We start from the raw sequence: 576,716 nt of genomic DNA, 5'->3' as shown, positions 1-576,716 counted from the left end.
AGTTCTAAGTTCTAGGGGACTGATGACCATAGATGTTAAGTCCCATAGTGCTCAGAGCCATTTGAACCATTTGAACTATTGTGCGATATGAGTAATCAGCTTCGTCATTCAACAGGAACAGTCCTAAGTTTCCTTTAATTTACGTCTATGGTCACAATCTTAAAAGATTGTGAGACGTAAATTAAAGAAAACTTATTACATATACGGGTCACTGCGTTTTTTCGCGACGATGTCGCAGCTTGAGGAACAGTCCTGTTATGATGGCAGCGTCATATTTATGGCACAGTAACTGCCTTTGTTTTCTTGTCTCGTGTAGTCTCAGGTATACCTTAAGGTAGTTCTTACTGCACTTCCGTATGGTTTTTATTTTGCGAACTCTGTGCCGCTATGAATGAAAGCTCATTCCTAAAATATAGTGTAAATACTCGTCGTTTCCTTTGATCAAAACCAGCAAACATATCGCGTTGAACAACTGATTGTTACTAACGAGGTATCTGTGCAGTCACCTAGGATTCTTGAAACATTTTTGTGTCGAATAACGCAGTGGTAGCCATAGCAGGTTGGCCAGCCTTGAAGCAACAGCCGGTTAGGTGAGGCGGCAGGGTATCGCGTGTCCGTTAATAAATCAGCCACAACAGTCTGGCTAATGGATTGATCCGGCCAACAGAAACCCTGCACCCAAGACACAAGGTGATATCTAACATGGCGGCAAACTACTACGTCACGTGATACCCTGCCTGCAAGTTATACAACTCCCTCCTAACTTACGTTTTCTTGCGGCTAATCAGTTCCCAGAGGGAAGCTGAGAGACCATACAGTAAGAGCTGTCACATTTATTCCACGGCATACGAAAACTGTGTACTTGGAAGTTTCTTCGATGTTTGGTTCTGAAAATTTGAGTTTGTGAAATCTTAAGTATCGTGGTGAATAGAGTGATAAAAGTAAATTATTATGTAGCATGGTGTTTTCTTTTTCTGGTAGATATGTGTATTTACAGCGTGGGAAGTACCACAGACGTCTGTCAAAGCCGACTGTGGCAAATGAGACTTTACTAAAGATTATATTTCGTATTGGAATTAAGCCTTCAGGCGCAGTGATTAGCACACTTTACTCTTATTCGGAAGGACGGTGGCTCATATCCACGCCCGACAAACCATATGTAAGTTTCCATGGTTTCCTTAAATCACTTAAGACAAATGCCGCAATGATTTCTTTCAAAGGACACCGCTGATTACCTTTCCCCTCCTTCCCCTAATCAAAACAACGACAATAAAAGAAACGTTATGTCGATGCTGTTTGTAGCATCCCCTAATCAAAAATCATGCTTCATCTCAAATCATTTAGTAGTTCACGAAACGTTAAACCGTAATCTTCCTTTCTTTTTTTTTTTTTTTTTTTTTTTCTTTGGTCCTGAACTGAATTGTGGTGGCCTAACTAAAAGTTTCTAGATCCCGTGTAAGAACATTTCCACATTTCATATTTCTTGTTAATTTATTCTACTTGAGCCTACAACTAGATGTACGAGTGTGTGCGTATATGGGCACGTACATGGCAATTTGATACCTTGCATCTGTATACAGGGTGTTCCATTTATCTTGACCACCCTAAATAACTGTCTGTCCAGATGCAAATTACAAAATGTTTCAAACAAAGGTGTTTTAGCCGTCAGGGGAACATCAATCAGCATCATTGGCTTCGTTGTAACTTTGTTTTTTGCAAAGATATGAACAGTGGCATAACTTTTTTTAAATGGCGCCCTGTATTTTTTATTCGGTAATTCATTTCATCTCCTAAAGACCTATTAAAAATGTATCACAGTGTACCAGTCAATGAAACACAACGTTATTAATAACATAACACAACATTGACATTGACGCTCCCAGTGCTTAGAGCAGGTACTCGGGATAGTGGGACACATCCACGTTCTGACGTTGACAGAGGACAAATGTAAACATAAGTAGAATGCACACCCGTCTTTCGTCAACCATCGTCAGTTGAAGAGTGGTGTGAGTAGAATGTATTCCAACGAAGAGAAGGTAGACATGCTATTCATCTATGGGGAATGTAAGTTAGCAGAACAGTAATTGCGATAATGTTTTCTTATGTACGGGTACATTTAGTATAATAGTTTAGTCCTTTTAAATACTGTTGTGTAGAGTAGGCATACAGTCAAGACTGTCCTTCATACAAACTGCATCGACATAACGTTTCTTTTATTGTTGTTGTTGAAGGTAGGCGAAATGCTACGCAGACAGCGGAACTGTACAGAGAGCGATATCCTAACAAGAACCCACCTTCCCGACGGATGTTTTGTCGTGTTGTTGCGACGTTTCAGGAAACGAAGTTTCAACATACGACAACGCAGTAGTCGTAGCACTCGCACAGACGAAGCTGCTGAAGTTACTGTTCTCGCTTCCGTTGCTATGAATTCATATGTGAGCACACGACAGCTTCAACACGAGATGCTGCGGGGATTCAAATACAAAAAGAGGTTTGAAGCGCAATGTCACGGACTGAGCGGCCCCTCCCGCCGGAGGTTCGAGTCCTCCCTAGGGCATGGGTGTGAGTGTTGTCCTTAGCGTTAAGTTAGTTAGTTTAAGTAGTGTCTAAGTCTAGGGACCGATGACCCCAGCAGTTTTGCCCCTTAGGAATTCACACTCATTTGAACACGAGATTGGCATTCCTAAAACCAGTATACATCGTATTCTTACACGTTACCGGTTCCATGCTTACCATGTACACCTACATCAAGGAATGCATGGGAATAATTTCCAGAATCGTTTACAGTTCTGTCAGTGGGCACAGCAGCAAATCCTCGCCAACCCGAACTACTTCTCCAATGTTCTATTTACCGATGAATGTTCCTTCTCAAACAAAGGACAGGTAAATACAAGGAACATGCATTATTGGTCCAGCGACAACCCACGATGGCTTAGGCAGGTGGAACATCAGCGTCAATGGAGAATTAACGTCTGGGGTGGGATACTTGGTACTACAATAATTGGCCCTTACTTCATCAATGGTAGTCTAAACGGCACAGCGTATGCCAACTTCCTCAGACGAATTCTTCCTCCTCTTGTGGATAAAGTGCCGCTAAGAACCAGAATGCTTATGTGGTATCAACACGATGGATGTCCAGCATATATGCCTTGCGTGTACGTCGTGTTCTGAACCGAAGGTATCCTGCCAGATGGATTGGTCGATGAGGGACAGTTACTTGTCCTGCTAGGTCTCCTGATTTAAATCCTCTGGACATTATCTTTTGGGATGCATTAAAGATGCTGTCTATCGCGATATTCCAACAACTCCAGAAGACATGCAGGAACGTATAATGCTTGCTTGTAATTCTCTTCAGCAGGCAACACTGGAAGCAGTAAATACTTCTTTCATTCAACGAGTGCACCAATGTATCGGTATCCAGGGTACCACTTTGAACACCTTCGAATGTTCTTCTCCTGAGAAATGGCACATGAGTGTCTAAGTCAATTTCGTGTTATGTTTTTACTTGGTTTTCATTTGATTTTTGACGACTCCAGGAAGTGGAGGAGTTTGTGATCCCGGGCTCAAAGTCAATATTGTTTTATGTAATTAATAACGTTGTGTTTCAGTGAATGGTACACTGTGATACATTTTTGAATAGGTCTTTAGGAGAGGAAATTACCGAATAAAAAATACAGGGTTCCAAAAAAAAGTCATACCGCTGTTCATATCTTTGTAAAAACCAAAGCTACAACGAAGGCAATCGTGCTGATTGATGTCCCACTGACGGCTAAAGAACATTTTCTTGAAACCTTTTGTAATTTGCATCTGGACAAACAGTTATTTAGGGTGGTCAAGATAAATGGGACACCCTGTATATTACATTTAGAGTACTGACTACCAAGTTTCTGAGGAAGTTAGAAATTCACCACCAACGTATTAGCTTTAATATAGCGATAACTATTTTCCTTTTCACTTGTGATGATTTAGCTGCGCAGAAACGTTGTGTACGATATGCTATCAAGTGTTCTAGGCAGTGATCTGCAGGATTTCTACATTAGGTGGATCATGTTAGACGTCTTAAAATGTATCAGTTCCTTACTTCCAAAGATCACAAGTTTCAAATTCGCCAACATTAATAGTAGGACGTGGAAATTAAGGGAACGTTTGTCAGCTTTTATGGATACTGATTACCAAATATTCATGCGCAGGGGACACAGTTTTTTATGATATATTTTCGTCTGGCTGTTTGTAATCTTAAAACGAAGGAGTGTCGTTAAATGAGCGTTTGACTGTCAGTCGTTTTATGTAGTATCATTTCAAGTTTTATAGGGTAAGTATCATACGTTGTGTCCGTGCGTAACTGAACAACGAAAAGATATGGACTGGCGCACTTTCAGTGCCTCAACGTGTAATCACTGACAACTAAACAACCTCCTATGAGTACATCTGACTATGTATGATGAGAATGTGAAACTTAGATACTCGTTATCAAGTACTGTTAGACGTTCAGTGTTAAGCATCTTCAAGTGTCACAGTCAACATTCGAGTAAGAGCGACGTCTCTGTCCTAAAGGGGAATGCTTATACGTACAACCCACAGGATTCTGAACAATATGAAAATTGGGCAGATTCGGTAGTTATTTAATGAATGATACCTTGGCGTAAAAGTTAGCACAGATTACTATTTTCGGCCACTTTTCACTTCGGTTTTAAGTTCGGTTGACAGACCGTTTTAAAGCATTTTACGGATGACGTCTTCACTGATGCGTCCCGCTCGAAACGAGGCCCGATGACCAGTGAAGTCAGTTTTACTGCAGTCAATGAGATTCCAGGCCGAAGACGTATCTGGATACTCCCCAGACAGCGGAAGGATGGCAGCATCACTGTCGCCCCCGCCCCCATACGGCCCGACAACCAGGAGTGATGGTCTGAGCTTCCATATAATTTCATAGTAGGAATCCTTTGTGTTCCGCGGCAACCTTACAGCACAGCTGTAAGTCGACGTAGCCGTGCGGTCTTAGGCGCTGCAGTCATGGACTGTGCGGCTGGTTCCGGCGGAGGTTCGAGTCCTCCCTCGGGCATGGGTGTGTGTGTTTGTCCTTAGGATAATTTAGGTTAAGTAGTGTGTAAGCTTAGGTACTGATGACCTTAGCAGTTAAGTCCCATAAGATTCCACACTTTTTTTTTTTTTTTTTTTTAAGTCGACGATGCGAATCGTCCTGGGCTTACATTTCAGCAAGATAATGTCCGCACCCAGACGGCGAGAGTTTCTACTGCTTGTCTTGGGGCTTACTTGGCAAACCCTCCCCAATTTAGAACATTTGAAGCATTACGAGCATGGCCCTGCAGTCATCTCGGGATTCTGACGATCTAACGTGCCAGTTGGATAGAATTTGACACGATGTCCCTCTATCAATCGATGCATAGCCAAATAACTGCTTTCATAAGGGCCAGAGCTGGACCAAAGCGTTATTGACTTTCTCAAGTTTTGAATTTCTTTCCTTGGAATAAATTACCCAATTTTTTTTAAAATAGTAGTTGTTTGTCAATACATCTGCATCACATCTACCGATTTCCGTCCCATTCGGGTAATTCCTCTGAAATACAGGTCAGTGCCATTACGATGGAAGTCCTACGCTGAAGGGTGGCCTCAACTGCCAAATTCATTCAAAAGCTAGCAAAAGCACAAATGCTAGCCGAGAAGCGGCGCTACGTTTCTTTCTTTTTTTGTCTTTTTGGCCACGTAGGGGAGAATGTTGTACCTTGATATACCCTATCCTTTAGCCAGTCCTGTAATAGATGTTGAACTTTTCTTCTTGAAGTTTTTCCAAATGGGAAGACGTGTTCTAACAAAATGCGTGTGAAATCTTATGGGACTTAACTGCCAAGGTCATCAGTCCCTAAGCTTACACACTACTTAACCTAAAGTATCCTAAGGACAAACACACACACACACACACACACACACACACACACACACACACATACCCGAGAGAGGAGTCGAACCTCCGCTGGGACCAGCCGCACAGTCCATGACTGTAGCGGCCCAGACCGCTCGGCTAATCCCGCGCGGCCGTGTTCTAACATTCAGTATGATTATCTGCCTATGAACAAATATTTGACTCAAACTTAAAAGGTACTGCAATCCATAGAATCTTGTTGCTATTGTATTTAATAATATATATGTTAACTGTTGCTCTACTACACACCAATAATCAGTAAGATTAATCAAATGAAACAGAAGTATCATTAAAAACAGTTAAAAGTTAAATATATTTTGAAACAGAAGCAATTGGAAACTGGTAAAAAATTTCCGTGTTCAAGACAGGTAAAATTGTTAAGATATTGAAGCAAAGTATTACATTTTACATGGAGAAAGATGTCCTGGATCAGTGTGCAAGGTGGTACACGATCAACGAAGTATGGCTTAACTGTCCACATGTTATACAATTAGTTTTAAAAATATATAGCATTTTACTCGTCATGAAATTCTGTACCTGAAAAATTAACAACATATTCCAAATACCTGTAATACATCACAAAACACTTAAATATATAGAACGTGAAATATTTGCAGATACGCCCCTAAACACCACCTCATGTCTAACAACTCTAAACATTATAGGAAATGGCGGAAATGGCTTAAGGCGGTTTCTACTGCATATTCCTTCATATGATTCTAGACTCAATCAATAGATTGAAGTAAGGACCGATAACCATCGTCGGTTCCTAGGTACACTATCCTCTACGTACAATACTCTCCCCTATTATCATGAGCAAAAGTACCCGAACGACCTGAAATCTGTTTCACCTGATTTGCATGCAGCCCACATAACGTAACTTTGTTGCAGTTCCTCTAATTTCTTTTCGGACATAATCCTTAGCATAAGAGACTCCCGAAAACACTACTCTCTATGGGAATAAACTCAGATGTAAATGACTTTCACGAGATTCCAAATATCAGGAAACACGCTATTAGAGACGAGAGAGTCCTCAAAGCTTGAAAACTCAAATTTATTCCAGTATGTGACATTTCAAAAACGTTGCAACTGTCATTAGTTTCTGAGATAACTAATGGTCGTAACTCTATCACACAAATCTTTCAGTAATCCTTAGCCAGAACTAATTTTTTTGTGAATAAGAGTTTTTACAAGAATATCTGGGATACTAACTTCTATGATAATTCGACGCACTCCTGGTCTCGAAAAGATTTTCCAACCACCTACTACCTTTCTTTAGCTTCATAAGTTTGTATATAAACAGATTAATGAACTAATCAGTTAGAAAAACCGCAGTTAACAGTGGTAAGCACCCTACGGAAACCTGAACAACAACATCATATTAATCATTATTTCACAGTACTCATGACGGCAGGTGGACCTATGTACAGTTCGAAAGGCTTCTATCGCCCTTGTTATCTAGCAGAAAGCGACATTAAATATCAAAGGGGTTCATGAACAACTAATTGTGAACATGTCTGAACTACAAATGACATGATGTACTATTTTGTTCTTGAAATGGATTCAAACCCAGCACCTATAGTCAATGCTAACCAAGGAGAACTTTAGAGCCTGATCAATTCTTCCACTTGCCAACGATCGTCATGGCTAACCAGGTACAGAGAGACGCGAAATTTTTGGCCAGTATCAGTTAGCACGTCTCAGCGTGAAAATACATGATGAAAATTGTTGTGCTGGACCGGTTCTCCTATCCAGCAACTACTGCCCGTGTAAACTAACCACACATGGTTTAATTCGTAAGTAACGAAGTGTACTGAAAGATCTGTTCAACGCAATTGACAGTGTTTTGAAAAAATATTAACATTAACAAAGCTAAACGAGGCTAACCGAGTGTAGTCGGGTTAATTACGCAATGCTGAGGGAGTTCGATTCGGAAATGGTACATTAAACGTAGTAGATGAGTTTTTCTATTTGGGCAGCTTTGTGTAAAGATGATGTAAGACAACTGGCAATAAAAAAACAGAAATTTGTTAAAAGTGAATATAAATTTAAGTATAATGAAGTGTATCCTGAAACTGATTACCTGGATCACTGCTTTATATACATGTGACACGTGGACGATAGCCGCTTCAGTCCGGAACCGCGCGACTGCTACGGTCGCAGGTTCGAATCCTGCCTCGGGCATGGATGTGTGTGATGTCCTTAGGTTAGTTAGGTTTAAGTAGTTCTAAGTTCTAGGGGACTGATGACCTCAGATGTTAAGTCCCATAGTTTTCAGGGCCATTTTGAGAGCCGTGGACGATAAATAGAACAGACTACAAGATAATAGATGCTTTTCAACAGTGGTGTTACAGAACTATGCTGAAGATTAGATGGGTGGACGAGATAGCTAAAGAAGACGTATTGCACCGAAGTGGGGAGAAAAGAGCTTTATGCCACAACGTGACTAATGGGAGATACAGCCTCACAGGACAAATTAATTTTGTAATGGAGAGATAGTCGAAGAATCGACTACAGGAAACAGGTGCAAATGTCCTCGAACTGAACATAATAACAGCAGCAGTTGGTTTATTATTTCATCTATTCAACAGTTTTAATGTGCTCCGATGAAAGAAATCATTCACTTTCTCTAGTAGTGACTTATAATTCACAAATCGCACAATATTTGACATGATGTGTACGTAATCAATATTTTCATCTTATGTTATAAAAGTAAGTGTACAATGTACTTGCCACTAAAACTATAGTATGGTAGCCCTTTATCCCCAATCCATGAAGAAGGTTCGCGTTTTTACCTGAATGTGTCTGAATTTCTAAGGGACCAAACTGCTCAGGTCATCGGTCCCTATACTTACACACTAATTATACTAACTTATGCTAAGAACAAAAACACACACGCACACGAGAGAGGTCTCGAACCTCCGGCGGGAGGGGCCACACAGTCCGCGACATGGCGCCCCAAACAGCGCAGCTACTGAGCGCAGCTCTTTTACCTGAAGCCGTGCTTTTGAAGATATAAGGGCGGGGAAGTTTCACCATCTAGAAATTTCTAGAACATCCCAGAACATTCGAGACTATTCGAGAGCATTCCATAATATTCCAGAATGTCCCGAAATGTTCTACAATGATTCAGGATGTTTTGGAATGTTCGGGTATAGTCTGGAACATACGGGAAGATTCCTGAATGTTCGGGAGCATCCCAGATAATTGTGGGACAATACTCTCGAATGTTGTGGAATGTTCTGGAACACTGCGAAACATTCGAAGCCTTTTTGGTATGTTCTGAAATTCGCCACAGGTGGCGCTTAACCACTGGTCTGGGTATATAAAGCAAGACCCGCCATCGGTTCGAACGTCAGTTTGTTATCAGTGACGAAGGGAGTGCAGTGAGTAGATAAAAACAAGCAGTGACTTGCGAGAAGTCAAAGTGATTCAGTGATTGATTATAAATCGAAAATGAAGTGTGAAAACCGTGTAAAGTGTACTTAGTGTATTAGTTTGTAAAAAGTTGATTTGATTTATATTTTTGACAATGCCCAAAAGTAAACGAGGAGGAGCCCTTGCCAGTTCTGAAGCAAAACAGCAAAAACAAAAATAACAGCGAAGAAACGAAACAAACTATGAGCGCGAAGCACGTTTAAGTTCCCAACGAACGAGAATCAGCACCGTAAGAAGCAGAGAAACCGATGAACAACGAAATGAACGAATTAAAGAATCAAGAATTGCGACACAATCTTATAATACAAAACTGCGAACTCAAGCCAGCCATGAAAATAGCTCCCTAATGAAAGCGCGGACGAGCACAAGTAAACAGCACAGCCTAACAAATGAAGCATCCGCCACGAACCGGCGAAAGAATACAAAAACACAAACACGGCGTAATCGGAAAAATAACATCTACCAATTTTTCAACGCTAAAATTTCAGTAGAGAAACACGAGGCTACTGTTGCATGAATAGAAAAATTCGATTGTCACCACTGGAAGAACTTCCGCAGGAATTGTTTACATTATATGACCGAAGAAACTCCAGAATCAAAACAATTCCTTCAAAGTATAAAATCGTACAACGTATGTTGCCAACTGACTTCTTTCGGTGTCACTTCGATCAACACTAACAAGGATGAAATCGATTGTTCTTTCCATCCACGGATGGTTCTATAAGAACGTGGCATCATTACTACCACTGCCCAACGAAGACCATAAGGTATATTTAATCGGAAATGAAGAAACAAATTGATCAACGATGCACAAATATCATTGCACTGAAATGAAAAGCAGTCCAAGATGTACAGAGGATCGGACAAAAATACAGTCAACTGATTCCCATATTTGAAACAGCACTAGAGCGAATGATTTGTGATGAGTGTAAAGCCATAATTCGAACCGAGAAAAGACCACCTGGAGAATTCGAACGTCGATTTAAAGCACCTCAGATAGACGAAGTCGCCGTTGTAATTGCGGACAATGGAAACACAAACCGTGATATCATTTGCACAACGAAGATGATAAGGACTACACCGCATTGGACAGACACACCGTTCACGTGATGCCCTCCAATAGCTATCAATACTTCTCCAAGGAGAGGACAGATATAATTTTAATTTGAAACAAATCCAACATGAAACAGGGGTAGAAACAAACAAAAAAGTCACTCCCAACCAGTTCTATGGTTACCTCTTAATGATCAGAGACAATGAAACATATAATCACATTCTCAACGCTCGCGGTTTATTCCAACATTTCCTGGCAGATTTGTATGCAAAAACAGAAGCGGAAAGGCTCTTTTGCATAAGACTGAATCAGAAGAAACTACGCACGAAGAACACATCCACTTCCGAGACGCAATCATAAATGATGGAAACACTGACAGCAATGGAACAATGGTAATCTTACACTCAGCAAATATAGGAAGTCCGGGACACATGCACGAATACACTCATGATGAGTCGGCCGCTGTGGTAGAGCGGTTCTAGGCGCTTCAGTCTGGAACCACGCGACCGCTACGGTCGCAGGTTCGAATCCTGCCTCGGGCACGGATATGTGTGATGTCCTTAGGTTAGTTAGGTTTAGGTAGTTCTAAGTATTGGGGGAATGATGATCTCAGATGTTAAGTCTCATACTGCTCAGAGCCATTTGAACCATATGAACTCAAGATGACATGACCTACATAAGAAAATATGGACGACCTGACCTCTTCATAAGATCCGCAAGCAACTCGTCGTGGCCAGAAATCAAAGAACAACTAAGATATGGACAAGCCCCCATGCATCAACATGACATAATAGCTGGAATTTTCCGACAAAAACAAATGAGATTTATTGAAGTCATCGCAAAACATCACATCTTTGGATCCGTTAGATGTTGGATGTACACTATGCAATAGCAAAAACGAAGACAGACTCACTCACACAATCTCATATGGTTGCATGACAGACTCCATCGCCCGGACATCGACAAAATCATCCAAGCGGAATTTACCAATCCACAAGAAGATCCGGAACAGTACGACATAGTAGTGGGAAACATGATTCACGGGCCATGCGGACTATTAAGCACCAATTCGCCATGTACGGGTGATGGAAACTGTACAAGAAGATACCCAAAACCATATTTCGACGACAGCCGGTGCTGATGGCTCTCCCCAATACGGAAGAAAATCACCCCAAAACGGCGGCTTCACAGCAAAAATACGAATACGATGCAACGACGAACCGGAAATAGATAATCAATGGGTTGTACCATATAGCAGACTACTCTCCAAAATGTTTCAAGCACACATAAACGTAGAATACTGCAATTCGGTAAAATCCATCAAATTTGTCTGTAGTCTTTAAAAAAGAGGCAGTGACATGGCAGTATTTCAAATATCCAAGGACAGTGAACAACAAAACAGAAACAACGAGATCGTCATGTTCGAAATGGAAAGATACATCAACAGTAACGAAGCAGAGTGGCGGATTTTCCGTTTTCCCTTACACGAACGCCAGCCAACTCTGCAACATCTGGCAATACATTTGTAGAATGGACAGAGTGCTTGCTTACTTTGCAAAAGACACCTCCAGAAAAATTGCAAGCGAATCACTCAGTACAAAACATCTTCAATGAAACACTCATTCGCCTAGAAGATAAACTTTTAGCAGTAAACAACCAGACCTTGTACAACTTGGGATGCAAGCACCAGGAAAAGATGCTATCAATGTACCAAACATCGATATTACAAATGGAAAAGCTGCAACATCAATGAACTACTTCAGTACATTGCTTACAACAGACCACTCCTCAGTGACAGTCAAGAGGAAATCTACAACATTATCATGGACCGGATCGACGATAACATTGGCGCAATTATTTACTCGGACGCACCAGGTGGCATCGGGAAATCGTTTCTAATAAATCTGTTAGTGGTGGAAATACGTGCTAAATAACACATTCCACTTGCACTGGCATAATCCGGCACTGCAGCCACAATTATGGAAGGAGGACTAATTGCCCATTCCACCCTACAACTACCGTTGAATATAGCCGAAGAACAATTACCGGTATTTATAGTGTCAAGAGCATCTGGACGGGGTGAACTTATAAAGCAAGCTAAAATAATCTCTCGGGACGAATGCACAATAGCACATAAAAAATCACTCGAAGCTATAGACAGAACATTACAAGACTTGCTAGGAAATTCTGAAGTGATGGGAGGAACTCTATTCATACTCTCAAGAGATTTTCGAAAAACATTTCCAGTTATTCCCAAGTCAACACCAGGAGAAGGGAACAAAGCATGCTTAAAAAATTGGCATCTCTGGCCACACATACAAATATTGCGACTAACAAAAAATTTAAGATATCTGCAGCCTAGCCACTGCTGAAAACTAACTCACTGACCAAATTTATTCAAACATTGTTCACAACTATACCACTCCGGACTGGCTATTTAAAAGGGCAACTTTGGCAACTAAAAATAATATTGTGGGCGATACCAAGTTTAATATTCAAAAGAAAATTCCTGGTGAAGAGAAAATATACAAATCGGTCGACGCGTTGGTAACCATTGAAGAAAGTATAAACTTGCCTACGGAATCTCTAAGCTCTTTGCAAGTACCAGGAATACCGTTACACTGCCTTCGACTTAAAGTTGGATCTCCGATAATACTACTCGGAAATCTCAACTCACTAAAACTATGTAATGGAACAAGGATGAGCGTCAAACAGCTATCAAATTACATCATCGAATCCGAACTTATGATTGGAAAGTACAAAGGACACAGATTATTTCTCCCCAGAATACCAATGATTTCTAATGAACTGCTATTCCAATTTAAAAGACTGAAATTTCCAATCAAATTAGCCTACAGTTTTACAGTTAACAAAGCGCAAGGTCAAACTTTAAAAAACTGCGGCATCAACCCAAAAACTCCTGTTTTTCTCAAGGTAAACCGTAATTAGCATGCTCTCGAGTACGAAATTAGGAAAATTTGTACACATATACCGCGGATAACAAAATGGAAAAATGTTGTTTATAAACAACTATTGTAAATAGTTACGTTTTCAATAACTTTTTTACCTATTATACTTTACAGTTTATCCTTTTATTACAACTACCACACAATCTCACATCAACTCCTTGAGCGAAGCTGTGTGCCCCAGATAGTACTATATGAATTTGACATGAATACTAGACAACACTGGACAACGTCTCTCTTCTTACTGCTACTGCGTAAGAAAGTTATTCCCGACGTATTAAAGTAATCTAGGAGCCATACATAGTATGATTTTACTACTGTGGAACTATGTAATTATTTATTAGAGAAGCACATTAAACCACTTTTTAGTTAGGAGTATTTACTCTAATCAATTCCTCACCAAGATGACGATGTATGTTGAAAACAGCTGTTACAAAGAATAATAATAAGAATGTGCTCCTGACTTATTCTAAGTTCTTAATTGTTCCTGCCATCTACTGATGTAGAGTGAACGTAACTGCAATGAATTTTTTTTTTTTACTTAACCCAGATTTTGGGCTGTGTAAATCGATTGGACTGACTTAAGTTTTATTCTTCGACTTATATCGATACTGTGTAATGATACGCCGAGGTGACTTTGTCCTTGAACTATACTACGTTCTCACGTATTGTTTACACTAGTTACGAGCGTGGAAGCAAATCGTGTAAAACAATACCGGTTGCGACGATGTGTTAAGCAAATCAACGTTGTCTGTTTATGCGGTATCTCAAATAATTCCTTCTATTTCAGTTCACCTGTATACTGGATTGTCTGTTTATTTCTGTTCAGTATTTGTCATATATGGCCCTTAGATGGTTTGATATGTTAAAAAATGACGTATGAACGTGATTCATGTAACTGCTCCCATAACATTTATTAATTTTAATGACGATGCAATTGAGTGCTGTACTTATTGGTATGGTTATGTATCTTGTACTGATCTCTCAGGTTTTCTTGGCATGATTGATTAATGGAGTGCTTCCGATTTTCTGCCAAGTTGTTGTTTCCATTTTATGCATGAAATGGAAACAACAACTCGGAGAATACCATGGAGCTCTCTATAACTTTACCCTGCTTATACGTTAGCTGTTTTGTGGGTTTCACTTGAATATGGCCATAAGGCCGCAGCTCGCTAGTCGTGACGAAATAATAGACGAAGCAGCCTACGTGGAAGAAAAAATGGTTTTATCGAAAACACGGCTCCCGAGGTCTTACATCAGATCAAGTTGTGCAAATTCCGAAATACTACTTCTGATGTAACCATCAGGGACTCCCTGAGCTTTTGCCCCGTAGAACTACTGACAACGGAACCTCCCCACCGCACCCCTCTCAGATTTAGTTATAAGTTGGCATAGGGGATAGGCCTTGAAAAACTGAACACATATCAATCGAGAAAACAGGAAGAAGTTGTGTGGAACTATGAAAAAAATAAGCAAAATATACAAACTGAGTAGTCCATGCGCAAGATAGGCAACATCAAGGATAGTTCGAAGTCAGGATCGCCGTGGTCCCGTGGTTAGCGTGAGTAGCTGTGGAACGAGAGGTCCTTGGTTCAAATATTCCCTTGAGTGAAAAGTTTAATTTCTTATATAATCAACACCCTCGAAAATTCCGGGACATGTTCAGATTTGCTTGGACATATGCAGGATTTGACGGTCTACACACAGAAAAATTTGAAAACGTTAAAAACATATGTTTTGACAGAGCACAGGGAAAACTGGGCGACTGTGAAACAGTTGCTTTCATTTGTTGCAGTTTATGAGACAAACTCTTATGTTTTCATCACTTTTTTGGGAGTGATTATCACATCCACAAGAAAACCTAAATCGGGCAAGTTAGAAGAATCTTCGTACCCATTCGCCAAGTGTACAAGTTAGGTGGGTCAACAACATATTCCTGTCATGTGACGCACATGCCGTCACCAGTGTCGTATAGAATATATCAGACGTGTTTTCGTGTGGAGGAATCGGTTGACCTATGACCTTGCGATCAAATGTTTTCGGTTCCCATTGGAGAGGCACGTCCTTTCGTCTACTAATCGCACGGTTTTGCGGTGCGGTCGTAAAACACAGACTCTAAACTTATTACAGTGAACAGAGACGTCAATGAACGAACGTACAGATCATAACTTTGCGAAAACAAAGAATGTAAACTTTTCACTTGTGGGAAGACTTGAACCAAGGACCTCTCGTTCCGCAGCTGCTCACGCTAACCACGGGACCACGGCGCTCCTGACCTTGAACTATCCTAACTATTTGTAGTATCGTTCCCAGAACCGATCGCGGTCCTCTGGTTTGGAGCCGAGTGGAAGGCTTAAACCAGAGGCTCAGACGATTCTGCGGAGATCTGGGGTGCAAATTTCTCAACCTCCGCTATCGGGTGGAGAAATGTAGGGTCCCCCTGAATAGGTCAGGCGTGCACTACACGCCGGAAGCGGCTACAAGGGTAGCGGAGTACGTGTGGAATGCACATGGGGGTTTTTAGGTTAGAGAATCCCCTCCCTACGCCCGACAAGACGCCTCCTGAGACGCGGCAAGGTAGGAGTAGGCAAAATGCAACAGGGAATAACAATATTAATGTGCTAATAGTAAACTGCAGGAGCGTCTATAGAAAGGTCTCAGAACTGCTCTCATTAATAAACGGTCACAACGCCCATATAGTACTAGGGACAGAAAGTTGGCTGAAACCAGACGTAAACAGTAATGAAATCCTAAACTCAGATTGGAATGCATACCGCAGAGACAGGCTGGACAGTGAAGGGGGAGGCGTGTTTATAGCGATAAGAAGTGCAATAGTATCGAAGGAAATTGACGGAGATCCGAAATGTGAAATGATTTGGGCGAAGGTCACGGTTAAAGCAGGCTCAGACATGGTAATTGGATGTCTCTATAGGCCCCCTGGCTCAACAGCTGTAGTGGCTGAGCACCTGAAGGATAATTTGGAAAATATTTCGAGTAGATTTCCCCACCATGTTATAGTTATGGGTGGAGATTTTAATTTGCCGGATATAGACTGGGAGACTCAAACGTTCATAACGGGTGGCAGGGACAAAGAGTCCAGTGAAATCTTTTTAAGTGCTTTATCTGAAAACTACCTTGAGCAGTTAAACAGAGAACCGACTAGTGGCGATAACATATTAGACCTTCTGGTGACAAACAGACCCGAACTATTTGAAAAAGTTAACGCAGAACAGGGAATCAGCGATCATAAAGCGGTTACGGCATCGATGATTTCAGCCGAAAATAAAAATATTAAAAAAGGTAGGAAGATTTTTCTGTTTAGCAAAAGCGACAAAAAGCAGATTACAGAGTACCTGACGGCTCAACACAAAAGTTTTGTCTCAAGTACAGATAGTATTGAGGATCAGTGGACAAAGTTCAAAACCATCGTACAATATGCGTTAGATGACTATGTGCCAAGCAAGATCGTAAGAGATGGAAAAGAGCCACCGTGGTACAACAACCGAGTTAGAAAACTGCTGCGGAAGCAAAGGGAACTTCACAGCAAACATAAACATAGCCAAAGCCTTGCAGACAAACAAAAATTACGCGAAGCGAAATGTAGTGTGAGGAGGGCTATGCGAGAGGCGTTCAATGAATTCCAAAGTAAAGATCTATGTTCTGACTTGGCAGAAAATCCTAAGAAATTTTGGTCTTATGTCAAAGCGGTAGGGGGATCTAAACAAAATGTCCAGACACTCTGTGACCAAAATGGTACTGAAACAGAGGATGACAGACTAAAGGCCGAAATACTAAATGTCTTTTTCCAAAGTTGTTTCACAGAGGAAGACTGCACTGTAGTTCCTTCTCTAGATTGTTGCACAGATGACAAAATGGTAGATATCGAAATAGACGACAGAGGGATAGAGAAACAATTAAAATCGCTCAAAAGAGGAAAGGCCTCTGGACCTGATGGGATACCAGTTCGATTTTACACAGAGTACGCGAAGGAACTTGCCCCCCTTCTTGCAGCGGTGTACCGTAGGTCTCTAGAAGAGCGTAGCGTTCCAAAGGATTGGAAAAAGGCACAGGTCATCCCCGTTTTCAAGAAGGGACGTCGAACAGATGTGCAGAACTATAGACCTATATCTCTACCGTCGATCAGTTTTAGAATTTTGGAATACGTATTGTGTTCTAGTATAATGACTTTTCTGGAGACTAGAAATCTACTCTGTAGGAATCAGCATGGGTTTCGAAAAAGACGGTCATGTGAACCGAGCTCGCGCTATTCGTCAACGAGACTCAGAGGGCCATGGACACGGGTTCACAGGTAGATGCCGTGTTTCTTGACTTCCGCAAGGCGTTCGATACAGTTCCCCACAGTCGTTTAATGAACAAAGTAAGAGCATATGGACTATCAGACCAATTGTGTGATTGGATTGAGGAGTTCCTAGATAACAGAACGCAGCATGTCATTCTCAATGGAGAGAAGTCTTCCGAAGTAAGAGTGATTTCAGGTGTGCCGCAGGGGAGTGTCATAGGACCGTTGCTATTCACAATATACATAAATGACCTGGTGGATGACATCGGAAGTTCACTGAGGCATTTTGCAGATGATGCTGTAATGTATCGGGAGGTTGTAACAATGGAAAATTGTACTGAAATGCAGGAGGATCTACAGCGAATTGACGCATGGTGCAGGGAATGGCAATTGAATCTCAATGTAGACAAGTGTAATGTGCTGCGAATACACAGAAAGATAGATCCTTTATCATTTAGCTACAAAATAGCAGGTCAGCAACTGGAACCAGTTAATACCATAAATTATCTGGGAGTACGCATGAGGAGTGATTTAGAATGGAATGATCATATAATGTTGATCGTCGGTAAAGCAGATGCCAGACTGAGATTCATTGGAAGAATCCTAAGGAAATGCATTTCGAAAACAAAGGAAGTAGGTTACAGTACGCTTGTTCGCCCACTGCTTGAGTACTGCTCAGCAGTGTGGGATCCGTACCAGATAGGGGTGATAGAAGATACAGAGAAGATCCAACGGTGAGCAGCGCGCTTCGTTACAGGATCATTTAGTAATCGCAAAAGCGTTACGGAGATGATATATAAACTCCAGTGGAAGACTCTGCAGGAGAGACGCTCAGTAGCTCGGTACGGGCTTTTGTCAAAGTTTCGAGAACATACCTTCACCGAAGAGTCAAGCAGTATATTGCTCCCTCCTACGTATATCTCGCGAAGAGACCATGAGGATAAAATCAGAGAGAGTAGAGCCCACACAGAGGCATACCGACTATCCTTCTTTCCACGAACAATACGAGACTGGAATAGAAGGGAGAACCGCTAGAGGTACTTAAGGTACCCTCCGCCACACACCGTCAGGTGGCTTGCGGGGTATGGATGTAGATAGATGTAGATGTTGCCTATCTTGCGCATGGACTACTCAATTTGTATATTTTGCTAATTTTTTCATAGTTCCACACAACTTCTTCCTGTTTTCTCGATTGATCTGTGTTCAGTTTTTCAAGGCCTATCCACTGTGCCAACTTATAACTTAATCTGAGAGGGGTGCGATGGGGAAGTTCCCTTGTGAGGAGTCCACACGACGTGATCTAGCGGCAGATCATTGCGCCGTATATTCACCAGATTCCCCAGGAAAGCCTGAAGAGACGCATATTGTTTTATTGTTTACATAAAGGAAAAAAAATCCTTACTCCCTGCTTCGAGAGACCAGTGGCGATATGCTTGCACCTACGATAACCCACGTAGGGTTTTTTAAAAAAACAATCGAAATGTTCAAGTTGCTTCTTTTGCGGAAAGTGTTAGATAACACTGAGTAGTTATCTATTCCATTCTCAAAGCTCTCCATAACATAATTAAATCTTTACGTTTATAGTTGAGTTGTTGTATCTGCGACATTAAAGAAAATTTTCGAAAAAAATTTAATTAATCCGAAATGCAGTTTATGCGACGGGATAGACGTGCCGCTTCCGGACGGTGGGACGGCGCGGGGAAGGGGGAGGGGGCGGTGTGGGGTACCCCGGCTCCAGATAGAATCTGACTGGCAGATTAACGACGAGGGTCGGTGTTCCGTCTAGCCTGTATGTGGTTCTTAGGCGTTTTCCCACACCTCACTATGTGAATACCAGGCTGGTACCCAAGTCTCGCCCCATTTGCAAACATTTAGAAAACTTTTGTTGACTTTTATGTGGATAGAACTACACGCAGACAAATGGGGTCACATATTCCATCCCAGGCGGTAATCGAGTGGTGATAGGTAGGCATCCAGCCACCCCTTAATCTGATCATGCCAAAATCATTAATAACCATGCCGACCCTGCGTCGATGCGGGACAACGGCACAAGAACAAGGAGAATATTTCCAAACGTAGTTCTATCTTATAACTAATATTAAGTCCGCAGCTCGTGGTCTTGCGGTAGCGTTCACGCTTCCCGCGCACGGGGTCCCGGGTTCGATTCCCGGCGGGGTCAGGGATTTTCCTCTGCCTCGTGATGACTGGGTGTTGTGTGTTCATCATCATTTCATCATCATTGACTCGCAAGTCGCCGAAGTGGCGTCCACTAAAAAGGACTTGGAATACGGCGGCCGAACTTCCCCGCATGGGGCCTCCCGGCCAACAATGCCGTACGGTCATTTCATTTTCACTAATATAAAATTTGATGAACAAATTGTATTATTAGCTACGGCATTTGCGAAAGTTCCTGGCAGATTAAACGATGTTGTGGATCGAGACTCGAACTCTGGACTTTTCGCAGGAGAACTTCTGCAAACTTTGGACGGCAGGAGATGATGTGCTGGTGGAAGTAAAGCTGTCAAGACGCGCCGTGAGCCGTACTTGGGAGCTCGGTGTGTAGAGCACTTGCCCACGAAAGGCAAAGGTCCCGAGTTCGAGTCTCGTTGCACAACGCAGTTTTAATCTGCGAGGAATTTTCATATCGGTGTACACTCTGCTGCAGAGTGAAAAATTCTGTCTATACCATTTGCCTTTCTATTTCATCTAAATAAAGGTGCTGAGTAGAATATAAATTTGAGTATTTGATGTAAGACGCACATTACAAATTACAGTACTGATCAGTTAATAATTAAGTATAATATATTAGCCACTATTTTTTAAAATAAATTTCAGCAGTCTGCGCGTTATAGCCTTGAGTAATGTTAAAGTTTTCTTTCATCCTCTAAAAAATAATCATATTGGTTTCTACGAGCAGTTTACAAGACACGCACCCTTAGATATTCGAGCACACAGTACACTGAGGTGACAAAAGTCGTGGGATACCTCCTAAAACCGTGTCGGACCTCCTTTTTCCCAACGAAGTGCTGCAACCCAATGTGGCATGGATTCAACAAGTCGTTGAGGGTTCCCTGCACAAATATTGAGCCAATAATGCCTCTATAGCCGTCCATAATTGCGAAGGTGTTGTCCGCGCAGCATTTTGTGCACCAACGAACTTCTCGATTATGCCCCGTTAACGTTCGATGGGATTCATGTCGGTCGATGTGGGTGCCCAAACCATTCGCTTGAAATGTCTATAGTGGCCGTGCGGTTCTAGGCGCTGCAGTCTGGAGCCAGGCGACCGCTACGGTCGCAGGTTCGAATCCTGCCTCAGGCATGGATTTGTGTGATGTCCATAGGTTAGTTAGGTTTAATTAGTTCTAAGTTCTAGGCGACTGATGACCTCAGAAGTTAAGTCGCAAAGTGCTCAGAGCCATTTGAACCATTTTTGAAATGTCTAGAATGTTCATTAAACCAGTCGCGAACAATTGTGGGACAGTGACATGCCACATTGTCGTCCACAAAAATTCAATCTTTGATTGGGAACATGAGGTCAATGAGTAGCTGCAAATGGCCTCCTAGTAGCCGAACGTACAGAGACCCAGTCGATTCCATGTAAACACAGCCCACACCGCTATGGAACCACCACCAGCTTATACTGTGCCTTGTTGTCAACTTGGGTGTGTGGCTACGTGGGGTCTGTGCTACACTGTCATTAACTCTTACCAACTGAAATTGGACTCATTTGACTAGGCCAAGGTTTTCCAGTCGTCTAGGCCCCAACCAATAAGGGCACGAGACCAGGAGTTGTGCTGCAGGCGATGTCGTACTGTTAAAGCGCGCGTCATTTATGACGGCGGTCGAGTTTAGGTTCGTTCTGCGCATCTGACGTCACAAAACACAGTCAGCCAATGAACAGAGAACGACGTTGCCAGAGCTCCACCGCAGTGCAGAGCACGGACGAGTGTCTTCAGTTTTAGAAACGTTCAGTCATAAATAAGGTAATTGAACAAAAGCAATGTCTTGATAGCAGACTTTCTTTTACAGAAAGTTTGGAAAAAGCATTCTTTATACCAATTGCTTCATATTCTATTAATTAATTAAACCAAACAAGCAATAAGCCTCCTAATTCAGGCAGTAGCAAGGAAAGGTGTTTGTATCATTCCCAGTAACCGCTTTTTCGCAATAAAGAACAGTGGTAATTGTTATTTCCTATTGTACTTCGACGACACGTGAGTAATTCATAGTCATACCAACAGTGTTTGTCGGTATTTTGCGTGATATTTTAAAGTCCTCCGGGAGATATGTTGAATGACGAGCTGCGTTAGCGTAATGGTAAAAGTGAAGGGCTGCTGAGTGAAAGATTCTGAGTTCAAACCTGGTTCGGTGCTTAATATTTTCTTTATTTAAAACCAATATCGAAGTGTCTTACTTCATGAATTTTATTCGTTTTAATGTAATTTTTTGAAATTTCTAATGGCAACTAAAATCGACCATATGGAAAGTATACGGTATGGACTTTTACCTCTGCAAACTCTGTAAAATTTCGTGCAGTGGTTTACTACATCTAATGCTGCACAATAACTGCATTGAACATCGAAACAAAATTAAGTCATTTATGGGGGGAAGGTATCAGTCAAGACGATGTGTAAAAATCAAATTTTTGGGCCTAATAGTTTTTATGAAATCAAATGATAAAGTGTGTCAAAGCAGTCGAAACACCATGTGTCTGCACAGGCGAGCAGTGCAGTGATGACAAAATCACACACATCGAGGAATGTGGGGAGCACGTCTCTGTAGCAGCGAAAGGGTTAATGCAGCCGTGGTGGCTTTACTTCATAAACTGCGCGCTCCCCCCTAAACGTAAGTTTGCTAACTATACTATGGCGCTGCTTCTCTTGGTGCGTACAACTGGCAACGCAGCAATCTTCCGCGTCTGGGTGGGCATGCGCGAACCGCCAAGATAAAAGAATTGAACTATAGCAGAGGCACACGCGTCAGTAGTCTGCTGCCATAGCCCATTAACGCCAAATTTCGCAGCAGTGTCCTAACGGTGACATTCTTAGTACATCCCACATCGATTTCTATAGCTGTTTCAACCAGTTTTGCTTGTCTGTTACCACTGACAACTCTACGAATAAGCCGCTGCTCTTTTTCGTTAAGTGGAGGCCGTCGGCCACTGCGTTATCCGTGGTGAAAGATAATAGCCGGCCGTGGTGGCCGAGCGGTTCTGGGCGCTTCAGTCTGGAACCGCGCGATCGCTACAGTCGCAGGTTTGAGTCCTGCCTTGGGCATGAATGTGTGTGATGTCCTTAGGTTAGTTAGGTTTAAGTAGTTTAAAGTTCTAGGGGACTGATGACCTCCGCTGTTAAGTCGCATAGTGCGCAGAGCCAATTTTTTTGAGAGATAATACCTGAAATGTGATACTCTCGGCACACTGTTGACACTGTGACTCTTGGTCTACTGAATTCCCTAATGGTTTTCGAAATGGAGTATCCCATGCGTCTAGCTCCAACTATCATTCCGCGTACAAAGTCTGTTAATTCCTGTCGCGCGGCCATAATCACGTCAGAAACCTTTTCACATGAATCACCCAAGTACAAATGACAGCTCCTCCAACGCACTGTCCTCTTATGCCTCGTGTAGGTCATACTACCACCATTTGTAGATATGCATATCGCTATCCCATGACTATCGTCACGTCGTTGTATTTTCTTCTATAGTACAATGAAGAAAACGGGATGGATAACATTAGTAAAACCAATGTAGCTATGCAGAAGGAATCCTTTTGTAATGCAGCCGAATGTGCGCTGTTTCGAAAGTTCCTCTGCTAGATGTTCAAATGGCACTAAGCACTATGGGACTTAACATCTGAGGTCATCAGTCCCCTGGACTTAGAAATACTTAAACCTAAGGAAATCACACACATCCATGCCCGAGGCAGGATTCGAACCTACGACATTAGCAGCAGCGCCCTTCCGGACTGAAGCGCCTAGAACCGCTCGGCCACAGCGGCCGTCTCCTCTGCTAGACCCGGATTAATTCTGGAAACAACCTCTGTGCTGTGGCTAAGCCGTTTCTCCGCGATTTCCTTTGTTGAAGGAATGCTAGTCTAGGGAGGTATGCAGCAGAGACACGGTGAAGCGTAGGAAGTAGGAGAGACGTACTGCGAGAATTGGAACTGTGAGAATGGAACATGATTTCTGCCTGGATATCTATGTCGGAAAGATAAATTCCAGTGCAGGTCTAGGTTTGGGGTTCGAGGCAGAGAGTTTTAATCTCCCAGTAAGTTTCATAATCTAGCTATATGAGTACCAAGTAGGAGATCTCGTTCTCCGTACAAATTCACAGAATGTTCTTAAAAAGTGTTGAATATTTTGGAGGTGGTAGTACTTATCGAAACAAAACGAAAAAACAAAAAAAAATACAGTTGAGTCCAATAAACATGGGTCCGGAAACGCATACTTACCCAGATAAACACGTGTTTATAGGAAGTGCTGCGAGACGATTGGTTGCGGATATTAACCAGTCCGATCCGTCAAATGTGTCGGCAGTGTATTATGATGTCTTACAGTACTCCACCCGCCATTAGGTGGTCTGCAGTCGGCTGTGTGGTTCGAGTCATGTTGTAGGCTACGTTAGTTTTCATCATGTTTATGCGCATTATTGTACAGCACTGTCAACCCTGGGTACATATCGTGGTGTTTTACCTTCTTCCAAACGCGGATTCACTTTTGTTTTCACTGTTGTTGCGCTGTTTGTACGTACAAATAGTGTAGTAGGTTCACATTTTCTATCTCCCACCACTTGTTAGCAATGGACGCCTACTACTCGACAGGTGAGATGGCTTAAATGATATTCTGTTATGGTTTAGCAAATGGACGTAGCCTGCGAGCCCGTGTCCCCTGCGCTGAAAAGTATCCACAGTAGAGAATGCCCACGGTCCCTACGGTCGCAGGTTCGAATCCTGCCTCGGGCATGGCTGTGTGTGATGTCCTTAGGTTAGTTAGGTTTAAGGAGTTCTAAGTTCTAGGGGACTGATGACCACAGCAGTTGTCCCATAGTGCTCAGAGCCATTTGAAAACATAAGAGTTTGTCACATAAACTGCAACAAATGCACATGTTTTTAAAGTTTTCAAATTTTTCCGTGTGTAGACCGTCAAATCCTGCATATGTCCAAGCAAATCTGAAGTTGATTATGTGTGAGTGCCCGAACTTTGATAATTGTCTGAAAATAATAAAATAAACTTTTTACTCGAGGGAACACTTGAACCAAGGACCTTTCGTTCAGCAGCTGCTCACGCTAACCACGGGACCACGGCGCTGCTGAGCTCATATTGTCCTTGATGTTGCATATCTTGCGCATGGACTACTCAGTTTGTATATTTTGCTTATTTTCTTCATAGTTCCACATAACTTCTTCCTGTTTTCTCGATTGATCTGTGTTTAGTTTTTCAAGGCCTATCCACTGTGCCAACTTATAACTAAATCTGAGGGGGGTGCGATGGGGAGGTTCCCTTGTTAGTAATTAGAGACGACCAGCTATGCAGCTGTGTCACTAGGTAAAGTCAGTTTTTCTCGTAATTCGGATCTCAGACAACTGTTATCTAGTATTAGTAGATAGGCCAGCAATGCACTAAGCTGTGCCATTTACGAGCAGATATATAGACAGCGTTATCTGGCGACACCATCACGAGGTAAGAATTTTTCAGTTTATTTCTCACGGACAGATTCAGATTGATTTCACAGGGTCATGGCGTCGCGCTGCTTACGTCAAAATTTATCAGTTTTTCATGAGTTAAGATTTATCAATTTTCATACTTCAGAATTTAACTATCCAAATTTATTTTTATTTTTTCTGTTCGGGAAGGCTACACATCATTATATCCAAACCGCCAACCGACTGGGTTTTCCCATCGGCAGTAACCCAGGCAGTATCACACCACACTGCCTGATGCCGTGCTAGTCATGTTGCTACTTTGGTCTAACGCTTCCGCCAATTTCAGGATCTGAAAGTGTCGTACGCTACAAGTTAGCCGACAACTCCAGTGGCTACCTCCTTGCGACCGTTGCTTGTGTGTGCCAGGACTCCGCACGCGCACCGCCCTGTCACCTGTCAAAACAGATCGCACGCTCAGCCATGTCTGACTCGGAGTTTAGCCGCGTCTGTACGGAACGCTTAAAACATCAGTCACATTTCAGAGGCTTCCAATCGTTTCTTCTCCGTTTTTCACATTGTCGACGTCTCGCACCCGTGCAGGGATACGCTGCAAACATGGCTTTTCGCTTATCTTTTTCTGGCAACAAAGTTTTCACATTTTTGGATGTTAATGGCACTTCCTTTTTATAAAAGCCTTTTTACGTTGGGCAATCAATGCTGCTACGTTCTCTCACATTTTAGCACATTTATTTGCATAGTACGTTCTCTGTTGTAGATACTGGGTCTTATATTCGAACTAATTACAGGTTTGCGTGCAGCAGCACTAAGATAATTACTTTGCTCGTATTTCATGAGCCAAACCTGTTTCTCTAGTATCTGATATTTACTTTATTTTTATTCAGTTGGAAATCTGAGACAGTGCACAACACATTAGCTCATAATGTGACAGTTGTAATTAAAAGAAAAGAAATGAAAACAGGAAAATGTGAAACAATGAAATTCCAGAAAGTAAATAACTCCAACAGTACTGATAATAAGCTACAGAGCAAACATTTATTTATTTATTTATTTCACATATTTTAATAATAATAGGAACAGATAGATTACAGTTCATTCTACAGAAGGGATTAAGAAAGGATTGCATGTTTACTGCTGAAGACCCAAGCTGAAATCAGCTCCATAGAAGGAATAGTTTTATGATTATAGTTATATCTCTGTCCTACAATGCATCTTCAATGACAAGTGAAGCACTCTTCTACCCAGCGCGCCTGAAGTCTGTCATAGCTTTGAAAATATATAACGTGACGAATGTTCGTTTACTCCAGATATTTCGTAGGATTATTCCCACGACTCCGCAAATAAGAAATTTCATCAAAATATTCTCATTTTATGGCGCCACTAGAGAGTTATTATTGAAACGAAGAAGAAAGACGTTTGCGTAGAACTTTACGAACTTTTTACTGATCCTTATAAGTAAAAGACAGCTTTTGTGTTGGAGATAGAGCCCTCTCATGGCCACGGCGAGTGGAATAGCTCAGCGTGCCTCGTTATAGCGGTGTTCTAAAATCTTGTACCGACGAGTGATGTATGTATGGATGTCAGCGTACTTGATCGAGGCGAGATCGATTATGATCGATGAATAAGAAGCTCCATCCCATAGGTCATTCAGACATTAGGACTTTACTTACCACTATTTCAAGATTGCAACGTGAAGGTAAACCGCCAGAGTGAACAGGAGTGGGTAGCAAAGTGTTGTAGTCAGAAGTTGCTGCGGACTACCGCGCGGATAGACGGATCAAAATGCCTCAAATGGTTCACGAAAACGATGCTGGACGTCAACAAACGGTGAGCAACCACACGGTGCGACTGCTTCACACCATACCTATCCTCTCCTTGACATAGGATATACAAGACACCATCGCACACGAGTAGTTTTTGTAACCGCACGTCACAGGTTTCAGAGATAAACAATGGCGCAAGAACACCGTCAGTAAATGTTCGACGTAAAACACTGGATGGCAGGGCTGTTGAATCGCGAACACGGTGGCGCATGCCGATAGCAAGGTATGAGTACATCGGGAGCCACATGGGACGATACATGTCAACAGAGCTCCACCCAGGAAAGTGACGGAGGTGTTCTGGAATCGGAGGGACAAAATGCGTCCACTGATAGGTCTTTCACAATCAATCACCGGCGAGTGGTACAAGAATTAACTGTCTGGCCATCAGAATGTGTTCGCCTGCAGCATCCCACACGCGGTCCGTAGCCTTAGCAACACATTGCCTTCTCTATACATATATTTAGTAAAGAGGATAAGAGTTAATGGAAACGAACTTAGGAGACTCAATTACTGGAGGGTGAGCGTAGGCGTTACAAACTCCGGAAATCTGTTTTTACAAACATCTTCATAGTTGGATAATGACTAGACTATAGTGAAATTGTTCCAAAGAGTAATTCTTTCAGTATATTTTATATTTAGTTCAGCTTTATCGATCACGTTCATTGCTCGGTGATTACCATTAAAGTGATGAATGTGTTTTGCAAGAACTCATGCCTCTGATGAATAACTCGTTACAGCAGAGGTGAAGCTGCTAGGGAAGGATTGGGAAGGAAATCGGCCGTGCCCTTTCAAAGGAACCATCCCGGCATTTGCCTGAAACGATTTAGGGAAATCACGGAAAACCTAAATCAGGATGGTTGGAGACGGTATTGAACCGTCGTCCTCCCGAATGCGAGTCCGGTGTGCTAACCACTGCGCCACCTCGCTCGGTGAACGAAAATGGTTAGTGTGTTAAGTAAAACGGAAGAGTTGACGAGCATAAGGAATGCACAGCATAACAATGATAGTCAGACGAAAACGACACGAGTAGAGGTAGCTCAGATAAAAGGAAATCAGAAACTCCAAGTTACTCGAAGTGAAACTAAAAGCTTCGAGAAAGATTGCGCACAGCATTTTCTCTCTCTCTCTCTCTCTCTCTCTTGCGCTTGAAAGGAACAGTTTCTCATCGACGACGTAAGTGAAGAATACTGCCTTGGCTAATCCAGAAAATAAAAAACCGACGACCGCTTCGAAAACCGAAAACACACTAAAAAATACTCTAAGAATAAATAGACTATGTAAGAGAAAAAGGGAAATACCGAATGGTTTTTCATTTTAAGAAAATGAATCAAATGAAGCACTGAGATGCTTTTCCGACCTTAATGTTTTGAAAGGTATTAGATTAACTGCGAAATGCTGAATTGTTTTAGACAGAAGATGTAATAAATAAATCTGATCATGAGAAGACGTCTTTCAGTGCTAATTATCAGTACCACGAAACTTACATGTATGCCGATGCGAATCACTGGTGCACGAAGTACTCTTCAGGCCTCTCATGAATGTTGTCGTGCGCATTGAGTTTCAAGGAACACGAGGTTTAGTCTGTCTGCAGAATATTATTTTGTTTGGAAGCTGTCTGCCAGAACATAACGGAAAGCTGTGTGAAGTTTTAGGCAGATTTGGAGAGAGTAATTTGAAACTACATCCAGGTAAGTGTAAGTCTCAACGCAAAGAAGTCGTAATTTTAGATCACAAATTTACGGGTTGGGAGCGGGTGGGAGATGTATTGATCAAATGAAATGTTATCCTTTATCATGAACGAGTAAAGAGCTGAAAGGATATTTATGTCTTGCTCGTTATTATCGAGGATTTACCTGGGAATTCAGCAAAATTGCAAAACCATTGCATGTGTTGCTGAAGACAGACGAACTGTAAGACTTCGTGGAAAAGTAAACATCTCTGAACGTTTCAAAAGAACAATAGACAATAAAATATGATTACTACGATTGCATTAATAAACATCGAACACACATATCGAGAGCTCATAGGATACCTAGACAGACGACAATAGCTCTAAAGACAACAAAAAACGCAAGTAAAATCTAACCAAGTATCCTAGAAAATGCAAAGTGCATCATTAACAAGAGCCCGTTGAGGCGTCTCAAAGAAACGAACTTCACCATACAAACTAGTCCACATACCACTATCAAATGCGACTTTGAAATTCATCCTAGATAAGATGGTGAACGTGTACGCCAATAGACTAAAACCATCCCTTTTACCTTCCAGTGTGAATCGGAACGGAAACATGGTAAGGCTGACCTAAGCGGCGATCAGTCGTAGGATCAGTATTCTAATACCATACGAAACTGAGCGAAATGTCATGGATGTACATCTAACTCGAAATCCCCGAGACATGTGTTAATCTCACGAAAGACAACTGTAGGTAACGAGCGTGACTCGCTAATAAATCACAAATGGTAAATTTTCAGGCAATAAGCAAAAGTTCAAAATAGTTTTAAAAAAGCAGGAAGACGAGCAATGCAGATTGTAAAGAATGGTAGACATACTAAATATCAGTAGGCTAAAACGTAATACGCTAGCTCACTTAGTAGCATGCGAGGTATGTAGCAGCTGATCCAACATGGACTGCCTAATAGACGAGTATTCTTAAATTTTGTGGGAGGAATGGGTATGGTTCTCTTTGTTACTATAACTGAAACCGATGCTGTCTGTTGCCGTGAAATGAGATCAGATATTCGGTTAAAGTTCAGAAAGTATGAAGTACTAGTGGTGCGAGTCTCGCCTTGGGGTTTCAATCAGACAGTAGCAGAGAGCGTGGGTAATGAGCAAATATTAGAAAACGACTTGTTCCTCCTAGAAAAAACTATTAACAGTTCTCTACGAATAACAGGCGCAGTTTAAAGCGCCTACCTTTGCAACTGTACTCTGCAAGCCATCTTGCGATGTTTAGCGGAGGGTACGTCATACACACACACACACACACACACACACAGTGCCATACTGTGGGAGGGGAGGTGGGGGGCGGGGCAGGGAGGCCGCCCCCCCCCCCAAGGGCACAGGTTCGGAGTGGGTACAAAAACTGATCGAAAAAGAAAAAGATGGTTTGCGTATTAACCGAGAGAGAAAAGTGAGTTCTGCTGCCCCTCGTCTTCCTGTCTTCTGCCTATAAGAAAAAGCCTTACCCTCGGCCAGCGCCTGAAACGCACGTTGTTTTGACACTGTCATCTCCATAGTGTCATTTCTTCGAAGACGTGACATAAAGAAACAACTACTACCGAATAGCCGCCTATTGACAACATGGTCTATGATTCACACAGCAGCCGTCTACACAGGTCGTTCATGTTCAACAGTGGAATTCTTCTGCTACTTCGGTACATTATATCAAAGGTGCCGAAGCAAATACGCTATATGACCGAAGGTTGCCGTTTTTGCCTATTTGTGCTGACTGAACACGGAAGCGAGGAACGATGGTGGAGGAAGCGAGTAAAAGGTGAGGGGATACGTAATTTACTTGCCTCCCCAGCCAGTACTTTTGCTTCTTCCAAAGTTTTCTTGCTGCGATCTGTTGTGTGAATAAGAAAGAATTCAATAACAAACCCTCTATGACTGATTAATAATGTGACGGGCGTTGTTGGTCGTCAAACTTAGTATATTGTCCTTGAAATACGACACAGCTGTTAAACGTGACTTCAATAACATAATTATATAATTACTTTGATAACTCAGTTCTTGCCAAAAGTAGTTCTCTCGACTCTTAGTTGTAGCCCAATAACCCATTAGCCCATTTTCTTTTATTTCTAATAAATATTTTACTCGCTGTTAATAATTTATGAGTAGAAAATAAAAAATCTTATTCATTATCAATCATCCTCAAATCCATGACAACAGATGCGTTAAACAGTAAGTACGGTGTAGGTTGTTGAAATGAGCAGCATACACAAATCTACACTGAGCAACACAAATAAAGAGTCACTTTCTCGAAATCCCGTAACTGTCTCCCATTGCATGCAGGAGTTTGAAATGTGGCTCGAAAGTGCTTGAAGCCTTCCTCTGTAATGGTGCAAACTCATCGCGCCCTGCGACGTCATCCTCGGGCTCGGTGACGCTACAGACAGCGAGGTACCGACATGTGGGAACAAAGGTCAGAGTTTCACGTAAGCTGTAAGTTGGTTAATGATATCACATCGGCACCACATTTCACCACAGTTCTGCCCAACACCACCGCGAATGTGTCACACGATGGGAGGGTCATCACACTAACTCTTACCCACATTGAACCCCTTTTTTGAAGCATCTACGATGGAGGTCAGAAACGCGACGCCCACCGTTGATATCATGCTGTCTTCTAATCGGTGGCAGAGAAAACGTTTCAGACTCATCACCGCTCAGAATACACTAAAAGGCAGGAAGATTGGGGCGCTGATGCCTCCACATTTCGGAGACGAAAGCGACAGCTCGCAGTGCGATGTGCAGCAGGACGACGTTCTTGACAACCTTCGATGCTGCTGACATCCCCCTACCCTTCTCTAAGGACGCAGTGGGTCTGCAGCCCCAGTGAACGTGATCGAATCCATTTGGAGCATAGCGCGATCGGATTTTTGTAGTGGTGTGCGGGGTAGGACCGCTAGGGACAGTGCAAAACCACTCGACGAAATCTGAACGCGATCTGAAGTAGCAATGGGTGTTTATGCTTTCTCAGGCCTCCTGTTTCGCACCATCCTGTGGCGTGTTCAGAGGGCGGATGAGAGGTGGGACATTGACCCATGCGTGAAAAAAGCGGTACAGGGTCCCTCTCAGACCCTACCAGTTCGGCAACATCCTCTGTACCACCCACACATCATAGTTGGGCACTTCAAAAATGATCATGTAGAAAGACACCCATTCAATGATTCCTAAGCTCTGGGATGATAGGCATGCCTTTTAACATCCCTTATATTTCACATACAGCCAGCAGGCACTGCTCACTGGAAGGGTATTAAGGCACTGCCTGCCTACAGGCGCCTAGGAATCCGTCCCGAGTTGACTCCATACAGGTACTACATTCTTGAAGTGTTCAATAAAGGAGTGTGGGTGTGCGTAGCACCTGCCCCCGCCCCCTCCGAGATGATGCAACAGGAAGTTGCAAAATAGCAAGGCTAAAATAGAAACATTTTTGCTGCTTCCGATCACGTTCAAATTTCGTCGAAAGATTTCAAGCGGTCCCTAGTGGTTCCACACTGGTGACTGAAACATCCGGGGTGTGCCACTAGTGTCAAACGCTGTCACGACCTTCTTCTGTTGCTCATTGCACAGCAAACTGTCTTTTTCGACCCGAAATGTGTGGCAATCAGCGCCCCGAGCTTCCCTTGGTGGATTCAGTGACGCCCTTCATGCCATCCCTTGAGGCCATTTCATGTCGATTATGAGCGACGATGTATCGGAAATGTTTTTTCGGCGACGCATAAGAGAACCGTACGATTTCAACGCTGGGCGTCGCATTTCTGACCTCCATCACAGGGGTTTCAAAATATAGGTGAAATGTGGGTAAGAAAGGGGTGACAAACTTCCCCTCGTGTTGCCACGTCCACTGTGGCGTTGGGCGGAATTGTGGTGAAATTTTGAAATCATTAACCCACGTTATATCTAACCTCAACTTCTGAGCTCTGTTTATTATTTTTTTTTTCCATATGTGTCGGCACCTTGCTCTCTGAAGCATCACCGAGCCCGAGGGTGACGTACATGGCTTCGAAGAAGTGGCCCTTTAATTGCGCTGCGCAGCGTAGTTTCAAGACATTTAATCGCAACTGTTACATTCCGATAATGCTTGTGACGAATGCTGACGCAAGTCACAGAGGCTCTCATCACTTTCATTCATTTTATTAATGATGATATTTGCTGTTTTTCAGTACCTTATTACTTCATAATGATCTTAGGTCGAAATTTCAGTAGTGGAAATTGTAATAAACAATACAGTCGTTGGCTAACATGACATTTAAAAACAATGAGATAAAGTTTCAGTCTTTTTAAAAATTTTAAATTATTTTGCTATTGCGATACTTATAATTCATTTAAGAAATATGGTTCACTAATGCTATATTTTTATTACATCTACTTGCAAATTTATGAAATTTGTATTACGGTTGGGAAGGGGGGGGGAGGGGTGCAGCTTTGACAATTCTGCCATGACAGGGACGCAGGAGAATCACTGAGGTATGCATCTGTTCCTCCCCATCCTCTTCTCTCTGCCCCGCCACTCCCTCCCACATTGCCCTTCCGTTGCTGCAGAGAACGTTACGCCGGAAGCATGTAGGCCTGTGTGAACTCCAATCTTTCTAATTCTACCTTCTACCTTTTACCTTTATGGCCTTTCTCGACATACAAATAGGCGGGAGAAAAGCATATTGATTCTTTTAGAAACGTGCGCTCTCGGAATTGTAACAGAAAATCACATCGCAGTGCCGCAACGCCTCTCATGTATCGTCTGCCACTGAAGTTTGAAGAGCATCTGCGCTTTCGGACTAAATAAACGAGCCTGTGACAAAATGAAATACTTTTCTTTTTATTTACTCCATTTCCTCAGTCCAGCCTAGTACAAGAACCAGACTGAGAAGAAATACTAAAAGTGTCGATCGAACGAGGTTTTTGTTAGGTTGGGTTGTTTGGGGGAAGAGACCAAACAGCGAGGTCATCGGTCTCATCGGATTAGGGAAGGACGGGGAAGGAAGTCGTCCGTGCCCTTTCAAAGGAACCATCCCGGCATTTACCTGGAGCGATTTAGGGAAATCACGGAAAACTTAAATCAGGATGGCCGGAGGCGGGATTGAACCGTTGTCCTCCCGAATGCGAGTCCAGTGTGCTAAAGAGGTTTTTGTAATCTGCCTCCTTCTTGGATGGACTACATTTTCTGAGGATTAATTCAACGAATCTGCCTGAAATCTCTCTTCCCTGCGATTAATTTTATATGGTTCTTACACTTAAAATAGCTCCGTATGTATGCTCCAAGATATTTAATGGATATATGACCTTTCGACAATCGTACACTCAAACAATAACGGGTCTTCCCAACTATTCACGTGTGGTACGTTACTTTTTTGGTTGATGGTCAACTGCCGATCACTTCACCAATCGGTAATCATCTGCAAATATTCCTACATTTCACTACAATTTTCTAGCGGTACGACTTCTGTTGACACAACAGTATCATCCGCGAACAGCGTCATGGATCTTCCGGCTTTATCCAGTAGGTCATTTAGGCATGCTATGGACGGCAGTGATCATATAACACTCTCTTCGGATAAACTAAAGAAGGTTGTTCAATAAGTAATGCAACATACCTTTTTATCGGCCAGTTTCGATTGAAAAAAATTGGAATTTGTTGCGGAACGTCGTGGAATATTCCCGCTTCAGCCCCTATAGTTTCGTGAGTTCCGATAGATGGCGGAGTTACACGTAATTCGTTAAAATGGTGTCTGTAACGGAGGTGCGTTCCAAGGAGAGCGTTGTCGTTGAGTTTGTTTGGGCGAAAACTAGAGCATCGCATATATTCACAGCCATTTGCAGAATGTCTATAAAGACCTGTCAGTGAACAAAAGCGCGGCGAGGCGTTGGGCGAATTGTCTATCACCATCGCAACAACGTCGCGCAAACCTGTCCGATCTCCCGCGTGGCGACTGGCCGCACACATCCCCAGGAAACTGAAGAAACGACTTCATATTTGTCGCCACAAAAATGCAAATGAACTTCTTCTCCATCACAACGCAAGGGTTCACACAAGGCTGCACATCCAAAAGCAGCTCACAAAACTTTACTGCGCTGTTCTTCCTTACCCGCCTCACAGCCCGGAACTCGCACTTCCCGACTTCCATCTGTTTGGTCCAACGAAGGATGCACTCCGCGGGAAGCACCACGTGGATGATGGGCTGTTTATTGACTTCGGCATCGACCAGCAGAGTGGTACCACGGGGGCATACGGTCTCTCCGAGGCAGGTGGCTTAAGGCCGTCACATTGAATGAAGATAACGTTTAAAAATAAGGTTCTGTACCTGAAAGAGTGGAGAATAAAATGGTGTATTGGAATCCTGAATAAAACCAACCTGCTTTCACAAAGGAAAGTGCTTCACTACTTATTGAACACCCCTCGTTCTTTTACGTCAGCGTTCCTCTCTGTTAAGGGCATGCTGTGTTCTATTTTCTAGGTACTCGTACCACAAAGAAGGTCCTCCAGGACGTCGTATACGAACAGGTTTCACGATATCGTTGTCACCCGACTCGTGACTGATTCCTACAGGGATTTTCGTACTCTACATAGGTCATGATTATTGAGCATAAAATGTGTTACAAACATCTACAACAAATCGACGTCACCGATATAGGTCTGCAGTTGTGTACATCTGTTCGACAAATTTCTTGAAAACGAAAATACTAGCGCATTTTCCCAAGCATTTCGAACACTTTGTCCCTCCAACGACCTACGATAGACTGCGGTTAGAAAAGAAAGAAGTTCTTTCACGTGCTATATGTAGAATCCTATAGGTATCCCATTAGGTCCAGTTGCCTTCCCTCTGTTCAGAGAATTTAGTCAATTTAGTATCCCGTGGTCACTTATCTCGATGTACACTCTAAGAAAAAATCCAGGATGTAATTATCCGAATAGGACGGCAATCCGTAGAGGTGATGTATATATGCAGACAAACAAAATGATAACAATTTCAAACAAATTGGATTATTTAGTCAAGAGAAAGAGCTTCACAAATTGAGCAACTCAGTAACGCATTAATCCATCTCTGGCCCTTGTGCAAGCAGTTATTTGGCTTGACAGTGATTGACAGTTTAGGTGGATATCCACCTGAGAGATATCGTGCCGAATTCTGTCCAATTGGCACTTTAGATCGTCAGAATCCCGAGGTGATTGGAGGACCCTGCCATAATGTTACAAAAGTTCTCAATAGGAGAGATTTCCGGCGACCTTGCTGGCCAAGGCAGGGTTTGGCAAGCTTCAAGACAAGCACTAGAAACTCTCGCCGTTTGCCTAAGGGAATTATGTTGCCGAAATGTAAGCCAAGGATGACATGTCATCAAGGGAAACAAAACGGGGCGTAGAGTATCGTCGACGTAGTGCAAGGGGTCCTACTATGAAGTGAAGTGAAAAGGCACCACAGACCATCGCTTCTGGTCGTCGAGCCGTATCCCGGGTGACAGTCGGATTGGTATCCCACCATTGTCCGGAGCGCCCCTAAGTACGTCTGTCTGGTTATCAGGGCTCATCTCGAAGGAGATGGCGTCATTAAAGACATTTCTACTCTAGCCAGTGAGATTCCAGGGAGAAGGCGTGTCTGGAGAACACCTTGACAGTGGTGCGATACCAACATGATCCCCCACCCGACCACCAGGAGTGATGATGGTCTGGGGTACTTTTTCATTTCATAGCAGGACCTCTTTGGTTGTCATCTGCAGCACCCTTACAGCACAGCGTACCTCGACGGTATTATGCGCCCCGTTTTATTGCACTTCATGGCAAGATAATTCCCTTCCGCACGCATAGAGTGCCTCTACTGCTTGTCTTCATGCTTGCCAAACCCTGCCTTGGCCAGCAAGGTTGCCAGAACTCTCCCCAATTGAGAACTTTCGAAACATTATGGGCAGGGCCCTCCAACCACCACAGGATTATTTCTGTTAAAAACACACAGACGATTTTTTTCCCTTCCTTTACAGGTTTACACCAGCAAGGATGAATCAAGAAGACATATCTATTCGCTCCCCTTTACGAACCGCAGGAATGACAATTCTGTCTAAACTGCACCATCTCGAGCCACACATCGTCGAGAGGAAGTAAAAACTTACTCTTCAATTCCTTTTAATTTTTTTAATGTTTTAATTTTTTTTCAGTGGGTAATATCTGATGAGGAGCAAGGATATCTATCGTCCATGATAATAGATTTCAAGTAGCGAATGTTCTATTTGCACACCTTACAGTTCCTTTATGGGTTCCTTCAGTAGTGTTTATTGTATAGCTCTTACGGTAAACTGTTTTCATAATTTAAATGGTTACTGTTGTGTACATAGTTCCGCGTAATCAGTGCGTACACAACTTTCTCACTAGAGCGCGCCCCGCTAAGCACAACAGCGCAGGCGCCGCCCTCGTCCGTCTTTGCACTGCGAGATGGCGCTGCCATAGAGACGGACCAAATTCTGCTTCCGCCGATCCGCGTGTTAATATGTAACGCAGCCAATGAGATTGCTGCTTACGTAGAACCTTTTCTCCTCATGCATCACACTCGCGCAATGATACATGAATGCACGAGGTATTATAAGGAGTGTACAGACTTCCGATTAGTCAGTCTGCATTTGTCTGCAACAGTCCGTACGAGTTCTACATTTGTCTGTACCAGTCTATAGTCAAGTTTCAGTCTGCGCCCAATAAGATTACCATACTCCTGTACATAGCCATGAAGATAAATGTATAGACACTTCTGTCAAGTATCAGAGATATATGTGAGAATAAGATTAACGTACCAATACCAAAGGAACTTCAGATTGTCTATTGTAAACAGAATCCAGAATCAAGTTACGTAATGTCTATGCTTTTTATTATTTTAATAAATGTGTGTGAAAATTAATCAAGTTCTGTTTAAAGTTGGTCACCGTCAATCTGCTATTCTAAGCATGCAAGTGGCATTTCTATCGTCTGACCTAATGGCAGAAGACAAACACGCCACGATAAGACCACGAGACATATTGCTGACACTCGCCTACTTCGTTAGAGCGACAAGTCAAATAATCTACATCTATCTACATCTACATTTATACTCCGCAAGCCACCCAACGGTGTGTGGCGGAGGGCACTTTACGTGCCACTGTCATTACATCCCTTTTCTGTTCCAGTCGCGTATGGTTCGCGGGAAGAACGACTGTCTGAAAGCCTCTGTGCGCGCTCGAATCTCTCTAATTTTACATTCGTGATCTCCTCGGGCGGTATAAGTAGGGGGAAGCAATATATTCGATACCTCATCCAGAAACGCACCCTCTCGAAACCTGGACAGCAAGCTACACCGCGATGCAGAGCGCCTTTTCTGCAAAGTCTGCCACTTGAGTTTATTAAACATCTCCTTAACGCTATAACGGTTACCAAATAACCCTGTGACGAAACGCGCCGCTCTTCTTTGGATCTTCTCTATCTCCTCCGTCAACTCGATCTGGTACGGATCCCACACTGATGAGCAATACTCAAGTATAGGTCGAACGAGTGTTTTGTAAGCCACCTCTTTTGTTGATGGACTACATTTTCTAAGGACTCTCCCAATGAATCTCAACCTCGTACCCTCCTTACCAACAATTAATTTTGTGTGATCATTCCACTTCAAATCGTTCTACACGCATACTCACAGATATTTTACAGAAGTAACTGCTACCAGTGTTTGTTCCGCTATCATATAATCATACAATGAAGGATACTTCTTTCTATGTATTCGCAATACATTACATTTGTCTATGTTAAGGGTCAGTTGCCACTCCCTGCACCAAGTGCCTATCCGTTGCAGATCTTCCTGCATTTCGCTACAATTTTCTAATGCTGCAACTTTTCTGTATACTACAGCATCATCCGCGAAAAGCCGCATGGAACTTCTGACACTATCTACTAGGTCATTTATATGTATTGTGAAAAGCAATGGTCCCAAACACTCCCCTGTGGCACTCCAGAGGTTACTTTAACGCCTGTAGACGTCTGTCCACTGAGAACAGCAGGCTGTGTTCTGTTTGCTAAAAACTCTTCAATCCAGCCACACAGCTGGTCTGATAATCCGTAGGCTCTTACTTTGTTTATCAGGCGACAGTGCGGAACTGTATCGAACGCCTTCCGGATGTCAAGGAAAATGGCATCTACCTGGGAGCCTGTATCTACTTTATTCTGGGTCTCATGAACAAATAAAATGAGTTGGGTCTCACGCGATCGCTGTTTCCGGAATCCATGTTGATTCCTACAGAGTAGATTCTGGGTTTCCAAAAACGACATGATACGCGATCAAAAAAGAGTGTTCTAAAATTCTACAACAGATCGACGTCAGAGATACAGATCTATAGTTTTGCGCATCTGCTCGACGACCCTTCTTGAAGACTGGGACTACCTGTGCTCTTTTCCAATCATTTGGAACCTTCCGTTCCTCTAGAGACTTGCGGTACACGACTGTTAGAAGGGGGGCAAGTTCTTTCGCGTACTCTGTGTAGAATCGAATTGGTATCCCGTCAGGTCCAGTGGACTTTCCTCTGTTGAGTGATTCCAGTTGTTTTTCTATTCCTTGGACACTTATTTCGATGTCAGCCATTTTTTCGTTTGTGCGAGGATTTAGAGAAGGAACTGCAGTGCGGTCTTCCTCTGTGAAACAGCTTTGGAAAAAGGTGTTTAGTATTTCAGCTTTACGCGAGTCATCCTCTGTTTCAATGCCATCATCATTCAGGAGTGTTTGGATATGCTGTTTCGAGCCACTTACTGATTTAGCGTAAGACCAGAACTTCCTAGGATTTTCTGTCAAGTCGGTACATAGAATTTTACTTTCGAATTCACTCAACGCTTCACGCATAGCCCTCCTTACGCTGACTTTGACATCGTTTAGCTTCTGTTTGTCTGAGAGGTTTTGGCTGCGTTTAAACTTAGAGTGAAGCTCTCTTTGCTTTCTACATCTACATCTACATCCATACTCCGCAAGACACCTGACGGTGTGTGGCGGAGGGTACCCTGAGTACCTCTATCGGTCCTCCCTTCTATTCCAGTCTCGTATTGTTCGTGGAAAGAAGGATTGTCTGTATGCTTCTGTGTGGGCTCTAATCTCTCTGATTTTATCCTCATGGTCTCTTCGCGAGATACACGTAGGAGGGAGCAATATACTGCTGGACTCTTCGGTGAAGGTATGTTCTCGAAACTTTAACAAAAGCCCGTACCGAGCTACTGAGCGTCTCTCCTGCAGAGTCTTCCACTGGAGTTTATCTATCATCTCCGTAACGCTTTCGCGATTACTAAATGATCCTGTAACGAAGCGCGCTGCTCTCCGTTGGATCTTCTCTATCTCTTCTATCAACCCTATCTGGTACTGATCCCACACCGCTGAGCAGTATTCAAGCAGTGGGCGAACAAGCGTACTGTAACCTACTTCCTTTGTTTTCGAATTGCATTTCCTTAGGATTCTTCCAATGAATCTCAGTATGGCATCTGCTTTACCGACGATCAACATTATATGATAATTCCATTTTAAATCACTCCTAATGCGTACTCCCAGATAATTTATGGTATTAACTGGTTCCAGTTGCTGACCTGCTATTTTGTAGCTAAATGATAAGGGATCTATCTTTCTATGTATTCGCAGCACATTACACTTGTCTACATTGAGATTCAATTGCCATTCCCTGCACCATGCGTCAATTCGCTGTAGATCCTCCTGCATTTCAGTACAGTTTTCCATTGTTACAACTTCTCGATACACCACAGCATCATCTGCAAAAAGCCTCAGTTAACTTCCGATGTTATCCAAAAGGTCATTTATATATAATGCGAATAGCATCGGTCCTACGACACTCCCCTTCGGCACACCTGAAATCACTCTTACTTCGGAAGACTTCTCTCCATTGAGAATGACATGCTGCGTTCTGTTATCTAGGAACTCCTCAATCCAATCACACAATTGGTCTGATAGTCCATATGCTCTTACTTTGTTCATTAAACGACTGTGGGGAACTGTATCGAACGCCTTGCGGAAGTCAAGAAACACGGCATCTACCTGTGAACCCGTGTCTATGGCCGTCTGAGTCTCGTGGACGAATAGCGCGAGCTGGGTTTCACACGACCGTCTTTTTCGAAACCCATGCTGATTCCTACAGAGTAGATTTCTAGTCTCCAGGAAAGTCATTATACTCGAACGTAATACGTGTTCCAAAATTCTACAACTGATCGACGTTAGAGATATAGGTCTATAGTTCTGCACATCTGTTCGACGTCCCTTCTTGAAAACGGGGATGACCTGTGCCCTTTTCCAATCCTCTGGAACGCTACGCTCTTCTAGAGACCTACGGTACACCGCTGCAAGAAGGGGGGCAAGTTCCTTCGCGTACTCTGTCTAAAATAGAACTGGTATCCCATCAGGTCCAGCGGCCTTTCCTCTTTTGAGCGATTTTAATTGTTTCTCTATCCCTCTGTCGTCTATTTCGATATCTACCATTTTGTCATCTGTGCGACAATCTAGAGAAGGAACTACAGTACAGTCTTGGAAAAAGACATTTAGTATTTCGGCCTTTAGTCTGTCATCCTCTGTTTCAGTACCATTTTGGTCACAGAATGTCTGGACATTTTGTTTTGATCCCCCTGCCGCTTTGACATAAGTCCAGAATTTCTTAGGATTTTCTGCCAAGTCAGTACATAGATCTTTACTTTCGAATTCATTGAACGCCTCTCGCATAGCCCTCCTCACACTACATTTCGCTTCGCGTAATTTTTGTTTGTCTGCAAGGCTTTGGCTATGTTTATGTTTGCTGTGAAGTTCCCTTTGCTTCCGCAGCAGTTTTCTAACTCGGTTGTTGTACCACGGTGGCTCATTTCCATCTCTTACGATCTTGCTTGACACATACTCAACTAACGCATATTGTACGATGATTTTGAACTTTGTCCACTGATCCTCAACACTATCTGTACTTGAGACAAAACTTTTGTGTTGAGCCGTCAGGTACTCTGTAATCTGCTTTTTGTCGCTTTTGCTAAACAGAAAAAGCTTCCTACCTTTTTTAATATTTCTATTTACGGCTGAAATCATCGATGCCGTAACCGCTTTATGATCGCTGATTCCCTGTTCTGCGTTATCTGTTTCAAATAGTTCGGGTCTGTTTGTCACCAGAAGGTCTAATATGTTATCGCCACTAGTCGGTTCTCTGTTTAACTGCTCAAAGTAGTTTTCAGATAAAGCACTTAAAAAGATTTCACTGGATTCTTTGTCCCTGCCACCCGTTATGAACATTTGAGTCTCCCAGTCTATATCCGGCAAATTAAAATCTCCACCCATAACTGTAACATGGTGAGGAAATCTACTCGAAATATTTTCCAAATTGTCCTTCAGCTGCTCAGCCACAACCGTTGCTGAGCCAGGGGGCCTATAGAGACATCCAATTACCATGTCTGAGCCTGCTTTAACCGTGACCTTCACCCAAATCATTTCACATTTCGGATCTCAGTCAATTTCCTTCGATACTATTGCACTTCTTATCGCTATAAATACGCCTCCCCCTTCACTGTCCAGCCTGTCTCTGCGGTATGCATTCCAATCTGAGTTTAGGATTTCATTACTGTTTACGTCTGGTTTCAGCCAACTTTCTGTCCCTAGTACTATATGGGCGTTGTGACCGTTTATTAATGAGAGCAGTTCTGGGACCTTTCTATAGACGCTCCTGCAGTTTACTATTAGCACATTTATATTGTTATTCCCTGTTGCGCCGGCCGCGGTGGTCTAGCGGTTCTAGGCGCTCAGTCCGGAACCGCGCGACCGCTACGGTCGCAGGTTCGAATCCTGCCTCGGGCATGGATGTGTGTGATGTCCTTAGGTTAGTTAGGTTTAAGTAGTTCTATGTTCTAGGGGACTGATGACCACAGATGTTAAGTCCCATAGTGCTCAGAGCCATTTTTTTTATTCCCTGTTGCATTTTGCCTACTCCTACCTTGCCACGCCTCAGGAGGCGTCATGTCGGGCCTAGGGAGGGAATAATCTAACCTAAAAAACCCACATGTGCACTCCACACGTACTCCGCTACCCTTGTAGCCGCTTCCGGCGTGTAGTGCACGCCTGACCTATTCAGGGGGACCCTACATTTATCCACCCGATATCGGAGGTCGAGAAATTTGCACCCAAGATCTCCGCAGAATCGTCTGAGCCTCTGGTTTAAGCCTTCCACTCGGCTCCAAACCAGAGGACCGCGATCGGTTCTGGGAACGATACTACAAATAGTTAGCTCAGATTCCACCCCGCGAGCGAGCCTTTCCGCCTTCACCAATTCCGCAAACCGCCTGTACGAACTGAGGATGGCCTCTGAACCCAGACGGCAGGAGTCATTGGTGCCGACATGAGCAACAATTTGCAGTCGGGTGCTCCCAGTGCTCTCTATAGCCGCCGGTAGGGCCTCCTCCACATCTCGGATGAGACCCCCCAGCAAGCAGACAGAGTGAACACTGGCCTTCTTCCCCGACCTTTTCGCTATTTCCCTAAGGGGCTCAATCACCCGCCTAACGTTGGAGCTCCCAATAACTATTAAACCCTTCCCCCCGTGTGCCTGCTCGGACCTTGCTGGAGGAGCAGCCACATGTCCACTCACAGGCAGAGCGGGCGATGCCACACGGCCAGCCTCCACATTTACCCTCCGCCTCGTGCGCCGCGAACGCCGCTGAACCCGCCACTCCCCTTGGGGAGAGGGTGGCCCAACCGCGCCCGGTACCCGCGAAGATGTCTCGACAGCAGGGGCAGTGGGTGAAGCATGTAATACCTGGGGTGTACCTTGCGACGCACCAGGCTCCCCACTGCCGCTACACTCCGAGGCAGCAGTCTGAAGACGGCTGACCGCGGCCATCAACACATTCAGCTGTTCGCGAACAGTGGCCAGCTCCGCCTGCGTCCGTACACAGCAGTCACACTTTCGCAGTAGTTTCCTAACTTTGTTGTTGTACCACGGTGGGTTTTTCCCGTCCCTCACAGTTTTATTCGGCACGTACCTGTCTAAAACGCTTTTTACGATTGCCTTGAACTTTTTCCATAAACACTCAACATTGTCAGTGTCGGAACAGAAATTTCCGTTTTGATCTGTAAGGTAGTCTGAAATCTGCCTTCTATTACTCTTGCTAAACAGATAAACCTTCCTTCCTTTTTTTATATTCCTATTAACTTCCATATTCAGGGATGCTGCAATGGCCTTATGATCACTGATGTTCTGCACTTACAGAGTCGAAAAGTTCGGGTCTGTTTGTTACCAGTAGGTCCAAGATGTTATCTCCACGAGTCGGTTCTCTGTTTAATTGTTCGAGGTAATTTTCGGATAGTACACTCAGTATAATGTCACTCGATGCTCTGTCCCTACCACCCGTCCTACACATCTGAGTGTCCCAGTCTATATCTGGTAAATTGAAATCTCCACCTAAGACTATAACATGCTGAGAAAATTTATGTGAAATGTATTCCAAATTTTCTCTCAGTTGTTCTGCCACTAATGCTGCTGAGTCGGGAGGTCGGTAAAAGGAGCCAACTATTAACCTAGCTCGGTTGTTGAGTGTAACCTCCACCCATAATAATTCACAGGAACTATCCACTTCTACTTCACTACAGGATAAACTACTACTAACAGCGACAAACACGCCACCACCGGTTGCATGCAATCTATCCTTTCTAAACACCGTCTGTGCCTTTGTAAAAATTTCGGCAGAATTTATCTCTGGCTTCAGCCAGCTTTCTGTACCTATAACGATTTCAGCTTCGGTGCTTTCTATCAGCGCTTGAAGTTCCGGTACTTTACCAATGCAGCTTCTACAGTTTACAATTACAATACCGATTGCTGCTTGGTCCCCGCATGTCCTGACTTTGCCCCGCACCCTTTGAGGTTGTTGCCCTTTCTGTACTTGCCCGAGGCCATCCAACCTAAAAAACCGCCCAGTCCACGCCACACAACCCCTGCTACCCGTGTATGCACACCACAGTTACCTATTTGACATATACGTTCTCTGTCCTTCAAGAGGCAATAGGAAGACTCCATCCCTATCATCTACTACAGCATTAAACAGTGAGGAATGAACTTTATACTTCATTAATCTCCAACAGAAATAGTGGGGAGAGTGAGGTTATTTCTTGAGACAGCAAGGTGTATTGTTGTTAATACAGTTTTGATCTCTTGTAACATTCTACTCCTTCCAATATATCTTAAAATAAATACACGCACAAAGTTTTTTTTGTATCATTTAGAAAGTATTAACTTAACGGAAATATTATTTCAAACTTTATTTTTATATTTTCATTTTTCGATTATTTTTATGTTAAACTGAACACAGATACATAAAATTCCCATGCATTCCTAAACAGACTTACTTTTTGTTCCTGAAGCTTGTTATTTTGTTGCAGGGATTAGCACCATTTGCTTGATCAAAGTTTTGTTATAAATCGTCAAAATCGTAAATGTTGTTTTCCATTAATACTATAATTCTACACTAAGGTAACAAAATTCATGGGATAGCAGTGAAACCATATACAGATGGCAATAGTTCAAAATGGTTCAAATGGCTTTGAGCACTATGGGGCTTAACTTCAAAGGTCATCAGTCCCCTAGAACTTAGAACTACTTAAACCTAACTAACCTAAGTACATCACACACATCCATGCCCGAGGCAGGATTCGAACCTGCGACCGTAGCGGTCGCGCGGTTCCAGACTGTAGCGCCTAGCCGGCCGCCGTGGTCTCGCGGTTCTAGGCGCGCAGTCCGGAACCGTGCGACTGCTACGGTCGCAGGTTCGAATCCTGCCTCGGGCATGGATGTGTGTGATGTCCTTAGGTTAGTTAGGTTTAAGTAGTTCTAAGTTCTAGGGGACTGATGACCACAGCAGTTGAGTCCCATTGTGCTCAGAGCCAGTTGAACCATTTGTAGCGCCTAGAACCTCTCGGCCACCCCGGCCGGCTAGACGGCAATAGTACCGCGCGCACAAGGTATAAAAGGGCAGTGCATAGGCGGAGCTGTCTTTTGTACTCAGGTGATTCATCAGAAAAGGTGTCTGATGTGATTATGGCCGCATGATGGCAATTAACGGACTCTGAAGGCGAAATGATAGTTGATGTTAGATGGGTGGGATATCCGACTTCGGAAATCGTTAGGGAATTAGATATTCCGAGATCCACAGTGTCATGAGTGTGCCGAGAATACATTTCAGCCATTACCTCTTACCACGGACAACGCAGTGGTCGAAGTCCTTCACTTAACGGCCGAGAGCTGCGGCGTTTGCGTAGAGTTGTTATTGCTAAAGGACAAGCAACACTGTGTGAAATAACTGCAGAAATCAATGTGGGACGTACGAAGAATGTATCCGCTAGGACAGTGCGGCAAAACTTGACGCTATTGGGCAGTGGCAGCAGAGAACCGACGCGAATGCCTTTGCTAACAGCATGACATCGTTTGCAGCGCCTCTCCTGGACTCGTGACCACATAGTTTGGACCCTAGACGACTGGACACCGAGGCCTGATGAGATGAGTCCCGATTTCAGTTGGTAAGAGCTGATTGTAGAATTAGAGTGTGACGCAGACCCCACGCAGCAATAGACCCAAGTTATCAACAAGGCACTGTGCAAGTTGGTGATGGCTCCATAGTGGTGTGAGCAGTGTTTACATGGATTGGGTCCTTTGGTCCGACTGAACCGATCACTGACTGCCAACGGTTATGTTCGGTTACTTGAAAACCATTAGCAGCCATTCATGGACGTCATGTTCCCAAACAATGATGGAGCTTTTGTGGATGACAATGATCTATATCACTGGGCCACAGTTGTTCACGACTGGTTTGATGAACATTCTGGACATTAATTTCGAGCGAATGTTTCGGCCACCCAGATCGCCCGAAATGAATCCCATCGAACATTTATGGGACATAATCGAGAGGTCACTTGGTGCACAAAACGCTGCCGAAGCAACATTTTCGGAATTATGGACGGCTATAGAGGCAGCATGGCTCAATATTTCTGCAGGGGACTTCCAGTGATGGTAGTCGTGGTATGTACACGGCTCTAAACAGTGAGGTCATCAGCGCCCGTTAGTTTGCAACGACTTGGTGCGTCCATGCCACTTCGAGTTGCTGCACGCTGTTAGGAGGTATCCCATGACTTAAAAAAAAAAAAAGTGGTTCAAATGGCTCTGAGCACTATGGGACTTAACTGCTGAGGTCATCAGTCCCCTAGAACTTAGAACTACTTAAACCTAACTAACCTAAGGACATCACACTCATCCATGCCCGAGGCAGGATTCGAACCTGCGACCGTAGCGGTCGCGCGGTTCCAGACTGTAGCGCCAAGAACCGCTCGGCCACTCCGGCCGGCCCCATGAGTTTTGTCACCTTAATGTAGAACCACGTTGTCACTAACTTTCGATCTCCTCCATAGAAGTACTACTCCGTTCTTCAATGCTATGTGAGATTTCAATTTTATTCTTTTCGTTCCATCTTACAAGGGTTAGGCCGCCAATTGTGAAATTCACATTCGATTCATACTGCGCATAATAAAAGCTCATGGCCAGAGGTGTAATGTGGCAAAGCACCAAGATGCACTTCTCAGCCGTTGTCGAGAAAATCGACAGTTAAAAGAAACCGTTGCGGTGAAATACTCTCTACGATTAATAGCTTTCTACAGCTTCGTGGCGCAGCGGTAAGCGCTCGGGATCGTAATCCGAAGGTCGCCGGATCTAATCTCACACCATGCAACCTTTTTTTTTAGTATTTGTTTTTTGTAATTCAAATGTGTATACACTCACACACTCACACATATATATATATATAATTCCCGGTAATCAGTTGCAACGATTATGCGTATAATAAGTTGTTGAAAGTCGTTTGTCGTGGAAAAACTGGCGACTTCGAACATCATTATGTTTTCCGCAAACAAAGTTGCATTTCACAAATGTTACTAATTGTCTTCATAATGTTAAACATGTATAGTTAACGGAAGACGTAGAAACGATATTCCGAAACGAATACGTATAGCGTAAGTCAAACGTTCGAATTGGAATAGAGACCCCACGAACACAATTTGCTGTGGCAGGTATGAAATATAAACTCCGTTACTCGCTCGTTTCACTTGAAGGACAGATGTTGAATGGGCCGAAACGAGCTGCCGCATAACAGCGTAGTAACCTGCTAACTTCGAAAGAAGGTAGATGTGGTCCCTAGCGCAACTTATAACATCGTCGAAAATCAGTGCGGACGTGAGAGCTTTGGTAAACCCTGTTAAGCAAACAGAAAAATGGAGGCGGTATAATTGGAGAGCAATCCGCCTTCACCAACAGGCATAAGCAATTCATTAATAGTTTATATATATATATATATATATATATATATATATATATATATATATATATATATATAATTACAAAAAACTAACAATAAAAAAATTGCATGGTGCGAGATTCGATTCGGCGACCTTCGGATTACGAACCCGAGCGCTTACCGCTGCGCCACGACGCTGTAGAAAGTAATTAATCGTAGAGAGTATTTCACCGCAGCGGTTTCTTTTAACTGTCGATTTTCTCGACAACGGCTGAGAAGTGCATCTTGGCGCTTTGCCACATTACACCTCTGGCCATGAGCTTTTATTATACGCAGCATGAATCGAATCTGAATTTCACAATTGGCGGCCTCCCCTTGTTAACCGTTTGAATAGCAACCATGTGTGACTGCTAAAATGTTCGGCGTTGACCTCTGGCCTTAATGTCCAGCGGTTTAGCATTTTCCTACAAAATCCAGTTTTGTCTGTAGCTTTAATTCCTTATACGCCAACATTTCTTAGCCTCTGTATTATAAGACCTTTTATGTCTTCACAGACAGATGAACTTACCATGGTTATTTTGTTTCAGGTTTGTTTCATTCTGACCACGTGATGAAAAGATCGACGAAAACTCCAAATTATATGGAGAAATGTTTTTGCATCAGCGAGACTCTCTTAGAGGCCAGACACTAAATCATCATCCTATCATCGAAATATATTTTATACACCTGGATCATAGGTGATATTGTGGGTAAGTACACGATGACGCATATCTGGTGTGGCACCATTACAGTATGAGGACAGAATTTTGCTTTTTGCTTAACTACACCAACTGGTTTTACTATGAATGACGCTAAATGAAAATGTGTTTCTGAAATAACTGTCACGACATTATCTGCAAGAAAGACACCATATATCTATCCGAATAAAAGCTATTTTAAAATACGTATGTGTGTCTCTTCTTTCACGCATTCTTTCTATATAGAGATGAATGTGTCAGCAATATATGAAGATCATTTATCTGTAAAACTCGGCATTTGTGTACAACCTTTGGTTTGAAAGTTATTGAATCTAAAGGCTATAGAACACGCTGTTGAAGTAATTCCGTGAAGTAGATTGTTGTGATCGGCAGATTCAGAAAAGTCGTAAGAGGTGTTATTTGACAAAAAGCTAAACATTTACACGTGCAATACTTACAGAATCGTATTTCCCCACAATGAGGTCGCTAGGTTCTCATATCTTCTTCCTCTGTTCGCCATTGTAGTGCACTCCATAAATGGATTAAAACATCGTGGAATGGAACAACTCGTCGCAAAGATCTGGATAATGTAACCACTGTGGCTTTTGATACTGAATATCCACAGGACCGGATACAACAAAAATTATGTGGCACGACCAAATGTTTCCTCTGTCAAATGTTCACACTGTTCCATTCCTCTGTGCGAAAGTTACTCAAGTCATCAGTACACCGACCGAGCATGCGATCGTTGAGTGTTGAGTGCGCCGAATTTCTGTTGTCATAATGTGGAAGAATCTCGCTGAGGAGTCTTTCTGAACTTGCAGAGCAATATCTAGCATGTCAGATACTCTGAACATGCGTTGGAACGTAGACCAATGAGATGGAGTAATGCCTCAAATACCACATGACGCCATGTCTCTTCAGCGCAGTCGCGAGACGCCATATCAGATTTCAGTTCAAGCCTATATGTATATATGCCGTTTCTAAGCACCAACAAATTGAGAAAAGTCCGTCATTAAATGTACGATTTGTTGTAATAAATTGATGGGAACAGCACATTGAGGATCCATCAAAAGTGCATTATTCTTTTTATAATTTGCTGTAATGAAAGGTCAGTTAATAACACATTAATGTTTACAGCTTTCAGGAGATGGTAAGAGACAAAGTATGGCCGTATGTCATCCATGAACGGTGCAGTTAATGAGAAGCGATGAAGGATTATAAGGCATCAGGTGGTGCTGCGGCGGGTCGGAGTTTAATTTCTCGTGTCTATTCATCGTTGTCACTGTGCAGGCTGCAAATTAAAATTCACCTCTCTCAGAACGGCGTCGGCTCAATTCCCTTCACTCGGCAACGTAGATTCTTAAAAGATGATGTAAAAGCAGCGTTGATAAAAAGCACCACCTAATATCTACAATTACTGAGGCCGCCCAACTCTAGTTATGAAATAAAGTTCTGTAGAAATATTGTCATCCAATTTTATCGGGCAGTAAGAAAATGGATTAGCCTCTGAAAAATAATGTCCGAAATTTCCACACAATAATTTGTCCTTGATAACCAAAGAAAAGGTGCGAGCGATGAGCGCTTGGCGCGCCATTCGCGCTGCTGCTGTCGCACAGGCAACTGCATTGAACGCTGCCAAGATGCGCTATAGAAGGCTGCGACGTCGTGCAAGACAGACAATATACAAGACAATAGAAGATGTAGAAATGTCAACATCCGCTGCTGACAAGAAGAAGAAAACAATCAAATCCGTAGCCGCACACGCACTGCTAGATGGACCGTCAGTGTTTTGTGGTTGCAGATTGAATTTTAGCATCGATTTGAATGACACATTTTCACATGGTAATGGCTGGTTAACCGTAGCTATTGTACGAGGTGGTACAGGTGTTCCAAACGATTCATACACGAATTTCACACGCACAGCAGCCAGAAATCTGTCCAAACCCGACCCAAATTAAGCAACGGTTTCACAGTCACTTATTTCACCACTAATATGAGTTATTACATTCGTTCCTTCTTATGAATTTCTAAAAAAGAAACTGTTCGCCAAAAATGCTCAGTAGTTGAATACTGAAACATGCCACGCGGATTCTGTGAAGGCCAATATTTCACACACGAATATCTGTCCAATAGATTTAGTCAAAACCTCTGAAATTTCACCAAGCAGTCCTCAACAACAACTGCTATAGACTTAGCTCACCAATAACTCAAACATTAAGTAATTCTTCATCTTACACATTATTGGCACTAGTAACATGACCGTCAGCGATCAACGCTAGCGAGCGACTTCCTTCTTCCAGCCACACTCCCAGTATAACTATCAGGTACAGAGCAGGAACCCCCTCAATTCTGATTGGCTGACCATACTGACTGCCGATCAGAATACTCGCTCGTGACCATACTCTCGCCAAAACTGCTCCGCACCAATCCTTATACACAGACGCATTTGCGTCAATCTGACATACAAATATTATAGTAATGTTTAATAAACGAAAACGAAAAGACAGTAATTCTGGAAATATTCTTTAGATACAGATTTTACTCCAGCTGACTTTCTGGCTGCTCTGTTACAGTAACAATCACACCTAGACATACGTCATCAGCAAATTGGATAAATTCTCTCGGATCATTTTCCCACGACTGGTTTGTGTAACACTTGCACGTTACTTAAGAAGGTATATAATGCAATACTGAAATTTGACGAACGTCCCACATACACACTCTCATTTACTCACAGGCTCACATAACACATCATAAAATAAATATTTATTTTAATAGTCCTTTCTGAAGTTATTCTAGATTTCATACAACGAAAATTGTAAGGTATTTGAATTTTTTAAATTAAATTTCAATTAAATAGTTCTGTACCCTGATACTTCAGGTGAGTATTTCACTTGACAACCAAAAACAAGTCATAAATGTTCCCAGGTGAATTTCCTTTCTTAAGTATAGTTTTTCTAACTTTACAGTAAATTTTTCGATCTCTGAAATATGCCCGCTAGAAAGCTGAGATTTTTACTCCACCTTTCTATTAATAACAAAGTGCAGTATACAAATTTTGAAAACGATTACACAGAAACTACTATCCTTTATTTACATTCTTAAAGGTGGTGAATGTACGCGTTCAGTAAGACATTGAATAGCTATCCCACGGCAGGCAGTGACAGATGCATGTGTGTTTCCCGGGTAGGCCGCTAGATGTCAGCCCCCGAAGTCACACACAGCAAGCTATCCTAAAACAAACGTTCGCTCGGGACAACTTGCGACGCTACAGTGCGTTGCTGGTTCGTGTCTCACTAATTTAAAATCCTCATATTTTTTACTAACCCTCGCGTTTTCTAATAGGTTGAGATACTTCCTTATTAGCTTAATGAAGTATATTGTATAATATTCGATGTTACGAAGATATTTCTGAGGAATTAGTGTGTTCGGTTGGCTTGATCTAAAATACAGCTTGCACTGCTTGCAAGAAGCTACTTTGCACTTTCTTATTTCAAGTTTAGTGTTTCACATGCTGTGCACTGGGGTGACATAAGTCATGGGACAGCGATGTACACACATAGTGACGGCGGTAGTACCATGTAAACAAGGCAGTTGGAAAGAGCTGATGGTAGAGTTTGAACGTGACGCAGTCCCCGCGAACAGTCGAAACAAGTTGTCGACATGACACTGTGCAAGCCACAATGGTGTGCGCAGCTGTTGCAAGGAGTGAACTGGGTCCTCCGGTCCAGCTGAACTTGCAGAACATTTGCAGCCATTCAATGACTTCATGTTCCCAAACAACGATGGAATTTTTATGGGTGACAATGCGCCATGTCACCAGGCCACAGTTGTTCGTGATTGGTTTGAAGAACTTTCTGGACAGTTCGAGCGAATGATTTGGGCACACAGATCGCCAGACATGAATCCCATCCACATTTATGGGACAGAATCTAGAGGTCAGTTCGTACACAAAATCCTGCAGCGGCAACATTTTCGCAGTGATGGATTGCTGTAGAGGCAGCATGACTCGGTATTTCTGTATGTCTGCAGTGGACTTCCAAGGGGTTGAGTCCATACCACCTCGAGTTGCTGCACTACGCTGGGTTCGACACGATATCAGGCAGTATCCCATGACTTTTGTCACCTCAGTGTAGAGATTCTGGTACTGAATAGGAACAGCGATCAAGTAAGTATGATCTTAGGGTTTTACTAAAAAATGAGACTGATGAACTATTTTTTATCTTATGTGGAGAACTATTGTAAATTTGTATCTCACTATTTGTAATATAACTTACATAATGCGGCGTCCTTATTGTCTGGACATGGTATATTCTTTTTTGCTTTATGTTAATTGGTATTGAAGGTTTTATTTCTGTATATTACAGATAGAACATCGTGTCTAGGCCGGCCGAAGTGGCCGTGCGGTTAAAGGCGCTGCAGTCTGGAACCGCAAGACCGCTACGGTCGCAGGTTCGAATCCTGCCTCGGGCATGGATGTTTGTGATGTCCTTAGGTTAGTTAGGTTTAACTAGTTCTAAGTTCTAGGGGACTAATGACCTCAGCAGTTGAGTCCCATAGTGCTCAGAGCCATTTGAACCATCGTGTCTAGTATCTGTAGAAGGGTGGAAATATATGTATTAATAGAGCGAACATAGGAACAGTACGCCGGTACATTTCGTATACAGTGTGATTTGCGATCCAGATACAGCCGACAACTGCCGCTGGAGGGCGCTGTGATCGCGTGTACCACGTTGAGACACAATAACCCTGGGTTCAGTGTGGGGCGCCGCGCGGAGTGGCCGTGCGGTTTGAGGCGCTATGTAACGGATTGCGCGGCCCCTCCCGCCGGAGGTTCGAGTCCTCCCTTGGGCATTGGTGTGTGTGTGTTGTTATTATCATAAGTTAGTTTAAGTAGTGTGTAAGTCTTGGGACCGATGACCTCCGCAGTTTGGTCCCTTAGGAATTCACACACATTTGAACACATCAGTGTGGGGCGGCAGTGGGGTGGGTGGACTGCTGTTGCCTCTTGTGGGGGTGTGAGCTACTGAGGGCCACGGCGAGACGAAGCCTCTCCGTCGTTTCTAGGTCCCCAGTTCAATACACAATTGCGTGTTCACATACCTCGTCCACGCATATTAGTGTGACCACCTGTGAAAAGCTTGAATAACTACCTTCTGCAGTGCAGACCTCTACGAGACATTCAAATGGCTCTGAGCACTATGCGACTTAACTGCTGAGGTCATCAGTCACCTAGAACTTAGAACTAATTAAACCTAACTAACCTAAGGACATCACACACATCCATGCCCGAGGCAGGATTCGAACCTGCGACCGTAGCGGTCGCTCGGTTCCAGACTGTAGCGCCTAGAACCGCACGGCCACTGCGGCCGGCTCTACGAGACGTGCAGGAACAGTTCAGTGAGGTACTGGAAGGTATCGTCATGAATGTGGAGCCATGCCGACTCCAGTGCTGTGGCCAGGTGCACTCGGTTTCTCGAGTGAGGATTCATGGCGCATACAGTCCTACCGAGTTGATCCCATAGATTCTCGATTGGGTTTGAATCCGGAGAGTTTGATGGCTAAGGCAGCACGGTAAACTCATCCTGGTGCTATTCCAATAACTCACATACACTGCGAGCTGTGCGACACGTAGAATTTTCTTGTTGTTAGATGCCTCGTCCCGAGGAAAATTAAACTGAATATAGGGGTGGACATTGTCCCCTAGAATATAGACATACTTGTGTTGGCCCACTGTGCCTTCCAGAATGACGAGAGCACCCAGTGAATACCATGGAAACATTCCCCAGACTATAACGCTTTATCCTCTGGCCTGTACCCTTACGATGGCTGTTGCAGGGTGTTTGCTCTTTGTCCGATGGATTAAAAAATGTTATTCATCTGAAAAGGCCACCTGGTGCCACTCAGTGGATGTCCAGTTGCGGTACCAGTGTGCAAATTCCAGCCTTCGTCGCTGATGAACTGGAGTGGTGCATGAACCGGGAGCCTGCTGCAGAGTCCCATACGCAGCAACGTTCTCTGAATGGTAATTGATGAGACACTGTTGGTAGCCCCATGATTCATCTGAGCGGTCATTTACTCAACAGTTGCACCTCTATTCGCCCATACACATCTCCGCAGCCGTCGCTATGTAGGACACTACAATTGCCTCGGCACCAGTTTTGGGAAGCTCCAGTTTGTCATGCACGATGAACATGAACCACGGCCGCACGCGGACGGTCTATAAACTTAGTAGTTTCAGAAATACTTCCATCTTTGGATCGAAAGTTGACTATCATGCCCTTTTGTACGCCAGATACATCACTCCATTTATGCATTACAACAACGACTATACTGTTGTCCCGAGTTGTTACTGCATGTCGACGCTGAACATAGGTGATGGTCACATTAATGTGGTGAGTGGACTGTATATTTTTTTCAAGCCAAAATTTAGCTGTTTGCCAAATAATATCTCATTTATGACACGTGTGAATTTGCTGACCATTGTACACTCATAGAGACTTTTACAGATATGTAGTGTATCTTGAGAGGTGGTGGAACAGATAAACTATCTAATCAGAAGTATCCGACCGCTCTATGTAATTCGGAATTGACTAATAGATGTTGCGTGAGGCGGACCTGCCAGTGCAAAAACAGATGGAAAGCAATGTGTAGTCAACAGAGAATCAGGAACGGCAGAATGGTTCGGTCATGAGAACTGAGGGACTTCGAAAGTGGACTAGTCATTGGATGTTATTTGGGTATCAGATCCCCCAAGGGCATTTAAAACCTTCCAATGCTGCCCTTGGTGACTGTTTGTGACTTGTTTATGAAGTGTAAATGCTTAGGAACAACCACAGCTAAATCGAGAACAGGCAGACCTCATGTGCTGATGGACAGGGACCGTCGAACACTGCAACGGATGGTTGTAAAAAATCGCATGAAATATGTGGAAGGAATCACTCGTGAGTACCAAAAATTCTACCAACAGTCCAGCTAGCAAAATGACTGTGAGAAGAGTGCTAAAAAAAATGAGTTCGAGCGGCTCCTCATGAGCCACACATTCCTGTGGTCAGTTAAGCGATGCATCAGGTTACGTAAAGATCGAATCCATTGGACGGTGTATGACTGAAACGAATGATTTGAGGTGATGAATGACGCTATCCCCTGTGCAGTATGATGTATGCAGAACGTTATCTACCATCAAGTGTAGTGCCAACAGTGAAGTGCGGCGTTCGTTGTGTTACGGTACGGGGAATTTCCCTTGGGCAGGATATCGCCCCTTTATTGCGCTTAATAACACGCTAAATGCGGAAGGATGCGAACAAATTTTACAGTATTTTGTACTGAGTACAGTAGAACAGTTCAGAGACTATAAATTTCTGTATTATCCTGACAATGGACACTGTTACAAATGATGTGTGGTACGGTGAGTTTGTCCTTGAATACTAGTCATATGAACAGGTGATGAAAACCTTTGTTTTAGTATCCTCATCTTTTCTTATCGCTAGCAAAGCAAGTGTTCTTACAGAGCAGCTCTCTTAACTGGAATCTGAACAGTGTCACGCATTTTTACTTTTTCATAGTTTGCTTTAACTGGGCTCTTGAGAGAAACTTGTATAAACTTCGTACGTCCTGGAATACTAGATAAAATAACATGTCTTTCATCTGTTAGCAAGGTAGCTAAACGGGTTCATGGAAAATGTGACCAGTTTTTCAGTTTCTAACTGATATTATAGTATGGAAATTTATTTAACGAAGGAAGTGACATTTTAATTTAAATATAACTATATAGTTATGAATGGTATGTAAGAAATACAACTCGCACGAATAACCATTCTGAGACATCATCATTTGTAACGTGAAAAATTGTTTTATCTGAAAATGCTCTTGTGAAAGAAAGAATAGAGCAGATTCTGCAGAGTCCACAATCTGCTGTGGAGAGAGATACACGTAGTGGATGCTTGCAGCTGGCGTCAGGAGACTGCAACGGGATCCAGTTGTTGAATCCGATGGTCTGTAAGAGCGGAAGTGAACAGTCCAATGTTGTATGAGAGGCCAACATAGAGAAGATTGGCTCAGATGTACTCACTGTAGCCTATGGTTTAACCCATCAGGCGATATAGTTATTGAAGATTATTGTCTTCATACTTTCGCTTGCTTTAATCTGTCGCTGGTCATTTGAGATACACAATAAAGTGGAAATATCAGTTTCTCGTGCAACGAAACTAACAACCCTTAGACCCCATATAAAAGTGGCGCAATGTGTGATTCAAAACATTTTTCAAGAAAGAATCGCTAAAAGTCTCATAGGGTTAATCCAAACAGATAGAAGCTAAACAAGTTAATTCTATATTCCCAGACTGTTTCACACCTCTGTGCATAAGTAATATTTTTTGTACGGTTTCTGTCTCTGTCACTAACGTTAAACTGCATTACAGAACTAAACAAACGATCGCAATAAGTCCGCTTATAATTAATATTATTCAACAATTGGAGACACATGTGAATTAATGATCTAATAGCTGTTTATAAGTTGCAAAAGGAAACTACTACCAAAAAAGATGTAAAAACTACTCAAAGCTATACTGAGACCGTCACGTTTCAAGTATATGTGCAATGTGGGAAAAGTTTATAACAGATGTTCTTGGAGGTTGATTGTAAAACTGAGGTCACAGACAAAAAGCTTCGTGTAAAAGTCTTAAAGGAAACCGAAGATTGTTATAATCGAAATAGGTTAATAGTTTGATCTTTTCTCGGTGCATTATTTGAACTGTTTCACTTACATCTAATTGATACCCACAGCATACATACTGACCATGAAACGAAATTTTGGAAGGAATAATAAAATAGCAGAGTTACAAGGGCTGGACAGAAGTAAGGAAACACCAAAAAACACAACAAATTACCGTGCCTAATACGGTGAAGGAAAACATCTGGCATTCAAAACAGCTTTCAATCGTCTCGGAATGTTATACCACTCTTCCTGGAAAACAGTGGCAACTTTGGGTCACGATGATGGAGGTGCGTAGCGATCAAGCACCCTTCTCTCCAAAGGAGACCAGAAAGGCTCAGTAATATTGAGATCTCGAGACTGTGGTAGCCAGAGTATGCAACAGATCATTCTTGTGCTCACAAAACCAGTCCTGGACGATGCGAGCTGTGCGAAGAGGTGCTCTGTCGTCTTGGAACACAGTACCACAATTTGCGAATAAATATTGTACCATGGGATGGATTTGATCAGTCAGAATTGTCACATAAGCCTTGGGAGTAAAGCTACCTTGCAGAGTAGCCATGGGGTCCATGGAATACCACGATATGACTGCACAAATCATCACAGAACCCCAGTCATGATTCACTCTTGGGAGTAAACCTGGCCACTTGGAAAAGAGTGTAAAACAAGACTCATACGACCAAATGAAATTCTTCCATTGTTCCCTATTCCAGGTTTTGTGTATGCGGCATCACGTTTTCCTGTTAGGGGATTTGCATCACTGATGAGTTTCGCCCTACCTTTCCCATCTTATGGAGCTCCTTTCATGTTGTTTTGGTTCTGACTGTTCACGAGTGCGACATTCAGTTCTGCAGTAAGGTTTGCAGCTCTCGTCCTCTTATTTTTTTTCACAATCCTTTTCAATAGCAGTGTGTCACGATCACTTAACACATACTTTCGTCTGCATTGCTACTTGCTGAGTGAAATTTTTTCTCTTTCCCTGTATGCAGTATAGATCTTAGACACGTGACCTCTTGTAACGCTAAACACTTCACCTTACAGAAACACCACCCATACGAGCACCAACAATTTGCCCACGTTAGAATTCACTTAGCTGCGACATAATGCACTCACTACTACGTAGAACTCTGGTCTGGCCACGACTGACTTTTGGAAGGTATTAAGGGCATTGCACAGGTACCATTCGTGGTTAAATACAACAACGCCCCCTCATGGCTTGGCTAACATCTGCATTTACGTTCAATAATCCATTTACAGCGGTGTTTCCATATTTTTGTTCAACTAATGTATATACCCTACACTCGAAACGTCTCAAGTGTCAGTGCCAACGTCTGAATGGTTTTCTAAGTAGAGTTGGACAATTTCACCGTGGCGAACTGACAATACGAGCCGCTAGTTCTGCCGAGAGTGAGTGATTTGCACCTTCGAGTCATTAGACCTGGCGTTCTCGTAGTGCGCATAACGTAAGGTAGAGTGAGGTCGCGTGAAGCTTCAGATTCGGCAAAGGATCGTTACAGTTGCAGACACGAATGTGTCTCATGAGACGAGTAGCTGCATTAACCACTGTAAGAAACGGAAAAACACATCAATCCATAAATGGTAAAGGGGCGCAATTTTAAAGCGAAAAAAAGGTATCTCTTGTTGTGTGTCAACTGACTGGACACATCAGCTACACTGACGAAAAAAAAACTGCAGTGCCAAAAAATAATCAATGTAGAGTAATGAAATTTTAGGAATACATTTGTCTACGTAACATATTTTAGTGATTAACACTGAAAGACCATAGTTTAATGTAAGTTCGAGATACGCCACTGCAAATGTGAAATTCCGGTACATTGATAACTGGTGTAATCGTCGGAATGCCGAATGCAAGCACGTGGTCAGGGTGCGTGGGATAAGCACGAGAGTGCCCCTGCTGTAATACGAAATTGCACCAAAAACCATAACTCCAGGTGCAGGTCCAGTGTGTTCAGAGCGCAGGAAGGTTAATTGCAGGCCCTCAACTGGCCTGTTCCTGCCCAACACTAGGTTATCACTGTCACCGAGGCAGAACCAGTTTTCATCAGAAAACACAACAGACCTCCATCATGCCCTCTAATGAGCTCTCGCTTGATAACACTAAACTCTCAGATGGCAGCGGTTTTAAGGTCAGTGGAATACATGCTATAAGTCGTCTGGCTCGAAGCTGCCCTTGAATTAACCAATCTGTAACAGTTCGTTGTGTCACTATTGTGCCAACTGCTGGTCGAGTTGCTGCTGCAGATGCGGTACGATGCTGCAGTGCAGTATGCGGTCTTCCCTCTCGGTTGTGCCACGTGGCCGTCCGGAACCCGGTCTTCGTGGATGACAACCGCTGCCAGCAGTCATGTAAAGTGGCTACATCCCTGCCGAACACGACCTAGTTCAAACTGAGTCAGGTGCTGACAATGGCGTCTTTATCGTCTTGAAGGTATGTTTGACTAACATCAGCTCACCACGTCCAGCCTCAAAGATGACTAACGCTGGCGCGAAATCTGACCTACCAACTTTCGTTTGTATCGCACAATTCCTTCATGGTGTTGCGATTTTCTTTCCGTCATTGCATATGAGAAGATATAGGTAACTAATGGGTGATAATTATTCAATACAGTCACTTAAGGACTGATCGTAGACACAGCTGGGGTGCAACATAAACAGTGTGTTCTACGATACTCACAGGGGAGAGCTGTCGCACTGAATTTGAAGTAATAAATGTATCTTACCAACAAAACATGTAAAATTACAAGTGTTCGATAGTTAATTATACAGACCATAATGAACGCCACATCCACCAAGACAAATCAGCCTGTGTTAGGAATAAGACAAAACGCACAACCAGAAGTAGGAGAGTAGTGCGATTTCTGTACGTAATGTACCAATAATGACTATTCTTTGCAAATATTTTTAATTTTTTTAAAAAAATTTCCTATCAAGGTTATAAGACCCTTTCATACACCTAGCTAGGCATTTGTCGTATTTTATATTAATGTAGATATGTATTTTCTGTGTGACGTATAAATGATAACATAATTTCAGATATGTCATATACAAGTTTGAAAGGTGCCGGGTGGAGAAGTGTGTGTAACACTTGGATACAACTGAATTTGCATGAAAGCTGCTTATGCCCCCAACCCCTCTTTCCCTACCTTTAACTACCACCTTAACTTATGCACAATGGAGAAATGAACGCTAAGAAAAGTAATAAAATGACGCTGTAGATGAGTAGTAAAAAGGGTTGCACATATGCTATGATTTGATAAAGTAACTAACTAATCAATCTTTATGCTTAGTAGTTATAAAAAAAGGCAGGAAATGAAATTGATAATCCGATTACTAAATGATAAAAAATTATCATAAAAAGATTTATTTTAGCTATAAACATATAAAAATTCGATTCACTGCAGAATACTTTAATAGAGCAAGGGCACAAAATAATTATGTTGAGAATAAGTTGGTTGGCAGGATTTTTTTTAATGGACACGTGCTCTGAAATACTGAATTCGATAATCTGTTGAGTGGGTCAATCAACAGAGATAATGATAAACCACGACTGTGCGACAGAATGCCGATCGGGAATGGGAACTCTGTGAAAACTCCATATGGAAAATCGTGGGTACTGTAGCGCCAAAACGAGAACGCAAGTTGTTGAGGGCATCAGAGAAGAATTATACATCCTTATAGCACCAGTGCTGTAAATGCTTTGCGACGTGCCGGGGTGAAGAGGAGTTTGCACCTCTTTAACTCTGGCGAATTTTGCATGAGAACTGGACATGCATTCGACCCCCTCCTTACCTACCACCTAACTGCTTATGTGCACAACGGTAACGAAAGGAATTGATGGTGGACCCTGCTAGTTGGTAAAATAAGGAGTACACACTCACAATAATTTTATTATCTACTCATTAAAGAAAAAGGGAATTTTATCAGAGTAAACGACAGGAAATGGGGTTCTACATCTATCTATGAAATGATACGCGAATTAAGTATTACAATGTGATTTACTATAAATCAGAACACAAAGGTAATCGATTGTCAATAGAAACTGTAGGCTAAAGAGTAGGTCATACTGAACTATTATGAGAATAAGAGTTGGCTCGAGAATAAGGTGCTCCTACTCTCTGTGATGCAATAGACTGACGATAATGACTGGAGGTCCTAATGAATCAAATATTACTCCCCCGACTATATTGCAGTATTGCGATTAGTAGTGAGAACCCGAATAGGATCACATGGAGAAACAAGCAAGGTGGACTTGTATCAAAGCGAGTGCGCGTGCTGCTGAGGACTTCAGTATAAAATTGATAGGTCCTACAATGCCGAAGCCGCAAAATACTTTACCAGTCCTGAAACATGCATCAGGTCGTCGTTAGGCAGCGTTCTGATGATGTAGGCGCCGACTTCTGCTATGCAGCAACTTTGTTTCAACCCCTGGCCTCGAAGGCTTTCCGAGAATTCTAATTTCTGCCGAAAAAGTGCGACTAAGTCGCAAGACCGTCCGATTCGGACAAAGATCAAATCCCGAATGTCCTGCGCCCGCACAGCCCAAAACGAAGCCAACGTTACTCAACTCACCACTACACACGAAAACTGCGAACCGGCATTCAGTGCCGATTCCAAAATTCCCCCGCACTATATCAGAACATCATTCCTGCCAAGAGCGAACGTTCCCTCCAATTTAGAGCACGGCTTTATGATGTCAACTGGCCTCAGTTTGAGTTGATCAGTCATGCCTCTGCTATTTAGCTCGGGGCTCTGAACTTGCCGTTTGACCGGCTACGAAAACAGCATGCCTAGACCACCGCCCACCCAGCGCCAGACAGTCGTTCCCAGCAGGGCATGGTCCACAAGTATTCTCAGATTCATGAGGACAATGCAGTCAATCGGCACCAGCTGTCTTCGTTCTAGACACGGCGGAACGGTAAACACACAAACTGTGGCGACACTCAGATGACTCGCATGTCGTTTTGCCCTGCCTACAACAGGCGAAACTCGACCGAGGTCAATCGTCCCGCCAGTCGCTGAATCCCATTTGTGTACGACGACCCTCTAAGTATTTCAATATTTGCGGAAGTGCACTCCCCCCCCCCCCCCCCCCTCCCACACACTGGAAACGAAGTGTGCCGCGTCCTCCGGTGCTCGGTGCTCGCCTCACACAGACCACCCAGGAAAGTAACAGAGGAAACTAAAAGCAAGACCACATACAGTTCCCAACATGCATAGCAATCAAGTGAAAAGTATATTGAGCTCTCAGTAAAATTCTCTCATTAGAATAACTTTATTCGGCCTGTTACCACCGTGCAATAACAAAAAACATTAATAAAATTGATGAAAATGAGAGGCGACATGCAAAAGAAAGGCATGGAACCTCTCAACTTTACCACCAAGATCGCAGGCAGTGTGTAGTCAGCAAGCAGCCGTCAGATGGTGCAGCTTCTGGCCTCTGTACTGCTGGGCTCTCTGAAAATGGATGACCACAGATAAAACCCGATGAGATATAATCCAGAAGGAACGTAAACTTCTGTCCATATCACCAAGACAGTCTTCTTCCTAAGTCTGCGCAAGATTATCTCGTGAAGGAGACGCTATCAATACACTTATCCTCCCTGGCGGTCGAAAGGAGATTCTCTCTCTTGTGCGTAGCGCACTGACACCAAAAACTAGTGCTTCGCGACTCCACCATTCTCGAATGTTTCGAAGCATAGGAGACTGCGGGAAAATGCGCTAAATTTCTGTGTTCCGTGCACTCCGCAAAATCCCAACAAGCTAGATAACAACGTCTTTTGTATCCATCGTGGTCGTTGCCGTAAATTTTCAGTAAGGCTCTCTCACGTTACATCCCGTCTTCTTGAGTTGCCGAACCAAACTGCTGTCTCCATTTCGCCGAACGCGCGGAAGCAGCCGTGAATACCGCCGCCAAAAACGAACAAAGTATCGCTCGGACACTTGGCGCTGGGATGTCGGGCGTCGCGTAAATTCAGACCTCAGACTACGAGAACCACTGAAAACAATACTAACATTTGGTGTCGCCAAACGAAGCCCAGACGGCAAACATCAATAAAACGTTTATCACTGGCTCCAGAGAGTCGAGCTCACCGTCGCTTCATGCCTAGTGTAATGATCGAGAACTAGAGCAGGTCGGTCGCCCTGAGGAGCTGCCACATGCTATTGTCCACTCCATCACGTATTCGCAGAAAAGCCGGCCCGGCACGACCACACGTTTTTCTGTCACACTCAATGCAAGTGGCACGAGTCTGGCCCCAGCTCACTCACACAAGGCAGAAGATCAAACAATGTCCCGACATCAGTTGAAATATCACGAATAAAAATCAGAGTCCCCATTACCGGTCTCATTCACAGCAATGACCTTTCTCTGCCTCCACTAAGTCACATTAAAAAATGATAAAAAATCAAAAATATTGAGAAAAATGAGAAGAGACAGGCCACAAGATGCTTGTAACCTCTCAAGCTTACTTAAAATCAGCATAGAAGAATGTGCCACACTTGGTATAAACGAATGGTTTCTTGACAGTTTCTTTGTACTGAGCTTCACAAAAATGTGGTGCAAAATTAGTAAAGTAATTGAGCTTAACATACTAAGTGCGTGGAAGTTTTTGTACTTTATTTACCAGTAGGAAAGATCACATGCAGCATTTTTCTGAGAAAAAAACTGCGAGTAATTCTTGAACCAAAATTGCTTGTACTTCTTTTATAATTAAAAAAAAATCCTGACAGTGACCATGTTAGGAATATTAATTATTTTCCTGAACTATTTCAGCCACAGAGCGATAGAAATAATGTTAATATCATCAAAAGTTTGAAATTTCTATGATTACTTCCTCCTTACACTTGCTTTTTGATATGAACACTCCTGTCTCTTTTCTTGTTTATTTGCTACCTCTTTATTTCACGAACGTGTTACACATTTAGCATCAGCATAACAAGGAACAGGTCATCGAAAGTAGCAGATCACAGTCGTGCTTATCTCTAAAAGGATCACTGGAAATAGTGTCAGTTCGAAAATAGAGGCCAGTGACACATTAGTGGCAGATGACTGAGATAAAAAAGAAAGTGGCTTTCAGGTCTGCAGGAAGAGGCCGAGCGCGGTGTCACAGACCTTCGGAAGGTTTGCTCCTTGCAGACGGCTGTATCTGCGCCGAGAATCCTGCCGCCTGTCGCCTACTGATGAGCACGAATCCTCGCATAAAATCCGAAGATTTCAGACTTTCTAAAAATGCGCAAAAACATATTTCAGGAAGATGATGGGCAAGCTACTAAAAATTCACTTTAGTCGAAACGAACGGTTTGTAATAAAAGAACTGAACGTTTATTTAAACAGATATCGCAAGTACTATTATCTGATGTATACTGTGAGCCTGAACTAGGTACTAACTCAGCTTTTTCAGCAAAGTGCTGTACCAAGTGTGCTTAAAACAAAAAAAATTATTAACTGCTTGGACTGAGCCACCAGACAGTCTAGCGAACATAATAAATTTTGTAACTTCTGTGCACTGAAGCTTAAAATAAATCACTGTTCCACATTCAAAAATAAATACAACTGCTGATTGTTCATCAAATCATAATTAAATACAATTGTCACCTGTAGCTAACACAAATCAATACAAATCTTGACTTATCCACCAAGGGCAAATAAATAATACAAGCCCCGACTGTGGATAACAAATGACACGTTCAGACGCCCGACCAGCATATGCCACTGAAAATATTAACAGTTCTCCGAGCCCCATACAAAAAAAAGTCGGCTTTGTCCGAGAAATTACAAATTAAAATCAGACTCCACGCCGTGACTCGACACCAAAATCTTTTCAAGTGTTGAGAGCATAAACGCGACAGACACTAAGTCAAAAGGAAACGTGCGGTTCCATTGCAGCGCAGACTGTCGCAGATTCACCGTCCTTCGAGGTCCACAACTGAGTGCTATCTCCAGCCACTGACCAACTAATATACACTAACGGAAAAAAATCTAAATTCCGGGAAGAAGTTGTGCGACATCAACGAAAGTTAGCCACTCGTGTTTCCACATATTTCGGTACAGTAACATAAGAGTGGCGCCAGTAGCGCTGCTGTAAGAATGCAAATCAGGTTTGTTTTAAATACACGATATAACGGTCGTTAGCGTTAGTTACCTTTGAGATTGGACGTGATGAGTTAATGTTAGTCAAGACGACAAAGACGCCACTACCAACACTTCACTGAGTTTGAACGAGGCCGTGTAATACAGATACTGCAGAAAGGCTAGGCAGGACTGTATCCACCGTACGAGACTACTGCAGCGATGGTCACGAAAATGTACGGACGGCCACATGACAGTACCGAGAGGGAGTGTTCGGTGTTCGGCTCTGGTGCCTCGCACTGCATCTGCAGCAACAATTCGGACAGCAGTTGCCACCACAGTGACACAACAATGTGTTAAAGTCAGTTACTTCAAGGACACTTTTGAGCTGGATGTCCTGTGGCGTGCATTCTAGTGTCCACAAACCAGTTCCATTTGCGACTTCAGTGGTGTCAAGAGTAACCACAATCTCCAGAAATAAGTCAAATTTAATTGGTGCTCAAAAGAGAAAATGGAAAGCCTTCCTGGAACGAAGAAATTAAAAGATAGTAAAGATACATACACTCCTCGAGTGATCAGCTGCCCAGAACAGATATGTACTAAAATTGATAACGAAAGTGAATTTGCAGAAAAGTCTGACGATTTTAAAGTTGAACATGGAAGTCAGTAACGCCGCAAAAACGAAACGGGGGAAGATTCTGACAGTTTGCAAGTTCACAGAGGACACGATATCAGCTGTTAAAATGAATCGAATGCAAATTCCAATGATGCTCAATTTGAACACGGACCACTAGCAAGAGACATCGATTCAAACTCTCCAGATTTTTCTTCTCACTTACGATATATTCAGCAAAATGCGCTTTTTACCATTGATAGAGGATAATGCGAATGTAAACTGAATGACAGGCTAAATTAACACAACTAGCATGCCATGCAAGCCTTTCCCTAGAGACACGAAGATCATATGATCGTTTAGCTGTGAATATTATTGAAATTATTTTAAAACAGGTCAGAAAACTGAAAGAATTTGGCTCTGCATGACGTGATGGACAAGTTAATGATTGACGGGGTTGAAGCGAGAAAGTAGAAGGACGTGTAACTTGCGCTCCACATTTAAATGCTTGTATTACTTACAGGATGTGGAAACATGGCAAAACCAGCAATAGACTTTAAGATGAAGGGCATACTAAATGAAAGCTATAATTTCTAGAATACTGGAAGTAACAAGGAATTAGTGCTACATTACATTACTTTCCACTGTTATCGTGAATGTGAAATGGGAGAACAGAGTGACAATTTCTTAGTTATAATATACACTATGTGATCTAAAGTATCCGGACCCTGGCTTATAATGACTTATAAGTTCGTGGCGCCCTCCATCGTTAATGTTGGAATTCAGTATGGTGTTGGCCCACCCTTAGCCCTGACGACAGCTTCCGCTCTCGCAGGCATACGTTAAATCAGGTGCTGGAAGGTTTCTTAGGGAATGGCAGCCCATTGTTCACGGAGTGCTGCACTGAGAAGAGGTAACGATGACGGTCGGTGGGGCCTGGCACGACGTCGGCGTTCCAAAGCATCCCAAGGGTGTTCTATAGGATTCAGGTCACGACTCTGTGCAGGCCAGTCGATACAAGGATGTTATTGTCTTGTAACCACTCCGCCACAGGGCGTGCATTATGAACAGATGCTCGATCTTGTTGAAAGATGCAGTCGCCATCCCCGATTCGCTCTTCAACAATGGGAAGCAAGAAGGTTTGAAGCATCAGTGTAGGCCTTTGCTGTGATAGTGCCACGCCAAACAATAACGTGTGCAAGCCCCTTCCATTAAAACCACGACCACACCATAACACAGACGCCTCCGAATTTTACTGTTGGAACTACACACGATGGCGGATGACGTGTACAGGGCATTAGCCATACCCACACCCTGTTATCACATAGCCACATTGTGTACCGTCATTCGTCACTCCAAACAACGTTTTACCACAGTTCAATCGTCCAACGTTTACGCTCCTTACACCGAGCGAGGCGTCGTTTGGCATTTACCGGCTTGAGGTGTGGCTTATGAGCAGCCGCTCGACCATGAAATCCAACCTCCCGCCTAACTGTCATAGTACTTGCAGTGGATTCTGATGCAGTTTGGAATTCCTGTGTGATGGTCTGGATAGAGGTCTGCCTATTACACATTACGACCCTCGTCAGCTGTCGGCGGTCTGCGTCAGTCACCGCGTGACTGCTACGGTCGCAGGTTCGAATCCTGCCTCGGGCATGGATGTGTGTGATGTCCTTAGGTTAGTTAGGTTTAACTAGTTCTAAGTTCTAGGGGACTGATGACCTAAGATGTTAAGTCCCATAGTGCTCAGAGCCATTTGAGCCATTTTCTCAAATGGTTCAAATGGCTCTGAGCACTATGGGACTCAACTGCTGTGGTCATAAGTCCCCTAGAACTTAGAACTACTTAAACCTAACTAACCTAAGGACATCACACACATCCATGCCCGAGGCAGGATTCGAACCTGCGACCGTAGCAGTCGCACGGTTCCGGACTGCGCGCCTAGGAGCCATTTTCTCTGTCAGTCAACAGACGACGTCGGTCTGTACGCTTTTGTGCTGTACGTGTTCCTTCACGTTTTCACTTCACTATCACATCGGAAACAGTGGACGTAGGGATGTTTAGGAGTGTGAAAATCTTGCGTACAGACGCGTAACACAAATGGCACGCCATCACCTGGCCACGTTCGAAGTCCGTGAGTTCTGCGGAGCACCCCATTCTGCTCTCTCACGATGTCTAATGACTACTTAGGCAGCTGATGTGGAGTACCTGGCAGTAGGTGGCAGCGCAATGCACCTAATATGAAAAACGTATGTTTTTGGGGGTGTCCGGATACTTTTTATCACATAGTGTACGTCTTTTTCAGATATAACTTCAGATATAATCCTCATCTGAGAGCACATGTTCCAAATGAAAAAATTAAAACAAAATATGTGAACCCACAAATTTAAAATGGGATGATACAACTGTTGGATGATTGCGTTTTAGAGAGGATCATCACTGAATTTAAACAGCGACCATTCTGTTCACTTCTTGTAGGCCCAAGCACCGATGTATCAAGAAAGGCCCAAGTTAGTATCGTTGTTGTAAGATATTTGCACTTAGTCTTAAGCAACCCAAATAGAAAGGAGTTTGAATTAAAAGAATGAGGTTGAGAATTCCGTGAAATAAGGCGCCATGCTGCTGAGAGTTTTTAAAACAGTAATAATAACTGATTTAGAGGATATTAACGTAGGAACATACAACTGGATAGGTGCAGACGTCAAGAATACGATGGTGCTGCATCTGTGAGTAGCAAATACTCGGGTTTGCAGTGAAGAATCAAAGCATTGGAGCCAAATGGTGAGTTTATATATAGCTCCACACAGAAATTTAATTTCTTACTAAATAATTATGACTACAGCGAAACTGCAACAGTTTCGTGAGAAAATCAGTACATTTATGTCATCTCTTTAGATGAAAACAAATAAATGAATCTGTTGCAACCGACAGACGAGATCCAAGGACTCTAAACAAACTGTGTCCAACCAGATAATCTTCCAGGTTGGATTCATTGTTATCAATCAGATTTTGTTACAAATTCTGGAGTGTCTATCCAATATCATTTTAAAGAGCAAGAGGAAACCAGAGAAAGAAGAAGCTCTTAATTTGATAAAAAAATGTGGGAGCTATTGATTTTGTCCTGCCTATCGTAGTCAGATTTAGGAATATATTAACCTACTTTCCAAACTAATGCAGTGTACTAATGCTAATAAAGAGACGTTTCTCAGCCGGCCGCGGTGGTCTAGCGGTTCTGGCGCTGCAGTCCGGAACCGCGGGACTGCTACGGTCGCAGGTTCGAATCCTGCCTCGGGCATGGGTGTGTGTGATGTCCTTAGGTTAGTTAGGTTTAAGTAGTTCTAAGTTCTAGGGGACTTATGACCTAAGATGTTGAGTCCCATAGTGCTCAGAGCAAGACGTTTCTCAACTTCTTCAAACTGCGAGAAACAATCTAGTCACCTTAAGAAACAGTTTTAAAGTTGTTGTAGAGAAAGCGAAAGTACAAGCGAAAGTTTGGGGTGTTGGTCCAAATTTGACCTAAAAACTTATTCATAAAGTTACGAAATCTTTGGACAAGCTTTCTGCAGATCATGGAGTAGTGCATACACAAAAGTCTTTTCAAGTCACATTTCTCAATAGTTTTATTGATATTTAATTTGACTCTATTAAACAAACGTTTTAGCAGCCTTTAGAATATTAATGATTATGTTTCTAACATTTATCCTGTTTATATTGTGTAGTTAGAAAATGAAAATATTCAGAAAAGAGCAGAAAGCATGGGTAGGAAGTAAGAATCAGATATCACCATAAATTTTCGCATGAACTTATTAGCCTAAAACACTTATACGAGTACAGAAAGAATTTAGAAAGAAAGAAAAAATGTTGTCAGTTGAAGATCCTGCAAAAAATTTTGTTTGTTGAAAACACATTTCTAGCTATAAGTCTCTCTGGTGTATGCACAGTTCTTCAGATGTACTTGACTCTGCCACGACGGAAAGATCATTTTTTAAATTGAAACTAATCAAAACGTTTCTTAGAAACTCAGTGTCCGAGTCCAGATTAAGTGTTTTAGGAGTTCTAAACACTGAACATGAAAGATGTCGTTCTCTTTAATTGGATGATGATGTCGAAAAGTTTTTGAGTGCTACGCGTAGAAGAAATGGAAAAATGTGTGTGCTTTAGCAGGTAGCCTCACTTCATAAAACTGTTGAAGTTGTTTGTTCTACAAGGAGTGCATCCAAAGAGGAGTTTTTCTTTCACTTTTAACCTGAATTATAGTATGTGAATGTCTAATGTTTTCGTACTTGCAAAATGGCTCTGAGCACTATGAGACTAAACATCTATGGTCATCAGTCCCCTAGAACTTAGAACTACTAAAACCTAACTAACCTAAGGACATCACACAACACCCAGTCATCACGAGGCAGAGAAAATCCCTGACCCCGCCGGGAATCGAACCCGGGAACCCGGGCGTGGGTTCGTACTTGCACTTTGAAGATTTATTAGTATACAAGGTCCCCAAATTTATCTGCAGAGGGCCGCTCCAAAACCTTAGTTACACTACTGATGAATCACATTTAGTATAACTGATAGATACGAATGTCGTATCAAACTGTTCAAGTGTCTTTTTTTTCTTCAGAATGCTGTATCGTGCTTTTCAGCATCTCGTACGGTTGTTGTGGTATAAAATATACTGGTGTTACGAAGGACTGGTGGTCCAGCGCAATCAACGGTCGCTCCGTGACTTCCGGTGGCGGCGAGATCTGACAGGAGCACGTGGAGTTGCAGTCGCCGCTACGTCGGCACTCTCGCCTCACACACGGATGCCCGTCCCTGTCTGTTATGTCACACGCCGCGCCGACGCCCACCTTCGCTGCGCTCTTCTCACGTCACAGCCAACGAAAAGCTTCTAAGCTACACTTAAGGTTTATTCGACATTTTCTATGAGTTTAAAACCGTTAGCGGGTGAAATATCGGATAATTACAAAAACATTTAACTATCTGGAAGCATTGTACAGTAACAAATCCAAGACTACAAAAAACTTTCAGTAAAAACGTCCACAATAATCAGTTGTCCATGAAAATTCAGAGTGAGAAGTCTCCTTTGAATCTAGTGAAGCCCGAAAGCTCTCCTTCAAATAAAATCTCGCTAACACCGAAAATTCACTAACTTCTAGTAATACTAGTTTCACACTAATATTATTACAAATTCCCCAACCCGTATGGCCCATTCACCACTTATCTAGCCCACATACACATTCTGTGTGCAGGAACCTACGAGACCACCTTATATTCTCAGCTAAGCCACCTCTTTTCAACTGCCAACGACGATTTACAACAGCAGAGGCAAAGGTCCCGAGTTCGAGTCTCGGTCCGGCACACAGTTTTAATCTGCCGGGAAGTTTCAACAGCACACTTAGTCCGAAAAGCAACAGCTCAGAGTTAAGTGTAAGGGCGCTTCCTGTTGCACTTTTTCTTGGTGATAAATCTGATATGCGACAGCAGAACGTTATTGGGAAAATTTGCTTAGGGAACATTAATTCAGCTTTCTCTGAAAATCAACAGTATCTGACGGAAGTAAAAACGAACCCATGTTCTCAAAATTATATAAAATGAAGTATGCGAGACTGAATGGAAGGACAACAGCTATTCGTGTGCCGGCTGTTCGGATGTCAGGCGCTAATTTGCGGCTTATTTTCGTTGATTACTGTTCTAATTAATGGCAAATTTTCTGTTTATCTAATATTACCACTAAAATGTTCTGGGTACCAAATGACTGGTAAATTTATTATCTATCCCATGTAGTACCTGCTACAGAAAATCCAAATACGGTACCTTAGTCTGTGGCTGTTTTAATACCATCTCGTGTGAGACCTTACTTGTTCGTATAAACAGGCCATAAGTTATTAAGTTACAAATTGATTAAAATTAAGTAAATATTTCCTTGTATATAGCAATTATACAGGGTGTCGCTGGACGAATGTTCAGTATTTAGAAATATGACTGACGAGTCATTCGCACAAAAAATTCTAGTAAACTTAGGTTCTAAAATGTATACCTTAAGAGCCATTAGCACTTAGTCATCTTCGCTTCTGTAAAACAAGTACTGATAGATCTTAAGGCAATTTAGTGGCCTTGTTTACTTGACTTTCTTTCTTCTTTTGGTCTAAATCTACGTGATTACTCTGAAATTGACAATTAAGTGCCTGGCAAAGGGATCATTGAACCTTCTTCAAGCTACACTGACGGAAAACAAATCGCAACACCTAAAAATAATTACTGAAAAGTAATGAAATTTCGGGAATACATATATACATCAAGTACAATATATAAGTGATTAACATTGCAAGATCACAGGTTAATGTAAGCCCGAGATAAACCATTGAAAATGTATGTTGAATGCAACCATGCAAACGTGCAAGCATTCTGTTTTGCTGCTGCCGGGTGTCAGTTTGTGGGATGGAATGCCATGCCTATTGCACTTGATAGGTCATTACAGAGGCGGTTAATACTATTGTGGGTGACAAAGTTGTCGTCCGATGATGTCCCATTCGCCCTCGATAGGAGACGGATCTGGTGATCGAGCTGGCCAAAGCATTATGTCGACAACCTGGGTACAATAGCGGTATGTGGGCGTGCGTTATCCTGTTGGAAAAACCTCCTGGAATGCTGTTCGTGAACGGCAGCACAAATGGTCGAATCACCAGACTGACGTACAGATTTGCGGTCACAGTACGTGGGATAAACACCCTGCTGTCTTACGAAATCGCACCCCCCGACTACAGCACCAGGTGTAGGTCCATTGTGTCTACAACGCTGACAGGATTGTTGCAGGGCCTCAGCTGTCTTCCTTCTTATCAACAAGCAGCCATCACTGGTGTCGAGGCAGAACCAGCTTTCAGCAGGAAACACAACAGATTTCTACCCAATGACCTCTCACTTGACACCGCTGAACTCGCAAATGGCGGTGGTTTGGGGTAGTGAAATGCGTCTGGGTGGGAAAGTCCTTGAAGTAACCGATTTGTAACAGTTTGTTGCTTCGCTGTGGTGCCAACTGCTGCTCAGATTGCTGCTGCAGATGCAGTTCGATGCGCTAGAGCCATACGCCGAACACGATGGTCTACCCTCTCAGTAGTGCCATGCGGCTGTCCGGAACCGAACGCACGTTGTCGTGACTACCGCTGCCAGCACTCATGAACAGTGGTTTCATTAATGCCAAGTTTTTTCTTCAATATCGCAGAAGGAATATCCAGTTTCTCGTAGCACTATTACACGACCTCGTTCAAAGTGTTGCTAACATCACCTCTCCATGTCCAATCTCAAAGGTAACGAATACTCACGACCGTCGCAGCGTGTATTTAATGCAAACCTGATTTAAATCCTCATAGAGGCGCTACTACCAACTGAGTTGAAATTTGGATAAACATCATCTTTCAGACGTGGAAAGAACGCCTACCAACTTTCGTTAAAGTCGCACAGCTACTTCTTGGTATTGTTACCCTTTTACCCGTCACTGTATTTCTCTATCGTTCCACTCTCGAACAGGGCGCGGGGAAAACGAACACCTAAACCTATCGGTGCGAGTTGATTTCTCTTATTTTATTATGATAATCATTGCTCCCTATGTAGGTGGGCGGCAGCCAGATATTTTCACACTCTGAGGAGAAGGATTCTGATTGAAATTTCATGAGACGATCTTGCCGCACAGAAAAACGCCTTTGTTTTAATGATTTACACCCCAGTTCGCGTATCACATCCGTGGAACTATCTTCCCTAGTTCTTGTTAATACCGCTATCCTTCTTTGGACTTTCTCGATGTCCTCCGTCAACTCTAACTGTTGCGGATCCCACACTGAACAGCAATACTCCAGAAGAGGGAGGACAAGTGTAGTGTAAACAGTGTCTTAAGTAGACCTGTTGCATTTTGTAAGTGTTCTACCAATAAATCGCAATCTTTTCTTTGGTTTCCCCAAAACATTATCTATGTGGTCGTTCCAATTTAAGTTACGTGTAATTCTAATGCGTAAGTATTTATTTGAATCTACATCCTTCAGATTTGTGTGATTTATTGTGTAAACGAGGTATAGCCGATTTCTTTTAGTACTTATGTGGATGACTTCACACTTCACATTATTTAGAGTGAATTGCCAACATGCAGATATCTTGTCTAAATCATTTTGCAATTGGTTTTGATCATCTGATGACTTCACAAGACGGCCGGTCGAAATTTGAAGTCGCTTGTGAGGAGCGGTGTCAAAAGCCTTCTGGAATTCTATAAATATTGAATCAATTTAACGCTCTCGGTCGAGAACACTCACTACTTCGTGAGAGTAAAGAGCTAGTTGCGTTTCACAAGAACGATATTTTCTGAATCCGTGTTAGCTATTTGTCAATAAATCATTTTCTCCTAGGTGATTCATATTGTTCGAGCACAGAACATGTTCTAAAATCCTGCAGCAAATCGACGTCAGTGATACGGGTCTGTAATTTAGTGGATTACTCCTATTTCCTTTCTGGGGTATTTGTGTGACTTGTGTAACTTTCCAATCTTAGGGTACGTATCTTTTACTAGCGAGCAGTTGTCTATGATTGCTAGGTATGGAACTTTTGTGTCAGCATACTCTGAAAGGAATCTGACTGGTATAAATCTGTACCGGAAGCCTTTCCTTTATTAAGTGATTTAAGCTGATTTGCTACACCAAAGATATCAACTTCTAAGTCACTCATGTTGGCATTTGTTCTTGATTCTAATTGTGAAATATTTACTTCGTCTACTTCGGTGAAGGAATTTCAGAAAACTATGTTTAGTAGCTGTGCTTTAATGGCACTGTCATCAGTACCACCATCACTGTTATCGCGTAGTGGAGGTATTGATTGCGCCTTGCCGCTGCTGTAGTTTACATACGAGCAGAATCTCTTCGGGTTTTCTGCCAGGTTTCAAGACAGAGTTTCGTTGTGGAAACTATGAAAAACATCTCGCATTAAAGTTTGCGCTAAATTCCGAGCGTCTGTAAAACCTCGCCACTCTTGGGGATTTTGCGTTCTATTAAATTTGGCATGCTTTTTTCGTTGCTTCTGCAACAGTGTTCTGACCTGTTTTGTCTACCTTGGGGGATCAGTACAATCTCTTATTGATTTATTTGGTATATGTACTACTTTCTCCCAAAATACGAAAAGCAAAGAGCTTGCAGTAGAAGAAATTTGTTTCACGGTATAAAAGATGAAGCATAGCTCTTAAGGTAGGTCTATTCATTTTAAAGCCCATGTTTACTAGACTTTTGTGCTCCGAGTAATCGTTCCTGCCATATCCCTCAATACTGACCATACCTCCTGGGAGACGCTGGATATACTGCACCGTTCGTATCACTGTATTACACTACTGGCCATTAAAATTGCTACACCAAGAAGAAATGCAGATGGTAAACGGGTATTCATTGGACAAATATATTATACTATAATGGACATGTGACTACATTTTCACGCAATTTTGGTGCATAGATCCTGAGACATCAGTACCCAGAACAACCACCTCTGGCCGTAATAACGGCCTTCATACGCCTGGGCATTGAGTCGAACAGAGCTTGGATGGCGTGTACAGGTACAGCTGCCCATGCTGCTTCAACACGATACCACAGTTCAACAAGAGTAGTGACTGGCGTATTGTGACGAGCGAGTTGCTCGGCCACCATTGACCAGACGTTTTCAGTTGGTGAGAGATCTGAAGAATGTGCTGGCCAGGGCAACAGTCGAACATTTTCTGTATCCAGAAAGGCCCGTACAGGACCTGCAACATGCGGTCGTGCATTATCCTGCTGAAATGTAGGGTTTAGCAGGGATCGAATGAAGGGTAGAGCCACGGGTCGTAACACATCTGAAATGTAACGTCAACTGTTCGAAGTTCCGTCAATGCGAACAAGAGGTGACCGAGACGTGTAACTAATGGCACCCTATACCATCACGCCGGATGATATGCCAATATGGCGATGACGAATACACGCTTCCAATGTGCATTCACCACGATGTCGCCAAACACGGATGCGACCATCATGATGCTGTAAACAGAACCTGGATTCATCGGAAAAAATGAGGTTTTGCCATTCGTGCACCCAGGTTCGTCGTTGAGTACACCATCGCAGGCGCTCCTGTCTGTGATGCAGCGTCAAGGGTAACCGCAGCCAAGGTCTCCGAGCTAATAGTTCGTGGTGCTCCAAACGTCGTCGAACTGTTCGTGCAGGTGGTTGTTGTCTTGCAAACGTCCCCATCTGTTGACTCAGGGATCGAGACGTGGCTGTACGATCCGTTACAGCCATGCGGATAAGATGCCTGTCATCTCGACTGCTAGTGATACGAGGCCGTTGGGATCCAGCACGGCGTTCCGTATTAACCCCCTGAACCCACCGTTTCCATATTCTGCTAATAGTCATTGGATCTCGACCAACGTGAGCAGCAATGTCGCGATACGATAAACCGCAATCGCGATAGGCTACAATCCGACCTTTATCAAAGTCGGAAACGTGATGGTACGCATTTATCTTCCTTACACGAGGCATCACAACGACGTTTCACCTGGCAACGCCGGTGAACTGATGTTTGTGTATGAGAAATCAGTTGGAAACTTTCCTCAAGTCAGCACGTTGTAGGTGTCGCCACCGGCGCCAACCTTGTGTGAATGCTCTGAAAAGCTAATCATTTCCATATCACAACATCTTCTTCCTGTCGGTTAAATTTCGCGTCTGTAGCACGTCATCTTCGCGGTGTAGCAATTTTAATGGCCAGTAGTGTAGCTTATTACGCTTTCCGTGCTCTTTCATTCAATAACACGGTATTTTATAAGTTTATCATTAGGGATTTCATTTTCTTTTCGTGCGCTACCTGTGCACTTGTTTTAATGGGAAGGGGGGAAGCAGAGAGGGGGGGAGAGAGGGAGGGAGAGAGAGAGAGAGAGAGAGAGAGAGAGAGAGAGAGAGTAGGAGATTTCCATGACGTGACAGTGTTTAAACGTACGTTCTTATCTGGAAATTTGTGGCTGCAGTTACGCCGGCGACGCTACTTACACTGATCCTGTAGTCTGAGAGACGAAGCCTCTTTGGCAGGGTCGGGATAACCGACGTTTCTTCTGCTAGACAGACAGCGGACAGCATCTGTTGCTACCGATATAAAGTTGTTTGGAAACGGCAGGCCCCCCTCATTTTACGCCCTAGCTGGGACTTTGCCTCCACGTATCTTTAATTTAAGCGTAGAAGCTGTTATGTCATATAACGTTGATCGCAGAAGAAAGATGATAGGTATTTTAACTGTATTTCGCTTCGCACGGCGACTCGAATGCTGGAACCGATAGAGACCCAACAGAAAAATAATTTTCAAGTAATGTCGGAAAAGAAGTTAATAAGAAATTCAAACACTTACAGTGTGATTTTCATGCTTGCTACATCACTACCAGATCACAGTTACCTTTGTCTCGGGAACCTCTGCTTACGGCTTGGCTCTCGCTATTTTCTGTCAGTGGTCGGAAATTAATATTCGTGGATTATGGACCTCTCTCGCAGCTGTTCTTCTTCAAATTAATGACCAAAACCAATAATCTACGTCTGCTTGTTTGCTATTCTTTACTAGAAATAAGGGCAAACATTTCTACACTTCCTGGATTATTGTGTTGTTCATCGCGACAATGACGCAAGTCATAACACCTCTCCCTACAGTCTAATGTAGAAATATATAACACGGTACTCCGTCTTTCCTCTCTTGGTATTTTATTAGTCACTCAGTATATAGTGAGAATTTTTGCGTGATAATGAAATCAAAGGATCTGCAGGAGATCTGTGAGAGTCTTGACAGTATTACAAAAATACTCAACGAACTCCAGGCCAGACACTACAGGAGAGGCGTTGTGAATCACGAAAAGATTGTCTATTAAAACTCCGAGAAAGCATTTCCCTAGAACAGCCGGGCAACATATTACACTATTGACCATTAAAATTGCTACACCAAGAAGAAATGCAGATGAAAACGGGTATTCATTGGACAAATATATTAAACTACAACTGACATGTGATTACATTTTCACGCAATTTGGGTGCATAGATCCTGAGAAATCAGTACCCAGAACAACCACCTCTGGCCGTAATAACGGCCTTGATATGCCTGAGCATTGAGCCAAACAGAGCTTGGATGGCGTGTACAGGTACAGCTGCCCATGCAGCTTCAACACAATACCACAGTTCATCAAGAGTAGTGACTAGCGTATTGTGACGAGCCAGTTGCTCGGCCACCTTTGATCAGACGTTTTCAGTTGGTGAGAGATCTGGAAATTGTGCTGGCCAGGGCAACAGTCGAACATTCTCTGTATCCAGAAAGGCCCGTACAGGACCTGCAACATGCGGTCGTGCATTATCCTGCTCAAATGTAGGGTTTCGCAGGGATCGAATAAAGGGTAGAGCCATGGGTCGTAACACATCTGAAATGTAACGTCAACTGTTCAAGGTGCCGTCAATGCGAACAAGAGGTGACCGAGACGTATAACCAATGGCACCCCATACCATCACGCCAGGTGATACGCTAGTATGGCGATGACGAATACACGCTTGCAATGTGCGTTCACAGCGATGTCGCCAAACACGGATGCGACCATCATGATGCTGTAAACAGACCCTTGATTCATCGGAAAAAATGACGTTTTCCCATTCGTGCACCCAGGTTCGTCGTTGAGTACACCATCGCAGGCGCTCCTGTCTGAGATGCAGCGTCAAGGGTAACCGTAGCCATCTACATCTACATCCATACTCCGCAAGCCACCTGACGGTGTGTGGCGGAGGGTACCCTGAGTACCTCTATCGGTTCTCCCTTCCATTCCAGTCTCGTATTGTTCGTGGAAAGATGGATTGTCGGTATGCTTCTGTGTGGGCTCTAATCTCTCTGATTTTGTCCTCATGGTCTCTTCGCGAGATATACGTAGGAGGGAGCAATATATTGCTTGACTCCTCGGTGAAGGTATGTTCTCGAAACTTCAACAAAAGCCCGTCCCGAGCTACTGAGCGTCTCTCCTGCAGAGTCTTCCACTGGAGTTTATCTATCATCTCCGTAACGCTTTCGCGATTATTAAATGATCCTGTAACGAAGCGGGCTGCTCTCCGTTGGATCTTCTCTATCTCTTCTATCAATCCTATCTGGTACGGATCCCACACTGTTGAGCAATATTCAAGCAGTGGGCGAACAACCTACTTCCTTTGTTTTCGGATTGCATTTCGTTAGGATTCTTCCAATGAATCTCAGTCTGGCATCTGCTTTACCGACGATCAACTGTATATGGTCATTCCATTTTAAATCACTCCTAATGCGTACTCCCAGATAATTTATGGAATTAACTGCTTCCAGTTGCTGACCTGCTATTTTGTAGTTAAATGATAAGGGAACTATCTTTCTATGTATTCGCAGCACATGACACTTGTCTACATTGAGATTCAATTGCCATTCCCTGCACCATGCGTCTATTCGCTGCAGATCCTTTGCATTTCAGTACAATTTTCCATTGTTACAACCTCTCGATACACCACAGCATCATCTGCAAAAAGCCTCAGTGAACTTCCGATGTCATCCACAAGGTTATTTATGTATATTGTGAATAGCAACAGTCCTATGACACTCCCCTGCGGCACACCTGAAATCACTCTTACTTCGGAAGACTTCTCTCCATTGAGAATGACATGCTGTGTTCTGTTATGTAGGAACTCCTCAATCCAATCACACAATTGGTCTGATAGTCCATATGCTCTTACTCTGTTCATTAAACGACTGTGGGGAACTGTATCAAACGCCTTGCTGAAGTCAAGAAACACGGCATCTACCTGTGAACCCGTGTCTATGGCCCTCTGAGTCTCGAGGACGAATAGCGGGAGCTGGGTTTCACACGACCGTCTTTTTCGAAACCCATGCGGATTCCTACAGAGTAGATTTCTAGTCTCCAGAAAAGTCATTGAACATAATACGTGTTCCAAAATTCTACAACTGATCGACGTTAGTGATATAGGTCTATAGTTTTGCACATCTGTTCGACGTCCCTTCTTGAAAACGGGGATGACCTGTGCCCTTTTCCAATCCTTCGGAACGCTACGCTCTTCTAGAGACCTACGGTACACCGCTGCAAGAAGAGGGGCAAGTTGCTTCGCGTACTCTGTGTAAAATCGAACTGGTATCCCATCAGGTCCAGCGGCCTTTCCTGTTTTGATAGATTTTAATTGTTTCTCTGTCCCTCTGTCGTCTATTTCGATATCTACCATTTTGTCATCTGTGCGACAATCTAGAGAAGGAACTACAGTGCAGTCTTCCTTTGTGAAACAGCTTTGGAAAAAGACATTTAGTATTTCGGCCTTTAGTCTGTCATAATCTCTATCAGTACCATTTTGGTCACAGAGTGTGTGGACATTTTGTTTTGAGCCACCTACCGCTTTGATATAAGACCAAAATTTCTTAGGATTTTCTGCCAAGTCAGTACATAGAACTTTACTTTCGAATTCATTGAACGCCTCTCGCAAAGCCCTCCTCACACTACATTTCGCTTCGCGTAATTTTTGTTTGTTTGCAAGGCTTTGGCTATGTTTACGTTTGCTGTGAAGTTCCCTTTGCTTCCGCAGCAGTTTTCTAACTCGGTTGTTGTACCACGGTGGCTCTTTTCCATCTCTTACGATCTTGCTTGGCACATACTCATCTAACGCATATTGTACGATGATTTTGAACTTTGTCCACTGATCCTCAACACTATCTGTTCTTGAGACAAAACTTTTGTGTTGAGCCAACAGGTACTCTGAAATCTGCTTTTTGTCATTTTTTCTAAACGGAAAAATCTTCCTACCCTTTTTAATATTTATATTTACGGCTGAAATCATCGATACAGTAACCGCTTTGTGATCGCTGATCCCCTGTTCTGCGTTAACTGTATAAAATAGTTCGGGTCTGTTTGTCACCAGAAGGTCTAATACACTCCTGGAAATGGAAAAAAGAACACATCGACACCGGTGTGTCAGACCCACCATACTTGCTCCGGACACTGCGAGAGGGCTGTACAAGCAATGATCACACGCACGGCACAGCGGACACACCAGGAACCGCGGTGTTGGCCGTCGAATGGCGCTAGCTGCGCAGCATTTGTGCACCGCCGCCGTCAGTGTCAGCCGGTTTGCCGTGGCATACTGAGCTCCATCGCAGTCTTTAACACTGGTAGCATGCCGCGACAGCGTGGACGTGAACCGTATGTGCAGTTGACGGACTTTGAGCGAGGGCGTATAGTGGGCATGCGGGAGGCCGGGTGGACGTACCGCCGAATTGCTCAACACGTGGGGCGTGAGGTCTCCACAGTACATCGATGTTGTCGCCAGTGGTCGGCGGAAGGTGCACGTGCCCGTCGACCTGGGACCGGACCGCAGCGACGCACGGATGCACGCCAAGACCGTAGGATCGTACGCAGTGCCGTAGGGGACCGCACCGCCACTTCCCAGCAAATTAGGGACACTGTTGCTCCTGGGGTATCGGCGAGGACCATTCGCAACCGTCTCCATGAAGCTGGGCTACGGTCCCGCACACCGTTAAGCCGTCTTCCGCTCACGCCCGACATCGTGCAGCCTGCCTCCAGTGGTGTTGCGACAGGCGTGAATGGAGGGACGAATGGAGACGTGTCGTCTTCAGCGATGAGAGTCGCTTCTGCCTTGGTGCCAATGATGGTCGTATGCGTGTTTGGCGCCGTGCAGGTGAGCGCCACAATCAGGACTGCATACGACCGAGGCACACAGGGCCAACACCTGGCATCATGGTGTGGGGAGCGATCTCCTACACTGGCCGTGCACCACTGGTGATCGTCGAGGGGACACTGAATAGTGCACGGTACATCCAAACCGTCATCGAACCCATCGTTCTACCATTCCTAGACCGGAAAGGGAACTTGCTGTTCCAACAGGACAATGCACGTCCGCATGTATCCCGTGCCACCCAACGTGCTCTAGAAGGTGTAAGTCTCACGCGGTCTGCACGTCCAGCACGAACGCTGGTCCAACTGAGGCGCCAGGTGGAAATGGCATGGCAAGCCGTTCCACAGGACTACATCCAGCATCTCTACGATCGTCTCCATGGGAGAATAGCAGCCTGCATTGCTGCGAAAGGTGGATATACACTGTACTAGTGCCGACATTGTGCATGCTCTGTTGCCTGTGTCTATGTGCCTGTGGTTCTGTCAGTGTGATCATGTGATGTATCTGACCCCAGGAATGTGTCAGTAAAGTTTCTCCTTCCTGGGACAATGAATTCACGGTGTTCTTATTTCAATATCCAGGAGTGTAGTTAAGTTTATAACAGGGTTAGAACCTAAAAAAAGAAACCTCACCTGCAATATATAACTGGTGTTAATTAGTTGACAAACGACATAACGATAGCGTATGGTTTATAATTAAACTGAATATTTCGAAATCGCTCATGTAAATTAGTAGTTTTTAAAAAACCTCCAACAGTATCTGTGAAAGGGTTATTCATAGTCTTCATGGACTAGTTCGTCACAGGGTCCACAAACATCGCGAATATATCGGACCTGGTGATCTAGGGGTAAAGCGTGTGCCTGGAAACGAAAGGCGAACCAAGGAATATTTCAGTCCGACTTTAACCTAGCCTTCATCTCACCATGATGTAATGAGTCTCCGGGAACTTCACACGTTTCAGATTCCATATTAAACTGTACGTCCCCCTTCCCCGGTAGGATTACGGAGTAGTCTAGCGATATTCAAGTCGCCGAAGAGGCGTCCAATTAAATAGCTTGCGCCAGATAGTTGAGTCATTACTGTTTTTATTATTATTCGAAAAGGTGATTGGCGCTTTGTAATTAGGAACTCAACACTGAATCTCCACACTGTGTTAGTTGGTAGATATTATAGTGATAAGATCTTGCACTTACACTCGGGAGGATGGCTGTCGAAATGCCTACCAACTGCTTTCCATAAATAATGGCAGATATATCTCAGCCTCAATCGAGGTACAAAATATAACTGTCTCACAGCTCCCTCGTCCTACGCCCGTATTTTTTGTATTAAGCTCATAAATTTACGAAAATTATTTTAAAAATATAGCTCCGCTGCCAATCATACTCATGACACATGTGATGTTCCTACATAGAAGCTGATGACAGTACTCTGAAAGAATAGACTACAGCAAAACTGTGACATCTTAACGCTCACTCTAAACAAAAGATATTTCTATTTTCAGCGGAAATTACCCAACACACTGCACTGTAGTTTAATCAAAATGACTGTTACCAGCACACACCAAGAGTGTACCTGAACACCAGATCTTGAAATTTTCAAAGTGGTTTTTCGCAAAGTGTACGGTGACTTTCTTCCAGTGACTGTCAGTTAAGATTTCTGTTGCACTTTCTAGCCAGTCAGAAAAGCCTGTGACTATTCGAACCACTCTTTGTTGTAGACGCTTGATGTACTCTGTTAGTCCTACCTCATATGGCTCCCATGCCCTTTAGCAGTATTCAAGTGTGGGCTGTACATGTTTTTTGTACGCAGTTTCTTAAGTGGACAGACAGCAGTTTCCCGGTATGCTACCAATGAATCGTAGCCTTTCACTTGTTTTAGCTATGGCTGTGTGTATGTAGTCGTTCTGTTTCATATGTCTACGCACGGTCACTCCGAAATATTTGTGTGACGTAACTAGCTGTGCGAATGTAGACTTTAACGGAGTATACTGCTAATGGTTTCACGCCGGGTGACGGTGCTGAAAAGCTATGCACGTTTTGACTAGTACTACATCTTCCCCCACCCCTCCCCCGCCTTTCCTTCCTTTTTTTTCCCAGGACTGCCAGTCGTCTGGAAACCCGAGATCTTTTTGTCAGCGCGATTGGCTACAATTGCGATTCATTCTTTAGAAGGCTTCAATGTGACATTAACCAAAAGCTATCAACAGAGGTGAGTTATATAAGACGCTAGTTCTGTGGATTAATTTACCTCCAGAGGTGAGTTATATAAGACGCTAGTTCTGTGGATTAATTTACCTCCTTTTTAGGGTTCCTCATTCGATAAAAACGGAACCGTTACTGGATCATTATGTTGTTCCTGTCCGTTTGTTAAGATCCGTTTTTCTCAGGAGCGAGTAGAGAGGCATCAAGTTTGAATTTATATGAAATACTAAGGTTACAGTCCTTGCCGGTGTAAAAGAAAGTCTTTTAAGTCTATGAAATCAAGAGATACGGCCACTTACATCACATGTTTTGATATTTTCAAATTCACTCATCAAAACCTATAGATGAACCGAACTATCTATATACAGAATTAAGTTTTTTTTTTTTTTTTTTCTCCATGGAACCCTCGGAGCGCGATTGCTACTCACGATTTTCCAGTTTTTCATAGATGGGTGTGACCTATACTCATTTCAAAAAGCATGGAACTCCTCTCTACTGAAGGGATCTGAGATTACCAAAAACCCAGTGTTTGTTATCATCTCCATCACAGACTATCTAGTTACATAAGGAGGCGATCAAAAAGTTTCAGTTCGTGTGCCGCACAGTCCCTAATCAGTATGCCAATCAGGCAAACTCGCAGTGAACACTGAGGTGATCATACCGCCGGCGAAACAGGTTGAAGACACCCGTCTGCTAAAACACCGTGTCCTGCTGCGTAAAGAAGTCCGAAATTGCCTACTACGCATCCTCGTCTGACAGGAATCGTCGACCCTTCAGGGCGTTATTCAAGTGACCGAAGGCGTGATAACCACACGAGGGGAGATCACTACTGTAGGTCGGGTACTTGGGTGCCTCCCACTTGTGTTCTCGTAACTTGTACGTGATGACATTTGCGATATGGGGACGTACGTTATCATGACGCGGCAGCACCCCTTGTTGCAGTTTTCGCAGACGTTTCGCCTTAATTGCAAGGCGTAGTTTCTACAGAGTTGTGCAGTATCGTTCCACAGTGATGAAGGCACCAGGGTGTCCGTAATGGACGAAGCAGGCTTCCCAGATCGGCTGGCGTCTTGCGTCGAATCGCGACCAGCACGGAACTTGACGCACCATTCCACAATGGTAGTTTTCGATGGATATGCAGCCCCATACACATTCTTCATTCGACAGCCAAGAAAAGAATAACAACACGTTGGTCCGTTTTCGATGCCTTTTGTACTTACATCGCTATAGCTCACGTTTCCGCATTTACTGCACTTACGTTGGAAAGACACGAATTCCACACTAATCCGTTGCCTACATGTCGGTACTGATATACGTGCATCAGAGTCACGCTACGTTGCATATACACTGCAGCAATGCTCTCAAGCGGGAACTTTTCGATTGCTTTTTATAACATAATGTCGTGGTTATTTCTAAATTGGAACCCTTTGTTCGCTAGTGGTTGCTGTGTTACGCCACCTTTGTTAGACAGACTACCAAACATACCAATGATGTGATAGAGTACTCGTGTTTACTAGTAGCTACTGATCCCTAGCAGCCATCTCCTGTACTCAGTTCTGGAACAGTACACATTTCCATTCTTTCATGGCTTCGAGGTTACGGCCGTAAATCATGCTTATCCTACGCTCTGCTGTTTGTAAGTTCGTCCTTACTTATTATACTGTCCAGAGAATTCCAGGTAAGTACTGATGTGTTTTAAAATCAAGCTTTGTGTGCCGCTTGTCGTTACTCTGTCAACTTTCCTACTAAATAAGATAATCATGTCTGGTTTCATTCCGTATGCGATAGCAAATATGGATCCAGTCATTTCCTGTTCTCACGACTTCTGAAAAGTTTTCATACACATTTTTGTCGTAATATAGACGAAGAAATAATCTGACTAATTCCTGACATAAAAAGTCCGCGATGGCCCGAAATACGTCCTACGGAAGTCAATAAAGTGCGGCTACAAAGTCTGGGTTCCAGTAAATGAAAATGACAACGTTTTCCAGCTTAAAATGTCTAGACGAAAGATTGCAATAGTAGGGAGAATTGCCGAGCCGAAGAACTAGCCAGATGACTGGTCAGAGTACTGGAGCACTCTTCATTAGCTGTTACAAATTATACGTTCCACAATCTAAAGGGCAAGCAAACCAGCACATACGCACACAAACGGAAGACACCCACATTGTACACAATTGATGAGCCTGAAGTGCGTTGCACTCTGCATGAGTAATAATAAGAACTGTCTTGCGGAGTACAGCAAAAACTTGAACAATCCATGCTTTACTAGTGGTTTTTCTTCCAAATCACTCACGATTAAGAGAATGCAAAACAAAAAAACAAAAAAACAAAAAACTGTTCAAATGTGTGTGAAATCTTATGGGACTTGACTGCTGCCGGCCGCGGTGGTCTCGCGGTTCTAGGCGCGCAGTCCGGAACCGCGCGACTGCTACGGTCGCAGGTTCGAATCCTGCCTCAGGCATGGATGTGTGTGATGTCCTTAGGTTAGTTAGGTTTAAGTAGTTCTAAGTTCTAGGGGACTTATGACCACAGCTGTTGAGTCCCATAGTGCTCAGAGCCATTGAACTTGACTGCTAAGGTCATCAGTCCCTAAGCTTACACACTACTTAACCCAAATTATCCTAAGGACAAATACACACACCCATGCCCGAGGGAGGACTCGAACCTCCGCCGGGACCAGCCGCACAGTCCCTGACTGTAGCGCCCAAGACCGCTCGGCTAATCCCGCGTGGCAGAATGCAAAACACTTTTTTCTGAAAATACTTCTGCTTACAATAATTTTACATGTATTTGACTGTCACAATGTTAATAACATAAAAATTCTCAAAAATATTTTATTGTTGGTAAGCAAAGGGTTGAGAAAATGTCCGGATACAGAAATTCTTCTGTATCCCTACCCATATCCGAGCTTGTGCTCCGTCCCAAATTACCTCGTCTTCGACGGCACATTCAACTCTTAATGTTATTTCCGTTCTTAACAGAATGCCACTTTCTCAATATCTTGGACACTGGATGTTTACATGTGTCATTTTGAATATCTGTGGCTGTCTCCTTGACTGCAAACATCAATGCGAACAGTTCTATTAGAGAGGTACTTCTCGAGCCACTCGAAAGATGAATGGAAGATACGCCACCGGAACTGTCAGTGCGCGTGTTGAAATCTCGTCGACTTGAGTGGATATAGTTAGTGAGCTGAAGCGAGTACAGAGCGCGTGTGCCTGGTGTTCGCCACTGCAACTGTATACAAACGGCCGCCCGGCGTCGCGCCTCGGATTTCACACGGAGCAAAAATAGAGTGCAGCCCGCCACGGCAATAACGAGAACACGCTTCCCTGGCACTCACATTTTAATACTCAGGCCGGCAACTGTACCCGGTTTCACGTGACCCTGCTTCCTGGAGACATTACAGCTCCTGAAAATACGGCTCTGCTCCTCAAATCATCCATTCGCTAGTGTTATAAGTCACTGGAAAATCCGAAAGAGCTTGAACCACCTAGATTCTCTTACAGTTACTCATCAGTCGAAACGGTCCTTTCGTATCGCCATCCGCATCGTGTAGTCATCACCTTTACATAACCGAGGCCATGTTGCCCCTGAGGATGTAGCCCATACGAAAGTGTAACGGAAATGCTAGGGAAAGTAAATGGGAATCCTCGGGAGAATTACATAGTTCTCGCGAAACTCTTTTGCGTCAATTTAGAGAACCTCTAGTTGGTATGGATTGTATGGTCATTATGCGTACATCTCGCCTAGGGACAGCGAGAATAAGACAGGAGATACTGGGATTCTTCCATAGAGATGTAAACAATCATGAAATAGGAAAGAAAATCGGTGATATCAGCATGATGTATCCTCTGCCATGGACTGTACAGTGGGTTGCAGAATATCTAAACGGGTAACTCGGGGCACGGTCACCCACTGTCAGCAGCGGATTACCTGTATTACGGATTGTATAGTTGGAGTCACGAACGATGGCGGGCGAGTTAAGGCCTACTTTGCACACATACGTCACGCATTCTGCGACAGCCACTGAAAGTTCAGTAGTGTTCTGAGCGCTCTGCTATAAACGTCGAAGACAATGCGAGCACAAACGTCATCGTAGCGAGTTACTTAGTGAATTTTTATTCCATTTGCTGCCAGTTGTCATTGCTGCTACTGGTGTTAAACAACGAATTCTACGTAAGCAACCGAGAGACATAATTTGCAGGAGACACGCTTTCGTCAAGCGTAAATCACGTGCATGTTCATACCGCAACTGTCGCTTGGAACCAGCAACAATGCAAAAATCGTCGGTACCTCGACTTGTGCGAACCATCTCCATTCATTCATTGGACTGTAGAGGCAACAAAAATACGATTTTCAGTTTTTCATCTAGTTATTGACTGGATTTAAAAATTTAAAATGCTGTCATAAAAAAATGGTTCAAATGGCTCTGAGCACTATGGGACTCAACTGCTGAGGTCATAAGTCCCCTACAACTTAGAACTACTTAAACCTAACTAACCTAAGGACAACACATACATCCATGCCCGAGGCAGGATACGAACCTGCGACCTTAACGGTCGCGCGGTTCCAGACTGTAGCGCCAGAACCGCTCGGCCACCAGCGGCCGGCCAATGCTGTCATAATCTTCTCATTAGGGGTTGTAATCTTATGTTAAAGGTTCAAAAAAGTAAGTCAAGTATTATAATTAGTATCGTGTCACAAGTCTGGTGCCAGTGTAACGTACGGCGCGCAAATTACCCAGACTTTATTCATCCAGTATTAGAGAAACAGAGCACTTTGAGAGTTCCAATAAACTTTACATATAATATCAAACCATTTCGAAACATTTTCTCACTGACACCACCACTGTACCACGCTCCCACCCCCCCCCCAAAAAAAAATAAAAATTAAAAAAAAAAAATTTATCACCTGAACTTCAGCACCAGGTTCAAATGTCTCTGAGCACTGTGGGACTTAACTTCTGAGGTCATCAGTCCCATAGAACTTATAACTACTTAAACCTAACTAACCTACGGACATCACACACATCCATGCCCGAGGCAGGATTCGAACCTGCGACCGTAGCGGTCGCGCCGTTCCAGACTGACGCCCCTAGAACCGCTCGGTCGCAAAGGCCGGCTTCAGCACCAGGAATAACGTATTAATGGGGTACTTCTTCACTACCATCTCTATTCGCAACACATTTTACAGACAGTATCCACACATACACTCCTGGAAATTGAAATAAGAACACCGTGAATTCATTGTCCCAGGAAGGGGAAACTTTATTGACACATTCCTGGGGTCAGATACATCACATGATCACACTGACAGAACCACAGGCACATAGACACAGGCAACAGAGCATGCACAATGTCGGCACTAGTACAGTGTATATCCACCTTTCGCAGCAATGCAGGCTGCTATTCTCCCATGGAGACAATCGTAGAGATGCTGGATGTAGTCCTGTGGAACGGCTTGCCATGCCATTTCCACCTGGCGCCTCAGTTGGACCAGCGTTCGTGCCGGACGTGCAGACCGCGTGAGACGACGCTTCAGCCAGTCCCAAACATGCTCAATGGGGGACAGATCCGGAGATCTTGCTGGCCCGGGTAGTTGACTTACACCTTCTAGAGCACGTTGGGTGGCACGGGATACATGCGGACGTGCATTGTCCTGTTGGAACAGCAAGTTCCCTTGCCGGTCTAGGAATGGTAGAACGATGGGTTCGATGACGGTTTGGACGTACCGTGCACTATTCAGTGTCCCCTCGACGATCACCAGTGGTGTACGGCCAGTGTAGGAGATCGCTCCCCACACCATGATGCCGGGTGTTGGCCCTGTGTGCCTCGGTCGTATGCAGTCCTGATTGTGGCGCTCACCTGCACGGCGCCAAACACGCATACGACCATCATTGGCACCAAAGCAGAAGCGACTCTCATCGCTGAAGACCACACGTCTCCATTCGTGCCTCCATTCACGCCTGTCGCGACACCACTGGAGGCGGGCTGCACGATGTTGGGGCGTGAGCGGAAGACGGCCTAACGGTGTGCGGGACCGTAGCCCAGCTTCATGGAGACGGTTGCGAATGGTCCTCGCCGATACCCCAGGAGCAACAGTGTCCCTAATTTGCTGGGAAGTGGCGGTGCGGTCCCCTACGGCACTGCGTAGGATCCTACGGTCTTGGCGTGCATCCGTGCGTCGCTGCGGTCCGGTCCCAGGTCGACGGGCACGTGCACCTTCCGCCGACCACTGGCGACAACATCGATGTACTGTGGAGACCTCACGCCCCACGTGTTGAGCACTTCGGCGGTACGTCCACCCGGCCTCCCGCATGCCCACTATACGCCCTCGCTCAAAGTCCGTCAACTGCACATACGGTTCACGTCCACGCTGTCGCGGCATGCTACCAGTGTTAAAGACTGCGATGGAGCTCCGTATGCCACGGCAAACTGGCTGACACTGACGGCGGCGGTGCACAAATGCAGGAGTGTAGCACTGAATATACACTCCTGGAAATGGAAAAAAGAACACATTGACACCGGTGTGTCAGACCCACCATACTTGCTCCGGACACTGCGAGAGGGCTGTACAAGCAATGATCACACGCACGGCACAGCGGACACACCAGGAACCGCGGTGTTGGCCGTCGAATGGCGCTAGCTGCGCAGCATTTGTGCACCGCCGCCGTCAGTGTCAGCCAGTTTGCCGTGGCATACGGAGCTCCATCGCAGTCTTTAACACTGGTAGCATGCCGCGACAGCGTGGACGTGAACCGTATGTGCAGTTGACGGACTTTGAGCGAGGGCGTATAGTGGGCATGCGGGAGGCCGGGTGGACGTACCGCCGAATTGCTCAACATGTGGGGCGTGAGGTCTCCACAGTACATCGATGTTGTCGCCAGTGGTCGGCGGAAGGTGCACGTGCCCGTCGACCTGCGACCGGACCGCAGCGACGCACGGATGCACGCCAAGACCGTAGGATCCTACGCAGTGCCGTAGGGGACCGCACCGCCACTTCCCAGCAAATTAGGGACACTGTTGCTCCTGGGGTATCGGCGAGGACCATTCGGAACCGTTTCCATGAAGCTGGGCTACGGTCCCGCACACCGTTAGGCCGTCTTCCGCTCACGCCCCAACATCGTGCAGCCCGCCTCCAGTGGTGTCGCGACAGGCGTGAATGGAGGCACGAATGGAGACGTGTCGTCTTCAGCGATGAGAGTCGCTTCTGCCTTGGTGCCAATGATGGTCGTATGCGTGTTTGGCGCCGTGCAGGTGAGCGCCACAATCAGGACTGCATACGACCGAGGCACACAGGGCCAACACCCGGCATCATGGTGTGGGGAGCGATCTCCTACACTGGCCGTACACCACTGGTGATCGTCGAGGGGACACTGAATAGTGCACGGTACATCCAAACCGTCATCGAACCCATCGTTCTACCATTCCTAGACCGGCAAGGGAACTTGCTGTTCCAATAGGACAATGCACGTCCGCATGTATCCCGTGCCACCCAACGTGCTCTAGAAGGTGTAAGTCAACTACCCGGGCCAGCAAGATCTCCGGATCTGTCCCCCATTGAGCATGTTTGGGACTGGCTGAAGCGTCGTCTCACGCGGTCTGCACGTCCAGCACGAACGCTGGTCCAACTGAGGCGCCAGGTGGAAATGGCATGGCAAGCCGTTCCACAGGACTACATCCAGCATCTCTACGATCGTCTCCATGGGAGAATAGCAGCCTGCATTGCTGCGAAAGGTGGATATACACTGTACTAGTGCCGACATTGTGCATGCTCTGTTGCCTGTGTCTATGTGCCTGTGGTTCTGTCAGTGTGATCATGTGATGTATCTGACCCCAGGAATGTGTCAATAAAGTTTCCCCTTCCTGGGACAATGAATTCACGGTGTTCTTATTTCAATTTCCAGGAGTGTAGTTGCAAAATTATGTCATTTTACGGCAAATACGAGGGGCGTTCAATAAGTAATGCAACACATTTTTTTCTGAAAGCAGTTCGGTTTTATTCAGGTCCCCAGTGCTCCACATAATTCCGCACTCTTACACTGTTTTTCAAGTTAATCTTTATTCAATGCGACGATCTGACGCCACCTTACTGGGAGGAACTTGTATGGCTCTATGGTAACAGTCTGCTGGTGGGCATCGGAGCCAACGTCTTGCTGCAACATATCCTCGCCATCATCCACGTACTCCTTCCCGCGGCCTGCATGCTTCATTGAGCAAAACAGATGGGAGTGGGATTGTGCGAGATCCGGGCTGTAGGGTGGACGAGGAAGAGCAGCCCGCTGAAGTTTTGTGAGCTGCTCTCGCGTGCGCAGACTTGTGTGAAGCCTTGCATTGTCGTGGAGAAGGAGAAGTTCGTTTGCATTTTTGTGGCGACGAACACCCTGAAGTCCGGCATTGAAGGAGTCACGGCTGCGTGCGGCCGACTAGTACGCGGGAGACGGTAGAGGTTTACGTGAGATTGTTGCCATGATGACAGACACCTCGCCCAACCACTCACCATGCTTTTGTTCACTGCCAGATCTCCGTAGACAATCTGCAAATGACTGGGAACGTCTGCGATGGACTGGTTTTCCGCCAAAAGAAACCCAATGACTTTTCTCTGCTTTGAACGCACCTTCGTTACAGACACCATTTTGAAAGCTACATATAACTGTAAGGGTTGAAGCGGCAATAGCCCACGATGTCCCACAAAAAAATTCCGCAATTTTTCAACCGAAATTGGCCGAGAAAAAAAAGTGTTGCATTACTTACTGAACGTCCCCCGTAGATCAGAATACATGTCCTAAACATCGGGATGCGTGAAAAACTAGCTTTTGTTTAAAACGGAGCGCAAATTACCCACAATATACTCATCCATTGTATGATAATGGGAGCACTTGGCGACTTACAACAAATTTTAAACACAATGGCACACCTTTCCTAAACTTTTTCTCGCGTACATGCCGCACGTAAAATATTTAACACATTAACTCACTTGTCAAGCAATCAGACGTTTGTAGTTGTTTTGCACATGGGAGTTCGATTCTTTAAGGAATCAGTGGTTTACTGGAATACACTATCTGATCAAAAGTTCCCGGGCACCTATTAGTGGGAATTAATATGGGGAATGTCCACCCTTCTCCTTTTTAATGACTTTGAACACGTTTAATCTACATCTACATCCATACTCCGCAAGCCAACTGACGGTGTGTGACGGAGGGTACCCTGAGTACCTCTATCGGTTCTCCCTTCTATTCCAGTCTCGTATTGTTCGTGGAAAGAAGGATTGTCGGTATGCATCTGTGTGGGCTCTAATCTCTCTGATTTTATCCTCATGGTCTCTTCGCGAGATACACGTAGGAGGGAGCAATATACTGCTTGACTCTTCGGTGAAGGTATGTTCTCGAAACTTTAACAAAAGCCCGTACCGAGCTACTGAGCGTCTCTCCTGCAGAGTCTTCCACTGGAGTTTATCATCTCCGTAACGCTTTCGCGATTACTAAATGATCCTGTAACGAAGCGCGCTGCTCTCCGTTGGATCTTCTCTATCTCTTCTATCAACCCTATCTGGTACGGATCCCACACTGCTGAGCAGTATTCAAGCAGTGGGCGAACAAGCGTACAGTAACCTACTTCCTTTGTTTTCGGATTGCATTTCCTTAGGATTCTTCCAATGGATCTCGGTCTGGCATCTGCTTTACCGACGATCAACTTTATATGGTCATTCCATTTTAAATCACTGCTAATGCGTACTCCCAGATAATTTATGGAATTAACTGCTTCTAGTTGCTGACCTGCTATTTTGTAGCTAAATGATAAGGGATCTATCTTTCTATGTATTCGCAGCACATTACACTTGTCTACATTGAGATTCAATTGTCATTCCCTGCACCATGCGTCAATTCGCTGCAGATCCTCCTGCATTTCAGTACCATTTTCCATTGTTACAACCTCTCGATACACCACTGCATCATCTGCAAAAAACCTCAGTGAACTTCCGATGTCATCCACAAAGTCATTTATGTATATTGTGAATAGCAACGGTCCTATGACACTCCCCTGCGGCACACCTGAAATCACTCTTACTTCGGAAGACTTCTCTCCATTGAGAATGACATGCTGCGTTCTGTTATCTAGGAACTCCTCAATGATGGCATACCGTTAAAAGCGATATCAAAGCCAACCGCATGTCAACCACCGTGTTGACGGAACCTGTTCTCCCGACGCCCAGCGTCCAACATCACTACCATCTCTGATTTCGGTTCGTGAGGAAGAATGGGCAGCCATTTCTCTACGGACAGTGAGACACTATGTTTACAAGTTACCTCCTTTGTAAATGAATTACATTTCCTTAGAATTTCCTACTGCTTTCATTATATACACTGACGAATATACACTAGACAAATGTATTCCTCAATTTCATAGCTCTACATAAATTATTTTTGGTGTCGCGTTTTCTTCCGTCAGTGTTGTTGCACTTCAGGTAGATCTGAACGCTTAGTGTTACGTATTTTATAATTGTTATTGTTTCCAGTGTCTCATAGCCATTTTCGTAATCGAAAGTTAATGGTTGTTTTCGTCTTTTTGTTTGCAACATGTTACATTTATATATGGAGAGAGAATTATTTTATTCCAGATCCACATTCGCCAGTGCAAGTGTTTGTTCTGATTTCAGGTGGTAGAATCTACGTTGCAAATTCCTTTATTTTTTCAAGTATTATCTTGGCCACTAAAAATAATGATGATATTATAAAGGTTGCTGGATTCTGAGCAGCATACTTTTTGCCTTCCTGCGTATGATATTCATCTCCTGTAACAGTTTTTCCAATCAGTGCGTGTCACTCACGACTCCAGACAGCATAGTTTCCTAACAACTAACGCAAAATAATGGAGATGAACACAAATTTCCACTTTCAAGCGCTAATTAGCCGTATTTTGCATGTCTGGTATAACCCATAGTGATGTATTTGTTCTGGTGATACTTGCTAAAGCGAAATGGATCAGGGTTGTGTCATCTCCCTCTAAGGCTCATGAAACCTGCCGTTATGTAATCAGGTAACGTTATTTTCGAAAGGACTTTCATTTTTTGTTGCCAGAGAAACATTCTCTGACACATTGTCCGTTCTGTTACTCATAGGAATACATCGTTACTAAAATGAAGGGCATTTTACAATTTGGCAGCCATTAGGTAACCGCCAATGGGTTTCATTATACAGATCTGTTCGACCGGTCACATTCTCGATGTTTCTGCCAAAAGAGTGCCATATCTCCAGTGTTTGATGAACTTGAGAGTATCTGCTATGCATTGTAAGACTTCGTTTGTGTAAAATGGCGACAACTTTTCAAAAGGACTGTCGTGTTTTTGTTACCATAGAATCATTCTGAGACACATCTGTTCTGTTACTTGTTGGAATACATTCTTAAGTTGACTGTGAAACGAGAATCTTTGTTGAGTCAGTGTTTCTACTCCTAGGCTATACATCCAACCAGTTGGGACTGTCTGTTGGTGGAGAACAGGAAACCATAGTGTTTCCACTAATAGCTAGGTAAATAAAGGTCGGCGCAGGGAGTCCATTATTATTTGGACAAGCTTTATACAACTCAGGTACAGTTAACGCTACTGAGCTTTGCCACTAGCTACAATTTCGCTCCAGTATCCCCTCACGCCATTAACACGTAGCACACCTTGAGGACTTATCATAAATTTACGTTATCATTGGGAACGGGGTAATTAAGTCAATATCCTCATTCCCTCTGATTCAAAGCTTTCCAAAACTGGGCATACGTGCTGTATTTTCCACCGTTGTGGCGCCTGGTGGTAAAGGTCGGGACGCCCGAGTTCGCCAGTTCCATACCCACTGTAGAATAACAGATTCGTTACAAGGCTTGCTAGATTGCACAGCATTTTTATCTCGTTAAATGTCATAGACGTCACGATGGTTATCCCTCCGAAGAATCTAAGACTATGGAGGTAGAATTAAGCTCTGAAAAGTTTTTTCGTGTTGTTCACTACGATCAGTAATGCAAGTGAAAGGTATTCTTGATCGATTTGGTTGTAACTTAATACTCAGAGACCACTTTCATTTTCAAACAGCCTTAAATGTTACTTCCTGGCAGATTAAAACTGTGTGCCCGACCGAGACTCGAACTCGGGACCTTTGCCTTTCGCGGGCAAGTGCTCTACCATCTGAGCTACCGAAGCACGACTCACGCCCGGTCCTCACAGCTTTACTTCTGCCAGTATCTCGTCTCCTACCTTCCAAACTTTGCAGAAGCTCTCCTGCGAAACCTTGCAGAACTAGCACTCCTGAAAGAAAGGATACTGCGGAGACACAGTTTTAATCTGCCAGGAAGTTTCATATCAGCGCACACTCCGCTGCAGAGTGAAAATCTCATTCAGCCTTATATGTTGGATATAGCACATCTGATGGCGCGTTGTATGCGTATTTGCTTAGAATCAAATCGTGTATAGTCAGGAGGGTACGTCCGACAGATTTGGAATGATGATATGCATGACTGAATCATTGACAGATTGGCATCAGCCCGAGATGGTGTGAGATTGGAAGAACAAGCTCTGCCATATGCTACGCCCCAGACCCTGGATGGTTATCTTTCTGTAAGTACCCGGAGATCTCGTACGTACAATGGCTTCTACCGGCGCAGTACCTGCCCTATCTATAGTACCTGCCCTATCCTCTTCAGTCACTGTGTTTCGTTAACTTCGAGAGCGTACTCTGTCTGGTCGGCTACCCAACAGATCATTATATGGCACAGCGATTGTGGTTTCTTCCACGTCATGTATCGACACTGAAATAGTGAGGTAGTGTCATTTTCTCGAATGAGCCTGGAGAGCGATTTTCGCTTTCTCCGTGTGTCGTAGCTCTTGGGTACGTTGTACAACGCACTGCGGAAAGAGAATGATGTAGTAGCGCCAATGTTATCGCTCAGAGTAACATCATTTCAGGAACACGACGCAACTACATTTATTTCTTGGGAATATTGTGACCACTGTGATCTATGGGCACGACATCCTCTAACGATATATACAACGTCTGGAGGAGAGTTCGATCTGATGAAAGATAAAGCTCAACCATACAGAATCGACTGAAAGAAATAGCACATAAAACATAAGGGCGTGTAGAGTGACCATGTCTCCTTCCGAACTTAAATTGGTTTGAACATGCAAGGGAAGGTCCACGCCAAAGGACTACAGCCAAAACACCGCCATCGTGGAACGTTCCTAACTTTGACATGGCGCTTGTCCTACAACGTTAGATCTCGCCATAGGCCAACGTGGAGATCTGATCCTTGGTGTAGCAAATATGAGAAGACGTACTGCAATTCGAGGGCATCTCATCCCACACTGCCGTTCTACGCATGGTCAATAGCCAGTTACCACAAATGCAATCTCGTAGAATCTGGTATACTACCGGTGGTCTGCGTCTTCCAACACGATGTTCCGACGCCGAAACTCGGCGTCTTCGTCGGGTGTTTCCAGTCTCAGGAAACACCGGATGAAGGTGCCGAGTGACGACGTCGGGACATCGTGTTGGGTGACGTGAATCACCGATAGTACACTCTGTTCTACAGGATGGCAACAAACCCACGGGAAAGTTTAAGAAAAAAAATCTCTTCACGTGCCCGAATCACGTGGCTAAATGTTCTTACCGTAACATGCCTCCCTCGTTTCGTGCCTCTTGAATATCACGTAACTTAGCCGCCTAAGTGTGATATATGAGCAACAGATCTTAATACCATACTTTGAAGAAACAGCCTGGTGGAATAAGGATATTACGAACGCTATAAGAAATGGAAAATACACAAGCAATATCTTGTATGAAACAATGAGACTATGGGCCTAAACAGAGTAAGGTAGCAACTTACATGCAGAAAATATTACATGTCATTAAACAATTCGCAACAAAGATGAAGACAGCAAGGACGATGAAGTTGCCAGAATAACAGACGTTGAGAATTATAAATGCTATGACGTATACCGTAATTAAAAACAGAATGGGAGTAGTAATGAATCTATTCATTCGGTAAAACTTCCTAATAGGGAGGTGAAGAGAGTAGATATCAAAATCTACGTTTGTATCCTTACTTCACAGGCCGGTTTACGCTGCATGGTGAAAGGCACAGATTTTACTAAATTCATTTAACCTCTTCCTTTCTGTTTCAGTCTGCAATTCACTCATTCACAGTAGCATCGTGGTCCCTAAACACCACTAATCAAGGAAATCATTTAGAAACTTGGAAAAAATCAAATTATGCCTTTAACAGGCAGACGGAGGCTCAACAGGTTACTTGAAGTTCCAGTTGTGACTAATAATCAGCCTACTATCACCTATAATTGTAAGAATTACTGTAAGATTGTGGTTTAATGCGCTGTAAATACGGATATTATGTACCGCAGTAGAAAATGGCTCTGAGCACTATGGGACTTAACATCTGAGGATCCGCAGCTCGTGGTCGTGCGGTAGCGTTCTCGCTTCCCGCGCCCGGGTTCCCGGATTCGATTCCCGGCGGGGTCAGGGATTTTCTCTGCCTCGTGATGACTGGGTGTTGTGTGCTGTCCTTAGGTTAGTTAGGTTTAAGTAGTTCTAAGTTCTAGGGGACTGATGACCATAGATGTTAAGTCCCATAGTGATCAGAGCCGTTTGAACCATTTAACATCTGAGGTCATCAGTCCCCTAGAACTTAGAACTACTTAATCCTAACTAACCTAAGGACACCACACACATCCATGCCCTAGGCAGGATTCGAACCTGCGACCGTAGCAGTTGCGCGGTTCCGGACTGCTCTTGTTATGCACATGACTTCCAGATCGATATTCTTTCCTTGTAATTTAATGCGATTGCTACTTTGAGACTGTAAAATCACAGGAATCCTGTATCTCTGTTTCATAAACAATTTATCATTTCGGCGTTACACAGTCTACTTTTCTTCGGAGAGACAAACTGTGAAGTCACCTCACAGTAAACTTTTCCTTCTTCTGAGATCATATTGTTCTGGATAAATTTGAGTTGCCTTGTCATCCGACATTAGTTTTTTCCTTCAGTCCCTGCAAATGATCGTGAAAAATGTGTTTCATTAATATAAATTTACAGAAACCTGTTCCACTGCCAACCTTCATTAGTCATTCTTTGTCAAAATACTAAACACAGTAACCTACATAAAAATGTTTATAAAGCCAATCGAGAGCAAACAACGTTTTACGCGAGATGAAGACGCATGTTTCATCAAGCTTCAGTAACCAATATACATTTTTCAAAAAATATATGATTCTCTGAATACATTTCGTATTTCTGAAAACAAAACTTGAGAGCCAATCAGTTATTGCACTTAATGAATCGCTAGTGGCGGCTTTTGTGTTAATAACATCTGAGCCACCTTCATCATCTGATAGGGTGTACTCAATTCCCTGAGTCTGCAAATACCTTGTCCATGTCATTTGTATTGGAATCATCGTAAGTGAGCTACTTCACTATTTTTATCTCTTCCTTATCTGTAAGACAGTGCCAGTTTCACGCCTCACTTCCGTTTCGGTTAATTGGTCATGGCGTTTATTTGTTCGTATATAGGTAGTGTGCTGTGTGAAATAAAATTGGTTTACACATCATCTGTTGGCTGTAGATGGCGACCTATTGGTCACTAGATGGAGCTGATGAAGTGCTATGCTTTTGCCAATGTAGCCAGGCCTTGTGTGGTTTACAGTGGCCTCACCCAAAACCCCCAGTGTAGAAACAATATTGATTGCCTACGGCCAGCTATCTTTTCAGTAGACACTTTTTGAAACACTAGTCGGCTGCTGTGGCCGAGCGGTTCTAGGCGCTTCAGTCTGGAAGCGCGCGACCGCTACGGTCGCAGGTCCGAATTCTGCCTCGGGCATGGATGTGTGTGATGTCCTTAGGTTATTTAGGTATAAGTAGTTCTAAGTCTAGGGGACTGATGACCTCAGATGCTAAGTCCCATGGTGCTCAGAGCCATTTGAACCATTTTTTTTTTAAACAGTAGCCTTCCAACAAATTTCTTCAGCTTGTGTTCAGTGTCTTTTTTTTTTTTAGAATTGTCTACCAATACGGTAATCTAGTGGAATGACGAAGACATAACACAGTTACTGCTATACCACCCGCCACTAGTGTCGTCTGTTGGCGATAATAATAGGAAGCTGGCGGCACGAATCCAGTTTTGATATCAAATTGATATAAAAATTAAATAAATTGATCACTTAATCACCCCACGACCACGCCTCTCCATCCCACCCCCACCCCGTGATGACGTCACGTGTTTTTCTCAGCCTGCACATGGGCTATTCGTGGGAATTTCGAATTTTGGCGGGAATTTCTATTTTTTGGGGGGAATTTCTTTGTCCCAAGGCAGTGCTGACGTGCCTACTCCAACCACCCACCACCCACCTGGCAATTGGCGGGAAATACAAATTTGTACAAATTTGGGAGGGGATTTTTTCTCTCCACTCACGTGACCAAATTGGTGGAATTCTTTCAGACTATGCTGAGCTGTCATTTTGGAACATCGTGATGTGTTCGATCAACGAGATAAATTTGAAAGATACAGCAGCTTTCAATAACTGTATTACATGTATACATTCGGAGGAGGACTGTAGCCACATTTCACTACATGGGGAATTGAAGGCTATGATAATGGAAGAGTGTAGGAGAAAGAAGCAGAAGAATCCAGTTCAGCAGATTGCTACAATGCAGAGGGACGGAGCCAAGAACATGTAGTAACCCACACGTGCTCATGCGCTCTCGCAAACTGCCGAGGTATTCCACATGAAGTATTCACTCTTTCAAAACGGAAGAAGCGGGCAGTTGATGCTAATTCTCTTCAGTGGAAGCATATTCGTATATGTGATGTATACCACTGAATAGCTTCAACTGTTTATCCCCATCCAGTTCACCTGCCACCAAGCGTTCCTCGCGGCTGTGCGGAATGTGTTCTATGGAAACGCTACTGGTGTCTGACTAAGAGGAGTTTAACAGCCATGTTCCCTGTAAGTATACAACCGAGAACTGCACCCATAACCTCCTACATGCAGAATGGAAAGAAGTAATATTGGCTGAGTGCTTGAAGAAGAAGAAGAAGAAGAAGAAGAAGAAGAAGAAGAGGATTACCGTTCAGCAGAGAATAACAATTAGACCACCAGAGGCATCGGAAATTGGTAGTAGCCAATAGAAATGCAGCAGCCGATCACAATGGGGATATAACGCCGGCCCAGCAGGTCTGCAGCCTTAGTTGCAACGCCCAGCCACAGCAGAAGCAGCAGCCGAATAGGAAGAAGTCGCGGAAGAGTAAGTGCCCCTGCTTAAAGTCTGTGTTTACTGCCGTGTGAGGGTCTTCGTGCTTCTGTCATCACTTGTAACGGTTTTCCTTCTTTGCTCATCAGCGGATGCGATGCCCTCCAGCCTCTCGGGGTCTGCAACAGCGAAATGTCCCAGCCCGTCGGGACCCGCGGCAGCATCCTGGGTTCCTGTCGTGCATCTGGTCCGCTTGATCCAACAGGAGAGTCAGCTGTTATTGTCGATTGAAGACACACAACCAGCCCCTGATTCGCGAAAGTGCACCGACGCAGGTCGGTACTGGCCCTTGGCATGCGCGCCATCGCAAAATATTCCAGTTATACTGCATGGACAGAGTGAGGATGTAGTGGATGAGAAGATACCAATTTAGCCCTGTGCACCACTCCTCTTCAGTGTACAATTTAACCGCTAGAGGTATGCAACGTTTACATATTGGTATAGAAGCAACCGCAGACAGAGAGTGGCGTATTGTGATAGAGATCGAGAATGCAGCTAAAAGAATTAAAGTGCCACTTACGGAGGTGGAATGGAATGAACTGTGTCTTGCAAAAGCGCATATCAAGTAGCAGTTGACCGTTGAGTATAACCAGAGCCGTCCTCCACCGGACATTTACTGTGCTGCTGTAACTCGATCCATTACAACAGTGTACAATGACTCTGCACTCCGTGTGAAATCAGGTGACACATCCGTTCATCTCCAGCACTCCAACGTCAAAAACGTTTTCGATCTAGAGATGGCGGTATCCATTGTGTCGGAAAGACTGAACAGATGGCCTCCTTGTGTTAAAGCTGTGTAGTCGACAGGACCGATTGAGGACCTCTGGTACAGAGCCGAGTGGAGAGTCTGAATCAGAGACTCCTACGGTTCTGCGACCGTGTAGGCTGCAGATTCCTCGACTTGCGCCAAATGGTGGTTCGGTTTCGGGTTCCGCTGTATAGGTCAGATGTCCACTATACTTAGGAGGCGGCTACATGGGTAGCAGGGGCTGTGTGGCGTGGACTGGGCGGTTAGGTTAGAGGGTCTCGGGAAAACACAAGAAGGGCTTCAGTGACAAAGGGTGCAGGCCGAACACAGGAAGAACGCAGATACAAGAAACATCGGTATAACAGTTGTAAATTGTCGTAGCTGTATCGGGAAAGTACCAGAGCTCCAAACGCTAATAGAAAGCACTGATGCTCAAATCGTTAGAGGGACTGAAAGCTGGCTAAAGCCGGAGATGAGCTTAGCCGAAATTTTTGCGAAGAACCTAACGGTGTTCCGAAAGGATAGGCTAAACACGGTTGGCGGTGGCGTTTTTGTTGCTATTCAAAGTAGTTTATCTTGTCGCGAAATTGAAGTAGATAGTTCCTGCGAGTTAGTATTGGCAGAGGTCATTGTTGTCAACCGGAATGAAACAATAATTGGATCCTTTTACATACAGTTACAGTTGGTGCTGACTTTTACTCTCGATATGTTGGCGAAAATACATGTTTAATTCCGGACGTGCGCATAAAATATCATCCGAAATTGTGCTAAACGCATTCTCTGAAAATTATTTCGAGAAGTTAGTTCATGAGCCCACGCGAATAGAAAACGGTTGTGAAAACACACTTGACCTCTTAGCAACAAATAATCCTGAGTTAATAACAAGCATGAAAACGGATACAGGAATTAGTGAACTCAGGGTTGTCGTAGCGAGACTGTATATTGTAACCCCCAAATCCTCCAAAATGAACGAAAAATACAGCTTACCTATTCAAAAAAGCAGATAAAAATTTACTTGACGCCTTCCTGAGACGCAATCTCCACTCCTTCCAAACTAATAATATAAGTGTAGACCAGATGCTGCTTGAATTCAAAGAAATAGTATCGGCAACAACTGCGAGGTTTATACCAAATAAATTAACAGACGACGGAGCTAATCCTCGTTGGTACACAAAACGGGTCAGAACAATATTGCAGAAACAACGAAACAAACACACCAAATTGAAACAGATGCAAAATCCCCAAGATTGGCGATCTTTCACCGAAGGTCGAAATTAAGCGCTGATTTAACTGCGAGATGCTTATAATAGTTTCCACAGCGAAACTATGTCTCGAAACCTGGCAAAAAATCCAAAGAGATTTTAGTCGCATGTGAAGTATGTTAACGGCAAGAAACAATCAATGCCTTCTCTGCGCCATAGCAATCGAGGTACACTCGAAGAGAGTGTTTCCAAAACAGAGTTACTAAACACAGCCTTCCGAAATACCTTCACAAAAGAAGTCGATGTAAATATTCCAGACTTACTTACAATCATGAACAGCTGCCAACAAGGGTAACGTAGAAGTAGATATCCTCGGAGTAGTGAAGCAACTTCAATCACTTAATAAAAGCAAGTCTTCTGGTCCAGACTGTATACCAATTAGTTTCCTTTCAGAGGATACATTAGCTCCATACTTAACAATCATATACAACCGTTCGCTCGACGAAGTATCCGTGCCCAAGAACTGGAAAGTTGCACAGGTCACACCAATATTCAAGAAAGGTAGTAGGAGTAATCCACTAAATTACAGGCCCATATCATTAACGTCGATATGCATCTGGATTTTGCAACATATATTGTGTTCGAACATTATGAATTACCTCGAAGAAAACGGTCTATTGACACACAGTCAACATGGATTTAGAAAACATCGTTCTTGTGAAACAGAACTAGCTCTTCATTCGCATGAAATGTTGAATGCAATTGACAAGGGATTTCAGATTGATTCCGTATTTCTGGAAGACTTTCGATACTTTGCCACACAAGCGGCTTTTTTTTTTTTTTTTTTTTTTTTATAAGGAATCACAGGGCATTGTTGCATTCTTAGGATAAAGAGTCGTAGAACGTAGTACTCCATCCGGACATGGTTTCGGTGGGATGGTACAGCGCAATAGCTGGACGGACTAGTGTAGTATCAGAGTGTGATAGCGGAATTGTGCGGCGCGGAGTACGGTGGTACTCACGTGGGGCAGTTGCCTTCACAGCTAGCGCAATTCAGCTAGGAGTTTACAGTTGGACTGCACGTACAATCAAATTTAGAATGCATGACCGGAAAATCACGTGACACAAAGTGCAGCGATCGAGGATACTTAGAGTACAATAGGATGCGCGACAGCCGCAACCGATCAGTCTTCTGTGGTACTTGAAAGTATCAACATGGATTCCTCCTAAGTGATAACATGCCTCAGATATTAAGGAGTAGGACGAGATCAAGCGACGAACGCTTTGGTTTATGGTTACTGCTGGAGAACTTGACTATCTTGTTTCTGACATTGGCAACATAAATTACACCGAAAATGGTACGCTCCTTCTCAAGAAGGATTTAAATGTGCTTAGTCCTTTTACGGAACCGTTTTGCGACAGCATTATGGTAGTTAATATCTGTGATGAAGGGTACTGTTAGGAGCATTTAGAGAAGGAGATGTGTGTCTCATTTAACTATTATCTACGCAATAAATTCCCCACGTTGGTCACAGCAAGACATCGTGTCAAGGCGAAGCTACCATTTCTCCTACAAGGAATCGTCAGTGTGACAGGAAGAGGAATATTGGATGAAATCGGCATGGAAGCACTGGAATCCATTTCGAAGAAATATAAAAATCCTGTGGCTATACCATATAAAGTGGAATTGTAATGGAAGAGTTGCCTAGAATATTGCAGCAGCTACTTGCAGACCATTATTACCTTTCGGATTTAGACATAACGCAAGATTTTGCTGAAATTTTTAATAAAATGGAGATGTGCGACAACCTAGTATCAACCAACGACTTCTGCATGGAAGGAGACCATCAGGGAAGCATCAATGTGATTGTGGACAATGATAAGACAGCTGGAATAGTCTGTTTAACGTGGGTGATCTTCAACTGTATAGTAAAGGCAGATAACGAATTCATATGTCAAGTCACAAGTCCAGGAGTAAAAAAAAGTTATCGGTAACCATCTTATAGACTTTACAAAGTGGTCAGACACGCGACTACGGGAAACTTTTACGTCTTCTTTAGCTGAGCAGCATGGTATTACCAGGGTGGAGGCTACAGTATACAACTACAGAATGGATCGGGTGTCCGACCCAGTGCAAAGCTGTTTAAGTGTATTAGACACCAACAAGTAGTATTTACAATGTGCTCCACTTTACTCTGTGTCAATTGCATCCATGTGGTGTCAGCTAGCTAATAATTTACAGGACAGTTGCTGTGTGCTGTTTAACAACGTTCTGCAATTTGTCTGATATGGTAATAAAGGCACCCGAAAATTGACTATTGTGCAAGTAAGTCTGCTGGACTCTCAAGACCGAGAAAAGCTTATAAACTATGCTCTGTCTGCATACAGTTTTAATTACCTACCTGTAATCTACGTGAAGGTTCTTAACTCTGACCCCAACAAAGACAGTTTAAGTATTATGCAGAAGTGTTATGTCAATCAAGGCGAAACTTACTTTTCTCAGTCTAGAGCCCTGTCCTCCACAATACCGTCCGGTATAGATAACGCCGACACTTGTTTGCAAAAGCTGTAAACATAAAGTTCTATACAGAAATTACGCAAGAATGTGGAGCAGAGAGTTGCCAACATACACACAGGTAGACATCAAACGATTTAACAATAGCCTGATAGCCTGAAAGGAGAAGCGAGGAAAAATTAAAATGCCCGAGCTCTCAACTTGAAGAACTGCACAAAGGAACAGAGCTAATACTTAAAGCCATAAAAAAATGATTTTAGAGGAAGAAAATTAGGTATGTATTAGAATTCTAGAATATACCTTCTCTGTATTTGTCAAATTACTGGTTGGAGAATGAAATAGATGATTCAGATGATGATTTAAGTTGAAAGTTAAAAATTGAATAAGACATTATTAAAAACACCCACAAAAAATATAAGGAAAGTGTTGTTTTCTGTGTGTAAGTGTACATGCAAAAGTTAATAAATATTTTGTACCAGAATATTTATCTGTCTTATTTGCTAACCTACCAAAAATTCTAGGACATTTCCTACATACTGCGATCTATGTGCATGTATTTCGGATGTGGAAGTGGGAGGCTGGATGACCTTGTAAAGTAGTGGAAACTAGGTAGCTGAAAGTGTAGTGAACCCATTTTTTTACCTATATGAAGAAACTGGGGCAATAGTCTTACTACTTGCAGTATAACAGAAGGTAAGAAATAAGAACATATACATTGTTATATACATGTTTTTGTTCAGTAATCATACACAGGATGCACTACATCAACTGGTGGTTCTTTATCTTAACGCCATTAAAGAATATAGAAAATAAAGCCTTCTTCTAAGCACAAAATTCAGCATGCATTTCTCTCAAACTTATTGGTAGTACACCGGTACCATAGTGAGCCCACTGTTCGAAGTCGTCTACATGCACACTGTTCTTGCTTAGATACTCTGCAAGGTCCCTATACGCAGGTTTGAAACAAGGCAGCCATCTGTTCAATCTTTCCATCACAGGGGATAACATCATCTGTAGGTAGAAAGTTTTTAACGGTGGAGTGCTGGAGATAAACGGATGTGTCACCTGATTTTACACGGAGTGCAGAGTCAATGTGCAATGTTGTAGTGAATCGAGTTAAAGCAGCACAGTAAATGTCGGGTGGAGGACTGCTCGGGTCATACTCAACGGTCAGCTGCTATTTGATATACGCTTTTCACGACACAGTTCATTCCATTCCACCTCCGTAAGTGGCACTTTAATTCTTTTAGCTGAATTCTCGATCTCTATCACAATACGTCATTCTCTGTCTGCGGTTGCTTCTATACCAATATGTAAACGTTCCAAACCTCTAGCGGTTAAATTGTACACTGAAGAGAAGAGGAGTGGTGCACAGGGCTAAATTGGTATCTTCTCATCCACTACATCCTCACTCTGTCTATGCAGTATAATTGGAATATTTTGCGATGGCGCGCATGCGACCTGCATCGTGCTGATTGGAACCCCCGGTGCACTTTCGCGAATCAGGGGCTGGTTGTATGTCTTCAATCGACAATAACAGCTGACTGTCCTGTTGGATCAAGCGGACCAGATGCACGACACGATCCCAGGATGCGGCCGCTGCCGCGGTTCCCGACGGGCTGGGACATCTCGCTGTTGCAGGCCCCGAGAGGATGGAGGGCGGCTCATCCGCTGATGAGCAAAGAAGGAAAACCGTTACAAGTGATGACAGAAGCACAAAGACCCTTACACGGCAGTAAACACAGACATTAAGCAGGGGTACTTTCCCTTCCGTGGCTTCTTTCTATTCGGCTGCTGCTGCAGCTAGTCGGCGCTGGATGGTCCCGGCTGGCCCTCCATTCTGACTGACTGACGGCAACTAAGGCTGCAGACCTGCTGGACCGGCATTATATCCCCACTGTGGTCGGATGCTGCATTCCTATTGACTACCTCCAATTTTCGATGCCTCTGTTGGTCTAATTGTGAACTAGACGAGTTGTTTTGTCCTCTGAATCGGAGGCAGACTTCTCTTGCGAGGTGGAAAACTGACTGTGGATTTCAAAAATGGCTGGCAGTTATTACAACAGCATTGGTCCGCCTGCTTACAGAATGCGTCTTGGTACCATTCCGCTGCATATCCATTATCTGCTGAACAGTAATTCGCTTCTTCTTCAGGCACTCAGCCAATATAACTCCTTTCCATTCTGCATGTAGGAGGCTATCGGTGCAGTCCTTGGTTGTATACTTACAGGCAACGGACTGACACCAATAGCTCTTCGATAGAACACATTCCGCACAGCCGCGTGGATGGGTTGGTAGCGGGTGAACTGGATGGGGATGAGCAGTTGAAACCCTTCAATTTTATACGTCACATATGCGAATATGATTCCATTGACGCGAATTAGCATCAATTGTCCGCCTCTTCCGTTTCGGAAGAGTGAATACTTCGTGTGGAATATCTCGGCAGTTTGCGCATGAACATGTATCGGTTACTACACTATCGGCCATTCAAACTGCTACACCACGAAGATGACGTGCTACAGACGCGAAATTTAACCGACAGGAAGAAGATGCTGTGATATGCAAATGATTAGCTTTTCAGAGCATTCACACAAGGTTGGCGCCGGTGGCGACACCTACAACGTGCTGACATGAGGAAAGTATCCAACCGATTTCTCATACACAAACAGCAGTTGACCGGCGTTGCCTGGTGAAACGTTGTTGTGATGATGCCTCGTGTAAGGAGGAAAAATGCGTACCATCATGTTTCCGACTTTGATAAAGGTCGGATTGTAGCCTATCACGATTGCGGTTTATCGTATCGCGACATTACTGCTCGCATTGGTCGAGATCCAATTACTGTTAGCAGAATATGGAATCGGTGGGTTCAGGAGGGTATTACGGAACGCCGTGCTGGATCCCAACGGCCTCGTATCACTAGCAGTCGAGATGACAGGCATCTTATCCGCATGGCTGTAACCTATCGTGCAGCCACGTCTCGATCCCTGAGACAGCAGACGGGGACGTTAGCAAGACAACAACCATCTGCACGAACAGTTCGACGACATTCGCAGTAGCGTGGACTATCAGCTCGGAGACCATGGCTGCGGTTACCCTGACGCTGCATCACAGACAGGAGCGCCTGCGATGGTGTACTAAACGACGAACCTGGGTGCACGAATGGCAAAACGTCATTTTTTCCCGTGAATCCAGGTTCTGTTTACAGCATAATGATGGTCGCATCCGTGTTTGGTGACATCGTGGTGAACGTACATTGGAAGCGTGTATTCGTCATCGCCATACTGGCGTATAACCCGGCGTGATGGTATGGGGTGCCATTAGTTACACGTCTCGGGCACCTCTTGTTCGCATTGACGGCACTTTGAACAGTGGACTTTACATTTCAGATGTGTTACGACCCGTGGCTCTACCTTTCATTCGATCCCTGCGAAACCCTAAATTTCAGCAGGATAATGCACGACCGCATGTTGCAGGTCCTGTACGGGCCTTTCTGGATACAGAAAATGTTCGACTGCTGTCCTGGCCAGCACATTCTCCAGATCTCTCACCAACTGAAAACGTCTGGTCAATGGTGGCCGAGCAACTGGCTCGTCACAATACGCCAGTCACTACTCTTGTTGAACTGTGGTATCGTGTTGAAGCAGCATGGGCAGCTGTACCTGTACACGCCATCCAAGCTCTGTTTGACTCAATGCCCAGGCGTATGAAGGCCGTTATTACGGCCAGAGGTGGTTGTTCTGGGTACTGATGTCTCAGGATCTATGCACCCAAATTGCATGAAAATGTAATCACATGTCAGTTGTAGTATAATATATTTGTCCAATGAATACCCGTTTATCATCTGCATTTCTTCTTGGTGTAGCAATTTTAATGGCCAGTAGTTTACATGCATCTTGGCTCCATTCCTCTGCATTGTCGCAATCTACTGAACTGAATTCTTCTGCTTCTTTCTCCTACACTCTTCCATTATCATACTCTTCCATTATCATACTCTTCCATTCCCCATATAGTGAACTGTGGCTACAGTCCTCCTTGGAATGTACACATGTAGTACAGCTATTGAAAACTGCTCCATCTTTCGCATTCATCTCGTTCACTGAACACATCACGATGCTTCCAAAATGACAGCTCAGCATAGTCTGAACGTATCCCATCAATTGTTGTCACGTGAGTGGAGAAAAAATTCTCCTTCCAAATTTCTATTTCCCGCCAATTCCCAGGTGGGTGGTGAGTGGTTGGAGTAGGCACGTCAGCATAGCCTCCGGACAAAGAAATTTCAAAAACAAAAAATTCGGTATTTCATCGAAAATTCGAAATTTCCATCAAAATTCGAAATTCTCACCAATAGGGTAGGTTTGGGGAAGGGGAAGGGGGGACTGGATCCCACGTGAAGGCTGAGAAAAACACATGAAGCCCTCCAGGGTTGGTGGTGTGCGTGGTCGGGGGCGTGGTTGGGGAGTGATTAATTGATCGATTTAATTAATTTGCATATCTATTTGATATTAAATTTAGAGTTGTGCCGTCAGCTCCCTACTACTGGCGATTTCTGTCAACATGAATACTTAGCAGTGTATCAACATTGGTTATCAATGCAAGACTAGGAAATTCCTCTCATTTGCTTTTTGGAAGGGAAATAACTGAACTAATATTTCTTCTCTTAGGTGGACGGTCGTTTTCTTCTGTGCAGTCAATAGAATCTTGACAGCATACTGGATCAGTTAGAAGTCTCAGTCAATTCCGCATCTTTCAATTGGATAAGCTGTATGTAATCGCCATCGTGCATAATGATATGTGCATGGTTGCATGGGCAAGCTAGCTCACTTTTTTATAAAAGTGTTGAGCAAGTTTTTCGTGTGCATATAATGTTGTAGGTTTGTGCCAGTGAATCCAACAATGAAAAGCGATATCGTAATTTTTGTCATTGATGTGCCTTGAAGTTGTAGGTTCGGCTGTCTCTTAGGCAAACTTTCATTACTGTCTGCCTTGTAATTGATAGTTTACAAGTGTGGTTGTGAGTAACTTAATTTCTGAAATACAGAAAGCAACTGATTATGTCTGTTTTATAGTGTCGCATTATGGCCATCTTAAACTGACTGAAAATTTTCAGAATGGTTCCTGTTTGTGATCTGTACACTTGCAGTAGAAGTTTTTCATATGCGTCAAAATCATGTCTTCTAACACATCATTCATAAAGCAGTTGAGAGCAATTCTCATCATGAACATCTGTGGTCTGGAAAGTGATGCTGTTTTTTATATCCTGCCCCTTCAAACCCCATGAACATGAAAAGCTGAATTTTTAGTGCCTATAACTCTTCTGATGTTCAGTAAACTATATTTGGTCGTTACATGCATCTTGCATGTTGAGAGGATCATAATTCTGTGTGACAGGTGTTTTCAGCTGGAAAGAAAATGAGATTACTTTCAATTGAGCTGCCCATTGATCGTACTAGGAGAATCATTGTTAAGGATATACCATATGATACCAGTGTTCTTGACCATAGTTATTGCAGGTCTAATCCAATTGTAACGTTTTCTGGACTACTTAAAATAACTCAAACAAAACTCAGTAATGCTTTTCCGTGTGCACCGTGACTTACTGACATACATTGAAGGTTACCATACTACTGTTACTCACTGATTAAAACATCAAGCTATTATGGTTGTAAACACTTTTTACTTAGGGATGGCGTGCTAGTTCCTGAGTTGGACTGTGTAATTGAAAAACTATGCAGGGCAGTTTGAAATACCCAACTGAGAACACAGCGACATATATTATTTTAGTAACATATGGTCGTATCACTTTAATTAAAATCTCGAAACTTGAAAATGCCAGTTTCTCTGAGTTGAAGTAACCATCGACAATACATCATTTAATTTTTGCTTGAAGTTGTGTTTGTAACAGATAACGGTGTGAATACAACTGACCGCGACTTTCATGCCTCAGTTTGTGTAAAAATATTATTTGGGAATGTGCGAATGTTCTGCTGAACAACTGTTGTACGTTTGAAAATGCTCCACATATTCCTAACAGTTCATACCCGTGAAAACACGGGTTTTTTCAAAGAGGTTATCACATTTATTTACAAATGTACGTATAATGTTATACGTTCCTATCCTTGTTTTGTGCCCCTTGGATTTCACTTAACTTACAGGCATAAGTGTGATACATGGGCTATAGATCTGAATACCATACTTTGAAGAAACAACCTGATGCGGTTGAGGATATTGAGAATGCTATAAGAACTGAAGAATGCACAAGAAGTACATTGCATGAAACAGTGAGACTAAGGGCCTAAACAATACAAGGCGTCCATTTACATGCAGTAAAAATTACAGGTCAATTTATTCGCAACAAAGAAGAAAAACTGCAAGGACGATGAGGTTGCCAGAATAACAGACGATTAGAAGAAACGTTCTATACTATATAACATAATTAAAAACTGAATGGGAATAGCAATGAATCTATTCACTCAGTAAAACTTCCTAGAATGGAGTAGAGGAGAGCAGAAATCAAAATATATGTCTACGTCCTTACTCCGCAAGCTGGTTTATGGTGCATGGTAAAAGGCACATACTGTTCTAAATTCATTTATCCCAGCTGCTTCCTGTTCGTATTTGGGATTCATTCATTCACATATGCATAGTGATCCATAAATCTCACTAATCAAGGAGATCATTTAGAAGTGTGGAACAAGTCAAAATATGCCCTTAACAGGCAGGTAGAGCTGTTAGCAGGTTACTTGAAGTACCAGTTATGAACGATGATACTCTACTACTGTGGATAATCGTTAGACTTTCTTTATGATAAGAGTTTTAATTCACGGTTAATACAGATAGAATATATCAGAGTAGAAATACAGTTACTGTTCCTTTAAAAAGACACTGTTCAGTCTCTTACACAACTAAGCCTCCAATTTTATCTGCTACTTCATACTAACAATTTATGTAATTTTTATGATACACTCTCTCTCTCTCTCTCTCTCTCTCTCTCTCTCTCTCTCTCTCTCTCTCAGTGGTCATACCGGACTCGAGAGTCCATTACCGCAGCAACGTATTTTCGCCATCTGTCCCTGTCTTGGGCTATTTCCTTCCATTCACCTTCAATACCTGGGCTCCTCAAATTAGCCTTCACATTGTCCTCCCATCTACGCCTCGGTCTCCCCACAGGACGTTTTCCCTCTAAATGCCGTACCAGTACTCTGCGCGCTGCCCTGCCCTCATCCATTCGAGCTACGTGACCCACCCATCGCAGACTACGTGATTTTATAATACTGATTATGTCAGGGCTTGAATAGAGTTCGAGAACCTCTTCGTTATGCAGTTTTCGCCACTCTCCGCTAATGTCATCCCTGTTTGCTCCGAAAATTTTCCTCAGAATTTTGTTTTCAAATACTCGAAACGGCTTTTCATTTTGCACAGTGAGAGACCAAGTCTCACACCCATACAGCATAATTGGTAGAATAATAGTTTTGTATATTCTAATTTTTAAATTCCTAGACAATATCCGTGATGGAAGTAATCTATTAAGTGAGAAGTAGCACGCATTTCCCGCCCTTAATCTCTTCTTCAGTTCGGATTCAATCTCATTTCTGGAAGTGATGACCACGCCTAGATACTTAAATGTGTTCACTTTTTCAAAGTGCATGTCTCCAACTCTTAACATTTCCTGATCGACTGCTGTTGGCATTCTAGTAGTAACCAGGTATTTAATTTTGTCTTCACTTATCCTTAGACCTACATCTTCACTAGCCTTCATTAACGCATTGACTTTTCTATCGCTAATGATGTGTAGATCATCTGCATACCCTAATATCTTAATATTTCCATTTAACTCCACACACTCTGAATTATCTGCTGCCATTCGTACAATATATTCTAGGACTAAATTAAAAAGTAGCGGAGACAAGGCATCTCCCTGCTTAAGTCCGGTCTTTATTACAAATTCTCCTGACTCCAATTTCCGAACGCGTTCTCTACCTACCTTTTGTGTTTTTCAAACTCGCTTCTATAAGTCTAACATACTTCTTTGGTATTCCAAGTTCCAAAAGAATTCTGTACAGTTTTGATCGCAATACTGAATCATATGCTTTTGTAAAATATATGAAAAGATTATGAACTGGTTTATTGTATTCCCATTTCTTTTCCAAAATTTGACGCAGGGTGAATATTTGGTCTATAGTTGATCTCTTCCTCCGAAAGCCAGCTTGGAAATCCCCCACAATTTCATCTGCATATGGTGTAAGCCTGCTTAGCAGAATATTCGAGAAAATTTTGGAACATACTGGTAATAGCGGTATCCCTCTACAATTACTACAATCCATTTTGTCGCCCTTCTTAAAAATTGGGATCAGAATCGACTCCTGCCATTCTTCAGGTATCATCTCTGAGTTCCATACTTCAGTTTTTTGTGAACTACTTCCACCAATTTCTGTCCCCCAATTTTAACTAATTCTGCAGTTATGCAGTCTGATCCTGGTGCTTTATGGTTTTTCAATTTGTTGATTGCATCTCTTACTTCCTTTAACGTTGGCTCAGGTATCTGGGGTTCTGCTGTATGTATTTCGTACGCCTACTCATTTCCTGCATCCTGGTGTACACTTAATAGATGCTCAAAATACGCCGTACATTTACTTAATATAGCACTGGGGTCTGTCAGAATTCCCCCGGCATCCCCTCGAAGTGCATTTGTCCTAGCCTTGAACTCCTTCCTATACCCATTTATGTCTAGGTAAAGTTCCCTAATGTTCTTTGTTTTACTGTTTGTTTCCATTTTTAATCTGATTGTTCAAATAATCCCTCTTCTTTGCCCATAGCCTACGGCCAACTTCCCTTCTCATGTTCAAGAACTCCTCTCGTTTTCTGTCTCCCATTCTATCCCAACCTAATCACGCTTTTCTCTTTTCCTCTACCAATTTCTTGCATTCCTCATCAAACCACGGTTTCCTCCTGTTCTTCTTAATTGTACCTATTGTGACCTTCGCTGCCTCTTTGATATTATTCCTCACAGTGATCCACTGTTAATTTAAATCCTCGTTTGATCTTCGTGTGTCCTGAGAGCATCAAACCTATCTGAAATTTCTATCATGCACCTTCTTCTAAAGTTTTCAACATTTAGCTTGTCAGCGTCGAACCTAACAAGTTCTGTTTTGTGACACCTTGATGTTGTTGTAGATAGCCGTTGGTGAACTTTGGCAACTACAAGAAAATGATCAAAATCGCAGTATGCTCCCCTGAAAGTCCTAACGTTCTCTATACTAGTGTGCCATCTCCGATCTGCAAGAACATGATCAATTTGGTTTCGGGTTTGTCCATCCGGAGAGACCCAAGTTGCTTTATGAATGTCCTTCCTTTTGAAATATGTGCTCTCAACAATCATGTCTTTTGAAACAGCAAAATTAACCACCCTTGTGCCATTATCATTCGAAATGTTATGCAAACTTTATTTCCCAATTGTAGGCCGGAATGCTTCCTCCTACCCTATCTTCGCATTAAAATCACCTATGATTAATTTTGTATCGTACGAGGAGAACTCATCCCACAGTTGCTCTAGTTCTTCATAAAAGCCGTATTTAACAACCTCTTCAGTATGTTCAGTTGGTGTGTGTACATACTGCCGGCCGCGGTGGCCGAGCGGTTCTAGGCGCTTCTGTCCGGAACCGCGCGACTGCTACCGTCGCAGGTTCGAATCCTGCCTCGGGCATGGATGTGTGTGATGTCCTTAGGTTAGTTAGGCTTAAGTAGTTCTAAGTTCTAGGGGACTGATGACCTCAGATGTTAAGTCTCATAGTGCTCAGAGCCATTTGAACCATTAATTACTACTAGTCTATTCCACCTGCCGGACAACACTATAACTGATAGTCGGTCACTAATGAACCTTATATCTCTGATTGCGTGAAGCACTTTTCTCTGTACTGCGAAACCTGTTCCGAAACTGTGAGCTTCCGCACCTCCATAGAAAAATGTATAGTTACCCCACTTTATGCTACCCTCCCCCTGCCACCGAGTTTCTTGAATAGCTGTAATGTCTTCATCGAATCTATGTAATTCGTCTAATAACGTCTGGAACGTTCCTGGTCTGTTCAAACTTTTAACGTTCCATTTTCCCAACCTGAAAGTTCCTTTCGACCTGAATCTCTTCGAAGTAAGTTCCGCCTGGAGATTCGAATGGGAATCTAGTTTACCTCCGGAATATTTTACTTCAAATGGACCCATGCCCGTTAATGTTGCTGATTCTTGATGAATAGATTTCATAGTAAGAGAAGAAGAAACTTGGATGGTTCATCACGCCATCGCCTGCTCCCCACCGGCTGTCCACGACTGTTTTTTTTTTTTTTTTTTGTATTCGCAGCTATCCTTCATATTTGAAGGCCGTATCCCCTATCCGCAATCTGGGGACGCCCTGTGCCGTGGTGGGAGAGGCCCACAAGACACACAGAACTTTTATGATACTGGGGAACACAATCATCTCTCTGTATATTGGAACAGGTAAAACTTATTTAAATGAAGATTAATGTTAACTAGAACTCAAAATGCATTTGTACAGAACAACCTGACTTTCACACTTGCAAACAGCATTTCTAATTCACAGTATGGAGTGATTTGGAAACGCACTCAACTTTATTTACACCTACGTTTTTCATTCCCAAGGCCAATATGCACTATGATCTAATCCATAGGCGTTCATCTCAAGATGCTAAATAAATAAACTAAATTTGTTTGTTTATCTAAAAACTTTTCATTGTACGAAATTGCAGTCATTTTATTCAGGCATTATCCTAGATGTAGCTTCCCCATGAAATAACCATCCCCTCCATCCTAGACACGTGTGCACAAAATAGAAGCGTATCTGTTCTTGCCCACTTGGACACAATTGAATTTTAGACATAATTGACACTGCTCAACATCCTGAAATACCGTATTTCATAGCAGTTATTACAACTCTTTAGAACCTTCCCCACTTCCTCACAGTTACAAATTGTATCCATAAAGTAAAGTCTGTTAAGGTGTAAATAAACTGGAACAGTTGAAGCACATTTATCACAAAATATTACTTCGCCGTATAATTATCATTAAGATTGAATCATTTTCTATAAGCACACAACTCAAAAAATTAATTGGCCAAACGAGACACTAAGCTAATACTGTGTAACATTGCTTCAAGCAATGACAATTGACTCAGTTCCACAACAAAGAGAGACAACATGTTTCTGGAGGTTTGTCATATACATCTACATCTACATGGTTACTCTGCAATTCACACTTAAGTGTCTGGCAGAGGGTTCATCGAACCATTTTCATACTACTTCTGTACCATTCCACTCTCGAATGGCGCGAGGGAAAAAGGAACACACAAATTTTTCCGTTCGAGCTCTGATGTGGGTGTCAACAAAATATTTTCGCATTTGGAAGAGAAAGTTGGTGATTGAAGTTTCATAAATAGATCTCGCCGCAAAGAAAACCGCCTTTGTTTCAGTGACCGCCACCCCAACTTCCGTATAGTATCAGTGACACTCTCACCCCTACTGCGCGATAACACGAAACGGGCTGCCCTTCTTTGCACTTTTTCGATGTCCTCCGTAAATCCTACCTGGTAAGGACCCACACGGAATGGTCACAAACATTCTGAAATGTTTGTCAGGGTGTTGAGGGTAGGTTGTGCTGAGAAATAATAGTTTGGAAAGGAATTCTATATGTTGCTCCATTTTCGAGATCGTTAGCATTGAAATCAGACAATCCTGATGTTGCGTGCGCAGTTTCAAGTCGCCCACCAGCGACAATAAATTGTCTCATTTGTTCTCGTAGCATAGATGGTAGCGATGAAACTGTTCCATCATTAGCTTTGGTTTGGTTCTTACTATCGTCCCATGCCCAATTTTTGTATCATTCTCTTGTTCGGTTTTAGGAAACCAAATGAAGAAAATATCTGAAGGCACTGTCTCAGTAGGACGTTAGTGTGACCACACCGTGAATAAAGATGTCCAGCTTGTTGGAGTACCATAGCGACTGTCCTCCTCGCACACAGAAAATGGTTCTTCCAATGTGTTAGTTTTATTATTTTGAAAAAGTTCATCGAAATTTGCAATTTTAGAATAAAGTAATTGTTTCCAAGGAAGTGTGTTAATAAATGTAATTAGCTCAGCTGTATTTAGTTTACTATATCTCAACATATTAATTCTTCTGCAATAATCACGAAGTTGAACAATCTTGAAATGCTCCATTTCAATGTCTTATTTAACAGAAATAAAAATTTAATATGCTAAAATAAAACTAATTGGAAGAATGATCATCAGCCTTAGAGCTGCGCCCAGATTTCTTATTTTTGATATTTTCCAGAGTAGGTTTCTTATGTGTTTTTGAATAATTGTCTTCATCTCATAGGTTTGAATAAAAAATATATTTTTTTTATTTCTCGACAACCAATACATTTTTTCTTGTTACCACATTCACTTGTTGTTCATCTTCTTTAATTGATAATAAAATCTTCGAATGTTCATCACTTGGATTTCGTTTGAAGTGATTAATGTAATAATATACAGGAATGTTTTCTCCACATACACAATACATGCATTTGTTACTATATATTCTTGTATGCTATTAATATGTATACTGTCTACATATTGTCTTATAACCATCTTTCATTTACTTCTGCAAAGTAAAATTTCCAATTGACTTACGAGGTTTGCAATATTTACATTTTTGGATATGATACATCTTGAGGCTTCCATTTAAACAGAAAATAGTTAAAACTTATGTACTATGAAGTTGTCTTGCTTTTGCAATGTTCCTTTTAATATATTTATTACCTCTGGAACAGACACTGATGTTTTATAGCAGTCAGTAGCAAATAAATATAAATCTGGTGTACCAGCTGTGACTACTTTTTTGTGCATTTCTTATATTTATAAAATGTACTTTACTTGAAAAATTAACAGCCCATTAATATATCTGAATGCAGAACTTATTCTTGTTGGCAATCCATTAAATTGTCTGTTTATAGAGCCACTAATTTCATTTTTAGAACTGGGCTCTCCCATCTCTGCACAGAACAAAATCATTAAGGAATATACTTGTTCTATCTGAGCACATATTTGCTATATCATTTAATACAAAATCATTATGTAATTCTGTAATATATAATGGCTGGATATTTTGGGACTAATTGTAATGAATGTAAATATATTGTTTATGTCGTACTGCCAAAAATAACACTACATTGCCACTTAGTCTTTGATATACTAAATCTATTTTTTGTGAATCTCACCATAAAATGTAAGCTATTAGTTATTATGATTCCATATCATTACCTATGGACACCCACTTCTGATAAAAAAAACATAAAATTCCATTCACAAATAAGTAATCGAACTTCGTTATTTGATATAATGATTCACCTATTTAAGATGGCACAGTTGGTATACAATGATTTTGGTACAGACATTTTTTATCATTCAGTCTTTTAATAGCATTGATATCATCTTGAGATAATTATAAGTTTGAACTATTACAGTAAAGAGACATTATTAATACATTAATTGATATTTTGGCATTTTCCCATCAATCTCCAAGTATAATAACTCGTGTATCTCAAGTATCCCTACTGTATCTTATGTATCTCTACTGGATCATTATTCATATTTGGAAAAAGAAACATGACCTAATGCATTACCTTTTCCCTCTAGATCTTTGGACCATAGATGATCAGCTGTTTCACATATATGTATTAGTGTCTTACTTTTAATTAAAATATCAGGTTTATTGCTATTGTGATCAACTGGATATCAAATATTTTTCCATAAAAAAATGCTGCCTCTGTTACTTCTAACAATTTTTATTTGCTCCTTTATCATTTCATTTTATATTTTTCATTCAATTTATACATAATGGTTCAATAGCTACCAAATATATCTTTCACTCCACATCCAAGCCTATTCATCAAATTTAAAAGCTGTTAAATTAACTCACCATCTATATCAAGATTATGACTTAATTGAGATAACATAAATTATTTTCTGAGTACACCATGACTCACTTGAGCTTCTTCAGCTGTTGAGGAATCCTCAAAACAATTAAAATAATTTACTTATTTTATTGCTTTACTCCTATCATGTGCTACTACCATTTTCACAAACAACAATAGTAGAAATACCTTCATTGATATATTCTTAAAATATTACAAGATTTGATGAATCTAAATAATATTTCTAATAAAAAGTTTTCTATTAAATAGAGGCATTTCTAGACATCAGCAGCAACAAGCTTGCTTCCAGTGGTAAGCAACCATATATGTTTATTGATGAAAAGAATAATCCTTGGTTTAAAGCTAAATATTTCGCCGAAATTATAGAATATGAAAAATCTGAAGGTAAGGTATACTTTGCTGATCTTAAGGGATCCCTGATTAAGGTACTCCATAAAATTCACAACCTTGCGCAATATTTATAAATGAATCTTGTGTATATTCGTTAGTTCTAAATCACAAAAGGGGAAGCTAAATTATTTAAAAAATGGCTTACAAGTCAAGTTTTCCCTTCATTCATAAACATGGAGAATATAGAATAAAGGATTATGTAAAGTAGTTACATGAAGGTCTAATACACCATACAGAAAAAAATTCAAGTAAATCATTTAAAAGATCTGAATGAATTTAAAGATAATTACATATAAAAATCATGTGAAAGATTTTAACACAAAGAAATAATGTGATTGAAGATGTGGCTCCAAGTATTGTTCCATATACATTTGATGAAAATTTAAAACCAACTGTCATTCTTTTAAAATTGTTTGATGATGACTACGAATATAATTATTATGTGATTAAATACAATGAAGAAGCTCATAAAAACAACTGAAAAATTTTAGACACATACATCCATATTAAGAAGAACTTTTGAGACATAATTATGATCCTAACTTAATAAACTTGTACAAGAGAATGAGAGAAAATTTATGCATTGTTGACTGTCATAATTATTTTAATATTTTCAGTGATTACACACAAGAGGAACTGATTAGTGATATAATTACTCTCCATCAGACTGGATGGATTTGTGTAACAGCAGCTGTGTTACCAGCCTCAGTAAATTTTATATTTCATTACTTATAATATTGCAGTGTCCATGAATACTGTTTTGTTAACATTTCTACACTTCGGACAAGAAGAATGATCTGTTAACCATTTTACAACACGTTCTTTATGAAACATATGATTACACTTTATTTTCGCGAACTGATGATTTTGATCAATTACACATATAAAACAGTCATTGCCCTCAGCCCACAATATTATTTCATAAGACTTTTTTTTTGAACGATTCAGATAAAATTAGATACATTAAAATGGTATCCAAATTACCTTTATCTTTAAATTCTATTATAAAAGCTTCAAATGATACTTGATCACTTCCTAGATCCTCTCAGTTTAATTTATCTTGAAACTCTCTCATAATATCCTCGGATAAATTTTGCAGTACTGATACAGTATTCCAGCGTATTCTATTTTGAAATTCCACCATAACATCTTCTGATAACTTTTGTTCACTTGAAATATCAGCCTGGTGTAATTTGCCTTCAAATTCTCTCATAAAATATTCAGATAATGTATGATCATACGAAATAAAACTCCAAACTACTTCATCCTGACGATCTCTTATGAAAGCTTCAGACAATTTTTCATTCCTTCATGTTTATATAACCAATAAAATTAATCTTGAAATTCTCTTATGTAATTTTTAGTTAAGTTTCGATGATTTTAAGTATCCCAATTTACTTTATCATGAATTTCCTTATAAACTCTACACATAATTTTATGTTGAATTTCTCTCACAAAATCTTCAGGCAAATTATAATGACGTGGTAGGAATGTTATCCAGGGTGCTAGAGACTGAAAAACTGCAAAATAAAAGATTTCCAAGATGTTAAAAATTTGAACCCTTACATTCCCATGGATTTTCATAGTGGGGAAAAATTCCCCCAACAATACTATATATTTTCCTCACTATAAAAGAATGTGTTGATCACATAAGTTATTTTGTGTGTTTTATATGGAATCACAAGAATTAAAAATTTACCCTCTGCAAGTATTGAACAAAGAAGTTTAATTATGTTTTATTCATTATGGTATTTCAACTGATACAACACAAGCCCCTTACAATTAATAAAAATTAAAAGAAAGTTAGTTATTTCTTTACATAATTATTATCTTCATTATATCGAAATAAAATATAATAATCAATTACACAGGCTCTAGCACAAGAGCTGAGAAAAATCATAAAAGGAAGCTATATTTTAATAAATCTTTAAGAAATTATATGTAACGACCCTCTTGCTTTATAATACAAATACATCCAAAGTAATTTTCCCCACTAAATTTTACTTCTTTATGAATGGAGCACATTCCAAGTAGCACCTATAATGAAGTGAACGTTTAGACAGTCTTCAGAATGCATTAATATATTTGAGTTCATTACCCATAACAACTTTCAATTAAATTTAGGTACTTGGTTCAAAGATATTTGTGTTCCAATATTTGAACAGAAAAATGTATTGATTACTAATAGTATTTTATATTTTATTCACAACAGTTGTGCAGAGGACCTGAGTGTATCCTCAGAAGATTTTAAAATCACAAAAAGTTTCATTAAATCCTTACAAAATTACAACCCATATAATACTCAAATGAGATATAATTACCAATTAGCTTTATTATACGATTAATTCAAAATGAAGCAAGACAAGTAACTCAAAATAAGTTAAATGAATAACTTGGATTCCACTATCAGGTAGAAATTTAAAAAAATTGTAATGAATTTATGAAGAAAAGTTGCTAAAGAAATGAAAGATTGTTATATCATTCTTGAATAACTATGTCATGCTTATCTTAACATCACAAAAGGATACAAAGTTATTAAATCTCAAAAAATATCGAACAACAAGATACAGAATTTTAAAACCAACTAAAAATAGAAGAAGAATAAACACAGTAGCCTACTATAAAGCTTGAAGAAGAGAAAGCAAAAAGTAAAAAACTAAGATTGGTAAAATATAAAATATATAAAGTAGAACTGATTTATATCATATACATCATCACCACGGATAAACTGCAAAAAGATCATTTCTTCAAAGTTGGGAGAACAACAATCAAGTTAATCAAATCTAGATTATCTCCATACCGCACAGGAGAACATGTGGTGATTTTATTCTGTAGAGACCAAAAGAGTGTAGCAACTACGAAGTGATTGAAGAAAAATTTAAATCTGCTTGTTAATGCTTCAGGATTGAAAAAGGTACAGAACTATACAATACAACATTTGATGATATAAATTATTACATAAAGCGTTTAGTTGAAGAAAATAATTCATTATAACGCAAACATGATCTCTATAATGATGAAATTAAAAATAAGATATGTCAGTATTCCAATATCAGCTTGTTATCATCACCGTAGAGAAACAAGATAATAAATAAAATTGTGTTAGGTAATCTACTTAAGAGAGGAACTAGCTCCAATTACTCCTGAAATCCACAAATAATATACAGGTAAGCCTAATGTGAGTAGAAAAGCACTAGTAGGAATTCCTATATTAAAAGAGTATACAATTATGAGAAATAAGAAGATAAGGAATGTGTCAGTCAATATTTTAAGAGGAATTAACCCAAATGTAGTATTCTAGTATCGGTAGCCATTTTTTAAAAGCATTCGCAAACAATAGATCAATACAACTCAATTAACTTGTACAATAAAATGAAAGAAGAATTGAATCAGAATACTAATTTTTACAGAAATTACTTTTCATTAATAACTGGATATACTGAGCCACAACTCTTACAAGATGTAAGATACCTTTCATAAAATAAAATAATCTTCATTTAACCAACTGTTACGTGAATTACAAAAACCCAACCACTTGACATGTCTCCTTTCTTCTCAAAACTTTTTCAACAATATATATATCAGGATAAATAATTTTCTGTAGCTCTTCTTCATAAAAATTTCACTTCTTCTCCATCAATTCCCTTCAGTATGTATGTGATTGGTTTAGACAAAATCAAATTTTCAATTTCGAAAATTTCTTTTTTTCAGTTAGCATCATGACTTTCCATCAGAAATTCTTTTATGTATACTAATTCTAGCTTTATCTCCTATTTTAATACCCCCTGCAGGTTCGGGGGTTAGAATAGGCCCGCGGTATTTCTGCCTGTCGTAAGAGGCGACTAAAAGGAGTCACATGTTTCGGCCTTATGTGCTGGTCCCCTCTCGGGTTTGACCTGCATCTTTCTAAATTTTTCCGAAGAGCGAGCCAATTGGGGAAGGGCGCCTTACATGGTGCACTGTATCCGTCGTGCATTGAGACCTTTGGCCGGCTTTTTCATCGTTGCAATGGTGTCCCGCTCGTTTTCCATCTCTTGGGCGAGGATACGTCCCTGGGTACGATTACCACGCTGCACTCTGCAGTGTTGCTTTTAACTGCGACGACGACCTTGGACTTTATTGCACCTAAGATCCAGCACGGTAGCCAGTCCGTTGTGGTGGGGCCGCCATGTACCCTGTTGGTTGTAGCCCCCTGACAACACAGGGATCGCTCTACTGATGCCTGCGCCGTTAACTCCCCACGTATGCCAAGGAGTAGATGCCCATCTCCCTGGGGCATCAGGACTCCCGGCAATGGCCATCCTGCCAATGGCTATTGCTGTGGCTGGGTGGCGCCCGTGGGGAGGGCCTTTGGTCGGAGTAGGTGGCATCAGGGCGGATGACCCGCAATGAAGCGTGGTACATCATCTCTCGCTGGTGGGTCTCCACCAGCAGTCTCTAAGCGATCGAGGTCTAACCTCAATGGGAAGAAATTTGATCAGAGATCGTTTCCCTCCCTAGCTGCTCCATGGGAGGAACGTCTTGCTAAAGACGGCAGTGGAGAATATTCACCCCGGTACCTCGTGTGTACGCGGGTTGATGGAGAATCGTTTATGTCGACCAAGCCCCAGTTTTTTGTGGAGCATTTAGAGGACAAGTTCGGGGAGGTGGAGGGCTGGTCCAAAATGCACTCTGGGTCGGTTCTCATCAAAACCGCATCCTCTGCCCAGTCACGGAGGTTGCTCACTTGTGACAAGTTGGGTGATGTTTCCGTCACCATCACTCCCCATAAAAGTTTAAACATGGTCCAGGGTATTATATTCCACAGGGATCTTCTTCTGCAGTCCGACGATGAACTACGCGCCAACCTAGAACAACGAGGTGTTCACTTCGTCTGGCGCGTCCATCGGGGTCCGAGGGATAATCAGGTAGCCACCGGTGCCTTCATCTTGGCCTTTGAGGGTGATGTCTTACCCGAAAAGGTTAAGGTGATGGTTTACCGTTGTGATGTGAAGCCGTATATCCCTCCTCCGATGCGGTGTTTTAAATGCTGGAAGTTCGGGCCCATGTCATCTCGCTGTACTTCCAGCATCACGTGTCGGGATTGTGGACGTCCTTCGCATCCTGCTACTCCATGTGCCCCGCCTCCTATCTGTGTTAACTGCGGAGAACACCATTCCCCCTGCTCGCCGGACTGTAGGATCTTCCAGAAAGAACGGAAGATAATGGAATATAAAACCCTGGACCGCCTGACCTACTCTGAGGCTAGGCGGAAATATGAGAGGCTCCATCCTGTGCCAATGACGTCAACGTACGCCGCTGCTGCAACGATGGTTCTTCCATCTCCTGTGTCGTCCCATACGGTTGGTTCTATGATTGGTCAGCATCCAAAAGCCCCCTTGATTGTGGGGGGCACTTCACACCCTGTTGCTCCTGCTCCATCTTCTCCAGGAGCAACACCCTCCCAACCATCGAAGACACCAGCTCCCCCTTCCCAGCCGGAGAAGCGTAAGACTTCTTCGGCTACTCTCGCCAGGAAGGGATCCCTTGGGGACCTCCCTTCACAAGTTCCGCCCAGTGGAAAAGCGGACGCCCGCAAGTGGTTGAAACAACCACCAGTCCCTGGTCGTAGGGCCTCACGGTCGTCGTCTGTCCCTGAGACTGACCCAGTGAAGCCCATGAAGCCTGAACCACTGAAGGCACAGCGCGACAAGCAGAAAAAGAAGAAAATCCCCAAGACCAACGATATTGCGGTGGCACCCATCCCACCGCTTCCTACAAGCTCTGCCTCTGAGGATGAGGTGGAGATTCTGGCGTCCGCTGAGGACCTCGCTTTCGCCGGTCCCTCGGACGCAATGGATGGCATTTGCACGGGTGCTCCATCGGAGGCAGCAGGTGACCCAGCGGCGTAATCTGCCTTCCCCGTCCCGTCACACCTTTCCCAGCCATGGCCAACACCATCCTCCAGTGGAACTGCAGCGGTTTCTTCCACCATCTAGCTGAGCTCCGCCAACTTATCAGCCTTCACCCTTTCTTCTGCATTGCTCTTCAGGAAACTTGGTTTCCAGCAATGCGAACCCCCGCCCTCCGTGGCTATCGGGGTTATTATAAGAACCGAGCAGCTTATGAAAGGGTGTCTGGTGGCGTCTGCCTCTATGTCCTTCACACTCTGCACAGCGAGTCTGTCCCTCTCCAAACACCTTTAGAGGCCTTCGCTGTTCGGGTGTGGACGCCTGCAGTCTTTACGTTCCACCGGATGGTGATGTCTCGCAGCATGTCCTGGCTGCACTGGTAGCCCAATTGCCGCCACCTTTCTTGCTATTGGGCGACTTCAACGCCCATAACCCTCTGTGGGGTGGGTCGGTGGCAACAGGTCGAGGCGCCATCGTTGAGCATTTATTGTCGCAGCTCGATCTCTCGCTGTTAAATGATGGTGCCTTCACACACTTCAGTGTGGCGCATGGCACGTACTCCACCATTGACCTTTCAATCTGTAGCCCTAGTCTCTTGCCGTCTGTCCAATGGCGTATGCATGCCGACCTGTGTGGTAGTGACCACTTTCCGATCTTTCTGTCACTACCACGGCGTCACTCTTCTGGGCGCCCTAGCAGATGGGCTATGAATAAGGCTGACTGGGACTTGTTCTCCTCCACTGCCGCTATTGAGCCTCTCTCTACTGATGACATTGATGAGGTGGTTCAATCGGTCACCACCGGCATCGTTACTGCCGCCGAATCTGCCATTCCCCGTTCTTCTGGGTCCCCTCGGCGGAGGGCTGTGCCTTGGTGGTCGCCTGAGATCGCTGAAGCGATTAAAGATCGCCGGCGGGCGCTCCAGCGTCACAAGCGACATCCCTCCATAGACCGCCTTATCGCCTTCAAACGGCTGCGTGCGCGGGCCCGCCTACTTATCCGCCAAGGCAAGAAGGAGTGCTGGGAGCGGTGTGTGTCCACCACTGGCCACCATGTCACTCCATCGCAGGTCTGGGCCAAGATTCGACGCGTCTACGGCTGTCGGACCCCCGTCAGCGTCCCTGCGCTCTCACTGAATGGAGCAGTTTGTACAGACTCCGACGTCATTGCAAACCGCTTAGCAGAGCATTTTGCTATGAGTTCCGCTTCTGCGAATTACCCCCAGGCCTTCCGCTCCATTAAAGAGCGGATGGAACGTCGGAGCCTTTCTTTTCGCACCCACGCTTCTGAATTTTACAATGCTCCATTCAGTGAGTGGGAATTTCACAGTGCCCTTGCCGCTTGCCCTGATACCGCTCCCGGGCCCGATCGCATCCACTGTCAGATGCTGCAACACCTTTCAGTGGACTGCAAGCGACGCCTCCTCGACCTTTACAACTGTCTTTGGGTCGAGGGTGAGTTTCCGTCGCAATGGCGGGAGGGCATTGACATCCCCGTTTTGAAACCGGGCAAGAGCCCATTGGAGGTGGACAGCTACCGCCCCATTAGCCTCACCAACGTTCTTTGCAAGCTTCTCGAACGGATGGTGTGCCGGCGCTTGAATTGGGTACTGGAGTCTCGGGGCCTTCTGGCTCCGTCTCAGGGTGGGTTCCGTAAAGGCCGCTCCGCCGCCGACAATCTGGTGAGCCTGGAGTCGGCCATCCGTACTGCCTTTGCCCGCCGTCAGCACCAGGTCGCTGTCTTTTTCGACATGCGGAAGGCGTACGATACGACATGGCGTCGTCACATCCTTTCTACGCTTCGTGGATGGGGTGATGGGGTCTTCGGGGCCCTCTGCCGATTTTTATCCCCAATTTCCTGTCGTATCGTACCTTCCGCGTGCAACTCGCAGCCTCATATAGTTCCTCCCACGTCCAGGAGAACGGCGTGCCGCAGGGATCTGTTTTAAGTGTCTGCCTGTTTTTAATAGCCATTAATGGGCTCGCTGCGGCCATGGGAAGTTCTGTCTCCGCTTCCCTGTATGCTGACGACTTCTGCCTTTACTACAGCTCTACTGGCATTGCAGCTGTTGAACGTCAGCTACAGGGCGCTATCCGCAAGGCGCAGTCTTGGGCTGTAGCTCATGGGTTCCACTTTTCGGCAGCCAAGACCTACGTTCTGCATTTCTGCCGGCGACATACTGTCCACCCAGAGCCGCGGCTTTATCTTGCCGGCGAACTTCTTTCAGTGGTGGAATCACACAGGTTTTTGGGGGTGGTTTTCGATGCCCGGTTGACTTGGCTCCCTCATATCCGGCAGCTTAAACAGGCATGTTGGTGGCATCTAAACGCTCTGAGATGCTTGAGCCACACCCGCTGGGGCGCCGACCGATCTATCCTGTTGCGGCTCTACCAGGCATTAATCCAGTCCCGTCTGGATTATGGGAGCCTGGCTTATGGCTCAGCATCCCCATCTGCGTTGCGGGTGCTGGACCCAATTCTCCACAGCGGGATACGCCTTGCCACTGGTGCTTTCCGCACCAGCCCTGTGGACAGCATACTTGTGGAGGCAGGTGTCCCTCCACTGCGGTTACGACGCCAACAATTACTGGCTGCTTATGCTGCCCATGTTTTTAGCTTGCCCGGGCATCCAAATTACCGTGTCCTGTTCCCGCAGTCAGTCGTCTATCTGCCAGAGCGTCGGCCCCGGTCGGGTTGTCCGATCGCCGTACGCGTCAAAGAGCTCCTCTCTGGGCTTGGGTTCTTCCCTGTTCCTCCTCCTTTCCGGGCACCACTGCGCACGCCCCCATGGTGTGTGCCCCGCCCTTGCCTTCGGCTCGACTTGGCACAGGGCCCGAAGGACTCAGTCCCTCCAGAGGCCTTCCGCCGCCGCTTTTACTCCATCCTGGCCACGTATCAGGGCTCTGGCATTGTTTACACTGACGGTTCGATGGTTGCTGGTCGTGTCGGGTATGCGCTAACTCTAGGGGACCATTCCGAACAACGTTCCTTGGCGGCTGGCTGCAGCATTTACACTGCTGAGCTGGTCGCCATCTTTCGAGCCCTAGCGTATATCCGCTCCTGCTCAGGTGAGTCCTTCGTTATCTGTAGCGATTCCCTGAGCAGTTTACGAGCTCTCGACCAGTGTTTCCCACGTTCTCGTCTGGTGATGGCTATCCAGGAGTCCCTGTATACTCTTGACCGTTGCGGCCGCTCTGTGGTCTTTGTTTGGACCCCAGGCCATGTTGGGATCCCTGGGAATGAGAATGTTGACCGCCTGGCGAAAGAGGCCACCAGTCAACCACCTCTGGCGATTGGCCTCCCAGCGACTGATTTGCGGGCCCTATTGCGCCGCAAAATTTTCGATTTATGGGACGCTGAATGGCGCAACCTGCCCGTACCAAACAAACTCCGTCGTATCAAGGCGTCGACGACTGTGTGGCGGTCGTCCATTCGGGTCTCCCCCCAGGAGTCTGTTGTCCTCTGCCGGCTGCGCATTGGGCACACTCGGCTGACACACGGCCACTTATTGCGCCGTGAGGACCCCCCTCTGTGTCGCTGCGGCTCCGTTTTCTCTGTGGTGCACATTTTATTGGAGTGTCTGCTTTTAGCTGTGCTCAGGCAGACGTTCGCACTGCCTGACACGCTCCCTGCCCTTTTATATGATGACCCTGCTATGGCTGGCTTAGTTTTAAGTTTTATTCGGGCAGGGGGTTTTTATCATTTAAATGGCTCTGAGCACTATGGGACTGAACATCTATGGTCATCAGTCCCCTAGAACTTAGAACTACTTAAACCTAACTAACCTAAGGACAGCACACAACACCTAGCCATCACGAGGCAGAGAAAATCCCTGACCCTGCCGGGAATCGAACCCGGGAACCCGGGCGTGGGAAGCGAGAACGCTACCGCACGACCACGAGATGCGGGCTTTTGTCATTTAATCTGAGTGTTTGTGTTTTATTTTCTTGTTTTGTGTTGATTCTGGCTTTTGGCCTACGGTTTTAAACTCGGTTTTTAATGTGTTCTCAGTGGTTGGCTTTTCCTTTTTTTTGTTCCTATGGTCAGCCAACCACCATCACTGATCTCTGTGGGAGTATTTCTTGTCCTGTGTCGTCTGACGTCTTCCCTGCTGTTCGTTTTTATTCTCTTTGGGTGGTTTTAATTTTTTGGAAAAAGGGACCGATGACCGTCGCAGTCTGGTCCCTTTAATCCCCCCAAACCAACCAACCAATCCTATTTTAATTTTGACTTATCATTAGATGCGATGGCAATTGGCGTAAAACTTCTGTCATTAACTTCCATTGGCTTCATTCTTGTTGTTGAATGTCTTGTATTATGTATTCATTAACAAGTTTTTTAACTAAGTAAAACCAATTATAATTTCCTTGAAGAGTAAATCTCTTTCACACTTTTTTTTCTTTTAGTGTTGTATTAAATCTGTCAATAACAGATACTTTTAATATAATAAAAGTTGAATAATGAATAATATTATATTTTTTTATAAGTCCGTAAAATTCTTTATTGTAGAATTCTATACCATTATGTGCCTGTAAAATTCTTGGAAATTTCTCTGTAAATATTTTTTTAGAAGCATCAGATACATTTTTACCCTGTTTGTCCATGACTGTAAAAGCCCATGCAAGTTTTGAGAAATATCGATAACAGTTAATAAATAATCATAACCATTACTTATTTTTGAAATTCCTTTCCAGTTGCTTGAGTTTGTTTCTACTACATCAGCCTGCTATAAATAGTCTGTAGCAAGAGAAATGATAATTATCCTATCAATTCTTTTCTCATTGGTTTATGATTCTAAAGCAATTCACCAAACACCAGTAATTCATCAGAAACAGGTATAGTTTTAACAGACTAATTTAGAAATGTCAAAGTTTTATCTTTCATTTTCGTTTAAGTCATGGATTATTTAGTAGAATAGGATATAAAATTTGCAGTTCATCGACATTATATCTTTTTATCTGTAGTTTGAAATAAGTAGGTGAAAGGGCACCATTTACATTGGTTTCAAAAATAAAAGTTCTCTGAATTTTTATATCATACTGAAATATGTATTTTAGTACTTCATTACCAGTAACAAAATGAAATTTCATGTTATATTTGTAACTCATTCTATTTTGAAGATAGCACAATTGGTGTATGTATAGAGTTAAATCTGGCTTTTACAAGTAATTTGTAAAAGTTTTATCTACTCCCCTTTTTTAAAGTAATTATTTTCTGTGTGTTATAGTTATATGATTATCTTTATGAATCTGAATAATATTTTCATTGGGATGTGTTGTGGTAACATTGTTATTGAATTGTGTTAGAATACTTGAGTACTCGGATTTGGTAACAAGATTGTCCATAGGGACTGAATGTAAAGCATGATTATGTAATTCGTTTTCTAAATATTATTTTGTAATTGCATCATAACGACATGCAGGATCTCTTACATCTGCTAATCTGCCCCCTTTAAAATTATTATGTCCTTTATTTACTTCAAAAATGTTTTGTAATTATTTTGAAATTGCTTAATTCTATTGAGTTAACATTTTCATTTTTAGCATTCTTTTTTTGTAAGTCTCCAGATTTTATTTTTGCAATACTTTTTTCATTTATCTCATATCCAAAAATGTACCTTTCTTTGTTTAAAATATTGAATTGATAATTATCTGATACCAGCTGTAGTAAAAACATACACAGATGACAAGAAATAACATAAAAATTTTATATTCCCTCGAAACTAGTTCATTTTTCTGTAATAGTTAACTAGTTGCTTTGGTATACTGCCACCGAATGAACAATTTTTATATTATTCGTCTCTTCATAACAAATCCAGTGTGTGCCACCATGATCACATGTATTAAAATTTATTACACCACAACCGATATTTTGTGGTTTGTCTGGTAATTCATTAGTCAGAAACAAACTATGAAAGTGTTTAATTTTTAATGTTTTAGCAAGTTTCTCTATATCGAAATTATTTAATGCACTAGGATACATACTAATTATTTTTTGGGATGTCATTATTAACCCTGAACGTTTTCCCATTGGTCTATTACAGCTTCTTTGTTCTTCGTATTCCTTTTCACCTTACTTATTATTTATAACTGCATTTGCAACAGCAGCTGTTGTGATAGCTAATGAACCAGTAGCAGTTAATATGGTAATGCTGTCAAAAGTAATGGAAGAAATCTTGCTTTGTGTTGTGTTAATCGAGCTCCTTTTTCCTTTATGGTAGATATTCAGTATCTTTTTTGCAACAGGTATAAATACTGTTATGCTCAAATTTTTTTCCAGTACTTTTATCTCTCTTCTTTATTGAGCATCAGTTAAAATATTATCAGTACTATGTAACTGAAACTTCCTGGCAGATTAAAACTGTGTGCCCAACCGAGACTCGAACTCGGGACCTTTGCCTTTCGTGGGCAAGTGCTCTACCATCTGAGCTACCGAAGCACGACTCACGCCTGGTACTCACAGCTTTACTTCTGCCAGTATCTCGTCTCCTACCTTCCAAACTTTACAGAAGCTCTCCTGCGTACCTTGCAGAACTAGCACTCCTGAAAGAAAGGATACTGCAGAGATATGGCTTAGCCACAGCCTGGGGGATGTTTCCAGAATGAGATTTTCACTCTGCAGCGGAGTGTGGAAGGTAGGAGACGAGATACTGGCAGAAGTAAAGCTGTGAGTACAGTTTTAATCTGCCAGGAAGTTTCATATCAGCGCACACTCCGCTGCAGAGTGAAAATCTCATTCTGGAAACATCCCCCAGGCTGTGGCTAAGCCATGTCTCTGCAGTATCCTTTCTTTCAGGAGTGCTAGTTCTGCAAGGTTCGCAGGAGAGCTTCTGTAAAGTTTGGAAGGTAGGAGACGAGATACTGGCAGAAGTAAAGCTGTGAGTACCTGGCGTGAGTCGTGCTTCGGTGGCTCAGATGTTAGAGCACTTGCCAGCAAAAGGCAAAGGTCCCGAGTTCCAGTCTTGGTCGGGCACACAGTTTTAATCTGCCAGGAAGTTTCATGTCAGCGCACACTCCGCTGCAGAGTGAAAATCTCATTCTGGGCTATGTAACTGCTCCTGATTCAGTTTAATTTTTATTGCTTTTGATTCACTTTTGCTACTAGGTAGCAATTTGAAATTAGTGCTGAAATTATTCATGTATAAAGAATAAGGTTTAATGAGTAAGAATATTTTTACACTCCTCAACCATTTTCACAACTTCTAAGCCCATTCACAATTTCCTTTTTTATACATTATTCTTCTAACTGATAACTTCAGTTGCACCCAATTGTTCTCCTGGTGAAGTATCAGAATTATGTAGTCTCTCTTTTCCTGTCAGTTGAAGTAGTTTATCTGCTTCATGTCTCTTCTCTTAATCTGTATGGTTTCTATATGTAGTGTCATGTTGTTTAAATGCTTCATCTAGTAGATGAATTCCTTAACATTCTCTAGCTAATTTTTCGTCTGTTTTGGTTACAAAATGTTCCTGAAAGATGTAGTTCAAAAGGAAATACATTAATCTACGTGGTACCTAACCCTTTTCCATATTTTTCATTTTCCCCAAATTTGTGTAGCAAGTTGTTCAAAAACCTAACCAGGTACGGTATTCCTTTTGGATTGTTGATGATGTCACTAAATTTATTTGTTAACACCTGTGTTATTTCTATTTTCGTTATGACAGGTTTTCTTTCCCTCCAACTATTCTCCATGAATTACTGCTAATCTGTTGATTAATTCTTGGTTAAAATGGCTCTGAACACTATGGGATTTAACATCTATGGTCATCAGCCCCCTAGAACTTAGAACTACATAAACTTAACTAACCTAAGGATATCACACAACACCCAGTCATCATGAGACAGAAAAAATCCCTGACCCTGCCGGGAATCGAACCCGGGAACCCGGGCATGGGAATCGAGAACGCTACCACACGACCACGAGCTGCGGACTATTAATTCTTGTACATTACTTATCCAGACATATTCATTTGGTTCGCCTACTTTCTCATCGAAACTTGAGTCTAAATCTGCTTTTAATGTAGGGAAATACACGCCAACAATTTCTTTTACCAATCTTTTTCATATTTTGTGTTTGCCTGATTTTACTTTATTTGGGGTAACATCAGAATGTAATGCTCATGAATGGTAAAATACATCACCATAATTTGATAAATCAACTACATCAGATTTTGCGTTTGTCATCTATAGTGATCTGTTTTATAGTTACAAGATTCATCAGTCTGTCTGTACCTTCATTTTCTTCTTCACCAATCATTAATTTATCTTCATCGAATTCAGATGTCAAAGAACCTGTAAATTTAAAATTGGCAACAGGTATCAATCCAAAAATTTTATCTTCACTGTGGTTGATGTACTTTAATATTTTTGATTAATATGTGTTTAGTGTCTTTATGTCTTCATCCTGTCATTCACATTTTAATTTTTCTATTTTTTTCTTTGCTTTGTATTTATTCAGAGCAGTTTGTATATCTGATTCATGTAATGTGTAATCAAAGTGTGGACTTTCATATTGTTTTAATTTTTTTAATTTGTTCTCTTCTTCATATTTATTTAGAGTAGGATGTATTTCTGATTGACTGAATGCGTAGACATATATATCAGGATTACCATCAGACCATTCATAATGTGGGCATTGCTATTGTTCAATTGGTGGTAAATTTTCATGATATGGAGACATTTGTTTTTCAATTTTTTCTGTTTTCGTAGATATCTTTCAACAGATTATCACATCAACCTTCAAATTCTTGCTTTACCTGCTCGACTGCACCAATAACAGGCTGATTTCCTCTTTCATATTTTTCGTATTCTCTTCTTGTTTGTTGCTTCCGAAGCTTGAAGTATTTTTTCAATTCTTCAGATTTTTTATTATTTTGTTCTGCTTTTTTTAACAACTACTGGGTCATATGTATTCTGTGTACCATGATGTTTCAGACAGTCATATTTTGCCAACATTTAATATAGACAAAAACTCATTAATAAAATATTTTTGCTTAACACTTCTGTATGTAAAAAATCTTCAATTTGAAATATGTGTTGTCCTTCATTAGGTTTCCTAGACATGTCTATCAGAAAAATATCCGAATTGATATTCATTCCAGCATTTACTACAATATTTTTTAAATCATCAAATTTTAAGTCACTACCAACAAACTCATGGTAAATTTGATTTAAACCTGTATCCTGTCTAAATATATTTTAAAGTTCAAATTATTTCTCACTAATTGCTATGTTATTTCTGAATATGTTTGCACTAAATGACGATGGTCTATTTCTTTATGTCTGCCTCTACTAAAATATCCTCTAACCACATCTTTATTTTCGAGAATGAAATCATCAAATATTACAAGTGAATTATCTTGATAGTGATCAGTGGTATGATGTCATAATTATTTTCGATAAAAGTAGTGACCTTTGCATTAATATTTATAAATTTTTGATATTTTGGCTGATCTAAGCTTTTAGAGTAAACATACAGGTGACTGGTTTCATTCCAATCTGAGCATCTCAGAGCTATAATAAATTGTTAATCATTAATGTTGTTTTTCCATATCTTCTTGGCTCTGGTATTCCATATCAAATGGAATTAGGGAAGATCTTGCCATAGTTATATTTGGATATCTCCTCTGGAATTCTTGTTTTTGGTTCCCAATCAGTTTTCATTTAATTAACAATATTTTTATTAGTAGTATATGAGTTACCTATTTCAAATGATTGGTAATTTGTCCTCAAAAGAAGATAGTCTGTACCTTTATGAGACAGCTTTAGTAATGTTCCAGTTGTTGACTTTTATACATCATTTTTAATTCCAAATATCATGACAAAAAATAATAAATTGTATTGTGACAAAGAGGAAATAGAAATTTCCGCTGGTTCATGTACTTTGAAAAGCATACAATAATTTATTCGAAAAGCAAAATAGATTAAGGAACATGAAATTTTAAATAGAGCTACTATTGAAAATGATAGTAAATTTTATACTGAAATAGGTGATAGTATTAGAAGTGTTCTTGGATATAGAGACCAGACTATTCTTGGTAATTAAAAGAGAGTTGCGAAAGATGTTCCTAAAATTATTCCTTCTGAATTAATTAACATAAATTTTAATTTGGCTGATGGAATGCTTGTGAAGTGTGCTGATCATTTTATCAAGGAAATAAATTTATTTCTTAATTCAAGCTAATGCTGAATTTGATTGACCATTATTTCATGATCCACACTGTGCTATATATATTCCAGGTTTTGATACTATTCTGAAATTAGGAATAACTATAACTGTTCAAAATGATGATTTATTTGACTTCAATGAAGCTTGTGTGACACTTGCTGTAGAATTGGCCTGATAAAATTTTATCCACATGAGATCAATGAGACTGAAAGCTATCAGTTTTACTCATTCTTTGTGAATGAGAAAAGTAAATATAATCTAAATCTCCTTATGAGGATATTGAAATAACCAACCATATAGGAGACAGATGGCATCATACTAATCATGCTCAAGTGTACATGAGCTTTAGGATTGTTGAAGCTGTTAGATCAGATTAACCAACTTACGATGGAAAATACAATAAAAATCAGTCGATAATTGTGTGACAATACTTTTTGACAATATAACGATATAAAAAATAAGTAATGTTTTAACTGCAATTGTACATCCTTTTACTTAATCATTAGTTTTGTTGCAATTGGCTTCATTCTTTGGTGATAAAATAAACATGGGTTGTCATATACATAAATATGGAAAAATGAAGAGCAGGAAAAATGCAGTGCTTTTTCCACTTGGAATGGATGGCATAATTTTGAAAGTGTATAAAGAGGTCATGTTTGAGGGCGATCTTTCTGTGATTTTTACATGATCTTCAAGTGCTGGAGATGCTGTTCTTAGATGGGCTGATTGTAATGATACTGGAATTGAAATAAAAGATTGTTGTAGACTCTATGGAGCTTCATGTACCTATAGTTAAATGTGAACCTAATTACGTGCTTCAACAGTGAGAAAATATTCTGTCAATCCAAATATTCCGATATCGTTTTATGAACTACAAACTCTGGAAGTCTCAGATTTTGTGTAGTGCAAAGAATTTTGAGTTGGATATTATGAACTTCTATAGCTGAGCAGAATTTGATGTACCTTCCTTTGTATCTATTTCGTTTTATACAAATCGAAAAAAGAATCAGTTGTCTGATTTATCATTACTTGATCATGTTAAGCTATGCACACTTTATCTGATGAATAGAAGAAATGAATTTTTCTACAAGAAATGTGGAACGTGCTGTCACCAACCAAATAATTATTTGCAGGACTACAATTCTGGTCTGGATTTTAAACAAGTTACACAACTGAAAGGCACTGTTGACATAAATCCATAAAATTTCATAACAAATTATCCAATTTACATCAAAAATGTTTTTCATAGAAGCAATGTAGTTGCCACTAAAAAAAAATAATGAAACTTTATGTAAGTTTTAATGATAAAATTCCTGCATGTACATTGCACATGTATTATATGTGTTAACAAAAATCTCAAATGACATGCAGCATAAGATGTCTGTAAATTTTTAATTATATAAATGAATATAAAACACTTCCTCTGAAAAGCATTTTAAGAATGATAGATGAAAAATATATTAGGCAGTTAGTGGATGATATACGTTTTTATTTATTCTTATTTTTCCGGATAGCTCTTTTCATGTAGATTGTGAAAACTTTTTTCAATTTTTAAAATTGTTTAATATTTGGCTGATAAATAAACAAAAATATACCTACCCTGGTGCTCAAAAGCAGTCCTACAGTATGTACGTTTTGCCTGTGTGAGAGACTGACTCAGCTGGCTGATTTGGGAGATGTGTGTGACCGATATAGTACTGCCACACCCGGTTCTTGCTATCGAACCACAGTTTCAACTCCACAACTTCCACAAAAGTTGTCACACAGTCTTAGTTTAGGAAATCACTAAAAGATGTCTCACTTTTTCTTCTGGAATCAACTTTGTCACTTTGATTAACAACTGTATATACACGTTGTAAATGGTTTTTGCTAGACCTTATAGGCCAAGCTGGTGCTTTATCTAATGGTTCGGTCAGCCTTTACTAAATCATTAGCTGTTGTCCATTCTTTGAGAACATCTGGCAGCTAACCTGTCAGCTATGATCTGGCAGTTCACCAATCTACAAGCATAAGAAAATGAAACACCAGCAGTATCACAGAAAAAAAGTTGCACATCAGCAGCACCAGAAAAAATCTGAAGGGTGAAAATAAGAGGAAAGCAAGAAACCAAAAGTCCTCCACCATTCTCTGATATGCTACGGAATTTTGCTATTATAAACTAAATTTAAACTTCGTTTACAAAAAATTGTACTCTGTGAATGCAGTCCCTACCTACCAAGCTCAATAATGGAAGCTATTCTAATGTATTTCAAAAACAGTGAACTAAAGGTTTGTATAACATAACTCGATGCTAATTTTAGAGCTCACCATCTGCAGCATCGTTGACAGAACCGACTGTGGACCTTTGGTACAGAGCTGGGTGGAAGATCTAAATCAGAGTCTCAGACGGTTTTGCAACCGTGTTGGCTGCAGATTCCTTGACATGCGCCATAGGGTGCTGGGGTTTCGGGTTCCGCAGAATAGGTCAGGAGTTCACTACACTCAGCTGGCGGCTACACGGGTAGCGGAGGCTGTGTGGCGTGGACTGGGCGGTTTTTTAGGTTAGAAGGCCTCAGGAAAGTACGGGGTGGGCTGCAATCTCAAAGGGTGCATGGGAAATACGGGACTTACTTGGATCAAGGAACAGTAGGAACTATAGTTGTAAATTGTTGTAGTTGTGCTGGGAAAGTTCCTGAGCTTCAAGCGCTAATAGAAAGCACAGAGGCTGAAATCGTTATAGGTACAGAAAGCTGGCTAAAGCCTGAAATAAGTTCTGCAGAAATTTTTACGAAGTCTCAGACGGTGTTCAGGAAAAATAGATTAGTCAGAATTGGTGGTGGAGTGTTTGTGTCTGTCAGTAGTGGTTTATCTTGTAGTGAAGTCGAAGTAGATACTCCGTGCGAATTGGTATGGGTGGAGGTTATACTTAACAGCCGAACTAAGTTAATAATTGGCTCCTTCTACCAACCCCCAGACTCCGATGATATAGTTGCTGAACAGTTCAGAGAAAATTTGAGTCTCCTAACAAATAAATACCCCACTCATACGGTTATAGTTGGTGGGGACATCAACCTTCCCTCGATATGTTGGCTAAAATACTTGTTCAAAACCGGTGGTAGGCAGAAAACATCTTCCGAGATTGTCCTAGATGCTTTCTCCGAAAATTATTTCGAGCAGTTAGTCCACGAACCCACGCGAATTGTAAATGGTTGCGAAAACACACTTGACCTCTTAGCCACAAACAATCCAGAGCTGATAGAGAGCATCATGACTGATACAGGGATTAGTGATCACAAGGTCGTTGTAGCTAGACTCAATACCGTTTCTTCCAAATCCACCAGAAACAAACGCAAAATAATTTTATTTAAAAAAGCGGATAAAGTGTCACTAGAAGCCTTCCTGAGAGACAATCTCCATTCCTTCCGAACTGACTGTGCAAATGTAGACGAGATGTGGCTCAAATTCAAAAATATAGTAGCAACAGCAATTGAAAGATTCATACCTCATAAATTGGTAAGAGATGGAACTGATCTCCCATGGTACACAAAACAGGTCCGAACGCTGTGGCAGAGGCAACGGAAAAAGCATGCGTAGTACAGAAGAACGCGAAATCCCGAAGATTGGCTAAAATTTACAGACGCGCGAATTTGTCACGGACTTCAATGCGAGATGCCTTTCACAGGTTCCACAACGAAACATTCTCTCGAAATTTGGTAGAAAATCCGAAGAAATTCTGGTCGTATGTAAAGTGCACAAGCGGGAAGACACAGTCAATACCTTCGCTGCGCAGTACCGATGGTACTGTTACCGATGACTGTGTCGCTAAAGCGGAGTTATTGAACACAGTTTTCCGAAATTCCTTCACCAGGGAAGACGAACGGAATATTCCAGAATTTGAAACACGAACAGGTTCTAGCGTGAGTTTCTTAGAAGTAGACACCTTAGGGGTTGCGAAGCAACTCAAATCGCTTGATACGGGCAAGTCTTCAGGTCAAAGGTTGTATACCGATTAAGTTCCTTTCAGATTACGCTGATACAATAGCTCCCTACTTAGCAATCATATACAACCGCTCGCTCACCGATAGCTCTGAACCTACAGATTGGAAAATTGGGACGGTCGCACTAGTGTTTAAGAAGGGTAGTAGGAGTAATCAAATGGCTCTGAGCACTATGGGACTTAACTGCTGTGGTCATGAGTCCCCTAGAACTTAGAACTACTTAAACCTAACTAACCTAAGGACATCACACACATCCATGCACGAGGCAGGATTCGAACCTGCGACCGTAGCAGTCGCGCGGTTCCAGACTGTAGCGCCTAGAACCGCTCGGCCACTAGTAGGAATAATCCATCGAACTACAGACCTATATCATTTACGTCAGTTTGCAGTAGGTTTTTGGAGCATATTCTGTATTCAAACATATGAAGCACCTCGAAGGGAACGATCTATTGATACATAATCAGCATGGGTTCAGGAAACATGGTTCTTGTGCAACGCAGATAGCTCTTTATTCGCACGAAGTAATGGCCGCTAACGACAGAGGATCTCAAGTTGATTCCGTATTTCTAGATTTCCGGAAAGCTTTTGACACCGTTCCTCACAAGCGACTTCTAATCAAGCTGCGGGCCTATGGGGTATCGTCTCAGTTGTGCGACTGGATTCGTGATTTCCTGCCAGGGAGGTCGCAGTTCGTAGTAATAGACGGCAAATCATCGAGTAAAAATGAAGTGATATCAGGTGTTCCCCAGGGAAGCGTCCGGGGACCTCTGTTGTTCCTGATCTGTATAAATGATCTGGGTGACAATCTGAGCAGTTCTCGTAGGTTGTTCGCAGGTGATGCTGTAATTTACCGTCTAGTAACGTCATCCGAAGACCAGTATCAGTTGCAAAGCGATTTAGAAAAGATTGCTGTATGGTGTGGCAGGTGGCAGTTGACGCTAAATAACGAAAAGTGTGAGGTGATCCACATGAGTTCCAAGAGAAATCCGTTGGAGTTCAGTTACTCGATAAATAGTACAATTCTCAAGGCTGTCAATTCAACTAAGTACCTGGGTGTTAAAATTACGAACAACTTCAGTTGGAAAGACCACATAGATAATATTGTGGGGAAGGCGAGCCAAAGATTACGTTTCATTGGCAGGACACTTAGAAGATGGAACAAGTCCACTAAAGAGAAAGCTTACACTACACTCGTTCGTCCTCTGTTAGAATATTGCTGCACGGTGTGGGATCCTTACCAGGTGGGATTGACATAGGACATCAAAAGGGTGCAAAAAAGGGCAGCTCGTTTTGTATTATCACGTAATAGGGGAGAGAGTGTGGCAGATATGATACACGAGTTGGGATGGAAGTCATTAAAGCAAAGATGTTTTTCGTCGCGGTGAGATCTATTTACGAAATTTCAGTCACCAACTTTCTCTTCCGAATGCGAAAATATTTTGTTGAGCACAACCTACATAGGTAGGAATGATCATCAAAATAAAATAAGAGAAATCAGAGCTCGAACAGAAAGGTTTAGGTGTTCGTTTATCCCGCGCGCTGTTCGGGAGTGGAATGGTAGAGAGATGATTGTGGTTCGATGAACCCTCTGCCAAGCACTTAAATGTGAATTGCGGAGTAATGATGTAGATGTAGATATGGAGGAAAACTTTGTACGGAGGGTAATGACGAGTTTGATTATTTACCAGACAGATCTTTGAAATTAATAACTGATTGCAATTTTCAATGTTTTGGAGATGGACACGTTAAATTGAGACTCAGTGGAGTGAAGAAAAGTAATGGTAATAATGAATTTCAAGTAACCTAAAATTCCAAATCTATTTTTAAAGTGTTATTACTTCATTTTTTGGATGATAAAAATAATGAATACAAGCCTAATTTCTTAATAAATATAAATAAATTTTTATTATTGTTAAATGGCGACTTGTAGATGGCGTTTAAAGTCTCTAAATATTTTTATTTAGTAATATTAGCAGATATTCTTAATTTTCTACAGTCTCTAAAAGCTGATCATATCCATCCATGATATTTCCAAAATGTTCTAAATTCAATATAGCATGAGAAGAGGATCAACTCTTCAAATTATCATTAATGTTTCTGTTGATGTAGTTCTTTAGTTTGTTATCTATAAAATTTTATGTTACTGTTGTTTATATTTTCATTATTTCAGTAATCTTTTTAGAATAATACCCGTAAACATGATCATTTTTTAAAGATTTCTCACAAATGTACATGACTTTACTCAACGTATTCCCTTGCAGTATTCTTAACATTACATTCAAGAGACTTTCCTAATAACTGCTCATACTGTCTGTATTATATATATATATATATATATATATATATATATATATATATATATATATATATATATATATATATATATACACGCAAACAAAATACTGGGAGTTGTGTTTCAGTTTTCTATTTTTGTTGTCTGAGAAAAATTGTCTTTTGCTGTTATTTACCTTCAGTTTTCATTGATTTACCTCCATTTACTGTGATTTTTCATTGATTTACCTTAAGTTTTTATACATTTCCGTCAATTTTCTATTCATTTATCTTCAGTGATCTAATTTTTTTATTTATGTACATAATTTTTCAGTCACTAGCCTTTATTTACATCAGTATTTTATTTGTTTTCCTTCATATACATTAATTTCAATTCACTTACCTATGTTTATCTCAATTTTTCATCCATTCAAATTAATTTATTGCTTCCTTATTTTTTCATTGATTTCTATCCATTTACCATCATTTACCTTAATTTTTCACTCAGTTAAATTCATTTTTTGGTCGTTTACATTAATTATCATAATTAAATTTAATTTTTCGAATATTTATCTCCATTTTTATATTCATGTGCCATAATTCTCTATTCATTTATGTCAATTTCTAATTTCTTTTACCTTAAATTTTACTTTTATTTACTTTAATTATTCATTCATTCATCTTCATATTTCATTCATTTACCTTAATTGTTTATTCATTTCGCTTTGTTCAAATTTGAATAGCCACCTAGAACAATGTTGTAACCAACAACAGTAACTTTTTTCAGAATGAACCCAAAATGACAATGAAGCAGGTGTACTGACTTAATTATCTGACTTACAAGCACTTCTGAAAGTCAAATAAAAGATATCACCTTGACACAGAACAAGATTGTAATCTTTCACAGGAACACAAGCTTATCATGAACAACAATACATAAATGATTCTATTTAACCACACTATTCAACAAAACGAAATTTGTATAGATCTTCAGTATTTTCTGTGCAGTGCAGAGGAAATAATTTTACTAATGTTATTTTTCGTAGTACTCATTATGCTGATTTAATTTACAAAGAAATCAGTATACTAAAATGTTATTCAGCCTTCAGTTCTTCATAAAATTGTTTACATTCCACTGGAATACACTTGAACATATCCATTAAGTCTTCCTACTTTTCTGCTTTTTCTGGCAACACCTGTGAAGAATTTAAGTTATTGGCACACTGTAGGGCTTACAATATGTGTTGCAAACCCCTCATGATTTCTTTAAGATGGAATATGCATGCCAGGGTCATAATACATTGTGACTGTTTCTCATAGCTGTTCCTGGATAATCTGGTGATATCTGCATCCAACGTGATGATGTTACTATGAAGTTTTGATCCCTTCTCAGCAAATTTTCCAAATCATTTAAATCGTTGAATTCTTCAGGCTGCATATCATGTACAAGGAAAGGTTTCATCAGCCCTTCTGAACCATAAACGCCTATCCAATGTTTAGGAATGTGCACAGTATGATTTTTCTTTTGATCCTCTATCAGGGCAAAGTCTCAGTCACACCAGGGAAAACTATGACCTGATACCAAGAACTTTTAATTGACTATCGTAAAATATCCCAGATTTTGTAAATATTACCAATGTGACAACATATACAGGTATTGTTTTATCCTATGCATCTGTCAGACCACATCTTCTTCCCAAGCAAGTGGCTGATAGTTTGAGGTGATGTACTTCAATATAAACAAAGAAATTTCTGCTGATCCTCGCTTGGCCACACTTTCCTGTGAAAAGCAGTTTGTTGCATCATTAGTTCAAGCAATATGTACGGCTCGATTATGACATGACTACAACCATTGATAGAGTACTGAGGAGTGGGGCAATACAGGATAGAAAAGCACTTACTGTAAATCAGTCTAAATTACAATGCAGTTAGAACTTTGTTTGCCTTTGTTTCCATCGTCCCTCACTGCTTTATAAGTTATTCTGCCTTGGAATGATGTATGTAACTCTGAACTTCAGTAGATTGTCTCTCTTTGTCTGTCTCTGCTGACATTATACCCAAATACACTCTGTCACAATGTGAGTACGAATCTCGTCTGGGGAGACTAAATCGCAGATTGAAATCTGAGTGGAAAATCTCTCTATTTACGTTTTCATTGCATTTACATTCAGGATGTTGTTTCCTAAACATATCAAACATCTTTTTTAAGTTAAGTTCAGTGGACAGACAACTCTTTTCGGATTTGTGGCGACTAATGATTTTCCTGTTTTGCCACTGATCATATACCATTTCCTGTAGCTTCCTTTACGTTATCCATTGTTAGCGTAAGGTCGATTTTTGTGCTTGCCCTTCATGCCACAGAACGACTACCAACATTTTATTTTCTCCTGCTATTTCTGTATTCTACTAGGAGTTCTGTTATAAACATCTTTTGACAAATCTGCCAGATGTTATTGTTAGGAACAACTGCAATGCATATGAGAAACATCTTCTTTGATCTCTCTTCTTTTAACAGGCTCGAGTTTTACACAGTTTTATCCTAATGATGCTGACTGTTGATCGTAATTCAAATTATAGAAGTCTTTAAACCAAATGTGTTTCGTATCCAATGTGATTAGTTTACATTGACAGGTGCACTTGCAATCAAATGCCTGAAAGCACAAAAAACAGTAATCACGGTTTGAAGTGGTGTTTCAATAAATACAGACTATTTTTATAAACTCACTGTAACTCATTGTTGTTTATCCAGTCAAAGATGATGATTAAAGAATAATGCTGTCTGAATGTGTATGTCAAGTACTGTGTTATGTTACATTATTGTACATGGCATTAAATAACGTTTTCATTGTACAACCATTCATTATGTTGCGATATGGCTTGCATTTCGTGGCTATAATTCGCAATAAATGCTAGACAGAAAATAGTTACAAATTAGCCTACTTCTTTAAGGCCATGGAATTTTAATATTACAATGAAAAATAACGATTTATAGAGTTGGGTTGCAATCTTGTTCTACATACCGCATGTGGTGGAGATTTGACCACTATTAACTTGCCCCTCTTTAATGTGTATTGTTTTCCAGCATCTCTGAGTCATTTACATTTCATATGACGCCACCCACGCACACGTTGTTGACACTTTTCCCCTCTATTCACGTTTTTCAGCACTGACTGTCAGAGGTATGCTTCATGTGCCTCCCATCTTACTTATTGAAACATCCTTGTTCTGTGCAACGCAAGCTTGTTGCAAACTGACGCCAACAAAAGACTGTGTAGAATAGTTCCAATATCCCTACCTTAAGCCAAGTATTGTTAACAACCTTTTTCTATGTAAAAGCTAACTTTTGTATAAATGAGTGTTATGTCCTTGTTCTGGCTGTTCATTTGACTGGAGTTTTTTTTGTCTATTTAATGTCAATTTTTGCTGTCTAATTTTTGTTGTCTAGTTGATGCTTTTTTTGCTGTCCAAATGTTTTGTCTCTTTGATCGTCACTACTTTTTGTTTTTCATTTTACTGGAATTATTTTTTGTTGTCCAGATTACTTTTTCCATTTGATGGTCATTATTTTGTGTTATCCATTTTTGTGTCTATTTGAGATGAAAAGTGAGTTACAAAATTTGTTATCGATTTGAGTTTAAGAGTGAGCTAGAAGATATTAAAAAGTAATAAAAAATATTTAAACAGCTTGTAATACAATTAAATTAGTTCATTAGTTTCATTACCCATTTGTGGTCCAGCATTTTTGAAAATTGTTTAAGAAAATTAATGAGCTAGAAATAGATGATTAATATAATATAACCAGATGTGAATATTTGAAGACTGAAAATGAAGAAAACATTTGTTTGGAATTAAATAATAACTTTAAAATTATTTTGCTGAACAGATATCTGAAACTATTAACTCTATGGTATTTTCAATTTTTTTAAGATGAAAAAATTAGACCGAGAGGTAAGGGAGGTAAATGTATGGCGAATATAATGAATTTCACGATTTAAAATTTTTAAATTACAAATGAGTAAATAATTTGAAAGCTTTATATTAATGTTTTATGCTACAAAATTTCACTCATATTTATCGTATTTGCCCATGACACTTTTTGCATGTTTGTATGAGCATACAACCAGAGTGTTCCAAAGTGATTTTGTTTAGTACTTGGAATGTACATACTGCTATAGATTGCTACCTGTGAATTCAACAAAGAAATGGTTTATTGTGATTCTTCTCATTGGTGGGCCTGAAGTTGTATATTTGCTGTATGTAATATAGATTGTAAAAGACATGTCCTCTCTACACTAGCATGACCTCTTGATAGATACTCCTTTGAATTTAAAGTAATAGCTACTATGAACACTGAAAAAACAGCAACCCTATACCTTTATTTCCTACACTATTTTTTCTCTTGGTTCTCTTCAGTCTAATTTCCTTGGAAGAATCAATCTGTGAAACTGTCTCAAAGTGAACTTACCTTTCTTCTGAGATAGTATTATAGTGTATAAATTTGAATTGCTTGTCACATGTCACTAGTTTTTATTTCGGCCCATGCAAATGTTAGTGAAAAATGTGCTTAATAAATAAAAATCTACATAAACCTGTTCCACTGTCAACCCTCAGTCATCATCCTTTGTCAGAATACCAAACATGTTAACCCACATAAAGTTGTTTATAAAGTCAGTTAAGAGCAAACAACATTTTATGTGAGTTATAGATGCATGTTTCATCAAGTTGCAGCGACCAATATACATCTTTTTTTAAATATATGATTGTCTATAAATATTTTGTGTTTCTGCAAACCAAAAGAAGAAAAACATGAGATATTGTTGCACTTAATGACATCAGGAGTGGCGACTTCCACGTTAGTAACGTCAGAGCTACTATCTGCATGTGATAGGGTGTATTCAGTTACCAAATTAGCTATTACCATGTCAATCGCATTGATGCAGTATGGAACGAACTGAATCCTCAGTTCAATCTGTCTCTTCTTTGTGAGGATGCACCGGATTCAGGTTTCACTTCAATCTCAGTTTGTTGGTCATGGCAATTTATTCTTCGTATTTGGGAAGTGTGGCGTCACAAAACTCAAGTCTGTAGTGGTAACCTGTTCGCCAATACATGGAGCTGATGAGGTACTATGCTGTTCCTGTCTGTGTATTACAAGACACTTGCCCTATCTTCTCAGTTATGGAATAATATTGACTACCTTTAAAATACACATCTTTTGAAACATGAGTCTTTCGTTAACATCTTCGGTTTCTGCGCAGATTGTTTTTTGTTACAAATATCTATCGATGATAAAATCTAGTGGATTGACGTATGCATAATGCAGCTAGTGTTATCTGTTGGAGATTTTTGTCAACAAGTCTGAGTAGCAGCTAATCGCCATTCGATGTAAGTACAAGTACAAGTACAAGTCTACGAAATTTCTTTCTCTCTGCTTTTAGGGAAGCCGGAAGGAAATAACTGAACTACTTGTTGTCTTTGGTGGTAGACTTTTATTTTCGGCTATGAAATTAATACAGCCCCCACAGTGTGTATGATGACCAACAAGTATTAATAAAGTCATTGCCATAACAGTATATGCTATATATGTTATTATCCAGGTTAGTGATTATTGTGTATGACGCTTTTTGTATAGTACTTTGGCATGCCTCTGTAGCCATATATACACAACCACTCTTTGAGATGTTTTTTCTAGGGCATGGATATTACCGACCTGTGCCATTCAATTCAGTAGCGCAATGAGATAAATGGCACAAGTTATAAGTTGTGAATACTTCTATTATTGTCTTACTGGTAATTATGGTTTCTTCTCGTAGTTGTGGAGTAACTTAACTGGCAGACTACAGCAAGCAATTGCTCATGTTGATACTACATTGTTTTATTACAGCCTTCTTCAATTCCTTGAAAAAGTTCAGAATGTTTCAAGTTTGTGACTTGGGTACTGTTGGAACTTGTTTCTCTTTTCGATAAAGTGTTGCAGAGCAGTGATGTCTTTATTTTTATTTCACCATCTTTGTCACCTTTTTGTGTTCATAACTTCAGGATTTGCGACAATATTTGGAGCAGTGTGTTAAAATATTACAGATCTCGTTCGGTTGGAAATAGAAACTTTTCCTCAGATCTTACGAACTATCAAAATAGTAGACTTCTGCTTCACATATGTATAAATATTACTTTTCTTGTATCTTGCGTCTTTCGGGATTTTTACTCGTTCTCCTGGAGAACAGGCAAATTGATACGACCCTAAATTTAACAGGCAGCTTCATCAAAGTCTTGGTTAGAAGACAGAACATGTGCACGTGGATGGGAAGCAATGCTCTAGGCATCAAAGCGATTTCTGGCAAATAGATAAATTCCAAAAGAAACAAGTGATCAGTTCTTATTTTGCTCCTCCGTATTAAACATTCATTATTATTATAAGCTTGTCAGTCAGCTATAGTGTTTCTGAATGTTTCCTGAGACACCTTTACTATCTTTTGTTGTCTCCTCCCAGCTGCAGGCACGCTCCAGATCTTTGCTTGCTATTGCAATCAAGTAAGCTAAGCTTATATGATGTGGGGCGGCGGGTTAATAATAAAATATGAAATATAAGAATATTCGCCGTCTCTTACGAGAGCCTGAAAACTATTTTTGCGGTCAGCCGGAAAACAGTGGAGAACATACTGACCATAATTCCCAGTCTGCAAGTCTACATTCGTCTCGTACACTCTAAAAGAAATGGTTCTACTCCCCATTTACTCAACGAGATCACGAACTATGATTATAAATGAAAGTTTTGAGTTCTAACTGACTGGTATATTTGATAAAATTTCACATGCACAATATAGTAATACTCCTGGCGATAATAATAATAATGATGTCTTTATCATAAACAGCACTATGAGCACTTGAGAGGCGACCTCTACGGTAAGTTCCCATAAATGGCCTTTTGCAGTGACTTCTAATACCCATGGTTAATTGCTCGCCTAAGAAGCGGAAAATAATTTCATCACTTGCCACGCGGTTTTGTTTACATTCCGGGCGACACACACAAACAGTTGCTTCCGCGAAATCTAAGCGATCCAGGACGATGTACATTCCTAGCGAGTTCACTTCCTATTTGTGCCGAAAATATGCATTTAGCTACAAATTAGCTGTGACTTTATTCGAGGCAGCTGATGACAGAGTGATAGCTCGGCGCAAAGTGAATCTCTGTAATGCCTCACTGGCCGTATGTATATATGGGCGAAGCTGACAGCCGAAGGCCGGGTGGCAGCATCTAAATAGCTCGGACACATACTACTTAATAACACTGTTGTGTATCAGTTAAGAATCTTCGTAATTTTTGTATGAATGGGGTTAAGCTGGCTTTAATCACAGAAAAAGTTTTAGATCGCCTGCATTTAAACTTGCCATCTAGAATGTTTGAAACGGAACTGACAGTAGAACATGACCTCTGAACTACATCTTTAAGATACCTTGTATTGATTGGTATTTGCATCAAAGCCTTGAAAATTGGTATAGCTCTATTATTTGATGGGTTTCATCAGGTGCTGTAATCAAAACCTTCTATCATTAGTATAAATCATACTTCATCGTTTCTGTTCCAAATTTAGTTTTCAGTAAATTATTCGAAAACTATTAGAGGTAGCTTAATGGAGTCACTTAGTTAATGTTTTTGTATCAAACTGAAGCTTAATGCGAATTTTCTTGTTTCTGAGTCAAATATTTAGCGCCTTCAGTTTTTCGTAAAAACATCGATTTTGCCCAATTTATTGGTCCAATCAAGTTGAGATTTGTAATAGTTGAATTTCGACATACATTTGCACATTCTGAACGAATTTGGGCTCTCAGCTTCATTATTTAGCGCCAGAGTGAACTGTGGGAAGTCCCGGCACAGTCGCTCGCCTCCGTATCTCTCAAATGATACAGCGCTTGTTTCTCCACAAGCAGCATATTTTTCTCGCATGAAAGGCAGATCATATGCTTTGTTTTAGAATGTAAAGTACTTGTTGCGACTCTAAAGTAAGTCAATCTATCTGATAATTTATAATTTTCGCACCAGCTCCTGCCACTTGCTGACACTCTTTTGTGCTTACCACATATCTTATTTAGCTACATCCTGTGGCAGCACCTTTCTCTGTGTATCTCTGTTTCACTGCCATTGCTGACTGCCAACGAAGCACAAAAGCATTTGCAAGTCTCCCCGTCTCAAGGGCATGGAAACCGGTAAATATCTTGTCCATGGATTTCACATTCAACAGTTGAATTCATTTCTTAAAAGCAGATACTATTTCCTCCAAATCTCATATTGTCGTGCACATGAACTCCAGATTATTGATCGAGCAAGTTGGCGCTGTGGTTTAGACACGAGACTCGCATCTGTGAGGACGACGATTCAAACCAATGTACAGCCATCCAGATTTCAATTTTCCGTGATTTCCCTAAATCGCTCCAGGCAAATGTGGTGATGGTTCCACTGAAAGGGCACGGTCGATTACACATTTTTCGCCTATGTGAATGACGCTTGAGCATATCACCAGTTTCAGACTTCTATCTCAGTTTATAGATCATGGTATTATATTCTTCTTATTTGGGTAGTGTGGCGTAACAACCCTTGAGGCATACGCCATCTGTTTTCTGTAGCGGTAACCTAGTCGCCACCAGATGGCGCTGATGAGATGCTATGCTGTTGCCTTGTGAATGTTACAACGCTCTCGCCAAATGTCCTCCATTGTGAAATAGTATTGACTACCTTTATTATACATATCTTATGAAACATGATTCTTTCACTGAATTTCTTCATATTCTGTGTAGATTGTATCATTTTCTTTATATAAACATCTGTCAATAACAGAATCTCGTGGATCGGCGTGTCTAAAACGCTGCTAGTGTTATCTGTTGGCGATTCGTGTCATCATGAATGTGTAGCACCTTATCGCCCTTCCATGTAAGCACAAGTCTAAGGTATTTGTCTGTTTTTGTTTTTACAAAATCAAAAAGGAAATAAATTAATTATTGTTTGTCTTCGGTGATCGACTTTTATTTGCAGCTATGTCGTTAATACAGTCTTCATATTGCATATGATCATATACAAGTTTATAAAGTCATTCCCACAATAGTTCACAGCAGCCTAAGCTATATATATTATTACCCAGCGTTATTCCAGATATGCATGATCTTCCTTGCATGTCGTGCTTGCATGCCTTGCTTGTATGCCTGATCAGTAGTGGCCACCTTGCGGGCTAATTTTTGGAAGGCATGGATCTTTGTGATCTGTGCCGATTAGTTCAATCACAAATGTAGTTGTTAGTTAACTATTATAACTAATCAGTTACGAAAACAGTTAACTAATGGCGCATAGCGTCCACTGCAGTGGACAGCGGTTAATGGTTGTTTCTTTGGCAATTTCAATCAGTCCTGAGACTCCAAATGCACACAGTTCACTGCAGCGGGCACGCCCGACTGGTGTTGTGTCCTGCATGCATTTTCAGCCTCATGACTGACTGAAAACGCCAGAGAATTAACCATTAAACGTTGTCCACTGCAGTGAAATTCATCACCAAGAGGTTAATACTGTTTTATTGGTAATGATGGTTCCTACTACCCGTAGCAACTCTAGTAGTCCACCTCTGAATTTCTTTGACGACTTTCTGTAATCCGACCTATTACCGATCCCAAATACTCGAGAAGTACTCAAAAATAGGTCGGGCTTGCGTCTTATATGCGGTCTCCCTTACAGATGAACCACAAATCACTAGAATTCTCCCAATAAATAAAAGTCGACCACGCGCCTTTCCTACCGCAATCCTCGTTCCGTTTCATATGGCTTTGCAGTGTTACACACAAATATTTAAATTTCTTGACTATGTCATGCAGGACACTACTTAACCTGTATCTGAACGTTACAGCTTTGTTTTTCCTACAGATCCATAATAAGTTACATTTTTCTGCCATTCATCACTCCAACTACAAATTTTGTCTAAGTCATCTTAAATCCTCCTACAGTCGCTCAACTTCGACACCACAGCATCTTCAGCAGACAACCGCAGCCTTCTGCCCACTCTGTCCGCCAGATCGTATATGTATATACAGAATAGTAGCGGTCCTATCACACTTCCCTGTGCCACTTCTGATGATACCCTTCTCTCTGATGAACATTCGCCGTTGAGGACCACATACGGCATTCTATAACTTACGAAGTCTTTGAATCACTCTCATATCACTGCACCTATTTCTTGTTCTCGTACCTTCTTTAACAGCCTACAATGGAGAAACCGAATCGGGGTTCCATCCGGACCTGATGATTCATTTACTTTCAAATCTTTCAGTGGTTTCTCTATGCCAGGGATGCTTCTTACTATGATGTCCACATGGGAGTCTGTCTGATGGTCAAACACTGGTATGTCTGTATGATACTCTGGAGTAAACGATTTCGTGAACTTGAAATGTAAAACATCAGCTATCATTCTGCTGTCACCGCGTGCCCCACCAGACTGGTGCCGGCCGAAGTGGCCGCGCGGTTCTGGCGCTGCAGTCTGGAACCGCGAGACCGCTACGGTCGCAGGTTCGAATCCTGCCTCGGGCATGGATGTGTGTGATGTCCTTAGGTTAGTTAGGTTTAACTAGTTCTAAGTTCTAGGGGACTAATGACCTCAGCAGTTGAGTCCCATAGTGCTCAGAGCCATTTGAACCAGACTGGTCAACAAGTGACTGGGTGGAACACTTAGACCCACTCGCAGATTTTACATAGGACCAGAATTTTCTCAGGTTCTCAGATCTTTTCTAAGGTATGATGCTGGTAGCTGTAATATATTTTGCACATAGATCTTTCCACACACACACACACACACACACACACACACACACACACAGACACACACACAAATCTTTGCCTGTCGTTATTCATATATTCTGTTAAGAACTCAGTCAACAAAACCGCAGAACGTGTCCTGTTTGTGATTTGGACACAGCTGTTAATTGTTCCACTTTGTGATAAACTGTTACACAGCAGTGATTTTATTGAGTTTCATCTCTCCACTTTTTGTCATCTTTTTTATCCATCGTTTCACGATTTGCTAAAATATCTGGAAAAGGGTCTTAAAATTTCACAGATCATCTTTCTTCACCTTTGGTTTAAAATCTAAAATGATACCTGAGGTCTCACAAACTAATGAAATGCCATTTTTTCCGATGTGTAAAAATTACACATTTTACGTGCGTTGCATCCTTCAGGATGTTTACTTGCTCTTCTGGGCAAGAGAAATTGAATATTCGCCTAAATGTAGCGGTCTGATTATTCAAAGTCTCCTTTAGAAGAAAGAAAATGTGCTACGGCATCTGAAAGCAATGTTCTACAAAATCTACATTGTCAAAGCGATTCCCGGTGAGCAGATAGATTCCAAAAGAAAGAACATTTTGTTCTTATTTTTCTCCTCCACAGTTGTCTCTTATTATCACTATTAGCTTGCCAGTCAGGTTTAGTATCTGCAAATGTCTCTTGAGACAGCTTACACTTCTCTGTAATCTGCGAGCATGCCCGTATGTAATTTACCATTGCTTGCTATTGGAATCAATGAAGCTAAGCTTATAGCCCTCCATTTTCCTCGAATAAGCAGCTGGTCATGTGGTTAGTTTTAGAATAGAAAGTACTTATTGTAAGTGTGAAATAAGTCTAGTAAATTGTTAATTTATAATTTTTGCACCATCCTATGCCTTTCTTTGGTACCATTCTTTCGTACCCATCACATTTCTCAGCTTAACTGCATTTTGGCGGCCGCCCCTTTCAATCTGTGTCATTCTGTATCTCTGTTTCACTGTCGTTGCTGACTGCCAGCCATACAGATAATCGTTTACCATATTGTCCTCCCATGGGCATTGTAATTGGTAAATTTCTTCTCCCTGACGTTTTCATTCACCAGGATACTATCTTCTACAGGTCTCCTTTTCTCATGCACATCACCTCCAATTCAGTATTCCTTACTAGCAGTTCAATGGGGTTATTACTAATATGAGACTCTAAAATCACAGTTACTGTATTTCTCTCTCATAAACCATTGCGTATTATGGTATTATTCAGTCTGATTATCTTATAGGATACAGTATTTGTAAAGCTATTTCCAAATAAACTGTTATCTTTCTTCTGAGTCGATATTTTAAAGCATAAATTTGACTTGCCAAAGTATGTTTAATAAACAGAAGTCTACAGAAAATTATTCCACTGCCAATCTTCAGTAATCACCCTTGTTAGATTACTCAACATGGTAAACCACATAAAGTTGCTTATAAAGCAAATTAAGAACCAAGAACATACTGTGTGAGTTTTAGATGAATGTTTCATCAAGCTGCAGAAACCAATCTACACTTCTTTCAAGAAATGTATGACTCTCTGAATACATTTGGTATTTTAGAAAACAAAACATGGGACCACATCACATATTGTTGCACATAACCATCTCAGGAGCGGCGACTTCTGCGTTAATAACATCTGAGGCAATACCTTCATCTGATAGGATGCTTTCAATTCGGAAGTTTGTCAGTGCCGTGTCAATCACATTGAAATCGTCTACAGTGAGCTAGTTCATTATTTTATCTATTTCTTATTTCTACGGCAGTACCAATGTCACACCTTCCATTCTGGGTAACTGGTCACTACTTATATTTGTTTGTAACTCGGTAGTGTGGAAGGAAAAAAACACCTTGAGTCACACATCTTCTGCTGGTTATGGATAGTGATCTACTCAACACTAGATCGTGCTGCTAAGGTGCTACGCTGCTGCCAGTGTAGCTAGTCCTCAGTCCTCATGTTGATTACAATGACCTTGCCAAAATCCCTCAACGATAAAACAATATTGATTATGTAGGGTCAGCTACGTTTATGATACACAATTTTTTGAAACATTTGTCTTCCACTGAATTTATTCAGTTCCTGTTTAGTGTGTTTTTTTATAACTATCTGCCAGCATCGGAATCCAGCGAGGTGACGAAGACAGAGCAGAGCTACTGCTGCAGCACACGTCTGTAGTGACATCTGCTGGCGATTTCTTCCAACATGAATGCAGGGCAGCGTGTTGCCGTTAGATGTCAGCACAGGGCTAGGAAATTCCATGCCATTTGTTATTTGGAAGGGAATTAACGGAACAAATGGTTTCATTTCGCTGTGGTCCATATTTGTTCACTTCTATACAGAGCATACTATCATTACAGTGTGCAGGATCAGTGAGAAGCTTCAGTCATTCCCACAATATTTCTATCTAGGATGAGCTGTATATAATGACTCACATTTTTTGCCTATTCCCTTATCATATACGACCCTCCTGTCCGTTTCTCCCCCGCCCTCCCCTCTCTAAGCCTCACCATCGACCATCTACATGTACATCTACGTAATTACTCTGCTATTCACAATGAAGTGCCTGGCAGAGGGTTCAATGAACTACCTTCAAGGTGTCTCTCTACCGTTCCACTCTCGAACGGCACGCGGGAAAAAAGAGCACTTAAATTTTTCTAAGCGGGCGCTGATTTCTCTTATTATGTCCTGATGATCATTTCTCCCTACGTAGATGGGTGGCAACAGAATGTATTCGCAATCGCAGGAGAAAACTGGCGATTGAAATTTCATGAGAAGATCCCGTCGCAACGAAAAACGTCTTTGTTTTAATGATTGCCACTCCAATTCACATACCATGTATGCGACACTATCTCCCCTATTTCGCGGTAATACAAAACGAGCTACCCTTCTTTGTACTTTTTAGATGTCATCCGTTAGTCCCACCTGATGCGGATCCCACACCGCCCAGCAATACTAGAGAATAGGGTGGATAAGCGTGGTGTAAGCAGTCTCTTCAGTAGACCTGTTGCACCTTCTAAGTGTTCTGCCAATGAATCGCAGTCTTTGGTTTGCTCTACCCACAGTATTATGTATGTGATCGTTGTAATTTAGGTTATTTGTAATTGTAATCCCAAAGTATTTAGTTGAATGTACAGCCTTCAGTTTTTTGTGACTTATCGCGTAATCGAAATTTAGCCGATTTCTTGTAGTACTCATGTGAATAACTTCACTCTTTTCCTTATTCAGGGTCAATTGCCACTTTTCGCACCATACAGATATCTTACCTAAATCATTTTGCAATTCGTTTTGATCATCTGATGACTTTACAAGACGGTAAATGACAGCATCATCTGCAAACAATCTAAGACAGCTACTCAGATTGTCTCCTATGTCGTTAATATAGATCAGGGCCTATAACACTTCCTTTGGGAACGCCAGATATTACTTCTGTTTTACTCGATGACTTTCCATCTATTACTACGAACTGTGATCTTTCTGACAGGAGATAATGAATCCAGTCGCACAACTGAGGCGATACTCCGTAGGCACGCTGTTCGGTTAGAAGACGCTTGTGAGGAACGGTGTCGAAAGCCTTCTGGAAATCTAAAAATATGGAATCAATTTGACATCTCCTGTCGATAGCACTTATTACTTCATAAGTATAATGAGCTAGTTTTGTTTCACAAGAACAATATTTTCTGAATCCGTGCTGATTATGTATCAATAAATCGTTTGCTTTGAGGTACTTCATAATGTTCGAATACAGTATATGTTCCAAAACCCTACTGCAAATCGACGTTAGTGTTATAGGCCTGTAATTCAGCGGATTACTTCTACTTCCCTTTTTGGGTATTGGTGTGACTTGAGCAATTTTCCAGTCTTTAGGTACGGATCTTTCTGTGAGCGAGTGGTTGTATATAATTGCTAAACATGGAGCTATTTTATCAGCATACTCTGAGAGGAACCTGACTGGTATACAATCTGGACCAGAGGCCTTGCCTTTATTAAGTGATTTAAGCTGCTTCTTTCCTCTGAGGATATCTACCCTCATGTGTCTTATCTTGGAGGTTGTTCTTGATTGGAATTCAGGAATATTTACTTCGTCTTCTTTTGTGAAGGAGTTTCAGAAAACCATCTCCTTTGTATCTGATCAAAAGCCCAAAACTGCTTCCGCCTCATCAAAGTCCTCTCTGGCTGGACATGGGGGTTGAACCCCTTTACCTTCTTCCACATCTACAAATCCTAAATCTGTCCCTTCCTCTGTTATGCCAGTGCCACCTGGAAATCAGCCCTTCCCCCCAAATCCTATAAGTCCTTCCAGGTCCACGAACGCTGTGCACTCCGCCTCGCCTTCCGTGTAGGCCTCCTGTCCCCTGTAGGCCTGCTGTGCCCACGTGTATCCTCTACCACCTGATTCCTTTACCCCATCTGCTCCTTTTCCTCAAACTTATCCCCATCCCTTACACCTCCCTCTGCCTTTCTCTCCCTCATCCCGTGGTTGCTCCTCTCCTCTCCAATCCCCACCCTCTGCCACACCTTCACTGTAGTGTCCACCCTACCCTCCACCTCTACACCCATCTTCTCCTTTCCCCAGGTGTCTCCCATCGACTCCCCCTCCTGGATGATGCCCTCTCTCCCTCCATTTATCACTCCTGTCAACTCTGATCCTCACCTTCCCCTCCGTTCCTCTCTCCTTTTCCCGGGCTCTCACTCTCCCCTTCCCTCCTGATTTTTCCCTGGCTACCACCTCTCTGACTCCCTTCCCTCCCCTGAGTCCTTGCTCTCCCCTCCACTGCCTTTCCCACTCCTTCTCACATCCACCCAGCCCCCCTTTTTTCTATGTCCCCTCCTTCCATTTGGCTCAACCCTATTTTCTTTTCCTCTCCTCTCCCTCTTTTCCCCCCACATCGGTCCAAGTCCGCCCCCCCCCCCCCTCCCATCTGCCACCGTGTCGTCTCTATAGTGCTGTTTTGAGTTAGTGTTCAGTGTTGTGCATCCCCTGTCAGTGTTGCAAACAGCTACCATAGTGTCGCTAGTCGTGTTTTTTATCACGTGCGAACAGAAACCAGACTGTTGCTGTGTTTTTTTAACTGTGCCTGTCTATTTCCTATGTGTTTTTGTAAGCATCACCGACCGTTTGTTTTTATATATTCTTCGTATCTTTTTCTCGATATTTCAGTTTTTAACAGTCACCGTTTTATCACCTGGTTTTATTCTTCTCATATCTCCAGATTCTATTTTTTAACTTTGCTGTAGGCTGCAGAGCGGCGTATTGTGCTGCTGCCAATATGCCCCCCTCTCTGGGGGGAATCGAAATCCAATAAAGAAGGAAAAAAAATCAGCTATGTGAATGACCACTTTTGCATGTTTGCTTGAAAATATTACCAGACTTTTTGAAACTTTTAGGGTGGGTACAGTGAATTCACGAAAGAACAGAGATAGCGTATTTCTTGTCACTGATCAGCCTGAAGTCGTATATTTGTTGTTTATATTATATTGTTGTAAACTGCCTCCTCTCGACACTCGTCCTCATGGATATTACTTCCAATTTAATATGATGTCTACTATGAGACTCTAAACTCTCAGGAATCCTATATCTCTGTTTCATAACCAATTTTTCCTTTCAGTGTTATACAGTCTAATTTTCTTGGAAGAGGCAAAATGTGAAACAACCTCACAGTAAACTTACCTTTCTTCTGGTATAGGATTGTAGTGGATAAACTTGGAGTTACATTCTCAACTGACACTCGCTTTTTTCCTTCAGTCCTTTCAAACGTTCGTGAAATTTTGGTTCCATAAATACAAATCTATAGAAACCAGTTCCACTGCCAACGTTCATTAATCATTCGTTGTGAAAATATTAAATATGCTAACACTCATAAACTTGTTTATACAGTCTGTTAAGAGCAAACAACATTTTACATAAGACCCACGTTTCATAAAGTCGCAGCAAACAGTTCACATTTCGTTTCAAAGTATATCATTCAATAAAAATATTTTGCCTCTCTGTACCGCGTCAATCGTATTGATATCATCTGGAGTGATCTAGATCCTCAGTTTAATCAGTTCCACCAGTTTCAGACTTTACTTCTATCTCAGTTTATGGATCCTGGTGTTGTATTCTTCGTATTTGGGTAGTGTGACGTAACAACCCTTGAGGCATACGCCATCTGCTTTCTGTAGCGGTAACCTATTCGCTACCAGATGGAGCTGATGACGTTCTATGCTGTTGCCTTGTGTGTGTTACTACACTCCCGTCAAATATCCTCAAATGTGAAATAATGTTGACCACCTTTATAATACACATCGTTTGAAACATGAGTCTTTCTCTAAATTTCTTCAGGTTCTGTGCGTATTGTATCCTTTTTTATATAAATATCTGTCAATAACAGAACCTAGTGAATCGACGTGTCCATAACGCTGCTGGTGTCATCTGTTGGCGATTCGTGTCAACATGATCGTGTAGCACCTTATCGCCCTTCCATATAAGCACAAGTCTAAGGAATTTCTCTGTTTTTGTTTTTAAAAAATCAGAAAGGAAAAAAACGAACTATTGTTTGTCTTAGGATACGTACTTTTATTTGCGGACTTGTCGTTAGTACAGTCTTCATATTGCGTATGATCATATACAAGTTTATAAACTCATTCCCACAATAACTCATAGCAGTCTAAGCTACATATATTATTACCACGGTTAGTTCTTCATGTGCATGGCCTTCCTTGCATGTAGCTTTTGCATGTTAGATTAGTAGTGTCACACACACTTATCTGCCCTTCATGCAATTTTTGGAAGGCATGGGTCCTTGTGATCTGTGCCGATAAGTTCGTCCACAAAAGTAGTTACTAAGTAACTATTTTAGCTTTTCAGCTAGGAATACATTTAGTTCTGATTTAATGTTAATCGTGGTTTTTACTCTATGCTTCAGGCGTAACTGTATTGAAAAAGTGCACCAAACGCTTCTTGTTGTCGATGTTACAGTGCTTTGTTATAATTTATAAGTACTTCGATACTCCGCAGTGCACCTTTCGGCAGTACTAGCGATTTCGTTTCCTGTTCCATTCTCAAACAGTATGTGGGAGAAACAATCCTACATATGGGCTTCTGCGACTCGTAATTTCCTGTATCTTATTTTTATGGTCCCAATTTGCAATGTATACAGGAGTAAACTGAATCATTCTGCAGTTACCTACAAACGCCAGTTCTATAGATTTCTCAATAATGTTCCTCAAGAAGATGTCACCCTTCCTCTAGGGATGCCCATTTGAGTTCCCGAAACGTTTCTGTAACACTTTTATGTTATTTCAACCTACCCGTAATAAATCTGGTAGTCCACCTCTGAATTTCTTTGATGACTTTCTGTAAACTGACCTATTACAGATCCCAAACACTCGAGAAGTACTCAAAAATAGGTCGGGTTAGCGTCTCACATACGGTCTCCTTTACAGATCAACCACACTTACCTTGAATTCTCCCAATAAACGAAAGTCGACCACTCGCCATTCCTACCACAATCCTCGTTCCGTTTCATATGGCTTTGCTACGTTACGACCAGACATTTAAACGATTTGACTGTGGCATGCAGGTCGCTACTTATTCTGTATCTGAACGTTACAGCTTTGTTTTTCCCATCCATAATAACTTACATTTTTCTACATGTAGAGCTTGCTGCCAGTCATCACCCCAACTACAAATGTTGTCTAAGTCGTCTTAAATCCTCGTACCGTCGCTCAACTTCGACACCACACAATCTTCAACAAACATCCGCAGCCTGCTGCCCACTCTGTCCGCCAGATCGTATATATATATATATATATATATATATATATATATATATATATATATATAATAGTAGCGGTCCTGTCACACTTCCCTGTGGCACTTCTGATGATACTCTTGTCTCTGATGCACATTCGCCATCGAGGACCACATACGGCATTCTATAACTTACGAAGTCTTTGAATCACTCTCATATCATTGCACCTATTCCTTGTTCTCGTACCTTCTTTAATAGCCTACAATGGAGAAACCGAATCGGGATTCCATCTGGACCTGATGATACATTTACTTTCAAATCTTTCAGTGGTTTCTCTATGCCAGGGATGCTTCTTACTATGATGTCCACATGGGAGTCTGTCTAATGGTCAAACACTACTACGTCTGTATGATTCACGACTTCGTGACATCTCAGCTTTCATTTGTGTCCCCAAGTGGCCCACCAGACTGGTCAACAAGTGACTGGGTGGAACACTTAGACCCACTCGGAGGGTTTACGTAGGACCATAATTTCTCAGGTTCTCAGATCTTTTCTAAGGTATGATGCTGGTAACTGTAATATGCTTCGCGTTCGTGAAATATTGGTTTCATAAACACAAATGTATAGAAACCACTTCCACTGCCATCCTTAATTAATCATTCGTTGTGAAAATACTAAATATACTAACACTCATAAACTTGTTTACAAAGCCTATTAAGAGCAAACAACATTTTGCATAAGTGTTAGACCCACGTTTCATAAATTCGCAGCAAACAGTTCATATTTTCTTTCAAAATATATCATTCTATAAAAATATTTTGTCTCTCTGTACCGCGTCAATCGTATTGATATCATCTGGAGTGATCTGGATCATCAGTTTCACCAGTTTCAGACTTCTATCTCAGTTTATGGTTCAGGGTATTATATTCTTCGCATTTGGGTAGTGTGGCGTGACAGCCCTTGAGGCATACGCCATCTGTTTTCTGTAGCGGTAACCTATTCGCTAACAGATGGAGCTGCTGAGGTTCTATGCTCTTGCGTTGTGTGCATTACAACCCTCTCGTCGAATCTCCTCAAATGTGAAATAATATTGACCACATTTAATCTACACATTGTTTGAAACATGAGTCATTCACTGAATTTCTTCAGGTTCTGTGCAGATGGGATCTTTTTTTTTTTATATGTAACTATCTGTCAATAACAGAACCGAGTGGATCGACGTGTACATAACGCTGCTGGTGGCATCTGTTGGCGATTCAGGTGAACATCAATGTGTAGCACCTAATCGCCCTTTCATGTAGGCACAACTCTAAGGTATTTATCTGCTTTTGTTTTTACAAAATCAAAAAGGAAATAAATGAAATATTGTTTATCTTCGGTGATGGAATTTTACTAGTGGCTTTGTCTTTCATACAGTCTTCGTATTCCATATGATCATATACAAGTTTATAAACTCATTCCCACAATAACTCATAGCAGTCTAAGCTATATATATTATTAGCACGGCTGGTTCTGTATGTGCATGACCCTCCTTGCATGTTGCTTTTGCATGCTTGATTAGTAGTGGTAGACACACATCTCACCACGGAGCTAATTTTTGGAAGGCATGGAACATTGTGACCCATGCCGATTAGTTCATTCACAACCATAGATGTTAGGTAGCCATTATAACTAATTAGTAGCGAATACTTTTATTATTGTTTTGCTGGTAAGGATGGTTCCTTCTCTATGGATGAAGTATAGCTGCACTGATGAAGCACAGTAGAAGCTTGCAGTTGTCGGTGTTATAGTGCTTTGTTAATACCTACATGTACATCGATACTTTGAAGTCCAACTTCCGGCACTGCTAGTCATTTCCTTTCCTGTTCCGTTCTCAAACAGAATGTGGGACAAACAACTCTCTATATGTGCTTGTGTGACACATAATTTCTATATCTTATTTTCATGGTCCCTATGAGCAACATACTCAGGAGGAAACGGAATCATTCTGGAGTCAGCTTCATACGCTGGTTCTCTAGATTTCTCAATAATGTTCATCAAGAAGAATGTCACCCTTCCTCTAGGGATGCCCATTTGAGTTCCCGAAACATGTCTGTAATACTTTTATGTTGTTTCAACCTACCCATAAGAAATCTAGTACACCACCTCTCAATTTCTTTGTTGACTTTCTGTAATCCGACCTATTATCGATCCCAAATACTCAAGAAGTACTCAAAAATAGGTCGGGCTTGCGTGTTATATGCGGTCTCCCTTACAGATGAACCACACTTCACTAGAATTCACCCAATAAACAAAAGTCGACCACTCACTTTTCCTACCACAATCCTCGTTCCGTTCCATATGGCTTTGCAATGTTACACACAGCTATTTAAATGTCTTGACTATGTCATGCAGGACACTACTTATCCTGTATCTGAACGTTACAGCTTTGTTTTTCCTACAGATCCATAATAAGTTACATTTTTCTACATGTAGAGTTTGCTGCCATTCATCACTGCAACTACAAATGTTGCCTAAGTCATCTTAAGTCCTCCTACAGTCGCTCACCTTCGACACCACAGCATCTTCAGCAGACAACCACAGCCTTCTGCCCACTCTGTCCTCCAGATCTTATATGTATATACAGAATAGTAGCGGTCCTATCACACTTCCCTGTGGGACTTCTGATGGTACCCTTCTCTCCGTTGAACATTCGCCATCGAAGACCACATACGGCATTCCGTAACTTACGACGTCTTCGAATCACTCTCATATCATTGCACCTATTCCTTGTTCTCGTACCTTCTTTAATAGCCTACAATGGAGAAACTGAATCGGGATTCCATCCGGACCTGATGATTCATTTACTTTCAAATCTTTCAGTGGTTTCTCTATGCCAGGGATGCTTCTTACTATGATGTCCGCATGGGAGTCTGTCTGATGGTCAAACACTACTTCGTCTGTATGATTCACGACTTCTTGAACTTGACATGTAACATCTCAGCTTTCATTTGCTGTCCCCGAGTGGCCCACCAGACTGGTCAACAAGTGACTGGGGGGAACACTTAGACCCACTCGGAGGGTTTATATAGGACCAGAATTTTCTCAGGTTCTTACATCCTTTCCTATGGTATAATGCTGGTAGCTGTAATAAGCTTTGCGCATAGATCTTTCCAAACACACACACACACACACACACACACACACACACACACACACACGCACAAATCTCTACTAATCTTTGCCTGTTGTTCTTCGCACATTCTCCTTTGAATTGAGACGGCAACAGCCTCTGTTTTCTGCCTACAAAAGCGCAGAATGCGTCCTGTTGGTGATTTGGACGCAGCTGATACTTGTTACACTTTGTGATAAATTGTTGCACAGCGATGATGTACGTAGTTCCATCTCACCACTTTTTGTCATCTTTTTTATTCAACGTTTCACGATTTGCTAAAATATCTGGAACGGTCTGATTAATCAAAGTCTCCTTTAAAAGAAAGAAAATGTGCTTAGGCATGTGAAAACAATGTTCTACATCGTTAAAGCGATTCCTGGTAAGCAGATAGATTCCAAAAGAAAGAACATTTGGTTCTTATTTAGCCCCTCCACAGTAGCTTGCCAGTCAGGTTTAGTATCTGCAAATGTTTCTTGAGACAGCTTACACTCCTCTGCAGTTTCCTTCCAGCTGCAGGCATGCCTCCTATGTAGTTTACCATTGCTTGCTATTGGAATCAATTAAGCTAAGCTTATAGCCCTCCATTTTCCTCGAATAAACGGCTGGTCATGTGGTTAGTTTTAGAATAGAAAGTGCTTATTGTGAGTGTGAAATAAGTCTACTAAACTGTTAATTTATAATTCTTGTACCAGCCTATGCCTTTCTTTGGTGGCATTCTTTCGTGCTCATCACATTTCTCAGCTTAACTGCATCTCGGCGGCCGCCCGTCATTCTTTATTTCTGTTTTACTGCCATTGCTGAGTTTCAGCCATACTGATAATCGAATACAAGATTGTCGTCCCAAGGACATAGTAATTGGTAAATTTCTTCTCTCTGAGGTTTTCATTCACCAGGATACTATCGTCTACAGGTCTCCTCTTCTCATGCACATCGCCTCCAATTCAGTATTCCTTACTAGCAGTTTAATGGGGTTATTACTAATATGAGACTCTAAAATCACAGTTACTGTATTTCTCTCTCATAAACCATTGCGTATTATGGTATTATTCAGTCTGATTATCTTATAGGATACAGTATTTGTAAAGCTATTTCCAAATAAACTGTTATCTTTCTTCTGAGTCGATATTTTAAAGCATAAATTTGACTTGCCAAAGTATGTTTAATAAACAAAAGTCTACAGAAAATTATTCCACTTCCAATCTTCAGTAATCACCCTTGTTAGATTACTCAACATGGTAAACCACATAAAGTTGCTTATAAAGCAAATTAAGAACCAAGAACATACTGTGTGAGTTTTAGATGAATGTTTCATCAAGCTGCAGAAACCAATCTACACTTCTTTCAAGAAATGTATGACTCTCTGAATACATTTGGTATTTTAGAAAACAAAACATGGGACCACATCACATATCGTTGCACATAACCATCTCAGGAGCGGCGACTTCTGCGTTAATAACATCCGAGGCAATACCTTCATCTGATAGGATGCTTTCAATTCGGAAGTTTGTTAGTGCCGTGTCAATCACATTGAAATTGTCTAGAGTGAGCTAGTTGAGATGGTTATGGATTGTGTCCTACTCAACAATAGATCGTGCTGCTGAGGTGCTGTGCTGCTGCCAGTGTTGATTACAATGACTTTGCCAAAATCCCTCAGCGATAAAACTATATTGTTTACCTATTGTCAGCTACCTTTATGATACACATTTTTTTGAAATTCTTGTCTTCCACTGCATTTATTCAGTTCCCGTTTAGTATGTTTTCGTATAACTATCTGCCAAATCGGAAACCAGTGAATAGACGAAGGCAGAACACCGTTACTGCTATAGCACACATCGCTAGTGTCATCTGCTGGCGATTTCTGGCAACATGAATACATAGCAGCGTGTCGCCGTTAGATGTCATTAAAGGACTAGGAAATTCCAGTCCATTTGTAATTTTTTTTCCTCTGTGGTCCATATTTGTTCGCTTCTATACAGCGCATACTATTTTTACGGCTTGTGGGATCAGTGAGAAGCTTCAGTTAATCCCACAATACCTCTATCTGGGATAAGCTGTATATAATGACTCACATTTTTCACATATGTGAATGACGCTTTTTGTATGTTTGCTTGAGCATGTCACCAGTCTTTTTGAAACTGTTGAGCAAATTGTGGTGGGCACAGTGAATTCACCAAAGAATAGAGAAACTGATTTATTGTCACTGATGAGCCTCAAGTCGTGTATTTGTTGTCTATATTATGTTGTTGTAGACTGCCTCCTGTCGTCACACTTTCTGATGGATATTTCTTCCAATTTAATGTGATGTCTACTACGAGACTCTCTGTTTGTTAACCAATTTTTCCTTTCGGCGTTATACAGTCCAGTTTTCTTGGAAGAGAGAATCTGTGAAACCACTTCACAGTAAACTTATATTTCTTCTGAGACAATATTGTAGTGGATTAACTTGAGTTGCCTTGTCATCTGACATTTGTTTTTCTTTTCAGTCCTTTCAAACGTTCGTGAATTATTGGTGTCATAAATACAAATTTACAGAAACTTGTTCCACTGCCAACCTTCAATAATGATTCTTTGTGAAAATACTGAATCTGCTAACACTCATAAAGGTGTTCAAATAGCCTATTATTTTTTTCCTATATTGAATTTAGATTCAATAAAGCTTAGTACACTGCTCTTCAGTGTACAGAATTTTTAAAACATAAGAAGATAAGAAACAATAAAAGCAGGCAATAAAAGGGTGACTTAAATTGTAAAACGGCGGAAGATCGTGGAAATTTAAAACATGAAACAGAGGGATTGGCGATGCTAATAAAAGACACAGGAAGCAGACAAGTAAAATAGTAGACAGAAAATTACAAACACAGCGACAGTTTGGTTTCTGTTCACAAGAGATATAAAAAAACATCAAACCCAGTGACAGTATGATGTCCGTTCGCAACACTTCGGAAAAGACCCACAACACTCAACACTCACTGGAAACACTGTACTAAAAAGTCGGCACGAAGATGACACACCACAGCCAAGGGCAGATGAGGGGAAGAAAAGAGGGGAGGAGAGGAAAAACGAAGGGGGGGAACCGAAGGAGGGAGAGGATTGATAGGGGGGCGGGGGCAGAGCAGACACGAGAGGCAATGGGGAAAGGCCGAGGAGGGAAGTTCAAAAGGACTCGGGGGAGGGGAGGGAGGCAGAGAGGATGTAGGCAGGGAAAAACCAGGATGGAAGGGGGGCAGGAAGCCCAGGGAAAGGATACAGGTAGGGAGGGGGATGTGAGGATCAGAGTTGATAGGAGGGATAAATGGAGGGATAGAGGACATCATCTGGGAGGGGGAGTCGACAGAAGCCACCTTGAGAAAGGAGATGAAGGGTGTAGAGGTGAATGGTACAGGGGACACAGCGGTGAAGGTGCAGCAGAGGGCGGGGGTTGAAGAGGAGAGGAGCAACCAGGGGATGAGGGGGATCAATTTGGCAAGAGGTGCAGAGTATGTGGATACATTTGAGGAATAGGAGCAGATGGGGGAAAGGAATCAGGTTGTAGAGGATCCGTGTGGGGGACAGGAGGCCTATACAGAAGGCGAGGCGGAGTGCATGGCGCTTGAGAATCTGGAGGGACTTGTAGAATTTGGGGGGGGGGGGGGGTGGCGGATATCCAGGCAGGACTGGCATAACAGAGGATGGGACATATTATGAATTTGTAGGTATGGAGGATAGTAGAGGGGTTCATCCCCCATGTCCAGCCAGAGAGGAGTTTGAGAAGTCAGAGACAGTATGGGCTTTGGATTGGATAGAGTGGAGATGAGGGGTCCACATGAGGTGGCGATCAATGGTGAGGCCAAGGTAGGTGAGGGTGTGGGAGAGGTGGACAGGACGGGCGCAGATGTTAAGGGAGAAATCAAGGAGCCGGAAGGAGTTAGTGGTATGACCTACGATGATTGCCTGGGTCTTGGAAGGATTAATTTTCAGGAACCACTGGTTACACCATGTGGCAAAAAGGTCAAGGTGATTCTGGAGAAGGCGTTGGGACCGTTGGAGTGTAGGAGTGAGGGCAAGGAATGCAGTGTCATTGGCATACTGCAGGAGGTGAACTGGAGGGGAGGGTTGGGGCATATGTGCCGTGTACAGGAGGCAGAGGAGAGGGGAGAGGACAGAGCCCTGCGGCTCAACTGCAGATGGGTAGAAGGTGCGAGAATTAGCATTATGGATGGTAACATAGGAGGGGTGGCGGGAGAGGAAGGAGGCAATTAGATGGATGTAGTGGAGAGGAAGGGCATAGGTCTGGAGTTTAAACAGGAGACAGGGATACCAGACACAGTTGTAGGCCTTTTTGAGGTGGAGCGTGACAAAAAAGGCGGAGAGACGGGAGTTTTGCTGGAGGGAGAGGAGATGAGTGAGGTGTAAGAATTGGTCATCGCCAGAGAAGGATGGTCGATAGCCACATTGAGTGTTGGGAGGAGGTGGTGTCGATGGAGGTGCTGGGTAAGGATGGATTCCAAGAGCTTGCTGAACACTGAGGAGAGACATATAGGGCGATAGGAACAGGCATCCGATGGAGGCTTGTTGGGTTTGGAGAACATCAGGATATAGGAGGTTTTCCACAGGTCTGGGTAGAAGTTGGTGGCAAGGATTACGTTGTAGAGGGTGGCAAGGACTGCAAGGAGGGAGGGAGGGCAGTGTTTGAGGTGGCGCTAGGTAACGCGGTCGTGGCCGGGAGGAGTGTTGGGTTTAGTGCAGAGTGTGAGGTTGATGTCCTGTGTAGTGATGGGGTGTTGAGTTCAGATGGTGGTGTGTAGCTCAAGTACTGGAAGCTAGGAGCAAGAGGAGGAACAGAGGTATCCGTATGGTCAATGATGTCAGGGAAGTGAGAATAATCAAATTGGGGATCATTGGGGATGGAAAAAACATTGGATAGGTGGGAGGCAAAATGGGTGGTCTTACTGAGATTGTCAGGAAAGGGACGGCCATCAAGGAGGAGAGGGTTCTGGGGGGTGGGGCGATTCCCAGTAAGATGGTGGAAAGCAGACCAATACTTGGAAGAGTTTATTGGGAGTGTGGTGTTTAGTTGTGTACATGTCTGTTGCCATGCATGGCATTTCTTCGCAGTAAGCATGTTGCGGATGTATTGTTGTTATTGCCGGTGGCGGGTGAATTTGTCCCAGTCACGGGTTCGGAGAAAAGAGCGGTAGAGGCGGCGGGATTCACGAAGGAGAAAGACGGCCTGTGGGGGCAGAGCTGGGTGGTGAGGGTGGATTGCTTTTGTAGGGATATGGGTGGCGACGGCGTTAGACAAGGTCTGGTACAGGAAGGCAGTGGTGCAGGAGATGTCATCAGGAGATTCGAGGCTAAGGTCGTGACCTTCGACCTGGGTGTGAATGGAGTCCTGGTAGGCATCCCAGTTGGCACAGGAATAATCGTGGACAAGTTTAGGAGAGGTTTCAGGGCGAGGAGCGGGATGGGGATGGCGACCATTAGAGATAGTGAGGAGAACGAGAGCATGGTCACTGCCAATGAGGTCAAGGTGTTGTGACTTAGTAAGACAGCCAAGTCACAACGAGAGGAAGCCGAAAGGCACGCGTTAAGCTCACGCAGATTGGCGTGAGGTCTGGAACAGTTAAAAGGAAATGAGAACTTAGAAATTGGACGCAGTTGCTGTAATACTTAACTTTAATCCACATTTGTAGAACATCGCTCTTGATGATACATGCTTCAAAATATTAATTATCAAAGCTATGGCGCCTTGCTAGGTCGTAGCCAATGACTTAGCTGAAGGCTATGCTAACTATCGTCTCGGCAAATGAGAGCGTATTTGTCAGTGTGGCTTCGCTAGCAAAGTCTGCTGTACAACTGGGGCGAGTGCCAGGACGTCTCTCTAGACCTGCCGTGTGGTGGCGCTCGGTCTGCTATCACTGACAGTGGCGACAAAAGCTTTTCATTCTCAAGAAAAATTAATATATTCGAATAGAGAACATGTTCAAGGATTCTTCAGCAAACCGATGTTAGAGATAATGATCTGGAATTTAGAGGGTCCGTTCTTTTACCCCTCTGATACACAGGATTCTCTTGCGCTTTTTTGTGGTCGCTTGAGACTATACACGCGACGAGAGACTCACCATAAATGGAAACTAAGTACGGACCAGTGCCTTGGAGTACTCTATGAGAGATCGAATTGAGGTTCCATCCAGGCCTGGTGATTTCTTTACTTTCATATCTTTCTGTTGTTTCTCTGTGCCAGGGATGCTTCTTACTATGTAGTCCACACGGTAGTCTGTCGGATGGTCAAACGATGGTACGTCTGTATGATTCTCTTCAGCAAACGATTTCCTGAACTTGAAATTTAAAAGCTCAGCTTTCATTTTGCTGTTTCCAACTGCCCCACCAGGCTTGTCAACAAGTGAGTGGATGGAAAACTTAGACCCACACGGAGATTTTACATAGGGCCAGAATTTTCTCAGGTTCTCCGACCGTTTGCTAAGGTACGATGCTGGTAGCTGTAGTATTCTTACACACACACACACACCTCTACTAATATTGATACAGTTAGTACTTGTACTACTTTGTGATAAACTTTTGCACAGCAGTGATGTATTTAGTTTCACCTCACCACTTTTTGTCATCCTTTTTTATTCATCGTGTCACGATTTGCTACAGTATCTGGAACAGCCTCCTAAAATTTCACAATCACCTTTCTTCACCTTTGGTTGGAAATTTAAATTTATTCCGCAAGTCTCACAAACTAACGAAATGGCATTGTTTCATATGTTTAAAAATATTACATTTTATGTGCATTGCTTCCTTCAGGAATTTTACTCGCTTTTCTGATCAAGAGAAATTGAATATTATGAGGGCTGACCCTCGGCCTGCCTAGCTGTCTTCTATCGTCTACGTAAGCACAAGTCCGGCTGGAAGGGCGATTCCGCAGGCAGCTGCACTGCAAACTTCCGAGGCAACACTGATGTCGCTCCGAAGCTGCCATCGCGCTGCAGCCCTGCTAGAGGCTTGACGTGCGTAACATGGACCCTGTCCATCATCCGCCTGGAAAAGTGGGAGCATAGCTGCTGCTCGTCCCGTTCATTTGGCAAACACCGACGCTGCTGACCGCTGTCCTCGCTGAGAGCCAACCTCAGCGTGGCAGCGAGAAATTCCTGGTGGATCTTGGAACTGACTCCTGTGTGTGAATCTTCGACGTCAGCGCGTGTATTTGGAGATGTAGAACTGGAGGCCGTCGGAGACCGCAGGTCGACAGCCGTCCTGTGATGTAACAGCTTCCATCCGACTCTTTGCTAACTTCGTGGTATTGCAGTTGAGCATACCTGGCATTCTGCGACTGACGAAGCACTGTGCTGCTGGCCAGGCTGAGGCATCTCGCCTTGGAAGACAATCCTTTATTACTGTCTAATAATCTATTCCTTGTTCTCTCGAGCGTAACCATGTCCTCAGCACCGCATCCCCCCGGCTCTCTCCTGATGACTGTAGGAGTCTGGGTCCAGACTCATATATCTGGTGTCAGCGAGTGGTTGCGAGTGGTAGGGACGTCTATTCCTAGTGCCGCACCCACACATCTAGGAAAACGTCAACATACAGTCTACGCAGCTCTACAAGAGGTCAACTGCTACAAGCTGAAGTTCGTAACAATGCAGTTGGCGACTGATATTTGTTTTGCCATGGCCATGTTATGCCGTAGGGACCTTCAGAGTACGTTAAAAGTATCGTTTGTTAGACCACAGGAATCCCAATTCCATTTTACAACGTTAATGGCCCCTTATTTTTGCATTTATCGTAAATCTCTCGACCAGCGGAAAGTGCCAAGTGACTGGAAAAAACGGAGGTGACGCCTGTACATAAGAATGGTGAAACAATGGACCCGCAAAATTTCAGACCAGTATCTTTAACATCGGTTTGCTGCAGAATTTTAGAGAATATTCTGAGTTTGAATATAATAAATTTCCTAAAGACTGAAAGTTCATGTCCACGAATCACCACGGCTTTAGAAAGCATCGCTAATGCGAAACCGAGCTCTCTCTTTTCTCACATGATATACTGTGAACTATGGATGAAGGACAACAGGCGGATTCCATATTTATAGAGTTCCGAAAAGCATTCGACACGGTACCTCACTGCAGACTGTTAACGGTACCAGCGTACAGAATAGGCTTCACGTATGTGACTGGCTCAAAGACGTCCTAAGTAATATAACACAGCATGTTGTCGTCGACGGCGAATGTTCATCAGGGACAGGTGTAACAGCAGGAGTGCTCCAGGGAATAGTGATAAGACCGTGCTGTTCTCTGTATACATACATGATCTGGCAGACTGGGTGGGCAGCAATCTGCAGTTGTTTGCTAATGGTGCTGTGTTGTATAGGAAAGGTGTCGAAGATATGTAACTGTAGGCTGATACAAGATGACATAGACTAAATTTCTAGTTGGTGTAATGAATGGCAGCTGGCTCTTAATGTAGAAAAATGTAAGTTAATGCCAATGAGAAGGAAAAAAAATCCAATGTTCGGATATAGCGTTAGTAGTGTCCTGCATGACACAGTCACGTCGTTTAAATATCTGAACGTAACGCTGCGAAGCGGCATGAAATGGAACGAGCATGTGAGGGTTGTGGTAGGGAAGGCGAATGGTCGACTACGGTTTATTGGGAGAATTTTAGGAAAAATCTCTAACGGAGACCGCATACAGGACACTAGTGCTGCCTGTTCTTGAGTACTGCTCAAGTGTTTGGGATTCACACCAGGTCGGATTGAAAGAAGCCATCGAAGCAATTCAGAGGCGAGCTGCTAGATTTGTTATCATTAGGTTCGATCAGCACGCTAGTGTTACAGGGATCTCAAGTGGGATTCGGTGGAGGGAAGAAGACATTCATTTCGTAGAACACTACTGAGAAAGTTTAGAGAACCGGCATTTACAGCTGAGTGCAGAACGATCCTACTGCCGCCAACATGCTTTTCGCGTAGGGACCACGAAAATAAGATACGAGAAATTAGGGCTCATACGGAGGCATATAGCAGACCTTTTCCCCTCTCTCGGTCTGCGAGTGGAACAGGAAAGGAAACGACTAGTTGTCGGGGTACCCTCTGCCACGCATCGTACGGTGGCTTGCGTAGCATATACAGGGTGTTTCAAAAATGACCGGTATATTTGAAACGGCAATAAAAACTAAACGAGCAGCGATAGAAATACACCGTTTGTTGCAACATGCTTGGGACAACAGTACATTTTCAGGCAGACAAACTTTCGGAATTACAGTAGTTACAATTTTCAACAACAGATGGCGCTGCGGTCTGGGAAACTCTATAGTAAGATATTTTTCACATATCCATCATGCGTAGCAATAATATGGCGTAGTCTCTGAATGAAATTACCCGAAACCTTTGACAACGTGTCTGGCGGAATGGCTTCACATGCAGATGAGATGTACTGCTTCAGCTGTTCAATTGTTTCTGGATTCTGGCGGTACACCTGGTCTTTCAAGTGTCCCCACAGAAAGACGTCACAGGGGTTCATGTCTGGCGAATAGGGAGGCCAATCCACGCCGCCTCCTGTATGTTTCGGATAGCCCAAAGCAATCACACGATCATCGAAATATTCATTCAGGAAATTAAAGACGTCGGCCGTGCGATGTGGCCGGGCACCATCTTGCATAAACCACGAGGTGTTCGCAGTGTCGTCTAAGGCAGTTTGTACCGCCACAAATTCACGAAGAATGTCCAGATAGCGTGATGCAGTAATCGTTTCGGATCTGAAAAATGGGCCAATGATTCCTTTGGAAGACATGGCGGCCCAGACCAGTACTTTTTGAGGATGCAGGGACGATGGGACTGCAACATGGGGCTTTTCGGTTCCCCATATGCGCCAGTTCTGTTTATTGACGAAGCCGTCCAGGTAAAAATAAGCTTCGTCAGTAAACCAAATGCTGCCCACATGCATATCGCCGTCATCAATCCTGTGCACTATATCGTTAGCGAATGTCTCTCATGCAGCAATGGTAGCGGCGCTGAGGGGTTGCCGCGTTTGAATTTTGTATGGATAGAGGTGTAAACTCTGGCGCATGAGACGATACGTGGACGTTGGCGTCATTTGGACCGCAGCTGCAACACGGCGAACGGAAACCCGAGGCCGCTGTTGGATCACCTGCTGCACTAGCTGCGCGTTGCCCTCTGTGGTTGCCGTACGCGGTCGCCCTACCTTTCCAGCACGTTCATCCGTCACGTTCCCAGTCCGTTGAAATTTTTCAAACAGATCCTTTATTGTATCGCTTTTCGGTCCCTTGGTTACATTAAACCTCCGTTGAAAACTTCGTCTTGTTGCAACAACACTGTGTTCTAGGCGGTGGAATTCCAACACCAGAAAAATCCTCTGTTCTAAGGAATAAACCATGTTGTCTACAGCACACTTGCACGTTGTGAACAGCACACGCTTACAGCAGAAAGACGACGTACAGAATGGCGCACCCACAGACTGCGTTGTCTTCTATATCTTTCACATCACTTGCAGCGCCATCTGTTGTTGAAAATTGTAACTACTGTAATTTCGAAAGTTTGTTCGCCTGAAAATGTACTGTTGTCCCAAGCATATTGCAACAAACGGTGTATTTCTATCGCTGCTCGTTTAGTTTTTATTGCCGTTTCAAATATACAGGTCATTTTTGAAACACCCTGTATATATAGATGTAGATGAAGACTTGTCTCAGTTCCGTGGGAACACCAGAGAAGTTTACTTGCACCCAGGGAGATGTCTATACTATAATTTGTCTGAGCATAACTTTCCATGTGTTCAATCTGTCTAGTAGCCGCAGTACCTGTATAACGTGTAGAAAAGTTGGTCACGAAGCACTCCAGTTCACAGAATCTCGTTGGGCTATGGTGCAGCGTATAGTTTAAGTGTAATTTATTTCCTTTTGCCTATTGTGTGTGCAGTTCCCTTCTTTTCTGGTATAACGGTAGATGGAGTTTAGGAGGAGGAGGAGATTAGTGCTTAACGTTCCGTCGACAACATGATCATTGGAGACGGTGATGCAGTCTACACTGATGCCTGATACACGAGCAGCGACGCTGATTGAAAATCTGGAAGCTTTGAAGGGTCAGACAACCGCATCATTATAAATTACAGCACAACAGAGGCAGGACTATGAAGCACTGTGTAAGAGAATAGAACAATAGAAAGCCGTTTGGGGCGAAGGACCCCTCGATTCAGGCACAGTCCTCCATGACGCAAGTACAGTCTTTTGAAAACTGATTTGGTTTAATTTTTGAAGAGCCGGTGAATTCAACAAAGAAAGGAGATATCGTTATACACGTAATTGATGGGTTTGATGTTGTCGGTTTGGCTGTCTCTAAAAAATGGCTCAAATGGCTCTGAGCACTATGTGACTCAACTGCTGAGGTCATAAGTCCCCTAGAACTTAGAACTACTTAAACCTAACTAACCTAAGGACAACACACACATCCATGCCCGAGGCAGGATTCGAACCTGCGACCGTAGCGGTCGCGCGGTTCCAGACTGTAGCGCCAGAACCGCTCGGCCACCAGCGGCCGGCTGGCAGTCTCTTATGAAGACCTTCATTACTAATTGCCTCGTAATTGATAGCTTACCAGCGTGGTTGTGAGTAGGTAGCTAATTTATAAAATACAGCAGTCATTTGGTCATATAATTTTTACAGTCTCTTATTACGACCATTTTAAACTGATTTGTAGATTTCAGAATGATTCCTGTTCGTTCATATGGTTCTAAGCCCTATGGGACTTGACATCTGAGATCATCAGTCCCATAGACTTACAACTACGTAAACCTAACTAACCTAAGGACATCACACACATCCATGCCCGAGGCAGGATGCGAACCTGCGACCGTAGCAGCTGCGTGGTTCCAGACTGAAGCGTCTAGAACCGCTAGGCCACAACGACCGACACGATTCCTGTTTCTAAAATGTAGACTTTCACGGCCGGAAATATCATGTCTATTATAATTACCCGGGCTGTTATGCCGTGGTCGGTTGATGAATTCTGTGTCGATTCCCAACGTTTCGTCTCCGACTGCGGGAGACATCTTCAAGGGGGTCCGTAGCTCGATGGAAGGTCCAACACACCGACTGGCTCGCTACTGACTGCCGCTAAATTTCGTGTCCGCGCGCTCCCACGCCGCGGCGTGACGTCACGTGTTTTGAAAACGTCAGTGCAATTGGCCGCTGTCCGTCGCCGTCGATCGCCGTTGCCATCACCCAGTAGTGGACGGGTGGTACACATCTTCTTTAGCACCGGCGTTATACCGAAGTTTCTGAAGATAAAGCGACTGTTCTAATCGGGAAAGGCACTACGCATTTTCAAACGGACTGAGGAGGCCTTACTACGAGAGCGCATTCAGCAGACCCGACGGGACTTGACAAGCACAAACTGTAAGTTAATGTCTCTCCATATTACGATCATTAATAAACTGTGCAGCGGTGACTGGGATAAAATTGATAGACTACTGCATGATACCATGGGGAAGCGTATGTTGACAACGTCTAGTAGACAGAAGAATAAGTTTGATAATTTGCTACCTAATCAGACTGTTCGGCATTTAGACGTTTCCCGGACCGTTATCAATTTGTCCAAACGTTCGTTATCTGACGATGAGACATCTGTGCTTGCCAAGGGAGGAAATTTTGCTGTTAGTCCGCGTTTTGTGCCCACGGAAGAAATTATAGCCAGTGTAGAAGCAGGAATTCGCAGTGTGGATTCTGTAACAGCTGAAGAAATCCGTATAGAAACAGTGAGAATGTTAGTCAATGCAAAGCCGCCGAAAAGTTATATAACTGTGGTTGAGAGAAGCGCTTTAAAACTCCTGAATGACGACGATAGTATTTTGGTTGTCCCAGCTGACAAAGGAAGCGCAACGGTGGTTATGGATGTGGCCGACTATCAGAGTAAAATTACTGATCTACTGGATCCGCAAGCATATAGGAAGCTGAATAAGGACCCCACTAACAACGTTCTCAGAACTGTGTCGCGGTTAATAAAAAAGTCCTCCATTGAAGAGAGTGTACAGAAAGGTCTCTGCAATTCGGTTGCGCTACCACCGAGGCTTTATGGATTGCCCAAAATTCATAAAGAAAATGTGCCGTTAAGACCGATACTAAGTGCCATTGGTTCGCCCACCTATTCGTTAGCCAAGTTTTTGACTACGCTGTTAAAACCACATGTGGGCCGTTCGGACTCTTATATAAAGAATTCGACACATTTCATCAGCAGATTGAATGGCATAGTGGTCCAACCGGAGGACATATTGATCAGCTTCGATGTGGTATCGCTGTTTACCATGGTTCCACTTAATGATGTATTGGAACACCTGGATAGAATTTTTCCTGCCGACATTTCAGAACTGTTTAAGTGTTGTTTGACGCCCACATATTTCAAGTGGAATGAACAGTTTTATGAGCAAACGGATGGCGTGGCTATGGGAAGCCCCCTAAGTCCCGTAATTGCAAACTTCTTTATGGAGAAATTCGAAGAACAGGCCTTAGGTACTGCCAGCAAAAAACCAAATGTATGGTTCCGATACGTGGATGACACGTTTGTGCTGTGGAGACATGGTAGGGAGGACCTAAGCCGGTTCCACGAACATCTGAACAGCATAAACACGAGAAAAATGGTTCAAATGGCTCTGAGCACTATGGGACTCAACTGCTGTGGTCATCAGTCCCCTAGAACTTAGAACTACTTAAATCTAACTAACCTAAGGACATCACACACATCCATGCCCGAGGCAGGATTCGAACCTGCGACCGTAGCAGTCGCACGGTTCCGGACTGCGCGCCTAGAACCGCGAGACCACCGCGGCCGGCAAACACGAGAATTCAGTTTACAATGGAGGAGGAGGTAGACGGCAAATTACATTTCCTCAATGTGCTTGTTTTTGGAAACGAAAATGGTAGTTTGGGGCACTCAGTATACCGCAAACCCACACACACAGTCCGTTATGTGCACCGGGATTCGAACCACCACCCACAACAGAAGCGCGGTGTTATCAAGACGTTAGCGGACAGAGCTAGAAATATTTGTGACCCTGAGTTGCTCGACGCTGAAATGGAACATCTCCACAATGCACTAATGAAGAACGGATATTCGTCCGCCGAAATAAAACGTGCGTTGAGGCAGCCACGCAGAAATCATACTGACGTACAGGCTACTGCAAAATCTAAGGTTTTCCTGCCGTTTGTTAAAAATGTAACGGAAACAATAGGGAGGATCTTGACGAAGCGGAATATTACCGTTATTTACAAGCCCACCAGGAAGATAAAGGAATACCTTAAGCCTGCCAAGGGTGCTCGCAAACCATTGGAAAAAGCTGGAGTGTATAGGATCTTATGCAGCTGTGGTGATGTTTATGTGGGTACCACTAAAAGAACTGTTTCTAAACGTTTGGAAGAGCACAAGGGAAATTGTAGAAGAGGAGAAACGGAACGATCAGCTGTTGCGGAGCATGCTTTCCAGCCAGGGAACCACAATATTCCTTTCGAGGAGACGCAAGTACTAGCGGCCGCAAGCGGATATTACGAAAGGCTCTACAGGGAGGCAATCGAAATCGCTAAACACCCAAATAATTTCAACCGAAAGGAGGAGGGCGTGAAATTAAACGGTATATGGATGCACGTGCTAAAGATGATGTGTACCACCCGTCCACTACTGGGTGATGGCAACGGCGATCGACGGCGACGGACAGCGACCAATTGCACTGACGTTTCCAAAACACGTAACGTCACGCCGCGGCGTGGGAGCGCGCGGACACGGAATTTAGCGGCAGTCAGTAGCGAGCCAATGGGTGTGTTGGACCTTCCATCGAGCTACGGACCCCCTTGAAGATGTCTCCCGCAGTCGGAGACGAAACGTTGGGAATCGACACAGAATTCATCAACCGACCACGTCATAACAGCCCGGATAATTATAATGGACACGATTCCTGTTTGTGATCTGGGCACTTTTAATAGAAGTGTTTCTCATGCATCAAACCCATGTCTTCGAACATATCATTCAAAAAGCCATTCAGACCGCTTTTCATAGTGAACATCTGCGGTCTGGAATTTGACACTGCTTTTTATACACTGCGTCCTCTAACATTATTCAGTACATGGAAAAGAAACAGGTGAATGTTTGCAAATCATCATTTGACAGTGGAATGCTATGAATGCTACAAGCCCCCCCTCCAAAGGTATTAGGCTCACCAACAGGCTCCAAAAACCTCTCACAAGCGAAACTTTAAATGAACGAAAAAGGCTCCTCACTGAGTTTTTAGTTCGGTTGGAGCACCTGAAAAATATAAGTGATTTGTCAGAGAAATTTATTCTGCTTGCTGCATTAAAGAATTGAAGTAGGAGTATTTATTGCCAGTAAAATTTCATACAAATGTTCAGGAAGCTAGATTTGGTCAATACAGATAACTTGCACGCTGGCAGCAATATTTCTGTGCGACAGTTTTTTGAAATTGAAAAACAAAAACTCTTTTCGTTTGAACTGACCATTTATCGTATTAGGAGAATCATTGTTAAGGATATACCAGATGATATTACTGCATTTATGACCCTATAGTTACGCTTTCTGGAGAATTTAAAGTAATTCAAATGGAGCTTAGCAATACTACTGTGATCGTTGTAAAGAGTTCTTATTTAGCGATGATATGTTAATTCCTCAACTTGGCTGTATAAATGGAAATGTAAGCATGACAGTTTGCAATACCCAACTGAGACAACAGTGTCATTTGCTTATACTATATTATATTAATATGTTGGTGGAGCTGTTCCTTCTCTGCTGATGACCAAATCCACTGTCTCACTCATCTCCTCTCCCTCCAGCTTAACTCCTGTCGCTCCGCCATTTTTGTCTCCCTAGACATCGAAAAGGCCTACCACCGTGTATGGAATCCCGGTCTCCTGTTTAAACACCAGACCTACGACCTTCCTATCAACTATGTCTGACTGCCTCCTTCCTCTCCCACCACCCTCCTACGTTACCATCCATAACCCTGATTCCCGCACCTTCTACCCCTCCGCAGGTGTGCCCCAGGGCTCTGTCCTCTCCCCTCTTCTCTACCTCCTGTACATGGCAGATATGCCTCAAACCTCCCCATCCAGTCCAGTTCCTGCAGTATGCTGATGACACCACCTTCCTTGCCCTCGCTCCTACCCTTCAACGATCCCAACGCCTTCTGTACAATCACCTTGACCTTTATGCCACACGGTGTAACCAGTGGCTCCTCAAAGTCAATCCTTCCAAGACCCAGGTCATACCACTTGCTCCTTCTGGCTCCTTGATTCTTCCCTTACCATCTGCGGTCGTCCTCTCGGCCCCTCCCCCACCCTCACCATTGACTGTCACCTCACCAAGCTCCTTCATCTCCGCTCTATCCAATCCAAAGCCCACAACTGCTTCCATCTTCTTAAACACCTCTCCAGCCGGACATGGGGGTTGAACCCTTCTACCATCCTCCACACCTACAAATCCTTAATCTGTCCCATCCTCTGTTACGCCAGTCCTGCCTAGATATCCGTCCCCCCTCCCCAATTCTGTAAGTCCCTCCAGATCCTCAAGCACCATGCACTCCGCCTCGCCTTCCATGTACACCTCCCATCCCCCACGAGGATCCTCGATGACCTGATTCCTATCCCCCATCTGCTTCTTTTCCTCGAACATGTCCACATCCTCTACACCTCCTGCCTACTTGATCCCCCTCATCCCCTGGTTGCTCCTCTCCTCTCCAATCCCTGCCCACTGCCATGCCTTCACCATTGTGTCCCCCATATCCTCCACTTCTACACCCTTCATCTCCTTTCCTGAGGTGACTTCCATCAACTAATCGTCCCGAATGATGCACTCTCTCCCTCTATTTATCCCTCCTATCAACTGTGATCCTCAACTCCTCCTCCCTCTATCTGTCCATTTCCTGGGTACCCTCTTCCCCCTTCCATCCTTTTTTTTCTCCACTTACCCACTCCTTGACACGATTCACTCCCCCGGGTCCTTTTTCTTTCCCCTCCACTGCCCTTCCCACTCTTTCTCACATCTGCCCTGCCCCCCTTTCCTTGTATCCTCTCCGTCCATCCATTCCCCCCTTTTTTTCCTTTCTTCTCCTGCCCCTCCCCCCTTATTTTCCCATCGGTCTGGGTCCTCCCCCCATTCCCCATCTGCCACCATGTCTCCTCTACAGGGCTGTTTTAAGTGCATGTTTAGTGTTGTGCGTCCCCTGTCAGAGTTGCGAACGGACACCATACTGTCGCTACATGTGTTTTTTAAACGGTTGTGAACAGACACCAGACTGTCGCCGTGTTTTTTAATTGTGCCTGTATATTTACTATGTGTTTTAATCAGCATCACCAAACCTTTGCCGGCCGGGGTGGCCGAGTGGTTCTAGGCGCTACAGTCTGGAACCGCGCGACCGCTACGGTCGCAGGTTCGAATCCTGCCTCGGGCATGGATGTGTGTGACGTCCTTAGGTTGGTTAGGTTTAAGTAGTTCTAAGTTCTAGCGGACTGATGACCTCAGCAGTTATGTCCCGTAGTGCTCATAGCCATTTGAACCATTTTTGAACCAAACCTTTGTTTTTATATTCTCTTCGCAATTTTTCGCCTTGTTCCAGTTTGAATCAGTCACCGTTTTATCGCCTGTTTTTGTTTTTATGATATCACCTAATTTTGTTTTTAACTTTTGTGTAGGTTGCATAGCGGCATATTACGCTACTGCCAGCCCGCCGCCCCTCTGGGGGAGAATCGAAATCCAATAAAGGAAATAAAAGTGGAGCTGTCATTTGTACTCAGGTGATTCAGGTGAAAAGGGTTCGGACGTGATTATGGCCACACGACGGAATTAACAGACTTTAAGCGCTGAATCGTAGTTTGAGTTAGACACATGGGACATTCCATTTCGGAATCCAATATTCCCAGATCAATAGTGTCAAATGTGTGCCGAGAATGAGGGATTTGCGGAATTACTTCTAACCACAGAACTATGGCAGAACTTAACGACTGAGAGCAGCACCGTTTGCGTAAAGTTGTTAGTACTAACAGACAAGAAGCACTGCATGATATAAACGTAGAAATCAATGTGGAACATATGAAGAACGTATCTGTTAGGACAGTGCGGAGAAATTTGGCGTAAATGGGATTCAGCAGCAGACGATCAACACGAGTGCTTTTGCTACTAACACGACATCGCCTACAGCGCCTCTCCTGGGCTCGTGAACATGTAGGTTAGAGCCTAGTCGAAAGTAAAATCGTAGCCTGGTCAGATAAGTCCTGATTTCAGTTGGGAAGAGCTGATGGTAGTGTTCGAGTGTGGCGCATACCCAAAGACCATGGACCCAAGTTGTCAACAAAGTACTGTGCAAGCTTGTGGTGACTCCGTAATGGGGTGGGCTCTGTGTACGTGGAATGGACTTGATCCTCTGATCCAACTGAACCGATGAATGAACGGAAATGGTTATGTTCAGCTACTTGGAGATCATTTGTAGCCAGTCAACGATGGAATTTTTATGGATGAAAATGCACCATGTCATCGAGCCACAATCGTTCGCAATTGGTTTGAAGCACATTCTGGACAATTCATGCGAATGATTTGGCCACCCAGACCGCCCAATATGAATCTCAACGAAGATTTACGAGACATAATCTAGAGATCAGTTCGTGCACAAAATCGTGGACCAGCAACTCTTCCGCAATTATGGATGCCTATAGAGGCAACAATGGCTTAATATTTCTGCTGGAGACTTCTAACAACTTATGGAGTCCATGCCACATCGAGTAGCTATACTGCACAGGAAAAAACGAGGTCCGACACCATGTTAGGAGGTATGCTATGACTTTTTTTCACGTCAGTGTATATGCTGTGCACAAAATAAATCGCACATATGCGATCGTAGTTGGTCATCTTATTACGCTTCAACAGCTAAACGTGTTTTCGCTGTTAACTAAACCCATTAAATTCTTGGGTAAAAACTCACAAATTTTAGGACCCATACAATTCTTTCGGTGTTGAGTGCCTTTTATTGCGTACGGCGCTTGGATACAATTCCTGGGTTAGCGCGCACTTTTGATTTTTGTCGCCGTAACTGTTTCGTCACTCTTGCCCAGTCTGTGGGTATGTACGGAGATCTGCGTATGTTACGGCGTGGCAACCAAATTATACCTGTATCTATCGAATCGCGAAAAAGTTAGTGACAAAACTGTTACTGCGCCACGAGGTTTTCTAGGCCGCCCGCGTTCGGGTGACAAAACCGTCCCTCTCCTTGCATACCCCGCTCCCCATTTGCTATCCGACGTTCTACACAGTGGCATGCAAACGTGGCATCATCGTCTTCTCACAACGTGACTGTGCACGAGGGCGATATCAGAGGTGCTGTCTTGTCGAAGAAGTGCACAAAAGGCCAGTACAATTGGAATGATTATGCGGACATAAATAACAGAATTTAATGATTGAAAAGATTCAGGCGAATTGTCTTTTAAAAAGCTTGCTACGACTTGGGTTCAGCTCTCGTTCGTAATTTTGTGTGTTAATGCATGTCCCGAGGACATGCAGCTTTACTGTATGGTATGATTAAATGATGATGGCGTCCTCTTGTGTAAAATATTCCGGAGGTAAAATAGTCCCCCATTCGGATCTCCGGGCGGGGACTACTCAAGAGGACGTCGTTATCAGGAGAAAGAAAACTGGCGTTCTACGGATCGGAGCCAGGAATATCAGATCCCTTAATCGGGCAGGTAGGTTAGAAAATTTAAAAAGGGAAGTGGATAGGTTAAAGTTAGATATAGTGGGAATTAGTGAAGTTCGGTGGCAGGAGGAACAAGACTTTTGGTCAGGTGATTACAGGGTTATAAGTACAAAATCAAATAGGGGTAATGCAGGAGTGGGTTTAATAATGAATAAAAAAATAGGAGTGCGGGTTAGCTACTACAAACAGCATAGTGAACGCATTATTGTGGCCAAGATAGACACAAAGCCCATGCCTACTACAGTAGTACAAGTTTATATGCCAACTAGCTCTGCAGATGATGAAGAAATTGATGAAATGTATGACGAGATAAAAGAAATTATTCAGATAGTGAAGGGAGACGAAAATTTAATAGTCATGGGTGACTGGAATTCGTCAGTAGGAAAAGGGAGAGAAGGAAACATAGTAGGTGAATATGGATTGGGGGGGGGGGGGGGAAGAAATGAAAGAGGAAGCCGCCTTGTAGAATTTTGCACAGAGCACAACTTAATCACAGCTAACACTTGGTTCAAGAATCATAAAAGAAGGTTGTATACCTGGAAGAATCCTGGAGATACTAAAAGGTTTCAGATAGATTATATTATGGTAAGACAGAGATTTAGGAACCAGGTTTTAAATTGTAAGACATTTCCAGGGGCAGATGTGGATTCTGACCACAATATATTGGTTACGAACTGCAGATTGAAACTGAAGAAACTGCAAAAAGGTGGGAATTTAAGGAGATGGGACCTGGATAAACTGAAAGAACCAGAGGTTGTAGAGAGTTTCAGGGAGAGCATAAGGGAACAATTGACAGGAATGGGGGAAAGAAATACAGTAGAAGAAGAAAGGGTAGCTCTGAGGGATGAAGTAGTGAAGGCAGCAGAGGATCAAGTAGGTAAAAAGACGAGGGCTAATAGGAATCCTTGGGTAACAGAAGAAATATTGAATTTAATTGATGAAAGGAGAAAATATAAAAATGCAGTAAATGAAGCAGGCAAAAAGGAATACAAACGTCTCAAAAATGAGATCGACAGGAAGTGCAAAATGGCTAAGCAGGGATGGCTAGAGGACAAATGTAAGGATGTAGAGGCTTGTCTCACTAGGGGTAAGATAGATACTGCCTACAGGAAAATTAAAGAGATCTTTGGAGAGAAGAGAACCACTTGTATGAATATCAAGAGCTCAGATGGCAACCCAGTTCTAAGCAAAGAAGGGAAGGCAGAAAGGTGGAAGGAGTATATAGAGGATTTATACAAGGGCGATGTACTTGAGGACAATATTATGGAAATGGAAGAGGATGTAGATGAAGATGAAATGGGAGATAAGATAATGCGTGAAGAGTTTGACAGAGCACTGAAAGACCTGAGTCGAAACAAGGCCCCGGGAGTAGACAACATTCCATTAGAACTACTGATGGCCTTGGGAGAGCCAGTCATGACAAAACTCTACCATCTGGTGAGCAAGATGTATGAGACAGGCGAAATACCCACAGACTTCAAGAAGAATATAATAATTCCAATCCCAAAGAAAGCAGGTGTTGACAGATGTGAAAATTACCGAACTATCAGTTTAATAAGTCACAGCTGCAAAATACTAACGCGAATTCTTTACAGACGAATGGAAAAACTAGTAGAAGCGAGCCTCGGGGAAGATCAGTTTGGATTCCGTAGAAATGTTGGAACACGTGAGGCAATACTAACCTTACGACTTATCTTGGAAGAAAGATTAAGAAAAGGCAAACCTACGTTTCTAGCATTTGTAGACTTAGAGAAAGCTTTTGATAATGTTGACTGGAATACTCTCTTTCAAATTCTGAAGGTGGCAGGGGTAAAATACAGGGAGCGAAAGGCTATTTACAATTTGTACAGAAACCAGATGGCAGTTATAAGAGTCGAGGGGCATGAAAGGGAAGCAGTGGTTGGGAAAGGAGTGAGACAGGGTTGTAGCCTCTCCCCGATGTTATTCAATCTGTATATTGAGCAAGCAGTAAAGGAAACAAAAGAAAAATTCGGAGTAGCTATTAAAATTCATGGAGAAGAAGTAAAAACTTTGAGGTTCGCCGATGACATTGTAATTCTGTCAGAGACAGCAAAGGACTTGGAAGAGCAGTTGAACGGAATGGACAGTGTCTTGAAAGGAGGATATAAGATGAACATCAACAAAAGCAAAACGAGGATAATGGAATGTAGTCAAATTAAATCGGGTGATGCTGATGGGATTAGATTAGGAAATGAGACACTTAAAGTAGTAAAGGAGTTTTGCTATTTAGGGAGTAAAATAACTGATGATGGTCGAAGTAGAGAGGATATAAAATGTAGACTGGTAATGGCAAGGAAATCGTTTCTGAAGAAGAGAAATTTGTTAACATCGAGTATAGATTTAAGTGTCAGGAAGTCTTTTCTGAAAGTATTTGTATGAAGTTTAGCCATGTATGGAAGTGAAACATGGACGATAACCAGTTTGGACAAGAAGAGAATAGAAGCTTTCGAAATGTGGTGCTACAGAAGAATGCTGAAGATAAGGTGGGTAGATCACGTAACTAATGAGGAGGTATTGAATAGGATTGGGGAGAAGAGAAGTTTGTGGCACAACTTGACTAGAAGAAGGGATCGGTTGGTAGGACATGTTTTGAGGCATCAAGGGATCACAAATTTAGCATTGGAGGGCAGCGTGGAGGGTAAAAATCGTAGAGGGAGACCAAGAGATCAATACACTAAGCAGATTCAGAAGGATGTAGGTTGCAGTAGGTACTGGGAGATGAACAAGCTTGCACAGGATAGAGTATCATGGAGAGCTGCATCAAACCAGTCTCAGGACTGAAGACCACAACAACAACAATGCAAGTAAAATACGAAGTAATTCATCGAAACTTTCAACAGTTATTCGAAAATAGTGAAAAAATACTTTGAATAATGTTGAAGCTTATGAAACATTGTGTACAGCTTTCCACGTCTTAGTGTCCCTCCAAACAGGTTGTACCCACTATTCCTCTCTATGATATTTTCTTTTACGTCTCATGAGTTGGCAACTAATGAACGTCTCTGAAAAATCCGTATGGACAAATTAGGCTTTGATTTAAAAAAAAAAAGTTTACTATCGGTCGTCCTTGAGAGCATTTCACTTTGATGACGTGACGTGACAGTGACTGAAACATTTTTGACACGGCGACAAAAATCACCAGTGTGCACTAACCCGTACAGTACGGGTATTTGGCTTTGCCTCTAGGTGGTGTTGCCTCTTCTCGTTTGCTTGTACTGGTTAAGGAGTAATTCAGAAATGATTCTATTTCCTAATGATCAATCCATTTGCTTTCAGTGAATTTCGAATTATACTTAAACACATATTTCAGGCCTATAGATAAAGCCATACGTCTTTTCACTTCTCTTACACTGATACTTTAATGTTCTTTCTCTTTCTTTAATGGAATTGTTTTATTTTATTGAGCTCGGCCTGTGTATCTCGCCAAGTCAGAGTTGATTTTTGTTTTTTGTTCTGTCGATGCCACTGTGAAATAGAATTTTCAAATGTGTAGAACAGTTCATAGATATACATCAACAGAAATGAGAACTTACATTAATTAATTCTTAATAATATTTAACTGTGGTGCATAATGTCCAGTGTTGTGGATGGGTGTTATTGGTAGCGTCAGGTCTATGGTAGCGCCTGCGTTCCCTGTGTAGTATTTTGAATTCGCTGACGCATGGAGTCGACTCTAGTGGACATACCCCAACTATTGTTGCCAACGGCTGGCCGGCAGAGAACATTACAAGAAGCGAAGAATCGAATGCGAAGAGAACCGAAGTGTCAGTATCTACTGCATCAGCGAGATGCTTCTGTGTGCGTTCTATACAAATGACAAACAAACCATCATTGGAGCTACGTGGATACTGCTAAATTTCTAAATAATCGCAGATTGTCAGAACACATTTTTACAATCTTTGTGATGCTAAAAATATCTGTCCACTGAAGTGGCCGCGCCGGTCTTGAGCTCTTCGTCTGTGGAGAGTAATTACCCACACTCTGAAGTATTCAGTTCATTTGTTATTTTAGTTTTTAGTTTAGTTCCTATTGTTAATTGAATGTACATGTTCTTAGACATGTTCTTGAATTTCAAGATTTAGTCGAAAATTTACCATCCGATTCTGGTTCCACATCAGCAGATGATAGTGAAACTTGTGATTGTGAGCTACCTAATTTGTCTTTCGCTGGTGTAATAAGTGAAACGAGATGAAGCTCTGAGGAGGACTGTGACAGTGACGTTCATAAGACCTGACGTAGGTGGAGCTAACTCTAACAATAGCTGTAACTCAAAACAGTCGAAACCTAAGTGAGAAAAAAGGACAACAGTGTTAACGCCTCACTTCAAATGGTTCAAATGACTCTGAGCACTATGGGACTTAAGTTCTGAGGTCATCAGTCCCCTAGAACTTAGAACTAGTTAAACCTAACTAACCTAAGGACATCACACACATCCATGCCCGAGGCAGCATTCGAACCTGCGACCGTAGCGGTCGCGCGATTCCAGACTGTAGCGCCTAGAACTGCTCGGTCACCCCGGCCGGCCGCCTCACTTCCACAACTTATAAGTGTCGGCATGGAAAATATAATGAGAGATGCTCCCATAGATTTACTTTTTGCTGTAATATCATGTTAAATGCTAGAGAACAGTGTATTTCAGATACATCTCTATGCGTAGAGGACTGGGATTGAAAACATCAGAGTTACTATTCACGAATGAAAACGTTTTAGGAGTAAATTTACCGATTTCCCATATAAAGTACCCTTACATCAGGCTATAATCGTTATCGGATGAGGGATTTTGAATGGACATTGTGATTGCACCTTATATCTCCGTGAATCGATTTGAGTGCACTGTGCGCTTTCTACACTTTGCGGACAAAACATCACTGTTCCAAATCACACTGATCGATTTTTCAATTTGCAATCGGTCCTAGATGCATCACAAAAAAAAACATTTCTTGATGCTGCAGATTCATAAGAGTATCAGAGTGTGGACGACCTAGTAATACTTTGTTATGTTTGTTAAACTGTTGAGCAATATAATGCAAAGAAGCCGAGAAAGTGGGGACGAAAATTTCGATGCATGTGTTACAATAGGTTACATGCACAGATTTGAGAGATACCAAGGGACAAGTAGTGACAGACAAAATATTAGGAAACTAGAGTAGAGGTTTTGCTTTGATTTGTGATGACAGTCAACACGCTGAAAGAGGTTCCTTAGTGGTTAGCATACTGGACTCGCATTCGAGAGAGCGATGGTTCAGATCCGCTGCTGACCAGCTGAACTATTGTTCCTCGTGAGTTCTCGAAATCACTGTTAATAAATGCAGGGATTGTGTTGCCTTTGAAACAGCCGATTTCCTACCCAATTCTTGAAACATCCTGAGTCTATGCACCATCCTTAATGACCGCGACATTGACAGGACATCAAACCCTAAGCTTCCATGTGAGTGAGCATTATTTTCAGTTAATCTTGTACACGAAGAAGGACTTGCAAAAATATTACCTGTACATACCTGTGGACTAGGGATTTTGGTTTCCATTGTACGTTTCTCTATATGTGCATGTGTCAGTACGTCACTTGTACTTATCTCCCTCTATTCCCATTTTATTAGTTACCTCCATTTTAATTTCATATTTTCTAAATTTTAATTTTAGTCTATATCAGTTCTCTTAAAGTTTTTTATTGTAGAATCCCTTGCTATCTGGGTTGGTCGACTCCACTGTTCTGCCAATTTTGTTACCTCACTGCCATTCCTCCAACAGATGTTTTATTTTGATTTCACTGAGAATATTGGGTCATCAACTTAAATCTGGTCTGGATTTTATACAAATTGGCTGTGAATACTTTAAACTGGCGTTTACTACATCGTTTTTTAGCTTGGGGTATAGACAACGTTGTTTATTTTATTTTTCATCGTTTTTCTACTAAGATGTGTCCCTGAGGATACAGCTCTAAGCTGTAAAACCGGTCGTTTCAGAAAACGATCGTTTAACAGCCATTACGGTTCCCCATTTATCAAGATTTATTCCCACAGCTCTGACTGCCCACAGTGTACAGTCTTCTGTTATATAAGACAGCTAAAATTATGTTGTTCATTGTATATGGTATTAAAGAGAAATAACAAAAAAGTTCATTTCTTTCAAAGAACACAATTCTTACTGAAAAAATTGTATGTTGCAGTTCTGCAACATTGTGATGTCAATTTTTACATATGAGGTACAGTATTGCAGGTGTGCTACTCGGTATCAAACCTCTTGAAACCATATATTTAAGTCTGTCAAAACAGAGTTAAACATCACCCTTTTCAACACATGGTCTGTCCATTTATTTTTTATTTATTTATTTATTTATTGTTCCGTGGGACCAAATTAAGGAGAAGTCTCCATGGTCATGGAACGAGTCAATACATGAAATTATAACACGATAGTAGAAATAGATAAATTGAAATATAAGAAACATATTCAGGCGAAAGTTGTAAGTTTAAATAAAGAAAATCAACAATGTAACACTGGAATTTGCTTAATTTTTCAGCTCTTCCAGGAGCTCCTCAACAGAATACAAGGAGTGATCCATGATGAAACTCTTCAGTTTTAGACTTAAAAGTGTTTGGGCTACTGCTAAGATTTTTTAGTTCTTGTGGTAGCTCATTGAAAATGGATGCAGCAGAATACTGCACTCGTTTCTGCACAAGAGTCATGGAAGTGCATTCCACATGGAGATTTGATTTCTGCCTAGTATTAACTGAGTGAAAGCTGCTAACTCTTGGGAATAAGCTAATATTGCTAACAGCAAACGACAGTAAAGAAAATATATACTGTGAGGACAATGTCAGAATTCCCAGACTATTGAATAGGGGTCGACAAGAGGTTCTCGAACTTACACCACATATAGCTAGAACAGCCTGTTTTTGAGTCAATAATACCCTTTTTGAATCAGAAGAATTACTCCAAAAAATAATACCATACGACATAAGCGTATGAAAACATGCGAAGTAGACTACTTTCCATGTTGAAGTGTCACTTATTTCAGATATTGTTCTAATGATAAATAAAGCAGCATTTAGTTTCTGAACAAGATCCTGAACATGGGCTTTCCACAACAGCTTACTATCTATCCTAACGCCTAGGAACATAAACTGTTTCGTCTCGCTTATAATATGCCCATTCTGCCTGATAAAAATATCGGTTCTTGTTGAATTGTGAGTTAGAAACTGTAAAAACTGAATCTTACTGTGATTTAGCATCAAATTATTTTCCACAAGCCACAAACGTATTTCATAAACTACATTATTTGATACTGTTTCAATATTACACACAAGATCCTTCACTACCAAGCTGGTGTCATTAGCAAACAGATAAGTTTTTGAATCACCTGTAATACTAGAAGGCATACCATTTATATAAAAAACAGCAGTGGCCCCAGCACCGACCCTTGCAGAACGCCCCACTTAACAGTGCCCCATTAGGACTGAACATCACTACCACTGTCATTATTGTGGTTAATTACCTTCTGCTTTCTGTTGTTAAAGTAAGAGGCGAACGAATTGTAAGCTACTCCCCTTACTCCATAATGGTCCAACTTCTGCAGTAATATTTTGTGGTCAACACAGTCAAAAGCCTTCATTAAATGAAAGAAAACACCTAGCGTTTGCAACCTTTTATTTAATCCGTCCTAAACCTCACAGAGAATAGAGAATAACACGTACATTTACGGAATTTCCATGTGATCCTCTAGTTAGTCCATATTAGCCAATAACCAAATCGAAGTTGATGTACTGGTATTAGCTGCACATGCTGTGTGGGATCCTTTGATTCAATATCATCTTCCACCGAACACCTTCCTTTTCTGCATCCAAGTGGTCTTGCGATTAGAGTGCACAATGCTTCTACCAAATCAAGCGGGAACTCTGCTGCATTCATCGTTTTCCCTGAAAACCCTTTTTCATTTCGCATCTGTTTGTGTAGCAAATATTAATGTTAGATTTGCTACCTCACTGCCCCTTCACCTAACTACAGTAACTTCTCCACTTATATCAACTAAATACTCTGCCAAATACCAACATTCCTTTTTTTTTCACAACTGGTATCTTACGGTTTGGAATTCGGTTTCTTCTAATAGTATCAATGCCAAGGATCCCCTCTTAGACTGCATATTTGAACAGAGGTATTGATATTACTTATGGACCATCTGACAGCAACTGAATAAAACACAATTTTAGTGCCATACGCGTTTCGCCTTTATTTTCTGCAAGGCATCATCAGTGGTCTGGAATATGTACATATGTTAGCTATTTTATTTACATTTTTGTCATTGTGCCTATAGGTTATAAACAGTTCTGGTGGTTGGTATTTCGTATTAAGTAGTAATGTTTTGAACTGTACTTACAGGTTGCGTGGACAATTTCCTACATCTTACGCTCCTGTTGCATTTCTGGTGTTGTTCTTCTTCTTATGAACGCCAATTTGCGGTTTTTTTCCCATTCCACAACACTATGCACTGAACGCTTGTTTTAAAGCAATGTTTTCGTTTCTGTTGCCGACTGTCAAATGTTTTTGCCAAAGATCGAATGTTATTGCCAAACTTATGAGTGTAACTATTGAAGTATCTGTGGTCTGTTCGTGTATGCATGTGTGTGTGTGTGTGTGTGTGTGTGTGTGTGTGTGTGTGTGTGTGTCCAGATGATGTGGGTAAGAGTTTTCTTTTTTTATGTTATCATTTCCTTTACTAAGTGTAGTAGGGAGGCTGTACTGATGTGTGTTTGTTCATTTATCACATGTTCGTTTTCTGCTATGGCTTTCTGGATGTGGAAGTTTTCTTGCATTTGTATAAGATGTTTGTCATGGTTGCTTATTCTCATTATTTTCATTTCTTGTTCCATGTTTGTAGGATGATGGTTGTAGTGTTTTAAATGCTCTGCAAATGTGGAATGGTTTGTTTCATACTTCCAACATCTGATATATTCTTTGTATCTTGTTTGAAAATTCCTGCATGTCATGCCTATGTATACTGCATCACAACTTTGACATTCAAGTTTATATATTCCTGATTGTTGGAATTTGTCTCTCTTGGTAGCTGGCTGGCTTAGGTGTGATTGAAGGGTTTGCCCAGGCTTATATGCTATTTTGAAGCCCTGTCTCTTTAGGATGTTTGCAACTCTGTGTGTTAGTTTATGTGTGTAGGTCATGGAGTACCATCTGGTTCTTTTCTGTGTGGTGTAGTCATTGTGTGTGTTTGTTGAGTGTGTTTGTAAGTTTTCAGCTTGTGAGTTCTTTTGTATCGTGGAACTGTTGTGTTTGTTTTTTATTTGTGTTTTTATTTTTTGATTGAGCTTGTGTACCACATATGTGTCATACCCGTTGTTCCTAGCTATTTGTATGATTGTACTCATTTCTAGTTCATAGTTTCTCTTGCTGAGTGGGATTCTGTTTAATCTATGTAACATGTGTCTTAGTGCTGCAAGTTTCTGGCTGTGGGGGTGGTTGGATGTGGAATGTACTATTGTGTCTGTGGCTGTTGGTTTTCTAAAGATGTTAAATGTATGTTTACCATTTTCTTTTTTAATTGTAATGTCAAGAAAATTTATTTGATTTTCTTTTTCTTTTTCAAGTGTGACTTTTATGTTCTGATGAGCTTTGTTTATTTCTGAATGGAGTTCATCTATTCTTTCACTTTGCTCATCTACCAGACAAATAATGTCATCCACATATCTGTACCAATATATGATTTTGAAACTTTCATTTGTGGTTATCTGATCAAATATCTGATTTTCTAGGCGACTGATGAAAATGTTTGCTAGTGTTCCTGATATTGGGGATCCCATGGGCAGTCCATCAGTTTGTAGATAATATTCTTTCTCAAACTGAAAGTAGTTTTGTTCAGTTGTCAGTCTGAGCATACCTGTTATTTCTTTTATTGCATCTGTGGTGAGGTTGCTGTGGAATGAGAGATTTTGTTCTATGATTTCTATTGTTTCTGTGATAAGGATGGAGGTATACATATTTTCTATATCGAATGAGATCAGTGATGCTGTGTGTGGAACCTGTATGTTCTGTATGTTTTCTATTAGGTTTCCTGTGTTTATCACTATTTTGTTGTTTTCTACTTTATAGTTTTTTGCATTTAGCTTTTGGAGGTGTTTGGCTATGTGGTATGTTGGGGCTTTCTTGAAGTTGATAACAGCTCTCATTGGCATTCCGTCTTTATGTACTTTCGGTTGACTGCGGAGTGTCGGTGCTTGTGGGTTTTTCTGTGTTAAGTAGTATTTCTGTTTGTCTGTGAGTGTGTGTTCAATGTTTTTCAGTGTTCGTTTCACATTTGCCTGGAATCGTGTAGTTGGATCTGACTTCAGTTTTTGTATGGCGTCGGTGTTTATGTATTCCTTGGTTTTTGTGATGTATTGCTCTTTATCCATGAGTACTGTTACATTTCCCTTGTCTGCTCTTGTTATTAATACGTTATTGTCTGTTAACTTTTGTTTTAACCTTTTCATAGTAGCTGCTTCTGTTTGGTTGTTCTTATTGTGTGTCTGCAGTGTTTGTTTTATTATGCCTTTTATTTCTTCTTTTACTAGTTCTCTTGTCAGTCCTATGTTTATTTCACAATTATTTTGTTGTTCTTCACGTGTAAGGATGTGTTCGGTTTCTACTATGAGATTTTCTATGTATTGATTGTTCACTTTGCTATTGGTGCAGTGTTTCAAACCTTTTTCCAAGAGCATTTTTTCGTTTTCGTGTAGTTCTGTCTCTGTTCGATTAACTAAGCGTGGATGGAATGTGTGTTGGTGTTCATGTGGTTTCACAATTAAAATGTAAATGTGTTTTTGCGTCTTTTTTACTGTTAGTTTCATTATCTTCTGTTTATGTTTGGTTTGTAAATGTTTCATTGCTGTGTATGTGTTGTGTTCAGTTTTTTCTACTAGTGCCATGAAAACTGCAGCGTTTCCTATGTTTTTTGCCAATTCTAGATGAGTCTCATAGAGCATCATGTTTTTCATAGAAAATATGTATCCTCCATCCTTATCACAGAAACAATAGAAATCATAGAACAAAATCTCTCATTCCACAGCAACCTCAACACAGATGCAATAAAAGAAATAACAGATATGCTCAGACTGACAACTGAACAAAACTACTTTCAGTTTGGGAAAGAATATTATCTACAAACTGATGGACTGCCCATGGGATCCCCAATATCAGGAACACTAGCAAACATTTTCATCAGTCGCCTAGAAAATCAGATATTTGATCAGATAACCACAAATGAAAGTTTCAAAATCATATATTGGTACAGATATGTGGATGACATTATTTGTCTGGTAGATGAGCCAAGTGAAAGAATAGATGAACTCCATTCAGAAATAAACAAAGCTCATCAGAACATAAAATTCACACTTGAAAAAGAAAAAGAAAATCAAATAAATTTTCTTGACATTACAATTAAAAAAGAAAATGGTAAACATACATTTAACATCTTTAGAAAACCAACAGCCACAGACACAATAGTACATTCCACATCCAACCACCCCCACAGCCAGAAACTTGCAGCACTAAGACACATGTTACATAGATTAAACAGAATCCCACTCAGCAAGAGAAACTATGAACTAGAAATGAGTACAATCATACAAATAGCTAGGAACAACGGGTATGACACATATGTGGTACACAAGCTCAATCAAAAAATAAAAACACAAATAAAAAACAAACACAACAGTTCCACGATACAAAAGAACTCACAAGCTGAAAACTTACAAACACACTCAACAAACACACACAATGACTACACCACACAGAAAAGAACCAGATGGTACACCATGACCTACACACATAAACTAACACACAGAGTTGCAAACATCCTAAAGAGACAGGGCTTCAAAATAGCATATAAGCCTGGGCAAACCCTTCAATCACACCTAAGCCAGCCAGCTACCAAGAGAGACAAATTCCAACAATCAGGAATATATAAACTTGAATGTCAAAGTTGTGATGCAGTATACATAGGCATGACATGCAGGAATTTTCAAACAAGATACAAAGAATATATCAGATGTTGGAAGTATGAAACAAACCATTCCACATTTGCAGAGCATTTAAAACACTACAACCATCATCCTACAAACATGGAACAAGAAATGAAAATAATGAGAATAAGCAACCATGACAAACATCTTATACAAATGCAAGAAAACTTCCACATCCAGAAAGCCATAGCAGAAAACGAACATGTGATAAATGAACAAACACACATCAGTACAGCCTCCCTACTACACTTAGTAAAGGAAATGATAACATAAAAAAAGAAAACTCTTACCCACATCATCTGGACACACACACACACACACACACACACACACACACACACACACACACATGCATACACGAACAGACCACAGATACTTCAATAGTTACACTCATAAATTTGGCAATAACATTCGATCTTTGGCAAAAACATTTGACAGTCGGCAACAGAAACGAAAACATTGCTTTAAAACAAGCGTTCAGTGCATAGTGTTGTGGAATGGGAAAAAAACCGCAAATTGGCGTTCATAAGAAGAAGAACAACACCAGAAATGCAACAGGAGCGTAAGATGTAGGAAATTGTCCACGCAACCTGTAAGTACAGTTCAAAACATTACTACTTAATACGAAATACCAACCACCAGAACTGTTTATAACCTATAGGCACAATGACAAAAATGTAAATAAAATAGCTAACATATGTACATATTCCAGGCCACTGACGATGCCTTGCAAAAAATAAAGGCGAAACGCATATGGCACTAAAATTGTGTTTTATTCAGTTGCTGTCAGACGGTCCATAAGTAAAAATTATTAATATACCGTAATATTACACGCAACTGAGGAAGACAGGACCATAAAAGTTGAAAAAGGTATTGATATGATGTAATTATCCAAAAAAGGGCATAATTCTGATATTTTGGAGTGGTTTTTGGCAGATATACAACTATAATTGGGATAGTTCCCATATTTTGTTCTCAATTCTTCACAAAATTCTCTTTCTCTGTTTCAGCCTCAGTCCTGTAAACAAAACCTGATACACCAATTAGAACAAAACTTTTTTACAACTCTACATGTATGGTTTGATTGGCAAGTGCTGTTCCAAGCTGTTATAAGACAATGTTGTGCGATTTATCCGTCAACAGCCAATTATTGCTCAAGGGGCACTTCAGTAGATCCTTCATTGAGTTCGTTTGCTGGAGGTCTTATTTTGACCAATCACAGTAGGATCTGTTGCGGAAAGCAAATTGCTGTAATCATTGAAACGAATCATTTCTCTCAACTTGAGCATCATACATGAAATAGTCAGTTTCTGAGAACTTTATTTATGCTTTGTTGCATTTCTACAACATAGAAATAACTTCACTTGCTCATGTGAAACGGTATAACTTCCAAAATATGTTCATCAGAATGTATAAAATGGAAGTTTATCTGATAAGTATAGTGTCAGTTCAGTCATACATAACTCTGCTTACCGACTTTTTGCACTTCAAAAATATTTCACTTTACCTACATGTAGCTTTGGAAAACAATTGTTGAATGCTCACAGCGGATATATTTGGCGGAATCTCTGAGCATTTGGAAAGGAACAGGGAACGTTGGAGCACTGCAACACTGTGTATTATGTGCTCTAAGATTAGTGAGAAATTACTTACAAAGATTTGAATGATATGTTGCAGAACTACAATGTAATACTACAAAAGGTTTAACAAACCACATCTGAAAAAATAAAGCTAAGGAAACGAACCTCGTGTAGTGACATATAGAAACATTAAAACAAACACAAGTTGGGGGAATAAAATTCTCAGCAAAACCCATCAAGCGAATATCTTGAGAATCCTCTACATTATCCATTATTGAACCTGCACAGATAAATAAAGCCTCAAATAATTCGTAAGCCAGTAGGTGGAAAATTGTAAGGTTTGGATAATTTATTGCCAAGATTCTTATTATTAATCCAGAATAACTCAAAGTAGAAGCAGCAACATTCTTGTTAAACTTAAAATTTCAATTACCATCAAGACTAGTTATTAATATAGTTAGACAACCAGTCAATAATAAAACCAGCTAAAGTTATGATATCAGGTATTAGACTAAAACGAATTAAAACAGTAGTACATTAATGAACCAAAGCAGATACAAGAGTGGAAGCAGTTATAGTTGCAGAAAATCAAGAATAAAAAGGAAATTGAACTTTCTTACTTAAACCTACCAAAACGAGTAACATAGTAGTAAGCTCTATTTTAAAAATTAAATAAAAATCGTGTTAATATAATTTCAACTACTAAAATTTAATATCTGTACAATAGATATTAAAGTAGCATCACTAATACGATCTATTACAGTAGATAGCATGCCTGAGCTATAAGACGTCACATTTTGATAACTGAAAAACAAGGTACAAATCCAAAACCATCTCCACCTAATAATATTCTATTTAAATTTGGATTAAGAATTTAAAAAGAAGCATAGAGATTGTAAATAATAATACAGTAACAAGAAAACAATTTATATTTTTTCACAACATACATAATCTCCTCCAAAATAAATAACTACAGAAGCAATAACGAAAGGCAAGAGATAAAATTAAAGGATAATCCATCTAAAGTTAAAGTCTTCACCACTATGGAGCTGTTTAAATTGATTTGTTCTCACTCAGCAAAAACTCTATGATATACTAATAAGTAATGCCTAAAGTAAAATTGTTGGAGAAACAAAGAATAAACATAATGAACAAATAGAAAATACACAGCCTAAGATGAGAAACTTCACATTACTGATCACAGAAAACAATATTTTTATTAAAATACTTCAGTGAAATCAAACAAAGGGATATTCACTCTTTAAACAAAGAACATTTTAATGTAAAAATAAAAGGTGATAGTCATGTAAATAACCAAGACAGCAAGGATGTACACTATTCCCAGTTGGAATCAGCCAATGCATAAAAATAAGTTGATCTAGCTGTTTCTAGGGATATGAAATGGAACGAGTACACAGGATCAGTCATGGGTAAGGCAGGTGGCAGAGTTCAGTTTCTTAATAGAATGCTGTGGAAATGCAATCAGTGTACAAAAGGACTTGTATCATATAGCAGAACCAGAGAATATTGAATGTATAAAGAGGAGGGCAGCACAAATGGTCATATGTTTATGTAACCCATGGGAGAGTGGCAAAGAGATATTGAAGAAACTGCACTGGCACTCTCTTGAATACACATGTAAACTACCCCAAGAAAGCCTGCTTACAAAGTTTCATTAACTGGCTTTAAATTAAGACTGTAAGAATATATGAGACCACCATACATATTGCTCCCATGGGAATCATGCAGACGAGATTAAATTAATTACAGCATGCATGGAGGCATTAACACAATCATTCTTTCCACACTCCATGCGTGAATAAAATGTTATGAAACACTAATAACTGGTACAAAGGGATGCACCCTTCTGCATGCACTTCAGAGTTTTTCATAGTAAAGAAGTAGATGTAGCTGCATATGTCCCATGTTTAGATTGGGAACACATTTATTATATATAAACAAGACAAGAAATTTATGCCAAAAAGTTAAAGGGTGACCAAAAAATAATTTTATTTAATAAACCTCATTTATTCATCATATTTAATCAAGGTGAAGCTGTTATGTTTGCTGATACTAAAAGAAATTTCTAAGTGCCATACTTACTATAAGATTCATGATACCCCTGGTAAATAATAATTATTATTTACATAAACATTCATAACTAATGTTTCATAAACAAAATAAACCAGAAGAATACAAACCATGACCAACCATTTAAGACAGTGAGCCTATACAAACCCACCAATTGGTATTTATTAAACCACCAGTAACTATTCTTAGATGAGAAACAGAAGAATAAGAAATTAATCACCTTAAAATCTTCGCAAAAGGAAATTAATAATAAAACTTCTAATAAATCTAACAACAAGCAAAGTTCATTAAACTTTAAGCCTAAACAAGAAGTAACCATTACTTCAGAAAAAAGCAACATAATCTTCTAACTTCAATAGAACACCACCAATAATTATTTTCCAGATACTGGAGCTTCTACATACATCTTAGTGAGTCACATATGAATCAAAAATATTGGTACCTTAAATAAATTTGATAATTTGTTATAGTATGAAGCAATAAGATCCAAGAACAATTAACTAAAGGAAAATCAAGTGTAAAAACAAAATCATAATTCTAAAATGAAACTAAGAATTATGTCAGCTAGCAATCCAAATTAAAAATTTATATACCAAAAATGAGTAAATGTTATTTAGCAGATGAGCATAATATAATTACAAAGTTAAAACAATAAAAATTAAAACATAAGAAGGTAAATAGACTGAAATTCAAGTGATGATAATTAAAGAACAAGCCCCAAAATGAAACAAAATTAAACTAACAAGAAACTAGTCAATATTAGAATAATATTTAATTATATTTAAATCATCATGACAAGAATCAACTTATAAAAACAGATCTGCACAGTAATGACGAAGAATGAACAAGGCACCACGAATTATTCAGTTAACAACGAGAGCTCAACAAAATATTATAAGTACATCCTTTAACATAAACACAATCCAAAAGAAGTAAAGAAATCATTGCAGTGAGTACCAATAATAGGAATCAAAATAAAATATATAAATCACTTTCACAATCAGAAGTAACTGAAGAAGTATCAGGAAAAATTATAACCAAATTCAATAACAGAAACAATAATGAATATAAACATAGAAACCACAATTCTTTCTTATCATAACAGAATTGTTATTAAATGTCCATATTCTGAAGAGAAAACTGTAATACCAGCAAAATATACTGATAAAGAATTCAAAACAGAAAATATAAAAATTAGGTGTAATAAAATAAACATTAGTGTTGTAGACTATAATAAGATTGGATACACATTTAAAACATTAGAGTACAGAAATTATCTTATCCTTAGTCAGTGAAATCAATATTATAATAAACTAACATATAGAGTGGTTAATGTAATAACTACAGTAAAATATAAGAAATATTAATTAGATTAAATTTAGCTGTTGTATATGAATAATATTTGTAGTTTCCACAAACCTCACTGGTTGGTTTAATCATAGGGACAGCAATAGAAAGATTATCATAATGTACAGTATTACATTAAAAACATGCTTTAATTAAAATTCTTAAGAGCTCTTTATTTGATTTACCAGCACCCACAAACATATCAACTTAATGAACTTTTATTTATTATTAGGATTGTGTTTAAAAATTCCAGCTGTAACTGGATTATTTTTGGCTATACATTACACCTCAAATGTTGAAACAGCATTTATACATGTATTTTATATATGTGAAGACGTAAACAGTGGCTGAATTATTCGAATCTTAATGCAGTTGTATCTTCTATAGTTTTTATTTGAATGTATTTGTATATAGGACAAGAAACTTATAATTCCTTTATGTATATGCAGACATGAATAACTGGAACAGTTGTCCTATTCTTTGTAAAAGCTACTGCATTTTTACTATATGGTCTACCATGAGATCAAATTTCTTTCTTAAGAGTAAGAGTAATTAGAAATGTATTGTCAGCAGGCCCATATTTAGTAACAGATTTAGTTCAGTGAGTTTGAAGAGGCCACCATAGATAATGCAAAATTAAATACATTTTTCACATTTCATTTTGTATCTTATCTTGTAGCTACTACTGCTGCTCTTTTATTCTTTTTACACTGAACATGATCAAATAGCCTTTTCGGAATGTACTGAAATATTGAAAAAATTGCATTCCATCCTTGTTTTACCTTGAAGGAGTCAATCATATTTAAGGACTCACGTCTTAATGACATGCATTATTTTATGATCAGTTCCAAATAAAATAGTATGTGCTTTGCTTATTTCTGTCATTATAAGTCTAATAATTTTACTATTTTATAAGAAAACAACATTCCAAGGTATTTAGTCAAGTCTTGGTTTGAATTGTAGTAGTTGTGGTATCTTTACAAATATAAATTGTTAAATGAAGAGCTAAAGCACCTTACATTCTCAATGGACAGATTTTAACAATTTTATGTAGTTCCCAATTAATGTGCATGTAGTAAATGTGTGAGATAAATAAATTAAGGGATTAAATTAAAGATTGATTAATTAGCTTAAAAATGCGCATGTTTCGAAAATGTTAAAGTAGAAGTACAACTACTCTATTAACGTTTTATCCTAAAAAATTTCTCTAAACAAATGAATTAAATAAAATATTTAAACCAATAAAGAAAACAAATATTTTGAACACAAAGATAAAACACACATTTTATATACATATATTTACATATCATAATAGAACTGAGGTAAAAGAATATAATAGGATGTAAACAATATAATAAGAAGATAAACAATAAATATAATAATAAAAATCACATCTTAAAAGATTCAAATCTAATAGTATCAAAAAAACCTAGTATATTCTACCAAAAAAATTAAAAGTGCTTCCTATTCAGTATTAGACCCTAAAACTAGTTCAGACTCTCCTCAACAAAATAAGGAGGGTTTTCTTTAGTTTTTACATTAAACCAACAATAAATCTAATTATATATAAAATGAAAAAATTTAAATCTACCAGTTAAAATAATTACAAATAATGAAACTATAGCTAATCTAGATTTATGCAAAATAGGCTGCCTCATGGAGTGGCCTTGCAGTTTGATGCATCACATCACAGACTGCCCAGGCCCCTGCACCAGAGGTTCGATTCCTCATTTTTGTGTGTGTGTGTGTGTGTGTGTGTGTGTGTGTGTGTGTGTGTGTGTGTGTGTGTGTTGTTAGTGTAAGTTACTTTCACTAGCGTGTAAGTCTAGGGATCTATCACCTAAGCAGTTTGGTTCCTTAGGCAATCACACACATTTCATTTCATGTAAAATAGTCTGAGCAACAGCTCAGAAAGAGCCTAAAAAGATGTACATAATATAAATTACAGAAACAAAGAAAAAATCAAATAAAAAGGAGAAAATAGTTAAAAACAAATTCTCTGAAAAAATAGCAGTAGATTCCTTGTTACAAACTAATTTCCTTGCATCAGTAAAAATTGAGAAACACCAACAAAACCTACCTTACTAGCACCATATCAAATCTGAACCCAACATAAAACATTTAATTCCAACAAAATTGAAATAGTTACACAAAATTAAAACACAAATAACTGAAGTAGAAATTTTAAAGAAATATAAATAAATCATACAATATCAATGCTATTTTTAGTAAAAATCTTCATAAATGTACTGTAAATTCAACATATTAATCTGTCAAAATAGCATTTCATTAATTTTAATCAACACTGTAAAAATAGTTTATCCCTTTTGCCCTTTTGTGGTAATCTTGGTATGAACAACTTACAATGCATACTGACCCAGCTTCTGCCAGTCTGTATGCAGATAATGAAACAATTCAAGGTCAAACAGATATAATTATTTCGCCCCTACACCCAAAAGTTTTCTAAATTCTGCATCGATTTTGCAGCCTGTTTTCTTGATATGTTCTCCCAAAAGCAATTATCTCTAAGGTAACTTAATCTTATGTTCATAACTTACACATCATGATAAATATAAATTATTGATTGGAAGAGTTTTCCCATTCCTCATATCACTGCAAATGAACATTATTATTAAATATAGGGAGATTTCAAAAATTATATGAAATTCCAATATTGAACACTACAGAGTCTCTTTGTCATGAAGAACAACAAGTCTTTTGCATCAAAAGTCAAAATCTAAAACTTATTAAGAGGCAGTTGATATTTCATCAAGTGTTTCATTCCTCCCACCAGTTAAGAAAATAATCATTATTCAACTTCTGATTGGTGAATATACTTGGGCTCTTTGAAACCTTATCACTGAGCATGGCACACCTCAAAGTATTATTTAGGAGACTTTTTTTTTATAAACAGGAAGATTAACTATCTTTAGGTTTTATGTTACATAACAATAACAACCATTATGAACAAAATAAATACTTGCATTTTATCACTTTCACAATAATTTAAATACTTAAGTTAATAAATTTATCAAAATCATAAATATTTATAAAAACAGAAATAAAAATATGTAAATGAAATATAATCTTAAATACAATTAGTATAATGCTCACTACTATATTCATAATTTAAAAACTATACTTTTATTATTTTGCAGCTTATCCCCTAAAAAATAAGTTATTTTTTCCTAAAAAGTTAAATAAGAGGAAAATAATTGTAAAAATGTTATATTTCACTCCCTTCAGCTAAGATAAAACGAATGCCTTATAGCTTTAAGAACGATCTTGTTCTCTGAAAGCAGGGTGTGTATCACACCTCACGTGAATGTGGCTTGTCAAACATGCGGAATACTATGAAAACAGTTGGAGAGATACAAGGAACATTAGCAATACACCCAGCTAAAACAAACAAGCAAATTTGCTGTCACTGATCACTGTCTCGAATATAATCACGAAATGAAATGAGATCAGTATTTTGGTGTGTACACAAAGTTTGTGGGGCAGCATTATTGAAGAATCTATAGAAATAAAGATGTCGGAAAACCTAATAAACAGTCATGGAGGATTCAATTTACGTAACACTTGGGACCTGGCTGTCAATTTATTAGAATGTCGGTGGCTACCACATCCACCAGAATAGGAAAATGCTGAGAGAATCTGCGTTTCTTGGAATATATTGCGAACTCTGAGAAAGAAAAGGGCATCAAAGGTTATAGTGAGCATTGGAATTTGAACTCAGGTATAAAGAGCGATGTGACACCAATAAAAGTTCAGAGTCTCATTGTAGTCCAGGAACTGAATACAGATGACAGCAAAATCACAGCATCTGAAGAAGATAGCTGGGTCAGGTATCGAAATACTGTGCTGCAAGTATAAACAACAACTTGATAATGTCTGGAAGCACACTGTCTATCTGTCACTCCAAGAAAATCAGAGAGATCACAGTACATGACACTATTGCATACAAATCAGATTTCAGTCCTTTTTATATCTTACACAGAAAATTCATGATCAGTAAGAATTAACTATCAAAGAAAAGAATTATTTTATCTGTAACTGATACAATCTCGACACTAGGATTAATTTCTGTCGAGAATCTAATTTCACTATATTTTGAGCTTAAATGAAATAAACTAGTAACCTTCAAAGTAAGAGATGATGACAGTTATAATGTAATTATTACAGCTGATTCATTTGTACCAATTTTCTTTATTTTTTTTTTTTTTTACTTTTATGTCCATCATTGTGACTCCCTTCTTACATCTTCTATAGGAGATAACTGTTCTGGTATAAGACATATACTTTATAACCCATTGCTTTCTCATTACATTTAGCAGATGTTTCATCTATTCTATAAGCAGGAAATTTTATTACAACAGCAATTAATATGCAATCAGAAAGAATAAGTATAGATTAAGCATTATTAATTGCATGATCAGTATGCATTACAGATCTTCTTCACTTCTATCACTTCCAGTTTTAGCTGATGTTACTACTATATCATTAACGGACCAAAACGTAAATATTCACTGCAGAAACGATAATTATTGCTGTACCAGCAGTAATTATGGTAGTTGGACGATCAGCAACATCATATGAGACAAAATTCAAGTTTAATCCTCCATTATTATGAACTCTTGCATTCATCTTCTTGTTCATAGTTGCAGGATTAACAGGGCTAGTATTAGCAAATTCATCAATTGGTATTGTCCTTCATGAAACTATGTTGTAGCACATTCACATTTGACAAACTGCCTATTGGCTTCTGTCTCGGGTTCTTCGGCCGACGTTCATATAATGATTTTTCTGACGTTTCGCCAGCACGAGTGGCTGGCATTGTCAAAGCTTCACCCTCCATTGCCGGTGGTGAACTGGAGCCGAGCTCGCGGGCGCAGGCTATATGTACCTGGCGCGCCAACGTCCGAGGGCTTCTCCGCGGTCATTTCCGGTGCGGTTCTCCTCTTGCTACCTGCGACGGTCGTTCGCTGCAGTACGGGAAGCCAGGATCCGTTGACCTTAAGGCTTTCCTCTTTCTTGTTCAAACTGTTCGCGTGTTTTTGTATTTCTACAGCTTCTCTGAACAAGCGCGTGTGATAGTGCTTCTCTCGGCTCCAGTTCACCACCGGCAATGGAGGGTGAAGCTTTGACAATGCCAGCCACTCGTGCTGGCGAAACGTCGGAAAAATCATTATATGAACGTCGGCCGAAGAACCCGAGACAGAAGCCAATAGGCAGTTTGTCAACAAGTGGCCACGAAAGCCTCAACAATTTTGTATTACATTCACATTTGGTATCATTTATAGGAGTTTAATTTGCAATTGTAGGAGTTTTGTTCCATGAAAGCCCTGTATTTACATGATTAACTATAAATTATACAGATTATAAATTCAGTTCACAATTACATATCTAGGGATAGGTGTAACTTTCGTCCCTCAACATCTCCTAGCATTAGCACTATACTATGCCGATATTCTGACTATCCAGATACACATACATCGTAAAACGTATTATCAAGAATTGGATGTTCTAACTCACTTGCTGGAATTGTTATATTCATTATTGTATAAAACGTTCTCGGAATTCCTGCCACGTCAGTTCAGGGTAAAACCTCGAGCTTTCGAAGATATGCGCCGTCTTCTTCGTCAGGAACAACAGATTGGCAGAATTGCTGCTATGGTGGACTTATATAGTCTACACACAGCTTCTGATTAGTCGGTAGTTATGCTGTAGCAGATGGTGTCAACGTCTGCTATGGTGGCGCCACCATTCCCACAATAGCGTAAACATTGCGACGAATATCTCTGGCTCTTCTCTGCATCGAGAGCTCGCTTCTGTGCACCTCTAAGATTATATCCGCTGTCACAGTTGAAGTTTTTATCACACATTCTTATTTCTACAGGCTCCTTAATTATAGGATCCCAATATGTGGAAGCCTGGGACAGAACTTTCGTTTCTTCAAACGGTATTTTGTGTTTGTTTGTGAGGCTGTGCTCAGCAACAGCAGGTTTCTCCAGTTATCGATTTTTAATATGTCACTGATGTTCTGCACAGCGGTCGGAGAAGCACTCGCATTTTTGTGAGTAGTCCTGAGGCCGAGACTGTCCTTAACAGGGGGTAGTATCTGCTTTATCTTCTTAGGAGATCGGAAAATACATTTGATACCTCGTCTTTCCCAGAACTGTTCCTATTTTCTTCGATGTAGTCAGTGGCTCAGCACGTGAATGTTTAACATTTTCACGTTTCCTTTTCCTGGAGAATACTGACTTGATATCACGTGACCCCAAGACATTCTTTCGGAACATATACTTCAGATTATTAACTACGGAATGGAAGTGGTCCTCGTCAGTTTTTCCTCTGTGTGTCAGCGTATTTAAATCTGCTGTCTTCTGCACTGGATGGTGAAAATTGTAGGCGCCAAGGTAAAAATCAGTGTGCATCGGCTTCCGATACACTGAGTGGCCGAGGCGGCCGTCCGACTTTCATTGAACCAGGACACCTAAGAACGGTGGCTACCTTCCAGGATAGCCAAGAGCACTAATGCGCTGCTTCCTGGGCTCCGGTAGGCTAACGGCCCCAGATCGAATCTGCTCAGCGCATTAACGACGTGGGCCGGTATGATGACCAGCCTGGATGTGGTTTTTAGGCCGTTTTCCACATCCCGCTATGTGAATAAATACTGGGCTGGTCCCCATGTTCCGCCTCAGTTACACGACTCACAGACATTTGCAAATGTTCGTACTATTTCATGGCCTACACCAGATGCAGACAGCTGAGGTACACTACTTACATCCCAGGGGGTTTGGGGTGGTGGCAGCAAGGGCATCTGGCCACCCTCTGCACCTAACACTGCTACTACTGCAGTGGATGACCGCTACCTACGGATCACGGCTCGGAGGAACCCTGACAGCAACGCCACCATGTTGAATAATGCTTTTCGTACTGCCACAGGACGTCGTGTTACGACTCAGACTGTGCGGAATAGGCTGCATGACGCGCAACTTGACTCCCAACGTCCATGACGAGGTCCTTCTTTGTAACCACGACACCATGCAGCGCGGTACAGATGGGCCCAACAACATGTCGAATGGACCGCTCAGTATTGGCATCACCCTCTTCACTGATGTGTCTCGCATATGCCTTCAACCTGACAATCGTCGGAGACGTGTTTGGAGGCAACCCGGTCATGATGAACGCCTTAGACACATTGTCCAGCTAGTGCAGCAAGGTGGAGGTTCCATACTGTTTTGGCGTGGCATTTTGGTCGGCCGACATACGCCGCTAGTGGTCATGGTAGGCGCCGTAACGGCTCTACAATACGCGAATGCCACCCTCCTACCGATAGTGTATCCATATTGGTAGCATATTGTAGGGGCATTCGTCTTCATGGACGACAATTCGCGCCCCCATCGTCCACATATTGTGAATGACTTCGTTCAGGATAAGGGCGCTAGAGTGGCCAGTATGTTCTACAGATATGAACCCTATCGAACACGCATGGTATACACTGAAAAGGGCTGTTTATAGACGAAGTGACCCACCAACCACTCTGAGGTATCTACGTCGAATCGCCATTGCGGAGTGGGACAGTCTGGACCAACAGTGCCTTGATGAACTTGTGGATAGTATGCCGCGATGAATACAGGCATGCGCCAATGCAGCAGGACGTGCTACTGGGTACATCTACATCTACATCTACATGACTACTCAGCAATTCACATTTTAGTGCTTGGCGGAGGGTTCATCGAACCACAATCATACTATCTCTCTACCATTCCACTCCAGAAAAGCGCGCGGGAAAAACGAACACCTAAACCTTTCTGTTCGAGCTATGATTTCTCTTATTTTATTTTGATGATCATTCCTACCTATGTAGGTTGGGCTCAACAAAATATTTTCGCATTCGGAAGAGAAAGTTGGTGACTGAAATTTCGTAAATAGATCTCGCCGCGACGAAAAACGTCTTTGTTTAATGACTTCCATCCCAATTCGCGTATCATATCTGCCACACTCTTTCCCCTATTACGTGATAATACAAAACGAGCTGCCCTTTTTTGCACCCTTTCGATGTCCTCCGTCAATCCCACCTGGTAAGGATCCCACACCGCGCAGCAATATTCTAACAGAGGACGAACGAGTGTAGTGTAAGCTTTCTCTTTAGTGGACTTGTTGCATCTTCGAAGTGTCCTGCCAATTAAACGCAACCTTTGGCTCGCCTTCCCCACAATATTATCTATGTGGTCTTTCCAACTGAAGTTGTTCGTAATTTTTACACCCAGGTACCTAGTTCAATTGACAGCCTTGAGAATTGTACTATTTATCGAGTAATCGAATTCCAACGGATTTCTTTTGGAACTCATGTGGATCACCTCACACTTTTCGTTATTTAGCGTCAACTGCCACCTGCCATACCATACAGCAATCTTTTCTAAATCGCTTTGCAACTGATACTGGTCTTGGATGACGTTACTAAACGGTAAATTACAGCATAATCTGCGAACAACCTAAGAGAACTGCTCAGATTGTCACCCAGGTCATTTATACAGATCAGGAACAGCAGAGGTCCCCGGACGCTTCCCTGGGGAACACCTGATATCACTTCAGTTTTACTCGATGATTTGCCGTCTATTACTACTAACTGCGACCTTCCTGACAGGAAATCACGAATCCAGTCGCACAACTGAGACGATACCCCATAGGCCCGCAGCTTGATTTGAAGTCGCTTGTGAGGAACGGTGTCAAAAGCTTTCCGGAAATCTAGAAATACGGAATCCACTTGAGATCCCCTGTCGATAGCGGCCATTACTTCGTGCGAATAAAGAGCTATCTGCGTTGCACAAGAACGATGTTTTCTGAAACCATGCTGATTACGTATCAATAGATCGTTCCCTTCGAGGTGATTCATAATGTTTGAATACAGTATATGCTCCAAAACACTACTGCAAACCGACGTCAATGATATAGGTCTGTAGTTCGATGGATTACTCCTACTACCCTTCTTCAACACCGGTGCGACCTGCGCAATTTTCCAATCTGTAGGTACAGATCTATCGGTGAGCGAGCGGTTGTATATGATTGCTAAGTAGGGAGCTATTGTATCAGCGTAATCTGAAAGGAACCTAATCGGTATACAATATGGACCTAACGACTTGCCCGTATCAAGCGATTTGAGTTGCTTCGCAACCCCTAAGGTATCTACTTCTAAGAAACTCGTGCTAGAACCTGTTCGTGTTTCAAATTCTGGAATATTCCATTCATCTCCCTGGTGAAGGAATTTCGGAAAACTGCGTTCAATAAATCCGCTTTAGCGGCACAGTCGCCGGTAACAGTACCATCGGCACTGCGCAGCGAAGGTATTGACTGCGTCTTGCCGCTTGTGTACTTTACATACGACCAGAATTTCTTCGGATTTTCTACCAAATTTCGAGACAATGTTTCGTTGTGGAACCTATTAAAGGCATCTCGCATTTAAGTCCGTGACAAATTTCGCGCGTCTGTAAATTTTAGCCAATCTTCGGGATTTCGCGTTCTTCTGAACTTCGCATGGTTTCTCCTTTGCCTCTGCAACAGCGTTCGGACCTGTTTTGTGTACCACGGGGGATCAGTTCCATCTCTTACCAATTTATGAGGTATGTATCTCTCAATTGCTGTTGCTACTATATCTTTGAATTTGAGCCACATCTCTCAATTGCTGTTGCTACTATATCTTTGAATTTGAGCCACATCTCGTCTACATTTGCATAGTCAGTTCGGAAGGAATGGAGATTGTCTCTTAGGAAGGCTTCTAGTGACACTTTACCCGCTTTTTTAAATAAAATTATTTTGCGTTTGTTTCTGGTGGATTTGGAAGAAACGGTATTGAGCCTAGCTACAACGACCTTGTGATCACTAATCCCTGTATGAGTCATGATGCTCTCTATCAGCTCTGGATTGTTTGTGGCTAAGAGGTCAAGTGTGTTTTCGCAACCATTTACAATTCGCGTGGGTTCGTGGACTAACTGCTCGAAATAATTTTCGGAGAAAGCATCTAGGACAATCTCGGAAGATGTTTTCTACCTACCACCGGTTTTGAACAAGTATTTTAGCCAACATATCGAGGGAAGGTTGAAGTCCCCACCAACTATAATCGTATGAGTGGGGTATTTATTTGTTAGGAGACTCAAATTTTCTCTGAACTGTTCAGCAACTATATCATCGGAGTCTGGGGGTCGGTAGAAGGAGCGAATTATTAACTTAGTTTGGCTGTTAAGTATAACCTCCACCCATACCAATTCGCACGGAGTATCTACTTCGACTTCACTACAAGATAAACCACTACTGACAGACACAAACACTCCACCACCAATTCTGCCTAATCTATCTTTCCTGAACACCATCTGAGACTTCGTAAAAATTTCTGCAGAACTTATTTCAGGCTTTAGCCATCTTTCTGTACCGGTGTGTACAGCAATGTGGACCACCACCTCTGAAGGTCTCGCTGTATGGTGGTACAACATGCAATGTGTGGTTTTTTATGAGCAGTAAAAAGGGCGGAAATGATGTTTATGTTGATCTCTATTCCAATTTTCCTTACAGGTTCCGGAACTCTCGGAACCGAGGTGATGGAAAACTTTTTTTGATGTGTGTGTGTAATAACAACACATACAAAAATGCAGACCTCGCTATGTTACATTTATATATGTTGTGATCTATATTTCCCATGTTCTGCTGCAAGCGAAGGAATGTCCGGACAAATGCTACATGTGATGTGTATTCGGAGAATGGCGCTCAGATGGCTATCTGTCATTTGTGATCTGTGGTTTGATTTGCAAAGCTTTGAGGCTTAGAAAAGTTGTTCACTTAAGTAAGTAGAGATGAACATACAAATTATTTCTGCTGCTTTTGTATTCAGTTCAGAAAACCTATACCGTGGAAAGCAAGAATAGAACTGAATGATGTCATTCGCCATTCTAAACTTCTTTATGAAGTAGTCACATCGCATCACTGAGCATGTGGACATGAAGATATCAAAATCTCGCTGAAGTGCTCTCTAATCTTCGAATCGTTTTGCGAATGCTGTATCCAGATTATCGATAGACTCAACAAATGGTGCAACAAAGTCATTATTAATGCTAGCTGCGAATCGCGTCACATTGGGAAAATGCGTGAAGTTGCTGTCCTGGAACTAAACTCTCCGTACCTCCACTTTCATTTGCATTGCACGCATTTTAGAGAATAGAGTACAATTAACTGAACTTTTCCCTGCAACAAAGCATTGAGACCATTCAAATGACTCATGTCGGTAACAAATGCTAGGTTAACAACCCACTGAGGGGCAGAGAGCTCAAGAACCGATCTTTTTTTTTCATATCTACAGATAGATTTACCTGTTTAAGCAAAAGGAGGAAACGTTCAAGGATTTTACCCCTACTCAGCCATCTTACCTGCCAAAAATAGGATATATCATTGAAGTCAGATTGCAGTAAATCCATTCACTCTCGAAATTGTCTGTGATTTAGCGCTGGGGACCGTATGAAATGTACAGTCCTAACAACGACATTCATAACCCTGTCAAATTGCACAGTCTTAGCACAAAGTGCCTCTTGGAGAATTACAAAATGCACTGAGTTAAATTGCTGTCCTGTCCTGGGCTCTTTAGTTTTTAGACGTCTCACAAATCTCAACGTACAGCCAGCCACATTTGGGGCACCATCAGTGGCGACGGAAACGAACTTATTCCAGGTCAGAATCAAGTGTCTAACCGCATATTGAACAGCACTAAATATATCTTCGTCAGTACGTGTGTCTCTCATGAGGACTAAATAAAGAAGCCCTTTTTTTATATTTAAATTATATCTACCCCTCAGACGACTATAGCCGATTAAGCTGTATCAGTAACGTAAGTACTTTCATTAAGGCACAGAGAATACGCAAAGAATTGTTGCCATCTCACCGTTAGCTGTTGTTCAGCAACTGCACTGTCTCCTTTACGGCGTGCAATTGTGTGTCAAGACAGACAAATTGCATGAAACTGTACCGTACTTAGAGGACATCAAATTCACTAGCAGTGTTGAGGCATTCTTTCACAGACGGCGCAGTGGCCAGTGGAGAATCGTTCAAGTTCGCAAACAATTAAATGGGAAGTTCTAAAGCTCGCCCTCATTGCACCTTGATTTGTAGCTTAAAGTTCCTAGAAATAAAAGTCTCAGATAAATCCAATTGTAATATAATTTGAATAATATTAATAATTGATGTAAGATTAATCAAGATAACCGAGCTTACCTCATTGCCGAAGGATTCTTTTAACTTCTCAATTTACTGCAGGCGCTTGGCTCCTTGAACACTGTTACACATGTCACAGTGTTTGGAACTGTAGTGTCGCTCAACGTTATATCTTTTGGTGTGACAGAATGTCGACATACTAAGCGTATTAGCACGCTCTCCAGTATGCACAAAAATTAGGTGCAGTTCTCATTGGGATTCTTATGGCACACAATTTACACTAGAATTTTCTCTCTCCTCGGCTGAGTCCATATTCAAGCACCATCTGTCACTGTTGCGAGCAGTAGGTTTGTTTACGCAGAGAAGACTGACAAGACGCGACTACCCTGCCTACTCGCCGCCCATGTACTAATCCGGTGCCCACTAGCCAGGACTGCAAAGCAGTTTATATAGGGCAGACAATCAGAAACTTTAATAACAGAAACACAGAAGAGCATTAAAAAGTAACAGCTGTTATTCCACATTTGCTGAACACCTCATTGGCAAGAGACATAACCCAACACACATCAATAGGGATTTGAAAATTCTCAAATGCAGCAACGCCCCCCACAAAAACTAATAACTGAAGAAAATTATCAGATACAAAAAGCCATAGTGGAAGGCAAACAAGTGATAAATGCATACACTGCTCTCTGCAGTGGCTCTCTGTTCTCTGCCCTCAAGGAATTATTAGACAAGACCAATCAATAGAGCTCTCACCCACCCACCCACCATCCCAGACCGCCCCCCCCACCCCCCCCCCCACACACACACAAAATAAAATAAAATCCCTAAACCTACAGTCACCCTCTCTCTCTCTCTCTCTCTCTCTCTCTCTCTCTCTCCCTCCCTCCCTCCCTCTCCCTCTCCCTCTCCCTCTCTCCCCCCTCCACCCTCCCCATCCCTTTCCACACACACACACACACACACACACAAATCATGAAACCTGCTGTCACTCTCTCTCTCTCTCTCTCTCTCTCTCTCCCTCCCACCCCTACACACACACACCTCTGAAAGATTCAGAACAACCGCCAGGAACACCTTCAACTGGTCCAATGTCAGCCATCTTGTTTTTACACCTTCAATTGTTCTACTGCCCGCCATGTTTGTTTCTACAACTGGTAAAGCAGTGAAACAGTTATACTGACAATGGCAACTCAATATATAGTGTTTGACAGTGATGAAGATGATTAAAAGGAAAATGTAAGTGAAATATTATTGTAAATAGAGACACATATAAAATTAAATAATGTCAAGCATGGAAATGACAAGTTCTCAAATCGTAATTTTGGCTTAAACAATTTATCTACTTTAAGGTATAAGTGGTTGCAGATGACAAACTGTGCAACAAAACGGTCACTATAGGAACACAACACATCAGAAAAACCACACCATGTAGTAAAAAGGTATGAATTCGTAATTTATGTGTTTTTTCAAATATCTGTAATTACGATTTAAGAACTAATAGCTACATGTATACAGACAGTAAAGAACACTCTTTATCTTTAACAGATGAAAAATAAAGGCCCACTGAAAAAACTGCAACTGCAGTGAAACATGTTTGGGTTAAAAAACAAAATTGTGTTTTGCGGACCCTATCCAAAAACATGTGTATACTTCATGGGCACTTAACCGGAACTATATGAGCCGTTATTGCTGCAGTTACCTTCATTTTTATTTTTTTGTCATCACCACAACTGCTTTACTTACTTGAAGTTTCAGTAGATACAAAAATTACAATTACAACAATTGTACAAAAATGATATTGGAGTTGTGAATATTCAGATTTTGTTTAAGTTGAATTTGATACATAAAACCTGCGGTGTCACCGCCAGACACCACACTTATTAGGTGGTAGCCTTTAAATCGGCCGCGGTCCGTTAGTATACGTCAGACCCGCGTGTCGCCACTATCAGTGATTGCAGACCGAGCGCCGCCACACGGCAGGTCTAGTCTAGAGAGACTCCCTAGCACTCGCCCCAGTTGTACAGCCGACTTTGGTAGCGATGGTTCACTGTCTACATATGTTCTTATTTGCAGAGACGACAGTTTAGCATAGCCTTTAGCTACGTCATTTGCTACAACCTAGCAAGACGCCATATTCAGTTACTATAATCTGAACAGATAATATTGTGAATCATGTACCGTCAAGAGCGACGTTCATCTTTAATGGATTGAAGTTAAGTATCAAACTAATTTCGTCCGATTTCTGAATTCTCATTTCTTGTCTTGTTCCAGACCTCACGTCAGTATAGTTCTTCCCTCTTCACGTCAGACTGCGTGAGCTAAAAGGTGTGCATTCGGCATCCACCAGTAACAATGGCTCTTCTGCCAACACAACAAAACCAGAAAGAGTTTTAGAAGTCAATGGGTTTTGAGTATTGCATGTAGATAATCAAAAAATGTAACCCATAAATACAGAAATTCGAGTATTAACTAGAGCATCAAGTATTCGACGTTCATTAGTAGTGCGAGGTGCCGGGGCTAGCAGTGTATTTAACACTAAATTCTAGAATCTACAAATGTAAATGATGCTCTAAGCCCCCCTATTCTAACTCCGACTTTTGCTGTTGCACAAGGATAAAAAAATATACGCGAACTGACTGTAATCAACCCTGCAAGTGGAGTAGAAAAGAGTTTGGCACCTGCAATAATTTAATTTGATAAATAAGTTAAATAAAGGAAGGTTTCATAAACGTAGTGAGAAATGATGGGTTACTCTACCGATTAACAGAATGAAAGTTCTGTCCAAAATAACAATATGATTTATTAAGACTAAACACAAAATAATAAACAAAAACACATGAATTCTAATTTATAATACATCAAATTGGCTCAAATTGGATACACAAACAGACGCTGTGAAGGTGAAGTTGTCCCTAAACTAGATTCTGAGGTTTATGACGAAGTGGTATGTGGAGCCAATTCCTTGCCACTCAAATCTTAAGAGAGACACACAGCTAACCCAACATTAATTGCTGCTACTCAAGACAGAACAAAGTTAGAAAAAGACGAACAGGCGCGCTCTGCTGAGCTCAGATTATCACCTAGGAAAATCCCTATCTGTCGGTGCTGCGGACATACATTACCAAACTGTCTTCTTAACTGCCAGAACACGATCTGGCGTCTCGGAGGCGGTGGCTGGTTGCTTCGACGTCCTCGACCGAACGGCGACAGACGACTCCCCGAGCACCCGTACAGGCCGAACACACAACATTCCCGCCCCCACCACAGTGGCCGTGGTTAAACGTTCCAATCAGCAACTCGAAAACCGGCGGAAAATTCCGCTCCATTGCCGGAGCACTACCATTCCACCAATGGAGATTCTTGGCGCCAATTTCTGCGCTGATTTTGCTACGTCACGGAGCTATGCCCTGAGCAAGCCAATCACAGTTACTATTTTGCAGAAAGCGCGGGAATTTTCCCGCCACAACTGCCTGGGTACACAAGTCATTCCCACGCCTCGCTGGTAGCCCGCCAGAAAGTGTTTTCGCTAGGATTCTGCGAAGTAACGGAACCTCTAGCCCAGCCGCTACTTCAAACCCCTCCGGGCGTGTCTTTTGACAATGTCGGCGTCTGCAAAGCATTCACTCGACTTCCTCACAGCCGTCGGCTTAACCCTCTCCAGCTCAGGAGAGCCCGCCTGTCACTGGACCACCCGGGAGACGAGAGACGCTACGTGGGAAGTCCGCGTGTGAAGGAATAGCAACTTTGCACCGCATGCAATTAGAGAGGAGAATCGTAAGATAGAAATATGAGAGGGGGCTCATGCCACCTCTCAGTAGTACCTGGAGTAGGAGCTAAAATTGATGATACATCGGGATTATTAAATCAAGGAACATTTACAGTAAACCAACCTGGTTTATTCTTTGGTCAGTGTTCAGAAATCTGTGGAATAACTCAAACATCTATAACACTTTCAACAAATTGAAGGAATTTCAATAAATTTATTCAGTAAGTGATTATCAAAGATAATATAAGAAATTAGTTAAACTCTTTCTTCATCCGAACAGGCTTCGGAAGGCCCAATGGTACCGATTAACTGTTGTGTAATGGGTGCAAGACGCATGAGTCATAGCGCATCAGAGATTCAGCAATAATGCCGGTATCCGAGATCAGCAGTGCATCGGGTGGACCTTTAGTATTGCAGAGTCAATTTTAGGACACATGGAAACCTCCATGCACGACGACTTCAAGTGTTTGAAGAACGGATGGTACCAGTGGCGGCTCGTAGCTAAAATCAGAGAGGGTGCTGCTCCAGAAATTTTTTAACATTTTTAAATTGTACAACAGTAAACAAAGAAGTATAAAAAGAAAATTTGTTCAGAAACTGGATAAAATCCTAAAACAACAAAATCAAATAATTTTTACTTACTTTAACCTCATTTTTTACAGTGCAAGTTAATTTTTTTATTTAGACACGAAATTCACTTTTCTTGTTTTAATGTGTGCAGAAAGTTCAATAATTTTCTCCCTGATCACTGGATGACACATGGAGAAATTATCCTCCATCGAATGCACTGAGAATACATTTAGTCTTTCCGAGTTCATTATTGTCAGTCAGATGTTTTAAAATTACTGCTGCCGGCCGGTGTGGCCGTGCGGTTCTAGGCGCTTCAGTCTGGAACCGCGTGACCGCTACGGTCGCAGGTTCGAATCCTGCCTCGGGCATGGATGTGTGTGATGTCCTTAGGTTACTTAGGTTTAAGTAGTTCTAAGTTCTAGGGGACTGATGACCACAGATGTTCAGTCCCATAGTGCTCAGAGCCATTTGAACCATTTGAAAATTCCTGCTGCTGGTGCAATGATTTGATTCGCATTTGATGTTCACTACATTTCAGTAGGCTGTTTTTTAAAGGTTGCAAATTTTCATGAACTCTGTTTGTGGTCTGTATGTTGAAGTTCCATTCTCATAGAAGATGGACGCGAAATGCTGACGTCCATATGCTTCTTGAGAAAGGATAAACGTTGCCTAATATTAAGAAGAATGTTGCAGTAGCCAGAATGTTAGAGAAAAACATTCTTGCGTTAGTGTAACACTTTCTACATTTCTCATTATTAAATTAAGTTGATTTGCATAACAGAGAATGGCAATGTGAATTCTACAAACTGGTTTGATTTTTGCTTGAACTCTCTGCAGTTTGATTTTCTGAAATAAAGTATCCCTAAAACGCTAAAATATTGCTCCATTTAATAGCATCATAGAACAAGAAGCATCTGTTGTGTCGCCGGTCGTGAGATCTACAAAGGAAGCTTTTCTTATTTACGTCCTTAGCTCCTTTGCAGCAGGCAGCAAAGTACACTCCTGGAAATTGAAATAAGAACACCGTGAATTCATTGTCCCAGGAAGGGGAAACTTTATTGACACATTCCTGGGGTCAGATACATCACATGATCACACTGACAGAACCACAGGCACATAGACACAGGCAACAGAGCATGCACAATGTCGGCACTAGTACAGTGTATATCCACCTTTCGCAGCAATGTAGGCTGCTATTCTCCCATGGAGACGATCGTAGAGATGCTGGATGTAGTCCTGTGGAACGGCTTGCCATGCCATTTCTACCTGGCGCCTCAGTTGGACCAGCGTTCGTGCTGGACGTGCAGACCGCGTGAGACGACGCTTCATCCAGTCCCAAACATGCTCAATGGGGGACAGATCCGGAGATCTTGCTGGCCAGGGTAGTTGACTTACACCTTCTAGAGCACGTTGGGTGGCACGGGATACATGCGGACGTGCATTGTCCTGTTGGAACAGCAAGTTCCCTTGCCGGTCTAGGAATGGTAGAACGATGGGTTCGATGACGGTTTGGATGTACCGTGCACTATTCAGTGTCCCCTCGACGATCACCAGTGGTGTACGGCCAGTGTAGGAGATCGCTCCCCACACCATGATGCCGGGTGTTGGCCCTGTGTGCCTCGGTCGTATGCAGTCCTGATTGTGGCGCTCACCTGCACGGCGCCAAACACGCATACGACCATCATTGGCACCAAGGCAGAAGCGACTCTCATCGCTGAAGACGACACGTCTCCATTCGTCCCTCCATTCACGCCTGTCGCGACACCACTGGAGGCGGGCTGCACGATGTTGGGGCGTGAGCGGAAGACGGCCTAACGGTGTGCGGGACCGTAGCCCAGCTTCATGGAGACGGTTGCGAATGGTCCTCGCCGATACCCCAGGAGCAACAGTGTCCCTAATTTGCTGGGAAGTGGCGGTGCGGTCCCCTACGGCACTGCGTAGGATCCTACGGTCTTGGCGTGCATCCGTGCGTCGCTGCGGTCCGGTCCCAGGTCGACGGGCACGTGCACCTTCCGCCGACCACTGGCGACAACATCGATGTACTGTGGAGACCTCATTCCCCACGTGTAGAGCAATTCGGCGGTACGTCCACCCGGCCTCCCGCATGCCCACTATACGCCCTCGCTCAAAGTCCGTCAACTGCACATACGGTTCACGTCCACGCTGTCGCGGCATGCTACCAGTGTTAAAGACTGCGATGACGCTCCGTATGCCACGGCAAACTGGCTGACACTGACGGCGGCGGTGCACAAATGCTGCGCAGCTAGCGCCATTCGACGGCCAACACCGCGGTTCCTGGTGTGTCCGCTGTGCCGTGCGTGTGATCATTGCTTGTACAGCCCTCTCGCAGTGTCCGGAGCAAGTATGGTGGGTCTGACACACCGGTGTCAATGTGTTCTTTTTTCCATTTCCAGGAGTGTATCTCATTCTGTATAGTCTTAGAAGAAACTTTGAAGACTGCATTGGTTTCTAAGTGATTCTTCAAATCTGAATCTAATTTAGGTGTAAAAATTTCTAATCCTCTAAATACCCATGGATTTACTGAATCGTCTTTTTCATCATGTCCACGTAAGAGAGCTTCAGAGTTTCAAAAAAGAAAATGCAGTCTATTATTTTGGATAAAATCTCACGTTTTTTATCCCTTATATTATGTTCAGTGACTGAAAATCTGTATGCTTCACTAAGTTTTTTCTTAATACTCATCGCTCCTAAAAGTGACTGTGAAACTACATTATTATCGTCATTCTTTGACTTCTCGGGCTTTTTAGTTTTTCTTTCATTTTGTTCACGTTTCTAAAACCATCTTTTGTGCACGTTAAACTACCTCCAAACAGCAAACATGGAGTGGTTCAAGTGGCTCTGAGCACTATAGGACTTAACGTCTGAGGTCACCAGTCCCCTAGAACTTAGAACTACTTAAACCTAACTAACCTAAGGACATCATACACATCCATGCCCGAGGCAGGATTCGAACCTGCGACCGTAGCAGTCGCCCGGTTCCGGACTGAAGCGCTTAGAACCGCTCGCCCACAGCGGCCGGCAATAAACATGGAAATTAAAACAATGCACTTTTTACTTGACAACCGCAAAGCCAACTTTTCTGTTCGAACATTTCAGAATTAACGCTGTGAGTATATTTCTTTTTGTTACCTACGCCTGGCTGACATATTAGAATATCAGGTGTCGAACGATCTCGTTTTATTAACTGTAACTTTCTCATGGAAAGACGGTTGTGAAAACTTGCGCTCTTGAAATTCACTTAAGTCACAGAACATATCTCCTGGGGATGCAAGGCCATAGTTATAAGTTTTCTGTAAAATAAAGGAAACGGTAAAAATAAATCAAATAGAATAGCTGGGAGCAGGATATTATTTTAATTTTACACTTAAAATCTTCGAAAGAAGTTGTATACAGTGAAGCACAACGCATGCAAAAAACTACATTCCACGAACATGTCTAGGACGGGCACTGCGGAAGCGACGTTGCTCCCCCCCCCCCCCCCTTCCGTTGCAGTTCCCTCACGTGTGCATACCCATAACAGTCAAAAACCACGCCGCTGGAACTGTGAAGCGCACTGTTAAATACACAGCTTTTTTTCATGAGCCTGAGATGCGTACTGACGTTAAACTTAAGGATTACACATTGTACATGTATAAAGAAGGAATCAAAGTAAAAAGGACTCACTATACTAAATGTTACCGATAATATCATGTGGAAATAGGGGGTGCTGCGGCAGTTCCACAGTGCTTGTATCCGAGCTTTCACCGGATGTCATGTCGCCTCATCACAGCCACTTGGTGCTATCGACGATCGACAGTAAGACAAATCGCCGCAGATTTCGTTGTTGGGGTTGGGAACCCATATCTCTGAGGACTGTACATACACAGATACATCGAATAAGCTTCAGCAGTCAACGACCAACTAATTTTACGGTGCTTCCCATGAAGTTTGGCCACTGAGTGTTATAAGGAAGAAAGATGGCTAAGGAAGAGTCAGTAATTTTTCCTTTACACCATCCGGGAGTGGAAGAGTAAGAACAACACACGAGATTTATTCGCAGTTGCAAATAAAGAGCCACGTCCAACTGTATAATGAAATAATGGCAATGAAAATTTGTGCCATCCTAGCACGACCCACTGCCGGATCCAACCTTCCATATGTCGTCGTCCATAGGCTATGTCAGTTCTGTTCTCATACATCCAATTAATAGTAATCCCGTACAGAGGTGACAGTTACATTTGTAAGTGGCATGCCTGGTATCGCCTGATAAATACCAAATTGCAATGCTTGTGTTATTAAGAAGCACGATTCAGAAGGAAAATTGCATCGTACTTCTTCACAACACAGACACTGCAATATCGTAGTAAGAGAAAAGTACGATGCGCCATTCGCCAAGCATCCACGACGAGGGCGTGTTTAAAAGGAAACATAAACCATACACGGACGCATTTCCAGCGATTTCAGTCTGGAAAAGGACTGCTGCGGTGTGCCGGCCAGAGTGGCCGAGCGGTTCTAGGCGCTACAGTCTGGAACCGCTCGACCGCTACGGTCGCAGGATCGAATCCTGCCTCGGGTATGGATGTGTGTGATTTCCTTATGTTAGTTAGGTTTAAGTAGTTCTAAGTTCTAAGGGACTGTTGACCTCAGATGTTAAGTCCTATAGAGCTCAGCCATTTGAACTATTTGAACGGCTGCGGTGTACAAAACCTCATGTGAAGTGCGCACCATCAACCCAAACGTTGGTGTGAGCAACAGTGCAGTACCGAGCGTAGTCGTGTTAGAGAAGGTATACCGTTCCCTTCCTCCTACTTTTGTTCTCACTTAGCCAGTTACAGGAGGACTTGTAGTTCGGCGTGGACTGCTAACCACGATGCAACTCGTCATTTTCACATTACCAAACACTGCCAGTGGTGTAAGAAGTTAAAAGCGACAAAGCAAAACTTGGGACCTTTGGACCCGTAATGTGGCGCTTTAATAGTAATCCACCGAGCCACACAACGTGAAGCGATCTGTTTCATATGGTGGAGAAATATAAATCTCGTATAGGCATTACGTCGCGAATTACCGTTCAGAAATAATTACATCAACAAACCGCACGTGGCCCTTTACTTTGACAGAACTGTCAGCGGAGATACCGTATTTCACACTGCTCGTTGTAACCCTGCGTCGTCGCAAATGAGATGCGTTCGGGCATATTATCCGATACCCCTCACATATCACGTGCACTGAACGTGAAAAATTAACGAGGGAGGGTGGACGGTGTTAGTTACACATATTTGCCAGCTGAGAGTGACCGCGCTCTCGTTTCTGCTGGGATCGTGTGTCAGATGCGCTCCCAAAGACACCGAACAACATTATCCAGGCTGTTACGCAACCGCACAACGTGAGCTGCAGATGATAAAGCTCTCGTCGCCAGCCTAACCAGTTCTTGCCTCCCTTGAACGGGAGTTCTGGAACACGCGGTGACAACTTCACACGAACAAGTAAAGAGTCTGATAGCCACTGCACGAATTGGAAACTCGTGTCAGTTTATCTTTTACTGAGAGAAGGACGTTGTGGAACCGGTAATACCTACTAATACCTCCGTAAACGATTAAACTAGTACCGATCGTTTGCATTTAATTTGTCATGGTCCTAAAACAAACAACGTTCTAACCTTTTAATCATCTAATGTTTGATGGAATTGTGCTACGACATGAAAGAATTATTTGGATAGCCGCTGATGCTAAGTGATATATGACAGTAATGTGAAGATATTCTCGTGGTAGTGAACGACATTACTTTATTTAACGGAATCATTTCCCCATGTGTTTATGCGGACTCAGAAACAGGTATTGAACGAACAAGCAAACCACAAGTTAGTAACATCAACAGTTTTAAACTTCGTGGTGTTAATGTCCGCTTGATTACTTTTAGCCGGCCGCGGTGGCCGTGCGGTTCTGGCGCTGCAGTCCGGAACCGCGGGGCTGCTACGGTCGCAGGTTCGAATCCTGCCTCGGGCATGCGTGTGTGTGATGTCCTTAGGTTAGTTAGGTTTAAGTAGTTCTAAGTTCTAGGGGACTTATGACCTAAGATGTTGAGTCCCATAGTGCTCAGAGCCATTTCAACCATTTTTTGATTACTTTTAAGGCCTTCAATAACATGTGGATTTTAAATCACAGTAAAGTGCACTAAATTGATATAATAGTTTTCTTGATCTCTGAATCACATTTCCATGATTATTCTTCGGTTTTAGCTAGGAAAAGATTGGCAATCTTGATCGTTTTTTGTCATATGCGTTACTTTCCGTTCTTTTTCCTCCTCCTCCATGCTCCACTATGTCTGTTATATTGTATGTCACTGATTTCAACTGATAACTTCCTATTTCTAACATAGGATTTGCTCTGTTGTTGCAAGAAGATATTTATTTCTAAATTGAGAGTCCCTCCAACTTAATACTAAAAGGAAACGTCAATGGAGACGATGCGTGCAGTCACCGTGTCTCCTACAAACTTTTTGGAAATTTTCTTATGAAATTAGCCGTCTCTGTTGACTATTCTCAGAACCTGTGCACATCATTTAACCTTTTTAATTATTTGTTCCAAAATTATTTTAACCCATTTATGTTTATTTGATGACCCATTCAGAATTTCTTAGTTTTGGTCTGCTTGAAGTCAAAATATTTTAGAAACAGCTTTTGAAGTTCGTCTTACTTTCTCATTGTCTCCTGTACGCTTACTGTGACATTATTTAAAATGTATATAGTGAATTCATCCTTGTTGTGAATTTTATTAATATGGGTATTACTTTATCCTAACCCGTTACAAGCTTTTCACTTCTGCTCTTAGTTTCACATTCATTTTCTGAAATATTTTTTACAGTAAGACCCCCTGTCTCTCTGTAAGTTGTATATTATCTGATGTATTTCTACGCGTTTAGTTTCAACCAAATTTATTATTTCATCCTGAATATTACAGTGAGATGACAAAAGTCGTGGGATAGCGATATGCACATATACAGATGACGGTAATAGCGAGTACACAAGGTCTAAAAGGGCAGTGCGTTGACGGAGCTATCATTTGCACTTGCGTGATTAATGCGAAAAGGTTTTCGACGTCATTATGGTCGCTGGACTGGAAATAACAGACACTGAACGCGAAATGGTACTTGCAGCTAGGCGCATGAACCATTCTATTTCGGAAATCGTTAGGGAATTCAGTATTCCGAGAGTGACAGTGTCAAGACTGTACCGAGAATACCAAATTTCAGGTACTACCTCTCACCACGGACAACGCAGTGGCCGACGGCCTTAGCTTAACGACCGAGAGCAGCGTCGTTTACGTACAGTTGTCAGTGCTATCAGACAAGCAACACTACGTGAAATAACCGCAGAAATCAATGAATGACGCACGACGAACGTATCCGTTCTGACAGTGCGGCGAAATGTGGCGTTATCGAGTTATGGCATAAGACTACCGGCGCGAGTGTCTTTGTTTAACAGCACATCGCAGCGCCTCTTCTGGACTCGTGACCATATCGGTTGGACCCTAGGCGACTGCAAAACCATGGCCTGGTCCGATGAGTCCCGATTCCATTTGGTAAGAGCTGATGGTAGGGTTCGAATGTTTCACAAACCCCACGATGCCATGGACCAAAGATGTCAACAAGGCATTGTGCAAACCGGTGGTGGCTCCATAATGGCGTGGGCCGTGTTAACATGGAATGAACTGAGTCCTCTAGTCCAACTGAATCGATCATTGACTGGAAATTGTTATGTTGGGTTACTTGATATCCATGTGCAGCAATTCATGGACTTCATGTTTCCAGGCAACCAGGCAACAATAGAATTTTTATGGATGATCATGCACCGTGTCACCGGGTCACATTTCGCGATTTTTTTGAAGAACATTCTGAACAGTTCGAGCGAATGATTTGGCCACCCAGATTACCCGACTTGAGTTCCATCGAACATTTATGGTACATAATCGAGAGGTTAGTTCGTGCACAAAACCCTGCAACAGCGATACTTTCGCAATTATGGACGGCTGTAGAGAGAGCATGGTTCAATATTTCTGCAAGGAACTTCCAACGACTTGTTGAGTCCGTACCACGTCGATTTGCTGCACTACACCGTGCGAAAGGAAGTCCGTCACGACATTTCGAGGTACCCCATGATTTTTGCCACCTCGGTGTATGTTCCATACAGTTGTCTACTTCTTATATCACTGCTGTGTATCTTTCCTCCATAAGATGAAACTCAACTCTACTTTCCTCTTAGACTTCAGCTCCTTTCTCCACTTCTCCAGTACATTGGTTGTTGCCTCCATAATTGTAGTTCCTAATGAGATTTTTGCAATTGCGTGTCTATTTTGTAGGTCTGACAAGAAATTACAGAGAAAATAATGTATTTAAAATGGAATTTTGTGTTTAGTTCTTGCAGTAAGTTGAATCACGACTCACACGCACGTAAATGACTCATTTTAAGGAAACGAGTGTTGCCGAAATAAGGTTCAGAGTATTAAAGTCTGCAAATTTTAACATATTTCATCCACTGAAATAATAAACTATAGAAATGGATACATTATATTCCATTTTTAACTTCAAATTACTTCCTTTTTACTCGTTCTTATCCTAAATACATCTGGAAGCTGAACTATACTACTATGCATATCTGATGTTGCCTTGAGATCGAAGCGATCAACGACATAATTAGTAGGATAAGTTCATAATTGCCGGCCAGTGTGACCGAGCGGTACTAGGCGCTTCAGTCTGGAAGCGCGAGACCGCTACGGTCGCAGATTCGAAATCTGTCTCGGGCATGGATGTGTGTGATGTCGGTAGGTTAGTTAGGTTTAAGTAGTTCTAAGTTCTAGGGGACTGACAACCTCAGATGTTAAGTCCCATAGTGCTCAGAGATTTTAATAAGTTCATAATTCGACACAAAGTTGCACACGACAGTAAGAGCATAGTAAAATAAAATATTTTTGTAAAATCAACATAATAATGCGGCAAAATGGCATATCCGTGCCATGAGCCTTTACGACTAACAAAACACCAACTTCATTTTCTTAAAAAATCATGTTATAAAAATTTTAAATTGCTTTAGGTAGCAATAAAATGAAGCGCAGTATGCAAAAAAGAGTCCCATTTGCGTTGTAATAAGCTTGGCCAACTGACATCATAGATCTTCTCTCTGATGTGTACGTTTCTGCAGATTTTTCAGCGCATGTAGCGGAAATGCAGGGTTTCATAGGTTCCAATGTCGTTTTCCTTCTAAATTGTATTCTTTACATGACACCAAAGGAAAAATTCAGAGGAATAATTTAATTTAAAACCTCTGTCCAGGGCTACTTCCTTTCACATATCGCCGTGAAAACAGCCGGTTGTTTCCAGCGAGAAGATATGGAGAGTACATTCATCACGCTGGCGCAAACTCATTTGACTCATAGTCGGTGACAGGTCTTCTAACTGCATGAATAACATATATCTCAAGAAATTCACTTACGTACGTTCAGTCAGATTACTGCCAATAAAATAAGGACAAACAATGGTTTAACTCATAACACCACATCACACTCCGGTGTCCCACTCACGTTGATGCTCGACCTGTAGAATGTAGAATGGGTTTTTTCATGACTAGTAATGCAAATTACGTTGAAATGACCATCCGCCATATGGTTTTAATCCACCAGGAAGTTTAAGTTTATGATCTCTTGATCTACAAGGAACTTAGATATCCATGGATGCCCTGACAGCTAGCTCGTGATGTGGCGGAGCGCGACAGCGGTGAAACAAAGTTTTAAGTTCCTTGGAATTAAGTCTATTAGATTTCTATCTGAAAAGGCAACTGTCTATACGGTGAAAACCAGGACTAATTCATTTCAGGTGGAATGTTAAGATTTGTTGGGATCTTTTTGCATCTTAAAAGTGAATATACACTCCTGGAAATTGAAATAAGAACACCGTGAATTCATTGTCCCAGGAAGGGGAAACTTTATTTACACATTCCTGGGGTCAGATACATCACATGATCACACTGACAGAACCACAGGCACATAGACACAGGCAACAGAGCATGCACAATGTCGGCACTAGTACAGTGTATATCCACCTTTCGCAGCAATGCAGGCTGCTATTCTCCCATGGAGACGATCGTAGAGATGCTGGATGTAGTCCTGTGGAACGGCTTGCCATGCCATTTCCACCTGGCGCCTCAGTTGGACCAGCGTTCGTGCTGGACGTGCAGACCGCGTGAGACTTACACCTTCTAGAGCACGTTGGGTGGCACGGGATACATGCGGACGTGCATTGTCCTGTTGGAACAGCAAGTTCCCTTGCCGGTCTAGGAATGGTAGAACGATGGGTTCGATGACGGTTTGGATGTACCATGCACTATTCAGTGTCCCCTCGACGATCACCAGTGGTGTACGGCCAGTGTAGGAGATCGCTCCCCACACCATGATGCCGGGTGTTGGCCCTGTGTGCCTCGGTCGTATGCAGTCCTGATTGTGGCGCTCACCTGCACGGCGCCAAACACGCATACGACCATCATTGGCACCAAGGCAGAAGCGACTCTCATCGCTGAAGACGACACGTCTCCATTCGTCCCTCCATTCACGCCTGTCGCGACACCACTGGAGGCGGGCTGCACGATGTTGGGGCGTGAGCGGAAGACGGCCTAACGGTGTGCGGGACCGTAGCCCAGCTTCATGGAGACGGTTGCGATTGGTCCTCGCCGATACCCCAGGAGCAACAGTGTCCCTAATTTGCTGGGAAGTGGCGGTGCGGTCCCCTACGGCACTGCGTAGGATCCTACGGTCTTGGCGTGCATCCATGCGTCGCTGCGGCCCGGTCCCAGGTCGACGGGCACGTGCACCTTCCGCCGACCACTGGCGACAACATCGATGTACTGTGGAGACCTCACGCCCCACGTGTTGAGCAATTCGGCGGTACGTCCACCCGGCCTCCCGCATGCCCACTATACGCCCTCGCTCAAAGTCCGTCAACTGCACATACGGTTCACGTCCACGCTGTCGCGGCATGCTACCAGTGTTAAAGACTGCGATGACGCTCCGTATGCCACGGCAAACTGGCTGACACTGACGGCGGCGGTGCACAAATGCTGCGCAGCTAGCGCCATTCGACGGCCAACACCGCGGTTCCTGGTGTGTCCGCTGTGCCGTGCGTGTGATCATTGCTTGTACAGCCCTCTCGCAGTGTCCGGAGCAAGTATGGTGGGTCTGACACACCGGTGTCAATGTGTTCTTTTTTCCATTTTCTGGAGTGTATAATAAAGGGACAAGTACTGGGCAAGGACGACTCGTATTGTCCGGAGGAGCATCGTACGAACTACAAAGACCCGTTGTCACAAAAAATTACTTTTCTTCTCATTCGCAGTCACACTGAGTTGATATCTTTATATAGCGATCTTCAACAGGAGCTGATAACGGATATAATCCAAGAAGAAAACCTCCCATGAGTACTCCTAGACTACTCACTAGTCACAAAGAACCGGATAATTGCTGCCGGGGGAATGGAAACTTTTGTAAATTTCCTGACCATTGTTTCGTTCTTTACATGGTACGACGTACTCGGTCGCTTGATGACCTTCTTATATCTGTAAGAATAATGCTGCGTCAGTAACATGGTGGAGAAATTACAATACTATCTCCACTACGTAGCGACGCTGGTCTCGGTTGACACTTCTTACAAGGGAACCTCCCCATCGCACCCCCCTCAGATTAAGTTATAAGTTGGCACAGTGGATAGGCCTTGAAAAACTGAACACAGATCAATCGAGAAAACATGAAGAAATTGTGTGGAACTATGGAAAAAATAAGCAAAATACACAAACTGAGTAGTCCATGTGCAAGATAGGCAACATCAAGGATAATGTGAGATCAGGAGCGCCGTGGTGCCGTGGTTACCGTGAGCAACTGCGGGACGAGAGGTCATTGGTTAAAGTCTTCCCTTGAGTGAAGAGTTTACTTTCTTTATTTTCGCAAAGTTATGATCTGTCCGTTCGTTCATTGACGTCTCTGTTCACTGTAATAAGTTTAGCGTCTGTGTTTTGCGACCGCACCGCAAAACTGTGCGATTAGTAGACGAAAGGACGTGCCTCTCCAATGGGAACCGAAAACATTTGATCGCAAGGTCATAGGTCAACCGATTCCTCCACAGGAAAACACGTCTGATATGTTCGATACGTCACTGATGACGGCATGTGCGTCATATGACAGGAATATGTTGTCGATCCACCTAACTTGTTCCCTTGGCGAATGGGTAAAAAGATTCTTCTGCCTTGCCCGATTTAGGTTTCCTTGTGGATGTGTTAATCACTACCAAAAAAGTGATGAAAACATAAGAGTTTGTCACATAAACTGCAACAGATGAATGCAACAGTTTGAGTCGCACAGTTTTCCCTGTGCTCTGTCAAAACATGTGTTTTTAACGTTTTCAAATTTTTCCGTGTGTAGACCGTCAAATCCTACATATGTCCAAGCAAACCTGAACATGTCCTGGAATTTTGGAGAGCGATGTTGATTATGTGTGAGTGCCTGAACTTTGATAATTGTCTGAAAATAAAAAGTTAAACTTTTCACTTGAGGGAAGATTTGAATCAAGGACCTTTTGTTCCGCAGCTGCTCACGCTAACCGCGGGACCACGGCGCTCCTGAGCTTACACTCTTCTTGATGTTGCCTATCTTCCACATGCACTACTCAGTTTGTATATTTTGCTTATTTTTTTCATAGTTCCACACAACTTCTTCCTGTTTTCTCGATTGATCTATGTTCAGTTTTTCAAGGCCTATCCACTGTGCCAACTTATAACTAAATCTGAGGGGGGTGCGATGGGGAGGTTCCCTTGTGAGCTTACCAGCCACCGTCGAACCGTCGGCGGTCGCATCTACTAATATTCGTTTCTGGTCTGTATTTCTGAACATTTAATAGCGTGTCCAAGAGCTTCTACTAGTGGAAGCGATCTCTTACAGTCCAGGCCGTAAGTCGGTTTCCATGACGATCATACAGTACTTTTGAGAAACAGATATCACTATTTTGAGACTTAGGGTGGACTCATCCTTCTCACGTGTTGCCCTGGCAGAGACTCTGCGCAATATTATCTTCTCAATTTGTATTCTTACTCCTGGACATTCAGGTTAAGACTCAAAGACGTTAAAACTCGCGATTCCTCGGCCTGACCTTCCATATTAGATAGTAAAACCCGCTGAATAAGAAAGTCCCTAAGGATTCCGCTTTGCCTACTGAAATTGCCCTCTTTAGGAGGATACTAATTAAAATTATAATAGGGTTCAGATTTTATTGAACCTGCTTGTAATCTAAACATATTAAAAACTCGATTCAGCATAATAATGATCGGTCATACAGTAGTTATATGCATGCTTTGTCCAAACGTCGGACAAGAACTGTGAAATATCCTGCAAATCGCCAGCTTCTCTTCTTTCGTCACAGGGCAGCTGACTGCATTTAAACCACCATTAAATGGCTCTGAGCACTATGGGACTCAACTGCTGTGGTCATAAGTCCACCATTAAATAAGTTCTACAATTTCTATAGTACGCCATCACCTGTTCAGTCTCCTCTTTTCTGCTGTTCATTTTCTTCACTGCTTACCTGCAACTTTTTTGCCTTGGAAACTATTCCACTTCTTAATGCTGTTTCAGGATTTTGTCATGTTTTCTATTTCTTCATTATTTATACAAATTTTTCCATATCTTTGTGAAGTTCCCAACTGAGTTTGCCTTTTAATTTCTTATAAAGCGTTTGTTAATGACTCTGTCAACAGTTGCAGTACTTACATTTGGCAATTAGTTTCAAACCTTACAGGTTCATTTTCAAGCCTGGTCTACGGAGCCTGCACTAAAAGTGGCTGACCTTAATGAACATAAAATGGCAACACATGCCTTATAAAATGTTTACAGAATGAATTTCACATTTTACATCTATCTCCTATTACGTACAATTCCTATTGTCAATTTCTTAGGACTCATTCTTTGGAAAGGAGGAATACAGTTTAACGTCCCGTCGGCAACGAGATCATTAGAGACGGAACACAAGCTCGGACAGGGTAAAGTTGGGGAAGGAAATACGGCGGCACCATTTCAAAAGAATCATTCCGGCATTTGCCTTGTACGGTTTAGGGGTATCATGGAAAACCTAAATCTGGATGGCCGGAAGATGATTTGAACCTTCGTCCTCCTGGATACGAGTCTAGTGAGCTAATCACTGCACCATCTCACTCGGTTCATTCTTTGGATTTTCCAATAGAACATTGGTGTTCTGTAGCTAATTTCATCTCGAATTTTTTCTACAGGTTTTTGTATTTCTGTTTTACTTTTTAATTTAAATGTTTCTAAGGTGGTTTTAGTTCCTAACATTTTTCCTCGCAATGTTTTATTCTTTCTTTCCTGATTTGTTCTTTCCTTTTACTGATTCTAAAATTAGTACTTCTGACGCTTATTTGCGTTCTTGTAATGATGATTTTTTGCATTTGTATAGAGTGATTTTGTATTGTAGATGTTTTGTGGAGTTGAATGCTACGACCATTTTCCGTAATCTTGCTTCAGTAGCTTCTTTTCTTTCCTCATTTAGTCTTGACGATTTATCCTAGATACTAAGTATGTCGATTCTTTATAAACACCCGTACTTCGTGCTTAATTCTGATGAGGCCGTCTCTTTCTTTATCATTACCGTCCTTTCTTCGAAGGAGACTTTTAGTAATGCTTTTTGTGCTGTTCGTTTCAGTATGCCATTGGTACATGGTCTCTCAGAATTTCTAAATCATTTGCAAATGCTAGTCAGTTTTCAGATTATCCCATTCCATATTTGATATTCGATTCTGCTAATTTGTTCCTCCATCCTCTGATCACGTTTTCATGTACGTAGTTAAAGACTGACTTGTAAGTACATTGTCTTCCAGGTTGACCTGGTAGAGAAGTACAGGCAGGACCGCAGCCTTATGTCAGCGAATAGATATTACATTTTGTTGAACTGCAGTTTTGTTAGCGTTAATGCGGACGCTGCCTGTCGAATTTAGTGGAAGCCTCAAAGTGAGAACAACGCAGGGATTCTGAGTTTTTTTTTTTCCATTTTTCCAGTACAGGCCTCTCTTGAACTTCATCGCGCAGAGTATTGCAGTCCATGTCAAATTACTTGTAACACGAGGCACCAGTGTCCGTGCTATATGAAAGTTGGTGATATGGACCTTTTCTTTTATCGTGTAGTAATCTCTTGCCGCGCGTGGTAGGAACTTTATACACTCCGAAAAATATCATCATGCACATAATTTCAACGGGAACCCCGTACAGTACAGCGGCCAGATTGAGTGTCGAGTTTTAATTGAAACCTGATATCTGTTTCGAGCTCTCCGAGTTCTGCGTATAACGCGTAATTGACAAAATTTCGGTGTTACTAGGTAATTTCGTAGGGCTGCCGTACTCTGGTTGATTGTACAAGCAGTATAAAATAACATTGACTAATGGAACGGAAATATTATATTCCTACAACGGAAGCTACGAAAGATATCATCTGATTTACGCAGTAATTGGCAGGAAAGTCATCGAGTAAAACAGAAGTGATTTCTGGCGATCCCCAAGGTAGTGTTATGGGCCCTTTGCTGTTCCTTATCTATATAAACAATTTTGGAGACAATCTGAGTAGCCGTCTTCGGTTGTTTACAGATGACGCTGTCGTTTATCAACTAATAAAGTCATCAGAAGATCAAAACAAACTCCAAAAAGATTTAGAAAAAATATCTGAATAGTGCGAAAACTGGCAGTTGACCATGAATAACGAAAAGCGTGAGGTCATCCACATGAGTGCTAATAGGAACTCGTTAAACTTCGGTTACGCGATAAATCAGTCTAATCTAAAAGCCGTGAATTCAATTAAATACCTAGGTATTACACTTACGAACAACTTGAATTGGAAGGAACACACAGAAAATGTTGTGGAGTAGGCTAACCAAAGACTGCGTTTTATTGACAGGACACTTAGAAAATGTAACAGACCTACTAAGGAGACTGCCTACACTACGATTGTCCGTCCTCTTTTAGAATACTGCTGCGCGGTGTGGGATCCTTACCACATGGGACTGACGGAGTACAAGGAAAAAGTTCAAAGAAAAGCAGCACGTTTTGTATTATCGCAAAATATGGGAGAGAGTGTCACAGAAATGATACAGGATTTGGGCTGGAAATCATTAAAAGAAAGGCGTTTTTCGTTGCGACGGGATCTTCTCACGAAATTCCAATCACCAACTTTCTCCTCCGAATGCGAAAATATTTTGTTGACACCGACCTACATAGGGAGAAACGATCACCGAGAAAAAATAAGGGAAATCAGAGCTCGTACGGAAAGATATAAATGTTCATTCTTTCCGCGCGTTATACGAAATTGGAATAATAGAGAATTGTGAAGGTGGTTCGATGAACTCTCTGCCAGGCACTTAAATGTGATTTGCAGAGTATCCATGTAGATGTAGATATAATTGAATAATTCACTGAATTTGTTTAACGATCATGAGTGCGTGAATAATTTTTTGCAGAAACCAACATACAGTGCTTTCTCATAACTATTACACTCATGATTGGAATACATACCTTCTTTGAAAGCAATGATCCTCAATACGAGTTATGTTACACCACAACAAAAGTGAGGCTTCTTTCATTTTTCAAACCTTTGAAAATTTTGTTTTCCAGGCACAAACACATTTAAGTTTTTAGAGTACAGGTTTAGAGCTTTTCAAATGGCAACCGTCAAACCAACGTGCTGCACAGGAAGACCACGTGTTGTCAATAGTGGGCGTTAATGGAAACACAAGGCCCTAATGCGTAGCAAATTGATCTGGAGATGGATTTTTGTGGTGATGAAAAACGGTAATCTAAAAACATAAATGACTGGAAAGTACTTCTATAAGGCCACGTGCGATTTCTTCCTTAATCCATCTTACACTGAGTCAGTACTCGAATACTCTAATACTCGACAGTGCTTTTGAGGACGAACATTCCAGTCTCACTTTGTTTGTTCTTTACTTCTTCCAAATACTGCACTGACTCGTACAGTAATCTCACTGACTTGACAAAAATATTTTCTATATACGCACGAGCACAATAGTACACGGCATGTGACAAAAAGTCACAGTCGTTCCTTATAATTAGAAGGAAACTAAAACCTTTCTCAGACACAGTTCCGGAAACGCTTGATTTCCATGTTGGACATTAATTTTTGTAGTCCTTGATTAAGGGTGTACATTTACAACTACATACGTACGCCGCAAGCCACCGTACGGTGCATGGCGGAGGGTACTATGCACCATTACGACTCACTTCCTTACTTGCACCCGCAAATAAAGCGAGGGAAAAATGACTGTCTAAAAGTCTCCGTACGAGCCCTAACTTCTCACATCTTATATTTGTAGCCCTTACGGGAAATGTACGTTGGCGGCAGTTGAACCGTTCCTGCAGTCTGCCTCAAATGTCGGTTCTCTAAACTTGTGCGATAGTGATTCGGGAAATGAACGTCTTCTCCTCTCAAGGGATTACCGTTTGAGTTTTCGAAGCTGTTCCGTAATACTTGCATGCTGACCGAACCTACCGGTAAAAGCACGCCTCTGAATTTCTTCTATATCTTCCTTTAGTCCGACGTGGTGAGGGTCTCAAGAAAGGGTCACACAAGTGTTCTATACGCCGTCTTCTTTACGGAAGAGCTACATCTTCCCAAAATTCTCCCAATAAAACGAAGTCGAGCATTCGCCTTTCCTACTGCCAACATGACGTCCTCATTACATTTCATATCGCTTTGCTACCTTACGTCTAGACATTTAATCGATGTGACTGTGTCGATCAGTAATCTATTAATGTCGTATTCGAATCTTACAGGAATGTTTTCCTACTCGTCCCAGCCCTACCCAGAGAGCAGCAACTGCCCTCTCCCTGAACCCTACCCCAGAAAAAATTATGATCTACTCAAAGCAATCTCTCCTCTTGCCTTGCCATACAGACAGATTTATCAATTCAGTATCTGTTTGAAGAAAACCAGAACATAGAAATTGACTAATAGAAAGTATACCCAGAGTCATTTGTCGTGAAACCTGTAAAGTAGTACGCCATCTAACGCTATTCTTGTCACAAATGAAAATTCCAAATAACTCTTTGTTCTAAAAGTTTTAATAGCGTTGTGCTTTCAGAAAACGTAGATATTGAAAGTGTTCGCATCCATCAGAACGTTAACTGTCTGACTGAAATAATACGTAGCGATCTCGTGCAAACCGTACTCTCTCACAAGGAGACTGCGCCTCCTCATTATCGTCGATTACCTCCAAATTTATGGTATAAGTAGGACTTCGTCAGAAAAGAAAGTGACAAAATTGGGAGCTCCAGATGACTAAGCGTTTAGAAAAAATTGCATTTTTGGCGCGGGTGGGGCGCTGCATGAACGATTTATGTTACCGTAATTTCCAGACAGCTGTTGGTGCAACGGAAAGAATACAGCACACTAATCTGGAGGTCGTGGGGTCGAGTATCTTCGAGGGAACTGCTTTTTTATTTTAAGTTTTTGCGTTACTTACCTTTCTAAATGTGGTGTTACAGAAGAATGCTGAAGATTAGATGGGTAGATCACATAACTAACGAGGAGGTATTGAATAAAATTGGAGAGAAGAGAAATTTGTGGCACAACTTGACTAGAAGAAGGGATCGGTTGGTAGGGCATATTCTGAGGCATCAAGGGATCACCAATTTAGTATTGGAGGGCAGCGTGGAGGGTAAAAATCATAGAGGGAGACCAAGAGATGAATACACTAAGCAGATTCAGAAGGATGTAGGTTGCAGTAGGTACTGAGAGATAAAGAAGCTTGCACAGGATAGAGTAGCATGGAGAGCTGCATGAAACTAGTCTCTGGACTGAAGACCACAACAACAACAACGTTACTTACACTGCAAATAAACCGAAATAATTCTCAATATACACTCCTGGAAATTGAAATAAGAACACCGTGAATTCATTGTCCCAGGAAGGGGAAACTTTATTGACACATTCCTGCGGTCAGATACATCACATGATCACACTGACAGAACCACAGGCACATAGACACAGGCAACAGAGCATGCACAATGTCGGCACTAGTACAGTGTATATCCACCTTTCGCAGCAATGCAGGCTGCTATTCTCCCATGGAGACGATCGTAGAGATGCTGGATGTACTCCTGTGGAACGGCTTGCCATGCCATTTCCACCTGGCGCCTCAGTTGGACCAGCGTTCGTGCCGGACGTGCAGACCGCGTGAGACGACGCTTCATCCAGTCCCAAACATGCTCAATGGGGGACAGATCCGGAGACCTTGCTGGCCAGGGTAGTTGACTTACACCTTCTAGAGCACGTTGGGTGGCACGGGATACATGCGGACGTGCATTGTCCTGTTGGAACAGCAAGTTCCCTTGCCGGTCTAGGAATGGTAGAACGATGGGTTCGATGACGGTTTGGATGTACCGTGCACTATTCAGTGTCCCCTCGACGATCACCAGTGGTGTACGGCCAGTGTAGGAGATCGCTCCCCACACCATGATGCCGGGTGTTGGCCCTGTGTGCCTCGGTCGTATGCAGTCCTGATTGTGGCGCTCACCTGCACGGCGCCAAACACGCATACGACCATCATTGGCACCAAGGCAGAAGCGACTCTCATCGTTGAAGACGACACGTCTCCATTCGTCCCTCCATTCACGCCTGTCGCGACACCACTGGAGGCGGGCTGCACGATGTTGGGGCGTGAGCGGAAGACGGCCTAACGGTGTGCGGGACCGTAGCCCAGCTTCATGGAGACGGTTGCGAATGGTCCTCGCCGATACCCCAGGAGCAACAGTGTCCCTAATTTGCTGGGAAGTGGCGGTGCGGTCCCCTACGGCACTGCGTAGGATCCTACGGTCTTGGCGTGCATCCGTGCGTCGCTGCGGTCCGGTCCCAGGTCGACGGGCACGGGCACGTGCACCTTCCGCCGACCACTGGCGACAACATCGATGTACTGTGGAGATCTCACGCCCCACGTGTAGAGCAATTCGGCGGTACGTCCACCCGGCCTCCCGCATGCCCACTATACGCCCTCGCTCAAAGTCCGTCAACTGCACATACGGTTCACGTCCACGCTGTCGCGGCATGCTACCAGTGTTAAAGACTGCGATGACGCTCCGTATGCCACGGCAAACTGGCTGACACTGACGGCGGCGGTGCACAAATGCTGCGCAGCTAGCGCCATTCGACGGCCAACACCGCGGTTCCTGGTGTGTCCGCTGTGCCGTGCGTGTGATCATTGCTTGTACAGCCCTCTCGCAGTGTCTGGAGCAAGTATGGTGGGTCTGACACACCGGTGTCAATGTGTTCTTTTTTCCATTTCCAGGAGTGTATTTATAATATTTTCATGAAGGGCATGAAAAGGCAAAACGCTAATTTTACACCTAGGATTCAGAAAACGGTTGTAATGCGCCAAATGCCTTCAGCACGAAAAAGCGCATCACTTGTTAATATCGCCTCAACTTACTATCGACTTCAGTGTTTTGAGTGAATGAAGAGTTTGTTAAAAGGTTCGTAAAGTTTCCATATTTTTTTCTGTTAAAATGTTGTAGATATGTGACATCTAATGTTAGAGAAAAACTGTGTCCTGTCAAGGCAGCCAGTTTGCAACGCCCAGCCGACTGCTGAATCGCGGCATGCGGCAAAGATGACAACTGCGGAGCAGCTGGCCACTAGAAACCTTTGAGGGTGACTGATAGGAAGAAATGCCTTTTGTTAAAGAGAGAATTAGAGTGATATCTTTGTTCGCAGAGAATGGTTCTTGGCTTGTCCTTTTAGAATTTGAGTTCAGTATCAGAGTACTGTTCGAGTGGTGAGCCTCGAGAGAGATTTTGTCAAAAGTGTGATGAGATCGGCTCACACGTACGATAAGTGAATTAGTCTGCAACGGGTATAGAACTGAAGTGCTTTCAAAGCAGTTATATGTCGTTTAGAAAAATATTTTGAGAAGATTATCGACTTGTGTAGAAAGTGATTATTTCAACGATTTTGGTAGAGTGTAGGCTCTCCAGGTATAGCAAAACCTCCGATTTATTGAAGTGTGAGATTAGTTTCTCGTATTTGTGACTAATGGTGCGTTTTGCTGTTTAATAGCCACGCGTTTGTAGGCGAACCGTGTTTCAATATTTTTGGGAGATTTTCCGTTGGATGGTGTATGTGAAGAGACGTGTTCACGCGAAGTCGTTTATTTACTTCGTGCTTGAGGACTAATGCACGCACTGAGGGATAGTAGCGTTTCACTGCATTATTGTGGTTGTATGGGCTTACGCAAGCACTGAGGAATAGTGACTTAGCGATATTTGGCTAGGATTTATTGTGTGACTTCGGCGTGAGCGTCGTAATGTAGTAAATTCTGGAGATCTCGTTGGATGCACAGAATGTGTAGCCCATATTAAAGAGGACGGTCGTCCTACGTAATAGATATTTATTAAGAAACAATCGGATGTTTATTGGGAATTCGATAGCTTTTCCCCTTGCCTCTAAACGACAAATCAAGAAACACTTATTAGAGAACACGCTGTTTCTCTCTAAAAGAGATCATCAAGTGCTGTGTTTTGAGTTCTAAGTATTAGTGGGTCGCGGAAGTCAACACGTGAACTGGTTGAGCTTTGTTTGATTATTTAAAGTTCATATTGCTATAAAGTGGCTGTGACACTCAGGTTTTCAGTTTCTTTTTTTTCAATTTTTTATTTATTGCGTTTCCGCTGAGTGGGGTTTTGAATCTCACATATATCTTTTCGTATCAATATAAATCGAAAGGCCAATAAAGTAAAGGAATGGCATATTGGGAAAAGCAAAGTTCAAAGAAATTAAAGCCCTAAAAAGAAGGAATAGTATTTTTAGTTAACAAATTGCAACGAAACCAAACATAATTAATCTTTATTTAGACAGGGAAAGCAAGTTTGCGTTTTATTGAAAAGTGATTAATTATAAATGAGACGTTATTCCATTTAATTCTGAAAGGTTGAGATTGACGAAATTCTGTATTACGATAAAATTTCAATAGGGTCAGGGATATTGTTGTAGCAAGGCACTACTTATAGAGTTTATCGTTGATTGGCAACGAAAGATAAAGATTACTAAATTATATCTTTGCTTTGTAAAAGTATTCTCAAATTTACATAAAAATTTATAACGTTCACATAGGTTGCTTGTATATACGATTATTCATTGATGCCGTAAAAGAGGAGCAACTATAAGAGGCAACGGATCTCTGTGACATATTCATCAATTATATAGGAAAGCTGTGGTTTCTGTTACCTATGTTGTCGAGAAAGTGTTTAGTTGTGTTGTCAGAGTACACAGAATAAGATTCGCCATAGGTTGTTGTTACTGATAAATATATCATTCCTACTCCCCGTGGACTCTCGCATTTAGTGTTTTTTTGGTGATTAGTTCTAGCTTTGTTAGTAGTTTATTTTTCGAACCTAGTGAACCATATAGTCAGATGCGTTTTTGTAATTAATATTCAGATCGCTATCACTGACCGCATTATACCTCTAAAAGTGTTATTGTGTCCATCTTTTTGTACATAGTGATGTCGTGCCTAGCTGTAGTGTGATTTATAGCGTAAGAAGCTAAATACCAAATGTTCGTGACATCGTTGTGTTACGATTATTTCAAGTCACAAAGATTACGTTGTTGAGTGAGGCAAGGTCTTGTCAGTACAAGTATTACGAGAGTGAGGTACATTGGCCGGGTTGCTTTTCAGCTACGTATTGCAGTGCTGCTAGAGCCAGTTCAAATGGCTCTGAGCACTATGGGACTCAACTTCTGAGGTCATTAGTCCCCTAGAACTTAGAACTAGTTAAACCTAACTAACCTAACACATCCATGCCCGAGGCAGGATTCGAACCTGCGACCGTAGCGGTCTCGCGGTTCCAGACTGCGGCGCCTAGAAGCGCACGGCCACTTCGGCCGGCGATCCTGTTTATCTCCTGCGAGTTAGTGGCATCTAAAGGGTGGCGCAGTACGCGGTGGATGAGTACCCAGCAAAATATAGGAATGACGTCAATACCTCATCAAAATCTGGCAAACTGACAACAGCGTCATACAAAATGGTTCAAATGGCTCTGAGCACTATGGGACTCAACTGCTGAGGTCATTAGTCCCCTAGAACTTAGAACTAGTTAAACCTAACTAACCTAAGGACATCACAAACATCCATGCCCGAGGCAGGATTCGAACCTGCGACCGTAGCGGTCTTGCGGTTCCAGACTGCAGCGCCTTTAACCGCACGGCCACTTCGGCCGGCGCCGTCATACAAAATCTTTCGACTTATGTCATGAAGCCCTAGGTACAGAAGAACAAATCTATTTTGTTAACTGACGTATAGCTAGGACAAACAAAGGCACAACTATATGACGAAACTTTTTTTAAGATGGAGGAGGATCGCGATAGTGCAATATTAAAATGGTTTCCCCCAAACGCACTATACCAGTGCAATTCTGTAATGACTGTTTTTAAGTCACTTAAAGGCTTTGATCAAAAATCTTCAAAACTGTTCTTATCTCATAGAGAAAGAAAAATAAATCTTATCCCTAGAAGCCTGTATCAAAATACATTGCGTTCTACATCACCTACTATCCCCGCAAACATTTGTGGCAAAATGATGCTTTACACACGATTTGTTGCTTAACTATGCTATGAAAGAGAGACTTTTATGAATGTAAACCTAGTCTGTTTTTCTACGGAAAAAAATGGTTCAAATGGCTCTGAGCACTACGGCACTTAACTTCTGAGGTCATCAGTGCCCTAGAACTTTGAACTACTTAACCCTAACTAACCTAAGGACATCACACACATCCATGCCCGAGGCAGGATTCGAACTTGCGACCGTAGCGGTCGCGCGGTTCCAGACCGTAGCGCCTAGCACCGATTTTTTTTTTTTTTTAATTTTATTTTGTTCGATTTCGTTCGTTGCATCTGCTCGGGGCGGACGTCGTAAGACAACCGTTTAAGTTCGTCGTTGATCGGTTAACTCAGTTTTTTTATTACAGAGGGTATCTAACCCTCTGACCGAACACGCTGAGTTACCGTGCCGGCATAACTTTTCACACGAGGTAAGACTTGAACCTAGGACCTCTCGTTCCGTAGCTGCTCTCACTAACCACGGGACCACAGAGCTCCTTGCGCTCGGCCACTCCGGACGGCTTTCTGCGGAAACTTCAAAACAACCATGTAATTGTATTAATGTTTTCCAACGTGTCCAAGATCTGGATAATATTGCTGCTTCCCCTGTTTTTAAGACGATTATCATTCCAGCACGTGTAAATCAGCAATTGTAAAACAACAGAAGTATCTTACTTTGTAGGTAAAGTTCTCGTATATGCCTTAGAATCCCTTCATGTAAATTTATTTGCAATTCCCATAATTCGTTTGCCTTTCCCTTACGTGCCTATTATGAAAATATTAATAAATACAAGATATTGTACACAATTTCGGTTTATTTGCAGTGTAATGTAGAAACTGAAAAAAAAGTTTCCGCACGTGGACTCGATCTAACGACCCACGCATTGTCAATCTATACTTCTTCCACTGCGCAACCCGTTGTCTGACATAAATGGCCCAATGCCTCTCCCGATCCGCACCTTTTTTTTTTTCTGATCGCTTGGACCTCTGGAGCTCCCATTTCAGTCACTTTTATTTCTGGCCAAACCCTCCAAAACCAGAAGTTTGTACGAAATTGGTTATGACAAACAGGCGCGGTTCCGTTGTCAGTTAAGACCATTGAAGACAATAGTTACCTATTAGAAATGGGAGACTAATAAACGCATTTTGTCAATAGTTTTATATGTTAATTTATAGAAATTAATTTGTGTAGCACCTACGTCACTCCTCTTTAATTCAGATCCGGGATACGTTTCTACTAATTTTTAAGACACTAGTCATGGGAAAACGCAGGAACAGGACGTATCAGGATATATGGGCGTCCACAGAAATTTTGTCAAGAGGGGACAAAATGTTCCGATTGGTGTTTTTCCATACATCAGAATCGGCTGATATGAAGACGTATCGTTCACCAAGTACTAAATGTGATCAGAGGTACGCTAAACGTATTGTATGTTTAAAGAACTGTAGTTATCCACTCAGTATATTACGATTGTTTGCATGGCCAGGACGGCCGGGATGACCGAGCGGTTCTAGTCGCTATAGTCTGGAACCGCGCGATCACTACGGTCGCAGGTTCGAATCCTGCCTCGAGCATGGGTGTGTGTGATGTCCTTAGGTTAGTTAGGTTTAAGTGGTTCTAACTTCTAGGGGACTGATGACCTCAGAAGTTAAGTCCCATAGTGCTCAGAGCCATTTGCATGCCCAACTTCCGCAGCAGATGTTAAGTCAGTTATTACTGATTTCCATCTTGAGCTTATTGCAATTAATGAAAGAGAATTACGCCAAACGGAAGATGCTGTATAAATAAAAGCGAAAAGCGCCTGGCGTAATTTGCTTTAATTAAATTCCAGTAAGCTCAATACGGAAAATGAATAATAACTGACAGTATATTTTTAAGGTAGAAAGTAAGCCCGCATCTCGTGGTCGTGCGGTAGCGTTCTCGCTTCCCACGCCCGGGTTCCCGGGTTCGATTCCCGGCGGGGTCAGGGTTTTCTCTGCCTCGTGATGGCTGGGTGTTGTGTGCTGTCCTTAGGTTAGTTAGGTTTAAGTAGTTCTAAGTTCTAGGGGACTGATGATCATAGATGTCAAGTCCCATAGTGCTCAGAGCCATTTTTGAACCAAGGTAGAAAGTAAACAATTTTTTCAGCCTTCAGTTGCAAGGTAATTTTTATTCGTTTACCTAGATTTAGATTCCAGTAATGGAATCTTCTTCAGAACAAAAAATTAAATTATTTTGAGAGCCAAACACTGGCCATGTCACAGATTAAAAATTAAAACAATAAAGACGCATAATCATAAGATTATGTCTGTCAAAATTAAAACCATTAAGGCGAACGTAGACGAAGCTACGCCGGCCAGAAATAAGGATCACATTTTCTATACATATACGGTTGCTGACGCGCTGCATTATGTTAAAGATTTGTATATTTTTAAGGTAAATTATTTTGTAACCTAAAAGCTGAGCATACAGTCTTCGTACGATCAAATGATATCTCTTACATTTTTCATATTATTTTAAATGCCACCTTTTTTGAGTTAACGGTCCGCAGCTCGTGGTCGTGCGGTAGCGTTCTCGCTTCCTGCGCACGGGTTTCCGGGTTCGATTCCCGGCGGAGTCAGGGATTTTCTCTACCTCGTGATGACTGGGTGTTGTGTGATGTCCTTAGGTTAGTTAGGTTTAAGTAGTTCTAAGTTCTAGGGGACTGATGACCATAGATGTTAAGTCCCATAGTGCTCAGAGCCATTTGAACCATTTGAGTTAACGATCTAAAACTACTATTTCATATGTTTAAATCAAGCATATTCATCGAGTTGGGAAATGAAGCAAAGAGTTCACTAAAATATATTTATATACCAGTACCACAACCATTAGGCTGACATCGAAAATTAGAAACTGGAAATCGGAAACGAGTCAGAACGACAGAAAATCCCGCTATATGCAAGCGAAAATAATTATCAAGTAACGCCACTCTTAAAAGTGCTGAAACTGAAAAAAATATACTTTAAAAAAATCAGTCTTCTAACTTAGATGTCAGATGTTAAGTCAGTTATTATTGATTTTCCATTTTGAGCTTATTGAAATTAATCAAAGAGGATTACACCAGACGGAAGATGCTGTATAAATAAAAGCGAAACGCGTCTGGCGTAATTCTACTTAATTAAATTCCAGTAAGCTCAAGACTTACTTCGTTTACTTACAAAATTTTATATAGAATCGTAGTAAAGTACCGAGTCACTTTCATGTCTTCTACTTCCTCAATGTTGAGTCTCATGAGTTAATCTGAAAAACATATCTCATGAAAGCTACTTTTTTTCATAATCCAGGGTCAGCATTCAACTACATGAATTTTAGAAAGTTGCCGAAACCACCAGCAAATTGCCAATAGAACTGACTTACAGCCTAGGACTGAACCGAGGCGATCTCCCCAAATAGAAAAGGCGACGTGCTGCCAAGTCAGCTAGATTGCAAAATTTGTAACTACATGACTGCATGTTCGCTGTGTTCCGTTCCACAGAATTCGAGATGATGCAAGCTCCGGAGGTGGACATGTTTTTGGATTCTGAAACTCGCACACTATTTTTCTCTTTTCTTCTCGTTCTGATTGTTATACACTATGCGATCAAAAGTATCCGGACACCTGGATGAAAACGACATAATTTCGTTGCGCCCTCCATCGGTAATGCTGGATTTCAATATGGTGTTGGCCCACCCTTAGCCTTGATGACAGCTTCAACTCTTGCAGGCATACGTTCAATCAGGTGCTGGAAGGTTTCTTGGGGAATTGCAGCCCATTCTTCACGGAGTGCTGCACTGAGGAGAAGTATCGATGACGGTCGGTGAGGGCTGGCACGAGGTCGGCGTTCCAAAACATCCTAAAGGTGTTCTATAGGATTCAGGTCAAGACTTTGTGCAGGCCAGTCCATTACAGGGATGTTATTGTCGTGTAACCACTCCGCCACGGGCCGTGCGTTATCAACAGGTGCTCGATCATGTTGAAAGAAGGTGCTTAAAACATCAATGTAGGCCTATGCTGTGATAGTGCCACGCAAAACAACAAGGGGTGCAAGCCCCCCTCCATGAATAACATGACCACACTATAACACCACTGCCTCCGTATTTTACTGTTGGCATGCACACGCTGGCATAAGATGTACACTGGGCATTCACCATACTCACAACCTGCCATCGGATCCCCACATTGTGTACCGTGATTCGTGCACTCCACACAAGGTTTTCCACTGTTCGATCGTCCAATGTTTACGCCCCTTACATCAAGCGAGGCGTAGTTTGGCAGTCACCGTCGTAATGTGTGGCTTATGAGCAGCCGCTCGACCATGAAATCCAGGTTTTCTCACCTCCTGCCTAACTGTCATAGTACTTGCAGTGGATCCTGATGCTGTTTGGAACTGTTGTGTGATGGTCTGGATAGATGTCTGCCTATTACACATTATGACCCTCTTCAACTGTCGGCGGTCTTTGTCAGGCAACAGACGAGGTCGGCCTGTACGCTTTTGTGCTGTACGTGTCCCTTCACGTCTCCACTTCACTGTCACGTCGGAAACAGTGGACATAGGGATATTTTGGAGCGTGGAAATCTTACGTACAGACGTATGACACAAGTGACTCCCAATCACCTGACCACGTTCGAAGTCCGTGAGTTCCGCGGAGCGCCCCATTCTGCTCTCTAACGATGTATAATGACTACTGAGGTCGCTGATATGTAGTACCTGACAGTAGGTGGCAGTGCAATGTACCTAGTATGAAAAACGTATGTCTTTGGGGTGTCCGGATACTTAGTGTACATGGATGCAAAGCTGAGCACACCTGCAATGTTATTCATGGTGTACTGAAATCGCTCTGCCCTTTAAAACTGTATGTAGTCTCATCAAGCCACAACAGGTCTTATTTGTGTGCGGAGAAAGGTGAAGTACCAACTGGTAAATGTCGGACAGTATACTGTTGCCGTATTTCTATCACGCTGGTGAGTCAGAAAAAAGTCTTATGGGAAACTGTGACAGGTAGTGCGCAGCAGGATGTTGGAACACTCCTTTTCTACAGCTCAGTAATGGGTGTACGCAGGCTTGGGTCTAAGGGCGGAGAGGGGGGGGGGGGGGGGTTTGTGTCATGGTGGTCATGACGCCCACTTCCCCCCAAAAAAGCGAAATCACTATACTAACCACTGACGTAAACAAATTATTATGATTATATTAAAATGTTCCATTTATTTCACTCTTATTAAAATCCTAGGCATCTGTGGTAGGTTAAATGTGGGGCTGACGGGAGGGTATATTTTCTGTGGCGGGTGAGGGGCAGAGAATGACGGTAAAAACGTGTCGTCGTTGTCGACGTCGTAGTCGTCGCACACTTGGAGAACCAAACCCTAGATGCACGCCATAAAAAATATGGAGCATGCTGATTCGACGCTGTTCTCTAAAGGGCAGCGTCGAAACTGCCGCCGCACCATGGAAACGGCACAGTTTCTCGTGAACAGTCTGACATATAGGTAAACAAAAATTTTACAGTGATTTATGAAGCCACAATATTTGCTTTCATGATCGCCAGTGCTAAATCTGCATTAGAGTGAAATCGAATAAAATTATTTCTAGAAACGCATGAGTATTCAGTAACGAATTAAAACTCAGTACCACAGATTCCAGGAGGGAACAATGGCCCTCTTTTGTATGATGTATCTTACGCCTTTCTTGTAGGAGACGTTTTTTAAATGTTTAATTATTTATGCAGTATGCTCCATTACAATACTATAATACTACGTGTTTCTAGGAGAGGGTTGAAATTGACTCGGAGTCTGAAATATGATCTTTGCTTCAAAGCACAATCAGTGGTTTGCAGCGAAGGTGCAATGATGGTGATATTCAATGAATATTTGGTCACGAAGTGCTTGGTACATAGAAATCGTTAGTATAGTACTGTTGCGTACATGAAGACTGAAATTAAGTTTCAACGCTCGTATTTACTATGAACAATGAATGCCTCCACGCTAGTAATGAGCTATAACCAGCACAATACACTTCGAACCTTGCAATAAGTAAGGTTTGAAAAACTCTGATTCCCCTTTCATTTCATTAATTAATTAGAACTGGAACAAAGCCCATCATCTTATGTTGTCTTTCGTGTTAATTACCTCTTCAGGTTAGTGAAAGTGAATACTTAAACAGCGGAAACAGAACGTGAGATAAATAATATCTAGTGAGATCTTCCAGGCTTCTAACAGAAGATACACCAGCCTCACGTGAAGACTGCGACTGTGCTAAAAAAGAGCAGTAGGCGTATTTCCGTTGCAAACAATAGTCCAGTACATCAAGCAGCTGCCTGGGTATCAATTGTAATGAGACTGCATCTCGGTGACTACAACATCCGGTTAGTTTGGACAGAAGCGGTGACGTCTAAAGGAGAATGCGCTACATCCACATCGATACTCCGTGAATCACATTTAAGTGCCTGGCAGAGGCTTCATCGATTCACCTCCACAATAATTCTCTATTATTCCACACTCGAACAGCACGCGGAAAAAAAGAACACCTACATCTTTCCGTGCGAGCTCTGGTTTCCGAAATTTTATTATAATCGTCGTTTCTCCGTATGTAGGTCGGCGTCAACAAAATATTTTCGCATTCGAAGGAGAAATTTTGTGTTAGAAATTACATGAAAAGCTCCCGCCGCAACGAGAAACGTCTTTGTTTTAACGATAGCCACCGCAAATCCTGTACCATGTCAGTAACTCTCTCACCCTTATTTCTTAATAATACCAAATGTGCTGTCCTTCCTTGAACTTTTTCAATGTACTCTGTTAATCCTGTCTAGTAAGGATCCTCCAGCGCGCAGCAGTACTCCAGAAGAGGACGGACAAGCGTAGTGGAGGCATTTCCATTAGTACATGTATTGCACCTTCCAAGAGTTCGCAGGTTTGGTTCGCCTTTCCCACAACATTTTCTATTTCTTTCCAGTTTAAGTTGTTAGTAATTCTAATTCCTAAGTATTTAGTAGAATTTAAGGCCTTTAAATTTGACTGATTTATCGTGTAACCGAAATTTAACGGATGACTGCACACTTTCCACTACTTACGGTCAACTGCCAATTTTCCCACCATAGGGATATCATTTTTCTAAGTCGTTCTGTAACTTGATTTGATCTTCTGATGAATTTACTAGACGATAAATCACAGTATCATCGGCAAACAAATTAAGACGGCTGCTCAGATTGTTTCCTAAATCGTTTCATAGATACGGAGCAGCAGAGGCCCTATAAAACAACCTTGCGGAATGCACATCTGTTTTACTCAATGACTTTCCTTCAGTTACTACGAACTGTGATCTCTCTGACAGGAAATCACGAATCCAGTAGCGTAACTAAGACGATATTCCATAAACATGCGATCTGATTACAAGCCGCTTGTGAGATACGGTGCCAAAAGCCTTCTGGAAACCTAGAAATAGGGAATCAATTTGAAATCCCTTTTCAATAGCACTCAACACTTCGTGTGAGTAAAGAGCTAGTTGTGTTTCACAAGAACGATGTTTTCTAAATATGTGTTGACTGTATGTCAATAGTCCGTTCTCTTCTAGGCAATTAATAATGTTCGAAAGCAATATATGTTCCAAAAGCCTGCTGCTACATATCAACATAAATGATATGGGCCCGCAATTTACGGGATTGTACTTATTGCCTTTCTTGAATATCGGTGTGATCTGTGCAACTTGCCAGGACCTTTCATCGAGTGAGCGGTTGTGTACGACTGTTAAAAGTGCGTCACCATACTCTGAAAGGAACCTAATTAGCATACAGTCCGTACCGCAAGACTTGTGTTTATTAAGTGATTTAAGTTACTTCAAAACTTCGAGGATATCGACTTCTACGTTAATCATGATGGCAGCCGTTCTTGATTCCAATTCCAGAATATTTATCTCGTCTTCTTTGGTGTAGGAATTTCGTGAGATTGTATTTCGTAACTCCACATTAGCAGCACTGTCATCGATAGTATTTCCATTCCTATCGCGCAGAGAAGGCACTGATTGTGCCTTGCCACTAGCATGCTTCGCATACGACCAGAATCTCTTTGGATTTTCTGTCAGGTTTCGAGACAAAGTTTCGTTGTGGAAACTATTATAAGCATCTCGCATTGAAGTCCGCCCTAAATTTGGAGCTTTTGTAGAAGATCGCCAATCTTGGAGATTTTGCGACCATTTTAATTTGGAAAGTGTTTTTCGTTGTGTCTGCAACAGTGTTCTGACCCGTTTTGTGTACCAAGGAGGATCAACTCCGTCGTTTCTTAATTTATTTGGTATAAATCTCTCAATTGTTGCCGGTAATATTTCCTTGAATTAAACTCACGTCTGGTCTATACCTACATTGTTAATTTGGAAGGATTGGAGATTGTCTCTCAAGAAGGCGTCAGGTGAATTTTTATCTACCTTTTTGAATAGCTATATTTTTCGTTTATTTCTGGAGGATTTGGGGGTTACAATATTCAGTCCCGCAACGACGACCCTGTGTTTACTAATGCCTGTATTCGTTCAAAACAATTTTCAAATGTGTGTGAAATCTTATGGGACTTAACTGCTAAGGTGATCAGTCCCTAAGCTTACACACTACTTAACCTAAATTATCCTAAGGACAAACACACACACCCATGCCCGAGGGAGGACTCGAACCTCCGCCGGGACCAGCCGCACAGTCCATGACTGCAGTGCCTGAGACCGCTCGGCTAATCCCGCGCGGCAACTCAGGATTATTTGTTGTAAGAGGTCAAGTGTGTTTTCATAACCGTTTACTATTAGAGTAGACTCATGAAATAACTACTCCAAATAATTTTCAAAGAACTCATTTATCATAATTTCGGATGGTGTTTTATGCGTACCTCTGGATTTAAACAAGTATTTTCGCTGACATATCGAGGGTAAATTAAAGTCACCACCAACTATAACTGCGTGAGTCGGTTACTTATTTGAAATTAGACTCAAGTTTTTTTAATCTTTCAGCAATTGTATCATCTGGATTGGGAGGTCGGTAATAGGATCCAATTATTATTTTATTCCAGTTTCCAAGAATGACCTTTACCCATACTAAGTCACAGGATCTATCTACTTCAATTTCGCTACAAGATAGATTACTCGTAACAGCAATGAACACGCCACCCCAACTGCATTTAGCTTATCCTTCCTGAACACCGTTAGGACGTTCGCAAAAATTTCGGCAAGGCTTATCTCCAGCTTTAGCCAGCCTTCAGTGCCTATAAATATTTGAGCATCAGTTTTCTTCTATTAGCGCTTGGAGCTCTGGTACTTTCCCAACATAGCTACGGCAATTTACAGTTGTTATACCGATGGTTACTGGATCTACGTTCTTCCTGTGTTCGACCTGCACCCTTTGAGACTGAAGCCATTTTTGTGTTTCCACGAGACCCTCTAACCTAAAATACCGCCCAGTCCACGCCACACAGTCGCCGTAGCCGCCTCTTGCGTGTAGTGGACTCCTCACCTGTTTAGCGGAACCCGAAACCGCATCACCCTCTGGCGCAAATAGAGGAATATGAAGCCTACTCGGTCGCAGAACGCCTGAGCCTCTGATTCAGATCCTTCACTCGGCTCTGCACCAGAGTTCCGCAATCGGTCCTGTCGACTATGCTGCAAATGGTGAGCTCTGCTTTCATCTTACAAGCAAGTCGAGCAGCCTTTTCCACTTCTGATAGCCACTCGAAACCAGAGAGAATCTCTTCCGATCCAATGAACCGCATATCGTTCGTGCCGACATTAGCCATCACCTGCAGTTGGCTGCATCCTTCACGGCATCTAGAAGGACCCGTTCCGCGTCTGTAATGACTCCACCCAATGTGTAAGTGCGCACTGGCTTTCTTGCCCTCCTTGGCAACCATGTCCATAAGGAAACCCATAACGCGCCTAACACTGGACCTCTCAACGACCAATAATCCCACACTCTGTAGCTGCTCGGATCTTGCAGGCTGAGAGGGTTTCTCTGAAACTGGATAAATGATTTTATCTGGCTGAGGGACAGTGTTAGCCACAGATAGCACCTGGAATCTGTTTGTCAGGTTCTATGTTCGGCCCCCCAAGAAGTCTTTCGCACCCTGATACGCCCCAAGGCGACCTCCCACGCTACCATGGGTGAGGGGTCAACCACAGTGCGACCAGTAAGTGAATTGGCCGCTGGTGCGGACCGAACGGTGGACGGTGGACTCTTGGGTCGTGCTGGACGTCCGCTGGATCCCCACGGGCGGCCCACATATGTTTCCTCAAGCTGCGTAACTGAAGCCAACACAGCTTGGTGCTGAGAGCGAAGTGTCACCAGTTCGGTTCGCATCCGTACACAGCAATCACAGTTCCTATCCATACTAAAGACCGTGGAAAACTACACTAAACAGACACTCAAAGGAGTATCGACACACGCTGCGGAACTCTGCTGTAGACCCTGACGCAAACGCAAGAAGTATATCGAATAAATTACATTACCAGACAGAGACTCAAAAACTAAACAAACAAAGCACATAGGAGAGTGTAAATAATCTGCTCCTGGTTACGAACTCGTGAAATGTCACGAGATCGGTTACGTCCCTGTTGCTGCTCTTTATCCATGCCAGCAATCACCGTGCAACATGGTAAATTTGCACAAACAAAAGTGTATTACTGGGCGAAAAAGTTGATGCTGACCCTACAAGTTACAGGGTGTAACATAAAGGCATATCACGGTACTCCGTCTGTGCTTCTCAGCGCTACGCACATGACTTGTCGTGTCTGCTGCGGCAGCGAATTCCGTCGGTGTTTTATCACCGGCTGAGGCGTCTCATTGAGTATACCTACGGGTCTGCGCTTCATATTTTAGCTGTTGTAGACTGGCCAGACCTGAGACTGTTAGCAAGGGAACTTGCACTCCAGGCTCCCGTTCAGCTCGGGGTTACCGGCGGGTGCTAAGGCTAAGGAAGTGACTACGTAAAACTCCCTACTGATCCAAATAATTTTACGAATGAGACAAGGACTCAAAATTCCCGACAAATTTTGATTCCATTGACAAGGATTTTACATCCGCCCCTTATGAATGTTTTAGAATAATCAAAACAAGACTGGTCATTAAACCTGGAGTGTCAACAGATGCAGAATCCATGACTGCTCAAGATGTGAATGCTGACGCCAGTGGTTCCGATTTTACAACTACTGAATAACTGGAAAAAATATCGAAACAGTCGATGGGTTCCAAACTAAAACTAGAAAAAGGGCACATACCAATGAAAAACAGAAAATCTCACATAATATCGATGATGCGACAACACAGTCAGAGCAAAGAAAGCTCCTAATAGGAAGAAATAAGAAAATCTACAGGATCCAATCCTGATATCGATGACTAATACTGAAAGTGTCATCTCTGTGGCTCCAAGTAAAAAGGTTCATATGGTCTTTCTGAGCAATTTAGACCCAAATGAAGATAAAAAATCTTTACATAAGACGTAAAAGCAATTTGGAATAGCGAACATCTTAGCAACCTTTACTTTCAAAGAGCTTGATCTGTTAAGGTCTAAGCTACCACCCAGATATTACGGTGAAAATGCAAAAAATTATTGAGAACCATCGACCTGAAGCGTAATTCACACTACCAAGAGAAAGGAAAGTACTCGTCTCTGATGCCAAACTGAAAAAATCACTGAGCTAATCAAAAATGTTGATGTGAATGTGAATCCAAAAGAAATAATGGAAGAATTACTCCAAACTGAATATAAAAATGCAGCAAGGATAAGATACAAAACAAACAATGAAGAATAAAGAATGATCAGAGTCTTTATCTAAAAACAGTCAACGATGTACTGTTCACTTAAAAATCACTTTAAGTTCTTACGACAGATCCATAAACTGTAGCCATCAAAATTACCTCCAGCTCAGTACATACAGAGCACAAGATGTTATGAATTTGACCATCTTATTTAAAACTGGAAGAACAAAATAAAATATAGCAAATGTGTCGGTGAGCACGTCTCCAGCAAATGTAATTCCGAGGTCAAAACCTTAATATCACTCTATAAATATTAAATGTTCCAAATATCCGAAGGAGCTGGCGAGTGCCTGACTGTGTCAACAAATAAATGTATAGATCTTCCAATATTGCCTGATTCTGAATCAAAACCAGAAGAACTCTTACCAAACACCAATGATCTGCTATGGGCAACTACATGAATCTAGATTAACATATTGCACAGTAAGATGGAAAATGTGGTTAATACAGTGGATCAAGTGGCTGTGACATTCTTCAAGCGCAAAATGTTAGGTGTTCAAGCAGGAGCTGCATACACTTCTGTATTAATACTGCAAAATCAAGTAACCAATTTCCAGTTCTTCCAAAACCAACATACAGTTCTACATTACGGCCTATACAACATTAAAGAAAAAGAATTTAGTGATTTGATTTGTAAACGCAGATGGACACTGTACAAAATAACCTATACTTGAGTTCTTAGTTGACAAAGAAAATGCTAAAATATTCAGAGTTATAGAAACAAGAGCTGACGAACCCCCAGTTCAACTAGAGCATTACATATGTCAGCGCTGTAATACACAAAATTATACAGGAGTAGTGGCCACATTTTATGACAGAACATACCTGCTATAAGAATTATGCATCCCTAACAATAGGAAGATGTTCAAGTACTAATAGTCAAAATAAATACTGAAGACAAGTCACATGTACATCTGGCCATGATATACAGTCCTCCAAGGGATACAATAAATATAGAATTTATCAATTATTTAGTATCCCTGGGACCTTCGATTATAATGGGTGACTTTAATGTCCTTTCTATTTTATTTAGTGACGCAATTACAAACCAAACCGTAACTGTCGCTTACTTCAACAATTGATTCATAATAATAACAACTTAACAAGATTTGGTTACGATAGGCCAACATACATACAACCTACTAGCACATCAGTACCGGATCATATGATAAGTTCGCATAGGATTAAACATAAGTGTAGTGAAATGTTGATCTGTGATTGAATCGGGAGCGATCATCTACCAATTTTCTTTGATACATCCCTAATAGAAGTCAGTACTCAAAATTTACAACAGCAACAACCATGAAAAATTATCAAAGACATAAACAACTTGGATCTACAAAATTCAACCAAATTATTAAGGCATCTGCCCAGGAACTTGAAGGTACAATCAGCAGAGAAGATACAAATAATTAAATGGAAAAATTGTTGACTTCGTAAATGAAGCCGTAATTGAATGAACTCTCAAAATCCAAATCATATCTGGACGCAGAAAGGATTCCCCGTCATATATTTAATAATACAGAAATCAAGAGAAAAAATATGATCTTCTTAAACAAACTACCAACCCATTATACAAAACAGAGTGAAACAGATTGAATAATTTAGTAAGAAACCGACTAAAATAACTTCGAGCCAAAAAATGGGTCCACATGACCAGAGAATTGGATCATAAAAATGCAATAGTTTTTGAAGACCTTAAAAAATGTAACGGAAAACGCTACTAAGGAAAGTCCACTTTTAATTCATCAAGGGAGAATTATAGTAGAAGATGAACTTAAATCTAAATCATCAGAGATATTCTGGATAATGTTCAGTTTCCAACTGATAATAATTTCGACCTACCGTAGATCACGAAAGACGAGTAAACGAAGAGCTCCAAGATCTATTGAATGCTGACCAGCACTTGGATGAACATCAAGCTCAACTACTGAACGATATTACAGAAGAAGTAAAAGATGTTATTAACAAAGGAAAAATAATTCACAAATCTTGATGGAATAACAAGAATGATACTAAGACTTAACAAAAACTTATTACAAAATTCAAGTAATATGGTTCTTAAACAACCAAAGATACCACACCAATGGAAGGTGCCCAAAGTGACAATGATTCTAGAACCACAAAAACTTTCAAATAATCCCTTTTCCTATAGATCGGCAAGACTTTTGATGCAGTATACCGTAACAGCATACAAAAGTTCATGGATCATAAACAGTTAATTCCACATGTAGAAGCCGGCTTTAAAGACCACACTCAACAGTGGATCCTATTTCTTGGTTAGTAAGCAGCGTGACACAAGCACTAAATGTCGTAGATAGTATCTTAGCCCTAATGGTGGATACTGAACGTGCGTTTCATAAAATATGGCATTCGAGACTTCACCATAAATCACTAAAACTTGGTTTTCGAGTTAAATTGGTCAAACTAATAGCAAGTTCACTTGATAATAAACTAACATCGGTATTCATAAATGGCAGCAAATCAGTACCATTTTATCATATCTCTAGAGTACACCAATAAGGAATATTATCGCCTACTCTCTATACATTATATACTCCTGACATTCCTTAGCCAATGATACGGCTTACTGGTAGCATGCATCCACAACTGAAAACCTACATAGATATCAATCTACTGGAACTGTGGCTTGCCAAATGGAAAATATGCCCAAATGCTCACAAAAAGCCAACTCATAATATTTCATCACAGAAATACGACAAATTATAATCCACAAAAGGCAGAAGATTCTACGTGAACATTATGAGGAAAACAAATCACACATAAGAAATCCATCAAATACCGCAGAAACTCCTTTGATGCGATAATGACATGTAGCAAAGCAATCAATGAATTACTCATGAAAACAAGGAATAGACTAAATTTACTGAAATTAATAAAAGGAAAATTCTATGGAGCGTCTTCACCTACGCTCATATACACACATTTTACGTTTATAAGACCGATTTTGGAATATGGAGCGCCAATACCGATGGCAAGTTCAGCCCACACACCAAAAATTGTCAGCACTGGGAGAAAGATTTTAAGAATAGCATCAAGACAGAATCTAGGCACCAGTAGGAAAGAAATTTATAATTATACCAATGTGCAACCACTCGAACAACGTTTAATTAAATTAACTGCAAACTTTGGATTACAAGATTGACAGCAGAAGCCAAAACAACAGTACTGCAAACCAGATACCACTGAAACTTAACTTTCCACAATTTAAATATTCACAAGCCTTACAAACATTATATCCTCAGGAAAATAGTTGTGGTTTTTAGTCCAAAGACTGGTTTGATGCAGCTCTCCATGCTACTCTATTCTGTAGAAACCTCTTCATCTCCGAGTAACTACTGCAACGTAAATCCTTCTGAATCTGCTTACTGGATTCACCTCTTGGTCTCCCTCTACAATTTTTAACCCCCCACGCTTCCCTCTAATACTGAACTGGCGATCTCCTGATGTATCAGAAAGTGTCCACCAACTGATCCCTTCTTCTAGCCAGGTTTTGCAACAAATTTGTGTTCTCCTCAATTCTATTCAGTACCTCCTCAGTTGTTAAGTGAAATACGCATCTAATCTCCAGCGTTCTTCTGTAGCATCACATTTCAAAAGCTTCTATTCTCTTCTTGTCGCAACTGTTAATCGCCTATATTTCACTTCCATACATGGCTATAGCCCATACAAATACTTTCAGAAAATACTTCCTGACACTTAAATCTGTACTGGATATTAACAAATTTCTCTCCCTCAGAAACACTATTCTTGTCATTACCGGTCTACATTTTATGTCCTCTCTGCTTCGAGCATTATTAGATATTTTGCTGTCCAAATAGCAAAACTCACCTACTACTTTAAGTGTCTCACTTCCTCATCTGTTTGTCTCAGCACCACCTGTTTTAATTCGACTACATTCCATTATCCTCGCTTTGCTTTTGTTGATGCTCATCTTACACCCTCCTTTGAAGACACTATCCATTCCGTTCAACTGCTCTCCCAAGTCCTATACTGTCTCTGACAGAATTACAATGTCATCGGGAAACCTCAAAGTTTTTATTTCTTCTCCCTGGACTTTAATTCTTACTTCAATTTTTTCTTTTGTTTTCTTTACTGCTTGCTCAATGTAAAGATTGAATAACGTCGGGGATAGGCTACAACCCTGCCTCACTTCTTTCTTAACCACTGCTTCACTTTCAAGACCCTCGACTCTTATAACTGCCATTTGGTTTCTGTAAAAATTCTAAATAGCCTTTCGCTCCCTGTATTTTACCCCTGCCATCTTTAGAACTTGAAAGAGAGTATTCCAGTCAACAGTATCAAACACTTTCTGTAAGTCTACAAACGCTATAAACCTTGGTTTGCCTTTCCTTAACCCATCTTCTGTGAGAAGTCCAAATTCATCTTCCCCAAGGTCAGCTTCTACCAGTTTCTCCATTCTTCTGAAAAAAATTCCTGTTAGTAATTTGTAACCGTGACTTATTAAACTGATAGTTCGGTAATCTTCGCACCTGTCAGCACCTGCTTTCTTTGGAATTTGGAATGGGGGACTATTTTACCTCAGGAATATTTTACTCAAGAGGATGCCATCATCATTTAACCATAGAAGAGGGCTGCATGCCCTCGGGAAATATTACGGCTGTAGTTTCCCCTTTCAGCCGTTCGTTGTATCAACACAGCAAGGCCGTTTTGGTTGTGTTACAAGGCCAGATCAGTCAATCATCCAGACTGTTGCCCCTACAACTACTGAAAAGTATACAGGCAAATCTACAATAAAACGATATTTTTCGACATCTTAAAGAACACAATCAAGAAGAAGAGTGATCTAACTTATATGAATCCTTAACGAGGTTTTTCTTCATATAAGTTTCTCGTTGGAACTTACGACGAATGGAGGATTTATAACTACCTCCTGGTACAGCCAAAGAGATGAAATGTATTAACAAAATGAGGGCCCAAATCTCAATACTTAATAAATAAAGAGTGTCACTACAGTATAAAGTCATAACTTTGGCCTAAACGAACCCATCAGTCTGTTCGAAAATGGACACGCAATCCTCATCAGAAAAGGTGTGAAAAAACGTAAAAAAAAATTTCACTCGTAAAAGAAGAAAATATGTTAAACGGACATTAGTTGGAAAACGCTTTATTCACACGTGTGAACTAATTTTTTACAACTCTTTACAGTACAGTAATCATGGAAATCATACAGGAACAGAACATACCAGCATACCATACGAAATTCTTTCTTACATGAAAGCCTCCAATTGCTCCCTTGGATAAGTCCGGTTAAGTTTTATTCTTAGTGTCACCACCAGTGTTCTGTGTTCCATTTCACTGATGGTAATGTTGGGATGCGACTCATGTAACTGCTTGTGTTGAGATGTTGCTCAGCCATGGGCACCCGCAAAAAAATTTCGCAACAGGCAGCAAGACCCCAGAATTTGCACTTAATATAACTGATTCGGTTAGTCTGAAAACGTGTCGTCGTACAAACCAATGGGAAAAATTTCCCTTGGAAAACAAGACCAAAAAGAAGAAGAAAATAGTGACTGATAAAGTCACTTTATTTCCCGTAGCGCTTGGCGGTGTTAACTCTGCAGTTAGTAGACTCACAGACAATAATTGCTGTAAAGTTATGAGAATTCTGTAATGAATAAAAACCCTGTGCCCAAAATTCCAAGAGAGGCCAAGAGCCACCCTTCCGCCCCTTGCGGATACCTTTGGGCTCACTACATTGCCTTATTTACATGTGCTATCAACTGTTTAAGTGATTATTACGCACTAGGCGAGTACATAATTGTTTATAATTTTCATTATGGAATCGGCTTGCCGGATGGAGTGGCCGAGCGGTTCTAGGCGCTACAGTCTGGAACCGCGCGACCGCTACGGTCGCAGGTTCGAATCCTGCCTCGGGCATGGATGTGTGTGATGTCCTTAGGTTAGTTAGGTTTAATTAGTTCTAAGTTCTAGGGGACTGATGACCTCAGAAGTCCCCATAGTGCTCAGAGCCATTTGAACCATTTTTTGAATCGGCTTCCGCTGCAACGTAATACAGGCTTACTTAAACGCAGAGATGTCTGCGGATAGATACGATATTGCAGTGCTTCTGTTATTCCGTATTACAATGTTCGGATATGCATGTATCTCTATAGGAACATTATATCCTAATTCGGAGTAATACATGCACGGCAATATCGCATTTATCCGCCGACACCGGGAAAGACACTTTCAAATAAAATATCTACCCTGTACGGGAATATACATAATGGATGTACGACTACAGGCTGTGAACACATGGTTGACGACATATGGAAGTTTATGTCTGGTCGTGAGTCGTGCTCAGATAGTGTAACTGTATGGTGACCGCTCGCGAGAAGCGGAAAATCGGGGATCGAGTCACGATCCGCCACAAATTTTTATTGTCGTCATTCCATTATAGAGCTGATGGTTATCCATACTCGCGATTGCGAAAACATTTCATGTAGTTCATAACGGCTGTAGTCTTCGCAGCGTCTGTTGCTTCGGACGAGTATGCATGACCGAACGAACATTGCATTGTAATTCGGAAGAACACAGGAACTGCACTATCGTATATACCTTTCGAACCCGGTCAGGTGCTGATAACGCTGTGTAAGGTAAGTACTTGGAAAATACGTGTCCTTCACAGTGATTACTCGACATGTGACGCTGTTTACGCCGCTTATGTACCCTTCCAGGCCTGATACCAACAGCAAAAATGAACGACACTAATGCACTTTGGTGACTGATCTACCCATCACTGAGAATTGCAATTAAAATCATTTACAAGCTGCGACATCGTCGCGAAAAAACACAGTGATCCGTATATGTAATAAGTTTCCTTTAATTTACGTCTATGGTCACAATCTTTTCTGTTTAACAGATTACCGGTTTCGGTCTTTAATGACCATCATCAGATCTGTCTCATAAAATCAAAGTCCTAATGCCACTATGGCTGCAGTGCATTAGGACTTTGATTTTATGAGACAGATCTGTTGATGGTCATTAAAGACCGAAACCGGTAATCTGTTAAACAGAAAAGATTGTGACCATAGACGAAATTAAAGGAAACTTATAAAACCATTTACACACTCACCACAGGTGTGTACGTGTATGAAGTTACATTGACATCCAACGACGTCTTCTGGGTGCTTCACTTTCACTAGCTGACTTTCTGACGCATAAAGAAACTTCGCTTCCAAGAAATACAAAGTAGCAGACGATAATTACTACAGGATTCGAACCTGCGACCGTAGCAGTCGCGCGGTTCCAGACTGTAGCGCCTAGAACCGCTCGGCCACTCCGTCAGGTAAGCCGATTCCATGATGAAAATTATAAACAATTATGTACTCGCCTATTCCGTAATAATCACTTAAAAAGTTGATGGCACATGTAAATAACGCAATGTAGTGAGCCCAAAGGCATCCGCAAGGGTGGTGGGGCGGGTGGGGGGGAGGGCGGGGGGGGAGGGGAGGGGCGGAATGGTGGCTCTTGTCCTTTCTTGGAATTTTGGGCACAGGGGTTTTATTCATTACAGAATTCTCATAAATTTACAGCAGTGATTGTCTGTGAGTCTACTAATCTGCAGATTTAACACCGCCAAGCGCCACGGGAAATACAAGGACTTTATCAGTCATTATTTTCTTCTTTTTTTGTCTTGTTTTCCCCGGCCGACGGAGCTTACACACTGGTAGTTTTAATAGTAAGTTTCTGCGTGATACACAATGTATCTCTTACAACCTTGATCTTGTGTGAGCATTTCTATGATGCTCTCGCGCTTACTAAGTGAATCCGTGAGGAAAGTGACTGCTGCTAATTGTATCATATCCAACTCATTTATTGACCGCAATTGGTATGGGTCCCACTGAAATAAACAATATTCTAGAAACAGTCGAAAGAAAGCATGGAAGCTACCTCTCTTATGGGTAAATAACGTTTCCTTAGAATTTTTCCAGAGAATATTAGTCTGAAAATGCGTTTATTAATAGTAAAAATTGTATATCTCCAGATATTTCATTTGTACGCCGAGTTTCAGTAACTGAAAATCAGTATTTCAGTCAAACAAGAATGGACGCATTCGCTTATTTATGCTCAATACGTTTACATTTGTTTGTGTTTATAATCAGCAGACAGTCAACTGAGAGACTGTGCACCAAGCGTCGATATATACAGTGTCGGGCAAATAAAAGTGGCACGGAAAACAAAGTTCCAGGGTACAAAAAAACACAGCAGAGGAAAAGAAATACCGTATCAGATGTTGAACGTAATCACCATTCATCTCTCGGCACTTTTTGGCCTGGTCAGCAAAATGCTGGAATTGCTGCAGTCTCATCCGAAATGTTCTGTTACTGTTCTTGAAGATTATGAGGGTTGTTGCGATACATCTTAGACTTGAGTGTTCCCTACACAAAATAATCGCACACTGACAGATCAGGCGACCTGAGTGGTTGGTTAGGGCCGCGACGAGGCTGACCTCTGCGAAGTCCGCAGCTCGTGGTCGTGCGGTAGCGTTCTCGCCTCCCGCGCCTGGGTTCCCGGGTTCGATTCCCGGCGGGGTCAGGGATTTTCTCTGCCTCGTGATGACTGGGTGTTGTGTGATGTCCTTAGGTTAGTTAGGTTTAAGTAGTTCTAGGAGACTGATGACCATAGATGCTAAGTCCCACAGTGCTTCGAGCCATTTGAACCATTTGACCTCTGCTAACAACCCTGTCAGGCGTGAATAGGTCTTTTCCTCCTCCTTCATGCTGCCAAAAATTCACTTCCAATCGTATCCACTCGTCCGGGCCACTTTTGTTTGTCCCACCCTGTATACCATGAGCAGTGCCGATCCTGTAACACTCTCTTCGACTAATTACGAAGCTACTTTAGCATGTGGCCATTTTTTTTCTTTAAAAATTGCGTGCAAAGTTTTATTGGCTAAGAAAGTCTTGAATACAGCAGCGGGGCTGGCCCTATATTCTGTAATTCGTATTTTGTTCACTAGGCGACGCATCGACTGCCTTCTTGAGCACACGGTCGAAGAGAGCGAGGGAAGTCTCACAAGATGCGTGATCTAAGTTGATTCTTATAGATGAGATTTCCGGGGTCAAACGGATGAACAAATAGCACTGAGGTGACAAAATACCTCTGAATATCGTGTCGGATCTCCTTTCTCCCGACGTAGTACAGCAACTCGACATGACATGGACTTAACAAGTTGTTGAAAGTCTCATGCAGAAATACTGAACCATGCTGCCTCTATAGCCGTCCATAATTTAGAGAGTGTTGCTGGTGCAGGATTTTGTGCACGAACTGACTTCTCGATCATGTCCCATAAATGTGCAGCTAGATGTCCGACAAAATCAACTATCCTACGTAGTTGTCACACATCATGTATCATTCACTTATTGAGGTCAAATAAGCCGAACCTGCAGTCTAAGAGTCGAATTTATTACTACATTGTATAGTACCACACTCGAAGTTACTTTAATTTTAAGTATTACTTAACAATATCCTCAAGCTGTGTCACTTAATTATTATACCGAGGGTTGGCCACGACGTTGAGATCACGGATATACACTCCTGGAAATTGAAATACGAACACCGTGAATTCATTGTCCCAGGAAGGGGAAACTTTATTGACACATTCCTGGGGTCAGATACATCACATGATCACACTGACAGAACCACAGGCACATAGACACAGGCAACAGAGCATGCACAATGTCGGCACTAGTACAGTGTATATCCACCTTTCGCAGCAATGCAGGCTGCTATTCTCCCATGGAGACGATCGTAGAGATGCTGGATGTAGTCCTGTGGAACGGCTTGCCATGTCATTTCCACCTGGCGCCTCAGTTGGACCAGCGTTCGTGCTGGACGTGCAGACCGCGTGAGACGACGCTTCATCCAGTCCCAAACATGCTCAATGGGGGACAGATCCGGAGATCTTGCTGGCCAGGGTAGTTGACTTACACCTTCTAGAGCACGTTGGGTGGCACGGGATACATGCGGACGTGCATTGTCCTGTTGGAACAGCAAGTTCCCTTGCCGGTCTAGGAATGGTAGAATGATGGGTTCGATGACGGTTTGGATGTACCGTGCACTATTCAGTGTCCCCTCGACGATCACCAGTGGTGTACAGCCAGTGTAGGAGATCGCTCCCCACACCATGATGCCGGGTGTTGGCCCTGTGTGCCTCGGTCGTATGCAGTCCTGATTGTGGCGCTCACCTGCACGGCGCCAAACACGCATACGACCATCATTGGCACCAAGGCAGAAGCGACTCTCATCGCTGAAGACGACACGTCTCCATTCGTCCCTCCATTCACGCCTGTCGCGACACCACTGGAGGCGGGCTGCACGATGTTGGGGCGTGAGCGGAAGACGGCCTAACGGTGTGCGGGACCGTAGCCCAGCTTCATGGAGACGGTTGCGAATGGTCCTCGCCGATACCCCAGGAGCAACAGTGTCCCTAATTTGCTGGGAAGTGGCGGTGCGGTCCCCTACGGCACTGCGTAGGATCCTACGGTCTTGGCGTGCATCCGTGCGTCGCTGCGGTCCGGTCCCAGGTCGACGGGCACGTGCACCTTCCGCCGACCACTGGCGACAACATCGATGTACTGTGGAGACCTCACGCCCCACGTGTTGAGCAATTCGGCGGTACGTCCACCCGGCCTCCCGCATGCCCACTATACGCCCTCGCTCAAAGTTCGTCAACTGCACATACGGTTCACGTCCACGCTGTCGCGGCATGCTACCAGTGTTAAAGACTGCGATGGAGCTCCGTATGCCACGGCAAACTGGCTGACACTGACGGCGGCGGTGCACAAATGCTGCGCAGCTAGCGCCATTCGACGGCCAACACCGCGGTTCCTGGTGTGTCCGCTGTGCCGTGCGTGTGATCATTGCTTGTACAGCCCTCTCGCAGTGTCCGGAGCAAGTATGGTGGGTCTGACACACCGGTGTCAATGTGTTCTTTTTTCCATTTCCAGGAGTGTACTTCAAACTTTGTACACTTTTAGTCGGCCATTAAAACAACATGATGTGCAAGTAGCAAGGTGGCCTACTCTGGCAATTCTGAGAAAATCACAAGAGAAGTTTATGCGTCTGTTATGTAACTGATATATCTGTGCGTAGGTGACGACGGTAGAGTTTATGGTGGCCAAGTGGTTAGCGTCCGAGTTTCGTAAAACGAAAGTGTATGAAGCGACTCCCGCTCAAACGTTCGTTTTTGCAGTTCAAGTGTATATTCTGTGATATTCAAGAAAATTGCACCTGCGCTATTCGTTCTTGCTACATTAGCAAATTCTAACCGCTACGCAGGTTAACTGCCAAATGGGGCGTGCCCCTGTGCCTGCAGCTCTAAGCGTTCCAGATACCTTACCAGAGTGCATGTACGAGTATATGGGAGTTCGAAAATCACGACAGGCATACATTTTCAGGAAAACAATATGCGTTTCTTCTTTTACGTGTTGATACTTATAAATATGTTTGTTCTAGTAATTAAATTTAATTAAAAATAGTAATTAGTCAAATAACATGAAAGCCACTAAAACTTCGTGCAAATACACGTGTTTTTTTAATCATGTTACCTTTCAAACGTCGTATATATTAGATAATACGAAGAGTGATGAAAAAAATATAGGCTAAAAAATTATGTTTGAGCGGGGGCCGAATCAGGGCCTCATACATATTCTTCTTCCGAAGCTCGAAAGCTAATCACACTTTTTTTTTAAGGAACCTTCCTGGCGCCCAAAGGGAGGGGTGGGGGCAAACTGAGCGGGAGTCACAACCCGTGGCCTGGCCACCATGTACCATGTACCGATCCAACCCTCCAGGAACCAAGGAAAGCGTAGGGACCGTGGAGTAGAAGTACAATGAACAGAACATAGTTTATTTATTTATTTTCCTTTTTGTTCTTTCTTATTTTTACTTATTATTTATTTATTTTTGTCATTAATACCACCGAGAATATCAGAAAGCCGGCGTCACGCGAGGAGAAGGGCGCAGCAAGACGTCAGACTAATTGAGACAATCAGCGTATAGTTTTTCTGAAAACAACATTCCGACGACTAGTGAATATATCGGTTCTAAGTGTGGAAGAGGCGGGGATCAACTCTTCTCTGGTATGGGTTAAGGAAGACACTGCAAAGGAAATTGGAGAATAATTGTCTGTATTATGGATTGCGGACCATTGCACAATGGCGTTCATTAAGAATCTGCCAAAAGTCAACGATACTTTTCTCGCCATCGGCAAACAAGTACTGTGCTGCGTGTCCACAAATCCACTTCACAGAGCCGGCCGCGGTGGTCTCGCGGTTCTAGGCGCGCAGTCCGGAGCCGTGCGACTGCTACGGTCGCAGGTTCGAATCCTGCCTCGGGCATGGATGTGTGTGATGTCCTTAGGTTAGTTAGGTTTAAGTAGTTCTAAGTTCTAGGGGACTGATGACCACAGCAGTTGAGTCCCACAGTGCTCAGAGCCATTTGAACCACTTCACAGAGTTCGTCTTAGCTTGCGGGAAGTTACCCGCGTCCGGAAAGAGGAACATTTGAGTAGGTATTTGTTGACGAGTCGTACGGGTAATTAGGGACAACATTTGTCGCACCAAGAACCAGAAACCTCTCGCCGATCTGCACACAAGGTGGTGCTCGTCTGTGTCCAAAACATCACAGTCGACACACCACGGAGTGTCTACGAGGTGAATCCTGTGAAGGCGTGACTGGCATATTTGCTTCCCATTGACAGTAAGGTACCATTGAGACTGGACGTCAGCGTCAAGATAAGGAGCACACATCGATCGCAAAACGGCACGCCAGTGACGTGAGGAGCTTCCCCTCAACCACATTTGGTTACCTGTGCTGCTAAAGGAAACCATAGATTGCTTTCGTGGATGTCAAATGCGCCGGCAGTGTCACAGTACGAGCGCATCTCAGTTCAAGGAAAGAGTGGCGGTAGTAAAAGAAGGGCGGCGGAACTTCCGAGTTGGATAGGTGCTGAGAGAGAGAGTGGTGCAAGGGCCTCCAGCAATAGCTTGGTAAGGCACGTAGGACTCCGGCGCCACAACGTCATATGAGAGCCAATGAAAAGGACTACAGCTCTGTCAGGCACATGATACAGACCTGAACCGCCCGTGCACAGTGGGAGGGTGATGGTCTCGTACCTTATCTTGAACAAGAAGCCATGGCAAACAAACGAACTCAATGCGGCGGGCCATGGGCGGCGGAATAGGAAGTGTCTGTGCCGCATGGGGCCTACGTGATGCCAAATATACATTTACGTCTTGTGTCCGTTGCAGAAGATCGAGTGCTCGTAAGCGGTGATTTAAGAGCTCAGCTCGTAGCTGGGAAAGTAGACGCCGACAGATGAGTGCAATTGTCCGCCACAGATCACTTGCGAAACCGAGTCCTAAGCATCGGAGAGTATCAGTTACACGCTAAAGAGCAGCACTGTTCGCAGGAAGTCCCACACCCCCATGGCGCTCGATTTGCGGACGTTAAGGCAACTACCCGAAGCTTCGCCGTAGGTGGTAACCCATGCCAATGACTCCTTTACCTCATCGCCGTTACGAAGAGCGATGACGGAATCGTCTGCATAAGCAGTGCAGCAGAATACATAGTCAACGAGAGACATCCCACAGAGGCATTGACGGAGGCCGCAGAGCAACGGTTCCATGGCGAATGCATATAACAGTGCAGAGAGTGGGCAGCCTTGACGCATTGATCGACGGATCGAGATGGGAGGAGTAAGACGGTCATTGCAGAGTACACGAGACGTATCTCCACCAAGGAGACACATTACGACGTCGACGGTAGTATCACGGTAGCGCATATTGAGGAGCACCACTTCCAGGCAGTCGTGATAGACTCGATCGAACGCCTGGCTGAAGTCAACAGCTGCCAAAAGACCAAGCATACGACGAGCGTGAGCAAGAGCGATTATGCCCGATAGCGGCAGAGGGCAGTGCGGATGTTATTGGCACCTCCCAAAGAAGTTCGATAGGGGGGGGGGGGGGGGAGACCATGTACCGAACTGTCCGTTTAAGCAGCGCAGCCAACAGCCGGGTAAAGATCTTTGTTTTGCTGTTGAGGTTGAGTAACACAGCGCCATTACAAGGCAGACTGATAGGCATGATGGCGTCGACGACAAGCTGCCCACGTGGTCTCGATGAGCTGCCAGCAGTCAGGTGGAGTAAAGCAGATCGTGTTCAGTTTCCATGGTCCATGGCAGCGCCGCACCCTTTGGCAACGGAGACTGATGGAGCAGATATTTGCATCATGGTCAGAGAACGTAAAGGGCCAGACTTCAGTAGCCTGTACTCGACTGACAGTATCGCAGGAGGTCTAAACAAGATCGAATCGGCTGGAAGAATGGCTAGTGAAATGCGTAAACCCCGGACGATCGCCATGAACATGCTCCCAAGAATCCACTAGGCTGAGGTGATAGAGAATTGTCGCCAGGATCGCACATGGAGAGTGACGTAGTAGTTGGTCTTTGGGTGCCTGGGTGGAGTTGAAATCGCCTCCTATGATCAATGCATCCTGCCAACCCAGGAAGAGAGGCGTGACTGTCTCTGAGAAGAAGGTTGAACGTTCACGGTGGCGGCCAGAACCAGATGGCGCATAGACATTGACGATCCTGAAACCAGTAAACGTGAGAGCCATACCTTTGGCATCAGGGAGCTAGGCAATTGCATCAACGTGGATACTGCCACGTAAGAGAATCGCCACCCGAATACCAGTAAGGGAAGCATGAGAGACGTGGTGTAAAACCATGGGGAGCACAGAAAGTTGCAACATGCACCTGTTGAAAGAGAGCTACGTCAACATCCACGCCATACAGCAAGTCATGGAGTAACGCCAGTTTGTACACCACACGAATGGATGTTGACACTGACCGTGGTTATGCGATAAGTCTGGAAAGCTGCCATCGCCAGGAGGACAGGCGATTCAAACACGGGGGAAGCACAGGGAACTCCCTGTTAGGCCCCCCTTAAAGGGACATCACTGTGATCGGGAGGGAGCCGACCCCACCAAGGGGGGGATGAGGTTGTCCATCGTTCGGCACCCCTCCAGAATGTCCATCCTCAGCATCGACGTCGTCATCCCAGGACACAGACGTGTCACGCGGCCTGTTCTGTGGAACATTATCAGAGATGAGCCCACCGATAGCGTCAGACACAGAAAAGGAGGCAACCGCATCAGACGCAGACGGGGAAGGTCGTTGCCTGGAGGTGGACGCTGACTACAGACGGAGGTGGAGGACGTCGCGTCGTTAGGTGTCAGGGCGTCAGGGGACAGCGCACCATTTAGTAGCAGGGTAGTCAACCTGTGCCGACTTTCGATGGATGTAGTCATCAGAAGGGGTACGGGGTTGTCTCTTCCGTTTCCTCGGCGACAGTTGCTTCGTAACATGCTGTTCCGTGTCGGATGGCTGGTGGCTATCGTCCGACATGCGGCCAGATTGCAGAAAGTCGGAGGCAGATACAGCTCCATGATCAACAGCCATGGGGTCGGGACAGGCAGCTTGTGCCTGCTGACGGTCGACGTTCATTTGTATTTCCATCGGTAGGGATGTAGGAAAGACAGGCGAAACGTCCATCGCGTCTTCGAGAGTAGCCGACACCGGTACCGACTGGTTCAGAGGCGGTGTAGCAGGCAACACCGTCGCAGACGTGTAAGACAGAGGTAACAACTGGGCGCCGCAGGAGGAGAGACGTCTCCGGTAGGCGTCCGAACCAGTCTACGTCGGAGACATTCAGAACGACATGGCCTTCCTGGCCGCAGTCTGACCAGATGCACGTGGCCGGCCGTCGTACATGACGACAGCCCTGCAGCCGGCAGTAACCAAGTCGGAAGGCACGAGTTTCCGTTGTTAAAGTTTTATCTGACCGACACCATTGAGGACACGGTATGTTTCGAACGTCTTTCACGGTTCAGCCACGTGTCTGACTACGCTGCCGTAAGGATTAAAAGCGGCCTCCATAACGTCCGCCGGTACTTCAAACGAGAGTTCGAAAACCCACAACGTTCGGAGGCCAAAAGCAGCGTGATCAACCACGACAGTTCCTATATGTCCGTCGGAGTATCGGAACTTAAGATCGTTAGCGTGGCGCCGCTCAACGTCGGCGCACAGCTCGTCATTCGCCAGCTTCCTGTATACAGCAGTATTGAGGATCTAAAAATGTATTCCGAGAACATGTTGTGGCGGGAAACGCATTTTATTCGGGATAAAACGTTCAACTCCATACACTTTCGGCCGTTCGTGACCTAATGGTGAAGTTAACTTAATTGTGGCTTGGTGGTAAGAAAACTCCATGATGGTCAATGAAGTCCGTCTCTGAGACAGGCCGCTACGCGGAAGTAAACAAACGCAAGCTCGCTCACAGACAGCACAACAGGCGAGACGCGAACAAGGCGGGCGCGCCTCACCACAGCCGAAGGCCGACTGAATCACTTGACCACCACGAACTGTAACTTGTTCCACCTGCACACGGATGCATCACGTACATAATACACGATCAAAACTTCTCTGCGGTTTTCTCGGAATTGCCATAGTAGTTCACCCTACTACTTGCACAATATGTTGCTTTAATGAACTACTAAATGTGTACAAAATTTGAAGCAAATCCGTCATCCCAGAGTCGTGGCTTCCCCTTGTGAGTGTCTCTCCTAAGACTCTTTAGGTACCTTTCGTGTGGTTTTCCGGAAGATATTTGCAATTAAGTTCGTAGAAAGTATAAATGGAATCAGTCAAAAGGAGTACGGTTCATCATGTGTTTCATACGACGTTTATTGTCAATGAAAAGTGTCGGTTTGTTTTCCGCTAAAAACAAAACATCACTTTTAAATGGAGTTTTATGGTTCAAATGGCTCTGAGCACTATGGGACTCAACTGCTGAGGTCATAAGTCCCCTAGAACTTAGAACTACTTAAACCTAACTAACCTAAGGACAACACACACATCCATGCCCGAGGCAGGATTCGAACCTGCGACCGTAGCGGTCGTGCGGTTCCAGACTGTAGCGCCAGAACCGCTCGGCCACCAGCGGCCGGCGGAGTTTTATGAGTCCGTTCTGTAGTGCGCCCCAAACGTAGACTGTAGCCATATTTGACTAAACCACAATTGTTAACAGGAGCAGCAAAACCCTGTACTCGAGGATGCTGCATGGAGTAGCATAGAGACAACGCGGCGCCGGCCACCACTCTTGACAGGCCAACTCAAACAAGGGTTTGCGACTGGATGTGTAATAGTGGGTACCGGAGTTGAATATTTCTTTAATCTCGTAAAATGACTTACAGAAACTGAAAGACCACTCTGTTCTGTGAAAATGTCCTGAAAGTGATACTGTATCACTTTTTATGCAGCCGTTGGGTTATACTGTGTAAATATCTTTCCTAGTAAGGAATATTGATCGTAGGCTTGTTAAACACCCGACCTCGTGTTACAGAAAAAAAATTCAAGCTCACGTAATACGAGTACAGTACCTTCACGAGTGTGTTTCTGAAATGAAATGATTCAATGAAATCTTGTGATATAAGCGAAGGCCATGCTGCCTCTATAGCCGTCCCTAATTGCGAAAGAGTTGCCGGTGCAGGATGTTATGTACGAACTGACACCTCGAATATGTCCCATAAATGTTTGGTGGGATTCATGTCGGGGGATATGGGTGGCCAAATCACTCGCTCGAATTGTCCAGAATGTTCTTCAAACCAGTCGCGAACAACTGTGGCCTGGTGACATGGCACACTGTCATCCATAAAAATTACGTCGTTGTTTGGCAACATGAATTCCATGAACACAAACATTTCCACTTGTTGATCGGTTCGGTTGGACCAGAATACTCAGCTCATTCCATGTAAACACAGCCCACACCATTATGGAGCCAACATCAGCTTCCACAGTGCCTCGTTGACAACGTGGGTCCATGGCTTCGTGGGGTCTACGCCATGCTCGAACCCTACCGTCGGATCTTACCAACTGAAATCTGGATTCATCTGACCAGGTTACGGTTCGCATTCCTCTAAGGTCCAACCGGTATGGTCACGAGCCCAGGAGAGGTCCTGCAGGCGATGTCGTGCTGTTAGCAAACGCACTCGCGTCTGTCGTCCGCTGCCACAGCCCATTAACGTAACACTTCGCCGCACTGTCCTAAAGGATACGTTCGTCATACGTCACACATTGATGTCGCTGTCGTTAAGTGAACGCTTTCCGCCACTGCGTTGACCGTGCTGAGAGACAATGCCTGAAATTTGGTATTCTCGGCACACCCTTGCTGTGTATCTGGAAATATTGGATTCTCTAACGATTTCCGAAATAAAATATCCCGTCCATCTAGCTCCAGCTTCCATTCCGCGTTCAGAGTCTGTTAATTCCTGTCGTGTGGCCATAATGACGTCGGAAACCTTTTCTCAAGAGTGACTTGAGTACAAATGATAGCTCCGCCAATACACTGCCCTTTTTTTACCCTGTGTACGCGATACTACCAACATCTGTGTATGTGCATATCGGTATCCCGTGACTATCGTCGCTTCCGTGGAGCTGACGATATATCGCCTTGCTCAACAACGGATGACGTCCTGGCCCTATCACGTGCAGTTATCTCTCCATTGTTAGCAAAATGTTTACAAATAAAAATTGCCTTTCTTACAATAATTTCCATTATTCATTAAAATCTTTAACAAAATAATAGAAATTGTGTCATTGACAAATTGCACAGAAATTATAAAAGCTGAATTATTTCCACACGCCAATAACAAGTGTCACTGAGTGTTACTTTAAAACAAATTGGCGCATAAACTGAGATATTTCGGCCGGCCGCTGGTGGCCGAGCGGTTCTGGCGCTACAGTCTGGAACCGCGCGACCGCTACGGTCACAGGTTCGAATCCTGCCTCGGGCATGGATGTGTGTGTTGTCCTTAGGTTAGTTAGGTTTAAGTAGTTCTAAGTTCTAGGGGACTTATGACCTCAGCAGTTGAGTCCCATAGTGCTCAGAGCCATTTTTTGAGATATTTCAAAGTAAATTACGTGATTACTGAGACAGAAGAGAAATGAAAAATAAATTTTGTGTAAATGATTCGAATTTAACGTGTCGTTACAGGCTGTATTAGTACTGTGTCTAATTGACGTGCTCTTGACCTGTCCCTAAAGCAGTCGACAGCAATAATAGAGATGGAAAGATCAATTTGTTCTCCTCGTCATTCCTGCACGACTAACCTCATCCCGTGCGCCGGCCCGCATCGCATTCTTTGGTTCAAATGGCTCTGAGCACTATGGGACTTAACATCTGTGGTCATCAGTCCCCTAGAACTTAGAACTACTTAAACCTAACTAACCTAAGGACATCACACACATCCATGCCTGAGGCGGGAGTCGAAACTACGACCGTAGCAGTCGCGCGGTTCCGGACTGAGCGCCTAGAACCGCTAGACCACCGCGGCCGGCTCATAGTGTTTTGCCGTCTCTGTTAGCACCTACAGTTACGCCTAATATGGCACTAGACTCCTCTGGAACAGCTCTGTCAAATGAGAACATAAAATTAAAAATACGTTGTTTGCGAAGTGGAATAAACTAATGTTTTCCATTGACAACGGGTATGGCATTACATCCGTGACGAACAATATCTGTTTCGGCTGACTATCTACACATTGCCGAAATTAAATCACGTATATTATTTCTCAAGTCAACATCCCTTTTTCTCAACGAGTACAGGGATGAATGAAGTATCTTCACAAACATTATCTAGCCAGTTTGTGACACTGCTAAAACTTACTATTTGTGGAAAATTTTAACAATGAGTAGGCAAAAGAGCATCATCGATGCCCAGCTTCGTACGTATAGTTTACGAAGCTAACTTATCTATCACGAATAAGGGACTCCCATTTTCATATTATCTAATTGAAAATACGGTTTTATTTGTTTTAAAGTACTTATGAATTTGATAATGTGTTTACAGCGTTGTCATAGATGATAACCGTGACCACTGCGATAGTCCGTTAGCTCTGCCCCTATCCCTTAAGGAAAATGAAAAAGAACACGTACACAAAGTTAACATTCTTATGTCAAATATCGTTTACACGGAGGTATTGTAACGCTCTGTCAATAATTTTTGCAAAATTATATTCAAGGAAATGTACACACGAGGAAGTATCATAAATTAATTATTATAATGTCACGTCACTCGGTTCATTTTGAAAGATACTTTCTTTTCATCCCCACAACTACCCTTATGCCAATGCTCACACTTACTCCAAACACTTTTATTATTTAAAACTACAAAAGAGCGAAAGTTTCTCACGGGTCCCCTGGCTACAAATATCTGACCGAGCTCCAGAGAAAATGCGCCTGAGTGTCTCCCTGTATTCTGACTCACAAGTTTGACGTTGTGTGCAGGAGTACGCGGAGACGGCGATGAACGAGCTGCTGGGGTGGTACGGCTACGACAAGGTGGACAGCCGCGACACGCAGGGGCTGAGCCTGCGCCACTTCGCCGCCCCCGCGCCGCGGCCGCGACCACCGCAGCGCCACCAGCCGCGCCTGCAGCCGCCCACGCCCCCGCCCGCCCCCGCTGCCGGCAACGCCGCCGCTGCTCCTGCGCTGCCCGACGCCGACGGCGACACCGACCCCGACGGCGACAGCAGCGCCAGCCCCACCGCCACCAGCCCAGGTCTGCTCGCTAAAACACGTCTGTCGTTCACAAGCGCTTTCCTTTGCAACATCCATGCCGGGCACATTCCTTGGAAGATTGGTCGTGTATTGAGACTAGTGACTTCTACATAAAGTGGTAAACTTCATGTCGAACTGCAACTATCTAAGCGCAACGCCCAAAGATCTTCATGCTTTAAAAATTTGCCCAACTACAACACCCTGGTAGTCCAAAAAGTTTTGAGGCTGGATTAATAAAAACCGAAAAATGTTAAAACAGTAGTTTTAATGCCTTAGATGTTCTACGTAGTCTCTTCCACTTGAATACAACGTACAGAACGTTCATTCCACCACGTGAAACTGTCAGAGAAGCCTTCCTATGGGTTACTGTTCAAATCGTGCAGCACATTGGCTAGAATGACGGTTATGTTGTCAAAGCGTTGAATGTTCATGTCAGTTTCTGAATGCCATTTTGTGGTAGGTTCGTATTGATAACACTAAGTCTCGTCAGAAGTTACGATTTCTTTCAGAAAAAAACTGTCCGCGTTTTGCATTTCAATCAAGTCGCGGCAGGTGCCCATGCGTCACGCGTCGTTTCTTTTGTTTGGGAGTGAAGGTGCACGGGACAAAATCTGAACAACTTTTTCTCTGCCTCAAAACGTTCTGGAGGATGTCTTAAAGATTTGATTTAGGGATGCTGCTCCATTGCTACTTGTAACACAACAACGTTGATCCACAACGGCCGCACGTCCTCTAACACCGCCTGCTCTTAACTGACTTGTCGAATGCACATCTGTTGTTCACAATTGTTAGTTCAAGTTGCCGCCACATATGCTGCGCTGACGTCGCTTATACGCCACGAATAAAATCTGTCAAGGAACTTTCTCGACGGCTGCCACGGAGGGACACAAGAATGGAAAAGAGAGTACATCACATGTAAGTGTGATTTAGTTCAGCACATGTAAGGGAGACACCATGGAGAGAGGAGGACTTGCCATATACGTTAAAATCTGTCATAGTGTGAAAAATTTGGAAACTAAAAAGTTTTGTGTAGAGCAACATATAGAAGCATGTGTGTGTAGGCTTAAACTAAATAATGGCACTTTCATAACTTTAGCCGTGTATAGGTCACCATTGGGAAATTTTCAGCTATTTTTGAAAAACTTGGATTCTTTGTTGTGCTATCTGTCAGCCAGAGGGAAACAAATTATTGTTTGTGGGGATTTCAATGTAGATTTTCTGAAAGAGTCCAGTAGTGAGCTTGAGCTGGAAGTATTACTTGGTTCTTTCAAAGAGACGTCGCTTATGGATTTTCCTACTCGGGTGGTACAGGAAAGCAGCACACTGATAGATAATGTTTCCGTAGACCAAGATAAATTTTATCAAATAAAAACTTTTCCTCTTATGAATGGTCTGTTTGATCATGATGCACAGCTAGTTAAGCTAGTTACAGTTTACGACACAGCTCCAAACAATAATGCAAAACAGTCCTCCAAAATAGTGCGTTCAATTAACGATTTAATGATTCTAAATTTTAGGAAAAGCTTGTAACAGTTAGACTGGGATGAGGCGTACACGGAACATGATGCTAATTTAAAATTTAACCTATTTCATAATACCTTTGTGAGTATATTTGAAAACAATTTTCCTAAGAAAACAGTGAAATATAATTGTAAGAAGCCATGTAAAAAGCCATGGCTTTCTAAAGGGATAAAAATATCTTGTAAACAGAAAAGGGAAATGTATCTTATAGCTAAGAGGAGTAATGATTCCAAAACAGTGAAACACTAGAAAAACTACTGCACTGTATTAAGAAAAGTTATTAAAAAGTCCAGAAGTATATCCATTATGCCTGACATTAACACATCTGATAATAAAATTAAAACAATTTGGAATATTGTTAAAAGGGAAACAGGGCAACCGAGAGCACAGGAAGAGAGTATTTCTATCAAACTCAATGAAAAGTTTGTTAACAAGAAGTCAGAACTAGAAAACATTTTCAATAATCATTTTTAGGTGTTGTAGAGAAAATAGGATACAGCTTTTCATTAGGAAATGCAAGGCAGTATGTGGAAGAGGCAGTACCTATGCAATTTAATAAAATTGAAAATCAAACTACCTTTCCAACGGAAATTAGGAAGATAATAAATTCACTCAAAAGTAAAAGCTCACATGGAATTGGTGGCATTTCCAACAGAGTACTAAAAGCTTGTTCCCAATAAATAAGTAGGACTCTCAGCCACATATCTAGTAGCTGACTGAAACAGAGCATTTTTCCAGATACACTGAAATACGCTAGTATTAAACCATTGCATAAAAAAGGGGATAGATCAGATGCTAACAACTACCGCCCAATCTCACTTCTGACAGCTTTATCCAAAATTCTTGAAAAAGTAATGTATTCAAGAGTAGCATCACATATTTGTAAAAATGCAGTGCTAACAAAATGTCAATTTGTTTTTCAGAAAGGCTTTTCAACAGAAAATGCTACACTATGTGATCAAAAGTATGCGGACACCTGGCTGAAAATGACTTACAAATTCGTGAGGCCCTCCAACGCCAATGCTAGAATTCAGTATGTCGGCGGCCCACACTTAGCCTTGAAGACAACTTCCACCCTCCCAGGCATACGTTCAGTCAGGTGTTAGAAGGTTTGTTGGGGAATGGCAGTCCATTCTTCACGAAGTGCTGCACTGAGGAAAGGTATCGGTGTCGATCTGTGAGGCCTGGCACAAAGTGGGCGTTCCAAAACATCCTAACAGTGCTCTACAGGATTCAGGTCAGGAATCTGTGCAGGTCAGTCGATTACACGGATGTTATTTTCGTGTAACCACTCCGCCACAGAGCGTGCATTATGAACAGGTGCTCGATCGTGTTGAAAGATGCAATCGTCATTCCCGAATTTCTATTCAACAGTGGGACACAAGAAGGTGCTTAAAACATCTCTGTATGCTTGTGCTGTGATGTTGTTGTTGTGGTCTTCGGTCCAGAGACCGGTTCGATGCAGCTCTCCATGCTACTCTATTCTGTGCTAGCTTCTTCATCTCCCAGTACCTACTGCAACCTACATCCTTCTGAATCTGTTTAGTGTATTCATCTCTTGGTCCCCCTCTACGATTTTTACCCTCCACGCTGCCCTCCAATGTGTGATCCCTTGATGCCTGAGAATATGCCCTACCAACTGATCCCTTCTTCTAGTCAAGTTGTGCCACAAATTTCTCTTCTCTCCAATTCTATTCAATACCTCCTCTTTAGTTATGTGTTCTACCCATCTAATCTTGAGCATTCTTCTGTAGCACCAAATAGCGAAAGCTTCTATTCTCTTCTTGTCTAAATTATTTATCGTCCTCGTTTCACTTCCATACATGGCTACACACCATACAAATACTTTCAGAAACGACTTCCCGACACTTAAATCTATACTCGATGTTAACAAATTTCTCTTCTTCAGAAACGATTTCCTTGCCATTGCCAGTTCACATTTTATATCCTCTCTACTTCGACCATTATCAGTTATTTTGCTCCCCAAATAGCAAAACTCATTTACTGCTTTCAGTTTCTCATTTCCTAATCTAATTTCCGCAGCATCAACCGATTTAATTCGACTACATTCCATTATCCTCGTTTTGCATTTGTTGATGTTCATCTTATATCCTTCTTTCAAGACACTGTCCTTTCCGTTCAACTGCTCTTCCAAGGCCTTTGCTGTCTCTGACAGAATTACAATGTCATCGGAGAACCTCAAAGTTTTTATTTCTTCTCCCTGGATTTTAATCCCTACTCCGAATTTTTCTTTTGTTTCCCTTTCTGCTTGCTCAATATACAGATTGAATAACATCGCGGATAGGCTACAACCCTGTCTCACTCCCTTCCCAACCACTGCTTCCCTTTCATGCCCCTCGACTCTTATAACTGCCATCTGGTTTCTGTACAAATTGTAAATAGCCTTTTGCTCCTTGTATTTTACCCTTGCCATCTTCAGAGTTTGAAAGTGTATTCCAGTCAACACTGTCAAAAGCTTTCTCTAAGTCTACAAATGATAGAAACGTAGGTTTGCCTTTCCTTAATCAATTATCTAAGATAAGTCGTAGGGTCAATATTGCCTCACGTGTTCCAAGATTTCTACGGAATCCAAACTGATCTTCCCCGAGGTCGGCTTCTACCAGTTTTTCCATTCGTCTGTAAAGGAATCTTGTTAGTATTTGGAGCCGTGGCTTATTAAACTGATAGTATGGTAATTTTCACATCTTTCAACGCTTGCTTTCTTTGGGATTGGAATTATTATATTCTTCTTGAAGTCTGAGGGTATTTCGCCTGTCTCATACATCTTGCACACCAGATGGTATAGTTTTGTCAGGGCTGGCTCTCCCAAGGCTGTCAGTAGTTCTAATGGAATGTTGTCTACTCCGTGGGCCTTGTTTCGACTCAGGTCTTTCAGTGCTCTAGCCGGCCGAAGTGGCCGTGCGGTTAAAGGCGCTGCAGTCTGGAACCGCAAGACCGCTACGGTCGCAGGTTCGAATCCTGCCTCGGGCATGGATGTTTGTGATGTCCTTAGGTTAGTTAGGTTTAAGTAGTTCTAAGTTCTAGGGGACTAATGACCTCAGCAGTTGAGTCCCATAGTGCTCAGAGCCATTTGAGCCATTCAGTGCTCTGTCAAACTGTTTACGCAGTATCATATCTCCCATTTCATCTTCATCTACCTCCTCTTCCATTTCCATAATATTGTCCTTAAGTACGTCACCCTTGTATAGACCCTCTATATACCCCTTCCACCTTTCTGCTTTCCCTTCTTTGCATAGAACTGGGTTTCCATCAAAGCTCTTGATATTCATACAAGTGGTTCTCTTTTCTCCGAAGGTCTCTTTAATTTTCCTGTAAGCAGTATCTATCTTACCCCTAGTGAGATAGCCCTCTACATCCTTACATTTGTCCTCTAGCCATCCCTGCTTAGCCATTTTGCTCTTCCTGTCGATCTCATTTTTGAGACGTTTGTACTCCTTTTTGCCTGTTTCATTTACTGCATTTTTGTATTTTCTCCTTTCATCAATTAAACTCAGTATCTCTTCTGTTACCAAAGGATTTCTATTAGCCCTCGTCTTTTTACCTACGTGATCCTCTGCTGCCTTCACTATTTCGTCTCTCAAAGCTACCCATTTTTCGTCTACTATATTTCTTTTCCCCATTCCTGTCAATCGTTCCCTAATGCTCTCCCTGAAACTCTTTACAACCTCTGGTTCTTTCAGTTTATCCAGAAATGTAACGTCCTCAAACTACCACATTTTTGCAGTTTCTTCAGTTTTCATCTACAGTTCATAACCAATAGATTGTGGTAAGAGTCCACATCTGCCCCTGGAAATGTCTTACAATTTAAAACCTGAAACTTCCTGGCAGATTAAAACTGTGTGCCGGACCGAGACTCGAACTCGGGACCTTTGCCTTTCGCGGGCAAGCGCTCTACCGAATGAGCTACCCAAGCAGGACTCACGCCCCGTCCTCACAGCTTTACTTCTGCAAGTACATCGTCTCCTACCTTCCAAATTTTACAGAAGCTCTCCTGCGAATCTGCAGAATTAGCACTCCTGAAAGAAAGGATATTGCGGAGACATGGCTTAGCCACAGCCTGGGGGATGTTTCTAGAATGAAATTTTCACTCTACAGCGGAGTGTGCGCTGAAATGAAACTTCCTGACAGATTAAAATTGTGTGCCGGACCGAGACTCGAACTCGGGACGTTTACCTTTCGCGGGCAAGCGCTCTACCGACTGAGCCACCCAAGCACGACTCTCGCCCCGTCCTCACAGCTTTACTTCTGCCAGTACCTCGTCTCCTACCTTCCAAACTTTACGGAAGCTCTCCTGCGAAGGATTAAATTTTCACGCAATTTGGGTGCATAGACCCTGAGAAATCAGTATCCAGAACAACCACCTCTGGCCATAATAACGGCCTCCATACGCCTGGGCATTGAGTCAATCAGAGCTGGGGTGGCATATAAAGGTACAGCTGCCCATGCAGCTTCAACACGATACCACAGTTCATCAAGAGTAGTGACTTGCGTATTGTGACGAGCCAGTTGCTCGGCCACCATTGACCAGACGTTTTCAATTTGGTGGAGATCTGGAGAATGTGCTGGCCAGGGCAGCAGTCGAACATTTTCTGTATCCAGAAAGGCCCGTACAGGACCTACGACATGCGGTCGTGCATTATCCTGCTGAAATCTAGGGTTTCGCAGGGATCGAATGAAGGGTAGAGCCATGGGTCTTAACACATCTGAAATGTAACGTCCACTGTTCAAAGTGCTGTCAATGCGAACAAGAGGTGACCGAGACATGTAACCAATGGCACCCCATACCATCACACTGGGTGATACGCCAGTATGGCTCGCTAAACACGGATGCGACCATCATGATGCTGTAAACAGAACCTGGATTCATCCGAAAAAAATGACGTTTTGCCATTCGTGCACCGAGGTTCGTCGTTGAGTACACCATCTCAGGCGCTCCTGTCTGTGATGCAGCGTCAGGGTAACCGCAGCCATGGTCTCCGAGCTGATAGTCCATGCTACTGCGAATGTCGTCGAACTGTTCGTGCAGCTGGTTGTTGTCTTGCTAACGTCCCCATCTGCTGTCTCAGGGATCGAGACGTGGCTGCACGATAGGTTACAGCCATGCGGATAAGATGCCTGTCATCTCGACTGCTAGTGATACGAGGCCGTTGGGATCCAGCACGGCGTTCCGTATTAACCTCCAGAACCCACCGATTCCATATTCTGCTAACAGTCATTGGATCTCGACCAACGCGAGCAGTAATGTCGCGATACGATAAACCGCAATCGCGATAGGCTACAATCCGACCTTTATCAAAGTCGGAAACGTGATGGTACGCATTTCTCCTCCTTACACGAGGCATCACAACAACTTGTCACCAGGCAACGCCGGTCAACTGCTGTTTGTGTATGAGAAATCGGTTGGAAACTTTCCTCAAGTCAGCACGTTGTAGGTGTCGCCACCGGCGCCAACATTGTGTGGATGCTCTGAAAAGCTAATCATTTGCATATCACAGCATCTTCTTCCTGTCGGTTAAATTTCGCGTCTGTTGCACGTCATCTTCGTGGTGCAGCAATTTTAATGGCCAGTGGTATTATATATATATCCAGTGGTATTATATATACATACGACTTGCCACCCTATATTCATGAAGATGCGAAGCTAGTACTTTTTGCTGATAATCACACTCAACAAAGAAGAATCAGCTGAGGAAATTGTAAATAGTATCTTTCAGAAAATTATCAAGTGGTTCTCTGCAAATGGACTCTCACAAAATTTTGAGAAAACACAGTTTATACAATTCTGTACCGTAAATGGCATAACACCATCGATAAATGGTTCAAATGGCTCTGAGCACTATGGGACTACGCTTCTGAGGTTATCAGTCCCCTAGAACTTAGAACCACTTAAACCCAACTAACCTAAGGACATCACACACATCCATGTCCGAGGCAGGATTCGAACCTGCGACCGTAGCGGTCGCGCGATTCCAGACTGGAGCGCCTAGAGCCCACCATCGATAAATACAGACTAAGAACAGAAGTCTCTTGCTAAGGCAGAATACTCAAAATTTCTGGGTGTGTGCATTGATGAGAAATTGAATTGGAAGAAACACATCGATGATCTGCTGAAACGCTTAGGTTCAGCTACTTATGCTATTAGGGTTATTGCAAATTTTGATGATAAACGTATCAGTAAATTAGCCTACTGTGCCTATTTTCATTCACTGCTTTCATATGGCATCAAATTTTGGGGTAATTCATCATTAAGAGAGAAAGTATTCATTGCACAAAAGCGTGTAATCAGAATAATAACTGGAGCCCTCCCAAGATCATCTTCCAGACATTTATTTAGGGAATGCGGAATATTCACAGTACCTTCGCAATACATATATTCACTTATGAAATTTGTTATTAATAACCAATCCCAATTCAAAAATAACAGCTAATTGCATAGCTACAAAACAAGAAGAAATGATGATCTTCACTATTTTGGATTAAATGTCACTTTGGCACAGAAAGGAGTGAATTATGCTGCCATAAAAATCTTTGGTCTTCTGCCAAATAGTATTAAACGCCTGACAGATAGCCAACCAACATTTAAAAGCAAAGTAAAGGAATTTCTGAATAGCAACTCCTTCTACTCAATAGATGAATTCTTAGATATGATGTAGTAGCTGTAAAAAATGAAAAGAATAAAAATAAAAGATTAATTAATTATTTTGTGTAAAGAAAACTTATGTTAAAGTGACACGTTTCACATCATTACGAAATGATGTATGATCTATGGAACAAATTCCAGATTTCTGGAGAAGAGCAAAATGGACTGTTCCGAGAATAGAGAAAAAGCAGTTATAATTCTACTGTATTATTTCAAAAATCTTATGTAGTCTGGACATTGACTGGATGATAATAAAATTGTTTCTTGCTTACGTCACTAATGTTTTACTCGACCTTCCATTGTAAAGCAAAATAACGCCAAGAGGTGCTGCAGAAATCAAAAAATTATGCATTATATTAACCAATCGTTCAAACAATTAATGATTCGTAAAATCATGTGTTGTAAACACTGTAAACTCTTCAAAAAAAGTGGACGTCGTTTACTTAGATATGGCACTGCTAACAAATATTACATATGAACAAAGCATGTACATTATTAGATCAAAAGTATCCAAAACACCTGTTAGTACGTACTGGGCCTGAACTTTCCTGGAAACACTTTGAATGAAGCATCTGAATGTCTGATTTCCCTTAATCGCTCCAGGCAAATGCCGGGATGGTTCCTTTGAAAGGGGACGGCCGACTTCCTTCCCTATCCTACCCTGATGCGATGAGACCGATGCCCTCGCTGTCTGGTTTCCTCCCCTCCTCCCCCCCACCCCCCTCCGCAATCAACCCAACCCAACTAGTGTCTAAATGTCTACGGAGGAATGGCAGCCTATTATTTCTCAATAACTGAACATAGAGCAGATAGTTGTATTAGACGCTAGGCTCTGAAGGAAAGTCGACATTATGACTCATTCCAGAAGTGTTCCATTGGGGCCGGCCGGGGTGGCCGAGCGGTTCTAGGTGCTACAGTCTGGAACCGCGACCGCTACGGTCGCAGGTTCGAATCCTGCCTCGGGCATGGGTGTGTGTGATGTCCTTAGGTTAGTTAGGTTTAAGTAGTTCTAAGTTCTAGGGGACTGATGACCTCAGCAGTTAAGTCCCATAGTGCTCAGAGCCATTTGAACCATTTTGTACCATTGGGTTGAGGTCGGGACTCTGGGCAGACCAGTCCATTTCAGGAACTTTATTGCGCTTAAGTTAGTGATACTGCTTTATGACAGGGTAAACTGGCACGCTGATGGTCACAATCATTGTCTCCGAACCGTTCCTCTGCTGTACGAAGAACATGATTTTATAAAATGTGTTCATATCCTTCGCTATTTAGCATTTTCATAAGTGCGGTAAAGGAACCGCACCCTAACCACGAAAAACACCCCCACACTGCAACATCACTTCGTTCCTACTTCATTGTTCGCACTACAGATGATGGCAGGTAACGCTCTCCAGCCAATCGCCAAACCCAAATCCTTCCATCGGAGCAAGAATTTATGTTAGACTAGCGCTTTCTTCACATTAGCTTGATATTTATTATTTGCGTCCCTATGAATGCGTAAGAAATGTAAGGTTTTTTGGACATATTTCTCTTTTCCGTTAGAACAACTGTATTCCCCTTATATGCCTTTAACGCCAAAGCATTATGTATAGTTAATTTTCTGTTGCTAATACGTAAACTGCGCATTTCTTCATAACATTTCCTTCCATCTTTATGTATATTGTTATTGCTGTGTATATCAGTAATCATGGCTACTTTACTTGTAATGCTATTCTCTTCAACAATGAGAATTTTTGCAGCTTCTAATACTACTTTTAATATGTCCAATCTTACACTGAAGCGCCAAACAAACTGGTATAGCCTTGCGTATTGAAATAGAGATATACGAAAACAGGCAGAATACGGCTCTGCGCGGTGGTCTAGCGGTTCTGGCGCTGCAGTCCGGAACCGCGGGACTGCTACGGTCGCAGGTTCGAATCCTGCCTCGGGCATGGGTGTGTGTGATGTCCTTAGGTTAGTTAGGTTTAAGTAGTTCTAAGTTCTAGGGGACTTATGACCTAAGATGTTGAGTCCCATAGTGCTCAGAGCCATTTGAACCATACGGCTCTGTGGTCGGCAACGCCTATATAAGACAAAAAGTGTCTGGCTCGATTGTTAGATCGGTTACTGCTCTACTATAACAGATTATCGAGATTTAAGTGAGTTTGAACGTGGTGTTATAGTCGGCACACGAGCGATGGGACACAGCATCTCTGAGGCAGGGATGAAGTGGGGATTTTCCCGTACGACCATTTCACGATTGTACCGTGAATATCAGGTATCCGGTAAAACAAATTTCCGACATCGCCGCTGCCGGAAAAAACATTCTGCAAGAACGGGACGACCGATGACTGAAGAGAATCGTTCAACGTGATAGAAGTGCAACCCTTCCGCAAATTGCTGCAGATTTCAATGTTGGGCAATCAACAAGTGTCAGCGTGTAAACAATTCAACGAAATATCGTCTGTATGAGCTTTCAGAGCCGAAGGTCCACTCGTGTACCCCTGATGACTGCACAACACAAAGCTTTACGCCTCGCCTGGGCCCGTCAGCACTGACATTGGACTGTTGATGACTGGAAACATGTTGCCTGGTCGGACGAGTCTCTTTTCAAATTCCATTGAGCGGGTGGACGTGTACGGGTATGGAGATAGCTTCATGTCAGCAGGGGATTGTTGAAGGTGATGGAGGCTCTGTAATGGTGTGGGACGTGTGCAGTTGGAATGATACGACTGACGGGTGACACGTACGTAAGCATTCTGTCTGATCACGTTCATCCGTTCATCTAAATTCTGCATTCCTACGGACTTGGGCAGTTCCAGCAGGACAATGCGACACCCCACACATCCATAGTTGCTACAGAGCGGCTCCAGGAACACTCTTCTGAGTTTAAACGCTTCCGCTAGCCACCAAACACGCCAGACATGAACATTATTGAGCATATATGTAACGCTTTGCAACATGCTGTTCAGAAGAGATCTCCACCCCCTAGTACTCTTAGCGAGTTATGGACAGCCCTGCAGGATTCATGGTATCAGTTCTGTCCTGCACTACTTCAGACATTAGTCGAGTCCATTATTCCACGTCGTGTTGCGGCACTTCTGCGTGCTCGCGTGGGCCCTACATGATATCAGACAGGTGTATCAGTTTGTTTGGCTCTTCAGTGTAAATAGAATATTACTGGGTTTTTGTTCCTGAGCTAAAGTACAACTGCATCATTTACGTAGTAAGCTGTGTTCTTTTGCCCTCAGATCTACACTTGAGAGGTTGATAACCTTGCCATAAAATTAAAATTATGATCGCTATTCTTTTCTTCTTATAGGTAATTGTTAGATAATAGTGGCCGAGCGGTTCTAAGCGCTACAGTCTGGAACCGCGCGACCGCTACGGTCGCAGGTTCAAATCCTGCCTCGGGCATGGATGTGTGTGATGTCCTTAGGTTAGTTAGGTTTAAGTAGTTCTTAGTTCTAGGGGACTGATGACCTCAGAAGTTAAGTCCCATAGTGCTCAGAGCCTTTTGAACCATTTTTGTTAGATAACAGTACTTAAAATTTATTTTGAAGTCTCTTTGTGACCTCTTACCGTTCTTTTTCTACAAAATCGTTGACTGCTCTTAAAATGATATTGAATGAAAATTTGAGTACTATATCTACAACATTTAAGTGTAAAAGATATAGGTCTATGCGAAGAAGGTCTCTACCTTTAAACTTCTGTTTAATTTCTTCACACAACCACATCCGATAGCGTCTACGTTTACCTAATTGAGCTACGTACATGTTTGCCTTAATATTAATACGTGCATACTTAGGAATAACTCCATATTGTAAACACTGCTTTTACATCTAAAACTTTCTTTCTTCCTTTCCTTGAGTTTCGTCCTCATGTCTACATTTCAACTTCTCAACGTAGTCACCCTGGCGACGAACAGATTTCTCCCAGCGAGATACCAGTTTGTTTATAACGTCACTGTATAATGTTTGAATTTGTTGACGGAACCACAAACTCATATCTGGTTGCCCTATCAACTATCAATGTCAACTTTTCAAAGGTGTTTTTTTTAAGTACTGGAAACAGATGAAAATCTGATGGGCCCAAGTCGGGACTCTATGGGGGATGATCGATGACAGGGAACCCAAGGCGTTAGAGTGTTGCAGACGTCGCAACGGTCGTGCGTGGTCGGGCAGTGTCATGCTGCAGGAGAGGATGCTCCATGTGTGGACGAACTCTCCGAATTCTAAAGTCGATACAGTTCGCTGTTTCTCATGCACCACTGTAGTTGCATTACACATCACCATTTTACACACTACAAGTCGGAGCCGTCTAGCGACAAAGGGCTGCAAATATGTCGACATGAAGAAGAGAGGTATAAAATGTTAATAACGTTTGTTGTATTTAAAAAACCTTGAGAGATTTTACTTAAAAATTACGGCGGGATTACCTTTCAGCACCCCTCGTAAAAGGTGTGTCTGAGTTTGGCGAATGGTCACAAACAAAATAGCTCTGCCAGCCGTTGTGGCCGAGCGGTTCTAGGCGCTTCAGTCCGGAACCGCGCTGCTGCTACGGTCGCAGGTTCGAATCCTGCCTCAGGCATGGTTGTGTGTGATGTCTTTAGGTTAGTTAGGTTTAATTAGTTCTAAGTTTAGGGGACTGATGACCTCACATGTTAAGTCCCATAGTCCTCAGAGCCATTTGAACCATTTGAAAATAGCTCTGTTGGCTAATCACCATTAGCTCTAACACACTTCTGACACCGGCTGTAAGGCTTTTGGAAACTAACGGCAAAAGATTCTTGTGGAATCGCTCGAAGCGCCGTGGTCAAGCTCTGTTGTATATCAGGGAATGTTCCTGAAAAATAGTGCTTACACTCACTTTGCTTATATTTAACTCTTCTGCTCTCATCCTTGAAGACAGCCGCCGATCATTCGCAAGCATCCGTCGCACTCTTTCAATGTGTTCATTGTTCTTGTTGACCCGATCGCGGCCCATCCTCGACGCCATTCTTTCCGTCTCTGGCCGGCCGCGGTGGTCTCGCGGTTCTAGGCGCTCAGTCCGGAACCGCGCGACTGCTACGGTCGCAGGTTCGAATCCTGCCTCGGGCATGCATGTGTGTGATGTCCTTAGGTTAGTTAGGTTTAAGTAGTTCTAAGTTCTAGGGGACTGATGACCACAGATGTTAACTCCCATAGTGCTCAGAGCCATTTGAACCATTTTTTCCGTCTCTGTTTCAACGCCGCGAACTTGCATTAACATTCCATGACTCTCCATCGCCGTTTTCCCTAATTTGAAGCAAAGCTTCATTTAACGTGTTTCTCCATTTTACGCTTCATTTTTTTCAATAACGCGAGTTTGACGGATGCTTTCACATAATCGGCAGCTGTCTTTGAGAATGAAAGCACGAAAGTCGAAGATAAGCAAAGACAGTGTAAGCACTATCGTTCACAAACAGTCGCAGACATTGCGGGTATCCAATAACGCATGCATGACCACGGTGCTTCGAGCGATTTCACAACAAGCGTTTGCTGACAGTTTCCAGCAGCTTTACACAACCGATGTCAGAAGTGTGTAGGAGCTAATAGTGATTACGATGAAGGCCAGTGAAGTTATTTTGTTTGCAACTACTCTTATTTTCTTCATTTCCCCACACGCTTCACCGAATTTTTCAGACGTAAATTATATAAACTAGTCGATTATTATTCAACAGAAAATGCTCCACACGCGTTACGTCATTTATTGCCATATGTATCGCGGCTTCTGTGTTTGAAAACATGGTACAAATTGGAAATGCAGCGTCTACAGACTATCTGTCAGCCAGCAATTTCAGTTCTGCGCATGCGAAGACATTTCTTTGCTTTATTGGAAATGGCTGCCGTTGCCTTGCTTGAACTTATTCTACCATGAATTAAATGTCCTGTGTGTGGTCTGAATGGTTGTACTGAGTATCTATAAATCATTACAAGAAACACTGCATAATAATGAAGATAGTAATAAAGCCATTAATGCAAATGCATTGTGAGGAAAAGATAGTTGCATCAGGTAACAAAATTAAGGCAGTATGGGACATACAGAACGTGGAGACAAGTATAATCAGAGATGAAGACGAGAAGATAGAATTAGGAGTAAGTGATACCTAGGTAACAGATGTCTGCTGTGTTGTAAAACATTTTAACATGCATTTCATAACTGCCACATAAAATAAGTGGTTTTCAGGTTCAGTGCAGTAACTCAGACTAGCCACTGCAAATAACTTCAGTAATTTGAATGTGCCCCTTACTATACCAGTAGAATTGATGTGTACCATAAAATCTTCAAAATCAAAAATTACTAGTGGTCATGATGAGATAACAAAGTTGATTTAAGCGTGTTCTTCTGAGTTATTTCTGTAACCAGTTAATTATCAATGCAACTTTTCTTAACCGTAGGAATATATTGAAATTAAACCCTTGGAAAGGTAAGGAGTAAAGAAATGTAGTCAAATATCCGTCCAGTTTTATTTTTGCAGCATTCTCGAACATTTTAGTGAAGGTTTTTAACCATCAGACTGTATAATATGTTCTCAAAGACACGGTTCGGATATCTAAAGGGTTCCGATATTGAGAAGGCTATTTACGCTCAGTGAGAATGTACTTCATTAGTTAGTCAATAAATTACAGGCTGCTGGTTTATTTTTTGTGATTTGTAAAACTCCAATTGTGTAAACCATAGTATCCTCTAACTAAATTAGCGGATGACACTGTGCGGCGGGGCGAGTTAGAAAATGCGTCCTCTGTCTTTGTTCACTGTCTCTCATCGTACTGTTCACTGCAAAAGTTCCACCTACCTCAATACGGCGTCAGATCACCAGCCCGTTTCTCTGCATACGTACATACTGTTTAGATGATGTTAAAAGCAGCGCTGAAGAAAAACGCCGTCAATACTTGCGTTTGCAAAGTACGCGTAAACTCTGGCGGCAAGCTATCCTGTAATATCTTATAACACAATTTTCGGGTGGAGGGAGATTGCTTCATCTATTTAGAAAAATGACAAAATTCTGCAGCGAGTTCTTTTATTTCTTTAGGTTCAAATTTAAACACTTGCCATCAGCCCGAATTTAATTAACGAATAACATCACTGTCCTTAGCTCACAGTTCATGCAACCCAGTACACACACTAGCTAGCAATAAATGTACTTAAGTCCAATCCGAACTGTTACGCGTTCTACAGTCAATACTCTGCTACAATATATGAGTTTCTCTTGCACTCCTTTTCAGTGGATTTCTATTACCAAAAATTGCTCGCCAACTATTCCACAAACGGGTATGAAACATGCCACGCGGATTTTTACAAAGGCCGAAAGTTCACACGCATTTATCTTTCCAGTAGATCACTTCAAAAATCTCAGATTTTCACAATCTGTTCGTAAATGCAACTGTTTTCACGGCAATATAATCCGGACCCGAGAAACCAGTGACTTCTTCATTTTACTCATGATACAGACAGACACGTGCAACATGACCTGCTAGCCAGCGACTGACTTACTGCTGTTCATTCCAGGGCCTATAACTACTTGCAATGCGCGGGAAATGCTTAACGCTGATTGCTTGTTCAAAATGACCAGCCAGTCAAAACTATCTTCCAAGTTCTTTCTCGCGCTAAAACTGCCTTACGCCAATCAACATTCACAGATGCATTTACGTCATTTCATCATGCAAATATTAATAAAACGTTTAACAAACCCAAACGAAAAGAAAACTAATCTTGAAATAACTTTAGAAAACTATTACTCTGTAAACGGCTATTCTGGCTGCCTTCTTACAAAAGCAAGTACCCTAAGACATACGTCATTAGCAAGGTGGGGAAATTACATTTTTCATTGCAACTTGCTTGCTTAACACTTTCCCACGAACAGTTACGTAATGTTTAACCTGAGATAATATTGAATTTTTTCGTATGTCCCACATACACCCTCATTTATTCACACAACAACACATTAAATAAATACTGATCTTTTCTGAATTTTATATTACGAAAATGAAAAATAGTTAACGTTACTAATTATGAACATTCAAACAAATTGACATAACATTTTATGAACTTCAGTAATGATTGCAAATGGTGTTAAAAGAGAAACTGTTGCGAATGCTAACTGACTTTAATCTTACAAGTGTCGGTTTGGGGTGTTTTAGGCAATTGTCTCTAACTCTTAAAGTATGCCAGCTAGAAAGCTGAGATTTTTAGACAATCTTCTTTTTAATAACAAAGGGCAGTATATTGACTTTTAACTAAATTGAATAATATTTAATATAGTTTATTTTATATTCTTATGGGCTTGAATATTCTGTCGCTCGAATTGACACAGGTACCGCTTCTCACGGCTAGGCTAGCGACAGGTGCGAATGAGTCACGCTAAGATACAAGCGGCTGTTTCTATCACCGCCTGCGGCTCCAAAGCTACGAGCCGTACTGCGAAGCAGTGCAATAAATGCTATTGAGTATTGACTCGCGGCGTTACAACTGCAAGACCTACTCGTGTACTGAAACGTGCAGCACCCTAGATCCCGAAACAGGAAGCTGCGCCAGACCAGGAAAGAATCTGCGTAGTAAACTAACGATTAAGGCTGATCCACCGACCAGGTTAAATGTAGTTTTTAGGCGTTTACCCAAGAAAATGATGGGCTGGTCTGCAATTTCTGAGCAAACAGATAAAATACGATCATATGCAGCACAAACTGTATCCAAAGTTTGGGGAGCCGAGCGGACGCATCAGTACCATTAGTAGTGTCTGTTTATACACAGGACTGGTTTAGATTTTGTGCTCATGTGCTTCTTCGAAGGAGTGAAGCGTATATGCGTATGCTACTGTGTTTACAAGTGTATGCTAACCTATTCTAAGTTTAGTGCATTTACTTTGAGTGAGCTGACTTCGGAGTGTAGCAAAAACCAAAATAACACAGTAACTGAACTTAGATTACATCCAGGCACTACTTGTATTGGTGTTATGTTCTTCTGTGTATAGATCGAAAATTGATTAAAGATGGATAGGGACTGTGCCTTTTGTGTGCAGATGCAGTGGGAATTGCTCACTGTCTGCAAGAACCTGGAAGCTGTCGGTCACGGTCGACAGGCTTCAGGCTGCTGCCCTGGGCTGCAGTGCCATTGGGGCACCAGAGACGAAAGCTTTAGTACCTCTGGAAAGCCGAGTGAGGTCCCTGATGTTACAGGGCCCACCAATACACTGGTGTCTGCTGGTCGACACTTAGGCTACCTTTGGTGCATGGTGAACAGTGGTGGTGTCGCAAATTTCTGGCGGGGGAGGGGGGGGGGGGAGGGAGGCAAAAGTGGATACTGATCGCACGGCTTTCCCCTTATGCCTCAAAACCAGGTTTGAGGTACTGCCCACTGTTGAAAATACTTCTGAGCTAGCGTGAAATGCCTCACCTGTTAGGACCATGGCTGATCCTCCTTAGAGGACTTGACAGGTGCAGAAGATAGGATTACGTATTCCTTGTAGCTCAAACATATGGCGGGTGGCGATGACCCTTGGGGAAATAGCGGGCAGGTCCAGAAAGAAGGCCCGTATCCACTTTGTTTGTTTGCTGTGAGGTCACATCCAAGATGTGGAGGAGTCTCTGCCGGCTGCTATTGAGCGCACTGGGTGCACCGGGCTGCAAATGATGGCTCACGTCGGCACGAGTAACTCCTGCCACCTGGGTTCAGAGACCATTTTCGATTGTTACCGGTGTCTGGCTGCTTCAATGAAGACATCTAGCCTCACTCAAGGGGTGGAAGCAGAGCTAATGTTTTGCAGCACTGTTATCAGCACCGACCACGATCCTCTGGTTGGAAACTGAGTGAAAGGCTTAAACCAGAAGTTCAGGCAACTCTGTGACGATTCTGGATGCGGATTTATCGACGTCTGCAACCGCGTGGAGATTTGCAGGTCCTCCCTCCCCTTAATAGATCAGGCGTGCACTACACGCGGAAACCGGGTGCTAGGGTATTGCAGTACATGTAACGTACACATATCGGTTTTTAGGATAGAGAAATCCCTCCACATTCCCGATAAGGTACGTTCTGATTTCGGACAAGGAAGAATATTACCATTATTAATTAAAGAGAGCAGCATTCACCATGGCATATCGGAAAAATAAAAAGTCAATACAGCATTATTTAACTGCAGGAGACTGTATGGAAAGGTCCCGGAATGAGTCTTGGTAAAAATGCCCACATGGTAACAGGGACAGAAAGCTGACTAAAACCAGATGTTAATAGTAATGAAATTCTAAGTTTCGATTGGAATGTATCTCGAAAAGATAGGTTGAATGTTGCTGGTGATGCCTGGCTGTAGCCGCAAGAAATAAGATAACTCCTAATGAGATTAGTATGGTTTCCGAATGCAAAATATTTTGGGTGACTGTAAGTGTTAAAGATGGATCGAACATGGTCATCGGATGTTTTTATAGACCACGTGCCTTAGGAGCAGTAGCAGCGGAACATTTGAGAGGGAAATTCGATAAAATTTCTAGTAAATTTCCTTCTTATGTTATAGTATTGGGTGGAGATTTCAGTTTACCAGCTAAAGACTGGATGATTCAAGCTACTAAAATGCTAAGAGCGAGCAAGGAATCATATGAAATTGTTCTAAATGCATTGATCTAAAATTAGCTTGAGCAGCTGATCAGGGAACCGACTTGTGAAAATAGCATTAAATCTCCTAGTCACCATAAGTTCCGAACCTTTTGACCTAATTTAGCATGGGATAGAGAATCAGTCATCATAAAGCCATTACAGCACCACTGAAACGGCTGTAAATATGAATATAAAGAAAGTGAGGAAGATATTTCTGCCGAGCGTGAACGACATATAACGGATTTCAGATGATTTGGCGTTCAACGTGAAAATTTCATCTCCAGCACTGACAATGTTGAGCGTCAGTGGCCAAGTTCAAGAGTATTACACAGTACGCTTTACACAGGTACGTATGTGCCGAACAAAGTTGTGAGTGACGGAAAAGACCCGCCGTGGTTTGACAGGCGTGTTAGCAAGCTCCTATAAAAGCAAAGACAGCTTCACTGAAAATGTAAACTTAGTCAAGGTTTCACAAAAACTGAACGAACCCAAATTAGCGTAAGGAGAACCATGCGTGAAGCGTTCAACGAATCCGAAAGAAAAATTCTTAAAAGCTTTTGATCTTATGAAAAATTAGTAAAGGGATCGAAGCCATCTGTCTAGGTGTTCTGTGACCATAACTTGATCGAAACGGAGGATGACTGAGAAAAGTAAAAATCTACGTCTACGTCATTACTCTGCTGTTCACAATAAAGTGCCTGGCAGAGGGTTCAGTGAACCACCTTGAAGCTGTCTCTTTACCGTTCCACTGTCTAACGGCACGCGGGAAAAACGAGCATTTAAATTTTTCTGTGCGAGCCCTGATTACTCTTATTTTATCGTGATGATCATTTCTCCCTATGTAGGTAAGTGTCAACAGAATGTTTTCGCAATCAGAGGAGAAAACTGGTGATTGAAATTTCATGAGAAGATCCCGTCGCAACGAAACACGCCTTTGTTTTAATAATTGCCACTCCAATTCACGTATCATGTCTGTGACACTATCTCCCCTATTTCGCGATAATACAAAACGAGCTGCCCTTCATTGTACTTCTTTGATGTCATCCGTCAGTCCCACATGATGCGGATCCCACACTGCACAGCAATACTCCAGAATGGGACGGACAAGTGTGGTGTCAGCAGTCTCTTTAGTAGACCTGTTGCACCTTCTAAGTGTTCTGCCAATGAATCGCCGTCTTTGGTTTGCTCTACCCCAATATTATCTATGCGATCGTTCCAATGTAGGTTATTTGTAATTGTAATCCCGAAGTATTTAGTTGAATGTACAGCCTTCAGTTTTTTGTGACTTATCGCGCAATCGAAATTTAGCCGGTTTCTTGTAGTAATCATGTGAATAACTTCACTCTTTTCCTTATTCAGGGTCAATTGCCACTTTTCGCACCATACAGATATCTTATCTAAATCATTTTGCAAGTCTTTTGATCATCTGATGACTTTACAAGACGGTAAATGACAGCATCGTCTGCAAACAATCTAAGACGGCTACTCAGATTGGTGGTCCATTGATCGTGACCGGGCCAAATATCTCACGAAATAAGCATCAAACAAAAAAACTACAAAGAACGAAACTTGTCTAGGTTGAAGGGGGAAACCAGATGGCGGTATGGTTGGCCCGCTAGATGGCGCTTCCATAGGTCAAACGGATATCAACTGCGTTTCTTAAAATAGGAACCCCCATTTTTATAGCATATTCGTGTAGTACGTAGAGAAATACGAATGTTTTAGCTGGACCACTAATTTCGCTTTGTGATAGATGGCGCTGTAATAGTCACAAATATATGGCTCTCAATTTTAGACGAACAGTTGGCAACAGCTACGTTTTTTTAAATTAAAATACAGAACGTAGGTACGTTTGAACATTTTATTTCGGTTGTTCCAACGTGATACATGACCTTTGTGAACTTATCATTTCTGAGAACGCATTCTGTTACAGCATGAGTACCTGTAAATACCACATTAACGCAATAAATGCTCAAAATTACCTCCGTCAACCTCAATGCATTTGGCAATACGTGTAACGACATTCCTCTCAACAGTGTGTAGTTCTCAACTCTTCCAGGTACTTCATAATGTTCGAATACAGTATATGTTCCAAAATCCTGCTGCAAATCGACGTTAGTAATATAGACTTTTAATTCAGCGGATTACTCCTACTTCCCTTCTTGGGTATTGGTGTGACTTGAGCTATTTTCCAGTCCTTTCGTACGGATCTTTCCGTGAGCGAGTGGTTGATAATTGCTAAATATGGAGCTATTTTATCAGTATACTCTGAGAGGAACCTGACTGGTATACAATATGGACCGGAGGCCTTGCCTTTATTAAGTGATTTAAGCTGCTTCGTTACACTGAGGGTATCTACTTCTATGTTTCTCATCTTGGCAACTGTTTTTGATTTGAATTCAGGAATATTTACTTCGTCTTCTTTAGTGAAGGAGTTTCGGAAAACCGTGTTTAATAACTCTGCTTTTGTGGTGTGTGTACTGTAAGACCTTCGGTATACACACCATCAGATTATTTGACTTGTCGCTCTATGCGAGTGTCAGAAATATGTCTCGTGGTCTTATCGTGGCGTGTTTATCTTCTGCCGCTAGGTCAGACGATAGAAATGCCACTTGCACGCTTAGAGTAGCAGATTGACGGTGACCAACTTTAGACAGAACTTGACTAATTTTCACACACATTTATTAAAATAATAACAATCATAAACCTTACTTAACTTGATTCTGGATGCTATTTCCAATTAACAATCTGAAGTTCCTTTGGTCTTGGTACGTTAATCTTATTCTCACATATCTCTGATACTTGACAAAGTGTCTATACATTTATCTTCATGGCTATGTACAGGAATATGATAATCTTATTAGGCGCAGACTGAAACTTAACTACATACTATTGCAGACTCGTACAGACTAATGCAGACAGACTAATCGGAGGTCTCTACACTCGTTATAATACCTCGAGCGTTCAGGTATCACTGCGCGAGTGTGAGCCGAGAGGAGAAAAGGTTCTACGTTATCAGCAATCTCATTGGCTGCGTTACATATTAATACGCGGATCGGCGGAAGCAGAATTTGGTCCGTCTCAAGACAGCGCCATCTCGTAGTGCGGAGACGGACGAGCGCTGCGCCTGCGCTGTTGTGCTTAGCGGGGCGCGCTCTAGTGGGAAAGTTGTGTACGCGCTGACTACGCGGAACTATGTACACAACAGCTTTAGTGGCACTGTCATCAGTGACTCCGCCGTTGTTATCGCACAGTGAAGGTATTGATTGCGTCTTGCCACTGGTGTGCTTTATGTATGACCAGAATCTCTTTGGGTTTTCTGCCAGATTTCGAGACAGAATTTCTTTGTGGAAATTATTAAAAACATCTCTCATTGAAGTATGCGCCATATTCCGAACTTCTGTAAAACTTACCCAATCTTGAGGATTTTGCGCTCTTTTAAATTTGGCATGCTTTTTTCGTTGCTTCTGCAAAAACGATCTGACCCGTTTTGTGTACCATGGGGGATCATTACCATCACTTATTAATTTATGTGGTATATATCTCTCAATTGCTGTCGATACTATCTCTTTGAAAATATTCCACAACTTTTCTACACTCACATGGTCAGATCGGAAGGAGTGAAGACTGTCTCTTAAATAGGCGTTAAGAGCATTTTTATCAGATTTTTTAAATAGATATACTTTACGTTTCTTTTTGACGGTTGTAGGTGTTATGGTATTCAGCCTAGGAGCAACTGTCTTGTGGTCATTAATCCCTATATTCGTCACAATACTCACTATTTGTCAAGGATTATTTGTTGCTAAAAGGTCAAGTATGCTTTCGCAACCATTTACGCTTCGAGTGGGCTCATGAACTAATTATTCAAAATAAGTTTCTGAGAAAGCATTCAGTACAATTTCGGATGACGTTTTATGCCTGCCGCCGGCTTTAAACGTATAATTTTTCCAGCATATCGAGGGTAGATTGAAGTCACCACCGACTATAGTTGTATGAGCGGGGTACTTATTTGAAATGAGGCTCAAGTTTTCTTTGAACTGTTCAGCAACTATATCTTCTGAGTCGGGGGGTCGGTAAAACGATTGTCAGATGTAACCTCTACCCATACTATTTCACATGAAATATCTACTCCAATTTCGCTACAAGGCAAACTACCTCTGACAGCAATAATTACTCCACCACCAACTTTATTTAATCTATCCTTTCTGAACATTGTTAGATCGTTTGAAAAAATTTCGGCTGAACTTATTTCCAGCTTTAGCCAGCTCTCTGTACCTATAACTATTCGTGCTTCAGTGCTTTCTATTAGGGCTTGGAGCTCTGATTCTTTCTCAACACAGCTACGACAATTTACAACTACAATACCAATCGTTTATACAACTACCTTACTGTGTTTTACCGGCCCACTTTTAGTCGGACGTCCATTGTGTGGTTCTCTGAGACCCTCTAATCTAATTGTCTCTTTATTTCCAAAACCGTTCCATTAAGACGATCACACTCGAGTTTCTCCTTTAAATCGTCGCACGAACGTTAAAATGATAGATATCGTAATAAGTACCATCGGATAGGAAAGCTACTGATACCGCTCAATAGAGGAAAGGCCGCTGAACTTGACAATACGGTTCTACATATAGTATGCGGAAGAACTAGCTCCTCTTCTAGCAGAAGTATACCGTAGACTGCCGGAGGAGCGAAGTTTTCTAGTTGAAAAAAGAGGCATAAGTCATTACCGTTTTCAAGAAGGGTTGTCGAACAGACGCACGAAACAATAGACCTACATCTCTGATGGTCTGCTGTAGAATTTTGGAACATGTTTTATGCCCACGTGTTATGACATTTCTTGGAGACCGGAAATCTCCTCTATAGGAATCAACACGGGTTCCGAAAACAACGACCTGTGAAACTTAGCTCGTTCTCGTCGTCCACGAGACCCAGAAAGCAGTAGGTACAGGCGCCAGGGTAAACGCTGTGTTCCTCGACTTCCGGAAGGCGTTCGATACGGTTCGGCACTGCTGCCTAACGAACAAAATACAAGCGTACTGAATATCAGACCAGCTGTGTGAATGTATTGAAGAGTTTCCAGCAAACAGAACACATCACGATTTAAATAAAGAAACACAGTATGAACTAAGTATTTTTCACGCTTAGCACAATGCGGTTTGAGAATGTATGTGGTCTTCTCATTGTCAGCTGCAAGTATTTACATGATTATTATGTGCGATGTTTGCATGTGCGTTTTTATGCCTCTCTTGCACTGTAGTTGTCTTTTTGAGGCTCTACTGCAATCGAAAAACCGTAAAAAATAAATCTTCGGATTTTTTTACGTGTTAATGTTAGAAATAATACACTCCTGGAAATGGAGAAAAGAACACATTGACACCGGTGTGTCAGACCCACCATACTTACTCCGGACACTGCGAGAGGGCTGTACAAGCAATGATCACACGCACGGCACAGCGGACACACCAGGAACCGCGGTGTTGGCCGTCGAATGGCGCTAGCTGCGCAGCATTTGTGCACCGCCGCCTTCAGTGTCAGCCAGTTTGCCGTGGCATACGGAGCTCCATCGCAGTCTTTAACACTGGTAGCATGCCGCGACAGCGTGGACGTGAACCGTATGTGCAGTTGACGGACTTTGAGCGAGGGCGTATAGTGGGCATGCGGGAGGCCGGGTGGACGTACCGCCGAATTGCTCAACACGTGGGGCGTGAGGTCTCCACTGTACATCGATGTTGTCGCCAGTGGTCGGCGGAAGGTGCACGTGCCCGTCGACCTGGGACCGGACCGCAGCGACGCACGGATGCACGCCAAGACCGTAGGATCCTACGCAGTGCCGTAGGGGACCGCACCGCCACTTCCCAGCAAATTAGGGACACTGTTGCTCCTGGGGTATCGGCGAGGACCATTCGCAACCGTCTCCATGAAGCTGGGCTACGGTCCCGCACACCGTTGGGCCGTCTTCCGCTCACGCCCCAACATCGTGCAGCCCGCCTCCAGTGGTGTCGCGACAGGCGTGAATGGAGGGACGAATGGAGACGTGTCGTCTTCAGCGATGAGAGTCGCTTCTGCCTTGGTGCCAATGATGGTCGTATGCGTGTTTGGCGCCGTGCAGGTGAGCGCCACAATCAGGACTGCGTACGACCGAGGCACACAGGGCCAACACCAGGCATCATGGTGTGAGGAGCGATCTCCTACACTGGCCGTACACCACTGGTGATCGTCGAGGGGACACTGAATAGTGCACGGTACATCCAAACCGTCATCGAACTCATCGTTCTACCATTCCTAGACCGGCAAGGGAACTTGCTGTTCCAACAGGACAATGCACGTCCACATGTGTCCCGTGCCACCCAACGTGCTCTAGAAGGTGTAAGTCATCTAACCTGGCCAGCAAGATCTCCGGATCTGTCCCCCATTGAGCATGTTTGGGACTGGATGAAGCGTCGTCTCACGCGGTCTGCACGTCCAGCACGAACGCTGGTCCAACTGAGGCGCCAGGTGGAAATGACATGGCAAGCCGTTCCACAGGACTACATCCAGCATCTCTACGATCGTCTCCATGGGAGAATAGCAGCCTGCATTGCTGCGAAAGGTGGATATACACTGTACTAGTGCCGACATTGTGCATGCTCTGTTGCCTGTGTCTATGTGCCTGTGGTTCTGTCAGTGTGATCATGTGATGTATCTGACCCCAGGAATGTGTCAATAAAGTTTCCCCTTCCTGGGACAAGGAATTCACGGTGTTCTTATTTCAATTTCCAGGAGTGTATTTTTGTCTGTCAACGTAAAGGTACTGGACCTCTCCCATTCCACAGAATACCAAACACATGCAAACCATTACTCACACTGTTTATCTTTAAAATCAAAATATTTTACAAAGATATTATGACAGGATGGTTCCCACTGAATGTGGATGCAGAGGAGCTACGTTTTCCGTGGATTACAATGTTTATATAAAGTTACCACATATAAATTTATTTTACATATACTGAATATTATTGACTTTTAAATTATCAAATATGCTTTATGTTCTATTTTGTTGCAAATGTTGAGTAGACACACTGAAGAAATGAATATATTTATAGAACTTACTATAATTGTTACATACAGGAGTAAGGGGATAAAATTCTCAGTGACAAACTAGCTAGCGAATCAGTTATTTTTCAACTGTTTTTCTTGTATGTAAAAACTACAGTAGATTTCATAAATATGTTCATTTCTTCAGAGACTTTACTCCATGTTTGAAACAAAGTACCACCACAACGTGGCTAGCTGAGTGTAGACGAAGATGTAAATGTAGAGGTAGACGTAAAGTTTACACGATTCAGAGACGGGTGGCACTCACGAATTCCCTCCCTTAGGTAACCGACGACTGCGGTGATAAGAAGAGCATCCTGGTGCAAAGTATCTGGGAACTAAGTACATGTAGTGTCAAACAAGGTCCCATCTTAGATCCATTAATCAATTATTTCTAGCTAATTCTTTGTCACTAAACTTTGAAAAAAAAAAAACACACACACACATACTCACACTATATACAGCTCAAAACTTCTTCAGTGTACACACGAAATATGACGACGAGGAAATAGAAGCAGCAGGTAGTGTTACATTCTTAGGAGTACAGCTTGATAATAAATTCAGCTGGGAGAGGCATACCACAAACGTGCTGAAGCGGCTAAGCAAATCTATATTTGCACGCGCAGAAATTTTTGAAAAAGTTAGCACACTGCGTTTATTTCCGTGCGATCCCGAATTCAAAAACGTGTGATATGAATAATTTGTGGTATGGACTCAACAACGCCGTGTACATGCCTGTTCAAGAAACTGGGAATACTAACTACAGATTCCCAAAATATTTATTCGTTAATGAAATTAGTGATAAGTAATATATCTCCTCTTCAAACCGAGAGTTCAGCTCATGAAAGCAATTCTAGAAATAAGAATTATCTTCACAACGATTTAAAGTCACTTTCTTCGGTTCATAAAGGTGTCCATTATTCAGGAACACACATTGTGATAAATTTTCAGTAACCAAGAAAAGTGTAACTAGAAACAAAATTCAGTTTAGAAGGAGCCTTAATGATTTATTGGTCGCCAACTACTTCTACTCCACACTGATGTGTGTATATTGTAAATAACATCAATTAATGTGATTATTACTTAAAATCAGTTATCTGCACATCTCCAGTGCAGTAATGTAATCAATGTGATTAAGTCTGTAAACTGATTTTCTCCTTGGTGGTGCGTGGCTTAAACAGCCTAGGAATTGTAGTATGCACTTCAGTGCAGTGTACATTTAGATGTTTCGTGACAAGTTTCTTATTATCTTTCAAAGGAAAATGTATTTAAGACTGTCTGATTTACTCCATATCAGTGAGGACTATTTCGCTTGGGATGTGTGGCAGCTGATTTAGCATTTCTTATTCTTTGTAAATATGTGTTGCATATTCATGTTTACGAGCATGTTCTACTTTCTTTAGTATCTATTCATTATGGAGCTATGGAACGAAAAGTATACCTAATCTATTTAGCGTAACATCCTGCCTGTGTCGATGTGATTAAATATGGAAATCAAATGATGGAAGAGAGTGGAACGCCGACCTATTGGCTGATCACTTCTCTCATAAATTACCGAATGGTGGCCCATAGGTACCTGTTGGCCCAGTTTCAGCTATGAACTTTTAGCAGAACTAGAATTCGGATCTGCTTCCTAAAAATCACAGCAATTAAGGAAGGAGTTCCGCTTAACACACAAAACTAAAAAGTATTGTTCTTATTTTTAGAGAGATTATAATTTAATAAATCTCAAAATGAAGAAGAAATAAAAATAATTTGACCCCTAAAGAATTTCAACGCGACAGGACAAGTTGATATAACGGAAAGAGTCACAAACTCCAATCGAAGGTAAACACAATTGTCATTACTCAAATTGTTCAACGAAATGTCGGTAGGAAGGACGGGAGCAAACAATTACAAAATATTACTAGTCCACCCGTGACAATGGAAAGCTAGAAAAACCGTCGTTCAGAGATACTGTGATTCACAGTCATTCCTCGTAATATGCGAAAGACTTTCTGCAGCATTACTCAGAAGGAATGAAGGGAGGTTGAATACATAATTAAATGAGTGTCAACCAACGTTTCGGAGAGGCTCATCCCGTGGTAAATAATTAAAAACTTTTTGAGGGAGATGGGAAAAACAGACTGAGAATTAAATAGTACATTTGTAGATTTCAGAAAGACTTTCCGCATAAATGTCAAAGTACTTGCAGTGGATCCTGATGCAGTTTGGAATTCCTGTGGGACGGTCTGGATAGATGTCTACCTATTACACATTACGAACTTCAACTGTTGGCGGTGTGTGTCAGTCAACAGACGAGGTCTACTTGCACGCTTTTGTGCTGTACTTTCCTTTCACGTTTCCACTTCACTATCACATAGGGAACAGTGTACCTAGGGATGTTTAGCAGGGTGAAATCTCGCGTACAGACGTATGACACAAGTGACACCCAATCACCTGACCACGTCCGAATTCCATGAGTTCCGCGGAGCGCCCCATTCTGCTCTCTCACGATGTCTAATCACTACTGAGGTCGGTGATATGGACTAAGTGGCAGTAGGTGGCAGCACAATGCACCTAATATGAAAAACATGTGTTTTTGGAGGTGTCCGGTTACGTTTGATAACATAGTGTACTTCGCGGGCAGAGAGTGTAAAGCTTGAAGAAGATGTTACGTATGATTTCAGAAAAAGAGAGTCTTAGAGAAAGTACAAATAACAATTAGTTTGCCTAAATGGATCGCCGGAGTAACGTCGGTTATTTTCCTGGCAACTGCATAATATTTCAGTGAGGCCACTTAAACTGTTACTCATGATGACCACTAGCTGCCTCGATGAAATACTATGCAGTTCCTACGATATCATCGGAAATCACGCCGAAGAACCACCCATCACTCAATACGTCAGTAAAGCCTCATTCGGCAACATAGGATTCAGTACGATAGTTTGCTCAAGATTGCTGCTCTAGATCGAAGGAAGTTTATGGATTAACATCTCGTACAAGACGAAATTATTAGAGATGGAGCACAAGGTAGGATTTGTGAAGGATGGCGAACGAAATCGTCCCCGTCCTTAATAAGAAACGATCCCGGCATTTGCCATAAGCGTCTTAACTGTATCACAGAGAACCTAAATCTGAATGGGCAACGGGGAATTGAACAACCATCCTCCCGAATGTGAGTCCATGCTTTAGATCGAGAAGACGTAAAGAAGATCAAGAATCCCATAGAATCCAGGTTTGATCCTTCGCGACTGATTTCTCTCCTACCCATAATTTTTTGAGCAAGATGAACAGCATGTATAGTTTATCACCATCAGTGGCTTCTTGACTTGATGAACCTTCAAATTCAAAGTAAGTAGCAATCTATCATGATACACAGTCATTTTATACTCGCTTTGTGACTGTCCTCAGTCCTTAATGACTATGACCAACATTATGGTAATCCCACCGAATATTTTTAAGCATTTCATGTAAGTTATTTCAGAAAATGGATTTCATCCACTATGTGACTCCGTTCTTAGTGATTTTCTTCGTAATACCGTCAAGTGACGTATGCCTTAGTTAAGGCGCTGGACTAGCATTCTGACGAAGTGATGTTCAGATCTCCGCACTTTCACCCAACTTTAGGTATTCCGTTGTTTCTCTAAATTAATTAAAGCGTATTGCGGGATAGTTTACTTGAAAAGCATACGGCCGATTTCCTTTCCCATCGTTGTCTTCTGTTTCATTAAATGGTCATCGACGAATCGCTAAAAACCAAATTTTCTTCCTGAATTCCTCGTAGTGGTCTCAATTGCAGTCTTAAATTATTTCTTTGAAGAATTATAAAACTTACAACTTTAGCAGTGTGAAATCTCGCGTACAGACGTATGACGCAAGTGACAATTTTCATTGTAGTTTTTAGTGTTTGTGCAATACTGTGACATTACATTGCAATTTGTGAAAGTAGTAATGACAGCTTCACTAGATGGCGAAAGTGCCACGGTTATCACTACATTACTTTCCAAAAAATGAAGACGTACTGTTTTTGCTTTTCAATCACAATACGCAAGATGTGTTTTTGAAGTAAGTTGCTTACTTCAAGGACGATAATGATTGTTACTCGAAAATATCCAGTCTGTGTAGCTCTAACATAACATTGAAGAAAATAGCATTTTCCATGAGCTGGAAAGCCTGAGAGTGTCTCGCAGCACACACATACGTTTTCACGACGAAATATGTTGGTTACATGAGCAACTGTCTCTTTCCAATGAGGTCTATGCATCAGTAAAAACCCACTGGATTGAAACACAACACATCTAAAGGAAAGACATTATTTGTATTGTTACATCCTTCTACATGTGTTGTAAACGTGAAGAAGTAAACTTACGGGGCAACTAAACCTGTAGATTCAGCAGCCAAATTGGAGAGACATTTTTGTCTAATCGTACTTTGACAGTTGTTCTGCATCTGTGAGGCTTCTTCCTTCTACATCTGTTTATACATCTACACTCTGCGAATCATTGCGAATTTCGTGGCAAATGCTACTTTTATGTCTGTGATACATTACGTTTTTTACCTTCTCATCCATGAGGGGAACTTGGAAGGAATGACAGCTTGTACACCTCTGCGAGATCTGTAATCTGTATAATTTTATATGAGTTATATCTACGGAAAAGGTACTTTGGCGACTGAAGAATATTCGTATTTTCTGCCCTGAAAGACAATTTTTGAAGTTTTCTAAGCAGCTTCCTTTCCAGTGTCTCTCAATTAATGTCCATCAACATTTCTCTTATTCTCTCATCAGTCAGAAAGGCCGACAGTCATTCACCGTGCCCTTCTTTGCATACACTTTATGTCCACCATTATTCTGACCTGATGAAGTTCACATGCACTGAAGAGGCATTCCTGTTTGGTCTGTACAATAATTTTGTATGCAAGACAAACTGCAATTTTCCAGAACCCTAACAATGAATCGTTACCTGCCATTTGCTTTACGTAGAACAGTCTATACGGTCATTCCACTCTATATCTCTACGTACTGTTGCTCCCAAATACGACTATTTGCATGCTATGGCAAACGCTAGTTGCGACCCATTAATCCGGCAGTCAAAGGATAAACTTTTAAGTTTAGTGCATCTCCCTATATGACGTGCTAGTTGTAAGTCTTTGCATCTGGCCGATATTTTGTCGAGCTCGAATTGGGTATTACTGCAATTTTACCTAGCATAATTTCCTCTGACATACCTGCGTCATCAGCGAATCCTGCGGTTGCAACTAATCCGTCGGAGGTTCGAGTCCTCCATCGGGCACGGGCGTGTGTGTTGTCCTTAGCGCAAGTTAGTTTAAGTTAGATTAAGTAGTTTGTAAGCCTAAGGACCGATAACCTCAACAGTTTGGTCCCATAGGAACTTACCGCAAATTTCCAAAAAATTCCAGAATATCAACAGCAAGGTTCCTATCGCCGTGGCGTCCCACACGTTACGTAAATGTCTGTAGATGTATCCCAATCCAGAATATTGTGCTGCGTACTACATTTAAGCGAATATTCTTTAGAAGGTGTCGATGTTGATTTGGTACTCAATGAAAACCAATTTTTGGCATATTTTCGCAACCAAGGCTGTTTCATTCAAAAATAAACTTTGTATGGTTGCTGTACCAGCTATGCATGTGGAGTGGGAGATGTTTTCTCAATGAAAACCAGTTCCGATGTGCAGCTACACAGACTACGTGGTATATTACTTCCGTATCACTGAAAATATGCTATTTAAAAAGCGTCAAATTGAGTTTCGTATGATCGATATTTTCGGTATGCATGTGGATTTTTATGGAGAAAAATATTTTGCTCTAGGTAGGTCATAATGTCTGAACTCAGAACATGTTGTAGGATTTTTCTAACAATAGATGTGAGTTTTCTACAATCGTTCTTTTGTGGATCAATACTACTTCCTTTTAGCCGGCCGATGTGGCCGAGCGGTTCTAGGCGCTTCAGTCTGGAACCGCGCGATCACTGCGGTCGCAGGTTCGAATCCTGCCTCGGGCATGGATGTGTGTGATGTTCTTAGGTTAGTTAGGTTTAAGTAGTTCTAAGTTCTAGGGAACTGATGACCTCAGATGTTAAGTCCCATAGTTCTCAGAGCCATTTTGAACTACTTCCTTTTGTATAGATCTGTGTGATAAGTGTTCTTTCCACACGAAACTGTGAAGTTTATTAGTCTATGGAGTTTACTGTCGTGTTTTTGTTGCTGGTAACGCTAGCAGAGAAGAGAATAGAAGAACCTGATACCAACATCAGGCTTACTTGTCTCGGATAACACCAAATGCGACTGGTGGATCACCATCAAAACTGTCGTATTCCATAGCTCAATGAGACGTTTGGGAAATTTTGGGATCTGGTCACGACATATTCAATTCCTCTTTTCTTAAAGAAAGAAAAACTTTCTTTCTATACGACACGAACAATAAGTATAGGTTTTTCTTTATTGACTTTGAAAATACCCCATACAGCCATCCACACTAAAAAATCAGAATTATATATAACTGTTATAAATAAAAACCCAATTGGTAAAACAAATATTAATGACGATGTCATAAAACGAAGAAAAATACATATGAAAATAATTACTAAGAATAAAAAAAATTGTTTACTTTGAGCCAGTGAGTTCACATCTCTCTTTCCTCTTCTGTTAGTAAGTAGCATAGTTTTATACACATTTAAGAGACTGTGATTGCAAATAATGTGGCACAGCTGTTGGTAACTGGTATTTCTCACTCACAATATTCCTTAGCAATTTTGATGCATCAAAAACTGTGTGATTTGTGTCATCGCCACGGTCTTACGTGGAGGTGGTGCTATGCTAAAGCGGGGTAGGTGCTGTGCAAAGCGGCAGTGGTTGAACATCAGCCGCAAAATGGTCACTGTAGGCTTCCCTGTACGCGTAAGCCTATCGTACCAATGTCTGGTTGGTTTTGCTGGTGTTATTTGTGCCTAGTATTTCCCTTTAGCTGTCTGAGAAGTTTGCCATTCTTTGTGATACTTATTCCAAAACCTCTTCCTTAAATTGAAAATTGGTCCTTCCAACGTGTGTATATAAACTGACGAAAAAGAATCGTAACACTAAAAAATAATAAATGTGGAGTAATGAAATTTCGGGAATACAGTTGTCAAGGTAAAACATTTGTTTGATTAACCTCGTAGGATAATAGGTTGATGTAAGCGCGAGAAAAGTCATTGCGAATGTGAAATGCTGGTACATTAATAACCGGTATAACCACCAGAATGTTGAATGGAAGCATCCAAACCTGTATGCATTCTGTTGTTCAGATGCCAGGTGCTAGTTTGCGGGATGGAGTTCCATGCCTGTTGTAGTGGTCGATCAATACACGGGCTGTTAATGTTGTTTACAGATGACGCTGGAGTTGTCACCCGATGATTTCCCATATCTGCTTGATTGGAGACAAGTGTGGTGATCGAGCAGGCCAAGACAACATATCGACACTCTGTAGAGTACGGTGGGTTACAACAGCGGTATGTGCGCGAGCAATATCTTGTTGGAAAACACCCACTGGGATGCTGTTCATGTGTGGCAGCACAACAGGTCGAATCACGGGATTGACGTGCAAAGTTGCAGTCAGGGTGCGGGGAATAGCTACGAGAGTGCTCCTGCTGTCATATGAAATCGCATTCCAGACCATAAGTCCAGCTGTAACTCCAGTGTGTCTAGCATGCAGACAGCTTGGTTGCAAGCACCCAACTATCCTCCTAACCAACACACGGACATCTCTCGCACCGAGGCAGAATCAGCTATCATCAGAAAACACAACAGACTTCCACCCTGCCTTCCAATGAGCTCTCGTTGACACCACTGAAGTCACAAATGTCGGTGGTTTTGGGTCAGTGGAATACACACCACAGGGCATCTCGCTCGGAGCCATCCTTGAAGAACCGGTTTGTAAAAGTTCGTTGTGTCACTGTGGCACGAACTGCTGCCCAAATTGCTGCTGCAAATGCAGTACCATGAGCCAGAGCCAAACGCCAAACACGATGGTCTTCCCTGTCGGTAGTTCCACGAGCCGGTCTGCAGGCCAGTCTTCTTACGACGGTACATTCTCGTTTCCGCCGCCGCTAGCAACCATGTACAGTGGCTACATTCCTGTCAAGTCTTTCTGCAATATCGCAGAAGGAACATCCAGCTACTCTTAGCCCTATTACAAGACCTGTGTAAAGTCCATGAGGTGTTGATAATGGCGTCTTTGTCGCCTTAAAGGCATTCTTTACTAACATCAATTCACCACTTCCAGTCTCAAAGATAATTAACGCTCATGACAGTTACAGCATGTATTTAAAGCAAACCCTGTCGCATCTTCTTGAGCGACTTGCGCGAAAGTTGAATAAATCATCATCATTCAGATGCAAAAACGAAATAAGCCTACCAACGATCCGTTATGTTGCACAACTACTCCTTGATGTTGTGATTTCTTTCCGTCCGTGTATGTACCTCAGACCACCGCTTCTGTAACAAGGAAGTCAGCGATGTCGTTTCCCAGTACGATGTTCTTGCATTAATCCAATGCATGAGACACTGTGGCCATTTTTTCCAACTGGTTTACGTATGCTCTTATCTCGTGGACTGTTGAGCGGTTTTCATGCTCTCGATGAAAATATTTAAAGAGAGTAAGCGCAGATTTGGAGTCCGAGAAGAAGTCAATGCTTTTTTGGGTGTCGTCTGACACTACTTCACGGATTCCATGACCGTTGCAGGTTCTGCCATCATTATTGTAATTCTGTTTGGTACCTTGTGCTTAAATCCTACTTGCACATGAGAATCCCAAAAGGCGCATCTTGTTCTCTCTTCATTCTTTAAGCCCTCTGTATACTTGTAGATTATGCAGGCCTGGGAGTATTTGGTTCTGAGCCTTCGCAAGGCTTTTGGACAACCCTGATTAATTTCCATGCTTGTGGAGGCAGATTCTCACACAACGAATAATTAGACTTGAAAAATATTTATTTATTTATTTTACCATTTTGAACATGGCTGTCTTTATTTATTTATGTATTGGATTATAGCCTGTTATCTTTAATTTAAAAGCAATTTGTATTCATTATTACACAAATTGTTACTACCAATAGCAACTATTTTTCTTTTACATCGGTAACAAATTATGAAATATACGTTATTATATGCAACACTAAACTACTTACCATCACCATAACTATTTCTGCTAGTAACAAAAACTAAACCAAACCATATTACTAAGTACAACTGAAAATGTTGGTGAATGGTCTCAGAAAAAAAAGAGGACAAACAAAATACCTTTACTGGCCTTCAAATTAATCACAATTAGCTGCAACACGCTTAAGCTTAAGACTTTCAGAACTAATTTAAGGCGGGGAAACAAAAATAAGTCTGCGTGTGCCAGATTTGCAGAATAAGGAGGGTATTGAAGAAAAATGAGCTTGTCTTGAGCGAGAAAGTTGAGCACACTGCTCGCAGCGTCCAGAGGAAATTCCACTGTCCACTCCGGTACAGTTCTGGTCGAACCTCTCGGATGCATTGCAACAGCCATTTCAAAACTCCCTTGTAGACTTCGAATTTGACAATTTGACCATGGGATAGAAATTCATGAAGGATCAAGCCCTTGCTGTTGAAAAAGGCGATCAAGGTCGTCTTAATCTTGAATTTTGTCTGCCGATTTTTTTGTAGGGTGGGGGGGAAAGACGATTAGCACCATACCATTGACTTTAGCTTGGTCTACAAATCTTATTAGTAGCTCCATCTCTCATCTTGTGCAGTGATGATTTTCAAAAACCGTGGGTTCAGATCAGACATGTAGATGAAATCTCCAGACTTTTCATCTGAGTTGGCTTTTGCTCGACTGTCAGCGTTTGCGACACAAATCGGGCATATCTTCTCCTTTTCATATGTTCATCAACAACAGGCTTACACTGTCTTTGTTTGTCTTCAACTCTTCTGCTGTCACCCTCAAAGACAGCCACCAATCATCCATCATTGTCTTTCGATACTGTCTGGAAGTGTGCTTGTCATCGACTTACCCAAATGTGAGTCCTCCTCAACACCTTCCTTTCCGTCTCTGAAGCATTTAAACCACTACGATACATACTTTTTACTACCTCGTTCAATATTTTTTTCTTTATTGTAATTGCATTCCCCTGCCCCATAGGGGTGGGGGAAGACTAGCAGTGGCACAATCCGCTGCTCTTCAGCCAAGTGGTATACAAATAATAAACGAGAAAACTTATACATAAAAAAGGGAGGAAAAAGGGGAATATAAAAACACAGTAAATGTAGATAATGGAAGTTAAAATACACAGTAACGTGGGATCGTTCAGTGGGGGAAAGTTAAAAAAGTCTACATACAGTTAAAATAACACAGCAGGCGATTTGTTTGGCACTTAAAAGACACTGAAGTCACACACACTAGTATAAAAACTCAGAGTGAGAGACAGTTAAAAAATCATTGCTAGTGATGGAGCACACACAAAGAATACAAACCGCCAGGAGGCCTGAGAGGAGAAGAAAAGAGTGGAGGGGAAGGTGCAGTGGAGGGGGGGACTGGAGGGGATGCGAGAAAAGAAATAAAGGGTGGCGAGGGGCCCACCAAGAGGTAGGAGAGGGGTGGGGTGGGATATAATGAGGGAAGGCAAGCCAGACGGGAGCACAGAGACACAGAAGGGGGCTTGTGAAAGGAAGGGGGCGTAGGAAGGAGGAAAACCACTCAGGGAAAGGGAAGATGAGGGGAGAAGGAGCCCTATGAAGGAGGAGGGGGAAGGTCGGGTTAGTGTTGGTAGGAGGGGTAGATGTGAGGGCAAAGCTCATCATCTGGGAGGGGTAAGTGCTGGAAGTTGCATTGGGAAAGGAGGTGGAGGGTGTGGAGATGGAGAAAGGGTGGGACACAATGGTAAAGACACGGCAACAGGCTGTGGGTGTAGAGGAAGGGGCAAACTGGGTGGTGGAGGGGATTGAGTCGGTACACAATGTACAGGGTGCAGATGTGTTCGAGGAAAACCAGAAGGTGTGGGAAGGGGATGAGGCCATAGAGGATGTGAGTAAGGGATGGAAGGCAGATATGGAAGGCCAGGCAGAGTGCATGGCATTCTAGGATTTGGAGGTCTTTATAGAATCTGGGAGGGACAGAAATCCAAGTGACACTGGCATAACAAAGGATGGGGTGGATCAAGGATTTGTTGGTGTGAAGGATGGTGGAAGGATGGAGTTCCCATGTCCGGCCAGACAGGAGTTTCAGGAGGCGGAGTCTATTGTGGGATTAGTGTTGGGTCATAAGGAGATGGGGAGTTGAGGTGAGGTGATGGTCAAGGGTGAGGCCAAGGTACTTCAGGGTAGGAGTGAGGTGAATAGGACAACAATAATTGGTGTAAAAATCGCGGAGACTGGCTCAAAAGTTGGTTAAATGGCTCTGAGCACTATGGGGCTTAACATCTGAGGTCATCAGTCCCCTAGAAAAAAATGGTTCAAATGGCTCTGAGCACTATGGGACTCAACTGCTGAGGTCATTAGTCCCCTAGAACTTAGAACTAGTTAAACCTAACTAACCTAAGGACATCACACACATCCATGCCCGAGGCAGGATTCGAACCTGCGACCGTAGCGGTCTCGCGGTTCCAGACTGCAGCGCCAGAACCGCGCGGCCACTTCGGCCGGCAGTCCCCTAGAACTTAGAACTACTTAAACCTAACTAACCTAAGGACATCAAACACATCCATGCCCGAGGCAGGATTCGAACCTGCAACTGTAGCGGTCGCGCGGTTCCAGACTGTACTAGAGAAGGGTGAATCCCTATTATCAGAACAACAGTGATGCTGCCGTTGCACTTCGAGAATATCGATGGAAGAAAGGATTTCGGAAGGCTCTTCTTTCTACACCTGCTGTGCAGAGCATGATGATGAAGCTCGAATCAACTGGAGAACTGGATGTCGCTCCTGGAAGAGGCCGACGACCGGTTGCGTCACAGATGGTTGATGAAATCGCTGTTGCTATAGCAGACCACGCTGTGAGCAATTCTCAATCGTCAGGCATTGCGTGTGTTGTGTCATGACAGCTGAACATCCGGTAGTCCACTGTACAGAAGTTGCTTTGTACCATTCTCAAATGGTATCCATACAAGATCCATAGTGCACAGCAGCTTGCACCACAGGATGCACAACGACGTGTTGACTTCGCTCTCCAATTTCTTACAAGGATTGAAGTTGACGAGGGCTGGCCCTGGGCAATCCTATGGACAGACAAAGCTTATTTTTCTCTGACAGGTCAGGTGAACACACAGAATTGGCGAGTGTTGGGATCTTCACCTCGAGTCACTGTTATGATGAATGTATCACCTTATGATGTGGCTTCGCGGCTACGTTCATCAATGGTCCAATCTTTTTTTAACAGGTTGGCGCTCAAGAACCAAAGGCGTGCATTGTGACTAGCCAGTGTTACTACGATATACTTCGCCAGCATGTCATACCCACTCTATGAGAGAGAGAAACGGACTGAACTCAACAGTTTTCATGCAAGATGGGTCCCCACCACACATCGCTCGTGAAGTTCACCTGCTTCCCCGAAACACGTTTAAAAACGATCGAATTATCAGCCGATCGTTTCCATATGCTAGGCCTGCACGATCACCTGATCTCACTCCCTGTGATTTCTGTTTGTGGGAGTACCTGAAGGACAGGGTTTACCAAGGGAACATTCACACATGTGCTGATATGAAGCGCGCACATCAAGAGAGGTAGCCAGCATATCTACGGACATGTTTCGTTTTGCTGTGCAGAATGTAGTCCTGCACTTTCAGACTCTTCTGGACACTGATGGGCGCCATATTCAGTCCCTTTTGTAGCAGCAATGGTACCGTTGTGTAATGGTATGATGTACCGTAGCAGCACATAAAAAGTGCGTCAGTTAAATGGATTCTGTATTATTTCCCTTCCACATGTCCTTGACATTAATGCTACCAAGTTTGGTACTCATATGGTAATTAGTTTCCATGTTTATTTAAAGTGTTAAATAGGGAAAGTGTAATATAACCATCCGGTAGGTGTCACTTTAGCAAACAGCATGATAGCAACCATGCTTAATGTTGTGACTATGTAAGACAGCCAAGTCACAATGAGAGGAAGCCGAAAGGCACGCGCTTAAACTCACGCAGGCTGGCGTGAGGTCTGAAACAGGATACGTAATGAATGCTATAAAGAAAAGTACGTAGCTGCTGGAATACTTAACTTTAATCCACAATTGGTGAACATTGGTCTTGTTGATACAGTATTATCATCTCAATATAACTTGGTGATGGCGCCTTGCTAGGTCGTAGCAATTGACTTAGCTGAAGGCTATGCTATCTATCTTCTCGGCAAATGAGAGAATCTTCGTCAGTGTAGCATCGCTAGCAAAGTCGGCTGTACAACTGGGGCGAGTGCTAGTACGTCTCTCTAGACCTGCCGTGTGGTGGCGCTCGGTCTGCGATCATTGACAGTGGCGACACGCGGGTCCGACGTATACTACCGGACCGCGGCCGATTTAAAGGCTACCACCTAGCAAGTGTGGTGTCTGGCGGTGACACCACACTTAAAATTAGGCAAGTGCTCCATTATGTAACATCCAGTGTCCATAATCCAATTGCCATCGAAGTGGAAAGTGGCAGTACTGGAGGAAAGGAAGCAGAGAACGCAGGATTCGGTTAGACATCATGAAAACAGATTGGGATGGCATAGTTGCCTACGTCGCAGCGTTTCCAATGGAATAGCTTCCGGTACATTCAGACTTGAGTGCCAGCTACTAACTGAACTCTTGCACAGAGCACAGGACTTTTATGTCCCCAAGAAAAAGGTAAACAGTCGGGCTACAATCCCTTGGAGCCCAGAACATCCCACGCCGAGGCAAAGGGTAAGATCAAGTAGAAGAGCTTATCAACGTACTTTAGTTCAAATGGTTCAAATGGCTCTGAGCACTATGGGACTTAACATCTGTGGTCATCAGTCCCCTAGAACTTAGAACTACTTAAACCTAACTAACCTAAGGACATCACACACATCCATGCCCGAGGCAGGATTCGAACCTGCGACCGTAGCGGTCACGCGGTTCCAGACTGAAGTGCCTAGAACGTACTTAAGGATAGTCAAAGCGCACTGATAGCTCCATGAGTGCAGGGCCATTAAGATGCGCTACAAAGCATTGCTTCAGGAACCTAAAAGAATGCACTGGGAGGAATTTCTACGAAGACAACTGCAATTTGACATAAGGGAAAGACCGTATAAATTATTGAATGAAAAGGTTAAGGGATCTTCTGTCATGTCCACAGTTCATAAAAATGATGGCTCAATGAGAGCTGGATGGAGGGATTCAGCAGAATATCTAATAATCGCCCTACTTCCCGATGACAATACAGACTCAGATACTGAAATGCACGTACCACTTAGAAGTGTAATAGAAAACGAATACGACTGTCAAATGTTAGTGATATCTTTCGCTCAATGAGACGTTGGTGTCTCAATTTCCAAGCTCGAAAGTGGAAAGACACATGGCGTCTACCCTGAAGTCCGGATTGTGCCATATTTGAAAGCATTATTAAACGATGCGATGCAAGTAAATAGGATCCCAGCGATATGGAACACAGCTATAGCAGTAGTGATTGAAAAGGGAAAGTATAAAGACTCGGCATCACAGAAAAGCTGTAGACCTATTTCCTTATTTATCGTCTCGGCCAGAGATCAGCAGCGTCTGTTCTGTGATCGGTTTCAGGCGCATGGCGAGCTCTTGGATGTAAACCAGTGTCACTATGGATTCAGAAAATGGAAATCTATAGATGATGTGGTTAACAGAGCCCTCCAGATTGTAGAAAACTCAACAACGAAATGTGCAGTCGCCCTCATGATTGACATCGGAGGCGCATTCGATAATCTTTCGTGGCCTGCTATGTTCGCACGCCTTCGAGATTTTAGGGCCCCCAAACGTCTGTATGAGAGCTTTGTAGATTGTTGCAGCAGACGCAACGCACAGTGGTTTGTGGGCCAGAGCAAGATACTCAAAATAGATTACCGAGGGCTGTCCTCAAGACTCCATAAGTGGTCCCTGCTCTGGGATCTTAGTATTGAACCCTTATTACGAGTACATATAGGGTGATTATAATTAAAGCTAAACTTTCAAACCGCTGTAGAAATAACTCCATTGGTCAAAATGATATCAAATTGCAACGGAATGCCGAGCGGGGTAGCCGCGCGGTCAGAGGTGCCTTGTCACGGTGCGCGCGGCTCCCCCCGTCGGAGGTTCGAGTCTTCCCTCGGATATGGATGTGTGTGTTAGTTAGATTAAGTAGTGTGTAAGCTTAGGGACCGATGACCTCAGCAGTTTGGTCCCATAAGATCTTACCACCAATTTCTATTTTTTTTAATTTCTTTTTTCAACGGGATATTATCGGAGAAGGGGGAAAACGTATGGCAGAAGAAAAATAAATAGTTACAAAATAAATAGATGGAACTGTGAGCATCATAATTTAATAATGATCGACTACAAATGACAAGTGAATCATACAACTATGCCTAAGGTGTACGTTTGACGTTAAACAAACTGTACTACTCAGTATGCATGGGTGTACAGGTGTGATACTGGTAGTTCCGTAAGTCCATCCACCACGGTCATATCACATCGGATGGGAAAAATCGGTTTTTTACAATTGTCCTGAGGCCAAAACCGGATAAAAAGCATAAATCACATCGGTTTTTAATTGTCCTGAGGCCGAAAAGCGCATAAAAAGCATCAATCAAAATCAAATCGTATAATTAATTTACGTGTGGCTAGCGCAAAACATGTTCAATACGCTGTCCACCGTTTTCTGCGTCAAGCTGGAATCGAGAAACAGCATGTTCCACAACTGATCGAAGTGTTTCCGGGGTCACGTTCAGAATGTGTTGCGCAATGCCTGCATTCAATGCAGCTAAGTTTGCAATCGGAACACTGAACACGACATCTTTCAGATAGCCCACAGCTAGAAGTCACACGTATTAAGATCAGGTGATCGGGACGGCTAGCCTGTAGGTAAATGGCGGCTGACAATTCTAGCATTTCTGAAATGGCGCTTCAGCAGCTGCTTAACTGAATTTGCAATGTGTGGAGGAGCGCCATCTTGCATAAAAATGATGCCATCCAAATATCCACGCTGTTGGAGAACTGGAATGACGTCGTTGCGTCAAATACACTCATAGCACTTGCCAGTGAAAGTGCAGGTAACAGGACCGGAAGCACCTGTCTCTTCGAAAAGATATGGCCCTGTAACAAATGATGCAGTAAACCCGCACCATAGAGTGACCTTTTCAGGATGAAGTGGTACTGGTTGATTTGCGTGTGGATTTTCAGTTGCCCATATTCCACAATTCTGTGTATTGACATATCCTGTCAGATGGAAGTGGACTTCGTCTATCCACAAAATCTTCCACAGCCAATCATTGTCCACTTCCATGAGAGCAAGAAATTCTAAAGCAAAGGTCTCTCTTGTTGGCAGGTCAACTGAGAACAACTCGTTCACGTGGGTAATTTTGAATGGATAGCAAAGATGTATGTTTCGCAGAATTTTACGCACCGTGCTCACGACTATGTCCAATGCTCGGGCAATTCTCCGTGCAGTACACGTTTGCACACCACCACTCGTGTCCTCCTGCATTGCTGTGACCACTGCTTCCACTGACGTCGAATCAAGTCGTTTCCTCCCTCTACCAGGTTGCACACCAAAAGAACCCGTCTTTTCGAAGTTTCCTCAGACGCACGGCAGTCATCGGACCTACGCGTTCTTCCAAACCCTTCAGTGTCCGGAAATTCTGCAGAGCAACGTGTGCGCAATCATCATTCTTGGAATACAGCTTTACAAGCAGAGCGCGATCCTGCATTGAGGCAATCATTGCAAACTCGCAGACGCGAATAGAGGAAAAGTCTTTTTTTTTCTGGCAGCAGCGTAATATGCTGCTCTACAGCAAAGTTAAAAAACATAATGAGAATATATAAACAAACAAGAAAAACATGCGATAAAACGGTGACATTGTAATAAACTGTAAAATGGCGGAAAGTTGTGGAACTTAAAATATAAAAACACTGCGGTGACGATGCGGATGAAGATACACAAGAAGGAGACAGGCACAATTAAAAAACACGGCGACAGTCTCGTTTCTGTTCGCACGAGATAAAAAACACAGCTAACGACAGTATGGTGGTTGTTCACAACACTGGCAGTGGACGCACAACACTGAACACTCACTTATAACAGTAGAGGGATAAAGGGGGGGGGGGGAGAGAAAAAAAAAGGGGGAGGAAAAGCCGTGTAGCCGGCGTGTTTATACCAACTTCAGTGGGTCGTGCGCATGACACGTTTTCATTTACATATTCTGACACGTACAGTGCCATCTATTGATCAATTTTCACACTATTTTTTTCATGCTGCCATAATTTTTCCCCCTTCGATAATATTCCGTTGCAATTTGACGTCATTCTGAGCAATGGTGTTATTTCTACAGCGTTTTGAAAGTTTAATTATAATGACCCCGTATATTAGACAGAGCAGATGCAACTGAAGGTGTCGTAGCGTATGCATATGACTTTCTAGTAGTTGTGTCTGCAGATTCCAGGGCGAAACTTGAGAAAAAGTGAATGATGTGCTTGCTTAGATGTAGCATTGGAGCAAGAGCAACAAACTGACTATAGTTCTTCGTAAAACCACGTACGTACTTCTGAAGGGAAGACTTTCTCTTGCCAGAAATGCTTCCCTGAGGCTTGACGGAATATCTGTAAAACGCAGCACTATTTGTAGATATTTAGGCATTCTCCTAGACGAGAACAGAAACTTTCTAGAACATGTAAAATCTGTTACTCAAAAAGCAGCCACAATTATGCATAAAATTGCACATGTTGGCGCTGGTGACTATAAATTACTGCTGCATGTGGTGCGGTCGTATCACGAAGCTATCTTCAACGCCATTGTGAGCTTCGCTGCCAACGTCTGGGCGTATCGCCTTAGACTAGATAGTTTCAAAACAATACGGCGACGAATTCATCTGACAAGGGGAGGCCGCCAATTGTGAAATTCAGATTCGATTCATACTGCGCATAATAAAAGCTCATGGCCAGAGGTGTAATGTGGAAAAGCACCAAGATGCACTTCTCAGCCGTTGTCGAGAAAATCGACAGTTAAAAGAAACCGTTGGGGTGAAATACTCTCTACGATTTACGATTTCCTACATCGTCGTGGCGCAGCGGTAAGCGCTCGGGTTCGTAATCCAAAGGTCGCCGGATCAAATCTCGCGCCATGCAACCTTTTTTTTTAATATTTGTTTTTTGTAATTCAAAGATATATATATATATATATATATATATATATATATATATATATATATATATATATATATATATATATATAATATCGTGGGGTCTCTACTCTAATTCGAACGTTTGACTTACACTATACGTATTCGTTTCGGAATATCGCTTCTACGTCTTCCGTTAACTACACGTGTAAACATTATGAAGACAATAACATTTGTGAAATACAACTTTGTTTGCGGAAAACATAATCATGTTCGAATTCGCCAGTTTTTCCACGACAAACGACTTTCAACAACTTATTATATGCATAATTGTTGCAACTGATTGCCGGGAATTTTATATTTGAATTACAAAAACAAATACTAAAAAAAAAAATTTGCATGGCGCGAGAATCGATCCGGTGACCTTCTGATTACGAACCCGAGCGCTTACCGCTGCGTCACGACGCTGTAAGAAAGTATAAACCGGAGAGAGTATTTGACCACAACGGTTTCTTTTAACTGTCGATTTTCTCGACAATGGCTGAGAAGTGCATCTTGGTGCTTTGCCACATTACACATCTGGCCATGAGCTTTTATTATGCGCAGTATGAATCGAATCTAAATTTCACAATTGGCGGCCTCCCCTTGTGAGCGTACTTCTCATGCTCGCCGGTGCTTTTCACACTAGACCTATATAGGGTTTACTGGTGATTCTCGGGATATGTCCGATGGATATCTTGGTACGATACAGGGCAGGGCTGTATTGGTTGGAGCGCGAACAACAGAATCGTGTGTACGAGGTCACAGGAACTCATATTACTGATAAGTCATTCACAAGCGTAGAAGGTAGATGAATGGCAGTCTGACTGAGGCACTAGGAACACTGCAAGGCGTGTTTACAGCATTTTCCCAGGTATCAGGAACAGTCTCAAACAGCAAGACTTTGCCTCTGCTCGAGGTATAGTGCACCTATTAACAGGTCACGGTGAATATCTCAAACATTTGCATCGAGTGGATGTAGTAACACACCAGTCTGTGAATGTGGATAGGTTCCGCTGATCTTGTCGTTCTCAGATGCCCCCTTTTATAGGTGGAGAGCGACAAGTAGACTGTTATCTGCAAATAATTGTAAGTGACCAAAACTTGTGGACTACAGTCAGCATGATAGATCATCGTATATCTAAAATACAACTCCTTAACTTCCAGTCTACAAGATCAAGTGGACGCACTTAATATCAGCAGATTAAAAGGCGTGTTTCCTCAATTACAGATATTGATAGGCACATATAAATTTAATTAAGTGAGACTTCATACATAAAACAAAACAAAAAAGACGAGAAAAAGAAAAGAAAGAATGTTACGGCCACCCACACGAGTACGCGTAGATTCGAGGATTGCCAAGACGCGCACAAACCAGTGTGGGAATGTAGTACCGTGCAGCAGCAATAGGTTTAGAAGTAGGTATAGTTGTAGTTAGTCGGCATACATCGAGTTATTCCGAGGCTGCCAGTAACATACCTAGTAATATAAGCTGGAGGTTATTTGCTTCGAACTTGAGTTAATTCCTTTTATTTTATGTCATAATTTTTTAAATTAGTTCTTGCTTTTTAAATGTTTCGCTTTCTTTCTTTATTAATATCACCAGTGGTTGCTATTAACATGATTTATTACTGCATACATAACATAAAACAGTATTTTTTTTCCATCCTTGTGATTGGAGGTCTGTAGCACTTCGACCGTTTCCTCTAGTAAGACAATGAAATACCTACTGCCCTCCTTATGATGTCATTTATTGTATGGCTACCAGTTCGGTGTTTCAGTGCACCTTATTCAGGCCTCAGGGGTTAACACCACCCGATATCCCATGTATCAGAGGCCAACATCTATATTTGGTTTTCGCAGATTACCTGTAACTGCAATGTTTTCTCCCTAACCATCAACGTATAAATCATTATATGTCACCATGAGTGTTGAATATCAATGACCTAGCTAGAATTTCCAGATGGCAGTAAACTGAATTGAATTGAGCTCAATTGAACTGAAACTTCATTAACATTCCATGAGTGTCCGTCACCGTTGAAGCAGAACTTCATGTTACCACGTTGCAACATTTTGCGCTCCACTAACACGACTTCTCACACTGACTCCGTTAGCTTGGTCGGAGCGTGCACCACTGCTTCACTTCGGTGATTTTCTCGATAGGGGGCGCTTGTTGCCGTGTTTCTCAGTGCTATGTACAGCGCTAAAGCCTCATCCTACCGACCGCGGTTTCTGACGTTTGGGACTGTTCACTGAACTTTTCAGACGCATCACTTTTATACCACTGTTATAAAACATCATTTCTTGTCTGTCGTATTCGACAATATACACCATGTGATCAAAATTATCCTGACATATGGCTGAAAATGACTTAAAATTTCGTGGCGCCCTCCATTGGTAATGCTGGAATTCAATATCGTGTTGACCCACCCTTAGCCTTATGGCAGCTTCCACTCTCGCAGGCATACGTTCAATCAGGTGCTGGAAGGTTTCTTGGGGAATTGCAGCCCGTTCTTCACGGAGTCTGCACTGAGAAGAGGTATCGATGTTGGTCGGTGAGACTTGGCAAGAAGTCGGCGTTCCAGAATATCCTAAAGATGTTCTATAGGATTCAGGTGAGGACTCCGTGCAGGCCAGTACATTACAGGGATGTCATAGTCGTGTAACCACTCCGCCACAGGCCGTGCATTATTAGGTGCTCGACCTTGTTGAAAGATGCAGTCGCCATCTTCGAATTGCTTTTCAGCAGTGGGAAGCTAGAAGGTGCTTAAAACATCAATGTAGGCCTGTGCTGTGGTAATGCCACGCAAAATAACAAGGGGTGCAGTCCCCCTCCATGAAAAACACGACAACACCATAACACCACCGCCTCCGAATTTTACTGTTGGCACTACACACGCTAGCAGACGATGTTCACCGGGCATTCGCCACACCCACACGCTGCCTTCGTTTCGACACTTTGTGTACCGTAATTCGTCACTCCACACAACGTTTTTACACTGTTCAATTGTCCAATGTTTACGCTCCTTACACCAAGCGAGGTGTCGTTTGTCTTTTACCGGCGTGATGTATGGCTTATGAGCAGCCGCTCGACCATGAAATCCAAGTTTTCTCACCTGCCGCCTAAATGTCATAGTACTTGCAGTGCATCCTGATGCAGTTTGGAATTCTTGTGAGTTGGTCTGAATAGATGTCTGCCTGCTACACATTACGACCCTCTTCAACTGTCGGCGGTCTCTATCAGTCAACAGACGAGGTGTCCTTGGTAGCTGCGGGGGTCAGCGCAACGGAATGTCATACCTAACGGCCCGGGTTCGATTCTCGGCTGTATCGGAGATTTCCTTCACTCTGGGACTGGGTGTTGTGTTGTCCTTATCATCCTTTCATCCCCATCGACACGCAAATCGCCGAAGTGGGGTCTACTTGAAAGACTTGCACGAGGTGAACGGTCTACCCTGCGGTAGGTCCTAGCCACACGGCATTTCCATTTCCAACAGACGAGGTCGGCCTGTACACTTTTGTGCTGTACTTGTCCCTTCACGTTTCTACTTCACTATCACATCTGAAACAGTGGACCTTGGAATGTTTAGGAGTGTGGAAATCTCGCCTACAGATGTATGACGCAAGTGGCACCCAATCACCTGATCACATTCGAAGTCCGTGAGTTCCTCGGAGCGCCCCACTCTGCTCTCTTACGATGTCTAATGACCACTGAGGTCGCTGATATGGAGTACCTGGCAGTAGCTGGCAGCAAAATGTACCTAATATGAAAAACGTATGTTTTTGAGGGTGCACCAAGAAATATTCTAACAGCTTTGTATTCTACTTCATCAAGTTTTTAAATTAAGGTCCAATGTGTCTAGCACTCAGACAAGTTTGTTGCAGGTCCTCAACTGGCCTCTTACAACCAACACACGGCCATCACTGACAACGAGGCGGAACCAGACCTTCACCCTGCCCTCCAATGAGCTCTCGTTTGACACCACTGAAGTCTCAAATGGCAGTGCTTTGATGTCAATGGAATGCACGCTACATTGCGTGCGGCTCGCAGCTGATCTTGAAGTAACCGATTTGCAACATTGCGCTGAGTCACTGTGATGCCAGCTGCTGCTCAAATTGCTACTGCATATGTAGTACGAACCAGAGCCAAACGCCGAACACGATGGTCTTCCCTGTCGTTAGTTCCACGAGCCCTTCTGCGGGCCGGTCTTCTTGCAACGGTACATTCTCGTGACCACCACCGCCAGCAATCATGTACAATGACTCCATTTCTGCCAAGTCTTTCTGCAGTATCGCAGAAGGAATATCCAGCTTCTCTTAACACTATTACACGACCTCGTCCAAACTCCGTAAGGTGTTGATAATGGCGTCTTTCTCGCCTTAAAGGAATTCTTGACTAACATCACCTCATCACGTCCAATCTCAAAGGTAACTAACATCACAACCGTTACAGTGCGTCTTTGAAGCAAACCTGATTTGCATCCTCGTAGTGGCGCTACTAGCGCCGCTCTTACGCGACTGCCGCGAAATTTGAATAGACAATGTCTTTTAGATGTAGCAACAAGCCTACCAACTTTTGTTTATGTCGCACAACTCCTTCTTGGTGTTCTTATTTTTTCCGTCAGTGTAGTTAAAAAAGGACTGATATGGTAAAGTTCCTTACACCGACGTTAGGTGAAATGGTCCACAAAAATGAAACAAAAGTAAAAATATTTGATATAATCTTACGGCAAGAAAAAAGGAATAAAAGTGAGATAGTGTTAATACTTTCATCCTTCTTTACCTCCTCTGCATTACTGCAGATGTGTCACTGAGCACATTTGTACTGTGCATGCAGTACACGTGGGGTGCCTAGTTGTTTCCACTGCCCTGTGTGGAATACATAAGTTCTTGTACACTTCACTAACCTGCTGTCTTCATGATGATGATGTCCCCAGCGCAAAAAACAGCACGCAGGTCGTGGATTCTTTTTCTTGAGGCTGAAATTAACTTCGCAAGGAACTGCTGCTACGAATAAACTATAGCTCATTTCGGATGCCACTCGCGTTTTTATTGATGTAGACACGAAAAACTATTCTTGTTCACAAAGTATTGAGCATATATTTCCACAGTCATTACATATGGCTAAAACAACATGAAATACATCCTGCCACAGACAACATGTCTGTCTAATGGAACCGTCAGAACTGGAGAATAAAATTACATGAATCAAATACTACTATTACAGACAACATGTCTGTACCTAGCGACGGTCGGAACTGTAGTAAATAAAATTGCGTGAAACAAATACTGCTATAACAGACAACATGTCTGTCTACTAGAACGGTCAGAACTGGAGAGCCGGACTGCCCGAGACACTTCGCGCGCCAAGCCAGCAAGGCATGACCCGAACGCCACCGAAGTGCATCGGCAGTAATATCGTCAGTCTTTTGCTTTAGTAATGCTTTGATTTTAATAATTTTGAAATGACTGATTGATAGCTGGCTGTTGAGAGATGTTTATTTAAAAAAATGAAGTAATTTGGGTGACAGGTTTAATTAATAATAGCAACTAAAGTTTTGCGTTTTGGCGCCCTACCGCCGAACACAGCAGCAGCAGCATGCAGGCGGTCTTTCTCACGGGAATGGTACCGAATCTAACATCTGTCACCGGTACCTCATCCCACATTGCGGCATCTCTATGCTTCTTGCATCTCCACTGCCCTGGGAATAGCTTCCTGGAGCCTAATATGATGACTGAATAAGCCAGAACTATTACAATCTTCATTTCTACATTAATTAAAAAGCTTACCATAAACGTTCAAAGCTATACGTGCTAATGTGAGCAAGATAGTTCCAAGGTTATCAATTGTCGTACAAGACAAAAACAGTTAATAAGGTTGTCTTACACAGACAGCATTTCTGCACTGAAGGTGTGCTAAAGTCAGATATCACACAGAACTCATGTTATGTGAATATCAACTGGCTTTGATAAAAAATCGTAAATGATTTAAAATGAATTGCCCACAAACATATGCCTTATACTCCTCTTAAACTGTACCTATACTAAAATTTTTATGGTTTCTGAAACGTAAATTAGATTATGAGCCGAAAACTGTACAAGAACAAATTAATCTCAGGAATTACCTGCTATTTTAAGTTGTAAATATTTGTACGGTTTTATGAACAGGGTGTTGCTATATTTCAAGCAAATGCTTTGACGGTTTGTAATTCAGTTCACTTGCATGTGATGGATGAAAGAGAGACAGTATGTTACTGTGAATATTGTACATATTTGTACCCAGACTAATGTGGTAACAATGCCCATGTTACGGTTCAAGCAAAGGAAACGTACAGACTTATTGTGCATATATGTAGGGAAATAGGGTGGTATCTGGATACAAATGACCTTGAATAACGTCACTTCTGATGTCACGTTACAGTTGATCATGTTGGTATTGGATACAAATGACACTGAGAGGGGGCATCACGTTACAGCTGATTGAACAGGATGGGTTATATCTAAGTTCATTACCACCCTCCCACAGCCCCAGACCTGCCCCAACACCTGGTACGGATTTCCGATGTCAGGCTACACTTGACTGTAGGCATACTGCGTACAAATGGCCTTGAGAGGGTGTATCATGTTACAACATCCTGTTTACACACCCAGCCCCCCTCCGTTTCCACACCAATGCTTAAAAAAAGGACTAATAGTACCAATAGGAACCAAGCTTCCCCTTTTCCCCCTTCCCTCGGAATTTGTATATCAAGAATAATTTTTCCATGGGTTCCCCGCAATCAAGGTCTGTTCTTCATAGTGAAAGGAGAAGCATCAGCATGGACCAGCCAGTGCCATCTTTATTCAAAATCAATATGACTTAACAATTCTAAGTAGCAATTTTCTGTACTTGAAAGACACATTTATTAAGAATAATGTAAGTTCTTCACCAGAAACTTGGTGACTTACACATAAAGTGTTCGGTCTTCTGTTTCATAAAAGATGATAAAAACTTAATGCCATCATAGCTGACTGCATGGCACACATTGGAATCACATCAACACGCAAAACTTGTGTATCAATAAGTCATCACTTCAGTATGTGTATCCCTCTCAAAATATTTGTGTGGTTCTTTGAGGAAAATAAATGCATCATTATGAGTGACACACAGGAATTGATTCTCATTCCAAGTACTGCAGATAATAATGCATACATTCAAGAAGTGCAAGCAGCAGGAAATAAAATTGTTTTCGGGAGGACGACGGTTCAATCCCGCGTCCGGCCATCCTGATGTAGGTTTTCCGTGATTTCCCTAAATCACTCCAGGCAAATGCCGGGATGGTTCCTCTGAAAGGGCACGGCCGACTTCCTTCGCCATCCTTCCCTAATCCGATGAGACCGATGACCACGCTGTCTGGTCTCCTTCCCCAAAACAACCAACCAACCAAAATTGTTTTCGATAAGTTGGTGTGGAAAGTACCACACATATCTGTATCAGATGAGGATCATCCGAAGCCATTATGGGTCTAAATTCCGGATTTCAGCTGCCATTAAGTTTCTGTTCATGAGAATTCTTTGAGCACCCAGTTATACCAATGACATCAAGACACAGATCATCAATAAAGATGGCTGTTCAATTAGAAACACCTGGATTCATTACTCTGGCACAGCAGACAGACAGGAAAGATAATTTAAACAAGGATTCCAGCATATTCGACAGTTATAATGAATGCAAAATTGTTCTTGAATTCTATATATTACCCGTAAGACGATCTACAACTTGACTGGAACAGTGAAAATATTGGTCTATTCTATGATATGTAACCAAGGTTTCGCTTTTCATACTATGAGAGCGGTGTATTTGGATGCATGCTCAGCCCAGAGAAGTTTAAAGAAACAGTATCACTTGTCATCATTGACTGCACAAAGTGAAATGAGAGTGTCGTATCAAGACATGCACTAAAGACCTCCATATTGAATTTGAATCTTCAGCCTCTCTCCCTTGAAGAATCGTGGAGTATACATCATTGTTCCACAGTTGTGTTATTAATTACTCAACTCTCACTAGAATCATACAATGATTAGTATAAATGTGGCGGCGCTGCTTCCCATAGGTATGAAACGTGGGCCGTTCACTTTCAAATACGTGGTTTCAACTTCTTTTCAGGGTAATGCAGCTACCCACTTTCTCCGCCCAAAAGACATACATGTGTATAAGAGATATTTAAAGATTTTTGACAGGGTAGAGAATAATAATAAATATTCTAGTACAAAATCTTTATTAATTTTGCATATACATTTACACACAGAAAAAAACTATTTCTTTTATTTGTTTGGTGTGGTGCCAATAACAGTCATCTTAATTTTTAATTTATAACTTAAATCCTCATCTGGATCAGTTATTTCTATCTCCAGTCAGTAATTCGACAAATACAAAGATCAACGCATTGCACCACAATTATCCATTATTTTCGAATTCTAATACAAATCTAATTTTCTTCCTGTAAAATATCTGTTTTGTGGTTTTAACAAATAGCTCTGTTCCTTCTTGCAGTTCTTCTAGGCGAGAGCATTCGAAAATTTTATTTTTGTCACTTATTTCCTCCATGAAACTATTGTTAAAGTCTTGCCCCTCCTCCTGTGTGTATGCTAATAGCTCTTCTCCTATGCAGTCTTGCTGAATTTCTGTACAGAACTGAAAGTTTCCAACTTTTTCTAACGACTGTCCATTAAATGTAGTTAGTCCATCAGTTACCCCACAAACGGCTATTCTTTACCTATGTGCACAAGATGCAGTCCATCACTCTCAGGTAGACTGTAACGATCCATTATTTATAAGCCGATTCAAATGGGAATGGAGATTTATAAGTAATTCTTCGTGTGTCATTTAATGCAGTAAACGTTCACGATTCCATTGATTTCGGCCAGTACTCTGATACATAAACAATTTCCGTTGCTGCTTACTGTAAATCAGATATTTCGTAGTCCACAGTCATAGCTAGATTTCACCATACACTGTGTTTAAAGCGATATGGCGCTGTGAACCCTCGTACTGTGTCGAACCGAGCGAGGTGGCGCAGTGGTTAGCACACTGGACTCGCATTCGGGAGGACGACGGTTCAATCCCGTCTCTGGCCATCCTGATTTAGGTTTTCCGTGATTTCCCTAAATCGTTTCAGGCAAATGCCGGGATGGTTCTTTTGAAAGGGCACGGCCGATTTCCTTCCCAATCCTTCCCTAACCTGAGCTTGCGCTCCGTCTCTAATGACCTCGTTGTCGACGGGACGTTAAACACTAACCACCACCACCACCTGTGTGCTCTGGATAGTAAAAAATGCTTTACTGTTGTTGAGTGACGCTCCACAAAAAAGTCTGCGACTTGCATTTCACGATTGATAGCTACGGAAGCAGACGACCCGTTTTTATACAGGGTGATTCAAAAAGAATACCACAACTTTAAAAATGTGTATTTAATGAAAGAAACATAATATAACCTTCTGTTATACATCATTACAAAGAGTATTTAAAAAGGTTTTTTTCACTCAAAAACAAGTTCAGAGATGTTCGATATGGCCCCCTCCAGACACACGAGCAATATCAACCCGATACTCCAACTCGTTCCACACTCTCTGTAGCATATCAGGCGTAACAGTTTGGATAGCTGCTGTTATTTCTCGTTTCAAATCATCCATGGTGGCTGGGAGAGGTAGCCGAAACACCATATCCTTAACATACCCCCATAAGAAAAAATCGCAGGGGGTAAGACCAGGGCTTCTTGGAGGCCAGTGATGAAGTGCTCTGTCACGGGCTGCCTGGCGGCCGATCCATTGCCTCGGGTAGTTGACGTTCAGGTAGTTACGGACAGATAAGTGCCAATGTGGTGGCGCTCCATCCTGCTGAAATATGAATTGTTGTGCTTCTTGTTCGAGCTGAGGGAACAGGTAGTATTTTCCTGGGCTGCGAACAAATGCTTGCTGGATGCGTGCTACATTTTCATCACTCGTTCTCGGCCGTCCAGAACTTTTCCCTTTGCACAAACACCCATCCTCTGTAAACTGTTTATACCAATGTTTAATACACCACCTATCAGGAGGTTTAACACCATACTTCGTTCGAAATGCACGCTGAACAACTGTCGTCGATTCACTTCTGCCGTACTCAATAACACAAAAAGCTTTCTGTTGAGCGGTCGCCATCTTAGCATCAACTGACGCTGACGCCTAGTCAACAGCGCCTCAAGCGAACAAATGTACAACTAAATGAAACTTTATAGCTCCCTTAATTCGCCGACAGATAGTGCTTAGCTCTGCCTTTTGTCGTTGCAGAGTTTTAAATTCCTAAAGTTGTGGTATTCTTTTTGAATCACCCTGTATCATGAGTATTGTATTACACTAATATGCAGGACATGAGTATGGCTCGAATTGAATTATACAAATGGCTCTGAGCACTATAGGACTTAACTTCTTAGGTCATCAGTCCCCTTGAATTATACAGCTTGTGATCCAATCACAGTACCTCACTACATTATGTAATGTTGTTATTAGCGCTTTATATCTCGTTTCTTTTTCTTTTAGAAGCGATACTTCACGCAATTTTTTCGTCAGGAATTCGATTGTTTTTGTCAAAACGTATTGAATAATTGTGGTGGAATGCGTTATACTGTCACTGTTTGATTCCTTACGATAAATTTATGCGATAAACTCTGTGAATACCATGCTGTGTATGCTCTACGTAACACAGCCACTCTGCGTATTTCGAAGACCATGTACGGATTCATGCAAATCTTAGTGCTTCTCGAAAGTGATAATTAAGGTATTCAATTAGATTTAAATCAACGAAGTACCTTGCTTCTAAGCTGACGATAATGGAAGGAAGTTTCTAACGCCATTGTCAGAAAACTGCTACAGAGGTGCATAATTACTGTTACAGAGATTTAGCACAGAGGAACTACATTATATTAATCAGTATGTTCACTTTATAACTATTCCCCTACCATATGGTTCACAGATGACGAACAAAACTCAAATACGTATAGTTGACGGATGAGGCGATGCTCTTTAGAGACGTTTGTATAGTGATGCTGCTTGACATTCGTAATGCAGACATCTATGACCATTAACGCGACTTACTGTTTAGAACTTGTGTGAGAACTTAATGTGTAAAGTTTTTCTTCAGATTTTGTTAAAGAATTTCTTCTAGTAGTTTGCAGCTACATTTAATACAACGGAGAATAATATTGGTGAGTGTATTGGTCCGCACAGCGATTAGAACTGACAACTCATGTCGCCATTGCACAGCAAAATGTACGCAGAAACACTGAGGTAAGGAGATGCTGCTGAGATCAAGTCTTTAACCATTACAATATTGGTCTCCGTGCGTCAAAACGCAACGTTAAAGATAAGAACAGTTGTTACTTTTGTGAAGTACGGCGTTTCTGGAGTTCAAAAATTCAATTTTCTGTCTCAGTGTCTCATCTTCCACATGAGGATTATGTACAGTAAGTAATCGATGTGCGAAGGGAGTGCCAAGAGAATTTGGCAGTACGACTCAAGACCACACACGGAAGCAAATGCAATGACAAAGGACTACCAAATATTTACAACGATGTTGCCAGTTCTTAGCTGTGCTATAGGAAGCTATGTAACGAAATGCTTGTCGTGCTCGTATTATGCGGACTGTCAGAGGCTTGGCGCGAGCGCGTCTGGTTCTTATGTAGCGTCATCTCCTGATACATTCTAACGTCGCCTTTTCAGACTACCATATTAGATTTAATCTAGAATTCCCCGTTTTTTTAAGTTTCGGGTTTGTAAGAGGTCTGTTAACGCCGGTGTGATAATTTCAGAGCAGGGATAGTAAAGCAAATGATACTAGTTTCCGCTCATGCAGCGTACGAAATGTGAAATATTAGGTGCATAATTTTCCATCACCATTACAATTTCCCCGAAATACACACTAATGAAACATTTATGTCCACAGGTCTTCCTATGGCTTCTACTTTAACTGAGCTACTAACTGCCACAAGTAGGTGACGGATCGTAACCCTCGATGTCATATATCTCCTACCAGCCTCGCAGGAGTAACCATAGTCGTCTGCTTCGCTAATACCAGATTACTACAACAACAGAACAAGAGAGTCTCTGAACAGATTCGAAGCAACTGTCAGTGACAAGAACCTCAATTTTCTTCATAATCTCGGTATCAAACAAGCTGGGATAAAATTACGGAAGCAATGATCAGGCTAGTTATTACGCGTTAGCTACGGTACATTTGGAGGTGAGAAGCGTATGAAAGTGCACATATGCACATTTGCCAATTTCTTCTGTTTTGTTCTTGCTTCAGTAGTTGTACATTCAACTTTTTCTTGTGAATCTACAGTCTGATTTATTATTCCGTGGCATCGATGAATTAATCTATTATCCATAATATCGCCACATTTTGGTGGTATTCCAAATATTCTAGTAGTATATTACACAAGACAGGACGTAGAAATAGTCCGTTTGAGGTTAACAGTGTGTAATATCGTACTGTTTCTTGACTTTTGGACAAAGTCGTTCTACACTCATTTTTAGTTTTGTTAAAATAAGCTTCCCCCACAAACCGAACAGGATCAGTGTGAAACTTATTTCTATTTTTTAAGTGGTGTAATTGGCTTCGTCGAACAAGCAAGAAGGTATGGGCCTTGCCTGTGCTGTAAATTGTGGCCGGAATCGACTACTGGGTTCAGTGCTGTTGACTTCATTTTCTTGGCCGGCCGTTGCTACTCCTACTGAGTCTGTCCTCGAATGTGTTAATTTCATCTTGCTTAGTACGCAAGGTTCTAGTGAGAGCTGTATGTGATGTGATGTTTAAGTGTTGATACATTCTGTTTGTAGATTGCTACTGTCAGTGTTAACCGCCATTGAAAACGGTCTGGCTGGTCCTTGTCTAATTGCCGCCTGGATATTGTATTTAAATCACACGACGGAGTTAAGCTGGCCAATTTCAATAGATTTACACGGATAAAATTTTTCCTGGATATATTTTGTTGCGAATTGCAATAACATTACTGTTACGTTTCTATCTGAAGTGACAGTGTCTGAGAGACACATGTCTAGCTCTAAATGAGTAGTTTCATAAATTCTTACAAGTTACTGACAGTCCAGTTGTTATTGTGTGTTTAAATAGTTTGAAACTGATTCTATTAATGAAAGTACAAGAATTCTTTCAATGACAATATGTGGGTATGGTAATTAGTTCTGCTTTAATCACAAATATAAGTGTGGCTATTTGCTGTAAGTCGCCTTGAGTTTTGCGACGGGGGAGGGGGTGGGTGGGTGTCTCGATATACCGTTAGCCTGAAGGCTAGTTACTTTCATTTGATTTCGTTTTATCGGGACTTCCGCTGTTTGTCTTGGTAGCGGGTGCGGGGTCCTTGGTTGCGTCCTGCTTGTGCTGTTGTGTATTTTCCGCCCCCTTTGCCCGCGCGTGCCGGCTGGCCGTTTATCTAGTTCGCTCGCGGCTTAATGTATAACTGGCCTTACGCACATAAGATAATAGATTTGTACTGCTTTGCTGATGTTCATTAATAGGTTGATTAAGTCTACAGATGATGTGCTGTAATGAATTATTGTGTTTCTAGTCACTTAAGGCAGATTCCAGTCTGTTGTAGATACCCACTAGTTCTGGGATTTTTCGTGCCAATTCGTGACCGTTGCTGCTACCGTTTGGGGGTCCATGCTGAGCCTGTATTGGAAACAGCTGAGTTGTCGGGCATTCGCTTCTGGGCGTAGTTTGTTGAATCCCATGAGATTGTGAGATTGCTTGGTCACAGGAAATTTTATATTTTATAACCTACATTATAGGGTGCCTGCCATTAAAGTAACGTGGTTGTGTGCCATGGTATCTGATTTGTTGTTGCCTGTACTCTGAATTACTTTGGTAATACCAGTCACTGCAGTAACGAAAGACTACATTTCCTCGTTAAATTTTAGTAAATTGTTCTTCAGGTTGATCATAGTTTTTGAGTAAATAATTTTTAACTCAGTTCACTGAATGTGCAATAGGCCATAAGTGCCGTGGTTTAGGAATGTTTAAATTTTGAAGTAACTAGCTCTCACCTAAATGGTAATTTTTAAAATGTGTTGATCGTTTTATTTGTTATTTGTCTTGTTTAAATGTGCCAAATAGATCTTCAGTGCAACTGTCGATGGTGATTGCCTATGATGTGTCACTTGGTCCGGTCCTACCACCCCACAGCCTATTGTGCTGAGCTTGTGTCGTTGTGTAAAATCTGAATTCTATATTGTGTTGACACATCACTGACTGATATAGTTCCTCTGTGCTATATCTCTGTAATTGTAATTAGGCATCCTTGTAGACGTTGGCTGACACTAGAGTTCAAAAACGGTTCAAATGGCTCAGAGCACTATGCGACTTAACTTCTGAGGTCATAAGTCGCCTAGAACTTAGAACTAATTAAACCTAACTAACCTAAGGACATCACAAACATCCATGCCCGAGGCAGAATTCGAACCTGCGACCGTAGCGGTCGCTCGGTTCCAGACTGTAGCGCCTAGAACCTCACGGCCACTTCGGCCGGCGACACTAGAGTTACCAACTTCTTTTCACTCTGGGTAGCTTAAGCACTGGACACTTTCCTTGGTTTTAAATGTAACTGAATACCTTAAATATCACTTTCGATTAGCCCTAAGTTCTCCATGAATCCATACATGCACTTCACAATGTGCAGTGTGCCTGCATCACTTAGAAAATGCACAACAAGGTATTCACACAGTTTATCGCAAACATTTACCGGAAGGGATCACAAACAATTACAGCAAAACACGTTACACTACAGTTACTCCCTGTGGCTCATGAAAACGTACGAATTTCTGAAAAGAAAACGGCATGACGAACCGTTTCTAAAATGAAAAGGAACGAGATACAAAGCCTTAATAGTAACATTAATTATCGTAATGAGGTATTGTGATTGAATAACAAGCTAAATAATTAATTCTGAGCCATACTCATGTCTTGCATATTAGTATAATACAATATTCATCATATAAATATGTGTCGTCTGCCTCTGTTGCTATCGAGCGTGAAATGCAAGTCGCAGACATTTTTTGTGGTGTATCACTCAATTTTTTTTTTCTTTATTGATTTTCAATTCCCCCCGAAGGGGGCGGGCTGGCAGCAGCTTACTACGCTGCTCTACAGCCTACAGACTTCTTTTAAATAAAGTAAGAAGAAAGAAACAAGGTAAAACAGGCGATAAAATGGTGATTTAAAGTGTAAAATGACGTAAAAATGCGGAAAGTTAAAACAGAAAGCAAAAGCGGTTGGCAATGTAGATAAAATATACAGGAATCAGACAAGTAACATAGTAGACACACAATTAAAAAACACGGCGACAGTCTGGTTTCTGTTCGCAAGAGATAAAAGGCACACCCAGCGACAGTATGATGGCCGTTCGCAACAAGTCCCAAAAAACACAACATGGAACACTCACTGTAAAACACGCACTGTAGAACACTCACTGGAGAACACTGCACGAAAGTGGCAGCACAAAGATGACACTCCCGAGCCAAAGGCAGGTGGGGGGGGGGGTGACCTGCAGGAGGGGGGGGGGGAACGGAAAGGGGGGGGGGAACCAAGGAGGGAGAGGACTAATAAAGGGGGAGAAGGGCAGATGCGAGAGGGAATGAGAGGAGGGAAATGTAAAAGGATGCAGGGGAGAGAAGGGGGCAAAGAGAGGGGAGGTGGGGAAGAAAGAGTATGGAAGGGGGGGAGAGGGAGCCCGGGAAAAGGACAGAGGAAAGGAGGGGGAGTGAGGATCAGAGTTGATAGGAGGGATAAATGGAGGGAGAGAGGGCATCATCTGGGAGGGGGAGTTGATGGAAGCCACCTTGGGAAAGGAGATGTAGGGTGTAGAGATGGAGGGTAGGGGGGACACAACGATGAAGACGTGGCAGGGGGCGGGGATCGGAGAGGAGAGGAGCAATCAGGGGGTGAGGGGGTTCAAGACGGCGGGAGGTGTAGAGGATGCGGATATGTTCGAGGAATAGGAGCAGATGGGGGAAAGGAATGAGATCATAGAGGATCCGCGTGGGGGACGGGAGGCGTATACGGAAGGCGAGGCGGAGTGCATGACGCTCAAGGATCTTGAGGGAGTTATAGAATTTGGGAGGGGCAGATATCCAGGCAGGACTGGCATAACAGAGGATGGGACGGATTAAGGATTTGTAGGTGTGGAGGATGGTAGAGGGGTGCAACCCCCATGTCCGGCGGGAGAGGAGTTTGAGGAGTTGGAGGCGATTGTGGGCTATGGATTGGATGGAGCGGAGATGAGGGATCCAGGTGAGGTGACGGTCAATGGTGAGGCCAAGGTAGGTGAGGGTGGGGGTGAGGCAGACAGGACGGGCGCAGACAGTAAGGGAGAAATCCAGGAGCCGGAAGGAGCGAGTGGTACGACCTACGATGATTGCCTGGGTCTTGGAAGGGTTGAGTTTCAGGAGCCACTGGTTACACCATGCAGCAAAAAGGTCAAGGTGATTCTGGAGAAGGCGTTGGGACCGTTGGAGGGTAGGAGCGAGGGCGAGGAATGCGGTGTCATCAGCATATTGCAAGAGGTGTACTGGAGGGGGGTATCACTCAACAACAGCAAAGCATTTTATACCATCCAGAGCGACGAACGTAGATGGCGCTTTCGACAAAAGGCGAGGGAGCACAGACCCGCCGCTGGAGCCGCTAGCGTTTACTAGCTAATGGGTCCCACGCAGCTCTGGCGCATGCGACGTTCACAGGCAGACTGTTTGCAAAGAAATCTGTCTGCTTGTGTCAGAAAGTGAAATACGATGCAGCTGTGTTTCCATTACAGTCATGACTTCAATTATTTGGACGAAAGGCGCTATAGAAAATTAGGCACTGAGCGGTCTCTACCGCAGACGTTGTATTCAGACGACACGCGATTTACTACTATAGTTGAATTCTTTTATCTTGGCGGCTCGCGCATGCCCGCCCAGACGCGGGAGATTGCTGCGTTGCCAGTTGCACACGACGCACGCGCCAATAGAAACAGCGCCATAGTATAGTATAGTTCGCAAGCTTACGTTTAAGGGGGAGCGCGCAGTTTATGAAGTAAAGCCACCACGGCCGCATTAACCCTTTCGCTGCTACAGAGACGTGCTCCCCGCATTCCGCGCTGTGCGCGAATTTGTCACTGCACTGCTCGCCTGTGCTGACACATGGTGTTTCCGACTGCTTTGACACATTTATCATTCGATTCCACAAAAACTATTTGGCCCAAAAATTAGATTTTTACACATCTTCTTGACTGATACCTTCCCCCCACTTCCTTTGACTGACTGAAGTGCTTTAAAATGAAACCAAACGCGCTCGGTGTAAATAAAACTTTTATTACAGTCGCGAAAGACGGAATATTTCTCAATATTACATACAACACCTATGTGGTACTTAAATTAAATGAGATATTGTTATACAGTAAATTTTATATGAAATTTAGGTACCTTGTCCACATCTCATTCTCAACATTGTGGCAACTAAAATCTACCATACGGAAAGTATACGCTATGGACTTTTACCTCTGCAAACTCAACAAAATTTCGTGCCATGGTTTACTACATTTAATGCTGCACAATAACTGGGTTGAACATCGAAACAAAATTAAGTCATTTATGGGGGGAAGGTATCAGTCAAGAAGATGTGTAAAATCTAATTTTTGGGCCAAATAGTTTTTGTGAAATCGAATGATAAGTGTGTCAAAGCAGTGGGAACACCATGTGTCTGCACAGGCGAGCAGTGCAATGATGACAAAATCGCGCACAGCGCGGAATGCGGGGAGCACGTGACTGCAGCAGCGAAAGGGTTAATGAAGAGACAAAGCACTAGAAATTTCAAAAAATTGCATTCAAACGAATAAAATTCATGAAGTAAGACACTTCGATATTGTTTTAAAATAAAAAAAAATGTTTAGCATCACACAAGGTTTTAACTCTTTACCTATCGCTTATTAACCCAACGCCTTTACCGTTACGCTAGCGCAGCTCGTCCTGCAACGTCTCTCCATAAGGACTCTAACAGGTCACGCAAAATTCTGACCAACACTGTTGGTATGCCTATGAATTCCTCACACTTCGTCGAAGTACAATAGGAAATAAACAATTACCGCTGTTCTTTATTGAGAAAAAGCGGTTTGTGAAATTGATACAAACACCTTTCCTTGCTATCGCCTGAATTAAGAGTCTTATTGCTTGTTTGGTTTAATTAATTAATAGAAAATGAAGCAATTGGTATAAAGAATGGTTTTTCCAAACTTTCAAAAAACAAAGTCTGCTATCAAGACATTGCTTTTGTTCTATTACTTTGTTTATGACTGAACGTTTCTAAAACTGAAGACACTCGTCTGTGCTCTGCTCTGCAGTCGAGATCTGGCAACGTCGTTCTGTGTTCATTGGCTGACTGTATTTTTTGACGTCAGATGCGCAGAACGAACCTAAACTCGGCCGCCAACATAAATGACGCGCACTTTAGGCAACCCGCGCAGAAGTCCCTACACCTATTTCTCTTCAGGTTTTGGGTCAGTAGGGATAAGGATACAGAGAAGTTGTTCCATTTATTAGATAATTTTTGATCAACTTTTATTTGTTTGATCTGTTGGGGGGGCATCGTTGTTGGTTACGGTCACGTGACTGTCATCATAAAGATCGGCAAGCTGAAAGAAAAATAACGCCTAAAATATAATAAATGTTATTGTGTGTATTGTGTATGAAACCGTGGACCTAGAAACGACGGAGAGGCTTCGTCCCGCCATAGCCCTTAGTGGTTTACAGCCCCACAACAGAATGGTGCAAATGGCTCTGAGCACTATGGGACTTAACACCTGAGGTCATCAGTACCCTAGAACTTAGAGCTACTTAAATCTAACTAACCTATGGACATCACACACATCCACGCCCGAGGCAGGATTCGAACCTGCGACCGTAGCGGTCGCGCGGTTCCAGACTGAAGCGCCTAGAACCGCGCGTCCACCACTGCCTGCCCCCACAACAGGCCACAGCTGTCCACCCACCCCACCGCAGCCCCACACCGAACCCAGGGTTATTGTGCGTGTTTTTCTCATCAGACGCGTTTCTCTTTTTTGAAATAAAGCATTATCAGTGGTCAATAATTAAAGATATTTACAGGGTGATTTGTTTTCTAGATCGAAATAAAGTTCGTTAACAAATTGTTGGTTTTTACTTACGGTGTTTCCTGCTCGATTTCTCGTCTACATCATGGAATGCTGTTTGCTAGCACGTCTTTGGTTTCTTTCTTCGTTAAGCACTGGTAACTGTGTTCTAATTTTACGCTGACTTGCAGAACTATGCTATTTTTTCGTTTAACACAGCAAAATTTCGTATACCACTATTCACTATTTGTATACTACTAAGTGTGTATTGTGTTTTGTAGGGTTCCCAGCATTGCCCCTAATTCTTCTTTGATCTATTTTTTTTTCTTTCTGCAGTTCATTGTATGTGTGTTGCTCTATTCATTTATGCTACTGTGTATTGATATAAGGGGTAAGGATAAGTGCATAGTAGTGCTGTGGAGAGTGAGTTGGAAGAGAAAGGTCAGGGGCAAGAGATGAAACGAAATACGAAATTGGGAGCGGGGGGGGGGGGGGGGGCGAGGAAGAAGAGAGAGAGAGAAAGGGGGGGCTGAGCTGAGTGAGAGAGGGTGAAGGATGGAAAAGCTCCTTTTCTTTTTTATGTGATTTCTTCAGTTAGTTTATATAGTGTCCGGTTTCTAATATTTATTTGGTGATTGAGCAAGTGTTTATTTTGTTTCAATGCTCTGAATATGGAAATTTTCTAGGAAGGGAAGGAGGCGTCTGTATTTACTGACTATTATGATGCTCACATATTTTTCAAGAGTAAAAATTCGGAAATTTGTGGTAAGGTCTTACGGTACCAAACTGCAGAGGTCACCGGCCCCTAAGCTTGTACACTACTTTTTGTAACTTAAACTAATTTACGCTATGGAAAACGCACACATCCATGGCCGAGGTAGGACTCGAACCTCCGACGTGGGGAGCCGCACGGACCGTACAAGGCGCCTCATACCGTGCGGCTACCCCGCGCGGTTTTTTCAATCGTGCTTGGTCTGTGGTATTCCTGTTTTAGATGGTCTGCAAATGTTGAATGGTTTGTATCTATTTCTATGCTCTGATTTGTTATTTATATCTTCCGTCAAATGTCCTGCCAGTCATCCCAATGTATAATGAACTACAGAGAAAAATATTTATAGATCAAATAAAAACTATCGGCAATGTTGGCAACACTACAACACTTACAAGGGAATCTCCCCATCGCACCCCCCTCAGATTTAGTTATAAGTTGGCACAGTGGATAGGCCTTGAAAACCTGAACACAGATCAATCGAGAAAACAGGAAGAAGTTGTGTGGAACTATAAAAAAATAAGCAAAATATACAAACTGAGTAGTCCACGCGAAGATATGCAACATCATGGACATTCCGAGACTAGGAGCGCCGTGGTCCCGTGGTTAGCGTGAGCAGCTGCGGAACGAGAGGTCCTTGGTTCAAGTCTCCCTTCAAGCGAAAAATTGTTCTTTATTTTAGCAAAGTTATGATCCATCCATACGTTCATTGACGTCTCTGATCACTGTAATAAGTTGTGTCTGTGTTTTGCGGCCGCACCGCAAAACCGTGCGATTAGTAGACGAACGGACGTGCCTCTCCAATGGGAACCGATTCCTCCACAGGAAAACACGTCTGATATATTCTATACGACACTGGTGACGGCATGTGCGTCACATGACAGGAATATGTTGTCGACCCACCTAACTTGTACACTTGGCGAATGGGTAAAAAGATTCTTCTACGTTGCCCGATTTAGGTTTTCCTGTGGATGTGATAATTACTCCCAAAAAAGTGATGAAAAGATAAGAGTTTGTCACATAAACTGCAACAAATGAATCCAAAAGTCTCACACTCGAACACTTTTCCCTGTGCTCTGTCAAAACATATCTTTTTTTACGTTTTCAAATTTTTCCGTGTGTAGACCTTCAAATCCTGCATATGTCCAAGCAAATCTGAACATGTCCTGGAATTTTGGAGAGCGAAGTTGATTATGTGTGAGTGCCTGAACTTTGATAATTGTCTGAAAATAAAGAATTAAACTTTTTGCTCGAAGGAAGATTTGAACCAAGGACCTCTAGTTCCGCAGCTGCTCACGCTAACCACGGGACCACGGCGCTCCTATGTTCTGTCGGTACTTGATGTTGCCTATCTTGCGCATGGACTACAGTTTGTATATTTTGCTTATTTTTTCATAGTTCCACACAACTTCTTCCTGTTTTCTCGATTGATCTGTGTTCAGTTTTTCAAGGTCTATCCACTGTGGCAACTTATAACTAAATCTGAGGGGGGTGCGATGGGGAGGTTCCCTTGTTAGAAGTATATAAATAAACAGTTAACGGTGCTGTACGAAATTGCGCTGTGTTAAACGTAAAAAACCATAGTTCTCTAAAGCAGCGTGAAAGTAGACCACAATTACCAGTCCCTAACGAAGAAAGAAACCAAAGACATGCTAGCAGACGACATTTTCTGGTGTAGGCGAAATAGCAAGCAGAAATTGTAAGTAAAAACCAACAATTTGCTAACGAACTGTGTTTCGATCTAGAAAACAAATCAATTTGAGGATAAATGTCAGATGTTTACTGATTTCAAGGGCAATCAACAGATTCAATTTTCACCCTTTACTTACGAAATGGAAGACACGCGCTAGTATTTACCAGGGGACGTCAAAAACTGGATTACACATGTCGTCCCACTCTCATACCATTGCGCAACAAGAGTTGTGAATTGCCAGAAGAGAGTACATTTTCTGGATTTCCTGCAGAGTGAGTTCTGCTGCGGTACGGATAGTAGGTGTATCAAAGTGCGGGAGTGAAAGGCATAGTAACTTTAGTCTCAGGATTTTACAGTCTCTAGTTACATTTATGCTCGATCTAGAGTTCCGCCTCATTCATAGAATTGTTAGCTCTGCATTTCGCTAGAAGTGGTGAAATGACTACAGAAGGAGAAACGAGAGTGGCAGGCAGTGCCTTGGTAACAACTCCCATTATTTATACCCTCGCATATCAGGTTCCTCTGAGCTAGCTGCGTAGAATTCCTCGCAGCGAGAGATCAACCAAAATAGACATGATACATTGGAGAGGGGTGTACAGTAGTACGGTCACGCCAATATATCACAGGTTCTGCTCCCTCTTTGTCTTTCAATCGCCATACTGGCTTCGTACTAGAATTGCACGTTCTTCGCGAACATAAATATTCTTCAGAGCTCCATATATGTTCCTTCCGTTTCATTTTTAACAATAACAGATCCACGAAGCATTCTACCCACACATATATGAAGCGACATAATCAGTGATCGTAATTCGACATAATTTTCTTGACATTGTTGATTCACGCTACTTGACATGGAGAGTCTTATATGCACAAATATCATAGGAAGGAAATGATTGTGCTAATAATCAAATCCCTATTAACAATCATTGAATATTATTTTACCGAGTGAGGTGGCGCACTGGTTACCACACTGGACTCGCATTCGGGAGGACGACGGTCCAATCCCGCGTCCGGCCATCCTGATTTAGGTTTTCCGTGATTTTCCTAAATCGCCTCAAGCAAATGCAGGGACGTTCCTCTGAAAGGGCACTACCGACTTCCTTCCCTAATCCGATGACCTCGCAGTTTGGTCTCCTCCCCCTAAATCACCGAGCGAGGTGGCGCAGTGGTTAGCACACTGGACTCGCATTCGGGAGGATGACGGTTCAATCCCGTCTCCGGCCATCCTGATTTAGGTTTTCCGTGATTTCCCTAAATCGCTTCAGACAAATGCCGGGATGGTTCCTTTGAAAGGGCACGGCCGATTTCCTTCCCCATCCTTCCCTAACCCGAGCTTGCGCTCCGTCTCTAATGACCTCGTTGTCGACGGGACGTTAAACACTAATATCCTCCTCCTCCTCTCCCTAAATCAATCCAATCCTATATTGTCTTCGTGGTGAGCTATGTCAATGCAGATACACAGTATTGTAAGAAGCCTATGTTTTCTTCGGATTTACATTCTGTGGTTTTAGTGATTCTAATATAATTATTTTATTCAGATAAAAACAGAAATAGTAAATCCATGTTTAATAACTTAGTAGGTGAAAGACATCTAATGTACTCTAATAGGTATAGATTATATTTATGCTCGATTGTTTCCTTCAGACTTCCTAAGGTACTAGGAGCTTTACCTCCCATATTGTGTTACTTAGGAATTACATAACGACTGAAGATTTCTATTAAGGGACTAAAAATTTCAAGATGGATAGGAAACTTATACACCAGACAGTAAACACTAAAACATTAAGACTGCTGGTGTTAAAATTCGGTATCATTAGTCTAATGAAGTACTGCCTCCGTAGCCGATATTATTTACTCTTACTTGTGCGGTTACTCATCTCGAGGGTAGCCATATATCATTCTGGTTTGAAAAGTACTTTCATCGTCATTTTACACTTGGAAGAGAACTAGTGGCGGTCGTTTCGTGGCCACCAAACTCTACCTCCTTGTCCTGAGTGACATGCCAAACCTCTCGGTAGTGCATCAAGTGTGAGGATGATGCCGCCCGACATTTCCCTTCTCGCTACTCTGGAGCAGTAGGCTGTGTGTTGGCACCAAGTTTCACTCTCTCCCTTCCTCCATCACCATACAACACGAGAGCATTGCACCTGGAAGTGATGGTACTTCGGTGGGCTTATCGTGAACTCTTACCGCGGTATTTCACGAGGACACACTCATTCACTTGATAGTATATCAACAACTGTATTGAAATCATTCAGAGCGCGATGCGGTTTCCTCAGTTATCACTGTTCTTGTTCATTGTAACGTCTTCGCGTGTTTCCGATAATGGCCACAGGCAGCCCAAGTCCAATAGTATCGTGGTTTGATAGTAGACGCTCTCAGTACTGTCACCTATGCCTAACATGACATAGGCCTCAATACTGTTATCAACAATACGATATCATCCACACTGGCACTTTAAAAGTATCCTCAAGACTCATTTATAACTATTATTATATACTGTGAGGCAATGTAACGATAAGAAAAGCAAACATGAAGTGCATAAAATATTTAATAGAATCAAAAACACGAAGATAGAACAAAAGACACAGGAAAGGTTCCTAATACTCTCTACCGAAATCAACTGTTATAGATCGCCCGCATTTCGTGGTCGTGCGGTAGCGTTCTCGCTTCCCACGCCCGGGTTCCCGGGTTCGATTCCCGGCGGGGTCAGGGATTTTCTCTGCCTCGTGATGGCTGGGTGTTGTGTGCTGTCCTTAGGTTAGTTAGGTTTAAGTACTAAGTTCTAGGGGACTTATGACCACAGCAGTTGAGTCCCATAGTGCTCAGAGCCATTTGAACCATTTTTTTGTTATAGATCGACATTGCACCATCTCGACAAATGGGACGATACTGAGTCAGAACTGTTCATTACCTGCCCACAGATTCTGGTCTACAGCATACCTCTTCAGGATGTCCCCTAGAAGCACTTTTGGGTTTATGTGGGATGGGAATGGTGTCAAGGCCATTATTTGAAACTTTTCAAAATCCCGATGATATCAGATCCAAACAATATTTGTTCTAACAAGGTACACGATTTTCTTTCAGGGGTCATCGTTTAACACTACCGGCTACTACTAAATTGGCAATATACCGATAATATTACTCCTGTGAAAAGGTGCTTATCTGACAGTGATCGTGCGTAATGGAAAGGTATGAAACTGTTTTTGTTTCTCTAAAGATTTCTGCAGAAAATAATCAGTAGCAGAACAAACGAGACTCGAACTAAGGTTCTATTAATAATTAAGTAAACTATAATTACGTAAAAGGAAACGAGTGCCTGCCTAATTAAGCAAAGTTGTAGCAAGTACTAGCATGGGTCATATAGAAAATTAACTATTAGCAATGACTTTACTTGATACTGAAATTCTGTTTTGCTAGTAAGATACAAGACAGTAGCGCAATTTAGCAAGCAATGTACCAGTGATTTGACATGAGCTACACAGGAGGACTATTAATACGTTTAGGCAGCAACTGACTCTCAATAACACTATCTGTACATTACAGTACAGTACAATGGTTTAGATAAATGACTACTAATGGTGGAGCAGTACTAACTTGGACAAGGGGTTCTTTTCGCAGTTTCATTATTTGTATTCTCAAGGAACATTCACGTCTTTATACGATTTAGTTCAGGTGGGACATGTGATATCTGAATGTAGTATAGCTGTAGCTATTTGCTCACTGTAATACATACAAGTGATAAGAATGAAAGCTGTTCTTCTTGAGTATTGTTGCTGTAATATGAAATCTAAATCTCGCTCAATTATTACCATGGGGATCCAAAAACTAGTCATCACTAGACTCTGATCTACGCTGAACATCTTAGTTACAACACAACATTAGCAACATTGTTAACTATATAACATATGAAACAATAAGCAGTGTTCTTTCAATGAGAAGAATCTTTAGACTGAATACTTTAAATCTTCTGTTAGTAATTGTATTTTGATGAAACTTTAACTATCTTTCTATGAAAAACACGTGGCGTATTTCAGAACTTATGGTCACTAAATAATTATGTACTTTACAACTCCACAAAGTTTATTAACTTCTGTGAAGGAAGATAATTGCTTTTCAGTTCAGTGAAATAAGACACTCAGAATTATCGCAGAGGGACTTCCCTCCAATTTTTACATGACTACAAACCTACTTTCCCTATGATTGAACTAGTATTACAAGTACAGTTTTAACATTTTCGTTCTTTTACAGTATGTTACTTTTGAGATTACATCCATACATTACATAAATTTACATAAATCATTATAAATAATGAATGAAACATTTACTCAGATGTTATACCAAACAGTTTGGTAATACAGAAGTCACGTTAAGTGAAAACTGACAAACAAGTTAAATAAGTAGGTCATATCGACAATAATGTTACAGTTGCAAACAATCTCCGACCAAATTTCTATGATCGTAAACGAAAGAAAAAATAAATATAATAGGTCGCTTCAGCTTCAGAAACGCAGTCCATGACTAAATGTTCCCAATATTTCAAAATCCAGATGCTTCAACCGCTTTATCGCAAAGAGATCTGTGATAAACTCCATGCAGATAGACAGAAAGGTTATAAGCATTACATACACTACGTGAACAATAGTATCCGGACACCCTCACAAACATACGTTTTTCATATTAGAAGCATTCTGCTGCCACCTACTGCCAGGCAGTACACATCAGTGACCTCAGTAGTCATTAGACAGCAGAATATGGCGCTCTGCGGCACTCACGGGCTTCGAACGTGCTCAGGTGACTGAGTGTCACTTGTGTCATACGTCTGTACGCCAGATTTCCACACTCCTAAACATCCCTTGGTCAACTGTTTGAGATGTGATAGTGAAGTAGAAACGTGAAGTAATACGTACAGCACAAAAGTATACAGGCAGACCTCGTCTGTTGACTGAGAGACCGCCGACAGTTCAAAATGGCTCTGAGCACTATGGGACTTAACATCTATGGTCATCAGTCCCCTAGAACTTAGAACTACTTAAACCAAACTAACCTAAGGACAGCACACAACACCCAGCCATCACGAGGCAGAGAAAATCCCTGACCCCGCCGGGAATCGAACCCGGGAACTCGGGCGTGGGAAGTGAGAACGCTACCGCACGACCACGAGATGCGGGCCCGCCGACAGTTGAAGATCGTAATGTGTAATAGGCAGATATCTATCCAGACGATCACACAGGAATTCCAAACTGCATCAGGATCCACTGCAAGTACTGGTTCAAATGGCTCTGAGCACTATGGGACTCAACATCTTAGGTCATAAGTCCCCTAGAACTTAGAACTACTTAAACCTAACTAACCTAAGGACATCACACACACCCATGCCCGAGGCAGGATTCGAACCTGCGACCGCAGCAGTCCCGCGGTTCCGGACTGCAGCGCCAGAACCGCTAGACCACCGCGGCCGGCACTGCAAGTACTATGACAGTTAGGCGGGAGATGAGAAAACTTGGATTTCATGGTCGAGCGGCTGCTCATAAGCCACACATCACGCCGGTAAATGCCAAACGAAGCTTCGCTTCGTGTAAGGACGGTAAACATTGGACGATTGAACAGTGGAAAAACGTTGTGTGTAGTGACGAATCACGGTACACAATGTGGCGATCCGACGGCAACGTGTGTGTATGTCGAATGCCCGGTGAACGTCATCTACCAGCGCGTGTAGTGCCAACAGTAAAATTCGCAGGCGGTGGTGTTATGGTGTGGTCGTGTTTTTCATGGAGGGGGCTTGAACCCCTTGTTTTGCGTGGCACTATCACAGCCCAGGCCTACATTGATGTTTTAAGCACCTTCTTGCTTCCCACCGTTGAAGAGCAATTCGATCTATCAACATGATCGAGCACCTTTTCATAATACACGGCCTGTGGCGGAGTGGTTACACGACAATACCATCCCTGTAATGGACTGGCCTGTATAGAGTCGTGACCTGAATCCTATAGAACACTTTTGGGATGTTTTGGAACGCCGATATCGTACCAGGCCTCACCGACCGACATACCTCTCCTCAGTACACCTCTCCTCAGTACAGCACTCTGTGAAGAATGGACTGCCATTCCCCATGAAACCTTCCAGCACCTGATTGAACTTATGCCTGCGAGACTGGAAGCTGTCATCAAGGCTAAGGGTGGCCAACACCATATTGAATTCCAGCATTACCGATGGAGGGCGCCACGAACTTGCAAGTCATTTTCACCCAGGTGTCCGGATACTTTTGATCACATAGTGTACTACCGCACAAGAATAACATCACGTCATAATCGCATGTAATTGCTTTTCCATTCAGCGATCACGTACCTCAATATTTGTTGTTAAGGAGGACATGTGATAAATAGGAGGAGGAACCGCAGTGTCTCCTTTTCAGTCAAACAATTTCGAAACATCTGCTTCTTTATTTCAGACTTCTAATCCGTTAATCTTCATTTCGGTGCCATTATCATCAGCGAGAGACGGAATTGACAAATTTCATCTTTTAACTGCCTTTCAAAATGGTTCAAATGTCTCTGAGCACTATGGGACTTAACATCTGAGGTCATCAGTCCCCTAGAACTTAGAACTACTTAAACCTAACTAACCTAAGGACATCACAGTCATTGGATTTCGACCAATGCGAGCAGCAATGTCGCGATGCGATCAATCGCAATCGCGATAGGGTACAATCCGACCTTTATCAAAGTCGGAAACGTGATGGTACGCATTTCTCCTCCTTACACGAGGCATCACAACAACATTTCACCAGGCAACGCCGGTCAACTGCTGTTTGTGTATGAGAAATCGGTTGGAAACTTTCCTCATGTCTGCACGTTGTAGGTGTCGCCACCGGCGCCAACATTGTGTGAATGCTCTGAAAAGCTAATCATTTGCATATCACATTATCTCCTTCCTGTCGGTTAAATTTCGCGTCTGTAGCACGTTATCTTCGTGGTGTAGCAATTTTAATGGGCAGTAGTGTAATTTTCCATCACAATTACAATTTCCCCGAAATACACACTAATGAAACATTTATGTTCACAGGTCTTCCTATGGCTTCTACTTTAACTGAGCTACTAACTGCCACAAGTAGATAACGGATCGTAACCCTCAATGTCATATATCTCCTACCAGCCTCGCAAGGAGTAGCCATAGTCGTCTGCTTCGCGAATACCAGATTACTTCAACAACAAAACAAGAGAGTCTCTGAACAGATTCGAAGCAACTGTCAGTGACATGAATCTCAATTTTGTTCATAATCTCTGTATCAAACAAGCTCGGATAAAATTGTGGAAACAATTATCAGGTTAGTTATTACGCGTTCAAAATGGTTCAAATGGCTCTGAGCACTATGGGACTTAACTTCTGAGGTCATCAGTCCCCTAGAACTTAGAACTACTTAAACCTAACTAACCTAAGGACATCACACACATCCATGCCCGAGGCAGGATTCGAACCTGCTACCGTAGCGGTCGCGCGGTTCCAGACCGAAACGCCTAGAACCGCTCGGCCACTTTGGCCGGCCTTAACTGCCTTTATTTAAGACAATAACATCTTAGGGTTGGATAAAAGTTTACTTTCGCTTTCATTGGGTGTTTTTCGCGTTTTGTTCTCCTTAAGGTCATTTTTGCGTTTATTCAGATTGAGTTTCTGAACAATAATCAGATTAGTTTAGATCTGTGATGAATCTTTATTTTTTACGACATACAACACATTTGTTGAATCACAGTAGTACACTGGTGTGCAAAACTTTAAGAACGAAGGTAATTTTCACGTGATGTGTCACTGCCAAATAACATAACTCCATTAAATCTGGACCATAATAAAAAGAACTGCTGGAGTATAGTACTGATGGAAACTGAAAGAGATACCCAAGGAGAAGAGCATAAATGACACTTTTATTGGTGGCCGTTGTGGCCGAGCGGTTCTAGGCGCTTCATTCTGGAACCGCGCGACCGCTACGGTCTCAGGTTCGAATCCTGCCTCGGGCATGGATGTGTGTGATGTCCTTAGGTTAGTTAGGTTTAAGTAGTTCTAAGTTCTAGGGGACTGATGACCTCAGATGTTAAGTCCCATAGTGCTCAGAGCCATTTGAACCATTTTGACACTTTTCTTCGAAGACAATAACTACTCTGAAATCACCGCGATTTATGATAGCTCTCTGGAGATTTCCATAGGTTGAACCTGGTTCTTAATAGGGTGTGTGATCACTGCGGACAGCAGTTCATGCTCTGCAGCATGCTCCCAAGCTGGCCACAAGGTTGGGAAGGAGCTCTTCTGGTAGGGCGTCCCATTCCTCTTCCAACGCGGTTGGCAACTGTTTGATGGCCGTTGGTGCATGTGGACGTGCTGCAACTCGTCTCCCCAAAGCATCCTGCACGTGTTCCATGGGATTAAAGTGGGGCGAATGGGTAGGTCAGTCGATTCGCAAAATATCCTCATATTCACACCCTGTAATACCCTCGATCAGAGTGGATGAACCTTTTTGACTGTGTTTTAGGGTTGGTTCCAAGAGAAGCCAGGAAACTTAGAATGACGTGTTCTAAGCTCAATATTCTTCTTAGAAAATCTTGTAGACACATGGAAGTCCTATAATAATTGCCACAGCATTTATAACTTACACTGGCAAGGAAATGTATGTGTATATTTCGACCTTAAACACGATAATTGGGAGACATTTTACAAATCATTAACAAATGACTTTGTTATTGACAGTTCCTTACAGATTTATGTCTCCCATCGCGTCAGTTTACTCACATAACAATCATGAGTAAACTATCACTTCTCATCTCTCGAATTTAAGATTCCGAATAAATGAGAATGGAATTTCTTGAAACATGCGGATGATACACAAGTCATTTGTCGATGCTCCGATGAAAATATTGTAACAGTATTTTACATTTTTTCAACAACTCCAGCGCATAAACTTCACCGTTGTGTAGCTCTTGTGTTTATAATGTATATTACTTACTAGTTTGGAGAGAATATTGTATAGTTAAATTATAAACAGCATTTTTGTGAAATGTTACTATCTTTCTTTTAATTTCTTGTAACAATCTTGCAAATCAATGAAACAATGAAAAGCGATCACGGCGTTGTGGAACATATGAATCTAGGGCTGGACAGTAGACAAAAAACAGAAGGAAAATATCATATTTTCTTTCCTTCAGTTACTTGTAGTTGAGTCTGGGAGCAATGACTCTGCAAATTTACTTCTTGAAAACTTAATTACCAGTGGAAAAGAAAACAAACGAGGTTTCGATGTGCCAGGTCGAACTGTTCCCTTGTAAGTTTTGTGATGCTATAATCGCAATCATTTGCACGTCGTTAACACGATGAACTCAGGCCTTGCTTCCTTTCGTTCCTCTAAACCGATTTTCTCTCCTCATACTACACTGTCGCCAGTCTATGACAGTATTCCAAAGATTCCCATCACCCTCAAACCGTCTACCAGCAAAAGTCCCTCTGTCCCCTTAAAGAAATTATACCCTGAAGATCCAGCAATTCATAATACAGAATACGATGGAATGTTTGTCAATGCAATTATTTATGCTGCAAGGTATGCTGGTGCAGTACTAAATTTGCGCTGTGCATGCTGAGGCTGTTAATTGTGTGCCGGACCAAATATCGGACCTGCTTCATGTACCAAGTATATTCCAAAAGCAAAGCCCCAGCAAGACACAAGAGGGTCAGTGTTTTTACAGAGGAATGCAGAACAAACTGAGGGTGGGTAATTACACGACTGCGGGTGGTACTCCTAGAGATTTATCCAGCACTATGTTAATCCTAAACTATCCGTCGTCTTTAACGGCGCAATTCTCTTTTTTCACTGCGCCCGTGATGACGGGAAGGTCTTCAGGCTCTGTTTGCCTACACATAAGCCATTAGGGATTATTATACTTAACTATAAGCATAGCAACACGCTCATGACAGACTGCAACAATTACGATGAATATGAGAAGTCTAAGAGTTAGCGACATGCAGTCGGCGCGGTCATTACCACAGTTTGCTGCACTCCTAAGAATATGTTCTGCATTATGACGCTCATCACACAGTTCTCTATACTTTTCTAAACGCAGAGAACATAAATGCAGCGTCGGTTTTATTCGTCACTTCGCAGACAATTCTCGAGTTCGGTTATCTCTCACTAACCGATAAGGTAAGACTGAATGGTTTCCAATCTTTCTATGGAGGAGAAAGCAACAGTCGAAGGTGTTACAGCTAAGCTGATATGCGGCAGGTGTGCGAAACAATAGAAGAGCAGGTTGCCAGGCTATTGATACCCGTGCTGGGCTGGCGAGCCGCCACCTGCGCTCTCACGTATGATACTCCTCACCATACGTCATTAATAGGACCAGTGAATACGAGGCGATGCATGACTTGGTACTGTAATGACTAAAAGAAGAACTTGGTTTCACGGACCACAAAGCAGTACCCTTCAATTATGAGCCTCATCAAATTGTATTCTGTGTCCAGAATGCTACTTGGAAAATGTGAATGCGAATTGAAGATCGGATAAGACGTACCCACACCTCTTCCATGCCCCTCCAACCACTGTTTTTTTTTCTTTCATGCCATACTCTGTGTCCATATGCAGTACGTACTCATCACTTAAGCTGAAGTCGCCAAGCATGCTATTGCGTAAGTGCTCGAGCTGGGGGTAAGCGCTTCGAAGCCCGATGGAAGGAATTTCATCGCCAGTACTTGGCTGGTAAGAAGACAGTTGTTGCTCACAAAGCTTTCCGTCAGCGTCCTTCGTTAGTCCCCAAATCTTTCGCCTTCTTTCATGGAGTGGGAGCATGCGGTATAGCAGGTGATTTAACCGATAGATATGGATAATAAGCTAAATGGTCCACTTGGTGCTCTTCAAGAGGAGTCACTGGTTTCCACGTCTCTGGGCACTGTCACCGAGCGAGGTGGCGCAGTGGTTAGCGCGCTGTACCCGCATTAGGGAGGACGACGGTTCAAACCCGTGTCTGGCCATCCAGATTTAGGTTTTCTGTGATTTCCATAAATAGCTCCAGCCAAATGCCGGTATGGATCCTTCCCCATCCTTGACACCATCTGACATTGTGCTCCGTCCCTAATAACCTCGATGCTGACGGGACGTTAAACCCAATCTTCCTTCCTTCTGGGCATTGTCAACTATACAAACACAACATTCTGCGTGCACTGAAAACAGTGGTAGTATCAGTGGCATAATGCTTAGCAAGTCTTTATATTTTCCCTATTTTGCGAGTCGAACGTGTAATTTTGTTTTTCCCACGGGGCGAGAAATCGCAAAACGCCATTCCACGTACACTGATGAGCCAAAATTTATGACCACCAATTTAATAGCGCGTTGGTCCATCTTTGGAACGCAGTACAGCACTGATTGTGCGTGGAATGGATTCGGCAGGTCTTTAGTAGGTATGTGCCACCAGATGTCTACGCAAAGGTCACTCAATTCCTGTAAATTACGGGCCGCTGGTTTACGGCCACGGAGATGACACGTGATAGCGTCTAAGATGCGTTCCACTGGGTTCAGATCACGAGAATCTGGAGATCAAGGTATCAGCGTCAGTTCACTATCATGCTACTCAAACCACTTTAACATGATCCTGGCCATGTGAAACGGGCAATTATCCTGTGGAAGATGCCATCGCCTTCAGGGAGACATCAGTCATGAATGCATGCATGCGTTCGGCAATAATGTTCACGTAGTCCACAGCTGTCGTGGTACTTTCGATTACATGTCCCACGGAAGCATAGGCCGTGGCACTGAACGGAGATTATGTTGAAAAATAGGACACATTTTATTTTAAGTACAAGTTTTTTACTGCACTATTTATTTATTTACTCGAAGTGATATAAGCTATACGACGGCCTCGCTTCGGCGATTTTCCGTTATCAAGCGTAACTGTGTAGCAGGTGTAATAGGTATAATACTGTTCCTTACGTTTCTATACCTATATACGGCACCTTATGCTTATGTCTTAGCTGGTATGACGTGGTCCATATGGCATCTTGGAGCATAAATGTCGGTTGTGTTTTTGTTATTTGCGTGACGTTTTAAAGTTACTTCTTGACAGCTATTCTAACAGCTTCGACTCGAGCGAAGCTATATGTTTTCACTGCTGTTTCGTGGAAAGTCAGTGATAACGTTTAATTTTTCCGAGATAGTATTTTTGTGGTTTTACGTAAATGATAAGTTTTCTATTTTTTGTGTTTATCGCAATAATTTATCCTTCTTCTTTAATAATTTCAATAAAACACAACAAAGTGTATCTCAGGTGCAGAATTGTACCATGTTACGTGTGCATAAAAGTGAAAGCAAAATCCAATATAGTGCAACATCTTAAAATCTTCGGAGCAAATATCTGGATGGATCAGGAAATCACTAGCAAACTCCATTTTAAAATGAGCTTAATCAAGACTTTAACAGCTGTAGTGCTTGACTCCGCTGACAAACATGTAGATCAATATATCTGGCATATCAGTTATAGCATATGTTCAATTCACAAAAATAAATTAGATAAGCTAACATCAGTGCATTGTAAAAGTAACAAACATGAACCCCACACCAAAATCACATCCCCATTCCAATTTTTCACATGAATACAAATTTCACTGATACACAATTTAGTATGATGAAAGAGGAATACTTACCGAAGGTCTCAGATACAACACAGAAGTGCAGCTATGCAACACAACTATAACATACCTCATATCCTCAATGAAAATCGCAATAGATCTGGCAAAATTGTCTATACGTGAACAAGACCAACCTACAATAAAAATAGTGCAACTTATAGAAATAGAAATAAAAACAGGAAACGCCACAACAACGATACATATATTGAACAAAATTTCCTGAAAAGCATAAATAATAAACTAATAACGCACAGTGCAATAGCAGAAAATGCAGACAAAGAAGTGTTGTAGTTATTATAAAAGATAACGGTTATGTGATATAAGTATTCATTTTCTTTCAGGATAACAATATTACCTACATACAGCACAATCACTGCAACAAATTCAGTGGGTAAATCAAATGGTTCAAATGGCTCTGAGTACTATGGGACTCAACTGCTGTGGTCATTAGTCCCCTAGAACTTAGAACTACTTAAACCTAACTAACCTAAGGACATCACACACATCCATGCCCGAGGCAGGATTCGAACCTGCGACCGTAGCAGTCGCACGGTTCCGGACTGCGCGCCTAGAACCGCGAGACCACCGCGGCCGGCGGTAAATCAAGAAAACAAAAACTGTAATGCGGTCTTTACAGGAAATATAAAAAATCATTCATTGTCATGAATTCCCAAACACTGTCTTTACACACACAACAAAAAATACGTAAATAAATTATTCCGATTTGTCCAATAATTAGCTGCATAGCTAGCTCAATGTATTTCTTATGCAAAAAACTGAATAATCTGATAACCACTACTTACATAACAAAAAATACACAGTTAAAACTCTGTAGTATTAGCCCTGAGCATAAAAAACATACAGATCCCCCAAGCAGGAAAATCAATTTTATTTGATATAACCAAGTTATATACAAATGTGCCAATATCAGAAACATTAGAGATCATAAAGAGAAACCTCATACACAACAGAAAAGTATGTGTCATTGAAACCTATAAAATAATAAATCCCTTACAACCTGCGTTACCTCAAAACAATTTATAAATTTAAAATAAAATTTATATACAATCAGGTGGAAAAGCTGTGGGAAATTGTATCGCACACACCATAGCAGACATATTTATTAATAAGTTGGAAAATAAATTCTTCATTTCAAACTTGCCACTTCTAAACAAAATTATCTATTACCACAATTACGGTGATGATACGATACTACTAGTAGATGGAGATGACCAAGACATACAAACGATCCATCGTCAACTAAACAACTAGCACCCTAACATAAAATTTACAGCGGAAAAACAAAGCGACAAACTTTTTAGACCTAAAAACAAGCAACAACCACCAATTCGAAATATATAGGAAAGCTACCACGACCGACATTATCACAAATAAAAATTCTTGTTATCCAAATTCGCATAAATACGCATATTTCAAATCAATGATGAACAAAATTTTCAATTTACCTCTCGATAATAATACGATACAAAACGAAATAAAAACGCTACAGTACACAGCCCAGGAAAATGATCTCAATACCAAAATAGTGCTAAAACTATATGAACAGCGTACAAGGCCAAAAACAGATGGCATACGAAAATAAATAACATAAAAAAGAGAAGAGAAAATCACAAATAAGCCTACTTATATTACAGCACCAAAAACAGGCCAAATACTGGAACAGATGAACAACTTGTTTAAGAAAGCAAAAACGAAATTAACGTTTCGTACAAATAACAACTTGAAAACCAAAATACGATCAACAAAAAATAAGATTTCCACTTTTTCATATCCAGGCTTCAATAAACTTCCTTTTGACGATTGCAGTAAATTTTATATCAGACAAACAGGCAGGAATTCCGGAATCAGATTTAAAGAACACACACCAAATTGCGAAAGCAATGCAGTTAAAAAGCAAACAACATAAAGCAATGAATTTAAAAAGCAAACAACATAAGGCAGAAAATATTGAAAATGTCCTACAAATGATTCATAAAGTATCTTAAGAACATATGACGAACATTTTGGAGGAAATGGAAATTTACCTTCATATAGAAAAATACCCAGAAGATATTCTCAACGAACAAACAGATTTTAAACATAAAACAGTCGAAAATTGTATTGACATTATCAAAGAAAAAGGGTAAATATTGCGATAAACGCAAAACAACAGAACACTTATCACTTGCATAAAACCACAAAAATATTATCTTGGAAACATTAAACATAAGCACAGGCTTCCTGCGAAAGAGATGTTCCATTTTAAACATATAGCATCGTTGGAGCCAAAGCTGTCCGAAAAGCTGAGAAAAAATAACTTTAGAAGATCATGAAAAAAAAGTAAACATATAAATAATGTGACTGAGTTATAACAGAAACACAACCGACATTTACGCTCCAAGCTGCCATACTGACAGCGTCATACCAGCCAAGACGTAAGCATAGGGTGCCATATGTAGACATAGACTAACGTAGACGTAAGGAACAATATCATACCTATTATACTATCTTCACTGGTAAGCTAGATAATGGCAAATCGCTGAGACGAGCTCGTCGTATAACTTGTATCACTACGAGTAAATAAACAAATAGTACAGCAAAAGACTTGTACTTAAAATAAAATATGTTGTTCTTCGATCTTATGCAAGTTGCGGGCCCACTGGAAAGGAAATTTTTGAAGAAGAGTGGGGAATAATATGTCGTATTGAAATCCTTAGTAAAACCAACCTGCTTTCACAAAAAAATGCGTTGCATCACTTATTGCGCGCTCGTCGTATGCAAACATTGAGGTCATATTCCATCGCCTAGCTGGTCCAAGCCAACTTAGTGCGTAAATTCATTCGACATGAGGTGAAATGGCATGAAAGTGCCCCATGCCTGCTCTTCCCTCTTTTGTCCAGATTTAGTGTCTCACCCATAGGCGCCAGTTGACGTATTTCAGTCCCAACAACTGCAATTTCTAAATATTTTGCCACATTTTTGTTGTCTTATAGTACTGAACAAATGGTAATACGAGTATACGTACCTACATATGTGACATTACCAACAGCACTAATTTTAAAATCATAAAATAACGTAATTTTAGTTGAACTGTTTTGTGGCAGTGGCAAACATACAACCATTTCTCAAAAAATCTATGATGGTGCATGTAAGTTGTATCCTAATCAATAAAGTAATTCATAGGGAGTATACTATCAGTTGCTTAAGGTGTTAATTCGTTTATTCATTCAATGACAGTTTGTTTATAATGGACTCAAAAGAGAAGAGAGCACTTTAAATGGCGCTACCTCGAAATGCCCTCTGTATGCGTATGTGACTGTTACTGGACGGCAACACTGATTGAACGTGAGCACGAAAAGCTTATGAGGTTCTGCATTACTCAACTTGGCATTGTTTTAGAATATTTCCTTTTAGGAGAGCGTTTGAAAGGGAGTAGTAGTGATTATTTCTTGTTCCTTCGTTATTCTCAAATTCTCTTCAACACTCGCTGTGTTCTCTCTTGTGTTCTTCCTATCGTTTATTTTTTGTTCTCTTTTACGTGTGTTCTTATTTCAGTGTGTGTTTTACGATGTTTTTCAACAGTTCTCAAAAAAATTGTTCAAATGGCTCTGAGCACTATGGGACTTAACCTCTGAGGTCTTCAGTTCCCTAGAACTTAGAACTACTTAAACCTAACTAACCTAAGGTCATCACACACATCCATGCACGAGGCAGGATTCAAACCTGCGACCGTAGCGGTCACGCGGTTCCAGACTGTAGCGCCTAGAATCTCTCGGCCACCCTGGCCAGCGAACGGTTCTCAATCGCTTATAATATCTAGTGTGATTCTCCCTTCTTTAATATCTTCTTCTATTTCACTTATTAATTTTGTGTTGATTTTATGTATATTTGCTATCTCGAAGATTTGCCTTGCGAATCTGTTCTTGTTCATGCTACGGAGATATATGCATAAAATTTTATCCTTCTTTCTCTAAACGTACAGGAAATGTACTAGTAGTTGCGAATATGAACCACCTGCTGCTTATTGGAATGACGACAGTGAAAAGTTGTGCCGGACCGGCGCTCGAACCCACATTTCTTGCTTTACGCGAACTGTCACTATAATGACTTCGGCCATCCGGACACGCTTCCCGTGTGACCCAAATTCTCAACTTGTCACACAACACTAATCTCAACTGTAGATTCAACTACTTGCTCACAGCAAGATCTGCATTCTCTCAACACGCACGGACCTAGTGTGCATGCACACTGAGGCTATCAAGGCTATTTATTATGCGTACAGATATAGAATATACACTGGCGTGACAAAAGTCGTGGGGTATATCCTAATATTTTGTTGGACCTCCTTCTGAGCGGCGTACTGCAGCAGCTCGAAGTGGCATGAACTCAACAGTCATTGGAAGGCCCCTGGAGGAATATTTAGCCAAGCTGCCTCTATAGCCGTCCATAATTGCGAAACTGTTGCCGGTGCAGGATTTTGTGTATGAACCAACATCTCGATCACTTCCCATAAATGTTCGACGGGATTCACATCGCACGATCTGGGAAGCCAAATCATTCGCTCAAATTGTCCAGAATGTTCTTCAAACTAACCGTGAACAGTTGTAGCCAGTGACATAGCGCATTGACATCCAAAAAAACGTCATCGCTCTTTGGGGACATGAAGTCCATGAATGGCTGCAAATGATCTCCAAGTAGCCGAACATAACTGTTTCCAGTAGTTGATCAGTTCAGTTGGACCAGAGGACACTGCCAGTTCCATGTAAACACAGCCCACATCATTATGGAGCTTTCATAGTGCTTTGGACATGAGCAGTTGCCTTGTCGCCTCGGCAACCTGGTCATGCTTCCCGTATGACTCAAATTCTCCACCTGTCACCAGGTAAGAGTGTCCAATGTCCTTTCTCGTACTTGCTCGCAGTAAGTCCTTAATTCCCGCAAGAGGCACGGAGCCTCTCGTCCATCCGCACTGAAGTTATCAAGGCAATCTTACCTAACAGATAAACTATATATATGTGTGTGGTATCTCATCTCTTGAATATGTTCGACAGAACACACTGTTGTTTGACACTGCACTCGTACATATCAAATTTCGGCGGAGAGAACGACGCCATCTGCAATCAAGCGTCGACATAGTACGATGGCGAAAGATGAAAATTTGTGCCAGGCGGGTCTTGAACCCGATTCTCCCGTTTAAGGCGAGTGGTGCCTTAACAGCCTCGAACGACACGTCTGACCCAAATTCTCAACTTATACAGGTTAGTAGCGTCCTGTGTCTATTCACCTACTTGCGCGCAGCGAGTCCTGTATTTCTGCTAGAGGCCCAAACCCTGTCGTTTGTCTACACTCATGCTGTGAAGGCAATCAAACTACAAAAATACTGTGTATGTATGTGTGGTGTCTCACCTGCTGAACATGTTCCACAGAACAGCGATCACAATGCTGTTTGATACAGCAGTCGTACATATCAAATTTCGAGGGAGAATGCGACTCCATCTGCAATCGGGCGTCTAAATTCGACCATCCGGATGCGTGTCCTGTCCCACCCTAATTCTCAGCTTTTCACACGCTGGTAACGTCCATTGTCGATTCACCCATTTGCCCTCAGCGAGTCCTTTACTGCTGCATGAGGCACGGACCATGTAGTGCCTCTCAATTGAAGTTATGAAGACAATCATGCCTACGGATATACTATATACACTGAAGAGCCAAAGAAATTGGAACACCTGCATAATATCTTGTAGGACACCACGTGCACGCAGAGGTGTCACAACAAGACGTGACAGTGAACTTGACTAATGTCTGAAGTAGTGCTGGAGGGAACTGACCCCATGAATCCTGCAAGGCTGTCCATAAATCTGTAAGAGAACGAGGGGGTGGAGATCTGAGATGAATAGCACGTTGCAAAGCATCCCAGATATGCTCAATAATGTTCATGTCCGGAGAGTCAGGTAGCCAGCGGAAATGTTTAAACTCACAAGAGTGCTCTTGGAGCCACTCTGTAGCAATTTTGGACGTGTGGGGTGTCGCATTGTCTTGCTGTAATTGCCAAAGTCCGTCGGAATGTACAATGGACATGAATGGATGGATCCGCTCGATACAATTTGAAACGAGACTCGTCCAACCAGGCAATATGTTTCCAGTCATAAATAGTCCAATGTCGGTGTTGACGGGTCCAGGCGAGGCGTAAAGATTTGTGTCGCGCAGTCATCGAGGTTACACGAATGGACCTTCGGCTCCGAAAGCCCTTACCGAAGGTGTTTCGTTGAATAGTCCGCACGCTGACACTTGCTGATGGCCAAGCACTGAAATCTGCAGAAATTTGCGGAGAGATTGCACTTCTGTCGCTTCGAACGAGTCTCTTCAGTCGTCGTTGGTCCCGTTCTTGCAGGATCTTTCTCTGGCTGCAGCGATGTTGTAGATTTGATGTTTCGCCGGATTCCTGATATTCACGGTACATTCGTGAAATGGTCGTACGGGAAAATCCCCACTTCATCGCTACCTCGGAGATGTTGCGTCCATCGCTCGTGCGCCAACTATATCATCACGTTCAAACTCACTTAAATCTTTATAACCTGCCATTTTAGCAGCAGTAGCTGAACTAAGAACTCCTCCAGACACTTGTTATCTTATGTAGGCGTTGCCGATCGCAGCGCCGTATTCTGCCTGTTCCCATATCTCTGTATTTCAATAAGCATGTCTATACCAGTTTCAAAAAAAATGGCTCTGAGCACTATGGGACTTAACTACTGAGGTTATCAGTCCCCTAGAACTTAGAACTACTTAAACCTAACTAACCTAAGGACATCACACACATCCATGCCCAAGGCAGGATTCGAACCTGCGACCGTAGCGGTCGCGCGGTTCCAGACTGTAGCGCCTAGAACCGCTCGGCCACTCCGGCCGGCTATACCAGTTTCTTTGGCACTTCAGTGTATATATGTGTGGTCTTTGTTCTGTCGGACATGTCCGACAGAACAGGTATCACACAAATAATAGTTTATCTGTCGGACATGTCTAACAGTACATATCCTCCATTCATGGCCATTGTACATTCCGACGGACCAGGGCAATTCCAGCAAGACAATGCGACGCCCCCACACGTCCAAAATTGCTAGAGTGGCTCGAGGAGCACTCTACTGAGTTTAAACACTTCCGCTGGCCACCAAATTCCCCAGACATTAATATTATTGATCATATCTGGGATGCTTCGCAACGTGCTGTTCAGAAGAGAAATCAAACCCCTCGTACTCTTACGGATTTATGGACAGCCCTGCAGGACCCAAGCTGTCATTTCCCTCCAGCACTACTTCAGATAGTAGTTGAGTCCATGCCATGTCGTATTGCTGCACTTCTGCCCGCTCGCGGGGACCGTACACGATATTAGGCAGGTGTACCAGTTTCTTTGGTTCTTCTGTGCATATTGTATATCTGTAAGCGTGCCTACGTTGATAACTTCCGTGTGGATGCGCAACAGGTTTCGTGCCTCTCGCTGTAATACAGGATCCGCTGCGATCAAGTAGGTGATTGGACAGCGAACACTAAGTCAACCTCTCGCGTAATGCCGAAGAACCGATTTCGCGTCCCGGTCCGGCACAAATTTTCAGCTTCACCATCGAATTATTTCGATGCCCGATTGCAGCTGCACGAGGTCTCTCCTTGAAGGGGGAGAAGGGGCTATGTAAACTAATGTTCATCCAAATGTTTTGCCTAATCAGACTAATGGTGAATAGCCGGGCGCGGTGGCCAAGCGGTTCTAGGCGCTTCAGTCCGGAACCGCGCGACTGCTTCGGTCGCAGGTTCGAATCCTGCCTCGGGCATGGATGTGTGTGATGTCCTTAGGTTAGTTAGGTTTAAGTAGTTCTAAGTTCTAGGGGACTGATGGCCACAGATGTTAAGTCCCATAGTGCTCAGAGCTATTTTCTCAAATGGTGAATACAAATGTAACAGTTGGGTGGTTGATTCGGGGGAGGGGACGAAACAGCGAAGTCATCGGTTCCATCGGATTAGGAAAGGACGAGGAAAGATGTCGGCCCATCCTTTTAACCAAACCATGCTGGCATTTGCCTGAAGCTATTTAGGGAAATCACGGAAAATCTAAATAAGGATTTCCGGACGCGGGACTGAACTGTCGTCCTCCTGAATGCGAGTCCAGTGTGCTAACCATTGCGCCATCTCGCTCGGTAATGCAACATTTTCATATTAACTTAATACGCATCTGATCCTTGTAAACGTACAAACGCAGTGGAAATTTAATATGATATTTAAAATTTAATATAAATGGGCATGTAGATGATTTGTGACTACTGGAGAAGATGCTAATATACACATTTTTATGCTGTATTCAATGACATATCGGATATTTTAACGTTATGTACATATAATGAATAAGAGTGCTAGCAAATCGTCGTGGTTTTGCAAACATGAAAATACTACTGTATTATTGAAATGCGGTGAGTTTTATTCTCAAGATACAACTAAATTAGAAAGTATTCACTACATAACAAACTTTGTTCTTGGCGGAATAGAAAAATCAGGTATGAAGAAGTTACTAACCAAAGTTAACGAAATCTAGGGTCATTATAGTTGTGTATTCAGAGAAAACCAGGTATGTCATTCACAGATAATACAGAAAACACAACAGAAATTCTTAAATAGATTTGCCACGAAGGTGGTGGTTTTGCAGAGTGAAAATAAAAGTGAAAACTTGTCAGACCTAAACCAAATATGTATCTCTTACGTTATCAGGTAAAACAATAGTCATAGCTTGTAAAAGTCTCTAAGGTCGCTAGCCAGCATGTGGTATGGAAATCCATGACTCAGTAATATTTTGTCTTACTGGACGTTAAACACTCAAAGAGGCTCAACCAGTGGTATATTGTCAATAAATTAATCTCTAAAATTGACAGTTATGACGAAAAATAAGAAGCGATATGTAGACCAGGTACGAGGTAAATTCTTGCCCTTAGGCACGCAAACAGACTCTCGCCCGTGTATTTCATCCCCAGCGGAGACGAAGCCTGTGGCAGGCACCGTCCCAGTAAACAGCCTCTCTCTCGGCAGGCAGAACGCGGAGTAAACACTCAAGGCACGAGCCAGGCAGTGTCCCAGAGACCAGCCTCTCCCTCGGCAGCCACCACACCGGTTGTCTTACATCGAGTGCTCCAAGCTACCCACGGGGCCGGTGAAACAAACCTCCAGAGAGATTGGCACAGAACTGCCGCATGAACTGCATGTGTAATACTACCCTCTGGTTGTACTCTTCCATCTTTCGAAATTTGAGTGAGAATGGGGGAGATGGAGTGGATGGGTGTGAGCGACTTATAGCGATGGACTAGTGGGTGTGAGTGAGTTACAGTTGGGGGAGTAGGAGTGCATGTGAGAGTGAGACGTGAGTTGCTTGTTAAAAATGGCTCTGAGCACTATGGGACTCAACTGCTGAGGTCATAAGTCCCCTAGAACTTAGAACTACTTAAACCTAACTAACCTAAGGACAACACACACATCCATGCCCGAGGCAGGATTCGAACCTGCGACCGTAGCGGTCGCGCGGTTCCAGACTGTAGCGCCAGAACCGCTCGGCCACCAGCGGCCGGCGTTGCTTGTTAAAAAGAGCGCGAATACGTTCGTATGCCAAAATTTTTGGGAAAATATTTAAAGGTGCTGAGGAATGTAGTATGAGACAGCTGGTACCCCACTTTCCAGTCAGAGTCTTTTAAACCATGAGCATATTAGCCTTCTATGTGTTCCGATAGGAGCATTTTCCCGCTCGTTTCACTGCCACGCACATCCGACTCACGAACGTAGGTCACGAGAAAGAAGTCCAACAGCTCTACGATCACTTGGCCCATTAACGGAAGAGTGAAAGGAGATGACCACAGGCATACCTAACAAGTATGAGAAGACTCACTGAAAGAGATGATGTGCTCTGATCCGTCGTCATGCTGGCTGGAGGCACCAAAATATTGCTGGACCCGATAGGGTTGCCGGTCTGGTACAGAAAATAGGTAGATACTAGATAAATTGCGACAGCAGTAAATTATGTGCGTGCGCAAGAGCGAGCACGCATATATATATATATACTCCTGGAAACGGAAAAAAGAACAAATTGACACCGGTGTGTTAGACCCACCATACTTGCTCCGGACACTACGAGAGGGCTGTACAAGCAATGATCACACGCACGGCACAGCGGACACACCAGGAACCGCGGTGTTGGCCGTCGAATGGCGCTAGCTGCGCAGCATTTGTGCACCGCCGCCGTCAGTGTCAGCCAGTTTGCCGTGGCATACGGAGCTCCATCGCAGTCTTTAACACTGGTAGCATGCCGCGACAGCGTGGACGTGAACCGTATGTGCAGTTGACGGACTTTGAGCGAGGGCGTATAGTGGGCATGCGGGAGGCCGGGTGGACGTACCGCCGAATTGCTCAACACGTGGGGCGTGAGGTCTCCACAGTACATCGATGTTGTCGCCAGTGGTCGGCGGAAGGTGCACGTGCCCCTCGACCTGGGACCGGACCGCAGCGACGCACGGATGCACGCCAAGACCGTAGGATCCTACGCAGTGCCGTAGGGGACCGCACCGCCACTTCCCAGCAAATTAGGGACACTGTTGCTCCTGGGGTATCGGCGAGGACCATTCGCAACCGTCTCCATGAAGCTGGGCTACGGTCCCGCACACCGTTAGGCCGTCATCCGCTCACGCCCCAACATCGTGCAGTCCGCCTCCAGTGGTGTCGCGACAGGCGTGAATGGAGGGACGAATGGAGACGTGTCGTCTTCAGCGATGAGAGTCGCTTCTGCCATGGTGCCAATGATGGTCGTATGCGTGTTTGGCGCCGTGCAGGTGAGCGCCACAATCAGGACTGCATACGACCGAGGCACACAGGGCCAACACCCGGCATCATGGTGTGGGGAGCGATCTCCTACACTGGCCGTACACCACTGGTGATCGTCGAGGGGACACTGAATAGTGCACGGTACATCCAAACCGTCATCGAACCCATCGTTCTACCATTCCTAGACCGGCAAGGGAACTTGCTGTTCCAACAGGACAATGCACGTCCGCATGTATCCCGTGCCACCCAACGTGCTCTAGAAGGTGTAAGTCAACTACCCTGGCCAGCAAGATCTCCGGATCTGTCCCCCATTGAGCATGTTTGGGACTGGATGAAGCGTCGTCTCACGCGGTCTGCACGTCCGGCACGAACGCTGGTCCAACTGAGGCGCCAGGTGGAAATGGCATGGCAAGCCGTTCCACAGGACTACATCCAGCATCTCTACGATCGTCTCCATGGGAGAATAGCAGCCTGCATTGCTGCGAAAGGTGGATATACACTGTACTAGTGCCGACATTGTGCATGCTCTGTTGCCTGTGTCTATGTGCCTGTGGTTCTGTCAGTGTGATCATGTGATGTATCTGACCCCAGGAATGTGTCAATAAAGTTTCCCCTTCCTGGGACAATGAATTCACGGTGTTCTTATTTCAATTTCCAGGAGTATATATATATATATATATATATATATATATATATATATATATATATATATGTGTGTGTGTGTGTGTGTGTGTGTGTGTGTGTGTGTCAGATCATAGTAAAGAGATACTGTGAAGCCACACAAGACAATATACTATTCAACTATCCTCCGAAGGTCACTGACCCTAACATTATCATAAGCAATCGTAATAGAAATATTAGTATTAGTATCAGTGTAACAAATTTTCAGCAGCAGAGGCTGAAAATACCGCTACAGTTGCAAGGTTCTTTTATTTAACATACAACCGGTTTCGGGCTCTTATATGCCCATCTTCAGGTGTTGTAACTTGGTGCTGTGACCCCAAGCGCCGCGGTGGACGTGTACAAGATGCGGTGTGCTACCAACGAGCACAGAGTATGGAGCATTTTCATCAGTAGTACTTGCTGTAGAAAAATCTAGGTGGTGGTAGCTGTAATAGGGCCTATTTTTACTTGTAATAACTGTAAAGTTTGTTGTTGTTGTAGTACTACAAGCTCTGTAACAGTACTAATAGCGGTAGTTAAAAGCTAAATGTGAAAGTAGTCAAGGTAATATGATATAACGAAAACCTACGACCCTTTTTCTGTCACAGTAAAGGAACACATCTGACTAGAGCTGCTACGTGTCAGTAGTAGACAGCGTGGGGCAGGGCAAGCGAGTCGCTTTTGGAGTACTGTTTACTCTTCGTAGTTACTGTGTCTCTTAACACATATTCATAAAGCGAATATCTCACGAGACTAATTTTCGACAGCTCTATGGAATGGACAAATAAAATTCTGCTTTAAAAAACATTTTGTCTACAATGCAAACAAATCGACGCTTTCAGTTGATTCTGGGCGTCGAGTGAAAGACGTGATAAACAGTATTTGTCTGGGTTGAACCAGGTTCTCACTGCAAAAACTTAATTGCAAGTACGTGCCGAAATAAGAGAGAAAGTGCGCCTGAGGACACGTAGAAGAGACACCCGATATATACAGGAGTTGTACAAAAATATGAATCCCAGATATGCGTGCTTGAACATAAATGCAGATGCTAGCCATCTGCGAGATTGCGACGTTTTACTTGACTACGAACAGTACCTGTGCAATGTCCTTAATATGTTTCAAGTGTCATTCGTGGTCTGAACAGTATTCTGTGTAGTTGTGAGTCCATTATGTCGGGGCTAAGTGAATTCGAAAGCGGGCTAATTGGTTGTGCTACTATTGTGTGTGCTTCCGTAACCAAGATAGCCGAATTTTTTGGTGTTTCTAGAGGTGCTGTATCTAAGATTTACACCGCGAGCAGGGAATGCGGGAAAACAGCATCCACTTAGTCACAGTGCGGCCGAAATTGTGTGTGGAGTGAATAAGAGGACACAAATTGCAAAAGTCACTGTAGAACTGACTATCGCACACACGAACCTTTTCAGCACCAAAGCAACACTAAGGGCTCTCCATAAGCTGGGAACTGTAGGGTAAGATGGAATTCCAAAACCACTCATCAGTGATGAAAATGCAGCAAGGGGAAAATGTGGTGCCGAGGCCACAAAACCTAGAGTATTCAGCTGTAGAAGAAAGTCGTTTGGTCGTATGCGTTTTGTTTCACATTGTTTCCAACTTTTGACCGAGTTTTCGCCCCAAGCGTAAAACGTGGCGAAGGTTCAGAAACGATTTGGGCAGCAATATTGCATTTCATGGGCCCCATGCTTACTCTGCAATATCGCATTACTGATAAGGATCATGTGAGCATTTTGGTTGATCTAGTCCATCCCATTGTAAAATGTTTGTTCCTCAGTGGTGATACTGTGTTCGAACGCGACAGGACCCCTGTTCATAAACTTGGATTGTCCAGGACTGGTTTTGTGAGCGCGGTGGTAAATTACCGCATCTCCCCTGGCCATCACAGTCGCCAGGTCCTAATATTACTGACAAGGGAACCTCCCCATCGCAGCCCCCTCAGATATAAGTTGGCACAGTGGATAGGCCTTGAAAAACTGAACACAAATCAATCGAGAAAACAGGAAGAAGTTGTGTAGAACTATGAAAAAAATAAGCGAAATATACAAACTGACTAGTCCATGTGCAAGATAGGCAACATAACAGAAAATTGTGAGCCCAGGAGCGCCGTGGTCTCGTGGTTAGCGTGAGCACCTGCGGTACGAGAGGTCTTTGGTTCAAATCTTCCCTCGAGTGAAAATTTTTTATTTTCAGACAATTATCGAAGTTCAGGCACTCACACATAATCAACTTCGCTCTCCAAAATTCCAGGACATGTTCAGATTTGCTTGGACAAATGCAGGATTTGACGGTGTACGCACGGAAAAATTTGAAAACGTTAAAAACATATGTTTCGACAGAAGACAGGGAAAACTGTGCTACTGTGAAACTGTTGCATTCATTTGTTGCAGTTTATGTGACTAACTCTTATGTTTTCATCACTTTTTTGGGAGTGACTATCACATCCACAAGAAAACTTAAATCGGGCAAGGTAGAAGAATCTTTTTACCCATTCGCCAAGTGTACAAGTTAGGTGGGTCGACAACATATTCCTATCATGTGACGCACATGCCGCCACCAGTATCGTATAGAATATATCAGACGTGTTTTCCCGTGGAGGAATCGGTTGACCTATGACCTTGCGATCAAATGTTTTCGGTTCCCATTGGAGAGGCACGTCCTTTTGTCTACGAATCGCACGGTGCGGTCGCCAAACACAGATACTAAACTTATTACAGTGAACAGAGACGTCAATGAATGAACGGACAGATCATAACTTTGCGAAAATAAAGAAAGCTCAAGCTATCCACGGGACCACCGCGCTTCTGAGCTCTCAAACTGCTGTGATGTTGCCTATCTTGCGCATGGACTACTCAGTTTGTATATTTTGCTTATTTTTTCATAGTTACACACAACTTCTTCCTGTTTTCTCGATTTATCTGTGTTCAGTTTTTCAAGGCCTATCCACTGTGCCCACTTATAACTAAATTTGAGGGAGGTGCGATGGGGAGGTTCCCTTGTGAGGCTTTGTGTTCTACATGGAGAGATGAGTCTGTGATCGCTATCCACCTGCATAAACGTTGTCTCAACTTGCCAGTATTTTACAGGAAGAATGGTATGAGATTCCCTTGAAAACCGTACACGACCTTTATTTATCCATTCCGAGACGACTGGAAGCCGTTTTAATGCCAACGGGTTTCTTACACCGTATTGGGCAAGATAATGTTTTGTGATTTTGGTGTTTTCGTATTTTTGTCAACGAGAACTCCACCGACAAACTTTCAAAGGTTATCAGGGACACCTTCTGAGAATTTTGGCGTAAGGGATAAATATTCTCTGGCGGTTCGTTACAAAGTGATAATCTAAGTATGATTCTTTCGGTTTGTTAGTCCCATCAGCTTTTCTTCTGTGAAGATACCTTCATATCAACGTAAATGGCTGTAATATTCAGTCCTTCTAATGCGGAAGGATCCAGTTTCCTGTAGGCGCCTATTCACTGATGGAAAAGTACAGTGAGTTCGCAGTCTCTGCAGGAACAGCTACCGAGCGAGGTGGCACAGTTGTTAGCACACTGGACTTGATTTCGGGATAACGACGGTTGAAACCCGCGTCTGACCATCCTGATTTATGTTTTCGCGTAATTTTCCCAAATCTCTTCAGGCAAATGCCGCGATGGTTCCTCTGAAAGAGCACAACCGACCTCCTTCCCCATCCTTCCCTAATCCGATGGGACCGATGACGTTTCTGTTTCGTCCCCTCCCCCAAACCAACCAACCAACCAACCAGGAACAGCTCAGAATAGCGTTTCTGCCGCTCTGCCATCGCAGTCAATGAATCCACGCAAAAGGCCCACTCTTCGTCGCTAGATCTATCCTTAATCCTGTGTGTCACCGCTAAAGAACGACTGGCATTGCCGGAAAAACAAACCCGAGCAATAAGCGAGCTGTGCTGAATGCTAGCTTGAAGGCGTAGACTAAAATTGGCATTCCTGTTGTCAACGGCAAGTATCATGAGCGAATGGAACACCTTTTTTTCTAAACAGGACAAAGAGCACATACCGTCGACCTTTGCACTGTTGTGCACTATTTTCAGTGAGCAAGGAACCAAACGAAATGCAGTAACCCTGAAACGAGCCACCGGCGACCGTGGGGTCCCTAATAAGAAAATACTCAGAAGGTATCACTGAACAACTTCTGAAAGATTGTCGATGGCGTTCTGGTTCGCTCTGTATATCGTGAACAGCTGCTGATAAATTTGTAGCCCCATGAGGTTGTGTACAGAAGACGCAGTTTTGTATAGGAAAGTGACATCGCTAAAACCTTCTTTGAAAATGCAGACAATCTTCCAGATGATTAGTGCCTTGGGAATATATTCGCAGCTAACTCTGAACACAAAAAAGTAATGTAATGAACGCAAGTAGATGAAAGGGTTCTACATCTTTTGACTACACTATAGGCCACCACTGATAAGTTCAAGTTTCTTCAAGTAATTGTCCAGAATGATTGAAGACGGAACGACGACCAGAATTTTGCTGACTCAGATTTATTGGAAGAATCCGAAGAAATTCACACTCGAGGGAAGTCTCTTAGACGATCATAATGCGAACAGTTCTTGAGTATAGAAAAAATTCAGAGAAGAGCTACGTGATTCGTCACGGATTTGTTTGGTCAGTGTGAGAACGTCACGAGCTGCAGTGGGCGACGCTATAAGACAGACGTTGTGCGTTGCAGAGAGTCTTTCTCTCAAAATTATGAGAGCCTACGTTAGACTACGAGAAAAAAATATTACTTATCCTAATATACATCTAGTGTAACGACCACAACGCCAAAATTAGAGAAATCACGACTCGTACAGAGAGATGCCGGCAATCTTCCTTCTCGCGAACCATCAGTGAATGGAACAGTAAGGTTGCACGCTATTTACCCTAGCCCATACACCGAGTGCTGGCTTAGCGACTGTACATGTAGTAACTGGCCTACGAACAGGTCTTCTGACGGAGGAATTAAAGGCAATATAATCTCATGTTCGCTATTAGAATTTTCATCGTGTATGAGTCTTGTTATAATTGTTGGTGTTTCTAGCAAGATTGCGTTATATGACTTTTTACCTAACGTCATTGCTGATAGAGTCGGCGAAGAGATATGAAGTTGAGTCCTGTTCGGAAGGACGGGAGCTCAGTTTCCCGTCAGGCCAACAAGGTATATGTTATCCGCGATCTTCTCAAAAACGTTGAAGGTGACTAAGGGTTATTCCCTCGACAGGGCACAACTGACATCCTTCCCCATCCTTTCCACACTCCGAGCTTGTGCTCCGTCGTTAATGACCTCACTGTCAACGGGATGTTGGACCCTAATCTTCCCTTTTCTTTATTAATGTAACTGAAAGAAGACACATTATTACTTATCCACCGGATTGACGATTGCGGTCCTCTGCACAATATGTCCACGGTTGGTCTAGGTTCGCGGCAGTCCTAGACTGCACACACAGCGGAGCCGACATCCTACGATTCAGCCGAAGTTCTACATACGCACAGGCTGTCTTTAAATCCTGTATGTGTGAGGTCTGACTGCTGTCGACTTTATCATCTCACACTTTCGAGATGGGACAGTGATCGATGGAATTCAAATCTGTTTGTCTTCTTTGTATGATGGTCCCATCGGCAGCAAACGGAGTGCGATAAGTCCATCACTTTTGGTATGAAAGAAGAACTTCTTCTATTTCGATTACTGAATATTTCCTTGCTCGAAACAGAAAGGTAACATTTACTTAAAACCCTGATTATTTTGAGAGTCTCTTTTACTATGTGACGTGATGTTCAAAGTGCACAACTGGAGTTGTTATGTATCATAACCAAGCTATTAGTGGATTATTTACATGTGAAGATGGCAGTCAACTGTCGAAAACGATAAAGTAAACATTTGAATTATTAACCGATCTTGATGTCATAAATTATTATATAAACTGATTATTTTATATACCTAAGCGGTCGGACTCACAATGTCAAAATTGTCATTAGATTTTCTCAGTTGACTTCTAGCGATTACTATGGAGAATTATATCGGTTGCATTGTGGCCATAGTCCTAGACATGGTCGCCTTCTCGGTTACAAGGACAGCGTGAGCCACTGTTGGCAAAGCGGCGCTATACACTCCCGAGTTCGACTCCCGGTGCCAGCCACGCCCTTCGGCGCACGTTTGTTCTCGAGCCGACGCCGCCTCGGGCGTTCCGTAAACCATCGCTCTCCGAGGTATAAATAGCGGCGCGCTGCCAACAATACCTCACCGTCTGGCTGGAGTCCAGACGACGACCATCACTCACTCCACCTGACGGAGACGACTGGCTCGCCGTCGAAATGTTGACCAGAACAATGGAATGAATCTTCTGTTCTGCCTTTCGTAGCAGGAGATACGTATTAAATCAAAAAATCGTGACTAACGTCAAAATCAGAGACTAAGTGGGTAAACGCAGAATTACGATTATTGTCGATAAGCGTTACACAGTAGTTATTAAACTTTTAAAGAAAATCGTGCAAAACATGTGTGCTAAAGCGAATCGCTTTATCGCTTCATCATTACCTTCATACGCAGGAACCGCTACCTTGGTATCCCACGCATAAAGAGTCATGGCGTCAGATCAAAAAGACGTCGGGAGTAAGCCAAGCTACATTACAACCGGCGGAGAAGGCTAATCTTTGCAGATCAGTAAGGAACACATTAACTGCCGGAACATTCGCGGTAAAATACCAAAATTAGGTTCGTTAATTACAGGTAGTATAATTTCTACTTAGTACTAGGAACGGGAAGCTGGCTAAAACTGGACATGAATAGCAGCGAACTCCTAAATTCAGACTGGAATATATACTACATCAGGAGGATAGACTATACTCTAATAGTGGAGGCGTATTTATCGCGAAATAGAACTCTATAGTATCTAGTGGCTTTCTCACAGATGCCTAATGCCAAATAATCTTGGTGAAGGTAAGCATCGATGATGTGTCGAACACGGTAATCGGAAGCTTTTATAGACTACTTGCCTCAGGAGCCGTAGTGGTAGAGCACTTAAGAGAAACTTGGTGCATATTGTAAGGAAGTTTCGTGATAGGTTGTTGTAGAAGGGAAAACTTCAATTTGTCAACTACAGTTGGGAGAATCATGAGATGAAAACTGTTGCCAGAGATTTGTGTCGTGAAAATTTTTTTTTCTTCTGAGAAACGCTTCGAGCAGTTAGAAAACCCACTCGTGAGCCCAAGTTCTTAAATCTTCTAGTAACTAACACGCAGGAAATTTTCGAAATAGTTAACGTAGAGGAGGGAATCAGTGACCACAAGATAGTTACTCCATCAGTGACTACATGTGTTACAAGGAATGTTAGGAAAGGTATAAAAATATTTTTGCCTGTCAAGTGTAACAAGATACAAACTGTAGAATATATAGGCAGTCAACATGAAATATTCAGCTTTGAGGACGAAGATGTGGAGCACAAACAGATGAAATTCATAGCTATTGTTCAGTACACCATAGAGTAATATGTGCCAAGCATGGTTGGGAGGGATGGTAAAGACCCGTCGTATTTCTCACTATAAAAGTAAAGAGCTGCATCTCAGATTTAAGTGAGGTCAAAACTTAGTTAACAATTAATCCGAATGTAAAATTTTGCCCACCATTCTGTCAAAATATCCTAAGAAGTTTTACCTAAAACCAGTAAGCAAACCGAAATCATCTGTTCCGTCGTTTAGTGACACAGTGGCACGGAAGGAGAAGATGATAGAGAGAAGGCCGTAATACTGCATCCGGTCTTCCGGATGTGTTTCATCGCGGAAGACCGTATTACTGTTCCTCCTTTTAGTCACTGCACGAACGTCGAAAACGGCAGATACTGAGAAAAGCCATCGCGAAATAGAAAATCAACTAAAATCACTCAACTGTGGAAAGGCAGCCGGCCGAAGTGGCCGTGCGGTTCTAGGCGCTGCAGTCTGGAACTGCGAGACCGCTACGGTCGCAGGTTCGAATCCTGCCTCGGGCATGGATGTGTGTGATGTCCTTAGATTAGTTAGGTTTAACTAGTTCTAAGTTCTAGGGGACTAATGACCTCAGAAGTTGAGTCCCATAGTGCTTAGAGCCATTTGAACCATTTTTTGGAAAGGCATCTGGACTGTATGAGATATCTGTCAGATTCTACAAAGATTATGCAAGTATTTGCTCCCCTTCTAGCAACAACTCTCCGTGGAACAACGGATGGTATCAAGCGACGGGGAACAAGAACATATCGGTTTCGTTTCAAGAAGGGTGGTCGGAAAGATGTATGTAGGGGGGTTTCAGAACGACGGTTCAAAAATTTTGGGCAGGTTCCTTCCACCAAAACAAGAAAAAATTCCAGTAAACGTGGGCTTTAAAATGCATACCTTAAGAGCTATGAGCACTTGGTCGTCCCCGATGCTGTGAAACACATCACTTCTACTGAACAAGTGTTCACAGCTCTTAAGGTATGCCTTTTAGAGTCCTCGTTTACTGAACATTTATTCTTGTTTTGGTCCATAATACCTCCTTCCAAAATTTGGAAAGCAAAGAGCCTGCAGTAGAAATGATATGTTTCATAGTGTCGAGATGGACAAGTGCTCGCAGTTCTTAAACTATACATTTTAGGGCCGCTGTTTACTGGACATTTTTTTCTTGTTTTGTTGTAAGGAACCTGTCCTCTAATTTTTAAAACGTCATTCTGAAACACCCTGTATAGTTGTAGATCATTTTTTCTAACAGCAGTCGGTTGCAGAATTACTAAAAACATTTTTCTTTTTTGTTCATGCATTATGAGCTTTTAGGAGAAAGAAAGTCTCCTGTATAAAAATCAACACTGATTTGCTGAACTGAGATTGCGCGAAATTCAGTTCACTCTGTTCGTCCATGAGATTCAGAGCACCGTAGACAATGGGTCCGTGTTCGTTTTCGAGACAGTTAAATAAACAAATTAAGAGCTCACAGAGTATCGGACCAAATTTGTGTTTGGTTCCGCTTTCTTGGTGGAACTCAACACGTCATTCTTAAGGGGTCGAAGTCAGCAGGTCTATAGGTAATTTCAGACACCTCGAGGAAGTGTTATACGTCCTTTTCTGTTTCCAATATATTTAAATGATCTACTGGTTAACGTCGGAAGCTACGTGAGGATTATTACTGACAATTTCGTTGTCTATAGTAAGGCTACAGAACCAGAAGACTGCAGCGATACGCGGGATTAGCTAAATACTATCGATGATTGGTACAGGAATTGGAATTTGACCCTGAACGAAAATGGCTCTGAGCACTATGGGACTTAACTTCTGAGGTCATCAGTCTCCTAGAACTTAGAACTACTTAAACCTTACTAACCTAAGGACATCACACACATCCATGCCCGAGGCAGGATTCGAACCTGCGACCGTAGCGGTCACGCGATTCTAGACTGTAGCGCCTAGAACCGCTCGGCCACCCCGACCGGCGACCCTGAACGTATTGCACACAAATAGGCATAAAGATTCATTACCGTTCGATTGCTCTTCTGACGATAAATGACTGAAATATAAGGGGCGATCAAAAAGCTTACGTTTGAGGGCATTGCTGCAGCGTATATGCAACGTAACGGACTCCGATGCGTGTGTAATTACACGCACCGAGTAGCGTCAATTCAAGTGGGAGACATTAGAGCACCCGCTCTATGGTCCTGACGCCGCCTCATGCGATTATCACGCCTTCGGTTCTTTAAAAATGGTCTTGATGGATCGACGATTCCTGCCGAACGAGGATGTGCTACAGGCAGTTACGCACTTCTTCACGCAGCAGGACAGGGCGTTTTACCCAACGAGAATCTTCAGCCTGTTGCGTCGGGGGATGATTGCCTCGGTGTTCGTCCCTTATAGTAACAACCAGAAAATACGTAGGAGTAATTTTTCCGACAGACGTGAAGTGGAATGGCCATGTAAAACTAGCTGTGAAAAGCAAGGCTGATATTCATTGGAAGAAACTTAAGGAATTCAACTACAAAAGAAGTTGTTTACAAAACATTATTTCGACCTATTCTTGAATGTTTCTCTTAGATAGTTTGATGTAAAATCTGTTACTGGAAGGTAAAATCTACTTCAAAACTTTTTATCGTAGATAATAATATTTGGTGTGACTCGGTAGCTGTCTGTCTATCAGACTGCAAATCCAAATATGTGGGCTTAAATCCCTAGTCGACCTTAAAATTTTTATCAATCATCGCTTTTTTTGGTTCCGACCATGATTTCTTGATGCTGAAAATGTCTAATCTACATCTACATCTACATCCATACTCCGGAAGCCACCTGACAGTGTGTGGCGAGGGGTACCTTGAGTACCTCTATCGGTTCTCCCTTCTATTCCAGTCTCGTATTGTTCGTGGAAAGAAGGATTGTCGGTATGCTTCTGTGTGGGCTCTAATCTCTCTGATTATATCCTCATGGTCTCTTCGCGAGATATACGTAGGCGGGAGCAATATACTGCTTGATTCCTCCGTGAAGGTATGTTCTCGAAATTTCAACAAAAGCCCGTACCGAGCTACTGAGCGTCTCTCCGGCAGAGTCTTCCACTGGAGTTTATCTATCATCTCCGTAACGCTTTCGCGATTACTAAATGATCCTGTAACGAAGCGCGCTGCTCTCCGTTGGATCTTCTCTATCTCTTCTATCAACCCTATCTGGTACGGATCCCACACTGCTGAGCAGTATTCAAGCAGTGGGCGAACAAGCGTACTGTAACCTACTTCCTTTGTTTTCGGATTGCATTTCCTTAGGATTCTTCCAATGAATCTCAGTCTGGCATCTGCTTTACCGACGATCAACTGTATATGATCATTCCATTTTAAATCACTCCTAATGCGTACTCCCAGATAATTTATGGAATTAACTGCTTCCAGTTGCTGACCTGCTATTTTGTAGCTAAATGATAAGGGATCTATCTTTCTATGTATTCTCAGCACATTACACTTGTCTACATTGAGATTCAATTGCCATTCCCTGCACCATGCGTCAATTCGCTGCAGATCCTCCTGCATTTCAGTACAATTTTCCATTGTTACAACCTCTCGATACACCACAGCATCATCTGCAAAAAGCCTCAGTGAACTTCCGATGTCATCCACAGGGTCATTTATGTATATTGTGAATAGCAACGGTCCTACGACACTCCCCTGCGGCACACCTGAAATCACTCTTACTTCGGAAGACTTATCTCCATTGAGAATGACATGCTGCGTCCTGTTATCTAGGAACTCCTCAATCCAATCACACAATTGGTCTGATAGTCCATATGCTCTTACTTTGTTCATTAAACGACTGTGGGGAACTGTATCGAACGCCTTGCGGAAGTCAAGAAACACGGCATCTACCTGTGAACCCGTGTCTATGGCCCTCTGACTCTCGTGGACGAGTAGCGCGAGCTGGGTTTCACACGATCGTCTTTTTCGAAACCCATGCTGATTCCTACAGAGGAGATTTCTAGTCTCCAGAAAAGTCATTATACTCGAACATAATACGTGTTCCAAAATTCTACAACTGATCGACGTTAGAGATAAAGGTCTATAGTTCTGCACATGTCTTCGACGTCACTTCTTGAAAACGGGGATGATCTATGCCCTTTTCCAATCTTTTGGAACGCTACGGTACACCGCTGCAAGAAGGGGAGCAAGTTCCTTCCCGTACTCTGTGTAAAATCGAATTGGTATCCCATCAGGTTCAGCGGCCTTTCCTCTTTTGAGCGATTTTAATTGTTTTTCTATCCCTCTGTCATCTGTTTAGATATCTACCATTGTGTCATCTGTGCGACAATCTAGAGAAGGAACTACAGTGCAGTCTTCCTCTGTGAAACAGCGTTGGAAAAAGACATTTAGTATTTCGGCCTTTAGTCTGTCATCCTCTGTTTCAGTACCATTTTGGTCACAGAGTGTCTGGACATTTTGTTTTGATCCACCTACCGCTTTGACATAAGACCAAAATTTCTTAGGATTTTCTGCCTAGTCAGTACATAGAACTTTACTTTCGAATGCATTGAACGCCTCTCGCATAGCCCTCCTCACACAACATTTCGCTTCGCGTAATTTTTGTTTATCTGCAAGGCTTTGGCTATGTTTATGTTTGCTGTGAAGTTCCCTTTGCTTCCGCAGCAGTTTTCTAACTCGGTTGTTGTACCACGGTGGCTCTTTTCCATCTCTTACGATCTTGCTTGGCACATACTCATCTAACGCATATTGTACGATGGTTTTGAACTTTGTCCACTGATCCTGAACACTATCTGTACTTGAGACAAAACTTTTGTGTTGAGCCGTCAGGTACTCCGTAATCTGCTTTTTGTCATTTTTGCTAAACAGAAAAATCTTCCTACCTTTATTAATATTTCTATTTACGGCTGAAATTATCGATGCAGTAACCGCTTTATGATCGCTGATTCCCTGTTCTGCGTTAACTGTTTCAAATAGTTCGGGTCTGTTTGTCACCAGAAGGTCTAATATGTTATCGCCACGAGTCGGTTCTCTGTTTAACTGCTCAAGGTAGTTTTCAGATAAAGCACTTAAAAAAATTTCACTGGATTCTTTGTCCCTGCCACCCATTATGAACGTTTGAGTCTCCCAGTCTATATCCGGCAAATTAAAATCTCCACCCAGAACAATAACATGGTGGGGAAATCTACTCAAAATATTTTCAAAATTATCCTTCAGGTGCTCAGCCACAACAGCTGCTGAGCCAAGGGGCCTATAGAGACATCCAATTACCATGTCTGAGCCTGCTTTAACCGTGACCTTCACCCAAATTATTTCAGATTTCGAATCTTCGTCAATTTCCTTCGATACTGTTGCACTTCTTATCGCTATAAACACGCCTCCCCCTTCACTGTCCAGCCTGTCTCTGCGGTATACATTCCAATCTGAGTTTAGGATTTCAAACAACTAACAATTATCGTCCAACATCAGTATGAAAATGTGTCGACGACATCATTATTTGAAAAGTAATTCCTTCAAAACGAATGCAAAGTGCCATAGGACTGCACATCTCACGTTCTAACAACATCTTATCTCATCACAGATGGGGTTTTGTCTTCATTAATGAACCACGAAATATTCTCCACTTTTGCTTTTTTATAAAATTTATCATTGGGTATAAGAGTTTTTTAAGCAAATTTGGCCATATAGTATCTGAATCGTCAAGGAATGGTCATTTCCAGGTTGTGACAGTTTCTTTAACTGAAGCTAACGTTTTATGATTGAAATTGTCAGGGAAATAAAATGCTGTACCTGAATAGCTGTCACTGACTATCTTCAAACTCAAGCTAATTGACACTAAAAGTTAACAAGATCACCACTAGTTAGTGAAAGTGAGTGTAGATTATGAGGGGCAGTGAAATGAAAGTGCGGCAGATGGAAAAAAGTAAGCACACTGTCTATTGCTTCTAAGGTAATTTTCACAACTATTAACACATTTATCCCACTCTGAGACGACACGGTCAATGCCTTCATGGAAAAATATCTGCAAGTTACCTACTGAGCCATTATTGTACCCAGGGGTGCCCGTATGTTGCCAAGGCTTTTTCGATTACGCTGCAGAAGCTTCGGTGGGAAGCCTTACTCATTCTCCATATAGTCCCGACTCTCCCCAAGCGGTTTCTACATTTTTGGATCCCCGAAGGAACACATTCGTAGCAACCAATTTGCTTCGGAAGAAGAGGTACACAACTGGGCACAACCATAGTTCCGCAGCCAAACATGTCTCTATGAAGGCAGTGACTGTCTTGTTCACAATGGATGAATGTATTAACAGTTATGGCGATTACTTTTGAAGTAATAAATAGTCAACTTTTTTGTCTTCCATCTGTCTCGTTGTCATTTTACTGCCCTTTATAGATTAGATACACTGCTTGTTCTACAAGCCCAGAGTGAAGAGATCCCCAATGATGTCGAACTTGTCTCAAAAACAAGTATAAACAGTACGTATTTATCAAGGAACTAATATGCAAATGTTCTTCCACAGACTTTAAGTTAGGTGTTACTCAAAAGTGGGGAAAAAGTTGAAACTTTTGTGCATTTTCTCATTTACTTATTAATAAAAAGCTTACAACTAGTATGTAAATGTATACGTGCTACAATGCATGCGATAATTTCAAGGTTATTACACCCAAGCATCGTCAAATACAGTTTGCAAGGCTTACTTGCCGAAATTTCATTACTGCACTGAAACAGTATTGAAGTCAGGTTTTTACATAGTACTCATGTTATGACTGCTTCAGTTTATTCTGATAATAAATTCATTAACGGAATAGGGATTGGCACTAGTAATTTTTTAGGTTTATCTTAATCTGTAATTTATTAGTAGACAAACTTTTTATGATTGCTGATTGTTTTTACACCTGCATCAAGGTCTACATCGATACTCCGCAGTCCACCTTAAGGCGCGCAGCTGAGGGTACCCCGTACCACTACGGTGATTTCCTTTCCTGTCCCACTCGCTAATAGAACGAGGGAAAATCGACTCTCTATATGCCTCCTTATGAGCCTAATTTCTAGTATATTATCTTCGTGGTTTTAACCCACAATGTATGTTGGAGGCAACAGAAACGTTATGCAGTTAACATGAAATGCCGGTTCTCTAAATTTTCCCAACAGTGTTTCTCGAAAAGTACGTCGCCTTCCCTCCACGGATGCCGGTTTGAGTTCTCGAAGCATCTCCGTAAGACTTTGGTATCTTTCGAATCGACCAGTAACAAATCTAGCAGCCCGCCTCTGAATTGCTTCGATGTCATCCTTTACTCCGAGCTGGTACGGATCCCAAACACTCGAGCAATACTCAAGAAAAGGTCGAACTAGCGTCCTATATGCGGTCTCCTTTACAAACGAACCACACTTTCTTAGAATTCTGCCAATAAACCGAAGTCGACCATTCGCCTTTCCTACCACAGTCCTTTTATCCTCGTTAGATTTCATATCACTCTGCAACGTTGCACTCAGATATTTAAAAGACGTGATTGTGTCTAGCAGGACGCTACTAATGCTGTATCCGAACATTATGGGTTTGTTTTTCCTACTAATCTGCATTAACTTACATTTTTCTACATTTAAAGCTAGCTGCCATTCACCATATCAACTAGAAATTTTGTCTGAGTCATTTTGTATCCTCCTACCGTCGCTCAGCTTCGACCCCCTACCGCACACCACACCACAGCATCATCAGCATACGACCGCAGATTCCTGCCCGCTCTGTCCGCCAAATCAGTTATGTATATAGAGAATTACAGTGGATCCTATTACACTTCCTTGGGGCACTCCTGACTATACCATTGTCTCTGATGAACACCCGCGGTCGAGGACAACGTACTGGGTTCTATAACTTATGGATTCTTCGAGACACTCACATATCTGTGGGTCTATTTTATATGCTCATATCTTCTTCAACAACCTGCAACTAGGCACCGTGTCAAATGCTTTCCGGAAGTCTAGAAATATGGAATCTGCCTGTTGCCTTCCATCCATAGTTAGCAGTATATCAGGTGAGAAAAGTTCAAGCTGAGTTTTGCACGAGCGATGCTCTCTAAAAGCATGATGATTCATGGACATAAGCTTCTCGGTCTCGAACTAGGATTGTGTTCAAGGATTCTGCATCAAACCGATGTCATCGATATTGGTCTGTAATTTTGCGGGTCCGTTCTTTGCCCTTCTTATACACAGGAGTCACCTGCGCTTTTTTCCGGTCACTTGGGACGTCAGGCTGAGCTAGAAATTCACGATAAATGCAAGCTAAATAAAGGGCCAATGCCGCAGAGTGCTCTTTGAAAAACCGAATCAGGATTTCATCCGAATTTAGGGACTCTGTCATTCAGTTACTTGCAAAAAGTGATTTGAAACCATATGGATTTCAGTATAAAGACCTATTTTCGTTTAAGTGCTATTGTTTTAGTGCGAGTATCGATATTATATGCACGAGTATGCGAAACACTGTGAAACAAAATAATGAGAATGCACTGTTGAATAAAGGCCATAGCCGCGTGACGTGAATGTTCCGAGATCAACAGCGCGGAGCTCTTGGCAACCTGTGTTGTTCCGTATGTCACCCCAAACAGAACAATGGACGCACAGGAGCTAACACAATTTAGAGGTCTCTTGGTAGGTCCAACCTCGCACCGAGCAAGAGCCGCAGTGGTTAACACTCTGGACTCGCGTTCGGCTGCGATGGGGTTCAAACATCCGTCCGCCAATCCAGATTCAAGTTTTCCTTTGTCACCTTAAATCGCTCATAATGAATGACATTTGAAAATGACGCGGTCGATTTAATTTTCTGTCCTTGTCCAATACTATCTTGTGATCATCCCGAACGATCTCGTCGTCATCGGACGTTAATCCTAACCTAACTTCCTTCCTTCTAAGTTCTTCTCAGTGGCTACTGAAGAAAGTAGCTTCCACAGTCCCGACATACACACCGTAATTTTGTACTGTGTCAGCATTCTAGAAACTTGGTCCTACCAGTAGCTGTTTTAGTTGTTTCCCTTCAAGGCATTGGCGTTTTCGACCAATTCTGAGTAAGTGACACCATCTTTCACGCTGTCTTCTCAGTGGTCATCGTCCGACAGATCGGTACACATGTGCCAACCTCGGAATTTCTCAGATTTTCATTTAATGTTGTATCCTTCAATTATGATCTTCATAAGTTTAACTTTTGAGAACTCCCTGATGGTACTATTTCGTAGTCTGTCAGCCTCATTACGCCATAAAACACTGCTTAAAAGTCTCATTTCGCTTGTTTGATTATAAGACATGTTCCTTTAACTTAATATTCAAACTTCACAGCGTAAATGCAGGACCAGTGTTGTTATATTTCTATTACCTTTCCTACTGAATTCTTGAGTGACTTTTGGAACGTGCCACACGAACGTTAGAAACCGTGTGTCTCATTAATTATATCGTGACTCCTGCCAAAACAGATGCCACAGAAAAAATAATTAGATCTGCTGACCTGCTGCATTAGATCGTTATTCAGGCAGACTTCAGTTCCTATTAGTTCTTACCCATGAAATGCCATTGCTTTCGTTTTATGGAATAAACTACCAAATCTTAATCTTTGCCAGTCTCCACAGTTCGTAACAAGCTCTTTATTGGTAATCTTTGTTATCCTGTAATACAGGAAGATCGTCCGAAAAGCTGTGAAAGGATCCCGGTCTAACGTTCATTATACTAGGAGCTAAAAATTTCTATCTGCTTTCTACGTCTTCAGTATGAACAAGGTGTTTCGGGAGGAATAATAAATATTTTATTGGGTGGTAGTATAAACTGATTCCAATAAAACATTTCATATAACGTGTACCCAATTTTATTGGTTGAGGGAGGGGGCAGTGTTGTACCTTGAAACATTTTCTATACTTTTTCCCTATAACAGAAGTTTAACACATTTTTTTATTCCGTTTCGAAATGATAACATTCAGTTTACGTGTGCTCTAGCATTTTTCTGAAATTTGAAAACACTACTCCGGTAAGTAAAGTTTTTCCAAATGTGAAAAACTATCTCAAGATACAACATACTCACGTAACCAGAAACAAATATTCTGCTACAATTTATAAGTGTTTCAATCGACAGTTCTTGTCGGTACTGTATTTAACAGTCTGTGGACTGGTTGTGGAACCTCACTTACTGGAATAAAATATTGTCTTCAGTGATGACTTCTACTTCGAAGCGAGCCCCGATGACCAGCGAGGACGTGTCTGGAGACGCTCTGGACAACGGTAGGAAACCAACCTGACTGTCGCCCGCCATGCGGCCCGACAACCAAAAGTGATGGTCTGGGGTCTTTTCATAGCAGCGCCCCTTTGGCTGTCAGTCGCGGCACGCCATTACAGCACAGCGATACTCTGACTATATTCTACTCCCCATTTTGTTGCCCTTCATGGAATGCTATCTTGGGCTTACATTTCAGCAAGATAATAACCACCCGCACACAGCGAGAGACTCTACTACTTGTTTTCGTGCTTGCTAAATCCTACCTTGACCAGCAACATCGCCGGATCTCTCCCCAACTGAGAACTTTGGAGCATTATGGACAGGTCGCTGCAACGACCTCGGGATTTGGACGATCTGACGCGCCATTTGGACAGAATTAGACATAAAATCCTTCTGGAGGACATCCAACAACTCTATCAATGAATACCAAACCGAACAACTGCGTGCGTAATGGCCGGAGATGGAATAGTGTTTTACTGACTCGCACAATTTGTGAAGCTCTTTCTCTTGAATAAATCATCTTTTCTGATATTTTAACCATTTGCTTGTCTGTACAAGTACATCACACCTACCGATTTCCTTCGATTTGCATAATTCCTTCGTGGTGCATCGTTGATTTTTTTTTTTTTTTTTGTCTTAGAGTGTATTTGTGGATAGAGCACCTAAATATGTAGAACTCGTAATATTTACAAACGTTGCACCGAGCAAAACCATCTGCCTCACAACAACAAAAACAGTGGAAAGTGCCGGAAGCGACTTAAGGCGATTTCTAGTGCGTGTTCCTTCACGGGATTCTAAGAACCAGACACTAGATTAGAAAACCGACCAGGCAACATGTGTTGATAGGTATACTGTCCTCCAGCTACAACTCTCTTCCCTACTGAGAACCGGCTGATTCTAGGGATACTTTTTTTTATTTCACGTGTTGTTACTCCATTTACTGTGGGCTTGCTTATCGACTGTCATTTTTGTTTTTACGTTCAGTTTGTCAAGTAGTGCTTGAGTTATTGTAACTGAATTTCTCAACTGTGACTGTCATTTTTTGGATAAGTCTATTGTATCTTCTAAGCATGCAGCACATATTTACAAATTCTGAGTATGCCAATGTGGTATTTGTGTACGGTTTTTGTAATGGAAACACTGTTACTGCTTCTAAAGAATAAGGCAGACGATTTCCTAAGCGCAGAATACCAGATTCTAGAGTATATACCCACAGAAAAATGAAATAATCGTATGACATTTATGGCCAGAAGTCCCCATCTGGGGACATTCGGCAGCCGAGTTGCTAGTCTTTTCAGTTCACGCCACATTGGACGACTTGCGTGTCGATGATAATGACAACGCAACACCCAGCCCAGCCCCCCCCCCCCGCCCCCCCCCCCCCCCCCCTAGGATGAATCAAACATGGGACCGTTTCATGGCAGTCAGACGTGCTGACCACTCTACTAAGTAGGCGGACAGGGCTTACTCGTCTTGTCACTAAACTGCTTGAGACTGATGCACTGCCCAGCATCCATCTGAATTTCCACATGAACGGACTGTGAATGAAGCAGAAGACATTAACCAGTTGGTATAGCGTGCCCTTCAGCAAGCTCACGCAGGATTTCTGCATACATCGGTGTTCCAAATACAAGAATATGAAGTACATCGCGTATGTACGTCCTCTATCGTTATCTTTTACAGCGTATTCTGCATTTTCGAGAAGGTGAAGGTAGACGATTGAAATGTTGTGGTCGCCTAATTGTTGATCGTCGAGTACTCCCAAAATTACTGTTTACTTATGAAGCCATATTCACTCTTGACGGTATCAATATGACTCATACCTCATAAGGATAGTCTGGATGAAACCTCCTTTCCATTATGGACACATTTCCAAGAACGTATCTCTGTAACCGTGTGAGGTGGTATGATACACAATCACTTCACTGGACATGTTGTGTTACTAAATCGTCTTATAGGATCCCGTTATCTAGGATTTCTTGAAACCGAGCTTCCAGAATTATTGGAAGAGGTTCCTTTGGCTACATGACGGACATATTCCTGCAACATGATGAGTCCCGTTCACATTCTGGTCGTCAGGGGACACTTCATCCATACCTAACTTTCCCTGGTAGATGAATCGGCAGAAATAGGCACTTTTATTAGCCAACAAGATCCCCTTTAGGTTTTTGCTGGTGGGTATGGTAGAAAGGCGACATCTGCAAAGAGAAAGTAAACACACGACACGAATTTATCGTTCGGATTACGAATAGTACTTCCATCATATAAGAACGCCAAGACGACTTCAGAATAGCTGCACATGATTACGTAAGAGCATTCGAAAGCGCATTGAAGTCAGAGGTGGGGTGCATGAAATACTTTGAACGTATTCATTTGTCTTTGCTTAACATGTTCTATGAATATGAGTTTTGATTAAACTAGAACAGTTGTAGCTCTGTAATCAATAACAATTGGGCATGTCTCGCAGCGGTCCGCACTACAAAAGGTGGTTATTCAGGCTTTTGGCAGGTGATCTCATTAATGTGACGAGACAATGTATATACACTGGTGTCCAAAATTAAAGTAACAATTGGAAATTTTGCAGGGTTGCGTTTATTTTACCACAAAACATTATAAACAACTGATAGTAAAGTAGAAACCATATGAAAAATACACAACGTAATCAATGGCAACGTGCATAATGATAGAGAGAAATGTTCTTCATTTTTTTTCCAACTCAACCGATTTGCACACGCATTCTGACAACTGGTTAATGTGTTGAGTATGGGTTGTGACCACCTCTGGCACCAATACAGGCCTGACAACGACAAGGCATACTGTGAATGATGTCATCTATCTCATGTTGACGAAATAACGCCCATTCTTCCTGCAGAGCTGCTCACGAGTGTTGGAGAGTGATTGGTGGATGCTGACGTGATGAAAACCATCCCATCTCCCTAGTGCATCCCAGACATGCTCCATGGGATTCAAATCGGTAGAGCGAGCAGGCCACGACATGATGCAATATCTTCCGTTTCCAAAAAAAAAAAAACATCAACCACCCGTGCTCTATGACGTCGAGCATTATCGTTCATCAGTACAAAGTCTGGACCCACAACATCTCGCAACAACCGCACATGAGATCCCAAGATCTCCTCACGGTACCTGATAGCAGTTAAATCTTGCTTATTCACCTGTACAGTTTCATGAAGAGGTGTTCGAGTGAACAATATAATCCCTGCTAACACCATTAGGGGTCCCCATCAGTATCGGTCTCTTGCCACTATGTTTGAGTCCCAAAATCATGTTCCACGTGCGGTCCAAATGCGAATCCGTTGAGAACGACTCTCCAGATCAAATTGAGACTCATCTGTGAAAAGAACATTAACCCACCGTTCGACCATCCAGTTGGCATGTTGAAGGCTCCACTCTAGACGTTACCTTCTGTAAAGACTCGCCAGAGGTAAACAGACAGCAAGTCTCCAACAATAAAGGCCACTCTGTTGAAGCCTTCTGTAAACCGTTTGCCTCGATACAACACGAGGGGATGCTGCGGGGTCAGATTCCAGTTGCAGTGCAGTACTAAGGCAGACCGTCGTGCCTTACAGCCAAATAACGGTCCCTTCTTTCTGGTAACCGGGAAACTGTTTGGTGTCTACAAACAGAACGTTTCACATTAAGCTATCGGGCTACATCAGTTTGCGACTCTCCTGCTTCCATTTTACCTATGGCCCTCCACAACAGAGAGTCTGTAGGCGTCTTCTCTGTGTCATACTGCACCGCCTGTGACTGTGTACACAGCGATTGTGGATATGGGGCTTCCCTGAAAACACTACCCCGCTTGATAGGTGCCCCGACGTCATTCCTGGCGTGGTTGTCCGTTGATCGGAATGCCATCTTCCGTGCAGAACACGATCGTAACGACACCTGTTGACAGGTTGTACGATTATATCGTGAATTAGACACAGGACGAGGAAATAGCAGTTTGTTGCTTTAATTTTGGACACCAGTGTAGCTTATCTTGCAATTTCCAGCCGTGCTGCATTCGACAACCATAACTTTTATTCTGTTTTGTCAGTAGACGACATTATAAGGGTTCCGTGGTTGTATTATAAGATGTATAATAACATTTTTCTTTGACAAATTTTGTTTCTTGGTACATTGGTTTCTAACGACTTTTAACCATGATGTGGATGTATTGTATTTACAAGACGAACTGTTAATCAACTGTTGAATGCTTTGAATACCATGATGCCAGGTAACTTATTCGAGTTGTTTTGAAGATTTGCATTTTTTTTCGTGTAGCACGAAACTTTGTAGTGATTAACCTGTCTTTACATTTCTTGTTATTCTAATCACAATCACGAATACCCAGAGTTAAAAATCAGTTATTTGCTCTTAAACATAGAGAAACTTGATTTTACATTAACAACACGTGATCTATATGCCCTGATAGCTACAAATACTATATTTTAGTGTCTGTGTTGTTACTGTATACTATGCAATTTCCTTTAGACGTGCATGCACTGTAGCGATCGACACCTGTATTAAATTTAAAAAAATGTTTTCTTAGTTTGCAAATATGATCAGACTCCAAAAATGAATTCTTAATTGCGAATATGATCAGACTTCAGCTGCAGAATGTATTGGTAGCAAGTGGCCTTAAACACCTAAAAAAAAAAGGGAAAGATACAAAGGGTTCGTCTTTTTATTGATTGATTGATTTATTTTTGTTTTAATGACAAATTAGGTAACATACTAACTAGATAAAGAAACCCTACAACAGCTGAGGACGGAGATCGTCCGATTGACTGCATTTGCCCTGACGGCCGAGCGGTTCTAGGCGCTTCAGTCCGGAACCGCGCTGCTGCTACGGTCCCAGGTTCGAATCCTGCCTCGAGCGTGGATGTGTGTGATGTCCTTAGTTTAGTTAGGTTTAAGTAGTTCTAAGTCTATGGGACTGATGACCTCAGATGTTAAGTCCCATAGTGCTTAGAGCCATTTGAATTTTTGTCCGGACGGCTGGGAAGTAGATGGCATCGGGGTGGAAAAGAGCTTCGGAATCAATCGACGCGGGTAACAGTAGAACTAACATTGGTTGTGTGAGCAGCCAACATACAGCCGCTGTACTATATATCAACCTATGAGCGTCAGAATCAGTTACTGCCCAAAGTAGGCGCAAAGGTAAGTCCATCAGATGAATTGAGTGTAACCGTTGGTGATTATCGGATTTGTCATTCTCCATCACGAACCACGAAGTCCGAACTTCCGTGCGGAGAAAGGATAAACGACTCGCACGCCATACCTTCCATCGTGCGGCGGGGTAGCGTCGTTTAACCATTTGGCTTGTTGATGTCTTTCCAATTGGAGGTAATAATCCTTCGTCGTGGATGATCGTGTAGAACGCAGGACATCCAGCAAATAACTATAGTCCACTGGGAACGTCCTAACATGATTAAATGGCGGCGAAATATGACCGACAGGAACTGGAGAGTGCAGCGACTGTGGCGCCACTGCGTCGATCACGGTGTCTTTCAGGTTGACTTGCTCAGAATGCCATAGTTGGCGTATCATTCCAAGAAACAGTGCCCGCGCTCTGTTACTGAAATTGGTCAAACCTACGCCACATTCATGTGAGGGCAATGTGAAGGTGTCGTCACAAATTTTAAAAAGATGTTCAGCATACAAAAAAATCGAAATGCAGCTTGTAGCCTTGTAGCAGTCGTAATGGGCATCGGTAGCACAAGCGCATGTATTTTTTGTATCAGCCAACGATATGTGATCGCTGCAGTACGTTGAATATGGTCATGAAAGAGTACCCCTAAACATATGAGCGCGGTACTTCAGTGACGGGCACGGTCGTTCCCGGGGCCAGCCCCCTGTCGACATCCATATACTTCGTCTTCCGCAGGTTGATGATACTGCCCGCAACAGTACCGTTCTGTTGAAGCCATTGTTGCGCCGTCTGTATGTCATCCCCTGATCTGGCCAGGAATACGACATCGTCGGCAGAACCCTTCCAAGTGTCAGCGAAGGCCATATAGGGCTGGCTCGAGAGCTACTGCAAATGAAACGGTGGACAAGGGGCAGCCTTGCCTCACGGAGCGTTCGATAGCAAAGGGCTCTGATTATAACCGTTCACCATTACCCTCTAATTTGCTCCGTGAATCAAGCGCAGGACTACATCGACAAACAATCGGGAGAGGCCTATGCGTTCCATGACGGCACGCAGAAAACTATAATCGACGCGTTCGAATGCGTGATCGAAATCAACCGGGACAAGGGCGCCCCTGAGGTCGTATGCCCACATAAGTGCGATTACGTCCCTATACGATCCCAACGCCGTATGAATATTGCTCTTTCCACCAAGGCACGTTTGATTGGCATGTATTGCATCCTTGACTGTGGATTGCAGACGGGCACGGAGGCTGTGTGTAAAAAGTCGGCGTTTAACAAAGCCAGGGGCCGATAGTCCTGCGGGCGCCGATCTCCGCCCGGTTTAGGCACAGGTATGATGATGCCTGCTGTAAATTTTATGGGAACTCGGTGGGTGAGTAGCATAAGTTCTTTAGACATTTGGACCCATAAACCGGAGAAGGAGAGGTAAAACTCTATAGGGGGCCCATTAGGCTCACGTGATTCGTTCAAAGCACCACTCTTGAGGGCCATATCCAGTTCGTCCCGTGTAATGACTGCCAAAAGCGCGTCGTCGCCCTGCACAGCCTCGGTTGCTGGAATGTCGTACAGTATGTCTTTCCGTCCCACGTTGCTTCTTCAGCCCCCACCTTAAATTTGCGATAGTAATTGCTGAACGCGGGCAATATCTGTTTATGTCGCAGCTTGCCGTCCCTCCACCCTTTCGAATGTCGTAATGAGCTTGCGTTTCCGTAGACGTCTCTGACTATGTGATGCAACGATGCTCGTTCGCCATGAAAACTGTCTTGCATTTCCGCACGGACGCTGACGCCTTCCATTTGCACCGCAGCGAGTTGGAGCAGGCGGGCTTTGATTCGTTGATGGTATGGTGACGGCGGTTGCATTTTCGTTTCCCTTAATGCTGTGTAATAAAAGTTTGAAGTCGTCCGTTGCCAGCCGGACTTATCTCTGCCATGGCCGATAAATGCCCGGCGTATGGCAGGTCTGACACAACTAAACCACTACATCAAGGTGGAACTCTAAGCTCGTTGGGGCCGTTGGCATAGGCGCCAAGTACCCTCAATATCACGGCGACAGGCGTCATCGCCGAGGTAGGAGACGTTCAGCTTCTGTGGTCCCCTACTACGCTTCTCTGTTGTCGAGGCAAGGCAACCGCGCAGATATGAGCTTGATGATCAGTAAACGCCGTTGGCCATATCTCAATGCCAACTATCACCGAGCGGAGCCCTCGTGAGATGTACACCCTATCTAAGCGACTGGCCGAGTGGCTGGTAAGGTACGTGTACCTATGACTGTCGCCGTGATGTAGGATCCAGGTGTCTTGCAATGCGAAGTCCCGTACAAGTGCGTGCAACGCTTTTCACGAGACGAAGTGCGTTTACTGGTCCTTGGGTAGCAGAACACAGATGAAATCGCTGCCCACTGTGTAATGCTCCGCATTTCCTTGAAACAAGGAGGTCACCTCCTCGGATAGAAGAAGGTCCTTTCTCGGCGCTTTGACGAGTCTGATGGCGTATAAACATTCACCAACCGGACTGCACGACAGTCAGCGCGACACCGCTCGCCGACAGAAGATAAGTCACGTCCGACGCCTCAATCCCTTCCCTCAACAGTATGGCCGTGTCACCACTACCTTCGCCAGTTGGTAAACTATAAGCGTCGTAACCGTAAAAGTCCAGTCTCACATCCGGTCGCATCACTTGGAGGGAAACAATATCCATGTCCGCCGCTTGTAGGGAATCCCTTAATATTTGTACCTTTACCGGAGTGCGAAAGTCTTTGATCTTAATGGTACCTATGCTACATTCTTGTGAATCGCAATTAATTAGGTGAGCTGTGAATGATCATGACATCGCCGTGACCGTGGACTAAACGGCTTCTCGTCACCGGGGCGGCCGACACGCAAGTTAAAAGTCATCTTGTGCGCGGGGCCCGTCTGACGCAGGGTCTGCGAGGACCATCGCTTGATCACCAGTCTCTTGCATCACACCGTTCAGTTCTACGGCATTAGCCTTGTCTCCTAATGATTATTGCGCGACGGGTTCCGTCGGCTGGTCCCCATAATCTTGGTGTTATCGTGCTGCTTAGTACCCTCCATCTGACCGCCATGCATTGTATGCTCCAGGTCGGCCTATGGCAGCTGTGTGACGGGAGTGGCTACATCTAATCCAGCTGGCAGTGACATGTGGGGATCGTCGTCGTCCTCCGGCGGCGCACCTCCCTTTTGCAGCCCTTCTTTTGTCGACAAACGCCTTTTCTTAGGCCGTTTCGGGGACTTCTCTTTGCGTTGGCGAGTCTCCACATCTGACTTTAGTCGACGGGCGGTATTTTCCTCGTGAAGAGAATAATACCCCGATGCAGTTGTGGCGTGACGGCATGGAGAGGTTGCTTGATCAAATGTGACTGCTGCAGTATATGATCGGGGGCAGAACTGACGGCCTCCAGAGATGAGGGAGGGTCTTCATCAACATCCATATTATTCCTCAACGCCTGCACATATGTGAGAGGGAGGGACGTCATCTGCGGCGCCAGTGGCTGTCCTGCAGGAGGTACCTGCGCGAGACGTCTCTAACATGTCCTTCCTGTCCGCAACCGTAGCATGTCCTCGGATGTCCGTCATAAATGACGACTGAGCGACATCCACGGACGGACACATACGGAGGTATGTGTTTTCGGAGCTCAATACGACACTAACGCACTCCACTGAGTACGGGGTAGGTTTCAGAAGTTTTCTGTTTTTCCTCCTCGTGGCGAAGAACTGTGCCATACGGCCGTAAAGCTTCTATGACCATAGCGGCGGGAACTTCGAAGGGAAGTTCGAAAACTGGCGCTTTTCGAACTCACAGACTAGCATGATCAACCGCCACCACGCTCACGTTCTTGTCAGAATGGAAAAAGCAGAATCCATTTTCAGATCTAGGTAGAAACCTGTCACAACCCGCTTCGTCTATGAGCTTGAGGTAAACCGTGCTGCTGCCGGCCGCGGTGGTCTAGCGGTTCTGGCGCTGCAGTCCGGAACCGCGGGACTGCTACGGTCGCAGGTTCGAATCCTGCCTCGGGCATGGGTGTGTGTGATGTCCTTAGGTTAGTTAGGTTTAAGTAGTTCTAAGTTCTAGGGGACTTATGACCTAAGATGTTGAGTCCCATAGTGCTCAGAGCCATTTTGTAAACCGTGCTGGAGAAAATGAACAAATGAACGCCTAGCAGGTTTTGTGGGTCTAAGTGCACCACGTCGCGCAAGAAACTTTCAATTTCATGAGCGTTGGGTCGGGTATATTGTGAGTTGAACCTAAGCTTGATTGTCGCCTTTCGGTACGAAAGAGCCATCGTCCTTCAAGTCGACCTACATCGTACTACTACACAACGCCGTTCGTAAGTAAACAAACGCTCGGTAGCGGAACGCGGCCCGGAGCGCTGAGCCCATCCCGCGCCGATGCACAGCCGAAGGCCAACTACCATCCGAACACGCCTCCAGTACCGACCCAAACTTCCGTAACTCACGGTGTGTCTACGTCCTGTACTCACACAGTTGCTATGATTCCCACACGGAGAGATAATTACGATTTTTGTTGCAGCATTGTCTTGGCATGAAATACCACATTGCAGTGCCTGTGTTTTTACGATGTACTCTGCAATATCCTTCAGAAATGCATGCATGTCTGAAGGAAAGAGCCGGCCGCTGTGGCCGAGCGGTTCTAGGCGCTTCACTCCGGAACCGCGCTGCCGCTACGGTCGCTTGTTCGAATCCTGCCTCGGGCATGGATGTGTATGATGGCATTAGGTTAGTTAGGTTTAAGTAGTTCTAAGTCTAGGGGACTGATGACCTCAGATGTTAAGTCCCATAGTGTTTAGAGCGATTTGAACCATTTTTTGAAGGAAAAAGTACGGCTGCGATCGCCGAGTGTATGAAATACAAAAAAATGTCTTCACAGTTGCGAATATGATCAGACTTCAGCTCCACATTGCTTTGGTAACAAACAAAATTTATATTTAGATGTAGCCTTATTAGAATTATATTGTCGTTGCCGCTCCCCCACCCCAGCTCATCCCCCTCACAAACAATTTTTTTAATGTTTAGTCTTAGTGTTTTCTAGGATGTTCTCTCTCGATTTATGTACTGTTTACCTTACAGATTTTCAACTATGTCACAGTTGCACTGCAAATTGAAATTCATTATTTTCGTGTAGCACTCTCTCCATGCGTAATGCCATTTTCGAAGTTTTTGAAGACGATCATTAGTGACTTACAAAAGCGGCCTTCTATTCCGAAAATCAGTTCACTAAATAAATAAATACTGTAGAACACCTTCGTTCCGTGTTTCTCATTTGTTTATGTGAAATTTTTCGACCATCAACGACGGAAGAATCCATAAAATGTACGAGTAAATTTTTATCATCTGAAGTTTCTAAAGTGATAATTGCTTCGAAGTGTGTCCACTGGAGTAAGGATGCAAAAGCGTTTATCCTAAAAGACATTAATTAAAATTTTGGGAATAATTACTTCGTCGTGGCTGAAATTGGGAGTAGTTATTTTGAGTTATATTTTTAATTCAATATTCCTTATTTCATAGCACCTATTAATGCAAAACAGTGAACGGCTTATGCTAAGCGGTATCAAATGGAACAAAAAGATGAGTGAGGGTTTGAGAATGTCATCACTCTACATAGATAAAAAAATTTCTGCTAGAATTTACTTGCATAGCAACATTGTATTAAGAGATTACTTTTTTCTTCTTCAGAACAGGAACCACCCTTCGGTTCTGTTTATGAGCTGTTCGATGGTGTATGACAGCTGGAAAGCGTACTAATCTGGGGTAGTTGAGAAACGGAGATTTTACAGTTAACGTTCAAAACAAGTATAATTACAAGTGTACTGCACAAATTTCGCGGATGTTTTTATACTGCGACTGCATGTCACTGGCATAAACGCTGGCACAATAATAAAATGCCTGACACTCAGTGTCGCAGTTTAATACAGGTCCGTTCACACACACATAAAAAACACTGACTAGATTCAGAAGGCTGGTGCACAGCGTAATCACACCAAATTCAACTCACAAATGACTATCGATTCTAAACTCACTTCCCTTCCTGATGACTGATCGAACGTACTTTCTTGTAAACTGCTGCCAAACTATTTATCTTCATAGAAAACATAGTCAATCAAACTGCGTATCTGAATAAATATTACGGTTATTCGGGTAGTAATGATGCCTACCTAATAATGCAGTGGAGGTTAGTTAGTTTATTTGTAATACTTAGTCAAGATCGCACCATGTCACATTTTGTTCACAATATTAGCGGTTGCTATCTAAGCTATTATCAAATTCTTAAGACAAAATGAAAAATACGATAGTGAGAGAAGAATCAACCAATACACAATAAGTACAATATACGTTTTATGTACGGAGATTTACTAAACAGATTGCTTAATACCTTACGTTGTGTTGTTTAGCATACACTTAACCCCAAGTTAAAATTATTTAAAAGATAATGGGAGAGTATGTTGATGTAATTTCTGCAAAGAGAGAGATATCTCTATGAACATCATGATGATCACTTTTAATCATTATTTCGTGATATATTAGTTTAGGCACTGTGAAATGAACCATGATAATGAATATATTTGATTAATTGTTGCAAATGAATTAATTTGTAATAATGTCCGCGCGTGTATTATCGGGTCACTGACGCTGTCCATGGGCTATAACTCGTGTCAACGCAAGTGTTCAAAATGGCTCTGAGCACTATGGGACTTAACATCTTAGGTCATCAGTCCCCTAGAACTTAGAACTACTTAAACCTAACTAACCTAAGGACATCACACAACACCCAGCCATCACGAGGCAGAGAAAATCCCTGACCCCGCCGGGAATCGAACCCGGGAACCCGGGCGTGGGAAGCGAGAACGCTACCGCACGACCACGAGACAACGCAAGTGTAGAACGATCTCAAATTTTTATTGTACTTGTTATGTACTGATAAATTCTTGATTCGTTTTTTATTAATATTTTGAACAGAGCCCGAAAATTATTTGTGTTAACGGTGCAATATATTCTGAAAATTACAAATAGTCGTGGTAAAAATATTCACGGACTCGTATACTAATTTACATACTTAAACTGATGAATGTTACTTATTTTTATCAAAGTTAACGTAATTACTGTTTACCCTATTGCCTGCATGGTATGTCAATATTTTCTAGACGTCATTTGCGGCAGTTTTTCTGCAAACCTGTATTCAGAATTACCTACTAGATTCAAAATACCGTCGTGCGTAATGCTCGTACTGTTAAGAAACAACGAGACGATTTTATTGTTTGCGTTATTAAGAATGGTCTAGTGTAGCTATTTCACTACATATCACACATCAGAGTTTAAATCGTGATCGTGCAACAGCAATTTGAATAGGGTCCCTACTCATTGATAGCCTGATAGCCAAGCACCTCTCTCCGTAATATTCAATGGAAAGGAGCCACACACAATTAACTCGAAAGAAAAACTTTAACACCTAGCGTCATAGTGAAGAATGACACTAACCATTTTTAGAGAGTAAAAACGAGTAACTTCCGGTTGACTTTCTTCTGCCTTGAGGACACACTATTGTTGATGACACATGCTGTGAGACATTTTAGTTAATGTACTGGGATATCACAAACAAAGGGCGAATGAGTCTTTGATTAAAGCCAAAGTTACCAAAGTTAAAATCTTCTGGGTTGTGAGGCCGTTGCATATTTCCTTCTAAAACAATCGACGTTTCGACACCTCTGCTAGGATCTTCTTCGGGATGTTTCGGTGTCCACTATTCCTAGAACACTCTTTGACTGTACAAAAAATCCACCAGTATACGTCTGATGAAAGAGATGTGTACTGGATGTGACGGTGCTGATATACTTTAGAATTTCAAGCGATAGTGCTCTCATGAAATGTTGAGAAAAAGTAGATTTAAAGGTGGAAACAACTGAACAGTCAGACGGGAAGTGAAACATGAAAATTATTATAATTTATTTATGAAGAGGGAAGACCCGCCTGGATAGCTGCTCACCTCTGCAAGTCGCTTCCAGGATTCGGGGAGGGGCGCCAGTGTCGGGTCGAATCCAGCCGGCGGTTTAACGACGAGGACCGGAGTGCCGGCCAGCCCGGATGTGATTTTTAGACGGTTTACCACATCGGACTAAGTCAATACATGGCTGGTACCCATTTCCCGTCTCGGTTACACGATTCGTAAACGTTTCAAAGATGTTCACACACTTTCACATGGAATAAACTAAATGTAGACCGATGGGGTACGCTAATTCCGTCTAAGAGGAGAGGGGGACAGGTGGCGATAGAAAGGGCATCCAGCCATCCTCTACTACTAAATCCCTGTGTAGACACGGGATAATGCGAGAAAGAGAAGAAAGAAGTCGTAAGAAGAGGGGGGTATACTAGATTAAAATAAACTACTAGTTCAAGCACCTTAGAAAATAATAGGCAAACACAAAAAGTTGAAACTGGCACATAATTAGTGAAAGGAGTGACGCAAACAGCAAAACTTGTTACAGACACAAGAAAAGAAAATAACATCGCAAATTGTTGATGGAAATCGAACATGTGATTGCCTAAGAGTAAGGCAGACCACAATTCTGACTTCCCTATAGTGTAAGCTGCTGTTACAACCTACAGTACGCCGCTACCCTTTCGCAGTAGGCATAGAAAATTTAGACATCGTAGGAAAATGTTCAATTCTTTTGTTTCTATTGTATTAAGTGACCGCGAGGTGGCCTGCCCGTTGGCAGTGCAATAGTAGTTTACACAGCCGACAGTTCTTCACTAGGTTCGCATATCAGAGTGGAGCAACGAGGAACTAACAGCCATATGTCTCACGTATGGTGGAGTGATGTGTAATGTATCAGCCGTGTTCATTGATGGGTTGGTCGTATTTCAAGAATATGCTGTAACCTTGTAAACTCACTGTATTCAATTAAAAGTAAATAAAATGCTAACATTTGAAACCTGACTAGTTTTCTTCGTCCGACCAGTATTAACACAATTTCATAAGAGATTAACTGTCTGTGTGTGGATTACAACATGAATTAGGTTGTCTGTTAGTGCATCACCATCACAATGAATGTTACAGGCTGCCACTGTATTAGTTCACACAATACGTACAATAGTAGGGTAGGCTTTCCAAGGCAACCATCTCTTCGTCTTAGATCTGTAAGTGTTACTTCCGAATTAATCATGAGAATTAAATGTTATTGCAAGACGACCGTTTATGTTTCTTTTCACGCTGCTTCATGTTCATGGTTACAAAGTTATACACAACTTCAGTATCAAAACCCCCGTACCATGCATGACGGGGTATAATCTCTATAACGCAGTATTGTATGGTAATGTGTTTTGAGAACGTTTACCTGGATGCCAGTTTCTTTCGCTTTATCACAATCATTGAATAACGTCTTTCAAGTCGTTGACGGAAATGGGAAGTGAGACACTATGAACTACTCGGTTGAACGCTACCACTGATACTCCGGTGTTTCCATGTGGGATATGTAGATTAAAGTTTCATCCTTATGTGACCTTACAAGGGCGTGCTTAGAAGAAATGCCTCCAAATTTTTATGTGAAAACTCTTTCAACTTTTTAACTAAAACAAACGTTATCAACATTCTGCATCTTTATTCTTCATGTCTACATATTTATTTCTCATCATAGTAGCCCTAACGACGAACACATTTCTCCCAACTAAAGACCAGTTTGTTGACACCATCGATGTAGAATGTTTAACTTTGTTGACGGAGCGACAACTTCGCCTCTGCTTGAATCGTTTCATCATTTTCAAAGTGAAGTCCTCGAATGTGTTCTTCAAGTTTGGGAAACAGATGCATATCTGATGATGAAGCAGGAAGTTTGTATCCACCTATGGCACGATTGAGCGTCAATCATGCATTCTTCCGACAGTACCAAAACGCATTCTTACCGTTGAATCACCTCTTTGGGAACGTGGAATCACAAAGGATGTAAGCTGCTCGTTCTTTGGATGCGTCAATCGAAGACAACAGTCCGCAACATTGACTCGACCTCTGGTGCCGTTAAAGTTTCCTCTTCCAATATCTAAGCCGACGCTACTGATGACAAGAGACTACATGGTATACAAGGATCTCTTTCTCTTCCTGTGCACAGAAACGTTAAATATGTAATATAGATATATGCAGTTTGATCAATCACTTTTAAGTTGAGATGGAAGAGACTTATAATTTTTAATTGCCTCTTAATTTATACGAGTAAATACAATCAGTTACAACTGGCTCTTCTGGGACGATTGTAGCAAGTATATTTGTAGTTCCTTTATCAGTAATGTAAATCTGTTAATCATCTAGCTATGCAGTGTGTGCCTTCAATTACAGGTTTCTCTATATTTTACTATTTTGTGTTAACTGTCGTAACAACGCAATATCACATTCTGTTTAACTCTGAACTTTCGTTCTACCTAGTAATATCTCTCCATGTACTTAAGCAAAAATGTTGTATCTAACCTACTTAAGCCAATTAAAAGCATGCTAAGAAATATTAATAATGAAATACTAAAGATTAAAATTTGTATGTAGTTGGTCGTGTGGGTAGAGACCTAAAAGCCAATAATAATAAACTGTATGAGATAGGAGCGGCCTTGCAAAGACGTCCGAGAGCGACGTTGTGCCATTTAATGGAGACTCAGACGGATCTGTCCGAAAAACTGCCTTGTAAAGTAATGGATGTGCATCGATGACCAATCCAGATACTGTCTTCCGGCGTGAGTACTACAGCCGGCTGCACGATGGAGAGGTTGATCCAGAAATGATCGATTTTTAAAGGAAGTATGGCGGCATTTACGGGGTGCACGAACTTGTAGTCCAGTCGACTACGGAATTTCGAAAATTTTCATCACTTACATCAAGAGCCTCTTTACGAAGCGTAGACAGTTCTGTGGTCTACAGTTAGTGCAACGCGAATTACTGGACCGATCTTTTTGCAGCAATCTGTACGTTCTAATTAGCATGTGAACAACACACTGCAACCATTCTTCAGAGAACTAGCAACTAACGCAAAGAACTATGTTCTTTCATGCAGGACACTGCAAGGGCGTACACATCCTGTGTGTCTATGGCAGTATTACGGGGTGTTTTTCGATGACACGTTAGTTCCTGTACGCAGTACTTCACGGGGCCATCTTGAATCTTGCTGTGATCAAGAACTACAACACAGTAAATTTGGTGTCTTCCAACCATGCTTCTCGCTAGTGCCATTTACGAGAGCTGTGCAGAAAGCAGGAAACATTTGGGAATTATCTCAACCAAAAGGAAAACTTCATCGAAACAACTTTCTCAATAATATTATTATACTCATCCTCCTCTAAAAAGAATCACTGGATAGTTACTGCTTCTTTGAGCGCTTCGTCATTTTAGAAGCGTTTTATACTAAAAAGTCTTTAGCTTTTGGAAAAAGGATTAAAATTACGAGGCACCAACCCAAAGCTGTGAAGGCATGCCCCAGCCGACGGTTTACAACTCCGTCTGGTTGTAGCACTGAGAGATAACATGATTCAAAACAGTCTCTACCACGTCTTCAGTAATGAATGGCGTACAGAAGTTTCGACGAGTCTAACAGTAGGATACTTAAGATATTACCATCATTCTTGTATTGTTTTTCACTAGGTTTAAGCGACTGTTATCCCAATATACCCTTTTCATCACTCTAATGGCGGGCAGGCCAGAAACGCATGAGCATCTTTCTGGTGTCGACTAAGGACACTTAAAACAGTGTGACAGTCAGAAAATAGTGTGACAGTCTGAAAATTGTATATGAACCCAACGAGCACATTCTTTTTTGTAGCCTAGATAACATTTGCTCCAATTGACCAGCCAGGGTAGCCGAGAGCACTCGGATAGGCGCGCTGGCCCCGGCTCGAATCCGCCCAGCGGATCAACGACGAGGGCCGTCATGGCGGCCAACCTGGCTGCGGTTTTCAGGCGGTTTTCCACATCCCGCTAGGTGAATACCGGGCTGGTCCCCGCGTTCTACCTCAGTTACACAACTTGCAGACATTTGAAATGGCTCTGAACACTATGGGACTTAACAGCTGAGGTCATTAGTCCCCTTGAACTTAGAACTACTTAAACCTAACTAACCTAAGGACATCACACACATCCATGCCCGAGGCAGGATTCGAACCTGCGACCGTAGCGGTCGCGCGGTTCCAGACTGAAGCGCATAGAACCGCTCGGCCACCACAGCCGGTTGCAGACATTTGAAAACGTTCACACTATTACATGACTTACGCTAGACGCAGACAGCTGGGGTACACAATTTCCGTCCTGGGGGTTCGGGGTGGTGGCAGGAAGGGCATCTATAGCAACATGTCCGACCCCGCATTGCAGCGGGACAAAGGCCCCAACGAAATGATGGAAATGATAACATTTGCTCCAATTAGAACATCTCTCGAAATTCCCCTGAAAAGACTGGAGTACTGATTCCAAAGTAAAACTGGCATTATCTGTGAATTTTTCATCACATTTCTGTTTCCAGTCGATCTTAATGTGTGATGACCATCCAGTAAAATCTTCATCTTGGACTTTCGTTCTTCTTTTGTTAAGCATTATACACCATTTTTTCACATGAACCCATTCGCTATATCTTCACCACAAATGTGTTTGACTCAAAAATTGAACGTCACCTAGCCATAATATCTAACCGGACAGCATAATGAGACCCCAGCCAGAATGATGCAGGAAAGAGAGACAGCCACAATCTGAAGATCTTTGTGGGATGTAATGCGCGACTGCTGTTCACTCTCTGCATCACCTCGGACAGCATAATGAGACCCCAGCCAGAATGATGCAGGAAAGAGAGACAGCCACAATCTGAAGATCTTTGTGGGATGTAATGCGCGACTGCTGTTCACTCTCTGCATCACCTTTGTTCATTCTAGATAGGGACTATCTGATTTAAAAAATAGAACACATGTCAGATGCACAAGGAACCCTTTGAGTGTGAGGTCGGAAGTTAAATTTTTAGTAAGGCTCATTTGAAAATGTTAACACTTATGACAGAAAAAATATTAGATGCTAATGACATACCATGTGCATCAGGATGGCGATAGAAGATGAGTGTCCAGGAAGTGCAGAGATCAATCTTCTATGGGATGTATGTTTTACACTTTACAAAATGTCCGTCGTCGACATTCAAAAAATGTTCAAAACAAAACATTAACTTGCACCATGAAAACCGAATGAAAAATGGCGTGCCACACTGACAGGAAAGGTTCACACCATCAACACCGGAGACGAACTCCTTGGAAGTTACAAACCGTGAAGGACGTTCAGCTAGGAATCCACTCTTAAAGAATACATATAGAATCATTTTGTGTAACGAGATGATGATAACTGATGGAATGTGATGCATGCAACAGAATGCGAAACACCCGGTCGTGGAGCTTATCGTCGAACTGGCTATCCTCTCAGGCATTGTTGCAGATAGTGCAATAACATATTTAATAGGCACGGAAAAAACAAACACCTGGAGGCTCAATTTGCCCAGTGGTTCCAGGTGGTATGAACTGCAATGACACACAGTTTTCAGGAGAGATAGTTTGCTCTAAAGGAGTGTGATTTTTATATGCTGACCAGGAATCAAGCAACAAGAAGTTATTTTGACCAGCTACTAGCCAAACACAGTGCTCATACCATAGTTGTAGTTCTCTTAGATCCATTTTTCCACAGATTCTTGTCGTGACGTACGAGGGCTATTCGGAAAATAAGGGCCGACTGGCCGGGAAAAGTGTTTTATTTGCAACAATTTGCTACACCTTTCAGCAACTTCTCTGCATAGTCGCAACTCCGGCTGAGACGCATGTCGTAGCATTGTACTTATTTCCAATACCCTCATCATAGAAGGCAGCCGCCTGTCCTTTCTGCCATTTCTCTACACTGATCTGCAGCTTGTTGTCTGTGCCAAAATATTGTCTTCATAACCAGCGGTTCATCTAAGCAGAGACGAAAACCAGAAGGAGCCAAGCCCGAGCTGTGTGGTGGCTGATCGAACACTTCCCATCGAAAATGCTGTAGGAGCGTCCTCATCGCCCGTGCAGTGTGCGGCTGAGAACTATGATGACGAAGGAAATGCACAACAGTTACGTTGTGTGGACTGCATGAAATCAGGCGAACTCAAGGTAGGCACTCACACTTCGCGGGAGACACTATTTTCTAGGCATCTTTCCGTGCTCATTGTGCGCTCAGAACTGAACGTGACGCAATTGACGGGTATACTAGAGGCACTGTCCACATCTATACAATGTTTCATCGGATTTTCACTGCGGTTCCCATTTCGAGATCGATCTGACCTGACTTACCGAATATCCCTCGTAAATATTCTATACTGCCCTTGCAAGATCACGCACATGAGATAGAATTGTAAGGAGTAGAGCACCTCCAACATCTCGCAGCACAATAAATAACTTTCCAGCCAATTTACCATCCCTATTAACATCGGCACAATCATATACGAATGGGTAAATGCATTGATTTCCTCTTCAAATCCCGATTGGTTGCAGTCGAAAAAAATTCCTTCCTGAACGATTGGATAAGTTTGTTTATCTCAGCTACAAATTCTCGGTCCAGTTCCGCTGTTTGCTCTGCATCGTCAAGTTGACGCTTTGTTTGAAATTTCGTTATTTTACGTGTTCCAGCTCTGCAGCAGTGTTTGAAGTTATGCAATCATCCAGTGTTTCCCTTCAAATCACTATGATCTATGCCACATGCAATTTGATGTGCGTAACGTAATAGGTCAGTATCATGCACATCCTGTAAGTGTAAATGGTATCGAGCATCCTTGAAACGCACAAACACCAGTTTTTGTAAGAAATGTGCCTTGTCCTCTCTTGAATGCCTGTAGTTTTCTTATGCACTACGACGTATTGTTGTTTCGGACTTATTCGAAATCTGCTCAAAATTGTCTTTTTCTATGCTGCGGATTTCTTTCATGTACGTAATTATGTTTAGTACCTGCTGCTTGGACAACGACTGTTCTTTGCTACCTTTCACTGGAGACAGGATTTGTGGCTCCTTGTCTGACACGGATGATGTACTACATGGCTCGACAGCTATTTCAATATCACTTTCACTTGTTACGCACGTATCGTCATCTTCGTACTCATGTACAGTCTTAGACATAAAAACTGACCGCCGGCCGGCCGCCACAGAGACTAACAAGGGGAGGCCGCCAATTGTGAAATTCAGATTCGATTCATACTGCGCATAATAAAAGCTCATGGCCAGAGGTGTAATGTGGCAAAGCACCAAGATGCACTTCTCAGCCGTTGTCGAGAAAATCGACAGTTAAAAGAACCGTTGCGGTGAAATAGTCTCTACGATTAATAATTTTCTGTAGCGTCGTGGCGCGGCGGTAAGCGCTCTGGTTCGTAATCGAAAGGTCGCCGGATCGAATCTCGCGCCATGCAATTCTTTTTATAATTAGTTTTTGTAATATATATATATATATATATATATATATATATATATATATATATATATATATATATGAATTGCTTATGCGTGTTGGTTAAGGCGGATCGCTCTCCAATTGTACCGCCTCCATTTTTCCGTTTGTTTAACAGGGTGTACCAAAGCTCTCCCGTCCGCACTGATTTTCGACGATGTTATAAGTTGCGCTAGGGACCGCATCTATCTTCTTTCGAAGTTAGCAGGCAACAACGCTAGTTATGCGGCGGCTCGTTTCGGCCCATTCAACGTCTGTTCTTCAAGTGTAGCGAGCGAGTAACGGAGTTTATATTTCATACCTGCCACAGCAAATTTGTGTTCGTGGGGTCTCTATTCTAATTCGAACGTTTGACTTGCGCTATACGTATTCGTTTCGGAATATCGTTTCTACGTCTTCCGTTAACTATACGTGGTTAACATTATGAAGACAATTAATAACATTTGTGAAATACAACTTTGTTTACGGAAAACATAATAATGTTCGAAGTCGCCAGTTTTTCCACGACAAACGACTCTCAACAACTTATTATATGCATAATTGTTGAAACTGATTGCCAGGAATTATATATATATATATATATATATATATATATATATATATATATATATATAACAAATACTAAAAAAAAAGTTGCATAGCGTGAGATTCGATCTGGCGACCTTCGGATTACGAGCCCGAGCGCTTACCGCTGCACCACGACGCTGTAGAAGGTTTTTAATCGTAGAGAGTATTTCACCGCAACGGTTTGTTTTAACTGTCGATTTTCTCGACAACGGCTGAGAAGTGCATCTTGGTGCTTTGCCACATTACACCTCTGGCCATGAGCTTTTATTATGCGCAGTATGAATCGAATCTGAATTTCACAATTGGCGGCCTCCCCTTGTAAGTCCGAGTCGTTCACTTAAGGCGGCCAATAAAACTGACCGCCCCTGACAACTCTTAAGTCCGGCCATCTGCACAATATGGCAACACTGTAAAATGCGGAAGTGTTAGGAGGAAGTGTTGCCTATTTCCGAGACGATTTGGGTTCAGTGAGCCCGTGGTCTTGTGGTAATCGTCGTGCATTCTAAACTTATAGTCGCATGTTCGCGTCCAAGTGCATTTCTTTTTTTTTTTTTTTTTTACCACATTTCGGTCTAAAGTTATGAGTCTGATTGAACATCGAAGACCATTCGCTTAACATTCTACCCACCCGCAACAACAAGTATTCCAGAAACAATTCCGCAAGACACCTCGTGGCTGCGTCGCGATCACAACAGCTTACACTCGGGCGTTTCCTCTCGCTGCAGCGGCTACCGGCCACCGGACAGACGCCACCCGCCGCCTGAAATCCGGCGCCGCCTACGTGAACGCGGCGCCACGCTGTCAGTGTATGTATCAACTGTCATTTTCGAATTTGAAGTTCTAGTTATTATCTTGCAGTTAAGCATTGGATTTTGCATACTTGAAAATCGTGAACTACATTCAAGCATTGTAAAATTGAGTCGCAAGTGGAAAAGATGTAACATCTGCAACACAACGTTTACTTTGGTATAACAGAGGGGTGAATGTAGAGGAGAAAGCTAAAACGATTTGAACTGTGTTTGGAGCGAGTGCTTTTGAGAAAAATACGCCAGAAAAAGATATTCATGTTACAGCAAAGATCGTTCTGGCATGAATGATTTTCCACATTAAGGAAGTCTCGACTACTGATATATGTGACAGATTACCAGTTTACCAGCATGCGACATTTGCATTCAAAGTTCAGAAGTCTTGTGTAGGAGTACGGCATGTTCTAATTCGAAACAACAAAAATCAACGGAGTGACTATATTGATCGTCATCAGGTCGCTCATTGAGCATTCCTCTACAGTACTGTTACTGGTGACGTGTAATGATGCCTTTATCGTTAACTTCCTAAGAAGAAATGAAAGGCTGAGCTCCACCAAAAGACGTGGACTCGAGCAAAGAGTAGTGTGAACATAATAGTTTACATTTGATAGCTCAAAAAGTATGTTTTGGGCTACGAATTCTGCCCCAAGGGGTGTGTGCAACACTGCTGGAATATGTTGGTAACAACTGAGACAACTTTCGGTCGCAGTGTAGGAAAGTCGAGCAAAAAAACTGCATCACCTGTGCTACTGCATGATAACTCACTCTGTTGATTTGAGAAACAAAACTATCCAGGATATTGATAGGAAAGTCGTCTCACAGGAACTTGTATTGATACGTAAGTCCTCTCTCAAGCACTTGTCCCTCTCGTCATATATTCGTAAAATTTTACCTTTCCCGCTCTTGATCGATCAACCGTCAAGGCAATTCATTTCTAAACGAAAATACTCTTAAAACTACTCTGGTTTAATGACATCGCTAGAACAAGTAGGTTTCTGAGAGTGTAGAATTTGTAAACAACTTTAGCATTGTCAGATTGTTTTAGATATCGTGAAAGAAAATTCAGCTGCTGATTAATTTCTCTTTGATGATCACTGTTGCGTTTAGTAAACAAATGGGAAATGCAAATAAAATATTCGCTGTACTAATACAAATTAAATTCAGCTTACTACAGAAACATCACGACGGCAGTCTATATTAATAAAGCATTAAGTTCAAAAATGGTTGAAAGGGCTCTGAGCACTATGGGACTGTAGCGATGCATTAAGTGTTTGTAAGACGATTGATCCTATTTTAACACGAATTAGTAGGATGTTACCGACTTCTGACTTCGAAATAATTTATATTTACTTCACTTCCTGTATCATTCACAAGTATTATGTAAATGTGACAATTCGCAGCTAAAATTATGTATTCACAGCAACAAAAAATACGTCGGCAGAAAACAAAAGTGGCATTATGAAATTGGCAGTACCGTAAGGTTTTCGTTCTGACACTAAGGGTTACTGAAAGTAGCAAGACGAATTTGCTCGAGCGCTGTCTTACGATTCTCTTATTGAGTCTGTATCTGCCTCCTTGTAGTTCTACTACAAAAGAATTAAAAATCTGGCTTTCAGCGAGTCTCGAAAGGCGAACGAAAGCAGCTTGCACCTGGTAGGCAACTGGTTTTTTCCTAAAGTGGGAAGACATCCTTTTCGTGGTTGAATTGTTGGCAAATGTCAGTCAGACGTGCGCCATTGGTCTAAGCGTTTCGGTATGTTGAATTTGTACCAATGATTTTCAACGGGTTTTTTTCTGTCCCAAATACAGAGTTGAAGTCTCCCATTAGAATTTCACGTCATCTTGGTGAATTTTGCTCATAGTATTTTCGAGTGTGTTCCAGAACATTTCGACATTTTCGGTGTTTCTCTTATTTTCGATGTTGGTGGGGCCATGTGCATTGATGAGTGTTTATTTTTAACTGGGGCTCTGAATGAGCTTAGTCATAAGTCGATTGTTGATGGGTGTGATTTCTTTGATAGATTTGATGATAGATCTGTGTTCGAGAAAAGCAATACCGAAGATTGGTACACCTTTCGCTACCTTTTCTTGTATTTTGCTCTTGAAGATGCAATGGTTTCCGTAATGAAAGGTTTCACTGTCAGTTAGTCGTGGTTCTTGAAGGGCAAGGATGAGAAATTTCTGTTGGTCGATTTCTTTTGTGAGATTATTTAGTTTTCGTGCTTGGACTAATGCATCGATGTTTAGTTTTCAAATGCATATTTTCTGCTTGTAGGGAAATTTACCAGAGATCTTCGATATTGTCTGCCGTGCTAATCTGCACTCCCCAGAATCCGAAAATCCAACTGCCGCCTGTCGACAGGCGGGTTGTGTAGCACCTGAGGTAAAATTGACTTTGCTTGCACAGTTCATGTTTGCTTGTGTTTCGTTGGTTTGGCTTGGGTGACACCGGGACCGGACAGGACCAGAGGGTGTTGAAGCCTTTGGAAGCAAATATTTTCAGCCGAGCTCATTGAGCTAACAGACGGTGACCAGAGTAGCGGTGATTTTCACTCAGACGTGCCTGGATTTTGGGTTCAACGGATTGAGTAGGCGTTCAGGATTGTGTTAGTATTTGGTTCACCCCAAGTATTTGATTTCCTCGGTACCACCCATATGGGGGAGGGTTTCCCCTATCGGCCCCACGGGATTTATTATTATTATTATTGTCATTATGTCATCAGCAAATCCGATATGGTGCATCTTCCCACCACTGATATAGATGTGCATTGTTCGATTCAGTATTTCCATCACATAAATATGGGTTATAATTGCGTTACATTGCTGCTAGTAGACATATTTCTCACTTTTTCTTAGGCAGTTGCTACCTGTTACTCCATCATAGGAATTTATGTGCGCAGCATTGTTGCAATACAGACGTTCAAATTATCCGATTTCTGTCATTTCATTTCGTTACCAGATCGTTCTAATCGGATTCAGCCAGTCAGGCTTATGTGGATATCCGAATACGACTCTCATCATTTGATAGACTGGGTAAACAACATTCTTAATCGGACGGTTGAGTCTAGATCACTTATTTATGACAGGGCCTGAATTATTAAACACTGTGGAAAATAATAATACAATGTGCTTAACAAATACGTTATTTAAATATAAATATATTAACGAACGAGATAACAGTTTATTTACAGGAGCAGAGCCCCATCAATCATAGCAGAGCAGTGCGAGATTGGTTTCAGGACCAAGAGAGGATAAAACTGTTGCAGTTTGTTCCACGATCACCGAACATCAACCAGATAGAGAATATGTGGGCAGAGGTAACAAGGTCGCCGGCCGCGGTGGTCTCGCGGTTCTAGGCGCGCAGTCTGGAACCGTGGGACTGCTACGGTCGCAGGTTCGAATCCTGCCTCGGGCATGGATGTGTGTGATGTCCTTAGGTTAATTATGTTTAAGTAGTTCTAAGTTCTAGGGGACTGATAACCACAGCAGTTGAGTCCCATAGTGCTCAGAGCCATTTGAACTATTTTTGTAACAAGGTCATTGCCATGTGGACCTACAAATGCAAGCGACCTTTAGACGAATATAGAAGTACCGAGCGATGTGGCGCAGTGGTTAGCACACTGGACTCGCATTCGGGAGGACGACGGTTCAATCCCGTCTCCGGCCATCCTGATTTAGGTTTTCAGTGATTTCCCTAAATCGTTTCAGGCAAATGCCGGGATGTTTCGTTTGAAAGGGCACGGCCGATTTCCTTCCCAATCCTTCCCTAACCCGAGATTGCGCTCCGTCTCTAATGACCTCGTTGTCGACGGGACGTTAAACACTAACAACCACCACCACCACCACGAATATAGAAAACGTATGGTGGGAAGTAAACCATCACGCTACACTGTTGACGACTTAATGAAATCAATGCCCCTACGCCTTCGAGAAATCTTACGTAATGATCGTGGGTGGGTTGGTTACTAAAAGTATACTCGTCCACAAAAGCCATGTAGACAATTATCTGATAGTTGGTTCAAGTGTCTCTTAGCACTATGGGACTTAACATCTGAGGTCATCAGTCCCCTGCAACTTAGAACTACTTAAACCTAACTAACCTAAGGACATCACACACATCCGTGCCCGAGGCAGGATTCGAACCTGCGACCGTAGCAGTCTCGCGGTTCCGGACTGAAACGTGTTGAACCGCTCGGCCACCGTGGCTGGCTATCTGATAGTCGGTCAAGCTTAGCTTTGTCACAGCTCTTTAGATACAAGTCCATTTACTATCAGTCTCTTCCTTACAATTCTTGCAATGCAAGGTAATTGAAAAATCTCATCCACTCGACGCCAACTGAGGAATTGACTGGTGCATGTGTTGTTCAACACACAGTAGTTGTCACCCTCACTGGAATCAATGACTGTGTGTGTGTGTGTGTGTGTGTGTGTGTTTTCGTGTTCACGCACAATCTGAATCAATACTTTTAACGTTAGAGAGACAACCAACAATAAATATTGCATCAAATATGACTGTAAAGTATTTTAATGCGGTGGGAAGTTACAAACTGAATTTTTACCCAACCCACGACCTGCATATTACGTTAAGTAAGATGTATTAACTCCATAGTATCGTTAGCAGAGACGGTGCGCTCTTGACGTCGAGGCTCGCGACAAGTGCAGCGATTAGCAGTGCCTAATGCCGCCGCGATTTGTTATGTTGGCTGAGCGTGGACACTGCAGCAGACGCTTCGGCATAAACAGAAAGAAATCACCTAGGCTCTGACTGCAGTGAGCGGATATCATGGCCTGCGTATTCTTATAGTAACCAACGTGAGACTCTACTCACAGGTGCCATGGAGCAATTGCAACGGGTATAGTCATCAGAATATTAACCAGTGATGAAATGTCCACTCTATTTGAATCCCAAGAAAATAGGAACCTTCTCACAAAGGAATGTGAGGTGAATCAAAATTTATCCAACACACAAAAATTAACTGCAGAGCTTTCATGTATGCAGTAGTAGCACACAAGGAAATATTATGTCTTGGAAGCGTATATTTCATTTCCTCTTCTCATATTAACGCCCTTGTTTTAGTATGAAATGAGAAAATAAACAAACAAAAAACTAAAGTTCCTGGGAAGCATATCAGTCATTTCCTCTTCTCATATCATAACTTTTGTTTTAGTATGAAGTAAAAAAATAAACAGTTTAAGGTTGTGAAGCATAATATGACACCAGATTCTTATCGTAGGCGCTATTGGAAACGCAAAAAGCAGGGAGCTGTCCATTCTTTTGTCCAACAGTCTGTCTCCTTTCATGCATTACTCCCGCTAGGAGATTCTTATTTACGTGGACGCGCAGTTTTGCTTGCGGCTTCCGACGGAGGTCGCTGGGGCGGCCGATGGCAGCGCAGAGTAACAGCGGCAGCCTCCGCCCTTGCGGCTTCCGACAGAGGTCGCTGGGGCTGCCGATGGCAGTGCAGAGCAGCGGCGGCAGCCTCCGCGCGTGCGCCGAAGTATTTGGTCCTTCATCCTGTAGGTGGCGTTACTGTTCTTCCAGCTATCTGTTGATATCGTCGCTATTGGCCATCGAATTTGGCGCCTCCACGCATGTGCACTTCCTGCCTAAAACTGGCATAAATAGGGGGCCCTGGTGCTGCCTTAGCAGTGTGTTCGTCGCACCTGAAGATGTCGGCCAGTTGCGCTGACGAAATATTGTGGAGTATTCACTATAACATCCGACGTCTCGCCCGAGAACCATACATGCAACATGTCCGTCGGGAAAGCCTCAAGCAACACATCCGATTCCTGTACGGGGAGGAGATGGTAAAAGAAGTTAACAGTTTTGATAAACTACGGAATAAGAAGAGCAGACTGCTATGTGCCCTTACGTTTTTATTAAGATGCCGAGATCATCGAGTTATTCCGACGTTCGCTAAGGTGACGCACTTCATAACCTCTGCAGCCGCTAAAAGGATAAAAAATCGAGCAAGCCACGCACTGGTAAGAGAAAGGATTCACCATACTCGACGAGAACTGGACTTCGTATCCAGAGAGCTCTTGGCACTTCATTTGAAGATATCGTCAAGACTGTCCGCTGATTCTTGGTCGTGGGTTGACAGCGCTACTTGGGCGTTCTCAGACTGGAAACAACAACAAGACGCAGCACGTCAAATTGATAAGTTTCATCGCTTCAGGGACCGTTTACCACAAGAAGAGAACAACGAAGTTCGTAGACGAACTGTATACAATCTGGCGGACAAACCTTTGCCCGACGCGGCGGTATCGGTCCTGGAGAAAGGATTGAACTTCGCACCCATTCCGAGGACACCACCTGTTCTGGACATCATTAGCTCCGTCGAACAAGGCATCCTAAAACTTCCCAAGGAATCTGCCGAGGAGATCCGGCGGGAGACTTGCCGCGCTCTGACACGGGTTCAAGTGCCTAGGAACAATCTGACAGCTGCAGAGAGGTCAGTGGTTCGATCCCTACGAGAAGATCCTGATATTGTGATTTTGCCGGCGGATAAGGGAAATGCGACTGTTATCCTCTCCACGTCGATGTATCTGAGCAAGATGCACCAGCTTCTGGACGACTCTGCATATCGCACACTAAATAAGGACCCCACAGCAAAAATTCAGCGAAAAACTTTGGAGCTCCTGAAAAACAGCACGATCTCCGATGTGGTTGCTAAGAGACTACGTACACAGGCGCCCGTACCTCCCAGGCTATACGGATTACCCAAAATTCACAAGTATAATGTGCCACTGCGGCCTATTGTGAGTAATATCGGGGCACCAACGTATAATCTCGCGAAACATCTGGCAGCACAATTGAGCCCTTTAGTAGGAAAGTGTGAGCATCACATCCGTAACTCACAAGACTTTATTCGTCGGCTCAAGAACTTACGACTCGCACCATCAGATATACTCGTGAGTTTTGACGTAGTCTCACTTTTTACTCGAGTACCATTGCAGGAATCGTTGTTGCTCATTAGCGAGAAGCTGGATGGGGAATTTTTAGACTTATTCCAACATGTGCTCACCTCGACATACTTTTTATTTAATGGACAATACTTTGAACAGACTGACGGCGTCGCAATGGGTAGTCCCCTGTCACCCATTGTGGCTAATCTTTTCATGGAAGACTTCGAGGAGAGAGCGCTCCAGACGTCGGATTTGAAACCTACGTGTTTTTGGCGATATGTGGACGACACCTTTGTTATCTGGCCTCACGGCATTGCATCGCTGAATGTTTTTCTTGAGCATCTTAACTCGCTTCATCCCAACATCAAGTTCACGATGGAGATGGAGAAAAACGGCGAACTTCCATTCCTGGACATGTTGGTACGGAGAAAAGAAGATGGCACATTAGGTCACGCAGTGTACCGTAAACCAACGCACACGGACTTATACTTACAGGCCACCATTTGTCACGATCCTTCGCAACGAAGTGGCGTACTGAGGACGTTGGTCCACAGAGCACGAGCCATATCAGACTCAGACAGCTTATCCAATGAGCTACTCCATCTGCGTACCATTTTCCAACAAAATGGATATTCCGAACGGGAGATTCGCCGTGCCTTACAACCAAAGCGGGTTACCCAACGTGAAGAAGTGGAAGAAGGCGAAGAACAAAGGGGAATGGTCATCTTGCCATACATCGGCGGTGTCTCTTCAAAAATAGGAAGACTATTGAAGAGGCATAAAGTTAAATGTGTTTTTCGTCCGCCAGCAAAACTCAGAACTCTCTTGAGCTCATCTAAGGACAGCCTTGGCCTAAGAAGACCCGGTGTTTACGAGATTCCTTGTAGCTGCGGCATGTCGTACATCGGACAAACTTGTCGCACTGTGGAAGAGAGATGCACTGAACACCGACGCTACACTCGTCTGGAGCAACCACAAAAGTCTGCAGTGGCCGAGCATTGTCTCAGTACAGGACATTCTATGAATTATCAACATACAAAAATTCTTGCATCGACGAGTTCGTACTGGGACAGTGTTATTAAGGAAGCAGTGGAAATACGTAGCTCGACGAATCTTGTAAACAGAGACACGGCCTTTCAGCTTAGTTCAGCATGGGATCCTGCACTGGCCATATTGAAGTCGCTTCGAGCAGAGAGGAATACTATTGGTCATAAGACGGACGACGATTCGCCAGCAACATAAATATTCTGTTGACAACGGGAGGATAATCAAGGCGCCTACGTGGACGCGCAGTTTTGCTTGCGGCTTCCGACGGAGGTCGCTGGGGCGGCCGATGGCAGCGCAGAGTAACAGCGGCAGCCTCCGCCCTTGCGGCTTCCGACAGAGGTCGCTGGGGCTGCCGATGGCAGTGCAGAGCAGCGGCGGCAGCCTCCGCGCGTGCGCCGAAGTATTTGGTCCTTCATCCTGTAGGTGGCGTTACTGTTCTTCCAGCTATCTGTTGATATCGTCGCTATTGGCCATCGAATTTGGCGCCTCCACGCATGCGCACTTCCTGCCTAAAACTGGCATAAATAGGGGGCCCTGGTGCTGCCTTAGCGGCATTCGAGGGTTGGATTCCCTCACTTCCTCATCGAGGACTCGCACTGCCTGGGCTACTCTCAGGGTGTACCTTCGACGTGGAAGAGCCCCACTCGTGCTTGTCGCGTTGTTGCCCGTCTGCACGCCGCCGCCGCCGCCGCCGCCGCCGCCGCCGCCGCCGCCGCCGCCGCCGCCGCCGCCGCCGCCGCTTGGTCGCCGTCTGTCGGTGCTCGCCGCCGCCGCCGCCGCCGTCGTCTGTTCGCCGCCGCCCGGTGCTTGCCGCCGCCGCCGCCGCCGCCGCCGCCGCCGCCGCCGCCGCCGCTTGGTCGCCGTCTGTCGGTGCTCGCCGCTTCCTCTTCTGCCGCCGCCACCTGGTCGCCGCTTCTTCAGCCGCCGCCGCCGCTGTCGCCGTCTCTTGGTGCTCGCCGCTTCTTCTGCCGCCGTCTCTCGGTGTTCGCTGGCGCCTGCGATCATGGACGCCCCAACTACCACCATCATCTACACCTCTCCTTCACCTGCCCCCACTGTAACGTCATGGAGTGCTTCCTCTGGGATTCACCCGTCTCATGCACCTCCCCTACTCACAGTCTCCTCCCCATCTATCTCCTCTCCATCGATGTATCCCCACCTGTACGTCACTCCTGCTCCTACCCCTGTTACTGCCCCTGCTACTTCTCCCGCTACTGCCTCTGCCCCTGCTCCCAACCCCCCTCCCACTCCTGTCGCCCGCCGAGACGACTTCCCCCCTCTACCCCCTTCGACTACCGCTGCTTCCCCTACCGGAGTCTCCGCCCGCCGCGCCACAGTCGCCGCCACAGAGCGCCCTACCCTCTCATCCGGTGCTCCTGCCTCACAGGAGGGCCCTGCCTCCCACCACCTCCCCATCCATCCAGTCCCTCATCCCTCCTCCCAGGCAACACCCGCCAAAAAATCTTCCAAACGGCCCAGTGGCGACCTCTCCTCTACTCCTTCCTCCAAAAGGCCACTGCCCGCCCCGCCTCCCCCACCTCCCACTGACCCCACTATGGATACCACCCCACCTCCCTCCTCTCCAGCCCCCTCCCTGTATACCTTTGTCCTAGCAAACCCTGATCCGAAATTCCTGGATGCCCGCACCCTCACCCTTGAAATCCGGAAGTACATCCCCAGTGCACCCATCACCCAACTTATCCCTCGCAGAGACTCTGTTCTCATCAAGTCTCCCTCTCCATCCTTCCATACTGATCTCCTCCGGCGCCTTCCCCGCATCACCTTTGGGCCCCACGCATCCCTCACCCCATTCCTTACATCCTCCTCTCCTCGCCAACCCCAACCGCCTCGTCGTCCGCCGACCCTCACTGCCGTCATCACAAAACTCAGCCCTGTGGTCACGGAGGCTGAGGTGTTGGCGGAACTGAATGCCCACCCCTCCCTGGAAATCCGCTCTGCCCGCCGTATTTACAACTCCTCTGGCCCTACTTTCCTCATGCGTATCTTTACAGAGTCCGCCTCCTCCATCGACCACCTCCTCACGCAGGGAGCCCTGATTTTCAACCGCCGCCACCCTGTTGACCCGTCCCGTTCCCCTCCTCAATCTTACCGCTGCCAGCGTTGTCTTCTGTACAATGACCACCTCACCCAGAACTGCAAGAACCCACCCACCTGCCCCCATTGTAAAGCCTCCCACTTCCTCAAACAGTGTCCCAACCTCGCCTCCCCCCCATCCTGCAACACCTGCAATGAACCTCACCCCACCTATTCCTCCAAATGCAAAGCCAAGCCCCCTCCCACCAACCCTGAACTCACTGTCCCCCTTCGCCCCATTGACCCACCTATCCACCCTAACAATTCCCTCCGCCCTCCCCCTACGGCAGAAGACATCATCCGGTTCCTCACCGTCGTCCTGCAGAACATCCACCCCTTCCAGCGCCCCCACACACTCCAGCAGATTTCCCTCGCTGCCAGCTCTGTTTTCCACTTAAACACCTACGCCACATACTCCCACAACCAGGCCCACTTTACCTTCACCCGTCTAGACACCCTCGTTTAAGCCCCTCTCCCCTTCCCGCACCCTTCCCGCACCCACTCTCATGGCTCGTCAACAGTATCGTCTCCTCTACCTCAACATTCGCTCCCTCCTTGCAAACAAATACCTCTTCATGCATACCCTCTCCCAGCACCAGGTTGACTCCTTCATCCTTAATGAAACCTTCCTCCGACCCCACCATGTGGTCCGCATCTCCCCTTATCTCCTTCACCGCACTGACAATCCCCTTCCCCTAGCTCGAGGCGGGGTCGCTATCGGCCACCTCCGGCATCTCCCTGTCCGGCCACAACCCCTCCTCAATGACCCAACCGAACACCTTCTCCTCAGCCTCTTTTTTCCCTCCCTCACCGTCACCTGTGCCACTATCTATATTCGCCCCGCCGCTCCTCTCCCCTTTGACTTCATTTCCCATGTTGACCGTACCTTCTCCACCTATGTGATCGCCGCTGACCTCAACATCCACAGCCGTGACCCTGCCACCCTTCGGCGGTGGCATCAGTTCCTTGCCACCCTCCATGGTGACCTTGTTCCTCTCCCACAGCACACCCGTCCTGAAAGTAACTCCACCCCCGATGTTATCCTCGCTTCCCCCAACCTCCTTGGTCGCATTGCCGTTGATGTCCTCGATCCCGTCGGTAGTGACCATCTCCCTGTCCTTCTCACCATCTCCTCTACCCGTCCTGCCACTGCAGCCACCCGCCCCCCTGCCCCTCCAAAGTCTGTCCATGACTACCACCGTGCCAATTGGGATGCCTACCGGGAATCCATTGCCTTACAGGTCGACAGCCACCCCCTCACTTTCCACCACCCTGATGACATCACCCATGCCTCTTCCTTCCTCCAGAAGACCATCACTGACGCTGTGGAGGCTCATGTCCCTACCAAACTCATCCACCCTCACCGCCCTACGCTTCCTCCGCAGGCCGTCCTTCTTCTGCGTGAATCCCGCAGGCTCTACCGCTCCTTCCTCCGCACTCGTGACCGGGATACTCTCACCCGCCACCGGCAATTACAGCGACATATCCGGAACCTCCTTACAGCAAAGAAACGCCGGGACTGGCGTCAGACATGCACACGCCTCAACTCCACCCTCCCTGTCAACTCCTCCAAGTACTGGTCAGCCTTCCACCGCCTTACTGGTAGCCATCCCACCCCACATTACCCCATCCTCCATGACGATCGCCCTTTTCCTGACAACCTCAGTAAGGCTAACCATTTTGCTTCCCACCTATCCGAGGTCTTCTCCATTCCTGACGATCCCCATTTTGATTACTCCCTCTTCCCCACTGTCCTTGACCGCACTGACACCTCGGTCCCCCCGCTCGCCCCTAGCTTCCAGTACTTGGATCGGCTACCCCCCTCCGACATCAACACTCCCATCACCATGCAAGACATCACACTCGTCCTCCGCTCCAAACGCAACACCGCCCCTGGTCATGATGGCGTCACCTACCGTCACCTCAAGGAATCCCCTCCATCCTTCCTGTCTGTCCTTGCTACCCTGTACAATGTCCTCCTCTCCACTGGCTTTTACCCTGACCTGTGGAAGACTTCCCGTGTCCTGCTGTTCCCTAAGCCTAACAAACCCCCCTCTGCTACCTCTTCCTATCGTCCCATCTGCCTCACCTCCGTGTTCAGTAAGGTCTTTGAGGCCATCCTCTCTCGCCGTATCCACCGCCACCTTAACCAGCACCGCCTCCTTCCTCTTACCCAATGTGGCTTCCGGCCTTCCTTCTCTGCTGACGACCAGCTCCTTAACCTTACCCATCTTCTTTCCCTCCAACTTAACTCCCGTCGCTCTGCTATCTTTGTTTCCCTTGACCTCCAGAACGCCTATGACCGTGTCTGGCATCCCGGGCTCCTTTTCAAACTCCAGACCTATGCTCTCCCCATCAACTTCGTCCGTCTCGTTGCTTCCTTCCTCTCCCATCGTCCCTCCTATGTGACTATCCACAATTCCAACTCCCGTACTTTCTACCCCTCTGCCGGCGTGCCCCAAGGTTCTGTCCTTTCCCCTCTCCTCTATCTCCTGTACACTGCTGATATGCCCAAACCTCCCCCTCCTGTTCATCTTCTCCAGTTCGCTGATGACACCGCCTTCCTAGCCCTTTATCCTACCCTTCAACGGTCCCAACGTACTCTCCAAACCCACCTTGACCAATTCACCGCTTGGTGCAACCAGTGGTTCCTCCGTGTTAATCCCTCCAAGACCCAGGCGATCATCATAGGCCGCACCACCCGTTCCTTCCGCCTCCATGATTTCTACCTCACCATTTATGGCCGTCCTATCCACCTCACTCCTACCCTCAAATACCTTGGCCTCACCCTCGACCGCCACCTCACCTGGACTCCCCATCTCCTTACCATCCAAAACAAAGCTCACAACCGCCTCCGCCTCCTGAAACTCCTGTCCGGCCGGACGTGGGGTCTGCATCCTTCTACCATCCTCCACACCTACAAATCCATGATCCGCCCCATCCTTTGTTATGCCAGCATCGCTTGGATTTCCGCCCCTCCCCGGTTCTATAACGCCCTCCAAATCCTCGCACGCCATTCGCTCCGCCTCGCCTTCCGCATCCGCCTTCCGTCCCCCACGCGCATCCTCTATGACCTCATCCCCTTCCCCCACCTTCTCCTTTTCCTTGAACACATCCGCACACTCTATGTTGTCCGTCGCCTTGATCCCCCTCACCCCCTGGTGTCTCCCTTCCTCTCCACTCCCGACCAGTTGCCGCGCCTTTACCGTTGTGTCCCTCCCTCTCTCCATCTCCACACCCTCCATCTCCTTTCCCGACACAACTTCCACCGTCTACCGCTCCCGGATGATGAGCTTCGCCCTGACATCTACCCTTCCTACCAACTCTAACCCCCTCTTCCTGCCTCCTCCTCAGGGCTCCCTCTCCTCCCCCTCCCTCCTTCTGAGCGGATTTCCCCTCCCCCTCCATCTCCTGTGCCTTCTTTCAGTGTCTCTGCGCTCCCTCCTGCCCTGTCTTCCCTTTTCCTCTCCCGCCCCATGTGTCTCCTGCCTCTTCGTGAACCCACGGTTACCCCTCCTCCCTTCCTCCCGCCGCTTCCCCAGCTGCCCCATGCTCTCCCCTCCTTTTCCATCCTCTCTGCCCTTTCCCTCGGCAGGTCCCACCTGGTAGTTTTATTCTTCGTCGTGTGTGCTCCGAGTGGGTTTTAAGTGTGTTGTTTCGGAGTGTTTTTAATACTGTGGCCGACTTTTAACCTGTGCCTGTGCCTCTAGTGACTTCCATGTGTTTTAAGAATCACCAATTGTGTTTTTTAACTTTCTGGTGACTTTTTTAACTGTCCCCAATGAACGTCTACATATCAGTGTATTTTTACCTCCATTTTCTCCCCTTATATTGTTTTATGTTCCCCTTTTTTACCTCCCTATGTATGTATTATTTTATTCTTGTTTTAATTGTCCTGTCACTCGGCTGAAGAGCGGCGGATTGTGCTGCTGACAGCCCTCCCCTGCCCATCTGGGGCAGGGGAATGAAATCACAATAAAGAAAAAAAAAAAAAAAAGCTGCCTTAGCGGCATTCGAGGGTTGGATTCCCTCACTTCCTCATCGAGGACTCGCACTGCCTGGGCTACTCTCAGGGTGTACCTTCGACGTGGAAGAGCCCCACTCGTGCTTGTCGCGTTGTTGCCCGTCTGCACGCCGCCGCAGCCGCCGCCGCCGCCGCCGCCGCCGCCGCCGCCGCCGCTTGGTCGCCGTCTGTCGGTGCTCGCCGCCGCCGCCGCCGCCGTCGTCTGTTCGCCGCCGCCCGGTGCTTGCCGCCGCCGCCGCCGCCGCCGCCGCCGCCGCCGCCGCCGCTTGGTCGCCGTCTGTCGGTGCTCGCCGCTTCCTCTTCTGCCGCCGCCACCTGGTCGCCGCTTCTTCAGCCGCCGCCGCCGCTGTCGCCGTCTCTTGGTGCTCGCCGCTTCTTCTGCCGCCGTCTCTCGGTGTTCGCTGCCGCCTGCGATCATGGACGCCCCAACTACCACCATCATCTACACCTCTCCTTCACCTGCCCCCACTGTAACGTCATGGAGTGCTTCCTCTGGGATTCACCCGTCTCATGCACCTCCCCTACTCACAGTCTCCTCCCCATCTATCTCCTCTCCATCGATGTATCCCCACCTGTACGTCACTCCTGCTCCTACCCCTGTTACTGCCCCTGCTACTTCTCCCGCTACTGCCTCTGCCCCTGCTCCCAACCCCCCTCCCACTCCTGTCGCCCGCCGAGACGACTTCCCCCCTCTACCCCCTTCGACTACCGCTGCTTCCCCTACCGGAGTCTCCGCCCGCCGCGCCACAGTCGCCGCCACAGAGCGCCCTACCCTCTCATCCGGTGCTCCTGCCTCACAGGAGGGCCCTGCCTCCCACCACCTCCCCATCCATCCAGTCCCTCATCCCTCCTCCCAGGCAACACCCGCCAAAAAATCTTCCAAACGGCCCAGTGGCGACCTCTCCTCTACTCCTTCCTCCAAAAGGCCACTGCCCGCCCCGCCTCCCCCACCTCCCACTGACCCCACTATGGATACCACCCCACCTCCCTCCTCTCCAGCCCCCTCCCTGTATACCTTTGTCCTAGCAAACCCTGATCCGAAATTCCTGGATGCCCGCACCCTCACCCTTGAAATCCGGAAGTACATCCCCAGTGCACCCATCACCCAACTTATCCCTCGCAGAGACTCTGTTCTCATCAAGTCTCCCTCTCCATCCTTCCATACTGATCTCCTCCGGCGCCTTCCCCGCATCACCTTTGGGCCCCACGCATCCCTCACCCCATTCCTTACATCCTCCTCTCCTCGCCAACCCCAACCGCCTCGTCGTCCGCCGACCCTCACTGCCGTCATCACAAAACTCAGCCCTGTGGTCACGGAGGCTGAGGTGTTGGCGGAACTGAATGCCCACCCCTCCCTGGAAATCCGCTCTGCCCGCCGTATTTACAACTCCTCTGGCCCTACTTTCCTCATGCGTATCTTTACAGAGTCCGCCTCCTCCATCGACCACCTCCTCACGCAGGGAGCCCTGATTTTCAACCGCCGCCACCCTGTTGACCCGTCCCGTTCCCCTCCTCAATCTTACCGCTGCCAGCGTTGTCTTCTGTACAATGACCACCTCACCCAGAACTGCAAGAACCCACCCACCTGCCCCCATTGTAAAGCCTCCCACTTCCTCAAACAGTGTCCCAACCTCGCCTCCCCCCCATCCTGCAACACCTGCAATGAACCTCACCCCACCTATTCCTCCAAATGCAAAGCCAAGCCCCCTCCCACCAACCCTGAACTCACTGTCCCCCTTCGCCCCATTGACCCACCTATCCACCCTAACAATTCCCTCCGCCCTCCCCCTACGGCAGAAGACATCATCCGGTTCCTCACCGTCGTCCTGCAGAACATCCACCCCTTCCAGCGCCCCCACACACTCCAGCAGATTTCCCTCGCTGCCAGCTCTGTTTTCCACTTAAACACCTACGCCACATACTCCCACAACCAGGCCCACTTTACCTTCACCCGTCTAGACACCCTCGTTTAAGCCCCTCTCCCCTTCCCGCACCCTTCCCGCACCCACTCTCATGGCTCGTCAACAGTATCGTCTCCTCTACCTCAACATTCGCTCCCTCCTTGCAAACAAATACCTCTTCATGCATACCCTCTCCCAGCACCAGGTTGACTCCTTCATCCTTAATGAAACCTTCCTCCGACCCCACCATGTGGTCCGCATCTCCCCTTATCTCCTTCACCGCACTGACAATCCCCTTCCCCTAGCTCGAGGCGGGGTCGCTATCGGCCACCTCCGGCATCTCCCTGTCCGGCCACAACCCCTCCTCAATGACCCAACCGAACACCTTCTCCTCAGCCTCTTTTTTCCCTCCCTCACCGTCACCTGTGCCACTATCTATATTCGCCCCGCCGCTCCTCTCCCCTTTGACTTCATTTCCCATGTTGACCGTACCTTCTCCACCTATGTGATCGCCGCTGACCTCAACATCCACAGCCGTGACCCTGCCACCCTTCGGCGGTGGCATCAGTTCCTTGCCACCCTCCATGGTGACCTTGTTCCTCTCCCACAGCACACCCGTCCTGAAAGTAACTCCACCCCCGATGTTATCCTCGCTTCCCCCAACCTCCTTGGTCGCATTGCCGTTGATGTCCTCGATCCCGTCGGTAGTGACCATCTCCCTGTCCTTCTCACCATCTCCTCTACCCGTCCTGCCACTGCAGCCACCCGCCCCCCTGCCCCTCCAAAATCTGTCCATGACTACCACCGTGCCAATTGGGATGCCTACCGGGAATCCATTGCCTTACAGGTCGACAGCCACCCCCTCACTTTCCACCACCCTGATGACATCACCCATGCCTCTTCCTTCCTCCAGAAGACCATCACTGACGCTGTGGAGGCTCATGTCCCTACCAAACTCATCCACCCTCACCGCCCTACGCTTCCTCCGCAGGCCGTCCTTCTTCTGCGTGAATCCCGCAGGCTCTACCGCTCCTTCCTCCGCACTCGTGACCGGGATACTCTCACCCGCCACCGGCAATTACAGCGACATATCCGGAACCTCCTTACAGCAAAGAAACGCCGGGACTGGCGTCAGACATGCACACGCCTCAACTCCACCCTCCCTGTCAACTCCTCCAAGTACTGGTTAGCCTTCCACCGCCTTACTGGTAGCCATCCCACCCCACATTACCCCATCCTCCATGACGATCGCCCTTTTCCTGACAACCTCAGTAAGGCTAACCATTTTGCTTCCCACCTATCCGAGGTCTTCTCCATTCCTGACGATCCCCATTTTGATTACTCCCTCTTCCCCACTGTCCTTGACCGCACTGACACCTCGGTCCCCCCGCTCGCCCCTAGCTTCCAGTACTTGGATCGGCTACCCCCCTCCGACATCAACACTCCCATCACCATGCAAGACATCACACTCGTCCTCCGCTCCAAACGCAACACCGCCCCTGGTCATGATGGCGTCACCTACCGTCACCTCAAGGAATCCCCTCCATCCTTCCTGTCTGTCCTTGCTACCCTGTACAATGTCCTCCTCTCCACTGGCTTTTACCCTGACCTGTGGAAGACTTCCCGTGTCCTGCTGTTCCCTAAGCCTAACAAACCCCCCTCTGCTACCTCTTCCTATCGTCCCATCTGCCTCACCTCCGTGTTCAGTAAGGTCTTTGAGGCCATCCTCTCTCGCCGTATCCACCGCCACCTTAACCAGCACCGCCTCCTTCCTCTTACCCAATGTGGCTTCCGGCCTTCCTTCTCTGCTGACGACCAGCTCCTTAACCTTACCCATCTTCTTTCCCTCCAACTTAACTCCCGTCGCTCTGCTATCTTTGTTTCCCTTGACCTCCAGAACGCCTATGACCGTGTCTGGCATCCCGGGCTCCTTTTCAAACTCCAGACCTATGCTCTCCCCATCAACTTCGTCCGTCTCGTTGCTTCCTTCCTCTCCCATCGTCCCTCCTATGTGACTATCCACAATTCCAACTCCCGTACTTTCTACCCCTCTGCCGGCGTGCCCCAAGGTTCTGTCCTTTCCCCTCTCCTCTATCTCCTGTACACTGCTGATATGCCCAAACCTCCCCCTCCTGTTCATCTTCTCCAGTTCGCTGATGACACCGCCTTCCTAGCCCTTTATCCTACCCTTCAACGGTCCCAACGTACTCTCCAAACCCACCTTGACCAATTCACCGCTTGGTGCAACCAGTGGTTCCTCCGTGTTAATCCCTCCAAGACCCAGGCGATCATCATAGGCCGCACCACCCGTTCCTTCCGCCTCCATGATTTCTACCTCACCATTTATGGCCGTCCTATCCACCTCACTCCTACCCTCAAATACCTTGGCCTCACCCTCGACCGCCACCTCACCTGGACTCCCCATCTCCTTACCATCCAAAACAAAGCTCACAACCGCCTCCGCCTCCTGAAACTCCTGTCCGGCCGGACGTGGGGTCTGCATCCTTCTACCATCCTCCACACCTACAAATCCATGATCCGCCCCATCCTTTGTTATGCCAGCATCGCTTGGATTTCCGCCCCTCCCCGGTTCTATAACGCCCTCCAAATCCTCGAACGCCATGCGCTCCGCCTCGCCTTCCGCATCCGCCTTCCGTCCCCCACGTGCATCCTCTATGACCTCATCCCCTTCCCCCACCTTCTCCTTTTCCTTGAACACATCCGCACACTCTATGTTGTCCGTCGCCTTGATCCCCCCCACCCCCTGGTGTCTCCCTTCCTCTCCACTCCCGACCGGTTGCCGCGCCTTTACCGTTGTGTCCCTCCCTCTCTCCATCTCCACACCCTCCATCTCCTTTCCCACCACAACTTCCACCGTCTACCGCTCCCGGATGATGAGCTTCGCCCTGACATCTACCCTTCCTACCAACTCTAACCCCCTCTTCCTGCCTCCTCCTCAGGGCTCCCTCTCCTCCCCCTCCCTCCTTCTGAGCGGATTTCCCCTCCCCCTCCATCTCTTGTGCCTTCTTTCAGTGTCTCTGCGCTCCCTCCTGCCCTGTCTTCCCTTTTCCTCTCCCGCCCCATGTGTCTCCTGCCTCTTCGTGAACCCACGGTTCCCCTCCTCCCTTCCTCCCGCCGCTTCCCCAGCTGCCCCATGCTCTCCCCTCCTTTTCCAACCTCTCTGCCCTTTCCCTCGGCAGGTCCCACCTGGTAGTTTTATTCTTCGTCGTGTGTGCTCCGAGTGGGTTTTAAGTTTGTTGTTTCGGAGTGTTTTTAATACTGTGGCCGACTTTTAACCTGTGCCTGTGCATCTAGTGACTTCCATGTGTTTTAAGAATCACCAATTGTGTTTTTTAACTTTCTGGTGACTTTTTTAACTGTCCCCAATGAACGTCTACATATCAGTGTATTTTTACCTCCATTTTCTCCCCTTACTCTGTTTTATGTTCCCCCTTTTTACCTCCTTATGTATGTATTATTTTATTCTTGTTTTAATTGTCATATCACTCGGCTGAAGAGCGGCGGATTGTGCTGCTGACAGCCCTCCCCTGCCCGCATGGGGCAGGGGAATGAAATCACAATAAAGAAAAAAAAAAAAAAAAAAGCTGCCTTAGCAGTGTGTTCGTCGCACCTGAAGATGTCGGCCAGTTGCGCTGACGAAATATTGTGGAGTATTCACTATAACATCCGACGTCTCGCCCGAGAACCATACATGCAACATGTCCGTCGGGAAAGCCTCAAAATGGTTCAAATGGCTCTGAGCACTATGGGACTCAACTGCTGTGGTCATAAGTCCCCTAGAACTTAGGACTACTTAAACCTAACTAACCTAAGGACAGCACACAACACCCAGCCATCACGAGGCAGAGAAAATCCCTGACCCCGCCGGGAATCGAACCCGGGAACCCGGGCGTGGGAAGCGAGGGGGAAAGCCTCAAGCAACAATCCAATGATGTGTAACAGTAAGGTCTCTGAAAGGTCAACGAAGGTCACAAAGGTGGCAGAACGTCCATTTACAGAAGGTGTTCGAAATGATGATTACTGGAATCAATGCAGTACTGCAATCTTCTTGTTAGGGAGTGAGGGGTATTTCTTATGACATTGACACTTGTCGTAGCACAGCTCTGACAATTCTCTCTCGTATATCGTGCAAATAGTAAATATTCGCCGAATACGGCGTATCCATCTAATGTGCCATTCACATGTAAACACCATTCGATGGTTTCACAGTACGACACCAATAGGAGCGAATCAAGCGAATGTGAATAATGTATTCCTTCGAAGAACAAGTCGATATGCTTCTCATTTACGGAGAATGCCAACGAAATTCAGTGAGAGCTACAGACTAATACGCTCAAAGATATCTTCAACGTACTCACCCTGCACGTCGTATGATAAATTCAGAAGAACTAGATGTTTAACACATTGGAAATATATCCGGCAAAGGAAAGTTACTACCGAGGAAACGAAAATTGCCACTGTGGTTCGAGAGCCTTGTGTTAGTTCACGTCAAATTGCAAGGGAATCTGGCATGAGCCAGTGTAGTGTTCGTGTTCTGCATCGCCATAAATATCATCCTTACCATATCAGTCTCCACCATCAGTTAACTGGTATGGATAGTATGCGTCGCATTAAATTCTGCCGATGGGTTCAACTTCATATGTCCGCAGCTCGTGGTCGTGCGGTAGCGTTCTCGCTTCCCGCGCCCGGGTTCCCGGGTTCGATTCCCGGCGGGGTCAGGGATTTTCTCTGCCTCGTGATGACTGGGTGTTGTGTGATGTCCTTAGGTTAGGTAGGTTTAAGTAGTTCTAAGTTCTAGGGGACTGATGACCATCGATGTTAAGTCCCATAGTACTCAGAGCCATTTTTTTTTCAACTTCATATTCAGAGGGATGACACATTTATTAATTTGATTTTATTTACTGATGAGGCTACATTCGCGAACCATGGAAATGCTAATCTCCATAACATGCATTATTGGGCATGAAAATCCATGTTGGGTGTGGCAAGTTGCACACCAAAACAGTGGTCGGTGAATGAATGGTGTGGTATTCTGGAAGACAGAAGTATAGGCCCCTATTTCACCGAAGGAAATCTTAATGGTAGGAAGTACACCACATTACTGCAAGAAACATTAGGTCTTTTATTAGAAGAAATACCTTTAGGAACAAGGAACAGAATGTGATATCAACACGATGGGTGTCCAGCCCATTTTTCGCAGATGGCTAGAAATGAGTTGCAGAGACAATTCCCAAATCGTTGGATTGGACGCGTAGGAGATGTGTCGTGGCCGGCTTGTTCGCCAGACTTGACGCCTCTGGATTTTTTTTGTGGATATTCGTAAAAGACATTGTTTATAATGACGTTCCAACTACACCTGAAGAATGAGAGAGACAATTGCCAGACCATGTGCTTCGATAAATGCCGGTGTGATAAGTAATACCACTCAGTTCATGATAAGAAGATTGCAGCACTGCATTGATACCAATGCTCATCACTTCGAACACCTTCTGTAAATGGACGTTCATGCCACCTTTGTGACCTTCGTTGACCTTCAAAGACCTTACTGCTATACATCATTGGATTCGTCTCGATGGCCGATCAGAAAATAAGTATCAAACTATAGCATCCCATTTAAAAAAACGAAGTTGAACTTCATATCTCTGAAGTGAACCCACCTAGTAACAAAAAACCAATGTCATATTATGGCCCCCGTTGTCCCATGCAACTTTTGTCCCACAAAATTTTCAGCTCCTATCATATTTTCGGAGCTACTCATGGTGGCAATACTTAGTGACTCACCCTGTAAAAAGGCTGCCGCCAGCCGGGGGCGGTGTGTCTGCGGGCTTTCTCTCGGGCCACCCGTGCAGACCGCTATAAACCGCCCCGACTCGGCCATTCCCTCGTTGTGTCTCAGTCACAGAAACAGAAGGTAACTGAATTATTTTCATCTGCTAAAAGATTGGCTATTTGCGTAAAATGCGACATTTAATCACCACTTGCCCCGCCTGGTTACACCAGTGTGAAGATAACTAGAAATATTCAGAATGATTCCGCAAAACCATATGCAAACTGCGTAGTTTTGTATTAAAAATGCAAGGTGGGTGAGTGATGTGGGTCTTGCACTCTTTGTGGAGGGCACACATCGGTTGCCACCTTGCAACTGATTTAATTTCGGCGACGCACTGTTTATTGAAAAGAGTTTCGCAGCAAGTTCGTAATTCATGTGTACCTTATACTACCGCGGACTGCCAATATTTTGAGGGGTTTGGTCATAATCTCACTATGTCATTGCTTATTGGCATTCAGAGTTTGCATAGGTAAATAGTGCTGTTTGGAGATTTGGTGTTGGTGTATTTGTTTTTTTTTTCACCATGGAAAATTTCAAACTTGTTACAAAATTTTTGTAAGTTTTTGTTTACGGTACTTATAATAACACAAGGGGCAAACACAAAGTTTTCGTTTGAAGTCGTTGCTGTAGCGAATATGCGCGATTCCGATGAGGGTTTAAAAGCACCGACATGTAGGCAGGGGATTGGTGAGGAGGCATTCGTGCCTTTCGGACGTGTATGCGATAAATGCGGAATCGTGAACTATGGTGACGTTATTACCAAATGCGTCCAACAGCTGTAGATTTCCATCCGAAAATGAAGAATGTGTATAGGACAGCATCTCTGGCTATAACCACCGTTGTGGGCAAGGGGTACTGCTGCTTCATAATAGCACGCGACCCCATACCGTACATGTAGCAGAGCAGAAGTTATGCCAACTCCAGAGGGAGACATTCGAGCATCCGCACTATAGTCCTGGTCTCTCCCCATGCGATTATCACGCCTTCGCTCCCTTAAAAAAGGCCTTGAAGGGTCGACCGTTCCTGTCGGACGAGGATGAGATGCAGGCAGTTATGGACTTTTTCTCGCAGCGGGGCACGGTATTTTACTAAATGGATATCTTCAACGTGGTGCGTCCGTGACATGATTGCCTCAATGCTCACGGTGATTTTACCTCACTAGTCTATCGATTCTGAACTGTACAGCCTTCGAACGAGAACTTTTTGACCATCTCTTGCAGTTTTTATTCGTGCGTCAGGGAACGCTATCGATCTTAAATACAGATGAATATCGAAGTCGTGTGTACTAGAGATATACATCTGCATCCATACTTTGCACTGTGAAGTGAATAGCAGAGTACTTCCCATACTAGCACATGTTAGTGTTTCTTCCCGTACCATTTGCGTGTGGAGCGCGCCCAGATTGACTGCTTAAATGCTGTAATTAGTCTAATATTGTTCTACAGGAATTACATGTAGATGTATTAGTATATTCCTATGTACCTCATTTAAAGCTGTCTCTTGAAACTTTGTAAGTAGGGTTTCGTGGTATAGTTGCCATTTACCTTCAAGCGTCTGCCAGCTCAGGTTTCTCAGCTCTTCCATGGGTCGGACAAACCTGTCACCATTTGTCCCGACATTCTTTGTACGTGCAGGCATAATTTCGTGAGTTAAGGCTATTTGGTATGACCCTCACATACTTGAGAAATATTCTATTATGGATCACACGAGAGCTTTGTAACCCATCTGCTTTGTAAATTGATTACATTCTCTCGGTATCCTAACCATGAACGGAAGTCTGGATCCTGCTTTACCTACGACTGAGCCTATGGGATCATTCCACTTCACATCCCCACAAATTGTTACATCCAGCTATTGGTATGAACTGACTGATTCCTATTGTGGTTCATTGATATTTTGTCCATGCGACACTAAATTCCCCAGTTTTTTGAACTGCTCACTTCTACATTTCTAAACGTTTAAGGCAAGTCACTAATATTTTCAACACATTGAAATCTTATCAAGACCGCACCGAAGTTCCGTGCACTTGTTTGGCTGCTGCGTTATAGGTAACTTCACCATCTGCAAAAAGTCTACAGGTAATATTAATATTGTCTGCAAGGCCGTCAATATACAACATGAACAGTACGAGTACCCAACACATTTTAAGAGGCGGGGTGAATTGTGATATCAATAGAGAAGCAGTAACAATAGTATGCATCGGTCAGCAGAGCTCAGTGACTTCGAACGTGGACTTGTTCACGGTCGTCACCTGAGTAACAGAGCCATCAGGGACATTTCAGCTCTTCTAAGACTGCCCAAGTCGACTGTCGGTGGTGTGTTTGATAAGTCGAAACGCAAAGGAACAACCACAGCTAAATTAATATCAGGCAGACCCCATATAATGACGAACAGGAACCATGGAGCACTGCGGGTGGTTTGATCGAGCGGCTCCTCATAAGCCACTCTTTTATGCAGTCAGTGTTAAGCAATGGATTAGGTGGCGTAAAGTGCGACGCCACTGCACAGTGTATGACTGGAAACGAGTGACTGGGAATGATGAATCACGCTATACCCTGTGATAATCCCTTGGAAGGGTTTGGATTTGGCGAATTGGTGTAGAAAATTACCAACCAATATGTGTAGTGGCAGCAGTGAAGTAAGGTTGATGTGTTGTAACGGAACGGCAATGTTTTTGATGGTTGGGGTTTGGCCACCTTATTGCGTTTAAGAAAATCTAAATGCGGAATGACCACATTTTACTGCATTGTGCACTGCGTACAGTAGAAGAACAGTTCGGAGACGATGACTGCATCAGCTCTGACAATGCACCTTGTCCAAATCAGCATATGTGAAGTAATGGTTTGTGGACAATAACATTCCTGAAATGGACTGCCTGCCCAGAGTCCCGGCCTGAACCAATGGAATATTTTGTTTGGGTTACTATGTCGACTTCCCTCCAGATCTCAGCATTCAACACCTATACTTCCTCTAGTCCCGGCTCTTGGAGACGAATGGGTTGCCATTCCACCACAGGCATTCGGACAAATGGTTCAAATGGCTCTGAGCACTATGGGACTTCACATCTGAGGTCATCAGTCCCCTAGAACTTAGAACTACTTAAACCTAACTAACCTAAGGACATCACACACATCCGTGCCCGAGGCAGGATTCGAACCTGCGACCGTAGAGGTCGCTCGGTTCCAGACTGAAGCGCCTAGAACCACTCGGCCACATCGGCCGGTTGGCATTCGGACACCTCAGTGGAAGTGCTCCCAGTAGAGTTCAAGTCGTCGGAAGATGAAGGGTGGACACACCATATATTAATGTCCACTGATAGGTGTCCGGATACTTTTGAGAAGATTGTGTAAGTTAATGATTCTCCATCCAAGCTAACATGCTGCGTCCTCACTACCAAGAAAGCCTTAATTCGCTAACAAATTTCGTTGGATACACTGCACGACCGTACTTTTGTTAATACGCGTATGAGTGTTAGGAATATTTTTACTAATAATACGCCGTTTTTCGATGCAATGTTTTATTTTTCTACTTACGGAGAATTTGTTTCACACATGCAACTCTGAAAAACGTCAGTGTAATCCTTATAACTGCGAAACGGGTTAACTTTTCCGAGACAAATAAAATGTTTTGACGGAGGACCATGTATTACTGCTAAAATATAATATGAACCCCAAAGTTAGGGTCACGGACAGCCCACGACGAAGTGTCTTTTGATAACGAAGTAATCCTGCAATACTTAGGGTGCTATAAAATTGTACATCATTACTTCCCGATATAACGCAATATGGGTATTTGTAAGGTGTCAGGCAAATCCAACACCTTCCATGAAAACCCTGACATGATAAGCAAATCCAGTAGTGTGTCACATAGCACCGAATAAATCGTGACATTAAATTAACCAAAGTAATACGAGTAATGAGTGAGCAAATGGAATACCACAGAATAACACAAGAATGCCTAAATGCATGTCATACCTTCCCACCGTGAGACAGACGCAGTTCCGAGAGGAGAAACGAGAACAGAAGCCGAGAGCAGAACCGTGTTAAGCTGGAAGGCCCTACGATAAGGGACGGACGGACACCCACGTCGCCAGCTAACCGCTAGGTCCACACCACCCGCAAGTTTTAGCGTGAGACTTTTTCGCGTCTCTGTTACGTCAAGACCATCCCCCACCCAATGTTAAAAGCTAGAGCCCTCCAGAAGAACAGTATAGATCTTACGATAACACAAAAAGGGCTACACCACCCGCAAGTTTTAGCGTGAGACTTTTTCGCGTCTCTGTTACGTTAGGACCATCCCCCCCCCCCCCCCCCAGCCCATGTTAAAAGATAGAGCCCTTCAGAAGAACAGTATAGATCTTACGATAACGCTAAAAGGACCGCACCAGCTGCAAGTTTTAGCGTGAGACTTTTTCGCTTCTCTGTTACGTTGCAAACTTTAAAAACATTGCCCCACCACGAAAAGTATATCGTTTCTCATTGGATAGACAGAATTTTTGTAGGCGGAGCTTAAGGTTAACATTGAGACCCTGATTGGTCAGATGAAAACACAGCCAGATAGTTTTTTTTAAAACCAACTTCGGTAAATTGTAGTAAGGAGAAGTTAGAAAAGAGTTGCTTCCAAGACGGTGAGGTGAGCGGAGCTGTGGTGCTCGCCGCCCCCTGACGAACACCGACAAGGTAATGAACGCACGCGATGCCGCATTTTTGAGAGCATAAGGCTTCACTCAGAACTGCAGAAGTCTCATCTGTTACATCCCCTTTTTGCCTAATACTAGTGTCTATCGTCAATTAAAGCTCATGGTGTTCACATTTGCCACTTGAAGTAAAAATCTGAAACGCGATGATTTTTCTGTTATATAGTTATTGAGAAGCCACATCAGCCACTGTAATTTACGACAAGTTAGATAAGTAATTAAAGATAATTGAGGGTCACTGTAGACCATTTTGATAGTTTTCTCTTTTGTGAAACTTAATTTAAACCTAGATTATAGATGTGATATGGCATAGGTCATCCTTCGATCCATTGTAGAACTTGGAAACCCATTCAGGGAATATTCGTTCACATTTTTGTTGAACGCAGTCGGTTTTTACCATCCTGTATTAAAACATTTCCTTTTATCAATAGTGCAATTTATAAACAATGTTTTGTGAGTAGAATAAAATGTCCAGTGGTAAACTTAACTGCTTTTTCGACGTTATTTTACCAGCTAGCTAAAAATAGGAAAGCCTTGAACCCCTTCCACTAAATTTAGTTAGTATTAAGATTGTTTTACAGGGAGTGCAGTGGAGCTGACGCTGAAATCATTAAGTATTTGGGTATATCATCGCAAGTCTCACTGAACTCTTCTGAATTCTACATGTCATGTGTGGTCTGGCGTCTCCTTACCAGCAACAGGTCCCAGGTTCAAACTAGTCAATTCCCTAAAAAACACGCTCAGAACGTCGTTGCGCGAAAGTGGTAGGGAGACACGATATAGAACAAACAGAAACCACGCAGAATGTTTAGATATTGACAAAAAGTTTTAACTTACGTTTTGATCCTTTGACAAATAGAATAATTTGCGTAATATGTAACTGATCAGTCAAATCTTAACATTCTTTGAATAGTTCTTAAGACATTTCCTAGGTTAAAAAAAATTCTATCCCTCGATAAATCACTGACTGCAACACGTGTTATGTGACAGCTTTTCAAAATATACTAATTTTCCCTCATAATAAATGTACTAACGAGAAACTTGCTTCAGAATCGATGTGGCTGAGTGTGCTAGTGTTTGTGTACAGTAGGACAGCGGAGACTACAGCGACAGCAACGCGTTCTGTGGAACTGCCAACGAGAAACACCAGTTACAAAGCGGACAGATACTCCGTTGGCAGTCGGCGCGGCCATTGCGGGCTTCGTGAAGCCACTCTTCTCGGATTGCAGTATTCATTCGGTTGCATGTTCGCATTAGTCTCCTCAGCTATACAAGCCAACTCCTGCTCAGCTCTATCGTACTGATAAATTAGTGTCCCCTACTGGTTTCTTGTACGTTATATCTCATTTGGTAACTTATTTAATTTATTTCTTAGTTGTATGTGTTGTACAGTTTCACTTATTTTCTTTCTTTCATGCTTAATAGATCGATTACATGCAGAAGATCGATAAATAGTTCCTGTGAACTGGAGTTTCTTTGCGACATAACTTAAATTTACGTAACATTTCAGTTAGATTGCACACACTATAGTTCTAAAAACACTTTAATTTTGTCCAATTTTCTGATTTAATTCCTATCAAACACGCTAAACACATTACTAGTGTTGCTGTCTGTGAGATAGTCAAATGTACTCGTTTACTTCTTAGTTTTGTGTAGACGGAAGATAATACTAACATGTACTGGAAGACTTCGTAGATGCACTGCATTATTTTGGTTACATAACATATCACAACGACTATTTCAATTCAAACGATGCCGGGTGGCAAACTAACTCGGTACAGGTAATCAAATTCCAGTAAAACGTTGAATTACATAATATTACCAGATTAAATTATCAATTTCTTCATACAAATATAACACAGGAGATTTTAGCGCTAGGAAAAAACTTTGCGCATAAAACGCAAAAAATATTTGCCATGGGTCAACAAATTAGTTTTTACAATTTTCTATTTTAGGAGAAAAGTAGATATTGCTATTTTTAACTGTCACACATACTGTCTTCTTCTTGTAAACCTAGTTCAAGCAGGTAATTCGAAACTATGATTTCAAAAAAAATGGCTCTGAGCACTATGGGACTCAACATCTTAGGTCATAAGTCCCCTAGAACTTAGAACTACTTAAACCTAACTAACCTAAGGACATCACACACACCCATGCCCGAGGCAGGATTCGAACCTGCGACCGTAGCAGTCCCGCGGTTCCGGACTGCAGCGCCAGAAACTATGATTTCAAACCATTGTAACTGTCCTTCTGCGAGGGACACTTTTAAGACTCAATTAATTTATGTTCGATCTTAAGCCAAAATATGACTCAAAACTCATAGTTGACTATGTAATGAATAGTGTCTTTCACTTGAACCAATTGAGATTAGAAGTGACAGTTGTCGCTGGACTCCCGCAGCAATAGATGCATAACAGCTTTCACCTTCTGTAAAAGTATTTTCTTAATATCTTTAGCTTGGTAGCACGTTCACTGGTAGCGAAATATTCATGTTTTTGTTTACGAAAGACATGTGTATGAAAATGATAGTGTTTCTTTACATCAGTTATATAGCATTCAATAATCGAATAATTTTACAGTGATTCTGAAGGCTTAAAACCCTGAATACTTCTATCGCGAAAAAGACGAGTATTTTCACTAATACATAGATGGAAATTCCTGCACTTGGGGTATTTCCCACCTATATTCCGACGTAAAACGTGTCGGAATTGGCCAAAAACTTCACAGGTGGGAGTGCTAACAGCCGCACTTCTCCCCCAAACTAGGTATATTTTTTTCTAATCGAGCGTATCTCATCCGGAACGTTACGAAGCAAGTCTGCGGCGATGAAATTACGTGGTCCCCTCTTCCTCCCAATTCCAGGAACGATGACTGCGCGAACGGTAGGCAGCTGGCGAGTTATCTTTTATCCAGCCTATTACGGCCCGCGGCTCCTTAGTGACTTTGTTTCTTGTTCACAGAATATTCTTTGTTCTCTTTATACGCCGGTTGATAACAAAAAAGAAAACAAAAAAAATGTTAGGAGCTAACAGTTTGTAAAGATATGAAGTGGGACGACCACATAAACTCAGTTGTAGGTAACGTAAACGACGAGTACCATTCATTGGAGTACTGAGATCCTGTAATTTGTCTACAAAAGAGATTGCGTACAAAAAACTTGTACAGTGCACCAGATAATGCTGCTCTCAAGTGTATGGAACTCATGTCTGGTCTGACGAACTCGGTAAAATACAAAGACTGACAAATGTAGACGGTGAAAATGGTCACAGACCTGTTTCATTGGCTACACGGTGTTACAGGGCTGAAAAATACTGTCTGGTAGACTCTCGAAGAAAGGCAGCGTACGCCTCGCTAAAAACCTGCTTGGAAAGCAGCTTCAAGAGCCGTCTTTTAGTGCAAAATTACAAATATTCTTCAGCTCTCTTCATGTCTGTCCTGCTGAGATTGTACCTATAAAACTAAGCAAATAATAATTCTCACAGACACGTGCAGTCAGTCATTCCTCGTAAGCTCCATCCGTCAACGAAACGCGAATAAACCTTAGTGTATGACACAGTAAAGAGTCATCTTTGCCATGTCCCTCAGTAGTGATTCATGGAGTATAAATGTAGATGTGAAACTGCGAAAGGAAGAGGAAACGTAGAGACCGGCCGGATTAAGGAAGAAAATTTAAAAAATTGGTTCTTTAGTGAGTCGACGAATGTCTGTAAACAAACAAATGTAGCAGTCTTTCCGATCTTAATTAACTGCAAAGGAAAGAAAGTAATTGATGAGTTGAATATTCCACCGAATGGAAGCCAGTGATGTCAGAAGACGACCTGGGAGCATAAGGGGCGAACAAAGAAGTTTCTGTTTCAGGGCGTTGCAGTAGCGTATATGCAACACAGCGCGACGCCGATGCTTGTATATAAGCACAGACAGGTAAGCTAGGAGTTAGTGTGGTATTCGTGTCTTTCCGACGTGCGTGCGGTAAATGCGAAAGATGAACTATGGCAACGTTATAATGAAATGCGTCCAAGCAGGACCAACGTGCTGTCATTCTTTTCATGGCTGCCTAAGGATAAACACTAGTAGACATCCATAGGAGAATGAAGGATGTGTATGGTGCAGCATGTCTGCCGAAAACCACGCTTGTGGACAAGGGGTGCCGGTGCTGCTTCATGAACGTACATTCCCGTATCGCAAATGTTATAACGTAGAAGATAAGCCAATTCAAGCGGGAGCATTGAGCAACCTTCCCATGCGATTACCACGCCTTCGGTCCATTAAAAAGGGCCTCGAAAGATCGACGATTGCTGTCGGACGGTGGTATGTAGCTGACAGTTAAGGACTTCTTCACGCAACAGAACACGATGTTTTACGAAACGCGTATCTTCACTCTGGTCCGTCGATGATGTGATTGCCTCAGTGCTCATGGCGATTTTGTCTTATTGGCATACCGATTGTGGACTGGACGGCCTTTGAAAGGAAACTTTTTCATAGGCTCTTACAATATTGCATGAAGAGAACCGATCGCTCTGTAACATGTATAGCAAATATCAAGCTCCAGACCACCAACAGGATACTGGACAAAAGAGTTAGGCAACATGTTACTTCCACCTGCATACATCTCTCTAATGTTCACAGTGAGAAGAAAGCAGAGATCAGAGCTCACACGAAACTTTACCGTTTGTTTATTCTTGCAAACCGGCCGGAGTGGCCGAGCGGTTTTAGGCGCTACAGTCTGGAACCGCGCGGCCGCTACGGGCACATGTTCGAATCCTGCCTCTGGCATGGCTGTATGTGATGTCCTTAGGTTAGTTAGGTTTCAGTAGTTCTAAGTTCTAGGGGACTGATGACCTCAGAAGTTAAGTCCCAGAGCCATTTTAACCATTTATTATTGCAAAGCACTAATCATGAATAGAACAGGGAAGGAGGTAAATATAGTGAAGTACCCTCGGCCACCAACTATAAATTGGCTGGCGGAGCTGTAAATATAAATGTAGAGTATAGGAAATGGATCGAACGGATATCTGGCCATGGACCATTGGTGGCTCTTACCGTCTGTTATGCCCCTACGCCGCTGGCAGACAGAACGCCACCACGGGTGTGATGCTCTTGCGTGGTAAGGCAACATGCACAATAAAGGGCTACATCGCTCTATGTGTGACCGGAGGCGGTGCGTCCGCTGAAAGAGTAACAGAGACGGTGGTGTCTCGCCCCCACATGCTTCCTCGGTCGCGTACTCGCTGCACGTCTGTTCTCCGGAAGTGACTAACCGAGCATGGCCCGTCTCCGCTCACGTCTGACCTCGCCTCACCCCACCCCACCTCGCCCGACAATACTGCAAAATCCAACTCCTCTCTTTCTTCCTTCTCCCCTCCCCCCACCTCTCTCTCTCTCTCTCTCTCTCTCTCTCTCTCTCTCTCTCTCTATAACACAAATGCTACATTTCCAAGAACACATACACACTGCAGTTATGTTCATACAGCACGTGAAAAATAATTTTATATTTCAGTGCAATCACAGAAAAAAGATGAAACTCACTTTCCTGCATAAACTTTATTCTGCCTGTCAGCAAAGCGAAACTACGTACATATTAAATGAATACTATCCCTGAAATTCAGGAGATGACTGTCCTTTTTCAAGAACATTGCATACTAGCAGGTACTACTTTTCAGCTTTTTACTTGTTTGAAGGAGAAGAAAATTTATAGTTACTGCTGATCAGCAGTAGGGCATGCATGCGTTCTGGTTTAAATTGGCTGTGACATTTTGTTAATAACATGCCTACTTTACTAAATCACAATTCAGTAGGCGCGCTTGTTCCTAGGATGTATAAGGTACGTCTTGCAACTGCAACCAGCCCTGGTAGGTCCTTTCCAAGTCTATTCCAGTACTTTAAGATGTCACTATTATCACACGGTTGCATTAAATGAAGAGATCTACTTAATCTGCTACAAAGTGTTTATTATTCTTCCAGTCCTTGAAACGATCTTTCCTTTTGGGTGGTAATAACACTGTACCTGAAGGCTCTACATTAATAAACAAGAGAGAGAGAGAGAGAGAGAAATGTGGAAAACATGAAGGTGTACCCGCAAAAAATATTTTTTTACTTGAAGAAATATTAAACGAATTATATTCTTCCGCTTGACTATAAGACACTATGCACTAACCACCCAAAAATGCTTACGTTGAAGATTACATGTTGTACCTGAATAACTTAACGCAGATTTGTCTCACACAGCTAAGAATTTTCTGCTTTTCATTTATGTCAAGCATATTGAGATTACAGAAGAGGGGCCAAAGGAGCATGGTATTTTATATGTGGAAGCAATTGCAGTCTTTACACACAGAAAAGTTGGAGCTAGATTTTTAATCCCTTGTAGCCTATCTCCTGTTAAAAATTCGTATCTCTAAGTATAGATCGATTATGCTGGTTTATTACAAATCTATCCTTTCCTGGTTTGATAATGAAACAATACTTGTAACAGCAGTAATTAAATTCACGTCTCATGGACTGTGCGGCTGGTCCCGGCGGAGGTTCGAGTCCTCCCTCGGGCATGGGTGTGTGTGTTTGTCCTTAGGATAATTTAGGTTAAGTAGTGTGTAAGCTTAGGGACTGATTACCTTAGCAGTTAAGTCCCATAAGATTTCACACACATTCGAACATTTTGAAATTCACTTCACACCCATTGCCATTGACACTATATATTTACTGAAGTTTGTGATACCAAAGAACTAAGTGGATTGTAGGTTATTTTTTGCATTCTAATTCATATGTGGCCTTTTTAAATGGTTCCAAGCAATCCACAATCCTTTCTGCAAGTTCATTATCGTATCCCTGAAATCTGTATGCAGAATTCTTTTCCGCGAATAAAGTAGCAACTTCGTTGTACAGTGTATGTGAGGACTAGCATAGTGTAAATCTATTCCAGGGTGTCCTGATCTCTCATTTCAAAGATGTACAGAGTCCACTTTTTTTCATGTACCGTGTACTGGATTCTGCAGTATCTGTTGTTGCTGTGGTGTTAAGGTCATGATTTAACAAGAAGCTATCTTCACCGAAAGTGTGGCTAAGGGCTGTATTTATACAATGAGTGCCACAAGATATGCTTTCGTGATTTTCCAAAGCTTTTATTATATTGGCACCTTGGTCGCAGACAAGATCAAAATTTTGAAGCACGTCCGGCGAAATGTTCCAATCAACCATCCTTTCTTCTCTTTCCTCCATAACATTTACTCTTGTCTTCTTAATATCCAGGAAATGAGATGTAGATGAAACATTATTCACAAGAGGCCAATCCGTGTTTATGTAATGTGGTGCAAGCGTCAATTGATGCAAGAAGTCCACGGATCAACTCCTAGGGCACATGTTTTATTAATAACGTCCATGATCACAGAATACATTATGATGTTTCTAGTGCATCAGCCTGTTCTTTGACATGTCTACTTACAGTAGAGGGATATGGCATGATATCTGAAACGCTGACTTCTCCAAAATGTGTACCTAGATTTATTAATTCTTGGCCCAGTCCTTTGAAACATTGTGCTCGATGCAGTCATGCACGCATAAGGACAAGTTTAGCGTTTTTGGAGTAAACCTCTGATAGGATTCGGTCAACAACTGGTGCTGTGCTAGCCCTGTCTCGCTTTTTGCGTTGGCTTGGTTTTTTTTCTTCTTCTTCTTCTTCATTGTCATTGTCATTGTTCTCGGCATTTTGTCTAGGTGGACGTCATATGACATCCCTTCAAGTTCATCATTCAATACTTCTTTCAGTTTTATTATTATTTTTATTATTGAAACTTCCTGGCAGATTAAAACTGTGTGCCAGACCGAGACTCGAACTCGGGACCTGTGAGGACGGGTCGTGAGTCGTGCTTGGGTAGCCCAGTTGGAGAGCACTTGCCCGCGAAAGGCAAAGGTGAACATTAATAAAACTGACAAACTGCAGGGACGAATTCCTGACTGGAAATGGAGGAAAAAAGGGCCTATGAACATGTGTCCGGAAATGAACGGTGTGCGTGCAAAGACAACAGATCGTCCCGGAACACAGTACAGAGCTGCATCACATCCACCTCACAACAGATGTTCAAAGTGGTCTTCACGGGATTGCAGGTGACTGGGATAGTAGCGGTTGTCACGCAGGACACACATAATCGTACTTTGGCTTACACTATGTTGGCGGGCCATTTGCCTGGAGCTTGTACTAGAGTTCATCTTAGTACCGTGTAGACTTTAGTCCTCCAAATCTGGTGTAAGCACAGTCCGCCGCCTCCCTGCACATTCGTCTGTCTGAAAGGACACATGATCACACAATCGCACGAAAAGAGCTTTAAATGTTGCGTGATGTGGTCGGTATCTGTGAGGGTACTTGGTTTGGTACAGCTGTGCTGCCCACCAACCATTTCCATCTGCTTCGCCGTACACAAACACCATCTCGGCTTGTTCCCTAAATGAATACTGTACCTTTCTGCTGCTTACAGCACGCTGCGTCAATCACAGAGCCTGCAACACAAAAGAAATCTGGCGCGGGAAGACTATCGAGAAACGTTTACCCAAGTATATCGTGGCGAAAAAATACGTTCTAGTATTTACATTGACTAGCTTGAGAAACGATTAAAGCAACATCCACATAAGAGTGGCCACATGAAATTTTAAAAGTTTTACATTGTTCTTTGCCGTACATATTACCGATGACAAAGCATAAATATTATTACTACGCAATGTATTCGTCTTAGCGCTTGTTACATTGGCCCATCTTCCTTCAAATCGATTACAAACGTATCCCTATAGGTGGCGTATTCTGAAAATGTTGGTAAGGCATGCAACAAGGAGCGAATCAGTTTTGTGTGTATGTGATATTGCTCACCCACTATGGAACTATCTGTATTGGAACTCCACTCTGTGGTTTTTCTAGCAGAACTTCTCAGTAACGGCATCTAACTTTCATCTGCACCAACACATCCTTTTCTATGAAATTGATAGAGACTGCGAACGGACGACTTTGTCCTTGTGCATTCCTGATGAAGGTCTTTATGCTTTCCAGTGATGGTCGCAGGTTCGAATCCTGCCTCGGGCATGGATGTGTGTGATGTCCTTAGGTTAGTTAGGTTTAATTAGTTCTAAGTTCTAGGCGACTGATGACCTCAGAAGTTAAGTCGCATAGTTCTCAGAGCCATTTAGCACCGGTACACCTTAGCGGTACCTGACGAGAAAAAATCAAGACCGTAGATTTTGAGGTATGGTAAGGTAGCACTTTTGCTGCGGCTGAAGCGATGTAAAATAAATGTTGTATTCACACATTTAAAATGCTCAGAAAAAGGTTAAAATAACATTTTAGGAATTTACGAACGGGCCAAGTCGATAATGCGTTGGTCCACCTCTGGCCGATATCCAAGCTGTTCTTTGGCTTGGCACTGATTGATAGATTCACTGCATATCCTCCTGAGGGATATCGGGCCCTGCCCATAATGCTCCAAACATTCTTAATTGGGAGAGATCCGACGACCTTGCAGCACAAGGCAGGGTTTGACAAGCTCGAAGAGAAGCAGTAGAAACTTTCGCCCTATGTGGGCGGGCATTATCTTGCTGAAATGTAAGCCCAAGATATAAATAGAGTGAGTCCTAAAAAGTCATCAGGCGCATTTTGTATGGTGTTTCAGGAAATATTGGCAGTTTCGTCTTTGTACTGTGTAGTTGGAGTCAGCCGTAACTAACACCACTCGTCAAATTTTTCATGCAAGGCACATTGACGACGGAAAGCATCGTTATGCTTCCTGTTACAAACAAAATGGGTTTTTAAGCGGAATGTTACGTACCCACTCGATAGAGCGGTCCAAGATTAGTCTAGGATGTTATTAGTTTCAGCTATATCTGCTCATAGGGACAGTAAAACTCTAATAATGATCAGTTCCCCAGCAGCGACAACACTGTCACTGGGCGCCGAATGAATGACGTGACGAGCAATAATTTTCTGAGCTGACTCGAGTTGCACAGTGTCATCTCATATCTACGCTCATATCCTCGCTGAACGCACTGAGAACATGCATAATTGAATTTTACGTCATTTTGCCTTTATCATTTCTGTCACACTAACTTTCACTCCTGTAAGGATGAACAATCGTCGATTCAAACATTTCAAATTAGAGACAAATAATTGTTTGTGTTGTGATGCTAGTTTTGTTATCCCACGGTGGGAGGGTTATTAGACAGCTAATTGTGTCAAGCGCACATGGGGAATGTGTTTTATGTGGCGATGGGTTTAGGGTGTGTTTTGGATGTTCAGCCAATTTGTTGCATCCATTTTCGTGCACAATATTTCAAAGACCGATTTAGTCATCTTCTTCTGGTGTTGCGAGCTGTGTTGTTACGCTTGCTCGCTACCTGGACTCCAACCAGACTGAAATATCGGTGGTACCGCGTCGCTATTAATGTAGCCGAGTTCGACTCCCTGCAGTCGCTATGCCCTTTGATGCTCGTTCGTTTTTCATAGTACGCAGTGTTATTCCAAAAAATGCACATTCTCACAAGTTTTCCCAGCTGTAGTTGAAGAGATAGCCGGCGAGATTTTAATGAAATGAGTGACGGACTCGAAGATCATTTTAAATTAAAATCTCCATCCCAGTTTCTTAAATTTTCCATATCTGTATTTAGGCAGACTCATTAATTAGGCTTTCCCGCAAACTAACTGTTCGTAACATGATATTTGTATCAGTTCATTATTATATTGGAAGCAGTGCTGCGTGACAGCTGATTTGCACCGAGCGAGGTGGCGCAGTGGTTAGACACTGGACTCGCATTCGGGAGGGCGACGGTTCAATCCCGCGTCCGGCCATCCTGATTTAGGTTTTCCGTGATTTCCCTAAATCATTCCAGGCAAATGCCGGGATGGTTCCTCCGAAACGGCACGGCCGACTTCCTTCCCTAATCCGATGAGACCGATGACCACGCTGTCTGGTCTCCTTCCCCACAACAACCAACCAGCTGATTTGCTTAGATGTAACAATAGTGTGTTTCGTAAATGTTCCTTTCACCTATCCTCGACTGCTCTCGTAATGTGCCCACGTAAACATGCCGCATTCTCGTGGAATCCAGTACATACCAGTTTTGGAAGACCTAGATATTCTGTAACATTACTATTTGTGGACAAAAGGAATCATCCTACATTTCAACACAGATACCTTCTCATTATGTCACATTCTGACAAACTACCATATATCAAATAATCCAACATTCGAAAAAAAATATTTTTTCTACATTTTATCGCTCTGCGTTTGAGTATGTAAAACGGACTATTGAGAGGTAAAGGCTTTCCACAAGGGCAACTTGCTGTGTGAATCTAAGTCGAGCCACACCCCACAGAACTGCTTGGCTCTACATCACACCTGTGTAATACGAGGGGACTTAAAAGTTACACACAATTATGGCAGACAAACTAACATTCCTTGAATGTTGCTCTGCACTTGTGTACGGCCAAGCAGATGGAAACAGTCGAGAAGTAGCACGGCTATATGTTGTTGTTGTTGTGCTCTTCAGTCCTGAGACTGGTTTGATGCAGCTCTCCATGATTATCCTGTGCAAGCTTCTTCATCTCCCAGTACCTACTGCAACCGACATCCTTCTGTATCTGTTTAGTGTATTCATCTCTTGGTCTCCCTCTACGATTTTTACCCTCCACGCTGCCCTCCAATACTAAATTGGTGATCCCTTGATGCCTCAGAAAATGTCCTACCAACCGATCCCTTCTTCTAGTCAAGTTGTGCCACAAATTTCTCTTCTCCTCAATCCTATTCAATACATCCTCATTAGTTATATGATCTATCCATCTAATCTTCAGCATTCTTCTGTAGCACCACATTTCGAAAGCTTCTATTCTCTTCTTGTCCAAACTAGTTACCGTCCATGTTTCACTTCCATACATGGCTACACTCCATACAAATACTTTCAGAAACGACTTCCTGACACTTAAATCTATACTCGATGTTAACAAATTTCTCTTCTTCAGAAATTCTTTCCTTGCCATTGCCAGTCTACATTTTATATCCTCTCTACTTCGACCATCATCAGTTATTTTGCTCCCCAAATAGCAAAACTCCTTTACTACTTTAACTGTCTCATTTCCTATTCTAATTCCCTCAGCATCACCCGACTTAATTCGACTACATTCCATTATCCTCGTTTTGCTTTTGTTGATGTTCATCTTATATCCTCCTTTCAAGACACTGTCCATTCCATTCAGCTGCTTTTCCAGGTCCTTTGCTGTCTCTGACAGAATTACAATGTCATAGGCGAACCTCAAAGTTTTTATTTCTTCTCCATGAATTTTAATACCTACTCCGAATTTTTCTTTTGTTTCCTTTACTGCTTGCTCAATATACAGATTGAATAACATCGGGGAGAGGCTACAACCTTGTCTCACTCCCTTCCCAACCACTGCTTCCGTTTCATGCCCCTCGACTCATATAACTGCCATCTGGTTTCTGTACAAATTGTAAATAGCCTTTCGCTCCCTGTATTTTACCCCTGCCACCTTTAGAATTTGAAAGAGAGTATTCCAGTCAACATTGTCAAAAGCTTTCTCTAAGTCTACAAATGCTAGAAACGTAGGTTTGCCTTTCCTTAATCTTTCTTCTAAGATAAGTCGTAAGGTCAGTATTGCCTCACGTGTTCCAGTGTTTCTACGGAATCCAAACTGATCTTCACCGAGGTTGGCTTCTACTAGTTTTTCCATTCGTCTGTACGGAATTCGTGTTAGTATTTTGCAGCTGTGACTTATTCAACTGATAGTTCGGTAATTTTCACATCTGTCAACACCTGCTTTCTTTGGGATTGGAATTATTATATTCTTCTTGAAGTCTGAGGGTATTTCGCCTGTTTCATACATCTTGCTCACCAGATGGTAGAGTTTTGTCAGGACTGGCTCTCCCAAGGCCGTCAGTAGTTCCAATGGAATGTTGTCTACTCCGGGGGCCTTGTTTCGACTCAGGTCTTTCAGTGCTCTGTCAAACTCTTCACGCAGTATCACATCTCCCATTTCATCTTCATCTACATCCTCTTCCATTTCCATAATATTGTCCTCAAGTACATCGCCCTTATATAGCCCCTCTATATACTCCTTCCACCTTTCTGCTTTCCCTTCTTTGCTTAGAACTCGGTTTCCATCTGAGCTCTTGATATTCATACAAGTGGTTCTCTTTTCTCCAAAGGTCTCTTTAATTTTCCTGTAGGCAGTATCTATCTGACCCCTAGTGAGATAAGTCTCTACATCCCTACATTTGTCCTCTAGCCATCCCTGCTTAGCAATTTTGCACTTCCTGTCGATCTCATTTTAGAGACGTTTGTATTCCTTTCTACCTGCTTCATTCCCTACGTTTTTATATTTCCTCCTTTCATCAATTAAATGCAATATTTCTTCTGTCACCCAAGGATTTCTACTACCCCTCGTATTTTTACCTACTTAATCCTCTGCTGCCTTCACTACTTCATCGCTCAAAGCTACCCATTCTTCTTCTACTGTATTTCTTTCCCCTATTCCTGTCGATTGCTCCCTTATGCTCTCCCTGAAACTCTGTACAACCTCTAGTTCTTTCAGTTTATCCAGGTCCCATATCCTTAACTTCCCACTTTTTAGCAGTTTCTTCAGTTTTAATCTACAGTTCCTAACCAATCGATTGTCGTCAGAGTCCACATCTGCCCCTGGAAATGCCTTACAATTTAATAACTGGTTCCTAAATCTCTGTCTTACCATTATATAATCTATCTGAAACCTGTCAGTATCTCCAGGCTTCTTCCATGTATACAGCCTTCTTTTATGATTCTTGAACCAAGTGTTAGCTATGATTAAGTTATGCTCTGAGAAAAATTCTACCAGGCGGCTTCCTCTTTCGTTTCGTAGCCGCAATCCATATTCACCTACTACGTTTCCTTCTCTCCCTTTTCCTACTACCGAATTCCAGTCACCCATGACTATTACATTTTCGTCTCCCTTCACTTTCTGAATAATTTCTTTTATTTCATCATACATTTCTTCAATTTCTTCGTCATCTGCAGAGGTAGTTGGCATATCAACTTATACTACCGTAGTAGTCGTGGGCTACGTGTCTATCTTGGCCACAATAAGGCGTTCACTATGTTGTTTGTAGTAGCTTACCCGCACTCCTATTTTTTTATTCATTATTAAACCTACTCCTGCATTACCCCTATTTGATTTTGTATTTATAACCCTGTATTTGCCTGACCTAAAGTCTTGTTCCTCCTGCCACCGAACTTCACTAATTCCCACTATATCTAACTTTAACTTATCCATTTTCCTTTTTAAACTTTCTAACCTACCTGCTCGGTTAAGGGATCTGACATTCCACGCTCCGATCCGTAGAACGCCAGTTTTCTAGTTTTCTTTCTCCTGATAACGACGTCCTCCTGAGTAGTCCCCGCCCGGAGATCCGAATGGGGGACTATTTTACCTCCGGAATATTTTACCCAAGAGGATTCCATCATCATTTAACCGTACAGTAATGCTGCGTGGCCTCGGGAAAAATTACGGCTGTAGTTTTCCCTTGCTTTCAGCCGTTCGCAGTACCAGCACAGCAAGGCCGTTTTGGTTAATATTACAAGGCCAGATCAGTCAATCATGCAGACTGTTGCCCCTCCAACTACTGACAAGGCTGCTGCCCCTCTTCAGGAACCACACGTTTGTCTGGCCTCTCAACAGATACCCCTCCGTTGTGGTTGCACCTACGGTACGGCTATCTGTATCGCTGAGGCACGCAAGCCTCCCCACCAACGACTGCTGGATGCACTTTCAACTGGTGAAGAGAGGGGAGAGCGGTAGTGGTGGTGGGTCGCTCAGAGCGATGTTTGGGAAACCCCAAGTGCTAGAGTGGAAGTGCCATTCCAAACTGAAGCCTACGCTCACTTTTTTTGTAAATTTTAAGTGGAGACCTTCGCCAAGGAAGACGAATGGAATATTCAAGAATTTGAAACACGAACAGATGCTAGCATGAGTTTTCTTAGAAGTAGATACTTTAGGGGTTGCAAAGCAACTCAAATCGCTTGATACGGGCAAGTCTTCAGGTCCAGATTGTATACCGATTAGGTTCCTTCCAGATTACGCTGATACAATAGCTCCCTACTTAGCAATAATATACAACCGCTCGCTCACCTATAGATCTGTACCTACAGATTGGAAAATTGCGCAGGTCGCACCAGTGTTTAAGAAGGGTAGCAGGAGTAATCCATCGAACTACAGACCTATATCATTGAAGTCGGTTTGCAGTAGGGTTTTGGAGCATATACTGTATTCAAACATTATGAATCACCTCGAAGGGAACGATCTATTGATACGTAATCAGCATAGTTTCAGAAAACATCATTCTTATGCAACGCAGCTAGCTCTTTATTCGCAAGAAGTAATGGCCGCTATCGACAGGGGGTCTCAAGTTGATTCCGTATTTCTAGATTTCCGGAAAGCTTTTGACACCGTTCCCCACAAGCGACTTCTAATCAAGCTGCGGACCTATGGGGTATCGTCTCAGTTGTGCGACTGGATTCGTGATTTCCTGTCAGGAAGGTCGCAGTTCGTGGTAATAGACGGCAAATCATCGAGTAAAACTGAAGTGATATGAGGTGTTCCCCAGGGAAGCGTCCTGGGACCTCTGCTGTTTCTGATCTGTATAAATGATCTGGGTGACAATCTGAGCAGTTCTCTTAGGTTGTTCGCAGATGATGTTGTAATTTACCGTCTGGTAACGTCATCCGAAGACCAGTATCAGTTGCAAAGCGATTTAGAAAAGATTGCTGTATGGTGTGGCAGTTGACGCTAAATAACGAAAAGTGTGAGGTGATCCACGTGAGTTCCAAAAGAAATCCATTGGAATTCGATTACTCGATAAATAGTACAATTCTCAAGGCTGTCAATTCAACTAAGTACCTGGGTGTAAAAATTACGAACAACTTCAGTTGGAAACACCACATAGATAATATCGTGGGGAAGGCGAGCCAAAGGTTGCGTTTCATTGGCAGGACACTTCGAAGATGCAACAAGTCCATTAAAGAGACAGCTTACACTACACTCGTTCGTACTCTGTTAGAATATTGCTGCGCGGTGTGGGATCCTTACCAGGTGGGATTGACGGAGGCCATCGAAAGGGTGCAAAAAAGGGCAGCTCGTTTTGTATTATCACGTAATAGGGGAGAGAGTGTGACAGATATGATACACGAGTTGGGATGGAAGTCATTAAAGCAAAGACGTTTTTCGTTGCGGCGAGATCTATTTACGAAATTTCAGTCACCAACTTTCTCTTCCGAATGCGAAAATATTTTGTTGAGCCCATCCTACATAGGTAGGGATGATAATCAAAATAAAATAAGAGAAATCAGAGCTCGAGCAGAAAGGTTTAGGTGTTCGTTTTTCCCGCACGCTGTTCGGGAGTGGAATGGTAGAGAGAGAGTATGATTGTGGTTCGATGAACCCTCTGCCAAGCACTTAAATGTGAATTACAGAGTAATCATGTAGATGCAGATGTATGCCCAGGCTTGCATGGTGACCATTCAAAAAGATCTGCCGTCTCCTCTGCTTTCGTTAGTATCTAAAGAGAATTTCGCCTAAAATGCAGCGATTTATTTTCTCCTGGATTGCTAACCATTTGTAACTTTCAGAGAAGTGTCACGAGAGGCGAATTTCGAGTAAAATCTACACATTGCAATGGTTGCCATGTCAACGTTTGCTATTAAGTGAGAAACTGAGGAAAAGCGAAGTCAGTAGCTTATGAAAATGCACATTCTCGGTACAAAAAAACGTGTTAAGTTTTCACATATGTTGTTCCACAAACCCATAGCACTTCTCGTTACACCAGCTATCGATGGCCCTTAAAAAATACATTATTTCACTGAAATAGTCTGTAGATATTGGAATAACAGGTAGATGATGAATTTTCAAAAACAAATAAAAAAAAATGGCTCTGAGCAGTATGGGACTTAACTTCTGAGGTCATCAGTCCCCTAGAACTTAGAACTACTTAAACCTAACTAACCTTAGGACATCACACACATCCATGCCCGAGGTAGGATTCGAACCTGCGACCGTAGCGGTCGCGCAGTTCCAGACTGTAGCGCCTAGAACCGCTCGGCCATTTTGGCCGGCTAATAAAGTTTTACATAGTAACGATATGGTAAAATACTCTCCTCTTTGTGTGTTATCATTTGCCAAAGTCTCATTTCGATACCTCAAACCGTTTATGAAATATGAGGAATCTTGTTCTTGTGGATATTTCATTCTGGATTTATCACTGGCGCGGCTCGATCGCAAATGAGTGTTCTACATCAGATCAGTTTTCTTGAGATTAGTGAGAAATAGATACCACTACCCTAGTCTAAAGAAAAATTCAGTATATTAGCTAAATTTCATACACAACAACATATTATGTAATATGCACCAAACGCAAAATCATAGCGACCTCTATTTCTCATTGCACACTATTCCGAATTTCGTGCTGTGCCTTACTTTCCCGTAAATGTCGCAATAACAAGTACCATTAACGAAATAATGGGCAAATGCTCATGAACCTGACATATAAAGCTATAAGTAAGGCAAAAATGCAGTTTTTTTACCCAATAGTTTCTGTAAAATCGTTTGAGAAAGACTGCAGGGTGAGCGCCTCGATCCTATCATCGCTGACTGGCCGAAAGGTGGGAAACACTTATCGGCCTTCCCTCTCAGACAAAGGAATGAACTCGCCCAGGGCCTTGGACGAAAATTGGTCACTGCGCTTCGGCCGCCATATCTTGCGTGAGCTATACCAAAACAAGTACTCTCACAGACACCCAGCACATTACAAAACATTTCACGCCCTTTTTAAGCCTTTGTGTCATCATGGGCCCTTTCAGACAGTCGAATTTGCGGTTAGGTGACGGACTGTGTGTACACTAGAATTGGAGGACCGGGTTCTGCTGCTCGGCCGTTACCATCTGCTTGGCCGCACATAAACATAATCTTGGCTTGTTCCTGACATGAACATGTGACCACTCTGCTGCTTACAATATAGTGCGTCAGTCATACAGTCTGAAACACACAAGGAAGACATGGCACTTAGTGAGACGAACTGTCATTTGTCAGCGCCATCTACCGTGGCAACGATGCGTTTCCGGACACATGTTCATAAAACCTTTTTTCCTCCATTTCCAGTGAGGTATCCACCCCTGCAGTTTGTCGGTTTTATTAATTTTCACTTTGTATGCTAACTTACAGAAGGTGCTTAGGAAAATGTATGTGCATACTCATGTTTAAGAGAACAGCTTCTGTGGAAACAAGTAAACAACCGAATGGTTTTATAAAAAGGCGGAACCGCACCCCCACCCCCACCCCTCTCCTAGGAAGTGTAAACACCTTAACAGACGATTTCGCCTACGCGAAAATTGCGAACATTAACAAGCGTTACACCACTCTACTCTTGTTTTCAAAAGCTTTCGAATGCTATGAAGAAGTATTTCGTTCCAATCAAAAAAACCATACTTGCTTCGCTATCTGGGTTGGTACAAGAGGCAACATAGTCGCGTACCTCCATGCCAACTATTATTTTCAGAAAAACTGATTCCCGTATTTTGAACAATTCACGAATTAAAAGGGATCCAATTTTAGGATAATATCGCTGTACACCAACTGAATTAAATTCACTAAAATGAAGCGAATGGAATCGATCACATGAAATGGTATCGGTGAAATCATGAGTGGCATTTAAAATTTGAATCTTGTCATAAGGATTGATCAGGAGCCCAATAGTGTACCAATAGAATTTAATGAGAACTCTTGTTATAAACAATAGTGAGGTGTGTGAAATCTTATGGGACTTAACTGCTATGGTCATCAAAAAAATGGCTCTGAGCACTATGGGACTTAAAATCTTAGGTCATCAGTCCCCTAGAACTTAGAACTACTTAAACCTAACTAACCTAAGGACATCACACACATCCATGCTCGAGGCAGGATTCGAACCTGCGACCGTAGCAGTCCCGCGGTTCCGGACTGCAGCGCCTAGAACCGCACGGCCACCGCGGCCGGCCCGCTATTGTCATCAGTCCCTAAGCTTACACACTACTTAACCTAAATTATCCCAAGGACCAACACACACACCCATGCCCGAGGGATGACTCGAACCTCCGCCGGGACGAGCCGCACAGCCCATGACTGCAGCGCCTTAGACCGCTCGGCTAATCCTGCGCGGCAAACAATAGTGAGGTAAGGTAAGAAAAGTTAGTATTATTTTTATATTAAGTTTCGAAATTTAGCGGAAGGTGCATTAGTTGTTTTATACGCCACTCGAAGAAAATCTATATACACGGAAGAGGAATTAAGTTGTTTTACTAGAAGAAAAACAGTATCTGTTCAAACTACAGAAAAAGAAAACGTTTATTTTCGGGGCTCAAGGGCCGACGTCACTGAAAATTATTTTGGGCTGCAAAAGAAGGGTTACAAGTAGAGAATAGAGGGGTGAAGGAAACAAAATCAAAGTTAAGGCAAGTGATCATGAAGATTCGTGGTTCTGGGTTCGAATACCACACCGGCACAGATTTTCAAGCCGGCCGCTGTGACCGAGCGGTTCTAGGCGCTTCAGTCCGGAACTGCGCTGCTGCAATGTGGTAGCAGGTTCGAATCCTGCCTCGGGCATGGATGTGTGTGATGTCCTTAGGTTAGTTAGGTTTAAGTAGTTCTAAGTCTAGGGGACTGATGACATCAGATGTTAAGTCCTATAGTGCTTAGAGCTATTTGAACCATTTGAACAGATTTTCAATATCCACGACGTGTCCATTCATTTCAGATTCAGCATTCCTGAACGGGTTTCACTAATATCATATTATACCAGCGAATGTAATAAATTCCACCCTCACCGATACCGTTCAACTGCTAACTTGTTTTTCTATAAGATGGGCATTATTTTTCAAATTTTGTATTGCTTTGTTACATTGGCGCTACACTCTTCTCTCCGAAGATGAGCATTTCCTGCAAGACAATGACAAGGGGCTCCGGAGTCTACTGTTTGTGTGGCTAGGCACTCGCTGAGAGTGTGCTAGTGTTGCAATAGCGTGCCAGCTGCGCTACATTTTTCGTGAAAGTTGGTCGATAACCGTGTAACGTATCCTTCCTTACTGACAGACTCTCACCAAAATGTATGCAATGCAGTTAAGAAAGGTTTGCTTCGGGAAAAAATGTCACAGGTGCGATGACACGATGCGGTTACTAGTTTAATACACATCACAAAACTTGTTACCATTTGGTTAACTTTCAACAACTTCAGTATCTTACAACTGCCGTCGCTATTTTGACGCTCTCTCAGAGTATCACGCTCTGGTGTCTATTGTGTGTCGTCATTGTTTGAAAGCATTGGCCGTGAAAATATATTATATAGATTTCCATGAAGAAAGTGGCAAGAAGTATGAAATCGGGCTTCATAGAAAAATAATGCAAAGCTAGTAAAGCTAAAACAACCCGACGCGATAAACTGGCGGTCGTTTTGATTCCACAATGCTCGCACAATCCTGATACAAAGATATGAAATGGTAAAACTCATAAACAAGATTAAAATTCATGATTCCAAAGGATTCTACGAATGACGGCAGACACATTTGTAAGAAACTACATTATTATTAACAATTACAAATTGGAATGGAAATGAAGTCCCATGCTTCTTGACAGAGCGTAGGGGAACTATGCGGGAGAACCGCACCGCCGTACTAGGCAAGGTCCTAATGGAGGTGGTTTGCCGTTGCCTTCCTCCGACCGTAACGCGGATGAATCATGATGATGAAGACGACACAACAACACCCAGTTATCTCGGAGCAGGTGAAAATCCCTGACCCCGCCGGGAATCGAACCCGGGATCTCGTGTCGGGAAGCGAGTCCGCCACCGCGAGACCACAAGCGGCGGACAATTACAAATTACACAGAGAAATTACATATGTCTCTCTTCGCTAATGCTATACAAGAAGAAGTGAAGATCAAACAAAGAATTCCGTGCTTCCTTACTTTTGTTTTCAAAAATGAATATCATTTAGACGCTGCAGTCATGGACTGTGCGGCTGGTCCTGGCGGAGGTTAGAGTCCTCCCTCGGGCATGGGTGTGTGTGTTTGTCCTTAGGATAATTTAGGTTAAGTAGTGTGTAAGTTTAGGGACTGATGACCTTAGCAGTTAAGTCCCATAAGATTTCACACATATTTGGACATTTTTTATCATTTAGATACAGTGTTTGGTGGTTTTCGCTACACACAACCTGTGAATTCAACAATCCTCTGATTAACACATAATTTATCTTCGAAATTTACCATGAAAATTCCACTCTCCCTAAAAGATATGCTTCAACTGTTGCTGATACTGGTAAATCGTGGCCGGTGCTGTTTGCTTTAAACGCGCCGCATGTCATCGTAAATTGCGCCACAGGTTGAAAAATGAGACTGCTATCGACACTGCCTTCTTTGCGCTTTAAATCTTAGGAAGATGAAGCGTAGTCGAACAAATGGAATGTGCGCCGCATTGCGTGAAATGAAACACTCGCTGGGAAAAATTTTGGTCCGAAAGTTATTACATATGTTATCATATTTTACCTTCTTGTTGAACCCTTTAATCATACTTGCGATATACTTAACGTTGATCAGCGAATCGATGGCTTCCATGGCTCGTAGTGTTGGCGATTCTGGCGAGCGGTGCTTTTAACTCATAACGTGTTACCACTACGGTAATGAATATCTCACATTTCTCGCATCTTACTAGAAAAAACATTCAAAATAAATGTGGCTGTGCTCTGCAAAATAATTAAAACACTCGTTGTGTCCCCTGCTGGCGATGCCTGTATTATCCATATAGAAGCAAAAATGTTCCGCTAAACATGGCTCTTGTGTGTAGTTACACATCGGCACTGACGTTATTCACTGTATATATAATTATGATTTACTCATTGCACGCAAGAAGTTGTCCACAGAGTGATGTTGTATACAGAAAGGAACATAGACGAGAGCTGGCGTTGTAATCAAGCCATACGTACAGGACGGACAGGATGGATGCAATGCACAGTCGTAGCAGTCACTCACTTACCCGAGTGCTGTGAGATGTAGTCACAACGAAACCTTAAAGTAAAGGCAGCAGCAATCGGCCGAGACAGAAGTAACAGATTTCATGACTTTTATGAATATTACAAGTTCCAAATCAGGAGCGAATGATTTAGTCTCATTGCTTCGGTAGTTCAGTTTTTGAATCTCCACGTATTAATCTAATTTATTAGGCACAGTTCTTGCGTTTTCGTCAGATTCTACAGGAGAGTTCCGCAGCACGTGTCGATAGTCCACTTTACTGAGCAGTGAAGTTTTCCACGGTCTTCACTATGAATAGGGACTGTGATTGTTCAGTGCGGATGCGAGCCGAGTTGGTGACACTTAGTTCTCAGCTCCAAGCTGCGTCGGCTTCGATTACACAGCTTGAAGCTGCGGTGGATGGGCATCCTGTTGTCGACCGGCCGTGGGGATCCAACGGACGTCCAGCACGTCCGATCGGTTCTCACAGGTTACCTGCCCAGTTACTGCACGCAATGAGGTTGACCCCACACCTGTGATCGAGTGGGAGGTGGCGTCGGTGCGTGGCGGGCGGCGAAAGACTTCCCGGTTAGTCTGACAAAGTGGTTACAGGTTCTGTCTGTGGCTGACACTCGCTCAGCCAGATGCAGTCACCTGGCCTGATTCAGAGGAAACCTCTCAGCCTGAAAGATCCGGGCAATCACATGGGGTGGGATTATTGGTAGTTGGGAGCTCCAATGTTAGGCGCGCTGTGAGGCCCTTTAGGGGCGTGGCTGCCAAGAATGAGAAGAAAGCCAATGTGTACTCAGTGTGCATACCGGATGGAGTCATTCCAGATGTGGAACGGATCTTTCCGGATGCCATGAAGAGCGCAGGGTGCAGCCAGCTGCAGGTGGTGGCTCACGTCGGTACCAGTGATGTGTGTCGCTTTGGATCGGAAGAGATTCTCTCTGGTTTCGAGTGGCTATCAGACGTGGTAAAGGCTGACGGTCTTGCATGAGAGATGAATGGATTGCTGACCATTTGCAACATAGTCGACAGGACCGATTGTGGACCTTAGTGAAAGCCAAATGGAGGGTCTGAATCAGAGGCTCAGACGGTTCTGCGACCGTGTAGGCTGCAGATTCCTCGACTTGAGCCATAGGGTGATTGGGTTTCGGTTTCCGTTAAATAGCTCAGGAGGCCACTACACGCAGGAAGCGGCTACACGGGTAGCAGAGGCTGTATGGTGTGGTCTCGGCGGTTTTTTAGTTTAGAGGGTCTCGGGGAAACACAAAAATGGCTTCAGTCTCAAAGGGTGCAGGTCGAATACAGGAAGAACGTAGATTCACGAACCATCAGCATAACAGATGCATATTGTCGTAGCTGTGTGAAATCTACCAGAGCTCCAAGTGCTAATAGAAAGCACTGATGTTCAAATCGATACAGGCACTGAAAGCTGGTTAAAGCCGGAGACAATTTCAGCCGAAATTTTTGCGAAAGACTTAAACATGTTCATAAAGGAGGGGCTAAACACAGTTGGCTGTGGCGCGTTTGTTACTGTTAGAAGTAGTTTATCTGGCAGCGAAATTGAAGTAGATAGTTTCTGTGAGTCAGCATGAGTAGAGGTCATTCTTGGAAACCGGAATAAAATAATAATTGGATCCTTTTATCGACTTCCCAATCCGGGTGATACAATTGCTGAAAGGTTAAAGAAAACGTGAGTCTAATTTCAAACACATAACCGACTCATACAGTTATATTCGGTGGTGACTTTAATTTACCCCCGATATGTTGTCGAAAATACATGTTTAAATCCGGAGGTACGCATAAAAAATCATAAGAAATTATGCTAAATGAGTTCTCAGAAAATTATTTCGAGCAGTTACTTCATGAGCCCACGCTAACAGTAAACGGTTGTGAAAACACACTTGACTTCTTATCAACAAATAATCCTGAGCTAATAACAAGCATCATGACGGATACAGGCATTAGAAAACACAGGGTTGTCGTAACGAGACTAAATATTGTAACCCCCAAATCCTCCAGAAATAAACGAAAAATATAGCTATTCAAATATGTAGATAAAAATTCACTTCACGCCTCCCTGAGAGACAATCTCCACTCCTTCCAAATTAATAATAGAAGTGTAGACCAGATGTGGCTTGTATTCAATGAAATAATATCGGCAGTAATTGAGAGATTTTATACCAAATAAATTAAGAAACGATGGAGTTGATCTTGCTTGAAACACAAAACGAGTCAGAACACTTCCAGAAACAACGAAAAACACATGCCAAATTAAAACGGTCGCAAATCTCCAATATTGGCGATCTTCTACAAAAGCTCTAAATTTAGGGCGGACTTCAATGGGAGATGATTATAATAGTTTCCACAACGAAACTTTGTCTCGAAACCTGGCAGAAAATCCAAAGAGATTCTGGTCGTATGTAAAATATTCTACCGGCAAGACACATCTAAGCCTTCTCTGCGCGCTAGCTATGGAAATATTATCGACGACAGTGCTGCCAAAGCAGAGTTACTAAACACAGCCTTCCGAAATTCCTTCACCAAAGAAGACGAAGGAAATATTCCTGAATTCGAATCAAGAACAGCTGCCAACATGAGTAACGTAGGAGTAGATATCCTCAGTGTAGTGAAGCAACTTAAATCACTTTAAAAAAGCAAGTCTTCCGATCCAGATCGTACACCAGTTAGGTTCCATTCAGGGTATGCTAATACAATAGCTCCATACTTAACGATCACATACAACCGTTCGCTCGACGAAAGATCCGTGCACAAAGACTAGAAAGTTGCACAGGCCACATCAATATTCAAGAAATGTAGTAAGAATAATCCACTAAATAACAAAATGGTTCAAATGTCTCTGAGCACTATGAGACTTAACATCTGAGGTCATCAGTCCCCTAGAACTTAGAACTACTGAAACCTAACTAACCTAAGGGCATCACAGACATCCATGCCCGAGGCAGGATTCGAACCTGCGACCGTAGCGGTCGCGCGGTTCCAGACTGTAGCGCCTAGATCCGCTCGGCCACAGCGGCCGGCACTAAATTACAGGCCAATATCATTAACGTCGATAAGCACCAGTATTTTGGAACATATATTGTGTTCGAACATTATGAATTACCTCGATGAGACCGGTCTATTGACACACAGTCAACAAGGATTTAGAAAACATCCTTCTAATGAAACACAACTAGCTCTTTACTCACACGAAGTGTTGCGTACTATTGACAAGTCATCTCCAATTGATTTCGTATTTCTAGAATTCCAGAAGACCTTTGACACTGTACCGCACAATCTGCTTGTAGTGAAATTGCCTGCTTATGGACTATTGTCTCAGTTATGTGACTGGATTCGTGATTCGTGATTTACTGTCAGAGAGGTCACAGTTGGTAGTAACTGACGGAAAGTCATCTAGTAAAACAGAAGAGATTTCTGGCGTTCGCCAAAGTAGTGTTATAGGCCCTTTGCTGTTCCTTATCTATAGAAACGATTTAAGAGACAATCTGAGTAGCTGTCTTGGGTTGTTTGCAGATGGTGCTGTCGTTTATCGACTAGTAAAGGCATCAGAAGTTCAAAACAAATTGCAAAACGATTTAGAAAAGCTATCTGAATGGTGCGAAAATTGGCAGTTGATCCTAAATAACGAAAAGTGTGAGGTTATCCACATGAGTGCTAATAGGAATTCGTTAAACTTCGGTTACACGATAAATCAGTCAAATCTAAAAGCCGTAAATTCAACTAAATACCTAGACGGAGTTTTATTGGCAGGACACTTAGAAAATGCAACAGCTCTACTAAAGAGACTGTCTATACTACGCTTGTCCGTCCTCTTGTAGAATACTGTTGCGCAGTATGGGATCCTTACCAGATAGGATTGAACGAGAACATCGAGAAAGTTTAAGGAAGGGCAGCACGTTTTCTATTATCACGAAATAGGGGAGAAAGTATCACAGGAATGATATAGGATTTGGGGTGGGCATCATTAGAACAAAGGCATTTTTCGTTGCAGCGGAATCTTCTCACGAAATTTCAGTCACCAATTTTCTCCTCCGAATTCGAAAGTATTTTGTTGACGCCGACCTTCGTAGGAAAAAACGATCATCATAATAAAATAAGGGAAATCAGAGTTCACCCAAAGGTATAGGTGTTCGTTTTTCCCGCCCGCTGTAAGAGATTGGAATACTAAAGAATTATTGTTAAGTTGGTTCGATGAACCCTCTACCAGGCACTTGAATGTGATTTACAGAGTATCCATGTAAATGTATATGTAGGTGAATTAGGCCACACATTACATGTATAGTAGAATTGAGGGCAGAATACAGGAAGCTTCACGTTTGTTGCGACAAAAATACCCTGATCGAAGACAACCTGAAAGTCACGTATGTATAGGAATCCAGCTGGTGGCAAACAACATTTTATTTATGGAGCAAGCTGAATTTACATGCGATAGTGTTTTTATTTTCATAACACACATTTTCGGAGTTACATAAAACCACCTATTGTTCATGAGTAATCAGCGTTTGTCATTTTATGTGTAGTTAGTTGTTCTAGGTGATCGTCTCATTGGCCCACAAAAGCTTCCAAGAAATTTTGGTGGACGAGGGTACCTTCAGTTTGTGCAGCGGGATCTTCCAAGATTGCCTGGGAATGCTCCCTTTGCGCAACGTTGGGGAATGTGGTACACTATGTGATCAAAAGTATCTGGACACCCCAAAAACTTACGTTTTTCATGTTAGATGCATTGTGCTGCCATCTAGTGCCAGGTACTCCATATCAGCGACCTCAATATTCATTAGACAACGTGAGAGAGCAGAATGGGACGCTCCGCGGAACTCACGGACTTCGAACGTGGTCATATGAAGATGGTATCTGTTCTTTCGGATACGCAAGATCACAAATAGTATCTGTTCTTTCGGGCGTGACCGAAAGAACAGATATCATCATAACATCGATGAGGTTTATTGGCCAATGATCTTCTTCAGTGCGAATTTACTCACATTGCCCAAATTCTTACGGGAATCGGTAGATTGAGTACCGCGAGTAATGAGTATAGTGGACAGGGGCACTACAAATGTAGTGTGTGAACAGTAAGTTGGAAATGTAGGTAACAAGGGGAACGTACCAGAAATAAGTCGTGCAGTCGCACTATCCTCTGTGTCCTCGATGGATCAGTCGGATGTAGCGTACGCCATCTACATCTACATCTACATCTATACTCCGCGAGCCACCTTACGGTGTGTGGCGGAGGGTACTTATTGTACCACTATCTGATCCCCCCTTCCCTGTTCCATTCACGAATTGTGCGTGGGAAGAACGACTGCTTGTAAGTCTCCGTATTTGCTCTAATTTCTCGGATCTTTTCGTTGTGATCATTACGCGAGATATATGTGGGCGGTAGTAATATGTTGCCCATCTCTTCTCGGAATGTGCTCTCTCGTAATTTCGATAATAAACCTCTCCGTATTGCGTAACGCCTTTCTTGAAGTGTCCGCCACTGGAGCTTGTTCAGCATCTCCGTAACGCTCTCGCGCTGACTAAATGTCCCCATGACGAATCGCGCTGCTTTTCGCTGGATCATGTCTATCTCTTCTATTAATCCAACCTGGTAAGGGTCCCATACTGATGAGCAATACTCAAGAATCGGACGAACAAGCGTTTTGTAAGCTACTTCTTTCGTCGATGAGTCACATTTTCTTAGAATTCTTCCTATGAATCTCAACCTGGCGCCTGCTTTTCCCACTATTTGTTTTATGTGATCATTCCACTTCAGATCGCTCCGGATAGTAACTCCTAAGTATTTTACGGTCGTTACCGCTTCCAATGATTTACCACCTATGGCATAATCGTACTGGAATGGATTTCTGCCCCTATGTATGCGCATTATATTACATTTATCTACGTTTAGGGAAAGCTGCCAGCTGTCGCACCATTCATTAATCCTCTGCAGGTCTTCCTGGAGTACGTACGAGTCTTCTGATGTTGCTACTTTCTTGTAGACAACCGTGTCATCTGCAAATAGCCTCACGGAGCTACCGATGTTGTCAACTAAGTCATTTATGTATATTGTAAACAATAAAGGTCCTATCACGCTTCCTTGCGGTACTCCCGAGATTACCTCTACATCTGCAGATTTTGAACCGTTAAGAATGACATGTTGTGTTCTTTCTTCTAGGAAATCCTGAATCCAATCACAAACCTGGTCCGATATTCCGTAAGCTCGTATTTTTTTCACTAAACGTAAGTGCGGAACCGTATCAAATGCCTTCCTGAAGTCCAGGAATACGGCATCAATCTGCTCGCCAGTGTCTACGGCACTGTGAATTTCTTGGACAAATAGGGCGAGCTGAGTTTCACATGATCTCTGTTTGCGGAATCCATGTTGGTTATGATGAAGGAGATTAGTATTATCTAAGAACGTCATAATACGAGAACATAAAACATGTTCCATTATTCTACAACAGATTGACGTAAGCGAAATAGGCCTATAATTATTCGCATCTGATTTGTGACCCTTCTTGAAAATGGGAACGACCTGCGCTTTCTTCCAGTCGCTAGGTACTTTACGTTCTTCCAGAGATCTACGATAAATTGCTGATAGAAAGGGGGCAAGTTCTTTAGCATAATCACTGTAGAATCTTACGGGTATCTCGTCTGGTCCGGATGCTTTTCCGCTACTAAGTGATAGCAGTTGTTTTTCAATTCCGATATCGTTTATTTCAATATTTTCCATTTTGGCGTCCGTGCGACGGCTGAAGTCAGGGACCGTGTTACGATTTTCCGCAGTGAAACAGTTTCGGAACACTGAATTCAGTATTTCTGCCTTTCTTCGGTCGTCCTCTGTTTCGGTGCCATCGTGGTCAACGAGTGACTGAATAGGGGATTTAGATCCGCTTACCGATTTTACATATGACCAAAACTTTTTAGGGTTCTTGTTTAGATTGTTTGCCAATGTTTTATGTTCGAATTCGTTGAATGCTTCTCTCATTGCTCTCTTTACGCTCTTTTTCGCTTCGTTCAGCTTTTCCTTATCAGCTATGATTCGACTACTCTTAAACCTATGATGAAGCTTTCTTTGTTTCCGTAGTACCTTTCGTACATGATTGTTATACCACGGTGGATCTTTCCCCTCGCTTTGGACCTTAGTCGGTACGAACTTATCTAAGGCGTACTGGACGATGTTTCTGAATTTTTTCCATTTTTGTTCCACATCCTCTTCCTCAGAAATGAACGTTTGATGGTGGTCACTCAGATATTCTGTGATTTGTGCCCTATCACTCTTGTTAAGCAAATATATTTTCCTTCCTTTCTTGGCATTTCTTATTACACTTGTAGTCATTGATGCAACCACTGACTTATGATCACTGATACCCTCTTCTACATTCACGGAGTCGAAAAGTTCCGGTCTATTTGTTGCTATGAGGTCTAAAACGTTAGCTTCACGAGTTGGTTCTCTAACTATCTGCTCGAAGTAATTCTCGGACAAGGCAGTCAGGATAATGTCACAAGAGTCTCTGTCCCTGGCTCCAGTTCTGATTGTGTGACTATCCCATTCTATGCCTGGTAGATTGAAGTCTCCCCCTATTACAATAGTATGATCACGAAACTTCTTCACGACGTTCTGCAGGTTCTCTCTGAGGCGCTCAACTACTACGGTTGCTGATGCAGGTGGTCTATAGAAGCATCCGACTATCATATCTGACCCACCTTTGATACTTAACTTAACCCAGATTATTTCACATTCGCATTCGCTAATAACTTCACTGGATATTATTGAATTCTTTACTGCTATAAATACTCCTCCACCATTGGCGTTTATCCTATCCTTGCGGTATATATTCCATTCTGTGTCTAGGATTTCGTTACTGTTCACTTCCGGTTTTAACCAACTTTCCGTTCCCAATACTATATGCGCACTATTTCCTTCAATAAGCGATACTAATTCAGGAACCTTGCCCTGGATACTCCTGCAGTTTACCAATATTACGTTAACTTTTCCTGTTTTTGGTCTCTGAGGACGGACGTTCTTTATCAACGATGCTGATGTTCTCTCTGGTAAGCCGTCAGGTATTTTATCGTTTCGCCCAAGGGGGGGTCCCTCTAACCTAAAAAACCCCCGTGTGCACGCCACACGTACTCTGCTACCCTAGTAGCTGCTTCCGGTGTGTAGTGCACGCCTGACCTGTCTAGGGGGGCCCTACAGTTCTCCACCCAATAACGGAGGTCGATGAATTTGCAACCATTATAGTCGCAGAGTCGTCTGAGCCTCTGGTTTAGACCCTCCACACGGCTCCAAACCAGAGGACCGCGATCGACTCTGGGCACTATGCTGCAGATATTAAGCTCAGCTTGCACTCCGCGTGCGATGCTGGTTGTCTTCACCAAATCAGCCAGCCGCCGGAAGGAACCAAGGATGGCCTCAGAACCCAAGCGGCAGGCGTCATTCGTTCCGACATGTGCTACTATCTGCAGCCGGTCACACCCAGTGCGTTCAATAGCTGCCGGAAGGGCTTCCTCCACATTACGGACGAGACCCCCCGGCAAGCACACCGAGTGCACACTGGCATTCTTCCCCGACCTACCCGCTATTTTCCTGAGGGGCTCCATAACCCGCCTAACGTTGGAGCTCCCTATAACTAATAGGCCCGCCCTCTGTGACTGTCGGGACCTTGCCGGAGAATCGGCCACTGGCCCAACAGGCGAGGCATCCTGTGGTGGCTCGGAAACGATGTCATCACCACTAGGAAGCACCCCGTACCTGTTGGAAAGGGGTAAGGCAGCCGCCACGCGGCCAGATCCCACCTTCGCCTTTCGGCCAGGCACACGCGAGCCCACCACTGTCCGCCATTCACCCTGGAGTGATGGCTGACTGGTAAGATGCTCACTGCCGGAAGACGCAGCGACATCAGGGGTTCCATGTGATTCCAAGGCCACCGAAGTAGGCATAGGTCTCACCACAGTTGCCCCAACGCCACTACGAGCCGACGCCTGCGCCTCGAGCTCGATGAGCCTAACAGACAAAGCCTCCACCTGCCCCCGAAGAGTGGCCAACTCTCCTTGCGTCCGCTCACAACAACCACAGTCCCTACACATGACTATGTTTACCCTACTCTATACGGTGACAAATTCCCAAGATAATCTTCTGATGAGCTACTCTGATAATCAAGAAACACTCACTGAAATACGAGACGCGAAAACTACGCTAGGTTTTCCCAGAAAAACTATTTAAAAGCTAAGCGCAGCAAATAAGTACAAAATAAATTTCTCTCCTAACGATCAAGAACTGTTAGTTTCTATGCAGAGCAGATAAACACAAATAGAATCCCTTCCTTAGTGGAAGGTCGTAAACAAAATGCAAAATAAACGCTTTATACAAACAGTACTCGCTGCTGCTGGTGCTCTCGCTCTGGCTGTCACAAGACAACTGCTGATTCAAGTGACTAGTGGCTAACGGCCGCGAAACAAACAAAAGACGGTTTTAGGGCGCTTTCTGTTCTAAACGATCAAGAAAACACTAAGAAATCTAACACGAAAACTACGTAAAGTTTTATCAAGAACTGTTAGTTACTATGCAGAGCAGATAAACACTAATAGAATCCCTTCCTTAGTGGAAGGTCGTAAACAAAATGCAAAATAAACGCTTTATACAAACAGTACTCGCTGCTGCTGGTGCTCTCGCTCTGGCTGTCACGAGACAAGCAGGAGATTCCGTGTTCGAGTCCCGGTCGGGGCACAAATCTTCAATTGGCCTCGTTGATATTTATCAATGCCTGTAAGCCACTAATGGTCTGAATTTCATTGTAATTTCATTCGAACGTGGTCAGGTGACTGGGTGTCACTTGCGTGATAAGTCTGTACGCGAGATTTACACTCCTAAACATCCCTAGGTCCGATTTGATAGTGAAGTAGAAACATGAAGGGGCACGTACAGCACAAAAGCGTACAGGCTGACCTCGTCTGTTGACTGACAGAGACCGCCGACTGTTGAAGAAGGTCGTAATGTGTAATAGGGAGACATCTGTCCAGACCATCACACAGGAATTTCAAACTGCATCAGGATACACTGCAAGTAGTATGACAGTTAGGCGGGATTTCATGGTCGAGCGCCTACTCATAAGCCACACATCACGCCAGTAAATGCCAAACGACGACTCGCTTGGTGTAAGGATCGTAAACACTGGACGATTGAACAGTGGAAAAACGTTGTGTGGAGTGACGAATCGCGGTACACAATGTGGTGTGGCAGGGTGTGGGTGTGGCGAATGCCGGTGAAAATCATCTGCCAGCGTGTGTAGTGCCAACATTAAAATTCGGAGGCCGTGGTGTTATGGTGTGGAAATTGGAAATTTGTGGTAAGGTCTTATGGAACCAGACTGCTGAGGTCATCGGTCCCTAAGTCTACACACTACTTACTCTAACTTAAACCTACTTACGCTATGGACAACACACACACCCATGCTCGAGGGAGAACTCGAACCTCCGACGGGGGGAGCCTCACGGACCGTGACAAGACGCCTGAGGCCGCGCGGCTTCCCTACGCGGCCTGTTATGGTGTGGTCGTGTTTTTCATGGAGGGGGCTTGCACCCCTTGTTGTTTTGCATTTCACTATCACAGCACAGGCCTACATTGATTTTTTAAGCACCTACTTGCTTCCCACTGTTGAAGAGCAATTCGGGGATGACGATTGCATCTTTCAACACGATCGAGCACCTTTTCATAACACACGGCCTATGGCCGAGTAGTTACGCTACAATAACATCCCTGTAATGGACTGTCCTGTACAGAGTCCTGACCTGAATCCTATAGAACACCTTTGGGATGTTTTGGAACGCCGACTTCGTACAAGGCCTCATCGACCGACATCGATACTTCTCCTCAGTGCAGCACTCCATGAAGAATGGGTTGCCATTCCCCAAGAAATCTTCCAGCATCTGATTGAACGTATGCCTGCGAGAGTGGAAGCTGTCATCAAGGCTAAGGATGGGCCAACACGATATTGAATTCCAGCAATACCGATGGAGGGCGCCACGAACTTGTAAGTCATTTTCAGTCAGGTGTCCGGATACTTTTGATCATATAGGGTACGTGCATGATGCGACACAGTGTAACATAACTGGTTTGTTGCATGTCGCTACGCCATATTTGCTCTACATGAAGATATCTGTGTTTTCTCAACTGCCCTGCGGGAACGGGCACATTTAGTAACTGTCGGAGCCAAGTACAATATTTTCTCTTGTGTGAAATAGTTCAGGCGAGTTAGCATCGTGCCTGGGAGGGCTGGTCGCTTCGGAACACAGCGCTCTTTTCTTACGCTTCTCAAGGGCTGCGAAGTTCTAAGAACTCACAGGACGCCTGTGATCGTCCGCGTCTGTCGGCAGCACAGAGCGCGCCCTTTGAAGTCAGGATGTTCCGTTGAGTCCCGGCAGTGTTCGCAAGCGTGACGAATCTGCTCGCCCGCAGGGCGCTGAAGTAAGCGGCTCTGCCATTTTGTGCTTCCACAGCGTGAGAAATTTTCGTATTCTGGGAGCTCCAGCAGCCGCCGACCTCTGTTATTGGATTGCCCAATGAGCGGCGAGGTAGCAATCCTTGTGCCAACCTTCAGACAACTAAGGAATACACAGTGGACGCTATTCAAGAATTTTAGCAAATTCTCCTCTGCGATTTGTGCTGGAAAGAGAACTCTTGAGTTGTGAGGCTGGTAATCGGGGTAGACTCTTCCCTCGAAGACGAGGTGTTCTGAAGCGGGAGAGGTGGTTGTAGAGGGGGCGAAGACGGGCGCGTGGATCCGTGAGGTCAGATTTTCGATCGCAGGAACGCTGGTCTGCAGCCTTGGATGGGTTTACTGCTTGAGTAAGTGTCGTAGTTTCGCAGCAGCAGCGCGCTCCTTTAACCTCTGAGCAACTCACTGCTTGCGTGTCCTTTAAATCGCAACTTGTGTTGCATTTATATTAATTCAGAATTGGATTTAGTGTTCAGCAGTTTCCATTAATTGCATTTCTGAGCTGCCCAGACCTATTGGAAGATCACCTACACTTTCGCTAGCAGTCTTCCTTGTACTATTTTCAGTAATAATTAGGATATTATCCATAATAATTTGTGTGTTGTTCAAATAATGGTTTGGTAAATCGATCTTATTTGTGAAGACTCTTTTTTAAAAATTATTTTTAACGGTGTTGCACATCGAAGTTCACCAGACTTTAAACATTTCGTGGATGGTTAACATTCCACGATTTTCAGTTTTTTCGTATTATACAATTCTTACAACGTACTCTATTTTTATGGGTATCACTGACTTCACATTATGTTGTATGTTCTACATCAATGAAATAAACTAGATCAACTAAAAGATATACGTTTAACTTTTTTCCGCTCAACTTCATGAGTTTGAACAGGCGACCCTTCATTATTGCAAATTTTCTAAATATGTTCAGTCACATTTGCTTAATTTAATCTATCCTTTCATTGTGCCGGTGATCCTTTGTAATACAGGTACCATCACTGACACGAGTTCGAGGACTTTTCAATGGAAATATTTGATTGGTATGTTCGCTATGAAGGGTTATTCAACGAGCAGACATCTCATTAATTTTTTCTGGAGACATGAAATCGCTGGAATAGTCTTTCTTTTCATTCAGAGTTCGTGAGAGTGCCAGGCATATTGCACGGCCGATGCCGGATCTCAGAACATCTCATTACAAAATAAAATCAATATAAATAGAGCAGATAAAGGAGAGAAAGTAACATTTTCAACATTCTCTTGCTGATGGAACGGGCCAGTATATTCCAGAGTGGAGAGGCCGAGCAAGATCTGTACCTTGGTCTCGAAGACCATCTGACTTGAGTCCTATGGATTTTCCTGTTTCGGGTTATCTCTAAACTGAACTGAAGAGCACTCCTGTTGATATGACTGAAGAATTAGAGCAGCGAATTATACAGTCTTGTCAAGCTTCACGAGCTGATCCGGGGGTGTTGGAAAGAATTCGTAACTCACTGCAGAAAAGAGAACCTTTAACAGTTACGAGTATACAGTAAACTGCAACACATATGGTGCTGGAGTAATACTGTATTTTTTTTAAGGTAGACCATGCGTGTAATTTCACCAAATTGGTTGGGCATTCGATCTATAATTTGGCATTTCAAATAAATTAGTAATAACTAGGGCAGTATTTCATACTGAAGTCAGTGACGGCTCTTAACCACACATTCGAAAATAGTTCGGAAACGGTCGTTTGTAGACCCATGATCACTGGAACGTTAACGTTTTTGCTTCTTTTGTGATACACTTTAATCCGAGCCAGTTTTCACTATTGATTATGATACAACCTGTACACTAAAGCACATTTCAAGAAATTAATTGTTATATGCTACTTCTCTTTCAAGTCTATAACGCACATACGTCTGACATGCTGCAAACTAGCTACTTGTTCTTATTTGTTTCAGGAAAGAACCCAGAACACGTCTACAACAGTGACCTACTTCGGCCATGCATTGCACATCTTAATAATGCACAATGAGTAAAGGAGAGAACGTCTGCATTAAAATCCTAAAATCGTGAAAACTGTTGCCAGGTCCAGTTATAAGTGACATAAAGTAAAAAATCAAATCCATACCGTATATAGCAAAACGTCACATCCGGCACACGGTGGACAATTGGTCCACAACATGCTTCTTCACACTAAACCAGAAAACAAAAATCAGGTGACTTTCCCTCCTCCTTACACTAATTGCGAACGTCCTCTATACTTCAAAGCAGAATCTGACTATCACTGACTCATTAAGTAACTAAACATACTTACTTTAATTACCTTAGCTTATATTAGACTTGGCTTGCAATTATACCTTAATGTTTGGTAATCTTCAAAAAATTTACAATTTTTGTTTAATGCTACCCGTAAGTTTTAACAATTACTCATCTGTCTACATCAACATCTATACTCTGCAAACCACTGTGAAGTGCATGGCGTAGGATACTTCCCACTGTACTGGTTATTGGCGGTTTTTCGCGTCACATTCGCTTATGTAATGCGTAAAGAACGATAGTTTACACTTATCTGTGCGCTCTGGAAGTAATTGAATCTCGTCTTCGTGATCCCTACGGCAGCGCTACGTAGAGTGTTGCAGCATATTTCTAGATTCCTCATTTTTAAAGCTGGTCTTGGAAACTTTGTAGCTAGACTTTCACCGAATAGTTTGTTTACCTTCAAGTGTGAAATCAATTTTTTCAGCTTCTCAGTGACGCTCTTCTATGGGTCAAACAATCAGCAGCTCGTGGTCTAGATGTTGCCGGCACAGAAGCTCAGTGTGTTCGGTCTGGGGTCTGGCCGCCCTCTATGATAAAAAAAGCTTATAAGAAGAGAGAAGCAGGAAGGCCGAAAGAGGCATTATGGCCTGCAGCACCCCGCTGTATGCACAGTTCTCCTTTTCTAATTATACATATTGGTCAATAGGTGTCGTACCATTCTTGCATCACAAAAACAGGTGGATAAACAGAAATTTAATGTGAAGTAGTATGAGAAGGGAGAGAGTTATCCACATGGTGGCCATTTTGGAAGCCGCCATATTGGATGCAACTCGTAATTCTCATATGGAAAAGGCTCATGTGACGTATCAGATAGACGGTTCATGGTAAAAACGGTGTGGCTTTCATTTGAACGTATCTTTATTCAATCCAGGATTATGACAAATGTTCCTTCGTGGAAGCTGACTGCACGAACAGAAACCAGATGCATCTAGATCGTCCAGGTATCAGGAGAGAGGAGTATCCGTGGTACAGCACAGAATCTCAACCAACGCCACGCAGACAGGCCACGCATTACACTCAGTGCGGTGATGTTAACTTCTCACGAAATTCCGTGAAGCTGGCTCTGTTGCAAATAAAGCATAAACGGTTACGGCTGAAGCAACATCAACCGCTGTTCTGGCATCGTTCAGTTAAGAGTACAGCGTGCAGTACTCGTCGTATCTCGCAGGACATTGTCAGCTGTACATCAATAATGAGCATTTTAGCCGCAAATAAACGACACCCTTAGAAAAAACGAATATTACAACATGTTACCGAGGACGATCCATATCACCGGATTCAATTTGTAGAATGAGTGACACGCAACGGGACGAAAACTGTCGTTTTCCATATGAAGTATTAGTCACGGATAAAGCTTCTTTCCATGTAAATGTGGAGGACAGATGTCAACCTTCACTGGGTGGATTAACCAAAGGTAGTTGGCTCATCGAAAGTGATGGTTTTGTGTGGAATATGGAGTTCTCGTATTTTTGGGACCTTCTTCATTCGGGCTACATTAACATCAAACCCGTTATCTGCAGTTTAGATGTGCTGCATCGCAGCTGCCAAGCAAGGTGGCGCAGTGGTTACCACTCTGCACTCGCACTCTGGAGGACAACAGTTCAAATCCCCGTCCCACCACCAGATTTAGGTTTTCCGTGATTTCCCTAAATCGCTCCAGGCAAATGCCGGGATTGTTCCTTTGAAAAGGGCATGGCAGATTATCATCCCAATGCTTCCGTAATCCGAGCATGCTCTCCGTCTCTAATAACCACGCTGTCGACTGGACGTTAAACTCTTAATTTTCCTTCCTTCTCCTTTCGCATCGCTGCCGTCTGAAGACAAGGCATTTCCAACTTTCTTTTAGTAAGATTTTGCCCCATCTCATTACGGGCATGGTGTCTGAGTATACCTGGATGTCCAGTTTTCCCGGAGATGGGTAGGTCCTAGAGGACCCGTGAAGTGTCACCAATTTTACCTGGATTTAAGTCCATTAGGTTTCTATCTGTAGGGAATTGTGAAGGCAAACGTGTATGCGGTGAAGATCAGAAACTTTGCACTCCTCAGGGGGTGGATTAAATTTGGTTGTGCTCGCATTTCAGTATATATGTTGCATAAAGTATATGAAGAATAGGGTAATCAGATAATAACAAACTACCAACGCGCTGCACAACACGTCCAGCACATGATGTAGCCTTTTTGTACCGTCACCAGCATTTTCCTTGTTCTACACAATATGCTACATAACTCGACATTGAATTAAGTAATTCTCAAATGAAAGACACCATCGTTTTTCCATGTAATTTTCTATCTGTTTGGTACGTCACACCGTCCCTTTCCACTTGAAAATTACGAGTTGCATCAAATATTGCAGCTTCCAAGATGTCCGCCATTTTGGTAACAAGCGACTGGAGAAAAGAGCAGGTGACTCTAGTATATAAGAAAGGTAAAAGAACGGACCCGCAAAATTACTGACAAATATCGCTAACTTCTGTTTGCTGCAGAATCCTTGAACATATTCTCAGTTCGAATATCATAAACTTTCTTGAGACTGAGAAGCTTATGTTCACGAATCAGCATGGTTTTAGAAACCATCGCTCGAGCGAAAAAGCTTGCCCTTTTCTCACATGATATACTGAGAACTATAGATGAAGGGCAACAGGTAGATTCCATATTTCCAGATTCCCGGAAAGCATTTGATACGGTGCCACATTGGAGTCTGTTAACGAAGGTTCAAGCATATGGAATAAGTTCACAGGCACGTGAGCGGCTCGAAGACTGCTTCCATCATAGAACTCAATATGTTGTCCACGTCGGTGTGTGTTTATCAGAGACAAGGGTATTGTCGGGAGTGCCACAGGCAAGTGCCATAGGACCACTGTTGTTCTCTATACACATAAATGATTTGGCAGACAGGGTGGGCAGCAATCTGCGGTTGTTTGCTGATGATACCGTAGCGTACGGTAACGTGTCGAAGTTGAGAGACTTTAGGAAGATACAAGACAACTTAGACACAATTTCCAGTTGGTGCGATGAATGACAGCTAGCTCTAAACGTGGAAAAATGTAAGTTAATGCGGATGAGTGGGAAGATAAAACCTGTAATAGTCGGATGTAGTATTAGTAGTGTCTTGCTTGACCCAGTCAAGTCATTTAAATATCTGGGCCTAACGTTGCAAAGCGATATGAGGTTGAACGAGCATGTGAGATCTGTGGTAGAGAAGGCGGATGGTTGACTTCGGTCTATTAGGAGAAATTTAGGAGAGAGTGGTTCACCTGTAAAGGAGACCCCATAAAGGACGCTGGTGTGACCTATTCTTGAGTACTGATCGAGTGTTTGTGATCCTTACCAGAACGGACTGAAGGAAGACATCGAAGCAATTCAGAGGAAGGCTGCTAGATTTATTACCGGTAGGTTGGAGCAACACGCTTCGGGAATTCAAATCGGAATTTCTGGAGGGAAGACGACGTTCTTTCCGAGAAACACTGTTGTGAAAATTTATAGAAACGGCATTTTAAGCTGACTGCGGAACGCTTTTACTGCCGCCAACATACATTGCGCGTAAGGACCACGAAGATAAGATACGATAAATTAGGGCTCATACGGAGGCATACAGACAGTCGTTTTTTCCTCGCTTTACTTACGAGTGGAACAGGAAAGGAAATGACAAGTACTGTTAAAGGGTACCCACACCTCGCACCGTACAGTGGCTTGCGGAGTATCTATGTAGATGTAGATGTAACTGTAGACGTGTCATAGCCTCACAGGTTTCCCCGTTCTCCCATGTCATACTACACTACTGGCCATTAAAATTGCTACACCAAGAAGAAATGCAGATGATAAAAGGGTATTCATTGGACAAATATATTATACTAGAACTGACATGTGATTAAATTTTCACGCAATTTGGGTGCACAGATCCTGAGAAATCAGGACCCAGAACAACCACCTCTGGCCGTAATAACGGCCTTGATACGCCTGGGCATCGAGTCAAACAGAGCTTGGATGGCGTGTACAGGTCCAGCTGCCCATGCAGCTTCAACACGATACCACAGTTCATCAAGAGTAATGACTGGCCACCATTGACCAGACGTTTTCAGTTGGTGAGAGATCTGGAAAATGTGCTGGCCAGGGCAGCAGTCGAACATTTTCTGTTCAAAAATGGTTCAAATGGCTCTGAGCACTATGGGACTTAACTTCTGAGGACTCAGTCCCCTAGAACATAGAACTACTTAAAACTAACTAACCTAAGGACATCACACACACTCATGCCTGAGACAGGATTCGAACCTGCGACCGTAGCGGTCGCGCGGTTCCAGACTGTAGCGCCTAGAACCGCTCGGCCAACCCGGCCGGCAACATTTTCTGTATCCAGAAAGGCCCGTACAGGACCAGCAACATGCGGTCGTGCATTATCCTGCTGAAATGTAGAGTTTCACAGGGATCGAATGAAGGGTAGAGCCACGGGTCGTAACACATCTGAAATGTAACGTCCATTGTTCAAAGTGCCGTCAATGCAAAAAGAGGTGACCGAGACGTGTAAGCAATGGTACCCCATACCATCACGCCGGGTGATACGCCAGTATGGCCACGACGAATACACGCTTCCAATGTGCGTTCACCGCGATGTCGCCAAACACGGATGCGACCATCATGTTGCTGCAAACAGAACTTGGATTCATCCGAAAAAATGACGTTTTGCATTCGTGCACCCAGGTTCGTCGTTGAGTACACCATCGCAGGCGCTCCTGTCTGTGATGCAGCGTCAAGGGTAACCGCAGCCATGATCTCCGAGCTGATATTCCATGCTGCTGCAAACGTCGTCCAACTGTTCGTGCAGATGGTTGTTGTCTTGCTAACGTCCCCATCTGTTGACTCAGGTATCGAGGAGGAGGAGGAGGAGGATATTGGTGTTTAACGTCCCGTCGACAACGAGGTCATTAGAGACGGTCAGGTATCGAGACGTGGCTGTACGATCCGTTACAGCCATGCGGATAAGATGCCTGTCATCTCGACTGCTAGTGATACGAGGCCGTTGGGATCCAGCACGGCGTTCCGTATTACCCTCCTGAACCTACCGATTCCATATTGTGCTAACAGTCAATGGATCTAGACCAACGCGAGCAGCAATGTCGCGATACGATAAACCGCAATCGCGATAGGCTACAATCCGACCTTTATCAAAGTCGTAAACGTGATGGTACGCATTTCTCCTCTTTACCATAGGCATCACAACAACGTTTCACCAGACAACGCCGGTTAACTGCTGTTTGTGTATGAGAAATCGGTTGGAAACTTTCCTCATGTCAGCACGTTGTAGGTGTCGCCACCGACGCCAAACTTGTGTGAATGCTCTGAAAAGCTAATCATTTGTATATCACAGCATCTTCTTCCTGTAGGTTAAATTTTGCGTCTTTAGCACGTCATCTTCGCGGTATAGCAATTTTAATGGCCAGTAGTGTACTTACAATAATTTTAAATTTCTTTTTACATACGTATTTTTGGTTTGGAATGGTGGTTCCACGCGTATGGACCATTCTGCAGAGTGTGAAGCTGGGCGATGTATGATCGAATCCGACCACAGTTGTAAACAAACATATTCTGTGATTCTGTCTCAATAGCCAGAATGTCGTTTTCTCCAAAAACTACCTGCTGCCAGCACAATCGCCCCCATAGTGGAGGGAATTGAAGTGAGCAGTAAAAATTATCGGTTTAATATTTCAGGCACACACTTCATGAAAGATAGAGATACAGTTCCTTTCACTATATGGGATTTTATTAATAACCATAATTCAGCTGCTCTGTATCGCTTTATCTAATTTCAGCTACCCGACATAATGACCCATGTAAGTTTAATAATGAGACTGAAAATCTCTAAACAAGCCCTGTGAGTAAATAAAAAGAAACACTGTTAACAGTGGCGGTGGAAGCAATGTTCATGGTCTTCCTAACATTTTCAGTGGCGGGTTGTCATGAACTTCGTTATACAAGATGCGAAATAGTCGCATATAAAAACAGTGATCCAGAAAGTATAGAATTTGTTTCTTTGATTCCCATCACAAAAATTTCCCTAATATTATAGAATTTTAAGGTTCATGTATTCTATATGTATGAAATTAGTACATTTTTATTATGTCATAATTTATTGTTTCACAAGATGTAAAGTTTCTAGTAGCTGTATTTGGTTTTCCCTTTTTCTGCATATCTGTAGATGATCACTACAGACAGAGATGGATGCCCTCTCGACAATTTTGTGACCATAGACTGGAATTAAAGAAACAAACTCTAAACGTAGTTAAGATGAACTAAACTTTGACACTAGTTAGTAGTTAAAAAGAAGCACAAATATTTATTACAGGGTCCTGGTTTTATCATTCTGCTGTCTGCCAAAAAACTTTTACTAACAATTGATCGAGAATCATCATGTTTTCATGTCACAATGGAAGATTCAAAACTGAAAGGCACATAATTACGAGTAATCGACACCGTCTAATATGAGTGATGTGAGTGATTATAACTTACAAAAAGATGGACATGACTCACTGGGCTTCATATTAACAACTGTTGCACATATACCAGAATAATTACATAATAAAATAAAATAACACATGAAAATTCATCATGACACTAAACTTAACCTATAAAATTAATAACTAATTTGCAGTATCAAACCTAAAGCCACATCAGCTGTCCAGGATATTTTTATCGAATCTAGAAAAACTCCAGTGCTACCTTCAGAATATTCTTAATTACAGTTGAGCATCACGTACTGAAGCCACAAAAGCATAATTATTATCATTGTACCGTCGGGGTATCACCATTAAAACATAAAATCTAGTCTTAATGTGCTTAGTTAATTCCTTTGTCCTCGTTACAGCTTTGAATACAAGACGGAAGTCTGCTGCGGTAAGAACTAGTCAGCAAAGCCCAAAAGTAACACAGTCGTCCATAAATCCGAAAGAAAGAGTTGAAACTACACACTACCAGTAAATAATTACCAAAATCTTAATAAATGATTTTGTAACACGATAAATACAAATTCATAATAATCCTTGCTTTTTTAATTGCTGTCGATGTAGAAGACTTCGTTTGGAGAAGAATTTTAATACGAAGCAATTTTGATTTAATTGTGTACTTCGTTTGCAGACTCCAGTTGTATCAAATTTGTTTAGTTACAGCGATAGATCACTTTTCAGGTTTACAGCAAGTTAATGAATGCCACAGTACTTGAAGCATTCAAGAATTCTTCGGAAACATTTCTGCTTATAGAGTTGTGAATTCTGTCTGTCGTCGCTAGAAAGTATGTCGCATCAGTCTTTATTTCAATATATTGTCTCCCTTTTCCTAATATTACACGGCTGTTGATGTCATATAGCATACTTCCTAAAAAGATTGTTCGCACTGAAATCAGTTGTCCGTAGTAACACACACAGCGTACAGCGATTTCGTACTTTCGCGGCTGCTCTGGATAAGCATCGGAAGCAATTAAAGCATTATTTTTATCTAAGGATAATGAAACTGATCTGACCTTTGTTTCTGGACTGCAGTCTCGTCTGTGTTACGATTAACTCGCTTAATGAACTTCAACCGGTTTCACTGTGGAAGGGTTACGGAAGAGAAACCATTCCCTCATTCGAATAACAAGCTAAATTAAAAGCGACCCTCTGAGCTACAGGTTTAATCAACTGCAGCTACAAACTGGCAAACAAAATACATAATTGTTCTTCATGCACATAATTAATGTGCAATGAAGTCATTCATTACTACGGAAAACTCGGAGATAGAGCATTACCGCCTCTCTCCCTCCCTCTCTCTCTCTCTCTCTCTCTCTCTCACTCTCACTCTCACTCTCTCTCTGTGTGTGTGTGGTGTGTGTGTGTGTGTGTGTGTGTGTGTGTGTCGGTAACGCTGTACTCGCTGCGATCAAGTTTCATTTGCCTCCCGTGGAGTTTAGCAACGTGAGCAGCAGCCGAACTTTTGAAACCAATTAAAAATATGCGGTAGTGGAGACGGTGCGTGGAAGTCGATCCACCGGCGCGCATTTAAAAGGATTTGCTCTAATCAAACGCACGCTGCAACCTGAGATGATCCGCGCCTCGTAGCCAGCCGTCTTGTAACTCCCACCCACGTGCCTTCTTCTACCGGTTTCAACTTGTTACGCTCCAGTCCATTCCATTGCCCAGTATGGCTTGCTCCAACTGCTTCCCGCATTATTACGGTGATGGGTATTTTCATAAATGCATTTCAAACTTTTTGTGCCGTCTCCTCACGGTAAATACATCTTACTGCAACTACATTGTTAGTAAACAGATTGGGTCTCAGACCGAACATATAGGAAAACCGTGTCATTTATTTTTGCAGTATATAAACTACTCTCAATACGGTAACACAATTGGTGCACAATCTAATATCAAAGACAGAGAATGACGTTAAGTTACGTACGGACTTTGAGAACACGTGGAAGAAGAATATATATTACATGGACATAATCCCGGAAACGCAACATGTTCATATGAGAATTTCTAAAGCTGCTTGTAGTGCGTAAATCATAGGAAACACACAGGAACAGACTGTCCCAGTATGCCACATTAAATTCTTGTAGAAAATTTCCTTTTGGTAACTCTGGTTAAATGGTAATTCTTATGTTCACAGTCAGCGTTTCGCATTAATTTTCACCTAAGGCAATATTAACAGGCTACTGTTGTCATTGCTTTTGTTGACATTCGACTTACCTCACTGCCCCAATTACTCGTAATATCAACTGTTTTACTGGTCATTACAGACAACGCGAGCGCAGAACGATTTACAAGTGTTCGTCATGTGCTTGGTTCCTGGTACAGTCGAATGAAAGTGCACGCAAATGGGAGTTGGTAGATGTCCATTTGATGAACTGTTTAGCTGACGGTAGTGTCTGCTTTCAGAAATCGGATGGTTATGGAGCCTAGGGCGTTTAAGCCCTCTACTTGCGATTGTGAGAGGCCTAAAAGGACGGCCGGCTGTGCACAGTGATGCTCCTACGAATCGTTTATTCATTAATATGTTAATCTTTATTTTACCGAAACTGCACTGTTTGCGCATGAGGTATCGATTCATCGTGGTCAGGGTGTATATTTCCCAGCTTTAACATTGACAGAAACTGTTTGTTAGTGTTCTGCTTGAACGGTTGATGAAGTTTCACGTCAGCCCATATTTGTGTCTCTATTGTGAATTTACGGTGGACTAGTTCCATCTGATATGTATTCTTCTTGTATGTGTGAGAATCATGTATTCATAGTTTGTCCATAGATTTTTTGTTATCCATGTAGACAGAGGAATACATATTGAATAGTTTGAAACATGTAGAGTGTCACGTTTCCCTACAGCCGCTTTAGCCTCGAATTTTTTTCTTTCTATTAACTGTAACATTACTTCGAGAGAAACTGGAACTCAAAACACGTTTTCTTTGAGCATGAGCTTTGGAAACTGTGGTAAGAGTCTCGTGCGTGACGTTGCAGTATAAACTGTTAACCGTACATTATGAAGGGATCGTACTAGGAACAGATGTTGCGGTAATTCTGCCAACGACAAGTCATGCCACTCTCCGTAGAAGTATTACTATTAACACCAGTATTATTTGTCGAAGTTGACGCCTGGGAACCAAACGCACTCATAGCTGAAGACTAGCTGAAAATCAAGGCACTTCTGACCGTTGCGGCCGGCACAACATCTGGTACTTTGAAACCGAAATCCCAGGATTGGTTCCTCGAATTTATTGATATCTTGAAGCCACTCGTTGATTCTATGCGTCAGATAACTATTAACTGCCACTAAAGTCCTTGCAACGCTACCCGCAGGGATGTAAGCAAAACAAAAGCAATCGTTCAGCGCACAGTCCGTAGCTGCGTTAACACATACTGGGAGAAACTTTGCGCAAGTATATAGGAGCGTGCCGACACTGGAAACATCGGCGGAGTGTATTCGGCTATCAAACGGGCCATTGGGCCCACCCCTAAGAAGACTGACCCACTTAAGGAGATCGATGGAACAGTCATCACAAACTGCAATCGACAATTTCAGTGACTGGCGGAACACTGTTCCAACCTCTGCTCACAGCCGATCAATATCAGCCCAAAAGAAGTAGGAGAGGTATCCCAACTGTCAATTTGGTACGAGCTGGAAACCGTGTCTATTAAAGAGGAGCTTGAGAGATCTGCTGCGTGCCTTATCAGCGGGAAACTCTCTAGTAAAGACAACATCCACACAGAGCTTATCAAACGGCCTCCGCTCTTCCCAATGCTCTACAACCTTTTATTGAAATTTTGGGCTGATGGCTCTGTGCCGCATGATATTCGCGATGCCAATATTTTCACTCTATACAAATGTAAAGACGATAGCGGTGATTGAAATTGCTACCGCAGAATTTCACTGCTTAGTGTTGTCGGAAAAGCGTTTTCTCGTATCGTGCTGGGGCAGACTGGCGAAGCTTGCCGAGCGTGTGTACCCTGAGTCTCAATGTGGGTCTCAAGCTCATCGATCTACTGTTATTATGATCCTCACACCCCAAGAAATTCAGGGAACATGCCACAAGCAAAAGACTCCGTTGTTGATTGCTTTGAACTACCTAGGATTTGGCTCAGTCAGCAGAGAGGGACTGTATACCTTATGAGTGAAGATAGAGTGTGCTACAAAACTCTTGAAGATGATCAGTGTTTTTCACAACTATATGGAGGGTGCTGCGATATTTGTTGGAAGTACATCAGATCATTTTCTTGTGCAATGGGAAGTTCATTAAGGATGCTTACTGGCCCCAATCCTGTTTAGTATATTCTTCTCGTTACTTTTCAAAGTCACTTTCGAAGAAACAAACGTGGGCATCCATCTACATAACAGGGAAACTTTACAACATCTCGTTACTCAGATCCAAGTGCTATTGGTACTTATTTGAAGGCAATATTTTATTCTCTGACGATGCAGCATTCTTAGCACATATTCAAGCGGATCGTCAAACGCTGATGGAGAAATTTACTGCTGCAGACAAGCTATTTTCCATGTTTGTGAATGTAAAGAAGATTGTGGTTAAGATACACAGATATGTCTGCCATAAGGTTTGATGGCTCCTTGTTAAATGTAGTCGACAAATTCTGCTCCCTCGATTCGCTAGTGTCAGAGATTTTTCCATAGATGACGAAACAAACGCAAGAGCCGGCAAAGCGGTGGACACTCTCGTGAAGCTCCGCACAAGAGGATGGGATATCAAACACCTTACGGTGACCATAAAAAGGCTCATCTATCACTCGTGCGTCCTGACCACCCTCTTGTATCATGCTGAGACCTGGATATCATACACCAGACACTTGTTGTGCTTACGAAACAATGTAGGCATAACATGGAGGGACCATATGAGAAATGAGACGGTCCTGAATGCTACAAAGGTACTGCGTATCACCGCCACTCTCAAGGAGTGTCGCCTGGGGAGGCTAAGACACTTACATCGTATGGACCACTCCCGTCTTCCGTCACACGCGCATGTCAAGAGACCCCCTCGAAGATCTGGTTTGTGTTTTAAAGATTGCGTCAAGCGCTTCATGAACGTATTTAATGTTGACTGCTACAAATGGGAGGAGCTCGCCGAAGACCACAGCAGATGAAGAAAACGCATCAAAGATGGCAATAAGTTCCACCACAGCGCCTGACTCAACAGTTTAGCTGCAAAACAAATGAGTAGACAAGTGCCTCCAACGAACCCCTCTTTTAATGTGGTATACACTTGCGCCATCTGTGGGTGCCAAGTGAGCTCTCGAATTTGACTCCTGAATCACCAAACAAAGTACCTGCGTGATGCTACTTGAATCTTCCGTTAGGAAATATAGGCTCTTGATGATGATTTGTCGGTGGATCATTTTGAACAATAAAGTTTCGTATGACAGATTATAAAGGTACATACAAGCAAATAAACACTAAAGAAACATTTCCATATAGAAACAAGAGTGTATATTTAAGGTATGTCTATAGACTATGGGTAATGTCAACGCAAAGAAACTTCATTCCCGCGATTTTATTATTTTCCCATCGTTACACTGCCTTTGGCAGGATACTATACATCCATATTGTAGCAAGTTGTCACCAACATGATTAGTAGAATTATACAAATAATAAAACTAAACTAGAGAATTCGCAAGAGATTTTTGAGAAAAACAACATCCTTAAATGTCTGTTATAAGCTTTTCTGCAATGCTCAGTTCCCACTCAGTCTACCCATCGACTGTCTCAGGAACTGTGAGACATAAAACATTAATCGCAAAAGGAAACATTTTTTTTCGCCCACATAAATTACGAGTCAATCAGTTTTTCATCCGATGTTGATGAACCACTAACCACTGAAACCAATTGTCTACGACCGACTGTGTAACGTTGTTGTTGTTGCGCTCTTCAGTCCTGAGACTGGTTTGATGCAGCTCTCCATGATACGCTATCCTGTGCAAGATTCTTCATCTCCCAGTACGTACTGCACCCTACATCCTTCTGAATCTGTTTAGTGTATTCATCTCTTGGTCTTCCTCTACGATTTTTACCCTCCACGCTGCCCTCCAATACTAAATTGGTGATCCCTTGATGCCTCAGAACATGTCCTACCAACCGATCCCTTCTTCTAGTCACGTAGTGCCACAAACTTCTCTACTCCCCAATCCTATTCAATACCCCCTCATTAGGTATGTGATCTACCCATCTAATCTTCAGCATTCTTCTGTAGCACCACATTTCGAAAGCTTCTATTCTCTTCTTGTCTAAACTATTTATCGTCCATGTTTCACTTCCATACAGGGCTACACTCCACACAAATTCTTTCAGAAACGACTTCCTGACACTTAAGTCTATACCCAGTGTTAACAAATTTCTCTTCTTCAGAAACGCTTTCCTTGTCGTTGCCAGTCTATATTTTATATCTTCTCTACTTCGACCATCATCAGTTATTTTGCTCCCCAAATAGTAAAACTCTTTTCCTACTTTAAGTGTCTCATTTCCTAATCTAATTCCCTCAGCATCACCCGACTTAATTCGACTACATTCCATTACCCTCGTTTTGCTTTTGTTGATGTTCATCTTATATCCTCCTTTTACCACACTTTCAATTCCATTCAGCTGCTCTTCCAGGTCCTTTGCATTCTCTGACAGAATTACAATGTCATCGGCGAACCTCCAAGTTTTTATTTCTTCTCCAGGGGGTTTAATTCCTACTCCGAATTTTTCTTTTGTTTCCTTCATTGCTTGCTCAATATACAGATTGAATAACATCGGGGAGAGGCTACAACCCTGTCTCACTCCCTTCCTCACCACTGCTTCCCTTTCATGTCCTTCGACTCTTATAACTGCCATCTGGTTTCTGTACAAATTGTAAATAGCATTTCGCTCCCTGTATTTTTCCCCTGCCACCTTTAGAATTTGAAAGAGAGTATTCCAGTCAACATTGTCAAAAGCTTTCTCGAAGTCTAAAAATGCTAGAAATGTAGGTTTGCCTTTCTATAATCTAGATTCTAAGATAAGTCGTAGCGTCAGTATTGCCTCACGTGTTCCAATATTTCTTCGGAATTCAAACTGATGTTCCTCGAGGTCGGCTTCTACCAGTTTTTCCATTCGTCTGTAAAGAATTCGCGTTAGTATTTTGCAGCCCTGACTTATTAAACTGATAGTTCGGTAATTTTCACATCTGTGAAGTCTGAGGGTATTTCGCCTGTCTCATACATCTTGCTCACGAAATGGTAGAGTTTTGTCATAACGGGCTCTCCGAAGGCTGTCAGTTGTTCTAATGGAGTGTTGTCTACTCCCGGGGCCTTGTTTCGACTCAGGTCTTTCAGTGCTCTGTCAAGATCTTCACGCAGTACGATATCTCCCATTTCATCTTCGTCAACATCCTCTTCCAATTCCATTAACATTGTCCTCAAGTACATCGCCCTTATATAGCCCCTCTATATACTCCTTCCACCTTTCTGCTTTCCCTTCTTTGCTTAGAACTGGGTTTCCATCTGAGCTCTTGATATTCATGCAAGTGGTTCTCTTTTCTCCAAAGGTCTCTTTAATTTTCCTGTAGGCAGTATCTATCTTACCCCTAGTGAGATAAGCCTCTACATCCTTACATTTGTCCTCTAGCCATCCCTGCTTAGCAATTTTGCACTTCCTGTCGATCTCATTTTTGAGACGTTTGTATGCTTTTTGCCTGCTTCATTTACTGCGTTTTGATATTTTCTCCTTTCATCAATTAACTTCAATATTTCTTCTGTCACCCAAGTATTTCTACTACCCCTCGTATTTTTACCTACTTGATCCTCTTCTGCCTTCACTACTTCATCCCTCAAAGCTACTCATTCTTCTTCTACTGTATTTCTTTCCCCATTCCTGTCAATTTTTCCCTTACCCTCTCGCGGAAACTCTGTACAACCTCTGGTTTAGTCAGTTTATCCAGGTCCCATCTCCTTAAATTCCCTACTTTTTGCAGTTTCTTCAGTTTTGATCTACAGTTCATAACCAATACTCGTATATTGTGGTCAGATACCACATCTGCCCCTGGAAATATCTTAGAATTTAAAACCTGGTTCCTAAATCTCTGTCTTACCATTATATAATCTATCTTAAACCTGTCAGTATCTCCAGGCTTCTTCCATGTATACAACCTTCTTTTATGATTCTTGAACCAAGTGTTAGCCATGATTAAGTTATGCTCTGAGCAAAATTCTACCAGGCGGCTTCCTCTTTCATTTCTTAGCTCCAATCCATATTAACCTACTACGTTTGCTTTTCTCCCTTTTCCTACTACCGAATTCCAGTCACCCATGACTATTACATTTTCGTCTCCCTTCACTTCATCATACATTTTTGCAATTTCTTCGTCATCTGCAGAGCTAGTTGGCATATAAACTTGTACTACTGTAGTAGGCGTGGGCTTCGTGTCATTCTTGGCCACAATAATTCGTTCACTATGCTGTTTGTAGTAGCTTACCCGCACTCCTATTTTTTTTTTATTCATTATTAAACCTACCCCTGCATTACCCCTATTCGATTTTGTATTTATAGCTCCTGTCACCGAACTTCACTAATTCCCACTGTATCTAACTTTAACCTATCCATTTCCCTTTTTAAATTTTCTAGCCTACCTGCCCGATTAAGGGATCTGACATTCCACGCTCTGATCCGTAGAACGCCAGTTTTCTTTCTCCTGATAACGACGTCCTCTTGAGTAGCCCCCGCCCGGAGATCCGAATGGGGGACTATTTTACCTCCGGAATATTTTACCCAAGAGGATGCCATCATCATTTAACCATACAGTAATGCTGCGTGACCTCGGGAAAAATTACGGCTGTAGTTTCCCCTTGCTTTCAGCCGTTCGCAGTACCATCACAGCAAGGCCGTTTTGGCTAGTGCTACAAGGCCAGATCAGTCAATCATCCAGACTATTGCCCCTTTAACTACTGAAAAAGCTGCTGCCCCTCTTCAGGAACCACAAGTTTGTCTGGCCTCTCAGCAGATACCCCTCCGTTGTGGTTGCACCTACGGTACGGCTATCTGTATCGCTGAGGCATGCAAGCCTCCCCGCCAACGGCAAGGTCCATGGTTCATGGGGGGAAGGGATTGTGTAACATGACTCCTAAATTTTCAGTGGCGGTGTTCTCGCATAGAATTCCCCTGGTGTTCAACATGTGTCACATTTTAATACAAGCTTGAATATTTTTAAGATGAAAGAGACGTGCTATTTCAGGCTTCATCAAACTGTAGATTAAGACTGGACCAATTAAAATGCCTAATGGCCTCAAACAATCCATAGATAATTGATGGGCTACGAAACTGACAGTCTCTGGTTTCTTGACATATTTTAAGAATAAAATAGCCGTTTGGTATTCATACAATAGAGCAGATACTTAGGTAGCAAAGTGTTGAGTCACAAACTCCAAGCAAAAGCTGTAGGGGGTGCTGCAAAGCTGTCCTAGATTCGCTGTTTTCCCCAACTTTGTCAATGATCCACTGCTATTCCTTTCATCCTATAAATACCATGATCTCCTTGAAACATATAAATCTCAACTTTAGCTACGATAATGATGAAAGCTGAAAAAATGATTTAAAATTTGAGCCACTTTTTTTGAAAAGTGTAGTAGGAGGCCTATCCACGGTGTCCCCGTCTCCTGACAAGATAACGGAGAGGCAGCGGGAAGGAAACATTTTACATGTAATCTTTTTTATTATTATCATTATTATTTTTTTATTTATTTATTTAATTAATTTTAATTTCCCAGAAGAAAAATCATATATGGAAAACAAAGGAAAGAAATATAGGACCGAAGTGACATCCTCGTCACTTCACTTGGAATATTATCCTATCCCTCGAAACAACGTAAACCTGGGACTCCCCACCGCTTCTGGGGGTCATGAAACATGCTGCCTAGAAAGTTCGAAAAGTGCATTTTATATTTAGAGTGGCGTCGGATTATTTCGTGTTGTTCTAGTAGATAATGGCTGGGTTCAAATGGCTCTGAGCACTATGGGACTCAACTGCTGAGGTCATTAGTCCCCTAGAACTTAGAACTAGTTAAACCTAACTAACCTAAGGACATCACAAACATCCATGCCCGAGGCAGGATTCGAACCTGCGACCGTAGCGGTCTTGCGGTTCCAGACTGCAGCGCCTTTAACCGCACGGCCACTTCGGCCGGCTAGTAGATAATGCCAATAGTCCATGTCCGATATCTAGGTCCGCGAGAGCACATAGTGCGATGCGTGTCCTCCAATCCAGCGGATTGCCGATATTTTCTGTGAGGGGAAAAAGACAGCGTCAGGGAAAAATAAAGCGTCCGTCGTGATCGTGGATTCTTCGGCGCCTCGGAGGAGTGTCATGATGCGTTGCGTCAGCCGCCAAACATCCTTTGCCTCACCACGCTGCAGAGAATGTTCGTCGGTGTCCTGCATGCTACATACAAGGCAGAGCGGGGAATCTACCATGCGAATGTCGTACAATCGTTGACGGTTGACTGTCTTGCGGTTGATTAATGTGTACGATGGCGATCTCGCTGCCGTGGTGGGGAGAGGCGTATGAATAGCTCGCCAAATTTGTCGCCAGTCTCGCGTTGGGTATTTAAGTTCGACAACATTGATGCCATGATGACGACGCAAGTATCGATATATCTCACGGGTAGTGGGGATTCTTGTAGAAGGTATCTGTAACAACGTAACTAAAATCAACCAAGGATCGCGCGACGTGATAAAAAGAGGGCGATATTGTGCCTACCGCCACCGGCGGTTCAAAGGATGGGGGAAGAATCACGTCCAGGATCGCCGACGTGATGGCGTGTTGCCGTTGGTTTCAAGTTCGTAGCGTCGCTCGCAGGTATAGAGCTAGAGCCTTGTTCCACACATTCGTGAGATTAAGTCCTCCAGAATAGTGTGGGACGGTTAAAGTCTCGTATTTGATCTTAAACAACATTCCTTGACTGACATAGTATCCAAAGGCCGCCATTAATCTGTCAGCAATACCATGTGGTTCAAATGGTTCAAGTGGCTCTGAGCACTATGGGACTTAACTACTGAGGTCATCAGTCCACTAGAACTTAGAACTACTTAAACCTAACTAACCTAAGGACATCACACACAACCATCCCCGAGGCAGGATTCGAACCTGCGACCGTAGCAGCAGAGCGGTTCCAGTCTGTAGCGCCTAGAACCGCTCAGCCACCCCGGCCGGCGCAATACCATGTGGCATTGGCAGTACCTGTGCTAGGTGCGGCAGTCGTGAGGCCAGATGAACATTAGTATATTCCACCGTTTGGAGCAGGTTGTACGTTCGGAGTGAATTGTTTTGTATGTGCAGTCGGACGTGCTGGAGGAGACGTCGGTAGCTCGCCGCCGATGATTGCCGTAGCGATCGGGTGAACAATACACCTAAGCATCGCAAGATGTCCACCGTCGTAAACGGACTGTGCAGAGCGTCCAGCCCTCGTCCGATGTGCATGATCTTGGTTTTATTCATGTTGAACCCGCTTCCCGCAGCTACTCCGTACGTAGTAAGAAGGGTAACCACCTTACTTACTTCGTTCTCCGACCGGGCGAGTATCATCAAGTCGTTGGCAAATGCACGACACGTGAAGGAGCTCGCATGGAGTCGGACGCCTGTAAGAGTCCGTCTACGAGTCTGCATCAGTGGTTCGAGCGCTATTGCAAACAGCATCATCGACAAGGGACATCCTTGCCTAACTGAGCTGCAAACAGTAATCGTTCCTACCTCCCTGCCATTGACTCTCACCGCCGAAGAAGTGCCGCGAAGGAGGCGCGTGAAGACGGTAATAAAATTCTGAGGTATCGCCATGCGTCGCATGGTTGAGTCAAGGAAATCATGGTTGATCCTGTCAAAGGCACGATTACAATCTACCGATACGAAAGCCGCTCGCATGCGACAAGCTTCCGTCAGGGAAATTATGTCACGGTATTGGCCTAGGATAGAATGGATGTTGCTCCGAAGCCCTAGACAAGCCTGGTCTGGTGGTATTGTCTTGGATATTACAGTCTTGAGCCTTGCCGCCAACATTCGCGCAAAGACCTCATAGTCAGTATTGAGCATTGTGAGCGGTCTAAATTGATGGGCACTGACACTCGCTATCGATTTCGGTATTGGTATAAGCAGTCCCGCCATGAACTGCGACGGAACGTCCGTGTCAGGGCTCAATAACTCATTACACATCAACACCAATTGGGACATCATTAAATCCGCAAATTCCCGATAAAATTCGAGTGTCAACCCATCTGGCCCAGGGGATTTATGCACTGCACCCTTCGTGAGTGCCCTCCGTATGTCATTTTCCGTTAGGGGTTCCAATAGCGCCTCTGCATCCGGACCATCCACCTCCGTTTGCATCTGTCGCAAAATTTCTTCTCCTATCCGATTGTCCGTCGACGTCCCAGTGAAAAGGAGGCGTTAATGCTCCAGAAATCCAGCAGCAATGTCCTGTTGGGACGTCAATGGCCGACCATCGTCATCATGGAGCTCTGCGATCAAGGATAGGCGATTACGCTTATGTCCCTTGGACACATGATGCATGCTAATACGTTCTCCATCGACGTTGTCCAAGCACCGAGCACGGATCGAAAGTCCTTCCAGTCGACGTCTCGTGATCGATAAAATGCACGCCTGAATACGATGGACTTCCGTTTGACGCTCGGGCGATTGGGCCCTGGAGGACAGGTCGCGGAGCACCATGTAGTAATAATCAAGTGTATCTCGGAGCCATTTCGCTTTTCCCTTGCCGTACGGTATGAGAGCTCTTCGTATCGTCGGTTTTGCACTTTGCAGCCACCTTGAAAGAACCGTACGGTGCAGCGGCAGACGGCGAGTGCATGTCTGCCATGTTTCTTCGATCCGCTGGCGACATTCGAGATCCATCAATAAGAATGAATTAAGTTTCCACGAACTACGACTCCGCCAGACCCGCTGCCGTGGTGATCCGTAAAAGCTGTGGGCCAACGTTCAGCAGCCAACACGTGATCCCTTAATCTGTCAGTCCGGAACCGCGCTGCTGCTACGGTCGCAGGTTCGAATCCTGCCTCGGGCGTGGATGTGTGTGATGTCCTTAGGTTAGTTAGGTTTAAGTAGTTCTAAGTTCTAGGGGACTGATGACCTCAGATGTTAAGTCCCATAGCGCTTAGAGCCATTTTTTAGCCTTAATCTGTCAGAAACATAAATCCGATCCAGCCTGCTCGCCAAGTGGCTAGTAAAATACGTGTAGCCCTCTCGCTACCCATGGATCTTTCCCCACGTGTCCGTTAGTGCCACATCCCGGCAGATCGTGTTCTCTGCGTGGCAGGAGATGAAATTAGGGAGTTTGATCCTTCGGTGTGAGAACACACTTAAAATCCCCTCCTACCAAGATGTGGTCATACCTCCCATGGAATAGGGGGGCAATCTCCTCCCTGTAGAATCGTGCTCACGCCCGTCGATTGTCATATCCGGAGGGTGCCTAGATGTTGACGATACGAATGCCGTTCACGGTCATAGCCAAACCCCGAGCCGAAGGGAGGTAATCGAGGTCACACATTGGAATCCCTTCCCGGACTAATATCGCCGTGCCACGTCCTCCATCTGGAGTCGGCGCTAGATAAGTGTTGTTACCATGCACGTCGGGAAAAGCAGCATTGCAGATTTCCTGCACCGGCAAAATATCAACGTCTGTGGCGTAAATCACGTCCCGGAAAAGTTGCATCTTTGCAAGCGAACGTGGGGTGTTAATGTTCACTGCGCCCACCTTATATACTTGGTCCGTTGTCGTTGTCATGCTCGTGTCATGCCATTGTGACCTCCAAGGGCGTTAGTCCACTATTCGTACTCAGAGGGGTGCCCGCCAACGGGTTGCCCTCCGTTGTTTTTGTTCCGTGGTGTGCATCCTGTGAGTGAGTTGTCATCAATAGTGGGTACCAATTCCTTTATGTCGTCGACTGGTTCCGCCCAGTCGCAGTGGACATCAATCCCAGAAACGTCCTCTGATGTATTTCGATGTGGCTGCCGGGACATTGGTGTCAAAAAATGGCTCTGAGCACTATGGGACTCAACTTCTGAGGTCATTAGTCCCCTAGAACTTAGAACTAGTTAAACCTTACTAACCTAAGGACATCACAAACGTCCATGCCCGAGGCAGGATTCGAACCTGCGACCGTAGCGGTCTTGCGGTTCCAGACTGCAGCGCCTTTAACCGCACGGCACATTGGTGTCCCTGACTCCTTCGGCTGTGCTGGGTCAGTCGGTGTCTATGAAGAGGGACCGTCTGAAAGGCAGGACATCCGGTAACCATCTAAAGGAATCCTGTCAGCGACCTCTAAAGGCACAGTTTTTCGGCTAGAGTAACTTCCGTGTCCCCTAGGCTGGGGGAGGGAACGTGTCACCCGAACTATGGCGACGCTTTTTGCGACGCTTCGGCGATCGCTGTTTGCGTGCCCTGCCCTCTGCTGCCATAGGCGACGCCTCACTGTGTTCGTCGATCGTTCGTTGGTTCGTTGCCGGCGCCACTGTCTCGACCTCTACTTCCACGCCGCGTGCTACATGTCAGTGTGCGGAAGGTTCCTCCCTAACCTGACGTGACGTGGGTCTAAGGACATTCTCCGTGTCACCTCCGTGCTCACCTAACTCGGTCTGCTCTTGCATAAACACGTCCTTGTCACTCTCCTAACTTGGCAACACCTCCCGGCGGGCCACCGACAGGTACAGTACGTCATCGACAGTTGCGTGGGAACTTCTCGCTATGACGCTCCTCCATGTGGCAGTTGCACGACGCGGCGTTGTATGCACTCCGAGCAGATATGTCCTTCTCCACCACAGTCAGAACATGTGCGTCGCTGGCCATCGTAAATCACAATAGCTCGACATCCTCCAATGTATAAATAAGAAGGGATATGTTTGTTAAGGACGACCCGCACCTGTCGGACGCCGTTCAGCACGGGATAGATGCTAAGACTTGCCCAGCGTTCAGGCGGATGACTAATAAGGGGAGGCCGCCAATTGTGAAATTCAGATTCGATTCATGCTGCGCATAATAAAAGCTCATGGCCAGAGGTGTAATGTGGCAAAGCACCAAGATGCACTTTTCAGCCGTTGTCGAGAAAATCGACAGTTAAAAGAAACCGTTGCGGTGAAATACTCTCTACGATTAATCATTTTCTATATATATATATATATATATATATATATATATATATATATATATATATATATATATATATATATATATATTACAAAAAACTAATAATAAAAAAAATTACATGGCGCGAGATTCGATCCGGCGACCTTCGGATGACGAACCCGAGCGCTTACCGCTGCGCCACGACGCTGTAGAAAACTATTAATCGTAGAGAGTATTTCACCGCAACGGTTTCTTTTAACTGTCGATTTTCTCGACAACAGCTGAGAAGTGCATCTTGGTGCTTTGCCACATTACACCTCTGGCCACGAGCTTTTATTATGCGCAGTATGAATCGAATCTGAATTTCACAGTTGGCGGCCTCCCCTTGTAAGTACAGTTCCATATGGTCGCAGCGATTCAGTAACCATCGATTCTGGCACCTCAAACGGCAATTCAAAGATCCGAATGACTCTCACACCCAAGCCTGAAGGAGCTACTATTACACCGCTGATATGGCCATCCGAGTGTCGAAATTTAAATCCTCTTTGAGCAGCGACGAGAGTTCTTTCACACGCAGCTTCATCGGTCATCTTGACGTACATTGTACTGCTTACAATGGACAGGTGTATTTCAATTAGGTCTGTAGCAGGTAAACGAACTTCTTCCCTCAAAAAACGCTCTATTTCGAAAGCTTTGGGTCTGGCATATTCGGTGTCGAACGTAAACTGGAGCGTAGTCTTTCTAAAATTGTGTGCCATGGCGATCTAATCAGACAACAACACGCGCGAGTAACGGCGGTGTAAACACTTCCTCGTCCACTAGCGCCCGCGGCCGGGACAACAGGTCCGTGCCGCGCCACCGCTTAAAGCACACTACGCGACTTGAACCCACGTCGTCTTGCTTAGTACGCATGTGTGTTAGCCAGTACACCACCAGAGCGGTATACGTAACGCACCTGCAAGGACCACCCTAGTCAACTGCCCTCCTTAACACAGTACGGTAGACTTGCTACCTATACTGCTATGGTGGCGTAATGTCTAGCACACCTGCCTAGTAAAGAAGGAGACACGGGTTCAAGTCCAACCATAAGTAGCAAATATAACTTCAACACATTTCATTTCAGGAAATAAAGAATCTTTCCTTTACCTATTTCACAGTTCATTATAAATAGCAACTGAACTCTTTCACTTGAATTTTTTTTAAGTTTGTTGCCGTTGGTTGACTACGCGTGATTCTTTGTGGCTTGTTTTAACTGATACCAACAAGAAAACAAAGGAAAGAAGAAAGATCGTAGATAATCACCGAACGCCCTTGTGGTGTGCAACATCCTACTTGCGCTACGGTCGCAGGTTCGAATCCTGCCTCGGGCATGGATGTGTGTGATGTCCTTAGGTTAGTTAGGTTTAAGTAGTTCTAAGTTCTAGGGGACTGATGACCTCAGGTGTTAAGTCCCATAGTGCTCAGAGCCATTTAAACCATTTAAACTATCCTACTTGCTTTGTTTACCTCTCTAACCTATATCTGAACACATTTTGTCAAGGAATTATGGATGAGATGTCTCTCGTTCAGATGTCTATTCCGCTGAAAACTAAAATGGCTAAATGGTTCAAATGGCTCTGAGCACTATGGGACTCAACATCTTAGGTCATAAGTCCCCTAGAACTTAGAACTACTTAAACCTAACTAACCTAAGGACATCACACACACCCATGCCCGAGGCAGGATTCGAACCTGCGACCGTAGCAGTCCCGCGGTTCCGGACTGCAGCGCCAGAACCGCACGGCCACCGCGGCCGGCCGTCAGAAAACTAAAATACCACCTACATCTACACTTTACAGTGTGGAGCAGAGGGTACCTCCAATAACACTTTTTTTTTCCTTTATTGGATTTCGATTCCTCCCAGAGGGGGCAGGCTGGCAGCAGCTTAGTACGCTGCTCTTCAGCCTAAAGAATTTTTAAAACATAAGAAGAGAAGAAACAATAAAAGCAGGCGATAAAACGGTGACGTAAATTGTAAAACGGCGGAAAATTGTGGAAAGTTAAAACATAAAACAAATGGTGGGCGATGATAATAAAATACGCAGGAAGCAGACAGGGAAAATAGTAGACAGACAATTAAAAAACACGGCTACAGTCTGATTTCTGTTCGCAAGAGATATAAAAATCACACCCTGCGACAGTATGATGTCTGTTCGCAACACTTCGGAAAAGATGCACAACACTTAACAATCACTGGAAACACTACACAAAAACGTCGACACGAAGATGACACACCACAGGCAAGGGCAGATGGGGGGGGGGGGGGGGGCAATCTGGACAGATGAGAGGGGAAAAAGGAGGGAGGAGCGGAAAATCGAAAGGCGGGGGGGACCGACGAAGAGAGAGGACTCAGAAGGGGGGGAGCACGGCAGACGCGAGAGGGAATGGGAAAAGGCAGAGGAAGGAAATGCAAAAGGACTAGGGAGAGAGAAGAGAGGCATAGAGGCATAGAGGCATAGAGAGGGTAGGTGGGGAAAAAACAGGATGGAAGGGGGGGGGGGAAGAGGGAGCCTGGGAGAAGGACAAAGGAAAGGAGGGTAAGTTGAGGATCAGAGTTGATAGGAGGGATAAATGGGGGAGAGAGGGCATCATCCAGAGAGGGGGAGTTTACGGAAGCCACCTTGGAAACAGAGATGAAGGGTGTAGAGATGGAGGGTAGGGGGGACACAACAGTGAAGGCGCGGCAGAGGGCTAGGGTTGGAGAGGAGAGGAGCACCAGGGGATGAGGGGGATCAAGGTGGCGAAAGGTGTAGAGTATTAGAGTATGCGGATATGTTCAAGGAATAGGAGCAGATGGGGGAAAGGGATCAGGTCATAGAGGATCCGCATGGGGGATGGGAGGCGGGTACAGAAGGTGAGGCGGAGTGCATGGCACTCCAATAACACAATAATTTTCCCTTTTTCTATTCCAGTTGTGAGTGGCATCTGGGAAGAACAAACGTAGTAAGCCTCTCCATGAGCTTAATTTCTCCGATTTTCCTGTCATGGTTATTTGCAATTTTGTATGTTAGAGTTACACAGTGCCGGAGTCTTCTTCGATTGTACTCTCTGAGTATTTAACAGTAAAATTCAACGTGATGCAGAACAGCTGTCGTGTAGCGTACGCTATTACAGTTTGATGAAAACTCCCATTGATGCTCTGCTCCCGCACATACTAAATGAACCCGCAATGAAACGCAACCTCTTCTTTCGAACTTATCAGTCTCCTGCATTAATCCCACCTGGTAATGATCCCATAATGGTGAGCAATATTCAAGATTTAACGAACGTGTGTTTTGCAAGCTTCGTTTGTAGATGAACTGTGCTTGGTTGGAATTCTGCTAATGAATTTCAACCTGGTATCTGCACTTCCTGCCCGCATCTCGTGGTCGTGCGGTAGCGTTCTCGCTTCCCACGCCCGGGTTCCCGGGTTCGATTCCCGGCGGGGTCAGGGATTTTCTCTGCCTCGTGATGGCTGGGTGTTGTGTGCTGTCCTTAGGTTAGTTAGGTTTAAGTAGTTCTAAGTTCTAGGGGACTGATGACCATAGATGTTACGTCCCATAGTGCTCAGAACCATTTGAACCATCTGCACTTCCTGTAACTAGTTTATGCGGCCACTTTAGGTTGTTGCGGATGGTTGCCTCTTGATATTTACGTTGTCACTGTTTCCATTTATTTATCTCTAGTTGTGCAACCGAATAACAGTGTATCTTCCAACTGTTTGTGCTCAATATGTTACATTCATTTAAGTTTAACATCGACTACCAGTCCTTGCACCAACAGTAAGAATCTCCCTACAGTTTCCAGGGGTTGCATTATATCTTTTAAACAACACCATCGTTCACAAACGGCCTTATTGACCTTCCAACGTTATCCAACATATCGTTTATATGAGGGTTGACTCTGTGATGCTATTACAAATTTTCAGGGATGCTGGAGAAGGGTAAATGTATAAATCTGAGATATGGGACTCTAATCTGGAAAGACCGAATCGAAATTTATAATCGAAAATCTTTATGATACCCCTGAAAGTGGAATACAAATCAACGAAAATATTGCCGCGCGAAGTGGTCGCCCGGTTTGAAGCGCAATGTCACGGATTGTTTGGGCGCTTAGGAATTCACGCGCACACATACATGCACACACACACACACACACACACACACACACACACACACACACACACACACGACGAAACTAATGCAAAAATTCGAGGGCTTGTACTCACAGACCGTGGACAGACAACTGATCAACTTTCAGAAATTAGGGGATTATCTTGGGCCGGCCGAAGTGGCCGTGCGGTTAAAGGCGCTGCAGTCTGGAACCGCAAGACCGCTACGGTCGCAGGTTCGAATCCTGCCTCGGGCATGGATGTTTGTGATGTCCTTAGGTTAGTTAGGTTTAACTAGTTCTAAGTTCTAGGGGACTAATGACCTCAGTAGTTGAGTCCCATAGTGCTCAGAGCCATTTGAACCATTTGATTATCTTGGAGCTCGGTTCCGCGAATTTTAACGGAAGATTTATGGCAGACAGCAGGTCAGTTGTTCCACCACGCCGGCCGAAGTGGCCGTGCGGTTAAAGGCGCTGCAGTCTGGAACCGCAAGACCGCTACGGTCGCAGGTTCGAATCCTGCCTCGGGCATGGATTTTTGTGATGTCCTTAGGTTAGTTAGGTTTAACTAGTTGTAAGTTCTAGGGGACTAATGACCTCAGCAGTTGAGTCCCATAGTGCTCAGAGCCATTTTTTTGTTCCACCACGACAACGGACCTGCACACACAGCCATTTCGGTCAGACAGTTTCTGGCTAAAAATGGCATGATTCCGCAACCTCATGCTCCTTACTCGCCTCACCTGGCTCCGTGTGACTTTTCCTTATTTTCATGCAAGAAAAGGGGCATGAAAGGATACCGGTTTGACAACACTGAAAAAGTCAAGAAAAGACGATGGAGGGGCTGTCAGCCATTTCTAAGGATGACCACAACAAATGTTTCGAACAGTGGAAGCGGCGGTGGGATAAATCTATTAGCTGTAGTGGAGAGTATTTTCAAGGGCATACGGTTGTTTTGCAAACAGTTCGAAAATACACACATCAAAAAAAGTTTTGCATCACCCCAGTTCCCAGAACTCCTGAAGACAGACGTTGAATGTGGGTATTGTATCACAGACACAATCCCTTTGACTGTTCAGAGATGTCACTAAACCCACCCATAGGTGTAAACAACCATGCATGAGCAGAGCCTATTAGACGGAGGGGTCCGACTGTCGATCAGTTCCAGTCGTTCCACCAGGAAGGAGGTAAACGGCTCATATTATCTGTACTTCAACCATGCCTAGACGGTCATTACCGCGGTTCGATCACGCCCGCATTGTTACTTTGTGCTAGGAAGAGCTCTCAACAAGGGAAGTGTCCAGGCGTCTCAGAGTGAACCAAAGAGATGTTGTTTCGACATGGAGGAGATACAGAGAGACAGGAACTGTCGATGACATGCCTCGCTCAGACCGCCCAGGGGCTACTACTGCAGTGGATGACCGCTACCTACGGATTTTGGCTCGGAGAAACCCTGACAGCAACGCCACCATGTTGAATAATGTTTTTCGCGCAGCCACAGGACGTCGTGTTGCGACTCAAACTGTGCGCAATAGGCTGCCTGATGCGCAACTTCACTCCCGGCGTACATGGCGAGGTCCATCTTTGCAACCACAACACCATGCAGCGCGGTACATATGGGCCAACAACATGCCGAATGGACCGCTCAAGATTGGCATCACGTCCTCTTTACCGATGAGTGTCGCATATACCTTCAACCAGACAATCGTAGGAGACGTGTTTGGAGACAACCCGGTCCAGCGAGTGCAGCAAGGTGGAGGTTCCCTGCTGTTTTGTGGTGGCATTATGTGGGGCCGACGTACGCCGCTGGTGGTCATGGAAGGCGCCATAACGGCTGTACAATACGTGAATGCCATCCCCTGACCGATAGTGCAACCATATCAGCAGCATATTGGCGAGGCATTCTCCTTCATGGACAACAATTCGCGCCCCCATCGTGCACATCTTGTGAATGGCTTTCTTCACGATATCGACATCGCTCGACTAGAGTGGCCAGTATGTTCTCCAGACATGAACCCTATCGAACATGCCTGGGGTAGACTGAAAAGGGCTGTTTATTGTCAGAGTGACCCTTCAGCAACCCTGAGGCATCTACATCAAATCGCCGTTGAGGAGTGGGACAATCTGGACCAACAGTGCCTTGATGAACTTGTGGATAGTATGCCACGAAGAATACAGGCATGCGTCAATGCAAGAGGACGTGCTACTGGATATTAGAAGTACCGGTGTGTACAGCAATCTGGACAACCACCTCTGAAGGTCTCACTGTATGGTGGTACAACATGCCATTTGCGGTTTTCATGAGCAATAAAATCGGCAGAAATGATGTTTATGTTGATCTCTATTCCAATTTTCTGTACAGGTTCAGGAACTCTCGGATCCGAGGTGATGCAAAACTTTTTTTGATGTGTGTACATAGCTTTGGTATTCTTTCGTACATGTACCGGTACTGTAGTTGCTATGATTACAGGGCACGCAGTTTAAAGTATGGAGCAAATCAAGAAAAAAATTCCGGTATAATGGGCTCTAAAATGTATATCTTAAGAACTGTGAACACTTGTTCATCATCGCTACTGTGAAAAAAATCTCTTCTACAGAACAAGTGCGCATCGCTCCCATATTTTGGGAGGAAGTAGTATAGATCAGTACAAGAAAAAATTGTCTAGAAAGAATGGGCTGTAAAATGCATACCTTAAGAGCTATGAGCACTTGTTCAGCAGAAGAGTTGGGTTTAACAGTGGCGAAGATGAACAAGTGCTCATAGCTCTTAAGGTAGGCATTTTAGAGCCCATGTTTACTAGACTTATTTGGTTCGAATGATCGTTCCTGTCATAGCCCTGAATATTCACCATTCCTCCTGGGACCCCTGCTGCAAACGTAGAACCAAGAGATCTGGTCCACCCCCTATTCTCCATATGTCCACAATCTGTTACTTTGAAGCCAATGAGCATCTGCACTAAATGGGGAGGAACTACGACGTCTATGGTAAAGGCCATATGAGCAATTAAAAACAGTCATACGTAACAGGGATACCATTTTGAATATGTCATACAGAAAGAGTTTTGTGTGGAATACCGGCACTCCGTGATTCATGTGCTATGAACAGTAGTAGAAAATAAGGACTAATACGAAAATAAAGCGTTTCCAGTCTTTCTCCTTTGTTTGAAGGATATGTCAAGAAATTATGTTAAAGGTGTTCTTGTTAGCTGTTAGAAAAACTGCCGGCCGGTGTGGCCGTGCGGTTCTAGGCGCTTCAGTCTGGAACCGCGTGACCGCTACGGTCGCAGGTTCGAATCCTGCCTCGGGCATGGATGTGTGTGATGTCCTTAGGTTAGTCAGGTTTAAGTAGTTCTAAGTTCTAGGGGACTGATGACCAGAGATGTTAAGTCCCATAGTGCTCACAGCCATTTGAACCATTTTTGTTAGAAAAACTGTATTAATTTCCAGTAATCCCTCAAACTGAAGATTATATGTAATCCTAAATTCTACGGTAAATAGCATTCGTTACTAAATTCCAATTAAACAGAAGCAGCCTCGCTCGACATGTGAATCTCGCCTTAAACAGCTACTGGTGTTGTTTCCTATCCCTACCACCGCTAAATCATCGTCTTGAGGGCTACATAGACGTTTTATCGAAAATACCTGTCATTATTTATATATTCCGTGTGTATTATTGTATTAACATAGCTGTGTTTTTTAGGATGCAAAGGCGAAATTCGTGCTACCTCAACTACATTTCATTTTCTATTTACAACTTTTTTCCAGGAAGGGGGTATTTTTACCTGCCAGCAGAATGATCAGTTTCATTTTGTTTCTTTGAATGGGTAATGGAAAAAACGATACTCCACTCCATTAGCTACCTGAGGCAGCGCGATACACTGCACATCGGACAGGCGCAGCGGCGCGTCGCACGCACGCCCGATTACTCTTTGCGCGTAGCGGAAGTGAGGCCCCCTCGCCCGTCGCTCCTGTTACAGTCCCCACGTAGCTGACACGAAGCTGCCAGCTAGTCTCTCGCTGACTTCAACAGCACTGTCTGCGGCTGGGCTCTTACATGTACAGAAATCCGACACATACAGACCGATGTTCAAACGAACGAAGTTACCACCGTCATTACCAGAATAATTCTGTCCTGAGCACTTTAATACACAGATCCTAGACAATTTCAGATAGCTATTATTTGCAGTCTGAATTAAAACACCTGAAGTATTTATTCAGAAAAAACGGATATAACACACACCAAATTAAATCTACGTTCACAAGTAAACGAATGGGTGAAACTATACAGCCATTAGAAACGGTAAATCGCTTCCAACGTAGCAGCCGCCCCTCCCCCCCTTTCTCTACCTCTCTCCCTCCCTCCTTCCCGCATCTCTCTCTTTCGAAACAGGCTATTTCATTTCACTTCTTCTGTTTTCGTGAACCTAAAAGCATTACAATATTTCCGAAATGAATCATTCACTTTGCAGCGACGTGTGGGCTGCTTTGAAATTTCGTAGCAGATTAAAATTGTATGCCGGGCCGGGAATCACTAACGAGACTCTCACAGACTATGATACTGAACTTTCCTCACAGCCCAACTTCTGCTAGTACTTTCCGTACTTAGCGGACGTTCGCCAATATACCTAGCAGGGCTAGCTCTCCCGGAAGAAAGGACATTGTGGAGAAATGGCTTAGCCCCAGGCTGGGGAATTGTTTGCAGAATGAATTTTTCAATTTTCAGTCTAGTACGCGCTGTTTTGAAAGCTCCGAGCAGATTAAAACTGTGGGCCGGACACGGAACCTCTCCGTCTCTCTGTTTTCCGGTTACAACAACCACTTGAGCGTGTATTCCGGCGATAATGCCCGTCAACATCTGATAGTTCTGGCGGATGGATTTGTCGGAGGTAAACCTATCCACCGCGCATGCTTGTAAGAAATGTATTGCGATATAAATATTGCATATCAAGTACTTTTGTCTGGTTTATTTGAATTGAAATTAAAACATAAAAAATATAGTGCTCGATGACTGCGTAAGATAAGTACTTAAAATACGTTTCATTCCTTACGAAACGAGAAACAAACGTTCAATTGTATTTCGACAATATTTTCTTTCCAATTATCTGCTTTTGAAACATGATATTCAGTAACATTTAAGACAAAAAAAGGATTATTTATCACATGCCACGGAGTAAAATGGTCACTCCTGTTGTCTTCTTCTCACGACGCGCAAATCACCTTAATAGATATCTTACATAGCCGGCCGGGGTGGCCAAGCGGTTCTAGGCGCTACAGTCTGGAACCGCGCAACCGCTACGGTCGCAGGTTCGAATCCTGCCTCGGACATGGATGTGTGAGATGTCCTTAGGTTAGTTAGGTTTAAGTAGTTCTAAGTTCTAGGGGACTGATGACCTTAGAAGTTAAGTCCCATAGTGCTCAGAGCCATTTGAACCATTTCTTACGTAAGTTCACGGACAAAATATTAGTAAACTCCTTAAATGAGCAGAGTGGTCGCCCGTCTGTAATGACCTCGATGCCGACGGAACGTTAATCCTTTCTCTTCCTTCCTTCCATCTCAGTGGTCGCTTTAGACAGCTATAGATGATTTATGAATGTTACCTGATGTATGAATGTTACCAGTCTGTAATGGCGGTGAAGAGGCGTATATGGGCTACTCGGTAGCATGGAATCACCGCAGTAAGATGGATCGACATGGAGGTATCTTAAAATGGCAGAAAGAAGCTTACTGATGGTTACAATGTCTATGTTTGTACAGCATCGGTAACTTCACAATACAATATCCTTCTGACATTCATCATGCTGGATCGAACCCGGATTTCCCGCTTATCGTGAGCGGTCGCCTTAATAACTTGAATAAGTCGCATATGGAATTTTGTATCGGGCCTGGAGGCGTGCTCGGATGGCCGAAGCGGTTAATGCGACCGCTCACGATAGGCAGAAAATCCCGGCTCCAGACCCGGTCCGGCAAAAATTTTCATGTGTCATAAACAGCTGATGTCAATGAAAATTCGCAGAATACGAATCTATTTCGTAATGTTTATCACAGCTGTGCTCGTCAGTGGCAGTATCTGTTCCCTCAGATATGCATGAAAGTCTGATGGACACTGTACTGTGAAGATACTGACATTGTATAGACAAAGCAATTGTACCTAACAGTGATGTACACTATGTGATCAAAATTATCCGGACACCCCCAAAAGCATACAAAAGCATATTTTTTCATACTAGGTGCATTGTGCTGCAACCTACTGCCAGGTACCCCATATCAGTGACCCCAGTAGTCATTAGACATTGAGAGAGAGCAGAATGGGGAGCTACGCGGAACTCACGGACGTCGAACGTGGTCAGGTGATTGGGTGTCACTTGTGTCATACGTCTGTACGCGAGATTAACACACTTATAAACATCCCACGTCCACTGTTTCCGATGTGATAGAGAAGTGGAAACGTGAACGGACAAGTACAGCACAAAAGTGTACAGGCCGACCTCGTCTGGTGACTGACAGAGACCGCCGAATGTTGAGAGCGTCGTAATGTGTAATAGGTAGACATCTATTGAGACCATCACGCAGGAATTCCAAACTGCATCAGGATCCACTGCAAGTACTAAGACAGTTAGGCGGAACTTGGATTTCATGGTCGAACGACTGCTCATAAGTCACATTCACGCCGGTAAATACCAAAGTACAAACGACGCCTCGCTTGGTGTAAGGAGAGTAAACACTGGACTATTGAACAGTGGAAAAACGTTGTGTGGAGTGACGAATCACGGTACACAATGTGGCCATCCGATGGCAGGGTGTGGGTGTGGCGAATGCCCGATGAACGTCATCTGCCAGCGTGTGTAGTGCCAACAGTAAAACTCAGAGGCTGTGGTGTTATGGTGTGGTCGTGTTTTTCAGGAGGGGGCTCGCAACCCTTGTTGTTTTGCGTGGCACTATCACAGCACAGGTCTACATTGATGTTTTAAGCACCTTCCTGCTTCCCACTGTTGAAGAGCGTTTCGGGGATGGCGATTGCATCTTTCAACACGATCGAGCACCTGTTCATAATGCACCGCCTGTGGCGGAGTGGTTGCACGACAATAACATCCCTGTAATGAACTGACATGCACAGAGTCCTGACCTGAATCCTATAAACACTTTTGCGATGTTTTGGAACGCCGACTTCGTGCCAGGCCTCATCGACCGATATTGATACCTCTCCTCAGTGCTGCACTCCGTGAAGAATGGTCTGCCATTCCCCAAGAAACCTTCCAGCACCTGATTGAAGTACGCCTGCGAAAGTGTCGTCAGGGCTAACGGTGGGCCAACACCATATTGAATTCCGGCATTACCGATGGAGGGCGCCACGAACTTGTAAGTCATTTTCAGCCAGGTCACTTAGTGTATCTATGCTTTGAAAGTCTAAAATGACGATATAATATTTGTCTCTCTGTACTGGAATCACGAATTGTGCGAGCGTAAGTGTTGTGACTACCTGACATATGGAAATTTTAATCGGTCTTGATGACCTGCTCGGATAACCGAAATGTTTAAGTCGACCGTTCGCAATAAGTGACAAGTCCGCGTTCGAGTCCCTGTCCGGCACAAGTTTTCATTTGTCACAAACCGGTGACGTCAATTCATAGTCGCACAATGCGAATCTATTTTGTAAAGGAAGGAGCTACGGTTGGACGTACCCACGACCACACAGTATATGAAATCGGCCAATTTGTCGAGTTATCAACGCTAATTGTCCAACTTGTCTACAAGGAATGGTGCACCACTGCCGAACAATGGTCGTAAGAAGAGGAATCGGAAATGCGTGTCAGCGACACTCGCTTTCAAACCCGAGACGAACTGCTGTTGTCAGCGAAAGGATGTCTATCTCAGAGAGTTTCAGAGGAAGAAGCGTTCCACAGTAAATTGTATTCAGTGATCATTTGTATTTGGGTACCTCACGAAAGGCCATTTCTCACGGTGCCACATCAAAGTGCATTTCTTCAATGTGCTAAACAACACAGAAACTATGCAGCAACTGACTGCAGGTGTCTAGTGCGATCTGACGAGTCTTGATTTTGCCCCTTTTCAAATGATGCAAGACTTCGAGTTCCTCTACGGCTCATTGAAACAGTTCAGCCGTAGTTTTTGCAGAGTGCAATTCAGGCCGATAGTATTTTTCAGGCCACCTTGAACATGAACCAGGATGTGTGATTCAACATTCTAAGCCATGAAGTGTTGCCCTTACATCTCCATAATTAGTATGTTGTGGACAGTCCTGTCCCCCAAGACGACAATAACCTTTTTCACACGCGTTTCTCGGTTGACCTACACTGAGGAACTCTATTCCACCTAGAATGTTTCATTAAATCATCTTATATTGATCCACGAGAGAATGTTTGGAAACACTAATTGATGAAACGTTGCACTCAACATCCGTGTGATTTGACAGCTCTAGGGGATCTAATCATCAATCAGTGGCTTAAGATGAATATGGCATACCTGAATAAACCTCTGAACGCTCTTCCGCGCCGGTCTGAATCCGGTATGGCAAAAATGGTTGAAATGGCTCTGAGCACTATGGGACTTAACTTCTGAGGTCATCAGTCCCCTAGAACTTAGAATTACTTAAACCTAACTAACCTAAGGACATCACACACATCCATGCCCGAGGCAGAATTCGAACCTGCGACCGTAGCGGTCGGGCGGTTCCAGACTGTAGCGCCCAGAACCGCTCGGCCACCCAGGCCGGCCTGAATCCGTTGTCAAGGCGATGTTGCGTCAGGTTAACGTTACGTTTGTTGGAGGTAACTAATCGTACTTATCGTGCAATTCTTGGGGTCATTGGCACTTGAGTATATGTAACACCTTGTCTTTCGGCTAGACATTGTTGTTTGATGCTTTTTTTCACATGCCTGCGTACTGGCGCCTCTCCCTGTATTAGTCCACGGACAACCAGTGAAATATTTATCAATATTTGGGATATGTTTATCACATAAGTGGAATTAAACCAAACTGTTGTACCATCCGAAATTCACGTCCATCATCAACATTAGTATGCGGTGTGACCTCTCACGCACGACTACACTGTTGTGTGTGTTTTAACATTGAAACAAGAAGTTTCTGAATATTGAAACACAAACTGTGTCAGTTCAGGAAGATTGCTGGCTGTAAGCTGGCATCAATGTATAACTCTTCCCATCCCATCGAAGACATGGAGCATGGGTGACAAATCAATGGACTGGACAGACCATTCAACGATCTCCTCAAAGCGTCTGTGGTGTCAACTGAAGTATGGGGTCTTCCATTATCTCGATGACTTGGTAACGTGGTCATGAAGAGTATGACAACAGGGCCATTCTTCTCTTACGCTGGCGAGCATTCAGTCAACATTCAACAGTTTCCAAATCAGTTCCGTTCTCATGTCCAAGCGCTTCCCGCATCGCGGTTTCAGGAGATGGAGAAGTATGGGACTCGAAAATCGCAGTTTCCGTTGACAGTTCACCAGACCGTCTACGGATATACTGAAATTAATCTGAAAGCCAGAAGAGAAACTCACCACTGAACACCCCAGTACACCAGTCAATGTACCATTTGACTCTGGCTCTACACCATGCAAGTCTCTGATGTCTGTGGTATGATGTCAGCGGTAAACGGTTTATGACAACTCGAGAAAACAACCCAGCTTCCAGTAATCCGTTCCCAACGGTTCGTGGTGATCCTCTGCCTATAACCTCCGGCCGGATTTCAGCTGTTGTCAGCTGTCTACTCGTCACAGGCAGTTGAAATATCCACCCATCTTCTCATGGTGTAGTGCTTGAGGGAGAACCTTTACCTATTCTTCTTGCCACTTTTTTGTCTTGAATCCACCCCGTCTCCACTCGTCCTGCAGTCATTGAACCACATCTAGTTGTCTGTGCAGTGATGTCCTTGTGTCCTTTATTCTAATGGTTCGATTTTTCCCATAATCTGAAAGATGGCGATAAGCTGCTCGTGCACGTGGTGTAGGCGGGATGTGTTACGATCTCCGCCTGGAAATTTTCAGTAACGTTAGACACTCCCGACAGTCACACCATTCTTCTTCTGTAGGATAGCATTTTCCTATACTGAAAATAAGATCAAGTAAAGATGAAAATTTAATTTACATATCCCATAGGCACGGAACTACTGGAGTATCAGGTTCGTAGCAGTGTACCAAAGCAAAAACACGCCATATTTGTTTTGCTTTTTGGATAGGTATTGTCGGAAGGGACCTCGGCTTCAAAACAGAATAAACTGCTCGTCAGCTGTCACATACCCTGCAAGAATAAACGCCTTCTTACACTGATCATTCATTGTTGCGAAGAGTCAACGCAATACAGTTAAATTATAATGCTTTTTGTTTCCTCTCCTCTGTACTATTTTTCTCAATTCAGAAAATACGCCTGAGTTGTAAGTTCGTGTGTATATCAGAAGACGAGAAATGAATTCCCTTCCAAGCAGGCTCAAATTTTCAAACTGTACGAATTTTGATAGTGTGCTTATTAGTATACATAAAAATTCACTCCATTAATTCGTCATCTCAGTAAAGGGAAAAGAATTGCTTGCTGCTTCCGCCAGCCCTAAAGCACCTGGTTTATGAGAAATTATGTAATGCCTTTCCGGTCTTCCTCCATGACTAACTGCTTTCATGGGACATTTTGTCTACTCTTCCTTAGTTCCGCAGCTATCTTTAGTAACAAACGTAGTTGCTGATTCGTCACTTGAAGTGACAGTCACACGTAAATCACAAGTAAATTGGTATAATGTTTATTATTGGTATAATGTTTGGATTGAAGAGTTCCTAGATAACAGAACGCAGCATGTCATTCTCAATGGAGAGAAGTCTTCAGAAGTAAGAGTGATTTCAGGTGTGCCGCAGGGGAGTGTCGTAGGACCGTTGCTATTCACAATATACATAAATGACCTTATGGATGACATCGGAAGTTCACTGAGGCTTTTTGCGGATGATGCTGTGGTATATCGAGAGGTTGTAACAATGGAAAATTGTACTGAAATGCAGGAGGATCTGCAGCGAATTGACGCATGGTACAGGGAATGGCAATTGAATCTCAATGTAGACAAGTGTAATGTGCTGCGAATACATAGAAAGAAAGATCACTTATCATTTAGCTACAATATAGCAGGTCAGCAACTGGAAGCAGTTAATTCCATAAATTATCTGGGAGTAGGTATTAGGAGTGATTTAAAATGGAATGATCATATAAAGTTGATCGTTGGTAAAGCAGATGCCAGACTGAGATTCATTGGAAGAACCCTAAGGAAATGCAATCCGAAAACAAAGGAAGTAAGTTACAGTACGCTTGTTCGCCCACTGCTTGAATACTGCTCAGCAGTGTGGGATCCGTACCAGATAGGGTTGATAGAAGAGATAGAGAAGATCCAACGGAGAGCAGCGCGCTTCGTTACAGGATCATTTAGTAATCGCGAAAGCGTTACGGAGATGATAGATAAACTCCAGTGGAAGACTCTGCAGGATAGACGCTCAGTAGCTCGGTACGGGCTTTTGTTGAAGTTTCGAGAACATACCTTCACCGAGGAATCAAGCAGTATATTGCTCCCTCCTACGTATATCTCGCGAAGAGACCATGAGGATAAAATCAGAGAGATTAGAGCCCACACAGAGGCATACCGACATACCGACAATCCATCTTTCCACGAACAATACGAGACTGGAATAGAAGGGAGAACCGATAGAGGTACTCAGGGTACCCTCCGCCACACACCGTCAGGGGGCTTGCGGAGTATGGATGTAGATGTAGATGTATTTATAACTTCGTGAAAGATTTCTCATGACTTTCTCGTTTGAGGGAAACTGTGACTTTTCTTAAAGAATGTGATAAACCTAACTGGGATATTCTAGCCATACAATGAACAGTTACTAAAACACGTAACTGGCGGGAATGTACATATGTGTTAAAACAGATTAAACACCGTATGTAAACACACCTAGACCCTACTTCTTGTGTAGGTATTTAACTTCTTTATTGCACAGTATGAAACACACGTACTTAAACAGTGGTACAGCAAAATCGCCGGCCGGAGTGGCCGAGCGGTTCTAGGCGCTACAGTCTGGAACCGCGTGACCGCTACGGTCGCAGGTTCGAATCCTGCCTCGGGCATGGATGTGTGTGATGTCCTTAGGTTAGTTAGGCCTAAGTACTTCTAAGTTCTAGGGGACTGATGACCTCAGCAGTTAAGTCCCATAGTGGTCAGAGCCATTTGAACCATATAGCAAAATAACAACCACGACCACAAAAACCGAAGTCACCCGAAGGGCAGCTGAAACCAGTCCGTTAGGAAGCTATGTGTGAGTTCGTAATACAAAGCCGAGACTTGCCGAAGAACTCTGTGCTTACACCAGCAAAACCAAAGTTCAGTTGGATAAGCCGGTACGAGGAACATCAAATGCAGATACGATCCAGCAGCCGACACAAAGTGTAAGCAGACGAGAGCCAGAGAGCGGCCGTGTCGGTCCCTAAATACCAGTCATAGGTTCGCCCATATACACCACTTCCTGAACGTGGCTTTTCCAGCAGTTTACCCTGTGGCTCCCATGCCATGCTTGCTGCATGGGCCACACAACCATCACTGATTGTACTGTGGCTATCAACAAGGGCCAAACGGGAACTAACGTCATCGATTTTCTTCTTTTGACTCTGAGTGTGCAAGCCAGATTCTGTGGATGTAATGCTGATTTTTGAATATTTCGCTAATGTTGCGTTGGTCTCGTGGTCTTACGACAGTCGGTCGTAGCCAGGGCTGCATTCTAAAATGGCATCTGTATCGAGCATGTATTAAGACGTAGATGTGTCACTGAACTACTCACTACTGAAGAAATTGGGCCAACTGATATCTATCGACACTTGCTAAAAGTGTACTCAGGCAATACCGTAGACATGAGTGATGTGAGGCGGTGGGTACTAGATTTAAGTAGGACTTGCATGAGAAGTTACGTTCCAGTCGACGCTGCTCAGCTGCCATCCCACATAATCTACATCTGCACCTGTATCCATATACACTCCTGGAAATTGAAATAAGAACACCGTGAATTCATTGTCCCAGGAAGGGGAAACTTTATTGAGACATTCCTGGGGTCAGATACATCACATGATCACACTGACAGAACCACAGGCACATAGACACAGGCAACAGAGCATGCACAATGTCGGCACTAGTACAGTGTATATCCACCTTTCGCAGCAATGCAGGCTGCTATTCTCCCATGGAGACGATCGTAGAGATGCTGGATGTAGTCCTGTGGAACGGCTTGCCATGCCATTTCCACCTGGCGCCTCAGTTGGACCAGCGTTCGTGCCGGACGTGCAGACCGCGTGAGACGACGCTTCATCCAGTCCCAAACATGCTCAATGGGGGACAGATCCGGAGATCTTGCTGGCCAGGGTAGTTGACTTACACCTTCTAGAGCACGTTGGGTGGCACGGGATACATGCGGACGTGCATTGTCCTGTTGGAACAGCAAGTTCCCTTGCCGGTCTAGGAATGGTAGAACGATGGGTTCGATGACGGTTTGGATGTACCGTGCACTATTCAGTGTCCCCTCGACGATCACCAGTGGTGTACGGCCAGTGTAGGAGATCGCTCCCCACACCATGATGCCGGGTGTTGGCCCTGTGTGCCTCGGTCGTATGCAGTCCTGATTGTGGCGCTCACCTGCACGGCGCCAAACACGCATACGACCATCATTGGCACCAAGGCAGAAGCGACTCTCATCGCTGAAGACGACACGTCTCCATTCGTCCCTCCATTCACGCCTGTCGCGACACCACTGGAGGCGGGCTGCACGATGTTGGGGCGTGAGCGGAAGACGGCCTAACGGTGTGCGTGACCGTAGCCCAGCTTCACGGAGTCGGTTTGCGAATGGTCCTCGCCGATACCTCAGGAGCAACAGTGTCCCTAATTTGCTGGGAAGTGGCGGTGCGGTCCCCTACGGCACTGCGTAGGATCCTACGGTCTTGGCGTGCATCCGTGCGTCGCTGCGGTCCGGTCCCAGGGCGACGGGCACGTGCACCTTCCGCCGACCACTGGCGACAACATCGATGTACTGTGGAGACCTCACGCCCCACGTGTTGAGCAATTCGGCGGTACGTCCACCCGGCCTCCCGCATGCCCACTATACGCCCTCGCTCAAAGTCCGTCAACTGCACATACGGTTCACGTCCACGCTGTCGCGGCATGCTACCAGTGTTAAAGACTGCGATGGAGCTCCGTATGCCACGGCAAACTGGCTGACACTGACGGCGGCGGTGCACAAATGCTGCGCAGCTAGCGCCATTCGACGGCCAACACCGCGGTTCCTGGTGTGTCCGCTGTGCCGTGCGTGTGATCATTGCTTGTACAGCCCTCTCGCAGTGTCCGGAGCAAGTATGGTGGGTCTGACACACCGGTGTCAATGTGTTCTTTTTTCCATTTCCAGGAGTGTACATACACAGGGCACAATACGGTGCATGGTGGAGGGTACCATGTAGTTTCCTGTTCCATTTGTAAACAGAGCGAGCGAAAAATGACTATCTATATCCCTCCGTACGAGCCCTAATTTCTCTTACAATAGACAAGGCCTCGATCAACTCATGCGTGATAATCGGCGGATTTCGGCAAAGGAAATGTGTACACACCTGAATGTTAACTGTAATTCCTTAGCCCAGATGTTACACAGCCCAGGTTATTGCAAAAGGTGTGCGATATAGGCCCCGCAGATTCTTACAAAAGAAAAAAAGGAATCATCAGGCTAAAATTTGTTAGGAGCCTGTTGGACCAATAAGAGGATGAAGGTGCTAGTTATGTGAACAGTGATATAGCTGGAGATGAAACGTGATGTCATCACTACCATCTGTAGTCCCAAAGACAGTTTATGGAGAGGTGAGATGAGATTTCTTCAACAAAGATAAAATTCTAAACACAGGTCATCTACATGCAAAGTGATGAACAAAGGCTTCTGGGACAGAGAGTGTGTATTTATTTTGGATGTCTTGGAGCCTAAAACAGTTGTTAGTTTAGCTGTAATGATTGACTATGTGGCCCACGTTTACTCGACTCAGATGCTGTCTTGAAAGCTGTAAGGCAGTGGCGTGCCTCAGCCAGGATTTACGAGCACGGGATAAAGGTTTTGGTTCTTCGTTGGTAAAAGTGCATAACAAATGGTGCTGACTGTGGAACATTTAGCTGAAATCCTACTCTATTTAACTGTGTTACCTCGCTCTCTGTATCTGTTGTACTTTCGAGGAAAATAAACAGGAGGAGTTATTTTCGGAAATGAGCCCCATACATGCTTCCCTGCGGACATTAAAACAATCGTTGTTATTGGTATGTAAAAGAATACGCCAGCGTCGGGTCACTTCACTGAATTGCTGAGTAACTCAAGTGGTCGCGTCGGGTCACTTTGCTGAAACACGAAGCAACACAGGTCATCAGATCGGGTCACAACAAACATGGCAAGAAAACTAAGAGCCCGACGGCGGATTTAAATACAGGCTGTCAACAAAGGAATTTACATAAGACAGGCTGCCTTAGTACCTCACCGAGACAATGATGTGTAAAAGAGAAGGGAGGGAAAATAAGGATTTAACGTCCCGTTGACATCGAGGTCATCAGAGACGGAGCACATGCTCGGAATGTTTCAGGCATGGAAAAGAAAATCGGGCGTGTCCTTTCAAAAGAACCATTCGGCATTTGCAGAGACTGATTTAGGGAAATTACGGAAAACCTAAATCTGGATTTGAACCGTCTACATCTACATCTACATGTATACTAGGCAAGCCACCCAACGGTGTGTGGCGGAGGGCACTTTACGTGCCACTGTCATTACCTCCCTTTCCTGTTCCAGTCGCGTATGGTTCGCGGGAAGAACGACTGTGTGAAAGCCTCCGTGCGCGCTCTAATCTCTCTAATTTTACATTCGTGATCTCCTCGGGAGGTATAAGTAGGGGGAAGCAATATATTCGATACCTCATCCAGAAACGCACCCTCTCGAAACCTGGCGAGCAAGCTACACCGCGATGCAGAGCGCCTCTCTTGCAGAGTCTGCCACTTGAGTTTATTAAACATCTCCGCAACGCTATCACGGTTACCAAATAACCCTGTGACGAAACGCGCCGCTCTTCTTTGGATCTTCTCTATCTCCTCCGTCAATCCGATCTGGTACGGATCCCACACTGATGAGCAATACTCAAGTAGAGGTCGAACGAGTGTTTTGTAAGCCACCTCCTTTGTTGATGGACTACATTTTCTAAGCACTCTCCCAATGAATCTCAACCTGGTACTCGCCTTACCAACAATTAATTTTATATGATCATCCCACTTCAAATCGTTCCGCACGCATACTCCCAGATATTTTACAGGAGTAACTGCTACCAGTGTTTGTTCCGCTATCATATAATCATACAATAAAGGATCCTTCTTTCTATGTATTCGCAATACATTACATTTGTCTATGTTAAGGGACAGTTGCCACTCCCTGTACCAAGTGCCTATCCGCTGCAGATCTTCCTGCATTTCGCTACAATTTTCTAATGCTGCAACTTCTCTGTATACTACAGCATCATCCGCGAAAAGCCGCATGGAACTTCCGACACTATCTTCTAGGTCATTTATATAGATTGTGAAAAGCAATGGTCCCATAACACTCCCCTGTGGCACGCCAGAGGTTACTTTAACGTCTGTAGACGTCTCTCCATTGATAACAACATGCTGTGTTCTGTTTGCTGAAAACTCTTCAATCCAGCCACACAGCTGGTCTGATATTCCGTAGGCTGTTACTTTGTTTATCAGGCGACAGTGCGGAACTGTATCGAACGCCTTCCGGAAGTCAAGAAAAATAGCATCTACCTGGGAGCCTGTATCTAATATTTTCTGGGTCTCATGAACAAATAAAGCGAGTTGGGTCTCACACGATCGCTGTTTCCGGAATCCATGTTGATTCCTACAGAGTAGATTCTGGGTTTCCAAAAACGACATGATACTCGAGCAAAAAACATGTTCTAAAATTCTACAACAGATCGACGTCAGAGATATAGGTCTATAGTTTTGCGCATCTGCTCGACTACCCTTCTTGAAGACTGGGACTACCTGTGCTCTTTTCCAATCATTTGGAACCCTCCGTTCCTCTAGAGACTTGCGGTACACGGCTGTTAGAAGGGGGGCAGGTTCTTTCGCGTACTCTGTGTAGAATCGAATTGGTATCCCGTCAGGTCCAGTGGACTTTCTTCTGTTGAGTGATTCCAGTTGCTTTTCTATTCCTTGGACACTTATTTCGATGTCAGCCATTTTTTCGTTTGTGCGAGGATTTAGAGAAGGAACTGCAGTGCGGTCTTCCTCTGTGAAACAGCTTTGGAAAAAGGTGTTTAGTATTTCAGCTTTACGCGTGTCATCCTCTGTTTCAATGCCATCATCATCCCGGAGTGTCTGGATATGCTGTTTCGAGCCACTTACTGATTTAACGTAAGACCAGAACTTCCTAGGATTTTCTGTCAAGTCGGTACATAGAATTTTACTTTCGAATTCACTGAACGCTTCACGCATAGCCCCCTTACGCTGACTTTGACATCGTTTAGCTTCTGTTTGTCTGAGAGGTTTTGGCTGCGTTTAAACTTGAAGTGAAGCTCTCTTTGCTTTCGCAGTAGTTTCCTAACTTTGTTGTTGTACCACGATGGGTTTTTCCCGTCCCTCACAGTTTTACTCGGCACGTACCTGTCTAAAACGCATTTTTACGATTGCCTCGAACTTTTTCCACAAACACTCAACATTGTCAGTGTCGGAACAGAAATTTTCGTTTTGATCGTCGTCCCCCGACTGCAAGTCCAGTGTCCTAACTACTGCGTTACCTCGCTCGGTACGTGTAAAAGAAGAAAAAAACACTTGTATGTCTATGTGACGCGAGCTGTTAATTTCTGCCCTGTCAGCCGTTTGCAAAGAATGTTCATCTAAATCTACGGCTATTACGCAAGCCATCTTACGGTATGGTGGAGTGTACGTTTGATACCATTATCATTTATCTCCTTTTCTGTCGTATTAACGAGTTATGCGTGGAAGAAACCACTGTTGACAGGCCTCTGGGAGCAAGTAACAGGTTGGTAACTCTGCTTGTAAAGTATGCCCTCGAATTTTAACAGTAAACATCTTCGTCTCCTTCTAGCGTCCTCCACTGGAGTCTAATGGGCATTTCTGTGACGCTTTTGTGGTGACTGAACGGACCTGTGACGAACGCGGCGATATTCTTTGGATTCTATTTATCTCTTCCATTAATCCTCGCTTGTAAGTGTCCTACACTGACGAACAGTACTCAAGAATCGGCCGGCCGAGTATTTTTGTGCCACTCCTATCGAGGATGAGTTACATTCCCTTATGATTGTTCCATTGAATCTCAATCTGACATCTGCTTTTCCTAAAATAATTTTATGTGGCCATTCCACTTTAGATTGCACGAAACTGTTGCTCAAGGTACTTTATGGTCGTTATTGTTAACAGCAGTGTACTCGATCAGCAGTGGGGTTATACGCAAAATGTTACATTTATTTACTTTTTGAGTGAGTTTCCAGACCCTGCACTAATTGTCGAGCCTCTACAGGCTTCCTACGTTTCGCTACAGACTTCTGGCGTTGCAGTTTTCCTGTGACGACATAGACCGTGACCAACCTCATGGAGAGTCCGACGTTATTTTTTTTTTTACCTAAGGGACCAAACTGCTAGACTTACACACTACTTAAACTAACTTAAACTAGCTTATGCCAAGAACAACGCACACACCCATGCCCGAGGGAGGACTCGAACCTCCGGCGGGAGGGTCCACCCAATCCGTGATTTGGGGCCTCAAACCACGCGGCCCGACGTTATCCATTAAATTATTTATAAAGGACACATATAACTAAAAGCGGAAACTGACTGTATATGACAACAGAATCAAAACTGTTTCAATAAAAACACAGGTCCGCAAACGATCCGTTTGCGAGACAGTGTGCTTACGAACCGTCACTCACTTCGGTATAAAATATTTTCATAGTTAGTAAAACTCTATTTCAAATGTAAACTTTTCCATTAATTCCCCATCTAATTGGGTTCAAATTTCATTCATGGCACATGTATGATGGGGGACTGGCCTATTTCGTTGCTGATGTAAGATATCTAGCTCGCCAATGTGGTCCAAGGTGGATATGTCGAGCGGAGCCTGTACCTTGCTCTCCAAGAACACCTGACCTCAATCTTCTATATTCTTCTGTCTAGGATCACCTACATCAACATCAACATACATACTCCGCAAGTGCTGAAGGGTACACTGTCACACTACTAGTCGTTTCTTTTCCTATTTCACTCGCAAAAAGAGCGACGCAAAAACGGCAGTCTGTGCCCCTCTGTACGAGCCCTGTTACTGCCGCCACGTACGATGGCGGCAGTAAAATCGTTCTGCAGTCAGCTTCATTTCCGGTTCTCTAAGTTTTCTCAATAATGTTCCTTGAAAAGATTTTCGCCTTCCTTTCAGGGATTCCATTTGAGTTCTCGAAGCACTTCCACGATACTTGCATGTTGCTGTAACGTACGGGTAACGAATCTAGCAGCCCACCTCTGTATTGCTTCGATGTCTTCCTTTAATACGACATGGTGCGGATCCTGAAAACTCGAGCAGTACTCAAGAATGGATCGCACTAGTGTCGTATGTGCGATCTCTTTCAGAGATGAATCACACTTTCCTAAAATTCTCCCAAAAAACCATAGATGACCATTCGCCCTCCTTACTACAATCCTTGCATGCTCGTTCCATTTGATATTACTCTGCAACGTTACGCCTGGATATTTCATCGGCGTTACTGTGTCAAGCAACACGCTACTAATATTCTATTCGAACATTAAGGGTTTTGTTTTTCCTCCTCATCTGCATAAAACAAAGTGAGCTGTACAGCACCCCCGGTGATACAGTGGAAGAACTGGCAATGAATTATGCAATGTTGTTAAGCTTTAAGAGATGTTGACTGATTCTTCCGTCGTTTCTTAACAGGACAACATAATTATAAATGAAAAACATTATTACGTTTTTCTATAGCATTAATTTATTTTGTTCGCCAGTTTTCGGCTTACGAGGTCATCATCAGACTTTAACTGACTGCCGTTGTCAAAGAGGGTACAGTGTTCAAGAAAAACATGGAAAACATGTTACACATAGAGAGTGATGTACGAACACACAGTAAATGTCACCTTTCACAGTTAAATGCCAACGCAATCAAAAATGTTAAAGTGAAACAGTAAATAATTATAATGGAGCAAACCAGAAATAAATTAACACTAAACTCAAAGAAACGATGCCTATAATACAGTTTTAAATTAAAGTAACAAACCCCCAATAAGGTAAAATTAATATGCGACGAGAGTACTGAAGAATAGTTTGAAGATATATTATTTATGTAAGGAGAAATTGAAAACAGAGTAAAGGATAGCCTTGACATTTGCAACAACAGAATATATGGACTACGTAGACAATGATAATGAAATAAATAAACACAGAATAAATGGTTGAATCGAATTAAATGGGTGGTATGGGAAGTATGGGAGGTATTCGAGAACTATGAGGTTTAAGTAAAGTTTAGAAGAGGAGGAGTATTGAGCCTTGTTTGGTCGTTTAATATTAAATCAACACTGTGCGCGAGGTGATCCGTCAGTGTTCGAAAGAATTAGTAACTCATTGCAGAGATGAATACAGTATTGCATCCAGATGCGAGAGGACATGCGGAACACCTCGTTCACTAGGTACGAATGAACAGTAAATTGTGGCATGTTACGTGCTGTAGCTGTATTGTTCTGGGTGAAATTTGAATCTAATTAGGCGGGGACTTAATGCTGAAGTCTACATTTAAAATACGTTTGTCCAAACTCGGATGATATTTCATACTGAGGTCATGAGCCGCTCGTGCCACACACACCCAATTATCTCCCAAACTGCTCCTTCGCGGATCTATGTTTACTGCAACGTTTTTTTCTTCTGTTATTGTATACTTCCACCCAAGTCTACAACTACATCTTGATCACACTCCTCAAGGCGCCTAATGCCGTGTGGTGGAGGGTACTTCTGGTAACACTAACTGATCCTCCCTTCCCTGTTCCACTCGCGAACGGCGCGTGAGAAGAATGATTGTCTCTATTAGCTCTAGTTCCTCGAATTTCCTCGTCGTGATCATGTCGCGAGATGTATGTGGGAGGATATAGTAAGTTGTCTGACTCTTACCGGAATGTTCTGCCTCGAAATTTTCGCTTTTAACCGTGAAACACCCTCAACATGATTTTGTGAATAAAATCGTCGGTATCGTTTAATAAATTCCTTTGTTACGCTGTTTCGCCTACTGCAGTCATCAGATATCATAAACTCAGAAGCTCCAAAACAAGGTTCAGTGCCAGCATTAAAAATCTATGCCCCGAATAGGCATATGTTTTTAGTACTGACACTGATCCTTGTTTTGTAAGATCTAAGTTTTTGATATCTGATTAAGGCAGTAGCTGAAACGGTGTAGTAATAAACAAATTCATTAAGCGATCTTGTTGTTTTTCTTCACAAAATTATTCACGGTGATCGCGTGCTCATATAGGAAATTTATTTCTTTTATTAATAAAAATGAAGATGACGATTAGTGGTGTGGAGCGGTAAACGGCGAGGTCATCAGTGCCCTGGATTACTAAATCGTTATAAAATTTGTGACTGCAGTAGGATACAAAACAGGATATTTTGTACTTAGATTGGTATGTAACATACCATTGGAGATCGAGTAATTGTAATTAACTAATACATAACCCATAAATTATCGTTTCCTTTGAATAAAATGTGGAGTAGTAAACTTTCTACGGTTTGTATTGTATTTTAACCGGAGACCTAGAAACGACGGAGAGGCTCCGTCCCCGCCGCAGCCGCAGTGCTCCACAACCCCACGACGACTTCCGCAGTCCACTTCACCCCTCCGCCGCCCCACACCGAACCCAACCCAGGGTTATTGTGCGGTTCGGCCCCCGGTGGACCCCCCCCCCCCCCCTCCAGGGAACGTCTCACACCAGACGAGTGTAACCCCCATGTTTGCATGGTAGAGTAATGGTGGTGTACGCGTACGTGGAGACCTTGTTTGCGCAGCAATCGTCGACTTAGTGTAGCTGAGGCGAAATAAAGGGAACCAGCTCGCATTCTCCGATGAAGATGGAAAACCGCCTAAAAACCATCCACAGTCTGGCCGGGTCACCGGACCTCGACACAAATCCGCCGGGCGGATTCGTGCCGGGGACCAAGCGCTCCTTCCCACCCGGAAAGCCGTGCGTTAGACCGTACGGCCAACCGGGCGGGCTTTCTACGGTTTAGTATTAGTGTAACATTTTCGTCGGGCAATAAACACCCTGAATATATTGTAAGCACTCCACTGGGAGATGATGCCACGCCACTACCAGCTAGAGACGTCCCCTGCTGAGGTGACGCAAGTGTCTCTGTTTCAGACGGCGCCCTGTGCGCCTGGTGCCAGAAGGTGTCCCGGCAGCCGGTGCTGGCGCTACAGCCCGCGGCGGACGGCGGCACGCCCAGCCACAAGGCGTTCTGCTCCGAGGTGTGCTTCACGCAGTGCCGGCGCGCCAGCTTCAAGCGCAACCGCACCTGCGACTGGTGCCGGCACGTGCGACACACCGTCAGCTACGTCGACTTCCAGGACGGCGAGCATCAGCTGCAGTTCTGCAGGTAACAGTCCGCGCTGTTCTGCACGAATTCGGGAAATTGGTATCCGTTTGTAGGTGCAAGAATGTCGATGATGGAGGAGACTTTCGACCACTGTTAGTCATCCCTGTTCGTGTTCCGTACACAGATGGAGCGAAGGAAACACGACTACCTGTGAACTCCTGCACACAGTCTAATCTCACTTATTTTGTCCTCAAGGTGCTTACGAAAATGAACGTTGGTGCCAGTGGAATTTTTCTGCAATTAGTTGCAAAAGCCGGTTCTTGAACACTTCCTCAACAGCGTTTCACAAAAGAAATAGTCCTCTTCCTTCCAAGGATTCCTATCTAAGCTCACGGAGCATTCTCGCACTGATCGAACCGACCAACAACAAATACATAATCTGATTTAAAAAATCCAGACGCCCTATGTAATGCATATTTGACCACTAGATGTGGTCCACCAATATAAAAGGAGACGGGGAGCACTGTGTTGTCAGTGGAGAAGCAGAAACAACAGGTTAGGTCGGGCAGGAGAGCTAAGCGACTTCAAACTTGGACTAGTCGTTGGATGTCACCTGAGTAACAAATATACCATGGAATTTTCAACCTTTCTAAAGCTGCCAAAGTTGACTCTTGGTGATGAGTTTGTGAAATTGAAACGCAGTGGAACAACCACGGTTAAAACAAGACCAGACAGATATTGCGTTCTGACTGACAAAGTCCGTCGAGCATTGCTGAACGTTGTAGAAGATCACATGAAACTAGCGGAATGGGTAACCTGTGAGTCCCAAGTGCTAGCAACAGTCCAGTTAGGTCAATGACCGTGCATAGGGAGTTGAAAAGAATGCGTTACAATGATAGAGGACCTCCCCATAAGCCACACATTTGTATAGTCAGCACTACGTGACGCTTGCGGTGATGTAAAGAGCGACTCCAGTCGACACTGGGTGACTGGAAACGATGATTTGGAGTGATGAATTACGCTAAACCTTATGGTAACCCGATTTAACGATTGGAGTTTGGTGAAAGCCTTATAAACGTAACCTGCCATAATGTGTAATATCAACAGTGTAGTAAGAAGAAGCTTTTTTTCGTGGTTATAGTATGGTCCTCTTACTGCTCTTAAGAAAATGCTAAATGCGGAAAGATATGAACACATTTTAGAGAATTGTGTGCTGCGTACAGAAGGGTAAAAGTTTGGAGACGATCCTTGTTTGCGTCAGCGTATCTAAGGAAATAGTTTAACGACAATAACGTTCCTGAAATGGACTCGTCTGCCCAGATTTCCGACCTGAATCCAATGCAACACCTTTGGCATGAGTAGAACGTCAGTTTCACTCCAGACCCCAGCATCCTACTATCTTCTCCGATTTTCGCTCTTGAGGAAGAATGGGCTGTCATTCCTTCACAGAGATTCAGGCACTTCATTGAAAGTGTTTCCAGCAGAGTTCAAGCCCTATAAAGACGAACGGTGGACACACTCCATATTAATGTCTGCCAATATGTGTCCGGATCCTTTTAATCAGATAGTGTATAGCAAAACGCCTCCACGCCTCTGAATTGTTCCGAAATTTTCCTTTAATCCGATTTTTTGGGGATCCCAATCCCTAATGAAATATTCAGGAGCAGCTCGTACTGTCGTCTCTTTTACAGGTGCTCTGAATTTTCCCAGAACTCTCCCAGTAAGCTGTAATCGACCATTCACCTTCCCTAAGGCTAACTTAATATACTCACTCCATTTTATGGCTTTTCGTAAGTTATGTCTAAATATTTAGTCTACGTGACTGAGTTGAGCAGCATACCACTAATAATGTATTCGAACTTTATGAAGTGTTTCTCCTACCAAACGGCATTAACTTAAATTTATCCACATTTAAAGCAAGCCGACGTTCATAACGACAAGCTGAATTTCTGTACGAACGTGAATTCGTCTACTGTCACTCAAGAATGATACTTTCCTATTCATCAGGAAACATTCTCAAATTACTGGCCTCGCTATCCAACCGGTCGTTTACGAACATGGAAAATAGGAGTATGAATTTCCTTGATTTAGTTTCGCAATATACCTTTTTCTTGTACTATTTTATGAATCTTATTTCATTTAAGGATTTTTTTATTTATTCTCAAGATCACAATACAATTTTTAAGTCACTACCACTTTCGGGTTTTCACCTATTCATCTCACGTGAAACAATTCTTTCTACTATGATAGTAGTGAGTTCATTCATTCTATTTCAAACTCCTAGCATGCCATAGAACAATCTCAACGAATAGACGATTACTGTTGTATTGAAAAGACTACTGTGATCCAAAGATGCTTTGCTAAAACTCGAAACTGATAACTACCAAAAAGTAGGAATGTAATTCTGAAGGACAGTTAATACTCTGTTCTAGCAAGGAGTGATCACCGGATCTGCAAAACACAATGATTTTTTTTTAAAGTTTCGTTTTATTGATACACGTCACTCATAGATGGTAGTGAGATGATTTCAAATATGATATGTAGATTTATTCACAACTTCTTCATATTCAAATGTCATTTAATGTACCCTCCAATTGGAGGGAGATACGGAATGAAATCACACATAGCGGAGCGAACTAATAATTCGTATAATTTGTAAGTAATCTTCCACATGGATATTGTACACGGTTTGTGATTTAGTGATGTTTCAGTATGCCACTGGGCCCAAAAATATTTGACATTTTGCATGTTAATTATTCTTTACAGTAAGTCTCGTCCACTTGGAATATACGAGAGCTTTCTTGATTTCGTTCCTGGAACCCAGTGTTTAGTTCCACAGCCGTATCGATGATACCATCTCCATGTAAATAATTCTACTTTGGCAGTCTTATTCTCCCTTTTCACCCAGAAATAAGGAGCAATGGTTAAAACAGTGGACTCATATTTAAGTGGACCACAGTTAAAGTTTTCATACTGACACCTAGATTTAGGTGTGTCTTAAGTTTTACAAATTGCTTCAAGCCTATTTGAAAAGGACACGGCAAGTTTCCTTCGCCATTATTCCCCAATCTGAGTCCGTGCTCCGTCTCTAATGACATCGTCATCGACGGGACCTCAACCCCTAATGTCCCTTCCAGTCTTCTATTGCCCCTGTTGCTTCATTATGCGTCACATGTGTCGACCATGTCTGTTTTCAAACTCATTGCCGGAACAAGCGAACGTCTAATCATTCCGTTATGATTACGACGATAGAAATTGAATACGTTCACCTGTTCGGGCAGTATACCTAAAGCTGGTTGTGCTGTCCGAAAAATTATTTATTTATTTCGCGTATCCTTTCTTCTTATTGCTTGAGCATGTCATTAGAACCTACTGGGGAGTTTTCCTTGGCTCTCATGGCCAGTAAGCAGTTTGATGTATGAGGACCGCATTGCCAAAATCAGTGAGATGAACGTCTTCTACGATTCCACAAAGTTCACTGTTGAGCTTTTTATGTTTAGGCTTTAATGATGATTGTTATAGTAACACAACAGTAGCTTTACAGACCGCAGGTATTTGGTTATTAATCATTGTCTCATCAGACAGTCTTATCAATTGCGAAAGTGAATGCTAATTTATTAAGTTGTGGGCAGATATAGTCACGTCACAGCTCCGAAAAGGCACAGTCGAAGTCGTGTATGGGCTGCATATTTTGGCTCACTTACGTCAGTTTACTCAAAAATTCTTCAAGGGAAAAGTTTCTGACTGAACACAGACACGGTTAACTGGGATATTTTAGAGGTTACAGCGGTATTTTTCCTGTATTTGATGATTCCATGACAAAGACACACGTATTAAGCCAGAAAAACAAATACCTCAAACACATATACTTACATTTAAAAAATAGTATCTCACGTAGCAGCTTTCGACAAACTTGTTGAAGGGGATAGTCATAATCATTCTTTAAGTTCAAAAGTTTTCAGGCGATGATAATGTTTAAAGTAAAACGTGTTTCTTGTTTCATAAAAGCCCTAAGGACTTGGATCAGTAACGAGAGGCTGTTGGAAATATATTACAAAGTTAATGATGACTTTTAGAATCTGGAAATGTAATTTAATTTCAGTGTGTGTAAATTTCAGGACAAGAACTTCGTCCTTACGTTTGACCGTGGACTTGACTGTCGGGCGATGATCCATCACCCCAGCAATAGGGACTATACTAAAGGTATTATACTGTTATTAACGTCAACTCAGAAGTTTATGAAACAGCATCATACTGCCATATAAAACGGCTAGATAATTATGGCTATCTCTAGAGCCCGTTGAGTTGCTCACAAAGTTCTTCACGTGCAGCGTTTAAACGCCAACTGTGTTAAGTGAGGCGTAGACATCGAAGATTAATTACGTAACACCCTGAACCAATAAGAGTGTAACTTACTATACGACTATACGGTTAGCTACCACAAATACCTTACAGTAAACATGGAAATAACGCCACATTATAATATCTTCCCGGGATTCTCTAGTAAACTTCATAATTCACCTTTGTGAAAGCGACATTATACGATAAGATAGATTTTCTTAGATCACTGACGTAAGTTAGCTTTCAGTGCATGTAACGGATAGTTGTTTTTTATGGTGCTGAGACTGGCTGTATGGATGATGCCAAATAGCGTTAATAAAAAATATCAAGTTAACAGCACCTAGTTGAGAAATGCTGAGAAGAACTTGGAAAATACTATAGAAATAATGCTGGAGGTAAGGATTGACAGAAATATACTTGACTGAGTTGGTGAAGGTCCACGTGTTTCATGCTGTAACATGCTAAAACATCCATTGCTGAACAACTACCAACTCGTTCGGCTTGCTTGAATCTCACAGTTTTTGTACAAAGGGGAAATATATAAGTCTGGCAACGTCAGCCAGGAGAGCTCGACGAGAACCCTCTGCTTTTGTCACAAGCTGCTGCTTAACTTTAATGAAGGTCCGACGATTCTAGGAATTACCGCTGTCGTGGCAAATCGATCGGCTCCGTTCCGCTCATTCACTAGCGGTGCCCTACTCCCTACTCCTCTGCACTTCGTCGAAGTCTCCACCACTCCATGTTATTTTTAACTGTTACTCATTTCAGTTTAGCTTCGACTGCAAACGACACAAGCCTCATAATAGCCTAGATACATATTTAGCGATTCCAAACTGAATATTTGAATGAGAGGTCAAGAATACATTTAAAACAAGCACTATGAGAATAAGATTCTTTATTCACAGATAAGCACCCGAGATGCTTATTAATTACAAACTTTGATTGCTATTCATGCTGTACATTGATGACTTAGCGGATAGTACTAGTTGTAGAAACTAGGAATATTCATCTGTTTCCTACGAACTTTTCCCAGATTAGGGAAATAACAGCTCGCAGAGAAGCATATGAGCAGTCGTTGTTCTCACTCGTCAGCAGTGAATGGAATGGGAAGAAGTCTTAACACACTCAACAATAAGAACTACCCTCTGCCACATATTTCACAGTGATTCCCAGAGAATCGATGTAGGTATGAGATGTGTTAACTACGTGGCTCTTCCTTCTCGTAAAATTAAGTCAAATCGCTAGTTTAAGAAATGTCCAATGGATGTTATTAAAGTTAATTAGCCTCATAATCACTTTTAGACCGCTAAAAACTACATCTACACCATACTCCGAAAGCCACGTAATGGTGTGTGGCGGTGGGTACTTCTTGTGCCACTAACTGATCTCCCCCGCCCCGACCCCCTAACCTTTTCCACTCGTGAATGGCGCATAGGAAGAATGATGGTCGGTAAGCCTCTGCATTGACTCTAATTTCTCGGATTTTCTCGTCGTGGTCATTACGCGAGATGTATGTGAAAGAAGAAATACGTTGTCGGACTCTTCCGGGAAAGTTCAAATGGCTCTGAGCGCTATGGGACTTAAACATCTGAGGTCATCAGTCCCCTAGAACTTAGAGCTACTTAAACCTAACTAACCTAAGGACATCACACACATCCATGCCCCAGGCAGGATTCAAACCTGCGACCGTAGCAGTCGCGCAGTTCCCGACTGAAGCGCCTAGAACCGCTCGGCCAAATCGATGGGCTCTGGGAAAGTGCTTTGTTGAAATTTCAACAGGAAACTTCTCCGTGGTGTACAACGCCTCTCTTGTAACGTCTGCCAATGGAGCCTTTTTTTTATTTTTTTTTTTATTTTTCGTGTTTAGTCTGTTGTATTATTGGCTTTCGGGACCTGCACATTCAGCCATCTCAATACCGGGATGTTAGTTATGAGAATGCGAGCGTAAGAGCAACACAAGACCCAGTCTGCGAGCGGAAAAAAGTCTCCGACCCGACCAGGAATCGAACCCGGGCCCTTTCGAATCGCAATCAGCCTCGAAGCTCCTGAGGCAGAGGAGTTTGTTGAGCATCTCGGTTAGGCTCTCGTGTCTACTAAACGATCCCGTGACGAAACGCTCCGCTCTTCGTTGCATCTTCTTTATCTCTTCTATCGTCCCTACATGCTAAGGATCAAGGCTGATGAACGATTCTCAAGAACAGGTGGAACAAACACATTGTAAGCCTCTTCCCTCGAGAATGAGTTACATTTCTTTAAGATTTCTCTTATGAATCTAAGTCTGGCATGTGCTTTTCCTACTATTTGATTTATATGGTTATTCCATTCAAGTTCGCTCTGTATAATTACTCCTACATATTTTACGGAGATACTGTTTCCAGCAGTTTTTCATCGATAGTGTAGTTGTATAGTAATGGATGTTTTCTCCTCTGCATGCGCAAAATGTTACATTTATTTAAGTTTAGGGTCAACTGTCACAATCTGCTCCATTCATCAGTCCACTGCAGATCATTCTGCAAATCGATACTATCTTCTGGCGTTGCCATTCTGTTATAGACAACCGCATCATCTGCGACAGTCTTGAAGAGCATTCGACGCTTTCTACTAGATCATTTACATCCATTAAAAACAGTAACGGTTCCATCGTACTTCATTGGGGTATTCCAGAAATTAACTTTACATATGTAGAGATTGTTCCGTTAAGAACGGCATCTTGCCCTCTACTGCAAGGAAGTCTTGAATCCAGTCACAAATATGGACCGATAGTCGATAAGCTCATATTTTTTTCACTAAAAGGTACGGCGGGATGGTGTCAAATGTCTTCCTGAATTCAAGTAACATGGAGTCAATCTGAGATGCGTTGTCTACAGTGATATGAATCTCATGGAGAAACAAAGCGAACTGAGTTTCACAAGATCTCTGTTCGAGGAATCCATGTTGATTTTTACAGAAAAGATTTTCGTTCTGCAAAAACGTCATAATTCTTGAGCGTAGTACTAACTTCTACATTCGTTTTTACTGAATGGTTATGTGAGGCATTCCTAAATTCACAATGAAGATCGCTTATCATTGTTCGTCTCTAACGCTTCAGATACACTCCTGGAAATTGAAATAAGAACACCGTGAATTCATTGTCCCAGGAAGGGGAAACTTTATTGACACATTCCTGGGGTCAGATACATCACATGATCACACTGACAGAACCACAGGCACATAGACACGGGCAACAGAGCATGCACAATGTCGGCACTAGTACAGTGTATATCCACCTTTCGCAGCAATGCAGGCTGCTATTCTCCCATGGAGACGATCGTAGAGATGCTGGATGTAGTCCTGTGGAACGGTTTGCCATGCCATTTCCACCTGGCGCCTCAGTTGGACCAGCGTTCGTGCTGGACGTGCAGACCGCGTGAGACGACGCTTCATCCAGTCCCAAACATGCTCAATGGGGGACAGATCCGGAGATCTTGCTGGCCAGGGTAGTTGACTTACACCTTCTAGAGCACGTTGGGTGGCACGGGATGCATGCGGACGTGCATTGTCCTGTTGGAACAGCAAGTTCCCTTGTAGTGTAGTTCAATAATTGTCACCCGGTACATACACTCCTGGAAATGGAAAAAAGAACACATTGACACCGGTGTGTCAGACCCACCATACTTGCTCCGGACACTGCGAGAGGGCTGTACAAGCAATGATCACACGCACGGCACAGCGGACACACCAGGAACCGCGGTGTTGGCCGTCGAATGGCGCTAGCTGCGCAGCATTTGTGCACCGCCGCCGTTAGTGTCAGCCAGTTTGCCGTGGCATACGGAGCTCCATCGCAGTCTTTAACACTGGTAGCATGCCGCGACAGCGTGGACGTGAACCGTATGTGCAGTTGACGGACTTTGAGCGAGGGCGTATAGTGGGCATGCGGGATGCCGGGTGGACGTACCGCCGAATTGCTCAACACGTGGGGTGTGAGGTCTCCACAGTACATCGATGTTGTCGCCAGTGGTCGGCGGAAGGTGCACGTGCCCGTCGACCTGGGACCGGACCGCAGCGACGCACGGATGCACGCCAAGACCGTAGGATCCTACGCAGTGCCGTAGGGGACCGCACCGCCACTTCCCAACAAATTAGGGACACTGTTGCTCCTGGGGTATCGGCGAGGACCATTTGCAACCGTCTCCATGAAGCTGGGCTACGGTCCCGCACACCGTTAGGCCGTCTTCCGCTCACGCCCCAACATCGTGCAGCCCGCCTCCAGTGGTGTCGCGACAGGCGTGAATGGAGGGACGAATGGAGACGTGTCGTCTTCAGCGATGAGAGTCGCTTCTACCTTGGTGCCAATGATGGTCGTATGTGTGTTTGGCGCCGTGCAGGTGAGCGCCACAATCAGGACTGCATACGACCGAGGCACACAGGGCCAACACCCGGCATCATGGTGTGGGGAGCGATCTCCTACACTGGCCGTACACCACTGGTGATCGTCGAGGGGACACTGAATAGTGCACGGTGCATCCAAACCGTCATCGAACCCATCGTTCTACCATTCCTAGACCGGCAAGGGAACTTGCTGTTCCAACAGGACAACGCACGTCCGCATATATCCCGTGCCACCCAACGTGCTCTAGAAGGTGTAAGTCAACTACCCTGGCCAGCAAGATCTCCGGATCTGTCCCCCATTGAGCATGTTTGGGACTGGATGAAGCGTCGTCTCACGCGGTCTGCACGTCCAGCACGAACGCTGGTCCAACTGAGGCGCCAGGTGGAAATGGCATGGCAAACCGTTCCACAGGACTACATCCAGCATCTCTACGATCGTCTCCATGGGAGAATAGCAGCCTGCATTGCTGCGAAAGGTGGATATACACTGTACTAGTGCCGACGTTGTGCATGCTCTGTTGCCTGTGTCTATGTGCCTGTGGTTCTGTCAGTGTGATCATGTGATGTATCTGACCCCAGGAATGTGTCAATAAAGTTTCCCCTTCGTGGGACAAGGAATTCACAGTGTTCTTATTTCAATTTCCAGGAGTGTATATGAAAAAAAACATAGATTAGTTAAAAAAACGATGTGCACACTCTTTATTCAACATGTAAACGTCACTACAGATATTCGGATTTAAGTTATGACACATTCTATATGCCTGCCATCACTGGCGATCATGTGGCGCAGACGAATAGTGGAATTCTGCACGACCCGCTGAAGAGTCGGAACATCGATGCTGCCGATGACAGCCTGAATGGTTGTTTTCAGCTCAGCAATGGTTTTGGGGTTATTTCTGTAGACCTTATCTTTAATATAGCCCAAAAAAAGGAGTTGCATGTGTTTAGATCAGGAGAATATGGCGGCTAATCGAGGTCCATGCCAGTGGCCTCTGGATACCCCAAAGCCAGAAAGCCGTCCCCAAACTGCTCCTCCAGGACATCAAACACTCTCCTGCTTCGATGGGGTCGAGTTCAGTCTTGCATGAACCACGTCTTGTCGTAATCAGGGTCACTTTGGATAATGGGGATGATGAATCATCTTCCGAAACCTACACGTACCGTTCGGTACTCACCGTACCATCAAGGAATATCACACCGATTGTTCCGTGACTGTTGTAACTGGTCCTTGATATCTTGGAAATCTATACAATTCGCTCCTGCTTAGGAACTCGTAAAATACCACAAAATCGGATACTTACCTGTTGCTGCTTGTGTCTCGGCCGGCTGCTGCTGCCTGACTCCGTCTCAGCGAAATATGTCCGAGCAAATAGTCACATCAGTACGACTAATAATCATATAACATATACTTATTTTCTTATCGCTTTTCTCAGCATAATTATGGATATTAACAGCTAACTGTCTGAGACACGAGTTTCTGATACTTGTCACTGAGTTCTGTCAGATTCATACAAACATAGCAGTTTGGCACTAAACTCGTCCCTTATATGCAACCAAGATTTCTCTCTTTTTGCATCCAATAATCAGTTGCCCAACGTGGACTTTGCCATCTTGTTCTTCTTCTATGAGTCAGTTTTGCTCTTTAAGAGTTCGGTAAAGCGTCAAACTTTTTTAATGTGTTCTCCTAACTCACCACTTTCATCTCGTTAATATTCTACGGACCCCTCCCTTCTAAACCCATTTTTCTCATTTTTTTATGACAATGGTTGTTTCTTGATTTGCCCTATGTATACAGCCCACCCATGTTTTCCCTTTCTATCGCCGTAAGGAATGTATCATCATTATAAGCAGCTACATACCAAATCTCTCCTACATCTAACCAGCACTTTCCCTCTTTACAGTTGGATTAGTGAAGTACTCAGTTCAACTTCATTTCCTTTCCTCACAAATATTCAATTTTTTCTGACCACAAATAGAAGTTTAAATATATCTTGTAATTGCCATTACAGTCACCGAATGGGGCTATAACTAATGACTGGTGTCTTGTTTTAAAATATCCCTGTTTAAGTCTCGCATTCTAAAAGACTGCTTTGTTAAATTAATATTACAACACGGATAGCCAATCCATCTTACAGGGAAATTCCTCCTGAAACTGTTGTTCCCGTTGGCTGTTCCATCTTTCCTCTGTCATTATCTCTGCTTTCCCTTCTTCTGACCTCCTATCTCCGGCATTCCATATGCTGGATTGCATCAAAGGTTGATCCGAGGTATTTCTGTAACTACAAGTGTGAATTTACACTGAGCTAACAAAAGTCATGGGATACCTCTCAGTATCGTGTCGGACCTCCTTTTGCCCAGTCTAGTGCAGAAACTCGACGTGGCACGGATTCAACAGGAAGTCCCATGTAGAAATACTGAGCTATGCTGCCTCTATGACTGTCCATAATTGCGAAAGTGTTGCCGGTGCAGGATGTTGTACACTCACCGACCACTCGACTGTGTCCCATAAATGTTCTATGAGATTCAAGTCGGTCGATCTGGGTGGCCAAATTATTCACTATAAATTTTCCAGAACGTTCTTCAAACCAATCGCGAACAGTTGTGGCCCAGTGACACATCATTATTTGTCGTTGCAGGCGATGTCGTGCTGTTAGCCAAGACACTCGCATCGGTCGGCTGCTGCCATAGTCTGTTAACAAGAAATTTCGCTGCACTGTCCTAACGGATACTTTAGTCGTACGTCCCACATAGATTTCTGCAGTTATTTCCCGCTTCTCAATACAACAGAGATGACCCCAGATACACAACTCAGGGAGTATCATGGGCGGCTCCGGAACGGCAGCTACTGCGTTGAGAAAATTCTTAATTTGAATTCAATAATCTGTCAAAGAATACTGAGTTCCGGGAAAATTGTGGTGTCTTTCATAGATTTCAAAAAGGCTTTTGACTCAGTGGACAATGAACCCTGGACGCGTTCATCAGGGAATTCCGAGTGAAACCCAGATTCGCGAGTAAAATCAGAGACCCAAACAGGGTGAATTTCATGGGGGAACTGCCCAGGCCCTCTAAAATAAAGACAGGCGTGAGACAAGATTGCTGTCTATCACCGATACTAATCAGCTGTGTTCTATAAAAGATTGTAGAAATTTGGAAATCAAAACTCGAAAATAAAGGAATAGGCTCGATCTGCTTAGGCACAAAATCTGAAGGAATTCAAATCAATTGCATGGCCTTTGCAGATGACTTTGAGATACCCCAGAGGAAGTGATCATCCAGACCAATTAATTGAAGACATATTCTGTAAACGAGTTTGGCACTTTATCAGTAAGTGTCCGTTTTGATCGCGTATAGCTTTACAGTGACTGGTTTCGGCTTACTGCCATTATCAGACTTGTTACAAAAAAGAAAAAATACTAATGTGACAATAATGGGCTCAATTGGCTGAATACCAAGCATACAGAAAATCTAAGAATCTTTTTATGTATTCTTAGTTTTTCTGTATATTTGGTCTTCAGCCAATTGTTTGTATTAGTCTCACAATAGTGTTTCTTTTTTTTTTCCTCTTTTGTAACAGGTCTGACGGTGGCAGTGAGCTGAACCGGACATTGTGAATACTATAGTTATATGCTATCAAGACGGACATTTCTGAATAACAAACATCCAACTTTTTAGAAAGCATCGCCAGTCGGACAGGGCTGAGGACCTCGATAGAAACGATCAAATTCAAGATGAGTAACAAATATAGGCCGACATTCCTTGAAATAGAGATAGAACATATTACGAGAGTAAAAAAATTCAAATACCTCGGCGAGATCACACAGGAAAATTGACTAGAAAAAGCTGTGATAGGTGATCGCATCTCAAAAATGGACGGATCGTATCGGCTCACTATAATCTTTTACAACAAGACGTGCATCTCCTGAAGCGTCAAACTAAGACACTATAATACTGTGGTGAATAGAGAATGCCTGCACGCCAGTGAATGCCTGTCGATGAGCTACAAGCTGGAGAAGTTGGGAAAACCTACCAAAAATTATGAATGTGATCCACACTCAGGCCGACTGGGGACTTCGAAGTAGCAAAGAAGGCTACCGGAATGTGTACAGGATCTCGAAGACCACGAGGAAAAGGATGCTGATATTTCTTAGACAGTTGTACAAAATCGACAAAAATTGGCCATCCAAACAAATATTTGATTACTTCTGGAACAAGAAACCACCACGACGTGAATTTAAAGAAGGTGGGAAAGACTTTCAGAGACCCAGCACTCAGTAAGGACTCATTTTAGAAGGGAACGTGTGTAGAAACAGAATACAGAGTGGAAAGAAGAATTACAAATACCTGAAGAACACGGACAGAAGAACAAAAGCAACAGTAAAGTGACTTATGACGGATTGTTGGAGACAGAAGAAACTCTGGACAATGAGGCCAAAATGAAGTCGTAGCGTGATCTTAAATGGTCAGCTCTCCAAGAATAGTAACAACAATAATAATAAAACTGCATCGTAGGTTGTTAATAGTGAAAACCATTACTTAAATATGGAAATTGGTAGAAATAGCCTGCCGGGGTGGCCGAGCGGTTCTAGGCGCTACAGTCTGGAACCGCGCGACCGCTACGGTCGCCGGTTCGAATCCTGCCTCGGGCATGGATGTGTGTGATGTCCTTAGGTTAGTTAGTTTTAAGTAGTTCTAAGTTCTAGGGGACTGATGGCCTCAGAAGTTAAGTTCCATAGTGCTCAGAGCCATTTGAACCATTTGGTAGAAATATGTGTGTGATGACGTACTAACACCTGTGAATAAGTATTTAAGTAAACACTATCATGCAAAGTGAGCATTCCTGCCACGATGAAGCCACACTGCACCATACATCCTCTCTCTGTAGCTAATGTTAATTGGGCTTACGTTCCATAACATCTTCTTTATTGATAACGGTCTACCTCAGACTTCTTTGTGCATTAAGGTATTCAGATACATGCATCTCTCTCTCAGTGGTTATGCCGTCGTGGAAAGTCCCCTGTTTTCATGATTTGGCAAATTTCTTTAATGTTAAAGTTGCACCAGATTGCCCTTCCTATCACCACAGTCGTCAGGTAAGCTAAGTGATGGAATTCGTGCTCATCATCTGTCTGTGAAATGTGTAAACTTATTTCTGTGTGCTATCGTATTTTAACTGTTTGCGTATCATATTTTCTGAGGCGAAAATTGGTGAACAGCAGATTTGCTTAACTAAACGTGGAAAGCCGCAACGGCATATATACTAATCAGTCAAGAAACATACAGATTCGTCGCACTATATAGGATGGTCTGATACAGTCTGAAAAGCTTACAAGTTTGTTGCAGGGTAGATTTTGCAGAGATATAATTGTTAAGAAAAAAATTTGATACGTTCCACCGTTTCAAATTTAGTTATCATTGAAGTTAACCAAACATGTTGCACGCAAATTCAAGCAGCCTGTCAGATACAATTATTATCAGTTGTTCTCACAGCGTATATGATAATACACAAGGTTACTCAGCTACTGGCTCTGGTTCGATCCTTACTATCGCCCCATGTCCAATTTGCGTACCGCTCTCTCGTTCGGTTTTAGGAAACCAAACGAAAAACACTTTGGGCAGCACCATCTCTGGCAGGTGCTTGAATTTACAGGCGCAACTAACCGACTAATTGAATCGGAAACGGCGCAACGTATCGATATTTTTTTCGTAACAGTTAGTTCTCAACACAACCTACCCTTCAGCACCCTACACGTTTTTCAGGCAGTTTCTGACCACCCTGTTTAAATTAACCGTCATTAATTAATCTCATTCGTGTCATGAAGTTGTTTGATAGTCTATTCCGGCTTCACTCAAACAATATGCTTCCTAGTCCCCTGAGTACGATTCGGTTCTTTTATGTGAAATTTTTGAGAGCGTTTTTTTAATTTGCTATGAGAAGGTAATGGTTTCTTGATAGAGCAGTCGAGTGACCCATCCGATTTTTTTCGGTGATTTCTCCTTTAGCCACCTTTCATCCCCTCATGTTGGCTGCAATCCATGAGGACCGCATTTTCTAGGACCCACACAGATTTCGCTTTAAATCGAGTAATTTAGACTCGTCAAGTTTGTGTTATCAAATGGGGACCATACGACATTAAGACGTACATGACCTGATTCTGATTTTATCTGACCCTATATGATTCGATTTAAACTCACTGAAGACAGCTATTCAATAGCTGTAATCTAGATGTGCAATAAAAATAGAGATTGAATTTGCGACTGATTCCTGAATTCCTTTTCCCTTTTTGAAATATCCGACAGTCGCTGTGCACAACAGTTCTGATGAAATATTGTTCCGATGAAAACTTAGTTAAAACAAATTTTCAGTATTATTTCATTATTTTTGGTGCACAGAGACGTAGTATAATTTCTGTCTCGTCAAAATGTGGGAATACGGACAGATAGATGCAGCCTATTTCACAGATTTTCGCACTCAGGTTGCAACGTAATCGTGACTTATTTCGTTTCATAATCGTTAAAAGTATTTAACGTATATATGTTGAAATATTTTATTATGTTTGCAATCTCTTATGTAGACATGGAAACTCATCCCGAAGAAAATAACGTAGATCTTCTGGACAGTTTTAGCGTAAAACAATTTGCCTTTTAAACGTAAATTACATGGCAGATCTGTCTGTTCCATTTGCATAAGCGCACAGGTGCTTTGAACTGAAATGACAGACGGTCTCGAAAACAGCTCTCAAACAGATGAATATTGACGAAGTCCTCAAAACGTTTAGAAAACTATCTTTGTAATTTTTTCAAGACCACAAAGAATTCTTGTAAGCTCTCGTTTCCTTTAACGCCAGTTAGGTTAGGGAAATGGTCGGCATTTCTTGTCAAAATTCGTGCCTTCCATAATCCTCTTATGTTTTTAAATTAATTCCCATTAAATCAGAAGTAAGTTGTTTCTCACCTTGCAGTTTCTCACTGTGAGCAGTGTGTAATCAGGTCCATCTGAAACGCAAGGTCTGCAATCTATTTTGGATTTTCTAATTTTCGTTCCTGATTTTCTTTTCCCTTCATACACTCAGCAATAGCATGTTTCAAATCAAAAAACGTTTCAGGAATGACCCTTGACTTAATCATCGTACTTTGCAGTAATGTATAAAGTCTTCGTGTTCTTCGTTCAGTCCTATCAAAACCTGTTGCAGCTGACAGTTAAATAATGCGCGCCACTTCAGAAACCATGCTTGCAGATGTAGCACAAGGTTCTTCCCGATTTACAAAACAATGAACCCCGTCTGTCGAGCTTTGTAGTGTTCTGCATCATCAACTAAATCTTTAAATTTTTTTCTGCGTGGCGTTGTAAAGTCGTTCCATAGCAAATTTGCGGTACCTGCCGATTACGCCACTGCATCATGGATATTGAGAGTTCTCACCCCTCTTTTCTTTCATCTTTTAAAGGCTTGTGACGACGAATCATAGAACTACCACTTTTTGTGCAAACAGACACTGGACCCGTCAACTTCCCTTATACAATAAACAAATAGTGAAACAGCTATGACACCACGTTTCTGTTGGACTGAAAAATGTCGTGCCAACCGAAAAATGCCACACCGCAATGCTAAATGAAGTATTGCGTTGTACCGAGTACTTCAGAGTAGGACCGAACAAAGTCGAGACAGGTCAAGCCTCAGCCCGCATGTGTGCAACACATAGTGATCGAGTACAGTTTTGCACGTCGTGCCAGACCGTGCATTGACAGTACAATCCAAAGCAGGTTAACAACAATTTTGCCAAATTAGTAACACTGTTATTAAGAATCATAGTTTGTTAAAAGTAAACCCTGCACATCCAGGCCTTGTGCTATCTTACTTTGAGATCTTTACTCGAGTTAGCCGGCCGCTATGACCGAGCGGTTCTAGGCGCTTCACTCCGGAACCGCACTGCTGCTAAGGTCGCAGGTTCGAATCCTGCCTCGGTCATGGATGTGTGTGATGTCCTTAGGTTAGTTAGGTTTAAGTAGTTCTAAGTCTATGGGACTGATGACCTCAGATATTAAGTCCCACAGTGCTTAGAGCCATTTGAACGATTTACTCGAGCTCGGCGAGTAACTGCGTCTTTATGTGGTGTGTTGCAGTGACAAGTGCCTGAACCAGTACAAGATGAACATCTTCTGCAAGGAGGCGCAGGCGCACCTGCAGCTGCACCCGGCGGCGGCGGGTGCGGTCGCGGGGGCGGGCTCGTCGGGCGCGCTCATCACACCCGACCTGTGGCTGCGCGACTGCCGCCCCCCTGCAGCCTCCGCCTCCGCCTCGCCCACGCCACCCCCATCCTGCTCCGACGCAGACGCCTCCACCGCCAGCCCCGCAGACGCCGAGGCCACCGTGACGCCGCCCCCGCCGCCACCGCCGCCGCCGCCGTCGCTGCCGCCGGCGGAACCCGTACTGCCTCTGGTATCAAAACTGCGCTCCTGTCATAGACATCCGTATCTATTAGGGAGTTTGCAGCATGAGTAGATTGGACAGTGTGTTGGGCGACGATGACACGAATTCACCCTAAAACTATTCTTCGCCCCCTTAAAATAGCACACTAGTCGCATGGGAGCGCTTTAGATGAAGTACCAGCGGGTGATACGATCCCTCACTGCTTTCGTTAAGTCATTGCAGTGAAGCAATGACACACTCTGGTGAGAAAAGTCATAGGACAGCGATAAGCACATAGCGAATGGTAGTATTAACACGTACGCAAGTTATAAAGGGTCAGCGCATTTGGCGTGTCTTCCATTTTCAATACTCTGAGATCCACAGTGTGGTGTCACAGCCAGACACCACACTTGCTAGGTGGTAGCTTTAAATCGGCCGCGGTCCATTAGTACATGTCGGACCCGCGTGTCGCCACTGTCAGTGATCGCAGACCGAGCGCCACCACACGGCAGGTCTCGAGAGACGGACTAGCACTCGCCCCAGTTGTACGGACGACGTAGCTAGCGATGCACACTGACGAAGCCTCGCTCATTTGCAGAGCAGATAGTTAGAATAGCCTTCAGCTAAGTCAATGGCTACGACCTAGCAAGGCGCAATTAGCTTGTATCTAAAGAGTCTCACTTGTATCGTCAAGAGCGATGTACCACAAGGATGGATTAAAGTTAAGTATTCCAGAAGCTACGTACTTTTCTTTATAGCATTCATTACGTATCCTGTTTCAGACCTCACGCCATCCTTCGTGAGCTTATAGCGTGCATTTCGGTCTCCTCAAACACACTGTGTCGGCACTTCTGTCGACACATCACACAGTGCCAAGAGTATGTCGAGAATATCAAATTTTAGGCATCAGCTCTCACCGCGAACAAAGCAGTGGCTGCCGGTCTTCACTTAACCACCGAGAGCAGCGGCGTTTTACCGTAGAGTTGTCAGTGCTAACAGACAAGCAACATTGCTTGAAATAACCTCAGAAATCAATGTGTGACGTAGACGAACGTATCCGTTAGGACAGTGGGGCGAAGTTTTGCATTATTGATCTATGGCAGCAGACGACCGACGCAAGTGCCTTTGCTAACAGCACGATATCGCCTAAGGCGCCCCTCCTGGGCTCGTGACTGTGTCGATTGGACTCTGGGCGACTTAAAAACCGTGGCCTGGTCACACGAGTCCCAATATCAGTTCGTTAGAGGTGATGGTAAGGTTGGAGTGTAGCGCAAACCCCGCGAAGCCATGGGCCCAAGTGGTCAACAAGGCACTGTGCAAGCTTGTGGTGGCTCCATAATGATGTGGGCTGTGTTTACTTGGAATGGAATTGGTCCTCTGACCCAACTGACCCCATCACTGACGGAAGTTTGTTATGTTCGGCTACCCGGAGACCATTTGTTCCCAAATAATGATAGAATTTTTATGGATGACAATACGCCATGCCACAGGGCCACAATTGTTCGCGATTGGCTCAAAGTACATTCTGGAAAATTCGAGCGAATGATTTGGCCACCCAGATCGTGTGACATGAATCCCATCGAACGTTTATGGGACATAATCGAGAGTTCTTGTACAAAATCCTGTACCGGCAACACTAGCGCGGTTGTGGACGGCTATACAGGCAGCATGGCTCAATATTTCTGCAGGGGACTTCCAACGATTTCTTGAATCCATGCCACGTCGAGTTGCTGCACTACACTTGGCAGAATTTTTATTACTAGTATAGCTTTTTAACCCTTTTTAGATTATTTTATATCGCAGTGGAAATATGTTCACCGATGATAAAGGCGTTATACTGTAATGGTGGTGTGCAGGAGTGTCATCACGGTCTCGATGGAAGTGGAACGATGAGTATGACTATGGGGCCCTGTGGAATTGGAGGTAGTGACTAAAAGTAAGTGAAGTGGAGAAAGAGAAGGAGAAGGAAATAGTAGGATGACGTGAGGTGGAGCATTGTTAAAATGTTCAAATGTGTGTGATTTCCTAAGGGACCAAACTGCTTAATTCATCGGTCCCTAGACTTACACACTACTTAAACTAACTTAAACTAGATTATTTTATATCGCAGTGGAAATATGTTCACCGATGATAAAGGCGTTATACTGTAATGGTGGTGTGCAGGAGTGTCATCACGGTCTCGATGGAAGTGGAACGATGAGTATGACTATGGGGCCCTGTGGAATTGGAGGTAGTGACTAAAAGTAAGTGAAGTGGAGAAAGAGAAGGAGAAGGAAATAGTAGGATGACGTGAGGTGGAGCATTGTTAAAATGTTCAAATGTGTGTGATTTCCTAAGGGACCAAACTGCTTAATTCATCGGTCCCTAGACTTACACACTACTTAAACTAACTTAAACTAAATTATCCTAAGAACAACATACACACACCCATGCCCGAGGGAGGAATCGAAACTCCGGCGGGAGAGGCCGCGCAATCCGTGACATGGCGCCTCAAACCACGCGGCCACTCCGCCCACTCAGCACGGCTGGAGCATAGTGATCACAGTTGGGTAGAAGAGCATATCTCTGAACGGATTTCATCGTTGGAGAGTGCAAAAGGATGGATAAGGCGTGAAAGTCCATGAAAAGAGTAATCTGGATGTAGTGACACGGCAAGCATTTATATTGCTGCTTAGTGGGTCGGATACTGCGTGCTGGGACTGGATTTTATGGTTGATTTATTGGATCCAAGGGTGCTGTGGGAAGAGAAGAAGGTGTGGGAAGTGGATGAGTTGGTGTAGGACGTGAGTCGAAGGTATGCAGATGGGGAAAGTGAGGTGGCATGCACTTCTTTCCAGAATTTCAAGCTTTTAGAGGAGGTAGAGACCCAGACAACATTATCGTAATTTAGGATGGGGCAGATGAGTTTTGTAGTTGAGGATGATGGTAGAAAGTTGTTCACCCCTGGTGTGGCCTCGTAGTCGTTCTGGTCTAGCTTCAAGCAAATGCCAGGATGGTTTCTTTGAAAGGGCACAGCCGACTTGCTTCACCATCCTTCCCTAATACGATGGGACAGATGACCTCGCTGTTTGGTCCCCTCCCCAAATCAACCAACCAGCCACCCATTGTTTTGGTCAGTTTCGGGTTTGTATTGGATGGTATGAAGGTATGAGTTCCATGTTATTTTTCTGTCGAGGTTTAGTCCTAAGTACTTTTCTGTGTTAGAGGGAAGGGCTGACTGTAAATGGAGAGTTGGCAGTCAGGACGACAGTAACGCTACCAAGGAATTTCCTTGTAGCTGTCACATATTACATCACTCAAACAGGAGATGCAAAGAATGTAGGGGGAAGGCATGGGAGAGTTGGAGGGTGCAGTGAGTAGCTATGTAGGTAAGTGGTGTCATCAGCATATTACAGGAGATAGGTGAGGGGGGGGGGGGGGGGGGTGTCGGAATGTCTGCAGTGTACAGGATGTAAGTGAAGGGGGACAAGATAGACTGTTGAGGCCTACTTGCAGTGGCATGAAATGCAGGAGCAGGTATGGTTGATTGTAACAGATGTAGGACGGTGAAGAAGGAAATATGCTATAATGTCAGACATGTACAGTATGACCAAAAGTAACTGGAGACCCTTACCTCATGTCTCCTGCATAAGAGATACAATTATGGACATATTTACCCTTTTAAAACTTCTTAAGTCGACTGTTGGTGGAATGTTTGTCAAGTTTAAACGCGAAGGAACACCCACAGCCAAACCAAAACCACATAGACCTCGTGTTCTGATTGACAGGTATTGAGGAGCAGTGCTACCAAAAGTACTGCTAGCACAACGAATGTGTGTAGAGAGTTAAAAAGAACGGGGCACAATGATCGATCAGCTCCTCATTACGCACAGGTATCTGTAGTCTATGCTAAGCGATGCTTGAGATGTTGTAAAGAGCGACGCCACTGGAAACGAGTAACCTGGAATGATGAATCACACTGCACCATGTGGCAGTCCTATCGAAGTGTTTGGATTCGGCTAATGCTTGGAGAACTTTGCCTGCTATAATGTATAATGCTAACAGTGAAGTACAGAGGAGATGGTGTTATGGTATGATGGTGTTTATCGTATTTAGGGCGTGCTGAAGAAAATGCTAAATCAGGAAGAGTATGAAGACATTTTACAGTAGTATGTACAGTAGAGGAACATTTCAGAGGCGATGATTGTCTGTATCAGCATGACAATGTATCTTGTCATAAAGCAAAACTTTTGAGGCAATGGTTTATGGACGATAACACGCCAAAAATGGACTTGCCTGCCCAGAGTTCCGACATCAACCGAATGGAACACCTCTGGGAGGATTAAGAACATCGACTTCGCTCTAGACCTCAGCGTCCAACATCACTACCTTCTCTACTGCAGGCTCTTAAGAGAGAATGGGCAGTCATTCCTCAGCAGACATTCAGAAACCTCACTTACTGTGTCCCCAGCACAGTTCAAGCCATCATAAAGGCGAGGGGTGGACGCACCCCATATTAACGTCAACTGTAAACAAACAAACACCGTCCAAACAGGCCTTGAAGGCCCAACGGCACCGGTCGGCCGCCCTGTCGCTCTCAGCCCTTAGGCGTCACCGGATGCGGATATGGTGGGGTATGTCATCAGCACACTGCTCTCCCGGGGTACCGATCGGCCGCCCTGTCACTCTCAGCCCTTAGGCGTCACCGGATGCGGATATGATGGGGTATGTGATCAACACACTGCTCTCCTGGCCGGTGTCAGTTTTCTTGACCAGTGTCGCTACTTCTCAGTCAAGTAGCTACTCAACTGCCCTCACAAAGGCTGAGTGCAACCGACTTGCCAATACCACTCGGCAGACCTCGGACATTGGGCCATCCAAGTACTACCCAAGCACAACAACGCTTATCTCTGGTGATCTGACGGGAACTAGTGTTACCACTGCGGCAAGGCCGTTGGCCTGTTGTCCACTGTGGGCGTCCAAATACGTTCTATCATATAGTGTAGTTAACTGGGAGTGTACGGATTTGTAGCTTGAAGAGCGGTCCTAAATTCCATACCCAGTGAAAAGGTATTTCGACATCAAGTGAGAAAAATTGGTAGACTTTAGTTTATTTAATTAATATGCAATAAATTGTGTGATGCAAAGAAGTCGTTCGTGGATGGAATTGTTGGGTCGAAAGACACACTGGATGCTGAGGGCAACTAGGCTTAGCACATGCTGTATTCGAAAGTTTTAGACGACCATTGCAGCTACGATTGTAAATGTCATAGTTGTAAGAAATTTCATCTACATCTACATTCATATTCCGCAAGCCACCCAACGGTGTGTGGCGGAGGGCACTTTGCGTGCCACTGTCATTACCTCCATTTCCTGTTCCAGTCGCGTATGGCTCGCGGGTAGAACGACTGCCGGAAAGCCTCCGTGCGCGCTCGAATCTCTCTAATTTTACATTCGTGATCTCCTCGGGAGGTATAAGTAGGGGGAAGCAATATATTCGATACCTCATCCAGAAACGCACCCTCTCGAAACCTGGCGAGCAAGCTACACCGCAATGCAGAGCGCCTCTCTTGCAGAGTCTGCCACTTGAGTTCGCTAAACATCTCCGTAACGCTATCACGCTTACCAAATAACCCTGTGACGAAACGCGCCGCTCTGCTTTGGATCTTCTCTATCTTCTCTGTCAACCCGACCTGGTACGGATCCCACACTGATGAGCAATACTCAAGTAGAGGTCGAACGAGTGTTTTGTAAGCCACCTCCTTTGTTGACGGACTACATTTTCTAAGGACTCTCCCAATGAATCTCAACCTGGCACCCGCCTTACCAACAATTAATTTTATATGATCATTCCACTTCAAATCGTTCCGCACGCATACTCCCAGATATTTTACAGAAGTAACTGCTACCAGTGTTTGTTCCGCTGTAATATAATCATACAATAAAGGATCCTTCTTTCTATGTATGTCTATTAGTATGGACAGGTTTTTATTACAACTCACAGTCACGTAACACAGCATAACAACAGTGATCGTAAAAATACAGCAACCGACATGGATTGGAGACCAGTTTCACTCCTTGTTAATGTCAGTCTGTTTTGAACTTGACAAGTATTGCTGCTGTCAATGAACACAGGTCCAGCTCAACCAGTTTCTGAATGAACATTGCGAACGAAACTAAATGCAATAGATATTTGGCGACCAGTACCTTGCAGACGGCCATTTTTCACAGGCATATAAAACTGTACTTCTTCAGTGGGCCAAACAAGACACAAACTGGACAATATCTGAGTGGGGGCGTGTAGTATGATTCGACAACTTACGATCTGCCTCTTTTCAAATAATGTAAGAGTCGAGCACAGTGATAGCCCGATGTGGCGTTTCACCTGCAGTGAGTGGATGGCGTAGTTCAGGCTGGAAGTGATTAGCTGCTTTTTTTTGGGTGGATTGGTGTTTTTCGTACAATGGTTTGTTACGGCTATCGTGAGCATGAACCAGGATGTTTATTTTTAACATTCTCAGTGACCAATGGTTCCCCTTACTTCTATAAATTTAAGATGAGTTTGCTGCGGACACCCCCGTCTTGCAAGATGACGATAACTGTGTTCACGGGGCTGCATGCATACGTACCTGGTTTGACGAATACTCAAGCAACGTATCGCTCCTCGACTATCCCCCTAAATCACCCAACCTTAATTGCATACAAAATATTTGCGATTATCTGGAAAAGCACGGGAAACGTACCAGTCACCATCGCGGACAATATATTCGTTTCGAGTATTCATCATCATCATCATCAGTCATTTGATAGCCACTGCTGGGTAATCGTCTCCTCAAGACTTCCCACGCATTATGGTCTTGAGCTATATGCATCTATGTTCTTGCTGCATGTTTTCTAAATATCATCTAACCGTATTTCAATCCAGCAAAGACCTTAGTTTGCCCATCTACCTTCCATCCCTGTGTACATATGCCACCCACCATCATTTCATTTTTATTACTGTCATAACTATGGCCTCAACTTCAGTATGTTTCCTGATCTGTTTGTTCTTTTTACTTTTTCCCCTGGTAGTTCTTACCGTGTCTCTCTGTTGCTTGCTGGGTAATCTTAAGTTTTTAGAGTCTGTCGTACTAAGACTCCATGTTTCAAGTGAAAACTGTGAATGCTCACTGACTGTAAACTTTCTTTTTCAAAAATGTGTGTGAATTCCTAAGGGACCAAACTGCTTAGGTCGTCGGTCCCTAGACTTACACACTACTTAAACTAACTTATGCTAAGAACAACACACACCCATGGCCGAGGGAGGACTCGAACTTCCGGCGGGAGGTTTCCTTTTCAGAAACTGTGGATGCTTTGTGCCGAAAACCTTTTTCAGTTTACCAGAAGCAGCTTAGGCCATTATCACTACCCTATTTATTTTGCTGTCAGACTAGTCTTCGCCTGTAACTGCCCTAAATGCAGGGTTATTGATAAGTGCCTCTGAGACTTCTACATCTACACCTACATACATACTCCGCAATCCACCATACGGTGCGTGGCGGAGGGTACCTCGTACCACAACTAGCATCTTCTCTCCTTGTTCCACTCCCAAACAGAACGAGGGAAAAATGACTGCCTATATGCCTCTGTACGAGCCCTAATCTCTCTTATCTTATCTTTGTGGTCTTTCCGCGAAATGTAAGTTGGCGGCAGTAAAATTGTACTGCAGTCAGCCTCAAATGCTGGTTCTCTAAATTTCCTCAGTAGCGATTCACGAAAAGAATGCCTCCTTTCCTCTAGAGACTCCCACCCGAGTTCCTTAAGCATTTCCGTAACACTCGCGTGATGATCAAACTTACCAGTAATAAATCTAGCAGCCCGCCTCTGAATTGCTTCTATGTGTTCCCTCAATCCGACCTGATAGGGATCCTAAACGCTTGAGCTTCTGGAGACGACTGTACGAAAATTGGAAGATACACAGAAAAATGACACATATCAGTAGATAGAACATCTATCAAAGTTTCGATTCGTAATCGCTCATTGGCGTAGTTTTCAGAACGCACCACTATGGGACAGGTGTGTCAGAACATAGCGTGTAACAGTGCAATATCTGTGTTTTTTTTTTTTTTCTTTCTCTTTGAATCCGCTGAAAGTAAGTCAGTTGTGACGGTGCAGGGGCGATTTCATACCATATGTTAGACAAAAGTTCCGACAGACAAAGCAATGGAAGAGTTGTACGGCACATTCTGTGAGACTGGCTGTTATGTGGTGCGAAGAAGACAGGCCGGCCGAGACCGTCGGTACAAAAGGCAAAGCGTGTGCGGGAATCATTCGTCAGGAACCCGATGAAATCGACGACACATGTTAGCAGAAAAATACAGGCACCGCAGTCAACTGTTTGTCGTATTCTACGCAATCGTCTTCATGTAAAACAACACCGGTCGTTACGTGCGCTGACTACTTAGGACTGGCAGTGGCTGCAGAAGCAAGACGGTTTTACATAGCAGTTTATTCGTGGTTAATTTTAAGTTAATGTCTTTTATGTCATTTCCTCTTCAAGATTTGTGGACGATTTTTCTTTGTGGAGAAAACTCTGACTGGTTCCATTTACCTGGAGACACAGCAGCTGTGGCTTAGGCAATAAGCGCAGCAAATTAGTGGAGACAACACTGTGCTTCACCAGACTTTCTTTCAGACATTCATGCTTCAGCGTTGGATTGGACGTGTTTCCCATCACGACACTCCTCTCCTTCAGTGGCCCCCACGGTCACCAAACTCCACGTGCTTTCTTCGTATGGTACTATATCTAAGGCTGTGTGTTCCTTTCTCCGCTGCCATTTAATTTGGAAGAGTTGCAAAGACAGATAATTAATACGGTGGCTGGTATCAACTACGCCGTGCTGGAACATGTACAGCATGGATCTGACGTACTGATGTTTGCCGCGTCACATGTGGTGGCCATATTGAGCCCTTGCAACTGGAATGAAAAAGTTGGAGAGTTGCTCTACCCACATATAAGTGTCTGTTTTCTGTACGTCTTGTAGTTTTTGCACAGCCGCATTTTAAGCCCTGGAGGCACTTACATCCTGTCCAAAGTTGCCGGCCTCTGTGGCCGAGCGGTTCTAGGTGCTTCAGTCCGGAACCGCGCTGTTGCTACGGTCGCAGGTTCGAATCCTGCCTCGGGCATGGATGTGTGTGATGTCCTTAGGTTAGTTAGGTTTAAGTAGTTCTAAGTCTAGGGGACTGATGACCTCAGATGCTAAGTCCCATAGTGCTTAGAGCCATTTGAACCAACCTGTCCAAAATTCATTAACTGGTTCTGTGGTTTATTCTCAGTTTTTACCTTTTTCTTTTTTTATTTGTTAGATATACATTATTTTTCTCTTAATGTAACTGATTCTGAGGCCCACTTTCTAATTTGTTCTACTACGTTCTTCTTTTCTTTGTTATAATTTCTTTGCGCGGTGTGCTAACGCACGTTAAATCATTGTACATTGCTTGGCTAGACGGAGGTACGTATCCTGTGTTCCTGCAGAATTATCTACCTCTTCTTCCGGAGTATTTGCGACAAATTACGTGGCTGATGTGTAATGGAACGTCGTCATATGCCTGTATAGTTGACTGCAAAATCTCGACAACGTCTGTTCCGGAAGATGGGGCCCCAATCACCAAGCTTATCTGGACAATGGACTTAGCTCTCTCTGACAATTACTTGTGAATCCACCTGAGAAGCGTTACGTCGAACAACCCTTGTGTAGGTGATAAACGCTACCAGAGTCTGCCGTTGCAGTCCATGGAAATGATCCGTCGGGGTCCTCTTAGCATTATAGTTCATTCACTCTCGACCGCCACTGGTTGAAGAACCAAAATTTCCACTACACTCACAATAAACTAACAGTCTTATAAGTCTTCCAGCAGAGGCCCTTGACGGAATAACTACTGCGATCGTCTAACAAAGTATGGAATCGCGATATTGACGTTCATAAACGATAATGAAGACAGATATACATTGCACGTGATTATAAGGATCATTCAAGTGAAACGTAGACAAAGCCGGTAACGCCAAAAATATTTTTCATTCGTCCGCTAAATGGCAGCGTATCCGAGCTGGCGATGTGACGGAACTGCACAGATTGTGTGAATTTCCAGGAACTATTGCGCTGCGTACAACCAGAACTTAAATGCAAGCCGTGTATGATAAATTTACTATGACCACCTCACTGTTTTTATGTTTAAAGTGTGTTCAATTGGTGTGTCCTCGTTCGGAGTGGCTTACGTAGCTCCGCGCGGAGATACGATCTTGACGGCATATAACTGTCTTTTATGATACTGAAAGTTGACTGAATGTGTCTTTGTCCAGTTCTGCTTATTGTTGTTCATAGTTGTCTGGTTGTCCTCTTACGGCATTTACTCTTGCTTTCCAGTTTGCAGTGGCAGCATATACGGCCGTCAGTGACACATCAAAATACCGGAAAGAACAGTTTCCGCACTTGGCTTCCTACTGTAAGGTCCTTTTAAGTGTCACGTCTGAAAACTGTAGCTTCTTTGTCGCAGCAGCTCTACAATATAAGTTCACACTAGGAAAGGAAGTACTACAGTCTACTAAATGGTTTTTGCTACATTTCTGTGATAAAGAGCGATTATAGAATTCAGTCGATTGTTTCATATTTACTACGACCAAATTTCTGATTGTTTTAAAGTTTTAATAACACTTATGATCGTTCCTAGCAGTAGTCTTTCAGTGAACGCAGACGTTACTTCTTATGTACCTCAGAAAAGTTACCTAGTGAGTCACTGACGGTCAAGTTCCAGCATTTAAGTTTCATGCCCCAATTGGAGTACATCAATCACTAATCACTCTACTTGCCATGCGCTATTTAATGCAGACGTCATTACGAAAGACAACCAAATAAAAGGTTCGCAATGACTAACTTGGTTATTAAAACATAGTTCCGAAAAAGTCACATCCAAACTTCAGAAAAATTGTAACATATCCGAGACAGAACGTGGAGAGATGTTGACACTGTGTCGGTAAATACACGAATCCTCCACTGACCGGTAGAATTCTTCTTTTGGGTTTGGGCTGGTGTGCAATTTTCACTTTTGACATTTATTGCTATCGGTCTTGCAAAATTTAAAATTTTCTTTATACCTTCTCGATGCTGGTGTGTCATCATGAGTACGATTTATCTGTCGACTTTCTCCTTTTGTCTTTGGAGTCTTATACGAGTATTATGTTAAGTGAAGCCACTGAGCGTCTGTGGTGGTCTCCGGTATCATAGAGTCTGCCTAGTTGGCGAAACAATGAGTTGCCAGACCCTCTTATCTGCGTGTTGAATTGTGTGAGCTTCCTAAATCTTTCGAGTACTTCTAACCCTTCTAAGTGCCGTATTCTCGAGGGTTTGCAGCATTTGGAGACGTTTTTCATGGTATTACCCCAGATAACGCTTGCATAGACTATTACTGGGAGTATGAACATTCGGAAGATCGCCGGACGATGTCGCCGAACGGTTCTAGGCGCTTCAGTCCGGAACTGCGATGCTGCTACAGTCGCAGGTTCGAATCTTGTCTCGGGCTTGGATGTGTGTGATGTCTTTAGGTTAGATAGGTTTAAATAGTTCTAAGTCTAGGGGACTGATGACCTCAGATGTTAAGTCCCATAGTGCTTAGAGCCATTTGAACCATTCTGATGATCTCCCGACCACAGATGATCGATACTTTTGATTTTTCGGTAATTAGGGGATATAATGCCCCTATTCTCTGAGAGACTTTGCTTAAACTTCCGTACTGGGTCTCTGTCACAAGGAGGTCCACTGGGACAATCACGTTCATGGGTAGGGAGAACACCTTGCTCTGAACAACTCTTGTCCGCGACAGCCTCTAGTAATCTTTCCCCATTTGACCACTACATTTCATCACTGCGTTCCCATTTGGAACTTTGCAGAAATCAGATAAGATTTTATGGAAAAGGGATCTTTTCTTCAGAGAAGCATAATAAAAAGTATCACGCTATCTAGCGAGATAAAATGAATAGAACTTTTTAAACATATTGTGCAAATTCTCAATACTCTGAGAGGTCAGTTGAAGTTACAATATTCAAAAGCCACACCACATTGTAAATTCATTGACTCTATAATAAATTAGAATTTCTAAATCGTAGGTCCAAATCAGAAAGGTATTTGATCTGCACGGATTCCATTAAACTTTGTGAATAACTTGATTTTCCTTAATTCACTCATTTAAGATGGTAAAATGAGGACAATAAACCTAGTGAAAGTGTTTAATATGTCAGATTACATGTTTTTACCAAATTTCAACTTTCTAACGTAGGTGTACGTTGGTCATAGAAACACCAGGAAACTTATGAAGAGTGGAAATGTCAAAAGTTCTAAGTTGTCACATTTGCCAGGAGAGTCAAAAAAAACAATATAGTTATTTTTTGTGCATGACTTATTTTTATCCAGAAATTGAGATGGTACTCTGATACCACAGAATCATGCTGCTCATTTCATCATCGCAAAAAGTAATAAGACAAATTAGAAAATTAATAATTTATTAAGATAGTGCCATCCCAGGAACTTACTGATGTCAAGTGGCAATAAGAAAGATTTGGTTTCAGCTGCCATCAATAGTGAGGTACTAAGTTTCGTTTGTGATAGTACAAGTACAAAAGACAGCAGTAATTTTTTAGCTAGTAGAACTGTAATCAACAATTTCTCATATCTTCTACATTTCTTAAAAGAGCATAATAATATTAAATTTAAAAATTTTCATTACTGACTTCTGTTTGTCACAGAACTCCATTCTTGCAATCAGATGTTGTGAAGTTTATTGTTGTGTTGAGGAAGAAATGGCAGCATAGCCAACAAATGTTTCTGTTTTGAAACTGAACGATATGCCCTGTCTTTTAGATGAAGTACCATCTTCCTTTTTTTGAATACCGAACAGTGTCTGTTTTCCTTTCTTCCGTTTACAGAGTAAGAATTTTTAATAGCTGTGGATGAGTATGAGACGCTTTGTTCATACTGCATTTAGGTATCTTACACGTCTGCATTGACAGCAGTGTCTCAGCAGCTGTTCTAAAATCAAGGAAGTCAGCTCTACGCATTGTAATTACAAGGAATGAGTTCATACCTTTAGTTAACTCTTTCTCTTTTCATTAACTCTTTCTCTTTTCATAATATTTTCCAGGCACACATGCCTGTTAACTTCTCCAACCCGTGTACTGTTTTTGGAACCCATATTATCTCCTTCCATTAAAAAGATGTTTTACTGGTACAAACAATAGCTTACATGCACTCAACTTGCAACATGAACTCTGCATGAACTAAATGGAGGAGACCCTCACGCATGGAACTTGAAATTTCAGAAGGAAGCACTGTTTGACACAAAGATCATGCGACTTCTAGAAATTAATATTTGAAACATTATCTCCGTGATTTGGTACTTGCAATAAGTATAAACAAGTCTAGGGTCATTCAGCGGAGTAACGAGAAAACAACAGCACTACAAACTCGTTTTGTAAAAAGAATGCACTTAGAACGTTTGACATTTCCGCTCATCATACAATAACTTCGAAAATCCTTACTTCATCTTCTTGAAGTTTTGCCAAGGGTTATTTCTTTCCATCTACCATAACTTAATAATAAAAAATTACAATAAAAACTATTATTATTAGTTTAGAATGACATCACAATGATCGTGACGTCACGAGGTTACGATGTTTGCGGACGGCATTAGGAAGTAATTAACCATTAGGCGGTGCAGACCGACGACAGAATGCCGTTTGAATGTTGCAAGGTAAGATGCGGAAGGCCGCACTTAACTTCCTCACACACGGGATCCATACATAAGTTGCAGTGCCAATAACTGGGATATTGGAAAATTCGTGCTGCAGGAATACCCCGACACATTCGTAACGAGCAGAGAGACTTGCGCGTGGGTATGCTCCTGCAATATCTACTCCGGTACCAGAAGGAGAGGAGAGGAGGGAAATCTTAGAGCACATTGTGGTTATGGGTGAAACAATGTTGCTATTCCAAACCGCCAAAGAAAGGAATACGTCGGAAATGTAGATAACCCCATTCACCCAAGCGAAAAAGCCCTGCTTTGACCAACGGTCACGAGGAGCCTGTTCTTCGATATTCAGGAATTTGTGATGTTGTAGTGGATGCTCGGCGGGACAACAAACAACGCTCAACACTAATGCGACACTATACAGAACCATTAAAGGCAGTGTGATTTTCCTTCACTATAAAGCAAGTCCGCGCACTGACAATGCAGCACAGGACACACTGCCTTCTTTCTGACGGGACATGTGGATAGATCATAGCCTTGCAGTAGTAACTTACCGCCTTACGACTAACATGTCTTTCGCCCCGTATAGACGGCTGGCAAAGGTCAGCACTTCAACTTTGAACAAGCGGCGTACGAGGATATGGAAGCGTGGCTTCATAACCAGCCTTCACCCATCTTAACTGTAGGTATGAAAGAACGTGCACCACGTTAGGACAGTCGCCTGATCCACGTGGAATGACCGTGCGGTTAGAGGCGCCATGTCACGATTGCGCGGCCTCTCCCGCCGGAGGTTCGAGTCCTCCCTCGGGCATGCGTGTGTGTGTGTGTTGTTCTTAGCATAAGCTAGTTTAAGTAGTTTGAAAGTCTAGGTAGCCGGCCGAAGTGGCCGTGCGGTTAAAGGCGCTGCAGTCTCGAACCGCAAGACCGCTACGGTCGCAGGTTCGAATCCTGCCTCGGGCATGGATGTTTGTGATGTCCTTAGGTTAGTTAGGTTTAACTAGTTCTAAGTTCTAGGGGACTAATGACCTCAGCAGTTGAGTCCCATAGTGCTCAGAGCCATTTGAACCAAAGTCTAGGTACCGATGACCTCAGCAGTTTGGTCCATTAGGAATTCCGTCACACACACACACACACACACACAGTGTGACTATGGGGTAAACATACGTAAGCTCTCGCGGAGCATAATCACGTACTATGCATCTCGACTGTTCATTTCTTAGTACAGTACATTAATGTCTGAAACAGCCTGTCTATTTTTACTAGATTGTGCATAAGAGAAACACACTCCCAGTTTTCCAATAATTAAGACGAATGGAAGTTGTGGTGGTGTTCAAATGCTTCAAATGGCTCTGAGCACTACGGCACTTAACTTCTAAGGTCATCAGTCCCCTAGAACTTAGAACTAACCTAAGGACATCACACACACCCATGCCTGAGGCAGGATTCGAAACTGTGACCGTAGCGGTCGCACGGTTCCAGACTGTAGCGCCTAGAACCGATCGGCCACCCCGGCCGGCTGTGGTGGTGTAAGACGGATAAATTTACAAGAGCGATGACTACAAAACACTACTACCCTCAGCCAGATTTGGGTAGCCTTAATCATCATCGCCACACCACTCGGAATTCAATTGCTTTATCTCCTAAGACTAATTAATAATTCTCATATCTGACTTTAACTGCATTTATGTCAAAGAATATGCAATAATTACTTCAGTTGTAGTGTTCCAACCTTGCACCGTTTTTATGCTAACTTCGGACGCCTACAATGCATCTTCCTGCTTCTTTCTGCTTTCTAGAGACAAAGAATAAGCATATAGATCAACTATGTATAGGGTCATCAGACAGCTAACTAATTACGCTCTTATCTGCAGGAAAGTATCGTCCTTGGACGATCGGAAAGAAATGCAGAAAGACTTTGACGTAATTTACACTTAGTGAAGTACTTTGAGTTGAGAAAAGTCATGGGATACCTCCTAATATCGTGTCGGACCTCCTTTTGTCCGGTGAAGTGCAGCAACTCGACATGACATGGACTCAACAAGTCGTTGGATATCTCCTGCCGAAATATTGAGCCATGCTACCTCTATAGTCGTCCATAATTGCGTAAGTGTTGCCGGTGCAGTATTTTGTGTACGAACTGACCTCTCAATTAAATCCCATAATTGTTCGATGAGATTTATGTCGGGCAATCTGGGTGGCCAAATCATTCACACTAAATGTCCACAATGATCTTCAAACAAATAGCAAACAGTTATTATATTGTGACATGGCGCATTGTCACCCATAAAAATTCCATTGTTGTTTGGAAACATGCAGTCCATGAGCGACTGCATATGGTTAATGATCGGTTCAACTGGACCAGAGCACCAAGTCCATTCCATGTAAACACAGCCCACACTATTATGGAGCCAATACCAGCTTGCACAGTGCCTTGTTGACAACTTTGGTCCATGACTTCGTGGGTTCTGCGCCACACTCGAACCTTACCGTCAGCTGTTACCAATTGAAATCGTGACTCATCTGACCAGGCCACAGTTTCCCAGTCGCCTAGGGTCCAACCGATATAGTCAAAAGTCCAGGACAGGTGCTGCAGACGACGTCGTGCTGTTAGCAAAGGCACTCGCATCGGTCGTCTGCTGACGTAGTCCATTAATGCAAAGTTTCGCCGCACTGTCCTAACTGATACGTCCATCGTAGGTCCCACATTGATTTCTGCGGTTATTTCACGCAATGTTTCTTGTCTATTAGTACTGATAACTCTACAAAAACGCCACTACTCTCTGTCGTTAAGTGAAGCCAGTTGGGCACTACGTTGTCCGTGGTGAGAGGTAATGCACTTTTGACGCTGTGGATCTCTGAATATTGAATTACCTAACGATTTCCAAAATGGAATGTCCCATGCGTCTAGGGTCAACCACAGTTCTGCGTTCAAAGTTTGTTAATTCCTGTCGTGCGACCATATCACGTTTTCACATGAATCACCTAAGTACAAATGACAGCTCTTCCAATGAACTGCCCTTTTATTATTATATTACCACCATCTGCATATGTGCATATCGCTGCCTCATGTCCGCAGCTCGTGGTCGTGAGGTAGCGTTCTCGCTTCCCACGCCCGGGTTCCCGGGTTCGATTCCCGGCGGGGTCAGGGATTTTCTTTGCCTCGTGATGACTGAGTGTTGTGTGATGTCCTTAGGTTAGTTAGGTTTAAGTAGTTCTAAGTTCTAGGGGGCTGATGACCATAGCTGTTAAGTCCCATAGTGCTCAGAGCCACTTGAACCGCTACCTCATGACTGCTATCACCTCAGCGTAAATGAAAGCTCCTGATAAATGCAGGTTAATGCCTGGAATAGAGTATCCGATTAGTCGAATAGTGGTGGACGTCTTGAAACTGACATCGTTTACAGAGTGGATAATACTAAGAAGCTACGGGAAAAAGAATGGGTGTGTTAAAACTATGGTACGGAAAGTAGAGTGGAAGACCGGTTTATTGCAAGGGTTCACGGAAAGTGGAGTGCATCTGTAAAGGAAATCATACAGAAGACGCTAGTTTGGCCAATTCTTCAGCGTTTGTAATTTCACGGAAAGTGGAGTGCATCTGTAAAGGAAATCATACAGAAGACGCTAGTTTGGCCAATTCTTCAGCGTTTGTAATCTTTATCAAGTGGGCATGGGCTTGCCCGTCTTTTGAATGTTGACTGTCTCTTTTTATATCGACATAATACAGATTTCACGCACTGTAAGTGCTTTGACAGTAACCTCTTTCCTAAAAAAATTTAGTTTTCCAGTAATCTACCAATTAACTGAAGCTAGCTGCCCACCTTTCCTACAACACAGAGTATGTTGCAGTTGCAACTCCTTAACCCACGTATTGTTTGTCGTGAGTATTTGTACGACAGCGATAATTCCACTTGTCAGTCGTAGATCCGCACAAACTAATAATCTCTACATCTGCTGCTAGTAGCCAGTCTTTACACAAATATGGTATTTTCATTAGATCTGCCCGGAACCTTTCATAATTTTTGTTGGGCAATATTTCCTCATAGATAAACGCACACTTTGAGAAAGAAATAGAGCTTGAAACTTATACTATTCGTATCCACATCCAAGTTTAATTTGTTGGGTTTGTCAAACATTTGCCTTCTTTATGGTTGGACAAAGCTTTTGGATAAAAGACGCATTGTGCGCTGTCGGTTTGTGAGTATTCTCCGCGTCCGCAGGTGAGTATTTGAGCTTCAGTCGGTATAGCTGCCCATTTTTGGTCTTATGGTTGGGGTGTAGGTCACATTTTTCTGTAACATTTAACTAGTACAGTTTAATTTTTAACATAAATATACATTTGGGTTTATTTATTTTTCATGTTCAAAGTCATTACTACATGTTGGAATGATGCTGTTTGCTCGTGGTAATATATGAATTAATGCCTTTTAGTGGTTATTATGTTGTCCAATGAATTACTTCACTCATGAAGACAGCATGCTAATTACCACAATAAATTGTTTTTAAGAGGCATTCCAGCGCAAGCTAAATTTGAGGAATTTTGGCATGTGGTTGTAATTGTCCGCATTACAGTAAGATATATCAAAATGGATTAGTGATAGGGTGTTAATTTTAAATTTCTTTATTTTCGGTTGCTTTATGGCTCGACTGTTCAATAGTATAATTCTATTTGACAGATGTAAGAGACCCCTCAAAACATCACAGAACCACCTCCGGCCTGAACTACATCCTTCACACACCGCAGTTTAAACCTATCACTGAGCTGTTGACTACAAAGATCCCTTGCATACAGTTCCCTGCGCAATGTTCGCTCGGAAGCTGATTCAAATGGGCCTTCCTTCGCTGACGGTAGCAGTTGCTGTCGGGTTTGAAACCGACTCTCAGTGATAAGGTGTAACCCTCGCCTCGGGTCCCTGTCCCCTTTAATTTAACGGCCACTGTTCTTACACCATGTTACTTGGCTGCAAGTCATGCAATTTTCATTATAGGCGTGTTGGACATATGGTTTTAATGCACCAACAAATGGAGCACATCCAACTCGATCCATAGCGACCACTGTGTTCTTTTAAGGAGATAACAAATATTTTGTCTGGAGAGCTTATTTCATGTACAGTTTTAAATATCGAATCAAGGTTTTTGACAAACGATATTATGCAAAGAGGCAAATATTTTGTCATAATGATAAATAATCGGGACGTTTTCCACTTATCGAGATATACAGACTACTATAGGGTTTTTCAACAGATTGATGTACTTTTTTTAATGCTGTCCCATTTCTCATCACTGTAGCATGGTAACACAGCACGTGCCAACATTCATTGTGCAGCATAGTTGTTGTGTAGTCCAGGCTCTTGGACGTATACTGGTTATAACTGGTTTCTTACTGCTAGACAAGGTATGGACAGTAGGAGTGCAAGGTTCTCACGACCCCACATAATGATCTTATCTCAAGGTCACATATACAATAAGGGGGTATCAGGTTACACTCCCAGTCTCAGGTTACACACTTGAGGTAGCCATATTCAAGGTCACCCCACACTGCCCTTCCCCCAGGGGATCACCAGTAATTTTTCAAGGTAACCCAATGGAACGCCTGTGCTACCCACACACCTTAGACAATTCAATTACTTATATTCAAACTCATGATGTAACTTAATACCAGTCACATGGTCTTGTATGGTATAAAATTGGCAGGAAACCACTCTAATCTTCCAGCCAATGGGAGCACATTGAAACTGCACGAAACGTCTCCATCCCCTCTGTCCCATGAACCAGTTAGATTCAAGCTCCACCTTCCCTTCCTCAACCTTTATAACTACTTCATCTTCTTCTTCATTCGAGATTTATACATCATAGGGAGACATACAAGTTTGGTATAAACAAATTACTAGAAACAGTAATTCTATAGTGAAAGACTTTAGAAATAATAACAAATATATAACAAATTAATTAACAATGAATTAATAAACTTTTTTTGCAACGAGTTAAATTAATTGTTTGATTTTTCAATTAACGATTTTTTTGTTGGTTTATTTATGAAGCTGTTTGTTCCATATGTACAGTAATTTGCAAAGCTATTTATATAGCATACACACATTGCTTTATTTACAAAGCTATATTTTTTCTGATACTATCTGATATACTAAAAACTTAAACACTACATTTACATCATTTTCTTTCTAATCATTCTATATACATAATTAATATTTTAATCACTGATCAATCTCTCTATATTTTTCAAACATATACGAAATGCACATAAACAACCACTATTTACAAGTTAATAAACAGCAACACATTGCATCACTCAGTGTGTAGTGTGAGTATGGCAAGGGCCAAATTCTGTTCGCACAGATGAATTGTTTGTCGTCATGATGTTTCAGACCGACTTTCAACTGCAGTGCGGCATTTACCTCATGGCATCATAACTGAATAACTTCCTGGCTCACCATTCATGGACCAGCGCCAGCACCCTCGAGGAGGCATTACTTGTAATCCTTGATCATGATGGCCATGCATGACGCACATCCCTAGCTACCTCTGGGTGGCACCTGTATCTGTGTGTATGCGTACATTTTCGACCTGAGCCTCACATATCCCACAATCTGCAAACGATTCGCCTCATCTTTCATCAAGCCGATGACTTTCTTGTTTTGTGGCTTTATTCCGTAAGGATTATCGGCCACATACCCAGACGTGTCGAGTTCTTCAGGACAGTACTTAATTACTTTACAAGGATCGTAGCCATTCACCCAGTAGATGAAACTATCTGTACCCATATAAAGTAACTTGGGAACGGTGAAGTCTGGCTTCGCAAACTGATAGTGTAACCCGTACATGTAGAGTTTGGAGAGGCCCAGAACACGCATACCGATATGGACAGGCTTCGTGAACTGCACTAAAACTTTGGCCATCTCCAAAGCGACTAGTTCTATATTTAAGATGGTGACCTGCTTGAAATTTGGTTTGGCGATGTCATCTCTTGCGCCGAACCCCGCTCCCCCCACCCCCATCCACCGTAAACTAAATGAATTTCGCGGTATTCTCTAACATTTTCCATGGTTTTTCCGAAAATTGAATTCATTGTTCATTAATTTGTAAAAATCTCTTTCAAAATCACATAGCACGGGAGTCCTCTGTTTGGTGTTTACGTCAACGAAATCATTCAACCAACAATGCTGGTGATTCTAACAAGTTACATCACGGAACTAGGCCGTCTGGACACGGTGACCGGCTGGCGGCCGGAGTGGCCGAGCGGTTCTAGGCGCTACAGTCTGGAACCGCGCAACCGCTACGGTCGCAGGTACGAATCCTGCCTCGGGCATGGATGTGTGTGATGTCCTTGGGTTAGTTAGATTTAAGTATTTCTAAGTTCTAGGGGACTGATGACCTCAAAAGTTAAGTCCCATAGTGCTCAGAGCCATTTGAACCATTTGAACCAAGGCGCTGGGCGCAGCATGCACGTCGGCAGGATATATCAGTTCTGCCTCCAGAACCAATCCCTCATCAGAATCAGCAGCTACATCATAGATCCTCTCTTTAAATCTGGCGCTTTCCTCTTCAGACGTCCATCGACACCACCCAAACGACAGACTGTTGCATGGCGCGCCAGTAGAAGTTGTTTACATCCAAGTAAAGGAGCTAACTTAAATTGTCTTGTTCACTCATTCGCGGGTCATTAGCGTTTGCATACCTGTGCATGCACTGGCAAAGTCCCCACGAATCCCGCGTTCGAAGAAAAGCAGCACATCAACATTGGTCAACATTTTGATGCTGACACGTGTTCTCCTTAACATTGCTTCCCACTAAACCCGTCACGGTGTCATGGGAGGTAGGATCCAAAGAGAATGTACCCACGCATACACTCCGGAATTTCGCAAAATTTTCTGCAAGTAGGTGTTCACATATAATTTAGCATATCCCCTAAATAACGGGTGCTGAACTCCTGCCAAACATTCATCGTTTGCTCATACTCCACATCTGTTACAGCTGTGACTGATAGTTTACCGGAAGTGGAGATTTATTTTTGGCTTGATTCGTGTGGAAAATGAAATGTACGAGGGTGTACTGGAAAGAAATTTTTTGTGTCAAAACTGCGCTTTTTAAATAAAATAATCTTTATCAACTTTCTACATCTTTATTCTCCTTGTTCAAATGGTTCAAAAGGCTCTGAGCACTATGGGACTTAACATCTATGGTCATCAGTCCCCTAGAACTTAGAACTACTTAAACCTAACTAACCTAAGGACAGCACACAACACCCAGTCATCACGAGGAGGAGAAAATCCCTGAGCCCGCCGGGAATCGAACCCGAGAACCCGGGCGTGGGAAGCGAGAACGCTACCGCACGACCACGAGCTGCGGACTATTCTTCTTGTCTATATATTTATTTCTCAATATAGTCACCCCAGTAACGAACATATTTCTCCCAGTGAGTGACCAGTTTATTGATAACGTCACTGTAGAATGTTTGACTTTGTTGATAGAGCCGCAACCTCACCTCTACTTGCACTGTATCGCCCTATCAAAGCGAAGCTCTCGATAGTGTTCTTTCAGGTTTTGTAAACAGATGAAAATTGTATGGGGCCGAATTGGGACTGTGTGGAGAATCATCAGTGACAGTCATCCAAAGGCGTCGGCTTGTTGCAGATGTCGCAGCGCTTGTGTGTTGTCTCGTATTGTTATACTGAAGGAGAGGATGCCCCTTGTGTGGACGAACTCTTCGGATTTGCGCTTTTAGTTTCCAGAATGTCTCGCAATACCTTGTAGAGTTTATGATGATAGTTTCAGGCAATAATTCCAAATGCACCACACCTTGAATGCTGTGAGATTAAGACTGCCTGCTAATGGCACAGTCGAGAACTTTTTTTGGCTTCGGCGATCTTTTGTGGTGGAACTCCACCGATACTCTCGTATTTTCAGGGTCAAAATGGTGAACCCAGCTTTCATCACCTATCACTATATTGTTAAGTAACCCATCACCTTCATGCACAAAACGCAAAAGAAGTTGTTGAGAGATGTCCAGTCTCCCCTATTTCCCTTCAGTAATGATCTAGAGGTACCCACGATACACACTGTTTTCTGTGTTGCAGTTCTGCAGTGGTGTCCTGTCCACGCTCTTGTGATGCGCCACACTAACCTGAGAGCTGTTCCTGTGTTGTCTGACGATTTTCTCAGATGACTTCATCAACCCGATTCGAAAGTGTCTCGGCAGTTGCCGTACATGGTTGTCCACTCTAAGCTCTGTAACACACAAATGAGGTTAACATCACGGTTTCTTTCATTAGGATTACTAATAACTCAACGTCGCACATTACTGATGTGGATACAATGATCGCCGTAGACAGATTTCATTCTTTTAAGGATTTCAGTTGGAGGCACGTTTTCTGCAGTTAGAATCTCCATCACCGCACGCGGTCTCTCATGCATCGACATAGTAACATTATACATCACCATGTTACACCCTACATTTCGGAACCATCTAGTAGCAGAGGGCTGCAACTTGTATCAGCGAATTGGGAAAGTCGACTGAATAGTATGCTTGATATGTAAAACTTCAACCGATTCTGAGAACAGAATACAAAATTCGGAGGAGTTCCTTTCAGCAACGCTCTCTGGTATGACACTGATCTTATCAGCTTTCAAGCTGATATCATCCAAGTGCTCAACAAAGAAGCGAGCATCACATCCGCTCAAATTATCAAAGAATATGGATGTATGTTATGGCAGCTGATATTCCAAGTTGTTTCCGTTTTGAATTCCACTGTGGAACTTCCCTGTTAGATGGCAGCAGTCCTTACGTAGAGTTCCTGCTTTTCTATCCAACGGCAACCTACAAATATGCCTACCTGTATAATGCAACAGTCTCCTGAGAGTCACTCATTTGACTGTTTTTGCGATCTGTCTCATCAACTTCCCACCCACGTTTATTGAGCTCAGAGAGCAGCCATCTCACAGAACTACCCTTGGACGTATGATTCGACTTTGTTGAGGTTAGAGACTTATGAGCATACAACTTGGTACGAAGCCGTGTTCAGCACGTGCAGTTCTGTGAAGGTTGCGTGGGAGGCACTGGAGCCACCTTCACCACACACTACATGAGCTAGGAGGCACTCAAAGTCAGCATATATGAGGTGAAGGTCCATCGATTCCAACACTGGGTGTTCTCAAACTTATCTTTTATCCTCAATAGGCATTTCCACAAAAACCGTTTCTTGCGTAGAGCAGTCAATAAAGTGTCTTTCTAGATACTATCTCTTAGTACAAGAATTGAGGCATCTACGGCAAAAATACCTTGCATCTTTATTTTTTGAAAATTGTGAGGAAAGTAGGCAGGACATCTTTTTGATCCAAACATAGTGCTGCTTTTCACTCTCGAAGAGCACTAACAAATTTACATATCTACATGTGTGGGGCACTGACAGGCTAATTTTTAAAAGTAGAGGGGTTCAACTACTTTATGCTTTACTTCTTTCTGCACAGTGTGGGCCTAGTCATCTTCTTGTGGCTTGATATCATCATCTTAGCCATAGACGTAAATTTAATACTCAGGGTTCTATCTCCAGAATTTTGGTAGGTCCTGGAGTTTTACGGTGAATGAAAAGCTTTTGAAATTGTAATACCGCAGACATAGGATGTTTGATATGTAGTAGTATGCTCAGGATTAACACTATAATTATATTGCAAGCTAGAAGCGACCATGCAAAGCAATATTCACTCCCTTGTCTAAATTCTGGACATAAATGCATTCTTTTCTTAGCTGTAAAATCTTTCGGAACAGGGATAAAATTCAAGTATACATTAAGGTGGAGTGCTCGCTGAACGCCTTCGGAAGATTGGCGCAATAAGATGCTCTTGGTAAAAATTCCCTATCACTCTGCGATTGACTCATCCCGCAATACATCATTAGCCCCTCAAATTTGGACGATGCTTTTTTCCTCAACAGCATGAGTGTCCTCTTTCGAGACGTGAGCGAGTTCACAATACAATACTACCTTACACCTAGTGGCGCTGTTCTGCGGGTCGTTGACGAACCCAGGTGGCTCCCTTTCCAGAACGGCTTCAGAAGTATTAATGAAAGTCTCAGGACGTCGGTTCCCAGCATTAGTGATGTCAATACGAGCTTCTGAGCTCCTGTCTCCAAAAGCACCAGCAAACTCAGAGTGGTCCAATGTGGCCGCGCGATTTACCTGATAATCTGGAGCCCAGCTGCTGCTGCCAGGTCTATGGTGATGTAATGATGTCCGATGGTGACGATTGCAAGATGGTCTAGGGCACAGTGGCTGTACTGACAAACGAGATGGTGTCAGCTCCCTTACCATGTTGCTGATGTATCGGGCTGTGGTGGTGTTTGCGTGCATGGTGAATACATCGTTGACGAACCGAGTTGGGGTGACAAACACATCATCATTGTGGCAGGCCATCGAGTTGTTGTGATAGATGCAAGCTCGGGTCTGTACACGCCCTTCACATCTGCAAAGAACCAAAAAAATATAAATAATAATCATGTATAAAAAAGATGTATGCAAAAATCTATAGCAATAATTTTTAGTTTTTTTTATTTTTTATTTTTTATTTTTTTTTTTTTTTACTTACATTCAAAATTAGCAGCGTCTGAGTAGGTTCACGAGCCTCTCGTCACAAGTTGTTTGCCATAATGCCTCGCAATATCTTATCCTGCATATCAACATCCATTGTAATATTATCATCGAGTGCCCCTCTTCCTCCCACCGGAAACAAAGGTTCACGACAACTGTGAGATTGTGCATGACGCGGACAGCATGGCTGCACTGGCTAATGAGCTGCAGTCATCAGCCCATACCACGTTAATGATGACACAAGCACGTTTGCCAATGCAGCCACTTTCTTTGCACCCTGGATCACCTCGCAGTCGTCACCATCGGACATAAGCTCTTTTGTCAATGCAGCCACTTTCTTTGCACCCTAGATCATCTCGCAATCGTCGGCATCGGACATCATTATGACATCGCCATGTATCTAGCAGCAGCACCCCTACAGCCTGCTCTGTTACATATCATCAGTAAATCACATGGCAGAATTTTATTACTCCGTGACTGCTGGCGCATTTGGGGACAGGAGCTGAGAAGCTCACACTGATAACAACTAATGCTGGGTATCGACACCTTGAGACTCTCTTTAATGCTTGCGAAGCCATTTTGGAAAATGAGCTCCCCAGATTCATCGATAAAGTATCGCGCTATTAAGTGTAAGGCAGTTTTGTACAGTATACTTATGCCCGTCGCCCCCTCTCACGAAAGAGTGCAGTGATGCTGTTGGGGAAAAGAACATCGTCTAAATTTTGGGAGCTACTGGTATGATATAGTGGGGTGAGTAAACTGCTGAATGGTTCAGAATTTTTACCAACAGCTTCATTCTACGCCATTTTTCTGAAATTCGGGAAAGAGGGTTTGTTAAGGAGCCCAGCCGAGTACTTCACCTTAATGCATACTTGCATGTCTTTGATCCACTTAATGGGCCGCCCAGTTTGATCTCTCATCCGAAGATATTGCTGCTAAAATAGCACGCATTAATTGTCCAGTTTCATCTCCGATCCTAAAGATATTACTGCTTATAAAGCATGCATTAATGTCCAGAATTCGGATGAGGGGGATAAATATTGCTTTACATGGTCACTTCTGGTTTGCTGATTATTCAATTCACGTTTATGTCCAGGATGTTGATGATAGGAAGACGAAAAAAGATGATGAGGAGAACACTGTGCAGAAAGAATTAGTGCATATAATAGTTGGACCCCTCTACTTTTAAAAATTTGCCGGTCAGCGTCCCAAACATGTAGATTTGCTGCTATACCCAGAGGGCAAGAAGCAACACTAGATGTGGATCAAATGCGTGTCCACAAAAATGTCCAAAGATAAAAATGGCTCTGAGCACTATGGGACTGAACATCTATGGTCATCAGTCCCCTAGAACTTAGAACTATTTAAACCTAACTAACCTAAGGACAGCACACAACACCCAGTCATCACGAGGCAGAGAAAATCCCTGACCCCCCCCGGGAATCGAACCCGGGAACCCGGGCGCGGGAAGCGAGAACGCTACCGCACGACCACGAGCTGCGGACCATCCAAAGATAAAGGTGCAAATGATTTTTGACATAGATGGCTCAATTCTTTTACCTAGAGTGAGTATCTAGAAAGTCATCTTATTGACTGCTTTACGAAAGAAATGGTTCAAATGGCTCTGAGCACTTTGGGACTTAACATCTATGGTCATCAGTCCCCTAGAACTTAGAACTACTTAAACCTAACTAACCTAAGGACATCACAGAACACCCAGTCATCACGTGGCAGAGAAACGAAAGAAATGGTATGTGTGGAAATGCTCACCGAGGTTAAAAAGTTGCTAAAGTTTAAGAACATCCACCACCAGCATCCATGTCCCTTCATCATATACGCTGACTTCGAGTGCCTCCTAGCCGCTGCAATGCGCTGTGAAGCCGAAGCCAATGCATCTCTTACAACCTTACGGAACAGCAAATATGTGGCACCATATCAAGATGTATGCTCATATGACTCTAACTTCAACAAAATCGAATCATACGTTAGTGATAATCCTGCTAGATGGCTGTTTTTTAAAGTCGAAAAACTTGCCGGCCGTTGTGGCCGAGCGGTTCTAGGTGCTTCAGTCTGGAACCGCGCGACCGCTACGGTCGCAGGTTCGAATCCTGCCTCGGGCATGGATTTGTGTGATGTCCTTAGGTTAGTTAGGTTTAAGTAGTTCTAAGTTCTAGGGGACTGATGACCTCAGATGTTCAGTCCCATAGTGCTCAGAGCCATGGGATTCTTCGCAACAACATTCACATGATCTGCTCGCAGGAGAACGACGCATTATACAAGAAGGCAATTGACTGTCATATTTTTGGGTTACCGTTGGTTAGAAAAGAGCAAACTGCAAGTAGAGTCCACTGTCACCGGATGGGGAAGTTCCACCTCGCAGCTCACAAAACATGCAACGAAATATCAACTGACACAACACACACCGTCTTCTACCATAATATGAGTGGGTGTGATGCTCAATTCCTTGTTCAGCATTTGGGTGATTTTGGCTTGAAAGATGATAGGGTCTGTGTCATACCTGACGCCAGTGAAGAGTGCATTTCTTTTTCCAAGCGACCCACCCAAAATTACTTCTCCGCTTCCTGGATATGCTACATTTCGAGTGAGCGTTTCTTCAGAAACTTGGGACAGGAAGATATAGGCAACACCACAGCGTCATATCCTGATGATGAAAATTTTCAGCTTGTGATGAATAAGGGGGTCTTTCCATATGAGTACTTGGATTTGATGGAAAGACTCCACCAAATCACGTTGCCTAACATAACCACATTCTCCAGTAAACTATCTGGCACTACCATAACGGATGTGGAGTATGAACATGCGGTGAATGTTTGGCAGTAGTTCGGCATTTCTGATTTAGGGGAATATGATAAGTTTCACATAAACACAAATGTGCACCTGTTCATAGATATTTTTGAGGAATTCCGGAGTCGATGTCTAGGCAGATTCATTCTGGATCCTGCCTTCTATTACACCGCGCCAGAGCCTTCATCACATGCTATGCTAAGAAGAATGCGTCGGTATCGAACTGTTGATTGATGTTGACATGCTGCTCTTCTTCGAACGCGAGCTTGATGGGGGAGTTTGACAGTGCCTGCACCGGTTGCCAAAGAGAATAACCTGCAAATGAGCAAGGAGGAGTACGGGCCACCTGACGATTTAAGTTATATCCTGTACTTAGATCTGAACAACCTCTTGGTTATGCCATGCAACGAAGGCTGCCATTTGGAGGGTTATGATGAATGTCCAAAGAGGAAACAGCCAGATTGAAGGGGAAGATGCATGATTTCGCCGATGATTCTCGTGAGGAATATGTTCTGAGGGCAGAACTGACATATCCCACCCATTTGCACGATACACATAAACACAAATGTGCTGGTTGAAGACACCAGCAATGTCTCAGATTAAGGCTGGAACTTGTTAGCATCACCTGTGACATATCCTTCAAGCAATGTCACTGGTTGATGGAGTACAAAGATGTAAACACCTCTTGGGATTTGTGACTTTGAAAAAGATTTTTACAAATTAATCAACAACTCATTTTTTGGGAAAACAATGGAAAAAGTTTGGGAACACAGCGAAATTCATTTAGTTTACCTGTGGCGTAGAGGAGGGAGTTGTTTTGGTGGACGGGATTACAGAATTTGACCAAATTTCAAGTGGACCAACACCTTCAGTAGAGGACAATTCGCCGTGGAATTGGCCTCGGTTTCAGTGCAGTTCACGAAGCTTGTCTATATCGCTACGTGTCTTCTGCATCTCTCCAAACTCGACATGTACCAAGTCCACTATCAGTTTTCAAAGCTGAACGTATACGGATACAGTCAGTTTCATCTACTGTGTGAACGGCTGCGATTCATATGAAGTAATTACAATCCCGAAAAATTCGACACGTCTGCATACGCAGCCGATAATCCGTATCGAATAACACCACAAAAAAATTATCGGCCTGACGATAGGCGAGGAGAATCGTTTGCAGATTGTCGAGTTTATGGGGCTCAGGTCGAAAATGTACGCATACCGCATAGATGCAGCTGCCACCCAGAGGCGGACTAAGGATGTGCATCATGTGACCTCAAAGATTATCGAGGTGCCTGTTCGAGGATGTTGGCGCCACAACACTTGTGGTGCGCCAGGAGGTACACACTGCACTGCAACTGAAAGTGGAACTGTCTCGACATTACGACAAATGTATCTTTTATGAGGGCAGGATTGGGAGCCTCCCGTATGCAAACTCTTCATTCAGTGCTTGAGAGTGTGGCTATGTTTTCATTTATTTGTAAATAGTGGTTGTGTGTGTGTGGGAGTGTGCAAAACAGTTGAATGGACCACTTGTCATAACTATTTGTGTGTGTGAATGTGTGTGCCATCACGCCATGTGTGCTTGCAAATCATGTCCACGCTATGTGGCTGTAAATACTGAATACAAATGTGTGCATGCGTGGGTTTGTGTGTGTGTGGAGGGGGAAGGTGGTATTTTTTAAATTGATGCTGCTAGTCCTCACTTAGAAAAATGTATAGAGACTGATCACTGATTAAAATGTAAATATTGTATATAGAATGATCAGAACGAAAATGTAAGTGCTGTGAAAAACGTCTAAATAGGCCTCGGAAGAAACAACGCTACTGACCGACCGCCGTATCATCCTCAGCCCATAGACGTCACGGAATGCAGATATGGAGGGGCACGTAGTCAGCACATAGCTGTCCTGGCCGTTGTCAGTTTACGAGACCAGTGTCACTATCTCCCAGTCAAGTAGCTCCTCAATTTGCCTCACAAGGGCTGAGTACACCTCACTTGCCAACAGCACTCAGCAGACCAGTTGGTTCCCCAGTCAAGTGCTAGCCAAGCCTGACAGCGCTTAACTTTGGTGATCTGATGCGTACCGTTGTTACCACTGCGGCAAGGCCGTCGGCGTGTATAGAAAGAAAATGATTAAAATGTAAATATCGTATACAGAATGAACAAACAAAAAACATCTATGGTAAACACAGTATTTCAGCTTTTAGTTACCTGATAGTAGTAGTAATGTATATCAGAAGAAATTATTATCTCTCTGAATAAATCAGTGTATGTACGTCATACACATTAGCTATGCAAATTATTTTATATGCGAAACAAATAGCTTTGTAAATGAACCACCAAAAAAACTGTAAAAAAGCTGCTGTATACATGCCACCAAAAACAAAAGAAAAAACTGTTAATAAAAAATTAGACAATAGTGTTAACTAATTGTATTGCAAAAAATTCTTAGTAGCGCGCCACTAGTTAATTTGTTATATCATTGTTATTATTTACAAACCCTTTACTATTAAGCCGGCCGAAGTGGCCGTGCGGTTAAAGGCGCTGCAGTCTGGAAACGCAGGACCGCCACGCTCGCAGGTTCGAATCCTGCCTCGGGCATGGATGTTTGTGATGTCCTTAGGTTAGTTAGGTTTAACTAGTCCTAAGTTCTAGGGGACTAATGACCTCAGCAGTTGAGTCCCATAGTGCTCAGAGCCATTTGAACCCTTTACTATAGATTACTGTTAATAATAATTCCTTTATAAGAAACCCGAACTTCGCATGATTTACAGGCCTGGAATGAAGAGGCCTACACAACTGAAATAGCTCCAAAGGATTTGGAGGGGAAGGGGAAGGTGAATCTTACTGGTACAGTGGAGGGGGGAGGGAAACAGAGGGTTTTCTCATGATTTTAATGTGCTTCCAATGACTGAGAGATAGGAGGTATTTCCCACCAACTGAAATTAAACAAGAGCACTTGACCCATACCGAGTTACGGCATGACCTTGAATACAACTAGTCCAATTGCCTAAAGTACATGCGTAGGACAGGGGTTCCCCTGAGTGACCGAGAGCAATTGCCAGTGATTCCCCGGGGAGGAGAGGTGGGGGCATGGGGGGGGGGGGTTGACCTTCTACATCTACATCTACATCTATACTCCGCGAGCCACCTTACGGTGTGTGGCGGAGGGTACTTATTGTACCACTATCTGATCCCCCCTTCCCTGTTCCATTCACGAATTGTGCGTGGGAAGAACGACTGCTTGTAAGTCTCCGAATTTGCTCTAATTTCTCGGATCTTTTCGTTGTGATCATTACGCGAGATATATGTGGGCGGTAGTAATATGTTGCCCATCTCTTCCCGGAATGTGCTCTCTCGTAATTTCGATAATAAACCTCTCCGTATTGCGTAACGCCTTTCTTGAAGTGTCCGCCACTGGAGCTTGTTCAGCATCTCCGTAACGCTCTCGCGCTGACTAAATATCCCCATGACGAATCGCGCTGCTTTTCGCTGGATCATGTCTATCTCTTCTATTAATCCAACCTGGTAAGGGTCCCATACTGATGAGCAATACTCAAGAATCGGACGAACAAGCGTTTTGTAAGCTACTTCTTTCGTCGATGAGTCACATTTTCTTAGAATTCTTCCTATGAATCTCAACCTGGCGCCTGCTTTTCCCACTATTTGTTTTATGTGATCATTCCACTTCAGATCGCTCCGGATAGTAACTCCTAAGTATTTTACGGTCGTTACCGCTTCCAATGATTTACCACCTATGGCATAATCGTACTGGAATGGATTTCTGCCCCTACGTATGCGCATTATATTACATTTATCTACGTTTAGGGAAAGCTGCCAGCTGTCGCACCATTCATTAATCCTATGCAGGTCTTCCTGGAGTACGTACGAGTCTTCTGATGTTGCTACTTTCTTGTAGACAACCGTGTCATCTGCAAATAGCCTCACGGAGCTACCGATGTTGTCAACTAAGTCATTTATGTATATTGTAAACAATAAAGGTCCTATCACGCTTCCTTGCGGTACTCCCGAAATTACCTCTACATCCTGCAGATTTTGAACCGTTAAGAATGACATGTTGTGTTCTTTCTTCTAGGAAATCCTGAATCCAATCACAAACCTGGTCCGATATTCCGTAAGCTCGTATTTTTTTCACTAAACGTAAGTGCGGAACCGTATCAAATGCCTTCCTGAAGTCCAGGAATACGGCATCAATCTGCTCGCCAGTGTCTACGGCACTGTGAATTTCTTGGACAAATAGAGCGAGCTGAGTTTCACATGATCTCTGTTTGCGGAATCCATGTTGGTTATGATGAAGGAGATTTGTATTATCTAAGAACGTCATAATACGAGAACATAAAACATGTTCCATTATTCTACAACAGATTGACGTAAGCGAAATAGGCCTATAATTATTCGCATCTGATTTATGACCCTTCTTGAAAATGGGAACGACCTGCGCTTTCTTCCAGTCGCTAGGTACTTTACGTTCTTCCAGAGATCTACGATAAATTGCTGATAGAAAGGGGGCAAGTTCTTTAGCATAATCACTGTAGAATCTTACGGGTATCTCGTCTGGTCCGGATGCTTTTCCGCTACTAAGTGATAGCAGTTGTTTTTCAATTCCGATATCGTTTATTTCAATAGTTTCCATTTTGGCGTCCGTGCGACGGCTGAAGTCAGGGACCGTGTTACGATTTTCCGCAGTGAAACAGTTTCGGAACACTGAATTCAGTATTTCTGCCTTTCTTCGGTCGTCCTCTGTTTCGGTGCCATCGTGGTCAACGAGTGACTGAATAGGGGATTTAGATCCGCTTACCGATTTTACATATGACCAAAACTTTTTAGGGTTCTTGTTTAGATTGTTTGCCAATGTTTTATGTTCGAATTCGTTGAATGCTTCTCTCATTGCTCTCTTTACGCTCTTTTTCGCTTCGTTCAGCTTTTCCTTATCAGCTATGATTCGACTACTCTTAAACCTATGATGAAGCTTTCTTTGTTTCCGTAGTACCTTTCGTACATGATTGTTATACCACGGTGGATCTTTCCCCTCGCTTTGGACCTTAGTCGGTACGAACTTATCTAAGGCGTACTGGACGATGTTTCTGAATTTTTTCCATTTTTGTTCCACATCCTCTTCCTCAGAAATGAACGTTTGATGGTGGTCACTCAGATATTCTGCGATTAATATAAGGATCCCTAGTATGTAGCCTAGCACTGGAAGAGTATTGTGATACCATCGTATCTTATCTGTGACCTTGAGATAAGATCGTTATCTACGCTCGTAGGAACCCTGCGCTACTACTGTCCTTACCTTATCTGGAAATAAGAAACCGGTTATAATCGATTTTGTCCAATAACCTGCATAACATCCAATAACCTGCATACTCAATGGCTGTAAGCCATAAAATACAAGTATAATTTCCTGCCTGTCAAGATATATTTAGATGCTGCAACTGTGGCTACATTGTTCCCAGTTCGTTACATTTGTTGAGTATTTTGCAATGTTTTATTTCCGAACATAGTGGGTGCGAATTTAAGGAATCTGATCAACATGCTTGTAGACATCTCATGGTTCGTTTGCAGTTCAGAGTTCATGGAGCGGTTTTCCCCTTACCTGTAATACAGGAGACTTCCTAGAATTACTGACTGTTCTCAGTAGCTATCTGGCGTACCCATCAGATATAAGACATTCTAACGTCATATGTGATTTCCTGTGAATATTAACTATATGTTATAGTTAACAGATGGCTGGCTTGAAGGTGTACTTAATAGAAAAAGGCTGTTAGTGGGAGGAGGGGTGGAGCCATGTTAAATCTCCATGAGATACCAGTCCAATGCAGAATGTCTCATCAGATTAATATCATACACCCAACATCGTGTTTTCTCTGGAGTGTTTGGCAGTTTCAGAATGGAGATTAGTCATTCTTCTTCAGAATTACTCATTATTATGCTAAGTACGTATCTTACGTGGCGTTTGGAAATAGTCTGCACGACGCCAGCAAACTGAATACTGTTGTGGTTTTTGCCCCCTTTCACAATGTAGCAGCTGAGGCACCAGCGGCAGTCGCGTGGCCGGCTGATCTCAGTGTGGCCTTCCTCGGATGGCCGTGGCTGCCAGAGCTGCGGGGGCAGAAAGCTTCGTATCTGTCCAGGTCTTAATCTGTGCTTTCTGTTTAAACTTCTCGCACACGGTACGGCAATGTCGTTTGACTGCACGGAGAGACGCCGAGTGACACTTGTGTGTGTCTGTCTGCTCAGATGGAGGCCAAGACGCCGCGGCGCCAGTGGCGGTCTCGCCGCGGTGCGAGGACGGCTGGCTGCGGCGCGCCGCCACGGAGCTCGTCGTCACCCCCGCCGCTGGCGCTGCCGCCGCGGCCGCCGCCGCCCCCGCCTCCTCTGCTGGGGCCTGCTTTCCCTCAGCCGCAGCCACCGCCGCCGCCGAAGTCGCTGCTGTTCGGCGACCCTCCGCCCCCGCTGCCGCTGCCCCCGCGCCCGCCACCGCCGCCCCCCACGCGCGCCTTCGGGCTGCCGCGTCCCGGACCCCCGCCACCGCCGCTGCTGCCGCCGGTGACCGTCATGGTGCCCTACCCCGTGCTCATCCCTCTGCCCATCCCGGTCCCCATCCCCATCCCGTTGCCGCTGTTTGCACCGGACCGTAAATCTGCCTCCCGACGCAGCGGCCTCTGCTCTCCGCCCCGTACGTCGCCGCCGCCTCCGCCGCCCCCTCCACCGCCGCCGCCGCCGCCGCCACCGCCACCGCCGCCTCCACCACCCGCGCCGCCGTCGACTTCGCCTCCGCCACCTCCAGCACCGCCACAGCAACCACGACACGGTTCCGACAGGCCGCTACGCAAGAGGAAGAGACTCACGGAAACAATTCCCGAAGACGATCCCTTGGCAGAGAGAAAATCCGTTCGTGTATGACCTGAGATTTCCGATTATCTTTCGTCGTAAAACTTAATTTGACACAGACACTTTAAATTTCACACATTATAGGAAGTGCTTGCGCTGATGAAACACACTCACCAGTTTCTGCTACCATCACGCCCAAGTCCCTGCATAGTGCCGGCAAGTGCAGTGTTCGAGGCGCCTCCTGCAAATTTTCCACTTCCACACTCAGATACTGCATTAACTACGATAAGAGCTGAGGTAAACCTGTAATAACCATAGAACACCACACGACACAGCTTATCACATCCTAGCAGAAGACTGACACTGCCAAGCACATAGCAGGCAACCAGCTGCGTTTTCCTTTAAAGTGATTCGGCAGCAAACGGTTTCCTTATAATAAAATCTGCCCGCACACAATGCCAGTTACAGCGCTCACAAGCACCAGAAATAGTTCGGTTTCCCCGAAGCTAGAAGTATCTCTAAGCTGAACAGACGACAGTTCATCGTAAAAAAACTTTACTGAAATATTAAATGGAGTATTTGGAGTTTAATTCAACCAATCAATGAAATTCAGATAGGGCATTTCTTTAAAGAAAATAATTATACTAAAAAGCAGCAAAGGAAAACTTCTTTCTCCTCACATGCTTCAGGTTAAGAAATTATGTGCTGTTGGAATCTAAATCCGAGTCCATAGAGTTTAATGTGCTGTGATTCGTTCACTTATTTGTCTCTTTCCTCAACATAAAGGGTGTCCAAGAAATGTTGCAACAAACTTCGAGGGTTTGTAGAGGCTGCTTTGAGCAACAAACGGAGTATAGGAATCCGTGTCCAGGAACGTTACCCAACGGCTCTGTGGAGCTTCGAAGTTATAGGTGCTGACGCCTGCCATTAGGCCACCCCTTCAGCAGACAACGTGACTTTGTGTACTAACGTACCATGGGTGGGAAGTCTCGCAATGTTGTTTGTTATTCATTGATAGCGACTGGCAACGATCGCCAATGGAGAAGATGGAGGTAGCTGCTGCACAGAAAGGCCTTGTCTCCTATGAACGTGATGCTCTGTTGCCTTGCTGGATGACGGGTTTGGACACAGGTTTTCACCTGCAGTTAATGTTTCCTCTTTAACCCTCTGAAATCTCCGAGGTTTTTTTTTTGTATACTGGAGAAAAATAAACTGCAGATGGAAACACGTGTCCGAAACAGCCATCCACCAAGCGAACAGAGCATCGCATTCATAGGAGACAAGGCCTGTCTTTGCAGCAGCTAGCTACATCTTCTCTACTGGCGATCGTGGTAATCAGTAGCGATCACTGAATAACAAACAACATTGCGAGACGTTGCGCCTACGGTCCTACAGCGTACAAAGTCACGTCTGTTGCCGAAGGGATGGGCTATTGGCAGCCGCCGGCGCTTATAGCTATGAAGATCTGTAGCGTCGTTGGATATCTGCCACGAACAGATATGAAGAGAGACAAAAGTAATCATGACGGAAATCCATGGAGGCGACCCCCTAGCCGCGCGGATTACGAGTAAAAAGTCTCATTTTTGCTGTGTTGTCGCAGATACGAGCTACAAACGTCGCTGTTGACAAAGAGCGACTTTCACGCCTTAGGCAGCAATCTGCTAGATAGTATGCAGCCCACTGCATTCTAGTTCCTGCTAGCATCACTCATGACCACATCCGATGTTTCTTAACGAATCAGTCGAATCATATGGGTAGAATGTTTCACAGTTAATACAGCTTTGAATTCGTTTGTTTACGACTGTTGTGTCACCAGCTGTGTAACAGTATTACACCGATCTCTGTCTTTCAAGTATCTCAAATAGCTAAACGCCAAAAGTAGTATGAAGCGTTATCGTTTCTTGTTAGGCATAAGTTTCGACATGCGACTCAGTGATCTGAATATATCGTGACTACTGACAGTTTGTGGTAGACCGGTACTGCAACCCATATTTCCTCCTTTTTGTGAGCAGATTCTCTAACCATTGCATCACCTGAGCGAGCCTCCACTCTTGACTTAAACTTTCATTGGCACTGATGTTTCCTCTTATTACTTCCGGAAAAACGTAGATGGGTCTCTACACCGGAATATGGCCATCAGGGGACTAATGTGTCGGAGGGTCGCGACTTACTCTTATACCAGCGGAAATGAGTTCACTGAGACGAAAGTGATAGAAGCAGTGGATATGATATCAGTGAAGATGTAATGGCAAGGGCCAGATGTGGCCAGAAATACTGAATCTATCGGTAGCAGTTACTACAGTAATAGGTGGAAACATCAGTAACAACGAAAATTTTGGTCACGCCTGAAGGCGCGTTCAGGTAGCCTAATGGTTGGGTTTCCTGACTGAAAAAAAGCAGAAAATTCAGGTTCCATTCCCATGTACACATAATTTTCCATCAGTCACAATTTATTTACCGCAGCGGAGTCCAGTATTTTCCGAGTGTACTTCACTGATATAATCTCATGTAACTGTATGTCATTCAAATCATCCACAATGTTTCCGCGCATTTCACCCTATTGAATTTAATTCAGCTGGTACTCATTGATCTGTCCTGTCATCTCCGCAGACATGTAGAAGATGGTGCAGAAGCTGTTTAAGGATTTTACTGTGTGTTCGTAATTGGAGTGAAACTAACAGCTATGCCAATTAGTTTCGCTTTTATGCGGAACAGTTCAGTTAATAGGAGCATTCCCTAAGACGAAAGTGATAGTTTCTCTTGCGAGTAGCAGCTTTTTTCTGTGTTTATAACCAGGAAAGATTTAGTTTGCTAATGAAGTCGACTTAACAAATAAATCACGAACGTTCTTACGAATGCTGTAATTCCGCTACCTTCTGCATCGCAGTTAATCACTCAAGCTCTCGTATCATCGACATGTCATTTTTTCGAATTATTCTGCATCGTTTTCCGTTCATGAACAATTTTCAGTAGTGATCTTATACCTGTACACAATAAAAAGGCATATGTAGAGACGTTACATATTTTATTTAGAACTTCAAAATTTAATTAATACTGTTGTAAGGCAGAAACCCTGAGATAAGATCTGTGATAAAGCAGGAGTATCAGTCGTTTACAGCGTCAGTAATCTTATAAAACAATGTAATCTGCTCTTCAGTTTCGTGCTGCTTGACACTGCCTTTAAAACAGATATTACTTCTAGTTCGCATTGACTACTGCCATGTGTTTACGAGAATAAAATAATATTTAAGTATTATATTGTAATTTTCTAGCGTCCAGTTGATTCAAAAGACAAATGAATTTTGGTACGAGTATACTGCAGATAAAACATTAGTTATCACTGTTTCGACAGTAACAGATATATGTGAAAATAAGTGTTAAGAATTACTAATTTATAAATTCCTCATTTTACATTTTGTTGTCTAGTCCTGTCTGTCGTATCTCATATTCATGTAGCTGTCCCTGTACTGTTAAAATAAGACAAAAGTGTACTCCATCATTGTAGTTTTTATAAACTCTGTAAATAAAGTCGATACCATTTTGTAGATGAGGACTGCTAACAATATAAATATGTATATATAAATGGATGTACAGTGGAACCTCATTTATCCGGAGTAGGAGTCTTGAGTCATACACACTATAAAAATCTGGATGAACTGGAAATTCAGAAAGTTAGAATGGCATGGGTTAGATGCCACAAAACACGCGTTATAATTATTTTCGTACAAACACTCAAATTACACGTCATTTACACGAAAGTTCTGTCTAAATATTGAAAAAATATAGAGTTTTTTATACCCCAAAATTATCAGTTTGCTTCCCGTAAGCCAGATCCTATGTCGTTCACGCGCAGCAAGATCATGAAGGTGTTTCGCCAGCAATTTTTCGCTCGAAGTCCTTTCCGCCTAGCGTCCCAAATAAACCAATATTTTGTCCAGCTGCGTTGTTGCCTCCGTATGTGTCATAATTTCTTTACACTGAGCGCCAACTTAGTAAGCTTAATCACTCATCACTATCGCCAAGGTTTGCAGAGGAACAAATGACGATAATTTCGTAATCAGAAATCGTACCTAGCCAGTACCGTCGTCATTTCGCAGTCAGTCATTTTCGTGATTAACGCCCATGCCTGAGCAGTCGGGAAAGTTTGCAAATACTTCAGCGATATCGTTTTCCTTCAATATCGTTGCAGTAGGTGCAACTTTTTTTTCGTGGATACAACCACCTCTTTGCCCTGCGATATCATTTTATACTCGGAAAACCAGCGGGGACAATACGGTAGGTGGAGGTCTTGTACCTTGGAACACATTTCAGATTTTCGCCTCTACTCAGCCCTGTAATAGAAGTTTAAAATATTTTCTGATTCAATTTTTAAATTATGGCATTCACTTTTTTAGTACTGTAGGCTTCTTCTGCAGTTGTAAAAATTATTCCAGAGTAGTAAGTTTTTTTCCAAATGTGAAGATGTTTTTCAAGGTACAATATGGTCATGTACCTAGGATCAAATTTAAGTGAGTTTCAGTCGTGAAAATCTTGTCTGCACTGTATTTAGTAGCTTTAATAGCATATATGCTACATAATTACTCTACTACGTACCAACAATCAATAAGTGACATCAAATTAAGTAGAAATAGTATCAAAAACCGGTTACAGGTTAAACACATTTTGAAATAGAAGCTAGTGGAAAACCAAAACAAATTTGCATTTCCAAGACAGATAACATTGTTGAGAAATTAAAGAAACTGAGTTCTTTTCCAGATATCACATATTGCATGGTAAAATACCTTGCGTTTCAAGGTACAAGATGGAGCACGACCGGCGAAGTATGGCCTAACTGTCCACAAATTATTTAACTAATTTTAAAAAGATGTAAAATTCTGTAACCGAAGAATTAAGAGTATCTTCCTAAGAACTTTATCGTATTATACAGCACTTACATGTGTAGAACTCAAAATATTCACAAATGTTACACAAAACACAACCCCAAGTCTAACAATAACCAAAACAACAGAAAATGCCAGAAACTGTTGATTGCAGTCTCTAGTGCGAATTCCTTCATGTGATTCTGAAATCCGTTACTTGATTGAAACACCGACCAGGAAACGTCATGTATTTTTTGGTGTAATATTCCTAGGTACAACTCTCTCCCTTACTGCACACTTAAATGGTAACTTCTTAACCAGCGCCTTACAACTCACTCAATTTAAATTTAATGATTGCAGTCTGCGATTATTGCTGCCCTTATCTCCAGAATATCAGAAACTGTACAGATGATACATGGAAAAAATAAAGTCGATCCGTATGAACCAGAGCTCCGAAACAATGAGGGATGGTTAAACGAGTCTCCATTATATAAGTATTGTATGTGAGCGCGCTCCAACATCGCTCTGGAAACCCTGGGGCAATTTTAGCGAAACCTGGTAAGTGTATGACTAATTATCTGAAAGAAAAAGCTGTGCTAAGAACACGCCAGCACCCCGATGGATGAAGTGCAAATTTGAAGTGGGTGACATGTAAAAATAATAGAAAACGAACGATATTAGCGTTGAATCCATAGATTTCGGGGCCTTTTGTGGGACTGTTAGCATTCATGATAAAAATGAGCATGGGTGCCGACAAAGTACAAATCTTTAAAACCTTTTAGTCGCGCGGGATTAGCCGAGCGGTCTTAGGCGCTGCAGTCATGGACTGTGCGCCTGGTCCCGGCGGAGGTTCGAGTCCTCCCTCGGACATGGGTGTGTGTGTTTGTCCTTAGGATAATTTAAGTTAAGTAGTGTGTAAGTTTAGGGATTGATGACCTTAGCATTTAAGTCCCATAGGATTTCACACACATTTGAACATTTTTTTAAAAACCTTTTAGGAATCTCACACAAATTTGGAAAAAATGTTCCGCGAACCACGTGGTAATTTTATTTTAGCATCAGACTGGCAACTCTGTATAATCAGTTAGTTAATAGATGCGTATAAATACAGCGCTGTCCAGACACATCAGCTGCAATATCTTTTCTGCAAAATGTTGCACACAATTTCTTTCCCCTCGGCGTCTGCTCCGAAATTGGCGGCGGACTGTAAAGCTAAGAACGTTAGCTCAATTCATGGTTTTGGAATTAGTTTTGGGGTCAGATAGCCCTCACCGTAGCTGAGGCCACTAATACACACTTTTGCGGTGGCGCTCGGTTCCAGAGAGAGATTAGAGTTGAGCGTGTAACGTCCCTTGGGAAGGATGGGGAAGGAAATGGTCCGTGCCGGTCGTATTGGCCGAGCGGTTCTAGGCGCTACAGTCTGGAACCGCGCGACCGCTACGGTCGCAGATTCGAATCCTGCCTCGGGCATGGATGTGTGTGATGTCCTTAGGTTAGTTAGGTTTAGGTAGTTCTAAGTTCTAGGTGACTGCTAACCTCAGCAGTTGATCCCATAGTGCTCAGAGCTATTTGAACCATTTTTGAAATCGTCCGTGCCCTTTTCCCGACATTCACTTCAAGCGATTTAGCAAAATAACGGAAATCCTATGTTCAAATGGCTCTGAGGACTATGGGACTTAACATCTGAGGTCATCAGTCCCCTAGAACTTAGAACTACTTAAACCTAACTAACCTAAGGACATCACACACATCCATGCCCGAGGCAGGATTCGAACCTGCGACCGTAGCGGCAGCGCAGTTCCAGACTGAAGCGCCTAGAACCGCTCGGCCACACCGACCGGCAGTAAGAGGAAAAGTGGTAGTAGAGTATAGTTCCTCATTACCAGCATACATTATCTGAATGTCTTCGATGAAATAACAATCTGCCCCCCCCCCTCCTTGCCATGCTGAGTCTCATGGGGTAAGGGTAAAAGCATGTAACAGAGTCGATGGTGATCCGTTCGTGAGTCGTGGTGTTTCGAGTCATCCAGTTCTGGGCAAGGCTGGTGGAATCTCTCGCATCAACATGTGGATATCATTTTATCAAATAATTGTACGCCGAAATTACCACCACCATAACTGAAGCACAGGAAACTATCATTTTAGCATGTGAAATTGACGGGTTTGTTCGGAGATGTACATGTGACATCCTGTATGGCTGTTATGGCTGTAGCTGTGATTGTGAATATGGAGACGCTTGCTGCATTTTCCACCTGCCCATCGACAACAATTAATAGCATGCACTGCGCCCTTTGCTCCCCTCCCCCCACCCTAACTGAAGCAAGTTTATTAAAAAAAAAAGAGTCGAAGAAACACACAATCTTTGAAGCCATGTTTGCAAACATACTACAGAGACGTAAAATAGCTGTAGGGACGCCAGCGCTCCAAGCAGCTACATTTCACTGCAGTGAATATAAGACGAACGACCTTTATGATCAAATCTACGGCGAGGCCCTAGATTTGACCATATTTATTTGATGAAGTTCCCTATTACACCATCAAATTCCTTTGACATAAATATTTGACATGTCAACTTTGACAAAGAAATATGATAGTGTAATACCGGCCTAAGACCAACTCGTCAAAATTGAAGGTCCGGTCAGGAGGATAACGATGTTTAGTGTATTCGGCTTCCAGAAGTTAAAAAAATTTTATGACACACTGCCTGTTGAAGCCGGTGGCTTGAGCAAGTGATGCTCCATCAGGCTTTCGTACTGAAAGCTGATTCTTGTGTCTGTTCATGAAATGATTGAACCGTGCCTTCCAGCCATATCGTCAGTGAACGGATTGTTGATTTGGTTTCTTACTGCCAGCTGATAAGCCATTCTCCTCACTTCGAGTGAGTCCATAAAACTTCTTTTCCATGAATAGGCAATACTCAACAACGTCTTTCTCAATTCTTTCGGAAATATAGGTTTTCTACCTAATTCTTGATGTATTAAAGTATGTAAGTCTATATCCTTTCTAGCCACCTTTCTAAAGAGTGTAGCTTTTAGTATACTGAAACATCTTGCTGCTTCATTTAGAGTTTTAGTTTTATCCCTGACAACCATTATTGCTTGAAACATACATTCAGGGCGCCATTTCTGTTGCATTTTCCTTTTTCCAGGTAATAACATGCTTCTTGGCATGGCGACACCTACAAAACGATAGAGGGGTTGTAATATGGAACAACATGTTTCATATTTGCACCCAACGCCATTTTCGAAGCTAACCAATGAAACTAGACTTTCCATAAACGATTTTAAAAAGCTGAAATTATCATTTGTAGGTTTAATTCAATTACTACATCGTAAAGTAGAAACAGTGTGCTAACTTGTAAATAAAGGTACAGAAAAACTATTTGAATCTAACCTTGAAAAACTTTTAGAAATTGGAAAACAATGTGCGTCTAACTCTTCAGGCTTTCCTGGCGATCGAATGACATCATGGGTTGTCGGGTGTTCTGCCGGATATCAGCGTCGTTCTTGCACGGTGTTTCGGTAATGTAGCTCGTAACCCTCATCAGGTGCGACCTGAGACTGCTCCTCGACCTTTTTTTTTGTGGCAGTTTACTATTACAGAGCATCTCCGGTTCAGATCCGGTCCAACTGTCTCGGTGGACAAGTGAGGGGAGGCTCTTCGAGTGGACCTGATCCAGTATTTATGTCTGTGGCCTTCCCCTTCCACCGGCGGTTGCAGGCATTCTCTCTGCGCCTACTCACAGCCATGAAAAATAAAATATTAATGTCTGTTGCCTCTAGTGGCGGAAACAGAACATTACAATTGTGATAACTAAAGCTGCCACCAGATGGTATTATTAATCCTCAAATACTACAGTGTTTCATATTGCAATCCCGTTTCATATTATCACCACTTCCCATTTGGTATCGATAGCTACGATGCCACAGCGTAGGTACAAGTTCTTAGGTTGGCACTACGACACCGACACCGACGACAGTGCCCTCTAGACGGCGCTGTGCAGCTCTACGAGCGCCGCTCCAAATTCTACCCATTTGATTCCGAACCGACGACCAAGCAGCTTAGCTTCTACTTCATAGGGGGCTAGCCATTACAGACTTTGTTACTTCAGTTACCTCTATGTTACTTTGTCCACTACTAGTAGCTGTTAGCGTTGATACCCGTACGGCTTCGCACCTACGTGCTCATCCCAGCCAAAGTTAAGTAACCCTAATGTAATTCTAATTCTGACTATAGTAAACGTGTAAAATGTTCCAGCAGTACCGAAGTACTTCACGTTTTCCTGCTCCTATTCGCTTCCTACATTCGGCCTACCCTTCAGTTTACAGGAGCAGACCCACGCGCCGCCTTCCAGGCGGGCTACAAAATCCCATATAAAGGAAAACTTAATCCTGACAGGATGTGTGACCTGTTATGTGTATCCCGACTGAGAGGACTTCTTAAAATTAAGCTTTGGCACCTGGTGGTGAAAAATGAAACCAATTTTTTTCGCGTGTACATCGGTTCCAAGTTAACACATCTGTCAAGTTTCGCTGCCATACGATAATTACAGCCCACACTACATCTCCGTAATTAGCTGCATTTTAATTATAGCCACAAGATACAACTGGAAACATCTCCGGCGCACGACTCTCTGTTGCAGTTCGCTCTAAAAGAAAAATGTGGCCTACCTTACCTACCCTAACTCTATGGAAGAACAAAAGCAATTAAATATCGTCAACATCAATTATGAAGATCTAACTTAAAAGAAAAAATTAAAGACGTCATACGTGACAAGTCGCACAAAAAATAGCAACATTGTACTCTGCATACATACACAACAAAGAAACCAATTCTCGTATATCTTTACCTTACAGGAAATAAAAAGACATCAATCAGTGACGTAGACAGAGAGGTAAGTACCCTATATAAATATCTGTTGATAGTTATATATTATTAAAATGAAATACTGGAAATATGTCTACGTTTCTTTGTTGAAACACGAAACATTACCGCAGAATTAACAAGTGAATTACGAGACTTGTATACCATGGGAACAAAACCTTGACTACGTTTATTAACTGACGGGAAAAAAAAAATCGCAACACCAAAACGGAGTTGTGCGACCTAAACGAAAATTGGTAGGCGTGTTTTTACTTCGGAATACGATGTCTCTCCAAATGTCGCGCCAGTCGCATAAGAGTGGTGCTAGTAGCGCCACTAAGAGAACGCGGATCATATTCACCTTAAATACACGCTGTAACGGTCGTGAGCATTAGTTACCTTTGAGAGTGGACGTGCTCTGTTGATGTTACTCAGGAATGCTTTGAAGGCAACAAAGACACCATTATCAACACCTCACTGAGTTTGAATGAGGCGTGATAGGGCTACGAGAAGCTGGATGTACCTTGCGACATTGCAGAAAGACTTGGAAGGAATGTAGCCACTGTATACTGTATGACTGCTGGCGGCGGTGAT

General features: G+C 43.1%; 1 protein-coding gene across 1 annotated transcript; it reads left to right on the top strand.

The window, feature by feature from the left end:
* The first annotated feature begins 273,605 nt into the window (after window positions 1-273,605).
* On the top strand, window positions 273,606-569,916 carry LOC126249359 (sine oculis-binding protein homolog). The gene is made up of 4 exons (XM_049951012.1): window positions 273,606-273,861; window positions 514,105-514,339; window positions 531,108-531,300; window positions 566,290-569,916. The coding sequence occupies exons 1-4, from the start codon at window positions 273,606-273,608 to the stop codon at window positions 566,470-566,472; spliced, it is 867 nt and encodes a 288-aa protein (XP_049806969.1). The 3' UTR covers window positions 566,473-569,916.
* The last annotated feature ends 6,800 nt before the right edge of the window (window positions 569,917-576,716 follow it).

This window comes from Schistocerca nitens, chromosome 3 (genome assembly GCF_023898315.1).
Source record: "Schistocerca nitens isolate TAMUIC-IGC-003100 chromosome 3, iqSchNite1.1, whole genome shotgun sequence".
Classification (NCBI taxonomy): Eukaryota; Metazoa; Arthropoda; class Insecta; order Orthoptera; family Acrididae; genus Schistocerca; species Schistocerca nitens.
The sequence above is the reverse complement of the archived record's forward strand: the minus strand, read 5'-3'. Positions and strand labels throughout refer to the sequence as shown.

Coding starts and splice junctions, on each gene's coding strand:
- LOC126249359 (XM_049951012.1), top strand. CDS start 273,606: ATGAACGAGCTGCTGGGGTGGTACGGCTACGACAAGGTGGACAGCCGC. Junction 514,340..531,107: donor CATCAGCTGCAGTTCTGCAG/GTAACAGTCCGC, acceptor GGTGTGTTGCAG/TGACAAGTGCCTGAACCAGT. Junction 531,301..566,289: donor CCTCGCCCACGCCACCCCCA/TCCTGCTCCGAC, acceptor CCGCCGCCGCCG/CCGCCGCCACCGCCACCGCC.